Source organism: Lichenostomus cassidix, chromosome 9 (assembly GCF_008360975.1).
Source record: "Lichenostomus cassidix isolate B80296 chromosome 9, HeHo_3.0, whole genome shotgun sequence".
Taxonomy (NCBI): domain Eukaryota; kingdom Metazoa; phylum Chordata; class Aves; order Passeriformes; family Meliphagidae; genus Lichenostomus; species Lichenostomus cassidix.
In genome coordinates, this window is record NC_139490.1 from 9,734,503 (window position 1) to 10,257,105 (window position 522,603).

Consider the following 522,603-nt stretch of genomic DNA (forward strand, 5'->3'; position numbering starts at 1 on the left):
TTACTGTCCTCTTAAGTTTGTTCTAAGAGGGCTACAGCAGGTGAGGAAGGAAATAACTGCTGACCTGCAGCTGGGCAGCTTCTGGGAAGTCCCATCCAAACCCAGCATTTCACACTTAGCTTTTCAAGGTGTCATCTCATTAAATTTTACAAGCTCAGTGGGAGCAGGCGGGGTCAGCGTGAGAGGAGTGAGATGATGCCAGGAGTGGGAGCCCTGGTTTGGCAGACTGTGCTCTTGCCCATGCCCACCATGCCATGCCGTGCCATGCCATGTTGTGCTGGGTGATCCACACTCTGGACTGGGGCTGTGATTTTTTCAGTAGCTGCAGGTCTCGTGGTGTTGGTTTTCAGTAGCATTGAGGTGGCAGCCACAGCGGCCAGGCCAGGCTACCAGTGGCTTGGAGACAGAAGGCCACCGAACAGGTTTGAAGGGATGAGGAAACATTTAGGTCATTTTTATCCAGAGCTCATCTGCTATCTCTAAATCTTGCCAAGTGGGCACGACACCAGGAACAGGAGGCGAAGTGCAAGAAAAAAACAATGCCAGGCTTTTTTCTTTCTTTTTTTCTTCCCCCACCTCCTTCTCCCCTTCTATTGGTTTCAGTGAGATTACACCAAATATAACACATCTCAATGCACATGGCACCATGGAGATGCAGGCAGTTTTAGGGGGATGGAGCCAAACTGGCAACCCAATTAGTTTGGTGGAAATTAAACTCCACTGTTTAGAGATCAACTTGTCTGCGTGAATCGAAAGTTCATTGCCATCCATTCCCCTCACCAGCTCTGCCCAGCTGCACTGATGAATAAGAGAACAGGGATGCAGGAAAGGTCTGGTCTAGTCTTCACAGAGTAAAGCAAAGGCTGCACACAGGGTCTGAAGGCAAAGGGATCCGATTAAACTCCTAGATTCTCCAGAACACACTGTTTTTTGAGGACAGTGCGGCTCTTTATTTTTACCCCTTGTCGTTTCTTCTGCTGGCTCTGGAGCAATGTGGGCTGTACACACAGTGTAGGATGTGAGCACATACTGTACATCTGAGGTGAGATGAAACACAAATATGCCTTTTCATAATAGCATTTACACCTGGAAGAGAAGACCGGTTTATTACCTTGGTAAACAAAAGTTAGAATTCAAGCAAAGTACAAACTTTGCCCCGGGCTATTCTGACAGCGCACCTTGTGTTTGTGAAGTGAACTCGGTTGCTAATGTGCAGCGTGAAGCAACGGGGCCATTTCCAACCCTCCCCCACCCCCTCATCTAAGGCCCAAAGTTTAAAAGTTCGTTATTTTTGGGGGGAGAAGGTACCTTTAGGTGCTGAGATGCACCCTGGCCACTCCAGCCGAGATGGCCACTGCTGGTGGGGAGGGCTGTGCACGGCATATCTCTGCCATGCATCGGCTTTTCTCTCTTTCCGGAGAGGGTGAGGATTACAAGGTGTGTAGATTTAGCAATACGTGTTGTGCTGAAATGAGACTTGTGCTGCAGGGACATGCTAATGGGAGAGAAATACCTAGAGTGCTTCTCTTCACATGGCAGCAATGCCAAGTCCCAGCCTGGGAGGACCTGAGGACCATGAACCTGGCTATACCTGGCAGTGTGGGTCTCAGACCTCCAACACTCCAGTGTTGCAAGACCTGGAGAAGGCTCTGAACCACTTGGAAAGAGTATTATACTGGGGACACATGGGTCTAAACTCAAAAGCCTTCATGGAGCCAGATTTCACTCTGCAGCAATGAGATTTGCTTCTGTATTGCACAAAAGAGCAAGCTCTGCCCTGTGCCCCAGTTTGCTCTGTTGCAGTCCACACAATCTGCCAGCTGGGCAGGGAGGAAGGGTATCCAGATAGATCCGAGATGAGCTGGAGCAGCAGGATGTGTCTGGCACTATGCTCCCAACCCATCAATCCTCAGCCATTTTTCTCCATGCCAGAAGATGGTTACTGGGCCAGGCATCAGGCTGGCTCTGGGCTGCCCTTCTCTGTATACTCATTAGGCAGAGCCATGTGCTAAGGGCAGAAAACTACCAGATTTGCCTGAAAAAAAGGATGAGCTTGCTGGGCTCATCTTGCTGGGCTGCAATTGCCCCCAAATTTCTAGCTCAAATATTTGAGTAAGCAAAATCCCAAACTTTTTTTTTTTGCAAGTTTGAGATGTCCATATGATTTCACTCTGTTTTCATTGGTGCCTTTATGTAACTCTGGTAAGAAAAGGTAAGTGATTGCAGCCAAACAGTTTCAGAGAGGCTGTTGGTTTCAGGATCTGCATCTCACAGGAAAGACTGGATTTCTGGTGAGATTGTTCTCTTGAAAAGTTTTGAAGAATTTCCACTTCTGGGTGTTATTTCCACAAATTTGAATCGCTCTCTCTATGCCTTGTGGAGCTGGTGTGCCCAGGGCTGCAGTGAGGATGGAGGCATGCCAAAAGAGCAGAGCTGTGCCTGCTGCCTGGCAGATGATGGTGTCCCCCCCAGTGGCATCTGCTGACCCAGCTCTGGAGGTCATTAGCAAGATGAGACATATCTCACCAGGCCATGTATTTTATTGCAGGTCACTGCCTGCTCTTTCTGATGACTTAAACACTTTCATCCCTCCGTACAGCAGCCGTACCACCAAGGGGAGCTGAGCTTTGAAAAAATCTTGCCCTTTCCTAGACCACAGTGTTTTTTCTGGTTGTTTTATTTAGCTCTGTTGACCCCAGAAACCTCCTGGGTTACTTTAACAAAAAAAAGCCATGTCTGTTGACTGATGGAGCTGAGCTAGGAAATACACTGGGTGTTTGTTCTTAGAGACCCACATCTCTGGATGCAAGTACTGATTCCTTGTAACTTGTGAGCCCAGCTACCAGAGCCTGGCCTGCACATTGCAACTTACCTCTGCTATCTTTGGGCTGCTGGGAGGGGACCTTCCTCTTTTATGCTTTCAAGGGAAGAAAACCAGGACCCTGGATGATAAAAAATTACTTCTACAATCACATTTTTTTTCTGAGTCATTGGTTTCTCTTTGTTTGCATGAAGTGGAACATCACCCTTCTGAAAGCAGTCACCACCACAAAAGGGCAGACCCATAAGAAAACCTTAGAAAACAACACAGAATTCACTTAATATATGAAAGAGGTTCTCAGTGAAGGCCAGGAGAGATGTATTAGGAATTGCCCTCTGCCTACATGAGGGATCTCTGGATGAAGTGCCTTAAGTCAAGGAAGTGGTGAAGGAGATGATGGAAAAGAAATGCTCACTCACTTCTCTGATAACAACTTCTGTTGACCTGCACACTTTACTGGATTACAAGATAAAGTCATGAGGGCTCAATTGAATATGAATACAGCAACCACATTAATACAAGTGTGATTTCAAGTTGTTGAATGATGGCTTTGGCTATGTTTATTGCAAAGTCTTAAAAACTCTTGGAAGCCGAATACTTACAGAAATTAAATGCATTTTTGCACAGGATTTTTTTACCACATCAAACATAGTAGGTAAGTATACATTGTACAACTGTGGGACTCAGTTCTGATCAGAGATACAAGATTCCCTGGTGCTGCTGCTGCAGCAATATGACATAACTTTGCCTGGCTGTTCTAGTCTCTTTGCTTGAGTGATTAAAAACAAGACGAGGCAAAGCAATGAATATAGCCCAGGGAAAAATTCTTCCTGGCTCATGAGAGATTGCAAATGGATCTGATAGATCACTTCCATCTCTAACTTCTTTAGATTCTGTCATGGTTCTCTCAGGCATTTTGCAAAATACATGTGACTGTACACATGGATTTGCGATGGGTCCAGAGATAAATAGAGCTGGATCTAAACCAGTTCGAGAATGGCTCTGTGAACTGTGGGTTCTGGTCAGTGTTATGTGCAGAGGCCTTGCCACGTCTTCAATTTTCACGTTTTTAAGCTAGACCAGAACAAGTCTTGTCAGTTCTAAACATCTATTACGCCTCTTTGGATGTGATTCCTACCACGGCTTGGAATTTACAACTGACTCCCAGGGGTCTTAGTGTTTCTGTTTGACCTAAAGTTTGTTTCTGTAGCATCCCTCCAGAAAATCTCCAACTGGAGACAACACAGTGACTGGAAGACAATCTTATCTTTGCTCCCTGTGAGACATCACTGGAGTGGCACAGCTACACCTGTGCTCCAGGCAAGCTGGGTTGTACTGGCATTTACAGCACTTGCACCAGCACTTCACTGCCACTCCAGCCACCTACATGTGGCAATGAGACCAGCTCCATTCACTTGTATAAACACTCCACACCTGTGCAACACTGCTAAACAGTTGCCTTGTGCATGGAACAAGCATGTCCTGGATAATGTGCAAAGCAGTTCTGTCCAGCATTCCCTAAAATGAATCTCTTCTGACATTGCTCTCCCCTAATACTGGTCAATAATGAAAAGCTATCCGGGAAGCTCAGAGATGGAATAGTGATCTCCCTTATTATGAGCAAAGATGTGCCTGGAACAGCTGTCTGTGCACCAGGCTTCCTCTGCACAAGGCTTAGCTGCAGCCCCAAATTGCAGCTGAGCCATGTCAGAGGCATCTTCAGCTTACAAAGGGCTGGCTGTGGGTTGTCCACCTGCAGACAGAGCAATAACATGCTCCAATATGTCTGTCTCTCAACAAACAAGAGCTTGGCTAACATTATGGCCCCAAAAACACTGGAGCTCTAAAAGAGCTGCAGAGATCTTCCAGACCTGAGTGGAGCTTGGGTGTGAGGATTAGAGATGCAAACAGTCCAGAGAGCAAGAGCTTGAGATTGCTCAATAGTCAAGGCATGCACATCTCAGGAGTCTTTTGGGGACAGTGCTCAATAAGAGACAGGGATCTGGGTTCTGCCCCTGCAAACCCTCCAACACAGAGGTGTGAGCTTGTAAAGCTGGACTATGGACGAGAACTGAACTGGGGTTTATTTCCCCATATGCAGGTGCCAATTTCAGGTGTGTCTGCTGTGCTGTGCTCCTGTGAGTGACTGAGGCTCCCTGGGCAACCTGACATGCACTGGGGAAGAACAGGGCAGCTTGTGGCACTGAGAGGTAGGAGGAAAAGAGCTCAGTTCAAAGACTTGAAATGCTCAGTTCAAAGGCATTTTAACACTTCATAGCTACTTCCTCCTTACTGTACTGTCTGCCCCTTAACTTTAATACAATTGTCACATTATCTCTGTGGTAAACTTACTGTACAGAATGGAACTTTCTATTTGTTACTTACTAAATAAACAACCAGCTTTGTCCTAAAGCATAAGACATTCTTAGCAAATGCTTGCTTGCCTAAGACAATGTAAGATGCTGAATAGCTATTCAGTTTGAAATACACTGAGTATTTCTTAAATACTCATATCACAATAACAATAAACTGTGGGCTTTAATTTCTTCTCATATTGCAGGTCTTACAGTGTGTCACAGAAGGTAATTGTTAAAGTTTCACAACAAGATGGAGTTGGGCATTGCTTTGATAAAAACATTATTTGTTAGAAAAACACTGAAAGTGTCAGATTTTGAAAAAAATTGAAAAGTTTTGAAAAGTTCCCAAGGTTTCTTTGCTGGACCTGCTTCCTTACCAAGGCTGTCTTATCCCGATACACTACTTTCCCCTTCCCAAAGAGCCACATTAGAATTTTGAGGGACATCCAAGGGTCTGGCTGCCACAGTGCCAACACAGCAGGTCTGACTGTGACTGGTACTGTAGGACACATGGCAGCTCTGTCCCACTCCACACTGGTGTTTGGCCAAGTTCATCAGCCCCACAGAATGCTCCCCTTCATTTGTGGATCCATAGCAGGAGCAAGATCAGATGAGCTTCAGACAGACCAAAAGATGCTGCAAGGGGAAACAGGAGAGGCGTTCTCCCTGTTTGCTAAGGCTCAGCTGCAACTCTGGGCTGATCCAGTGAAGGGAGGTTAATTTAGAGAGGAGGGAGCAGCTGGCTGAGTGGTGCCCTGCCAGTGACTGCCTGAGAGTGGAAACAAATCTGTATCTGGACGTATCTAAGGAAAAGTCAGTCAATGCCTTTTCCAAAGGGCTCAGGTATGGTCCCACCAAGCCAGCTGTGATGCTCTGATCTGGCGACCTGGGCCTCTCGTGGGCCAGCTTTGCATGCAGGAGCACTGCTCATCCAACGTTATTTACGGTGAGCGGCTGAGCGCCCAACCATCTGGAGCCCAGCCCCACTAATCATGTCCTCTGCCAAAACAAATTGAACCTAATTGGTTGGAAAAGGAGGGGGAGAAGCAATGACAACAAAATCAACAACAACAACAACAAATACCCCAACTCACCCCAACCCGATGCTAAAAACAAATCATTAAGTATTATCTAAAGTCAGATTGCACCAACTGTCTGACTGAGGCTGGTCCAAGTCTGGCCTTATCAGCATTCAGCACCACTGCCCCAGGATGGACGAGGAAACATAGAACATCACTAAAGGGTAAGCCAGGGACAGAGGCCCCATGTTCTTGTTTCTTCTCCAAGGCCCTTTATGCTCTTTTGGAAAACAGAAAGAGCTATATCTAACTGAGAAACAGATCTGTTCATTATCTTTGATTAAACTGGCTGGAAGATGTCTCTCTTTCTCTCATTTCTGCTCTTTGCAGGCAGTGCAGGAGCTCACACTTCTTGGCATTGGGATTGGCACAAAGCTCAAGGCTTTGGGCTTTGCAGCAGCTCTCTGTAAAAAAGTCACCCTGCAGCCCTCCTTCTGTCCCATCCCTTCTTCCATGGAGGGGCTCAGGGCCATCCCTTAGAGTCCACCTTGGCACGAGGGGCTTCCTCACCTTGGGGTTATGCCAAGGGAGAAGAGTGCATCTTTAGGAACTCTCTGCCTTGTGGTCTTCTCCTCCCTCAGGGGTCTCCTGCTGCTTCCTGCTCTGGAAGGAACCAGAGTCACCTTGGCACCACGGACCTGATCTTCCTGCGGCGCTAGGCGCGGTGACACGGTGACACGGTGCACATCTGCCACTTGTTTGTTCTCTCGCCCTCTCCCCGGGGGAGGCCCGAGTGCAATGGACTGTTCTGTTTTGTTTTGTTTTCCCTGTGTGTGTATACATATTTTTATATATGCGTATGTGGAAACACGGATACAGCTACAGGCCTGGGTTTCCCAGCTTTCGCCTTCCCTCCCACTCACAGATTAATACCTCTAGGCACACTGCTCTCTCCCCAGAAATAAGTGAGGCTGTTTGGCTGCACAGACTCCCACCCCCGGCATATCCTGGACCAGATCTGTGTTTTAAAGAATGCAGGCATGGAAAAAAACATCAATATATATCAACCTACCTGCTGGGGAACTTGCTCTGGGGTAGCACACTGGAACCCTTTTCCTTCCTAGACAGGTTCTGGTTTCTAAAATGCTGTCGATTCCCCTCAAAAATCTTATCACCAGAGGATTTTTTCTTTGCCATAAAGGAGATAGTGCCACTGAGACATGGAAGAGGCATTGCTGTCTGGGACCCTGCTCCTGGATATGGAGTGTTTCCTGGAGCAGAGGTTTTTATTTCCTATTCCAAGGCCATGGCTCAGATGCGATGATAAAGTTGGGTATGGAGGAGTGCATATCACCCACTGGAAAAGCTCCCTGCTCTCACATGCACAGAGCTCTCCATGACCTATCATTTTCTCCTCAACAGAGGATTTTATGCTTTTGACTAGATGGGTACAGAAAGGCAAGTCCCAGCTGAAAGCCATCAGATATTCTTTTGCAGACTGATTTTCCTTAATCTTTCTTCTGTGTTTCAGAGTTGATGGAAATCCTTTGGATTCACCTAGAAAGAACATCTCTGATGTTTCAAACAGCAGTAATTGGAAGACAGAAATGCCTTGGATGCTGTGATCTTTATTTTATCTGCTTACAAGCCAGCACTGCCTTCCAGGCAGGTGGTGCATGGATAAATACAGACCATTTCACTGGAGAGGCAATTCCCCAGACATTGTTGACAAGGTGAGAGATGTTTCACCTATACTTCCAAAAGCTCTTGGCCTCTTTTTCTCTTTTCAGTGAGGCTTATCCATTGCCCATGTGGAAATGCTTTCTTCTCTGTTCTCTGTGAGCCTCCTCCACAGAGCTCAGTTCCAGTTCTTGCTTTTCTAATTCTTGTGCCATTTTCTTTGCCCCTATTCCAGCTATAAAGGACTTCCCAGTCCCCTGCTCATCCAACATTTTATAATCCCCTCCAAAAATTTCTCAAGCTTCCTCCTCAAAATAGTGCCATACCCCAGAGGCCCCTCTCCTTGCAGGCAGCTGTTGTCAAACTCCTTGCCAGCTAGAAACCTCCTAATTTTTCTTCCAAATATTCTCATACAGCAACTGATTCCTCATTTGTTTTCATGCCAACAGGATCTTTTAGCTTGAATAGGTCTTCTGCCACCCCAGCCTCTGGCGTATTTACAGACAACAAAGCTATGCCCTCTCCTCCTTAGTTTTGCTAGACTAAACAAGCCAAACTCTCTTGAATTTGGGTGAGAAATGCATTCCAGAGACCTGCTGAACCTGGGACACTGACGGAAGCAGCTGCTGGGGGGCTTTTTGGAGCCCTGAAATGCTTTTACCGTAAGTTGCTGGAAGCAGAATGCTTGTCTGACTGCCAGAACAGTTTATCTTCCTCTATCTTCCTCTATCCTCCTCCTTTGAAAATTCCTCCATTGTGTCCTGCTGGACAGTTCCCTCACTCCCAATGTACTCATCTTACTCCAGCCCTGGGCTCGGTCTTGGACCTCCCACCAGCTGGGACTGGGACTGGGACTTCTCACCCACTGGGAAGTTCTGCATCTGCCTGTCTGCCTGACTTCCTGTACTGGATTTTTGGATGGCAAAGCTGTTCCTGTGGGTAAAAGTGTATTTGCTGTCTGGTACAGTATCATGTACCATCTCTCTGCAGAGACGCTGCAGAGCTTCCTTCCCTTCCCTTCCCTTCCCTTCCCTTCCCTTCCCTTCCCTTCCCTTCCCTTCCCTTCCCTTCCCACAGCAAAGCCTCACACAGCCCCTGTATTTCATCCTCACTGCTCTCCAAAGTTGGATAGCTTCGTACCCAGTGGTGCTGATCATTCCCTTGCACCCATGGATTTATTCAACAAACATCCAGAAAATGCATGTTGTCTGCGGCACGTTTATGCCTCTTTTAGTGCTTTGGTTATTTTAACCAGTGAAAGGATTGCCATTAGATTTTGAATTGAAAAACACCTCACCTGGGGGACCCCTGGCCTCCCTGTGAAGACAAGGTTTCGGGCAGCTGCAGCTGCTGCGCTGGGGCGCAGATCCTGCCCAGATGATGGCTGTCAGCAGCACAGAGGAGCAGCTGTGGTCAGCTTTCTCTTTTTGCAATTTCACCTTTCTCGGTATGACTTTTGGCCAGGCTGCATCCCAGCCCTGCAGGGCTCCAGCCGCAGCCTGCGGGCAGCAGCACACAGGGCAGCACATTCATATCATGAAACCATACAGAGTGGTGCAATAGGACAGCCTTCCTGAGGGCTCTGCCTCTGTGTTTGTGTGTCTCTGCACACACTTGTGCTGGGGTTTCAAAATGTGATTTAAGAGCAGAACAAGTGAGGAGGGTTCAGTGGGGAGTAAGGAATGGGAAGGTAAGGGTTTAAATACAACATGTTTCAAGTCTAGGGCCACCTTGCTTCATTTTAAGAAAGCCTTGGGAACAGTGTATTCCAGCTCAAGCTTAATTTATATTTGCCAAAGAGTTGTACTTAATTTCATACACCACATTGTTCCTGCAGAGCACCAAAAGCACTTTACAGAAAGACAGCAAGCTATTGAATCAAGTTTGAAGCCTGCAGCTGTATCCTTGAGACACTTTTTTTTGAGACAACCTTGGCCTAGACTATTTTAAAGCAGCGTGAAACTCAGATTGGTAATTTCTTCTCCCTAGCACAAAAGAGCTCTCTACAATAAAAATTGAGATTTGCTCAAGAGAGACAGAGCTCTACATGGCAGTGGGATCCTTCAGCCCATGATCCCTACCCTGAAATCAAGAACTGGGCACTGAACCAAAGTCTGTACCAAGAAAATCCCTGCTCTTTCTCGCCCACAGCCCAGGAGTAACAAAAACAAAGCCTTACGTGGCAGATTTTTTGTTGCCCAAGTGAAAAGCACAGCAACAACATGATGAGCAGGCCTCTGGGAGAGCCCAGGAGATAATTAAACACCCCTCAAAATTGCACATACAGGGCACTGACATCCCTGGTAGTCACTCAGCAGCTGGGACGAGGTTCCCTGGCCATCCCTTGTGGTGCACAGGCAGCTTTTACCAGTTTATGGAGAAGCTTTTTCTGCTCATGAGAACTTCATATCTGGAAGCCAAAGTCCTTTGCTGCTCCAGGATGCTGCAATGTGAGCTTAATGTGTTTCTGACACCTGCACTGTGCATAACATGGCAGTTTCAGTTCACAGTGGCTTGGGCAATCACTTTCCATTGCCTTACCTTTATGCCTGCTTGAGTTTTGCTTTTGGTTTAGGGCTCAGACTTACCCAAATCTTTGAGGTGAAATGAGCTTAATAGAAAGTAGCGTGAAAGAAGACACTACCCGCATTTCCTCCAGCCTGGGTCTGTGAGAAATGTGCATGAAACTTTGAAATTGGAGGCTGTTTCATGTTTTAAATAATATTGTAAACAAAAAATATTAATCAAAATATTTGCTCTTCTCCAACCCATGACACAGGAACTGATTTGAATGCATTCCTCCAGTTCTTTAAATCTTCTTGGCTTCTTCACTCTGAAGCTCTCATTGGATCCTCTGCATGGGCAGTGTGATTGCTGTGACTTTTCCTCACATATTGGAGCTGTTTCCAACTTCTCTTTCAGTTTTCACTGCACCAGCAAATCATCTCTCCCTGTTAGAACCAGATATCACCCTGATAGCCTGAGGGTTGAAGTCTGAATTGAACTCATAATTTAGTTGCTTTGTAATTTCCATTTCTCCAATATCTGAATTGAGTGGTCCAGGAAACCTTAGATTTTCTTGCAGGCTTCCTACCTCTCATCTACTTACTGCAAAAATTCTGGAAATTTAGCTTTATAACTTTATATCCTTGTCTTTCACATTTTCTCCCCATCCTCCCAGCTGTCTCTGACCTGCTACCTCTTGGATAAGCCTTCATGGGGTCCAGCTGCTCTTCTAGGCAGGATCTTGTGTGATCCAAAAATGTCACATACCTGGCTTTTAACAACACTGCCTCTTGACACATTCTGTTTTCTAGAAGCAGGTTCATGGCCTGTGATTTTTGGATATATCACAGCAATGGGCCCACAGAGTGATATAGTGGATGGACAGCCTGCTGTGATGACTCTACACTTTTAATTGGACTTTAGTAACTTTCAAGATAATTAAAATCCCTTCTGTGCAACCTTTCCGTGTTCTGGGTCAGAGAGATTAAAACACAAGCCCACACACACCAGAGGCAGACTTCTTGTTCTAATATGTTCTGAGCACAGTGAGACAGTTGTTCTGTACTGACTCAGAAGGAAAAGCACACTCCATTGAATCAGCAACATCACTTCCTTCCGCTGCAGTTGAACCATTCACACACTCACTCCGCTCTCCGTGAGAGAACCAGCAAGAGCAGTCCTGAGGAGGAAAGGCTGAGGATGCAGAGGAAATGTAGCAAAAAAGACATAGGTAAAATACACTGGAGGGGGAAAGCAGCCTTAATCCTCTGCAGCTGATGTCTGTGATTATGTGCTCTTTATTAAACAATGTAGCTTGGCTGGAATGGGTGTCACTGAGCTTAACATCCTCGCAATAGCTGATGAAATGCATCATGTCACACTGCCAGGGCATGAATGGTCACTGAGGGGGCTGCTGTGGAGAAGGGTCTCTGACCCAACAAAAGGGAGCAGCTGCTCTTCCTAGGCTGTGCCATCTGATGACTCTGTGACAAGACACAGCTGCCTCAGGATGTTTGTCATAGCCCGTCACAACAACACTGTGGTGAATGACTGATTTCTCTTTCCTGCTCCAAAACCCCTGGGTGGCAAGACCCATTTACCAGCTCACCTTTTTCTGGCAGGATAATTAAAAGGTTTCCTTTTTTTCAAGACACATAATATTGTCACATTTGGCTCTGCTTGCTGAGGGAGGCCTGGAGCAGTAAGAATTCCACATGCCAAGGCAGAGAGCAGAGCTGAACTCCCCACCACAGAATGCTGATGCTGACTGTTGTGTTTTGGTGGCCAAGGGTCCAATTCCATTGCCTTCCACTCCTTGCAACTGGGAACAGCACATGGCCTCAGCTGTGATGGGGATCTGTAGCTTCAGATGTGCTTGGCCAAGGTTGGCACAGGGAACTGAAAATGTGTTTAAAAGATGTGGCACTTAGGAGTGTGGTTTAGCAGTGGACTTGGCAGTGCTGGGCTCATGGTTGGATTCAATGATCTTAGAGGCTTTTGCCAGCCTAATTGGTTCTATGATTCTAGGCCTCCATGTCCTTGGTGCAGTCATTCACCACTAAATTCCATGCAACTCAGTGAAAAATGGCACAAGGAAACACCAGACACAACTACAAAGCTTCACAAACCCTTGTTGGGATGTGACGCCATTTCAGGGACTTTTATGGAAGAGGAAGAGTTTATAAAACTGAATTCAGGAATGATCTGGGCAAATGACACCTGGTTGTCTTCACTCAGCCTCAAACTGAGGCACAGGCATGTGTGCAGTGTCCATTATCAGCATCACTGGCCAGGAACAAGGTCAAAGGAGCTATTTACAAAAACAGGGAAAGAAACCACCTATCCGATTCCCAGGCAAATAGCAGTGATTGGGATTTACGTGGCACAGCTGGATTTGAAGCAGAGCATGCCAGCCCTGCTCACTAAACAGTCATGCTGGTTTGAGACCATGGGGAAAAAATTGCAAACACAGCTCTTAGGAGGAAGGCCTCCTTTCAACCTAGAGACATGGTAACAGGACTGTATTTTTAATTTTCCCAATTCTTTATTATTTTGGAGCCATTCTGATTTATTTTTTACTGTTTGATTGGTTTTGGTTTTTTTTTTCACTAAACCTCACAGAACCATGTGAACCAGGCAGCTCAACAGCTGGGTGAAACTTTTGCCCGAGGCTCTCAACATATAAGATATGTTTGTGTGTGTGCATATACATGTCTTCGTATGCACAGATGAGTCATTCTCACTCTTGCTTGTGTTATTTCCGGGAGGGCGAAGTGGGGTGGTTCAATCCAAGGTAGGGGAATGCAGCACACAGACCTCCTGACACAGGGGATAGCATGTACAGAGGGTTTTGTGGCTCAGCAGAGGTGGCTGGAAGGGGAACCTGCTGTCACTTTCCCAGTGGAAGTGTGGGCAAAGCAACCCTGTACCCTCAGTGCCTCAGCTGGTCAGGAAGTGCCAGGCAAGTCTCATCTCCATTCCCTCACTTTCTGTATGTCACTGCGGGCAGAGGCAAGACACAGAGAGGAAACCACAAGTGGTCCAGGCTGCTGAGTCTCAGCAAACAGCAGAATGGGCTCTAGGTGCAGCCTGTTTGCTTTCCAAAGAACCCAGAGCATTGCTGTCTGTCCCTCTCCTGGGGAAACATCACCTCCTGCATGTTTGGCAGGACACATCACCTTCCCCTGCCCTGTCTACCCTGCTCCTTCCACCTCCTTCTTGAATTGAGACTGACCTTTTTTGCCTCTTTGTTGTCCCTTCTTATTAAAAGTATGTGATGGCTGGCAGATTTAGGGCTGGCAAAAAGGTGCAGGTCCAATAAAAACTGACCCAGATTGTCACCCGTGATTTGTACCAAACTCAAATGGGACTGTTCCTGAGGCTCTCAGTTGTTTAATTCCGTGTAAGATGAATTATTTTTAATCATCTCACTCCTTCTGGATCCTGGCTGGGGACAGTACTGTCTGTATTATCATATATTAAAATGGAACTGAGGTTGAAAATACACAGCAAAGCAAGCTGTTCCCAGGCTAATTTATGGCTCATCCCATAGCAGAGACCAGTAAAAATCCTCCAAGAAGGTGTATCCTGCAGAGGTGAGCCTGAGTCTGGAGGACCGGCGTGCATATAAGATTTGGATAAACTTTTTAGGACAAGATCCATTGGAGCAAGCACTGTGGGAATCAGAGGAGGGAAATCAGGCTGGGGTCTGGCCCAGACATCCTATGGCTGGGTGGGAAGCAGTGCTGCTGGCAGTGCTGTGCCCCACTTCCCAGCACCCACACTGCACCCCTGGCTTTGTCACACGGCCCCTTTATGTGCTGTGGGTGCCCCTAGTTTCTGCCTGTGCACACATTTGGTGTCCCCATGCAGCACGTCACCCGTGGAGGCTGCCCTAGGTCCCCTGGATTGCCCTGGAGCATCACCAACATTACAACACAAATCGTGCTCAGGAACGTTCTCTCAGTCCCTGTACTGTAGTTTGGGACATCTGTGACATCTTCTGCAAGAAGGTGACACACAGGTCCTCTTGTCCCCTCACACAGTGCTCGTGGCTCCAGTGGTTCTGGGTTTTGCAAAAGCCGTTTGCAGCTTTGTTTTCGTGGGTGTTGCTGAGCATATTCAGAAGTATCACAAGCACAGACATTTCAAACCAGCTCTCAGGCATCAGGAAGAAAATTAAATGAGTAAACAGCTCCACTGGACTCCAAATTATATTAAGCGCAACCCTCCCTCCTCCCTCTCCAGGAAGGTGAGATTTTCTTTGGTGGCAGGCAGTGGTTGTTTCTGCCTGAAGGGATGAGGGAGTAGGCTGAAGCTTTCTCTGGGCAGCAGTATAAGAACCATCAGTAAGAATGAGTAGCACAGAAGTAATTTTTTGGAGTTGCAGCAGGTGCCTCAGCCAGAGGACAAACTCCCCCAGTTGCATCCCTTGCTGCAGTACTGGGAAGCACAGGTAACCTTTATAGTGACTGCTGGGATAGCCCAGGGTTGCTCCAGAGTCAGGCAGGGACTGCAGGTGGGATATCTACAACCCTATGACTGAGAGACTAAAGTCAGTCAGGGACATCCATCCTACATCCTCTCCCAGAGCAGGGCTATCTCTGGATCATGGCCTGGGTGCACTGGGAGCTGCAGCCTGGTGTAACTGGCTGAGGCAGCACTTGTGGGGAGGCACCCAAAATTGTGGCACCAGCTTTGCTGCCAGCTTTAGGGGCTTGCTGCAGAAGGTGCTGTTTCCCCTGAGCTGTAGAAGCTTGGCAGATCATAGTGGGAGGTGCAGGAGCTTCGGCACAGGGTGATTTGGATTTTTTTCCACTGTCATAGAGAAGACTTTCATCAGGGTGAATATGGACATTATTGGCTTTGCAGTTTTCCGTGTAATTCTGGAAAGTCCAGTTTACTTTCCCTTAACTAGTGGAGCCTTTTCCAGGCACACAGACAGGACAATAGAATTATTTTCAATGAGCTATTGCCAAACAGCATCAGAACGTGTCTTCAAAAGATTCACAGAGGAAGTGGAGGACCTTGGCATGGTGGCCTGATGGAGATCAGAGATGTCCTGCTAATGTGGTAAACTGTGACTGTGATTTTTTCCTAGCCTTTGTGAGTGTTAAGGGGAGGTCAATGCACAGGGATGTGATAAGGACATTTGTGGTAGATGTTCTGCACAGCCAGAAAGCTAGGGCTGATGCAACTACACAAAAGCAGGTAGTTGTGGATATATAGTGCTCCTTCTCCAAGCCTAGGGCCATGGTAAGAAATGCAGATGTCTGTGCATAAGGCATTTATTAAAATGACCTCACCCATATGTATACATTTTAATCAAGTCAGTGAATGCCTGGTGTGTTTATTTTTAATACAGCACTTGTTTTGATGTTACAATTGTGATGATGTGGATCTAATGGCAGTGACTCTTCATCTTAGGCCTCAAATCCAGAGCTGAAAGTGAAAAGACACTTTGCATTACTTTAAAATACAAAAGGGAATGTCCCTGGGCAAATTAGTCCTTCATTTCCATGCTAGACTGTAGTCAGCTGTCTGCTGCCTGGAGTCCACAGTGCACAAGCTGCTCTGGAGGTCACCTGAGGTGCCTCCTGCCGTCGTTGACCGATAGGTGACAGAAAGGCAAACAGACCTTTGGAGAAAGGTTCACATATACCCTGAAATTCAGTATCACCTCCAGGGCAAAACACAGTTGTTGCCAGCCTTGGATTTTGTTTGAGGTTCTATGAATTTCCTCTTTCTTGCCTTGAATATCTCCCCAAAAGTCCCCAAGAGCCAGGTATATACCCTAAACTCAGGTCTGGTAGGGCTTTCCACCAGACAGCATGGTGCTGGTGTTATCTCTTGCAGTTCCCACCAGCTTTTCATAGAGGAGAGGTGTAAAGAAAAACGTGTAAACTGAAAAAAGATCAGCAGAGATGCTGTCAGCCAGTCGATGTGATGGAGCCTCAGGAAGACCAGGGATTTCTAACTTCAGCTCTATCCCTAAACTGCATTATTGTTGTTGGGTCTGCAGAGATCTCGCAGTTTTGTAATGCATGATGTGTGGCTGTGATAGACAGGCAAGCCAGCAAGCTGAGGGCAAGCTGCCAGCCTTCCCTTCACTTTGAATGCCCTTGGCTGTCCCGAGACTCGTTCCAAAACATTTAAATTGCTTAAGTGTGCAGCGATGTGTTTTAATTAATGCAGAAGAAGGGGACAGTAAAATACAGGTCCCTTCAGTACTAATTTGGCCTTGTGTTTGAGGCACAGGTGCTAGAAAGCCAGGAGTGCCTGGATGTGCCTCTGCCTCACTGCAGCACGAGCAGTGCCGCAGTGTCCCCAGCCTCGGTGGGGCTGACTGTGCTGGGCTGCCTTTGCCAGCTGCCTGGGACACAGGGTGCCACGGGAAAGGTGAGTGCAGCACACAGGTATTCATGACATCTTCTTGCTACTCTGTCTAGGAAACGAGCTCCACAAAATAAACAGCAGGTTTATTATTAAACAGCAGGACCTGGAGACTGAAGCCTTCCCATGACACACTTTGTGAAAAGTTTCAGGAAGTGGCAGAGTTTCCTCAAAGTCCTCTCTCCAATGTGGGGCAAGCAATAGCATTGTATGAAGAGATTGCTGCTCCCCTTGCACAGGTAGGGAACATAATTGCCACCCAGCTTCCACAGGAAATGTGGCATCAAACAAGGGCTTCATATACACTGTTGGGAGGCTCACACTGTGATTTACCACAAGACCATCTTTCATCGAAAAAACCCCCAAACAATCTGTGCATAGTTCTGGAGAAGGGATATTTCTGAGTCCATTATTTTCCCTGTGAGCACAATGGGGAAACAGAAAGTGGAGAACTTTCTGGATTGTGATTAATGTCACAGGGATCAGATGATACTTCAGTTTTCAATGGCATCTGGATCCCTCAGGATTCCATGCAGGCTGATTGAAGTTCCCCAACTCCAGCATCTACATCCTAACCACGATTCTTTAACAGAGGGCATAGATCTTGATCTGACCATGTAAATGAAATGTTCATTTCAATGCCAGTAATGCTTCCTTCTAAGATATTGTAAACCCTGGCTCAGTCTGTGAACTGATCAGAAGATCTGGCATTGATCTGGCCAGCCAATGACCCTCCTGCATTTGGAAATAAAAGGTCAAATTCTCAGACAGGCTGCAATGGATTAGGACATTTTTATGAGAGATTTCCCTTTAGAAAGCCACCCTAAATGGATCTTCTAAACTGCTCAGATACCTAGAATTTGAATGGCAGGAATGGCTTTGATTTTGTAGAACTTTTATTGGGGAAATTTAACCAGCACCTGCAATTAGTCAGCATGAGTCTTACCAGAATGGTCAGTTCCTTAATTTAATGAGCATTAGAACAGTGATTCATTTCAAAGTGGAACTTGGTTATATTGCTGCAGAAAGAAGAAATGACAGAGAGGAACAAAGAGAATGAGGAAACAGTTGTTTTAGGCTGAAAACAGACCAATATGTTCCTGGAAGTACACTTTCAGCGCCCATGCAGGCCTGGCTCAAGCTGAGGGAGAAATCCCTGTATACAGTTGGCTCAACGTCTCTTAACAAGGCTGGCCTGACCTCATCTCCTTAGGCCAAAGCTCTGCAAGGCTGCAGGTACTGCCTAACACCCCACGCCAGGCTAATCTGCACTGTAGAGCCAGGCAGGGAGCATTTTCTATGCATTTCCTTGTTCCATGAAAGCACTAACAGGTTAAATACTTGCATAGAAATGTAATAACAATGCTTAATGCATTCCTGCCCAGGTTCTGGCTTTTCTTCTGACATAATTTATCCTTCTTCAAGACTACAGACCTTTTGCTCATGCTGCCCTTCAATCTAACTGAAAGCAGCAGGAGATAAAAAGTGTTGCACCTCTCGCAAGATGAAATCCATTCTTGACCAAATAAACACCTTCCAGAGTAACAAAAGCAATGGAGCAACTAAGCCTGTAAATAGGAGATCAAGCAGAGAAATGAGAAAACATTAATTTGCCTGGGAAAAAGTCCTGGCAAAGCTCATAGTGGTGAAACCAAATGGAAATGTTGCAAACTTTCACCTAGAATAAACAATCCGAATCAGCTGGAAGCGCTTTCCATCACACTGGTTCCCAGGAATGGGGTTGCCTCATTTTCTTGACACAGGGCTGCCAAAATCTGTAGCGACAGACTAGAATCCTGCTGATTAGCCAAGCTCTTGGCACATTTGTATGGCCAGAGATTTTCATTTATTATTTTTCTGGTAAGAATCGCTTGTAGATTAAAAACGGGAGGCAGGCAACACAAATACATATTTATTTGGGTGGAGGAGACTTTGGCTTTAGGGTAGAATAAAGCGTGGTGTTACGTGGCAGCTTTCTGTCACAGGGCCTCAGACATGAAATGCCATTATTAACCTCCCAGCACCGTCTGCGGCAGGTGAGACATGCTCCATTTCTCAGATGGTCAGAAGCTGGCCAGAGATATGAGGCACTGAATGCTCTTAGATCCCCTTGAGTCAAGCCTGACTTGCATATTCCCAGTTCTGAGGACCCCACTCCATGGTTTTACATTTGCTGTTGACAGCTGCCTGCAGCACCTGCAATTAGTAAGTGCTCCGATAGAGAAGTTAGTGCCACATTAAAACCAGAACTCAGGAGCTCTGGCTTTCTTCCTTTGCTCTTTATTGGGTTATGTTTGGAAGCAGGGATACTGTCCCTTGGTGTTTACACTTCAGAATTATCCTACTGTGAAAAAAAACAAACCTGTTTTTTTCTTTTCTTCACAAAGGTCTTTTATTCCATGTCTGTTTTTCAAGCACTGCAGAGCCCATCTGTTTCAATGACCATCCAGTCTCCCTTGCTCACAGACCAGGTGCTGAAGCACCTCTTTCACCCACCTCATCTTTACCAGTTCTCCCACAGTGTCTACTTCTTCTTTTCACTCTTCACTGCCTGAGCCAGCATCCCCCTGTTTTTCAAGGCAGCCTTTGTACACACTTCCTTTTTCTCTGAAACTCTAGCAACACAAGAAGTATGGGCTCAGAAAAAATTAAATAGCAATGGCGAGGTTTCCCTTTTTCTCAGCTCTTTCTTCAGCGTGGCTTCCTTTGGGAATTCTGCTCACAATTCCTTGCCATTTGCAACAGCATCCAGGGAACCAAGCTGCAACGTAATACCTCTGGGGCTAAATTTGAAAGGGAAGCCAGATGCAGACAGGCATACTGGAGAGGAGGGGAAGGAAACAGGGAAAGTTCAAGCATAAGTGGACATCCAGCAAGATCTTGCAAAGCCAACTGGCAGCCCTGTCTTCCAAGAGGCTGTCTGAAAGCAGAGATTTGTCTGAATCAGAACTCTCCATCCAAACAGACGTGAACTTTGAGAAGGGTCAGGTCCAGACTGTCTCCAGCTGGGCTCCAAGCCCTGATAAGAGAGTTCCTCCCTGGGGCTCAAGAGCAGCTGAGTCCTCAGGCAGCCCCTGGAGTGACCTCTCCTTTCCAGGGTCTCAGGATTTTTTACCCAGTTACTCGGTCACGATCAACCCACTTTGGGATTGTTTGTTTCACTGTCCAGTGACATTTTTATTTCTTCAGGGAGCTCTGCAAAGCATTTTTTGGGAGGGGAGGAGATTCAGTGTGACTCAATGGTGTTTGAGAAACAGGGGAGACAAATGAGGAGATCCTAGAGGTACTTCCTTTCTAAATAGCTCAGAGATTAGTAATGCTTTGCCATACCTGTAAATAGTTCACTCACACATGAATGCCAAGGAGTGCTCAGAAAGCTGCACCTTGCTGCTCCTCATTTTCAAGGTGCGTTTGTGATGTTTTAGCAACCACCTACCAAGCTGAGAGAAAATAGAAAGATCCCTGACCTTTCACTGCTCTGATTTCCTAATAATTTGGACACCTTTAATCCTTGCCTCAGTCTGAAGGGCACAGTTGTGTAACACAGGCACAGTCCAGGAAGAGCCAGGCGCAAGAGAAATGCTGGACCTCGATGTGCAAAAAAAAGCAGGAGGGGTACAAAAGGAAATAATTTCTGGTGGATCACAACAGCATTAAGCATATTTCTGTGGTGTTTGGAGAATCAGTCAGTGTGTGGAAGGCTTTTGCTTGTCACCAAAATGTCCATACAGAGTGGTCAGACAAGTTGGGCAGTGAACACATGTACATTAATATTTGCTGTCACTGAGGTTGCAAAATAGAACAGACAGATCATTTCAGGACTTGGCCTCCTTATCTCCACCTACCACAGCCTATAAAGTTGCATAAGAAAACAGGACTGAATAAGAAGAATTTTGAGATGGTAACCTGAAGAGGAATGGAGCAGATGCAGCAACACCAAATGTCAAAGCTCCCCCAGAATAAGATTTTTATGGTAATGGCAAAGCAATTCTGAGCTTGTCTCAATCCCCAACTTCAGGTCCTTCCCATCATAGGCCAAAAGAAGTTAAAATTAAGAAGGTTTCTTTTGTGGTTTGTCAGATACTCTGTGATTATGGACACTCAAATTGCTTTCTACTGAAAGACTCGAGGATGTGCACCTACTGGAAAACTTCCTTGTTTAACACATATAATTCCAGTATGCAAAAAACTTAATGACTGAGAAAAAGAGGAAGATGTTCCCATTGTGGTTTAGTGGTGACAAAAGGGTTAATCATCTCCCAACACTCCCGACAGGACACACTAAATGCAATTGAGTTCTAGCCTTCCCCTAGGCTCTGAGAGCAGCACAGAAGGGAAAACGCCAGGCAGAAACAGGGTCCCCACAAACACCCAGCATGCAGCAGAAGAGACACAGTGGCTCCAAAGTGCTTTTGATCTGTTGTAAACCCTGGCTTTGTTTAAGAAGAGTGAAGACTTTTTTGTTTGGGAGCCATGAGCATCTGTTTAGTGACTTCTCAGGGCATGGGAGAAGCAGCTCACTGGTGTCTTGCCAGGTAAGCAGCAAACAGCATTAGGTCATTGCAAACAGTTCTCCTTGGGCTCCATCTGTCAGATAAGGACCGTGTCACTGGCAGGATGTTTGTGCCGATGAACTCTCCTTCTGCTAAGAACAGCCAAATGTGAAGCTCGTTAAGGAGAGAGCCTGAGATGCCCTCCCTAGACCAGCAGCAGCTGATTTGCTGCTATGGGTTAGTTAATCTCTCATTAGCTCAGGACAAAATGAGCTGTGTGAAGAAGAAATGTCTCTGTCATGACATGTCAAACCTGTGGAGCCAACTGAATCCCAAGTGCAGAAGCTGTTAGGGGCCACGGGGGTGGTTCTGGCTCTGAATTAGCCACAGCTGATTATGTGTGAGTGACTCGTGCAGTCGGGGCGTGACCAGCAGCCTTCTCGGGGCTCAGCCTGCAGGAGACAAGGTTGTGTTCCAGCCTCACCTTCCCCAGCTTTGGTTAGTGGCCATTCAAATACGGTGCTGTCAAGGAAGAAGAACAGCACCTAATAGTGGTGTAGATTGAGATGAGATTAAAAGAAAACCTGTGGTTCAGAGGAATGACGCCATGGAAAACATCAAGGAAAATGAGATGGAATGTGCAGTCATTAGCAAATTGCTTTATTTATGGCTATTGGACACTGCTGTTGTGCCAAATCTTGAATTTATTTGGTGCCGTGGATTTCTTAATTAAAATCGTATTATTGAATTGTTATTTGGTGCAGTTTGCAATGATCATCCCCTTAGTTATTTTTACTTTTGCTCTGTGTATGATCCTGTAAAAACAGGCCAGTCTGTGGGGAGAGAGCACGTTTCCAGTCGTGCTTTTTAAAAGGCATGGCTGATTTTCTCTGAGTTGATTCACTTCTCTCCTCCATTTTGCTTTTCTGCTTCACCTCTCGGGCTGCACTGCAGTGGCTCCAAACCCTTTCTCTCCCAGTTATTAATGTTAAGCTGACAAGCTTTAAGTAAGGATTTTCAGGTGTCTTTACAAAGCTTGTGTTGGCTGCTAGGTGCTCCCAGGAGGCTGCAGATCCTGGAATCTTCCACCCTGGCAATGTGCCCAGCCCATCACAACTGCGACCTTATGGAGATCTCAGTACTGGGATTTTGCAGCTGTTCAGAGGTCTCCAGACACCACAGCAAATGATTTCTGTTCTCTGAGTCAGCCAGTTCCTGCTTCAGATGACACAGATCCCAAGCCTTTCAGGTTTTCCCACTGCTCCTTAGGAGAACCACCTTCAGAGTTGGTCTCCCTGAGATGGAGATGGAGCAACAAGTGGAGGTTGGTGACTGTGTCATTTGCCTTTAGTTTGCTATATGCCATGGCAGATGGTCTTCAAGGAAGACATATGGAGATGGCAGGATGGGGGAGAACTGAGATCTCCAGAGCTGATGATTGGATCAACAACCAATTCTGCACACAGGCTGTACTATAGAGAAATCACATCAGCTCTCTTCCCTCACGGTAATTAAATCCATTATGTGATGCTGTGTGGATCCAAACCATATTCAAGTAGTTTTGTGTTTTACAGGCTGCTGGATCACAGTGATAGCTGTGCAAAGCTGACAGTGGCTGCAGAAGGACAGAAGCAGCTCACCTCTGAGCCCTGCTCTCTCAAACCCTGCTCTCCTCTGATGAACACTTGTGTGCTGCAGCACCCCACAGCAACTCTAGAGCTCAGACTCTGGCTTGTCCCATCATATCAAGCCATTGAGATTAAAAAGTCTTCTGTCTCTTCTGACCAGACACAGTCATAGTAAGAACATGGGTCCTCTACAGAGCAGGGTAAACATGGCTTTTCAGTGACATGCCCATCATCAGTCCCTACAGGAAGATTTTTCAGCTTAGAAACTCACTAGTACATCATGTACCCTACATTCTGTGCTGCTGTTTTGCATAACGCTTCCCAGCCTGTTTGAACCTATCTCCAGGCTCTCTCAGGTCTCTTTCAGGTCGCTTTTGTCCCAGGGACAAATCTGTCTTGAGAACTGCAGTATCAGCCTCATGTGTTGCTCAGTTTTAGGCAAACAACCGGAGGCTGGTTACACTCAGATTCATTAGTAGGTTTCACGTCTTGTATGAAGCAAGATAAAAAAAAAAGTTTTTGGTTTCTTTTTCTTTTTTTTTCCCCTTTTTATTTTTTTTCTCCAGTGATTTGGGGTGTAACCTGGCTGCCAAAGCAAGCTGAAACAGGCAACACTTGGGACATTCAGGGCAGGGGGAATGCCACTAAACCACCTCAGCAGGCGTGCAACTGTCCTGCCACCTGACATCCTGCACCCATCAGTTTGCAGCCCTGTCTTTTTCTCCAGGACCTCATGAGATGAGAATATTGCTTGTGATGGCCTCTCCTGCACAGGTCTGTGACCCCGAGGGAGCAGCAGAGACACTGGGTGCACACTCCTGCCTTCACGTGTGACATGTCACAGCCTCTGATGTCCAGGGTGGAGGATGCTGAAAGACCTATCCTTCTTATTTTGGGTCTTCCCTTTGCCTTCTCCAAGTAAAGCACACGTACCAGGAGCTGCTCCCCGTGGTAGTGGAATCTAAATAATCCCTCTAATCAGAATGCTGGCTCCCCTCCCAACACACACACACACACCTGGAGGGTTGGGTGCAGAGGTTTCGGGGGAAGATACGATGCTGCTCTGTCAATCAGAAGCACTGTGAACAGCATTCACGCTGCTTTTATGGGGCTGTTGTGTATTTCTTGTCCCTTCCCGTGGTCCTTCCCAGGTCCTTTCAGCGGAGGGAAGGCACCTGGCTCTCGAGGCTGCCATCCACAGACCAGCCCGAGCACATGCACACACCTGCCTCCAGCTGGACCAACAAGAGACAAGTCATCTATTGCCAAAGAAGGTTTCTTCAGGATCAGAGGAACTAAAACTTTCTTAAGATATGCAGGAGTCCTTCCAGATTGCAAAATGAAAATCACTGCCCGGAATCACTGCATTCAAAGTAGGGAAATATCCCTTTAAAGAAACCCATTGGCAATATAACTAAGGGCCCTTAGGCCAAGCTGATATTCAACATAACTCCACCGAGTCAAGAGAAATACACCAGGGATTAGGTTTGGCCTGATAGCAAAAACCACAGGCAAGTGAGACTGATTCCCAGAATCAAGTTGACCTGAAAAATGTAGTTAGGTTTTGCCCTTAAAGGAATAATTTTCTTAATAATAACAGATAAAATGAAATGCCTGTCAAAATTATTACAAGCATATGGGGATGAGATGATCAACATTGCATGAATTATTTCCTTCAGCAGCTGTATTTCTGGTTCATTCTTTCACTTCTCTTTAATTCCTGAGCTTTTGACCTTCGCACGGGTCTTCTAGATTTACTACCTTCCCTATTCATTCTTGGCTTGTTAAACCCACAGATTGTGTGGTTTTAGTGTTAATCCTAGGTTTGCCAATGACTTTCTGTGAGAATTTCATGACTTGACTTTTTTTCCCCAGTATCCTCCAACTCCATCTCTAATGGCACATCAATATATGAACTAATTGCCAGGCAATGTTAAGGGTAAAATACCTTGTTTTATCTTTCTGGATTGGGCCTTTGGTCTTCAACTTAATGTCTTGCAAGCATTACCAAGCAGGGATGGCAGTTAGCATACGGAAAAAACTTTCTCAGAAGCAGTGCCTGCATATGAGACTTGCTTCCTGAGAGAGGAGAGTGAATGACCACAGAATAAATCTCTTTCAAAATTCTGTCCATAGCTCATTTGTCGTGTTTAACTTATTCTCAGCAAGTCCCTAACAAACACTTGCAAACAAAGAGTGGAAAACCCAACTGTAGTTATTAAAAAAACCCCACAAATCAAAACCAAAACAGGAGCAACTTGCCAGTGTGCTGAAAAGATCAGTACCAAAAAACATCTGCAAAATAATCAGTTTATTTCACTTACAGCACTGAAAAGCCAATAAATGAGAAATGATTGAGGGGTTTTGGGGATGTTTATCAGTTTGAAAGAAGTTACCAAGAACTCCCAGGGTTTTTTACTTGCTTTCTCACCCTCTTGTACCTTCCAAGAGTCAACAGGCCTTTTAAATTATATTTTTCTTCCTCAGCTTTGTAGTTCTTAATCCCAAAATTCATGGCTGCAAGGGAGGGCTGGAGACTCCCTCCTGAGCTCCACCACTTCAGGATCCCTGACTATCACTCCCTCACCTCTGTGTTTAACTCATGTTTGGCAAAGCACAACTTGATCTCAATCAGACCTCCTAGTAGAGCAGCCAGGTTGGATTTGATGGCATCAAGAAATCTGGATCCAATCCTGCCCCTGGAGTTCATCCCAAAGTTTAAATGTCTTCACTGATACAATGCATGCTACTTTCTTACTTGAACTTACTGGGCTGTAGTGCTCTTGTTGGGAGCCTTACCTTCAGTTAAAGACTCTTTTCCTACCTCCATTTTGTCCTGAAGGTGCTTACACAGTATGACAGCACCTCTCATTTTCTGGATGAATTTAGCATGTTAAATTCTTCAAGACTCTTAACTTTTCTTCTTAAAGTTAAAGGGCAAACTATTTTTCTTTCCAAAACCCTCCATGGAACCAAAACTAGCCCATACTTCAGTCTGCATCTGCTCTCTTCACCTATACCATTCTGCAATGTCACACTCAGGTTGGGCTGCATGTCCACCTTGCCCCCAGCATCCTTTCCTGACTTCCTCTGCTTCCCAAGGTAGGTGTTCTCCCTCCATGCAGGCAGCTGCATCCCTGTCTCCTTGGCACAGGGCTCTGGCTGCCTGAGCACACATGCTCTGTCTGTCAGTGACCCACATCAGCCACCTCCCCACCCACCTGGTGTCATCTGCAGGTTTTGACAGCAGTCACTGTGCATCACCTTTATGTGCTGGTTATAAGCATTGAAAATTATTGGATGTCCTGTCACTCCCCAAGGGTCTCTTCTGGGAATGTGACTTCTCAGGAACTGCTCATTTGGAAGAACTTTGATCTCACTGCTCTCTAAGCCATGTAGAGCTTGTGCTATTCATATCATGCTATTAATATTTGTAAGAGAATCTGCTAAGTCAACCACCTCGCCAAAATCTATCCCATCCAAAGTCACTTTTCTCAACAAAAGTTTTAACCTCTCCAAAGAACATAATAGGATTTGTCTGCAAGGCCTGGTTCTCATTAAAAAAAGGCTGAATAAATCACAGCTTTTAACTCCACTCAGTTCAGCTCCCAAACAGCTTTTCCATCATGTTTTCCACAACTGGTTTCATCCTATTGTGTGGTGTAATTTTGCTTTAAAACTTGTGCCCTTGTGATTTTGAAGATGCTGAGCCATGCTGGGAGATGTACAGGGTGGGGCGCCCAGTGCCTTTAGGAGATAAGAGTCTCAGGATAGAGTCTCTGCTCTCCAATCATTTGTCCTAAGTGGGCCAGGTATTGGTCTGAAACTGGTGGAAGTTCTCTAGTGTGATGCAGCTACAGTTTACATTCAGAAGTGGGGGAGTCAGTGCTTGCAATAGCATGGGAATTTTTCTTTTTCCTTTTTTTCAATCACTTTTACCCCTCATTAAGTGCTTTCAGACCCAGCCTCAGGCCTGATTTATTTTTGAAAGGCCATTTTTAGCCACTGTGTCTTAAAGACAAAAAAAAAGTCTGCAGAGATTATTTTTAAATAAGAAACCATGCACAGGCACACTCTGTCACAATTTCATCACTCCTTGATATCCCACAAGATCCTCCCCACCATGATATGGGGCTATTGCTCCACTCCTCTCACCTATAACAGCATCAGTGTGGCAGCTCTTCTGCTTTCTAGGCTGGAAAGATTATTGCTCTATTACACAGAACAATAATCTCACAATATTACCAGAGTCAGGAGCAGCCCACTCCACATTAACACACCTGAACCTCCAAGTTATTGCACAGTTTGGTAAAGCAACTTTTTGTGTTAAGCAATGGGTGTAACAGAGGCTGGAGAAATATGTCTTAAGCAGGTATTTCTCAGTGTTCAAAGCCAGGCTTTTTCTCTGGCTCTGATTTGATTCTTGCTGCTCTTAATTTCCCTTTCCAGCTGTCCACATAATGCAAGACTTTGAACTAGCAGCCTTTCCTCTTGAATATGTGAGCATTTACTGAGCAGTGTTTAGTTAAAGGACCAGACAGAGAGATGGAGACCAAAGAGGGTGGGATATGGAAGGTTTGTGGTTACAGCAAAAGGCTCTGAATCAGGAAATTGTCAGAATCAACTTCAAGAGATGGGTCCAAACCACAAAACTCAGTTCTGCATCTGCTCCTGTACCAAGCTCCAACTGCCCTGGAGTTCAGTCTGTTTTGGTCTGTGCCTGTCATGTGGAGATCACCTCTGCTTTCCTTGGGTTTACAAAAAGCAAAGCATTATTAATGACATTACTGAGTATGCCAGATTGATGAGACTCCAGAGCAGGATTAACTCCCTGAATAGCTCCCCAGCAGTGAAGGAGTTTGGACCCCACGGACATCACCTGGCTTGCAGGTGTTGTGAGAACTCTCTCAGCTCATCCTGAGATGAACTGTGCACACATAGCCATAGCTTTTCCCTGAGCTGAAAGGCAGTGGCCACAAAGCTGATGGCATCCCTCTTCTCTGAGCTATCCGTCTGCATCAAGCCAGAACTGTCTGTGAGGAGCAATAACAAATTCCCTCCCTGCTGAACAGCACCACAAAAGATGTTCAGTATCTGATTCCCAGATGGCAATGTTAAAAACAGAAGGCAACATGTCTGGGAAAGTACCCGAGGCATACCTGAACAATAGAAATAATAGAGATGTAAGAAGAAGATAGGTCCTTTCTTTTTTCCTGATATATGCATGCCTATGATCACTTAAAAAAACAAACAAACACTTTTTTTTTTTTCAATAGGAAACAGTCTGCCTGAATAGAAACAGTGCTAGAGTGAAGTAGCTGAAATAGGTGAATGGTTGGTAGCACCTGTCTGCTCCTGGTGTCTGTGTTTTGTGTCATGTAGGCACGCAAATCCTTGGAATCCTTTAAGATTTATTTGGGTACCAGCAAACTGAATGCATATCTACTTTTCCCACAGCGTGGAGGATTATTCAGTCTTAAGGACCAGCATCCCCTATAGTCCTCTCAGGAACATGAGGCTTGGCACAGGTTTCTAAGCACAATTTTTATTTAGGCCCTCCTAGGACAAGTTCTAAAAGGTTAATGTGAGGAAGATGTGGCTGCCTTGTCTCACACATTCCAGGAGCTAAACACCCTGAAGAAACCAAAGGCAGTGAATGCTTTGTGAGATACTCACCCAGCCATCAGTGAGATGGAGATACCACCCCACGAGCAGCAGGCAGCTTCATGCAGACACACGGCTTCTGTCTCACCGCTCCCGCCCCGCCTGCATTTGTTCCTCCTTTGCCTGATGGCACATCTCCCCCACACAATGGCATGTACAATCTAATCTCTACTGAAAGCTCTGCAGGGCAGGAACTCACACATTCAGATCCAAATAGGCTGCTCATGCCTTTTTAATTTCACTAGTTCAGAATAACAACGGCAAGGAAATAAAGTAACAGCCAAAGAATCAAATCAGTACAGTGAAACGTCTCTTTCCTTTTACAAGTTGCATCCACACCACTCCAATGGTAGCAGGAAGTCTTCTAGTTACAACTGGCAAATCTTCAGTTAAACAGCTCAAAAGGCTTTTGGCCTCCATAATGGACATCACCTGGTGATGTCCACCACGAGGATGTCCACTCTTCCTAAACCCATGTGGACTAGATAACCTGTGTGAAGCATCCCAGGGCTCAGAAGTGGCTGGAGAGCCCCTCTGCACTAGCTGAGGGTCTGGGAAGAGCCAGCCTGGGGTTGGTGCACTCCCACGCGCATCTGCACCCCGCTCTGGCACCCTGCTGATCTCGGCAGCCATCAATCCTGCTGCCATCTGGATGACAGCTCTTGCACAAGCCCAGTGCCATTACTTAAGGCTGTGGCTGTTTACAACTTCCCGCCCAGCGCACACCCGCCATGTGTTAATCAGGATGGTTCATAGGCAGTCCTGGAGTAAACAAATGCAACTTCACCAGAAAACACAGGAGCCACACCTCTTTACTCCAGGTGTGCATTTTGGCCCACTATCTGTTTCTCCACAGCGATTAGTGACTGGTATTTAAGACAATTTCTTAACAGGAGTTGGGATCGGTGGTTTATCTCCTCATTAAGTTGGTAATATCATTAATTAAGGCTATGTCAACGGACATGATGCCACAGCAGATGGGTGTTATCAGTGGCAACAGCCTTCCAGGGTTTGGGTTTACAGAGTGCCTACCGTGATACACCATTAGCATCCTGCCCAAGGTGGGGACCTGCCCTTTCCCCACGCTGCCTTTGAGAGCCTTGCCCCACAACAAATGCATCTTGAGACAGGCTCCAGAAATCCCCTCAAAAGTCCCTGCTCTCTCACTGATCCCTGTTCCCCAGCTGTCAAACCATCTCAGAGCAGGGAGCGAGCAGTAAATATGGAGTTCTGGCAGGATAAGGCAGGGGCACTGGATTTGAATCCACTGTCCTAATCACCCCAATAGCAGCAGTCCCTGTGGTGTGTGTTGAATCCCACCTAATGCAGCTGCTCATTCAGCTGGATGCATTTTTAACTGAGAGATGTGGTGGAAGATGAGGTGGACCCTGTGCCATGCTAGCAGCAGGCTGGGATACTTAGAGCAAACAGGCTGTTAGGGCCAGAAAGAATTCAGTGATCACAATGTTACCTCTGGATTTAAACCACACACATCATGAGATCTACGAACCAATTAATTTTGGTACGTAGAAAGTGCATTTTGCCTGTCCCACTCACATGATGCACCTCAACGTAGTAGAAAACCGTGAAGACCTTTTAAAAACTTTCTTCTTTCTCCCCTTTTACTCCAGAAGACATATAGTCAAGTCAAACACACCCTTGGGTCAAGTCCTGCCCTGGTTCTGTGCAGAAGTCCCAGTATATCCCAAAGACTCAGCACACTTCAAATATACGTCAAAAGTGGCATGTGCTGGCCAGAAGATATTTTACAAAGCAGTCCTCCAAATGAATGCAGTTTTAGTTGTTTTCCTCGGTTGTTTGAGGTCACTGTTCCCCCGCCCTTGTTAATAAAGATGTGATTAATGACTTTTGGCAAAGCTGCTGCCTGAAAGAGCCAATGCTTTAGGAAAAGCAAAACCAGTTTTCAGGTATTTTCTGTAAGGTTTGTCTCGGAAACACACAAATACATTTCAAAGCATTTACAAAACACACTGACGCCTCCTTCGCCTCGTCCCCACCCCCCTGCAGACACATCACCATTCATAACCTGCCTGTTTCTATTCCATCTACCTGGAAGAAAGCTCTCACTGTGCCTTCAGCTGGAAAGGTTCCCCCTCGGCTCAGCCAGGGCATGGGCACTAGCCAGAGCAGTTATCACAGGGCTTCATGGAGTGCCCATGGTGCAGGCTTTAGGATTGCTCCCCCCAGACTGAGCAATACCCAAAAGCCCTGAGTGAAACCCCCAAGTCCCTCTTTAAATAAATTGCAGTGGTAGGGGAAAAGAAATAAAATTTTAAAAAGAATTGGAGTTGTTTCCTCTGAAAGTGGTGGTGGACTCGTGGTTTGAAGCTTGTTTCTGCAAGCCCGGAGGCTAGAAATCCTGGTGGTTAAAAGCAAGATGGCAAAAACTGGGACTTTCACAGCTGGGCCCAGGGCACTGTAGCAGCGTTTTGGGGAAAGCACCAAAATTCAGGGTGTTTATGAGAAAGGCAGTACCAAACATGGCAACCTAAGCTGCGTTGCCTCTGTCAAGGACTCATTTCTCCTAGGCAGGCCCTGTTTCTCACAAGGGTTTGATGTGGCTTAGCTTTCTCAGTCAGGTGTTTTAAATCTTCATATTGATGGGGCTTAATCTGCAACACGGGGGCCTGTGCTGCTTTTGAGGGGGCATAGGATGTCTGAGAGAGGGTAACTCCTGCCTGGGATGGGGATATGGATAAGGGTAAGGACACTGATGCAGATGCAATTGGCCAGCAATGATGCATGAAGGCCAATGCATGGAGTATCAAATCTGTGCTGTGAACTAGCACCGCAAGAATTAGGACCTAACCTGAGGTGTTAACGTCTTGTGCCAAGAGTCCTGTGCCACAATGGTAAAGACCCCATCAGCTCCTTAATCCTCCACGTTGACCCTTATCCTGCTGGACCTAAGCTCTGAGGATGCAGCTGATCTGCTCCAGGCAAGCATGGCTTGGGCCAGGGCTTGCTCTCAGCCTCCATGGCACCTGGACAGAGAGCTGGGGGTGGCTCTGAGGTGCCTCACTCACTCACTGCCAAGCTTCAAGGGACTTTGCAAAGAGACAGTTGTGCAGCCTTGCATGGGATGCCATGAAATGTGCTGCACCTGCAGCGCTTGGCAGAACTGGTGTTTTTCCAGCTGCAGGAAGCTGTGCTGGGGAGATCCAGTTTGGATGAGACACTGATTTTGTAATCCAGTGGAAAGAAAGGACTGAGGGCTGCAAAAGGAGTTTGTCTCCCAAGCTGAAGCAAATCCTTTAAATTAGGAGGACAGTCAGGCTAAAGGCTTATAAAGAAATTCCTATTGCTGCGACTCTCCTGCAGGCACGGAGGTGGTTTAAAGCAGTGCTAAACTTAACAAGCAGGAGATGTGTCTGAGAGTGCTGGCCACTGGGTTTCTGAACTGGCCCAGTCCAGGCAGATGGTGAACCGTCAGCACTAACAATAAGATCCCAATCCATACACTGAAGATTCCCCAAAATTGCTGTGGGTGGCTCTAATTATAACCTGTATCCTACCGCCTCCCCTTTCTGCGAGTAGGAAGGAGCTGAGCTTTCTTGTTACTCTAGCTGCCTGCCTGTTACCAGGTCGAGATTGCTGGTGGGATAAGGGCCTTCCATTTGTTTGTAGCACTGATGTCCTACTTGGCAACACGTGCCTCATTCCTTCAACCCTACAAAGGGAAGAGCCCCAAGCAAAGCAGGTTTGCAGCTGGCTTAGCAACACGGCTGCTCTGCATTCCTGTAAATTTCCAGGTTCAAGTACAATTTTTTTCTCTGTGTTGCCAAGCCAAGTGGACATCTAGCTCCCCTCATACCACTGCTGAACCTTTGGGAAGGCTGATGGGATCTGAGAGGAGTGTCTCTGGAAGCAGGAACCAGCCTGCAGGGAGGCAAGTGGTTCAGCCACGCACATGAAGGTGACCAAGAACTGCACCATTTGCCCACCTCCAGACTTCCAAAGCAAAAGGAAAGCTTGCCCTTGAGGTTTGAGGTGAAGAGGTAAGTACAGGTATAGGTCCAAGTCCCCAGGGCTAGTCTGATTTATTTGGCAGTCCAGGCAGTCAATACTTTTAATCTTGGATGTGATGACTTTTCTTTTCAGCATGTGGCTCATTCTTGGATTCCCATTACTTTATTCCATGTGGAGTTGGTGTTTCTTCATTGTTTTCCCCTGTGCGTGATTGACATGAGCAGGAAGGAAATCTGGAAACTATAGAAACTGTTCTCTGCTGAGGGAAGGTGCCTCATATTCTTCTGAGTCTGACCCCATTGTTTGCTGCTGCACCCACAGGCACGTTCTCTGCCTCGCTCTGGATGGACTAGGGCATCCTCACCCCCATTCAGGCAATGGTCATCAAGCAAGCATAAGGAGCTGACCCCATTCCCAATGGAACCTGTGGGAGTTTCACCCATGATTTGATAGTGGGAGGAATCAGGCCCCTACTTATAGCGTATAAATAGAGGGATTTGATTTGAGGCAGATGGATATCAAGTTGTTCTGAATTTTTCCCCTGATTTCATTAGTGAGGTGATTTGTGTTACAAGGAAAACTTGTTCTGAAGCTGTCATTATTTACCTGAAATGCATCTGTGCTTTGAAGTAGGCTCTGGAAACACAAGCAGAATGAAATTGCCCATAAAGCAGAGGTGGAGTGCCTTTTTCCAAGATTTGAGACTGTTGGGTTCCCTCTACACTGGAATGTAAAATTAATGCCCTTAATTTAAACACTCACTAGGCTTTTTTTTCCTTTTTTTGTATTCGTGACTTGAGAATGAATTCAGTCGTAAAACGAAATGCAACTGACACATTTGGCATGCAAAACAACCATTGTTTTTGCCAGGGGGTTTCACGTGCACGTGTGTATGTTTTTTTCTGTAAAACAGCTCATGAACCTCAGTGGAAGACTCACATGGTGGAAACATTGGCTTGGGCTGCCCCTAAGAAATTAGCAACCACTTGTGGTCTTCAGTCCCTTTGTAGATCATCCATGTCCTGCTCAGAAGGATTAACTCAACTGTATCCAGTTCCAAAGATTTAACACCACACAAAATCACTGCAGTCCCAAACCATTAAATTAAATAATTTAATAACTGGATATTTCAGCTGGTAACTGATGTGAGCTCAGACACAGCGTGCAGCTTTGTGCGTGCACCTTGTTTTGCTGCACTGCTTTCTACCCAAATGAATGGTGTGATAAAAGTAGCAGCAGCAGCTTGGTGCAGAGAGCCTAAAAAAAGGTGTTTGTTTCCATCACAGTGCTTAGCTCATTGTTCCTGCTACTCGTCCTGTTGACTGCCTGCTCAGGAAGGTCATATTCCCACCAGCCAGGAGCTCCTGCCTGCTCCCCAGTGCTCTGTCACCAGGTTCCTAAATTCACACTTTTTATCTTCAGTGTCCCCTTCTCCCTCTTTGTTGAAAGAGCTGGTTTTTTCACTTCTCTCACAGGAATATGGTGAGTACTTAAAAAACCTCTGGAAACTGCTTACAATTCCTCAGATGGCAACAGTGAAACTCATGCTGGTGTAACTGGCAGGAGATATATTGATATGTTGACTTGAAAGCTCTCATGAATCTGGTTTTCCTCCTACATCTTCTGGCCATGGGAGGGTTAACCAAAATTCCCTTGTATGCTGTACTTGAAAGAAAATGCCAGCAAGCTCTGGTATGATAATATTTATATCTGAATCATTTCAGACAGTCTTGGGATGAATGAGATCTCACCAAGACGGAGGTTTGCTTTCCACTTCACTGTTTTTTTCCTGGTGTTGCTCTTTTTCCCAGATAAGGGACTTACAGTGGCAAACCCCTCTGGGCCCTGGGTGCTGCCAGCATTCCACGTAGGCTCCTTGCCTCCCTCTCCCACCTCCTGTGGCTGGGGAACATGAGCTGGTATTGAAGAGCAAGAGTTATGAGTCCCCATGCTCAACTTCTGTGCTGTGTGGCTTCCTGAGGGCAACCATTGAATTACACAGCCCACTTTTGGTTGGATTTTTTGTTGTTGTTTTCTTCCTTTTTAATTTGTCCACCAGATCTGGAAGTGAAACCATTGATTCATTTCACTGACGATCTCATTCTCAACTCAAGTCAGCAACAGCTACCTCAGCTAGCAGCAGGATTCTACCCACTGCATCAGCTGTCCCAGCTCCTATGGGAATCAAGATTCATGTGCTGTGATGTGAGAGAGAGTTTTTTATTCAGAAAACAATGTGAAGAGCTTCCCTAGGCACCCACTACACATCTTTATATCCTTCTTGGATACACATTAATTAACCCTGCTGTCATCTGCTGAGGTGGAGCAGAGGAGGGATGACAGTGGGATACATGAGGAAGGTCCACCTGAATGGATTTCCCATCCTGAGCCACAGCACCTGATCAGTGAATTACTCCCATAGTCTCCAACTGTGTCAACTTGAGATCTGCTTCCCAGATCAAGTCCATGTTGCTAGCCATTGCCATAACCCCATATCACATTGGCTGTGTTGAGAGGACTGAACAGGAATGGGGATCACAGTATGATGGCCATGGGAAGGAGCTCTGCTGTGTGTTGTTCTTGCTGTGCTGTGTCAAATAGCAACAGTGCTGCCCTGAGCTCCAGAAACCCAAATTCTCAGTATCTGTTCTCATATCTTTCAGAGCTGAACCAAAGTCCACCAAGATCAATGGAGTTTTCACACTGGTGACCATGAAGTTTGCATTCAGCTTCCTCAGATGAAAATGCAAGGGACAGGCAGGAAATTATCCACTAGGAAATCTGTTTCAATCATCCTCTTTTATGACAGATTCTTTGGAAATGATTATGTTCTGTGTAAAGAAATATGGCCTTCTGAATTTATTCAGGCTAATTCTGAGTGAACCCAAAGCTCTTTTATACTGTTCAGGCTGTACAAAGAGTCTTAATGCACACAGAAATTAATTTGCAACCCATTTAAATCACCTTTGTTCTGTCAGAACCTTAGAAAGCAGAAAAGCCTCCATTTTCATACTTGTGTGTTGGTCAAGAGTGTGTTTTTCTTTAACTAGTGCAGTTAGAGTGATGGAGTGGGCATTAGAGTGGTAGGCATACTGTAATTTCCAAGGGTGGATGTGGTGCTGGCTTTGTTCAAGTCTAATTTGTCCCCACTTCTTATAAAGGAATAAGCCCCACACATATAAACACCTCTATAGAATTACAATTCCAAGCACAGCAGGGAAGTTTCCTGCTTTCCCACATACAGGCACAGGATTACAATAAATCCTGAGGTCCAAGTCAGCAAGGATCTCCTTGGTCCATAATCTGGGATGAGTTCAAAAGAAAGCAGTGGGATAGGTGATTGATCTTTTGACAAAAATCTCATTTGTGATGGCCTTGACAAACTTCTCTTACCTTCTGTATGCTGGATTTTTGTGTTATTTGCCACACACCTTGAAAGGTTTCCAACTGACATCAGGGGGTTTGAGCCTACCTTAATCTGTCTCAGAGGGTCTTTGTACAAAGAGTTTTCTCATCCTCACCACCAAGTCAAGCCCTGGAAGGGCCAAGAAACTCCTTACACAAAAGTGAGTAGCTGACTGTAGATTGATCTCAGCCACTCTAAAAACTCACTTGCTCATACACCTGCAAAATTCTTGAAAAGGGCATCTCTGATGGATCTTGCTTTTCTTTTCACGAGGCTCTCCCCTCTGATACTTATTTCAGTTTTGGACTGAATTTTTTCTCTCCCCGATTTAAAATGAAAATTTCTTGGCATAAGGAATCTTGACACTTTTGTCTCTAAATCTAGGTGGGATCTGTATAAATCACAGTATCAGAGAAAGCCATGGTTTTGCTTATCTTTTCCTTGCAGGGGAGAGTTGAAGGGAAGCTGTTGAAGTTGTCTTTGGCTACCCTATGCTGGAGATCCCCTAGGTTTGAGTAAAAAGCCAGGGTTTGTGTCTGTCTATGCAGAAGGACAACCCAAAGTTCATCTACAAGTTCTCCACACCATCTATAAGCAGCTGCATGCTCAGCACTGGGCTCAGGCATCTTCCAGCAAGGACAGTAAAAACCAGGTGTATCAGCCAGGACTAAGCAAGTCTGTGTGCAAAGCAAAGGGAGATCACAGTTTATTTTGTTCAAACAGGAGGAGGGCTCTGTTTCACCCTCCCACAGCCCTCACTGTTTCATCCACTACCTGGCCGTTTTGGGACAACCCCTCCCAGGCCATCTGAATCTCAGGAGGGGCAGTTAAAATGTTACTTTTTGGTTTTTTTCCTCACTGCAGCATCTCCAGGCTTAGGAGAGCAGTGAGCCCATTGCTGCCAAAAGGCCTCCGTGTTACTGGCACAAGGACTGATCACCAAAATCAACCTCCCTGTGTACTTTTAGGCTGAGCATGCATTTATGGCTGGCTTCAGCAAGGAGACGTCTGGCACATGGTTAAAGTTGAGTGCCTACCCTGGTTCCCAATCAAGATAGAGATATTCACCATGTGAACCATGCTGCTACTCAGTCAAAACAACTCAAAATAAAAGCACCATTGACTAACAGTGAGAGGAATTTATTTGGTATAGTTTACTTGGCAAATAATCCTGCACTTCAGATACATTTCAGGAAATCATGACCCATTCTTGGATGACTTATCATATCCACGTGCAGCAAAATTCCTCTAATAAATCAGTTGTGGTGAGTGAATTAATTGTTGTTGTTGTTATTATGATTATTACTATTATTATTGTTATTATTATTATTACTGCCTGGTCTGGCTACCTTAAATGTTCTGAGACAAGATGAAAGTACTGAAACTTCTAAGGCCTCCCTGCTGAGTCGCTATTGTAGGAGTGAAAAAGAGCAGAATGGATCATTTTTTAGTAAAACCCATGGTTTATGTAAAGCATCTGATTCAAAACCTATTTTCTGTGTAGCCTTTTCTTGTGGACTGAAATAGTAGGCTGCATTCAAACTAGACTTTGAGCTCAGTGAAAAGGAAATGCTGATGAAAATCACGACTCAAACACCCTTGCATCATATAATTCTGTTTGTTTTATTGGTGAGATACAACCTAGGCCCCATTCCATGGCTGCAGAAGGAAACTCAGAGTAGGGCAGGAGGCCAGGCTCAGGCTTAGGCAGCAGCTGGACAGCAGTCAAGCCCAAGGGGTGGAATTTGGACCAGACCACAGTCCATGGGGACTTCATCAGCTTCCGCAGGCCCTGATTTCACCTTAATGACCACTGCAAGGGCAGCTCTGCAGAAAGGAATGTTTTTGTTCTTAAAACAGGCATCTCTTGTAGAGTTCAAGTTCTCCCAAGGACAGCCCCACTTCCATCTTGGCATTCAGCCCAAATGACAGAGAGGGAACACAGAGCAGGTACTGGGCAAAATCCATGCCCCACTTTTCTGTATGTGGATGGGGTTCCCCTCTCTTCAAACACCTAGGCAGAATTCATGACGTCTTTTCTGGCTGCCCCAAGGGTTTGTCTATCATTTGCGTGACTTTTAGGTCTTGATATGTCTGCAGCAATTGCAGCTTCTGAAAAACATTTCAAACATTCCTGCCTGGGAGGCTTTTGTCTAACAGGTCATCATCATTTGGGAGAAATGAAGCTACGAGGCAAACTCTACGTGCAGTGAGTGTGCACACGTGCTTGTGCCCACAGAGATCTCTGCAGGAATCACTGTCCCCCTCTCATCTCTATGATCTCTAAGTAGCTTCCCATTTTCAATAAATGAAAAAAAATGTCTATGGGTATCAGGGAAATGGTGACATAAACTCCTCCTAAAATGCCTTGCAGCAGAAAAGCAGCAGCGGTTCTTTGTTGTGAGTGTTGGGCAAACCCCATGACTTGATTCCTCACGTGAGCAGTGCCAGGGTGCTGGAGGTGCTCATTTCAAGGGAAGGCTGTCTCTGTGCTATGCTGTGGAGCAGTGGTGGTGAGGAGCTGCCTCTTAGGAGAGAGCAGTCTGGCACTGAGCAGTCCCAGCAAAAGGAGACCTCTCTAAGGAAGCTGGAGTCAGCACTTGAGAAGCTGCACAATGGTTGTAAAAGGTGCTCAGCCTACAATGCCTGATGAAATATGGATCAGTGCAATTGTTTCTTAGGCTGCTGAAGTATATCAAAAAGGAACAGAGAGACTTGAAGTGTTGTATTACCACTGCACCCTTCAGTGGCTACAGCTAACATCTTACTTTTATTTCCATGCTGACAGCACCAGGCAAATTGATTTATTTTCTGTGCTGTATTAAATATCAGAGGAGATATGCATATCCTGGAATCTGAGGCATGGGTTACAGCAGATGAGCTAAATGCATGTTAACCAAAGCCTCCTCTTGATTCACTCTGACGTACCTGAGTGTTTGCTAAGTGAAGCTCTTCAGAGCATCTGTGAGCAGATCCACCTAGGGTCTTTGCATGTGGCAGCTGCAATTTGCTGCGTGGCTCAGATAAACCACAATTGCACTGATCATTTCCTACTCCCCTTTCTTGAACTCTTTTGTCATGCACGTAACAAATATTGCTCCCAATCAAGAAATGTCTGTGATTAGCAGATTTAGATGGAAGATTTGTTTCGTTATTATTTGCCTTCTGGCTCTGCAGCTCCGTGGAGGACATGTTTTCAAACTTTCTCTTCAACCACAAGATTTAGAACTTACTTTTCTCTTCCCCCCTTTTATTTTTTTTAAAGAAAGCTGAGATTCTTGTGTAATCACCTGCCTTCAGCATCTGGGACTTAAAATACAGGACCAAATATGGCTTGAAGTGGAAACAATGAATGATCAGCTTTTCTCACATGAGTAGTCCCTTTGAAGGCTAAGTGTCTGTGCTCATGAGAAAAGTTACATGTATATATGAGAGCTTGCAGAACCAGAACATGAAAAAGGTATAAAACTTAACTTACCCTAGAAATACAAACCTCGTATAAAGTTTTTATTATGTAGTTGAGGGGAAATACCCTTTTTCCTAAACTAAACATACTTCTAATCTTTTTTTCCTTTCCTTTGTAAAAGTACCTGCTTTGATACAGAAGTCTTGTAAGCCTTACTGTTAAGCCTTTCATTACATGTTTCAGTAAATATTAAGTAAGCTTAAGGCAATAACAAAAGTTTATGACTTTTTAAGAGAGCTTGCTCCTTTCCCTCCCACATTATGTTGGTTTTCTTTTTCAAAAAAGTCACAAAACCTACATCTTGATCTGCTCCAGTCTGAAGGCTTCTATTTATAGTTTTTGGTTATGAATGTTTTTTCCTATGAAAAGGTCAGACCTCGCACATATACAATGGTGGAAAGCCCTGCTTATTAAAAAGCAGGCAGATGGATTTGTTAAAAAGAAGTAATTTCATAATGCAGCTGCTGTGAAAGGAGGCTGCTTTAGCAGAAACATCCTCAGCTTTATGAGAAAAACAGGTAAAGGCATTCTGTTTTGTGGTGAAGTAATTTTTCCTTTCCAAGCCTCCATCCTCACACATATGGCATGTTTTTCACCTCTATTTACACACTTTGTCCTACACCCACATGTACACACACACACCCACCCACCCACACACACACACATACTCTCACATTCCCTTAACCCATTTTTTCCCACCCCTGCTGCTCTGGAAAGGCTGGAGGAGGTAATGGTGCACCATCTCAGTGTATCCTGCATGGATTAGTTTGGGAGGTGGGTCCTGACCCTGGGGCTGGGGTCTCCAGGACAGGACCACACCTGGCTGAGGCAGTTTTTGCTCAGGGTGACCTGTGAAGGGTCAGTGTTGGCTGACAGATGTCCTTTCCCAGCACCCAGAGGAGCTGCACTGTTCAGCACAGGGCACTGCTTCAGAGCATGGGATTGCCCAGGGTTTCAGGGTAACAGCAACCTGCAACTTCCTGCATGGTGACAGCCAACAGAGACCTCTCTCATTTGATAATGGAAAAAAGGGAGAGGTCTTGGCTGCTTTGTTCTAGCCCTGAGTGAGGAGCTTTGATTAGCTGAATGAAAACCACTTCATCCCAAAAGCTTTTCTCTCCCTCCTTCCTCCCTGAAGCATCATAAGCACTCCACACACCTGCAGCACCCTGGGGTGACGGAAAGAGCACATGTAGCCTCACATTTCCTTAAAATCTGTGTTACTAAGGAAGATCTCTCTTGTGCTTTATGAAATCATATACAAAACCCCCAACTCCTTTAAATAAAACTTTGAAAATAGCCACGTCTTTCTAATTCCTGGCTACTTTGTACAAAAATGCCCCCCAAGCCATTATCTTCTGCTTTGAAGGAGCAGCCTGTTTGGGAGGGCATCAGGTCACTGCTGAGTGCATGAGGTGTCCTCCAGCCTCCAAAGGCACATCCCCATCAGGGTTTAATTTCCAAGGGAGCATTGCTGTATGTTCACTCTGAAGGGCTTCATCTGCATCAGCTCCTGCTCAGCAGCATCCCCAAACAAGTTGTTCCCAAGGGCTTAAATTCAGAGATCCACCTGTGCAGGAAATAATTTCCCCTGTTAGTGATTCCACCACTGCTGCTATCCATCATTTCACTCCTGTGAGGAAAAATGAGGATGGATTCACTGAAAACTCTCTCTCTTCCCAGAGTGGGCTTGGTCCAGCACCTCTGGGCTTATTAATCAGCTTCTGCTGCTGCCATGAAATAATGCTCTGGGTGCCTCCTCCACAGTGCCTTCCCACAGGGTGCCAGCCCTGCTCCCATCTCACTGGCTCCATGTGAAGTGACAGCAGTGCGAGGGTGGCCAGGGCTTTCCCCACAGGCACAGCCTGTTCCAGGGAGGCAATAGCTCTGATCAGCCCCAGACAGCACCACTGGCTCCCTCTGGATGGTGACAGGGGTGGGCAGCTCCATCCACCCTTCACATCTACTCCTGGATCTGTCTTCGCAAATTACTCCACAGGCAAGGTTCAGATGGTCCCCACGTGTTTGCAAGCAGAGCTCAGCATCTCTGCTGGAATGGCATCTCACCTGAGCTTTCAGAGGCACAGCCCAACAATGCCAGTCAAGTTATTGATGGAGAGATATGATAGCTTCCACTTACCTGCAGCCCAATATGAAGATCAGCAGATTCCCACCTGCAGTTTGTCACCTGATTTCACAAACAGGTTGAAATCATGAATATTCTGTAGATACAAAACTCAGAGGATTTAGATATTAGGTGGTGCGTGGATATTTTTCCCCAGGTTAATCTCACCCATTTTGAAATTTGATCCAGCCTCTAATGGGATCCCATAGTAGTCATCAGTACAGCTGGAAGGATGGCACTGGACATGGGCAGAAAATGCATAAGGAAAATGGATCTAGCCCAAGAGTCAGTGAGTCTGGAGTTTGGAAATATGGAATGAAACACTGGCCTTCATGACAGACCATGCAGGTATAGTATTCATGTCTTTATCTGCAGTGAAATCAATAAAAAGTTTAGTAAGGCAAAAGTGGAAAAACAAGAAAAAACAGTCTTTCCAGGTGACCTGCTGTGCTGTTCTCTTGATTGTTTCAGATATGAGCTTCTGACAGCCATTCAACCCTGGCTTTAGCTCACCTCACGTGTCCTGTCCCACTCCCAAGCTCCTGCAGAAGCATTAATTACTATTGCCTTTGCAAAGGAGAGCATCTAATTGCACCACAGGGCCTGGTACATGTGCATGAGGATACATCAAATTACAAACCACTGTTCCTCTAAGCTGCAATGTCTGCATGTGCACTGGGTGCGAGTTACTCTGGCAAGAAAAGGCATGTTACAGATTTGTGAAGTACTGTGCTCATTAGTCAACATGGCCATTAAAACAAATATTACTGTTGTAGGGGCAGATGTTAAAATGCTCATATCTTTCATGGTAACCAGACTAATCCAAGGGGAAATCAGTTTGTGATCAATCTGTTGATGGTTAAGAGTGAAATTGTCAAGATTTCCCTCTCTGCAGCACCACATTGGAGGGAGTTGTGCAGCCCAGCTCTGCTGGAAGCAGCATCCCAAACTTTCCCTTGCTCTGAGCATCCCTAGGACCTGATTTCCCTCAGCATCATCTGCATTTCCCTGACTTAGTATCCTCAGAGCTCTCTGAGGATAGAGAGCTCTCCTAGGTCTGTTGGAGAAAGGATGATGCTCCAGCTGGGAGAGGCCAGGAGGTGTGCAGTGCTGTACACCTGCCTGCCCACCTGTGAGTCTGCAAACCAGGGGAAAGTGAAATAGCTCTGCCCACACTGCTGTCACTGCAGGGGGCTGGGGAATGGGGAGGGCTTAGTAATACCGAGAGCAGAGAATATCTGCCTTAGTCAGATATTTTTAATGATCTCTCCCCAAACAGGGCAGGAAGTGAAACTGAGGTCCCAGTCAAAGCCCTCACCCGCGCTCTCCCCGGCAGGTCCTGCCGTGCCGGTGCGTGGCAGAGGTGACACGTTGTGCTTTCAGTCAGCAGGGATGGGATGCTGGCCCTGGGCCCCCACACTGACACCCACCACCCTCCCCAGCCCCCTGCAACCCCATCTGCCCCCATGCCACCCGTGCTGCCCTCAGTGGGGATGCCCAGGCAGGGCTGGGCTATGGGAAGGGGGACCAAGACTAGATTTCTGACCTGCTGTCATATAATCTAGGATGATCTCTTCCTGACCTTGTTTCCAGCCCAAATGGGACCCGTAGGGCCTGGTGAAGCCTGCAGTGACCATATATCCCAGTCCCCAAGGGATTGTGTAGACAAGCTGCTCCATGGCAATTGCTTCTTTGGAATCTGTGGCAGCAGTGATTTTATTGCTGCCACACTGAAGCCTGTCCCCCTGGTGTTCTCCTGCTGACTGAACAGCATGTGGTCAGCAGATTGGAGGGGCACCATCTGACTCCCGTGCAACAGCAGCCTTTGTGAAGCAGAATGCAGGTGCTGTGTGATGTTGCACAGCAAGAACACCAAGCAGCTCAAAGCAGACACTGAAAGGGAAGGAGGGTGAAAAGCAGGAAATATTGCTGCCTGCTGAGGCTCCCAGGTGGGAGAGGAGTCCTAGTGCTTGAGCTTTTACCAGCAGAGCTGCTTATCAGTAGTCTTATTAGGAAAAACCTCTGGAACAAAGCACAGACTTCATCCAGCCCTGTCCTGTGATTCATCTTCAGTTGCTGAGGGTGGGGGTCCCAAAAGTGATATAGAGGTGATGACTTGGTCACATTGGGGGCTATGGAGGAGGTGTTCCTGCAAGAAACCTGCAAGTAGTGGTATCCCACTGTGGCAAGGCCCAGCTTGCAAGATCTAGAGGAGGCAAAGAGAAAGATTTGAAGATGCTTCTGCTTTGAGTTGCTGTGAGTGAAGACTATGGGACAAATCCTGACATCAGATTCCCAGGGAGATCCTTGAAAAGTGAAATCACTTGAATGTAAGTGGGCTGAGGAGGACAGAGGACATTACATTGCAAGCTGTTTTCCAGATGCTTCTCAATATCTGTTCCCATGGCAGTTACAGGAAGGGAATATCCTAACTTCTCATCCCTGTGCTGGACCCTAAGGCAGGTGTTCCCAGCTTCCCAGGTGAGACCCTCTGGGGTGCCACTGCCTTCCTGCCCTCAGGAAGACACAGCAAATGGTTCAGTGCTGCTGTGCCTGGGTGGCTTTGGGTGGCCAGAGCACATTTCTGCTATGCACAAAGCGGCCAGGCAGAAGGGATGGCTGGCAAGCAAACTGGGACCTTGGGTCCATTCCCTCTAACAAGGACAGCTCAAGGGAAGTGACCGAACAGTGGCACGGTCCTCCCCTCCTGTTAGCCTCGTCTGCAGGGCTCGGGCAAAGGTCTTTTTATTACTGTTCTCTGCTCCAATTAAAACATCCTACAGATTGTGCTTGGCAGGCTCTCAACGGCATCCAGAACTAAAGCCTGTTAACAGGATACAATCAGCGAGGTTCAGGGCTTGAAGTAAGCCAGAGGGGTAGGGAGCGTTTGCCAACTGCAGAGTGCCAAGTCCTATGGTCTGCCCATTTTAATTCTGGCTGTTAATTGCTTTCTAGAAGCACCCACAGGTCCCAAGTGACAATCACAAGGCAGCAGCCAAAAATGCACATGCCCAGAGCAACAGGAAGCCGAGCTTCGGAGAGCTGCGTGTCCCCCCTGTACCCGGGGTGTTCCCATGGACCAAAGAAGGGTGGCAGGGGCAGAGTGGTGGCCTGTGCCAGTGGATTTTTGTCAAACCACCACGGTGGCCTTGAGGACACAGTGCCCTCCTGCCAGTTGAGCATTGCTCAGTGTTATCTCAGGCCCGCTGGGCATTTTGCACACTCTGACGGGATTGCTCGGGCTGGCTGGGAATTCAGCCCTTGCAGGAGCTGTTGGAGACACGTCAGCTATTTTCTGATGATCACCACATCCCTCACGTCTGCACAGAGCTCTGCAGAAGGATTTCCATCAGCAGCAAAGCAATCGAGTAGCATTTCTCTGGGGTGCAAAGGAGGAATTAGAAACAAACAGAAGACAGTAGTCACCTCATACACTGAGAAACAGCATCTGAAGTGGTGGAAAGAGATCTGTGTCCTGGAGTCCCTGCGTGACAATTGTAGCCTAATAATACCCAGAAAAGAGGTATCTTAGAACCTCTGTGGGAGGGGAGAGGAAGAGGGGTCACAGCATATTCCCACATTCATTGGCTTCTGGGGAAGCATCTAGCATAGGGTCTGAGGACCCCTTTGTCAGGTCTGGGGCAGGACCATGACCCCTTTTCTAAATGCATCATTGGCAGGGGAGATGGAGGTGAGAGGTTACACTGAGCTGTAACACATTAGCACTGCCATGGGAGAATGAGAGGTGAGGCCAGCACAGGGTGCTCTGCTAAGCTCTTTTCACCTGATAGACCAGCACAGCCTTGCAGCAATGCAAGGGATGGACAGCAAAAGAATCAAGCAGATTTGAAACATGAAATGACCAGTCTGATTTCTTCACACAAGCTGGAAGAGATTCAAGGTGAGAACCAACCCCTGATGAAAATAACCAGTGATTCACACCAGTTTGGAGGCTGTAGGATCCAGCAATTTTCTTTTTAGCTCAGCTGTAATGACAAGTGAGTTTGATTTTTACAACTCATTCACTTTCAATGACCTATGGCTGTCATCAATGGCTGAACTCAGGACACAAATTTTCGATAGAAAAGGTTTATGTTGACAAGTGGGTCTTCATAATTGCTTCCTCTTGTTTGTTTTAGTTTTCTCTTCATTTCCAAACATATACATTTTCCTTATTGTTTCTGACACCTGTCAGCAAAAAGCACAGCCTTGTGTATCTCCTGCCATTCCTAACCAATGTGCAGGGAAACGGCTCTGCATGCTGTGTGGGAACTGTGCCAGCAATTCCAAAGATCAAGGAGGGAAACAGATAATGCAAATAAATCATAATGCAAATAAATCACAGGCACAATGGAAGACTCTCCCTATAGAGACTGGTGGCCTTAACCTCATCTAGACCAACAATAATCAAAGGTTAGTGCAGGTGTCACTTGAAAGGTAATTTTCTATTGATTTGCAAGTAGGTCCCTGACCTACTGACCTTCATGGTGCAGAAAATAGGAGTTCCCCTGGAGCAACATATGTGCAGGCAAATGTGTTATTTACTTTGGTAGTCCCTCTAGTATTTATAGGCCCAGGCAGGACCAATAGAGGTAACCTAAGGAATGTGGTAGCCCTTGTAAAGATTTCTGTCTCACGCTTAAATATTTGGGCAGCAAAATAGCAACCTTGATCATAATTTGACAGAAGAAAACCACAAGGGCGCTGCCTGATTTCTACATCCTTTTACAGGCAATAAAAACCACCCATAAATAATTTTCATGCAATGCCTCAGGAGCTCCTTGCAAGGGTCAGCTCAAGACTTGCTGGACATGATTCATATTGTGCAGAGGTGTAAATTCATGCAGAGCTGTTCCTGGGGTGCACTGTGGGAGGGACTGGATGATCTGGATTCAGGAACATGCAGCAGAATGGTGGTGGTGGTGGGGGCCAAGGTTTGGGCTGGCCTGGTGAAGCACCCCCAGAGGCTCAGCTCTGAGCACCAGACCCTGGCTAGACAGGTTCTTGAGTCTGGAGCCAGGAAGCAAGAGCAAATCTGTGGTTTGGCCACAGGTTAGGAACGATGTAGTTGGAAATTTTCCTTCTGTTTCTTCAGTAGGAAATTGGGTATTTTTTAATGAAAAACTGAAAACCTCAACAGGCTTAGCGCAGAGACATGGCTGCAGCACTCCCTGAGGATTTTAATTACCTCTTGCTCTCCCTCTGCTTGCACTGCTGTTGATGGTCCATGATTCACAGCTGATGGGAGAGGAGATAGTGTGTGCAGGGATCTTGCCTCCCTCCTGGGAAGCACGGAAGGGCGTAGGGTTTCCAACCCGGAGTCAGCAGCAGGTTTCTCAATGCAGAGAGATTTACACTTACAAATAAAAAGTGAATGGTTTTAGTGGCTGGAAGAATAAGGAGAGAAGTGCTGGGAATATACACAATTTCTGACCACATGCAGCAGAAATGCCAGGGTCATCTGCACATCCTGACTGACCTCCCTTTTCTGTCAGCAAATAAGCATGACAGGATCCACCACACTACTCAGAGCTACGTTCAGTAGCCCTCCTGCTCCCATCCCTGGTGCTCCAGTACTGCCCTGGCTACTCCTCGTGCTTGTCCAGTCTGTCTCCTACCCATACAAAGTAAAGAGTCTGTATCTAGGAACTAGATCTGGGGTTGTACAAGGCAAATGGCAAAGAATATGGGGCTTCTTCTCCTCAGGATTTCATAGAACTGGGAGGTGCCAAAGCTTGCAGAGCTGTTGCTGTCATTCCCCAGCTCCTCTGGGTACTGCTGAGACAAAGCCCAGGGGTGGGGATGGTACAGAACCTCCATGGCCTGATGGGAAATGTCTGGATCAGGGCTCAATGGGTCTGCCAGCTCCAGGAGAATCCAAATCTCATCCTCCCAATAAAAGACTCTCAGATGTTTCCCTTGAGCTCTGCTTCCCACACCCCATCCCAGCCCAGTTCTCATTCCTGGTTCCTCTCCTTTTCCTTCCCACTCCCAGAGCCTTGATCTCACTGCCAAGCTGGGTCTCCTCCATCAGGCTGCTGTGTGTCTTTCTCTGCCCCACACGGCCTTCTGCCAGTGATGCATCCACACTGCCTCAAAATTTGGGGCACAGAACCTGGCAGTTGCACCCTGACCCACCCAAGCTGGGAGTCTATCACAGCCTGGGGACCCAGCCCAGCTGTGACTCAAGCTGCTCACTGCCTGCCATGGCATTATATACCCTGTGCTCCTGGCTGGCTTCCCAGGAGACCCAATTTCACACAAGGATTTCAGTGATGATCTTGACACATCCTGGTGATGGTTACAGCATCAATCCAGCCAGGCATTTCCCTACCCACTGGAAAAGCCAAATGCAGGAGTCTGGTGCTCCTGAGTCCCTCTGGCAATGCACCCCTTCTGTCCCACCACCACACAAAAACCACTGCTCCATGGAGAAGTATTTCTTTGATCTTTCTCTTGGTACAAACCAGGGTGCTGCTGAGGCACCTTCATGCTGGTTTGCATGGCAATGGAGTCATCCCAAAGATGCCAACCCATGTCTATGATGCTGGAAGAAGTTAGTGGTCCCAAGGCCCATTTGGCTCTCCAGGGAAGCAAGAGGGACAAATCTTCAGTGGCTGTGTGACCCAGCAAATTGTTTTTGATAGGTTTACTCCCATTGCCTCCCAGACAGGTATGTGGGTTATGGAGCAGCCCACCTACAGCCACTGCTGACTGCTGGCACAAGAGCTCTAAACAGCCTAAGAGCCACAGGCAGCCCACAAACCATAAACTGCCCAGCCCTGCAGGTGTTATCCCATCTGCAAGCCTGAAAAGCTACAGCAGTAGATTTGGGGAGCCAGGGGACCTGCAACAAAGCTGTTGTGGAAATGCTCTGCTCCCTGGTACCTTCCCTGCTCATGTTCCTCCTGGTACAGGAAGGAAACTTTCTCTCCTTGTTCAACAGCTGCTAGGACTTGCTTGTTTTTCTGATCTGTAGATTGTGAGAGAAACCACTCAGTTCTTGCTCATTTCAGTGTCCCCTGAGGCAGCAGAGATGGCTGAGGGATGGAGAAAAGGAAGGCAAACCCCCTGCATGGGGCTGAGTTAGCATCCACCAAGGACCACAGCCAGGCTGCACTGTCTCCATCCCTGTGCAGGATTCCCCTACCTTCTGCCAAGAAATACAGGAGTGATATTAATTTGATTTTACAGTGGAAGAAACCAGTCACAGGGAGGTTTAATCATACTCTGATTAAAGCTCTTTTCCAGAGCTGCCCAGCCCTTTTGTAGGACCCCAGGGAACCCCAGGTGTGAGCTGTGTTGGACACTGCTGAGCTTTTCTCCCTGAGATGTGCAGCAGCTGATCCATATGCTGCTGCTGTTCCTTGGTTGAAAATGGTATTTGCTCACTGAAAGAAATCTCTGGGTAAAGCTATTTTTGTATTAGGAGAGAGGACAAAAAACCCTACAAAACAAGCAAGTTTAAACAAAGCTGTCACCACAGGTGACTCTTCTTTGACTCTGTTGCCCAAAATTGCTCAGTGCCACTGCAAGGAGTGGCATAGTTAAATACAAAGGGCAAAAATACATTGCCAAGGCAGTGACTGTTTCCATCAGCATTCTTGCAGATTTGCTACAGCTGGACTCTGCTCACTCTGTGGGGGAAGTCATTGTCTGATGCTCTCAAAAGGTAATCTCCACCCATATTCTCAGGGATGATCTTCACAGCCTTTCTTATCTAACACTGTCACCTTTTCACTGATGCAGTGGGCACTTGTGTCAGCTCCTCTGCAAAGGGCAAATGAGGTTTCAAGTGCAAAACCAAGGCATCTTTTAATAGGCCAAGACAGCAGCAAATGGGTAAAGTAGAAAATTCACAACATAGCCCTCCCCAAGGAAACCCTTTAGAAAAGAATTAGCATGCAGCCTTTGACCCCTTTTACACGCACAAACCCAGGTTGCAAAGCAGAGGGATGCTGCTGGGTAGTGTTAGAGGTTGATGGCTGCTCCTCCCTGCACAAACTCTCCCAGATGCTGCCGAGGAATGGAGTGGCAGTTGGTTATTATTTTTAGCCCCCTGTTCACGTGGTCTGGGGATCAGATGCACATTCCCAGATGCTCATTCTACAAATGCCGAGATCCCTGCAGCCCTCACCGCGTGGATGCACAGGGCTGGCACAGCTCATCCCAGTGCTGGGGAAACAGCTTACAGGCTTCCTACAGGGTCTGGGGTGCAGCTCCCCCAGCCCACAGACCCCCAAGTACACGTGCATGGACACACCACCTGCTTGGCTCAGGAAGCCTCCAGTGAAAAAGGCTTTCTAGGAAACTTGAATAAATGAGCGGGAGGAAGTCAAACTGACTAAATCCATCAGGCTGATGAGCAGCCTTAGTCCCCTGAGGACACAGCTTTGCTGGGAAGGTGAAGGGCTGTGTTTCCATGGGAGAAAACAGAGGTAGGGAGAGCAGGAGGCAGGGAGAGCGGGAGGCAGGGGCTGCCCATGGGTGGAGCAGGATATTAGGAAGGGGATGCAGGATGGCAGGAGCTGGACCAGGCAGTGAGGGTGAACCAAGCAAATGCCAGGCAATTCTGGGGTGGGCACCACTTCTCTCCCTCAGAGGAAAATACAGTCCAGGAGGGTGCAGAGAAGGAAAAGAGAAAAACAAGCTCCTGAAGAAGTGAACCAAGTGAAAAGCACTGAATGCATTCTTAGCTTTGTCCTGATCTCTGCAAGAGCTGGAGGGGATGTGTGGGGAGCAAACTGGGCACATGCAGAGTATCCACAGGAAGTACATGGTCAGTCTAACCCTGGGGAAACATGTGTGAGCTCCCTTACCCATGCACACACAGCTCTGAATGGCCTGCCTGGCATCCAAAATGTCAAATGAGACACTGAAACCCTCACACTCCACCCAGGCAACATTTCTGGGCAGGGAAAAGTGATGCCCAGGGTAACCCTGGTCCAGGGAAGTCCTGCTGGGAGGTGATGTGGAATTTGAGTGGAATGACATCAAGCCTGCCTAATTATGGGAAGTAAAACAAGATCCAGTGGCTGCAATCTGAACCCAGACAAATGCAGATTAGGTATAAAATGTGTTTCTATCAGGAGGCTTAATTAAACACTGGCACAGCTTTGGAGAGCTGTGATGGATTCTCCATTACTGGCAAGGGTCCCATTTGAATTTGGAGCTATCTCTGAGTGCTCTGCTCTTGTTCAAGCACAGATATTGATCTAGTGGTAGAATTGTCAGGGAAAAAGCCTGAGGCCTGGGCTCCCCAGGCAATCAGCAGCAGTGGAGCATTCTTGATGGTGTCAGTTTTGGCACCAGTGGAGACTTGGGCTGGCACCAAAACCAAGAAGACACAAAGCCTTACAGATAAGAGTCAGGATACCAAAACACCTCTGGTCTTCAGTGGTGGATATCAAGTGACCTTGAAAACTAACAAGGTGCAAGGACCACAGAGACATGAGGAAATCAGGTCCCTGCTCCATGGAGAGGCCATTCCTCTGAAATCACTACCCATTTGCTCAGGGTGACATTGCAGAGAGCAAGTCATGTCTTGGCTGCCCAAGGCCAAAGGTGGGCATGGCTTTGCCTGCTCTGCAGGCTGGGAGCATCCTCCAAACCATGCCACCCTCCTTTTCCCTTACTCTGGGCAATTGCACAGCTGTTGGGCTGGGAGAGGCTCAGGGTGGGGTCCTCTGCTCAGGACTTTGCCAGCTACAGGGGTTGCCTCAGGCTTGAGAGCCTGAAGAAAACTGCTTACCTTGCTTATGGAAAACTGTATTTTCTTGCAAGGCTACTGTCCCTTAGACCAGTTTCTGACTGGTAGATAGCTATGGAGTGAGTCAGTTTTCTCTGTGCCCCAGTTTCCAAGCTGGCTGAGAGGCTGAGTCTGTTCACCTTGATTCATAGTGCTGCTGAGGGATGGGGAGAGCCCTCTGGAACCTCAAGCCCACTGCTTTCCAGGGACAAAGCCTCACTGCTCTTGGTATCACACTTGTCACCAGCACAGTCATCTTGTGAGGGTTGTTGTGATACCTGGGGAGACCTTGAGCCCACGGACACTCAGCAGCTGTGAGCACAGTGTGGCTCTGCAAGTTGTGCTCATCCCTCAAGCTCTGCTTCTCCTGGGGTGTCCAGGGCATCCCAGCTTCCAGTGCTGCCTTTGGGACAGCATCGTGTCTACTCCAGCAGCTCTGCATAGCCAGCCTTGAAGGGAAAAGGGAAGAAGGGGGAAAAAAGACTTTTGATTAGTTTGGCTTGAGGTTCACAGCAATCCAGGACATCTCTGGGGAGCAGGCAAACCTTTCCCAGATGCAGTGGGATTGCTACATGGATAAGTGATGCCTGTAATAATCCTCATCAGGGCATGGCATTCTTCCCATAACAAAAATTGGACATACTCAGACTAGTAAGCAAAAGAAATGTTTGCTGCTTTCATTAATAACCTGAAGAGACCTGTGCCTTCTGTTCTTTAGCTGTATACCGCCAGCCCCATATGGAGAAGATTTGCTAATGATCCTTCAATTTTCCACAATACTCTATTGAAACATACAGAATAATTTCTATTCCCATTTCTGTTCTGCTGAAGATCAGTAATTTGTGAATTACTGCAGCAGTCCTGAAGCCTTCTGCAGGTCAGGAGCACTCTCCTCTGTTGAAAAGTACAAAATGGGGATCAGGCCTTTCTGCCTACCTAATCTCCTGTGCAGCAAACAAGAACTACAAATATTGTGAAATAATCTCAGGCAGAGATCTGGTTGCCATTCCAGCCTTTAGAAAGCATTTTCCTGTGTCCACTGCTGCCCTTTAAACTCCAAGCAACCAAGGCAGGACCTGCTTTTACAGCTGACCATTGAATTGGTTTCCTCTTTGTTTGCTATTGTGTCTGGGATCCTTCTCTCTGTAAAACCTGTGTACCCACAGACAAACACCCAAACACACACTCATACAGAGATCTCCTGCCCATGGCAGATCCCATCTCTGTTCCAGGGAGAAGTGTGGTCAGTGAGTGTTGAGATGCCCTGGGGCTGGGGCAGCTGGACTCCATCCCAGACCTGCAGGTTGCATCTCTGCAAAGAGCTGCGCCTCAGTTTCTCTGACTGGAACAGAGGAGGGGTGATTCGGATCTCCTTCACAAGGTGCTTTCAGATCTAGAGACAAGAAGATCTGTGTTGTGTCAGTGGTATCAGAGCCTCCCGATCCCATCATTATTTTGCATCACTTTGATGCCCTTGAAATCAAAATATCACACTGTGATTTCATTAGTTTTCAGAGAGGATATCAGCAATCTTTGTCAAGTGTGTGCATGCGTCAGGTGAGGGGCTGAGGGTGGTGGAAGTTACCTGAGATGAGTATTAATGACTAACAGCTCCAAGCTCCAGCACTAGAAGTGAGAACATCTAAATCTAGATTGAGACATTTAATTAAACCTTTATTAAACTTCCTTCAACACATGGGCATAATTCTCTCTTGCTTTTTGAAACCATGAATTAAAACAAAAAAATGTTGCCCATTCATTTAGGATCATGTTATTTCCCCTTTACTGCAACATGAGCTGGTATTCAAGGAGTAAGAGCTGTCAAGTGTCCAGCTCCCCCATTTCATCACCCAGGGAAGCAAAATGAAAGTCCAGAAACTGGTGTTTCATTGTGTCAAAATCCTGGTGCAGTCAGTGTCTTTGCAGGACCACAGAGGTCGACTGGCCATTTTTGGATGGCTGTTTCAAGGACACCAGGCAGCCTTGCATTAGGATCAGAACTGCCCTCAACTCTGATTAAGAATGTCTGGACCCACAGGATGGAGGTTGCTGCTGACAGCCAAAGTGGACCCCAGCCTAGCCAGGCCCCATGTTCCTCAGCATTTTGTCCCACAGCTTTTGTAACCCATATATAAACCTTCATTTGGCACAACCCAGGCAGGTGGTCCTCTGGTGTTCCTGTTGCCATGGCCCTGGCTAACACACAGAAATAATAATATTAAAAATCCCTAGCATCATTAAGCAGCTATAATCATTAATCCCTAGTACTTAGCCCTACCTTTTATGCTTTCAAGAAACACAATGACATTCCCTGACTGTGTTCATTCACCCTTCTTCTCCTTGGAGAAAACTCTATATCACATGCTCTGTTATAGAGGGAATGAAGAATAACACGTCCGTGGGCATCCATGCATTTCAGTGCACCAGATGGGAATATGGTATTATGTTTTAAACAGTTTGCTGTCCTTGAGTGGCAGTCACAGTGTTCCCTGATTCACAGGGAGCTGGAAAGTTGCCAGAACAGCCCTAAGCCTGCAACTAGGTCTTGCAAGTTTGGGCAGATTAGCCCAAAGGATTCCTCTGAAGATCTAACCATGCTTGGAGTGATTTCTCGGTTGTTTCTTTTTTAGTTTGCAAGGAGTGAAAGGCATGTTTTCCTGGACCTATGGTGGGACAGTGCCCCAGCTGTGATGTCTGGGCTGTGCTTGGAGCTTCAGGAGAGTGAACCTCCTCAGACATAGGCAGCAGACCTGATCACACTGCTGGGCAAAAGCAGAGCTGAGATGGGCCCACAGGACATGCTCCCTGCTTCTGTGCTCACAGCAGTCTGAAACACGTCAGGACACAGCACAATAAGAGTAACACACACTGTAGAGTGCTCAGCTCTGAGCAGAGGAGCAACCTACAGCAAAACAATGCTGACTTCGGAGCCTTATCTTTGTTTAAAGGTCAAAGCATACTTAATGCCTCAGCAGGTTAAGACTGTAACACTCTCATGAAGGCAAATTGAGAGCAGTTATCCTTTCCAGTAAAGCAAACCCTGAAGAACTGGCTTCTCCTTTCCCTTCTTCCCAGTCTCTTTGCTGATGTAAACTGAACATGCTCTGAATCTGTGCTGTGGCAAGTGGAGCAGGACCTAAGTTCTTTTCTTTGCACCAGAGGAATAGTTGGACAAGTGGACCTGAGCCAAACAGGAATAGCACCTGCTTCCCAACAGAGCCCCTGCACCACCCTTGGCTCAGAGATATCAGCAGCATCTCACGTGCTCTGATACCCTGAGGAAGGCACAAAGTGCTGCTCATCTCCCAGGAGACCAAAGCCTCCAGAGACCTGTAGGTCAGAATCTGGGGAGCCAGGCAGGATGTGGAGGTGGCCACAAAACAGCCAACACTTGCCCGCCACCCACAGCGCATCCTCAGGCTGCCCCATGGTGTCCACCATAGACACCCCCTGCCCCCTGCCAAGAGATATTTTGAGGACCTGTTTTGATCTCCTTTGCATGTCAGTTATGCTATTTCTGAGCAATTTTATTTTTACTGTTTTCCGGTCGTGAGCTTGTTGTCTTACACTCTCGCCTTGATCTTTTCCACTTCCTCTCGCTGTCATGCCTCTTTCTTTCCCCGCCACGCTGACGGGTTGGGTGTTTTTGTCACAGCTGGTGGATGAGCTGTGTCTATCCCACATGTGCAACCCCCAGTGGAGACTCCCCAGGGCGGTGGGAGTGCAGAGTCAGCCCCGGGGGTGGCTGTGTGGGTGCGTCACCCTCCTGCCTATCTCGGTGCCTTACCTGTTTCCAGCCACTGTCATGTGCAGAAAGAAGTGTTGACTCATTAATTATCACGGTGTAGGTTATGGTTAGGCAGATGAGCAAAACATCTTCCAAGTGGTGCAGCACCGCAGAAAGGAAGGGTTTGCCCTTTAATCACCCGGTTCCAGAAATGGTAAAACAAGCAGGGCACTGCTGGAAGGGGACATTGGGTGACCACATCAGCTCCCTGTTAAGGAAACCCAGCTCCCACCAGTGAAACTTAACTTCTGTTTAGTTTTGACTACTCAAAATGGACATTCTTGATCCAAAAATGGGGAGCAGGGGAAGCTAAGGGGAACAATGGTGCTTGGCAGCTGAGAAGGAGAGAGAGAAGGGTGTCTCTTGAACTTTTTTTCAGCAAAGCCTCCCTCTCTGCACCATATACCTTTTGTAGTTGTCCAAAATATGATTTTCCTCCACAAATCCTCAACCAGACTTTTTAAAAAATCCTAATTTTTAAATTAAAAAGACCCTGAATCTAAGCAGGTATCAATGCCATATCTGTTGCAATCTTAGCCTACATTCAACACTTGTGGAAGAAATGCACAACCATGAATCATGACGGTTCTGCTTTAGCAGGGTTTTATTGAAGCAATTCATGTGGTGAGATACAGGTCAGAATCTGACACGCTGACACAATCAGCACTCACATTTCCACAGAGAAGGAGCAGAAACCCAAGTGCTGTGACTCCAGGACACTTGCTGAAGACCAGCAAGAAAGCTGTGACCCAGGTAAGTACTACAGACCTGTGGCAGAGCCAGCCTGGATGAGTGCTAATGAAAGCCCATGGATTCAGTGCAGCAGGGAGAGTTGCAATAACAATGAATCATTTGTCGTTAGCATTGTACCATCAGGTGGTTAGTGAGGGTTTTCTCTCCAGATAGACTCTTGTGTTCCCGTGGAGCAGCTGGGATCAGCCATTTGGGGAGGCAAATGAGTGGCATGCATGCCTTAAGTGTCTGAGCCAGGCTGTTCAGCCTTAGGCTCCACTGAATAGCCAGCAGCTCCCTGCAGAAAGACAGCACCAACACCCTTGCTCACTGTTCCTCACACTCCTGCTAGCTCAGTGCCCCTTCTTCTCTCTCCTTCCTCTGTCTTCCTGTCAGTCTTGCACTTACTGGATCTGATCTCACACCTGTCTAACCCACTGTAGGACCACCAAAACGAGTGGTGTCATCAAACCTCACCATGGTATGCGCTGGGCTGCTTCCAAACCTGTTTCTAGCCAAAACACAGGGCAGATGGTTAGTTAATAGTCAGGTGGCAAGTCCCTGGTCACTTCAGTTAGGGTTAGCAGTCCAAAGAGTCAGTTGAGAATCATCAGATAATCTTTCTGAAAGCTTTGTTTCTCATTTATAACTTCAGGGGAAAACAAGGACACCTGCATCAGGGAAAAGCCATGATAAAAGCACTTAAAAAAACCTATGATGCTCAGATGCAATGATAATGGTAGTCAGAGAAGTGCTGAAGTTAGCAGGAGGGAAGGAAGGTCTGGATTTACTCAGGTATAGTTTGGACCATCTTACCAGCTGACCTCTCCTCTCCTCTCCTCTCCTCTCCTCTCCTCTCCTCTCCTCTCCTCTCCTCTCCTCTCCTCTCCTTGACTGGTCTTTAAGAAGTACCAGCTTTCTGGGGACCTATCCTATACCTGTTTCCTGGGATAGCCTTCTTCCCTACTATCTGTGCTCTTTACTCTCACTCCCCTTCCTCAGCCTGAGGTAGCTCTGCAGAGCTCATCAGGCTTGAAGCCATATGCCAGGAAGAGCCCATAACAAGTTTTTGTGTTTTAAAAAAAGATGAGGATATCTGCTGCAAAACAAATCTTGCTCATCTTTCCCGGAGAACCTGCTCCCCAGGGCTGGGTTTGACTGTCAGTTTGCAAGTGTGATAAAACAGACAGGAAATTCAGGGTCTGGCTTCAGTGTGCAGGCACTGCCCTTCAGAGATACCCACGCCTGCTCCTGCACTGCTGACACACAGCCTGTGAGCAGGACAGTGCCACTCATCACCTGAGTTAATTGTGCTGCAGGGGAAACCAGGTCTGTCACCTCCAGCAGGGATGGAGCTGTCACGGATGCCCTGCTGTGGGTGCCTGAGAGAGCAAGGCAGCTCTGGACAAAGCACAGTTGGTGCAGACATGCCCATCAGTGGCAAGGCAAGGTAGTCCCCTTCCTCTCCTCTCACCTGGCTCTGTCACCTTTGCTTCACATCTCTCTCCAGGTTCTCACACCCAGCCTGTGTCCAAAGTTTAGCGATTCATGCCTGGCACAGCCTTCTGCTTGCCCTGATGCTCGTTATTGTATCAGACAGAAACACCTCCTATCCCTGGCTCCTTGCTGTGCTGGGTCTGCTCCTCAGGGAGCACTGGCCCAGGAAGAAAATCCCAGACCAGGTTCATGCTAAGCCAAGGTTCATCCTTGCCAAGCCCATGCTCTGTCCTGCCCTGTCTTCCTGCTGTTGTGATTTCTACCGAACACTGCTCTGAACCCTCTTCCCACTCCTCAACCACCTTGTTCTGCTTGATTTTTTTCTAACTTCCCCCTGCCCCAAGCTGAGTAGCTTTACTCCTCTCACCATGAATTCACCTCCCAGCCCTGCTCAGCCCTGTGCTTGCTGTTTTTCCAGCAGCTACCCTACACTGTCCAGTGCCTCTTTGCTTGAGCAGAGCCAAGCATGAGCCCCCAGTACAACACTCATCCATGGGCAGCAGCACATGCAGGGGAGCAGTGGGGATGCAGGGACAAATTCCAGAGGGGATGAGCAGAGGAGCTCATCCTGCTCCCTCCACTCAGCACAGCTTGATCAGCCTCTTGCTTTTTCCAAGTGCTATATTCCCACATGGAGTGAGAGAGGTTTCAGGAAATTTCTGCACCTCTCAAAATCACTTCTGATTTTTCTAGTAAAAGCGTCTGCCAGCCTCCTGCCGCCAAGTTGGGGTTTTTTTAAATACATATACGATTCAAGCTGCGTTGGCTCTATTCCTGAAGTCTGGCAGGTGCTCAGTGACATATGTTCTGTGATAAATGTTTATTACATAAGTTCATTCAAGCTAACATGGATTTTGAGATATAGTCAGCTCTCATTATACAGCTTGCCTTCAAAGCTCAGTGTCCACATTATGTCTTTTCTTGTAGGGATGTCTCCCAGGGTTTGTTTGCTCCTTCCATGATTTAGCCAGCTCTTGATTGGTTCATCAAGGTAGTTAACGAAGCACTCAGACCAACTCAGGGGAGGGGAGGAAAAGGAGCAATTATAACTTCAGCTTGTTCCAGCTCATTATTTTAATCACTGTGTATCATATTTGGTGAAAACATCTCTCTACAAACATTAAAACTTTGAAGCTGTCATCGCTCAGAAACAAAGGGTCTGGTTTCGCTGATCCCCAAGCACTGTTCCTGCCTTAGAGGTGGATTGCACCAGGTTGTTATCACTGTGTCTCACTGGAGGAATTCCTCCTGATTCCTGCTGCTTCATGGCTATGAATACAACTCACAGTGTCCAAGATTTCCAAGTGTGTTCATCTTCATCCTGGCTGTTCTAAAAACTTCTTATTATTGTTTATCTCGTTATAATAAGTTCCAGTCACTTTATGGGCTGCTCTTTGGAAGGATAAAATTGTAAGCACTCTACCATAAAATCCTGATCATCCTGTGCAAGTTCAGGGGAACACTGATATCAAATTTCTCCTCTTAATGTGCTTCAGATGGTAAAGATCAGGATAAACTCATCTTTGATTTGGATAAGGAGTTTGGAAATGGCAGAAGCCAGAGCTGCCTTGGGGCTGCCTCCCACATCCCCATATCTGAACCTCTCTCTGGACTTCACAAAGCCTCAAACTCATATTGCTCACCAGGTTTTGGCAAGGTTCACAGGAGAGATGCATACATGTGCCCAGGAGCAGTGTGGTGTGCCACTCAGGGGAAAAGCCTTAGCCTTGGCTGGGTGGGAGACAGATATCCATGTTGGCTCTTAGGGATCAGGCTGATCCTGCATGTTATCACTCTTGATGTGCAAATGCTTGTGCAAACTGGATGATTCACATACATTTTGCAAATGTCTTGCGACTCTGCACTCTCTGGTGAGTCCAGCCTTGCTGAGGCAGGGCTGGGGTTTGGAGGGTACAGCAGCAACAAAGGTGACTTTTTCTCAGAGGATCCCCTTAGCCCCATCATTTGGGACACCAAAATATCAGGATTGTCTATAGGCAGGTAAATTCCTGGCACAGGAGGAGCCCTCTCCAGTGAGGCTGTCAGGGCTCAGTGAAGGGGAAAGCAGGCTGTGCATTTTACACTTGGTCAGTTAGGGCCAGCAATAACAATAAACATTTTCTAGTCAACACATGTGTCTTATCTGGCAAATTCTGAAGCAAACGCAGGGCAGATGGGCTGTTGCTACGTGCCTGAACCTCTCTTGGTCTGCAATCCATGCATTTCCATCCTATCCTACATTTGCTGCTCAAGCTCTCTTAGTCAGAAACAAGCCCAACTCTGGAGACACGGGCAATCTGCAGATGGGAGATTTGCAGTTAAGGGACAGCACCAGGCTATGACATGTGGTTATAGCTAAAATGTGTGCTGGGCTATTATGGTTGAAGGGGCAGGGTGTTTTTAATACAGCTGCATAAGATAATATGCCAAGCCTTCACTGAATGCACCAGTTTTAGCAAGACGTGTGCACGTTATTCAAAGAATCTAAGGTTAAACTTGCTGAGCTGTAAATCTCAGTGACCGGCATGTACTGCAATTCCAGGGTGTCCTGAAGCATGCCTGGGAAAAGGAGATGTGGGAAGGACATCATCCTTAGAGTCCTTGGGATCAAAGATGAAGACTGGCAAAAATCAGCTGTCTTTGCTCACACTTTGCCTTGGGCTTATTGTTATCAACCTCAGGTCTTGAAGGTTTGGAAAGGATAAAATCTGGTGGACAGAAGAGAGAGGATGCAAATAGGAAGAAAGGAGCATTAAGAGGAAAGCAATGTCACTGAAGACCCTAGACTGATCTTTGGTTTCTCCTGTGTCTTTGGCAGGAATTGGGCGTCCTTCTGGCTAAATAATGTGTAGTGGAGAACACACAAGAAACATCTCCTGCATGAAGGGGAGGAACCCAACTAGAACAGCAATTAATGTGTTTTTTAAATTGGTATAGGTCAAAACTCCCCCTTCATGTCTCTTGGAATAAGGACAGCTGAAGTGGACAGCCATCTCAAATGGACATGGGCAAAGCAAGGGATCAAGTGTTGTGCACAGAATCATCCCTTTTAGATAATTCCCTCAGAAAAGGCTGTGGAAAACAGAAAAATTTATCTGAGTTAAATCCCAGCTGTGAGAAACTGGCAGGTCTTGAGGGGCTCCTTGGCACACTCAGTCCCAGAAGTCCCGTGGGGTCAGGGTTTCTCTGCTGGGACAGGGTCATGCTGGGAGCAGGGATGGGAGCAGGAGTCAGTCGTGAGGTGGGACAGGAGCCTCTTTGGAGACCAGGCAGTTTTGCATAATCTGCAATTGAATAAGAACACTGAAAATAATAAACCAGCACTGCAGAAACTTGTCTCTCCAATGAACTTCTCCTGCCAGGCTCCTTCTTTGCTGTAACTGGTGTCCAGACCCTAAAGAGGTCAGGAAGCACCTGCATAGGTATTTGCATGCACGACAAGGTTTTTGGTGGCTTGTGCTGGCAGCTTTCAGAGCCAGAGGTCCTGGCTGGGGCACACCTGCAAGGCAAACCTTAACAACCAGGTGCCCGTCTCAGCCACTGCAGATGAAGCATCTTGTCTCTGGCTGGGCAGATGACTCAGACCCAGAGCAAATTAGAGTTAGCTTGGGTGGAAGTGTGATGTGAGTGTCTAGCCACCACTTGTGGGGAGGGTCAGTCACACCGTCACAGCTCCATTAAGAATGATGCGGCCATTCTCCACCCGCACAGAATTTGGCCCAGACCTTTTTAGTCAGAGCCTTCTGGTAATTTGATTTCCCTTTGCATTAAAGGCATTAACATTGTAAGTGCCCTAGATGCTGATGTGACACATGGGCCAGTGGACATGATGGTCTTGCATGTGCTGACATTCAGCCGCTCTGAGCAATGTCCCAAACACCAACCTGCTTTTGAAGCATCTTTGCCCCAAAAAGAGCTGAAATTAGAGCCAAGATCACTCTTCAGAGAATCAATTTGCCTGACAACCCTGATCCTCAGGGGATATGACATTAGCATGGTGGCTATCATCAGTCAGTCTGCTGCTGAGGGCTCCCTGATCTGCAGGCATTTGAGTACTCCCCACTCTGGAATAGGCCACTTAAAACATTTTAAAACTCTCAGAGTCTGGGAAATCCAGTCTAAATTTTTCAGGAGGCACAGTGAGGAACAAGACTGAGAAAGGTATCACTGGAGATGGATGTGTCTTCAGGGCTTGCAGCATCACTCACTACAGAGTGCTTCAGGGCTTTGTGAGTTTAGGTTAAGCTGACAAGCCCCATGCACTGTAAATGAAAAGTGTGATGCTGATTTGATGTTTATTTGATTTTCCAGAGGGTTTGGGATTCAGGACTTCATGTTGAATGGACAGCCATATCCTCTTTCAGGCATGAAGCAACTCCTTCTGTTGTCTCTCCTATAAAAAGTCTGGCAAATACCTGCTTTTGCTGCACAGCCTTGGGATTAATCTTTCCAAAGGCAACTCTTCACCATGGGGCCTTCTTTTTTGGGATGCTAAAGCATAGCTTGCAGGAGCAGCCTCTCCTTTGGAGGTCTCCAATTCCTGCACCCTTCAAAGATCCTCCAGAGAGATGCCTCAGACACAGAGCTTCTTAGAAGTCCTGGTCATTCCTGAAAGCCCTGGTATTGCTTATAGTGTGACTTCGCTCTGTCCCAGACCTTTGCTCTGCTCGTTCAGCCCATCCTCCAGTCCATCATTAGTGCAGCTGTTTGGTGAATTCTCTCACACACCTTTGCTCTGCTGACTTTCCTATTCAGGATATGGATGCAGGAATCAGCCAAGACACTGGTTGTGGTGGATTAGGCATTAATTCATTTGCATTTCCTCACCACTGCCTGTTACTACTATTGCAGCAAAAGACAGAGTGCACACACCGACTGTGGCTGCTGTTCCTGATGGGAAAACCAGAAGGGAGCACTCCTTCCGTCATAACATTCACTGGGAATGCTGACTGCAAGTCCCTGCATGCTGTCAGCCTGTTTCATGTGCCTCTCCTTCACCACAGCCATGTGCAGGCTGTACTAACCACCCCAGGTCCCTCAAAAACGTTTTGGGGTTTGACCAAAGGAAAAACACCTTCCTTGGAAAGGAGCTGACATGCAGGGAAGTGATTTTGTCAGAGTTGCTTGCTGAAGCACATGGAGACAACTGCTCAGGGTCAGGCATGGATAACAAGCCTTCAGATGACAAATGGCAGTCCTTGGCTGTACAGTAAGGGGTGTATGTTCCCAGCATGCTCCCCCTGAATTATTGCAATGGCAGCACTCACTTCCCTTCTCTGGGAAAGAAACAAGAGCAAAGCAAGCAAGAACTAGCAGCAGATGGTCCCTCCTGTGCCCAGATCGTTCCAGCCAAAACAAATCTACATCCCCAGCTGAAGGGAAGGGTACAGGAATAGAACAGGAGTGTGACTCAGATCCAGTGACTCAGACAGCAAGGCGAGGGGAGAGAGGGAGGGGGAGAGGCTGAACCTGGCGCAAGAGCCTCTTACGGATGACAGTGATTATTGCTATTATTCCTGCGAGTGCTTGCGGGCACTGACAACTCTCACTCCTGTTCTCTTTTTTAGGGCTGTTTTTCTTTTTTTTTTTTTTTTTACTTGTGTCTGTTTCTTTCTCTGTCTTCCCTTCTGTGGGAAAGCTGTGAGCACCCTCTGCATATTTATCTGTTTTTGAGCTGGTAAATAACCGGCCAAACACTTGTGTGCCAGATATCAGATAGGCTCAGCTGTTTGCATGCCAGCGGAAAATGCCACATACCCATCTTCCCTCTGTCGGGGCAGCAGCCTGCCAGATTCCAGGCATGGTCCCCAGCTCTCCTCCCCCCTCTCATCCCCAGTCCACTGGCCTGTGGCACTTTTGCCATGTGCCTTCCCACAGCAGTGGTTGTGTCGAATGAGGATGGTGTTTGCCCAACCTTAGCAAGTCAGATTTTGAATAATGAGCTCAAGTGCTGAACTGCTGGTATTATTCTGTCAGAGATGCCATGCAGGTCAGATCAGCTACTGTCACTTACTCATGGCTAAGATGTCTTTGTGGCGCTTGGTTTTACCATGGAGGGATGGATTCACATCTTGATACCCCTCAGATTATGTGAAAGGATTTGCAAAGCTCCTGAAAAGCACTATCACTAGAAAAACTAGGCCATTGGGTGAGATCATGCATTAAGCACTAGGGGCTGGCTGAACAATCTGTCCCAGAAACCAGCCTTGGATTAGTGCTGTGCTGTGCTCTGGCCCTTGGCACAAGCACAGGTGGGACGAAGGGCCCAGATCCTGCCTGACCGCGTTGGAGGAAAATTACCCTGTGGAGCAGAACATCCTGCCTTGCCAGGTGCCCTGGTCCTGAGCACGAGGGGGCTGAGCAGTAAGCAGAATGTGCTATGGAAACCCAGACTCTGCTGTGTACCAGCAGCAGTCCTGTTTCTCCATCTGCATCCCTGGTCATCCCCTTGGTGCCTTCCCCACCCACCCAGGCAGAACTCAGAGACTTCTGATTTGTCTTAGACCCCAAACTGCTCCACACTAACCCCACCAAATGAGGTCTATCCCATGGCAATATGCTTCCTAAGGACTGGCATTGTGTATTGATGACCCCTGAGCAAAGTCCACAGTGAAGATGTAAAGTTTGCAGCTTGTGCAGTGCAGTTGTGTCCACTGGGATGTCTGGAAAAGCCAGAATGACTGGGAAAAAATAGTCTCACTGATTTCCAGCTAAACCAGGTGCTCTAAACTGAGCATACTGTGACTGTAGTGGGTATTCCAGACACATTCTGGATTCATGGGTGACAAGCACCAGAATACATCTCTTTTAGGACACAGAGGTGCTTGCATACACCATCCTCTCCCCTGAAATGAGTCCCATGACTAGTACAGTGCCCCTGGACGCAGCAGAGCTGGTTGGGGACTTACAGCTTACTCATCACGAATGCAGACAGTGGCACCCCAGTCCTAAACTGAGGGGTCCTCAGGGACAGACAGAAGCATCTGCCAGCCCACGTGCTGCTCACCAGCCAGCAAGGGCTTCAAGAGAGCTTGTGGTCACTGGCCCAACCAACACCTCTGAATTGAGGGAACACAACCCAAAACTTGTGGACCCCAGCCTGCTGGGTTTGGAGGGTTTTCTCCTTGGGCTAGCAGAGATGGAAGGCAGAGACTGTCAGACCTTGGGTACTTTGCTGAGGGGCGTCAGGGAGATGGGATTTGAGAAGAAGAGACAGTTTGAATTTATATTAAAAAATATATAGATGTTGTTATATAAACCATATAGCTATTTTTAACTTTGGTACTCACTCTGGGTTTCATTTAACTGAACAGGATACAGGAGGTAAAACATTCTTCGGGGCTACCTGATGTGGAGGCTCAGTGGGCTGTCACACATGAACAGCTTCCCCCTTCTTTGCATGTGTTGGTGAGGCCTTGACACGTTATAGACCATGCCAATGCTATATTTTCACACATATAAAGTACTGTTTTTTAAAAAAAAGTGATTCAGCAGTAATGCAGTCTGCATGCACGTGTGAGTAACTCAAGGGGAACGTTAATGTAAAGCCCCTTCTCCCCAGTCACTGCTCCAGCACTGCTATGAGCATGAAAATACAGTATGTTTTCTTTTCTTTTTGTTCTTGACCACCTTGTATAGTCCTGTAGAGGATGAACTACCTAAATGATGAAGGATGAGGGAGAGATCAAAAAGTCTAGGGTCAGGCCATCAATCTACAGTGTCCATGTTGGGAGAGAAGTGAAGCTTTCTTTCCCAGCCCCAGCCGATGCCTCGGAGGCACAACCTTTACAAGCAGATACACTAAAGCATGATCTGATGCTGTATCTGCCACACTGTTGTTATACCCAGAGGCTGTTTCTGGGGGAAAGTTTGCATGACCTAGATACAATTTTTTGGTTCTTGCAGGTAAAATAGTGTCTGAAGTCAGGACAATCAGGTGGGAATCAGGGGTTTATCTACAATCAAGCTCTGGCACAGAGTTCCTGTGTAAGTTCACTAAGCAAGAGGGATGCTAACTATGGTGACATAGGGTGCTGTTCAGATGAACAAGGCTTCTCTGTGTGAGAGTGGATTGGTATCAGGATTGAGAGAGTTTGGGGGGTGGAATCATCAGACTGTGTAATCTGACCCACAGAGTGAATAACAATTGCTTTTGCCCATCTACCTCCTACTTGTGCTCACCTAAAGCATCTCATCCAGAAAGCTGTCTAGTCATGATCTGAAGATTTCAAGAGAAGGAGAAGCTGCCCCTCCCCTTGGTCATTTGTTCCAGTGGTTAATCATCTCTTTGCTAAACACGTGCACCTTGCAGCTAATTTGAATTTGTCTGGTTTCAGCTTCTCACCAGTGGTGGTTGGTGTTTATGCTATTCTCTACTACATTAAAAATCCATGTCCCACTCTCTGTTTTCCTCCAGTGGAATTACTTATATGCTGATCTTAACTCACCCTTCAATATTCCACTCCTTCCCCCTTTGGGTGCATGAAACAGATCGAACAATTTCAGTATCTTGCTCTAAGGTATTTTCTCTACTCCTTAATTCATTTCTGTGGCTCTTTCCTGCCCTCACTTTAACCACCTTTTGAATATTAAAATGTGAGCCTCAGGCCTGGTTGTGTTATCTTATCCACTTTAGTCTCAGTGCTTTATGTGGAGGAAAATTAACCTCCCTGATCCTACTTACTACTTTCCCTGTGTGCTTAATCCCAGGCAGCCCTTGCCCCCATTTGCCAGGAGAGGTGCCTGCGCTGCAGCACTCATCCATAATGACCTCCAGACCTCTTTCAGGAGCTCTGCCACACATGCAGCCAGTCCTGCTTATAATGAACAACCTCCCCTCTTCCTCCCTCCTGGACTGCAGGAATGCATTGCAAGTGAGCCCTGCTTACCCAGCAGGCATCAAGCCTTGGCATAGCTGCCTTCTCAACCACCTTGCCACCAAAGATGGGTATCAATGCCCTTTGTCAGTGGCCCTTTTATGTTGTCTTCCAGAGTGATGATAAAAAACATAGGGTAAAGCAGGGCTGAGTCCCAAACCTGCTTGGAATTTGTTGTTCGGTGATGAGTCCTCACTGACAACAACATTTTGAGATCTGTCAGTTATCCAGCTCTCAATCTGTCTCACATATCCTCTGGTTCATACTATTCTGTGCTATTTTTTAAGCAGGATGTCATGGTTTTAGCTCAATCCCCTTGTAGAAAATCTAAGTATAGCATATCTGCGTAGTTACTTTTATCAGGCAACTTTGTAATCTCCTCAAAGAACTAAATCAGGTTTGTTAAGTGCTATTTTCTCTACAACAACATTGAATCACATTCACAGAAGAGGGGAATGCTAAGAGGCTATTAAGTTTGTTATTCTTAAATTTATTATTATTCTTATTATTTTATATATTCATCTGCTGTCCTCACCTAATTAGGAAGCCTGATCTTATATTGTTGGTCTTGGATGTAGGACCTACCAGCAGAGGCCCTGAGCAGGATCCCAAAGTGCCCTGGCTTAGCTGACCCTCGGGGGTTGGCAGTGGCTTGGTGAGTGCTGTGCACAGCAGTGGGTTTGCACTGGAGAGCACAGCCCAAAGAAACTGCTTCTTGTGAGGTACAGGCAAGAATGTGGCTGCTGTTGCAGGGGTACATCTCTGCTGGCCATCTCGTGGGTTTGGGGATGTACCACGAAACAGTGCTTGCCTGAAACACGAGCTCCAGAGGAGTGGGAAAGCTCCTTCCACTCTCCTCCTGGTGGTGTGCCAGTACCTGATAAGGGGGATACCATGTCTTCATTGAGGTAAAGATCTGGAGAAGACAAAAAAAGGGATGTTTTCTGGTGTTGGATGCTGTCTTTCCTGCAGAACTGCCTGAGCATGGCTGTGCTCAAGCCCCTTGAGTAAACTCAGCTTTAATGTGCTATAAAGCAAACTGAAACCTTTGGGCCTAAAGTCTCACTGATGGAATGAACAACCCACGGGTTTCTAACACTACCCTAACCCAACCTGCTTGCTGAATTTTCCCTTGTGAGTGTAGTGAAAGTTTGTCTCTCCTTCCCAGCTACAAGGGTGCACTGCAAAGAGGCACTGGAAGATTGTGCAGCACCTGCAAGGACCCAGTCCCCTTCTGTGTGGGATGTGTTAGCAGCTGAAGAGCTGAGCTCCTGCTTTTCTTTATGTGCTCTCCTGACTCAGCCGATCTCTGTTACAAGCACAGCTGCACTCAAGAGAAGAATATTTTATAAAGAGAGTTCAAACTGGCTCTTCTGCTGTGGTAAGTTTTCAGCTACCACCTCTGAAGCACATCCTTCCTTCCTGATGGCCACATCAAATGGTTTTGCAAAGACACTGTGGAAAGGAGACCCAGATGTGCAGCACTTGATGGCCTCCTCTTGGGCAGAAATGCTGTGTCCTCATCACTTCCTGTCTTTGTGTGATTACCAACAATAAAGCAGGTCTGAGGGATGAGCAGATTTAATCAATTAGAAGAGAAACACCCCAGCCCATGCCTTCTGAGCACCCCAGTATGTCACTGGCCGTGGGGTCATGGGGACTGGGAGGCCAGGTTTTGTTTAACTTGAGCTCTAAGTCTTTCCTTGGAAGATAGGATCTCTCACGATTTATGTCACAGTAACCAAGATATAAAAAATATGCCATGTTTCTACTGCAATTTTCTTTCTCAGATGTGCCAGCTGCTCTTTTTTCACACTTTTGCTGCACATTTACGAGAGTGAGAAGGAATGCACACACACATGCACATACACACAGCTGCAGCCGTGAGACCAGCCTGGCCTAAGCCCACACAGTGCTGTTAAGCCCAGAGATGTATTTAGTTAGGCCAGAAGAAAGAAAAAAAAATTGAAAGAAAAAAGGGTTGGTGTAACTATGTCTGGATTCCCAAACACCTGCACCAGGGTTTCCTGATATTTCTGCAGACATTTGCATCAGAGATACAGCTGCCACAGTGCTCACACGAGACCTTAACCTTCATTTGATCGTGACTCTATTCTCCTTTCATTTTTTCTTACTTAAAACAGAGCTGAAATCTCATGTGCACCCAGAGCTGCAATGGTTGGAGTCCATGCTCATGAAAAATATCCAAGTCTATTACACCAGTTTAACATCATTTAGTCAAAGGGCTGCAGGAGGCTGTATGTGCTCTGTCAGCTTAGTTTAATTTGAATACATGAAGAACAAGCTTAAACCACTCTATCTGTAATGGATTTTAAATAAGACTGAAAATTTGTGTGCAAAGAAAGCCTAATTTGATGGTGTTGTAACTTCAGGAAGGGCAGACCTTTCTTGCTGCTTTAAGGGAAGAGACAAGTTTTAATTTGTGGTATTTTTATTCCCTCTGCACTATTTCTTTCTAGGTGAGTACATTAGTTTATCAGATGCTGAGGACTTATATAATATAACCAGGGCCAAATTCCCACTTGATGAATACATTTAAATGGGCTTTTCTCTGAGGTGTTTAGAGTCTTCTAATTCTACTGACTTTTCTGGGACATGACAATACTCACCACTGTGGTCCCTTACTGAAAGCTGCCCAGGTATATCACAGCTGCCTCAGACAAAGAGTGCCAGGAGTGAGAAATGTAAGTCAGGCAGCTCATTCATTCATCTTTCTCAGCTTAGAAAAAAGAGAATGGAGACTACACTTGGTGTTTCTACACAGTTTCGCTCTCTGGTTCTCATGAGGTAGCAAAAAGCTGAAGATTTTTTAGAGGAAGCCAAGCAAACAATTTCTAGGAGATTTCTTAAAAAAAAAAAAAACAAAGAAAAAAACCAGAACAAAACAAAACAGCAACAGCTGAAATGTTTCTTTTTATCTTAGAGATTCTGTAAAACCCCTTGCTTAACTAAACCTAGATTTGGGACCTACACCAACCTGAGAGCTTCCTTTAATTAAAACCTCATCCGCAGTTCAACTTAGAAAGAAACACAATGACAACAAACCCAAAGTTCAGAAAAAAAAAAGAGATTACATCTGTTCTTTAGGCAAGACTCCTTTGTCCTGAATTCTAGAGAGCTGGTTATTTAAGGAGAGAATTATGTGAACAACTAAGATTAAACAGAAGCAGCAACACACCCTGATGCAAGCTCGAGGGTGTTGAAATTGCTCTGCTCTTCTCCCCAAAGACATTTCAGATCCCATTTCTTGAACACTGTTTATGTCGAAAGTGCTCACATTCTGATTTCCTCTACAGCCAGTTCACTGCTCTCCGCAGTCTCTAAAAGCATCATCAAGCGTTTCCTCATTAGATAATATCATCACACACCCCAATGATTAGGCTCAATGAGTCACCTTCCTTTTTGGAGCCCTGTATTCAATCCAAAATTGTGTATCCTCTCTCTCTCTCTCTCTGAGAGCTCCCTCCACACAGAGATGTCTCGGGAGACCAGCCCAGCTGTAGCAACAAGTTCATTAGCCAACCTATTGTGGTGGATTCTGAAAGCCCTCTGTGAGATGCCAGAGACAATCAGAGCAGTGCCAGGGTTAGGGGTGCTGTGTGCTGAGAGCAGCACAGACACTTCAGGAAGGGGAGCCCTTGCCTCAAAGAACTCTGACATCTGGAAAGCAAGAAGCCAGCTAAGTGGTTAGTGAAAGGCTTTGGGTATCAAGAGGATGATAAACAATCAGTGTCACTGTGGGCACTAGGGATGAGTAGAGAGAAGGGACTAAATACACCAAGTCTATGGGGAAGGAAAAGAAAGAAAAAGAAAATGCTGAATTGAGACAATGAAACTTTTGTAGGCAACAAAGCAGAGACTAGTAGAAGAGGAAAAGGGATGGGTCCCTCCTGTTTGATTACAAAGGCCTTTTCCTGTCATCTTGCTTGCAGAACAGGTTTTATTATTTGTCTCTTTTTTTTTATTTCAGGCAGCATTAGCAGCAATTATAAAAATAATGGCATCTCTATTGCCATATGCACTATTTACATTCCTGTAAAGCCTACAATCTGTAGGCAGGGGCCAGGAAGAGAGCCCTTCTCCAGGGTCTGTGGCTAGCAGAGAGGAGAGGCTGGGCAGGGCACTGACCCATGGCCACCTGCACAAGCAGCCAGCTTGGCTGGGACAGCAGCCAGGAGGGGAAAGCCTGTCACTCTCACTAAAGTTTTCATCAAAAGGCTTTCCTGCCCCTCCCCTCCAGCAGTAGTGAGTGGTGGACTCTGCAGGACTTTTGCTGGTTTCATATATTTTTATTTTATAAACATGGCAAAAACCAGATACTTCCCCTGCGACATGGCAGTTTGCATCCCCTTGCTCACAAGTGTTTCTAGGGCTCCCCTCTCTGCAGCTTCTGAACTCCTTGTGTTTTTAATTGGGTCTACACTCAGATTCACCCCTCCTGTGCAGGGTAGCTGTGTGCAGGCACACAGGGCTGAAATGGAGGCAATCAAGTCCAAAACATAAATCTAGAACTGGCCGCCTCAGGTGCCATTTAACTCCTCCAACTTCCTGAAACTAGGTGTAGAAATACCTTAATTCCCAGAAGGACACTTTCTAGAAGATGTTTTCTGATCACTGGTAAGACTTGCACCAAACAAGTTGCTCCCCTTTTAGGGAGGATGCTTGCATGTTCCCTCTCACTCACTCAACCCACTGATAGGATGTGCCACCATGCAGAAACACATCCCCACTGCCAAGCCACAGGGCATGACTCCCTGGCTTTCCTAGTGAGATGGTGACTCATTTCAGCCTCCTGGATAAGGAACTCATGAGAATCTCCTCCAGTATCAAATGAGGTGTATTTCTTCTATGCACAGAATCATAGAATGGTATAATCATTTAGACTGGAAAAACCACCAGGTTCATCAACGTAACTCAACCAAGCCCACCACTAAACCATGTCCCTAAGCATCACATCTACACATCTCTTAAATACCTCCAGGGCCTATGCTGAATGAAGTGTCTCCTCCCCTTTGTGTGTCTGGCCCCTGGAAACACTGTACCACCACAGGGGTTTTTATAGCAGAGGGTGGAGATGTGGAACCAGCAGCCCCGTGTGACAAGTACCTGCACACAAACCAACCCTCCTCTCCAGCAGATTGGGTGCTGCTGCACAAAGGGGTTGGAAATGTCCCCATTTTGGGAGTGTGGGTGCTGGTCAGAAGTCTCCATACCCACTGTACAAGCCATGCAAAGTGAGCTTTGAACAAAGGGTTGCTATAACCACTGGCTGCTCATTGAGGACAGCAGCTTGCTTGGAACTTGCTTGTACCCCTCCTCTCTTTTTCTATCCCTGGGGAATCAAGTCCCTCTTAAGCTGCCTCCCTCATGCTGCTGAGGCCTTGTGGTCCACCTGACTCATTGGATCGAGGGTGTTTCTCCCTAAGAAGGAAAGCTCTCTTTCACTCCCCTCCTTTCTCAAGCATTGCTTACGTTTCATTGTTCTCATAATCCAAAAGGACCTCTCAAACACCGTCCCAGTAAGAACTGCCCAACAGAGGAGGTTTTGCCCCCTGAAAACCAGGGAGAGGCACAGCTGCTCTGTTTTCTGTCTGTTCTGCCTTGATAATTTTTTGCTCCCAGTCATCCGCCTCCTCCTAGGTCTTTTCTCCAGAGGAGGTACTCTTGTCTCCCTGTCATTGTTTCATAGACACACGCTTAGAGATTTCCCAATGGTAGTATGTGGCAACAATGAATCCCCAGCGCACGGAAATGCACATGAAATTGTATTAGTCACACACAATTAGGCAACGCACAGTCACCATGCAATCAGGGGAAGCCTAGATGCAGATTATTGAGGTGCAGAGGTTTTTGATGAACCATATTGTCACCCAAAAATACTAATCTGTGAAAAATAAAGCGTTTTCCCTGAAAGGGTTGTGCTGGGCAAATTTTTCAATTTGAATTGTATTTTAAAGGCTGGAAATTGCCCTTTTATCATTTCCGAAATGAAAAATTCATTTCATTCAAAATTACTTTTGATTTCACAATTTAAGCTAATGAGGTTTTCTTTTAACGTGGCTGAATACAAAACACTTCAAAGTTATCAAAATGAACCAGTGTTGATTGCCCCCACAGAGCTCTTTTTCACACTTTCTTTGTAAAAATGCTTATCATCACCTACATTTGCATTTAGGGAAAAGCGTTTAAACACTGAAAACATTTGCAGGACAGGGCAATCATGAGTTGCTCAGCTCTAACGCAACAGCAATTTCACCACCTCCTTGTTACATGATTGTGATATGCAGTCTTGTCTTCTTGACATCTTCCAGAGGATTCTTGCTTTCCGTAGGAGACATTCCTGGCTATGCAGTATTTACAAGCTGCAAATCCACACCAGACCTTTCAGGACACTTGCTAGACCATGCAGAGATGGAGGAAATGGATGTGGTTTGATTTGCCCGAGCTGGGTGTGGTCTCAGTGGGACTCAAATGGTACTGACAAGTGAAGGGAGACCTTTGCGTGCTTTTCAGTCTCCAAGGGAGATTTCCAGCATTGTTTCCAGGCTGCAATCGGAGAATTACCCCTCATTATAATTCCATTATAATAACTGGCGGCATGTTCAGTAGCTCAGCATGTTTCCAGAGGTGGAATGTTCCCGTAGGTGCTGCTGGCCAAGATGTTTCTGAGACACGGGACCTCCCCATGCTCCCAATTTTGGAGCACCCTGAAATTCCTGTGTGGCATCTTGCTGACTTCCATGGAGCCCTCTCTTTGTAAAATAGAGCCAAGGTTAATTCAAACAACTAGTTATTACCCTGACCAGTGTTTCCTCTGCATTTTCTTGGATTTTCCCCTCCATCCGCATCCCCCTGTCCTTTGGACCATACCTAAAGTGTCACCCAACATGTTCAGCTGCCAAAGCAAGGCCACACTTGCCGGGGAGCCTCACAGATACTGCTTGCTTTTTTGAGCTTCAGCCAATGAAGAGTATGTGGGTTTAGCAGCCTCAGGGTTTTTCTGATGGGGTGTGTTGGAAGTTCTGTAGAGCAAACCATAATGTCTGTGCTTTTGAGTTACCACAGGACAAGGAGCTCTTGGGGGGTGCCTGACCTTTGTGTGGGTGACCTGTGCAAGGCACCAACACACACAGTAAATTGCTCAGCTTGGGAACAGATGACAAAGAATTTGGATCCCAGTCTTTTCCCTTCCTGAACCATCAGTTTTTCTCCTTTGCTGTACAGAACAATTTATAACCTACCAAGAGACACTGTGATGCTGGCCAGAATTCTTTTCAAAAAATCTTGCATAACATGGATAAAAACAAAACTACATGTGATACAACTGCAGGTAATCCCAAATGGAGTAAAGAACTGAAAGACTGGGATTTCCCTAAGACAAGCCACATATGTCCAGGCTTCACAGGAGTGAGGTGACAGCTAGAAAAGAAGGCTGTGATGCCTCAACAGCCATTGAGAACATGGTAATTTGTTTTGAATTAACTTGCATTCAGTATTTTACAGTAGGAACAAGACAGGACATAAGACAGGAAATGCAGAGTAAAAGCCCACTAACCACAAGCTTTTCGCAGCAAGAACAAATATAAAAGACCAAACCCAAACGAATAGCATTAAACCCCACAATATTTATTTTAAAATATTATATTTATATTCTCTTTTGAAACACTCTTGTTTCAAACTCAAGAGGCAGGGCTGCTCACATGCCCAGCTGGCAGCATCTCTCCTCTGCTGAAGCAAGAGTTGTATCAGTCATCTGATTCCCATCTTACATAACACAGAGCTCTGCCTGGCCGTGCTGCAGCTGGACAGGGGGAAAATAACCTGAGCTTTGCTGAAACACATTGTCACAGTGCTGCATCAGTGTTGGTTCACCTCTGTGTTTCCAAAAGTTAATTTCAGTAAAGATACAGAGGGTGTTCAACCATATCAAGAGTTCTCTCCTCCAGCTGTAAAAACTGACAGGAGTTAGATTGCTCTGAATTCACTTGTTCTTGAACTTGTTCTTCCATGGGGGCCATCTCTTTCAGAAAATCTACGTTTGTGTGCCCTTGGTAGCCTGAAAAGTAAAGTTTATATGTGTATATATGTATATAAACACACACAAGTACATATGTTTCTGTATGTGCTTATACACACACACAGATACCTGTCATGTGAACACATTTTGGAAAGCCCAGCCATTCTGCCTTGGCTCAGGGAGAAAAGGTCTCCAAGCAGAAGCCAGCTGTCACTTGCACAAAGAATGTCTCCCCAAGGCAGTCTGACCAACTCTCATGCTCCAAGATCCCTGGTCCTCAAAGGATGAAGAGCAGAGTCAAGGCCTGTCCCTGGAATACCCGAAAAGCACAAAAAAGGTTTGTTGTTTTGGCTGCTTCCCAGGATTTGATACCCTTGCTCAGAGAGTCTCCCACATCACTGCCATGCCCACAGCTTGTACCCAAAGTTTCCCCAAGCATTTTGGTTAACAAAGCTGGCCTGACCAAGAGGAAATTAAGCTCTTCCTTTTTTCTCCTTTTTTCTTTTATGCAATCATGCATCTGCCTCTCTTGTCCTGTCACCACAGAGGAGATGTGGTTGCTGGATCCTGCAGCTGCCTCCCTCTGCCCCCTGAAGCACCCATAGAGGACAGTGCTTAGTGTAGAATAACAGCAGGAATTTGAGTCCAGCCACAGTGTGGTCTCACAGCCTTCAGATGCAGGTTCCTCAGTGGTCCTTAAGAGCCCTCAGTGTAGGTATAGATTTGTGAACCTGCCCTGTTCCCATGTTGGTAAGAGTCCTTGATTGTCTTAGTGTAGCAGGAGTGCATAAGTATTTTCTAGTGATACGAAATTTGCTTGTTAAAAAAAAATAACAGCTTGCTATTGTGTAGGCTCTGCATGGGAGCATCCTACTTCACTCTAGAGTTGGTTATCATTTAAATAGGAAAGCATTTATCAGGAGTAAAGAGAAACAACCTTTCCTTACTCCCATTAGCTTCAAGAGCTCAACAAAATCTTTCTCACAAAAGAAGAGCAAGACTTGGGGCTTTCTCCTAATGCTGCCTTTGATGTGCCATCTCCTTTTCTGTCCCATACACACATTCACAGCAGCACCTGTACTTGCTGGTGTATGCTCAATGAACTAATTTGTCATGATATGTGAAATTCAAGCCACCATAACTTCCTTTCTGCCCCACCTCTCAGATATGTGTCCATACCGCAGGAACTGAGCACTTCCCAGGGCTCTCAGCCCTGCACAGGCAGATGCTGCTCATCTTACAGAGCTCTTCTACTCCTCTCCTCTTTCAAGTGGAAGAGACTTTACTCAGGAAAGGTTTGCACAAGGAGGGGTTTACATCTCAAGGTTTTTTCACTCTCCATGAGCTTTTGCTTGTCCCTAAATACAACAAGGAAGCTCTGCAAATTGCTATTCTGTGGATAAACCCATTCTCCTGAAAAACTTGCTTCTCCATTGACCTTTTCGATCCATTGAGCTTTTATGTGACTTGGTTGCTTTCTTTAGCTAAATATTTATATAGTAAATATCCAATGTATGAATGATTGTCACGGCTGCAAGCTCTGTGAGACAGAGACTGGTTCCCTGTTTTGCACCTTGCATAGCTGTAGCAAACACAATGCACAGCTACAGCAACAACATTCCCATGGCTTTGGAAGGCACACACCGTGACTGGCTTTTTCAGGCACAATGGAGCTGTTTTCATCAGTCACTCTGAAAAAGAAGTTTCCAAATTCACCTTTTCTGCAATGTCTGAGGAGAATGGAGTGGGTGTTGAATTCTATCACGACAATATTAGAAAGAAGATGAGTCAAATATGCCACAAGGGTGTCCATCAAAGAGCAGAGATAAAAGTACTGAATTCCAGCAGCAAATTGTGCCTGGCAGACATGATGAAATAATGCTGCTTGAAGGGAGTGAGGGGAAGTGTCACAGCACCCCAGGTGTCAGAAGTGCCTCTGTGAGCTCCAGAAGAGTGAAGTTGTCTCCGCTGCAGCGCTGCAGACTTTCTGTCTGACGCTGAGTGAGTCACTGACATGCGGCTCACTGCAGGAGTGCAAGTGCCTGACTGCTGTGGAAATCAGTGCAGGTCAGGTGCTGAAAAAAATTTAAGGATCTGAGTGTCTTCTCTCCTGTGACGTACAGATAATACTTCCTCTATTCCTTTGTTGGTAAGGTCTTTGAGGAATTAAGTGATTTATGCTCAAGGCTGCGGCTTCAAGTCCTGAGCTTTGGCGACACTCTTCACTGTTACTTTGGTACAGCAGTAACTGGGGAAGTCCAAAATTTGGTCTGCTGAGAGGGAGCAGCTGGACATTGCAGCCCCAGCACGAACTCTCTTGCTTGAGCAGAGTGGGTAAAAGCCCACCTGGGTCCAGATGATGCCCAGAGAAGCATGACCTGGCTCACTCACACAGCCCTATCTGTGCTTTAGCAGCAAGGCAAGGGAGTTTTTGCCTTGCTCTCATCTCAAGGATGTTCCACATCATGCAAGCAGGACTGCCACACTCCTGGTGGGGCAATGCTTGGGTTCCCCTGTTGCAGAATGAGGGCCAGAACCACAATGCCTGGGAAATCCTCTCCGTGTGGCCCAGGGCTTGCCAGCCAACCCCGGAGGAAGCTGCCTGTGCTGTAAATGAATTTTTTAACCAAGAAACAAAGTTTCCTTTCCTGTAACCCCAGACTTATGAGTCAGCACTTCACACATCAATTATTTACAACAAAAAGCAAGAAAAGCAATTTTAAGATATTGTAGGATGGAGGGAAAGTGGAGACATAGCCCACACCAATCCTCAGTTAAATGTATTCCCTTTCATTATTTTGCAGGTCCCCAAGAAATTTTCTTTATCTTTACATAGTCTTCTGTGTGTAGCAACTCCAGGCCTCCATTTACATTTAGCCTCAAGGTCAATGCAAAGCAAACATGTTTTACAGTTAGGGAAACTAGGCACAGAGAGCTGAAATAACTTGGCTATGTCTTTAATTCCTTGTACCAGCTATGTCAGGATCCAAAAGCAGCATGTGCACACTCCACCCTAGGAGACACAGGAATTCATGCAAGGACACCATCCCTGTTTGTGCAAGGTACCTGAAGGCTTTCATTTATGCTCCCTTTGGTAATGATTGCACACCTCTAGACTGTAAATGAAAATTGCTTTGAGTCACAAGGAAAATCCTTGCAACCAGCATGTCTGACCATGCTGCTGAGCATGGAGCCACGGAGGCTAACGGGGCCTTCCTTAAGTGACAAAGGGATCATTTGCTGCCTAATGTCTTTTCCAGCTTCCAAGAGCTGTTTGGCTGCTGTGATGATGTTGTGAGGTGGTGACAAAGGATGCAGGAAGTTCTTATGAGGAGGACGCTGTGACGAGGAAGCAAACAAGATGAGCTGTTAAGGAAAGACAAAAAGCACTGAAATCCCTCAGAATATGTGGGGACTTTTCTGGTGAGTAATACCAACATTTTAGGAACAGAAAAATGAGTCATTCCTACTCCACAAAAACTCCTCTCATCCTGCCATGATTTAAGAACCAGTGTAGTCCCATGGAGTGTCTCACCAAGGGATAGAGTAAATGACACATCTAGGGAAGAGAAGACAAGGTTCCAACATTTGCCCCAGACCCCTGTGTCCTGAGACACCTCTCAAGGAAGGGTTTTCTGATGGGAAGAGTCATTAGGGCCCTAAGGCAAAATATGAAACACCTGTGGGCTCTCTCCAGTGGGAAGAGCAGCTCCCCTGCCTCTCACCACCCAGCTGGCAGCAATCTGCACCAAAAACTACATAAGGGATCATGTTACAAACACCTTTCTCTCTCTTCTTTCAACCTTCAGTTGCATAGGCAGTGCTGGGTGCTGAGGATGTGGAAACTGCCTCCCCATCATGTTTGGAGTGATGCAGCTGCTTAAAGTGAGTTGGGTGGGTGAAGGTCTTTGTTATGATGAGCTGGTCATGGGCTCTTGCACAGGCCACCTCACAGGAGGGCTGTGAGCAGTATCTGTAAACAGGGTTCATACAAACATCGTTATCCTTGGCAGCTGCAGCAAAAAAGCTGCAGCTTAAATGAGCGTCTGGTTCCTCAGTCTTTCCTGTGCTATGATCTCATGTTACAATGTGAGCAAACTTCCTATCTGTAAAGAAAGGAAGTAGAGAAGCCTCTGGGGAGCTGAGGTGGATTTTCCCTTCTTCCCATCAGGTGCTACATTTAGCACAGGGCTGTGGTATAACCAGGAGCCTGGGTCAGGGTTAACTAGGGGCTCCTTGCAGCCCTGCTGGTGAGATTTGACCCTCCATGCCTCTTGCTGAGTTGCTGTTGTGCCAGCAGCATTTAGTGTGGCCTCTCTGGGGTCCTTCCTGCTTTGGGACCCTGTGCTGCCCCAACACGGCTGGGCTTTCGAAGAGGAAGGCATGGGAAGAGGTCAGCATGTCCAAACCAAGCCCCCAAGAGGCAGGGGACTGCTGCTGGCATGGAGGGGCTGCATCAGGCAAACCATTCTGGAAAGCAGCTTTGTGCCTTTATTTTTTTTCCTGGTCCAAGATCTGGGGCTTTTACTGTGCTCAGGGAGGAGGGGAGGGTCTGTGTATTCCCATACAGCAGTCGTCCTGGGGCACCCATGCCTTCCCAGCTGAGCATAGCTGAGAACGGGTGAGTTTCATACCATCCTGGAGCCAGTTCCAGCCATCTACAGCAGGAACAGCAGGAACTTGTCTGGATACCTTTGGGATCCAGGTGTTTATTTTGATAGCGTGGCTGTGTTTGGATTTGAGCTTGTGATTTTTCTTTTTTTAGAAGCAGAGTGGATTAGTCCTGGCTTGTGCAATTGTCATACCACGTTCTGGCTTTGTGTTGTGCAGGGCTCGGCAGTGGTGTCAGGAGACGTGCCCCTTAACTACTCTTATTATTTATCCTCATTGTACAAGCTGCACCAAATAAGTACCAGGCATTTCCAGAAATTGCTATTGATTGGGCAACTGCGTTTACAAAGCTAATCAATAAGTTCCCCCCCACCACATATTTATTTGTGACACAACTGCTCTCTTTGTGTGCCTCGTGTGCTTTCCAGAGCTTGTAATTTGTCCAGTGTAAATAGCTGATTTCATTCTTTTTCCTGGGGAAAAAATAGCCCTGCTATTATAATGCCATGCCTCTTCTGGTGAGGGAGGTGTATGTGTCTTCCTGCCTTTAGGGTGGGTAATCTCACCCTTCACAGGAAGAAGATGAAGGGATGGGAAAGAGCCTTGTTGTTTCCTGAACACCAGAGTTACTGAAGTCTCCTGTGGATTTTTGTCCTTTGGCCTTTTCATCCTACTTCTGTTTCTATCATAACAAGCCCAGCTCTTTTCACACTGCTCTTCCTGTGGCTCCGTGACACGGAAGATAACGTAATGCTGTAGCTTGGACAGAGCTGTGAGAGCTCTGGTTGGCCAGCCAGGACACATGTGCTGCTTGGCCAGGCAGCTGCTCCCCAAGGGTTGTTATCATGTGCCCTCCCACAGTGGAAACCCCTCTGGATCTCTTCTGTGGGTTCTGCTAAATCCTGCAGGCACTTCTTGTTGCCTAGATTTCTACCATTCTTTCAAATGTGATCCAATTGAGTCAAAATGTTTAAAAGTTCTTTGAGGAGGATGGATGGTGGATCATCTGAGTCAGTCCAAAAATAATCCTTTGTGTGAATGGCTGAATTGACAGAATATTTAGAGCTCTATTTAGGTTTCAAATTAAGAAGAGTTTGGACATCTTCCTCTTCTGGCCTCAAATTACTTTATTTGTGCTGCCCTGTAGGCCTGGTTTGCCTACAGTGAGAGAATGAAAAAGCACTTAAAGCTCTTCTAAAGGACTTCCCCACAAACTGGAAACACCAGAATTTTGCAAGAGCTTTTTCTGTAGTGTGGGACTATGACTAAAGAGACATTGGCTTTTCTTGCTCCACTATGTATGACTATGCCCTGTATGAACTTGGATATGGGAATGTCCCAAGCTCTCTTCTCTGTTAAGGTGAAACAGACCTACATTTGATTTCCGAAACCCAATGGATCCCACGTTTCTCTCTGAAATTTCCCAGTTTGATCTGTACAATCATCACATGTGGCCCTGTTTTGCACAGTTCATATTACTGTCACACATAGATCAGCTACTTGATCCAGGATGAGATTTAAATCAACAGGCTTACAAGTGGACAATATTTCTCCAAGATTTTGAGAGAATTTCTTCTACTACTGCTCTGGCCACAATACTAAGCAAGGCCAAAACCAAAGTAGCATAGAAAGTGGTGCGTAAGAATATTAATTATTGTCAAAATAGTAACACTGGTATCTTTATTGTGTTCTTTCAGAAATTGTAAAACCTGTTGATCAACCAACCTAAACAGGACAGCCCAAATAATCCTTGTTACAACAGTTTCTTGAAAATCAATGGCCAGGCAATACTGTGCTCTGTATAAAACACTCAGGGAGTTTTCAAAAGTTATAGGTGCTGACTGACCAGCTAGAGCACAAATAGCCTGGAACAAGCCACAGTAAATGCTTCTTCCCCAGATGATGGTTCCAGGACATGGGGAGGAGCTGAGTGTATTGGGAAGGGTTAGAGATTTGAGGATGCTGCAGGTCCAGGGCTGGGTAAGGTGAAGGTCGTGGTGACTGTAGAGGGAATCACGGAACAAAGGGAAATGTAGGGGACACTAGAGTAGATGTGCTGCTGGAGGAAAAGGACATGGGGTGAAAATTCTTAGATCATGGAAAGAAGAAACTTGAGGCCTGAAGTAGTTTGGAAGATAGATATAGGTGCATGATGAAATACTTTCTTATTCTAAAAAACTTCTATTGCCCATTTTCACAAGGTTTTTAAACAATAAAAATGGCTGTCTTTGGCACTAGGTACAGCATCATATTATATCCTGAAAAAGTCAAATTGACCTGTGTATAATTAATGTTTCTTTTTAGTATACTTGAAGGCTTGCAGCCAGTGGAGCTAAGCTCTTAAAATGTGAACCTTTGTCTTTTACTTGGTTGAGATTACATTCATTTAAGGCTCTAGACACAATTAAAATTAACTCCTATTCCTTCCTTGTGCTCCTCTGTACACTCAGTTGCTTGTCCACACCCTCATCTTCTTGGATCACTGACTCAGATGTTTAAATGGAAAAATACTCAGCACCAGTTTACTGCAATGAGCAGAAGCAAAGAGGGTCTCTGCAAATATCTTGGTTCTTTGTATGCAGCTGGGTTCCCCTTTGTTTACTTGACTTCCCAAGTTATTTTCAAGCCTCTAAGGTCATTGCTAGTTAATAGTTGGCTAGAAATCAATAGACAGAGAGATGGTTAAAGATAAGTTTTAATAATGGGTGCAATCAAATTCTAGCAACTTTTATCTCTCTGCTGCTGCCAGTGGTGGGTGGTTTTTGTGCATTGACTCCATTTATCTTCCAGCTGTACAAACTCCAGGCAGGATTTTTATCTTTGTAAAATAAGAAGTAAAAGCCCACCCTGCTGTTTAGTGCCTTGCTGCTGGAGAGCTGAGCCCAAATGTGCTTCAATGCTTTCCATCAGTTTCAACAGGATTTTTATCCCATGTTCAGCATCATCCTGAGGAAACAAAGCCCCAAGACAGGGAGTTAGAGCATCATCATCTTTTGACTGCTCTCTGAATGGATGGGGGCATCTCAAAGCCTCAAGGAGCATTTCTAGCGATTTCAGTTGTTAAGTGGCTTCTGCACCTTTGAGTGTTTTGTTGAAGTTGGATTTTAAAATCTTCCTCTTGGAAGAGACAACACTGTGATTTGATTTATGCCTTTAAACATAGGGTTTGCTTAATTTGGAGTGTGCACAGGGCACTGCAGAAGTCTAATAGTTATCTCTTGCCAGCTGGACATCACCACACGCAGAGCAGATCTCACAAACACCTCTGGTGTTGAGTGATCACTGTAACAAGTGTGCTCAAAACATGCTGGAGACAGTGGCTGCTCTGGGCTTGGCATCAGGTGCTGAATGATCCTGCTTGTCCAGAGGTTCATCGGCTGCCCACAGCTCACCTGCTGCTCCCGTGCCTGGCACCAGGCTCTCTTCCTGAGGGTTTTGCAGAATTTTATTGGGTTGTGATGCAATGGCATCCCATCCATCCTGCTGTGGCAGATTCACCCACGGAGGCATGGCCGGCACTTCCGTGCATGCTCAAGCAAGTGAAAACCTTACACACTCCACCTAAAGCCCTGCCAGAGGTTTTCACAAACATGACAGGCCATTGGGATGGTCTGGGCTTGGAGAGCGTGCCAGGGATTTGAGTGACTTGTGCTCAGCTCCCTGTTCTGCCCCAGACTTCATCTTCTGCCTCAGGCAAATTACGTCAGTGCTGTGATTCAGTTCTCTAGGAGTACAATGGGGGAACAGCAACAGTGCCCCAACTTGTGGGATTATTGTGAGGGTAAACACCTCTAAGACTGCAGGATACTGTGATCAGGACAGACCTATCAGCAATTGTATAAAAAGTGACTTGAGCCAAATATCTGACAAATGCTTCAGGGAATAGTTTGAGTTGAGGAAAGGTTTTGGGGGTGCTATATCTGCCCCAAGGTGTGGGAAGGGACTAGGTAACCATCTGAGTGCTCAGGACCTTCTCCCATGAAAACATTGGCAAATCCTGAAGGCGTTGCCAAATTGGCATGTCACCTGAAAATTTGCACAAATACCAGGCACCTGAGGTTTCCCTGTAGTAAAAGCTCTGTCCAGGCCATGAATAAGGGAAATTAATTCAGTCTGTGAATTCAGGGCTATGGATTCATTCTGTGAGAGACAAAGAGCTGCAGGGCATAATTAACTAGCCAAAACTACCTGTTAAGAAATTACCTGGAGTCTGCAAATGTTTGCAGCTTCTCCAGAGTACAGAGACACTTAAATTAGTACAAGGGCTGCTAGGAGCTTGGAAAAGTTACCAGAGGCTGCACTGCCCTGTCAAAGCTTGCAATCTCCTTACACCTCCAGAAGAGCTTTTCCTCCTTCCTAGCACCTCTACCCTCCCTCTTTTTGCAAGAGTTGGTCTGCTTGAGAAAGACCTCCTTGGCCAATGGCACCACTTTTCTACCCACTATGGGAAAAAGCTGGTTTGGCAATTTCAACCAGCCAAATGGACAACTTTTTGGGCAATAGAACACCCAGGCATGGTTTTTAATGATTTGCTGGTGGAAAAGATGTGGACTGTTCTTTACAAGTCCTCCTGGAGATGCATGTTCTGAATTATTCTTGTAGTAACTTCAGAATAGCTTCATAAGCTATTAGAAAAATGCAGAGTGGCACAACAAAGAATGGTAGAAGGTCTTTGGTGGTGGGGGTGTTGAACACCCAGACAGCATATGGACTCCATTTTCATTATGAGACATAAATGAAAACTGTTCATATGTAGAGTATCTTACATGTATATGTAAATAGAGTATGCAGTTTCAAAATTAATAGGTGAAAGCTGAGTTACCAGTTTGTTCATACTAGTGTGCAGTAACAGGACACCTCAATGGATTCAAGGTAGTCCTGTTTTTATGGGTATCCCAGGATACAACCTTTCTGCAGTGGCATTGTCTAGCACACCAACTCATCCCATTTTCTAGGAACTATTTCCTCATTGGCCTATCTCTTGTAAATAATTTCCAGTGCACTTTAGGTGCTAAAATCTCTGCATTAATGCTCTTGTTAATACATTAGAAGAGACAAATGTCTTACCCCAGTTTTACCAGCCTTTCTTCACTGTGGATTTTGGCTATAGAACAGTAAAACCAAAATACAGCTGAGAATCTATTCCTGCTCTCAGTGGGCAAATCATATCGTATCTCTCAATCAACCTGCTAAATATAATTTAATTCCTCCTGATCCATCTTCTGAGGCTAGAGGCCATTTGTTTGTCCATGAGGATCAGCAGGTGAGAGCAGAGTTTCTGATAAAGAAACTCTTTATGGTGCTTCTGATAAAGGACAGCCTGTAAGGCTGTACATGTGCTGTGCCCCTGCCTCTGGTGCTGTGTGAGTGATGTGTGGCCAGTCACACCTGGCACAGAGCCACACCTGAAACCCAAACCTTTGCTGGGCTGATAAGCCAAGCCATGTAATGAGAAAGGAACGCTCTGCCTTGCTTTTGAGCACACTCAAGGACACACACAATGTCAGCTTGTCCAAAGGCAGGAAGGATTTGTTTGAAAAGAGATGCAGGGAAGAAAAGAAAGTAAAACCCATATTTTTTTAATACTGAGTAAACAGTGTGAGGGTTGGGATGTTTGTGGATTAGGACTTAAAATCTGTAAGCATTAGGTTTTCATTTGTTTTGAATAAGGCCAAGGTCACGAGCGACCTGAAGCTGTGGTTGTGTTGCTTTGCATGAAGATCTGGTTAGAGTTTGTGAATGAACAGTAAATTTGGCTCAAAACTGCTTCTGAAAGGCCCAGCCTATTTGCTCCTTAGCTTCAAATATGGTTTGAGTTTTGGTCAAGGCAAGAATAGGGATGTTGACATCAAGTATTTTCCCATGGCTTGCAGACAGCATTTTGACTTCTGTTTCCAAAGGATATTTTTGATGTGCAGAATTTTGGTTTGAAAGTGTGGAAAGAGAGAAGGCAAACTGAAGTAACTCCAAACCCAGAATGTTGCTTGTCAAATTAAATATTTTGGACAGGCCCTGAAGTAGGTTTCCCAATTACCTTTGTTTTTCTGAAATCGTGTGTTTTTCACTTGATTGTCAAGGGTGAAGAAAGGAAAGTCTTCCTTGTAGTCCCACCTTAAATCAGAGTATCAGGCAGGAGATCACATAAAGGTTCTGGGCTCATTACTTTGGGTGCAGCACAGGCAAGTAGCAAAAACAACCTTCCCCTCCCTGACGAACGCCTGAACAGGAATTAGACAGGATGCAACAAGTGGACAAAACGCAAATGGGAGTGTTGGAGGAGGATGAAATGAGGAGGAAGCTGTGCCTTGCCATGGGTGAGCCTGCTGCCAGATGGGTGTGAGGGGTAGACTTGTGGCAGAGAGGTGTTTTAAGGAACTATGTGAAAGATGCCAATCTGCCTGTTGATGTGAATTTTGAAGCCCACATGGTAAAAAATAATCTCTGCTGTTTTTGGCATTAGTGACTGGTAGTTTCATCAACAAGACCTGAATGTGAATGCTGTCATGGGAGTTTCTGCTTTCTTCACTGTCTCAGATAGTGCTATAAGTCATGCTCAAAGCTTGTTGACATTGTCTGGGCCCACTGCCAGGGCCCATGAAGGAGCTGTCTGGGGGGCAGGGGGCTTTCTCTTGTGGGCAGTCAACCCAAAGGCTTTTCATCTTTGGAAAATGTCAGCTAACAGATCGAAGATGCTCGAAAATGCCGACTGCTCCTGGTTCCTGTTGTCTGCAAACTGAAGCACTGGGTGCTCAGGTCATGACTTGAATAGACATCAGAGTAGGATTCTCAGCAGCAGCCAAATGCCTGAGCACTGTGCACCCCAGTGGCTCTCAGGCACTCACAAAGATGTTCTGGTTGATCCTTCAGCAAGAGCTGAACTGGAGACTTAGGTCTGAAATCCTGCCTGGACTCTGATTCTCAAAGCTGTTCCAGGAAGCTATGTGCAAACTTTTAACTTGGTTCAGCTGCCTTTGACACCTCTGGAAATTTGTAGCCAAGGGAGGGAACAGGGATGAAATGGGAGGCAGTGCAAGGTAGCACTGCAGCTACCAAATAATAGTTCAACACTTTTTTTTCTTCCAGGGTAACCAAGAGCTGATCAATAGGATCAATTAAAACTGTCATGTTCAAGCAGTTGACTGATACCTGTCCTCCTGATTCTGTGATTCTGTTGCCATTCAGGTCAAGACCTTCTTGGTGGGTTTCTCCAAAAGAGATGAGAAGAATAGCTACTAAAGCTAAAGGAGAATGTTATTGGCTAACCACAGAGTACTGGGCTGATAATTAGGAGAAAGTTTCTAACAGTCAGAGTTTGAAATTTCTTCCCAGTAGGAGCAACCAGTGTCAGAGTGTCCTGGGCAAGGATGTGGCTTAACAAACTTCAAAAAATTGTCACAATTGTAAGAAAGTGGTTGCAATAGCAATAGCTTAAATGTAGTAATCCATGAGTCTTTCCAGCCTCCTGTTCCAGTTGTGATTATTAGCTTTTGTTTCAAAGCAAACTCGACTAAAAGTCAACTCCTTGGTATCATCTTTAGTCTATTCCCATCCCTAACCAAGCTATTAACTTGCAGTATTGGTTATTAAAGGCACCTGTGACACCCTATAAACCTCCAGAGCCAACTGACTGCCTACTTCTCCTTCCTGATCTGGTTTGAGGTCAAGATCTGGATATGCTTCAGCACTCCAGTCCAATTAAAAAATTCAATTTGTGTTTAAAATTTGTTTGGGGGTCTTTAATTCCCTGCAGTAGATTCCTCCCCTCCTTGCAAAGTTGTAGGGAAAAGCATGCTCAGTGTTATTAAATGACTCACCAAAGTAGCCCTGTGGCTTAGAGGGCTTATGTGAGGCTTAGTGTACTCAATGGAGCACGGTGGGATACCCAGCACTGTCTGCCAGGTCAGGAGTTGAATAGGAGCTATCTCAGTGATATTATCCAGGATGCCTGGGGACAGAGGAAATTAAAAGTCACTAACGCTTACTGCCCTGAGCCAAGACTCAATTGCAGAAGCACCTGCAGGGTTGGCCTGCACACCTACTGCTTTTTTTTTTTCCTTTTTTTTTTTTCCCCTTGGTTGACTCTTAAATGTGTTTTTATTTCCAAGCCAGTGGATGGCATAAGGCTGGCTCTGGATGGGTGAAATAGTCAGGGATGAAGCAGAACAGCATTCACTGATGTGCAAAAGACCTTGGACACTGTTGGGAATGAGGGAGGAGAGTGATGGGAAATGAACAGCTCTTTCCCTTTTGACTTTTGATCTCTAAGCCTACAAAAAATAGATGTGGGTGATGGGCTTTGCAGCCTGACCAGGAAGGGTGGGGGAAATGGTGGAGAAGCAGGCTATGGCCATTCCAAAATTTTCATTACAAGGTTTTTTTCAAGGAAAATCTGGGACTCCAACTGACCATAATTTTCTGTTTACTGGGAGAAATATCTGGTCTTTAATTCCTCCCCCTCCCCATTTATTTTTTTTGCTGGAAGTTTAGCTCATAGAAATAGTTTTGGATCAAATGAAGCATCCCTCTATTCTCTTTTGGTTTTTGCATTTTTTAGAAGATAATAAGTTTTATTTAAAAGAGATTGGAGTAGAAATGTGAAATATCAAGGTGAGCTGAAAGTTCTGGAAAAAAAAATATTCTTCAGTTTGACTCAAAATAAAACCTTCAGATTATTCTGAACTGCCGGTGAACCGAAAAATCAGTCATTTGCACTAATGATAAGTAACTGGCAGGTTGTTTTGCCTGTCAAATTCTGTGTCTTGTGGAGTGAGCACATTGTTGTCTGCTGACATGATCTACTGAGCTGTTTAAAAAAAAAAATCAAATAGAGCTCCTCTCTGCTGGCAATAAGGCTCACTGACAGGTGCAAGGGGCTGACATTCTCGTGTCTGGACTATGGGGTTGACAGACCCCAATCCCAGTTGTGTTCTCAGAAATCACTATGGCCTAATAAACACCCCAAATTTTCCTCTCCTAGTGATGTTCAGGGACTGTCACAACAATAACTGCTGATTATCTGGATGGCAGTGGCATCTGCATGCAGCCACCCGTGCCAGGGCCAGGACACAATACCACAGTGTGTCCCAATGGGGAACTCAGAGGATAAGGTGCTGGGGGAGGAGAGAGTAACTGTGCTTTTCTCAGCCCTGTGCTAAGGGTTGGGGTCACCCACCACCACAAACAAGGGCTAACAACAGAAATTAGCTGGACCCTTGAATGAAGTAGAGAAAAATGAGAGGGAAAGAAAAAAAAAAAAACCCCAAAAACCTGGGTGTCTCCTAGTTCCTCCTACTTGGAGATGGATCTGTGTGTTGGGAAGAAAACTACCTTCTCCCACAAATATGTGCTACATACCCCATATATCTTGACACTTGTACCTTGGTGCTTGTACTTATTTACCCTTGGGTGCTTTTCTGATAACAATGCCAAAACAGAGGGGACCAGGCTGCCTCGCAGACTTGATGGACAGGAAGGAACAGGGGAAATGTTATAACTGTCATTTCACGGTACCTTTACCAGGTGACCTGAGACTTGCCAAGTGAGGCAGTGTCTGAGCTGGAAGGAACTTCTGGGAAACTGCATGAGGGTCTGGGTTTCACCTGAGGTGCATCTGGTGGTTGTGGTTAAGGCAGAAATCTGGTAGTTTGGTAGCTAAATCAAATCAGAGTTGAGGGTTCTGTGGGAAATGAGCTGCCAGTGTGGGCTAAGACTTCTCATCTTCATATGGTTCCTCCTGTCTGCTGTGTTTGTCCCCAGGGGCTTTCTGGCCCTGCAGAAGCAGAGACAGCTCAGCTCCAGGACTGGCTGCCAGTGAGGTTCTTGGCAGCCTTGCCATGCTGTGGGATCCAGCCTGAGGCTCCCATCTGTGGGATGGGAGCTGTGGGACTGAAAGGTTTCAGTAGTATGGTGCATTTAAGTGCTTTATGGCTTAGGTTGTATCTGGTGATTTGGTGTTTTAGTTCTCTTAGGCCCTGCATGATTGCTACCCTAAGGAAAGGGTATCAGTCTAGTGAGCAGGGCATGCACAGCAGCCAGGTCTAGATCTACCACCAGCTTGCTGGGGTTTCTGGAGATCTCTTGTGTGGTAAAGAGCACAACTCAGTAACTACAAGGCTTATTTCTCAGAAAAAAAATCAGGCCCCGGTACAAGTAAGTATCACCCTAGGAGCTAAACAGGCTGCTGTAAACCGGAGTAACACATGGTGCTGTACCCTGATCCCCCATTCGAAGAAAAGCATTGCTTTCATTTTCCTTCCTTTACTTAGCTTTATTCTCTAAAACATGAGGTGGCAGGTCCATCAGATGCCTCGAAGAGGCTCAGTCACAGCCAGTGGGGTAGGAGAAGGGAGGGCAGGGCTGGAGCAAGTTCTCATGGTTCATTTGCTCAGAAGCTGTCTTGCACGCAGCCTTGTTTGTTTTTTGGTTTTTTCCTAACTAAAAAAAAAATCCAAACCACTCTCGAGTCCTTGGTGCCTGTTTTTCCAGACCAGCTATGAACCAAATCATGGTGCAAACAACAGTACCAATAAATGTCTGCTTTCCCTGTGCACCCTCCTGGGTGCCTCAACACTTTGTTCCAAGGAAAGTGGCACGAAGGCTGCAGCAGTGTTCCTGCTTTCTGCAAACCCCATCTGAAGGGTGAGGAGCTGGGTTCAACAGGCAGCACCAGCTGCCAGGTCCTGCCTTCGCTCGCTGGTTGCATTTCCTTATCTGGTGATGGCTCCTGATGCCAAGTCCTGACTGCCCTCACGTACGCTTGCAGATTTCTGTTCTTCTGCCATGAACGTGACCCATGTCACGTGCTCCTGCTTGGTCCTGACCCTTGTTGTGGTGAGAAAGGACAACAAGAACTAGTTCTTCATCTTCAGATGTGTTCGGTATTCACACCCTGGGTGCTATGTCACGCATGATAATTCCCGTGCCCTCCTCACTCTTACTCTTTTTGCCTTCCTCCTGTTACACTTGGTCCTATTGAATTTTCAAGCTGGAGGAATAATTTCTGGTTTCTAAGTTGCACAGGTCATCACAGAACAAAAGCTATATCTCTTTGCCTCTTTTCTCTTAGTCACCTACCAGGTTCTCATCTCCAAATAACTTTCTAGCCCTTAAGGTTCTAACTACTTGTCTCTTCTGCTTCCTACCCCTGCCAAGCACAGGCTGCCCACAGTCCCTTTCTGACTCAGCTCTGCTGAGGGTGAACCAGTAGCCGCCTTCCTTGTCCACTTCTGCCAAAGGTGGAACTTTCCAGATGGATTAGAGTTATAGCTGAAGGGTTACAGCAAAAAGTGTCTGCTGTGCTCTGGTAGTCTCTGGAAAAAGCAGCTGGCTCAAATTAGTTTCATTTGTGGAAGGGCCATTTCTCTACAGTATTTCTATCTAAAAATCAATACAGAATAAATTCAATGTTTATTGGAGGGGTGTATATTAGACTGCAGTTGTCACTATCCCAACTTGAGGTCAAAAACTGCCAAAGGTTTTGGTACGTTTCCTTAGTTACATTGGACAGGATAAAAACACATGGAGAATGAGTGTTCCAGGACAGGCATCTGCTGCCTCCTCACCAGTTTCACCTCTGGGTGTTGTGTGCATGCAGGTGCTTCATTAACAGACAGTTTGTACCATCTTAAGAAGCAGCAGGCATTGACCATGCAGGTCTTGGGTGGCGAATTGCAGGAGAGAAAGGAATAAACTATTTGTAGCAGCCAATTTACTCATGACACTCAGGATGATGTGCTGGGTCAGTAAAACTCATAGCATCTGGACTGTGTCCCGTCTCTTAAAATAACAGGCTCTGCCCTGGGAAACAGATTATAGGATGTAATTCAGCACCCCCAGGAAGAGGACAAGGCAGGATTACTGGATCTTTTTCACTTATCGTAAAGTGTGACCTATTTCTCCAGAAAGAAGGTGAGTAGGTCAGGTTGGAAGGGATGATAGGTCTTTCCGTAAACCTTACCCAACCTGGAAGAAATTGCCTACACAGCAACAGAAAGGAGTTAAACCCTAGCAAAGGGATGCAAAAAATCTCCACTGGACAAAAAAAAAAAAAAGTCATGCTCTTTAATTTTTAGCTTTTCTTTATGGAAGTCGCAGGACTTTGTTTACACTGAATGCAAAGCCAAACCAAGATCAACATGTCCTTGATTTTGCTTTGCATGTTAAGTACTGCATATTTACCCCTTGCCACCTAATTTGTGAATTTGCCAGGAATCCAAACATCCATTTAAACTAGCCTGGAAGATAGCAAAACATGAGTACAGCTAGATCATTATCTGAGGCATGGTTATGATGTACTGAGGGTGGCTTTTCAAAGTCTGATGAACTATAAAAATGCATCTAGACATAGGAGGATAAAACAAAAACTAAAAAATAACAACGCCAACACCTCCTCTTCCCCTCAGAAAAACCCCAAAACCCACGGACAAGATCTGTTTGCTCCAAAAGCTGATTGTTGGTAGAAATTAAACTGGAACATTTCAGATTAAAAATATTTTTCCTGTGGAAGGTATCCAAAAGTAGAGGCTTGTGGGTTATCCAAGACTGAATGTTGCAACCTCCTTTGAGACAGGCTCATGGGTGAATCCTGAAACTCTCTGGCCTATTCCCCAAGGAAAAGGAGGCTGCAAAGGAGCCCAATTCAACCTTGGGCTAAAAACCTGGAAGGAAATAGAGTCCTTCTGGAGACCAGGGGAAGAGAGACCCCCTAATCTTCAATGTTCATGGAAGTCAAGGGTTTTTGAAGGGCAGAGGAGGAGTGAGTGGTCAGCATGGGATGGCAGCAATGTGTGAACTGTTGCATGCAGATTTCAGGATTATTTATTTTTGTAGGTGTAGTTGGTCTGATTTGCCCTGAGTTGTCTGTCTTGATAAGGTAGCATAGCCAAGTAGGGAGGAGGAGAGTCTGTCTTGCTTAAATTGTTCTTTATATTTGGGTGGTTTTCCCCTAGAAACAATTTGGCAAGGAACAGCAGGCTATGAAGTTAAACCAAGTACTTATGAGAAATGCTGCTAATAATGTTTTTTATACAACTTCTGGTTTTAATGATCTAGGAGGATTTCTGACTTTCAGTACCTGCATCTTACTGTTTCTCAAAGCATAATGTTCAACAGGGGATAAAAAAGGTAGTCTTACCACAATTCTGGGGCTGTCAACGTTCTATTCCGTTTTTTCCAGGTATCAGACAATGCAGCTATTGGTCCATTAGAATATTGAACTGGGAAAAACTTAGCTGCTTCATGATCTGTGCAAGTGTTGGGATGTCTCATGACATTGATGGATTAGTTTCCCTATTTGTAGGACAGAAATTGTTATGATTCTCTTCTGTCCTCCAAACACATTTGAAAGCTGGACAGTGATGCCCATATGATGTTTTAGTGAGCAATTAATAAAAAAAAAAAAAGGATAAATAAAATAAGCATGAAACAAAGGACATTTTTGCTTTCTAACTGTTTTTGTAACCTGTCTTATGAAGGAAGGGGAAATCCTTCCTGAGCTCAGGTTGCAAATTGAGCTCAGCTGCATTATTAGACATCAGAAATTGCAGCCTGGCAGGAGCAAGAGGAAGCTGGCCTTCCTACGCATCACTGTCAGGGAGCTATTGCCTTCACTCCAGTGCGGTGGTAATGAATTATCTCTGGAACTGTTGGGCTTTTTATTTCTGCATGTAGGCTCTCAGGAAAGGAAAGTGCACAGGATTTTCAGGGTTGCTAAGAAAGCAGCAAGTGACATCAATCTGAATCTTATATTGTTGTTGATGCACAATGGAAGTTAATGAGGTTAGCTGGAAGTGTTAATTGTTCTACACTGCTTGCTGTCTACGCTTGCTCTGGAAAATTCATGCATAGCAGCAGCTGAAAACTCAGCAGAAAGTGCTTTAACAGAGGAAACGGGCAACATTTGGCCCAGTAAAATCATAATGCAGGTGGCTGAGAAATCACTCACTCAATTATATGCATGAGGGGGACTCCATTTAAGAGCAACATTTGGAGCTTTATGGGCAACATAAAAGGAGAGAGAATGAGGTTTTTATATTGCTGCGCTCAGTTGTAGAAGAAGCAGGAGGTTGTTTCCCACCCCTTTGCATATGCTTGGACTGTGCAGGGAAAATGGAAATGTCTGCTCAGAGATTTGGATGACACCTGGGGAGGATGGGCTGGAGCTTTTCCCGAGACCCCCTGCACACACCCTGCTACATCCCCTATTACAGAGAGATTTCACATGTTCATGACTGGGCAACGTCAAAACAAAAGCCATACTCTAAAAATAAAACCTTTGGCTCCTTTACTAACAGTGAACTCTCAAAGCAAAAGAAGTTTTCAAAAAATATGAGCATAATTAATTGCTGCTTTTCTTGTCCCTTGGCAGTTGTTGCAGCAAGTGAAGTAAGATTATCTCCCAGCACGCACAGCTCCTGCCATTTTTATCATCCTTCTGTCTCCTGGAGGGACCCTGCCCCTGGAATATTGCAGCTAAATCTCTTCATTAAAGTGTCTTTTCTAATGTTGGCTGAAAGAAAAAGCACAGGTAAGAGTGTAACATTTCCCATGACAAAGTATTTGTATTTTCCTCTGCTTTAAATTCTTCTAGTGCCTTAATCCCTCATTTTTGGGAGGCTGGGGCTGACAGGGCTGTAACTCTGACAGCACAGTGGCTATGTCCATCCTTTCCTCTAACCATGCCAGTACCTGAATTCTCCCCATCCCTCCTTCCTACTATGGATTAGAAGAACCAAAACATTTTATTTTCTGCTGGTATGGATAGTCCTTTTAATCTGTTTAGAGAAGATCTGTCCACTAGCACAGTGCTCTCTTTGCATTTCTAACAGAGAAGTGCCTAATTTATTTTTCTATTAAACAAAGTACAAAACTACCACAAATACCTAATTTTTTTCATGCTGTAAAGCTTGACATCTGGGCCTGTAACAGCTCATCAGTGGATTTGTGAGATGAAGCAAATGACATTTCTATATAGAGCACTGGCTGCTGTAGAAATCAGATGGTGAAATGGAACTGCAAAGAATTTGGTATTGAGTGATGATCATCATCCAGGGATCTCGGAATACAGCAGTCCCCACTTTGCTGACACAGTTGATGGGTGGCTTACTCCAGCCTGCACAGCAAAATTAGCTTCCCAGCTGAGTACCTCTGCAGACCTGTACACAGAGCCCTCTGGAGCAGGACTCACATCTCTGTGCTTTATAAAGCTCTGTCTTGGAACAAGCCTTTGACCCAGGTGTGGACAGAAGTGCAGCTGGGAGTAGCTGTACATGAAACACTCATTCCATCCCTGCCAGGCATGCAACCCACTTGGATGTTTTCTTGCTCCATTGCTTTGGCAGAAGAGAACTTGTGCCTTGCTTCCCTACACATATGCAGTTTGAGCTATATTGTGTATAAACATTGTTTCTGTGTGTTAAAACACAGCATGAGATCAAGGCAGCACTGCTCTCTCCTGACCTCGGCAGCCCCACTCCAGAAAACAGTCTGGAAAGCAGTTCCCAGCAGAGCCGCTGGGAGTACAAAGTCAAACCGAAATCCAGTGACCTGAAGCAGCTTTAAGATGAACCTGGTAAATTCCTAGGATATGTCTGCTTCCAGCAGCAAGAGACTGGACTCAGCAGCCCGAGTCTCCCCTGTGTCCCCTGCTTGTCCCCCCAGAGGGCTGCTGAGCGGGTCTCTGCCCTGGTGGCTCCTGGGGCTGAGTCCAGGCTGAGCTTTCCCCTTGCCGCTGGTGCTGAACGCCAGCCTCAGCTCTGCTTCCCAGGATAGCTCCTTGGCTGGAGCACGGGGAATCGGCCCTGGTGAGGGAAGGGAGTGCTGCCCCTGACTGCGATGCCTTTCGCTGCAGAGAGGCAGGAGGAAGCAGGGCAGCACGGCTCATCTTCTTGTAAGCAAACTCAGAGCAGAGGCATGCTGCTGGGAGGATTTTGTGTTCCTCAGGATTGCTTTGTTCCTCCCCAAGTGCCCAGAGGTGCTGTGATGATCCTGCTGTTGCCTCTCCCGTGGGATTCACTCTGGCAATGCCAAGCTCTTCACAGTGTGCACACAAGGGTTGGTGGAGTTCAGGGATGCTCCTTACATCGGCATTTTCCAGTGTGTGGCTGTGTGGATGGGAGGGAGGAATGGGGCACACAGTAAAGCACACCTCTTCCCAGCACCAGCAACCATTGTGTTGAGACACACAGATACCCTGATTATCAGCAATTACAGCACATCTGTGGTTCTGGTGTTCCTAAATAAATCCTGCAACTCTCCCTCCTCCTTTTAACCTCTGGAATTAGCTGGGCACTGCCAGGCAAATTCTGCCTGTGATGATGTGGTGCTTAAACCTTGTGCAAAGGTAATTAACGTGCTTCAGTGAAGGCTGGAAATCTAGTTCTGTGCTCCAGCTTGTACATTCAATAGCAAAGACATTCAGACCCAGCTGCACCATCTCAAGCCACATCTGATCAGATCTGAGTCAGCAGCAAGGACTTGCTGATTCCCAGAAATTCCATACCTTGTGAAGAGATGGTAGTGATGGATGCTTGTCAGCCAGTCAGTCAGCACTGTGTTCCAGCCCTGGCAGGACATGAGGGTGCTAAACTGGTGGCATAAGAGGAGTCCAGGATATTCATGGCCATCAGAAGCTCTGTGGCACTCTGCTAGAGAAGGAGCATTTGTATGTCTCTTGCTCCCTTCCATCCTGGGGAGTTATGCTGGCTTTTTGCACTTTCAGCTGAGCCTTCAGTTGGAAAGAATTGAAAAACTATAAAAGTCATATTGTTATTGAAATTTCAGTTTTGCTATGATATAGGAAAGATTTCTTACAACATTAATCTACTGATACTTTTTAATGAAACCTTTCAATTCCATTGCAATGATCTTGCATACAAATGTATGTGAAAATACATGAGCACATATATGTATATGTGACCTATTGGTAATTAAACAATACAGCTGGTTTGAATTTTATTTTCTGGAAGATATCGCAGTGTGATCCCTTTCTGACTGGAGCCCATGCCATGCTGTAACACTTCAAATTCCCCTGTGGAACTGAATACATGTCTTTACCTAGCATGCAGCTTACCTGCCTGTTAAAGGCCTGGATGGGGCTGAAGCAGGTTTATGGCTTTAAAAATTTCTTTGGAAGCTGTTAGGAGCTATGTGGGCATTAATGGAAGCCACCCCAATAGATGTGAAGATGTTTGCTTGCTGTGGGACCCTGCTGTGTTCTGTTGAACTGAAAGGGCTTTCCTGTCTATCCTTGGTGGAAACACAAAGTGCAAACTGCTTCACCTCAAGCACAGGCACTTGGAAGAAGGAAAACTCTCTTCCTGCTCTTGTTGTGGGCTTTCAAGTGGCCATTGCTATTTCATTAGAGAATTTGCAGGTGAAGACATGCCCAGGGTTTGGTGCTGGAGGCTCTTTGCAGTTCTGAAAGCAAATCAGTGATAAACCCAGGACAAACTGGGTTTGCTTTCTGGAAACATTCACAAGGAGACTGCCTTGAAGTGGCTCTGAACTAAGTAAGACCTTGAGAAGCATAGGAAGAGGCATGTCAGCTTGAGTCTGTCTAGTGCCTTGCAGAGTGATCTGTCAGTGGAAATCTATCTTTATAGAGCTGCCATGAGGTACCCCCTGCAATCCAGCTCTCAGGCACTCTGTGCCTCACAATGCCTCATCACTTCCCCAAAAACAAGAGAGATAAGGATATAAAGAATGCCAGAAATGGCTTTATCAACTGGCACCTCTGTGTCAGATTTTCATTAAAGCAGTGGAGAGTGGGGCCAGCAGTCTGGAGGTTTGCTTGCTAAAGAGATTTCTAAACAGAAAAAAAAATCGTAGCAAACGCATTACCTTTTGTCTCTGCTATACAATAGCACCAAGTGGAGAGTATTAGTCACTTCTGGAAGTGGGAAAGGAATTTTACAACATAGAATCACATCTTGTTTCTCTCTTCCTTTTTCCAAGATTTTGTCCATCTGTTCCCTTTTTCAAAAACAAACAAACTATTAATACATTGCTTTGATGGAGCCTTCTGTTCAAGGCTCTTAAAGGGCTGCACAGATATTCATGATTTTATTTGCCAAGAAAGACTCGAAGAGATAAATATTAAATTCCTTGCTTCCCACAGGGCAGATGCCAGAGAGGTTGTGTGTGTGCATGTGTGTAGTGCTGACATCATGACTGGCACCCTGACTTCAGACTCTGGAGAACTTGCTCACTCCCTGGCTTTATCTCAGCATTCCCATAGGATTGTACACTAGCTGCCTATTCCATCTGCATGTCAGTTCCCCTATTTGTAAAACACAGGCATTTCTTTTCTTCTGCTCTTCCTTGCCATCTGCACACTGTGACCTGACTTTAGCTGATGCACAGGCACACAGTGATCTGCTCCCCATGGAACAGCCCTTGGCTGGGAGGTTATTTCTGCAATGTGGCATTACCAGAGATTTTAACAAAATACTTGATGCTGGACTGGCTGGGTTGGGTACCAGTATCAGGGTAGTCCTGGCAACAGCACTAACTTCCAGCTACCCTAATGCCTGCCTGGATTCCTAGGTAAGTTTTCTGCCTGCACCGAAGTCTTTACTGTTGCTGTTGGTCCTAAGGGTAGCTCAGAGGGGCCTGACAGAGCTGCTGTTGCTCCTTCATCTGCATCACCACCTCTCTAAACCTGATGTGAGACAGTGCAGCCTGTGGACCAGGGCCTCTGATCCCAAACCTTGCTGCTTTTTATTTAATGAATGCACTAGTGGCCCCTGTACAGCACCAGAGAAAATGTACGTGTGTTGGGGACTGCAGCTTGAGGATCTCCCCTGGAAATTACTTCCTGAAAAATCTCCTTGTTGCCTGCAACATCAGAGCTAGGGACTGCCAGCCTGGGACTGTAGCCCAGTCATGATGTTCTCTTAGTCATTTTTTTGATCCTTTTTGTTGGTGGAAGAGACAAAAGGATAAATTGCATAAGGTGCCCCAGATGGAAAGCTTTTGTTACCAGGGAAAAAGCAAAGGCATCCAAGAAAGGAAGGAACCAAATGTATCCAGCACTGAAATGTATTCAGGAACATCCCAATTGCTGCTTATCAGAAGTCAGGACCTCAGAGTCCCAAAACAATGGCATCTTAAATCCTTTAATGAGAGAGCAGCCAATGTGAAGTTTTGGTGTTCATAATGAAAGATACTCTGTCTTCTCACTCTGTTTTGAAATAGAGCTCATGATGGATTTCAAAATACACTCTGCAAGTCTGAGTTGGCTTGTGAGCCATTTATCACAAACACAGACTCACAAAGTTGACCTGACCCAAGAGAAAATGGTTTTCAGCAACACTGGCCAGTTCATAGGTTCTTCTGCATTGCAAAATAGTAACAGCTGGGCATAGGTGGCAGCTTCTGCCCAGGAGGTTGTGTTCAGGAGTGTGGTGGGCGTCCAGGATGTGGTCAGTGTAGCAGACAGTGCTTGGGTCAAGGAGTATAAATGAAGAGGCATTGTACATTGAGGGAAGACTGCTTGGATGCGCTGAGCAGCCATGGAGAATAGCTGGATCCTTTACAGGAGGGCAAATATCAAAGTGTCTCCAAGCAGGGACAATAAAAGCAGTGGTGAAAGTTCTTAGTGTGTGTTTAAAGCAGGAGATGCTCACAGACAAAACCTACTGGATATTAAGACACTTTAACTCTTTCTTTCTTTGCTCCATCAAGAGCCAGTCTTGGGGTAAAGTGCCTTTTTCTCACAAGATAACTGAGGGCAGCCAAGGCTTCTTTCCTCCAGCAGAAATCCTAGCCTGCAGGACTGGGGTTCCTACATCCACATTCAGAAGGTGGGGATCTACCCTGAACTTTTTTTTTTTTGCTCATGATAAGTGTCACATGTGTAGGCAGAGAGGACTGAAAGAGGGAATATGGGTCTAGTGCCATTCCAGAGCAAACAGAGAGGCACTGCTGGGTAGCAGAGTGGAGGGACTGCTGGGCAGAGTGTCCATCTCTCTGGAGGGGTGGGAGGAAATGAGACATCAGAGGTCAGCTGTGTTCCTACTCTGATCTCTCACCACCTGCCACCATGGAACCATGAAAGCCACTGCACTTATAAGTAGAGAAAGTCTCTCTTTTATGAGATCTAATGGCTAGTTGGTGGCAAGTGGCAAGGTATCTCTTGTTTTATGGCAAAACAAGATATTTCAGGACAGGTGGAGAACAGTGAGAGTTCAGCACAGTTTGTACTGGAGAAATTAAACTAGACACTGTTGTGCAATTTCTTGTCATGACTTGGCATGACCTCCATTATACCCATGAGATCACCTCCAGTGAGTATCAATAGTCTCTTCCCCAATGTCTTAATGTATTTTTAATACCTTGTAACTGCCAGAAAAAGAATATTGTTTCTGGAAACTTTCACTGCAACATTTAGTAATGCATTTATCCTATTGTCTGTGAATTCAGGATCCTAAATTACCCTGAGCCCAACACCTGCAAATAAAAAAAAGGAGGTTAGGAATATATATTCACAATAGTTTAAAAATAACATAGAAAGCCTTCATTATCTGTTCTTGTTGAGTATAAAGTCTGATACAAATGATGAAAGGCAATTCCTAGCCCCTTGATTGGGATATTTTGAATTACTGTAGCTTCCTGATGAGCTAGTCAGTTAAATCTTCTCATAGCTTTAGCTCCAGCTTTTTATATTGTTTACCAAATACCACACCTTTTCACAGCACACAGATATTCAGTAGCATGTGAATTGTATGCTCTCCACCATATGTAAGTTCTTGTAGTTTTTTTTCTAGATCTTTGCTTAGCTACTAGTTTAGGATGTAGTGTTGCCCACCTTGAATCAAAATTAAGTGGGATTTATGAGGCTGTATAAGGGCCCAAAATGTTCCAAGCAGTAAATGTGGATTGGTGAGAAGAGCGCACATAAAATGAGTGATAATAAGCACTGTGCCATAAATATAACTAATCTTACAGCTATTACCTCTACTTCAGTTGACTATGACAATAACACTTAACTCTCTTGATCAGGGGACCTCAGGTCACTCTGTAAGGAATTCTTGTTCACATTATACTGGCAGTGAAAATTCATATCTGGGAGATATAGTGAACATCTGAGACTTGAACAAACCATTATACATCACAGAATCATAGAATAATTTGGGTTGGAAGGGACCTTTTGAAGTCACCTAGTTCAAGCCCCCTGCCAGGGGCAGGGACATTTTCCATTATACCAGGTTGCTCAAAACTCTTGAGTGCTTCCAGGGATTGGACACTCACAAATTCTCTGGGCAACTTGCTTCAGTGTTATATCACTCTCATGATAAAAAACCTGCCTTATATCTAATCTAAACCTGCCCTCAGTCAGTTTAAAGCCACCACCCCTTGCCCTATTGCTGCATGCCCATATAAAAAGTCCCTCTGCAGCTCTTTTGTAGGTTCCCTTATGATATGGAGGAGTGCAAACCTCATTTCCCTGTACTTCCAGTGTGATGTCCTATTCACTGGACCATGGTACATGACTGGGTGGGATTACAGACACACCTGTAAGCACAGACACCTTCAAAGTAGCACAGAAACATCCCAGGCACCTCAGCCAGCGCCAGAACTGCCTAGCAGGATGGCACGTGAAAGCATTAAGGAGATAAAAGAGGTCCTTTTTGATGGCTTTCCTGGTAAGGGAATTATCTGGAAGCCAAATTTTTTGATTTTCCATGAGCTAAAATCTCACAAGGTTTGGTGTTCTGGTCTTGCTAAGACAAGGGACAGAAGCACAATGTTAGGAGTGGAGCCTTGACCTGGGATTCACTTTCTGCTTGGGCCTCCCATGTCTCTCTTTGGTCTTTCTCTGTCCTGTCTCTCTGGGAAAGGACTGCTCCCTGATGTCTCCATGCCACTGCTGTGTTACCTGCACCTTGTGACCAGCTCAGCTAAGCAGATGCTGAAGGGATGAAAAATTCCCTGCACCAAGCCCTGGAGTGGTTGGCAAGAACAGGTTGATAGCCTGATTCAGCGGCGACAGCACTCCACCCTCCTTCTGTAAATGCCTTCTATCTCCTGCTGCCAGTCATTACAGAAATACAGACTTAGCTTTTCTAAGGAGGATCTAAATGTCCTGGTTGCTGCTTGGTTAGGGGCATATTTCTCCAATTAATTATTAAGTGGAGCTCTGGCTGGAGGAAGGGGCTGCAGAGGCATCAGAGTGAAAAGGGGAGAGTGTGTTAACCTTTCTGGAGCTCTCCTGCAATCAGCAGCAGGTTTGCCTTGTGGGTCCTGGCCAGTTCTTGTTCTACAGCACATTGGCAGGGCTGGCCAGCAGAGAATGGCCTCACGGGGACTCTGCCAACTTCCATGGCTCGTGGGCCATCTTTTCTCCCTCCTTGGCAGCAGAAAAATGCTGCAAGGAAACTGCTACCTACAACTCGTGTCTTCATTCTGCCCTTATTCTCCTGAGCTGGATGGAAGGTCCTGGCTGAGCAGCTGTCAGCAGCAGGGGAAGCAGACTTGGAAGAGCAGTTGTAGGGACAGGGAGAAGATTCATCACCTGAGGAGAAGGAGCAGGGGGAATGGTATCATGGTCTACTGGATATGGTGTTAGACTGAAGTCCAGAGACCTGGGCTTTCATCACCCTGGATTACAAGGGAAAAGGAGACTGCAGTGATCTCCTCACCTCATGCACTGGCCCTCATTCCTGGGGAGCACCATGAGAAAGCTGCAGTGCTCCAGAAAACTGCTGTATCAAGTCATGCTGTGGTTTCTATCCTGCCATCCGTCACCTCACAGCTGAAGTGTGCAGCTCAGGGGTCATCTTTGTGTTAGGCTTTGAAGGAGCACAGGACAGCTTCTTTCCCTGCTTAGACTATATGATCATGTCAGCTTCTGCTCCCATTTTCCCCTGTGTTTTGTTTCTACCTAACCTCCTTTCTGAGGAAGTGCAGAGTTTTGGGTCCCAGATGCTTTCTCCAGTCTGGACTGTAGGACTTTGGCCCTGAGCACAGCCATCCCACTGACCTGGCCTACCCTGTCCAGTGGGATTACTTGAAATATGTCTCTCTGGAAAAATCAATTCATGTTGCTGAAGCACATTTGCACACCCTCCTCTTGTCCTTGGCCAGCTATTGGCAGACAGTTCAAAAACAGGGTCTTGAGGGCAAACACTCCCAGCAGCTCACTGGAGTGCTTGAGTGAGGAACAGGAGATTGTCCTAAATCAGTCTCTGCCTCTCTGTTCCTCCCATCTAACCTGCATGACTCATATTTTAACTTTAGTCTGGTTTTTTTTGTGTGGTTATCATTAAAAGCTCCAAAGTTTCTTATGATCCCTGGTTTTGGAGCTGCAGCCCTCTTTGGCAGAGAAGGCTGCCCTGGGACCCTCAGGTTGCAGTGTATCTCTACATCCAATTTCTGCACTGTGCCACAGGTTTTGGGGACAAGCTCCTTGCATTTGTGTACCCTGGTTGCTTCCATCTGTGCAATGTGGTTGGTGACAACCCCTGCTTCCACCAGCTCCTGTGAAGAAACAGTTTCCTGGGGACTTTGGAAGATGAAAATCAGCTTGGGGTAGGAAAATGTCCAAGCTGACTTTTACCATTAAGCTGTCAGCAGGATGTGCTGAGGTGTTTAAATATTGATGCAAACACAGAAGAAATAGTTGTCTTCTTCCAGAACAGGCAAGGGATTTACAGTGTAAAACATCCCAGAGATCTTTGCCAGCACTGTGTAGGTCACAGCTGTCCCTCCCTGGTACAGCACATGAGAACTGTGGTGATGGAAAATCCTCGTCTCCTGCCTGCACAGAGCTAGAGAGCTGAAATCCAAGTAAGGCAATTCTTGGAGTGGCACAGAGGTGGATTCATGGGTGAAAAGGCTTTCCTGCACCTCAAGAGAAATCCCCAGTCCAGGGATGAAAATACAATAGAAATGTTGGGGGATGGAAAATGAACCTCTCCTTTGGGTCTGGACATGAATGGCTCTCCAGGGAGAGGAGACAGAAAGCTGCTGAGACAGAACTTTGCTGTCCAGGAGATGGAGTTTTGCTATTCAAACCTCCCCACCAAAATCAAATATTTGTAAATGGAGGAAAACATTATTCCTGGGGATGTTTGCAGTGGGCTTTCTGCTGAGGTTTCTGCCAGCAGCTTGTAAATCTGAGCCAGAATCACATGTATGGATATTTTGGGGTTTTTGTACATCCAAATATTCAGTCTTCCCCACCTGTGCTTAGGAGAGGTGCAGAAGAAGCCTTGACTTGTCCCTTGGCATGTTTTTCAGAGTTATATCCTGGCACGATTGAGCTTCTTGCTCCTGCTGTTTCCCATAAAATATTTGGGAAGGGGGAACATAGTGGCACTGAAGGGGCTTGAATAAGGTGTGAAGGATGGGTATGAGTAGAGCCAGGAAGAATAAAACTTTTAATTTTTTTGTGGGTACTTTGAACAGAATATCAGCTTCTTTGAGAAGGTGGAATCAGCTGCAAGATCTAACTCCCAGGCAAACCTCTACTCTTAGGGCCAATGATTCCTTTTGTTGCATATGAGAATGAGCAATAACAGCCTGGCTTCACTTGGGGTCAGCATCACGTCCTCCTCAGGAACCTCTCCTGTGAGCATCCCCCACTCAGGCAGCTCAGGGGCTTTTCCTAAGCTCAGCTCCTGGCTGCTGTCAGAGCACCCCTGTGCTGCTTTCTGGCTCCAGCTGCTGTACCACATCTGCACAGACAGGGCTCACCACTGGCTCATCCGTATTTTCCCAATGCCAGTTTTTCTAATTATAGGCCTGTGGCTATCAGCCAATAGACTCCATCTTTGAGACTCGTTATTGGACTTTGGATGTCAGGCTGAATTTTTCCTAACTGTCCATAATAACAGTAATAGCTTGACTTCCACCATGAGACAATTAACCTTCTTAAAGTTTAGTGCCTCGGGCTGTACCTCAGAAAGATTCCCTCTACAAAGCAGACAATTACCTTTACTTAATAACCTTTCTCTTTCTAATCTGATATTAGTGCCAAAGTAAATGTAAAGGGCAGTGCTCTATGTCCCCTCTTAAGTACTTTAAATGCCTGTCCATGAAAGCTAATGAGCTGCCATTTTGCTTAATCTAGATTTGCTGTGGATCTAACAGTACTCTGAAGCATCTTCCTTTTTTAAAAAGCTTAATAAAAGGATATAGCTCTGTTTTAGTTTGTACTGAAACTTCATAAGTGAAAAAAGGAAAACCAATGAAGCAGGAAGAAAAATAAGAATGTCCAAATAATAAAACAAGACAAAGCATATTCAACATTGGTCAGCTGCTGGCTTAAGGCTGATTTCAGTGGAAGTGATGTCAGTATCTGTAAAGCAAGAATTTGTTGCTGGAGCTTCACAGGGTTAGTGGCAGCCCCTCCTATATGGGATGGAGAGAAAAGGTTTGGGAGTTTTTCTGTGCATCTCTCTGTCCCACCAGCCAGGAGCACTGACCTCTCTACTTACAGCTGCAGCAGACCTACAGCAGAAGCACAACTGCTCTGTAGATGTAATTACTTCATGGATTGCTGCTCACCGTAATTAATATGTATAATATTAGTAACTGTTGAGACACAAAATGCTCTCTCAGCAAAGAAGTTACTGCTCTGCTGACCCTGTATTTTGCACTTTCAGTGCCGGTTCTCTACTAATATTGAAAATTGCTCAAAGATTTCTGAGATAAAGACAAAGCTGTAGGCATTTCTCTATCATGTGAGCAAACACCATTTTTCCAAGAGTGCTAGATAAAAACAGCAACAAAAACCAGGTGTAAAATCCAGGAAAAGCAGGGCTATAGCTGCTGTTAGCAAAAATGCCTAATTCCTCAGCAGCTCTTAAACCTATGTCTTTGGATGCAGAGTCTTTCCCCACACTGCAGAACATCACCTTCATTTGCTTTATCATTCTGCCCTTGCTAAGTCCATTCCCTGCTGCTGAGCCAACATTTACTCTCTTCTCGTAAGAGTGCTCTGGTTTCATCATCTCAATATAATGAGCTTTGTATTATTTTTTTATTATAATAAAAGCAGCCTCAGGTCTTAATCAAGATATTGGACTAATTGCTATGGAAACCTAATTAGGCAGACCATGCCTCAAACTCTGTAAATATTTATACATGCACTTAAATGTCGCCATGCAAATCAACCCACCCTGGCCATGGGAATGGGGCTTAGCACAAGCTGAAGTGTTGATAGAGGTGGGAGCCTGATTTGAGACAAAGTTTAGCTGTGCTGCAACACGCAGAGAGGAGCGCGTAGCGGAAATCAGATTGGGATCGTGCGAGTGCAATGGGGCTAGGATCAGATAGGGGCTGGGTTATGGGGCTGGGTTAATAGCTGTACAGAACTGCTGCATTTTTTAAATTATCTTATAGAGTAATAATTAAAAATATGTGAGTCACTGTACCAGACACAAACATGCACAGAGAAATACATGGGTGTATGAAGTCTGCCCGGCCAGAATAAACTAACAGGTGCCCTGTGCTGTCTCCCAGAACAGTGTTTTAAACATTATTTGTAAAGTGCTCTTGAACTCAATTTTGGAAATGGTTTGCATGCATGAATCTGTTCATATTTACATGTTTATTGCAGCAGAGAGAAAATACAGTGTTAGCTTCGGTACAAACACTTTAGACCACTAAGGTATTAACTTTAGAGGCTGAATATGTGGAACTAATCAAAACCTTTTCATAAACAGATTAATGAGGAGGCAAAAATGCACAAGTACAAGCTGCTAGGCTTTGAACAGTCACATCTTCTACAGCATCTTTCTTTATTTATTTAAGTTAACAAGTATTTTAATTGGTTTCGTTACATGTCGGCTTTGGGAACGATGAGGTGGGGTGAATTTGCTGAACAGGAAGAGCTGCTGTCAGATAGAAATATAGAATGTAGATGGAGATCTCTGCATGAAACCCCAGGTCCTGATGCTTTATTTATGCTTTTTCTCTCTGTCCTCCACGTTTGCTGCACCCTTCTCTCTGAGCCCTGCTCCCTCATGTGGAGCCCTCCAATTCTGTGTGCAATATTTGGTCTCCAAGGTGTAGACAGAGTTAGAGAACAAGGGCATTTAATTTAGCTTAACCAGTATGACAGCATCCAACCAAGAATAGTAGAGTCTGTGCCACAAAAGCTGAAGATCCCTTTCCCAAGGCTTTCTGCTCAAGCACGTTGTCCATTTAACATCATTTATTTCTAGTAAATAACCTCATGCACAGAAAGCAATGAAACACTCCAAGAAAAAAAAAGAAAAAAACCCCAAAGCAAAATTAAAAGAAACTACTGTGACCTGTTTATAAACCCCGTGCTTGAAGCAAGTGGGACAGGAGATGGGGCAGCTCAGAACAAACGTTTCCTGTGCTGGCTGAGTCACCGCAAGGTTCAGCAGCTCAGTCCTACTGGGGACGTCTCACAGACCTCACTCCCCATTCAGGACTGTAAATTTCCTTCCTGAGTTTGTTAGCAGCAAACAATGTGTGTAAAAAAAAACTCTCAAACACCCAAGCCCACTATAACTGCTGGTATTATGCAAAAGAACTAATGCATAAGCAATCTGCTGCCCTTGGAGGAGCGTGCAACGTGACACCAGCCACAGCAGAGAGCAGGGCAGCACCTCTTCCAAACCTGGAGATAAAGAAGGCTTCTCTGTGGGGCTGGCTGAAAATTTTCCATTCAACACTTTTCTTTTAACCTGGCTCTTGAGTAACCTTATTTTTTTTCCTCCAAAGTTATGTCATTTCTGTACAAAACATCATCTTCTTACTAAACCAACCAAACAAGAATCTCCTCTCTCTTTGCTAATCTGAATAATTTTGACCCTGGGAAAATGTCATGGGATATGCCTCAGCAAATTTTTAGTTCATACACACCAAGTCCTCATCAGACTCCAAGGACAGGTTTCCAACCTGCTGTCCTGACTGCAGGAAGGGCTCCCAAGAAAAGGGGATTAATGGGTAGGCGTGGCAGTGCTGTATGGGAAACCAAATCTGAACAGGACAGCAGGCTCTGGAGGAGAATGGGGCCCTGGAACTCCAACTTCACAGACAGCAAGCCTTAATTTCCATTTCCTATCTTTCAGTTTTTCACTGAGATGCCAAATTTCTTTCTTAGAGGAATATTACATTCCAATCACTGCTGAAGTTAAGCCTTAACCTAAGAAAGTTCCAACTTTTCTTTCTAGCTGAGATGCCTCTTTCAAACTTTGCCCAAAGCTTCAAGAAGAAAGAATAAAAGCCATGGGATTCAGAGAAACTTGATATTTCTCATGTTTAAAGGGGAGTTAGTAATTTTAAAGTGAGCTTCTCTTTATATGTCAGAAAAGAGAGTAGCAGAAGTGACAACAAAACACACAGCTATTTTTTGATTGCCAGTTCACTGTGAAGAGTTCTTTTCACCCTCTCCCCCTTCTCCCTTTAGGAAGAAGTGTTAAATTAGCAATGAAAACAGCACATTAGCTGACAGGTACTGCAAATAATCTGATCATGAGACAGCATTAAAAAAACCTATTCAGCATGTTGTGGATATCGGGGTTATTCTCTTCAGCAATTACATCTCAGGGAAGCTCTCCTTAGATATTTAATGGGTTAGAGCTAAAGAATTTTTAAAGCACATTTCAGATCTGCAGGTAGTGAAAAGGATCAAGTATTTCATACTCACTGCTAAGTTTTACAATTGATTATGGCACATCCTATGTTAAGCTCCTTCAGAAGGAAGCTGACAGTGCCTAACATGAAATTCCGCCAAGGAGAGTCTGTGTAGGCATAAAAGGAGAAGAGGCGGAACACAGCGCCGGGCATCACAAATAAAAAACCTTATTCAGCCAGGGCCCAAAAGTGACTTTTTTAATGCTTATTTTTAACTAACTGTGAACTTCTGCAATAAGCACAGAGTGCTACTTGGCTCCTTAAATAGCTGCAATGATGAGCTGGCGCTCGCTTCTGTTACTATGTGAATTTATGGAGCTGTTGTCACACGCTTTGTTGGAGGAAATATATGGTGGTTCTGTCATAGGGACTGGACACCTATAATTCTCATTTTCTTTGCCTGCTCATAAATCCCTGCTGCTCAGCCACACCATTATTACACTTGGGTTGCTGCTATAATCCCCTCTCCGGAGCAGGGCTCTCGCAGTGCCTTGCAGGGGAAGAGCTGAGTCACCAGTATCGCTCCAGTGGAGATGAAATGCTGCACAGGGCTGGTGAGGTGACTGCCTGCCTGGCAAAGGAGATTCAGGCACGTAGATCTGCCCCAGGGGCATGCTGACAGATAGATCCTGGGCTGAAAGGCACTGGGTGCCTTGAAAAGGCCACTTCTTTGTGTAGGTTTTACTATCTTGGATAAGGTTTCATGGGTTTTGGTGCCTGATGGGCAGCAAAGCAAAGATACAAGCTTTGCTTCTTGATTTTTTTTCTCTAAGATCCTGCCTAAGAAAGGGCATTTGCTACTTTGTGTTGATTGGAGAAGCACTTGTCTTACTGGCTCACAAGTCTTATGAGGAGCAGCTGGTGGAGCTGGGGTTGTTTGGTCTGAATTAAAGGAAGTTTGGGGGAGATCTTATTGCTCCCTAGAGCTACTGGATATTGTAGACAGCTGGGAGTCAATCTTTTCTCCCAGTTAACAAATGATAGGTCAAGAGGCAATGGCTTGAAGTTGCACCAGGGGAGGTTTAGATTGCAGAGCAAGAAAAATTTCTTCACTGAAAGGGTTGTCAAACATTGAAACAGGCTGCCCAGGGATGTGGTGGAATCACTGTCCCTCAAAGTGATCACAAAATGTATTGATGTGGTGCTTAGGGACATGATTTATTGGTGAACCTGGTAGTGTCAGGTTAATGGTTGGACTCAATGATCTTAAAGGTCCTCTCCAACCTTTAATATTCTATTCTATTCTATTCTATTCTATTCTATTCTGTTCTGTTCTGTTCTGTTCTGTTCTATTCTATTCTATTCTATTCTATTCTATTCTATCCTATCCTATCCTATCCTATCCTATCCTATCTTATCCTATCCTATCCTATTCATTCCATTCCTCCCATCTCTGTGCTTTTTGCTCAAGCCAGTGCAGACACTACAGAGGACTTGGTTGTACTTCATTTGTGTGCACAAAGCCCTGCCTTGCCCCACAGGCCTCGAGCTGCCGGCGCTGGAGCAGTGTGAGATCCTTTGTTGCTCAGACACTTTCAGTCTCGCTGGGCTCAGGATGGGTTTGATCTCTGGGCTGCTCTCTCAGACCCTGTGCCTTTGCTGCAGCGCTCCTTTGTGTCTAACGCCAGCGCTGCTCTGTGCACGGCCGCCGTCACTGCCTCTGGCTCTGCTTTTTGAGTCACTCCCGTCTCTCTGCTCCTCCGGCCTCTGAACCCTTTCATCTTGCCCCGCTACGCACTGCAGCCGCCTTCTTTCATCTTCTCCTCTCTGCCTGTGGGAATGTCCTTTCGGGAGCCTCATCCCAGTGGCTCTTTGAGGAGCCCCTGTGCAGTGGGGCACGCTGCTGTCACATCCCGTGGGGCAGTGCCACCTTGCCGAGCCCTACACTGACCCACACTGTGCCGGCAGCGACCACCGCTCTCTTGCCTGACCGCCGGGAAATTCCTGCTCTCCCCTGTGCCTCTGTTTCTCTTGCTGGCTTTCATCTGTCTCTTTTGCTCAGGCCAGAGGCTGCTGTGTGTGACAAGCCTGACGGTGCCATGACAGCCTGGTCTCAGCTGGGAATGCTGCCGAAACAAGGATAACAACCGCAGCGCTGGGAGCCCTGTCCCCTCTGCAAGCCCTGCTCTGCACAAACCCCATCTGGCCTGCCTCTCATGTCCACTGCTTAGAGACAAGTGAGCCCCCACAGAGAGATGGTTTGGGTTGTGTGGCCCCTCCTGTACCTTTGTGGGAACAGTAAAGACTAAAATGTGGCTGTGTTTTATTCCCAGTGTCAGGATGTCTCAGTCCCATGTTGGGGGCAAGGGGGTAGGCTGTGGCTGCATCCATCCATGACCTGGCCAGCAGCCCAGGAGCCACCAGGAGCAGCAGCTGGGAGTTAGGACAGCACTGGGATGCTGCTAGGTGAGCTGCTATTGCTCCAGGTTCTCTCCAGGTTCCCAGGGAGCTACCAGGCATCTGTGATTCATCCCAACAGCTTGCAGGAGGCCAGACTCAAGGAGAGTAGGAAGGGAAAGCCCTGAGGACAGGGGACCACCACAATCATTGTCTCATGAAGCTTGCAGCCCTCAGGAATGATGCTATATTTTCTTGAGTGGCTCCCGCAGGGACTTTCTCCATGACACATTCACTACCACAAGGTCTCCTAGGACCAAACCCCGGCAGCAGCCACGCACTGAGTGTCCCCTCACCCTCTGGCTGGCTCAGGGGTGTCCTCCATCTGTACTGTAAGAAAGCATGGAGAGAGTGGATGGAGACAGAGAGTCTCTGTCATCTTCCGCCAGCACCTTGTGTCAGCCCATTGCGCTGGAAAGAGGTCTATTGATCAAGAGCCATTGCCAGTGATTTCCCGGAGAAGCAAGCAGTGATTGAAGAAAGATTTGTGCCTCTGAGACCTACATTTCCCCCTGGAGCAGTGCACTTACCTCCTGTTCCACCACCAGAACAAGAGGGAAGGGCATAAGTCAGCCCAAGGCTGTCGTTGCCTTATAAAAGGCGATGTTGGAGATGGTCAGTGATGGGCACTGAATGGAGGAGCTTAATCCCCACTCATCCCATTTTGACAATAAAATTATATGTTTTGGTAATAAAAGCTTCCACCTGGAGAGTGTGATGAAAAGCACAGGGAAGTGTTGGTTCTAGGCAAGAATTTGTTCTACTATTCTGCTCCTCAGGAGCTTTCATAAGTAGGTTTCTTTGGTACCACAACAGAAAGAACACCCCTTTCATAATGAATTGCCTTCAACTACCATGAGCCAAGCTTAGGGGTTTTTTTGTTTTTGTTTTTTTAAATGTGGGAGCATTGAAAATTAAATCTCTGCTGGATTTTTTTAAGCAATTATTTTAAGCACTGTGAATAAACAGGGAGTGTCTTACAAACACCTGTTATTTTTCCCATCGTGAGTTTGGCTGCTGCTGAACAGTCAGAAATGCTGCTCTTTATAGGATAAAGTGTGTTTATCTGGCAGAGAAGAATAGGGTTTGTTTTCACCACAGAATAATGCACTAGCTGCTGTATAAAGTGCAGCACCAACTTCTATTGAATAGGAGGCATTTGTTCCCTGGCTGCCTCCTGGTTGCTGACAGATTGGTGAGACTCAGTTGCTCCCATCCCAAAAGAGGCACCTCAGACCTGGGCAGAAGGAACTGGGGGCCATGTCACTGCTAGCTTCTCAAAGCTTTTGGGTTTGCTGTGAATATGAAGATGAGCAGCAGCATAAGAATTCATGCAGATCTAGCTCTCAGCCTTCTTCTGAAGAAATCAGGGTGTGCCAAGTCTGGACTTCCAAACTTCAGTAGGAGTAAAGTCCATCTCAAAATCAGTATTCCCAAAACACACTGCAAAAGGAGAATCTGGAAACAGTTCTGGGAGATTCTCATGATTACCTGCTTCCTCTTTACCCCTTTTCCCCATCTCCCTGTCTGGATGCTGCAGGCTGACAGTACCATGGAGACAGGTTAGAGGTTGCTGCTCATACAGCAGCATCCAGAGCATGAGCAGAACAGTGCAGGGACCTGAGGCAGAGGGATTACAGCAGCAGTTGGTTGGCTGAGCTGACCTGATTGAGCTGACACTTCCTTCTTTTCCAGCCTTAACCTCTGCTGAAGGTTGTCACCTCCTCTCGCCTGTCCTCCCTCCGGGTGGGGGAAGCTACAGAGCAGCTGAGCAGGAGCCTCGTGAGCAGGACATGGCCTGAAGGAAGGGAAAGAAGAGGTCAGAGGTGGCTGGGACTCCATAGATGAGACAAAGCACAAGGGCTGACAGCAATGGATTTGCAGCATGCACTTGGTATTGCAGGTCAGGCTTGAGGTGACCTGACCAGTGACCATTCCACAGAGATAGCTGAGATCCTTTGTCCTTCTTCCCTCAGGTAGCAACCAGCCACCAGCATTGTTTTTCAAGTACGTGTCTAAAGACAGAGAGGCTCTCTAACAAGCTAAGACAAGCATCACATTAGCCCCTAGCAGGGATGATTTTAGCAGGGACACTTGCAAAGCTCTATTGTAGCCAGCCAGCAAGTGCTCTGCCTCCTGGGTTTTGTTAGTTGTTAGTATATGAGTAGTTCTTTTACATTTTCTTGCTTATCAAGAGTTTCCCATAAATCAAGGCTCTTTCTGAGGCTCAGTTAAAAAACAGAAAGAAAGCACAAGAGAGATGTGAGGGGGCACTGGGATTAACTTGCTCCTGCTGGTTCTTGTGCTTTTGAGCAGTTCAGATACCCATTAAGCCTGTTTTGTCCCTTCTCATACAGGTCTGTTATTGATTCTGCACTGGATCTGTGCTCTGCCAGCTGCAGTGTCCTGGGCAGGACATGGTGAAGGGACAGAGGGGAAAGATGATGCCATGTGTAAGGCAGAACAGAGGTTTACACTCCAGATGTGCTGTTCTTGCAAAGCACTGCAAACCAAGCAAAGCTGCCTTGGCTCTGAAGAGCCAAGAGGGAAGCAAAGAAATCTCACCAGTTTTTCTCCTGCTGTTGCTCTTTAAAAGTCTCTAGCTGAGAGCATGTAGGCAGGCAGCCTGCATTGCTCACTCTGAGCCTCTGCATGATGAATGGGGACACTTGGGAGCTTTGGCCAAATGTTGGCTAGTGTCAGAAAAGATGTTTTCAGTGGTTAAAGTGTAAGACAGGTAGCAGAGACCAGGCTTCCATCCTGGGCGTTGTTACCAGTAAACTGTGTGTGAACAAATCCCTCAGGCCAAAATTTTCATTGCCCTGCCCTTCTGAAAATCAGGCCACGAGTTGCGTAAATATGGGTGTAGGTACCTAGCAGTAGGCAGCCAGTTTGGAACATTCTGGCTTTAATCCCTGAGCCTGAGTTACCTCATTTATAAGATGGGGATAATTCTTTGCTACCTCGAGGGATGCTCTGAAGCACAGCTCTATTGATGCTGGTGAAGCATGTCCCAGCTCGCTGGATAGCTATTATTCTATACTTGACAGAAATTGGATATGGCAGAGCTGAACCAGTGCTCTTGCTGTAGTTTTCTCTAAGGCTGCCAGTGGACAGCCTTAAGAGTCACGGTTCCTCCCCCCAGCAATGAGACAGAGAAGACCAGGTACAGTCTTGGCATTGCCACAGTTTAATGTGCTTTTTTTTATAAAAAAGCCAAGTACCCCAATAATTCTGCCATTGCCTGTAACTGCTCCAGGGTACTCGTATTGGACAGAGGACATGCATCTTTCCCCCTGGGGAGGGAGATGAGTTGCCAGGACACTGGGGTGGGCAGTTTTGTGAGCTCCTTCTTTTAGGAACAAATTATGTTTGTATCTCCTCAAGTTTATGTGGTTTGTTTTCATGTACCATGAGCTCAGCATTTCTGCTGCAGAGCCAGACATGAGTACAAGACAATTAAAAGAGCAAATTGATTCAGAATAGCTCTGGATTTTGACACTCTTCTTCTGTGATAAAAGGATCTCTTCCTCTACTTCACATAAGCTGTTGATAGCAGGAAGCTTTCCCACCAATTTTCCAATATGGAAAAATATTTAATTCAGACCATGACTTCCACATCATTTTCATAATCAGCAGCAAGACACTCTTTCCAATAGAACGATGCTTCTTCTTTCTTCTTCCCAAATACTCCTAGGAGAAACATGGATGAGACTTTATCACTTTATGCCAAGAAACATATATTTTTATTTCAAAAACTCTAATACCACAGGATTCTTATTTGTAATTAAGAATACAAATATATTATATTACACTCTATATTACACTTAGAGTCACTTCCAAATTTAAATCATAAGATACAGAGAATAAGATTTTTTTTAATTGAAAAATGCCTGCTTGGTTTTAATCTCCTGTCCTGTTGGAAACAGGATTTCATAGAGGAACTCTTGGGAGAAGCATGTTATCCTAGGATTGTCTCTCTGGACTCACCCCTGGGGGTGAGGTGATTTAACTTTGGGTGCCTATCTTCAGTGACAGCTGTTGTGTATCTTCTGGTTTCAGCCCTCGACATAATGACAAATGAACCTCCTTGCCCACCTTTGCACCCAACTGGTTTCATATCAGGCAGTTTCACTGCCCACACATAGGTTAGATAAAAGAGGAGTCTTCGACTCTTTTGCAATCCTCTTACCTCCTCAGAAACCTTCCGCAATCTGCATTGTCTTGAACAAAGGGTGAGCTAAAAGATGAGTGGGATACTTCATTATAACCTCTGGCTGTGCAATGAGTCACACCTGTGATTTTGAAATGCAAAATAATAAATTAAGAGGACAGTAGTGAGATTGAGCTGACAACCTGATAATAAAAATACCGGGCAACTTGTCAACTTCAGCTGAGTAACCAAAGAACGACACTTTCTGCCAAGCACAGGCAAATGAAAGGCTCTCTTTGCTGCACTGTTGTCATGATGTGGCCAACAGCAATGTCTAGTGGTTCAATAAAATGTAAATACTGACTATATTTTCTGGAGCCAGTTTCTCTTTTTGTCCTCGTGGAGAAGGAAGGTTGGCATCCAAGGAGTCTGATGTAAAGACTGAGAGCTGGGACTCTGCCTCGTATTTATGCCACAGAAAAATCTCTATGACTCCATTTACCTAAGTGTAGATGACTTTATAAATGGGATTTAAAAAAGTATAATTACTATTAGCCTGATTCTCAGAGGGAAGGCACTCATAAATAGTCTCTATTTATTTATCATCATATAAAGTTATAATCCCTACAGCTGTCAAACTAACTGTCAAACTCTTAATTTACTTTATTTGCTTGGTGGTACATGGGTGTGTGGTATGGGGCAGGCCAGCTACCTGGGCCAGCTCAGTGTCCACAACACTGCAAAGCCACACTGCCATCAGTGTGGGACACAGCTTCATGAGCCAGCTTTGCAGGAAAAGGAACAGCAAAATGCCATCCTCCCACCGTCATCTGGGTTCAGCAGCAATTTTACACCCTTTACATGGTGATGCCTTTTTCATAAACCCAAAAAACTAAAACAAAAAAAAAAAATCAAGCAAACAAAATTTGGGTAGGAATCAATATTCTTCCCTGTGGAAAGAACAAGAAAAGGAAAAGACTTGTCACCACCAAGTCTTCTTTGGGTGACTACAGGAATAGGTATTTGCCACCAGGAAAGGCTCTGTTGTTCTGGGCAAAGAGCTCTCTGTCTTTGTCTGTGAGGGGGAGGAATGCTCTCAGTGTTTTTTCGGAGAAAGGTGGGGCTGCAGCTGTGTTACTGAGGTGTTCACGTGGAGGTTTGGCATGACCCAAAATTGTCATCAGGACAAAAACATCCCCAAACGAAACAGAAAACTTCTCAATGGAGTAAAGTCCCTACTGAAGGCCCTACAGAAAGCAAAACTCAGTAACAAGATGGCAAAGCCCCTACCAGAACCAAAAGATTTCGGCACTTAAGAGTAAAAGGTAATTTTTTTTTTAAATTTCCTGTCATTCCAATAAATGTGGTGTTAGGGAATGGACATTCTGGTATGAGGCAGAAACACCGTGTTGCCTGTAAGTGGGCAAAGTACAGGATACTCTTTTGTGCTCTAAGCAGGATTTCTTGGCTTTTGAGCATTGCTCAAATAAAACAAAACACTGGAGCTTTTGCCCACCATTACAACTGCATATTTAGTTTCATGATGAGGCATCTAGGTTGAGCCTGTGTATACTCTAATGTCAGAGAAAACAACATTTCCAGCCAACGGAACAGTAGTGATTGAGCTGCCAAGGATGTACCCATTTGTGCCAGCTGTGAGCTGCAGGATAGCTCATGGAGCAGAGAGCTGATTCCTTTGCATGGTCAGACACCTCTGACCCAATCAGCACTATTCCACTGGTCATTTTCTGTCTTCAGTTTCAGAGCTTGTAGAATGATTTGTCCAATCCACTTGCCAGGGATTGGACACTGAAATGACAGAGACAGATCTAGACTGAGTCTAGTTGGTAAGTGGAGCACACCATTTTTAGCAGGAAGTATATATTTTAAAATATTGCAGCGAGATAATCGATGTGTTACAGTAGGTCAGCACTTTCCCAAGTATGTTCAGGAATTTAATCCAGTGGGATGTAGAAAAGCCAATCAGCCACATGCCTGTAGCAAACAACCTTTCTGAAGGTGTCATGGCCACAGTTGCAATCTTTTATCTCCAACTCCCCCAACTGAATGGCCACACACTTATTTACATTCTGAGACTTGAATTCATTCTCTCACCTATGCAGTGAGACATGTCTCTTTCTCCACCCCTGCTGCTTGCCAGGGAATGCACAGATAAAGCAAGGTGCTCCCTCCTGCCACCAAGGACAATGTGCTCTTATTATTCACTAGCTGCTGGCGAGCTCTGGAGGCTGGACATGCTTCTCGTTTCAGCAGCCTGGAGTGAACATGGAAAGCACCTGGCTACAAGGGCTGTAAACAAACAGAGACTTGACTGGGAGTTGCCACATAGCACGGGAGTTTAAATGAGATACAAAGCCGGGCACCTCCTATTACTAAGGAAAATTCAAGCTGCCATTTGTCCCTGCGCGGTTCTGTTTTCCAGTGCCAACACACCCCGACAAGAGACAGTTTGGCATGGAGGATTCACTGGGCCTGATGCAATGTTCCCAGCCTGGGATCAGATTAGTCCTAACCCAGGATCTTATGCAAATCCAGGGCTGAAGGAAGCTTGAGAATGAAATAAGAGAAAATCCCCCTGATCAAGGTTGCTGATAAAAGCAGCCGCCTCCAGCCGGTGAGCAGCACCGCCCACAGTCCAGCTCCTGGCGTGCCAGGCTGGGTAGGGGCTCGGGTGGCTAATGACAGTCCGGCACAGTGTGCCCATCAGGCTGGAGGAGAACAGGATGTTGTCCCATCCCACGCACAGAACAGCTCTATCTGAGCGAGCAGGAGGCCATGCCAAAAACGCAGACAGAGGCAGACGTGTATTTCACTGTCTGTGGGGAGTCCTGGGGCAGCTGTGCTGATCTCTCAGCTGTAATGGTTGTGTGAAGGGGCTGAGTGTGGGCACCAGGCACTCTCCGTTTTCCTGGGCTTGCTAGATATCCTCTGTGCAGTGCATTATGTATCTACTTTCTAGTGCAGACAAGATTTGGGAGTTAAGAGGGTCTCCAGTGTGCCTGTGTTTTCTACTTGCTTATAGACTTACTCACAGAGTGTTTGTTGTGGTATCCCTTTAGTTAGAAGGGATCTACTCTAGTTATCCGAAATATTAGGAGTGGAATCAGGTCCCACAATTTGTTTCACACCAACAAATGCCATTCAAATGGCAGCAACTTCTCTCCCCTGCTCTCAATGCACAGAGTACACACTGCAATGAAGTAGAAAGCAGAGCAATTGCAGAAAGAACTTCTAGCAGCCACTATGATCCCTGATAATTACTCTTCTTAACCTCCCCTGGTGTCTTACAGATGCTGGATGGCTGCTCAGCAAGGCCAACTGCGTGTCCTACCTGCGCAAGACTCCTGCTATCAACGTGACTAAGACCAACTTGCAGGTTCTGTCACCTACCATTCCCAAGAAACTTTCTCCCGGAGGCAGTCAAGGCACAGGGCTGCCACGGCAGGTATTTTGCCCAATTAAGCAAGTGAGCAGCGCTATGTGGCTGGTTGACATTTAGAGCGGAGCAGAGGAAGACAGACTGGAGGGGGAAGATGTTGCAACCTTGTTTGTGTTGGCAGTGGATGGGGTTGCGAAAAAGCCCTAAGAGAAAGTAACAAACAAAGGGTGTGTCTTGAAAGGAGGTTGAGTTCAGAAACCTTTGCACAACGTGCAAGCAACACGTGCAAGAGCCAGGTGATTCAGGGCTGCCTTTCCTACGCTCTTGTGACCTAAATCCCCCAACAAAAGGGACCAGTATGTGCAAATACAACAAGAGCCTCCTGGCCTCTGGACCTGGTTTTCCAGGAAGAAAACCTGGCCCTATTGTATAGAATGACACACTGAGGTGCAGCACAGGATGTTTTCAGGGTTGTGTTTAGAGACTCAAAGGACTGTTTAAGATCAGACTTCGGGGTAGTGGCCCAATATTTTTTTCCTGTGGCTGAGTTTCTTCTAATGTAAAGCTACTCTTTACATTGCCTCTTCTAAGTCAAACATTGTATGAATATTTCAGATTCTTTCCATTTGATTGTTTTGTTCTGTCTTTTTTCTAAAATAGAAAACAGCTTTTGTTTGCTTGGGAGAGAGGAGGGTTAGTACTCCGTGTGTGTGATGCTTTCACAGAATCACAGAATAGTTTGGGTTACGAGGGACCTTAAAGATCCACTAGTTCCAAACCCTGCTCCATGTGCAGGGCCAGGCTACACAGGGCCCCATCCAACCTGGCCTCGGACACTTTCAGGGACACTTTAAGAATTTTCTCTCAGTCCAGGCCTCTAGAAGAGCACAGCAGACAGAATCAGCCTGCGTCTATTGGTTACAGGGAAAACATACTTTGCAGCTTCTTTTGGAGCTCCAGGAATGAACTGCAAGGGTTTCTTGCTCCTTCATTTCAACACACAGTAGGAATTACTGTTCCTTCTTCTGTGGGAGCACTACCATAGCACACTGCTGTGTTACTTAACAGTAAATTTTTCTGAGCCCATGTTAGTTCCTGGGAGGAGTGCTTATAAGATGACCATGAGTTTTTCAATCCCTTTGGGGACCTATTTAGAAGTCCCTCATTGCTTTCACCATTATGGACAGCCATTCACCCCATCTTGCATGGCGAGAGGAGATCACACAGTGGTGCTGACTCAGTGCTACAGAGAGGGGTTGTGTCATGAGGCATTGATGAGGCGAGATGATGCAGTGATGTCACAAGGGTGGAATCTGCATATCCTGTGGGAATAAACAAATGCCAAGTCAAGCTCCTCCATCAACTATTGCATTCTTAGATTTTTTTCACCATCTTGTTTGTGATTCAGCCTTTGAGGCACCTGGTATTTGTCTGTTTTTTTCACACCACTGAATCATGTTCTCATTTGCACATTATCCCTTGCCTGAATTTCCCCAGTCAGTGTCTAGACAGATATCACTGCTTTGTGGGGAATACAGGTGGAAAAGTGTATTTTTATTCCTGAGGATCTCAGAAGCTTTTCTGAGAGGCAGAAAGTTTGCTCTCTTCTTTGAACAACACAAAGACTATCAAAAATCAGACCACGGCATGGGCAGAGATAGGAACATAATGTGTAGGAAATACAATATTCAGGTACGGCGGCCAACACTCTGCTCTTCTGTGTCTTAGTCTCTATAAATCAGCCAGATGTCTTGCAGGCAGAACAGCACAAATAAGGTCTCCAGAAAGCACTCAAATCCAGTGAAAAAAGAAACTTTATGAATCAGCATGGTGTGTGTTGAGGTCAGCGAGGAGGAAGGTAGAAGGACATTAACATGAGAATAGTCATTTATTAAAACGCTGCAGCCCTGAGAAAGAAGAGCAGGAATTGTTGATTTCAGAGATCATGTGCAACAACTGCCAGACAGGGGACTTCCCTTCTTCTCTACTGGAGTATGACCTCCATTCATACTTCAGCTGCTCTGGTTTATATCTATATGTTGTAGCTCTAAAACCCTCAGAGCCGAGTTAGTCTGCAATATTTTTTACGTAAAGCATTTATTTTAACAGCTTCCCTACATGGACTGTGTGCAGTTCTTTGGGGACAAGGCCATTTTTCAAAGTTAGTGCTGCAGAGACAATAAAAAAGAGCTAAAAGAGATTAGAGTTTTGACTCTTACTATATATCAGGGAAATCTTACTGGAAACCTCAGACAGATGCACAGTAAAAAGGCTAAGCATGCTGCTCCTGTGATATATTTGCCTGAAATTGCTAGAAGACTCATATAACTTTTCCCTGTTTGCACTTCAGAAACATATTGCTTCACTTCTTGATCCAAAGTTTGAGCAGTTCATGCTTGAAAAACTGCAAACCAAGGGGCATTGGCTGATAATCATGTAACTGTGCTGCTTTTTTGTCCTTTTTTTTCTCTTAGTGTATGTTGACAGCACATAAATCATTGTAGCTTTCCAGATAGTTATATTGGTAGAGCTCTGCTCCCAGGATTTAAAGGCAAAGTCTTGCAGTGTGAGGACTGAACATCAACTGAGCCATGGCCACTATCACTGTCAGCTTAGCTGACAATAAAAGGAGGTTAATCCAAACTGCATCGACTGCAGGCCTGTGTGCACCAAAGTCAAACTGGCTTTGTTTATTACGGGCTAAGAGGGAGCACATGGAGAGTTACCACAGCTCAGCTAATATATGGTAAGTTGCTAAGCTTGTAAGCCTAGAGTCCCTATTTTCTTATTCACATCTGACACAGGAAATGGAAGACAATAATTAATGAGTGGAAGAGGAGATATGGCTTTACAATAGAGAGAGATGGTGAGATAACCTTATTACACATTTCACTGGATCTTTTACCAAACAGATGATAGACTCGTTATAAAGGGTGCACAGAACAAAGGGAACATTGACATTTAAAGAGATTCTGCTCCGGAAAGCAGCCACAGAATTGGCATGATGGGTTTCCGTGACTTTCATGTTTGGCTTTTGGGTGAAGGAATAGCTTTGTGTCTATTAGACCTGCAAACTGTTGCAATGTGGGAGTTACATTGATCTTGAGTCTGATGAGATTTTGGTCTTTCGTTCTGTTCCTTCCTCCATCTCTTTTTTTTTCTTTCTTTCTTCTTTCTTTTTTTTTAAATTTTCTTTTGCGTGAAAAGCTAGCACCAGCTTTTGCTCCACTGTTTTCTTTGTTTGTTTTTTCTCACTTGTTCACAGGGCAGGGCTGATTTTCCCACTGTGTTGTTGCAGCTTCAAAGCTGCCTTCACACGAGCTTATACCACCCTAGTTTAACCAGTGTGAACTTTTGCATTTGGTGATCTACATCAGCTGTAGAATGTCTTATCCTTGCTTATTAACAAAAGTCTTCTAACAAACCAGAGCTGAAAAAAACAGCTCTATTGATCCTAAAATAAGAGGGTCTGCACAGCCTTATGCTTTGATTTAGTTAAAATTTCTTAAAGCTGTACTCTTTTAAATCAGCGCCATAGAATATGCACTCAATATGTTGGAAATATCATGCCGGGGTTACACAATCTATTGAGTTACATCCTCAGTGATATACTGTAAAAGCCTTTTCTTTCAGTGAACCTGGAAAATAAAAATTAAAATGCTTGTAAGCTTGAAGTCTGTGAATGCACTGGTGAAATTGAAGCAGTGGCAATACTAGAATAATACATGGGGTGAGACAAAGCCACACCTGGCTCTGTGTTACCTCTCTCTGGAAAAGCACTCTCAGCAGATCCTGTGGCTCCCTGAGTGACTTTGGGAACAGTGGGTGCTGCCCAGTTGCATTTGGGACCACTTGGAACATGACGTATTTGAAGTTAGCTTAAGTCTAATAAAAACCTGTAGGTAACACCCAAACAAAAGGCTGCACTGAGGCCATTTTGCACTTTCTGAAGTGTTTCTCAGAATTTGGGTTCACAGGAAATTGCAGCTTTCCGGTTTGATTCAGAAAAACATGAAATGTCAGATTTTTCTGTGGAACAGAGATTTCGGCACTCACTCAGCTCAGCCAGCAGGTGAGGAGAAGCTTAACAGTAGCACATGTGGTTGTGTCCACCACAGTAATCCCTTGAGCAAAGAGCACACTGGAAAACTCTGAAAGGGAAGTCAGAATGACCCTAACAGAAAACCCTTCCTAAAGGAAACCACATCTGTTCAAGCTGGCATGGAGGACTGTTCTCAGGAGGAGCGAGATGCAAAGTTCAAGGGAACTGCCTGCGAAGACGCGCGGTGACGGTGCTGGGTTATATAATGTGCCTCGGTGTGAGGAAGCTCTTTGTTCTATTTACAAATCCCTGTGTTATGACACGGAAACTTCGGTGGCTGCCTTCCAAACACAACAATGAAGAAAGAAAGAAGGAAAGGTGGGTTTTTCTTTGCCGTGCAGCTCCCATAAATCCCCTCCTGTTCTGAAATTCGGTTTTTAAAATTATTTTTCTTCCCCCCATGTGTAATCCCACTGCAGGTTTAACAAGGATAATTACAAAGCAGTTAAACATGGGAGCAGTGAGGAAGAGTGCGCCAAGGAACGCTGAGCCTATTTGCTTGAAAACTCCACAGGTGCTGGTTACAACTTTGAAACACCAAGGTTACTGTGTCTGAAGAGTATTGTTTCATCCACAAAGAGGTCAAACACTGGAGAACATTCTTGGATATTATGTGAGATTTAAGTGAGACTTGTTCCTCAAGGACTACCTTATAAACCAGCTTATCTGATACAAAAGATCCCTAACTCCGAGAAAATTCTGGGTGAGAATGGAGCACCAAGGAAGAGGATAGAGCAGAGGTCACAAAATCATGAATAATGCAAAGTAAAGGCATAGAGAATGAATAATCACTATTTGCTATAGCACGAGAACACTGCTATAGCACGAGAACATTTTAATTAAAAAACAATCACAATCATTTTTCTCTGCAGAAACAGGCTCTTATTAAATAGACATCTCTAAGCCAATCTCTGGGACTCTGTCTCTACCACTTACTTTTCTCTACTCCTTTGTAAATATTTAGACTGATAGGTGTAGAGCTGTGATGATCACTGAGTATAACCCTTGGTACCTGTCACTAAATCAATTCTATATATTTACTGGTGAAAAGTTTGACTGTAGACTAGATGCTGTTCTTGCTATTCAATGAAAAATTTATTTTGTGAAATTTTCATCATTAGCTAATAACAAATTCCCTATAATTTCCTGGGTATTTGCAGGGAAAAGGCATTTATTTGGTAAAAGCATATTATAAAGAACTACAAGGTAGGGATAGTCCTTCTGAGTCTTGTTCAAACTCCATTTCAGACATCAGAAGTCTTTTATCTCAGCTCTCTATCTAGGAAAATATTTACCCATTATAATGACCTAATCACAGGAAGAGGCCAGGGCCCAATTTTCTCGTTTGCCTGCCTGTCTCATCATGGGGTGAGGCTTGATGCAGGGTGTGTATCACCAGCCCAGATCCCTGTGCAGAGCCTGCAGCTGGTGCTCAACACCAATAGTGTCAACAGGTGTACTGCTCTGGGTGCTCTCAGATGCTACCTGGATAGTCAGCTTCTCCTTCAGTGCCTTCCTACCATGTGTGCAGAATGGCCACATCATCCAGGAATCTCTGGAGCAGCATTGATGTGGCTAAAGCAAGGCTGAGAAAGTTGTTGTTCCTACCTGAATGTAATGAATGATTGAAAGATCTTAACTGAAAGGCACTGGAACCATTCTTCTAAGGACAAAGGCAGACCAGGAAACAGCCCAGATAAAGTCATGGACATTCAAAGTGTTGAGCTGCCGTGTTTCCACAAGTGAAGATGGAAGCTGATCTCTCTGTAATAAGATAGGGTGGGAAAGGTTATATAATTAGGTTGCTTGTTGCCTTAAACCCTCCTTCTCTGTAATGCTAAATAAAACAAGTGCTTCACGGATATAGGTCATTATCCTTGATCAGCTGCCCAAAGGGAGGAAACACAGGGTGGTAAACAGCTGACACATGGGTGTAGCCAGCTTTTGATTTTATAGTGGGTAAAAGTGCCATTTTTCAGTCTATGCTCAGGAGGGGTGAACACGTGAGATGGGCCTCCAGAAGTTCTGCTAATGCTGGAACCTTGTGGCTGAAATGTAGGCAGGACAGTGCAAATACCAACTGAATTTTTTTCCTCTCTTTTCCCTGCAGTAGGCATGGACTAAGAAACACAGGTGACACCAAAATGTCAGATTTCCTGAAGCTTTGAAGCCATTTGACTCTTTCTAAAAGCTTGGTGCAGATCAGGTATTTGTAAGCGTATTGCTTCAGGCTCACAACCTCAGCCAGCCCTTGCTGGGAACATTACCACATTCCTGGAGCTGTGGTGGCTGTGGTGTGTCTATAGCATAAACCAGACACTTGTAGTGTTCTGAGAGATGGGACAGAATACACACAGGTAGCTCTGACACCTTAAGGACTTGCCAAGGCACCAGTGAGATCCTAAGGTTTCTCCACTGCAGCCACAAACTCAGTGTTCTCAGGTTATTACTCCGAAGGGAAGATGGTGCTTCCAGCGCACGTTTACTCTCAACTTGTCCAATAGATTAGAGACAAGCAATTTGGAAGAGATCTATGAGCAATCTGGTTTAGCTCTCTGCAGACATTCCTCTCCAGCCACAAGCAGCTCATGAGCAGTTTGAGCCCAGCTCTAGTGCCAGGGATCTGTCACCTCACTGGCAGCAGTGCTGGGCTCTCTCCTTGGTGATCCAAATTTTTCATGGTGTGAGGGAATGCGCATTCGGGGATGGCTGAGCCAAGGGTTACTGAGATGCCCTGCATTGCCTCTGTGTCCCCGAGTGGGATGGGACAAATGGAGTGGCCTGTGGGCAGAGATGCTCTTGGTCAAGGTCAAACACATGGGTTGCAATGGGTCTATAAAAATTCTCAAGTCAGTCTATGCAATGGGTCTATAAAAATTCTCAAGTCAGTCTGTACTTATGTGCAATAAGGTACATGGGGTTCTTAGGTTAACTAATGGAGGTAGGAAGTCCATCACTTTCATAGCCAGGTGTGATCTTCCAGAGGCTAGGAAGAGCTGTTGTCTCCTTTTATAGATGGTGCACTGAGGCACAAAGCTCCAGACTACTGGGGAGAAACATGTTGGACAAATGTTTCTCATTAAGAAATGTTTATTTGTCAGACATGAATCCTTTCATGTTGTGTATGTAGGAGTGCATCCATTTTAGCAAGATACTCTAGGAAATGTTTTCTTGGAGTCAGCATGGAATTTCTGACCAAAATGGTCCTTCGTTGTGGCATAGTTATTCCTGGGCTGGCTGGGAGTCTGTAGGTCAGGTCTTGGAGCTGAGGCTGGCAAGATGGGGAATTAAAACAGGCAAAACTGATTCTCAGTCACTTCTGGCACTGTGGTTTGTTTTTCATTGCATGCTTTTTGTCCTTTATTACAAGGGAGAAAGTCCTCCAAAATGTTGAGAAGTCCTGTTTTTGTCACAGTAGAGATGGGAAAGATTCCAGACTCTCCAAGATATTGGCAAATGGTGGAAGCTTTTCCTGCTCAGTTCAAGCTCCAACTTTTCCCAAGTCCCACATCTGTTCTGTTGCAGAGCTGCATACTTAACCCTGGTTTTCTGCATAGAAAATAATGTAAAGAAAACTATTTACTTTTGAAAACTGTTACTGCCTAACCACCTAGTGGAGAATGGGCAAAGCTGGCAATCAGGAACTGGAGACCCAGCAGCCATGTCCTCTCCTTTTGACTTCATTGCCCTGTGTTTACAAGCTGGTCTGTCAGATTGGTCACACCTCTCAATTCTCAAGACAGTTGTTTTCCAAAGTAAATAGTTTTCTTTACATAATTTTCTTTGTATATAACCAAAGTATAAACCAAATTAATGTCTTGCTTCTTCAAGGCTTTAAATTATTTAGGACCTCTGTAGGAGACAGATAGGTGCTTTGAAGCACTCCATGGAGGACACCTCCTGAGCTAGCAAATCCAGAGCTTTGCTGTTGCACAGGGCACTGTCTGATGGCACTATGGGATTTGGGCTATCTAGTCCTCTGGGAATATCCACCTCAAGTTACTTGTCTTTGGCATTACCAACTGCACAGCTTTTGATTTCTTAAACTCTTCTCATCAATCTCGTTCTTTGCTCAAGTCTGCCCAAAGGCTCAGAAAGGGAAATGGAAATGTCCAGGGGTCAAGCACAGAAATCAAGTTTTGTTCAGATGAAAACTACCAAGAGAGAGTGTGCTACCTCTGAGCAGGGAGGGTCACTGGCTTATTTTGCAGTCTTGCCAAAAAACTCAGCTTGGATCTGTTGTTCATCACAGCTCAGACTGATTTTCATACAAAATAGCTCTTCATATTTAAATTTTGGTTTACTCTTTCTTTCTTTCTCTTTCTTTCTTTCTTTCTTTCTTTCTTTCTTTCTTTCTTTCTTTCTTTCTTTCTTTTTTTTTTTTTTGCATTGTGAAATATTTATCCTGTGTTTCACTGGGGGAATCTAATTTTCTCATCTTCTCCCTTCCTAATATTTAAGATCTCTCTAGGTGTCTTTGCACTACACCCATGTTGCCTGATTGAAGGAGTTCCAGGCAAAATCCACAGTTGGCATTTTTAGCTTGCAGAAATAATATTTTTGTGGTTGTATACATTTCTGTGTGCTGTAACTCTATTTACTTTAGCAGAAGAGCCCGTAAGATTGACGAGTGAAACAACATATTTAAAATACATATCTTGCAAATGTGTTAATGACTGTATAGGCTATAGGTCTCTGTGGAAATAAGAGGAGGCATTCTTTTAATAAACAATGAAGTGGATCCAGTTTTTCTTCCTACTTATTTCCAGCACATTCACTAAAATGCTACCGATCCAATAATATTTGTCTCTTTCTTGGCTTCTTACATACATAGCTTTCTTCCATGACAACAAATCCAAGATTTTCTGGAGCCAAAGCAGGAATGATGATGTGTTTTTGTTGTTGTTGTTCTAACCAGCTGTCTCTGCTCATCTTGCTGTTACTAGGAGAAGACATCTGCTTAGTACATTCAATATTTTCACTTTGATTCTCAACGGGGAGGTCAGAGCCTATGCAAAAATGTCCCCCAAAATATTTGTAACCACAAGCATGTCTTTTAAGACTGGGGTACTTTGTTTATTCATTGTAGGCTCCATAAAGTATTTAAGTGATTCCCTTCCTGTAAACCACTCATGATTTGAGCGCTAAAATCTGGACATGAGACATTTACCATTGGTGAGATACTGAGCAAGATACCAGATGGTGTAAAATACAAAGTCTAGGGGCTTCTGCTTTAATTATATCACTTCATTCTGATGAGATACTAGAAGTTTGCTCTTTTCCCCCCCACTAAGCTGAGACCTGGAAAGTGAGGATTGTTAACGAAATTACCCGGAGAGTGAGGATTGTTAACGAAATTATCCAACTTCTTTACCAATTCTTTGTGTTAATTTTATCAAAATTCATTAGAAAAAAAGGACCAGTGCTAGTAATGGCTGGATGTGCCAAAATGCTTCAGGCAGTTCTTTCTTCTAGGCACTAGCAAGTCTCCTTCCTCATTAACCAGAGATCCAGTCTAACAAAACACTTCAATCCTTAAATCCACCCTGTTCAATGGAACGCTTAAACCTAAGCTAAAATCTCTCTGGGCTCAAATTGGATTTAAGCGTGTCCTTAAAATGAAGTATGCTACTCTAGCACATTGCTCAACTATACTTCTCAGCACTGGAATTTAGCAGTTTTATAAAATTTCATCATTCCTGAGGCACAGGAAGCTATGGCCTAGACAGTGGATGGAGCAGAGCAGGGAGCAGAGCCTGAAAGGTGTGCAGGGAAGTCTATACTTTCCTGACCTACCCCAAACTTGCCGTGGCCAACATTGAGATGATATGGAATTAGACAGCACAGATGGCCTGGTAAAACTGAGCATCTTGTGAACCACTTGCAACCCCAAGATGTGCACAGAGATGGAAGGTTTGATGATGGTTGCTATCTCTGATACACTCACAGAAAATTGGGGAGTTTGTTGGAAACTGTATTCCTCATCAGTGAAGATTCCCTCAGGGTTTTGGCCCAGTCTCAATTGTTGTCAGTGATCTGTGATTCACTAGAGCCTGCTCAATACTGTGTCTTGAATTCCTGTCTGTGCAAACATACCTGCAAACTGGGGAATGACAAACTTGGCCCACTGCTGTTCCTAGATTCCTTCCACCAGGCAGCACACGTGTATCTCAATCAGAAACAAGCACCCTGTTGGGAAAGTAACTCAGACTTGCAGGATGAGTCTTTTCTCTCCTGTCTGCCTAGTATCCATGCTGGTGTTTCCTCATTCCTTCCCCAGTGCCACAGGAATGCTATTGCTGTGAGCCTAGATTTTGCATGTGCTTCCAAGAATACCCTTTGGAGACTGAAGGGTCAAGTGTGACACTGCATGTCTTGGTGGAAACTGGCGTCCTCCTGGCGAGGCGGTTGAAAAGTGCTGCGGTTTGGGGCAGAGGAGTCTCCAGTTGATCTAACACTAATTGCATCTGATCTTTGTCTGTAAATTAGGTGGCAGCTCTCCCAAAAACACATGCTTAGTGTGTTTTCCAGCCTCTTTGGCTTTTACCCACAGAAGAATTAGTTCACCAGGTGGGAAACTTTCCTGTTGTTCTGGAATTGTTGCTAGTGAGGGAATATGTCAGATCCCCACAACTTCATCTGATTAGGAGCTGAATTGCAGCAAAAGTGACTTGGGTTAGAGATAAAGCAAACATATCCAACTGTGAAGCGCTGGAATGGAACTTCTAGATATTCTTATGAGCAGGGCTGGTGAACCCCTGTCAGGTACGGTTTAGCCAGTACTGCTCCTGCTTTATGGCCTGAGACATGGAATTCCTGAGGCTTCCCAAGGGCTCTTCCTGTCCTGAGGTGTTTTTCTTGTGATTTTTGCATCTGAAATCTCACCGAAAAGGAGAGATCCAAACTCTGAAAAGCAAGGTTTCACTTGCTGACTTCTGGAAACTTTGCACAGAATGGGGTCTGATAGGAGGTCATAGTGAATAATTTTCTGCTCTAAACTTTGTGCTGTGGGTTTATAAGGGCTGTTCCAGACATGAGAAGGTGAGCCGACTGGTCTAAAGCCACACAACACAGGGAAAGTAGGAGCAGAAGCCAAGTTTCCAATCTCCTAGTCATGCACCTTAAACACGAAAAAACTTAATTTCCTTGAACTGATACTGGCCCAGGCTGACTCCAGTATTCCTGCCTCCTGACTGGCTTATGCAATGTCAAGCATTTCAGTCTTTCGCTGTTTAATTCATTTTGCTGCTATGGTGCAGGGTGCGGTAGATATTACCAAAGGAATGATTGTATGTTTGCCAGTATTTTTGATTCTTTCCAGGCAAAGAGCAGATTTTCACAGCCAGGCTCAACACGTTGAATTTTCTACTTTCATTTCCAAAGAGTATGATATTGGTCATGATAGGAAACTGAAAAAAACCCAGAGAATTCATGCTGTGTTTGACAAGGCAGTGACCATTCTGGGCAGCACGTAACAAGGGTAATGGGCTGCAAATCAAACTTCTGCTGCTGTGCTGTAGAAGATTAGTCACAGTTCATCTACCAGCAAAATGGAGGTAGTAGTAGTTACTATCTCAAACTCTGGAGGCTCAAAGCTTTAAACTTTTGGGATTTCATTCAAAGGAGGCTGCTATGGATGGGCACAGTATTCTATCTTCTGTTAACAGCACTGGAAAATTTCATAAGCTTGATGGATAAAGAAGCAATAATTGTTGGATATGGGACACGGAAAATATTTGACCACTGGTTTTCTCTGAAATACCAAATGGAGAGCACTTGTCTCTCATCTCAGGCCAAAGGGGTTTTTGTAGTGTTCATATACTTCCCCTAGATACCAGCTGAGACATCACAATGGCTGTTGCAGTTCTGCAAGAAAACTTGAACGGAGAAGAAAAAAAACAAAACAGGCAACAATTCCTGTGTATATCTGCCATGGAGAGCTCCACCATGCTGAGGTTGACAGACACAGTGAGGTTGGCCGACATGAGTGCCAGGAAACCTCTGGTGATAACCACCTGCTCCTGGTGGAATAAAATCCCACTGTGAATTGTCCTTGGAGTGCAATGCAGAAGCATGACCTTGTAGCCCAGTGGTCAGAGAACTCAGCTGGAAGGAGACAGGTAAACTAGGTTCTGCAGGGAGGTAACTGAAGTTTACAGGGAACTAAGTTTACAGGGCCTCGGGCAAAGGCTTTGGCTGCTCAGCTTGAACTGGTGCTCTGGTCTCATCCACCTGGAAATCAGCTGTGCCTGTGTCTTTCACAAGAGGCCACGTTCACAGAGCACTGCTGGCTCTCCAGGTAACACCTATGGCACAGGGCCCTGGTGACTCACACATTGTTCAGCTTTCGTTTAGGATCTCAGCAGGGTTTAGACACAGGGTAGGCAGCTAGGACAAGGCTGGGGAATTTCTAGTCATAGTCTTCAGGCTTAGAAAACATTTGTGGCTGTGACTGCTCATGCAGATTTAGCATGTTTTTCTAAGGAGAGAATCTAGCCCTGGCAGGCCTCTCTGTTCCTGGGGGGAATTTAGCACCCCTGGAACACAGGGCCATTGCAGGACAGCAAACCAACCCCAGATGGGGGAGGTTTGCACTGAGGACTAAATCTGGGATATGTCCTACTTTCCCTTCTGAGGGGTCGGCCAGGCTGGGGGGAAATCTCTTGGTGTCTTTGACTGGGAAATACACTGGCTTTGGCAACCAGGGAAGGTGGAGAGAGGCTGAATCACAATTCCCTGCAACAGCTTCTTAAGTCTTTTAGGCACTTACTGTCCTTTGTTTTTTGTGTCCAAACGAGCAATCTTGCCCTCCTGGGGCTGTCAAGCACTGACTGTGGACATTAAAGCTGGTAATGGGATCAGATTGTAAACATATTCTGAAAGCACACACCAGAGTCCTTTATTTTAAAAATGAAATACATTTGAAGTGCCTAAAAAGTCACCCCAGAAATCTCTTTCCAAATGAGTAAGGCTTGGCAACGCTACCCTCCACAGCCTGAACACTAAGTAACCCTTGTCTCCCCGTTCTCTTCAGGGCAGATGCAGATACCGAACAGCTACTTAAAGGGCAACATTCCATTATAAAAACAATCACACTCAACATCCCAATTTATTTTAATCGCAGTCCTTAGAAATGGCCACAAAACAATCCAACAGAAAGCAATCAGAAAATAGTTTCCCTTCCCCCCTCCTTAGTATTCTCGACAAGTTATATTTTGAATCTCTGAGCAGGCAGCTCCTTTGGAACTCCCAGCAGGTTTTACCTCCCATCACCTTGCTCTTCGTCCCAGCTGGGGAAGAACACATTAGAAGTTGGTTGGAGACGCACCCAAAGGAGCCCTGGAGAAAACTTCCCTGTGAAAAGTTGTATCCTGGAAGGCACAGGGTGCATTTCTGGGCCTAAGGCTCCCCTGGCTCAGGGATGCAGAGCAGGAAGGTGATGCTCACAGGGTCAGGCTGCCTCCAGCGCCGTTCCCCTCCGCCCAGGTACCGGGAGCCGCCGCCGCCCGCCCCCCCCCAGGCGCGGCGCAGCGCAGCGCAGCCCCCTCCCGCCGTGCGGCCGCCCCGGCCCCGGCCCCGGCCCCAGCCCTTACATGGACAAATCTGCCTGCAGGGAAAGGCAGGAATTTGGGCCCTTGACGTCAGCCGCGGGCAGAGCGCGGCAGCCCGGCAGAGCGGGAGGCAGCGGCCGCCGCTTTCGCTTTTTGTTCCGGGGCCGTCCCGCCGCGCTCGGGGCCGCCGGCCGCCCCTCCCTGCGCCCCAGGGGAGGTAAGGGCCGGGGAGGGCGCGGACGGAGGGATGCGGGAGGCGGGAGCGCCGCGGCCGGGGGCATGCGGAGGGGCAGACGGACCGGAGAGAGGGAGGGAGGGAGGGATGTGCGGGGCGGAGCGCAGGAGGGGCTGCCCGGGGAAGCGGCGGGCGCGGTGTGGGGGTACCCGAGCCGGGAGCGCGGGAGGGGCCGCCCGGGGCACGCTGCGGGGCAGCGGCGCGGGGCGCGGAAGGGGCCGCCGGGCGGAAGGAAGGGGCCGGCGGCGGGGCCGGGGGCGGGCGGTGCGGGGCGGGCCCGCGGGGAGGTCCCGGTGCCGCCTCCTCCCGCCCCCCGCCGCCTCCTCCCGCCGCCGCCGCCGCGCTCGCCTCCGCTGCCTCCTCCCCCGAGGTATTGTTGCAGATAATAACTTGCCCCCTTCCTCCCCCCACCCCCGTCCGCCCGCCGAGGCAGCTGTGCCACAGCTGGAGCCCCCGGCCGGGGCGGGGAGCGCTGCCGGCCGCCCGGGGGGGCCGCCCTGGCTCCTCCCTCCGCCCGGGGCGCCGCGGCCGCCGTGAGGGGCCGGCCCGGTGCGGTGCGGCTCGGCCGCGGGGCGGGGGCAGCGCCGGGCCCGGGGCAGCGGGAGCTTCCCCGGTGCTCGGCGGCCCCGCCGCTCGGCTCCCGCCCGGTGCCGGTGTCGGGGCGGGCTGGCCCCCCGAGCGGGCGGGTCGGTGCCGCAGGTGCACCTGGCCCGGGCGGGGGCTGCCGCAGCTCCGCCCCGCCGCCCGCCGACCCCCGGCCGCGGCTCGTAGTAAATAACAAGTTGAGTAAAGCTCTGGCAGCTTTTTATATGCTGGGGGAGGCCCTGCCTTCCCCACCAGGTAAGGACGGAAAAGTTTCCCACACCCTGACGTAACCCAGGACTTTTTTTTTTTTAGTATAATATTTTTTTGCCCTCCCTTTGTCTTGCCCTTCTCTTTTGAGCAGGCAAACCTTACTCCTGCTGTTGCTCAGGAGCACTCCCCGCACCCCGGGGCTGTGCTGGGAAGCCGGCAGCGCTGCCGAGGAGGCGTTGATGAAGCAACTCTGCCTAATTGCTTTGCCGCCTGTACCTCGAGGTACAGCTTGGCCCTGCCGGTGAAACAGACGAGAGTTGGATTCTCCTGCTTTGTCCTGATTATATTTTGTTTGTTTCTGTTTTTCTACACGTGTAGGAGTTGACTTTTTAGCCCAGTTATGGGGTCCTTGGGTTAGTTTCATGTCTGTTTCTTTCCGTTTTGCTAGGCAGGTGGTACACAAAAGTTTAAGGAGCTTGCAGGAGCCATCAAACCTGCTTATGTGTCTCCCTGCACATCTGCAACACCTTGATCCCTCAGCACGAAAGGGTTTTGACCCATGCAAAAAAGGAAGGTCTCACATAGAAGCCACAAGTGTTTTGGACATACTTCAGGATTTTTTTGCTTCCCTGGACTTATTTACCTGTGGAGTTTGTGCTTATACATTCCGGGAATGATTTCTGGGACAAGATCTGAGAGAGTGGGGAGTGCCTGGGAGCTGGTGCTGGTTGATACAGCAGGTGCTGGCTCACCAAGTAATTGGAGAAATGGAATATTAGGAAAGTATGGGAACATGCAGAGCTGGAGAGGAGGACACAGCGTTTCATCTCTATGTTAATAATGTGGCTGTGTTCTTGCTGAAAAATGTTGGCTGCTGTCCTTTATATAGCTCAGCCTGCTGTGCAGCAGCACAGTTTAGGGATGTGAGGGACTTTCTAATTATTCCCACCCTTGCTGAAGCAGGACTGGCTCACACAAGGCTTAATAGTACTCTGGGATTTCCCTTGGGAAATATTTGTGTCTGTGGATAAAGGTTTACTGTTGAAAACTTCTGCCTGTTGTCTTGGTCTGTTGCCCGCTGCCCACCCCATGACCTTACAGCATATTGCTCCTAAATTTATTAGCTCCGTTATTCCCCTATTTCAGTTGTTTAGCCTTTGTTGTAGGGTTTTTCCCTGTGGGATGGGCTCTCAGCAGCTGATGGTGTGGGTGGTGACCATAGAGCCACCTGTCAGCAGGCCCTACCCCTCCTGTCAAATCCTGCCTTTAACTTTGTTATGATGCAGGTGTTGCTAATGTGCCCTTCAGGCCTGTTGCCCATTGTTCCATAGATGGTTTTCCTTTAATTGTTTTATTCAGGTTTTCTTTTTCCAGCTGAGCTAGCTTGTGTAGTCTGTTGGGGAAAAACTGCCAGATCAGGGGCACCTGGGTCCAGGATAGCGGCAGCTGTAAGTTGCCATCAGCAATGGTCCTGTAGAGAGATGTCTTGTAGTGGGTAGGAGACCTGCTTCCCAAAAGTCACTCCCACCATGTGTGTTGTGTGGCCATGGGCACACTGGCCATGTGTGTCCTGTGTTGCCAGCACTCCTGGCTGGTGGAATGCAGCCCTTGTATGCTACTTGGGTAAACTCCTGGGTGGAAGTGGAGGACATGTCCAGGAAAATGAAGCTAATACTGTTTCTCCCAACATTAAAAAAGCAAAACATTAAAGCTTCTGTAGGTACAGCCCCAAGCTGCTCTGAATTGCTATTATGCAGTCTCCATGATGCCCTGGGTCAGTGAGAATAACTGCTTTTCTCACTATACAGCAGTCTCTGTCTTGCCAGCCCTGATTGCCTGGTATGGTTGGTACTGGCTGGGCAGAGATGCTCATACTGAGCTGGGAGAGAAACTCCAATTCGTGTTGCTCAGAGGTGAGATTTTTACCTTTGGAAAATGCTTGGAGATCAGCCTGGATATCAGGGTGGGATGCTGGTGACCATGCCCATCTCAGTGTGGGTTCCAGCTCTATGAATCCTTTCTCTTGTTCCTGTTTAGTGGAGAGTCACCCAGCTTTAAGGGATAAAAGTATTGAATGATGCCTCTGATGTGCTGTTGTGAAACCAGGACAAACTGGCAACAGACTAGCAGGTCAGAAATGATTTTCAGGTGCCATATCCTGGGAATCGTGGTTAGTTTACCTGTCTTGTCTCATGGAAGTTTTCAGACCACATTGGATTTCCAAGTTGCATGGTACTGAGAAATGCCTTCAGCTGTGCTGTGTTAGTGAGATAATAGGAACAATGAGGAACTGGTGAAGTGTAATTCAAGCTTTCAAGTAGTGTAATGGCAGATTCGGGTGTGTATCCCTTGCTAAAGTACTTGTTTCTCTAGGGTGTTCAGGGATGAAGCTCCAGAGCTGGACTGGTGAGTTTTGCAAGACACCTTAGAGTGTTGGCTGCAGTCTCAGTGGAGTTGGAGTGCTTTTACATATATTATCATCAGTATGTATTTTTAATTATAACTCCTAGTATACAAATTACGGTGTGGGGGTTCATGCTCAGAGTAGAGACACCACTTAATTTTGAAGCATAGTGTTACCTTGTTTGTTAAAATCACTCATTGTGTCCACTTGTCTGTCTACAAAACTTAAGTAATACCCTTGTGACCAGTCAAACTTTGTGTATGCAGTTTTGGAGAGGGATAGTAAGAATGGTTGGGAGCTGGAAAACCTGAGGGAGCTTTACCAGCAGTATTGGATCACACCTCTTAAAAGGACACATGTTAGAAAGGTGTCAGAGACACAATGAGTGCTGTGGAAAAGGTATGTCTGTTCCTTTGTACAAATGAAAACCAAGGTGAAAGTGGCTGATTCAGAACGAGGAAAGTTAAGTGCTTTTCGGTGTAGCTAATGTTGGCATTTGTCATGCAGAGTGTTGCTGAGAACAAGAGTTTAGCCAAGTCTGAAAAGAAGATGGGATGGTTGTATGAGCATCAGGTACATTCAGAGTTGTACCAGCCCGTGGTGGTGCCCGTTGTATCATAAGCATCGAATTGGAAGGAAGAAACAGTTTCATGTAGGTTTCCATGAAGCATCTCTGCCTGACTAGCTAGAGAAAAGCAGTAGCTTGGGTGGATGACAAATTGTTCCAAGAACAGAGTTTCCGTGTGTCTGTGGAAACAAATACCCTCAGGGCTTGCAGTGGTTTCTCTATTTCTCTGCCCATCATGGTTGTGTGAACAATACATCCTCAGTGGCATTTTGTTGCTTGTTAAGCTTCTGAAAGCCTGACCCGTACAGCTCTGCCTTTCTCCTGCTGAGCTCTTCTGTCCCTGAGATGGCTCTTAGAAACACTTGCAGTGTCTGCTCTGGCTGGCCCCAGTGCTGGGTTACACCTTTAACTGGTTGTCCAGTTCTGATGTGGTCTGTGGCAGCCCTGGCAAGGTGGAGCTAAGTCCCTGTGAATGCATGAAGAGGTTTTAAAGATGGCATCAGGATGATGAAGAGATATACACTGGCCAAGAGTAGGTCTCTTCCATCTCATGATGCCATGATTCTTTAGGTATGTCTGTGCGTTTCAGGTACATTATTTTTGTTTTTGATGGGGAGAAACCTTCAGGGAAGTAAGATGAATACCAAGTCCATGTGAACCATCAGAAGTCCAGGATTCAGCATCTGAGTTTGCTGAGTGCACATGTGAATTAGACAGTGATGCTCCTGTCTGCAAGACCAGATCCCCCACAGGCTTTTTTACCCCAGTACCTTCCTCATCTCCTTTTGCTGTTGCTCTTGTAGCAGCATAATTCTGTTAAAAGCCACAGAGCTTACTGCAGCTGCAGCCAGAACAGAGGAGGCAGGAGCAAAGGAGATGGAAACCATAACTTATCAAAGGATGCGGGTTATCTGATGCACAGATTCACAAGGAGCAATGCCTTTAAAGATGTTCATCAATGTTATACCTAGGAAAATACTTGAAATAACTTTACAAACAAGAGTTCCAGGGCAGGGATTGAAGATCTTGTGGTTGGCATCCCCGTGTGTGCATTGGGATGCTGGAGGAGAGCATTAGTAAAGTTTGAAGAGCTCAGTGTTTTCCTCTTTTTGATTTAGGGAGCTCTTTGTTTTGCAAAATAGAAACGAACAGAGAAAAGAAAACAACAAATCAAACTGAAAACCACAGACCAGAAAAAAACCCCACAAAACATTAAAGCTTTTGAGAGTTTGTGCCTGCCTGAGAAGCAGAGTTTAGCAGGGTTGGTTTTTTTTCATTCATCCTGCTTCTGGGCATGGCAGGCCAGGCTGGGCTGGTGATGTTTTCCAGTCCAAACATGAAAAAAACTAAAACCCGCTTCCCACACTTAATCATTGCAATTAAGGTTATCCGTAGAGACAACTCAGTGGAGATTCTGTTTTGATCTCCAAGAGCTGGTTTCGATCAGGTTCTGAGCAACTGCAAGAGCTGGCACGAAAATGATAATTTTTAAGTCACTGTCAGCAAGTCTCTGTCATTTTAGACTGTAAGTATCTGTTGTTGGGATCTGTGGGTGACAGTGACACACACGTGTGAGTCAGAAGAACTCCCAAACTATCACAATATGCTCAGGGAAGGAAAACAAACATCGGTGGAGCTGTGGGCTGCTGATAACCTTTTCTTAGACAAAGTTATAAGCTTTTGAGTGTTGCAGACTGTTAGGGTGTTTTCTGTCACCCTTGATGCCATAAGGGAACCTCAGAAGACAGTGATTCCTCAGCAAATCCATAAATTACGTAGTTTGGTTTGAGGTAGGGAGGGATGCATGAGGGTCTCTGGCTTATGCCAGTTTTGTTGCTGGGTAATAGCCATCCGGCCTCTTTGGGGTTTGCAGATCTGGCTGGGAGGGATCCTGTGTTGTATCTAATTGAGTTTATGCACATGAGCATCCTCTGAGTAGGTGCTACTCAGCTCTTGGCTGCCTTCCTCCCCTGCTCCTGCTGCTCAATGATGCTTCAAAGCAGGAAAACTTCCGCCAAATCTTGGATGATTGTGCCGCCAGTGGAATAGTTAGTTGAGATTTAATATGGCCATTATCTTTAGGTAATAAAGTATCAACTAACTTGCCATAACTGTTGTGTTTAATGTCTATTAAAAGCCCCACATACTTCATTCACTGGGTGAAATTTAATAGAAGTTCATCTAAGCATTTACTGCTTATTTAATTTAAAAACAAGTTGATCTCCATGACTGGAGTAACAGGCACTAAGGATTTAATTAACATTTAGTAAACTGCCCTGTTAGCTCTGAATTGCACAGTCAGGTCTTGTTTATGCATCAATTTGTAACTACCCTCTCCCTTTTTTTTTTTTTTTTTTGGCCACTTGATCTCACTGTGGGGAGCTGCAGTCATCTTCTGTTCTCCCCCTGCTCCTGATCTTGCCTCACATGGAGAGCCTCTGCCAGGGCTGTGGGGCTAGGGGCTGGAATGCTATGCAGGAACCAGAACCCAGCTGCTGTTTTGTGAGACCAGCCCAGACAGCTGGGCAAAGGCAGGTGGGATAGAGGAGGCTGAAATGACAGGTTGTCCCACAGGCCTTGAAAAAGGGTCTGTGGAGCCCCATGGAGTGGGTAGGGTTATACTGTGTGGTGGGGAGAAGTGGTCCAGCTTCAAACCTTACCTTAAATTTGGCTCTGTAATGTTTAAGTATCTCATGTAGGGTTTTTTCAGCAGTGTGGCTGCTGTGTGGAATTCAGGTTGGTGAGGTTTGCTTTTTGGAAAGAGAATATTGGGGTGTTGTTACAGGTGGCTTGTGGGTGGTCCTGCTGCAGTGGCTGTGTTTGTTGTACCACAGCTGGGGTGGTTTCTGTGTCAGCAGTGTGCATTTTCAACATGCTGTGTGCATGTACCCTAAGGAGCTCCCTGTTTCAGCAGTTTATTACCTCACCTTAACAGATTTGAATTACTCCACTTAGTGAGGCATGAATGAAAGCAAGGAGTCTCCCAGACAGTGCAGGCAGCAGCGGCTGGGTTGGGAGAGTGATTGAATTAGCAGCTGATAAGTGGTTGTAGCTCCAGCTGCTGCATCATCACTTCCTCACTAGCCTGGGTGTCAGTGATGTTCCTGTTCAAGCTCTGTGCTGAAGGACATCGGCTGGCTTGGATTCAACACACCTCGTTGTTTGAGATAGAGACTTGATTTGCTTATCATGTTTTTGGGCAAATCTTGAGAGGTACCTCCAGGTATTAGTGCGGCCAAGACAAGTCTCTAGTCTAGATCTCCCAAGAAGAATGGATAGTGATTGTGGCAACCATGTGGCAGACCTCAGGTTAATTACATGCTGTGAACTTTGTTAAAAGAATAGTGTTAAAGTTGCAAAGTCCAAGTGCTCCAAAGCTATGAAAGGCTGGAATGAAAGTCGTTGATGAAACCTTAATTTCAGCCTTCCCTGCAAGCAGGTATTTTGATATAGCCACTTGATCACCAGAGCACATACACTTTGTGTCTGGAGTGGAAGGTGATACTTAATGAGCAGCTATTCAGTTGCTTTTCTCTTTGTGCAGTGTGTGGCCCCAAGCCTTATTTACCATGTACTGTTCAAACTTGAGACAGAATGCAGACTTATTAATGTTCTTTTGTGCTTTTCTGGAGTGCTCTTTGCTCTTTCATTGAAGCACTGTGGAAGTTGGAGGAACTATTTTTGTAGTGCCTTCTCAATGTGAAGGAAAATTATTCTTGTCATTTTACTGATGGGACACTGAGGTTTGGAGAGGCATAAGATTAGTTGTCTCACATCACCCTTGACTCTGAAATCATGGAGAAAAAAGCAGTTAGACCAAGGTTGTTCTCTTAAGTGTGCAGTCATAACTGATAATAAAGCAAAGAAATGGTTGGTAAGAATTGTTTGTAATTACAGACTGAAGTTTACATGCTTTCTGCTCAACTCTGGAGATTACTCTGAGCTGTTCCTTGCACTTACGCTTATCTTCCCCCATATTTCCTTCTGTACCTGCCTCTTATGCATTATCATCATTATCCTGAGTGGGGGGCAAAGCCTGTACTTATCTTGCATGGGTATTATAATGGCTAGCTTAGTGTGGAAGCTGGTATTTGCCTCTGACATTTGAAGGCTAGAGTAACTTAGTACTGTTGAAACTGAAATGTGGTGGTGGGGAGGTCAAGAAATGAGCCACAAAGATGGTTAAGGTCCAGGTGGTATTTATGTATAAAAACATATTTCAAGGAGTGGAAGTAATGGGGACTTCACATCATCTGCTCGACGCTTCCTCAGTGACTTTTTTTCCCATGTACATTTGACTGACATTTTTCAGGGTAGTTTAAGCTTCTTTTAAAGCTTATTCATCACTTCTGATCCTGCAGGCTATTTTTTGGGAGAGTGAAAATTATGCCTTCCTTAGCACTGTTTCACTGCGGTGCTTTTTCAGAGATTCCATCTCTTTTTTGAGTTCCTTGGGATGTACAGAGCCGAGCTTGGAAAACACGGCATTGCATCTTTGCCATTTAAGGAGGTCTTGGTGAACCTTCTGCATAGTAAGTTTGAAATTCAAGTGTATGAGTAATCCAGCTGAACTCTGCAGTTACTTGTGTGTTTGAAGATAAATGAGTGTTTTAGGACTGTCCCATACCCAAATCCTAACGTGCTCCCAAGGCAGATGGATGGGGAACAAAGGAAGGCCAGAAGGGCTAGAGTTACCTGGGCCGCTTTCCTACTGTAGCATGCAGAGTGATCATAGCCTTGCTGCAGGGAAGAGTCAGCTTCATACAGAGCAGGAGATAACATTGTGAGTGGTGCACATATTTTCAAGCTTTTAACAGTGGCATTAAGTAAAGAACTGTGGGACAGAAGCGTATTTTGGATGTTAGGAATAATGCCTTGAATCTCTGCACTGCTGCAGGAATGAGTGTGGGGTTCATGGCATGTAAAGTCTCTTCGAATATCTTCCTCTGCATGCAAGGTTTAGGAGTGTGGCCAGGGCAGCAGGTGAACTCAAAACAATATAAATGAGCATGTCTTTCCAAGGCACTCCACCCACCCAGGTCCTCGAAGTGTCTGGGTGAAAGGATGGCAGCTTGCGGAGTGGCTGTGTGCCTCCTTCCGTGGCTTGGCACAGTGTATTTTGCTCTGATGCGTGGGAGAACTGTGAACTTGGGGTATGTGGAGGCTGGGGAAGTTAGTTGAGAAATTTTTAAGGACTACATCGTAGCATGGGAGAAATAGCTGCAAGAGCAGAGCTGTTGTGTATGACACACAAGGATCCCTGCAGGGTGTGTTCATTTGTAAGTCATTCTGGATGAAGTTAGTTACTCCCATGCCCTCATTGCACACGCAGCTGACAGGCAACGTGTTGTGGGCTCTGTTCCTACAGCTGGGTATCCAATGTCTCTGAGGATGCAGGGCAGATGGCTTGATATCACCTCACCTTTGCACTGCTGGGTGTGTTGCTTTTCTGTGCTTTACCCTGGGACTGGATAGAGGGGCTTGCTCCAGTGTGTTACAATGACCATTTGTGCTGGTAGTCCTCACCCTGTCTAGGGTCAGGTCACTCTCTGGGCTGTAATATGCATATCCATGCCACCCTGCTTTCCATGGATGTCATGGCCCAAGCCTCTAATCTGTGTTCATTTGCATGCCTGAGGTGGTGTGTTAGGTCTCGGATTATGCTGTCATGTGTCAGAAGTCTGAGCGAAAGTGATCTGCTCCAGCTTAATTGGCTTCAGGGCAGCCATCTGCCTGTGGTGGCTGTTCCCCATCCCTTGAAGTGCAGTAAGGCACAAGCAACCTGTTTTTGCAACAACTCTTGATAAATTTCTTATGTCTCAGGTGATTTGATTCATGCCTGATTATGGGTGTGCCCACTTTCATGGGTGGAGCTGGATGTGCAAAGGTAGCTGTGTTATCAGAAAGTCTCTGGCTCATCTCATTTAGTTTCAATTTCCTTGGAAGAGGCACGTGCTATAATGGGAATATTTTTTGTGTGTTAGTTGTGCAAATTCTACCTGATGTAGAATGAAAATGATTCCAGGTGCTTTTGATCTCCAGAAAGACAACACCTATCCATCTGATGAAATACATGACCAGTTCTGGGTATGGTATTGGTATACTCCTGGCTTCCTTTCATCCATTGTTTTTGCTTCCATATCCCATAGCCAACATTTTCCTGTGTTGTCCATATCTCTAAATTTGACCAGTAGCATCTTGGACTGGGTCTGTCACTTGTTTTGCCACCTGAAGGAGAGTTGTGAGTCTGGCAAACTGTGTGTGTCAAAGATCTGTGAACCCAAGCAGAGACCACAAGCTGCTCCCATGAAGTGATGTCTGGGTCTGAGGAGATCCTGCCCTGGGAGATGAAGATAAAATAAAGAATGGTGAGAGAAGAGCTGAATGATTGACTTGGGAACATAGGGACTGATGATGAGTGAAGATCAAAAGGACGTAAAAAGTGTTTGTTAGCAGAATGTGACTAAGATAAAGACCTGATAAGTATTGAAATGTGTGGAGGAGAGGGAAGCAGTAGCTTCTGACAGAGCAAAGCTGAGCATGTAGGACTTGGAATGTGGTGCAGAGCAATTCTAGGTCATGGGAACATACGGCTCCTGTGGCCCTGCCACCACAAGCCATTGCCACTTATATCCCTTTAACGAATGTGCACCGTTCAATCTGAAACCCACTTGGACTCTTCCCGTCCTTCCTGGGGAGTTCATCTCCCTCACGGCTGTTCATCACTGTGGTTTCTGAGCTGTGCATACTCGCTGTCTCATTCCTCAGCCCTTACTCACAGGAGGCCTCTGTGAGGGAGGGACACCCAAAAGAAACATGAAACTTAATGCTAAGTCCCTTGCCACGAGGAATTTGGGTGGCTGATAAGCTGCAACTGGGTATTCGAGAGCCTGCTGAAGGTCTGTGGGCTGTGAGTGTGATCTGCAGCACTCCAGAGAGTGGGATGGAGCTTGAGCGAAGGTGGTTTTCCCTGCAAAGGGCAGCCCCTGTCTGGGGGCTCCTGGTAGAGCTGCACTGGCCCAGCTTGTTAGCAAAAGTCGGTTTTGCATTTGGATGGGGTGAAGTGGAGGAGGGGAGCAATATGACTCACTGGAGTTATCAGCGACCAGAAGTAGGCTGTGAGCTACAGGGGACACCTTGTGCCTCCATCCTAAAACAGTGAAATCTGTCAGGGGAGATACAGTCCAACACAGCCATATGTGCAAATACAACATGTGGGTTTGGGTCTTGGTCCAGCACTCACATCCATAAATAGGCCAGCCCCTTCTTTACACTAGCATTTGTGTGCACTTCACAAACATGAACCAGCTAATCCCAACAGATGTTTGGCAGCCTCCAGAGCCCATAAGGAAGTTAAATATCATTGCACTTTGCTAGAGAGATGCCCAGGATTCCAGTAACACCTGCTAGAAGATCCCATTGGAGCTGTGTGTGTTGGTGGCTGTGTGGGCTCAGCTCAGCGGGGCACCTGCTGCCATTGCCTCAGGCTGCTCTGCCACAGTGTATGAGGGCTGGGCTGGGCTTCCATTGACATCACAGACACAGCTTCCTTTAGCTTTTGAGGGAGAATGGGATTTAACAGTATGTTTACACACACACACTGTATTAAAATCTAGTTGAAAGGAGGGAGTTGTGGATTTTGCTTGCTGCCTGCCTTTGTTCACAAACTGATGTGCCCGCCTCCTTGGTGGTCATGTGTGAAGTCATGATGCTTCTGGTTGGCCTGTGTCCTTTACTTGCCTCCCTCTCTTCCCCAAATATCAACATTTACTTGCAAGCTTTAACACGTCCAAGGACAGGCAAATGTTGCTGAAGTGGTGATTTATTCTGGAGCTGTCTCTGGACTCTCCAGTTTGTGATTCAAGAAGCTTTCAGGAAGGACTGTGAATCTTACTTGTTTCTCCTGGCCTCTCTTTTGTGCCCTGGCTGGGTGGCTGTCCTGATTTTTCAGGCAGGGTTGTAATTATAAGGCTGCTAAGTGAAGTGCTTGGGGCAGCAGTAGGATAGTTCTGGATTACTAATAAATCAAGGACTTTCCTTAGGTGTTTGCTCACTCAGTTCTTTCTCAGTCTCCATGAAATATGAATGATGGCTCTGAATACCCGCGTGTGATTAAAACTTCCTGGAGTTTCCTCAGGGCACAGACCCACTAGTATTTGCCATTCAGCATCTCAAGGACAAGTCTTGGGTATCTTCTGCGATGACAGGGGCTGTGCGCTGTTCCTCCTGTCCCTCCTAATTCTGAACCTGCTGTGGTTGCTTTGCTGCACCAAGTGTGTGCATCAGACTTACCCAGTGCTGCCAGCGGCTGCTGCCCAGCCTTTTTGTCTGCATTAGTTTAATTGAGTGAGGAGCCTGAAGGAGAAGCTATTCATTCCCCTGGTAACTGTGCTTGACAATCAGAAGTTATTCTAGGGGTGAAGGATGGGTACAGATTTGTTTTCCTTGGTTGGGAATCCATAACCCTTAACAGTTTCTCACTCATAGGAACCAAGTGGACTTGGTTTGCTGCTAATTAAAAGCCAAAAGGGTATGTAGTCTTTTCCAAAATAATTACCATCTTTGGTGAACAGAACAAAACTACGCTGACTTCACATTTGTTTCCAAACCCCTTTGCTTGTGCCATGATACCTGGCTCTGGCCATGACACATAGGAGGGCCCCATCAGGGCCAGCAGCTCCATCCTGGTGCACAGGGAGTTTGTGCTTGAATCCTTTCTCTGCTCTTGGACCAAAGGATAAATATAGGAAAAGCACAGGGTTGTGAAAAATGTTATGAACCTAATAATTATATTTGGGATTGAGGATGTGTTTTCTTGGTGGTAAGCCATTAAAGGCAATAGAAATGAGTGTGTGCACCCTGTGTGCCAGAGCATATTTTTATCTTGGCTTTTTATGGGCTAAAAACCAGCAAGAAGAACAAAAGGTTTTGAATGTGTGTGCATGCTCACTACCAGGAACCCCAGTTCCTAGATAGTTTGGTTTCTATCAGTAATTGGTTTCAGATACACATTAACTTTGATTCACGTGTTGGGTTGGGCCTGCTGTTACAGTGGAAGGTGTTCCCTTTCCTTTCTGTTTGCCCAGCCTCTGCTTCTGTCATGTTTTTGCCTCTGCAGGGACTGGACCTACAACTGGGGGGGGACAGAGGGCCTTCTCCCTTTTTGGGTGGTCCTGAGCGTCCGTGCAAGTGTTTGTGCTCCTTCAGTGCACGTTGGAGGGGTTGTCTGATGGCACTGCTGGGTTGAGGGCTGAAAGATGCCCTGTCTGAAGTGGCTGGGCTCCCTGGAAGCAGGGCCTGGAGCTCTGTGACTGCTGTTTGCTCGGTGTGTGCAAAGGCAGAAGCACCTCTCCACACTTGTATTTCTCCCCACCATTCCCTCATGGTGGGGTTTGGGCCTCTGAGCACTAGCAGGGGTGGGAGGAATGGCAGTACCATCCTCTGAAAGAAATGGCACAGGAATGGGCAGGAATCTCATGACTGGGTTCATTGGCTGGGGCAGGCTCACCTCCATTTATAATATTCTGTAAATTGATGTTTGACCTGCTGTGGAGGCTGGTGATAGCAACTGTGCCCACCCATCTGCAGTGCCCCTTTTTGCTTTCCCACCCTGGGTACAAAAGTGAATTCTGTTCACTTCATACAGGGAGCATTTCCAAAGTTGTTCTGGGGTGTGCAGGGAGCAGCAAAGGGGCTTTATTTTCTTAATCTGCCTGTTTGATGAGGCAGTATCTGGCTGTGCCCTTAGCAACGGGTTTTTTAATGCAGATCAAGTCTCCTGTTTTAATTGACTAAGAAAAAAGAACTTGAAGAGGGTATGAACCCACGACCTTGAGATAAATAGTTTCTTATTGAGTTCCTGAGCCCCTAAGCCGCCCCCTCTTGTGAGAGTAGCGTGGTTTAATCAAAGGTCAGAGGTTTCGTTGCCTCTGAGTGCCACAGAAAAAGAGGGTGACATGAGCGAGTTCTCCCCGGTCCTCCGTGACTGCAGTCATTTTTGGCCTGTCAAGTTCCCTTTGAGCTCGCTGTGCTTGTCCTCTCTTCCTGGGTGATGGCTCTCTTGACCTTCTGTGGTCTCTGTGAATGCTGATAAAGACCTGGTGACCAAGTCAGCTGTGTTTCTGGGGATTGTAACTAGATACACAGTGGCTATGGGCAAATAGCTTCTGCGAGGCTGCTGTGAGCCTGTGTGCAACATGCAGATTCACAGCCCTGATAGGACATAGCCTTTGCTTGCCAGCTCTTCCCACACTGCTCCCACGCGTGTCTCCTGTTTCTAGGCTGAAGGCCAAGTGTGGTATCTCACACACTGCTGTGTGGTCAGTCTTGGCATGTGCTGACTTGTGCTTGGCCACTGATGCCTAAGATGTTGCAGTTGCTCATGAAGGTGCCCCCTCATTTTATTCTGTATTTCCTTCTTGGGTGCTGACCAGACATATGGCTGTACCTCTTGTGAGAGGAGCAGTTATTAGTCTGTCTTTCTCTCTCCTCTTCTGCCTTCTGTTTTCCTGACTGCAGTCACTAAAGCTTCTTGAGCCTGGATGGTGGCTGTCATGGAGCTGGTCTTGCTTGCCCATGGTATACCAACTTCCTTAATGCTTTGCCAATTCAGTCTTTGAAAATACTGTCTGGCAAGTCCTGGAGAGATCTTTGCCTCCGAAAGTTTCCATGGTTCCCTTCTGTTTTTCCCCATCACCAAGTAAAAAATAAAAACACTTGGCTCAGTAACAAATGCTGGCTTCAAATGCTGGCGACAAAATTCCTGCTGACAAGCTTAGTATGGTAGGGTAGGAGTAGGTGAGGACAGGTGTGATGGTGGTGTTATGCTGTTAGGTGCTCCTGTGAATCACACAGCGAGACAGAAGGAGGTTGAAGAGACCTTTGCTGGTCTCGAGTGGTTTGTACCTTCGGTGTGATGTTGCGATCACACGCTGTAGCAAATGTTTCAAACAAGTAGATCTGTACTCTTCTGGAATACAGTGCTCAGGTGTAGCTGGTTGGAGGATATCATGTGGAAAACTCTTGGAAAATCAGTAGCCAAGAAAACTTTGTGCTGAGAAATCATTAGGTACATGGGAAGAAGCATGATCTTTCCCTGTGAGCGCCAGTGAGATCCAGTAAGGATGCTGGGAGATGTGTAATGGCTAACTTTGCCATTCTGCAAACCACAAGCCTCTTTCTTTTCACTGAGAAACAGGAATGCAGACAAAGTGAACCAAATCATAGTGGTTCAGAGGTGCAATTTTATTGTCATTGTTGGTGCTGTAGGCAAATAATAAAGGAAATGCAGTGAAAATCCAGTGTATTTACTCCTCCAGGTCAGGGTACAATGGCATGGAGGGGCTAAAGCCTTTTTATCATCTATTTTTAAGGAGAGAAAAGACGTGACAATACTTGCCCTTACTGTGTGGAGAAGTGATGTGATAAATCACAGTCCCCTTTTACAGGCAATTAGTTAAACCCCTTTGGTGGGACAATATTCCACAGAATTCCCATGGAATCTGTGTGTGCTGGTTCTCTTGCACAAGGTGGTCAAGGGATGTCCGAGTTCTACCACTTCTTTTCATTTGGTGTAAGGGTCAAATTCAACCCTGGAGTCTGGCTTCCAGCTTAAGTCAGGGTAATTTAGGAACTCAAACAACCTTTTAATGTATTTTCTGCATGTCTCAGTCCCCGTCTATGATGCAAGTAATGGTACTTTGTTCAGAAGGTGGATGCATACACAGGCATCTGTGGCCCTCTTAGTTTTCAGATGTAATAAGAGCAGTTATTAGGGCTTATCAGAATTGCTCCAGAAACTTTTATCTATATTTGGAATAAATTGGTCCTTTCTCAAAATGGAGCTTTCTGAGGGAAACATCAGCTTGCAACTCACTTCTTGTAACAAGGAAAAACAGAAAAACAAGTATTTTTCCTATTTTTCTATTTGTGACGGTAAAAACATTTGTTGGAAACAGAAATTTTTTTATGAGGTGCAGTCAGTGGTGAGGCTGCTCCACACTTTGGCTAGTTGCCACATGTCCACATTTGCCTGGATGTCTCTGCTCCATCCAAGCCTTTTCGTTTTTTTTTTTTTTTTTCTTGAAGGAGTATGCTTCTTTGACCTCTCCCAGCAGCTGTTTGGAAACGGGAGCAGCAACACTGAGAAAATTTTAGGTTTCTTTTTCATATATACGTATATATGTTCATCCCACCTTGAGGTATTTGTTCTAAGTCTGAAACTGGGACAGGTTGGTATTAAGATACAAAGGTGAAAGAAGATGGCTAATGCTTGAAGGGGGCAAACATTCTAAACCAAAAGAGATTTACTGGTCCTGGTTGACTGTGATTTTTTTTAAACATCTCCCTGAATGATAATGCGTTCAAAAATACCAAACCTGACCACATGGGCACAGGAGTGTGGAATCCAGTTGTCTGCCAGCTATTTTTTGCTATTTTCAAATGATATGGCCAAAAATGTAATCTGGATAAAATATAAGCAAAGAAAATTCCTTGAGCAGGAAGACTGTCTGGTCATGTAGGCTCTAAGTTTTAAAAGTTTCTTTTACAAATGGTTTTAAGGACAGCAATAAGAGGGCCTGCCATGCTGCCAAGGGTTTTGTTGTGGTGGCACCTGAGCAAGCCTGGGGGAAGGTGTTCTCCACCTTCAAATTTTGGTGATTTAAAACCAAAATGGTTAAAGGAACATTGTCCTTTATTATAAAACCTAATAGTAAACCCCTTAGACTTGGCATAGCAAACATGTGCCACCTCTGCCCCAGGAGATTTTGTCTTGAAGGTGGGCTGCAGAAGACGCTGGGCTTGGATTCTGTCTTGGGGTGCAGCACTTCTCTGCTGCCCTGGGCACTGTCACTCTGCTTTTCTTGACCAAGCACCTTACAACACAATAGGTGTGCTAGGGCACTGTTTTGCCAGTGCTGCTTGGGAAGGATGGCTATTCCTTGGGGAGTGGGGGAATGGCATTTTTTACATTTTGGATTGAAAAATGTTATCCATTGTTTGAAACCCAGGATCTGCAGTGCTCGGATACTGCATGATTGATTATCCTTCTTTGATCGACAAGCTGGGATGCATTGGAGTGAGAAAGTGAAACTGCCCCCTTCTCTCTCAAGGGTGTCCCTGATGAGGTTTAGTGAAATGCAGACAGCAAATGGTGGGGGGAAAAGAAAAAATGAAAATAAGAGTCATTGAGGCTGTTTTGAAAGTCTTCCACTTCCAGTAAACTGAGGGAGTGTGAGCAGCGTGAGGTCAGTAGTCTGTGCTTGAAAATATGGGATCCAATCCTGGTGTCAGTTACAGACATGTAAATCAAAGGCAGCGCTGCTGGCAGTGACGGGAGCTGCTGAAAGGTTGCTCCAGCATGGGACCCGCAGGCTTTCTGGCACAGGCATGCTTATTCCTCTTGTTCCTTAGACACCCTTTTTCCCTAGCTGTCCTTGGGCATTTAAAATAACAGGAGTGCAGCATGGCTGGTCCTGCTTTTGGGTTGTTTCCTGACCATTGTGGCCCAATGGCTCCTGGCTGCTGAGATGCTGTAGATAGAGCTGTCTCACAGCTTCCTCTGCTGCTGTTTAGATCTGTTCTGCTCCGAATGATCTTTACATTTCCTGTAATACAGCAATCTCCAGGAGAACTGGATGCCATCCCTTCTGTGCTGCTGTGTTGAATCTTCTCTTTCCCCCACTGCTCTCCTAATGCATTTTCCCCTTCTTGTTTTAGTCACATTTAATGAACGCCTGTACAAACCTGAAAATCAAGTGTGACAGCAAGGGCAAAAATGTGTCTCCTGGTCCCAAAGCCTGCTGCAGGACCTTGAGACTCCCTTGGGGCAGTGCTTTAGCACCAGGCTCTGCACCCTGCAGCACATCAGGGCTGCCAGGGAGTTTGCTCTGTTATGGGAGCTCATTTTCCCCATCCAAGCTGATGGTCTGTGCTGCAGTCGGCATCAGCTTTCCTCCAGGACAAGGGCTGGACCAGGAGCATGGAAGTGATAAGTCCCATTATAGCTAATTTTGACACATGTGGTTGCAGTGGGGTTGGAAGCAGCTCTGTCCTGGTGCTATCTAGAAGGGGTTTGTGTTTCCTTGCAGACTGAAACCATTCACAGAGTTACTGCTTTTCACCAGCACAGGATCTGGCCTCCCAAAAGGCAGCAGCTGGGCTGTTTGTGTTGGTGACTCCCTGAGCAGGTGCTGTGCTGGCAGCAGAATGGAGGAAACACATCCCCAGCTTTTGTTGTCTTGGGTGATCCTTTTATTGGATAACTTCAGCAGTATACTGTGGAATCAAGCAGTTTAATTTTAATATATGAAACCTGAGAAGCACAGGTGCAAACACAGAAAACTGTTAGGACCAGGTTCTGTGTATGTCAGTATGCCGGGGCAGGAAGATGAGTCCCTTTCTACCTGTGGCTGTTTTCAGGTGTAAAGCTACCAATCATATAAGCTGAATTTTAAGTCAGAGTTGGAGTCTGAATTGAGGTTTGCATGAAAGGGCTCTGACTTTTCTGATGTGTGAGAACATAGAGGTCTCAGACAGCTCCCTCAGTGCTGGCAGAGGCCAGAGTGCTGGAGGGTCAGGGCTCTGGCAGTGGAAGAGATAACATGAGATTTCTGAGTTTGGGAACTTTGGCCGGCAAATAACAAATATATTGGCACAGAATTGGAAAGACACAGAAAGACATATGTCAGAACAGGGCAGGCTTTTAAGTGGTTTTCATTTAAAATGAAAAGGTCAGATTGAATGAGGTTGGCATCTGGGGAACTGTTCGTGCACCTGCCAATCATAGAGGGGGGACCCATGTCAGTTCATGCTGATGGGTGACTGGCTGAGACCTTGTCTGTGTTTAAAAATTGGTGACTGGAACAGTTAAAATGACAATTTTCCTTGTGGCTGTCAGGTTGAGCCATCTGCTTCACGAAGGAATGGAACAAAGGATCCCAGCATGAGGCTGCTTTATCCCACTTCAACTGGTGTTTGCACTTCGGCTTCACCAAGTACAGCTATGCTGATTTAAAAAATAATATAATAATAATAAATAGACTCTGAATATTGGTAACACTTTCAAATGTAAAGGAGATTAAAAGTGAATGCAGCTTTCGAGTAGTCAGAAAAACAGATGCCATTCTAACCAGGCTGTTGTGGGAGAAGTGTAATTAGCACTTGCTGAAGTTATTTTCACAGGTAAGATTTTTCATTTAAAGGAACTGTGGAGTCTGGTTACTTCCATTTCTACGTGGCCATTGTGAAGTTATGTTAGGGATGCCTATTCATCTGAAAGTGCTGACTGCTGCTCTTTGAAACTTGGAATTCTTGCAGAGGTTTTTCCACTGTCCGTTCCTGAAAAATCTGAACAATCTAAGAAAACTCAAGCCATAACATAGGATTGATGCTTAAATTCAGGTGTTGCAAACAACTGGTTTTAGATTTAAATCTGCAACAGGAAAAGTTACTTTCTGTACTTGTATGTTAAATGTATATTTATTTCTTTCTTGAGAAATATTGATTCTTACTGTCAGTAATACAGCTTCAATATTGTCAGCTAGTGAGTGAACGAACTGGTTCTGTTCCTTTTGTCTTTAATAGAGTAGTTTGACAGACTGGCTCTGGTGAATATTGCTGTGACCAGTCAGGCTATCCCTGCCCTGCTCACCTGTGGATGTATGGCCAGGAGGGAGTGCCTGCCTGGGCATCAGTGGGTTGCTGCCCCTCTGGGACTTCACTGAGCCCCACTTCCTTCTGAGAGGGTAGTTTCACAGCAAATTTTCACCTGTGAAGAGGAGGGTATGTGGTGTCCTGCTCACCTTGCTGCAGGAACCCCAGCCAGAGGTGACATGGACAGCTGGTTTGGGAATGAAAACCTGGAAGATGCAGTTCAACTGGCCGAGTCCTAACACTGATCTTGTAAATATTTTGTGAGTTAAACCTGGTGAGAGACAATCCTTAGCTGAGATTTTTCAACCACAGGTTGGGTCCCAAGAAGTGTTGTCTTACCCGGAGCTTCTGGAGGTGCTGTTGTGAGCTGAATTGAAATAGCATTGGAGCCAGAGGGGAATGTTGTTGTCTTCTGCCTTTGCAGATAAGACTGAAGGGCATTTTGCCAGGAGCCTGTGGGAAGGACCTAAATTGTATGTAACTCTACATCATTTTAAAATGAAAAGTAAACATGCACAACCATAATATTTGCTTGTACTTGTCTCCTCGTTGATGGATGGAGAGAAATTGCTCTTTGGCTGAGTTCATCAGCAATAAACCTCTGCAGTTACTCATCTTCATCCCAAGTCTTCAGTGAGGGGGAGAGACCATTGGAATTTCCAGTTGATTTTGTCGTCATAACACCTGAAGGGAGCTCTGATGATCCTGGGGACTTTCAGATCTTCATATTCCTGTGGGGAAACAGGGCTCAGTGCCAGCACAGGGCCCATGGGACTGAGCTGGGTCAGAATGAAGGTTGGTGTGCCCTTGTGGTATTGACACAATGGACATGTGGCACTGCTTGGAAGAGGCAAGAGCCCTGCCGCTCTCCTGGCTGTTGTAGCATCAGATGTTGCATGGGGAACAAGAGGTTTAGGAAGGGCAGGAAGCCACCTCACTGTAACAGGGGTGAGGGACTTGGACCGTGAGCCACCAACACACTTGTACAGTTTGCTGCATTTTTGTTGTAGATTTGCCGGCTCACATGCACCATGATGAACATCACAGGTACAACAAACCCAAATCTGAACTGAGCTTTTCCATAGTTACAGCAGCGAAGAGCAAAAACTTTCTCTGCTGAGCTGTGATGACAAGACAAGCCTGTTTTTGTCATGGGCAGAGATGGGGCTTTAGAGTGACCACGATGTGGCTGGGATGGGATGCTGGCCATGGGCTGATGGGGACAGGAAGGAGTGTGTGATTCAGATGCTGCTGGTATCTTAGGGTGCACCCTGACATGTGTCCTGGCATATCCCATGCCACATGCAAAATGGTGGCCACACGGCCTGGTTGTCCCCCTTGCTCCACCTTCATCTTCTGCTGAAGGGAAAAAACAACACTGAGCAGGTCTCATAAAGAAAAGGTGGTGCCTGCTTCTCGGCTTCAGGAAAGGGTGAGATAGTCTGCAATGGGAATTGGACAGAGCTTCTCAGAGAAAAGGCTGTGCTGAGGGTGGTGGTATAGCTCTGCTTGCAGTAATGGTAGCCCCACGAGCCTGAAAATGCCTTAAATGATGCCTTCTAGCTCCCTCATTGTGCTCAATGCCAGAAATGAGTGATGGTTCACCCTGTTCTTCTATTTTGTGCCTGATCTGGTATCTCCTTATCCCTCCCCCTTCTCAGTGGCATTAAGAACAGTAAAGGAATAGTGACTTGATGAGGTGGGAGTTGTTGGCCAAACTGTGGGAGCTGACACTGCTGGTCACTGCTAGTCACTGGCCAAGTTCAGGCTGCTGGGGCTTGCGTTTGGGGGTGCCGAAAGGAGTCCAGGAGTATGGATGCTTCTGCTTAAGAAAGCTGGGGAGGAAAGTGCTGCATTTCCCAGAAGCTGTGTGGGTTAAACTGCAGGTTTTGGAGACAAGCCGTCAGGAGGCCCATACAGTGTGCATCACTCAAGTCTTTCTCTTTTCAGGGCTGGGAAAGAAACCCAAAGTCGTGAGTCTGGCGGAGCCCTGCGTGTTTCCAAACTCCCTGCTCTGAGTTCATCCCACCAGTAAGGCTGTGCAGCGTGAGAATTGGTATGTAAACACAATTCACAGGCACAAGGGGCATGACGGTGGTACCTTGTTTGTGGTTCTCGAAGTTTGGATGGGGAGTAGGATCACTGGAAAATATGAGACAAACTGATGTTTCTCTAGCGGTGCTTACACACAGAGACTTGGGCGGGGAAGGGCTGAGCACTGAGAAGCTGTGAGTGTCCAGAAGTCCTCCCAGGCTGTGGTGCTGAGGCTTTATCCACGCTCTGTGGAGCAATGTGTTGTGTCATAGCACGCACGGAGAGGCGAAGTGGGGGAAATGACAAATGCACACACCAGAAATGCATACACACACACATGCTGTACAAGTGTGGGCACATGGAAACAAAGATGGCAATGCATATATAGTATATACTATACAGTGGCATATGAGAGCTTGGGGGTGTATATACCAAATGTCTGTATATACTATATATGGCAATAAAAGAATGCATATGCATTCATGTTCTCTTTTTTCTTTCTGTCTCTTCTGTCTTTCTGTGGAGCTGTTGCAAAACTACCAGATTCAACCTCCTGGGGAGCCTTTCTGGCCAAGGTTTTACAAGCTAGCACCTGCTTTGCCTGCCTGACTTCTTTCTGTATTTATTCCTCTGCATCCAGTTTTTGCCTTTGCCTGTGGAACTGTCACAAACATTTGTGCTGGCTTTTGACTGCACAGGACTTCAGCTTGCAAGTCCTAAATCTGCTTTTGTGCATGGTGGAGGAGCAGGCATTTGTGTGCATAGCTGTGCATGTGCATGAGCATCCCTGGTCCTTGCTGTCTGTGTTATGTAGTTTATTTCCCTGTGATGCTGCAGCAGTCCCTCTGTTCTCTGCCCCTTCAAGATGCTTTTATGAATCAAATATTCTCAGTCATCCTGCTTATGTAATTTATAATTTTTTATTTAAATTAGCCGTGCCTGACCCAGTGGCTGCTTTATAACGATCTGTACTGCTGTTCAGAAGGCTTGAGTTGGATTTTATTTCCAGGCTGCCAAGATTTCACTTCCCAAGTTTAGTACTGTGGCAAGGAGGGGGATTTGTGTTGCTGTGTAGCAGGGAGCTCCTGGTTAGGCTGTGTTTGGACGTGGATGTGTCCATCCTTCTGGTTTCTCTCCTCTGTGTTGTTTGGAGTGGAAGGTATTCTGAAGCAGAATTACTGAACACCAGGTTGTGCTTAGGTGCCTCTGTTTAAAGTGAGCACTGTAGCAAGGGAGAGGGTACAAAGCCATTTCAGCTGTGAAAAAGAGGGGACATTCTAGTGCTGTCTTGGGGAAAGTGAAGCTGGGGGAGTAGCCACATTGTGGGTCTCCCATCAGAAAGTGCAGCTCGGAAGAGACGTGTGCTCATTCCTGGTCTGATGGGTATAACTCACACTCACTGAAAAGCAGCACTGGGCTGCCTGCCAGGAGCTGGGAAATGGCTTGTCCTCATGTGCTCAGGCCCCTGAGCTCCCACCCCATCTAACAGCTCTATTTGTTGCTGAAATGGGAGTCCCTCTAAGGTCACAAAAGCATTAGTCCCTGCTTTCAACCCCAAGAGCCATAAAACATAGCTTGCCTGACCCCTGTTCAAAGGAAAAGGCAGTGTGAGCAGCCTGCACTCCCCTGGGTTTCGTGTCCCTGTCCCCCCTGTGTGTGCCACTGCAGCCTGCATTCCTCTCCCATTCCGTAAGCCCTTTGCCTCTTGCGCTGACACAGCTAATATTTCTCTGCTGGCAGGGCAGGCAAGGTAGTGGCATTTAACTGTTAGGGAGAACTTCAATCTGTTCATCTCTGGTGGGACACCAGAGCTGTAAGGGCTGGTGTGTGCTTGTGATGGGGTTTCTGTTCTTCCAGGTGTTCCCCTTCCATGCTTTTGTACCTTTCCTTGACTTAGACAATTCTCTACTTCAATCCACTGTTTGTCCTTGCAAAAAGCAATACCTAGGGAATTGTTTTCTGCAAAGGGGTGAAAAACTTGAGTCAGAGTTGGTAAAACCTGCACCAGCCTGATACTTCTTACATTGGTTTTTGAGCATCTTCTTCCACAGTGAATACAGTGCTCGGAGTATCTTCCCTTTCTGACCATGAAGAAAGCACCAGGTGACCCTGCTGCTGGCTGGGGCACACAGCTCCTGTGGGAGGTTTTAGTGGGTTTTTGGAAAAATAATTCCTCTGCTACCTATGGAGAGCTAGTCCCCGCCTGCAATGCATTGAGGTTGTCCTGGTGTACCACTTGATGCCACTTGGACTGTTGGCTCTTTAAAGCTGCCTTAATGACCCTCAGTGTAATGAACATGTGCTGGTGCTGCCTGGCAAAATTTGTTTTTTTACAGTGGCAGCGATGGATCACTGAGTTAAATGTAGGTGTGTTCTAAAAGGCAGAGAACTTCGTTACCTTTTAAAGCAATGGTTTACATGTCTTCTGTAACCTGGGGTACTGGGTGCTAAACTCTTGCTGTCTCAGTCCCTGACCACTGCTCAGCTCCTGGAGGTAATTGCTGAGCCTCTGTCACTGCAGGATTTCAGCTCCTCCCGAAGCCTTTGCTTCAGTACCAGAGAAAGCCAGATGTACTATAATGTCGCTTTTTTACAGTTTGTTTTGGCCATACATGGGCAGAGTCAGCTCTGGAATTCCTTCCCTATAAATTCAATAGCATCTTGTGGGTGGTGCTGGGGAATCACTCTGGTCTGGTTGGATTGCCTTGCCTCAGCAGCCTGTTTGCCTTGAAAATGTCGTCCTTTGCACATTCCTGAGAGGCTGCCTGCTCCTGGAGCGATGGCTGCAGCTACCAGGAGGCTGCTGTCCCATTCTGGCAGGCAGAGTCAGCTCCAGAGTCAGCGACACGCTGCAGGTTGGCCTTTGCAGCCAACGACTGATGTTTGTGGGAGCATTGGCAGGGGATGTTGCTTTTGTGTTTTTTTGTGGTTTTTTTTTTCTCCCCATAATGCAAGTTCAAATACATATTCTTTTTATAAAGCACCAGCTTGAAGAGCCAGGCCAGGGGAGATTTCCCTGTGCCAGGTGAGCAGCCAGTGTGGGATGTGGTGTGACTGATGATTGAGCCTTGCCTTTTCTGGGCCAAGCTGGTGTTGCTATAACCACAGTCTGGATTTGCCTATTTACCTTCAGAGAACACTCCAAATAGTAGCTCTAGGAGATTTTCTTCTGGTGAGTTGAGGGATTAGAGAGAGGTTTGTTGCAGAGGTTGAGGCGCAGCAACTCCTGATGTTGCTCCCATTGCATCTTCCCGCGCATCCCTAGTAGGGGACAGAGATGCAGTGTCACCCATCATGTCAGGAGCCTCCAAAGCACAGTTGAAGATGGTTATGTGTGGCCCTATGTCCAGGCTGTGGGTAGGTCAGCAAAGGCAATGTGCTCAGCTCATGCTTCAGAGGGGCAAGTCATCCCTGTGCCAAAGCCAGGGAGAGAAGGGTGATTTTTTTTTTTTTTTGACATCCTTTGGAGTTTTGATCTCCATATTTGGAAATGTTTACCCATTGCTCTGATCTATTGCAAGGGAGGGGAGGTGACTCAGGGTCTGGTGGAAGCAGGATTTGAATTCCTGTAGTAAGGTTTTTTTTATCCCCCCCCTTTCTTGTTTTGGAAGCTTGTTGTGGTCAGTTTTCAGTTCTCTCTTGCTCCTGGACCTTGTTCCAAATTTGATGTGCTCGAGAGGGAAGCATGTTAGCAAAGGAGCTTGCCTGAATGCTGGTAAGTGCATCATTGCTGTTTTAGCAAGCAACTTGGGATTTTTTTTGTTGTTTTGTTTAGTCAGATGGATTGCATCAAAGTGTGTGCATTGCTTCTGGAGGCAGGCATGTGGATCAACAGCAAGGGACCCAATGAAACCTTTTGTAGCAGGGAAAGTTGGCTTAGTGAATTAGTCTCAAAGGTGAAATGTTTCTTCAGGAGAAGGTATAAAGATAATTTAAGCCAGCTCCCATTCAGTCACGCTTTTCCTTTTAGTTTCACTGGTTAGTGCAGCAAGGCAGCAGAGCACTGTAGAGTTAAAGGAGGACATATTCATGTGGTCAGCAAGGAAAACAATGGCTTATGTATTATTTCTGTGTCTTAAGCAAGAGTGTGTGTTAAAAGGCTGCATAACACAGGGACATATTTTTCTCGAATGTTAATATTTAACTCTGTTCTGTTAGTTGAAGTTTAGCTACTGTAACTGGATAAAATTTCACTGTCTGTTTTTTTCCTGTTGTTCTGTATTTTTCCTTAGTGTTAAGTTTTTAAGCTGTCTGATATTGTAGCTGGCTGCTGCTTCTTTTTTTTTATTTTCTTTCCTCCCCCCCTTCCTCCTCCTTCCTTTCTTCTTCCTGAAAGGAAGCTGCAGTTCATCCAGACAGTCAGGGGCGTGGGGGGAACCTGGAAGATGCTCTGCTTCCTGTTTTATTCATAGCAGCTAAAACCATACTGGGGAATCTGGAGCAGAGATCCACCATCCTGCATTCCTCTTGTCATTTGGAGCATGTAACATGTACAGAGTGCTTTTAACACTGCTCTGGGGGTCATGGAGCAGCCAGTCCTGCCCCTCAAATGGAAAACACTGTGCTTCATCCTTTTACTTTGGAAAGGGCATTGGTGAAAACCCTGTTATAGTTCCCACTGCTGGTCAATAATCCCTGTATCTTCTCAGCTAACTGGTATTTTTAGGCTTTCTCAGACTTGTTGCTTCATACTCTTTCTCTTAAATTTAAGACCTTTGTTAGAAAGTTAAACCTGTTATTTTTCTTTTGCCCTTTTAAATAGGGATTAATACTCGTTGTGAGGTTAGGTTTTTCCAGAGATGTGGATTTACAGCAGGTCCTTGTGGTAAAAAACTAACTGGATTGTTCTCAACAGGGAAAGATAGTTGCCTTAGTTTGCATGAGGATGGGTGTGTGATAAAAAACACTCGGCCACAAAAAGTGGTGAAGGACTGCTGGAGCCTTTTCCTGTGGCTGGGACATGTTGGGGGTTTGTAGACTTTAGCTGCATTTTAATCCTTGTTGTTTCAAAGGGCTGATTGGATTACTTCAGCTTGTGGGGTCAGGGCCTGGCTGGGCTGAGCTTGGTGCAAAGGAAAGAACTGCTGCTCTAAAGAGTGCCCAGCCTGAACGGGCAGGGGAGGTGATGGCTTAGGAAACAGGGCACTGGGGACATCTGTGGAGCTGTCACAGCACCTGAAGCCTCAGCCCAGCAACTCTCCAAGCAGCCACTCCTCCTCTGTCGTGCATGGTGGTGCTGAGCTGTGGAATTCTGGCAGTGGGATGGTGGTCTGTGTTGCTCCCTGTGTGCTGTGCTTTGTCTCTGCATGTGCACACGTGGTCCCGTGCAATGGCTGTGCTCCTGGTGGCACGTGGATGTGGCACATCCAGGCTTTGCCAGCTGCTTGTGGCTGAGCTTGGTGTTTTGGGAGCAGCACGGTGGGACTGGAAGTGATGATGTTCTGTTCCCCTCACAGTTTCCTCCCTTTGCTGCTGCCAGGACGTGCTGTTTGTTGGAAGACAAGGATGAGCAGTGCCCAGGTGCCGTAAGGCAGTGCTCCGGGCAGGGCTAGTCTGGCACGTCTGGGGAAGCACTTTGTGACTCTCAGTGTTCATGTGCTGATCCTTCTCTGTGCAACATCTCACCACTGCGAGGACGTGACTTGAGAGCTGGATGGACTGTGAAGGATGAGCTCCCCATGTGCTGCCTGTGCCCCCCTTTCCTGGGGGGTGCTGGGGGGAGCTGTGGAGGACAAGGTTGTGCTCACAGCTGGGACTGCAGGCTGCCAGGGTTCTCCATCTGGTCTTTCTCCAGGACCTGAGCACATTCAGTGACCACTGATGCTATCCAGGATCCACTAAGGATTTTCTCCTGCTCCAGGAACAGAGCCATTAAGGGCTGACCTGTAAACTAATACAACTGTCTAAAGAATTTTTTTTTTTCCTCCTCTAGCCTGGCACCCGGTAAACACTCCAGCCTGAGTAGCCTTCCATGGCACTGGCCCTCAAGGGTGCTCAGAGAACTTCATGCCTGCCTTAAGCTTCTCGCTTATGATGAGTTAAACACAAAGGAGTTGCTTTAGCTCCCATGTAAGGAGTTTTGTTTCACAGCCCATCCTTCATCCTGGCTGTTGCCCTGATCAATCCAGGGCTGGCACTGCATAGCTGGCAAAGGGGTTACACCAGCACAGTGATATGAGTGCCCTGAGGGAGTTCAGTGTGCTGTAAGGGTGAGGTGTATGTGTCCCATGCCAGGTAAGAGAAGCTGCCCCAGAAAGCAACAGGACTGGCACATGTGGGCATGGAAGGGATGAAGCTTACAAACCACTGCACATCTTATACTTTGTGTTTTTTTAGCCAAAGGTTTCAGAGCCCTTAAACACTAAACTGTGCATAAAGGCTGAGGAAAGTGGTGTTATTCTGGTGTGCAGGCATAGAAATTAGGGCACCGTGTGGCAGATTTGGGAAAAGTGCAAATCTGAGTATTTCATGTGGTGGTTTGTGCTCAGCTCCTGCAGACAGGTGGGTGCTTTGCAGCCTTGGGCAGAGTGATGCTGTTAAACCCATCTTTCTTACTCTAATAAAGTCATTCTTTTCAGAGCACGGAATATTTCTGCATCAGTTGCTTAAAGGTAAACCAAGAGGCATTGATTATTTCATGAAGTTGATCTATGTTGCTAGCATGTGACGTGATCCCAACACATATTACTTCAGAAATTTCCAGATGGCACCTCACCTAATTGTGTGGCTGCTCTTTCCTAGGATCTGAGTGGAGAGCAGACTTTTAGGAAATGTCTGTTGTTATTAGCTTTATCATACACATTCTCCTGTACCAGCTGGTCACACAGCAGGAGGTCTCTCTCAGAGCCTTATTCTTCAGTCAGCTTTGGGGAGGGGACTTTACTGCTGTGAGTTAGGTTTTTATTTGCATTTGGGATGAGATCTCCAAATGAGAACAACTTGTTTGCCTCCAGTGAGCTTGTTGGTTCAAGGACTAATGTGCCCTGAAGGAAGAAACAAGTTGCTCTTGTTGTTTTACTGATGTCCTGGAATAGTTAACTGTGCTTACTGCTTGTCATGGTGGGGGAGGACTATGTTTTAAAGAAATATCAGGTTTCAGAAGCCTGGCTGCCTGTGGTGGAGAGGAAAGGAATCCTTGTGCTGGGCTGTCTCACACCCCTACTGCAGAAATATCAGAAAGGAGAAGTTCTGGTGAAGCTGCCTGGTTTTGGCAGCCACTTCCCTCCTACATCCTTGTTCTTCAGGTAAATCCCTCTTCATCTCCATTTGCTGTTCCCCTTTCTTCCCCTGAGAAGTCATTATCATCCCTTGAAATTAAGAAAAGGACAGGAGGAGGGAATAAATGGATGTTAAGAAGTAGAAAACAATCAATTAAATAGTACATAGCATGTAATTTTGCTTGGAAACTTACCATGAAATTGAAGAACACTTTAACAACTAGTAATTTAAATTGCATTTGAACACTGCTAATGAATTGTTTGCATAGGAATTTTGGTCATTTCACAGCAGGTTGTTGTCTTTAGTACCCCTTCATTCAGCAAAAAAAAAAAAGTTTAAAAATTTCTTGATGAGGAAGATGGTGTAGACAACTGGTCCAACTATTGCTAATGAAAGGTGGTACCATGGAAATTTTGCAAGGCCCCGTTAGATTCAGAGCCATTTACATCCTTAGCATCAGCTTTTCCAGTGTTAAATTAATGGGAATTTGGTGCTTTTCATCTAAAAAAGCTTGTTATTGCTAAAAGGTAGGAAAATAACAAATCACTGTTGCACTCTCAAACATGATGGAGTTGAGGGGGCTGAAGAAGCTCCTCCAGACTCCTGGGGTTGGGGTTTGCAGCTGTGGGACTGAGCCAGGAATGAATTCCTGTCTCAGTCCTTATCACCTCAAACAAATCATAGCAATGCTCTGGGAGCTGATCCTGGCTTGCTCCATGTTAAGAGGAGCAACAGAGAGGTGCTGATTGGCTGTGCCTCTGGGGTATTAGTACTTAAGTTATTAGTCTTGTTTTTCCAGTGTTTAATGCTCTCCTCCACCACTGTTTTACTTGTAAAATGCCAACTATTTTCAGCAAAAGGCAATATCAGCCTAATCATGTGCTGTTTTGCTGCTGATTGTGCTGGGAACAGGCTCTATAGGAAGGCAAACGCAAGTTACTTGTCTCCTGTTACTGAATGAACATCCCATTTTCAGAGCAGGGTTTTTGCAAATCCGTGGGTATGCATAGCATATGGAAGGGGGTTCCAGTATCAAAACAAATCTGGCCTCCTGTTTCTGAATGTGTAGGTTGTTTCTTAGAAGATGGAACCTTTAAAATCTGTCCCTGCAAACATGGCTGTTAAATCCTGCTATTTCTAGAGGTGTGAGGCAGCTGTCTGCACTGAGATAAGCTATAAAAAGGCAATATTTTCCAAACCCGGCTTTTTTAGCTATACCTGCCAGACAGCTTGGCCAGCAGGAGTTCACCAGGAGTGTCACCACTGCTGCCCTTTTATACACAGGGTGTTGAGCGATGTTAAAACTTCTGGGCAAGTCTCCAGGGTCAGCATTAAGCACCAGTTCCTCCATCTCCGTTGGGTGAAATGGTGTTATGCAGAAGGGTGCATTCAGTGTGAAGGAAGGGGTGCTTGTTGGCTTGGTGTTCTTACATGCTCTCCCGTTGTTTTCTAGGTGATTGTTTGACTTTTGCTCTTAATTTCATTGTGTATTCCTTGTTGCTGATTTGGTGACCATGTCTAATCAACAGGGGAGCTTGAATGCCCCCACTGTTATTTGCCTGGAGGCATTCCTGTTTGCTGTGTAGTCTTGAGTGTAGCGAGTGAGTTCAGATGAAACCAATAACAAAAATTGTAATTTTTCCCGAGGGTCTGGATGAGGTTTCTCACGGCACAGTGGTGTTATCACTTATGCTTCCTGACACGTGTGCTTCCCACAGTGCTTTGTTAGTTATCAGCTAATTCTCCACCAAGAAGCGCGAATGTCAGAAAGCTGCGTCAGATAACCTTGTAGAGGCTGTTAGGACTGTAGGGATGGAGAAGGATGTGGCTTTTGAGCATGTTCCCGGTGAATTATATCTGAAAACTGGGAGGGCACTGGGAATGGGTGTTTTGAAATGACTGGAGTGATATCCTCGTGTAGGTGAGGAGCTGGTGTGTGTGGGGAGATGGGGTGAAATTCATGTGCTTGAGGAGTGTGGGGAGCCAGAGAGCAGAAACTCCAGACAACTTAGGTTCTCTTGATACTAAAAGCTGGTTCTTTATCTCAACTCAGTGAACTCAGTCTAGCACTTTTGCCCTCTTTTTTTTTTTTTTTTAATTGAATGAGCATTTTATCACCTTGATTCCTAAGAAGTGCTCCACCTGTTACGCAAATCCTCCATCCTGCATGGGTGTGGTTGCCAAACAACCAGTCCAGTTCCATGCATTGGCTCTGACAGAGGGTTTTGCTTTCCCTGTTTTGATGTTTTTATTCATTGAAGCCTAGGCTGGCTCTTAGTCACCTCTTGATGCCCTGCGTGTTGTGGTTAATCTTTTCTTTGTAATTTCTTTTTCCTTACACCAGCTTTCCATCTCAACAGCCTACTCACCTCTTTTCCTTCCAAAGGCAGGCACACACTCAGATGATGGAATTGGATGTAGATTTGATTGTTGCTCTCTGAGCAAACAGACATGTGTGTCTTCTTGTCCAAAAACCCACTGAAAACTGAATAGAAGTGAGACATGTGGGATTTGAAATAATCCCAGTGAGTTATGTCTGGCCATGGTCTTTCCCTGTGGTGCTCCCACAAGCTCCTCTACATCTCAGGGTTTGAGCTGAGAGCGAACAGTGCTGATAAAGGCCCTTTGTTTCCCCACCTCCCCATCTCAACTTTTTTTGAAAAATGCTGATAAAGCGATAACCTTGTAACAGAGATAAGGAAGAAAAAGTCTTACAGGTTTGCCTTCCCTCCACTTAGTTTGCAGTGGAGGGAAGGCAAACACCAAGGGTGCCCACACTGAGCTACCCTGAAATGCTGAGATGGCTTATTTATCATTTATTTGCCTAGTAAATGTATCCTGTGCTTTACAAGTGGGGAGGATGACAATCCTTGCCCTAAAGATTCTGCAAAGCAAGGCAGACAAATGTGCACTTGAGGTCTGGGGAAGGGTTAGCACAGTTAATTGCTGAAGATAAAAATCCAGATGAAGCAGATTCCTGGAAGAGAAGGGCTTTTGCAGTAGGAGTTGTGGGTGATGAGAAGGATGTTTCAAGTGCTGGAGGAGTGGATAGAGAGAGGAAGGTAAATGGGTATGGAGGGAGGTGAGAAGACCTGAAAGGAAAGAATGTTGAAGGGGAGGGTAGAAAGTGAGAAAAGGAGTAGGAGGAAAAAAAGAGCAGCAAGCCTGCTGTGGGAGGGGATGGTGTAGATGAGAGTCAAGATGACCTTAATGTCTCTTCGTTGTGTGTTAAAAGCTATGCTATAACTCAGCTACTGCAATTAGTCATCTCTCAGGGTACGAAGGACCAGTTTCTTCTCTGAATGGAGTGTACTGGTCCTGGCTGGAGTCCAGTGCTGGCAGATCTCTTGGTCAGGCTTGAATGCCCTATGTGGCTGGTGGGGTGCTGGGTGGTTACATCCTGTGTTCCACTGCCAAACGTTAATAGGCCAGTGCATAAGCAGCTTGTCATCTTCTGCCTTATAGCCTCGAAATTAGTTAGTCCTCTGGAGACTCAGACAGCAAATCAGAGATTGGTGCATGTGTGTGCATATATAGAGAGGTACCTCCAGCTTGCTTATCTTGTTCTGGGGTTGGTGTCTGATCCCCATCTATTCCTTGTGCCTCCTTTTACTGCTGATCCTTTTCAGATCTTCCTTCTGATTCCTTATTTCTTCTACAAAGTAGTCCCCCATCCTTCTAGTCCTAATTGCCCATGAGTTAGACACAATTCTTTTGTAACCAGTATAAGGTGTGGGAACATATAAGACATCTCTGGAGCTCAGTCCATCTTCTGTCATGGCATGCTGTTCCAGCAGGAGAGAAACCTGTGTTCAGAGCATCTGAAATTGCCCATTATCTCTGCTCATTTCTTGCAGTCCATAATTTGGGGGTGGGGAAGTGAGGGGAAGAGGAGGCGACTCACTCTAAACATGACTCATCCCACAGTCGATCGATACAAAATGTTCCATTACATTTTCATGGCCAAAATTTACTCCCCTCTTCCACCCCTCCTTCTATGAGGTGCTGCAGAGGCTGCTTTGCTGGACTTAGGGGTCGTGGCATGGCCAGCCCATCCGAAGGGTATCTGAGTTTTGGTTCAGGCTTTCTGGGTGGGCTGAGGTTGAGCACGGTAGAGGTGACCTGATTTCAGAAGGGAAAGAGATTCCTGGCTGCTTTCAGGTGATTTCATATTGCTTGAGGCATGGAGCAGACCTGTTTGACAAGAGGAGTCACTTCCAGCCTTCCCCCTGGGGAGGGAGGCCAACAGATGTGCAATATAAAGGGACATAATTTAAAGTATTGTGGGATATCTGCCAGCTGCCCCTTTGGGCCAGTGCCACTGATTGCTTCCTTGGGCTGGAGAGACATTTCACTGGTGTGTCCTTTTTGAAGTTTCCTGCTGTGTGCAGTGATGGGGTGGAGATGGAGCTGCTGAGTGTTCTCTTGCCTCCAGATGTGTTTAGGGCAGTGATTTTCCTGTTTACTGACCAGGAAGGGTCAAAGCTTGCCCAAAGCTGCACAGATTTTGCCAGATGTATATAAACATTTGTATGTATGCACATGTAGGTACATATATGCTGAGGCAAAGAATTGATCCAAATTTCCTGATTCCACTTGTCCTGTCCTTCTTCCTGGCACCTTCCGGAGCAGCTTTATGAGCAGCCCTACTGTAGCAGTTGGCCATGATGGTATTGGTGCACAGGAGGCTCTCTGCCACTCTCGTTTGGCATGGGATGGCAAAGTATCAGTGGGCTGACCTCAGCGGCCTCTTCAAAAGGCTACAAAGTATTTGCAGTTATTTCAAATCTTCCACCCGCCGCAATCAAGGCCTTGATCTGCGGGTAAACTTGCAACAGTGCTTTAATAAACTGCTAACAAGTAGGGTTTTGTTGGGGGCGTTTCAGCCTGGGAGGCAGCAGGCTGAGTTCATGAGCGTGCACTCCTGATAGTGTTATTTGTCAGTACAAATGGCACCAACGGCATCTTCGCTTCATCCTGTGCTGGGAAGAGGTCCTGCCAGGAGCTGAGCTGTGTGGGGCTCTGCACTGTGGTGTGCTGTGATGGCAGGGACAGGTCCCAGGACATTCAGCAGGTCCCTGCTGAGATGTGTAGGTAGCTGCTGCTCTGCTTCAGAGCTGCTGTCACAGCAGCAGAACGTTACAGGATCCAGGGCGCACACAAATGTGTTTACAGAGCAAATAAAGGTGGGAGAGAAAAAAGGAAAAGCCTCAAAGTGGGTTTGGGTGTTTTTTAAGTGGTAAAGCTGAGAAATTCCAGAGCATATGCAGTTAATATCTGTTTAAACAGAAACTTCTTTAATAGCTGAAATATCAGCTCCTACCAAAGAGCTTTCCTGGTGGGTCTTTTTCATCTCCAGCCGCCTGCCCTGCCAGGGTGTGCTGGGGGATGTCTCCAAAGGTGCTGGGCTCTGTGTTTTCAGTTGGGCTCGTTAGGTGTTTGCAAAGGGCGATGCCTCCCTTCTTTCCTGGCTTGCTTCCACTTCTCTGACTGTGTGGAGGTAAAAGTGGTAAATTCTTATGAAAACTCACCCATTTGGGTAACGAGGGTCCCATGCCTGATGTAATTTGTTCTTGTGAGATGTTATTTACTCAGATCCTGGAGGAATACGATGCAGAGTGGGCTAAAGGACTTCTCTCTAGTTGGAGCTGTGTGTGCTTTGTCTGCAAGAAGGCTGCTCTCTGAGCAGCAATTCTGGTGAAAGCTTGTGAAGTACTCAGAGTAAAACCGCTGGGGAATGGGGTACGTGGTGGAGGCAGGAGAGGGTGGTAGCAAAGCCTTTGTAGGCTTGACCTGCCTATTAAAACTTCACAGGGTCTTACTGGCTGTATGGATGTCAAAGCAGCAGCCTGCTGTGGACATGATGCTGTTTGTGTGTATTTCATTTGATTTAAAAAAAAAAAGGTCACGAGGATGTTTTGAACAGTCTTTCTGAGCACCACTGTCGCCCTTCTCATTAGTTACAGCAGTGACCTGGGGCTTTCTTCTTGTGCTGGAACTTGCAAAGGTATGCTTTTTCCCTTTTTCTTTTTATCTTTTCCTTTTAAAAACACCATTGAAGTGCCTCTCTCGTGCTTCAGCAGCAGTTGCTTCAGCCTGTGCTGTTGTCCACGTGCTCGTTGGAGGCTCCTTTGTTACTTTGACAGGTAGCTAGCTGTGAGGAGGGGTCTGCAGGACCTGTTTCAGTGGGGCTGCACCACCCCTGAGCTCAGTGACACACGGGGCCAGATCCAAAGCACGTGTGGATGGCAAAGTGTAGCTCCTCACAGCCTGTTTTGTCAAGGCTGTTTTTCTCTGAGTATAAAGAACGTTGAACTCCTTGCAGTTTATAAGGCTTTGAAAGCTTGACATGGACATGATGTTCCTCCCAGAGCTGCTAGATCTCTTGGTGCAGCTCATTTGTTGCTTCTGAGCGCTGGAAGTAATGTGGAGCAAACTCTGAAATGTTTGAACAAGCCATGCTCGCCCTGTAATATCTCTTTGTCCCTAGAAAAAGAGGTGGAGATGTTTATCCCTCTCCCACTTTCCTTCCTCCCCCCAACCTTGACACTGCTGTCCCACTGTTGTGGATCACTTGTGTCATACACCAGTGTGTTATTTGTCCCTCGAGAACACAGCAGTCACTGCTGATTTGTCTCAAATCATTGTCCTTGCAGTCTTCAATAATACCCACATTAAGCAGGTGGAGCTGATACAATCACTTCCAACGCAGCTGACAGCAGCTGGGTCAGAGTCTTTCTCACTGTTTCCTGCCAGCAGAGAAAATAAAGCACACGTGAAGGCAAAATACACGAGTTTTCCCCTTTGTCTCCCCTCCCCGGCGCCCAAGTCATGGTTTCCGCAACAATGAAGAAGTCTTAGCCAATCTGTTTCACAGTAGAAGCTGAATTTCTTAGAGTCAACATTTCCATGTCTGACAAAGTTTAAAAAATTTAAAAAAGGCAGAAAGGGCAGAGAGGCTGCATGCGGTCTGGCAGGCAGCCAGGCAAGGAGTGCTCTCTGGGGTTATTATTAGGCAGATAACTGTATCAAGAGCTTAAACATCACCCTGGGTCTGACAGCTACGGTGCTCTCTGTGAAGTGCTGATGCACATTTTGTACTCATGAGAGAATGTATTGTACTACCTGAAGCCACTTTTTAAAAACATTTTTATTTTTCCATTTCCCCTGCAGTAACTAGGGTGCCAGTAGAGTTCCTGGGAAGTGATTATAGGTGCTCCATGGGGAGCTATTGCTAGTTTGGAGCTTGCAAATTCTTTTCTCACTAGCACCTCTGTTTTCCTGCCTCTAATAGGAACCATACCTAGAGTTTGTACCTGTCAGAGGTGTCCCTGAGTGAGCTGGACTGCCTTGAAGATTTTCTAACTCCTTCTCAGGACCTGTCACAGCACAGAGGAAGTTTTGGGGCCCATGGGTTCTGTTTTGGAAGGTGTGTGTACAGAGGGATGCTCAAATGTGTGGGGAGACCCTGTCACCTGCACTGCCGTGTAAAAGAGGGGACACTCTTTTTCTTATTATGAGATTTGAGATGCAGCACTTAACATACTTGAGGAGCAGAAGCGGATGGAGAACTGCACAGGGTGGGATGACATGGGTGGAGCTGCTGGCTGGGAAGTTTCTTCTCCAGTACTCAAGACCAGCAGAAGAATGTCTGTTTGTAATGCTGCTAGATACCATGTATCTGTCTGTGTTCCCATCTATAGACGGTATGTGCAAGGCTATATATAAATGCTGTGATGGCTGGTATTTTGGCTGATACACTCACAGTTTTGTGCCACATTGAGGGATTTAAAAATATCTCCCTGTTCCAGGAACATCTATACCATGGCAGATGTCATCTGGCATGGGAAGTGGCTTCTGTAAAGGGAGTGCAGCATTATTACTATGAGCCTCAGTAGTCTATTAGAATATTTATTGCTTCGCTGCCACCACAAGACATGTGAGGTGTGTTATTTCTGCCTGTCAAGAGTTTTTTCACACATGCAGGCAGGCAGCATCTGTCACTGCTCACTGCGAGTCACTAGCTTTCATTCTCAATGAACTTTCTTTCCAGCTGGAAGGAAGGCAAAATAAAGGCATAAGAACTACACAGAGCTGATGAGAAAGGAGTTCATCAACATTTATTTACCTTGGAGTTGTGCCTCTGAGGACTGTCTTGAATTTGGGTCCTTCTTGGCCAAGACACCATCACCTCATGCTTGCTGTTGTTTGATTTCAAGGCGAGTCTGTCGACCTGTTGTGTCAGGCCCTGCGGAAACCTGGTATGAGTCAGAGGTGTCTCTTGCACGAGATGAAGAGTAGCATAGGAAGCAAGTGAGAAATTACTTGCTCAGGACTTTCTTTTGGGAGTAGCTCCCAGGTTCCCCAGGCGTCAGTTCATCAGCCGAGGACCTGGCAGAGCTGCCTCATCCCCAGGACCTGTCAGAGTGTGAGCAAGTCCTATTTTTGCATGTCCTTGCAGAACTGTGGTGTTACCATGGTGGTTGTGAAGTGCTGTGTGTTGTGTTGTGCCAGACACTTTGTGATGGAAGTGCTCAAAGGGTGAATGCTGGCATCACCAGCAAGTTCTGCTTGTACATGCAGGAGTAATTCTTCCTTGCTCATGCTTAGGTAGACTTGGGTAGAGTAATTCAAACTGGAAGGGCTGGAGAACACACTGAGGTTCATCCCTCCATCGTAGAGAGTTTCTGGACCTGTAGAGAAGATAAGGCAGTAAAAACCAAAAAGGAAACAGATGTGAGAAGTCACACCTGAGCCTTGACCTGAGTCTCCTGTTTTGCGTTGCCCTGTGAGGTATCAGTGCTCTGTTCAAATCCTCCTCTGGAAGCTGGCATGAGATGCTTGTCTGTAACCAGAAGCAGGGGAGCCGAAACTTTCCCTTCTGTGCTGGTTGAGGATGGAGGCTTTGGAATGTGAAGATTCCCTATGTTCACTAGTGAGGGGAAAAATTGATCAGTGGAACAGCAAAGGTGTGGAAAGTGGGATTAGATGCTTCACATGAAGATTGGCCAGGTAGGAGGAGTTCCTGTAGGGCTTCTTATTTGTCTGAGCCCATAAGGTTTTCCATGTTCCCTGCCTAGTTTGCCTGTTGTTTAGTAGGGTGTTGTCAACACTGGCCAGACGTCCCTGTCTGCCAGCTCCTCGTGGAGTTGCGGTGTTATTTGGAGAAGGTTTACTGCAGAGGCTGGAGGTAGCCTGGAGCTCCTTGGAACTGGCCTAGTGAGTCACTGTGGTCACAACACTGGTGCCTTGGCAGGTGTTGAACAGCCAGAGGGTTTCTACTTCATGGTCAAGGGCAGTCCAGGAGAGGAGTATTGTGGTTTTACACCTGCTGGAGACACAAGGGGCTGTTGGGTCTGGACCAAGGTAGAACCTCACATTTTCCTATCACTTTAATGATTGACAGAGCAATGTCAGAAGCAGAGGACTGTTGGTAGAGTTTTTCTATAGATCTCCTGTTTCTTGCATCCATCCCACAATTCTGGCCCAGACCCACTGCCTCATACTGCACCATTGCACACAAGCGATAATTCAAATGAGAATAAGTCTGGTACCTCCTCATAACCTGGAGACGGACTTTCAGTGTTTTTCTGACAGAAGAGGAATGGGAGGAACATGTCTTGGGGCTGTCTCCTCCCTGCTGTAGTGGGGGCTGGGGCTCTCAGCATTGACACTGGGTTGGTTCAGACCATGTCCATCCAGTCCAGGGTCCACCTCTGCGACTGACACTGCTTACCACGCTTCCCACTCTGGTATTGCAAAAAGCCCGAGCGTGCCTGGCTGACAGATGAAACACAAAGTGCACAGAAAGCCTCGGTGGTGTGGGCGTGCGTTGGGAGAGCAGAGAGGAGGGGGGTGGAAAAATATCTCCGGTGTCGCCTCAGTGGGTGCCAGGAAGTGGCCCAGCAGTGGAGTGAAAGACGAGGAGGGTCCGGGCGCGGAGGGTCGGCAGCCCTGGCGGGGCGGCACATTCTGTACATTCTGCAGCCCCCAGCACTCGGGGCAGCCTCGGGCCGTGCTGCCAGGCATCCAGCCCACGGTATTTCGGTATCCTCACACCCGCTGAGGCTCTCTTTCTGCCCTTTTATTCCCCTCCCCCTGCCCCACTCCGTGTCTAACTGAGGTGCACTTGTTTATCCATCGGGCTCTACAGCCTATAAACAGGATGTCTCTCTGTTTCCTTTCAGCCCAGTAACACTAAACCACTCTGGGTGCAGATAACGCTTTAGGAACCCTCCTCCTGGCTGAATGAGCCTTGTGTTGGTCACGGCCAGCTCCAGATGAGACAGCACATGCCTGTATATATATATTTATGCATATGCATCTAATAGGGATGTGGTATGAACTGGCCACGGTGAACAAATTCACATTGCTGTAAAGGAAGTAAGTGCATGTTTTAGGCAGGGTGGCTGAAACAAGACACCAATTTAAACCGGATCCTAAATATACAGTTTGTAAAAACAAGCTATTGTATAAAAACCTAAGCCTGTGAAACCTTTTTGGGGAAAAAATTCTCCAGTTTATTTTGTTTAAATGTCTCTTCCCCAAGATTTTCTCACTATTCCGGAGTCCTGCATACTGAGATCCTGACAGTGAAATGGAGCATGTGGAAAGGCGTTGCATTAACTGTTACTTGTAAAGCTGAGTGAAATTTTGGATAGGGGAAACAAAATCAGAAAAGAAAAAAACTAATGCACAATTTAAAATTTCTCATTCAGAAAGGCAGTGCTCAAGCTGTGTAAAAGCAGTGAGGATAAAGGTCATTCTTCTGAAGCACTTTTTGATCTGGAACTTTGCAATCACAAAAAATAATAACAAGCAAAATGGAGTTTTGAGATACTCAGTGTTTTAGCTTTAACATTCAAGATGTTCAGTGATTTCTATTGATTGTGGTTTTCTTGTAAGCTCTGCCATAAATCAAGTCCTTTACAGCCCCTGCTGCCTTAAATCTGTAATTTTCTTTTATATCTTGTCTTTCATTTGAAATAAGTATAAGGTTCTGGGCCTTGTGGTTGTGTAGGAATGTTTTGGAAAAAGGACTTTCTTTTCCCAAACAGGAGGTAAACTTTAAACTCACTAATTTTTATTGTATTGGTTTTTAAGCTTGTCTTACCAGTTCTGGGGCTGGACTAGTGACTTTTGCACACTTGACGATGCAAAGCAGGTCTCTAGAAAATAAGTAAAGGATGTCTTTTTTTTTCCTTGGATCAACATGCCCTTACTTCAAGGGAGTTGTCAGTAAGAGTAAGACTAAAATGCTTTTGTAAAAGTTTTAAGTTTCTACCCACCACTTTAACCAGGTTGTCAGATCAACATGTCTCGTTTACAGAGATGTACTCTGGATCTGTTACTGAGACGTGGTTCAGAATAGCTATTGAGGAACAAGTTGTTCTGCCACAGCTCTTCTGTGAGCGCTTTGTGTGCGTGCAGCTTCATTCCAAAATGAACATGCCTTTTTTGACTAAGTTCAGGCTATTTTGGAAGGTGGAGTAAGCTATAACATGGAGGGGGGGGAAAAAATTCTGTTCTTCCAGAAATAAAGTGATTTGCATTGGGCATATTTTCTGTGAGCCTTTTGCGTTCTGAAGTCGCTGCCTACCTGGGCGTGTGGATCCCAAGCTGTGTGGCTGGCCCTGAAAGTTTTGCAGTTCACGTTATGGTGGCAGAGAGTCCTTAGGAGATCAGCTGTTTTCTATAAAAAGCTGGATGATGGTGATTTTAATAGAGGGTCAGCATGCTTGGCGCGTGGTCCTTTTGTGTGAGCAGGCTGGGTGAGTGACGGGGCGTATTTGCACGGGTTGCATAAGGGTTTGACACCAATGGATTGGGTGACGAAGCTGATGGCACCTGCCATACAGATGCCGTTTAAATAAAGATGTCCCCCTGATCGCAAAAGCATTTACCCATCACAAGGCCTGGCAGTGCTGGGTAATATTTAAGCTGTTTTGCTTAGCTCATGGAAAATGGGAGTAGATTTCAGTGTTGCCTTTCTGGGTGGGCAGTATGACATTGCCAGCGGTCACGGGCCTCTTGGGCAGTGAGAAACTGTTGTGGAGCTCATGGCCAGGGGAGCAGGCGGCACTAGAGGGGTAGCTGATGCTCCTCTGCAGAACCTGGGCTTGTGTTAAGGGCCTGTCCCTGCAGGCTGCTGGGACAGTGGGAAATGCTGAGATTGGGTTTTGCTTTGCCATGGTGCTGTGTAACCCCTCCTGCCTCCCGTTTAGCATGGCCAACTGCCATTCTTCTTTGGTAAAGTGTTTGCATCCACTCCATCTCATGTCTCGCAGGAGAAAGCAGAGCCAAATGGTGTGAAATCTGTGACTGGGCAATTGCCCACTCATGTGTTGGCATTCAGATCAGAGGGAACGTTGGATCCATGGCAGCGTTTAACTTCACTCTGCCACCTCTTCCCACCTGGGTGCTGCAGCAGGGCTTGTCTCTGGTCTCACACAGTGTGAAACCTCTAGTGTGCTTTCCCCCCTTTTTCTTTCTCCTTTTAGGAATGGGGCAGAGCAGGTCTGAAGGGGAAGGGTAAAGTCCTGTCACCACTGCACTTGATAGTGAGAGCTCAGAGCCCCATCCAACCTAGCCTTGGATACCTCCAAGGGTGATGGAAGCCTGTCAGAGCACTTCTAACCATCACTATTGGAGCAGAGGTTGTTACTGTGCACAGTTCAAAATCATTGCTTGGGTGAAAAATAGGAAGTGTTTGTGCATGGGGAAAAAAATTTAGAAAGAACCCCTGCCTCCCATAAACCCACAGGCCTTTCCAGGATCTGAACCTTCAAGCTTTCTAGTACCTTTTTGGTGTAAGAAAAATAGAACAACAAAAAGCTCCCTCCCCTCCAAAACACTGAAATATTGACTAAAAATTATCATGCACAAATGTTGTTACTTGGTGGTGGGAGATAAATGGCATTCTCCCTGAGAATAAATCTATGGGAGACTTCCAGGTGCTGCCTGGATTTCAGATGCTCTCTGCTGCTCCACAGCACTGTGTGGGTTTGCTGAGAAGAGGTAAGTTTCTTGAGGATTTTTTTAATCCTGGTGGGTGCTGTGTAATCTGTATTTTAATGTGATTCTCGTGGTCAGTTGTGCCAGTTATCTGTGCTTTCTGTATTTTGGGAACTTAACAGTGTTCAGCATTCCTTGGGGTTTTTATCCTCCTTCTCCTCTCAGTTGGATAACTGGGTCATTTTGTCTGGTTGATAACCCCTGCCTTCAAGCTCTTTACACTTTCCTGCAGACATAAGGTATCTCCTCCTCTTCCCTCCCCAGTTTCCTCGTTGCCTGCACCCTGCAGACATGCTCCTGAGATGCTGGGTGTGGGTTACAAGTTCCTGAGAAAATCTGTGGGTAAATAATTAACATGTTGTAACACTGAGTCCCCCTCTCCTCTCCCCTCCCTGGGGCGAGCTGGTGACAGTGACTGTTACCCTTGTGAGCTTGTCATGCCTGTCCCAAACAGCAGATACCCTTGATCGGGTTCTCTCTTATTTTTTTTTTTTTTTCTGTTCTGTTTTCTTGTGGCTCCTCTTTGTGAGAGTAAATAATGCTCAAACTGCAAAGGAAAGGTGGAATGGCAGATGAGGAGCTGACCTCTAAGTCTCTGTTGATCTGGTTATATCCCTGCTCAGCAAGAAAACAGCTTCTTGTGTGAAAGAAGGTAAAGTGAGTTCTGACTCAAACTGGTGCAAGGATAAAGCCACTCTGGTGCATTTGGTTTGAACTTCAGAGCAAACTTGCATTGGGAAGCAGCAGCTCCCAGACCTCCATGGTCGGTTGTGGCTGGTGTGTGCTCACCTTTCCTACCTGCTTTCTCCTGGTCTGAGCAGGGTGAGTGCTAAAAAGAGCAACAGCACTCCAAAAAGTCCTCCATAACCAGTCTGGGCTGGAACAGAATGTTACTCTGGGTGAAAAGCTCTTCTTCAGGCAGAATGCAGACCTAAAAGTCATTCTGGCTACTGTAAAGCACGAGTTTTATGAGTTGTACCTGAGGATGGGAAGGAAGGGACAACAAGTGGGGTTTAAAAGCTTGGTGGGAGTAATGTGCTTTAAAGAAGTGGCTCAGAGAGGAAGTTTTGACGTGTGTGTCACCAAGCAGTTCAGTGCAAGTTCTTAGCATGAAGTGGTGACAAAAACCTGCTCCTGGGTGTTGTACCACAGTTTCTCAGCCTCAGTTGGGCTCTTACTCTGGCAATGATGGCTGCAGAAACACCTGCTGTTGGTAAGACTGAGAGGAAGAAAATGGGAAATACCCAATATGTCTGCAAAGAAAAAGAACCCAAAGAGTCCTTTGATCTTAAGCTTTTGTGGGTTTCTCTTTATTTGGCTTGTTCATGCTCCTTGGAGGATTTCTGGAGGAGCTCCAGAATTCAGCCTTGATGAAAGCCACCTTCAGACTTCCAGGCAACATCCCCAGTGGGGCTGAGTGTATGTGGGGAGAGCTCTGGCCGTGGGGCAGGCATTGCTGTTTCTCAGACTGCTTGGACCAGTTCCTAAAGTGAAGTACCGAAAGCAAGGCCAGCCAGATTAAGTGTTTCCCCTACCCGGTGGTATTTGTTGTGATGTAAAGCTGGAATGGTTCCTAGAAAGCATTAAAACACAAATAATATTAACCAGGACTGAGAGAGAACAGCCAGTCACTCGGAAATGAGAAATATGTTACGGTGAGAATGGGTCAGTAGGAATGAGGCCGTCTGGTTTTTACTGCTAAATCTGCTACTAAATCCCTCGAGAGCCTCACTGAAGGCTGGTCCGGCAGGAAAGGGCGTGAGCAGGGTGCTTGCCTGCACCAGCTGGGACTGGGAGGCTTCAATTGCAGGTGTTGCTGCTGAACCGGAGCATACCGGGCAAGGCTGCCCCTGCCTGAAGATTGTGATATCCTGGGCTGGGCAGTCGATCCCTCTGACTCAGCATATTTGCCTCTCGGCTGGGACTGATCCAGCCCACCCACCCCAGTAAGGCTTAAAAAGAGCATTTCCTTGTAAGGCATTTGGGGATCCTGGGAGGTTTCATGCTAATCACATGCAAAGTGCTGTCATTCAAATACTCAATTGTTTATTGAGTTATTTACCTGAATGATAACATCTCTTCCCCTTCCCTCCAATAAAACGTGCTTGATAACTCACATGAGTGCTTGTGAGGCCAAAAGGACAGCCAGCCCTTTTAATCTGTGCTGTCATGAAATAAATAACCCACTGAGCTAATTCCCTCGAGCTTGTCCTAATCTCACCTCACCCTCATCTTTGTTCACATGCGCAAATGCACTGTCAGCAGTATGTAATGTGCTTCCCTTGCAGCTTAAACAATAAATCCTATAAGACCAAAGCTTTAGAGATGGAAATTGCATCCTGTTGGTGGTCTTGGGCATGTGATTCAGGTGACTGAAGGTCAGCTTGAAAGGACAGCACTGACTTCAAAGAAATGTATTCCCTTCTATCGAAATTTCACACTATAATTTGGGGACAAACATTTTGAGTTTTGCTTCATGCTAATAGATGTGTGCAGTCATGTTTGTGTTTCAAAGTATTTAATTTCTACCATGGTTTCTTCAAGACTTTCTCACAGCAACCATGGGAGAAAGAAACTACTGAAAACCACTGGGGTTTTTAAAATATTTTTTTGACATACTGAAAAGGTTGGCAAGGAACTCAGCATAAGTGTGGATACTGAAACTACCTGTGTTTTTCTCAAGTCTTACCCTTTGTTGATACTCAAATAAACTTGATGGTAGAAAGAGTTTGTTGCTTTGAAGTGAGAAGTTGCAGCATCCTGCAACTCCTCTCCTCCTGTCTCTTTGTCACTTCTGTTTTTATTTGATCTGTTGTCACCTTTGGAGGACGATGATGTGTTATCCTGCAGGGGCTGAGGGAGGGGGGCAGGCAGGCTCCTGGTATGTTTCTGTAATAGAAATCCATATTTAAATGTCAGGTGGTAAACTTTTCTATTTTCGCTTTTGGATGGTGTTCAGTTTTATGTATTGGGATGAGGCACTTCCCTGGAGCAGGCTTGCAGCAGTGGCTCTCCTCCCTGCAGTCACTATGTGGTCTCTCTTTCTGTAATTTGTCTGATCAGCAGATACTTTGACATCCATATGTTTTGAGAGGGGAAGGCAGGCATTTAGCCTTCAGTTGGAACAAGGCTCAGCCTTACAGTACATCTCGTATTCAGTGCAGGAGTCCCACAGAGACCCTCCAGTTCAAACCTGCTCCCCTTTGTGGAGCGCCGTGAGCCCCTGGGCTTCTGGAGATGCAGAACCCCCTTGCACAGGGTGCTGGAGGTCCCAAAGTGGGGGGACAAGCCCTGAAGTTTTGTTGCAGTAGGGAGCGATGTTGCTTTGTGCCCTCGCAGCCGCCTGGGTAAGCAGCACCTTTGGTCTTGGCTTTTTGCACAAAGCAGGAGGATTAGGCATCTCTGCTGTTTCTGGAGCATGTTCCACCACTCTGGGGAGAAGTAGTTTAAAAGGCTATTGTGGGTTTGAATCAGACACCAGTCTTGGACACAGAAGTTGTGGATTTGCTGTCCTGATCCTCTCCTGATTCCTGGCAAAGGGTTTGGTCTTAAAACCTTACTATTTTGAATCTGCAGAGTTTTCTCATCATAACGTTTTCACTGGGTGGCATCTATAAGAAAGAGAAGGATTTCAAGAGGTAAAATGCAGTCATCTTGTACTGCTGAACTGAGTTGGGTTTTGTTCAGCTGGGGCTTCCCCAAATGGAGGGTTGGGTTGAGCCATTGAACTGGTGGAATCCAAAATCTGGATGCACCATTTGATGTCTTAATGTGAATTGCTCCTCCTCCTGTGCCGTTTTCAGCACTGAAGAGCTTGATCCCTTGTTTGGGTTGGATAGTCATTGAAACAGAGCACTGATTAATGTAAGGGAGGGTCCAGGGCTTGGAAAGGATTGTGTGCATCCCACTTCTGGGTGAGGAACCCAGGGGATGGGTGGATGTGAGAGCAGCTGGTCTGTAATGTGGGTCATTGAGGAGCAGGGAATGGTGAGGCCATCTAACCTAGAGGAGTTTGGACTCTGCCCCAGGCTACTGAAGTAATCATCAGTGTCAACATCTGGCACATCAGTATTTCCATTAGAAACTCAGTTCTTTGTGGGATTTTAATATCTTGGCTATTTCAGATCATGCTGAGAAACAGCATGCCCCCATGCAGGCACTCAGGATGCTTTAGTCATTTGCAAAGCCAACGTATATAATAATAATTTATTGCGCTGCCTTGAGAATAGGCAAGATGGGAAAACCAAGCCCCTACATAGCAGGAGTTCTTTTCTATCAGCCAAGCTGTGGAAATGATGTGCTTGCAATTAGTTCTTATAGCAAGAGAGAAGCTGGTGAGGGGAGGGGTCAGGCAAAGAGGCTTTTCTTGGCTGAGGTTCTGTTTTGAAATCCAGGAGCTCCTTGATGATAGGGCAGGTTCAGGATAGTTTAGCAGCTGCCCATGCCCACTAAAGTAGGGGGATGGAAGGCTCGGGGGGAAAATCACTGTCTTCCTTGTGGGTAACATGGAGAGGCATTGAAACCTGGTGTCCTGTTTGATGCTGTGAGACTTCTTGGTTGTGGGTCTGTATGTGTGTCTTTGTATATGTGGACAAAACTTTGTGGTGTTTTGAGGCATAACCCCACCAGGAAAAGTGGTGCCTCAGAAGAGACTAGTGAAAGGTCATCCTGGACCCTTCTGTGTGTGCACAGCCCAGGGCTGGTGCAAATGTGATCTAGAGCAGATGGAACTGGATGTAGGGGGATTTTCTCCTCTTGGAAACATCTGTAGCTCTGGTGTGCTGGAGTGTTCCCCATGAGCCTTAGCATCACTTACCACGTCTGAAAATGAGAGCTGAGCCTTTGCTAAGTCCCTGTCTGAGATAAAGCACTTCCAGACTTCAGGGTGGTTACTTAGAGCTCTGGGTGAAACACTTTGGTCCATAATTAGGCACAAAATTCGGGTGGTCTGGTTTGCAACCAGAGCTTTCCTGGGGGCATGAGCTGCACGTGTGTGTGTGTGTAGGTAGCAACCCTACAAAACAGGATCTGGTTTAAGGGAGTATTTCTGTACAGGAAAGCACGTAAATATATGCTTAAGTCCTACGGAAGTCAAAGCAACTTAAGCGCATATTACAGTTAATCAGGAGCTTAAGTGATTTTCTGAGTTGGCCTAGATCTGGAATGACACATAAGGCTCTCTTAAGTTGGGATTCACAGCCCTGTTCTGTAGTTCCTTCCCAGGGAAAGTGCTGATTTATTTATTTTTAATTCTTGCCTTAAAGAATGGCCTGTTTTGGCCTTATTGCTTTGCAAGATATTGGAAAGGATGATGTGAAAAGGTGAAGCGCTCTGAGCAACACAGTCCTTTTGAAATGACTAAGAGAATTTGTACCATTCATTTCAAAAGGACTCTGTGCATCAAGAATAATACTGTAACAGGGATGTTTCACTGAAGGATACTCTTGGAGTCGAAATACCATCTGGTGTGATCAGAATGACAGCCTGCTTGAAATTGGTGCTGTGTGATGTGCTATTATAGATTGCTTTCCTTTAATACAAATTTTTTTCCTTTCTGAAGTCTCTCTGCTCTGAGTGGGATACTTGCAGGATGGGTTTGAATTAAATGCAGTGTTGTGTAGTAAGAACAATAAGTAGGTGCACTGTATAAAATTTAAGTGGAAAGCTACTGACTAGTAATGTGGTTTGTGCTGCATCTTTTCCCTGTATGAACACTGTTCCCCAAGCACTTACGGGTTTCCCTGTGTGATAGGTTTATTTAAGGTAAACTCCTGTTTAGGTGAATGGGACACTGTGCTTCTCAATTGATTTTTGGTACAACTTTTTTAGTTATAACAATAGACAGAGCTAATGTATAGATTCTTTGTAAGAAGACTAATGCTACAGGAAGTTGTTACTGGAAGTTACAGGATCATTTGATGAATGCTTGAGTGTTGCTAATGAAAAGGGGTGGGAGAGGAAATTACCTTTAATAAGAAGTTTAAGTGACATTTTTCTTATAGAATGCCACTGCACCTGATTTTCAGAGAAGCTAGAAACCGAAGGTGTTCATGAGGCAGGTGTGGTGCAGCTGGGTGCCTGAAGATTTGCCTTGGCTACCCCTGTGTGTGCCCCAGTACTTACACCATCCTTGCTCTTGAGCGGGTCAGTGCATCCTGGGACACATCAGTCCTGGCCAGCAGAGTCCCTTGCTGTGTGAGGACAGCCCGGCAGATGCAGCTCTCCTGGTGTTCCAGCCCATGTTTGCAAAGCACGATCTGTTCTTGTGTTTGGTGTCCCTGTTCGGCCTGGCCAGGAATGAACCCTTGTCTTGACCTGCAGCATCCTCTGGTAGGAAGGCTGCCAAGCGACTTCCAGCTGAACACACAGTTTGTTAGGAAAGGGAACAAGTTAGTTTTTGGCTTGCCTTTTGGACCTCTGGCCTCCAGGCTAGGCAGATCTTCTTTCTAGTCCTTGCTGTAGTTAATCCAACCTTGCCAAGACCAGCAGTGACATTTAGTGCTTTTCTGATCAAGTCCTCTCTCCAGTGTTGGCTTGAGCAAAACCTTCCAACTTTAGATCACCCTAAAGAGGAGGTTTGCTCCTGTGAATGTGCTTGAATGGCCGCTTTTTACTGAGGAAAGTTCTCAGCTAATGTTTAAAATCCACACTAAGTCCCATTAATACAAATGGCACTTTAGAAACAGGAGGACAGGATTTCAGGGCTTTCAGCTCTGTGTATGATGTGGTGCTGAAGGCTTGTTTGTGCCATGCTGTTGTCTCCTAGCTGGTCTGCTCAAGTTTCTTTGCAGCAAGTGACCATTATGTCTTTGTTGCAAAAGTGGACTTGTCAGTCTAGAAGGGTTGTAGACTACCTCTTGGGAATCAAGGAAATTGGCAGAAACTGGAAAATGCCAGCTTTGAACTACTGAGAGCTGTTGTTCAGGAATGTCTGGTTTCTCTGAGAAGCAGCAGCTTACAGGTCCTGTGACACCTCATGGCTTACACGTGCTAAAATGGGAACAAAATCCAAACTGGTGTCACCCTGGAAGTGTGATTGGTTCCTCATTTAAAGGGTAAAGGCTTGGGTTCTTGGGAGCATGTGCCTGTGATAGGCTGGAAAAAGGGATAAAATAGAGATCTTTCCTTGACTTTAGTACTTTGTCTCTCTGACAACTCACTGTAGGTGCCCTGATTTCCTTCTCTGGAAATGCAGTTATAGTTTATTGTTATGACATTTGTAATGAACTTGTTCTTGCACTGTATAGGTACAAAGTGTAAGTCATTTGTGTACTTGATATATTGGCATATTTAACCCGATAAACTCCAATAACTCTAATGGAAATTCCAGAGCTATTACAGTTCATGAGAGCTACGGGTTCCAATGTTGTTTCCACACTGAGCTGCAGTGGGTTATTTGATTGATACATTGAAGGTCTGTAAACTGCTCAGGGTGTTACCAGCACCTCAGCTATTAATGGGGAAATAGGGGTATATGTCAGAGGTGGTGAGGGAGAACTGGGTTTGAACCAGTTACATTTTAGGAAAAGAATGTGCATGTGGCTGCAGAGGCTGCTTGGAGGAGGTTCATCCTCATAGCTGGCTGTGTTGTGTTGCCATGTGTGCTCCCAGCCTGCTGAAAAGGCAAGGCAAAGCCCTTTAACTGAAACAACTGAGAAGTCACATCACCCGAATTTGTTTAAGCCATGGTGAGTTTTGGTTGCAGTCACCTTGGCATTTAGCAAGTGTTCTGGTGTCTGAGAAAGTGTATTGAGGGGCTTGTTACTTTTAATTAAAATGTTTTTTAAATACTGGAGACTTCAGGGTAGAAAGGAGATTTTGGTTTTCTTAAGGCACCAAACCTGCCCTGGACATGGTACAGACAGTACTGTGGCTACTGGGGACTTGCCACCTTAATTGGGATATTTTTGCAGACACAGCTTCAAGTGCAGTTCTTTTGAAGTCCTTTGTACTCTTCAGTGATGGGAATTGCAAAGGGTTGGCACAGCCTGGCTTGAGTTTCTGAGCTTATGAAAACAAACAGTGTAAAATGCTTTTGGCTGGATTTGGAGGGCAGATGTCTGGGCACTTCCATTGTCATATAATGATGGATCTTCTTTATTTGGGTTGGACATCACTGTACTTCATTGCAGCAGCAAGAATTTTTCTGAGTCCACTGTTCTGTCTCCAACAATGGCAAAGACTTTTTCTGTCAACTAACAGCTTCCTTGACAGGGCTATGACTTTAATCCCTTATGGAAAATGATTCTGCGTTCATCAGGAATGGTGCTCAGATCTGTTGGGTGTTCCCAGCATTGCTTTTGCTGCTGGGTTGCAGCAGCCATGAGGACCAGATTTGTCCAGTGCATCCCCATGGGAAACACTGGAGGAATCTGAGTCTGTTGTCTTGGGGAAGATGACCATCGTTGTGTCAGGAGGTTGGCTCTGGAGCATCACAGCTCTGTGGTAGCTGCAGGAATTTGCTCCAAGCATGTCTCTGGGAATGTTTTATGGTTCTTGGGTTAATATCCACATAGTGCAAAGGCGGTGGCTTTGGTGAATGGGCCAAGTTTGGATTGATTTTTGAGGGCCAAACCTTCTGCAGTGGAGAAAGAGCTGTAGGTGTGGCTGTGTTTGTGAGAAAACTGATGCCTTCCTGCTGTGCTGTGGCTGTGCTCACTTTTTGTTGGTCAAAGGCAAAAGCAACAGTGAAGTGAAAGGAGTAAAAGAAATCCCAAACTCCAAAGTTTCTGGTCAGCTGGGCTACAGACCTGTGAGGGCACAGAGCAGAAACACTGTTGAGAAAAAGCAAGTGTGAACTTGGTGTGTAATATTTTTGGCCCTGAAGGGACTTCTGGTCCTCAACAGCTTTGCAGTGAATGTAGGTGATTGCCCTAAAGGTGATGTCTCCAGAGAATGCTTTTATCAGGAAGGTGGTGAAAAAGGAGAAGGGAGATAGTTTTACTCTTTCTCATGAAGATATTGCTTTCAATTCTTATAAAGAAGAATGAGTCGGTTCAATCTCAGTATTTTTGGCCAAGCCCTCAAAGGCAATGACTGCTGTATTGAGACGCAACAAACTGAGGCTTCCCACTGTCAGCTTATCCTGGCTGGTGCCAGGGCAGGTGCCAGGGAATGCAGGGTGAATGCCTTCAGGAACCCTTAAGCAACCAGCTCACCTCCAAGGGACACAGGCATGCTGCTTTTCACCTCTTCTGAGCTGCTCGGTGAGACTGCTGCCTCTTGAGAAGTTCGAGGCTGTTCGAAGTTAGTAATTTGTTGCAAGACTATTTTCCTGCCTTTTTTGTTCTTAATGCTGTCATTTAGACAGCAGGAGGGAGGAAGGTTTCTAAGCTGTCTGCTTGGAGCAGGGTGATTGCAGAGCACCTGTTCCTGGGCAGGAGGTGACATCCCTGTGGGGAGGCTGATGGTGGCTGGTGCTGAGCCACAGGGCACTGGATGGTTTCCCCCAGGTGGGGGACAGATACACTTGTCAGGGCACATGTGTGGGGCTGTGTAGGGAAGGAAGCATTCACTCATGCTCCTCACAGGACACAACTGTTTTTTGCTAATCATTCCAGCCCACAGGAATTTTTTTTCTACTGATTTTTGTTGGTGGTGGTTCTTTCGTTCAGTCATTATTTTTTTTTTTCTTTTCCCTCCTTTAATTGTTGAAGCTGTTTTTAATCCCTGACCATAATAAAGCCACACTGTTAACACAAGCAGCGGGGTAGCTGAAATTGCAGCTGTACTACAAGCTCTGCTTTTAATTTCAGGCTGTTATTAATGAGGCTAGAAACTTTCCCTTCCCCCAGCTGAGTTTCAATTGTGTGTCTTCACCCAAGCCACTTCATTCTGTGCTTCAGAGCATCCCTGACTCCATCTGGATGTAACAGGTGAAGTCTGAAGACTGTTTTCAGAAGTCATGAAGAGGTTTCTGGCCACTGTCCTTCTCTTTTCCTCATGTGGGCAGCTCTGTGGAGGTGGAGGGTTGGGAGGAGGTATCTGCAGGGGCTGGGACAGGACCTCCAAAGAGAGGTTGGCAATGGGGAACTGCAGCCCAGAGGTGCTAGTGCTGGGAAGGAGATGGAAATTCACGTGCTTGACAGAGGTGGGAGTGCAAGACAGGGTGGTCAGTTTGGTTTGGGCTGCTTGTGAGCTTCTGCCCATGTGCTTTGTTCCTGGGGCCCAGCATGAGGGGCTCTGATGGTTGTTATTGCCATCCTGTGGGGCAGCACCCATCAGTCTTCATAAAGGAAAGGAAATATGGTGCATGTTTTTTCCTCTCCTATTTGCTCCTACAGTGCCCTGGGTGCCCACAGGAATAGTCTGTAGTTTACAGAAGAAGCAGTAATGGCAAAAAGGTTTTATGTTTTTGGAAGGTAATATTGTAATTGCATTGAGTATTTGGAAATCCCAGTTTGCTGCTGAAATTGCTGCAATAGACTGGAACTTAGAGATTTTCAGGACTCTAGGAAAAAATCCCAGCCATTTGCATCTGTAAAGTGCAATACCACACTCCTGTTTATAACCTGTGTGTGTTAGAGAGGATGTGTTTCTCTGTGGCCAAAGGCACGTAATCCTCCCACCACAAGTGTGTGCACTGAAGGCCAGGTTGCCTTTTATTTCCTGTGCAAGTATTACTTTAGTGCTACAAACCTGTGAAACAACCCTTTAGGTCTGTAGCTGCAATAGTGTCTAGTTTTTAAGTTAACACCCCCCTTCCCTGCAATGTAATAAAGGTAATTACTGCTTGTGCACCGTACATGTGTTTGCAGCTCTGCAGGAGCACTTGCTGGGCTGGTCTCGTTCAGCTGGCTCCTGTTTTGATCCTGCATCTCAGGACTGCGATGTCTGAGCCTGACACTCCATGGCGTATGCACTAGCCTTTTTCCTAGATGGATTTATTGGATTTCCAGTAAAGACAAACAAAGTCTGAGGGCTAGCAGTGCTGAGCAGGCAGTGCTGCACTCGCTGTCCCAGCCTGCTGTGCTCAGCTCCTTATACGGCCAAAAAAAGGAAGAGGAAAAGAGGGCGCAGCGTGAATACCAGACATACAATGCATTCTTCCCAGCTGCAAACTCGGAATTTGCTTTTCCCTGGAAAGTGGGCCCTCTGTACATCCATTAATTCAGGCTCTGTACTGTTTAGCAGGAAGAGGGAAGCCAGCACTGAGCTGGCTCTGAGCAGCACTCAATTGTCTTGTGTAAAGGAATTTCTTTTCTGTGAGGTTTTTTCTTGCTTTGGTGGGAGACAAAGGTGGGACAGCGAGTGGGAGAGGAGGCCAGGTTGTCCTGAAGCTCACTCTGATTTGGCAAGCTGCAAGCAGGCAGACTTCAATTACATCTATTTTCTTCATCTAAAAATCAATCCGATTCATCATTAGCCTCTGCCTTCAAATGATATTTTCCCTGAATAGCATCTTCCGGTTAGTGGGAGCTGGAGGGTAGATAAGGCAATCGATCCTGTTACTTCATTCATAATCTAGCTTCAGCCTTTGTTGTTTGAGTCACAATGGGCGTGAATGGCTGTGCTCAGGCTGCTCTGACCTGGGCTGGGGCTGTAAGTACAAAGCACAGGTCTTCTATCTGTTGGACATAAGCCCTGGTATCTCCAAGAGGATATCTTTCCAAAGCACTGGTTTGTTCTCTTGGGTGCAGCACCCTCTTGAGAGTTTGAATGAGGAAGGTCAGGCTAGTCCATCCCTTCTCCTGGTCTGTCTGTGGTTCATGGTGTGCAAAGGCATCTTCTGCAAGGATATGGGAGCTGAACTGCCATGGCAATTGTTGTAGTCTCCTAGATTGTTTGGAAACGACATTGTGGACTGGAAGCCACGGCAGGGTGAATCCTGGTGCTACCTATGCTCTGGCAGCTTGCCTCCCTGCCAGCACCTGGGGCCATGTTAGCAGGGACACCTCCAGCCAGCCCTGTTTGTGCCTCTTTCCCAAGGGAGAGCTTTTCCAAGACCACAGATGTGACTTGTGCTTCTGTGGATGCTCTGAGATTCATGGGGGCCAAACAGGTGGGAGAATTAGGCAATTGTCACTCAGCCAAACGGCATTTAGAAAAAGCAGCTTGACAGCCTTGACTCATGTTTTACTGCCTAGGGATCAGAGTGCCTGGAAAGCAGTTCCCTATTGTCTCTTCACAGGCCTTGTGGAGGTGATGATGCCACTTAATTTCACAAGCTCCTTTCATCTACCTCCTGCACCATGCTTTCCCATCTCGAGGATGGGCTGTGACAGCACTTGACTAAGGCAATCTGTGTAGCTTTGTGAGAATCCCATCTGTTTCTCTCCTTGACAGCTGGGTTGTTCCATGTTACTTGCCTTCTTGCTTTCCTGTAAAACCCAGCACGTTATTAGGACCCAAAATAGTAGCTCCTCTGGGCCATGTTGTAATAGGAGGGTGTTTCATGATGACAAGTTCCAGCATTGCATGAGGGCAAAGCTCTTTTATACATGTGAGGAAATAGCAACAATCTGCTTGCAGGTCATGCATGGCTCAGCTCTTTGAACTTCTACATTGTCAAGTGTTTGCTGTCTCTGTTCTTAAAGACTGTACTTTGCAACAAGCACTGTAAATTATCCAGCAAGCATAATAAAGGAGTTTGATGGTAGAAGAAAGAGAAATTAATGGTAAATCTATGCTAATGGAAACATCTGTTGTGTATTCTTGTTACTCTTTTCCTATCCATCCCAACATGCATCTGGAGGTTGTTTAAAGCCAGGTGAAACAGAGACTTAATTTTTTCCTCTGAGTGGACCTTAGGCTCTTGTGAATAGGTTTGGGTTAGAACTGTCAGGTGGTTTTTTTGGACACCATATCATATAAGTGCACTCTTGAGCATTTTGCTGTAAATGTGGCTTAGTGGTGCTCACTGTGCATTAACCAGAGCTCCACAAACAGTTGGGTAGTGGGCTTGGTGAGTGTTGGATTTGGGGTACCTGAATGTTTTGACTGTGTTATTTATGATGGTATTGGTGTGGATGATGGCTGCCAGCTGAGAACAGGAGACTGTCAGGCCGATAGGACTCCATTCCTGTGTCCCCAGTTGGGTGTATTGCCTGCAGAAGGCTCTTGGATGCTGCAGATACCTGAGCTGTGTGCATGGTCTAGGACCACCACCAGTTTTGTGGGTGCTGAAAAAAATCACAGCCTCTCTGTCTTGCTTCTATTTCTGCTAGGCTTAAATGGGTGTAAATTTCCACTGGTTGCTTTTCTAATGCAATGAAACACTGGAACTGGTGGAGAAGGAGGAAGAGATGGGTGACTGTTAAATACTTCTTTAAAGTTTGGGATGATTTTGTTTCCTGCATGTTATCTTCTTGTTGGGAACAGAAATGTAATTCAATAAACACAGAGGAGGCACCATGTTTGCACCCTCCCAAGTGTAGGGGAATGCTTTGTTTCTTTTCCTTTTATATATATATATTTTTTTTTTGTGGTAGTGCCTTAAGGTGTCTTACCAGAAGTACAGGCTTCCATTATTAGAGAATCCTGTAAAACAGCTGTAATAATTGCACAATGTTCTTTATTCCTGTCAGGTTTATTCATAGACTTTTTTTTAAGACACACAGGGGACTGTCTCTGCACACATCATTGATTTTGCTAATAAAATCTTATATTTTGATGGTACATTTCATTGGAAAATCATTAACTGCTCCATAAGACTTACAGTATCGTGGGACAGGAATGTTTCCTGTTGCCTTGATGGAGAGATTGATCTAGATGGATTTCTTTGATTTCTTAACAGCTACTGGGAAAGGGCACAGAATCAGATGCCTCATCTCTGCTCCAGTCTCTCTCACTAGGGCTTTTCTTCTCGCAGGGAGTGGAGGAGGTACTTAAAACCTATTTGAAATTATTCCAGTGCAAAGCATGGGGAGAGAACACCTGTTGGGCCATGGCCACCATGTTGTCCCTCCATGTGAGATTCCTACTGGCAGCTGTGACCATTGGTCAGCTGATCGGGGTGGAGGGTGTTGTTTCTATTCAGGCTATTCAAGGACTGTGGGCAGCTTAAACTGCCTCTGTCCAGTATCAGCCAGGACATGCTTGAAAGCTTCAGGCTGAGCTTTTGCTGTCCCTTCTAGCTGAGTTCTGCAGGAGCCTGGATCAGCAGCACATGGTTTTAGAACACGCTGCAAACCCAGAGCACACGGAAGGGCCCAGAGCAAGGTGAATCTGGGCACTGCTCTGGTTTATTTGGCTATTAAATAGCTCTTCCCCTGTAAGGCAGCGGTCAGTGTTGGAGTGGCAGTCAGAAAGCCACCACTGAGTCAAACTCCAGTCCTGTATTTAGTGGCAATTAGCAGACTTGAGCATGTCCTTCATGCAGCCAAAAAATCTGGGAGATGACACAGGTCTGTGTTTTATTGTATTCATTAATTTAGTAAGCGTGTGTGTTGTATTTGAGGGAATGTTTAACATTCAGGTTTGTAGAGCTGAATCCGATTCCATTTTACAGGAGACAGCCCAGTTGTCCATAGCAACCTGAAATTGATTTTTTTCCCCCCCTGCCTGCTGAAAGCTGTTCCCTCTTGAATCATCCCTTTAATTTAATATAGTGAACAGGATGTCCCTGCATGCAGAAACTTTTTTTCAACAAGTAACCTAGGCAAAAAAAAAAAAAATCTTATTTGAACAACAGCCCTGCCTCTGTCTTTATTGCCACTTGGCATTAGTACTTACTATGCAGTTTTCTCGTGCTTTGTTTCAGGCACTGGAGGCCATTATCAATATTGGTTAATCACCACTGCTGCCACAGGGGGATGTCCCCCTGCACACCCTGGCCACCACAGCCACCTCCTCTTGGCAGGAGGTCCATCTTTGACATGAAACCCTTCAGGCTGCTCTGCTCTCCCTGGCCTCTGTTTTGTGATGAAAAATCTGTGTTTTTGTAGTGTGCATAACATCAGCCCTGTGCTTCCTCTGATGTGTAGTGGTGCCCACATGTGGCACTGGTGATTTTGTGATTCTGGCTCTCATCTGCCTCTTTTGTGGGTCTTTCCAGTGGAAGCAGTGGAATTGCTTCAGAGGAGACTGGTCGGAAGGTGTTTGGGAGGAATGAAAAGAACTGCCATGCTGTTTTGCTCCTATTTGTGAAAGAAATCTATGTCTTTGTGATCACTGTGGTGCCTGAGGACTTGTGGAGAGTGATTACCTTGTCAGAGGAGTGCCAGGGATGAGGAATTTAGGACGTTTGTGCTTTTGCTACCTGGAAGAGCACTTGACTACCTTTTGGAAGAATGACAGCTTGTGTGTGGTCAGCACAGACTGCAACCTTTATCCTGGATTTTGCACAGCATTGCAAGACAGCAGAGATTTTTTTTTTCCCTGTGTTCCTAGTTCTTGCCCTGCTTGTTGCGAAGCTGCTGGAGGAGGAGGTGTTGCTGGGCTGGGGCAAGGTGTGCCATGGTAGCAGTTGTCCCACCAGACTTGTCCCTGTTGACTGTTCCATGCAAAGAGAAGCAAGCTGCTGCTTGCATCTACGCTTGGGCCATTAGCACAAATTGCACCAATCTGTGCTGTGAAATGTCTGCCTTTTCCTGGCTTGTTTTATGAAAAGTTAAAGGAAAAAAAAGTACACGAAATCGATATGGCAGAGGCTTCAGTTGCGTGTTCACCTGCTGTCACTGCGAGATGAAGCCATGTCACTTGACACGCCTCGTGTACGGCACTTGTTGAGAAGATAGTTATTTCATCTCTCTGGTATTTTTTTTTTCACGTCAGTCAAAAAATGGTTTGTTTCATGTGCATCATCTGAACGTTGCACTGAATAAGCTACCCAAAAAAGGTTAATCTCCAATTCTGTACTGCTTTTACTGTCGCATCCAACTGCTTCAAACACAGCGATGAGTGTATCTCTAATGATGACTTCCAGATGCAGAGGTAGCAGAGGCATCTACTTCTTTCAGGTGCCAGAACTGAGACTTACAAGGCCTGTTTTTTCAGAACACTTCATGTTTTGTAGTGCTGTACATGGTTACAGTACAAGTCTTGATTAAAGGTTGAACAGAGGATCTCAATCCCTGCCTGCTAGTTCTTGTCTCTTCTGGACATGGTCCTTCTGTATCTTTATTCAGCCAGAAAAGGCACCGCAATAAATGTGGGAAAATTTGATATATGTGACTTTGCTCTTATCATGCAGAAGGTTTATGGCAGAGGCATAAACAGGATTTAATCTTTCCAAGTGATGCTCAGCTGTCAGACCACAAAGCTTCCTTTCTGGTCTCCCTACCATTGCCGGCCTTGCATGCTCTTGATCTTCTGAAAACTGAATGAGGGGGAGGAAGCCACTGTCCCACATGGCTGCAACCTCCTTTTTGCCACGACTTGGCTTTCATATACCACTAGCATGTAGAGTGGACATTGCTCCAGGTGTCAGTGAATTTCTTTGTGTCCTTGCTGTCATTCCACCCTTCAGCAGCAGTACTGCCTGCCTGAGAGCTGGCTATGATCTGGCTGGGTTATGCAGAAGTTCCTCGACTGTTGTCTGTAACTTCTGTCAGCGGGATATTTGTAAATTTAAACGCTTCCTCCCAGAAGTATCAAAGGAACTAAGGACACTTTTCAGCATGGACATGAAAGGCTTTCGCGCACTGGTGCAGCCAGGATTGCCATGGAGAACAAAGGCTTTTGCTAATCGCTTCTAATGCCTTTCAAGTTTATGCCTCATTTTTTCCCCTTTTTCAGATGGCCTCCCAGAGTACTGAGACTTCACTGACTGACTCACCAAATAATTAACAGGAGGAGGACTCAATCTCTGAAACTTTTGAACACCTCTTTTAATTTTCTTAAATAAGCCAGTACTCTGGCCAGGATCCAATTTGTGTAATTACATTTGACCTAACTTAATCCCTTGGCAGTTTCAATTGCATGTGGTAGTCGTCTTGGCTCCCTGTCCTGGGCTGCCATTCAATGCTACTCCATGGTTTTCAACAGTGTTGTAATTCAGCTGTAGAAATAGGTGTATTTTCTTGGTGGAAGCATTCCTCATATCTCTATCCCTTGCTAAACATCCTTATCTCACTCGTATTTTGGGAGGTAACGTGTCTGATGCTGCCGATGATCTTGCTGAAGTCCTTGGAGCTACTTTCACCCTTTAAGATGGGCATGCCCTTTGAGTCTTTTATCAGTTGTCCAACATACATTTTGAGATTACTCTGAGTTTTTCACCTTCAAGCATTTATTGCTCAGTCTCCTCAGCTACAGTGTGCTGCTTTAGGGACATTATTGGTGCAGGTATTCTTCTTTAGCCTTGGAAACAGCACTTCTGTTATCAAATCAGTGCTAAGCAGGAGTGTGTCACCTTCCTGTGCTGACAGCAGTTGGGCTGGCTGGCTGTAAGTGTTGGCATTGCTAAAAGTGCAAGTGATGAAGGAAAGCAAAAGCGCAAGACAGCTGGGCAGGATTACAAATGATGAAAAAAACCATCCGAAGGAGAAACTTGGAGATGGACAAAGTGCAGTAGCCAAAGGGACAGTCAAGTGGATGATCCATGCAAAAGAGACGACACGGAGTTCTTGCATTGGCACATCCTTAGATGTGCAACAAGCATCTTGTTTTCACAGCAGGTGACAAATTGAGTGTTTCTTGGCTTCAGCCATCGGAAAAGGCGTATTTGTTGCAAAGCCACTTGATCCTTTGGGCCCAGGAGCTGCTCCTGCTGAGGAGAGACAGGAATTTAGATGAGATGGGGTGCAAAAGGTGATCTGCTGCTGAAAGGTGCTGTTGTTGCAAATTGTCTGCTACCATCTAACGTTTTCTGACAGCCTCCAGAAGTAGGATGGCAAATGTATTATTGTGGATCTCCCTTGTTGCTTGTTATCTTTCATGAAATTTGGGATGTTTTTGTCATTCAGAACTCTCCCCAGTGTTTCCGAACACTGCTTATGTAAATCCTTACTTTACCTTTCTACATTGTTACCAGACACGTGGGTTCATGAGAGATTTTGTTTTGCTGGGTAGAACATCCTGAAGATCAGGGACGTAAGGGGTATGTTGTGAATACAAAAGCCATTAATCAGACCTGACTTTTATCTTCTGGATCTATCCCATAATTACACACATTCAAATCTCAGAGTAGACTGGAGGTCTTTCCTCTGTTGGTTTCAGTGACACTGTAAAGAAAGCCACCAGTGGTAATACTAAGGTTTGTCCTCTGTAACAGAGCATAAAGGTTGAGAATCAGAGCTATCTGATTTTGATGTGTGCTGGGTATTGTTTATACCGCGGCAGAAATTTCTGCAAAGTCCATGAACACTTTGTTTCCTAGAACACAAATTTATCAAACCCTCGTAGTGGTTGTCAGAGAAAATGTGGCCAACTTTGAGTGGTGGCACATGATATATCTACAGTCAGTGATGTTGCTTTTGAAGAACTGTTTGCATGTTAAATAATGGGGTGGAAAAATTGCACTTCAGAGTGGCTGGTTTTTCCTTTACTCCTGGACTGGACTCTGCCTGTCATCCTGAAGACAAATATTTTATTTTTCTTGTTTCAGAGTACTTTGTGTGTGCCTGAATGCATCAGCCTTTGGAGGTGAGCGTCCTTCCTTGAAACAGCCTCGTGGTATCCAAGTGCCTGCTCTCTCAGGGTAAGGAAAGAGATACACATGCAGAGATGAGAACGTGTTTTGAGCAGAAGCAGAATGGGCAAAGAGAAGACAAGCAGCACTGCCTCAACTTGTAAATTTTGGAAACAGTGAACTTGCCATGGAGAGAGGGAATAAACTAAATCCATCCACTATGAATAAGACAAATTATAGACTTAAGTTGCAGCAAGAAAAATTTAACTGAATTGTCAGTGAATGATCTCCTTCGTTTAGGATAGCTGAGTGCTGGAGTGGATCCCCCCAGGAGGCTAGGCAGTTTCAGTCATGGAAAGGTTTGAGAACAAGTTGGAAAAGCAGTAGCAGACCTGCTTTTAGATGAAGTGATCCTTCTGTGTGGTGGAAAAATAGACTAGGTGCCTTTTGGAAAGTCCTTCTAATTCACTAATGATTAGAAATGGGAATGTGAGAAATTCTTATCTTAACAATCTTATTCAAAGCTGGTAAGGTGAAAGGCAAAGCTGAGAGTATCTGTGCAGAATGAGCTGCATGGTTGGTTTAGAATTGATGCAGCAGCAATTAACGCTGGTGCTCAGTGTCTTTGTTACCTGAATGGTGATGTTCTTCTGGAAGGAGGTATAAACTCAGGGAAGAGGTTTAATCCTCTGTTGTTGGCGTGCAGTGTAAACTCATGGTAAAAATAGGAAGTTTCATCAGTCCTAGCTCCTTTGTAGTAAATTTCTGGGAGCTTGGGTCTCTTCCATGGTCCACATAAGGGATTTACTCTTACTCTTACTCTCAGGGGTGTAATATCATCTGTTGTGACATGAGAACACAATGCTACAAATATAGGTATACCAAGCAAAACACAAATATCATATGGAACACAGAGAGAGGAACCAAATGATTACTTTTTCTCTCTGTTTCCAGGGCTGATGAAGTGGAAGAGAGTTTCATTTTTCTTCTTTTGCTCTTCTGTTCTTGTTCTCCATTGTGTTTCTTTGTCTTGTCTTGACAGCAAACACAGCAGGCTTTTCCTGAGTTTAAAAATGCTGGCTCACCAGCTGGATCTTGAAATTATGTGCTGAAGATGGGTGCTCCTTTAGTTCCCTTGCTTCTTCCTCTTTCCTCCCTTCCCTGGGAGCTGCTGATGACAAACTGAGCCTGGGCTCAGGTAGCCTCTGAGCCGTCATATGACAAGAGGGGGATTCAGGTGCTTTGTCTTCCTTGGTCTACTTAAGAAGATCAGTGAGATACCTGTCTTATCTTGTAGGACATCTAGAATTCAATGGGAAGTTCTTCAACCTCTTGTTGGACTTTGGTTTCTCTAATATTTGCATTTCATCCATAATGTCAGCAAACACTGGTGTCTCCCCTGGAGTTATACCAGTGTCTTATTGTTCCTTATCGTCTTCTGCTTAGCAGAGATAAGCTGTTGAGTCCCAGGGGTATGGGGACATGGGAAAAAACTTGCAAATAGCTCTAAGAAATGCAGATGGTGTCAAGAGGAAAATAAGGGATGCCTTTCTGGAGTCACCTTTGTACACAGGGGTTTTTTTTTTTCTGTTTTCTTTTTTCCTCCTGTAGAGCTTTTCAATTCCTGCAACTATCTGCTCAAATCTTGAAAGCAAAATGCGTTTGTGGAAAGATACAATTTACTGTGTTCCCCCCTGATCTTTTGATCTCAATCAATCAAATAAATCCAAGACCTTGCAGTTCACCTTGTTGCAAGGACAGTTAATAAGTTGAGGGGTTGTGCCAATGGCTGTGATGGTTTTCCAGTCTTGCGCTTTTTTAATTGTTGTTATTTTTTTTTATGGTTCTGACCTTTTGGACTGGTCAGGGTAAGATTATTTGCAAAGAATAGTCCATAAATATGCCTGTCAGGACCAGAGTTAACATTTGAGCATTGCTGCTTAGCAGAAGAAAGCAATATGCCAAAGTTCAATTTAGATTTCCCTGCAGGGTTGAAAATAACGACAAAACTCACTTTACAGGGCAGGGATGAGTCGTGCTACCTCTGTGGGAGTGGCTGCCATGAGGTCCTGCAGCAGTTTGTGGCTGTGTGCCTGGTTAAGTTGTTCCTGAAATTTGGTGTCTGGCATCTCATGCTGCGGCTTTCTTGGGGTGGAGGAGCCCTAGATGCATCTCCTGGTTCTTTGAGATGCCAAGCTCAGTCAATTGGTAGTTTCTCTTGATTTAGCAACTGATTTTTTTTTCCTAGTGCTGTGCTCCTTGCAATGCAAATGAGGGTTTGTGAAGCTGCTCTAAGCTCTGTCCTGCAAAGCCACCCTGTTCCCATCCTTGCACTCTATCCTTGCCCTCAGTGCAAGCCAGTGTGGGTTGCAAGCATGACTTGAGAGCCCATGAATGTCCTGTAATGTTTTGAGTTGTGTCCTTTGTGTTACCTGCTGTGATTTCTGAGCCCTTTGGGAATCCCACATTTCAGTGGGAAGCCAATTGGGTTTTCTCTGCTCTGGCTATTCATGGAAATAGTTCCTGGATGTCTCCCCCTGATGTTTGCCATCAAAGAAGCTCAAGGCATTCAGTGGTAAGAGCCTTGCTTTACTGTCAGGAAACATAATGGTGGTTGTTGATGTTTCTGCTGTCCTGTCAGCAGAATTGACTCCTGTGGGTGAGAGCAGCATGAGGAGTGAGGCTGGAAGCCAGCGGCTGCTATTCAGCCATTTACCTGCAGCACTTGAAAGCTACACAGTCTGTTGTGTACAAATGGTGTCTTTAGAGCCTGGTCATGGATGTAAACATAATTTGTATGAAGCATGTGGCACTTCTGAGTTGATTTTTTTCTTCCTCTGTAGATGAGAAAGTCAAGGTGCTGAAGACCACTTGCATTTTATTTATGGGGAGTTCCTGGCAGTGGAGCCTGGAGGCTGGATCTGAAACCCATGGGTTTGGCCAAAAAATCCCCAAAAAACTTTGCATATGGTGAAAAAAAAAATGCCATCATCTGAGAAAGCAGACTGGGACTCGGTGGTGAGCTTAGGTGCAAAAAGCAACACAACTTGTGGAAAGTGACAGAGAACCTCTGTGCCACACCCCTTTGATCCAGCTCAGCAGTGCCGTAACTTGCAGTGAAACAGATGGGTCTGGCTCTCTGTCAGCATGGGCTGAAAGTTTAAGATTAAACAAATTAATTTGTCTTGAGGCCCATCTTAAAATCCAGAAGTCATTTTTCCAGCTGGATTTACCTGCCTTGCACATAAAAGGAGAGGATGGGGAAAATAGGTAAGAGGGTGGCAGAGCAGTGCCTTTGTTGTGTGGTGCCACACTCTCACAAGCCTGGTGGCCATGCCATGAACTGGGGAGAGCTGTCTCCATCCCCATGGACAGCTCCCATCCTTCAGGTGGCAGAGGGAAAAGCCCTCCAATATGCAGGAGTTTTGCATGTCCCAGTAGGCAACACTCTTTTTTCTTATTCCAAAAGGGACTGGCAATTAGCAGCAGGGGTAATAGCCACCTGGAATTAAATTCTATGGAGGCATGAGAAATAATAGGGTATATTTGGAAATATCTATTGCATATATATATTCTTCTTAAGAAACATGTTGGAGGTGCCATATCCATAAATACTAATGAGGCTGTTTGATTCCAATTTTCAGGTAAGATTAACATTTTATTGAGTATTATATCTGTCACATTCAATGCTTTAGTGTACCATCCTCTCAGGCTTATTAGCATAATTGCAGTGCTTAAGCAACAATAAAAAATTCAACAGTAAAATAGCGGTTAGCACAGGCAATTTGTTATCAAAAGCTTTTACTTAAGGACAGCTTTTGAGCATATTTATTATCCAGTTAGGGCTATACATTATTTTTATTTAGAAAAACAAGAGGGAAGCAATGTAGAATTTTTTTTTTCTCTTTTAATATCTAAATCAGAAGGCCTAAAAGTTGGTCACTGCCTTTTTCTCTTTCTTAAAATCATCCAGCAAATTCACTTGGAGTGGGGAGGAAAGATAACTAAACAAACTCAGTCTGGAGCAGGACTGTGACATTAATAACTCAGCATAACAGTTCTGTTAAATTCTGATGCTGACTGGAGCGCCCTTTGAAAATTCCCTCATTGCATCTCGGGCTCTGAAGATACTGCCCTTTGTCCTTGGCTGATGGCACTGTCACTGGGGCAGTGCAAGGGAGTCCTCTCACTATGAGGACTCTTAGGGGAACAGTCCTTTTCCTGAAAAGCTTCAGTGTAGGTGTGAATGCACGTGTGTTTGTGTGCCAGCACTTGCTCATGCACATATAAAATCCTTGTTGCCAGCATGGCAGGATTTCATGTGAGTATTTTAATTTTCAGCACATTTTCTCTGTGCATTTAAAATACAAAGTTGTACCTCATAAATGAGGAAGTAAATGAGTTTCAAACAACACAAGAAGCCCTTAGGCTAAGAGGTCCATCAAGAAAAGCACATGGAATTGGCAAGAGGAACACTGTTGTTGTGATTCCTTGTGATTCCTTTGCTGGTAGAGGCTTTTTACAGACCCTTTCTCTGCCTCTGTTTGCTCTTCCAACATCCTTCAGCCTTTGCTTGAGTTGTTCTTGTTCCCCAGACCTATGCTCACATTCAGCATCCTCCCCATCACTGCAACTTGGTGCCTTGCTCCTCTTGTGTGTTTTCCTCATTTTTACTTGTTCTGGGAGACCTCCTTTGCCTTGTGCTCTGTTTTCAGAGGTTGCTCTCCCATCTTCTTGAGCGATGACTTAACTGTAGCCCTGTTGCTCTGTCATTTTGGTGGTGCCCAAAGCCCAGGGTGAAGAGCTGCCACAGCCCTGATGATGCCTTGATTGTACTCACAGTCTGAATAAGCAAGAAGAGTAAACCTGTCTAGGTTTTTTGCTCCCATTTTGGCTGCTGTGTAAGCCCACTGTGAGCAGAAGTGAAGGCAGTGCTGCTGCCCCAGGGAAGAAGCTTGTGTTCATAGTGAAACAGGATGTGCAAGCAGGTTGTAGGAATTGGGAAGGGAGCACATGGAAACAGGTGAAACTAAATTTGGCACATATTAGAGAAGTGATGTGCTTGTGGAGTCCTCTTAACAAACACCCTCTTCTGCGAATGTGTGAAATTTGAAAGGAGCTGGTTGTTTCAGATCCCTTTTTTTTTTTTTAAAGGGGTAAAAAACCAATGTTATTCAGAGATAAATGGTATGTTTCAGATTCTGGGGTAGTTGTGAGCCTTGTGTTGGTACACAGCTCACTCTCATGAAACTGCCCAGAGCTGCATGGTGTTTAGACTTTCTGTCAACAGAGAACTTGATGATGTTCCCGAGACTGTGAATACACAGAAACTGACTGTGGAGAGCTAAACTCCTGGGAACTTTGCTTTCGGTGGAAATTTGACTGTGATTTGAATCGTAGTTGAAATGCATACCCTCTGCCTCCACGATCACCTCTAGGAATGGGGACTCGTAGCTGCTGTCTCAGGAACAAGGAGGTTCCTGCACAGTCCTGCAGCTCTCCATCGTTGCTCCTCCTGGCTCTGCTCCATCTGGCTTTAGTAGCCTGCAAGGCACCAGAGCATCTCCTGCTTGCATCTGGCTTTGTAGCTGGGCAGTGCTGAGTGTCTTGTGCTACAGCCAGGGAAGCACCCTTCCAGCTCCTGTGCACAGCCACAGGGTTCCACATCCATGGAAGGAGCTGGGGGACCAGGGAAGGTGTTTTCATAGTGTTGGCATAGTCGAGGGCATTTCCGTGTGGTTCCTACCTGAGATCTATCATCATCCAACGTCTTAGGTAGGAAGGACCTCACAAGTCTCTCATGCAGCTCCTAGCTGAAAGCAGGGTTATCTTTAAGGTGGGATGAGGTTGCTCAGAGCTTGTCAAGACAGTGGTGGCCTGCTGTGGCCCTGGCGGGATGATGAAGGTATATGCCTTGGTAACAAAAAGACACTTTATGGGGGGCTCTGCAGGCTGTACCCTGGTGTCAGGGTAGTGGAGTGATGACTGTTTTGTGAGAGGGTCTGTGTGAAGGTTTGAGAGACAGAGTATGAGCATTGACACAGTGACTTCTACACTGAGTTCCCTTTGTGGAGTGGGGATCACCACGCCCAGCTCTGCTGGAACCTGGCTACCACCATAGCCACTAGGGACACTGCACACTTCTCCCTCACTGTGGATGGGGAGGGATGCTGGGAGGAGAGAGTCTGTGGCTGGAGACCAGCCCACACGTCCACCCTGAGGAGGAAAGTCCCTACATGCTTCTTGCAGGGAAAAAAAATGGCTGAAAGAATTTAGCAATGATAAATGTAATAAAAAATACTTACACTGGAATTTGTAAAGCCTGGAACATCTGTTCTCCACAGTGCTTTGATCACGTTGTGAGGCTTTTAAAATGATACTTCCATGAATTAAGTGAGATCCTTATGGCTGTAGGATTCCTTTCAGTGCCCTTTTTTTTTCATGGAGCAAAAAGGCAAATTTCACAGGGAACATTACATGACTTGAAACACATATTTTAATGGTTAGTATCAACGAAACAATGTTTTATTAGGTGCTAGAAAAATGTTCCAGTTCCATACCCCAGGAAGCAAAGCACTCCCATTTACTTTTTTAGCTTATGGGAGCTGTACTTTGAAAAAAAAAATCAAGAATTCATTGCTTGTATGTTACTGTATTCAAAACTAAACCAAACATGGTGAAATGAGCTTAAACATTTTGAAGCTGTTGTCAGAAAAGTTCCTTTTTGGGTTTTGTTTCCCGGCAGAGGTGCAGATGAGGCAGGATCTGTGTGTTTTCTGAGGGGCATGCAGCAAAGAATGGTGAGACACTGATTTACTTTCCTCAGTGCACTGTATTGGTTTGAGTAGCTTTTACTCATTTGGTTTTCTCTGAGGACTTGTGCTTTCCCCTTTCCTGGGTGTTTCAGCAGGCTCCTGCCTTGTGCCCTTCTAGCTGCTGCATATCTGGGACTGAAATGTTGTGATGCCAAATGTCTTTGGTGTTCTAAGGAGTGCAGAGAACCCTCATGGCAGTTCTTTCCAGTATCAGCCTGGCAGGAGGATTTCTGCTCCTCTGCTTTCCTGGTACATGTAGGGAAAAGAATATCTCCTGGGCTGTTTGCAGAAATACGTAGGAAAAAAAAAAAAAAAGAGAAAGCAAAATAGGACATGAGGGGCAGCAGGAAGGAGGGAGAAACTGAAGAGATGTGGAACAAGGGGGGATCTCCCTCTGTGCTATGTTTGTGTGTTCATACTGGAGAAATCCTTTCCTGCTGCTGCAGCCAGTAAGTCTGGCAGCTCCCAGTGGGATGCTGGGACAAGGCTTCTTGCTCCCATCTCCCCTTCACTCCCTGGGATGGATGAATAGACCTGTGTGTGACCCCAGGGCTCTACCCAGCTATCAGAAACCTGGGACACTTAATTGTTTCTTCATTTAAAGACTGTCCAAGCTATGAAAGGAGCAAAAGTAATGGTCATAAATAGCTGAGAGGGAATATGGATGGGCTTTCTAGTAAGGTTCTGGATGTCAGGGGTTAATTAACAAAAACTAAATTGTTTAATTCCTCCAGCACCCAACAGGTGAACAGGCGGCTTATTGCTGTGGCATATCCATTTATAGCAGTTTTCCTTTGCTAACACCTGTGACTCAGTTCTGTTACATACTTATGCTGTCTGTTAATTATTTACCAGTGATTTACAAGTACAGAGTGCAAATAAAATGCTTTTATGCAGGAGACTGCATTGTACACCCAGGATTCCTGGGAATTAGGGCACTGTACTACCGTGTACAGTGTCATCAACATCCCTGGACTACTGATAGAGGACTCTTTGTACATGTCTGTGCAAGAGGCAGCCCCTTGCCCTCCAGAGCTGGCAAAAGAGAGGGGCTGTGGTGTTAGTGAAGAGCTTACTACACACAGGGCTGTGGTACATGAGGGGATCTGTGTCCTTTGCTTCCTTGCAGATCGATTTTTGCCATTTTAAATTACTTTCTTCCTCCTCGACAAAGGCTCATTCTTCTTCATAAGTAATGGCAGCAGAAAACTGTTTTTAAAGAAACCCCACAGCATGATGGGCTTTTTTAAAAAAAGAATAAAATAGTATAAAAGTCAAGTAGCAGATAGAGTTCTGACTCAGCTCGTAACTTATGATCCTATGCTATTTCTGTAACATTTTTAGCTTATGATCAAATTTTTCTAATATTAGGACATTGCCATAGAAAGTGTGTCAGTCCCAGGCTGCCTGAACCTGTCACTGTACAGAATATATACACTTCTGAGCAAGTGTGCAGGAACAGGCCAGTAAGTTGTCTGTCGTGGTTTTAAATTGCTGAAAGTTCTTTCTTTTTTTTTTTTCTTTTTTTTTCTCTGTTTGTTTTTGTTGATTTGCTTAGCAAACATAGCTGTGCAGAACAACATAGCTGCTTTTTATTTCTCACGCAGTCAGGCACTGAGCTCCCATCCCCAGCTGTGCCTCTTGCAACTGGAGTTGCTTTGCTGGAATATTTTTTCAGCCAGTGCAAACTGCTGTAACTCAATTCAAGCCGTATCAACTGCATGGATTTTATGGAAGTTGAGGATCTGGTCATACAGCTCGTGGTTTTAGTGAGGAAAGAGTTTGGGTTGTCCCGTTCTAGGCAGGCAAGAAAGTACATGCAAAGTTTCTCTGACCTCAGGGAAAGCGTGTGTGAACAAATAAGCATCTGTGTTGCAGAGAACGCCATTACCGAGGAAATCCCAAAGTTTATGAGTTGGGTTTTGTATAGGTTTAGATCTGCTGTGGTTTCAGACACTTAAGGACACTTAAAATAATGGAACTCCAGACAGTCCAGCCCACACATGCATCACACATAGCAGCAAAGCCATCCTTGTTTTTAGCACTACTGATCAGCTCACTAATGCAACATCTGCTCAGGGATTTTGCATTTAATTTTTGTCTGTATAATAAAAAGGAATGCAGGGCTAATGATCTGTGTCCTGTTTCCCTTCAAAGTGCTTTATTTCCTCTTTGTGGCTGCTTTTCATGGTTCTTTGCAGCAGCCCTAAAATGCCAACTGACCTGAAGAAATTGACAATGGATGCCTAAAAAAAAAACAAAAGAAAAGCTAGGAAGGATGTTGCTTTCTAGCTTTTCATGTGAACACCTTGTAATCAGACTCCCTTTGATTAAGTAACCAGCAAAGCCTATTCATATGTAGTCCAATTAAAATTTAATGAAGCAAGAGGATGTATTCGTCTATGCTGACTAATGCAGGAGAAATAGATTCCTGTAACTGTGCTCTGCAAGCCCTTTTGTTTGCCATCAGGGCTGGATTTACTAGAAAGCTCCTCAGCAGCTGTGGACCTGCCCTGGCATGAGCAACGCTCTCAAGCCTGGGCTCTTGTGCTTACAGTGAGAGGTGATGATGTCCTGAATGTGGAATAGCACAGCTCTTTTGCAGGGCACAGCCTTATCAATGAAGCCCAGCTTGGCTGATTTGGAGAGGTGAAGCACGGCTTCTGCCCTAATGTGCTCCATTGGAGAAGATCAGGAAATTGCTGGATGTGTGTGCTGTATCTGTCCTGGTATCAGTTGGAGCAACACATAGCAAGAACAGAAGCCCTGTGGGCCCTGATTTTTAAATAGGAAACTGGCGCTCAAGCTGAGCCTGTATGACAGCTAAGCTGGTGTCAGAAAACAGCCAGGCTTTTAGTGCCTCTGCCTTTGCCATGGGTTTATTGGGCAGTTGTTTTGGTGCCCGTGCTCCCAAAGGGTTATAGCCCTGCTTTGCAGAGTGTTTTGCTTCTAAAACATCACAGGGAATGCACAAACATCTCTGTGGACAATGAAATGACCTGCCAGGATGGGTGCTTGCTTTGACACTGTCTGCATCTTTTCCCAAGTGTTTCTGCCTCTGGGGCAGCTGCAGAGCTCCTGCATCATCTTGCACCCAGGACGAGAGTTGAAGAAATGGTATTAAAATATCTCACCTCCTTATTGCACAGTGCCCTGTGACTTCAGCTTTGTGCAGGGACTGATGTGTCACCTCTGGAGTGAAACGTGGCAGTGGGGTGATGCTGCACAGCTATGTTAAATGCCATTTTTGGACAAGCAGTGAAAGATCCTGCTGTATCCACTCACAGCAATGGGCTGGGCGACAGAACGGAAATACCATGCTGGAATTTGCCTTTGCTGCTGACCCTTGCATGACATGCAAGAGCTCCTCATCACCAGACCTTTGTTTTGCCTTACCCACAATACAAAGCAGTGTTTCATTGGCAAGCCTGGCTGTTTTCCTTCTGTCTTGACTCAGTGGCAGAACTGCAGTAAGCTTTCCAGAGATAGACTGAGTTTTCCAGTTATCATCTGCTTCAATCCCAGTTCTGTCCTGCCAAGGCTCTCACTTGTGCTGTTGCAGCGAAGTGCTGAAGAAGGCTTCAAAGGGACATGCAGCTCTGGAGCTGAGATCTTGGCCTTCATTTTTGGCCTGGAAAGCTGCTCTTGGAACAGTAAGCATGAGATTTCTCTTGAAACCTTCTTTGTGTGCCTTTCTGAAGAAATAGCTGGAAGGAGAAGACCTGTCAGTTGAGCTCTAAAAGAGAAATCTATTGGCTCTGAATACACTGGGGACATTATTTAAGGTCAGTTGATCTGTGAGAAGGCACAACTTATCTAATGCAGCCTAAGGTTAGTTATGCAACAGACAGGCTGTTCTTTGTTGTGAAGAACAACTTCAGTGTGTGCCTGTGAAAATCAAAGGTCTTGCTGAAGGCATGTTGTGTTCTGGCTGGAAGCTATTGGGTGTCCTCCTCTAGTGATTTTCCTCCTGTAGATTAGCATCACGGAAAGGTTTCCAGTGGGAAAAGCACTCAGCCGTTGCAGGGTGGAGCTGCCCACAGATGTGTGCTCTGATGGCTGCTGGTGCAGGACCACATGCATGTGGTATTGTCTCAGACCAGCTCTTACTTCTGTCTGTTCTTCACTGTGCATCTCTGTGTCATAAATCAGGTCACTGGATTGTCTAGATACCTACGTGGAGCAGTATTTTAAGGAAAACATGGGTGTTTTCTGACTTCTAAAGAGAGAGATGTAATAATTTGTTAATTATATTGATTTGAAATACAACATTTGCAGTGTGCTGGCTGCATGGCACTGACATCTCCTTTCTTGGAGAACCTTTCTTTCCCTATCATCTCTTATTAAACATGCTGCTCAGCCAAAGTGCCATTATGTCTCCAGAGAGACTCAGCAAATAGAAGAAAGGGGTTTGTTTTTTTTTTCTTTATAGGTAAAATTGGTCTCCTGTGCCTTGTGGGGTAGGTAAGAGCAAGCAGTTCTGGGTAGGCATTTTTGAGTCTCTCTGTACAGTGAAAAATGCTTTATTGCTTGTGCAGAGGTAAGCATAATATTTAGCAAGATTGCCTGATATGCTCGTGGATTGTCTTCTTTCTGTGCTTTTCATTTGTATGGTATGTACAGCAAAGTTTAGTGTTTGCAAAATGAGGGTATTTGAGCCAGCTTTGCACAAATACTGATCCTGTGTGGTTTGTTAGCTGTGCATTCCTGGGCAGAGCTGTGGGGTGGTCAAAATAATCAAATACCTTGGGCTTTTTTTTTTCCAGGACTTTATGTAAGAGATGGAAAAATTAAGCCTTAAAAGGAAATAACCAAGGTGTATAGTCATAAAATGTTTTTTTCTCTAAGTTTATATATAGACACCTTGATGAAACCCAAATTGTCTGTGACAGAAAGGTGATGACTGTGATGTGGTGTGACAATGGGGGAGCAAACTGGGGTGGCTGCAGCAATCCCTGGTTTGGGTGCCTCAGAGATGCAGATGCTCTGAGCTCAAGGGGAGTGTTCCCATCTCCCTCGATGCAGATTGGGACCAAAAGGGTTCTTCTTGCTCTGGAAGCTTTTCTGTTCCTGTGTGCTCTCTTTGATGTATGTTCAGGTGTTGCAGTTAATAAGAAATTTCCTCTGTTTTACAAAGATCAGACTCTGCCTTCCCCTTTCTCAGCATCCAAAATGATTAGCAGTTCCTGTGAATCCAGGCCTATGGATTTTATGAAGACCCCTGACAGCCAGGGGTGATTGTGTTCTCCCCGAGTGTTTCCTAAGTAGGAGGAAATCAATGCATCAAGGGGGACCATGCCTGACATCTATTAATTACACTGTCCCCTTACATCTAGCACACTGGAAGAGGGTCTGAAAGTCAGCCCCATATGCCCTGCTAAATGACACAGAAACAAATTGATACAAATGAATTGAACTGGTTCCTAAAGACAAAAAAAAAGAACATTTGTTTGGTGGTTGGAATTGGAAGGAGCACTTGCAAACTGAAGTAAAAAGTACAGTAGTGTGAGATCCTTGTTTGCAGCAGTCCCCCTGAATGGTCCCACCAGCCCCACAGTGCCCCATGCTAAATGCTGGGGATAAAACACTTCTGCTGCTAATGCTGCATCAAATGAAGGCATTGTGGAACATGCCTGGGGCAATGGACTGAGGGATAATTACTGTGTCCTTCCCTTGGATGAGCTGATTTTGAGGCTTTACCATCCTGACTTTTGCAGCACACATTCAGCTGAATATGACATCAGTGTTAAGAGCTGTGGCACTTGTGGTTGTGGCCTTGGGATTCCTTATATTTACTTTCTAGGGAACTAAAATTCAAAGCAGCTTTTATGGCTGTCATGACAATACTGTCAGTTTCAAAAGAGGTGGCTAAATGTGCATTGACCTTTAACTAATAGGCCATATCCTATTTTCTGTGTGTTTCCAATTAGGAGAAGTATGCTACGAATTTTTAAAAGAAACTGTTAAAAGAGAAAAGTTACTTAACTGTAAGACTTCCTCTTTTTTTCCCAAATAAAAACAGTGAATTTTTGTCTTAGTGTAGAAGGTTTCATACGACTACTATTATAAGCTGGAAATCAAGATTTAATAATAGCATGTACCATCTGCCACCAGTGGTGGAAGAACAAGACTGAACCCTTGACTACTGTAAGCACTTTTAATTTGCAGCTTGGAGTGAGGTCTCAGGGCTTCACATCCTTCTGTGGAGGAAAGGATGGGATTCTTGGTTGCCTCTGCTGATCCTCTTCCCAAGTCTGTTGGGATTTTTGCACTGTAAATCACAGGTGCAACATCTTGTTTTTGCTTGGTGTGATGAGTTGTGCCTTCAGAGTAAAATAAAGGAGGGTGTTGACTGTGCCAGGCTTGACCAGCTCTGTCTGAAGCCAGGCAGTTGATACCAATAAAAGCTGGAGCAGCTCCTTGAGAAGACCAAGATGATTTTTTTTCACGTGTTTGATGGTGGTGGGAGGTGATAGGCACATCTGGCTGAGATGATGGAGGGTCTCTTCCTGTGCTGGTTCTTAGAAGCCATATCTCTCCTTTTTATTTTCCTGGATGGACATTCCAGAATAACTTTTTCTCTTTGTTCCTAAGACTTGGGCTCATTTTTATGAGCTGTGGTGGATCTCTTGCTACCTTAGAAAAAGCAGAGCATATTTTTTCCCTTTTTAAAATGTACTTTGCTAAATAGGTATTTTTGTCAAATTGCAGTTTCCTCCAAAACATATTTCTTTATATAGAAAATGGGATTCCACCTCTCCTAGACCTTTGCTAACAGCTGTTCTGCTAGCTAAATGTCACTGAATTAAAAAGAAACAAAAATAAGAATATGATGGCTTCAGATAGATTTTAGTTGACTATTTCAGTCCCAGGTAGAAGTAATCCTCCTCTCTCCTGAATGCTGAGATATTCTGGAGATTACTACCCTGCTATTTTACCCTGCAGAGCACTGTGATAGTGCAGCATTTCTGGAAGGCTGGGATACATGTACATGGCTTTTGGCAGCCCAGAGAAGTGCTGGGGCAGCCCTTCTGGACACTCAAGAACTCTGTGTGCTGCTGGTTTTGGCAGCTCAGCCTTCAGAGCTGACCTATAACAAAGTTGATGCAACGGGATAGTTTCTGGTTGGGGTGCGTAGGAAAAGGGGACCTGTGCCAGCCTTTTGAAGATTGCTTTGATTTGTTGCTGGGCACAGCGAGGACTCCTGGGGTATTATCTGAGGATTAAGTGCAACATTAAACATTGGAGCTCACTTGTCAAAGAAAGGGCAGGTTATCAAAATATGATTTATAACCAACAGTTTACTACTAGCTACAGTAATTAATATGGAACATGATGGGGCCCATCATTAATATGCTTTGTTGTCTCAGCTTGCATTACTGCTGCTGGCAAGCAGCTTGCATTACTGCTGCTGGCAAGGCCAGCTTCTGAGGCTAATGAGGGACAAGGAAGAAAGAAATCTGTGCTGCTGTTAGCTGATGGCAATATTTCTCCAGGTCACACGCTGTACCGTGCATTGCATCTGATCACAAATCTCAGCCAGACATACCTGTCCAATAAAAGCTGCTTTCCCAAATCCTTGCTTAGAAAGACAAGAATTACTGTTTGTGCCAAGGTCACTCAGAGCCAATGATAAGCTCTGTTAGCATTGGGATGGGGGAGAGGGTGCACAAGCTGGTCTGGAGGATGAGGAGAAAACTTGTCAGTGGTCCAAATCCTACTCAGGTTATCGATGAGGGAAGGAAGTTAATGTCCAGTGGTGGTGATTAGTGAACTTATCTGAGGGAGGAGAAAAACGGAAGAGGCTTTTCCAACATTTTCTCATGGCCAAGCGCCCAGATGAGGGCAATGACTGCTGCTGTGCTGCTGATGGGAATCTGTTGGCGAGAAGCTTGTGGTTGGTTTGAGATGGGTCCCACTTCCTGATAGCCCATCTTGAGCTGCCTGAGAGCCATGTGACTTCAGCAGAAGTTTTATGATCACGCTAGTTTCCAGAGAAATGTTTGGAGCTGTTCCCAGCATTGGGTTTAGCTGCAGCAGCAGCTTGAGCACCTTTCTGGTGTTTTGGTGAAGGGTAGGGCAGCTGATGGCTCTCCTAACACGTGTCAAGAGTTCATGCTAAAATAAACAAACTGTTCCCATGGTCTGTTTGCTATATCAAGTCTGAGTTTACCTGTTTTCCAAAGACAGATCCCAAAATGTCATCCAAATTTGAGAAATACCTGAGGCTGGAGGGTTGCAGGATGCAGTCAGGTCTCCTGCATGGAGATAGCAGTGGTAAAACCTAGTGCCTTTGAATTTGGCATGCTTGAGTTCTGTGGTCACTGTGATCTATTGTGACCTTGATTTAGAAGAATATTTTTGGCTTAGCACCCACCCTTACTTTAAACATTTTGGTTGAACAGCACTTTCTGACCTGCAGCTGCCCATGGTGGCAACACCTGACTGGGGCACTTTTACAGTAGAGCGTGGTGTACCTTAGTTTTATTAAGCAACTATTTATTGCCCAAATAGTTGAGAAGGATGTTTTAAAGTGTTTTAACAGTAATCTTATGTCACTCCAGATTTAGCTTCTGGCGTTTCCCAAGAGCATTAGGGCTGTCTGCAGGGAAACTAAAAGGTTTCAGCAGTTCTGCTTCAGCTAGAACCAAGTAAGCAGTAGTCTCATGGACCTCCCTGTACGTCTCTTATGAACATGTCCTTTTTGGTATGTTTGATGTTAAAATCAGATACATTCATTTCATGTTAAGATGAGATGATAAATGGCATATGTGCCAATTTCATTTCTGTGGCCTTGGTTATAATGGCTTTTGCTATGTGCTTTTAGTCATCCCTGTTGTTGGCTGTAAAGGGTTGAAGGGATGTGTCTTATGGAGGATTATATACTCCTGTCATGTTCTTTTGTTTAGATCTCAGCACTTGACCTTCTTACTTATCCCATAAAGGAGCCTCTTGAACATTGACTAATCCCACCGGGATTTATGCAGCCTGGCTGAAAGCCAAGTCCTCCCTGGGCTGGGTGCGAGATGCATCAAGGAGTTCAAACATTTGTGTCCTGTCTTGCCTGAATTAATCTAAATTGAGACAGCTGGGTGACTGGGTAGTGCAGTGTTATGCCATCATCATTAAATTAATGGCAGATAGGGCATGATGATTTTATGACCATTAAAAATATTTGTATGCAAACAATGAGGCTGGTCCAGAGAGATGCAGAATGGGATGTCACTGAGAAGTGGAGAGTCCTTAGACTGTGCACTTAGTAGGTTCAAACTACAGAGCTGACCAGATGACTTGCCATGGGGTTGAAAACTTGCTTCTTCAGAAATACTTAGTATTCCAGTTGGTTTTAGATTTTTGTTGTTGAATTGATGTTTGTGTTGTAGCAGCAGGAGAATTTTCTCTTTGAGACCTTCAGTATGTTTGACAAAGATGCATTTCTCTGAGAGTCACAGGGACAGCACAGTCAAGGATTGTGGAGTAGAGCACATAGCCAGAAACAACGATCTGGAAATTAACATTTCTGACTAAAATATCGGTGCTCTTGTCTGTTGTGGAGAGGACCAAAATGCTTTAAATGGCTTAGTTTGGTTTGATGCTAGAGTCAGTAGATTACCCATCCCCAGTAACTGCAGTGTCCTTCCCATTTGGAGGGTTCTTCAGAAATTTTTGCTAGAATTAGATTTGTGCTTTGCAGAGGTGGGGGGAAGTTATAAACATTTTGAAAATAGTAGTAATCTAATTGCAACAAATAGCACCACAGTGATGTATACACAGTGGTTCAAGTATTGCTTAATAATCTTTACCACTGCATGTGGTGCCTTGGGCTTGTCAGCATGAGTTTCCACTAAATTCTAGTTGCTTTTCCAAACATAAAAATAATCCTTTTCCCCAAAGGAGAGCTTGCATTTGCTGCCTCGTGTCCATATACACAGACACGTGCATAGATAAGACTTGGTAGCAATAGTGCTGTCCTGGGTGGTTTCGTGCTGCATTAGTGCAGAGTGTGTTGTCGGCAAGTTTTCCAGTATTTGTTTAAGGTTTGCACGGGTAATAAAATCTTGTTGGGAAAATTGATCTAATTTTGAGATTGAGAGGTGTGAGAATAAAAGATGTTTTACTGTAAATTGTAGGTAGATAACAACAGAAACTTGAATATTAGAAGAAACTGGGTATCGCACAAACCACACACTTTCACATCACTAAAACAAGAGCTGTGCTCACACAGAAACACGAACCTCTTTGCAAACCGCAGAAAGTAAAAGGGAGCACTCCTGTTTCATTATTGATCTAATTGCTCTTTTCTTGATATGAGAAACGATATGAAATGCTCTTGAATATTCCAGTATGCACAGAAACAGACCATTACTTTTGGAAACTTTTAAAGGCGCAGCACATACTGATAAATAGCAAGGTCATTTATTTCTGAGAGTCACAGCTGCCTAGCTAATGCCACCTAATTGTTCTTCTGGAACTGAATATATTATAGCTTTGATGAGAACTTTCCACTCAGGAGTGATATTAAATGGAGAGAGCCCAGCCCATATTCTCACATGATTAAATCAGTTTTGGAAGATCAGATGGCGCAATCCTTTTAAGTAAGTCCTGTTTTAAGAAAAACGTCCTCTTTTTGGAGTACCTCAGTGTTGGAGTGCTTCAAAGCTCCCTTCTAATCCAAATTGCTCCGCAGTTCTTTGTGGTCGTTGCCTTTATCTATTATCTCTGTCCTTTGGTTTACAATCCCATTTAAGACCAAGTTTCCTGAGTAACCTGAAAGTTTGGGCCTGCAGGACTTGTGCAAAATGTGTGTGGTTAAAACCCCGCCGTGTTTGCGTGTGAGAACAAACATGCATAGGAATGAGGTTCCTGGATTGATCCAGCAAAGTCTGGACGTGTTTCAAAGCTGTGAGAGTCTGACAGGCCGTGCTTTTCTGAGGGGAGCTGTGAAGGTGAGTGTCAGTCTGTGCTCACCTCCGTGTTTTACAACACTCCTCCATTTATGATCTCCACCAGCTCTGCTACTCCGCCTGCTCCTGCCAGCAGTCTCACCTCCTACTCTCCTGCCAGGCTGAGCAGATTCTGGAGTCTGCTGGCTGGAGGCAGTGCCAGCTCCCTGACAGAGCCCTTCTCGAGGCTGTGGCAGAGCTGAGACAAGGGGATCCTTGGTTCTCCTTGGGTTTTGGAAGTGGCTTGCTCCAGTGCCACTGGACACCTTTTGATTCCCTTGTTTCAGCAACTTCTCTCTCACTTGGTTTCTACAACTTAAAGAGCACTTATATCACCAAATTTGGGACTCTCTTAGAATGGTTTGGGTTCGAAGGAACATGAAAGATGCTCTTCCAACCCTTTCCTGGGAAGGGATACTTTCCACTAGACCGGATTGTTCAAAGCCCCATCCAACCTGGACTCTCAACTAAAATAGCATAGTGGCTTTTTTTTGTAGTGAGTAAGTTCATCTGAAATGCCCAATGGTGAGAAAGAAGCAAGATACAACATTTGATAAAAGGTTTTTGAAGCAGCTTAGTTCATTTTGAGAACTACTTTTCACTTCCTAAAATCTTCAGCACTTCAAAATGGTCTTGAGATTTGCACAAAAGATCACTTCCAGCAGTAGCTAATAATGAAAGGTGGAGAGGAAGAGTGACTTCTCTTAATAGCTTGTTCTTAAGACGTCTCAATGACTCGTTTGATCAATCAGTGATGAATTTTTACCTAAATCTCCTGGCAATTCACTTTACCTGTATGGAATGTTAAGCTCATTGTAATTTTCCTTCCTTGTTTATTGATTTGTTGGTTTTTTTCCCCTCCCCCACAAAACAAAAATTAATTAGGTCTGTTTAAACCGAGATGAGAACAAGTCTCCAACTGACAAGAACATGATTGCATGGTTGGAGAGATGTCACTGGCACAGAGAAAAATGGTGTGGTAGTAGTTGTCCAAATTGGTGTTCAAATCCATGTTCATTTTGAGGGCATTTTCCCTTGAATTGTCATGCAGTCCCAAGGTACTGAAGATAAACTCACACAAACCTATCCAGAAGTCAGGCTCTCAGAAATGTGAGGAACTTTCTGGCTTTGGGTCTCTGTTCCTGAGCCAGTCAGAGAGGAAGCTGGCTTTTGGTTTAGGCAGATCAGGCAAAAATCAGATTTGTTTGCGTTTGTGCACCAAGTTTTGTTTTGTTTCGTTTCTGGAATAGCAGCTGTATATATAATGTAATGTGGGAAAAGATTAAGTAAACTTCTTTCAGAAAAGCTTTCACAGACGTTTGGCAAAAAAATAAGAAAAAGATTTTTTTTTTCATTGTTTCCTCAGAGCTCAGCAAACCATTCTTTTGAGTCAAGGTGAATTGTTGATATGTTTGCAGGACTAAATAGCTGCTTCTAAGATGCAGATAAATAGTCTGCAAGCTTCCAGATGCTGCCAGGAGGAGAAGTAAACATTTAGCTCTGGAAATGTGCAGATCACTTGCCCAGGTCCTCTGCCCTTGAAGGACTTCTGTTCTTGTTTGTTGATGTTTCAGTAGCACAAGAAGGGCTTCAGTTTGGAGCAGTTCTCTGTTGGCCAACTCTGTAACAGCAGGGCATGATGATCTCCTGTGAGGTGAACCACAGTCACAGCAGGTGGATGGGAAGAGCCAAGGGGCAAAGGAGAGAGGGTGAAAATGCTGTTTCTGTCAGTGTTTCAATGAAGCTGAAGCTCAAGACTGACATTCATTAGCAGTGGTGAATGGTAGTGCTGTGCTTGCTTCCAGCCTGTTCCTACGAGTGGTTGAATATTTCTGTTTCTGCTGGAGGGGAACTGGGGAGAGGAGAAGCGTTTTACCCTAAATTCCATCTGGAGAGCACAGCTGAACCAGGGGGAGGAAATCCTGATCCTTCTACCTTGTGGTATGATAAAAAATTAATTTGTAATCCCCAGGCAGGTTCAGAAATTTTAATCCTTTACCTAGATGCTGTTTTCTTGCTTTTGAGTCAGAAGCTGGAGAATACCAGCATACATGAGTTGGATTTCCATCTTTTTACAGCCAGTCACTTTAAAATTTAAGTACAACATCTTGTGCATGTGGTGTTCAGGAGCTTGGCCCACGTAGTGGCACTTTGAATTGTAAGAATCAAAATTAAACCCAACTTCCACTTTCCAGAATGGTGCAGTTCCCACTGAAGCATCACGCTGTCCTCAACTCTCTCACAGTTCTGCTTGATGATGTTTTTCCCTCCATCATGAACTAAAGCATGGTGCTGACTACCCATCCAGAGATGGTCATGTTTCAGTGGCAGATGAAATTATTCCTGGCTCTATGAGTTTGTAAAGCACTTTGGGATCTTCTGGAATGGAAAGTGGTGTTGTTTGCTTGTCTGAGGCAGTATTTTCACCATGTTTTATTTCAATTGCCCCTGTTACATGTGTTGGTTTTCATTACATCTTCAGATAAGGCTCATATGAAATGGGCTTATGTTTTGTTTTCTCACCAGAGGAGTGATTCATATTCAAATTGAAATGTTATATTGCTCTAAGCCAACCTTCTCCCCATGTGCTAATGGGAGGAGAGGGAGAAACAGGCATGGACCAAGCAGGATTATTTTTCTCCTACTGCACTTAGAAACTTTCCAAATGGCTTTTTAGGAAGGCACGTGGACTTAACTGGCTGGCATGGGAGAATCCTGGTCTTGTATGTTTTAAGAATATGAGATGAGCTTGAATCTCATCAGTTGTCTGTTTATGCTGCAGACCCATATGCCACAAGCATTGTTCTCCAAAAAACCAAAAAGATAATTTATGATTCCATTTTAGTTGAAGGAGGGTTTGGGTTATTTTTCTGTGTGATCCTATATTTTCTCTTTATTCAAAATACTAGTTTTAAGAAAGTTGCTTGCACTGCTTCTGTGCCCTGACTCCACAGGCACCTTCTGCTGCACAGCCAAGGCCATCAGCTTATGGTCTCTGCTCATGCCTGAGGATTTCTCCAAAGGAGCTGGTTGCCATCCACAGGAGAGGAAAACTGCACAGTGTAGCACAGGTTTCTGTTCTGGTTAGAAATGGATGCTGGTTAGCCCAGTCCAAACTTCCTCAAGAAGCTTTACCACAGGTATTCTAAAATGGAGAGAAGAGATGCTGGGATTCCATCTGGGGTCTTGTGTATTCAGAGTTGTGGTGCTCTGTCACCTGCAGCTCCAAGGGAATGTCATTGTTGATTTTGTGGAGCCTGGTGCCTGTTCCATAAGCACCCAGACTGAGATAATAGTGTATTTAATGGAAATCAGTAAAATACAGGTGAATATTCTCACCTTAGTTAAAGTGACCTAACTGAGCATACTCAAGAGCGTATTTACCATGTTTTAAACTTAAAACACAACTCATTCTATTTCTTTCCTTGGTCCTTCCAAGCTGGGCTTGGGCAGGTGAAATGATTTTTCCCCACTTGCCCTTTTCATTTTCAGAGTTTGTGAAACCACTTGAACGTTCCTAAGGTGCCCTCAGGTTTTGAGATAAATGAGGAGACATTGATACTTTTAAAGTAGCACCGGAGGAGCTGCTGAGCCTTGGAGGATCTGCTGCCTTTAGTGGAATATTGGTGACCAAGTCCTCTGTGTTTCTGTGACAGTTCAATTACACCACAGGCTGAGGGCATTACAAGGATCGAAAATGTTCTACATTTTTGTTGGCATAATATAAGAATTTACACGAAAGTTTTTCCAAGGAGGAAGAAAGAGAAGAGACTGTGACAGGTCTTCATAGCTGATGGGAGGCTCATTCACCACAGGAGAGCTGGTGAGACAAATGTGAGACCTTGGTTACACGTCACCTAAATACTTACTGACTTAAGAGCATTTGGGCTGGAATCACTTGCAATTAGCATGGGCTTGGCAGAAACTGGCACTGCTGCTGTTTGTGCAGAAACTGCTTGCACAGTCCAGTTATGCCATGGGGAAAACTGCTGTTAGCAATTAGCACAAGGGTAGTCTTGAGGTGCTGTCTGTGCAGTGGCTGCTCTTAAAACAGTTGATGTCCTTGATGGTGCAGTAGCAACTCTACAACCAACAGCACAGCTGTGTGACACCCATGCCCAGTCTGTCACCCAACCATTGTGGTCTTTAACCTCTTTGTCATCATAGCCACACAGTTTTTAGGCAGCTGTTGGTGTCTGAGATCTTTTAACTGCATTGCTTGTGAGAACCTAGGCATGCCCATGGTCCAGAGAGATGTGACCATTGCTCTGTTCTTCACAGTGTGGTTGGATGAGGCAGTTTCCTCAGTTGACTGTGGTCATGATGAGGATGAATGCAACCTGTTGTAGGCCCAAATGACCCAGCTGGGATCAATTGCCCAATTGACACAATAAATTATATCTAAGTCCGTTAAATTAAGTGAATAATGAGGACCACAGGGCGCCTGCTCATCCCCATAACCTGTGTTGCTGGAGGTTGGGCAAAGCTCTCCTGCCTGCTTAATGGAGCCTGGGAGCTTGTGAGTGGGTGGCGTGGGAACTGGGGACAACTGAGGATTCATACAGGGATGCAGAGTTGCTCCTTGGGGCAGAAAAAGAAATGTATGATTCTTGGCCCTAGAATGAAGAAAGCAAAACACTGTGGACTTGTTGCAACTCGTGCAGTCTGCGAATGTTTTCTTCTTGTCAGATGCTGCCGTCACATAAGTTATTTTATTGCCAAAGGGCAGGGAATGAACTAGTGAAGCAGGAGAGAGGGCTGCATGTTGTAAAAATCAGTGCACCAAATATGCAATTCTTTACTTTCTGCTTTTGCAGTGTTTATTTACCTGTAGGATTTGGGGGGCCGAAGGGATGGTGGTGTAGGAGGTACATCTGTCTCATCCAGGAGAAAGTGCGTGTTCAGATGAGAAAGCATTATGCATACAATGCCTGAAATTAGCCCTTAAAATAGCACACTCCACATCTCAGTAATGTATTGAATATATCTGGATAAGAAACAGTCTGATTGAAGTATTGAGCTTATTGTAGTGTGTCTGCTGTGACTCATCAGGAAATTGAAAGTCTTGAGACAAAACTCCCCCCCCTTCACTCTTTTTGGAAGAGACGGGAATTAGTCTTAGATGGGAGGTAATTAATTGTTCTGTGATTGCCGTAAATAGGTACTGAACAACAAGCTCATACTGAAATATTTATATCCTAAGCCCTGTCTTGTGAGCCCAGCTATCCAGAGTCTCCATCAGACAGAGACAGTGAAAAAGAAAGTTCTTTGGAATGAGCAGCACTTCCACCTACATGCGTTTAAGTGAGACTGGTTGGAGGTGAGCTGGTAGGCTGCATGCTGTAATAAGCCATTTACTAGGATAATGGCTGTAGGCTACAAATGCTGTTTCTACTTAGTCTGTCTATTCAATGCAAACATTAAAAAAGAAAAAAAGCTCTCTTCCTCAGTAAAGTCTGTAATACTCTTAATCCCCAGTGTACTCCATGAATATTAACTCAGCCAATGTCGTAACACCCCATGGAGGCAGATGATGAACATGCAGCCTTTTTCATCCACTGGAGAAACTGAGGCAGTGAGAAGGACTTTAGGCTTCTGGTTTTAGACTGGAGCAAAATCCTGGGCAACAGCCTGGCTTGATGGTGAGTAGGCACCTGCTGGCTGGTCCTTCATGGGAGTGTGGGAATTACGACTTTCGGGGTCTAATCCCATAAATTCAGGATTTCATTTGGAGAGATTTGCCGCCTGCTGTTGCTGGCAGTGCTGCCCTGCTTGTGAAGTCACAGAGAGTGCATTGGCACAGCTGGCAGAGGTGGATTGTGAGGGGATGAATATGTGCAGGAATATCTCTAATTTACTGAGTAGCTATAGCCATTATGTATCTGTCTGACTGCAGGATATTGCTGGGAATCCAGATGTTGAGAAGAGAAGGAAGAGAATCAAGATGATCAAATACCTGTTTAAAAAAACAGCGCCCAAGGAAAAGGAGCTTGATGGCTTTGTGTTTGTCTGCAGTGAAGTCATGGCAACAGAGAACTAATTTAGGAAAATTAACTGTTTCTCTATCTTACAAAAAAAATCAAATGAAAATGATGCAAGGGAACATCCTTTTATCTAAACCAAATGAGTCCATTTGTGCCAAAGCAAAGGAGTCATGCTGGGGAGTTTGCTCCAGAGAGCACATACTTTATTGGTACAGAATGTAACAGTTGTCCCAAAGCCATAACTGTAAAAGCGTGGTGCCTTAGGCGAGCACTTTCAGTAATAGGAAAACCAAACTTAGGTTCCTGCACCTGCATGGTGTTGAAATAGAAGCATGATTTTAAGCTTTTGGTTGTTTGGAATTTCAGCTCAGTTAAGATCTGGATGCAGCTTTCAGAAGGACTATAATCTCTGTGAAGTTCCTTGTGAGTAATGCTTAGATTTGAAATTATCTAGGGACAAAGTGCTGATGCTGCATGGGCTGGGGTGTACCCAAACACTTGTAAAAAACCAGTTGCCTCTAGGTCCCTTTGACTTTCATTAGACCTTTCATTAGGCTCCTTTATGCCCAAGACTCCTTTTTATCTCCTACCTTAAGTAGCATTTGAAAAAATTCTCACACAAGGCCTGGAAATGACCCTTCTGTGCTACTTCTGTTTTGACGTTCACAGCCCGTCTCCACGCACAGACCACTCTGTGAAGCAGCACAAGAAGTGAACCACACAGTGACTGTATTGGTAGCCACAAAAGTTCATTTTACATCACTGAGAATCTCATATTTGGAATTCAGAAATTGTTCATCTTGGTAATGAGCAGGGGCAAGCTCCAGGGAAAATATCACGAACTCAAATGTGTTGCTTGAGGCGCCTGGAAAGCGGTGTTTCTCTTAAGCACTGTTTTCCAACCAGATTTTACTTTGTGGCTCTCTTGGAGATGGTTTTAGGCAACACCTTATGGTTTCCCTGAAAGTGTCTGACAGCAGAGATACAGAGCTTTTATCTGTGTGAAGGAGTGCAACAGTTTGGGGAAGATTTTTAAGGATGATTCAACTTTGCAATGGCTTCTGTCAAAAATGTTGGGGAAGCTTCAGACTAATTGGAAACCTACCCTTCCATTGAAATCACCGAATCACAGAATATTTTGAGTTGGAAGGGGCCTACAAGGCTCATTGAGTCCTACTCTTAAGTCAGTGCTCACCAGGTGAATATTTTCCATTGGTTCTCATACCTGAATGACACTGGTGCCTTTCTCCTGCAGCTTAAACTTTGGTTAATGAAAGAAAAGTGGGAATTGAGTTTGGGTGGATAAGTTCTTGTTAGTGAAGGAAACCCACAGTCATTGCATATCCACGTAGATACTGCAGATGTTTTGGAGGTGATCCACGTAAAAAGTCAATCGTTGAGTATTTTTGGAGTTGTTTTTTTTTTTTTTTTGGAAAGCACGTCTTTCAGGTGGGACCTCTTGTGAATAGTGGGGCTCTTCATACTCTTCACACTGCTGAATCATGCTTATCAGATGGATTGCAGAGGCTGGCCAGGGGTCAGTGATGCTTCCCTACTCAGCCTGGTGTATTTGCAGTAGTGGCCTGTTTGTCTCCACTTGTTCCTCATCCCCAAGCCTGGACAGGGCCCTTGGTATAGCTGTTAATGGTGTGAGAGCAGAAGGTCCAGACTGCATGAACCTCCTGGCACAGCCATACCTGTGGGCTTTGCCATCAGGAGAGAGGAGAGCCAGGGGGTGAGGGTGGGAGTGCAAAGCCCAGGTGGTTGCACATTAGATGTTGTCAGAGCCTTTCAACAACTAACAAGTCACATCTCAGGCTTTTCTCGATGGGGGATGAGATCCCCAAACCAGAATGTTCACGAGAGAGGCAGCCCCAGCCCTGCAGGTTGTCCCAACATGCTTGGGGCAAATAAGCACAGCGGAAAAGCCTGAGGGACTGCTGCCAAACGACTGGGAAGATGCAGCCCACAGTGTCTGTTGTGTCTGAGATCTCTGTAAAGTCTCTCGCATCTTTCCTCAAGTTTAGTTTTCCAGTGGAGGCTGTTGCAGTAATGAGAATGTCTCCCATCTGCTCCTCACATGGCTTGGCACATTTAGCCAGAATATATATATTTTTATTATGGGGTTAGCCAGTGGTAACCATGACAATTAGACTTATCACGCAGCATTTTTTTTCCCTCCTTGAGTCAGTTTGAAATGCTGACAATTAAATGGATACAGTACACTTTAGAGATCCATCAGTCTCTTTGTTGTCTTGACAACCAGAGTATATTTAGAAATGTAACAAGTACATGGAGTTCAATTGCACTTTTGCTAAAACATAGTTTTGTAGCTTGAGAATTTAATCTGTTGTTTGTAGATCCAGGTGCTTATTTGAGCTCTGTCTGACTTTCTCTTTGGTCTCTCTGGGAAGCTCATACGCCGGCTGGTGGAAAGAAGGTCCTTATCAAGCAGGGAGCAAACCTGCCTACTGTGTATGGCAGGGGCTTGGGTGAGAGGCTGGCAGTCACTCTCTGCTCGGATACTGGATGTGCTGAGCTGGGTGCTCCTGTGTAATTGTGGTTTGGCTATTGATCTGCAGTGCGAGAGGAACGTTGTGTGGTTGTTGTCCCAGATGTTGGTCCCTGCAGATGCAGCTCAGCAAGCAGGGCTGAGCCATGAGGAGCATATCCCAACACCCTCTCCCAGATGAGTTGCTCTCACAGTTCAGTGCCACTTTGGTACGGGAGGACAGTGCCATGGAGCAGGACACTGACAGACTGTGATGGCTCTCCACCTGAGCTACCTAAGCTTCAGTTGCCAGTGGAAGCAGCTCTCTGCCATGGAAACAATAGCAGGGACTGTTTCTCCATATCACTTCTTCTGTTTTGTCTTTGATTTGATGGGGGTGTGTTTCTTTGATTTGATTTTAACAAAATACTACTACTAATTTTTTTCTTGGTTCTTTCCAGCTTGACTGACAAAATTGAGCTCATCCTCTCCCCACTGAGCTAGAATAGCAGTGTGTGGGCTAGCTGTCTGGAGTTATGGATTTTTAAGGCTTCATCCAGGGCTGGATGAGGAGGGAATTACGATGGAGTGCACTCTGTGGAGCTCTAAATATCCTTGTCTCCCAGCACCCCTGTGCACACACTGATAGTGGGTGTGTGTGGAGTGTCTGTGTTACTCTTTGCCATTTCCCTTTTGAGCCAGGAGAGAGCTGAGGTCAGCACAGGCACCTGTGTAGGTATGACAGCCATACCTGCAAATGTGGTGATGTGCCTGCCCAGAAGAGCAGCTGGGATGTGTGGCTCCCATCTGCCACCCCCCAAAAGTCCAAAGGCTGTATCAGTTGTCAGTAGTGCTGCTCTGCTCCTGGGGAGCATGGCCAGCACAGGCTTGTCGTGGGGATGGTTTATACAAGGAGGGGAGGAAGGCTCCAGGGAGAGGAGCCCACCCTGAGATCAGCTGTTAAGGACAGTGATGGCCAGCAAAATGTATCTGTATTTCCTTGGGTGCACCATATCTTGTCTATGCCCTATACCCAAAATACTAATAAGGCTCAAAAGGAGGAGAGAATTGCATAATTTTGCTTCCTTCTTCCCTGTGTTTCTTTTTCATTCATTACCAGTCAAATAATGTGGTTGATTTCTCAGTATGTATGCACAGCTCAGTTTAGTTTTTGTATTTCATTTCTTCTCTCTATTTTACCAATTTAGAGAAAGAAATCCCAAACCATATGAAAATCCCAAACCAATGAAAATCCCAAACCGTAGTTATATTTCCACTCCAGCTTTGTTTGTAGACTCTTAACGTGCCTTGTTCCAGTGTTTACTAGCTGCTGGGCTTCATTCTTAAAATATAACCACCAAAACCCAACAATCCTAATGACTATTCAAGAGTGCTTTAACAAGTTATCCCAATCCATCTGACAAGGATAATGCTCTTCTATTAGGAGATACTTAGCTGGAGGTTGGATGAGCTGTAATGTTTATGGGTCTGCAGATCTGTAACCAGACAAACTCAGAACAACTCCTTGGATTTCAGTGGAGCTGTATTTGTTTATTACAACTGAGGCTTAGGCAGTGCTTTAAATGCAAATTGCATCCTCTGTGAAGTTAAGTAGGGTTTTGATTTAATTTCTGCAAGCAGCAATGTCAGCAGAGAAGCGAAGAGCTGGGACCCACATAGCCTGAAGTCTGTAACTTTGTGTTGCTTCCTTTCCCTTACTGTCAAGATCAGATTGGGGCTACTAATTAAAATGCAGCTTCTCTTAAGCATCTCCTAAAGGCAGGCAGGAGAGAGTGGAAGTGCAGCCTATGCAGATCATATATCTCTCTCTCTGCACTAGGAGAAAATGCCAGTGCTTGAGTTGTTCTCTCTGACTTGTGGCTGGGCTGTTGACCTGGAGCTTGTGCTCTCAGCTCCAAAAATGCAAAGGCACTATGCTGAGTTATCTGGCTGGGATGCAGAGAGAGCTGGGATCTCCTTTCCCCCAACTTGTCTGTGTCCATGCAGCAGTCAGGAGACACGGACCACTGCTCATCACCCCCACTGTGTGTGGCAGAAGTGATTCACCATGCATTCATTTCTGGTCACATAAGGGGCATCAGTTTAAAGCAGGCTTGAGGCATAGGTTAATGTTGGCTATTTGAAGTCTGAAGTCTGAAAGCAACATCAAACAGGGAGCAGAAAATGTATCATGCACAGAAAAATCTCTGGGATTTGTTTCTCCCTTTAAAAAATAATAGTAATAAATTCCAAACTGTTTGCATATGCTGTCTCCTCTGTGGTCAGGACACCTGTCTGCCTCTTTGCTGATACTTGATACAGGCTTACAGTGCTTGCAAAAATGTTAACGTGAATTTTTTGTCATGGCAAATATGAAAAGAATATCCAGTGTCTGTGTGGGCAGGTCCTCAGCACATTTTTCTCTGCTTTTTGTACTTTGGTGTGGATTTGAACCAACTGCTGAAATTCTGCTCCCCTTCCTTCACCACAGACCAGGAGGGCAAAGCTGCTGCCCTGCCAGACCTGGCTCTCCTGAGCAAAACAGCTGGTGGTGGGGATAATGAGTTTTAGCCTGGCTTCCTTAAAAAAATAATGTATGCAACTGACTGGATTTGTCTCTGCTTCTTGTCTTTTAATCCTTGGCTGATCTTAGGAAAATAGGAGGAGCTGGGGGTCACCTGGTGCAACCAGGAGCATGGTGGGCTGGGAGACCTGGAGCAGGCTGAGGTGGACCTTTCACTAGTCAGCACTAGCATTTTTTAAACTTGCTCATTTCTTCTCCAGGACTGAGATTAAAGGAAATAGAAAACATCAGGGCAAGCTCAGATATCAATAAGCTGGAAGTATGAAAGACTGCTGGTTGAAAGAAGCTTGTGGTCACTTAAAAAAACTGTGTTTGCTCTTTAATTGGGTGTCTTTGGAGGCACCCAGAAGGGAAAGCAGGGCTGGAGGTGGAGGCAGGGTTTGGGCTGTCCCACCCTGACTCTTTTTCCACAATAGCTGTGTGTTTAATGCATCCCATCTCTGCTTTGGTGCTCCTTGATGCTCACATGGCAAAGCCAATGCTGTGGGAGTGACTCAGCCTTGGCCTGAGTGGTGGCGGAGGCTTGGGAAGAAGAAGCCCTTTAAGCATGAGAGGCAGAAGGGCGTCTGGTCAGGTTTTGAAAGAGACTTTGTTACCTGCAGCCCTTACGTCAGTGCCTTTCACCAGCTCTACAGTGATTTAAAACAAGTAGCTTCTCTTCCAAATAAACCTCAGCTACTCCAACACTTGCTCAGATGTAATCTATGCTGCCAATGTGTGAAAAACTCCTATATGGGTCAAAACAGGGACAGACTGATACATGAGTTGTTTCAGAGGGGAGGAAAAAAAGCTATGGTTTGCTCTGTACAGGAGGGCAGCTGGCCTTACGTGCCCTTTTGGGGCTGTTTTCTTGGCAAGGTGTTACAGCCCGGTTGATTTACTTTCTGCTTTTACGATGAGCAAAATGTTGATTCTGACCTTTCTGTTTGCACCCGCAGAGGTCCCTTGGAAGAGCCTGTCTGTACGTCTGACTGGGTGCCTGACGGGGCTGCCTTGCTTCCAGGTAAGGAATGGATCAACTCCCACGGCTTTTGCCAGCTGCTGAGTTCAGCAGAGAGTGGAAAGACCTCGGTACCACGTTTGGTGGTTCAGCAACTGATGGGCATTTCTCCAAAGCCTGGGATGGTGGGAGACCAGCCTGCTCAGAAGGCTTGAGGTGGTTTTATTGTTTCTGGGTCCAAGTTTGGAAGCAGCAAACATGCAGGCTCTCCTGCAAATGGGAGTGTTGCATGGAACAATTGCTTGGTCCCATGGGTCATGTTGCTTTGACCTCTGTTTTGAACAAAGCTTCCTGCTTGTGGGCCTAAACTTGTTCCCTATACACGACACAGTTCTCTATAGGCTGTAGATGCTCCCACCTGGTGATGGAGAGCTGGCTATATTATTAGCTGAATCTAACTTTTTCAGTGGACAAATAGAAATTAATGTGAGGGGCAAATTAATTCGTTCTTCAGAATTGCCAGTTCTGTCAAATTCAGTGGAGATATTTAGGTGTGACTTAAGGATCACCTTGATAAACCACCCCAAAGTATTGTAGGAATCCCGTGCTGGATTATGTGTAGGACATAAACCATGCTTTGTGCCTATTCCATGAGATGATGGTTTGGTTTCAGGAAGGGTAGGATTGCAGAACAGGAGCAATGTCAGGCCAGTTGGTCTGTCCTCAAGCCTCTCTCAGTTGTGCCATCCCAGGAGACAGAAGGGTCCTGGAGGTGCTACAAAATTGTGGCAGCTGGGGAAGAAGGAAATGTGTGCAGCCCTGCTGAGAAGAGGATATTGAGTGAACCACTGCCCTGGTGGTTTTGGCCAGTGGAGCTTCTTTATTTGCCATGATGTTAACGTGACTTTAGGACCATCAGATGTCTGTGTGGCGGGCCAAAATCAGGAACAGTGAATCCTCGCTCTGTTTTGTCACTGAATTTGACTGCACTTTCATTCTGCACTTTTGATACACAATGTACATCCCTCCTTTCTTCCTTTACCCTCTTCTTGGTTCTAATTTTTGTGGGTTTTTTTTTTTTTGGTGTGTGTGTGTGTGTGTAAATTACGTCTAGCTGGAGATGAGATTTCAGTTTCCTGTTTACTGCAAACAGTTGGGGCCATTAATAAATGTTGACAGACAAAGACAGACCATGGATTAATAAGTAGGGGACAGGAGATTAATAGCAAGAGCATAGAATCTGGTTCAAGGCCTGATCTTCCCAGTTGCTGGGCTATGGAAGATTAATGGCAGCTCTTCTGTTAGTCTCACTCTTTCTGTGGTAGCTTTCCTGGCTAAGTTTAATAAACCATCCCAGTGGGTAGCTGTAAATATGAAATCTAGGAAGAAACCCATTGTTATATTAACTAAATATGTTCTTGTGTTAACTAAATGAGGCAGTATTAGTTTTGCTTTCTAGTCAGCGCTTGAACAACAACGTCAATGCATTTGTGAGTGGTGAAGTCAGATTTTCATGTGCTTACAACTCCTCTCCAGACAAAAGCATATCATAAAATGTATCTTGCTAAGCAAGCTGTGTCTGACAAATTGGTTTTTTACTCTATGTCCTGTGCAAGAGATTGATTTCTCTTCTCTTGACTGGGTTTTCAGCTTCATTTCTGTGAAAAATTGGGCGCTTGACCTGTTGCATCTGGTCTCTCATTAGGTCTGGTGTGAGATTAGATCATTGCAAGAAAACACTAGCTTTGCAAAGAGCATTCCTGGTTAAATTTGTGGGAGAGCTGCAGAACGTGGGATTGTGTCACAGCAAGTTTTATTGTGATAGAAGGGTGCATGCTGTTCTGGGTATCCTATATAGAAACTCAGCCTCAAACTCTTCCTTCAAGGCTGGAAGTGTTGAGTCAAGCACTCCTGTAGTCCTCTGACCTCTGCCCTCAGGTGTTTTCCATAGTCTTTGCAAGGATGACCCCCAGCCCTCAGTGCATAAGGTTATAGTGATATATAGGTATTTGTATGGCTGTGTTGGGAGGGAAGCAGCTGCATCCCTGTAAGAATGAGCGTGATGCAGCTGGGACCAACATCAGAACTTCGTGCAGCAATAGCTGAATTTATTTTCCAGGGAAGAAAGGCTATGCACTGCTTTGGTGGCCCTGTAACAAAGCTTTTCCCCTCTTGTCTGCTCTTGCATGCAATGCCCTTGGCTTTTCAGAAGTTAATTGATTTGTCTATATTATGATTCTCTCTTTAATTTTATTTGTGTAAAGAAGAACACACGCTAATCTTTCTCCAGAGAAATGTTTTGCATTGCTCCTCTTTGAACATCGGCCCTGGGTCTGCTGTTTCTTAATGAGTCTTTAACTAAACAGCCAGAGTTCCCACATGCTCCAGCCTTGACACACACATACTTGTACACCCACGTGCTTGCTCCCAGTTGAACCGAGCCTGCCTGCTCCCCTCGCCAGCCCGCTGCTTTGGGATTTGTGTCAGCAAGGCAGCACCTCCCTGGGAAGCCCTGTGTCTGAGAGGGGGCTTTATACCTGCAGAGAGATAGGCTTGGCCTCAGATGAGCCGTCCTGTGAATTGGAAGGGCTGTAGCCTCTTTACCACCCTGTCCTCCCACCCCCTGGCTTGTTTAAAGTGCGTTTAAAGTGCGTAAAGGAGCGTGGATTCCTGTGGGCTGCGCTGCCCGCGGTGAGGACCCGAGCGAGCGTGGAGCACTGTGCCGAGCACCCGATGCTGAATTACTGTCTGGAATGCCACTGGCTGCCAGATCCTTGATAGCTTGTTTTTAATGAAGATTCTTCCTGTAATTCCTAGAATATCTTGCAGTGCAAAAAAAAAAAGAGTGGTGTGTGTATTTTGCTGTGGGCTGAATTTTTTCCTGCTCTTCACAGTTCCCTCCGTGAACAGAGAGGAGGAGGAGGAGGGGGAAGCAGCTGACTGCTTTTTTTTTGGTGGTTGTTGTTGTTGTTTTTGTTTTTCTACTTGACTTCTGCGAAATATGTGGCGATCAATCGCTCGCGACTAACAAAATGTTTTTGTTTCTCTTTGCAAAAGCATATGGGAACTGCAGGAAAAGCATATGGGCGTTTTTAGGAAAACATATTGGTGAATGGACAAATTATAGTGGTGCCAATATGTTTTGGATGTCTGGCTAGACCACTACTACTACCACACTTGCTGGCATGCAGACACATCCGCAAGATTTCCAGCATGTGAATGGTGTGTAGCTGCTCCTGGGGAAAGGCAGGCTGTGCTGGATCAACCCCCTGTTGAAACAGTGCTGTGATCCATCGTCGGGCTGCGTGACAGCCTCATCATGTCCTGGGGAAGGCCCGAGGCTCGTGTTTATGGCAGCATATCCATTCTGTCAGTGGGCTGAGCCCAGAGCTCCACTTGCAGCTGGCTGCAAGCAATGATAATGGTAACCATTTTTCTCTCTGAAGCCCTGGACTGCAGTCCTCATAACACCTGAGCTTCTTGCAAACAGACAAGCAGCTTCTGGTTTTCCTCTGCTGCTTTAGCAAGATCTTCATGAGTTAGCTTGAACTATTATTTTTAATTTCTCCATCAGGTGGTTTGCTTTTGAGGAAATTCAGAACATTTGCATTATTGTTTCTGTCCTAGTGCTCTTTGCTCTGATACTGGTGATCCAGGGAAAGGGATCCATGAGCAGGGAGGACCTTTGCAGGGAGCAATAAGGGGATTAGGTGCTCTTGGATAGTGGGTCCTGGTAGCTCACAGCATCCCTACAGTGTGAGCTGTTCTGCTGTGGACCCCTGTCCAAGAGGTGCTGGGTAGCTCTGATGTGGCAGCTCTTCCTGCCCACCCCAGCAGCAAGGGAGTGCTGCCTCTGCTGTGCTGGGCTGAAGAAGGGGGCAAAAGATGCGCCTAAAGATTGAGGGGATAAACAAGATGCTCATTTGGGCAGTCATTTGGATGTTGCGTTGTTTATCTCAGTTATGAACCAGCACTCAGATATTCTGAGTGGTAATTCAGCACCTTTTAGTGCTCTCCCTGTTATGCCAGCTTCAGGATGATTTGCTGGTGAGTAATTTTACATTATTTAATGTAGCCACTTGCCTTATAGCTCTTTTGTTCTGTGAGACAATTCCCTATTTTATTATGCAAACAGTACATTAAGATCCTTGTGAGCCTAAGTTCCCAACAGTGCTTGAGATGACGGCAGAGAAGTAGGTTATTTCAGAAATCATGATTCTCTCCTCAAGGAGCTTTCTTGGAGTTCTGCTTTAACTGCTTTTGATATTACACATGCTTAAAAAAAAAAGCTAAAAAAATCCAGTACTTCCTAAATGTTATAGAGCTCAAAAAATACACTCTATGCCTTGTCACAATATTTAATACAGAGTGCTATTTACAGTAATGAATCAAAATGTCAGTTTTTAAAATATGAACTGTCAGAGTGTTCCTACTTCGCAGAAAACTTTGATATGACAGTTTGTTAATCATATGACTATTACATCAAATGTGTCTAAGAGTACTTTTGCTCAACAAAGTCTTTTTTTACTCTTTTCTCCTCCCTTTTCCCTGTTAATTCTGGCAGGATTGTTTGACTGAATGCATGCTGATTAAAGGTCAGAAGAATCCAGAGTTGAATGCTTTTGTTTAGGGACAGAAAAGGTGTATCACTGCCTGTGTTCTTGCTGGCCATGGTTATCTAGTCTCAGTTCAGCCTGGTTTGGACCATCTCTCCCTTGTGTGCCCAGGCTTGACCCAAGCCTGCTGTGAGCAGGGCTCAGGCAACAGTGCTGGTGGAGCAGTGCTGGTGCCTCTGGGGTAACTGCATTTGGGGCAGCTGGGCTAAAACTCTGTTGTGTAATAAAAAGCTGGCTCTTACAGTAGCATTTCTAATCCCCATAGCTTTAGCATGAAGGCACAAATAAAAGAAAGATTTTGAGGCTGTCTGTGCCTCCTCGATGAGCTGAACGGCTGGTTGTGCAGGGCACGGCTGGTTGTTCAGGGCAGGGCTGGTGTTGCTTCTCGAGGAGGAGGAGGAGGGAGGGAATGAGGGTGCCAAGGTCCTCTCCCCAGTGCCTTTGATTACTCTGGCCCCAGGTGAAGGAGTGGGTTTGGGCCCTGAACTTCGTTCCATTAATTTAGACCACGGTGCTTCCCCTTTTTTTTATTCTTTTGTTTGCTTATCTGCAAAATGGGAGTAATTAATTGATATTAGTTAACTCACATGTCTCCTTAAAGCCGATTAGTCAAACAACTGCACTTCTGGTGAAGACAAGGGAGAGCTTATGTAGATAATCGTGCTTTTGAAAACAGCCTCTGGAAGAAGCAGAGGGTTCAGCATGCTAATGTGGGGACTGGAGGCCAGAGAGGAGTCCCAGGTGTAGCAGAGTCGTGTACCTCTGCCCAGAATGTCTTTGTGCCACATTGCCTGAGGCTTCAGATGGATTCTTATTGCTTGTTAAAACTCTCACTTACCATTGCGTAGGTCTTACAAGTGCAATATTTCTGAGTTGGAGTTGGCCCAGCACAGCTATGGGAATAGGAGGAGTCTAAAAAGGCAAAAGCTGTGTGTCAGCAGTCCAGAAAAGAGGAGCGTGGGCAGTGCAAGACAGTAAATCTTGGAATCATAAAATCATAGAAAGGTTTGGGTTGGAAGGAGCTTTGAAGACCCTTTAGTTTGAACTCCCCTGCCATGGGCAGGGACACCTTCCACCAGACCAGGTTGCTCCAAGCCCTGTCCGACCTGGTTTTGAACACTTCCAGGAATGGTGCATCTACAGCTCCTCTGGGCAACTCATTCCAGTGTCTTATCATAAAAAAATTATTTCTAAGGCCAGATTGTGGGTGTTACTGGGGGCCTGATTAACTTGGAATTTCAGCTGGGCATGTCTATTAAATAACAACCTCAACACTTTCACTAATGTTACTGAAGATATGATAAGAACTTGTTTTCAGGGGTGTGGTCACATATTTAAGTGCAATTTTGGGCAGCACATCAGCCATCTCTGGTGTGTGGAAGGCCCAGGTAAGGGCACTGCACACATCTGAGGTCTGGTACACTGAGGCCCACTGGGTCTCATCACTGGAAAAAGATTTGGGAAGGTGAGGGCAGTGCTGCAGCATTTGTAACATTAAAATCCTGCTGATAGAGGAGGTGAGGAAAAAACAGAGGGGAAGAAAGCAGGGGAAGGAGGTGGCTGGTGAGTGAGGCGATGACAGCAGGAGGGCTTTGCTGGTGGTGCTGCCTGGTGTGGACCACCAGGAAGCCTGAGAGAAGCTGTGGGGTGAAGCTCTTACACAAACACAGGGGTGCAGAGGGGCTGCCAGCAGCGAGGGCCACTGGCAGGGCATGTGTGAAGGCGTCACTTTTCAAACCATGTCTTCGTCACCTCCATCAGACCAGTACTGCTGCGTTTCCTCATCCCACAGAGGAGCATTGGTTATTACTCAATTTTCATTTTAGACAAACCACATTGTTAGTGCGATGATTTTCCTTTTATTATCGTTAGTGCAATGGATGGAAAAGGAGCTCTAACAGATGTATGATTAGCAGGGCATGAAATTAAAAATGTTTGTGTACAAGGAAAAGGTTGTTTACTACCAAATTCCTCATTTGAAAATGAAGTGATACTAAGATTGTCCGTGCAATTCTGCAGCAGGCCCTCACTCCCTGTCCATCCCTTCCCAGCAGTGTTGGCTGAAAAATAACAATATTTTTAATACTACTTCTATTAAAAAAATAATAACATAAATGAAAAGTTGGTACCTGCCTCTGGAGGTAGATTATTTAAAGAGGTTGTTCTCCTGCTCTGGCACTGATAGAGTCAATTAAAGAAAATATTTTGACTGACGTTTAAGCCCCACTGATTAGGCCAAATTGAATATTTTATATCAAAATTCATTTGGGTGGAAAATAAGGTTCTGATTGAATAATTCTGAGTGTGGGCGTGTACCTGGGTGAATAGTACTTGTTGCCAAAATGTGGAAAAATTCATATTTGGAGTTGCTGCTGCAGCAGCATCTGCAGAGAAGTGCAGATTAGTGTGTGGTACTCAGTTCTTTTCCCCTCCTTGTGGGTCAATCTTGTAGTGGTTTTGCATGGGAATGCTTTCAGGCTCTGGTAGAAAGCTGTCAGTACTTAGATTTTTGTCTTAAAAGTGTGGGGGTTTATTGCCATAGAAAATATCTGCTTTTTTTTAATTTATTTTGCCCCACAATAATGAAACTTTTAGTTTGAGAAAATGATCTTTTTTCTTGGTAGCTTTACCTGTGATGCAATTCTCAAGTACAGCTGCTCTTCCTTGATTTATTTTTAAATGTTATAGAGTCATAGAATATGCTGAGCTGGGAGGGTGGATCAGGATCCTTGGGTCCAAGTCCTGGCCCTGCACAGGACACCCCGAGAATCACACCATGTGCCTGAGAGTATCTGGCAGTGAATTTTAAAAGAGCAAGGTTAAGAAGTGTGCATCAGAAACACTTTATTTGTGAGAAAAGCTTGGTCCTACATAGGACTGAACATTTCCCAGGTACTCTGAATTTCTCATCTATCTCATTCCATTCCTTTTGTCCTCTAAAACCTTTGTGGCCAAGTTCAAGGCTGATGCTGGTTGAAGCCTGTTGGGCTGCTCATGTGTAAATTTCACCAGGGTGAGTGTTTGCAGGACCCAGACCTGAGGCATCACCGTGATGGATTCTGCCCGCTGAGCCTGGATGGCACTGAGCAGAAAATAGGAAGAGGGCTAAGAGATTGTTCCTGCACTCTGGGAACAATTGAGACAGAAAATTGCTTCCAGGATTTCTTCACTTTTCCACAGAGAATAATCAGCCTGTGTAATTCCCTGCCACAGGAAATACTGCCTGAATCTGTTACTCAAAAACAGCAAGCAAAGTTCGGGTAGCAGCCTGAATACCAAAGATGCTGCAGAACAGGGACTGTCCCTTACTCAGGATGTTTTTGGTGTAGTGTCGTTTTTTTTTTCTGTATATGTCATGGGATGTCACAATTGTGCAACTGACAGATAATTGAATAATGGCTTATTTAGCCAGTGTATTCTGGTGCATAGTTAGACTTTGGTGCCCTAAACAAGAAGACAAGTTTGTATGCTGAGGTTGTAAATGGAGTTTTGTTTAGCCTGGTGCTCAGGGTCTACACCTGAGACTGTGGGGGAGCTTAGAGCAATTCCAGTGAAGTGACGGGTGTCCAGTGATTTCAGTCCTGCTCTTGGCTCATTTTAATCTTTGCTTCATTAATGTAAGCAAATCACTACTTCTGCACCTTTATTTGTTAATCTGGAGGATGGGGCAGCGTTTGGGTTACTTGCTGGGATTTGTGTTATGTTTCTAAAAAGGCCTTTCAACCATGTGTTTTATTCCAACTTTTAGGGGAAATTATTTGAATTTTTTGAGTGGTAGTAGTTATAGCCAAATCACTGCTTGAGCATTATACCTGCTGGGCTCCGAAATTTGATTCCTAAATTTCCCTTAGCGGGTCATACTGGGCCAAAGGATCTTGAACCACTAGAATAGAAAGGAGTAAAACAGAATGGAGTTGGTGTTTGGTTATGGGCTCTGGATGTCATTGTTCCTGACTGTTCATCTGGCTAATGTTTGCTTTTGTGTAGTATTTGTCTGTGTCTGTGCTTCTGTGCACATGGGGAAAAGGAGGACAAATATCACTGGGTTGGATTAGCATTAAAAAATAGTTAACTGATCAAAGCCATAAAGCTTGTCCAAGTGAATTCTTCAGAGAAATAGTTTTGAATTTCCCAAGTAGCCGCAGGCCATAAAAGCGAAGCACTATCGTTCAGAGATACAAAAAATCCCCTTCTGTTGGAGTGTTGGACCTATTTGTTCCCTTTTAGGAGGGAATTCAAAATGTTTTCTTAATTTTCTTCTGAACAGCTCACTGCTATCCATCATGAGCTTTTGCCAGCTCTGTTCCCCCCTCACTTTTAACCCTCCACTGAAATCTGTATATCTGTACTTGAATTTTGGATGCCTTTTGGCCCTGTGCACTTTGTGGTGGGACAGCTCTTATAGAGCATGCCTTGTCTCTGAGCTCAAAATGTTGTAAAGGAGGGGCTAAATGTTGTCCCCAGTGCCCTGGTGGAGGTGACAGAGAAGGTGGGACGCATATGGAGAGTGATGCCTGGAAAGGCTTTTCACACGTCCTGAAGGGATGGCAGGGGAGTCCTGTTGCTCTGTCTTGTTATTGGTGCTGCCCTGGCAGGAGCATCAGTCCCACCAGGTCTGCAGAGCAGGTGGGACAAAGCAGGAGGGGATTTAATTTCTCTCACATGGAGGAAAGAAACTGCATTGTCTGACTGCTCAAAGTTATTGAAGGCTCATACTGAAGGTTAAGCAACCAGCCTCTGGGAATTGGGCACATAAATTTGCTTTATGCTTAGGAAAGTCTCTTTCACAGTGCTTTGCTTTGTTGCTTCTCTTTAAGATGTACAAAAGAATGAGGTGCTGGTGTATGGTCCATACACAGGGTATTTGGATGGTACGGTCATTAATAGGAATGAAAATTATACTGTGGTGGCTCAGAGCTTGCCAAGAAAAAAGAAAGGAGAAACTCTCAGAAGACACGAAGTGCTTTGTAGCTGGAAGTGCCTGTTGCCCTGCAAGGACTCAGCTGTCCTTTTTAGTCCCAGTCTTCTATTATTGAAAATATTTTGCTGCCTAATACCTACTAGCTTTTTAATACTGCTTAACTGTGAGCACAATCCACCCCCCCAGCTCCCCCAACCCCCCCCCAAAAAAGCACACGTTTTTCTGCTCTTGTAAATGTTCAGCTTTAGGGCCCCCAGGGAGGGTGTTAATAGCCATGTCCTGGCTGCCTTTCAGGCAGAGAATTCCACTTTTACTTTCAATCTGAAACTTGGAGTTTCATTCTCCAGATAACCAAATTTTAATACAACCACATTTAAAATGCATATATTTATATATATAGTATAAATTAATTTTTTAAATTCTGAGTCCTAAGTATATTCTGGTGGAAACTGAGGTTATCTTTGTAACAGGTGGGCAGTGCATGGAGGACAAAGCTGTGTCTGAGGGACAGGACTGCAGCTTTTGGGAAGGGATTAGATGTTTGCACAAGTGTGAGCATGGCATTCATGTGTGCCATGTATACACATCGTTGGTTTCTGTGGTAGAGCAGAAATGATTTACCCACAAAGCAGAGCCATTTCCTAGGGTGAAGCCATCAGTGTTCAGCTCCTGAAGCAGCAGCAAGGTGCATCCATATACAGGACAGTGTGAAGTAAATGGGAAGCTCATCCTTCTCCTCTAAGACTGTACTTTGGCCTCTTGTGTAGGCCACATCCTCAGATGGGAGGAGTGCTCAGCTATTGATAATATGAGGAGAAATTGAATCTGAAGCCCAGGGCCCTTCTGCACAGGGAAACCATTGCGAAACAAAGCCAGGGTGTGAATTTAAAGTGCAAGAGCTGTTCCGAGCGTACTTCTCATGTGGACAGTCTTATTCTGCTCTGAGAGGGCCTTTGTGCAGTTCTGCTTCATCCACTGCCAAAGGCACTCTCAGTGCTGAAAGAAGAATGCCCACACAGGGAGCGGATAGCTTTTCCAGGCTATTTCATCATGCTGAAGAGTCCCAGGAGATGCCATGTTTTCATGCCCCCATGAATGTCGCAGGAACTTCGCCTTCATTCAGCTCACTCTCCACTCAAGCTTTCATAGGAGAGCTTTGTGGAGGGTGTATGGCACAGTTGTCTCTTCTGGACCCTGCCAGGTGCAGTGTGCATCACTCATTTGCCTGAAGTTTTGGGGCTGTTCTCGGGGATCCCTGAGGCCTTGGTCTTGTCTGGGTGTTCCTGGTGTTGCCGTTTAACATTCTTCATCAGGGCCATCGCCTCTTGCAGTGTGTCCAGGCTGCTGAAAAAAACTCCTGTGAGAATGTGTCTATGCTCATGTGTTGTTCCTTTTCCTGTGAAACTGCCAAGCAAACCTGTGCACTGGGTATGATCGTTATCTGAATACTGTTGAACAGGGAAAAAAAAAGCCCATCTGTTCTACAAAGAGGCAGTGTAAAGAGCAGGCTCTGTGACTAAATAAATTCACATCTGTTCAGCAGAACCATCAAATGGCGAGCAGAGGGGCCTAATGTGAATCACATGTTGAAACCACAAGTATGAGTGAGATGAGCTGCAAAAGAGAGAGCCTGGAAGTGTTGATCCATGTGAGCAACTGTTGGTTTCTCTCTTTATTCTTTCCCTCTACCAGTTTCCTGAGCTAATGATGCAGAATCAAAAAAATCAGGGATGTGCACATGCCTATGCATACTTATGTGTGGAAGTTTGTATTCATTGCATGATTAATTAACTTTCTTACATTATTTTGAGCCATTAGATCATAACATCAATGAGAAGGGATCGGGGTGGTGGGGGAGCCGCAGAGGAGGGAGAATGGGACTGACATGAAGAGAGCAGGTGAAGCTGTTCCCTAGTGGAGGTGCTTCACAAAAAATGGCCCTGGGGTAGCTTGTTTTAAAAAGGGATTTGACTTGGAAGTGATTCCTCAGGATGATGTCTTCAGCAGTGTCATCTCAAGGAACCTGATGGAGCAATCCAGAAGCTTCAAAAGGTGGGTTATGCCTTCATGTGCCCAAGCTAATTTCAAAATAGGTATCTGCGTACCACTTCTAACAGATGGCATCTTTCCATGGATCAATGAAATTTGTTGCTTAGGTTTTCCCCTTAGTGTTTTGAGCCCTGCAGAAACAAAGGGCAGCTCAAGTTTCTGTATTGGTTGCATTTGCAGTTTATTTTTCTACTGTGCCAAGAACATATCAATACAATTTCAAAACAGATTTCTTTTGTGACTGGAGGCAGCAATTTTTAACTTAAAAACAAGAAAGCTTTGGGGAAGTACACACAACTCAGGTGCCTCAGTGAAGGTTATTTGACTGGTCTCTATAGCCCCTTAGAGTGTCCATGCAGAGGAGCAAGCATCTTCTGTCCCACAGGATCTCATGAAAAGAAACACACAATGATTTGAGTCTCAAATGTGGTTTTTTGATGCTGCCTTGCCTTTTGTCCTAGATACTTTGCAGCAAACGAGGCCAAACTTGCGGAAACAAAGAGTGGTGGAAGATAGGCTGTTAGACCTGATTTGCACGGATCGTGCTCTCCTGCAGCTCAGGCTGCTCTCTGTAGCTGACAGAGCTGTGTACAGCTCACCTGGGATGTGAGCTCTGCAGGAGCCGCTGGAGGTAATGAAGCACTTAAGGGCTGATGTGTTGAAGGTCCCCAAGGAATGATTAAGGTGTTGGCAGCTGTGTTACTTTGAAAGAGAAATATGTGCATTACACAGCAGAGGCATGCTGAAATGCCTTTCAGACGCTTGCTTGGTTGTGTGTGGGAACATGCTTTGCCTCAGACCTGTGAGATAGTGGTAGCAACTATTGAAGGGTGTTTGATAAATGGAGCTGTGTGTGCTCTTACCAGCTGCAGCACCCAGCCGCCTGCCCTAGCACAGCTCAAAAACAAGTGAAATGCAGCAGCATATAGATATCTCTGGATATATTAAAAGTTTGGTTCTCCCTTCCCTCCAAAAGTACACTCTGCTCATGATTCATTTTTTCTCTTCCATCACCCCTTGCCAGTCTTTTCTGTGAAGGTGCCGTGAAGGTAAGAGAGCACTGAAATATTTTCCTGGAGACTGTCAGATTTGAACTCCTTCTCATCTAGGGAACTGATGTAGCCAGTCTAGTATGAAAACACTTTTGTCCCTACTGAACTTCCTACTGATTTTTGGAAAGGGGAACAAATGATTAATTTGTGTGGTCGAAAACAGAAGGCAGCAGTGCGATAGTGGTGGAGCAACTGGAGTCAGCTTTTTAATAGGTTGAGCTTGTTTAGCAAACTTGCAAGGGCAGTTTGGATGCCTGGCTGGGTTAACTTCATTGCTGGCACTGTGGTTTGCACCAGCTGGGGAATTATCTCCGAGAGCTTTGCGTATCACAGTTCTTGAATGGACGGATACTGAGTTAAAAGGGAAGAGCAGCAGTTTCTTGGGCTGATGCTTGGTGCTTTTATGAGTTTCAAAGTGGAATTGAAAATCAAATCTCAAGCACTTGTCTTCTGTCACAAGTTTCTATTCAGAGCAGAACTAATGGCCTATGGATACTAAACCAGAGCTTTATCTTCGTGCACTCCAGAGTGTCATGATCAGCTTTGCCTTTGCTTTTAATATTTTTCTTCACCCATTTCCCTGTGCTTCCAGAACCCCCCTTCTTTGATCAGGTGTTGTCTTAATGAGCTATATGCCACTTTTATTGAAAATAACATAAGGGTAGCTAACACCACCTTGTGACCTACCCTCCTATCCATGTGGCTATGGCCATTGTGGAGCTCCTTCAGATTAGGCACTGTCTCAAAATATGCCTTTTATTTTTTTTTATTTCTTGACAAAAGGATGTGGAGCAGGCAGTGAACACCCAGTGAAATATGAGTCCAGTGTGTGCTGTGATTGTCAATAAAGCAAACTGGATATGGGGCTGCTTCAGGAGGAGCCTGGACTGTAGACTGAGATGAATTCTTGCTCACCTTTCCTCCATACTGGTGAGGCTGTTATCCAGTCTTGAGTCCCCCAGTTGAAATGGGATGTTGAAGAGGGGGAGAGAGTCCAGAATAGGGTCAGTCAGGGGCTGAGAGCACATGGCCCACAAGGTGAGGCTGAGAGAGCTTTGGCTTCTGTCCCTGATGGAAAGGAGGCGAAGGAGTGATCCAATGCAGCCTGTGACTACTGCCAGGGACCTTCTGAACATGACAGAGCCAAATGCTTCTGTCCAGATGGCAAAATAAAGTGCCGTGAACATGCATAATGGATTGGGAGATTCCGCTGGAGAGCTGGAAAAGCATTTTCATTGGGAAAGCAGCTTAACACTAGTACAAATCACCAGGTAGCAAGGGATTCTTCGTTTTGGAGGTTTTCCAGGACAAAGCCACAGCAAGCCTTACCTTACTATCACCTTACCTAGCATTGGTGATAGTTCAGTCTCCTGCTGAAAGCAGGACTTGATAGCCTGCAGAGATCTTCTGTCTTTCCTGACAGTATTGCAGGCTTTGAGCTTCTTTAAGAAGGAAGCAATTAAATCTTTATATTTGCTTTGTGTTGCAGAAGGGAGACAAGAAGACATTGGGGTGCTCATGTCTTGATGATGTCAAGTCATCTGTTGTCATGAAACTCAGAGAAATGTAGCCTTTTTCCTCATTATTTAAACAAAGGGGTTTGTGTACTTCTTTCTTGCAGTTTTCATACACTCAAATATCTTGCTTCTGTTAGCAATCTCTCTGCAGCATCAATTTCCAGTCACCTGGCAGCAATAACTCTTCTGTGTTTTAAGATACAGGATTTTTCATAGGAAAAAGGCTATTTCCCCATATTATTTGCAATGGGCTGAGCTACCAAAACCAAGATACAGGTTGCTGCAATGCTCAGGAAAGATAACTCATCCAGGGATTTGTCGTACTTGAAGCTGGGACTTCCAGGATGGCTTGGGATTTGAGGGAGGAAAAGTTAAGTGAATCAGGGAGGAATTAGGGATTAAAGATTTTGATCCTGGACACAGTTCCTGCCCATTAATTGATTTAATTGCTTAATTTTTAGGCAGTACAGTGTCGAAGTTCCATGAGGTGTCAAAAGAAGGTTATGGTGGTGCTGGACCCACGTGCACTTCCTTCCTGAGTGGGGCCCATGCTGTGGGCATCCATGTTCTGGGCTGCAGCTCCTTTTCCATTCACAGAAATCCTCTTGATGGCTTGGGGTTCACACTGCCAGTAGCAGATTTTATCCTGGGAGGGCAGCATCTGACTCTTCCTGCAACCACAGCTATTTTAGGAGAGGAGTGAAGTGCAGGGAACCCCATCATTAACAGAAAACCCACCTACACCCACGGCAGCCTTCCTCAAGCTCAGCACTGCCTCCTTATTCACTCCGTCAGCTTCCCACTGAGCTCAGATCCCTGCTGTTTCTCCCTGGGCTGAGCCACACACACAGAGCTCTGCAAAGCTAATACAATTATCTGTGTGTCAATATGCTGCCACGGTCCCATTTGGCCCCACTGGAGTCTTGTTGATATCTCCCAGCTGAGCTGAATGTTAGTTCTGCACAGCTCCTCCTTGTTCACAGCCAGCATCAGCATCCAAAGTACCTGAGTTTGTTCCAGCAGCCTTAACCTTGCCATTCCTTGTTGTGCTGTTTTATTTTGTCTTACATGAGACTCTTGATAAGCCTGATTTCAGTACATCTCCATCCACTGGGGAGTCCAGTCCCTTAATACTTTTATTTGATGGATAAGCTCTGTGTTGCTTGGCAGTCCCTTGCTTAAGTAGGAAGCCAAGTACTGAGCTGTGCTATAGGCAAGACATTGAATATGGGCACAGAAGGAATAAAGGCAGCTTTTTTTGGCAGAGAGGTCTTGAAAATAAGTTGTATGCAGGAGAATAGTATTTGTGTAAGACAGCTCATGGTCTGAGACTCCCAGAATAACCTTTCTGCATCATTCCTGTTTTTACTGTCTCTATTAATATATTTCCTCTCTTATATTATATATGAACTTCAGAAACATGCATCTCAAACTTTTCTTTGTGGTGCAGCAGTATTCTCACAAACTTGTAGGTCAAGTTATCAGGGAAAGAGGCTATGACAATTGGAAGAAATTTGGCTGGCTCAGAGCTGCCTCCTGGCTCAGGTCCTTAGGTTCAGCCATAAACTGTGTTTCAATAAGCCAGCAGGTCTACCTCCTCCATTGCATTTGCTTTAGGGTTTGTTGTGACCACAAGTAGCTGAGGCCTTGGATTGATGTTTTATCCAATATGATTATGTTTGGAGTAGCAGAGGATTGTCTCATACCACAGAAGTCAAGAATCAGCTTGTTCTCTGGTGAAATTGTAATGCAGTCATTAGAGTTGTATTAGATTAGATAGATCTATCTATCTCCAGGGAGCCAGTACCATCTCTTTGTTTCAGTTCACATGGACCAGTCAAGTTCAATTTATTGGGATTTTAAAGCCTAGTTTGTCATCTGACACCAGGATGTGACATGGCTGTAAAAGGAAGATCTCATTCATCAGCTTTTATGCATGTGTTTTGCAGCAGCTGCCAAATTCAAATAGCCAGCATCTAATCCCAAAACTCCTAATGCAATTATATCGGGAAAGAAAAGAAGTTTTATGTTTAGTTTGCCCTTGTACCTTTTCCACTACTGAAGCTGATACAAGAGAAATGGGCTAAGAGGGAAACCTAAGGGTGTGTTCTTGGTTGATATAAAAATTGTCCCAGCAGCAGGGTTTTGGAGTAAGAATGATTGTGACAGTGGGTTGGTATCTGATTAACTATTTTTGTGACTTACTTAACCTTTGTCAAGCATCTTTGTACCAGAGAGACTGTTCTTTACCGTCACGTCTTTACAATCTCCACTACTCCACTACTCCACAATCTCCACTTGCTGTCTTCCTTCTGAGTCTCAGTCATACTGTAGAAGTTGTAGTGACTTAAATGTGTATAACAAAAGTCACATCACAAACTGGTATGGATATGCTGAAAAATAAATGAACTGTGGATGCAGCTAGGAAAAAAATAATTTTCTAGGTATTGGTTATTTACTTAAAAGAATGGACACAAGCTCTGTTTGTTTGCCAACCATTGCAACTAGAAAATAAGGAATATCATGTTGCATTGCCAGTAGGTGATATTGCTGGCGTATCTTAAGTGGGATACAGTATGTTCCTGCTGTTGAGTCCCTCAAAGGCAGGGAGGCTCTGCAGAAAGCCCTTGATAAATTAGAGGGCTGGGCAATCAGTGACAGGACCTGAGGGAATAGTTGGGTATTAGAAAAATATTCTTCCCCCAAGGGGTGGGCTGGGTCCCCAGAGCAGTGGTCACAGCACCAAGTCTGGCAGAGTTCAAGAAGAGTTTGGACAACACTCTCAGGCACTTGGTGTAACTCTTGGGACTGTACTGTGCCGGGCCAGGACTTGGACTCAATGATCCTTGTGGTTCCCTTCCAACTCAGCAGAGCTGTGATTCTGGGAAACCCTTTGGAACTGGTGGTCTGGGGTTTTTGAGTCACAGAATAATTGATTTTGATCCCGCAAGGGATCTCTGGAGGTCAGCTGGGCCAACCCCTTACTCAAACCAGGGTGCACTTTGAATTTAAGTCCGGTCTTCTGGAGGATCCCATGGAAGTTTGATTGAAGCTGTTAAAGCCAGAATGAAATATTACCAGATTATATTCTTTGAGGAATAATTCATCAGTGTTCTAACTAGGTTTCTTTCTCCTTTAATTCCTCTGATTACATTAGTGACGTCCCACAGCAGGAAACAGGTGAATGCTCTCAGTCCTGTTTAACTGAAGAAGTGACTTTGATTTCATTTACTTATTTATTTATTTTACTTTGAGGGAATTGGGATGAAGATACAAAACCATGCCTTATCCAGGCCATTGAAAGAAACTCTGCATCTAAGGGGATGTGAGAGTGTTGTACAGAGGCAGAGTTAAACTTGCATGTCTGTGAAGTAAAGCATTGGGAAATGTCCATAAACCATGTAAAATGGGTGCAAGCAAAGAACCCTGATCTTGGGGAGAGATTTGTTCCAGGGATTCTGAGTTCATGAGCACCAACTACATGCCTGTAGTCAGGGAGGCAGTCCCTGGAGGATGACAGTGTTTTCTCTTCCTCTTCATCACCTCTTGAACTCTCTTGGTGGCCCAGTTGACTCTTCTTAGAGCTTCACTGCTCACTGGTGGTAGAGGTCACATCAGCACCATGCACAGGATTCCCAGTGCTCAGAGTTGTTCCTGAAGGTTTAAAGTTCTGGTTGTTGGTGTAACAATGTTTTGGAGTCAATTTGCTGCTAGGGGCATTTGAAGGAGGAGCTTTTTTGGATTGGTTAATATTACAGGACTTAAATTCGGAGAGATGTTGTGCAGATCAGCAATGATTAAGGGAGTTCCAAAGGACTCCTAATTCCCCAAATCACATAATTTGCCATATGATGTAAAATTGATGAGAATAAGTAGTACCATATGGGAAAGGCATCCCTGGAGAGCTTGTGCTGAGTTTCTAAGTACCTATGGCACTTCCTATGTTTGGTTAAAGACCTCTAATGAGACCAGAATTTTGACATTATACCCTCTTTTGAAGGCCACAAGGAGAGCTTCTACTCTAGGGAAGTAGAAGCTAGGGATCATCTGCTATAAATGGAGAAATAAATTCATTCAGCCTTCAGAGGGGAACAGTGCCAAGAAAAACAAGAAGCTTTTTCAGTTTGTAAAGAACAAATCTCTCTGGTCAGCCTCAGTTACTGCATTTAACTAATTAGGGGACTGGAGGTGATGAGGACAAAGCAAAGAACTGTGTTTTAGCAGGGCATTTGAGGCTTGTGATTTGGGGAATTTCAGGCAGAAAAATGAAGACAAATCGGCTTAGAGGAGAAACATCCAGACATGTAGGTTACACTTCTACTTCCCTAGAAAGGGACAATGAGTGACATGATTTTTACATTGTGAAGGATGTTGCCTTGGTTTGGTTCTAGACCTGATCTTTAAAATTCAGTTGGAAAGTGATGTAAAGTCATAAATTTTCTCTTTGAGTTCTTTTACATGGATGGAAGAGAAGAGAGAGTGGGGAGGATGCAGTTTGCTTTCCTGCACTTAGAGACAAACATGGGCTGTCAAGGGAAGGTGATATCTGTATTGTATATCAGAGAAAAGCCCCAACACAGCTTTCAGTTGCATTTACTGTCAACAAACAATTCCCTAATTCCCTCTATCTGGTCAGCCTCTTGGCCTTAGGAGTGACAGTTCACTGTGCATGGGTGATACTAAGAACATCATAGACCTATATCAAGCCAGTGAATTTAGGAAGGCGTGGGATGGAAGGCAGAGCAGACTGTCTGGAAGCACAGACGGTTGTTGCTCATTTTTTGTTAAATACTGTTGCTACCCGCTACGAAGCATTAGCTTAATTAACTCAGGGACAAAATCTTCTGTCTTGCCGAAGTCCATCAACATCCAAGGAGTATTGGTCCATGTTACAAATATGAAAATGAAATGAAGATTTATTTGGGTACAGTCTAATCACAAAAAAGCCAGCCTGTCTCAGAGATGAATGTACTAACAATTTTAAAAGTAGACAAATTGGTACTCTACCCTTCCATTGCTTATCAGATGTGAGGGTAAATTGACTCGAAACCATCATTGTTATACCTTTGCTTCTCAAAGGTGAATGACATCCTGTAATTAAAAGCAAAAACAAGCTCTTATGCCCACATATTTGGAAAAAGAAAAAGGCAATGAAAAAACCTTGTCAGGTTGTTATTACTGCGTGGTATTATCTGCTATTGATATTCCTGGTCTGACATTTTTAGATAATGTGGTCTCAGCTTGGGATTCGTGGATTCCAGTTCCTCTGCTGTGGTGTATTCTTTCATGGTTAGAATTTTCTGAACTTAACAGGATTAAGATTGTCCTAATGATAGAACCAGAGAACACTGTTTGCCTTATTTATGCAGCGTGATTTCACTCTTTGCTCTTAATGCTATTTATCATGGTTAGTCTGGTCTTATCCTTTGCCTCCAAAAGTAGGTGATGACTAATGCTTCCAAGGAAGGAAGGATAACAGAACCTCAGGCATCCACAGCTGATTTCAGTCAGGTTTTTGTTTTTGATATTATTCATCATTTTACCTCTTCTATTTTAAGTTACTTATTCTTGAAAAAATGGTCTTATGCCATCAGCCGCCATTTCATGAAAGGTAGCTGGAAAATTGAAGAGAGTTCAGAGTAAACATACATGAAAGAATCAAGAGAAGTCTGCCCTTTACAGGCAGTTTAATTGATACTTAATTTAAATGCTTTGGTTTGATTTAAGCAATGATCTGGCTGCATTTTGAAAGGATCTGCATAAGGAGGAGAGGCAGGTCCATAATGCAGATGACAGAAGCATAGCAAAATGCAGTGGTTGGAAGTGGAGCTAGCTAAATTTTAAGCCAGACATGAAGGAGAAGCTGTAATTATGGTGCTTAATTGCTTGTCCAAACAATTTACCTAATGCTGTGTTGGGTTCTCCAACACTTGCATTGTTTCAGTTTAGGCTATGTGTGCTTTATAATAAATACTCTTTAGCTCAGCAGAAGCTTTGTGGAGCAGTAGTTTGGGGCAGTTCAGGGTTAGTCGAGATGGTCAAGAGCTTTCAAAGCAGTGACATAAAGAAGATTTAAGGGATTTTTTTCAGGGATGAGGCAGTGAATTTGGGAAGGGGGTATTGCCAGAGTGGTCAGTGAGTAAGGAGTCACAGGAGAAGCTCGTAGCAGTGAGATCAGGAACGGAGCTGTGAGTTACTGCTGACCAAGGATGGCTGTGGGAGAGTGGCAGGCAGACATGAGATGGCTTCAGCCAAGACAGGAGGTGTGGCACTGACAGGGAAGCAAGCAGTGGCTGTCCCTCTGGGAGGATTCCCAGGGACCCAGGCGCTCTGCTGACAAGGTTTTTCCAACCTTGATGGAATCTAAATCAACCTCCTCCAATCTAGGGTTAGATTCAGGTGTTCAGGTTTGCCAGGAAGGGGCTCATTCAATGCAAACAGTGCCTGAAGAATTTTTTGCTTGGAGCAGAAATGTGGGGGCAGCTGTAGATTTAATCTATAGGTTAATTTTTCAGTGAAAAACAACTTTTAAGGAAGAAAATGGCTCAGAAGTGAAACATGTATTTGCTGGCTAGCCAGGAAAGCACTGCTGTTACCTTTTGGGGCTTCTTGTACAAGTGCAGGCACCGCAGTGATATGTGTAAGAATAAGTTTAGAATAAGGTGATTAGTTACAGACCCGTGTTTCCCTGTGCTATTTTGATTACTTGTCCACATCACAAAATGTTCTGCTCCAAAGAAGCTTCTGATGGAAAACCAGGCAGTATTGCAGGGAGTGGAGAGGGAGCACTAATGGCCTTATTTGAATTAGCCAGGATGCTCCACCATAGAGAAGCCTGCTGAGAGATGGGGGGCTGTGCCTGTCTGCAGGCCACTGTCTCTTACATTTTTCCTCACTTTTGGCCTTTTACCAGCTTACAAAATAGGGGGGGAAATAATAGCAAACCCAGAAGTTTAGCTTCAGCTTTTAAAAAAGAAATTAGTTCATTTTCTTTTTCCATGATCTTGCAGAGTAGTTAGGCTAAATTTAATTGAGGCTGGGGAGTTGGGGCTGAAACAGACGAAGAAAAAGGAACTTGCTGAAAACACTGTCAGGACACAGATAGCAAAAATGAGTGGCAGTAAATGCATAACAGAAAATGAGAGGGGGAGAAAGAGGAAGAGAAAAGGCTAACAGGGAAACAATTAAAAAATACCACCATGGCCAAAACAAAGGCGTTAGAGGTTAGCTGAGAGGGAGCTGTGTACCAGCTTACAGTCAGCAGTGTGGTCTCCCTGCTCCCAAGCTGTCCATAGGAGCTGTCTGCTTTTTAAGCTCATGCATTGAAATTCTCTCATTGTCTTCAGCCATCCTCAGTGCTGTGCAACCTGGCTACTGAAGCAGATATTCTTGGTTTGTACATCACACAGCCCATCCCTGTCATCAGCCTAGCAGACCATGAGAGTTCAGTGGGACCAGGGCATGCTGCCTGGGAGGTGGTTAAGGAACATTCCAGAGCAGGAATGGTGATAATCTAGTCAGTACTGGGAATTCTTTTTTCTTTTGCTTTGAATCAGTATGGAGATAATGTTCAGGGTCTAAGGGTGCTTCATTGCAGCAGGATGCTCTTTCACATGAGATGTGAAGCCAGAGGCTGAAAACCTGTCAGAATTAAACTCCAGTATGCTTTTAGCAATGGATAAGGTAAAGTCATCTTTGGATGTAATAACTCTGCAGAGTGCAGACTTGTCCTGTTTAGCTCTTAAGGCTGACTACCCTCACTGCTTTCTGCTCTTAAAATCTAGATAGTTACCTGAGTTTTATTGCTGCTTTCACAGTTTTGAAGGGTGTGGGAGGAGGAGGCAGCAGTGTAGGTGAATCTCACTGCTGGATTCACAGTAATTTTCTAGGTGCACTGGGGCTGGTGTTGCTAATGGGAAGTACCAGGCAGTGGGACTGGGTTCGTGTGTCCTCAGCCCCCACCCTCTGTGACTGGTTTCCTCTCCAGCCCTGTGGGGAGGACCTGCCTTTCACTTCTTGCTTTCAGAATGATGCTCTGCACTGTCACTGTAGGGTTGGACAGCAGGCCTGTGAGGGAGGAAAGTCATGTCCTTGCAGCTCAGCCCTGGGTACATCTCCAAGCTGCTCCTTCCATGTTCCTGTCTACCTCATTTCTAGCCAGCTCCATCATCTTCCTTTTACTGGTATTGGATTCTAGTACAGGAGGCTCACTTTCTAGTGGTAGAATTGTGAAACCACTGTCTGTATGTCAAGCAGTCAGACTGCATGGCCAGGAAGAGACAAAAGTGTTGGGACTGATACTTGGCACTTGCCAGTTCCTCTCTCATGCAAACAGTGATGGAGGTGGAAAGCAACCAAAAAATGTCTTATCTCGTAGTGTTGGGTCAGACATTGGGGCTAAAGTAGAAATTACTCCTCAATTTTCCTACTACTCTATTTTCCTCAAGTAGAGAACCTGTTTCCTGTAGTAAATTTACTGGTTGGAGTAAGACACATGTATATCCATCAGTTTTACCAGTCACTGCTCTTAACTGAAGTTACTGTCCCTGCACTGCCATGTGGAGACCTTGATCCTGTCTCTTGCACTGATTCTTTTCCATGATCAAAACAACTCTTTCCTGATCAAGTCACAGGTACCTGCTGGTTTAGTTAGCCTTAAGGGATTCTGACACCAAAGCAGTGCACAGGCAGAAATGACAGGGTGCTCAAGAGCTCCAAAATTAGCATTAACTTTTGTCTGTGTGGGGTCTTCAATTTCTCCATCACAGCTCAAATCCAAGTCCATAGGACCATCTGATGGTACAGTAGGACTATCATTGCTACCCAGCAAGTGTGGTTTGTCTGTGGTGAAAAGCACTTGTTCCTTGCAATGAACAGGATTTTTATGGGCAACACTTTCAGCAGCATCTGAGCCCAGTTCTCAAAAGTGATGTAGGCTTTTAAGAGGCCAAAGCCAAGATTTTTCATAAATAAGTAATGATTTAGGCTGCCTCTGTTTTTTGTTACACAACTCAAAATGTCTAAAAGGAGCCTGGTTGTCAGCGGTTGTGGGATTCTGGCATTTTTTCAAAGTTGACATGCTTTTAAAATGTCTTAAGCTGGGCATTCAGAAATGGAGGCATCAAGAATGATTAGCTGCTTTTGAAATCTGTTTTCTTAAAAGTCTGAATGAAAATCACTGGGGCATGGGGTCCTAAATGACATGTGAAAAAGTGCTAAAAGTGTATTTTGGAAGTGTGTCTGCCTATCTGTGACTAGACTCATCCCCAGAGCACCTGCACTGTTGAACATTAATGTACTCAAAAAGGCCTAACATGGAAAGGCAAATCTATCACTACTGTGCTGAATGCAGGGTAGGATTGATGGGCTGCTTCAGGGCATCAGCCTGGTTCTGCTCTAGTTTGAAGAGGAAAATAGCAGTGATTTTTGCAGGTACCAACAATAACCTGATCAGTAATTCTGGCCTGCTGGGGAGAGAAATACAAGTTTGTATCTAAAGTCCTGTACATTGGGAACTACATATTTAAAGTTAAGCATGCACCAGTTAAGCATGGTAAAGGGTTTTGTAGGTTTGATTTCATAAACTAGCAAAATAGTAGGATTTCAACTATTACTTCCTCAGCCTAAATTCCTAATGTGCATGTGACTCTCTTTGTGTCTCCTCTCAGACCTGAGCCATGTCCCACCCATCCTGGCTGCCACCCAAGAGCACCAACGAGCCTGTTGGCCACGTTACTGCAAGGATGGAAACCACACACACCTTTGGCACTCCCAGCATCTCCGTGTCCACCCAGCAGACCCCAAAGAAGTTTGCACCTGTGGTTGCCCCCAAACCAAAGTACAACCCATACAAGCAACCAGGAGGTGATGGTGAGTATTTATTTTTTAGAAAGGAACCACAACTGCCTAGTTCAGAGGAACTGACTGTTAACACAGGCTGTTTTTGATTTGCTCTTTGTTGGTGAATTTGTGGGAGCCTTCCTTTTTCAGATCATTCAACTCAAGAAGAATGTGAAGGTATCTCTTACCCTAGCTACTCTCTTGAAAGGTGCAGGGCTGGGAGAGGACACGAGGACAGATCTTTCTTGGTTTTAATTGTAAGCAGTTGTCCTATACCTGAGACTGGTACTTTTCCAGGAGTTTTGCTTGTTTGGTCCCTGCTGGCACATGATGATTCAAGGAGCTTGGGTTCAAACAACCCTTTTCAGTATTGGTTCTTTCACCCCAGCAGAGTGGGAATGCTTTACAAAGATGGAATTGATCTGTGGGAATATGAGTATAATTGGGGGTGGTAGGGCATGAGTTTGGCAATGAATCTAAAAGTGTTTTCTCTCCAGTCTGCTTGCTGGATTGTTTTACTTTTGTTCTTTTCCTTCTTCTGTGGAACACTCTTGAATATGAAATAATGTGGAGAATATTTGCCTTACTATTGCAATGGCCTCTGGAGCTGTTATGTCAGCAAAACAAATGCCTGCCAGTCACTGTGTGTCAGCCTTCCTCTACCTCCTGCTGTAAAAATCCTCCTCTCTTCACATAGTGTGGGATTTGGGTTCCTGGCTTGTGGACACATGGAGAGAGGGAGTTCCCAGTAGCAGGAGTGCATGGCTGGGGGCACCTCTGGAACTTGCAGCTGGAAACCTGCAGGTTGGAACATCTGGAATACTCCTGGCTGACAACAGAGAGTTTGTGATGGAACTGCAGCAGAAACAAGGTGAAGGCCAAGGATTTTGGGAGAGAGTGGTAGCTCTCTTGGCAGAGCATGATGTTTCCATTCCTGGTGCTTTACTACCAGTAGAAATGGGGGGAAGTTCTTTCCCCCCTCCTCTCCAACCTCTCTCCAAAGAAAAGCTCAGTTGTATTCAAGAAAATTGCCAAACCAGCTTTTTGTATTTGGTTTTGGATGCTCTACATTGTTCCTTCACCACTTTTTCCTCTTTTATGTTGAGTACAATAAGATAAATATCACCTGTATATGTTTTCCTCTTTGAGCTTTATCTTTTGAAAGTGCATGCATTTTCGGAAAGAGTACAGAGTAGTGGAAGGGAGAAAGAAAAACAAAGCAGCATATTAAATCTTGTACTTGAGCGATTTTCTGAAGTTAAGGACATTTTGTAGAAAAGTTGGAAAAGCCTGATGAGTGTTTTCATTTTTTTCCTTCGCCACTCTAACTTCGGAGAATTCAGAACGAAAAAAGAAAATGTGTTGGAGGGGGAAAAGCGAAGTCATATGCACCTGTTCTGCTGCCTTCAGTAACAAAACTTAGTGAGAAATAGTAAGAGAAAGACATTTGGAATTTAAAAAGTAAAAAATAATCCATTTCTGAAATGCAAAGAAAATGTCACCTTCAAGTCAAGTGGAAATTCTTATTTTTCTAGTTCTCTTGCAATTAGAAATAATAATGGAAAATGACCCTTTATTTCTTAGGAAAACTGTTCTTGATCAATCAGTATTCTTTGTGTGGAAAAGGTCAGTATGTCTTAATTGTCAGTGCTTTAGTTATTGTCGGTCTGATTATATGTGACTCAGGAACATTATCACCTTCTAAAAAAATCCTGTGTTTCTTAGCATTTGGGGAGGGAGGTTTTCCCAAAGAGCAGAGCAGGGACTGCAGGCTCACAAGGGGACACAAGACCCTCAAACCTTTCTCATGCACTGGTCCTGCAAGCAGTCAGGCATCGCCAGCTCTGCTGGAAACTGGGAAACAGTCGGGAGCTCCCAAGCTCCCAGCAGACTTTGTCAGTGCCAGGCCCTTGCCTTGTCTGCTGCTGGGCTTTTAGAGATCCCATCATTATCTGACAGGCCTGGAAGAGCTAAGGGCTGGCCCACACCTGGTCAGGGACAGGCTTAGTGATGTGGCAATGTGCCTGCAGCTTAAGCTAATCCACTTGCAGAAGGTGACATGCTGCTGGTCGCTGTCAGCAGCCTGTGCAAAGCCATTGCCCATCCATATATAACCCTGAGAACATGAGGCTTCTGGGATCTGGCAGGCGAGGGCTGGGGGGGTAGTGAGAAATATTTAGCCCAATGTGCTTCATTCACTTTCTGTGGCTCCCTTCTCTCCTCACGGCTTCCTAATTTTTTTTTCAATGACCTCCCTGGTTTTTGCAGCTATAATTCAGCCTGGGAGATGGCTCCAGGCCCCACTGGTTCCCTGCTTACAGGGACACTGTCATTTTGCCTAAATTTGTCCTCTGTTTGGACACAGGTCTTTCCCACATGGTTAGCTGTGAGTCTGTAGGTAGGGGAGCTGCAGCATCCCCTTGCACCCCAGTGTGTTTTCATCCCTCCTACCTGGCCAAAGCTGCTTACCTGGAGGCACATGGGCTTCCCATGCATCCTTCTGCTGGAGATGAGTGTGAGAGAAGCAGCACTGCTCTGGGGAAGGGCTGTCCTCGGGCTGTTATGGGGCAGGGAGTGGCCATGCTCATCACAGCCTTGCTGGTCCCAGCATTGTCGCTGCAGTTGGCTCCCTGCAGCCTTTGTAGTATCTGGAATCTCTTTGGGAGACTGGCAAATTCTGTTCCGCTTGTTGCTTTTAACATTTGGGAATGGGCATCCTCTGGCCTTGTGTTTGTTATTATTTTGTAGGTGTGTTGCTTGCATATAGAGAGTCTGTCCAGCAGACAGCATTTGTGGTTTTATTTCTTGATCATATTGAAAGCACTGGGAAAAGACACTGGAATGACAGGCTGAGGAGCAGGTGCTGTGTGTATCCCCCTCTCCCTCCACCTCCCACCAAAGCATTTCCTTGGTCTCACCTTGACTTCGATTTTATTTTTTATTTCCTGATGCCTGCAGGAAACTCAGCCAGAAGGTGCTAATTAAAAGCTACTTAGTGGAACTTTAACAGGAGTTAAAAATGGTTACATGACTGAAAAAAAAGTGAAATGGCAACAGCCAACAGTTTATAAACCAGAAGCATTTTACTGTGACTTGAAGCACTCAAGGCATGTGTTTAGACCAGTGAAGTAGCAATTTTCCTGGTGCTGCCAGCCCCATTCCTTGCTGTTTGCCATGCTGAGTTGCTGCAGCTTGTTTCAGACCAGATTTATCAACTCATCAAAGCAGAGAGTGTGTCTTGCTCTTGCAGGGATCCGTTTGGGAGCCCCTGGGTACGACTGCAGTAGTGGTAGAAGTAATGATCATAATCATAATCATCATCAGTATGACCCCAGCTCTGCTTAGTATTCTGCACAGGTCTCTGCCATGCAACCAGCCCAAGAGGCAAGCACAGACTGTTTTTATAGGTCCTACAAACACATGCTGTGGTCTGGGCTGGGTTTCTGGAGGATTTAGTGCTGCCACCCTCCCACTGTGATGGTTTGCAGGGGATTAACCTTGCCTGATCCTGGGAGGTGTGAGCACCACAGTTCCTGGGAAGTGCTGGTACTCATCATCTTACAGAGCTCTCTATTTACCCCACAGAGAGAGGAGAGCTGTTCAAGCTTGGGGAAGCTGTTTATCTACAAGATGAACAATTGTGCATTGGGAGGAAATGTAGCTGCTGAGGAATTAGGCTGGAAATCCAAATTAGATGTCCAGACATCTGAGCAGTAGCTCTAAGAGTTTAACTGGGGTCAGGGGTGGTCCTTGGATGGAGCTAGATGTGTTTGAAGTTTGAGAGCACCTTCTCTTCTTGCTGGGAGTGGATGAGTTCTGAGATGGATGAGGCATAACCAGACGTGGTTTCTGACAGTCTACTTCTTACATATTTGGCTTCTTTCTCCACACTCACGTGTTTGGTGTTGCCTGCCCCCTCCCTCTGTTCCTCGGTAGACCCTGTCCAGCATTGTGCACAATGGGTTTTGTTCTACACAAAAAATTTCTTAAACAAATGTTTGCCTTTTTTCTGAGGAGTTAGTATTAATTTTGGTGCCTTTAAATGCATTGGATGCCTCATCATTTAAAGTTCTCAGGTCAGGTTGGACAAGGCTTTGATGAACCTGATCTAGTGAAAGATATGCCAGTTGATGGTAGGGGGTTTGGATTGGATTATTTTTCAAAGTCTTTTCAATCCAAACCTTTCTGTGGTTGCCCTTCCTCCTTTCCCTGCCATTTACTTCTCTCCTGCTCTCCAGCTTTTAGATTTAAATTGGTATTTCAGCATCTTCAACAGAGCTGGAGCCTTAGGGAAATGCTGCCACACAGCTGTTTCCATCTATGCTGGGCTCAGGAAGATGGAAAGGATTTATAGCTTGCAGATGAAGCAAATTCTATCTTTGCCTTAGTTCCAGCAAATGGGGCCTCAGTCTTCAGGGCAAACTAAGGAGGCATCTGGTTTGGGGTAAGGTTGGTGATAGCTGACCTGTCAGCTTTGTGCCTGCTACCGTGGGGCTGGTGCTGCTGGGGTGGCACTGGGGATTGTCAGACCAGAACAGGGGGCTTCAGAAATGTGTAAAAATCCGTTGTGAGTCATATTCTTGCAATGCCTTTTATTCATAGGAACAGAACCATGTGTTTTTCTCTAGCTGCTTGAGACAGACTAGGATGCTGCAGTGCCAGCTCTGGTCAGAAAGGGATGTTCAGACAACATCCCTCACAGGGCAGTCACTCCATTTGTGGGGCTGCCCAGTGCTTGGAGGTGCTCCTCTGTCACTCTCTGGGGCTCTCAGGACATGCTTTACAAAATTAGCCACTTTAGTTTGTGCTGTTGGGTACTTCTAAATTCAGTATTTATTAGCACTGATGTCTTTCCTTGTAACTGCCATCCTTGGTGAATGTAATATCTGCACAAACAGTTAATATGAATTTAATAATGGAAACTAAATGAAGGCATGAGACTCAAAGTAAGCTACTCCCTTCTCCTTCCTTTCCTTCGTTACCTTTCAGATATGGTGAGCAACAGGTCTCGTGTGAAGGTCTTTGAGGTTTTAATTACTGTTTTAAAAAACCATCTCCTTCCATTTACTGTGGCTGGAGGAGTGGGCAATTGACTCATGAGCCAAGGCAAGTGAGCAGAACCAGCTCCAGGGCAAGGCTATGTCATAGACACCAATGTGTGTTCTTTAACACAGCTGATCCAGGTTTCCCAGGGCTTGACTCTCTGTGCCCTCCTCTTCTTCATGTATGTGGAGGCTTTTGAGCACTGGCAAGGTTCATTCTGCTATGTCTGTAGGGGACTGGGAGCCTGTTTGTTGTTTTGCTGTTGTTTTGTTTTTTTTAACAGGCCTATATACCTAGTGGGTTTTGTTTACAGAAGCTGCTATCAGTAGCTCTGTCTTAATTTTTGAAGCTTGGGTATAGATTTATTGGACTAGACACCCTGTATTGTAGCTGTGCTGTTCCCTGCTCTGCAATCTTTGACAGTTCATAGAAGCCAACAAGGTCCAGAGTCTATTCATTACTTGCATTGAGAGCCCTGAAATAATAAATTCAGGCTGACCTGAAAGATTCTGTGGTTTTTTTGTTGGTTTTTTTTTTTCCTGGTAGTCTGTGCTGGTTCTGTTCCATAGCAGGAGTTCTCACTAGTGGAAGGGCTGTGTTGGGTGAGAGGGAGAGGGGTGTTGTACCTGCTCCTTGGAGTATCTCAGGAGCTTCTGCAGTGCTGTGCTGGTTGTTGGAGGGAGGCTGGGATGCAGGCACAGTGAGCTGTCTCAGCCATGCTCCCGTGGTGGTTTTGTGTGTGCATAGCTCAACACTAACATGAGATAATGCAATTATCCAGCTCCTGCTGGCTGTCTTGCACATGTCAGGAGTTATGCCTGTGGACCATTGCTGCTGCATATATGAGGCATGGGAACACGATAGTCTGAATTGAGTCCTGGGAGTACCACAGTATTTCCAATGGGATCTGCTGGTCCCTCTCTTGCTCCTCATCTCTGCCATCAGCTGGAAAAAAATCATTGATGCTTCTTGGGGGAGGCAGTGTCTCAGTGGTGGGACAAAAACATTGGCTGAGAAATGCTCTAATACTTTTCTGGTCCCATCAATTGCAATGGATGCTGTGGGTCCCATCCCTCACAGGATTGAGCTCGTGGAGTTGAAAAATATGATGTGAATAAAGAGGTGACCTTACTGTTGCAAATCATCCTGACTGTGCCTGAGCACAGCCCCCAAGTTAGGGCTTGTTTCTTAGAAACAGCTTTTTTAAAGTGCGTATTACACACTTCTAAAGTCTTTCTTAATCCTTCCCTCATTTTTCCATGTGTTTCTTGGACTGAATGAGATGCAGCAGATGAAGCAATACTTTATTCATTAGAGTCAGAACTGCATCATCCACAGGCTCTTAAAAAATCCAGCCGATGAAAATGATCTTGAAGCTCCAGGCCTCTTTGTGGTGGGCTTGCTACCTTCACACAAGAGCCTTTAAAGCACAAACAAAGCCCCTGAACACACAGAAAGAGTGGGAAGGTGGGGTCCCTGGTTGAGGAGTAGCTGTGAACCAGTTCAGGGCAGCCCTTTGGAAGTGTCCATTGATTTCTCTCTAAGGACATCCTCTCTCTCTCGTTGGTTAAGAACCAAGTGAAACCAGTTGGGAACAAGTGGTGGTTCTCATTTGTATAAAACTGGATTTAAACTGCCCCAAGCAAGCTGGGCCATGTTGAAGAGGCGTGAGACCAAGCTGGTGCCTTTGTGCCTGGGCAGTGTCGCTCCACTCAATAACTTCTGAGTGAGGGGAAAAGGGATTTTTGCCCAGTTGTCTACAGCACAGTGACCAGTCATTCCCACCAGTGTGACTAAACTCTCTTTGTGTGGGGCCATCTGTCTTGATAGTAGTCATCCCAAAAGTTGTTGTACTGGATAACAGTGTCTGCATCTGCTTTTTTTTTTTTTTTATTTTTGCCAGAGACAAATCCATAGAGCTGTGTCTTGGCTTTGCTCTCAAGGTGAGCATTTTCTTTTTTGAAATACCACCTCAGAAAAAGGCCCTGGGAAAAATGCACTGTAAAACAAGTGTATAAAAACTGTTATTGAACCAGTATACTTATCTGTGGTTCACAAAATGTCAAGTCAAGCCACCAGGTTTTATTAAGTATTCTGACTGTGTTTTGTTAGAATTACAAATATTAAATTTTCACAGGCTCTGGAACACATTGCCTCTTATTTGGGAAGTACTTGAAGTAGTGCCTAGCCTTGGGTTTCATTCTGGTGAGTGAGCTTGTATTTTCTCAGTTATTTGGTATCATAAAGCAAACATGGCACTTCTCAGCAGGTAGATTCTTAATTTTTTTCTGCCTTGACTATTTTTTCTCATTTTCTTTTTCTCCTGTCTGTCTGTTCTTCCAAGATACTATATTTAATTTTTCCACTTCATTATTTCAAACATCGAATAGTGATTCATCTTAGCAGTGGCCTGTTCTGTGAACCACAATGGTTTGGGTAGAATAAAAGAAAAAGGGCAAAAAAGGGAAGGGAAAAAGAGAAAGAAAAGACATTTCTGACACACTGAAATGGAAATGAACCATCGTTTTATAACTTGAATTGCAAACATCTGTCACTGACCATATCAAACCTGCTGTTAAAAAGATAATGTTTGTCCTGTATGTAGTTTTACAGGGCTGTGATGCCCAGTCAAAGCAAGAGAGCAATGCTCATGCAGAAATAGCTTGAATTCAAGCAGGCAGCACTTGTCCCTTTTATTTTAATCCGAAATGTTAACATCCTCCAGATGCTAGTCTGTTAAATAATAACAATTGTTATACGACAGTTAACAGTAGAGTAATATTTTTTTAATTTTTTGCCCTTTTTTCCACACAATGCTGCTCTTCTACACACTGAAAACTAACTATTATAGTGAAGGATTATATGGATGTTTTTTCTTTTCTCTGCCTAAAGCTTTTTTATTTTGCCAGGCTGAGTCCTGCTAAATCAGAGCAACCAGTAAATGTCTATTGGATTATATTACAGGTTGGTGTAATAAAAGGTTGGAAGAATGAATGAGCAACTCTTGAAGCCACAGAAGCTGTACTTGTGGCCAAAGAGCAGGCATTTCTGGCAGTGAATCCTACACAATTATGATTTGGACTAAATATACAAGGCCTGAAATGTTTGTTGCTAAGCAAAGCATGTTTAGGTGGACTTGGCACAGGAGTTGAGGGTCCATGAGCAGGACTCAGTCCTGAGGCTCTGCTTGGCCCAGGGAAGACAATTTTGCAGGAGATGAGCAGGGATCTGCTCTAGTTCCTAATAAGCAGTGAGTTAGTTTCCCACTATCTGAAAATTCCCCTTCTGTCTTCTTCTTTAACCAGCACACACCCTGCAAAGTCACAGCCGTGGCAGAAAGTGCAGGCGTGCTCCAGGGGCTCAGTTGGGAATTTACCCAAACTATTTGAGGATCTGAAGTGCAAAAGGCTCACATGTCTCTTCCAACTCTTAATTCCTGTGATGACAATGACTAAGCAAGGGTTTTGGTTTCATCTAACATGACCCAAATCATAAAGCCAAGCTTGGTGTTAATGGCTGGTGGGTAGAAATTGCACTGTCATGACAGCTGGCATTTGTTGCACCAAGCATTGAATTTATGGGAAATGACATGGAGATGAGGAAGGGACCTGTGCTCTGTGTCATTCATCTCTGTTGCAAAGCCCACTTGAGAAGATTTAGCAACTGGCTTTTATAGATATTCGGCACTACCTGTGGTGTGAGGTCATTCATCTCTGGGTCATTCATCTCTGTTACAAAGCCCACTTGAGAAGATTTAGCAACTGGCTTTTATAGATATTCTGCACTACCTATGGTGTGAAGGTCTGCCCAGGTGTCCTGCCATAGGAGTTTCCCTGAGTGAGCTGGTGGGAGGAGAGGAGGACCTCAAGAGTAGGAAAATAGTACCAAAACAGTGTGGGTAAACACAGTCTTTCAAAGGCAGGTTTAATAGAAGAAGGTATAGAAGTTTGAAATTTATGTTATAAAAAGTGAATGGGATGAGGGTTGGATTCTTATGAAGTGGATAATGATGGTCTCTGAGGTTGGTGGTCCCATCCTTAGAAGACCAGTTCTTTGGTAATAACATCAACAAAGTCAACTTTTCTTAACTTTTTGCCCTGTGTACCCCTCAGTGCAAGCTCCCAGTCTGTGCTCCAAGTTTCCTATCTCCTCCACTGGCTCCATCCCCTATTCATTTTGCAGAGGGCACAGTGCCAGGCTGTGGCTGCTTCTGCGTGAACTGGGAGCCAGTAGGGCATCCTGGTAGCTTCCTTGGGACCACTGGACTCCTACAGTTGGATCTATTTCCATCTGCTTTCCTTATCCAGAGCGATCTATCTCAGGTCTTTGCTGGACCAGGTCACCTCTTAGCCCCTGAAGTGTCACGATCAGCTTTACAATGTGCTGTCAGACCCTTCAGCGGAATGTTCTGACCCAAACTATGCTCTGTATTTCCAAAGTTTTTTTTCAAGGGAGTGAAAAGGAATAATCATAGTTCCTAGGCCACTTCTCGGGAAGGGTAAGAAAAGGAAGGTTGCTCAGTGAGGATCCATTAACACCGTTCTGGCTGTCAGACAGTGAAGCACAGGAGGTAAAAGTCCATTCTTCTCCCTTCCCAGTCCTGTGATTTAAAATGTTTGAACGTGCACTTCAGAAGCCAGGGAAGTAAAAGCCCCCAGTTGTGCCTGGAGACTCTCCAAAGGCCATGGCGAGCGAAGGGGCTGTGGAGTGTTAATACAGTCCATCATTTTGTAACGAGCCCGATGTTCTTGTATGAGCCGTGTCAGGCTGTTGTCTGCACGCTGTCTTTGCTGATCACTGTAATCGGGTCATAAGAGAGGGAGAAGTAATAGCGCGTCTCTTAGCAACCAGCCCCAGGAGAAAGAGAAAATTACTCAAACAGACTATCCAGCCAGGGAAGTAGAAAGATGAAATTTTCTGAAAGTCTGTTGGAAAGTGCTCAGGGACATAATTCTTTTATGTGTGAGATCCTTACAGGCTGGATCCAATGGTATCAGACGCTTTTTTTTTCCTTGTTGTCTTTCTGGTAAACTTTTATTTTTAATTGGCCTCAGAAAAAAAAAAAAGGAGAAAACCCTGTGAAACAGAGACATTTTAAAAACATAAGGGAAAGATTTTTGTATTTTTGACAATGCCAAGGAGAAGGGAGGGAGGGAGGTCAATGTGTCTCAGGCAGGAGACGAGGGGGGTCTCTTATCTCTGCACGAGTGCTTTGAATGCTTCCCATGTCAGTGCGAGCCAAAGCACGTTGCTGTATCTGCCAACGCTGCAGTGGCATGTGCAAAACAAACTTGTTGGGTCTCCGTTGCATTGCACAGGGTGTCGTGTCTCATGAGTGTCACAGACCCTGTGCTGTGATGATTGACAGCTTGACAGAGAGCTGGACCCAACCTGCCCTCCCTGTGGCCGTGCCAGGAGAGCCTGGCTGAGAGGCCAGGCAGAGCAGGTACTGGTTGAGTTCCAGCAGCCTTTTTCTCATTATCCTGGTCTTTTTGTCCTCATATAAGCTACTGGTTTGTATAAGACATGTAGGGAAACATCTTTGATACCCTCTCAAAAACCATTTGGCCAGTGTTGGCCCCAGGTCTTAGAGGGGAGGGCAGTGGTAGGAACAGTCTGGAAGTCACAGTAATAAATTAAAGCATTTGCAGTTTGTTTATGGGATGGGGACAAGTTTATGTGCTTGTATCTTATGCTCTAAAAAATTTCTTTTTCATTCCAAAAGTTGCACTTCGGTGGTCAGCTAGTCTACATCCTCCCCAATGGGGGATGCTGGCTGCTTAGGGAAGGGGACCAAGCCTGACATGGTCTGCCCACCCTTGCTAAGCAAGAATGTAAATCTGTGTGTGTTTAATGGAAAGAAAGCGAAATACTCTAAAATGGTTCAGATTCTCCAGATTTGTGGTTGCATCCCTAAAACTATTTCAGGGACAAAATGTTTCTGAAAGCCTGGCTTAATCCCTGACTTTGAGGAGACATAAAGGCACTGTTGGATTTCTGAAGGTGAACAGGCACTGATCCAGCTACTGGTCTATGCCCTTCCTCTGCTTTTGTGTGCTCTGGGATACCAGGGCACGTCTGGATTGTGCAGAGGGACCAGCTCACCTCTGCAGGCAATAATTTCACTCTCAGTAACAGGTCTCCTTGCAGATTCATGTGGTTTACTGAAGGCTACAGCCATTCCCCCAAATTGGGATTCTGGACAGTTGGATTAAAGGTTCAGGCTGATCTAGACTGCCGTGGTTGAACTGTTGTTGGTACCTGGGTCCATTCAAGTTTTGCTAAAGTTTTTGGAGACAAGACTAATTCAATGTCTTACCTTGGAATTAATCTGTAAAACAGAGGAGAAAAACCCCAACCTTGCAGCTATACAGAATGAATTTCTTAGGAGCAACATCTACTACTCAGATGTCAGAGGAAAGTGAGATAAGGAACACTATTAATTGTGACTTCTTCCAAGAAAATCATAGAGGCTGCTGCTTTGCTATCTTGTCATAAAGAAGAAATACTTTCTTCCTTAAAAGTTTAGTAATTGAAGACTTTCCTTGCTATTTTTGTGAGTACCAGTAAGTGATGTTTCCTGGAAATTTTCCCCCAACTCTATAAATATCACCCCAGGGCTTACAACAGTGACTCAGTTTGGGAAGTCAACGCCATGCACTTCCTCAGCACAGCCTGGCAGCCCCCCAGCCAGAGCACACAACTTCTGCAAAACTGCTAATTGGTTGTTAATCTGCAGTACAATTGGACCTTTTTTTGAAAACTGAATTCCTGTTGCTCATTCTGACCTTCCTGTCATATTAGAGATGGTGGCACAGGGGGCAGAAGAGGTTGAAGCACAGTTTGAGTTTGGAAAGTTGTAATTGGTATTTCGAGGTGCCACCTTTCCTCTTGATAACAAGCTCATCGAATGACCCCAGCTGACAGAGAGATGAGATGTTCCTAATTGCCATATCTCACTGTCCTAGGACCAAGATTATCTCACAGACCTTGCTTTTGTAATTGGGTCCTTTCTTCCTTCCCATTACACTTTTGACATCACTTTTGTACCAGCTGGACACAAATAGAGCCATTTGTAATTCTTTGTGTGGTGCCCAAGGAGAAATAGAACCTGGCGGACTGAATTAATTCTGCAGGCATAGAGGGAAAATTACACTGGGAGCTCAGGTCTGACACAGCTGTCTTACGTAAAAATCAATTTATAAAGACAAGAGGCAACACATGAGGGAAGTGTGAGTTGGGTAAAATCACAGCTGGTCTACCTCTCCTCTGGTATCAGCATGGATAGGATACCATGCAGTCCTACCAGATAATGCATGAAGCATTGCATTATCTTCCTCATCTTCTGCTTAGTCCATTCAATACCTTAGATTTGAATTTAATTCATAATTGATCTTTTCTTGTTAACCCATCCCTGCCAACAGTGATCCTGCAGTGTCTGACACTGTAACCCTTTCCTACAGCCGAAAAATCAGTTGGGTTTTGTAACAAGAGAATACTTGACCGACTTCTCTTGGTGCATCAGGCACTCAGCCTGTGTGTATAAAAATGGGACACAGGCCCTCAAGAGGGAGAGATGACCTTGTGGGAGCAGGAGGAGGTTGGGCTGGTGGATCTCCAGCTGCCAGATCTCTAGGTTTTGTTCAATTGTTTACATCCCTCATTAGTGTCAAGAGACTTTCAGATTTAGCTGCAGGAACGATTGGTTTGGCTGAACCTGGAAACTCATTATATTTAAAACATTCCTCCATGCCAGTAAATCACTCTTATTGGATAGACAGAAAATACTTCAAATTTAGCAGCTAATCCAAGACAAGGGATATGATGCATGACCACAGCTGAGCTATTTCCCTGCAATCAGAGCTGGACTTTTCAAACAAGAAATCTCTGAATCATCATGATTCCATTCTGAGTATATGGTGTTTTCCTGAGGTATCATGGAGACAAGTTAATGGAGGGTCCATTTGCCTTTTTATGCCTTCTCATGTGGGAAGACCATTAGAATATTCCCGTTTCTGGTGCACATTTAGCACTGCCTCTTTGCATCCAAAAGTGCTCTGGCTAATGATCCCTTTTGCCTCAGTGAGAATGTGTTTTGTAACTGCAGTAGGCAAACAAATAAAAGAGAAATAAAGTATCAGGGTGACTATTTTGGGAGATGAGCTTTCACTTGGTATGTTGATTTTCCAAAGAGATATGGCACATCCAGTACCTCGTGTAAGTTGACCATCCAGCATGGCATGGGACTGTGGATCGGGAATATTCCATTTTAAGACTCAGTTGGGCAAGACATGGGCACATGTTTGATGAATGTCGCCAACTATTTAAAGTGCTGTGAATTCGACCTGTGAAACTGGAGGCGGAGGTGGCACAAGTTGGAGAATCTGGACCTAAATGTCAGAGCCTAAAGGTCACTTTTCATCAGAGCAAAGTGCAGTTGTCACCACAAATGTGGGGCTGCAGGAAAGGAATAGTGAGGCTCCCCATCTATTTGATCTACTGCTACCTGACCAAATACACTTAGTTTACAATAAGTCCAGAGGTTTTTTTTTTTCTGACAAACCTGTCTAGCAAATGTGGTTCTGATCTTAGGACTCAAACTCCCCCTCTTTTTTTTTTTCCTTTTTTTCCCTTGTGATCCAAGAGCTGTGTAGAACTTTCTGGGCATTTGGACAGTGACTGAGATGAAACTGAAATCAGAGCTTTCTCTTGTAACAGTTCTGGCACCGTCATGCCCAGAGTAATGAAAGCTCTTTATGAGAGAAGCTTGAAAACTCATGAGGCATCAGAAGGAGCAGGAAGATGCATCTTATTTCTCTAAGCATTTAATTGCAAAATCTTTTCACTACTTATTAAAATGATTAGTCAAGACTATTGGAAGGCAGTGAATGTCTATTTGTGGGAACTAGGGACGGTTTGATCGTGTCAGATTTCTTATCTCCTTGTTTTTCCTTCTCTATTGCAAACGGTAAATGATTAAAATGAGGGTGTGTTTTGAAAAGAAGATTTCTAAAGAGAGCATGGAGGATTCTGTCCTTGTTTGTTAATTATTTTGTATGGAATAATCACCATTTGCAAGTGGCCAAGAAACAACAATGCATTTGTTTGCTGCTCCCAATGCTTTAGCATGCTGTTTGAGAATGGAATCTTGGTTTTGTCTGGTTGTCCCTCGTTCAGTGGTACTGCAGGGCACATTTCCCTCTGACACTTGCACAGCCCAGTTGCTGCTCAGTTAGCAATGGCTCCTCTGAGGGGATTTGTATAGAAGAAAACCTGAAGCCAGATACTTCTTGTCAGGGGTGGCCCACTAGAGCTGAGAAAAGGCAAACCCTCCAAGATTAATAAACACTTTTAACTTCATCCAGTAGCTCCAGTTTTTATTGGGAATAATCTGCACTGGGACACAAACATGTTTACTGAGAAAATGTCAATTTTATATCACCGTATCTGTGTACTTTTTTAATATTTGTTGGAAAACAAGAGAATGGAGTTTTCTGTCTTTGATTAAATATTTTCCTGTTAAGGTTTGGAAGCTGTGTCCCAGAAGGCTTATTCACATACTGTACTTCAGCTGTGGGCTGATCTTCCTGGGCAGGGGGTTTATTTCATGGTTGGCTGCCGTGTGGAGATCAGGGACTGCTGGAATCTCAGTGGGAGCTCTGTGTTTGTAGCTCTCATATGAGTTAGCAAGTGGAGTAAAGCTGGAAGCACTGCATTATCTTCAGGTCACCCTAATGACTCCAGTGAATGTCACTGATCACAATTTTATCACTTCCTAGTCACCCTGTGTGTGTAAGAAACGTTAAGAAGGCATCTTAAGCCCAAAGGAAGTCCTTACTGAACTGCTCAGACCTCAGGACCAGCAGCATGGTGCTTGCAATGCAGATGGGCTTGTGAATTTGTGTGGGGTGCTGCACATGGTCTTCCCTGGGGGCTTGGGATGTTGTTGTGAACACAGAGGAGAAACCTGATCCATTTCTCATCATCTTGACATGTTCCTCATCGACACTGGTACCTGGTGAATGAGGTGTTGCCTCTCAGACTCCATTGACATGTTGTCTCCTGCCTGTCATCTCATAAATCTCCCTGTGAAGCTCTAAGTAAACACCCCTGGGTGGAATCAGCAGGTCATTTTTGTGGCATTTCTTGTCAACTAAACAATAATTCATTAAAAATTTAATGACTCTTTTGCTCTGGAGGGGGAAAAGAAGAGAGCTGGCGCCTGCCTTTAAAGTTTCTGTCTTGTATTGTTTGGTGATTTTTGTTTTGTTTTGGAGATCTTTTTATATTTTATTTTGAAGGAAATCAAGTTGATAAACTAAAAGAAAGCCATCTTATTACAAAAAGCTTGAGTGCTTCTGAGAACATTTAAAACAAGGATGACTAGAAATGACCTTTCCATCCTGAAGCGAACTTTGAGTGTATTCTCCCTTTGGCATTTCTAATGATAGACTTTCCATCTGGTCTTTGCTTAAAAGCTAAGATGCAGCTTGGGTTTTTTCACATAAAAACTGTACATACTCTAAAATTAATCCTCTTGATCATTTCACTTCAGGGAGAGGAGTGCAGAAACAGTGGGAATATTTGCTTATTTTTAGCAACTCTAGTTCTCCTGAGAGCAGATTCCTTTTGTCCCAAATAAAGTGGATTCTGATTTGAGGGAACCCTGGATTTCCCTCTGCTTAAATTTGGGGAGATTGTACCCTCTAGAGGAGATTTTTAATGGAAATTGAAGAGATGTCAGTGGCCCTGGTGGGATCTGCATCAGTGGGGAGGGATTTGTGGTTACTTTATCTACCCTGGGCAATAAAGTAATTTCTAACACTGAGAATTCCCTGCTCCTTGTTTTTTGTAGTGTTTCCCCAAAGCTGAATGTACAACAGGGAAATCCTAGCAAATGAATGCTTCAGGGAAGAATTGGGGATCTCCTGAGAGCTACCACTGCAACCATTTAGCCTCGTTTCAGCAGAATCTTTGGGGAAAGTACGTAAACTGATCCTTTTGCTTAGCAAAGCATTCCAGCAAATGCCTAATTTGATACATGCTTTGTGAAGGCCCATGGGACATAACATTTAAGAATGCACTTGAACTTAGGAGTGTAACTGAGCCCCTGCTGCATGCAAGCACGTGTGTGCAGGAGGGGAATGTTTCTCTGGATCACATGTAGGAACATCAGACAGCAGATTTTAAAATTTTTAAAAATTTCTTCTTCCCTGTAACACTGGTTGTCACTGAATGTGTTTCCTCTCTCTCTGTTTTTGTTTCCTTTTGTTTTGTTTTTTGTTAGTGTGTTTTTGTTGGGTTTTTTTTTTTTTGGTTGGCTGGTTGTTTTATTTTCTTCTTCATCCTTCTATTCAATGAAATGCTACAAAAAACCATGTAGGTGGGAGATTACTTGTGAGCCATTCATTCCTGAAACGTTTTTCTGGTGAGAACAGCCAAAAGTAAGTCTGTTGGCAAAGTCACGTTTCTATCCGCACTGCATATGTGGCATGCATAGAAAACAGGTTTTCTGAGCATCAAGAAGGCTGCAGAACAGCAGATGTTCTTTGGGGCTCTTGGCAGGTAGATGCTCTGCTGAGGGTATTGGCATTTTTACTGCAGGTTCTTCTGGTGACCAACTTTATTAAAACAATGGGAGGGAGAAAGGATGTTGCAGATAATGGAAGAGAACAATTCTGGCACACGTAGCTTCCTCTTCATAAAGCTGTTTTTCCCTTGAGGCAATATATCTTGCGTCTTATGGGAAGGAAATCTTACAATATAAAAGGAAGTCTGAACTGCTTACCAGTGAATTTAGAAGCGTAGAAGTTGGATTCCTTTCACAGAGAGATAATATGGGCCTGTTCCAGTATATTAGGGAAGCTTTTTTCAGATGCTTCTCCAAAAATAGGAGGGCTATGGGAATCACTTCTTTAAAATAATATTTGTGGGTGGCTTATGCTAATATTCCCGGAACCTTAGGGGCTGTGTGTTCAGCATAAGGAAGGTGTTCAGGGAACGAAGGCAGCAGCATTTCAGTATCTTTAGCCTGAGCTGTGGGGCAGGACAGAGCACAGGAGTGTTTTTTGTGTTCCTGGGGATGCCTCTGACGTGGGCTGGAGTGGTCCAAGGGCTGTCCTCGCTTCGCTCTCCTGCACCAGCTCCTGAGGGGCTGTTCTGCCTCCAAGAATAGCTGGCACATGGCAGTGCTCTAATTAGGCTTGTTTTCCTGCCGCATCTCCTGCGCTGGGAATGACGTGCCTGCTGCCAGCTCTGCTGCCCAGAGGATGCCCCTCTCTCGGGTTTGCTCCGCGGCTGTGCGGAGTTACAGCTGCCCGTGGTGCATCACGGCAAAAAGCTGGGTCCATCCAGAAGTTTGCAACCTTTTAGCCTCGCCCCAGTGCTCTTTCTCTCTTCCCATTCTCTGCAGTTAAGATAAAGTCATGGAGAGAGAGACAGAGAGAGGGGAAGAAAGTGGAGATGATTTTCCGTGAGTAGCACAAAGAGTGAAGTGCAGATAACTTCAGTAGGCATATCCAAGTGAGGGTATTTTATTCAGACCTTAGCAAACTGAAAGCAGTAAACAAAATTACTGGGGGAAAAGGGCCTAGAATCTTTCCAAAGAATTTCTGCAGAGTACATAATTGAAGGGGATTTTTTTGATAAAGGCTAAATTGTGTATGGGCATGAAAAATTCATCAGGGAATTTAAACCATTTCCAAACCACATAAAACATTAAACATTTCAAGCTCAAGAGTAGCTTGAATATGGCGTGCATCATCCCAAGCTTTAAGCAGTCATCTGATTTTTCTCTTGCAAATGTTAAATATATAGTAAACGAGAGCCAAAGTAGGTTTTATTTGCTTTCTCATGATGACTGTGGAGCCTTGAAAGGTTTTGCTGGCTGACCTGACACACACCTTTGTTTACCTCTCTTGGCTAGATGATTTTAGCTGCAACGTTTTGAAGAATGAAGGGAGCAGATATCAGTGCTGCAGTCACAGTGTCCCATTCTGTGCTTGTGATGAGCTCCAGCCTTGGTCTTTTGTATGAGTATCTCTCAAATTAGCCTTTTAAATCCAATGGAATTAAAGATTTTAATCAATCAAGATGCTAATCACCATGACATGATGTGATATGTATCGCCTGATAAGGATATGGAGTAAATATCTTAGTCTTGTGAAAGCAGAGAATCCTATTCTTTAAAAGATTATCATCATCCACATTTAGGCTTTGCCCAGATGTTTTACTTGATTTTAAAGCTAGGTTATGCCTGCACTTTTAAATCTAAAATTTGTCCTTTGTGTAGAAATATAAATAGTGGCCAATTTCAGAACATTCTCTGATGCATTCTCAATTGCTTCTTGTTTTCTTGACAGCCCAGGTGCCCAAAAATACCATGTTTTCTCTTTAAATAAAATTGTTACTCACTTGAATGTCTTTCATCAGGGAAATCTGACTGTCATTGTTTAAATCCTCTAGGAATGAGCTTTGCTTTTGCATAAAGCAGTCACCTTGGATGACTGCATGCAGCAAGTCATGCATTACAAAATTGCAGTGTGAGTTTTCAAAACCTGCTTATGTTGGGTTTTGTATAAACACTGAAAGAGGGTGTTTCACCTCTTGTCTAGGAGAACTCTCGTGCCATGATTCAAGTTTGTCTCTATGCCGAAGATGTCCATAGAATCATATCACAGAATCATCAAATGGTTGGGGTTGGAAGGGACCTTAGTGGTCATTTCGTTCTACCTCCTCTGCCATGGGCAGAGACACCTTCTACTTGACCAGGTTGCTCAAAGCCCCCTCCAACCTAACCTGGAACATTTCCAGGGACAGGGAATCTGCAATCTCTCTGGGCAAACCTGTGCTAGGGCCTCACAACCCTCACAGTAAAGAATTCCACATATTGAATGTAAAAAGATACCCTCTTTCAGTTTAAAGCCATTGCCCCCTGTCCTACCTCTACATGCCCTTGTGGAAAGTCCCTCCCTGGACTTTCTTTAGGTAGTGCAAGTTGTTCTGATGTCTCCCTGGAGCCTTCCCTTCTCCAGGCTGAACAACTAAGCCTGTTTTCATAGGAAGGGTGCTCCCAGCCCTCTGACCATCCTCAAAGTAAACTCTGCACACTTAAATATCTCTGTATGCACCCTTGCCAGGGCAGAGAATGTGCTTGCCCCTTGTTATGCTGTAAAAAACACCACCTTGGCAAGCAGCACTGCAACCTTCCCATTGCTTTGCTTGGGACTGGAAAAAGGCAGAAGAGCAATTGTAGTGCCCAGCTCCAGGGTACCACTTAGGTCGTGGGGGAGATGCTTCTGTCTTTGCTGTGATTCATGAAGAAGGTAGAGACACTGGCTAGAAAATTCTAAGAGCTGATAAGCAGCTCTGAATGACGTGGGCATCATGATTCATCATAAAGCATCAGCACACCAGGCATTTCTGTGCATTAAAATAATTTCCAAGCAGTGGACCTGCCTGGTGTCTCTCTGGCTGTTTGCTGGTAATGTCAACCTGGAAGTCATTCTTGAGACATCATCTGCTTTCTGATGGAGGGAAAGGCCTACTCTTTGCACCTCACTTATGAAGGAATTCTTGTTAGGTGGTGAGATGGACCTCTTCCACCATGGTGCTAAGCACTCTCTCCTTGCCCTTCACTGCTCCAGGCACATACTTGTGGAAGCACAAGATGTGTATGTGACATTGGTTAACCATTGTCCATCACCACAGGCAGCAGCAGCCCTCCAAGTGTGACAGAGGCTTTTGTCATCAGAGAAGATTTATCTTCTTCTCTTCCTCCCTGAGCACACACTCAAACAATATATCCATTTTAATTGTTTTCTGAGAGGTTATTAATATTGGAGTGGGGATTTAGAATGGAGATCAATCATTAATCTGAAGAGGATAGATTTGCACTCTCCTGCAGCAAAGCTGGAAATGAAGTTAGAACAAAAGAAAATCAAGAGAGGTTCCCCACCTAGCCTAATTTATTTTTTTCTTTAACTAAAATTGTCCAAATAGCAGTTCTGCAGGAAAACCAAACCTCGGAATGAAGATTTCCAAAGTCCAGCCTAGAAACTGTAGCAATATGTTACTACAGTTTGTTACCATTTTTTTCCACATTTTATTTTAAGAATAAAATCTCTGGCTTTTCAAACAAAACCACAATCTTAGCAGAGGATTTTAATTTTCTTCCGCATTATTCCTTTTAACAATATCCACAAATATTTCAGTAATTTGTTTTCTGTTGGTTAAATAGAAAAGTTTTAATTTAGTCTGGAAGCCATCTCACCCAGGTTACTCTACACCAAATAGTTGACCCTGCTTTTGGTGTGGTGTGTTTTATGGCAAGGGCAGCCTCTCAGTTGCTCTGGGCTGGAGGCAAACCCTAATACTTTTTCTCTAGAAGGGAGAAAAATATGCCGAGCACAGTTACAGTAAAACTGCTGGTTTGATAGACTGCTTTCTCAGAATGGTCAGAAAGTTAAAATATGTGCTTGGGTAACTACAATGTCATGGTCATTCCTGCCTGGAGTGCAATATGAGACCCACATTTACCCCAAAACCAGCACATGGACCATTGCCACAGTTCATCCCTGCTTCTCTTCTGGGGATGGACACTCTGCCTGGGTCACTTCAGGGAGTTAATTCCATTATCGTCAGTGTCCTGAACAGGAGTATTTGGGAAGTCCTTTTTGTGTCTCTGTTATTCACCTCTTCCTTGCCCATTTTAAGGTGCTCCTGATGGGAAATGCTCTCTCTCCTCTTGTTTTCCCCACCACAGTGCTCTGTGCTCTGACCAGCCAAGAAAATGGGGTGGTTCTTGGTAGAGGATTTTGTGGAAAATGGAAAAATACACATAGTTACTTGCTGAAAATGTCAGTTTAGCATGTTCTTTTCTAACCAGTTACTTACTTGAATTATGCAAAAGTGCAATTTTTAAAGCATTGCTTCAAAATGTGGCAATAACTGCACTTGTAAGTGTGAATAGTAACTTTGGTGTGTTGGAAAAGGGTCCTTGGTACAGAAAGGTTGTGAATCAATGTTTTAGGGTACAATTCATCTCCAAGAAGGAAAAGCCTGCATCCTTTGTTTTTCTAATCTACCTTCTCTGCTATCAAGAAGTACAGTAAAGAGGATGTAGAGCACCTCTAGTAGCACCTTCTACCCAGGGAAAGATACAACTCTCCTTTTTTTTCTTTTGACTTTAATAGGTGTTTGTTCCATGTTCTAGCCAGATCACATGAAACATTTCTAGTAGGTACCTGCAAAAGGAACCAAACCACCACCACTCCATATAAATATATGTGTGGAGGTAGAATCATAGAATTGTTTAGGTTGGAAAAGATCTTCAAGATCATCAAGTCCAGCTGTTAACCTAATGCTGCCAAGTCCACCACTAAAATTTGAATATGGAACATTGGCTATTTATTTTGAATAAAACATGATAGAGATGAATTCTATGTATCTAACATTTAATTTTATCTTAAATTATCTTCAAGGAATACGGATTTAATTTACAATTCAGCTGTTACAGTGGTGAGTTAGAAGGCAATTAATTTTATAGCAGAAAGAAAATTTCTATGCTTTTCTGCTCCTCAGTAGCTCTGACTAACTGCAGTGGAAGGAAGAAAGCCAGTGCTGTTTGTATTGGTGTAAACAGTGAACTGAGATACATCTGATGAAGACACATTTTGCTTTCATCTTCCAAGTTTGGATGTTTGTAAGTGTTACATAGGGAGGGGTGCAAGGAGGATGGGAGGAACTAAGTGACCCAGTTTGAAATCCAGTCCATGGGGATTTGTTTGATCAGCTCATCTGAGCACTGCACTTGCATTTCCCATTTGGTGTTTTTGCTCCAGTCTCAAACCAGGAGCAGAAGACTCAGTGAAGAGAACACCTGGCAGGAAGGTTAATCCTCCTCCTCCAGGGATGGTCTGCTTGTGGCAGTGGTTTCTGTTGTCCTTCTCCTTTGCATGCTGGGCAAGGAGAATGGGTCCAGCACTTCCAGATGTTCTGCAGCACAGGCCACTGCTGACTCTGAGGCTCAAGCCAAGGCTGCAGCACATGGGGTTCCTCTGCTCAGATTACAACTCACTCCCAAAATGGGAAAACAATACAAAACCAGGCATAGGCAAAGATAAATCCAACATTGCTTAAAACTGTTGGCTGCAGCTTCCAAAACCTGAAGAAGTCCCTTGGCAGTGAAGAGCTCTGAGAGATTTTTTTTTGGTGATCTGTGCAGTGTTTTGTATTTCATCACTAGGCACAGTGAGGGTTTGGTTGAAGATAAGATAGGTTGTGTCTGAAGGACATGGTCCTCATCTTCCTTGTCTGCTGCCTCAGGGGAGAAGGCTGGCCAAATAAACAGACTCAATTTCACTGTGCTTTGCAACAGCAACCAGGGAAAATGAGGTCCTAATCCAGTGGTGTAGCTCATTCTTTTCAACTCCTTCACAACAGCCCTCTTTAGTAAATTAATGTATATGTCAACTCTTGTCAGAAGCTCTTAGCAATGAACAAATGAGTTCACCACCATAATCTAATAAACAAATAGATAACCTGTTCCAGTTTTGTTGTGAGTGAGGCGGTGTTTCCCTCGTTGAGTTGTTTCATGGATCCTTCATTCTGCAGAGGAGAAGGGTTGTATGTGGGAATGCAGCCCGTTTCCTCTCCAGGACAGGGTTTGCTCCTCTGACTTAAATGCCCTGATTTTCACTTGTTGGTGTGGAAATCTCTCTTAGCAGGCTGTTTTCCGTCATTAAAAAAAAAAAAAAAAATTCAGAACTACTTTTGTTGCCGTTACTGGATCTTCAGCTGCAGCTGAAGGTGAGATCTCATTGTACTAATTACAGCACAAGTAAGATGAACTTTATGCTCACTTCTACAAATAAACACTGCAGAGAAGGTAAAGGAAGGCTTTTCATGCCTCTGAACAGCGTCACAGTAGGGTTAAGTGACATCCCCAATGTCCTAAAAGAAATCTATGATAAGGATCAGTGTTTTGAGCTTTTTCATTAATCTTACAGTTCTTCTTCCACCTTCTATTTTAGCGCAGATTTTTACTGAAGTTTGAAGGTGCCATGGACTGTTTCTTGCATTGGCTCAACTTTGGTGCTAAGTTTTTGTAAAAGGCTGATGTATTTTCTATGGAGCTGAGCTGTGATGCTGGCAGGTTTCTCAGCACACATCAGCGTTACACAGGTAACTGCTGTGTGTGATGTGTTCAGAGTGGGAGCAGAGCTGCTTTCCTTGCATCAAATTTAGAAAATGAGTTGTTGAGGCGAACGAAATAAGTCACTACTACGGCAGAGGGGTTGGTGTGAGGTTTAGATGGAGTGCTCTGCCCTGCTGTCGTATGGAAAAATAAGCTAAGGATCAAAATGCTGCCTTCTATCAATGGCTTTGTGTGTTGTAAGCCCGATGTGTGGGAAGCTCGGCTGATATGCATGTGGGAGGAGCTCAGCACCAGGTTATACCTGCCTGCTTCTCCCTGCCACTACTGAGGCTGCAGGAGCATAGGGTGGGATGGCACTTGGTGTCTACAGCCACCAGCTGAATGAAAACACACTCTCATCAAAAAAACCCATTGTTTTCACAATGAGGGGCATCCGCTGTGGTGAAGCAGCTGAGATTTTGCATAATTTGGGGAACTGAACCCTTATTTCCTACCCTTGTGCTAATTACTGCCTCTGGGGTGTTTTGAGAGGGAGGTCAGCAAGCTGTGATGTGAACGCCTGGGGTGGAGGGGATTTCCCACATTGACCAGAGCTGGAGTGAAAGCTCTGTGAGCAGGACACTAAAGGCAGCTTCTGTTTGTACTAAATTAAGTTGCTCATTAAAAGCTGCATCACTTGCAGTGAGCTTGGTGTGCTGTGCCAGCGCTGCTCCTTGTAACAGCCACAAACTTGTGGGCACAAACTTGCAAGGGGTCCAGCTCCAGTCCCGCTGAGTGGCTATGCCTGAATGGTGGTAAAGCCCAGTTACCTCTAGAGAAGGAGCAAAAAATGGCTTTTGAGCTGCTGCCTCAGCTCAGACCCATATGTCAAAGGAGCCAGTGCTGGATCTCCCTGCTGGCTCTCCCACGTGGCTCCTCTGTCCCCACCAGAGTCTCATCTGCTTCTCCTGAAAGCTTTAGTACCTTATTCTGGCTCTAGTAGCACTGGAAGAAGTCCAGAGTGATTCCAGCAGAGCTATTTTGGATTTGCATTTGCAGGAGGAATTGTACCTAGAGGTTTTAAGTTAATCGCATGGTCATTTTTCCTCTGTATATTTAACCACTGAGGTTAATTAACATTTGAAAGTTTCACAGGCTGCTTCTTCCATTATCTCAGCCAGTTGTGGTGAAAGGCAGTGTGGCAGGAGGGTGGTAGTCTGACTGGAGTTGTGCAGATAGGAAAATTGCTGGGAATAGTTTCCAATGAATCCCAGGGGTTTAAATGGTTGGATGGCAGGGTGAAGGTGGAGCTGAGAATGCATAAGCTGCCATGGTACACGTTTCCTATTGACTTTCCATGTAGTAAACAAAATTACCAGATGATTGTTGGCATGTGGTGGTTTTTTTTTTTTTAATTTGAAGAGAGTATTTTAAGCAGGACTGCGATTCATAGTCCTGAACTGTAGGGGACTAATGTTCCTGTTCTCCAGCTGGGAGAAACTAATTCAACATCTTGTGTTGTAAACACTCACTCATTTTAACTGATTACACCTCCAATGTTCCTCAAATCACTAAAATTACTAATTGCTATTCCTTACACATCAGAGAGTGAATCCTGAATAATTAACCCCAAATAAAATTAGATGAATTGTCCCTTTTAATTAGAATCCCTGCTGCTGTTTGTTCTGAGCTTCCTTTTCGTACTGTTAAGAGACTTTTAGAATGATTAAAACTGTTTAAGACTTAAACAGCCAGTGACCTTTTAATACAATATAAATCCATAAAAGCAATATTTCAGCTAGCAGGTGGTGAAGTAAATTTTCAGTGCAACTACCTGACAGACTCAGTATTCCCTTTTTAAATGCTGAGGATGAAATTAGCCAGTGTGGTTTTTTTTTCCTTCTTCATGCTTATTAATACAGTAGCTGATTAGCACAAGTAGTTCAAATGGTAGGATTAGTGATTGGTAAGAGTGGTAAATTAAACAGTGCTTTGGGTTGTTGAAGCTGCTTGATTTTAGGAATCACAGGCCAATGTGGTATATTTAGGTGGATTGTGGAGCTGATGTGTCATCATACAACAGTTTCCCCTGCACTGACGTGGTGTCAGTGACTCCTCACAATATGGTTGTGGTCAAAACATGATTTTAATTGTGTGCTTTCCTTGTCTAGTGATATGTGTTAAGTACAGATGCTACAGGAAAGCATTCACTTTGGGAAACTTAATAAGATGTATGTTCACACGTAGGAGGCACCAGGTCACATCTAGCTGAAATTTTCTATAAAAATCCAGTGGTGTCACTTTGCAGTAGGAAGTTTCCCAGACCACTTAGTAATACTGTGGTATTCTGCAGGCTTTTGCAATGGTCACTGTGGAATACAGGTTCATGGTAGCCTCAATCAACAGGATTTTAGCCTCGTGCTCAGTGAGTTAGAGTTTAGGTGTAAATTTTAATTGTTCTAATGTAGAAAGCTTTGGCTTTCTGCAGTAGAAGGTAAATACTTGACTGAGCAATGCCTGTATCTGCTCAGTACTTTGTCAAATGGAGTCTGTCTGGATCAGAAGGGAAACACATCACTGGGGGTTTGCTCCATCACTGTCCTTAGTCTCTGAGTCAGGGCTGAACTGTGCTTCTCAGGTGATTCAAACTGATTCTGAACGAGCTTCAGAATCAGAAATTATCAAGATAACAATCAGAAGAGGTTATTTTTGCTTGGAAGGAGAAAATTGAAATCAGCATCTGACATATAGTCCTCAGATGTCAGCCAGAGATCTGGGAAGACCTGTATAAGCCCAGTTTTTTTGGTAAGTAGGTTTCATTTACTTATTGTTCCAGTGAAAAATATGGTGTTTTGATTTTTTGTGTTTCACTGTCTTTTTCCCCCAAAGAGTCTCTTTATGTGAGACCTTCTTTGAGTCTTGAAGTTTCAAAGCTGCAAATCTTCATGTCTAAACAACTGTGTCTGTCAAGGGGGGAGGCAATTACTGTGCTGCAATTCATTTGTTGATTGGCAGATATATCTCCTGAAAACTTAAGACTTGAGACATTATCCTGATCCTGCAAAAACTGAAGTGCACTTAAAATTTTAAAGGTTAGACTGTGAGAATGGTGTTTGGTGCATGAGACAGGATGTTTTTCTCAGCTTGTGCTTGTACCCAGAAGGCATCAGGCAGCCAGTGGCAAAAATTTTATGAGTTTCTCTTCAGCCTGACAGGTTTGTGCTGACGTAGATGTCTGTTAGGGCTTTGAACAATTTTATATTTGTATACGTAAAAGTGTAATAGTGAAATGTTTAAAGCTTCTTGGAAAGAGGTTGAATCTTGGGGCAGAGAGGGGTAAAACCTTGCAAATACATCTGTGATGGCACAGATGCAATTGAAGCCAGAAGCCACACTGGGAGGCATCACTTCTGCTTACAGCTCTGCTACTGCTTCCCAACATGGCCATGATGGACTCACTTAATTTCTGCCTAATCACCTGTATTTACAATATGCAAGCACTGTATTGCTTGGGCTGGGCCATTCCTGGGCTGGCAGTCCTGTCTCTGGTGGCTGCAGCAGGTGATGCTCTGGCGCAGGAGCCGCATGGGTGCCGAGGGAAGAGCTCAGAGCTGTGGTTTCACGGCACCTTGTGCCACTGTATCTGAGATAACAAAGCTGGGCATGTGTCTCACTGCACAGCCCCTTTGTAGGTTGACTCACGGCCTTCACAGCTGTACAAAGGGGGAATGAGTAGCTGGTGCAGCAAGGAGTGTTTATTTTCTCTTTTTAAATGTGCGGTAACTGGTAGAGATTTGTCATTGTGATAGCTATGTCATGCTGTGAGGAGGGGCAGGATGTGATTCCCTACCTCCAAACATGCCTGGCCCAGGCTGCCTCCATGGGGAGACTTGCCACTGGAAGGCAAGTCTCTTCATCTGCCTTGAAGTACAAATTGCTTTCTGGAGGTGCCTTGATATCTCTCTGTTGATGGGACTTAGTGCAGTCACTGATAACTTGAAGTACATCCAAGTGTTCAAGTTGATGTCAGGTGAAAGTCAACCAAAATGCTGGTCTTGGTGCTGAACATTAATACTAATGAGCCTTTTGCCCATCTTATCCCTCATTCACAGAGGGACAATCCGGTTAAATCAGTCAGGAGAGGGTGAGCGTTAAAGGTGGGATGTGACCCCAGAGCCCCATTCTGCTGTGGCTGCCTGTGCATCCGTGCAGAGCAGGGACATTCCCTTGCCCATGGGGCTCCCACATTGCTCTGTGACACTGAAAGTGGTCAGCAGTGGGTGGCAGTGATATGCTCTGCCTGGACATGGACTTTCCTGCCTCCTCCCACGGCTTGCCCAGCTCTAAGTAAGTGAAATCTGACTTGCAAAGCTCCAGGGCTGAGAGAGGTCCCAAAGGTGTGTTATAGGGACACTGTGGCTAAAGGGAGTGTAAGCTTTCAGCCTTTCGGGTTCTTTTCCTCTTTTACTCCCTCAAACATAGACCTGTTTCTTCCCCACATCATCTAGAATCATACGCTGCTGAGGACACAGATTTTAGTCTTTGCATGCTTCCCTTGCTGCTGGAGGGAGACTTCCAGCAATGCCAATAATAATAATAATAATGCAGTGACAGCTTTCCCTTCTGCATCTGAGGGAATACTGTCCTGCGAGTGCAGTGGGAGCAGCATCAGGTCCTGTGGCTGTGTGTGGGAAAGAGGAAAGCGCAGTGGCAGAATAAATAACTAAAGCTGTGAAGGAGAAAAGTCCATCTGTTTGCAGAGGACCAGGAAAAGGCCAAACATCTGCAAGGTCCCCCCAGTTCATCAGGCATCTGCTCTCTGCCTCCCAGTCTAAAAACCTTCTCACTTGTGAGGAGAGTGGAGCCAGCAGCTTATCTAACACAGGATGGAGTCAGCAGAGCTGGGCTGGGATGTGGTAGAGCCAGCTGTCTCCTACTGCAAAGAAGTGTTTTCTTCCAAACTCTCGGAGAGAATTCTCTTTTTCTGTCCTTTGCTCCTTTTCTGAAAAACCTTGCCAATGTTTTCTTTTCTTTAAGGAGGAATGGGTCTTCCAAAGGGGCAGAAATGGTATTTGATTTATGTTTGTTCTAATGGTCATTGTTAGATGCAAACTTCTGTTTATGCAGCAAACCCACCCCTTTCCCTGTCTCATCCCCTCCAGCACATTCTCTACCTTGATTTTCCTTAGGTATTTTCAAGGGTTGTAATAAAGCAAGAGTGTCTGACTAATGTGCTGTGCAGGGAGATCAGTCTTTGGCATCAGAGCCAGGACTAACTGGAGAAATATTATCTGAAGCATAATCTTGAGAAGTATGTGTCCACTGGAGTTGAATTTGTTTGCAAAATCGTGTTGGCTGGTTGGAGGGTCATTTTCAGAGCAAAGGAGAAAAGTTTATGAAGCACTCAAACATCCCAGCATTTTTTTAAACCCTTAGATATTAATTTCAAAATCTTTCTACTTTTCTTTTTTTTGTATTGTATTTCACATGATTTGAAATAAAAGATTGAATTAATTATAGGGCAAGGAGGAGGATACTGCAGATAATATTGGACATAATTTTTTAAAAAATCAATCCTGAACTCTATAATAGCATAAGCCAGTGGGTTTCATGGGATTTTATGTATTGGAGCAACATGATTGTCTTAAATTAGTTTTCAGTGTGTTGTTTTCGAACTGTCTTTGAGCATCTGTATTTAGGATGATACTTTCTTAGGGATTCAGAGGGGGTTTTTTGAGTCCCATCCATACTCACTTTGGGGAAAATGGGAAGAAATTACTTTCCTGGGAAATTACATCTCTGAAAGTCCTGGGGGAAGTTTGTGTCTTTCAGAGAGTGATTTGAAATAGAAGAGAAAAACTTTCCAGGGCTGCAGACCCATCTGCTTCCCATGGTGGAGAGCATGAAGGCGCTGTGTTGGCAGTGCTGCCCAGCTGGTGCCTGTGCCTGGTCTGGGTTGAGCCTGGGCTTTTAAACCTGGGCACAGGTTGCCCAGAGGGCTGCAGGTCACAGGAGTTTGGCTCAGTACCTTCCTGAGTGGTTTGGAGCTTGCTCCTTGGCATTTAGGGATGGTGCTGAGGGCCTCTAGCCTGAACACAGTGTGATGCTCCATGGAGATCTGGAGGTCAAGTAGGGAGCTCATATTTTCTTCCAAAAGCAACAGTTCCTATATATGTGAAATATCACACTTTTATTAATCTGAAACCTTCCATCCCAGATGCTGCACACATGAGAGCCAACAGCAAACAGCTCTACTTGCTGCATCAATCTTCATAAGAAATAAAAACATACCAAAGTGGTCCAAATTGCAGGCAGCTGCCTTCCCTGGAGACAAATCCAGTGCTAATGGCAGATGCTCTTTTTCCCCCATTAGGAGGTGCTTTCAGAGCCTGGTGTCCTGCTGACTGCAGCCTGTGCTGCTCTGTCCTTGTTTTCTTTCTCCTTCGTGGTCCCACATCCCATGAAATTCTCAACTCTCTGCTCCCATCTCCCATCTCTGTGTCAACTTGAATGGCTGCACAGCCAGTATATGCTGCTTTTTCTTCCCTTCAGCACTTTTGGAAGATTAACATGAGCAAATTGAATTCTACAAATTTTGTACATCAGCCCCCTTGTAAAAATCCTGAGCTAAGAGAGGTGGATTGTTGTGTGCTTGCATCACCTTTTGCTGTGGGGTCTGAGCACCCCTAAGCCATCTACCAGTGTTCCTGAGCTGTGTAGCCATCTCCTGAAGCAGCAAGGGGTGAAGCTGAGCATTTAATGGTTAAATAACGTGTTATGTCCTGTGCCACAAAACCTATTGGCAGAGCTGCAAGTATTGCAGGGTTCATCCTGATCATCCCTGTCAAGATGTGGGGAAATGCTGGTGAGTCTAAACTCTCCCATTCTCTCTCCTAGGGGACTTTCTTCCTCCCCCACCCCCTCCTGTGGATGACCTCGGGAACATCACATCATCACAAGGTGCCTTTCCCCCACCACCCCCTCTGGATGACGTTACTTACAATGTGCAGGTAAGAAGATAAGAATTTTGTCATTCGTGCAGAACTGGTCCAGAAATTGTGGAAATTAATGAATGATAATAAAATGAGGTGGCAAAGTTCTGGTTAAAAATCATGTGTCAGGAATAACCAAGTCAGCTTTAGCAAGCTGTGTTTCCCAAGCAGGGAATATTTCCATTCAAAACTTGCTGGGCTATTAAAGGATTTTTCCCATCCGGCTTGAATTAGAAGACTAATTGCCTTGTGTCCTTGTGATGGCGGATGGGAGTGAAACCTTCCCAGAATGAATTGTTTTCTGGAATGGCCATCTCCTTCCATGGACTGTGTAGAGACTTTAGGCCAGTAATCTGATCCTAAAAGTGCTTTGTTTAGATGCCTAAAATTAAGTGAAGCAAATAAGCCCTGGCCTAGGCTCCAGTGATGTAATTGAGACCCTTTTCACCCTCTCTTTGCTGGCTTGGATCTCCTAGATTGGCCGTCTGGATTAAGATGCAACCTCTAAGGTGCATCAGGTGAGGATGGCATGTCCAAAGTGGTTATGGACAGACATTGAACACCTTTCAAAGATATGAACACTTTCATGCAGGTATTACAAGTTGGCCTGGAGTGCCAGGTTTGTGTTTGCTCAGGCACATTGTGGAGAGGTGCATTCAGACTCCAGGGACAAGGCGGCCAAGGTGGTCAAGGAGTGGGGAGCTGATCTTCCCAGTGGAGATCAGAAGAGTTTGTCTTGTCAGCTGAGCAGAAGGAAGACTGAGGATGGGTCTGGTTGCAAACTTGAAGTATGCTTGGGGAATAAGCCCATATTTCAGCTCTGTGTGAGTGTTGGTGCAGGAACAGGAGAGGCTGAGCTTGCCATAAGTACCTTCATGGTGGTGTTTAGAAATTTTCTAAGCACTGAGGCTGTAAAGGTCTGGAAGAGCCTTCTGTGGGAGTAGTGAGAACAAAGAGAGCATGGTCTAGGTTTGAGGCTGGTGAGAGTTGTGTAACTATGTATCCACAGATATAGGGCTGCCTTTGATGGCCCTGGAAGATTGAGGCAGTCTGTATCCCTTGGTGAGTTTGAACATCTGTTGGGTAGGCCAGCAGGCAGACATTAAACAGGATTCAAAAGACCTGACTTAGTTCTTGACCCTCTCACCAACTCGAGAGTCAATTTGTCTACTTTGTGCCTTGGTGAAAACAGAACATTCCCCTCCCTCATGGGCTTACTGGCATCTGGTGAGATGTTCAGATGCTGCGGCAAAGCCTCAGCCTGTTCCTGCAGTGGGCTCAGTATTGGAAGCAGTCTTTGAGCAGGAAGGGGTTAATGGGGATTGTGTTCTCCCTTGCCAGGAAAGGCTGCAGCCATCAGGGACATTGGCCAAGTGGAGAGCATGGCTTTTCCCAGCCGTGGGGGAATGAAGTAATTCCCCAGCAAGTGTTGTTTTGTCTTTTATCTCTCTGAGAAGAGTGGCCCCCGTGGGAGCAGGGGAGCTTCCAGAGCGCTCTGGGAAGGTGTGGAGCAGCAGGCTTCTGGCAAAGACAGGGCACTGCCTGCATGGTGCCTGCACAGGAGCCTGGGCAGCAGGAAGGGGTTGTGGTGCATCCCAGGATTCCTCAGGGTCAGGCTTCCCCCTTCCCAGGGCACCCAGGGAGACGACCCTGTGTGTTTAGTGAAAGGAGCTCACTCCTGCCATGGCTCCAAAAATGTCCCTGAGCCACTCGAGGCTGTCATGGGGATGTTCGCCATGGTAGAACCACTCAGCAGGACAACTCTTCCCTCTGAGCTCATGGAATTGTTATTTGTCACACCCTTTCTCTCTGGCTTTGGGAAACTGGGGCAGGAGCTGTGTTCAGTGCTGGGTTTTAGCAAGAGTTTGGTTACAGCAGGATTCCTCTGTATAGTGTCCTGCTCAGAGGAAGGTGAGCCTACCAGCTGTACCTGAGCAGTCCTGTCACCACCACAAATGAACTCTTTTGCAGCAAACACAGCTCCCTGCCTTTAATCTGTGCTCCCTTGTCACCTATTCCCCTTCTTTTTCCCTTCCATTTTCTGTAGGTGAACAGGAGCAGACAAAAGTCAGGGCTCAAGTCAGGAGTCAGCAAGGTTTTGTGTTGCAAGATCAGCTCCTTATCTTTCAGGAGCAGCAAAAGCCATGCTGAAACCTCAAGAGGGGAGGAAAAGGGCAGGTGGTGATGGAGAAAGCTTCTCAATGCCTTTGTGCGTCAAACACAGTAATTTTCACAACTCTGGACAGATATTTTTGTGCTAAAGGAGCAGAACAAATGGTGACTGTGTTCCTTCTGCTGTGAGGACATGGTTGCCTGAAATCAGGGATCTCATGAACATGTGTTGTATTGGGCTCCAGGAGGCTGATTTTGCTCACCAATGCTAGATCATTTAATTTCCATGCCTCAGTTTCCCCATTGCTAAATGTAAGTGCTAGAGCAGCAGACCCAGTTCCTGAGCATTGATCAGACCTGAGGCTGCTGTCTGGGGTGGTTTGGCCCCTGGGGACCTGGTGAGAACCCTCCAGATCTACTCCAGAGTTTAAAATTCATCTGTTCCATCAAATCAGCCATTTTAACATCAGAAATTTCTCTGTGGATGGCACAGTGCTGATGACAGCTTATGAAATATCTGTGCTGTGGAGCTCCAGGTAAAGCTTTTTATACTAGGTGTTAAGTTGATGAGGACAGCAGGATAAATGTTTAGTTTATTATGATTTTGTTTGTTACTGTTACCAGAGGGCTGAAAGCTGCACAGCTTATTACAGTGTAAGTTGTAGCTTAAGAGCTGCAGTTAAAATAATAATACCGTTTTCATAGACCTGTTTATCTCTGGATCTGTATTTGGACAGTGGAACTGGCCACTTAGGATCAGATCCAAAAAGGTACTTTAGTATCTGACTTATGCTCTGATGGAAATCAGAGGAGGGCTGGGTCATGAAATACCTTTGTGATAGATCTGGCATTTTCTTGTAATTTCTGTTTTCCCATCTAGATCCCTCATATTCAGATTCACAGCAGGGCTGTGGGGAGGAAAGGGGAAGGAAATTTAAACCCTTCTCTTATTAACTGGAATGCTTTTTTTTTAGAAAAAAAAAAAGAAAGAAAAGGAAATATTTCTTTTTAAAAGAGTGTGTTTGGGCTGGGGGAGAGTTGTGTTGGGAAGTTCCCCTTCGGCTGCAGCCGGGGAAGGCGAGGACTTGTTCCCAGAATGGTGGTGAGGGTGCGGCGATGGCGTGTTTGACAAATAAGGACATGAGCAAAGAGCCTTTTGCCACGTTGGCCTGGGCTCAGTTTAAAAGAGAAAGAAAAAAAAATTCTGGACGGGAAGAAAAATGAAATCACTGTTTGTCAAAGGGAAATAGATAGATCTGGGAAGGAGGGAGGGAGGCAGATTTTTATTATGTTTTTGCCTTCTAGTTTCAAAACAGGCATTCTGCCCAGGCCAGGGAAAGCAAAAGGGAAAAACTCCCATGAGCTGCCTCTCAAGTACCCTGTTTGCTCACAGAGAGGGACCCTCACTTATGGATCTGGCAATTCCTTCCTGCCTTCCTTGCCAGGCAGGGCTGCTCAGGAATGAGAACTGTGCACAGTGGTGTGAAAAGCCAGTCCCTGCCCCATTCCCCATCCTTGTGAAGACTGTCTCAGGAGTCATGGTGCTGCTGGCTCTGAAGTGACCAGTTCTCTTTAAAGGGGAGGGTCAGAGTCCAGCATTTCGTGTTGGGGCAGGACCTGGGTGGCTCAGAGCAGATGTGACCCTCAGCTGCTGACTTGCCAAGGGCCACCTTGGGAAAACATCCATTTACAAATCTCTGCTGATGACCTGCATGTGCTGCATCTGCAAATGGGTCTGATTCTCATTTGGGGTCTGAGATGCCACCACAGCATGGGAAGGAAAGGATTGTGTTGAGCTGGGAGAGCACTGCTTTCCCAGCAACACCCAGAATTATCAGTGTGTTTTTTATTGACAGGTCACAAAACACTTTACAAAAGAAATACCACTCTCTTCCTGATAAGGAAGCTGGAGCAGGGAAAATGCTTTGCCTAGGTCACCAGGCTGACCAGTATCAGGCTAAAAATAAGACTGAGATCTCCTGCATCCCAGAGCAATTCTGCCTGCTACATCCCAGTGCCTCATTACTGTAATAACTGCCAATTAATGACTAAACACCACCAGTGCCTGAACGTAGGAAGAATTTGGGACATATCAAAGTGGATGTGAAGAAGTGATTTTAGGTTGGGGGTTAAAGTGAGAAAACAATCAGACTTTGAACAGTTGCATGAAGTGTAATATAAAGTAGTTTAATATACCAGTTCTTGTTACAGCCATCCGTGCTTGGAGGGGCTGCAGGTACATGCGCAGGGAATTATTCCCACATTCAGACCTACTGAACTCACTGGTCGTATCGTGCTGTTGTGATGTGCAGAAAATCAGCCAAAGGGCTCGAATTGCCAAGGAATTTTGGAAAGAGAAAAGCTGAAGTGCATTCTGGAAGTGTGTGAGCCTTCCTCTGCGAGGCTGCTCCACAGAGACCTGTCTCACTTCTCCTTAGTGCTCGCGCCTAGGAGAAGGTGGGAATGTGTTCATAGATGCAAGACGCAAGAGCCTCATCCCTGTTAGGGAAGAGGCTGCCAGGTGTTTCACTGTCTGACTCTGCTCTGTGGGTTCTGACTCACCAGCTGAAGGAACAGCCGGGACGGAGAAATTGTTTTTATTTTTATTTTTTTAATTTATTTCTTAATATTAGGTGCACGTCTTGGCAAATAACTGGGGAGGAAAGAGCATGAATTTTGCCAGTGGGGGTTGCTGCCTTAAATAGCTCATCTCTTCTTCTTTGGAGGCTGGGCTCTGCCTGTTGGTGCTGGGCTTGCTTTAAATCACCTGCCTTTTAATGTTTGGAGAAGTTAAAAAAGGCCTAAGAGAGCAGAACATGTGTTCAGCCTCCCTCTAGTGCTAGATTTTGTTAATCATTGGGATTATTAGCCTGCCTGTAGGTGCTGGCTGGCAAGGAACGTTGGTACCACAGGGCAGCTCTTGCTGCCGGCGGGGCTGCCTGGTTCCAGGATGGATCAGTAGCTCCCAGAAACTCTGTAAATAAAGCCATAATCTGTGTGCATTGCTTGCCATTCGAGATCCAGCTTTTGCAGATTTCTGTGACTTCTAACCTGATTTATTAAAATACATGTGATAAGCATCTGCCTTTTATCTAAATTGAAGCTGTGTCCAACAGTATAAATAAATTACCTGGTAATGTTAACCCTCTTGCTCAAACCTTGGTTTTGCAGGAATGCTTTTCATCTGTTTCCTTCCTGCCTTCCTCATGTGTCTGAGAAACAGGAATGTGCTGTGCTCTAAATTAGACTAAAATAAAATGTATGTTCTCTGTGTGTTTAAATGCTCACTGGCTACCAGTCAATATGTGTTTGCTCTATAATAGGAGTTTCTAGGCTCTTAGCTGAGAAAAATCGGTAATATAACATCTGTATATGTTGATGAATATTGGGATGCATGAGAGATAAAATGCATGCATTTCATATATGTGTGTGTATATATACATGTTTCCACCCTATAGATACATGTACGAGACATGGATCATGAATGGGGATATAGAGCAGACCTTCACATCATTGGGAACAAGCATGCACATTTTATCCCTGCTGCTTTTTCATCCCTTTTTGTGGGTAGCATGACCAGTAGTTCCAGGATCACAAGAGAAAAGGAACACTGAGCACTTCTTTCAGGCAGCTCTTGATGCATCCCATCTTATACGCATGTTTATTTTACAATGCCAAACCACATTCTATTTTAAATCTTTAATGAACCTCTGTTCCCATCCATGTAACTTTCCAATCCTTACTCTCTTCAGAATAGACAAAGATGCTTATTATAAACCACAAATTTTACTGAAAGGGTAAACTGGAAAAGTTTTAATTGTGCAGTGTAAGGCTGCCATTCATCTCCCTGCCTGGCTATTAATATCTTGGCAATGTTAAAATTCAGCACAGCCTTTAATAGCTGAATCTTTCAGCAAGGACTACAAAGTAAGCAAGGACCCAAATGGTTAACTGTGCTCATTATTTTCATCACACTTATTACTGTGTTATTTAATGTATTTGTTACGTTATTGTTTAATACAGTGACCCAGCACACAGGATGTGCCAGGACCTGCACACTTGTGACTGAGGCTGGGAGATGCTTTCAGAGATGCAACAGGGCAGCTTTTTATAATCTGCCATACAGCAAGTGATGCGGTGAGGGAAAAGAAGAAAGCAAAAGCCTGGTACAGATCATGTGTGAATAAGGGTATGGGACCTCCTAAAAAGTTGTGATAGGAAACAGAAAAGTCAGAAATGTTGCTGCTTACGATAGTCAGAGCTGGTCAAAGTAAATCCAGGTTAAGACACAGCACATGTGCCAGCTTGGGTCCAAAGAGAAGGCTGTGCTACCCCTGTGCTGTGACCAAGGTTACAAACCCTGGTGGGCATCTCCTTGGACCTGTGGACACATCTCTGTGGGACACTGTCATGCTGCAAATGCTGGAGTCAGCCACCGCTGGCACCTGCAGAGAGGTTAATCTGTAACCTGGATTATACCCGTGGATAATAGAGACAAAATTGTGGAAAGTAATAGTGGAGGCATGGAGAGCATGCAGAAAAAGCAGGTGATTTTATTCTGTCAGAGCTTGGCCAGTGACAGACAAAAAGCAAGGAAATACATCATTGTATCCAAGGTAGAATTATTTAAGCAGAGGGAAAATAGAAAGATAATGAAGATGTGGGAATTCTCCTATCAAAGCAGATGAGAGCTGTGTGATGGGACAGAGTGAGATAACATGACCAATGCAGAAGAAGTTTCCATTTTTCTCATTTCTGAGTGCTATTCAAGTCTTCTATTAGATTACCAGGTCCTTGGAAAAGTCTCTTTCAAGATGGGTTGCTCCTGTCTCAGATCATGGGTAGCCTGTGTTGCATTAGGGAACTATAATGCAGCAGCAAGACTAAAACAAACAGACTGTCAGTAACAAGAAGCAATGCTAAAAATTGCAGCAGACAAATTATTATGCCTTTTATATGAAGCTGGCTGGGATTGAAAGATGTGGTTTAGAAAGTCAGTCTTTCCATGCATCTTAGGCATGGTGGTCGTCTGGAACGTGACAGAGCAGAGTCAGATTCCCACCTTGGGTTTGGTGCTTTGAGAACTATGATGCTGTGCAGTGTAGAAAAGAGCTTTGGCCAAACAAGATAAAAATAAATAGAACTCTACTGATTGAAGAATCCAGTTGTGGCCTAAATTCAGTTTTAGAGTCCTGGAGTTTCTCAAAGAGTAGGGCAAACTTTGTCCTATTTTTGATGAAAATTTTATCTGGCAGCAATGAGATGTGGATATGGAGAAGTTGTGAGAGCATCTAATTTCCAAGAATGGAAGTGGCTGAAATACAGGTTCCTGTCTCTGTTTTTCAGTTTCCATCACTGGTGAAAAACAGCTTCAGCTGCCATGAAGGGTGGTTTTGTTGTTAGAAAATGTTGCCTTTGTGAGGAGTGTGTGGCACAGTGACTGAGCAAGCTGAAAGGTGGTAGAAATACCAAAGAGAAATGTTGCAGCCAGAGCTGAAGGAATTTGTTCCAGACATGATTTTAAGTGTCTGCTACCATTAAACTCCCATCTTCGAAGGACCATTCTCCACAATTGTATTTTTCAGTTTGATTTTCTGATTAAAGTGCAGGATGTTGATTAGCTTTAACACACAAAGAACAGGTAAGGAAGAGCATCTGGAAAACATCATGTGATGTTTTTAGTATTGGTTTTAATGGTGGGAGAAGAAAAATATAAATGTTTGGAAAAGCTGTAGCAACTCCCAAGTGTTGCTGAAGCCAGTAAATGGCACTTTTAATGGTGCTTTACAAACTCCTTTCATTCAACAGTCCTGAGGTAAAGCTCCTACCCTCTCCATCTCCTCATCTCCACATCTCTCTTTTGCCATGGAAACAGTCTCATGTCTTATCACGGTAAAGGTCTGGCCTTCCTGTTTGGCTCCTGAGTCACTCTCCCCTTCCTCCCCCTGTCTCTGGCTCTGCAAATTGCTCCAGTTCAGCCCTGCAATCCCCCTCTCTGTGTTCCTAAAGGATGACCCTGCCGAGGTCTGCAGGTACCCAGGTGTCCCACGGGTGGTGGTAGGGCTGCCCTAAGGAGCAGAGTGGGGTCAGTTTGAGCTCAGGTGAGACTCTTAAAGACACTTAGGTAAGGAACACTTTCAGTGCAGAAGCTGGGCTTCTGTGGCTGTGTTGGCCTCAAGCAGAGATACAGTTAAAAGGTGTTTTCGTGAGGTCTGGTGTGTACTGGGGGCACCACCTTTTCTGATGCATGAGTTCTGATTAATAGACAGCATTTCACATTCATTTATCTGGAAGTGGACAGTATCAAATTAAACTTTGGAGGTCTCCCAGGAGGGATCTGCTCACTGTGGATTCCATCTTAGGGCAGTTCAGCTTTCTGTGTAATTCGGGTCCCTTTTCTTTGGCTGAGGTTCTCACTTTGGAGGTGTGTAGAACATAAGGTGTCCGAATAAGGAGGTTGTTGTTAAAAAAGAAAGAAAACCCTGTGGTCAGCCAGCCAAATCCAATAGCAGACACACATCTGGCAGCCTTGAAGGGAATGTAGAAGTGGGCCTAATGGTTTGGAAAATGAGATTGCAAATTTCTTGAAGGCAAGAACCTTCTTCAGTGAATCAGACTGTAGGATTTGCCCAGCTGAAGTGTGCCTGCCCCATGAACTACAGCCAGTGAGTACCCCAAAAATGTGTAGACTGAGACAGAGTCCAGATTTTCCTCTTCTCAGCTTTGAGATATATATTAGATTTTTAGCATGATTCATTTCCGCAAAAGCTGAACCCAAGCCATTGACTTTCATGTAGTTTTATACATCCATTTTGCTGACATTTTGCCAGGTTCACTGGGAATCCTTGCAAGCATTTTGGCACTCACTCCTTCCTATTAGAGCAAAACAAGCAAACAAACTCAGAAGTATATGTTTAATTTCTGGACCTAGTGCTTACTCAGGCTGTGAAAATTTACCAGCCAATTTTAATTTTACTTTTTTTCTCATTGGTGATTTCCTGATAGCTTCAGAGCCCATGCTCAGGAATGCTTTCTCAAATTCAGAGAAGCTTGGCTGTGTGCTTAAACTTCATTAAAGTTGATAGAACTTAAGCACACGTGTAAAATTAAGCATATGCTTATGTTTTATACAGTCTTTTTGCAGGTGACACAAGCAGCTGCATATGGGTTTCCAATATGTGATTAAATTCCAAAAGGAGTTTTTAAAAACAGTTTTAGTCAACCTTAATTTTCTGAAATTGGTAGCTTTAACAAAACCTATCTCTTTTGATTTAAATTGCCTGAGACGTGTGCCTTTTAAAAAGCTCTTTATTTAACTGTCACAATATGCAGTCTTGTGTGGGATAGAGTTTGTTCATGTAAATTTAATTTCCAGTTAAAGTGGTGCAAACACAAAGTGATGTCAATAGATCTTTATGGACTGGCAGAGCTGTTTCTTTCTCACCTCTGTCGAGGTGGGGGCCAGGCAGAGCCATTAAATTGTCAGCTGTGCCCTTCTGCCTATCACGGATCATAAAGCTTTGCCTGGTCACCCAGGGAGACCAAAGGCATCCAGCCTTGATCCACAGACATCAAGCGGTGGAGAAATCTTGGAAGTTTGTTTTAGCATTTAATTGCCTGCAGTATTACACATAAATGAGTAGCTCTGTTATTTCTAAATGGAATTTCCCTGACTCTGGCTTCCCGACTGCTGTGTGTTTTTCTGTTTTGCTAGATTGGACAGCCTTGTGGTATCTGGCATTTTCATTCTGTGAAGTTGTTTAGATATTGCTATCGAGCTACTCAATCTCCTTTGTAGGTGAAACCAAGTGAGCAAGCTATGTGTCTTTCTTTCAGCTGTTTCTGCTTTTTCATTGCGTCTCAAGTTCTTAAAGTACTGCCTCCCATACTGGACACAATATGTCAGTGCCAGACTCACCACAAGCGTTGAAAGAAGTAAAATCACCTCCAGCTCTTGAGCTTTCCTTTTGCCTGGCAGGAGATGGTGTTTGGTGTGGTTTTCCCCTCTGGGATATAAATCCAGAGTTGGGGGGCTGGGTGTGACAGACTGCCTTGTGCACAGGTGTGTGTAATTCATGGCTTGTCAGACACATCCGTGCTGTTGGAGGCATCCTCCTCTTACCTCTGTTCTTATGCCAGAAAAGGAGAGATGAAGATCATGACTTGGCCAGGATGTGAAGATGAAGGGAGTCTCTGCTCTTTGACATCACCACTGGATCTTTTAAAAATTTACCATTCCTGTCATATGAGTCAGTGGGAAGGTCTTCCGTTATTGCAATGGACACTTAATGAGCTATTTGGTTTCTACATTGATTAAACTCTGCAACTGTATTGGGGTAATTGGCTGCTCTTTGGTTATGGTTCCCCTTGGAGGCAGATGATGAAATATCCGCTATGTTCTCCTATTTCTCCGTTTTTCTGTAAGCTGCAATACTCTGTGGGGAACATCAGCTCTGCTTGATGGCTAATTAAACATTAATTTGTGATGATATTGGAGCAGATTTTAAGTTGGTGGGAGAGTGGGCAAAGAAAGGGGAAATTTTTAACAGTCACCATAATTGTCAATAATGAGTCCTAATGTAATTGCATTAATTTACAAAAAGGGATATATTCCCTGCTGCTGTACACTTGGTTAAAGTCAGTGAAAGTCATGCTGGGTCAAAAAGATTTCATGGCCAGCTGTTCTTGCCCTGTGGACAGACAAGTAGTGCTGTCCTGCCCAAAGTGTAAAGAAGAAAATTTATATGTCCCACTTATTGTATATTCTGCTGATGAACAGGAATGTTTCACTAATTCAATTTAATTCCCAAGGACAAGTAATTGTAACTCCACCCGGAGAATATTAAATTGCCTTAATGGAAAAATAAACTGGTTTTATTCTCCCCCTTCTCTCCCCACCTTCTGCATTCAGTTTTCAAATAACTTTATGTGCCTCCTCGGTTTATTAATACACTTCTCATCTTGCTGCTGATTTTGCATCTGGTAGCACTTAACACAGACAAGACTCCCAAAGCTTTTGATCAGACATGTTAAGTAAACTCTCAGGACTGCTGGGTCTGCTGCTCTGGCAGATGTTGGCTCATGGGACTCCTCCTCTCTCTTCATCCCCTGATTGTTCCTTATCAAATCCATCCTGTTGCTTCCATGTGCTGAGGATCATGGTGCCTTTTCCCACGTACTCTCTGGCCCACAGTGTGAAGATCCTCTGGTCAGCTGAAAGGCATTTGTAGTTTTGCTGGTTTTTGGTGTAGAGGCCCAGAGAACCACTGCACTTTGAAAAACCTCATTTAGCCAACCTTAACATTTCTGGGATTTCCTTCCATGAGCAGAACACAACAGTCAGAAACCCAGAAAAGCTGTGTGCAGGTTTAACTGCCCGAGGTGGAGGTGTCAGCCTGTGATGCAGCAGGGAGCTGGGTACCACTGTGCTGACGCAGAGCAGATGAGGCTGAGGGGACTGGACAGCACAGGACCTCTGTGCTGGCATCTCCAGCTTCAGGACACCTACAAGCACACTCCTGGGCTGCAAGGAGGCTCTTGTTGAGTGCTCTTTGCTGTATCTTCTTTATTCCTGTTGCATGATTGCCTTCTGTTGTCCTCAGGGGTGGCAGAGGGACAGGGAGTGTTGCAGATCTTCTCATGGCGTATTGTCCATGTCCCATGAAATCAACCAGTCATCCACTGCTGGCGTTTGATCCAGGCTTTCAGCAGAGTGTGCCCCAGGCTGTGGAGCCTGTTGGTAAACTTCTATCATGCACTACCATCCTTTTTTTATTTCTGGTCATTTGTCTAATATCCATGGCCAAATCCTCTAGAGAAGTCTGGACAAACCACAGGGGTTTGTAGCAAAGTCTTCCCTTCAGTGTTATGGGCCGGAGCTGCTGGCAAGGAAATGTAGTCCTGGATTACTCTACTGCTCATACACACTGGTGGCATCCTGTCCCCCCTGAGGTGCTGGTGTTGGGACTGGGGCCCTGATTAGGATGAGCAGAAGGCAACAGCTTATCAAACAGTGATGGAAGATGACCACTGGCTCCACTGGCCCACAAGCCAGTTGCTTGCCATGGCAGTGGCTCAGAACCAGCCTTCTGGTCATGTGACATCAAGGCCATCCTGCAATGAAATTGGTGCTGGAGCTTGGATGGCTTGGACAGGGGTTTGTTGTCTTCTGGCATGTTTTGTCATGTCTCAAATGGCAAATACAGAGAAAACATCCTTTAAGGAGCTGGCTTGGCCCAGTGGATTAATATCTTCATCTGGTGGCCTGGAGGAGCTTGGTCGTACCTCCGAGTTGCAGCACCTTGCTCCCACCCCTCTACCTGCATTCCCTTCCCAGGGCTGGCATCCAGCTGACAATAAGCTCCGTGGGACGAGGATGTTTCCTAGGTATTGTATGTGAGCAGTGCCTGTCACACGGATCTCTAGGGAAATATAAATCTTTATTATCATACAAATTCATAACCGCCACAAAGACTTCGCTTTCTTTCATCTGTGTGTCTCAGGAGGCTGAGTGCAATTGGCTGTGATTTCTGTTGTCTCTGCTACAAGGAAGGAAGAAATGGGTTTCCAGGTATCAGTCCAAACTCTGGCACCTAGGGCTATGGTCAGTTATTTACCTGCAGAGACTGGAATGTACCCACCAGCAGAGGTGACTCCTGGCAGGCGTCAGCAGGTGGATAGAAAACACAAGTGGAGACTTGATATGAATGTCTGTAGAGCCAAATCAATCACTAGTGACCAGAGAAAAATGTAAAAGGGAAACACAGAACATTTTATATTTATTATGTGTCTTGGAATTTTCTTCCATGTGTTTCTCCTGATGCTTTTGAAATCCATGTAAACTCATAGCAACCACAGTGTCTTGCAGCAGAAGTAGCTCTGCAGCTTAGCAGCGTGTTGTGTGACAAAACACCTACCCCCTTTCCTTTGTTTTGAGACTGATGCCTTCTAGTTTCATGCTTTCTTCTGTTATCTGCTTCCTCTGCTTTTTTCTTTCTAAAAATGTTTTTTATTATTTGTCCTTTTCATACGCTTCCTACATCACAGTGAGTTTTTAAATCAGTTGTTAAGGTTTTGCAAGGTGTCTCCTAGCAATGCTTAACAAATAACTTTCCTTCATCTGCTTGTTTGTTTGCCCCAGCTGAAAGCCTGTGCAGTTCTTTACCACACCTTCTTGCTTCAGAAATGAGTTCAATCTGAGTACTCAGTGCTATTTGTGTTTTCCATGAGTGGAGAAATTGAATGTGGGATTGTGGCTACCCCAGAATAATTGCTGCAGGTGTAGCTGAGCACAGCTCCCTTTACCCCACTGTGCCTCCTGCAGTTTGCTGTGGCACAGCTGCTGCTATGAACTTTGCCAAGGGAAGATATTTGGCACATTCATTGGCCCTTTTTGGGACCATATAGGCTGGTGTTTAGTAGATGATCACCCCCACCCCATTTAAGCCCTGTCCCAGGTAGCTCCAACCTGCCTCCTTACAGTGAAATCCTCAAATGTGGCCAGAGGTAAAGAGGTATTTGCTCAGTTAAATGACAGTGGCGTCTGAGAGACACCAAATGGTGCCTTTGAACTGCCCTCTTTAAACTTTTGAAGTGTTTTCCTTTGGTCCTGCTAATATCCAGCAACACAAACCAGGTAAAACTATTCTGTGCCTGAAAAAAAGTAAGAGCAAGGGGAAAAAATAAATCAAAACCTAACTTCCCTTTGGCTTTTATCCTTGATGTCATCAAAAGACTAAAAAGGATATTTCAGGCCTGGCTTCAGCCTGATGGAACAGCAGGGAAGTTCTTTTCTATTAGATCCTTGATACAATCACATCTGGTGAAATCACTGTGGTCACATCTGCTGAAATCTTCCATCATTTCAGATTTGTTTCAAAAGACTCAATCTTTCTGTTTTTAAAGGGCACAGCTTCTTTTCCAGCCCTCCTTGGTGCCTGGAACGGAGATTAGGCATCAATCAAGCATTTCAGACCCCCCTTGCCCTGAATGCTGCAGTCAGCTCTTGTCTCCATGTGCGTGCATGGGGGGGCAGCCTCTCGGGACTGTTTAAATTTACATCAGGGATTTGAAATAAAATGTTTACACTTGTCTGTAGGCTTAGGGGAGACTAGACACAGCAGCTCTTAAGGGTGCTTCATGCTCCTGATAGATGCCCTTCAGTATGCATCTTTCTTGCCACTGCGATGTCTTTTGGGGCTTTAGATGGCTTTTGTGACCTTGGAAAGAGGAATGAATAAGAGACGAGGTAGCAGGGGTGTGTGTCTGAAAAGGACCTTGCCTCTGGCAGTGATATTGTTAGAGAAAGTGCAAAGAAAGAGGAAAAAAACTGAAAAACTAAACACAACTCCCAGCCTGAAGTATGTTAAGACTGAATCACTTCCTTTCTTCTTCCTGGTTAACATTTCTCAGTCTCTTCTTGTAAGTACAGTGGATATCATCGAAATCAAGCACTTTTCTGTCCCGAACCTGTCCCCAGCTAAAATAGGAAATAAGAACCACATCCTTCTTGCTCTATCTCCATCTCTATCTAAGCCCTGTACCCAAGGCCTGAAGCATAAGGAGAGGTTCACTCCTGTTTTATTTGTTCTTCCCACCACATCAGTGCTTATCCCAGGATTATGATAGCCTGCAGAGTGTGACAAGCTGCTGCCATGGGTGCAGCCTGATGGAAGCAGGCAGTGGGTACTGAATTTATCAGCTCTGCCACCTCATCTGTGGCTCATTGGCTTTTACTGGAGGAAAAGACAATGAAGTCTTTCAGGGCAGAAGTCCTTATGTACTATCTACTTGGCTCACAACTTCTGATTTGCCTAAATTCCACTTGCTCCTCTTGTTACCTTAGTCCTTCCTTTGCCCCAGAAGGCTTTCCTGCTTTTCCCTGTTCCTGGATGTGTAAGTGCAAAAAGTATTGATGTCTTACAACTCAAAGAGAGCTCCCGATCACCTCAGGCTCCCAGGAAAACCAATGTACCAGGAGCAGAAGGCACTGCAGGCCCCCAGCTTTGTTTGAGTCATTAACTGTGACCTTTCCTGATATCCATGGTGTTCATCTCCAGTCTTTCAGTTGTGAGTTAGGAGGTTATCAGTGGCCTGTGATAGCACAGCATGTGGAGTGAGGTGATCCTACAGGAAAGGTTGTGTGTTTAGCTGCAGCTCTGCTGCCTTCATCATGTCTGCAAAGATAAACCAGCTCTCTATTTCCCACTAATGACAGCTCACGTTCCTGGGACACAGTTCAGAGGATGAGCTGGCCACAGCACTCACGAAACATGCAAATGTGCTGAGCTCAACTTCTGTTAGACAAGACTTTGGAGGTGGATGGAGAGATGGCAGATATTGACGCTGGACAATTGCACTGCCGTGAGCAGAGTCTGATGCTCCCAAAGTATTCAGCAGTTTGGCCATTGCCTTGTGTTGGTAGAAAATATCCACTGGGGCTCTGGAGTTACTTGTAACCCGCTGCCCATGTCAGTAGCTCACTGCTGCAAAACCACCCTCTGTGTTTCCCTGACACAGCAGCATCACCTGGCATTAGCAGTTTGGCTCAGAGGCCAACCTTGCAGCCTACATTGCATCTCTCATCCCAGGGGCTAATGCCTGGCCTGAGATACCACCCTGCAGGGCAGCAGGGAGAGAGGGGAGAGGGGAGAGAGGAGAAAGCAGAATAAAAGAGAGATGTCTGGGCCTGGGTAGGGAGAGGAATTTGGAGCAGGAGCTAGCAAGGACATCTGGGAACCAGATTCTTCTGAGCCCACTGCAAGGAGCTGGCTTGGTTAAACGAGAGACGTTTTTGTTTCTCTGCTGAAAGCTGCAAAATGTGATAAGAGTAGGTGATCTAGGGTTGTAGGAAGAGGTGACATTTAGGGAAATCATTGTCCTTTTCATGTCTTTTAGCTCAGTGAGTAGTCTTACCACCCTTTTAGCACAGTGAGGCAAAATTTGAGACCCTGCATTGACCTCTGCACTGCATGTTCTGTAATGAATGTTCCTTGGGGTGGTGCGGGGGGACCTGTGGCACTGATTGCTTTTGGATGGTAGGATTAGAAAAAATAAAGCAAATTTTCATCGGAGCATAGCGGGTTGATGAGGCTCGGGAGTGGATTACCATCTGAGCTGCACACCAGAAATTCAGGGGTGGACAAATAAGCCAAGCAGTGAAGCTCTCTGCTGTTTTTCTCTATTTTGACTCACAGCAGAGACTGAGCCAGGGGATAGGAGTGTAGGCGTTGCAGAAGTTCACGTGAGTGGATAGTCTCTGGCATGAGTAATTTGTTGGACTGGGTTGGCTTACGTTTGCTTTTTGTCGAACTCACGTTGGCTGAGCCAAAGATAGCATCCTTTTTCTTTTTAAACCCATTTTTCCATATTCTGCTGGCTGGAAGAGGGGGCGCACAAGCGACATGTCTGCAACAATGCCATAAATCCAGACAGAAATAGAATTAGCAGTTCCCTCTGGTTCCGGTGTTTGTATCTGCGGGGCTGTGAGCTTAACCAGCCTGGGCTCCTCGGAGCAGAGCTGTGTCTGTGTGAACCTGTTGTGCCTTGGGACCTGGCGCAAGGGTTTTGTTCCAGAACAATATCATAAAACTTTTATAGCAGTGTCATGACAAAGAGCATGGGAAGAGGAATAACTTAACCCCTCTCTTGCTAAAGTTGGTGTTGCAAATGCTCCAGTTAGCCTACACAGCAAATCCTTCGGCTAAATATGGAACACCGCGGGGAGAGAGAAAGTTCAAGATTTGTGGGGATGGGGAAGAGAGAGCAAGCAGAAACCTGTCTTTGTGACGATTACCATTTCTTAAATTCTTTAAGTCCATTCCTGTCCCAATAGGCCCTGGCACACATTGGTAGTATCATTTGTTGGCACTGTTGTACTGCATTATGCTCCAGCATTTGTAGAGTTGGGCTCTTAATCTATGTTGATTATGTTTTAATTGAATAAATAAATCAGAGCCCAGAATCAATAGAGATGCTTCTATGCTATTTTATTTTATTTTTCTAGGTTTCCTAAGGACATTTAACTTTTACAACCTTATAACTTGTTCTGCAGCATTTGCTAGTCAGCTATTGCATAATTGTTCTGGGGAACGAGAACCTGGGAATAATATGGCCCAGAAATGCTAAGAAGCAGAAATGAAATTGGCTGATCTTCTCATCTGCCACCATCCCTTCTCTCCAGGGTCAGGGTACCAAGCAGGTCCTGTGTGGACTCCAGTGTTATTCCTGGGTCTGCCATTGGCTTGATTTATCACCTCACATGTTGGGGCCTTGGATGCCTTTTGCATCTCCCCTCTCTTTTCCAGGCTGACTTTTGGCTGCTTAGCTTCAAAATTCTCTGGAGTGGTGCAATCACAGTTTTTCTGTCTGGGAAGCCTGTGGCAGTTACCTGCCAACAACTGAAAGATGGAGAAAAACCAAACAAGAGCCATGATATGGAAAAGAAGTTGTACTGCTGCAGGTTTAAAAACTCCAGGTGCCTACAGTTAGCCAGGAGTAATGGTCTGGGCTAATTCCTGTGAAAAGTGTTTCTTTTTTTTGAACAGTAGTTTGGATGGGAAGGCTTTGGCTCTATAATAAAAGCAGGCAAGAAGAGTTGAGTTTGTAAGTATTTTCTAACCTGACTCTCAGCCTTTTAAATGGTGTGTTCTTGCATAAACCACACTGGAGCTCCCATTTTCTTGTTAGTCAAGCCAAATTTACTGTAATCCAATAAGATTTAATAATCATTAGGAACTAATGAATGCCTCAGCATGTATAAGTTTGGCAGATCAGAGGCTGCCTACTTTGCATAGTGTCTCTTTCACCAACTTGCCATTTATGTGTCGTATTGATGACTGGGGAGTTCTTTAAAACAGGTAACGATCGAATGTTCCTGAAATGAAATTTAAATAAAAACTATCTAGAACAGCCAGTGAGCCAAAGGAAAAGGCAAATTTTTGGCTTGGAAAATTGAAGTAACTTGCTGAGAGTGAAAGCAAACAGAGCTGGATTGTCTGCAGGAAGGTGCTGGTATGGTCTGAACAGGCTTTGCAGTTGAAATTAGGTGAGTTGTTAGGTAATTCTTTAGTATTTTTATTACTGAAGTCATCAAGCTCTGAATGAGCTCTTCTGCACCAAGCTCTGTGATTGCACATACGTGGACAGACTGTTCTGTCTGGGGGATTTACAGATAAGTAAGGCATGGAAGAACAGAAGAAAAATAGCTCAGGTTAAGAGAAGATTTTCAGTGTAATATTTCACCTGACTCAAAACTTTGGTGTCTGTACATGCCCTGATGGTGGGCTGACTCAGTGGGGCTAGCCCCTGGCACATACTTTGCACATGGCAGGGATCCTCAGCTGGTTTTCTTAAATTCCCCATTCCTGGTGGAGCTGCCTAGTTCCCAAAGTACTGAAAACATTGAAGAGGAAGATGTTTTCTGGCCTTTAGCAGCCTGGGTACAAATGGGGCTGGGCTGTTTTGAAAGCAGAAAGAAAGCAAAATGCATTGAATTAGAAAAGGTCCTGGCTGCATGTTGGAATTTGCTCTGGGCTTGGCTTTTCCTGCATAAAAGCCTTTTCACAAGGACCTTACTCATGTTATTTTGTGACTGCTTGTTGCAAATCACACCTTTCACCTTCAATCTGCTGGAAATGGATTGAACTTTTTCACTCCTTCTTGAAGGATCTCATTTTTCAGATGGAATCTTTGAAGAAGTGTTGAATCAGACAGGTACACCGAACAAGAATTGATTTAAAATAAGAATAGGTGCACGTGGCCAGTCACTGGTTACTGTGGCTTGTACCTCTGCTCTGTTTGTGCTTTGCCTGGGATGGGGACATGGCAGAAGAGATGCTGTCAGGATCCAGATATTCCAAGCCTGTCCCAAGCTCTGTCTTCCCAGACAGGTATCCTTCTAAAGTACATCTTCTCCATCTTATGGTGCAGGGATTGTCCTGCCTCTTCACCTTGGTGGTGGATTGCCGAATCGCTAATCCTCCAAGTCAGTTTCACACAATGGGACCCTTGTGGCAAATACATGAAGAAAAGCCCCAAAGCAGCATAAATTCCTGTGTTAGTTCTGGAGGGAGCTATAGCATTTCAGCGTGTTTGTCCCTGCAACCCGAGAGTTATTGCTGGGCATGGGTGCAGCTCCATGAGGACAGTAAGAAACCATGTGCCAGGCCAATAACCAATCCAGGTTTGAATAACTGGAACTTTTCTTTCTTCTTTAAGGTGAATCCTGGTGGCAAGACACTTGAGGAGAGGCGGTCCAGTTTAGATGCAGAGATCGACTCTCTGACCAGCATCCTGGCCGACCTGGAGAGCAGCTCTCCCTACAAACCTCGGACTCAACAGGTTAGTGGCACATTGCATAAACACAGAGTGGGAAGGGGGCCAGCATCGACTTCTGGAGTCAATTTGCTAAGTGCTTGGTATTTGTTGAGAGCAGGCCTGCCAGTTCCTCCTGATAGCATCCAGATGTGGCTGTCAATGGGGAGAAGGGTGCAGCTGCTCTGAGGGGGCACCGGCTCAAAAGCAGCCGCACCTCTGAGCAAAGGGCCTCCGATCCCGATGGTCAGATTGCCACGGAGATTGGTAGAAAAATACTTGCAAGATTTTTCTATTTGCCTCAACTTTCAACCAACAATGGCTTGCGGATTAAAACCTGCTCAGTTCACAAGTACTTTTGTGCTTTTATTTTCTTGTTGTTTTTCTGTTCTGTTAACTTTTGTCTGTCGCGCTGCCAGAAGGATCCAGATATGCACATCTCACGAAGTGGCTTGGATCAGAGCTCAGCTGTCAGGGTGGCTGTAGCCCAGCGAAGCAGACTGGAATTCGCACTTCTCTGCTGTGTCTAGACAAGGACTGCAGGGGTGACAGCGACTTGGCTAATTTTTGTCACTCATCTAGGTAGTGCTTGAGTAGAGCTATTTAAGTTCTGGTAAGATGTCATCTATTTATCAGAGGAAGTGGTGACACCCCGGTGGCACTTTAAAAAGGGCAGTTCTTGGGATCTCATAAAATCATCCTAGACATGTTTGTGCCTTGTCTTTCCTTCCTAACCTCGTGACTGGTCTCATTTGTTACATGTGTATGGAGCTGTAGGATGTATGCAGCTATACATATGCTGTATTTATCATAGTAAAACTGCGAAAGTCAAAAGTATCAAAGGGCTAGGTGAGTGATGGGTGCACACCCACTATCCATACAAGCCTCCTCTTTGCTTTGTGTCTTTTTTGGTTGTTTTCATTGCTGAATTTCTTTTAAGTAATTGAGAAGCAATAGTTTTGGAGCAGAACTAAAATAGCGATTAGAGTTTGTTTAGGTTTGCTCTTGTTTTGGTCTGTGAATGGAGCAAAAGCAGAGTGAAATCAGGTTTATGCACTTTCGAAAGTGTCCCCCTGCCCACAGAGGTGCTGGGTTTCTGTCCTTTTAGCAGGGACCTCCCTATAAACTCATCTTCCATCTTAGTAGCATGTGCACAGTTATCGCAGAAACTTACAGACTTGTCCTTGAAAAACAGTCTCATTTGGATTAGTCAGTCAAAAAGAGCAACAACGTGAACCAGCTACAATTCAGCCCTTTTCCCAGTGGGTTTCATTGTTGTGATAAATGAGATGAGTTCTTCTCAGGCGCTGTGGTGAATAACCCATGTTCAGTTTGTTTGCCTGGCCCAAACACACACCAGTGCACACTGTTACTGGGGAATGCTTTATAGAGCCAAATCACTGCAAGAGTTAAGTGAAAGAGATTTGTGCTCCCCATTTTTCTCGGCAATACCACACTCCAGCATCTTTGTAGGGACATGTAACTTCTGTACCCATTTCACAGAGCCTCTGCAGTTTGCTGATAGTGTTGCCAACTTTTTCCTGGGTCTTCTTTCTTTTATATGAGGTTCTGTGAATAGGTTGTTTCTTCACTTTTATTTTATACCTTTGCCATTAAAATAAAAAAATCCCAGCATTCAAATGCAAAGTTCTGCGGGTGTATTTGAGTTTCTGGAGGATTTGAAGTCATAGCCCAAGTCTGGGACTTGATTTGACTTCTGAAGTTCATCACTGTCCGAGATGACGTGCTCATTCCCATTCATGGACATGCTCGTTCCCATGGCATTCTGCCCACAGCTCAGCTGAGGGCTCTGCAGACCTGTCCCCTGCACCCTGGAGCATCTGGATAGTAAAGCTCCCAGGTTCACTGCACACTGTGTGCGATCTGGTGGGCAGCAGAAGCTGAACTCCATCTCTGGGATCAAATCCCAGCATGAATTGTTCAGTCTGTGTCTTTTCAGCATCTCTTGGTTAACGTAACGATGTCCTGTGAAAAGTACTGCTACAGCAACTTCTGACTAGAGCTGTTAAAGAAGGCAAATGCCAGAGTTGGATGTATCATCTGCTGTAATTAAAGAGTACTCAAACAAGTCCTTGAAAGGTGGAACTAGAATGTAAAGCTTTGATATTTTCCTTTGTTTGATCTGTACTAAGTATTAAAACTGGTGAGTCATTTGATGGTCTTATAGTAGGATAATAGATTAGGCTGCAAATTGTAAGGTACTTACTCAGAACATCAGCACATTTATTGGATTACACCTTAGCTGACCTTCCCAAATTTATCAGGGTAATGGCTGCAGATAGGAAAAAAGAGCTACGACTTGTTTTCAGAGGAGATATTTTCAGTTGTGCATATGCGGTTAAAGCATTATAATAATTTTATAGGAATACCTTGCCCTTGGGGATACTTCTATTCTTGAATAAGAGAAAGTTTATTGTTAGGTTTCTTTTTTATATTATCTTCAAGACAGTTTTAAAGCAACCTAAGATAAATCGTAACATAGTCTTCTCTCACTGGAGTAGGAGTGAAAGCAGGGTAATGACAAGCAGTTTATTTAACATACCCTGCCCATTGTCATAAATTCACACAAAGGGAAGCTCTTTTGATTCTTGGTACGAGTTCAAGATTGCAAAGACACACAGTGCACCAGGAGGTGAGCCTGACACAAAGGGGTGTAATATTTCTTAGAAAGGATGGGCCAACATCAACCCCGGATAATGTCTAGCTCTTGGTGTTGAGGACATGGACGAGTATGAATCTCTGCACCATCCATTGCTTACCTGGTTGTCACTCTGGTAACATTTTCTGTGTGCTGGGCAGGTGACAAGGACACTGCCATGAGCTAAAACTGACCACCATTAATAGAAGGCAGGGAGAGAGTCTGGACACTGTGATCAGCAGTGCCCTCCTGGTACCTTGTGGTCCTGCCTACTTCAAGGCAGCTGAGTGGGAAAGCAAAGGTGACCTGGGCTGAGTCCATGTCTTGCAAGAAAAAGTCTCTCTGATTCACAGAAGCAGTCAGAAGTGATTAAAATGCAGGGTTTTTTTCTTTAAAAATTGCACGTATCTAAAAGTACAGAAAATTACAAGACTAAATCATAATGTTTAGCCTCAACACAGCAGCATCTAAGGATGTTTTCTGTCATGTGAGGTGGTGTAGGAGAGACTGTATTTAAAGAATTCAGCTAGAGCTGAATTTTAGAAAGATCTGTGTGACCTTCAACAGCCTGACCAGTTCCAGCCCTCTGGTACAGTAAATTGGAATGGACAAGACGATCAACATGATCTCAAAATTGCCATGACTGCAGTGGCATGTGAGGTTTAGCTTGCCTTGGGTATTGTTGGAAGAACTGCAGATGCATTATGAAAAAAATCTAATTAATATTTTCCTCTTGTTTGGTGAAGTTTGGAAGTACTAGTGTGATGAGTAAAGTACAGAGCTCCTCTTGTGTAGCTGCAATGTGCTTCTGTGTACATATCACACCTTCTAAATTACAGTAGCTCATTGGAAAGTTCAGAGGCAGAGAACCTACTGTGTCTTTCATTAGTAAAAGGAGGCATTAGTAAAAGACAAGATATTAGGTGCATAATTTTCATGGATAGGAGCTGGGGTTAGTAATAAATTGTGTGAACCCCCTAAGTAGAGGCCTAGTGAATGCTGTGGTCATTTGGCTCCTCTATTAAAAGGTATTTTCCCCAGTTTTTACCTGTTCTGCTTAAATCCTTGCATCAGAGATCAGTGCAGCAAGGCCTTAACCCAAAAAACCCCCAAACTAAACATGCCAAATTCAGCCCATAAAATAAATGTTTGCATTTTTTAAAAAACAAGAAAACTTTGTGACTCTGGAGAAAGGGCTTCCAGCAGAGACTGTGAAAATGAAATACTGGAAATAGCAGCACACGTAAGCTCAGGATTTTTTGTCCCTGCTGTGAATTATGTATTGAATGCTGATTGCTTTGTCTGGAATTGGACACCTACCTTCCGAAACTCTTGAGTTTTATCCTGAATTTCCAACAGAATGTCTGTTTGGCAAAATAGCACTTTGTGGGAGGTGTACCAGGTAATAAGATGTACCTGGTCTGATGGTATTTAAGCCTTTTCTAAAAGCAAATACTCTGTGGCCAATATTTATGAAGTATTTAAATAGCAAAAAAAAAAATCTTGCTTGACCATGCACCACGGTCAAGATGAAATCTACTTGTGTACAACTCTCAGATGCAGCTTGATCCAGAGGGAGCTGGGCTGGCACTCTGGAGACCTGTTTCATTCCCAGCAACCACTACTGTGCTAAATGACCTTGAATGCAGTGTTTCCCCTTTCCTTCCTCTCAAAATCTCTTCTGTCCTTGTAGCTTGGCAACCTCTTCAATGTGATTTGCCTCTTACTCCCCATGTGTGTGGCATGTAGCAATGTGGAACCTTGGTCTGGGTTGAAGGCCTTTAGGTGATGTGGTTGTACAAACAGGTGGGGAAAATGAAGTCAGAGTTAGGCAAGATATTTAAGGATTCATTTCTGTGTCCTTTCCTCTGTGTCATTGCCCCCAGTACTAGACATCTTTCACTATCCAACACTGGAAGCCAAAGTGAGTAATGTTTTGAAGGAAAATAAGCTCATTCTCAATGTGAGCTACAGAACAATGAAAATGTAAAGGAAATTAAATTAAAAAATCAGTGATACATTTTCATTAAGTTTCCAGCCTACTGGGGAATAATGCCTTTTAATGACTGGAATTTAAAAGGGATTTAAATGTTTGACAGCACTGGTTGTTATTCCATCACTTCTTTTGACAACCATTTGGGGATAATACAAGCAGTGAAAAGGCAATGGATGTATTTTCTTTCAGAGTGGTGGGACAGGATTGAACAGTTTCAGCTGTACAATGGCAAACCACAAAACAAGGCTAAATGTTGAGTGTTGAAGACTCTTCCATGTGAATTTCTAATTTTAGTGCCCCACTTATAGCTGTGTCAGGAATGAATGGCTTAGAGTTTGGGTGTTTTATCTTGGTTTATGCAGAGCTGTGTCTCCAACGAGGATTAAAGCTTCCTACTCAGCAAGAGGAAGCACATTCACCCAGCTTTGAGAAAGGGACTTATGACTGCTCTTGGTTTGGGCTGTGAGGCTCTGTGTAGAACAGATCACTGCATCTGAGCTCAAAACAGTCTGCAAATTTGCGAGTCCAGGCTCATAGTTGGTTTCATGGTTCCTGGTACTTGCCTGAGCCTGGCTGCTCAGGTTGGCTCATACCAAAAGGATTTTGAAGGTGCCATCCACAGGATATTTTAGAGAACCCCAGTTGTTGTGAGGAAGGTATTTATTTATTTTAAGAAAGAAAATTTGGGGGTACAAGCAGATTCAGATTTATTTGATGGGTTCAGAATGAATTCCTTCTTCCTGTAGCATTTACGTGACGGAAAGTTTTATCGTTCCTCAGTTCCGGGACTCAGGGGGATATGGCTTTTTCAGATGTTCAGTTTGGGCTGAAATGGATGGCTTAGCTTCTGTCATCTTCACATATGATATTTGTGGTAAATAAGTTTTTTGGCCTCTTTCTGCTGGTCTGAGCACATCTAATTACTGGGCAACTGTACAGCTTTGCCAAAGAGTCTTCAGTATCCAGAAGCACAGCAGCGTGGCCAGGCAGTGCTTTCCCAGTTGCATGGAGCTCTTCGTATTTGTTCTCGTGAGGTCTGTGCATTTTGGGTTTTGTAGGCTTTTGGATCTCTTTGCTGTAGGATGGAGGGGCTCATTGGAAACAAGCCTGTCTGCTGAAACTTGAGAAGCATCCCCTGTCCATCCTAAAAGGCTGATGACCTTTTAGTAGGACCATCCAGCTACTCCAGAGCTTTTCTGCTACATAGTGCATTTCCTGAAGGCTGTGAGTGCTGCCATTTTGCTGGCTTGGATGGCTCATGTGGACACAGAGGGATGACAGTGTCTCACAGAGCTGTGCCCAAGCTGGCATTGCGCTGGTGAGCTCTGACACTTGTAGCAGCATCAGAGAGCTTGTGCAGGCTCACTGCAAGGTGCTGGCTATGGCTGTTCTCAGTGAGCTGTGGCATTTTTGCCATAGTCATGGATATCAGGAGTTGCATGAGCTGTTATAAAGATGGGGTCACCTCTGAGAGCTGTGCTCCTGTTTCTGGCTGCAGCATGCTGGCTTTGTGCTGTCTGGAAAATCTGGGTGGATTACTGAAAGTAGGAAAGGAAGCTTCCCATCTGGAGCAATTTCAGTATGTTCCTCCCAGCACTCAGAAAGCAAAGCCTCTACATCCAGAAACCCTTCCTCCTGTGGTTCCCCTCTCCAAAGGCAGAGTGACATTCCTACCCCACGTGGGTGACATTTGAGGTGGTCCCAGGGTTGGAGCTTTCTAGGAGGACCACTGTGGGTGCTCTGGCTGTGAGCAGCACGTCTGTCCTGCCATCCCCGACACGTCTGCAGGCAGGAGTGTGCACGGGACGGGGATGTTCAGCCATGTGAGTTGGGAGGCATAGCCAAGAGATGATTTCATGTATGTTTGGATTTGGTCTTTCTCTATAAGAAGGGGAAACCTTCCTGCACTCATCAGCTCCAGCCGGTGCGTGCGGCAAACTGACACTGCTCTGATTAGCAGATGCCTGAATCGGTTGCATCTGCTGGTATGTATTAAACCTTAATCCTTTTGATAAGAGCATGTCCGTGAAGATTTTAAAAGAAAGTTTTCTGAGATCCCAGATTATCAGCTTGTCACAGATGAACGGGATAAGAGTGACCTTTGCAGGGTATTATTTCTTCCTCTTGTACTATCATCAGAGTGAAAATAAATCAGCACTACTCCTGCTGTTTCTTTTTCTCATATATAATCAAGTTCACAGAAATATCAGTAAGGTTTTCTTTTCCCTTTTTCTCTTTCTCTTTTTCTGCATCCATTTTGACTTTCTGCCTACGTGTTTGGCTACAGCTTTAGATGACAACTGGTGTTGGATATATTGGACTTTAAAATCTGTGCAGGCATCTCAAATTTGTATATGGATAAAGATAAACATTTACTTTGGGAACAGTGATAAAAAGCAAATAGTACCTCATAATTCAGTCTTTTTCTCATTCTGCATTTGTGATTGTTTTGCTGTGAGTGGTTGAGAGCAGGGCTCTTATTCTCTAAAGATTTTCAAGGCCTTCTACCTATTATGTTTTGTTTTCTATCTTCTTCCCCACAATGGGACTGAGCTGCTGTATGCCATCATCTCAGGAAACCTGTCATCATTTCCCCATCCTTGCGTTTTGGCGCTCGCTGTGGTTTGGCACTCTCCTCAAAGGGCCGCGGCGCACTTCACGAGCTGTCCGTGTTTCCAGGCAGCCAAGAGCAGCTGCCTCTGGGGCAGGAACCTTTGTTTTGTTGGGACGCAGCCTCTGCTCGTGTTCTTGCATGGGTCGATGCATCTGAGTGCCTCAGCGGCATCAGATTCACCACCATGAAGCAGCCCTGTGAAATGGGGAAGTATGCTGGCTGTCTCATGGGCAGGGGAGGAACCAAGGCATTGGGAGATCAGATGACTTTCTTTGTGCCTGAGTCACCAGAGGAGCTGAGGCCACACCATGGGCACCCTGTCATGGATTTATCTTTATCTCATATCCCATGGGAATGGATGGGCAGAACACCCCCTGTCAGGAAGATTTAAAGAGGTCTTGGGTATGGGGAAATGCATCCATCTCTGTCTTAGGGTGTGTGAACCAAGCAGGGAAAATAAAAACCCTTATGTTTCTTCTGTGGGAAGGTGTTCCTTGATGCTCAGCTACAGTTTTGTGATTTCCTGTCAACAGTTTTCTTGATGCAATGCCTTGACAGCAAACCCACAAGGATTCAAAGCCTCAAGCCCCAAAAGTTGTGGTCCTCTGGATGTGTATCATCACCCCCTGATCTCCCAGCACTCCAGAAGTGGGAGTCTGTTTTTTCCACCTCCATGTGGCTGAAAGTTGAATTTAGTTGTTTGGCACAAGGCATTGATTTCCCACGTGTGGCAATCACTGTCCTGCCCAGTGTCTGCCAAGGAAATAACTGGAGCATTTTGAAATGAAAGCAGAGCTGATTAATTCTTTCTAACCAGCATCCACTGCTGTCCAGCAGTTGGCTGCTCCCCACATATGGTTTGATTTCTGTGACCACTTCTAAGCGGGTCTGTGGGAGGGGTATCTGTGTGAAGAGCTCCGTGCCTGGGGAGAGGGACCCAGATCCCTGTCTTGGGGAGCTGCAGGGAGGTGCTGGCTGTTCTTGCTTGGCCCATGGGGTGGCCCTTCTGCACACATGCACAGCAAGCTCCAAGCCTGCCGCATGTCTTGCAGGCAACTTGAACTTTTGCTCTTCCAGACTGTGCTGTAGCCAGGATCTCTGACTTGGAACTTGGATTGTTTGGCTGACACACACAGACAAATGCCAAGGCTAATACTATGGGGAGAAGGGAAGCTGGGGGGGCAGTCAGGAGAGGTAACAGATGAGAACAGGAAGGGTCAGAGTCTGCTCAAGACGCAAGACACAAGTCCATAGGAAATCAGGCTTCCTTTGCTCTGCTCTCGATGGTTTCTGTTCCTTTTGTGTTGTGTTTTTCTCCTCTGCACACAGGAGGAACCAGCTGCGTTTCCCTCCCTGCTAGGGAAAGGAAATAGTTCAGAGCCAAGGGAACAGCACAGCAACTTGCAGAAACACCTGCATGACAATACATCACTTGGGACTTTGCTCCCACTGTGGCCTGTGCTGGGCGTACTCCCCAGGCCGTTTCCACCGGAGTGGGAGTGATGACTGTGTGATTTGTGCATCACGCTCCCAGCAAGGAGGGCATTGCCTTGGTGTGCCTTTGAATTGCCTCAAATCTATCCCAGGGACCATTGCAGGGCTGGCATAGATCCTGTTGACAGGAGTTCCTGTGGAATTGTTCTCTCTAGAAGAGGAGGGCAGCTGCCTTCTGCAGTGGTAGTTTCTAAATACGATTTGAAAGGTGAAGGCTTAAGAACATTGGGAAGCCCTGACATTCAAATATGGCCTTTGTGAGTTTGTCCTTGTTACTTACTGCTGCCTGTTTGCACGAGTGCTTGCAGCTTTCCATGTGTTTATCCTTGTTGAGCCTGAGCCGGGAGAACTTTGGTTCTTTTGTTCTGCAAATGCAGAACTGAGGTACAGAGAGACCTCGCAGCTCATTGTAAAAGAGGTCATTGGACAGACATCAGTGACATTCTGAGAGAATGTTGTCTCTTGCTGGTCCATCCTGTTCTGCGTGGTCTGTTTTTCTGAGGGCCTGCCCTGCCAGGGAGGGAGGACCTCTCCCTAGAGCCCTTGCTGGCCATTCCAAAGGGAGATCGGGTCTATTTGCAGCTTCCTTTCTGGTAGGGCTGCCTGTAAGGACCTAGAGCTCCACAGAAAAGTGAGACCTGGTGCTGCAGTTTCTACATCAGACTCTGCTACCAGTTTGTAAATAAATGTGATCCATTTGTAGCCTGAATATATCTCAGGATTATTCCAAGATGTTCCTAGTTCATTAAAGTAAGAGGCAGAGGCATCTGTGAACGGTTTGAGAAGCAGTGTCTGTATTTTCTCTTATTGATTGCCTTTTGCCTTCCTGTCTGGAACCTTTTGAGAGATGACTGTGATACTGAAATGCATTGTCTCTTTCTGTATATTAAAGCTGCCTAGGCTGAAAAAAACCCCAACCCACATCTAGCCTGTATCTGAAAGCCATGAATTGATAGATCCTTGCTATAGCTCTTCAAGTAACTGTAAATTACTCCAGGCTGTTACAGTTTCATTGTAAGGAAGTTCCTTCCTTGACTCAGACTTCTTTGCATCACAGTAAAATGCAATTAGGTGACGTACTTATTGTGGCTTGGAAACTCTTACAATTCTCTCAGCCTTATGTTGTCAACTTTTGCTCAATAGCAGGCTTGTGGACTGTGTCACTGTGCCTGTGTTAGCATATATTATCACCATATGGTGTTTCAGTAGTGAATAGGAAACTTCTATGAGTATGCAAAAGAGGATGAAATGGAAAAGAAATATTACAGTAAGATAAAACTAACACGCTGCTTCACTGCTGAAAGTGAGCACTCTAGCTAACTGCTGTTTCTATGGGAAATCAATAATGTGTTGGTCCAATGGGTATTACTGTCTTCCCCCACAGATTTAAAAACTAAAACTAAACAAAAAAGGACCTGGCCAGAAAAATGAGACTTTCAAGCAGTTATAAATACTTCTGCCAATGTTTGCAGTCTGATACTGAGTCCTTCCTGCCCAAACAAAATATTTTGAGACTTACAATGAATTCTTCACTTTGAACGGAGTAGTTTCATGTGCATAAGTACAGCAAGAGCAAGGGCAGGTTGTGCAGTTTGCATGGCATTATGTGTAAAGAAAAGTGGGATTGTTGCAATCATCTCACCTGATTGCCAGCATAACCCAGGTCAGAGACTTTGCCATCTTGCCATAAGTAGCACTCTTGTTATGTTACCCACTTTGGAGTGATTTGTAAGATGTTGATGAGAACCCATTCCTGTCCCAGGCAGCTCAGAACCATGAAGAATTGCCGTCTTGTGTACCAGCAATCATTCCTGTCATCCTGGGGTCTCAGGCAATTTTGATGCCTTCTTCCAAAACCATTAACATGTGATCCAAGGAGAATTCAAGAAAGATGGGAGGCACAGTTCTGTTTCCATCTAGCAGAAGGCCAGGATGCACATGCAGCTTCAAGCTGTGATTATCCAGAGGTGAAGAGAAGATTTTGGGGTTGATTACTGTGCTGGTTTGCAGAAAGATCAACTGTGCATTACATGGAATATCTGTGCAGTTAAGACCCTTTTACAGTCCTAAAAAGTGGTACAAAAACAGTTGTAAAACTGGATTTTTTTGACTGCTGTGTAGTTCAGCAGGGAGATAGTACAGATATTGTTTTGAATTATATTTAATCTTTTTCTGGAAAGATTTTGACTGGAATCTGCATCAGCAGTTCATGTCCAAAGTGCAAGGCAAGGGATCTGGCTGTGGAAAAGGGTTACCATGAAGATCATGGTGTTTTATGAGGCCCCAGTGACAGAGAGCTGCTACCGTGCTTGAGAGAGCACTCTCTGCTTCCTGAGAAAAGCTGTGGAGATACCACACAGAGGATGCAATTGTTACGTGCCTCTTTTGGGTAAATGTAGATCACTGTTAGGTTTTGGAGGTATCTGGAAGAGTCAGAGCCAGCACCCCAAAGCAGGACTGTTGAATACTGGAAATCATCAGACTTTCTGGCAAGACTTGCCTTTGACAAGACTTGGCTTTGACATTGTTGAGTAATGTGGTCATTTCTAACTAATGGCAATAAAACTTTAGGGAACACCTGCTGTTTGGATATTGAACATATGTGTGCATGCTCATGTAAAATCACAAACGCAGGCAGGTCTAGAAAATACAATTTATATTTGGCATCTTTCCTACAAATTGTATTTCAGAACACCTTAAAGTCTTCCTTTAAATAAAATCATTTCAGAATTGAGCTCATTAATGAAGAGAAGGAGATGAGGTAAGGCACAAAGACAAAGGAGGGAAAAGGTGGCTTTTGTTTTGTTTTGTGGGCTTTTTAAAGGCAAAGCATCCATTTGATGAATTCAATCATTTTCTGAATGTACTCAGTGATTTCTCAGGAGGACATATGGTCAATCTCAGAAGACTGTCTGCATGATCGGAGCTGCATGGAGCCAAAATCAAAATGATGGTTTGATAGTTTAAAAAGTATAAATGGAGGGAACATCTGAGGATCTCTGGCTGTTTTCCTTATGAGGCAGTGCTGGATTATCCCCTATAATCAGTGCTTTCGCCAGCCCAGTTTCAAATAAATTAAATGTAAATATCTCATTGCTTTCTTTGGGTGATTATTCCAGACTGAAATGTATACAGCTGCTAAGAGCTATTTGACTTCAGCATTTCCTTTCTTAATTTAATCTCCTTGTTCTGAGTGACACTTCATATATGTGTCTGTGCATATGTCCTTGTACCATATGGATGCATTCCACGTCTACACATACGGAGTGTGAGGAGGTTGAAATTCCCCAGTACAGACAGAGCTGTAATAAAAGGACTGACAGACTGGGTCTGTAATATGCCTGACCTGACAATTAAGCAAACTTATTACCATGTCAGCCTGCCAGATGGATCATCTACTCATGATGTAACGTGTGTTGCTTCTTGAATGCATTGGAGTGCAGTTTCCTATTTTATGTTTGTTGAGCTGAGAAAGGGAGAGGGAAGAGACAGTTTTATTGAACTAAACCCACTCGTTTCAAGTGTGTTTAATGATAGCAATATGTGACAGATAAAATAAAATCCTAGGCCCTGGTCCATGTTTATTTTAATTTCAAGCAATGGGGAGAGATGGAAGAGATAAAATTATAGGCTAAAAATGTCTCTTGATGTAAAATAGCAGCTTTAGTCCTGAAGGGGCTTTCCTTGCTGCACCCTGCAGGGTTCTCAGATACATTGTCAGAGCTTTGCTGGGTAGGAATTTGGGGCTTTGGCTATGAGAAAAAGTCAGGCTGGACTGTTTTGCATCAGCTGTATAATTGTTTCCTTTTAGTTTACTAAAGGTAGTAAGGCTACACTGACAGAGTGGGGAGGAAAGAAGTGCTCAGTCTGAAGCATCTATCACTAACCTGACTTTCTTTTAACCAAGTCCCACCCTGAACCTGAGGAGGTAAGCTGTTCTCAGACCTGTGTTGTAGATGTGTCCCTGAGACTGCCCGACCTGTACCTGCTGTTGTGTAACCTTGGCTGAGCCACCTTCTGCCTCTGGGCAGCTCTTTGGTTAAATAGGGAAAACCCCCATTTCTCTGCCCACCTGCTCAGTGTGCAGTGTTTGGGTGAACATCCAGTACCTGGTGCAGTGAGGATGCATAGGTGATGTACTGTTTGTGACCTTTAGTGTTTGCACCTGGACTGCTGGGATTTTATTCTCTCCACTCTTCTGTGACAGCAGCATGGGTGGGTTGGGATAAAGTGTCTCTCCAAGTCTTATGCTAAGCACAGCCTTGCAAGTCTGTGCAGCTGTTTCACCCTTCTGTGTGACCTGTTGGAGTCAACAGCACCAAGATGCTGGTCTCCATTTTTAAGCTTTTCTCTGCCTGAACAGCTTAAGAACTCCCTATGCATCCAAACTAGGTCCCCCAATCTGCTTGTACCCCTGTGAGGAGCTGTAAGCTAACGACCCAAGGAAACATGAGGGTGATCCTCTTGCTCTGCAAAGATGCCCGAACTGGCTTTGGAAGTGGAATATTGTGCCCAACAGCTGGGAATTTTTCCTGCACACAAGTGCAATATGGTAAAAGAGAGACAGTAAAGAGTACTGCTTACAACTGCCACCTCCTTTGGAGATGCATCATGTGGGGATGTACCAGTGCATCCAGCAGTGGCTCCATCACATGCTGTTGACTCCATTAATTGGACTTCTTATATGCACAAGATACTGCAATTTCCCTGTTGGAAGACTGTCTTCTGGGGAATTTTTAGGATCTTATTTACCTGTCAAGTTTTCTTGAGTGTCCCAAATGCTGGCTGTTGTGAAGATTCAACTTCATCTCTGGCTTGGCTCATTTGAGGAAAGTGTTTTGGTACCCTGGCCTCAGATAAAAGCTCTTGTTGTAGGATTTGTTGTCTGCCATTAAGCTTGGAGGGAAGTTGAATCTGGAGTGTATTCGCTCAAATACATTTTTCCCCGACTTATATCATTATAGTGTTGGTCATCTGTGTGCTTTTTTAAAGACAGAAGTAGCACACATCTGGTTTCTAGAAAAAGAAGCTGCCTGCATGAGAAATTTCAATTTAAACCTTTGCTTTTTCAGTATCTTTCCCTTGTATGTCAGGGTATATAGGCCTGAAATTAAGAACCTGACCTTGCCCACCCCGTGTCAGATGAATGGTCACTCCAGTTCAGTGCTCTTCCCTGTAAATGCCAAAGAAAGAGAACAAGAGTGGTGCAAATTCATAGCCGTACTGCCCCAGAGTATTTCCCTTTATCTAAGAATTTGCTGTACACAGAGAACTGGCTTGATTAAAACTATGTCTTCCTTAATATTCAGCCAGGGATTTTTCCTCTATCCAATGGCTTTATGAGCTCATGTAAATCTCTGGAATTTAAAGCATCCCATGGCAAAGAAGTTCAATGGAGGTGGGGCAGACCCACCTTATTCTTGACATTTTCCCTGGCCTCCCACAAGGGTGGTTTCCTGTTGCTTCTTTCTAGCACTGGAAGCGACAGAACAATCATTCCTCCTGTTGGTACCACTTGGAGTCTTAGCTGTCTCTTTTCAAGGCTCCAGGCTCCTGGGATACTTAGTTATTTCAGGGGAATGTGAAAAATTTAGGTGCAGTATCCATTTGTTTCTGATCAGGTATTGCTATCTAACTGCCAACTGGTGAGCTTGTATGCCAAAAAAAGGGGAAGCGGCTATTGGACCTGTGTTATTATATTTTTTTATTTGCTATTGACTTACTCTGAAACAATGGATTCACTGTGGATTTTGCTTATTACCTGTGATTTGCCTGTGGAACTTCCAGAGTAAATTCCATAGTGCCCTGCTTTTTTCTGGTTTGTTTTGGTGATTTTATTTGTTTGGGGTTCCCCCCCCCCCAGTCATTGCAGGATTAAACAATCTGACTAGATTTTGGCCTCTTTGCCAAACTTCTCATGTGATAGTTTCCAAAGACAGTATCCGTAAGCACTTTGATGCTTGCAAATACAGAGTGATAGGAGAGATACAAGATGACTGATTTGGGAGAGGTCTGATGCAGCCACAGTACTTTGGAACAAGATGGGATCTGCTGTTCTCCATTTCCTCACGGATCTCTGACATGTCCCTTTATTTTCAGTAAGATTTTTAATTTTTCTAGCATTAAGTTTTCCATCTGTAAAACAGAGGTGGTAATAATAACATATCCCACCTGGCCTTCTGACTTCAGAAAGGATTTTTAAATCTCCAGCTGAAAATTCTTCTGCAAGCACAAAAATATAACAGTTTTGCCAGCTTGTGAAAAAAATTGTTTCTTGCAGTGAAAAATCAGTGTATCAAATACTTTTATTTTCTGTAAGGGAATTCAGCATCAGACTCTTCCAAATGTGTTAGGTAATGTTTTGCATTATAGATTGTGTGCTGTTAATTTAATTTCAAGTTCTATGCAGAGAAGAAATTGTTGAGTGTACTTTAGTGATTTATACTATGATTTGATCAGTGTGTTAGTAGTCTGGCAGATCTTAACTTCCAGAAACATCTAAGAGTTCAATACATTAGAGATGAATAAGCTGTGTGCATGAACATGTGTGCTTTTACTGCTTAAACTAAATTAAAACTTGAGCCCTTTTGGGCTGAATTAGCCAGCACTTCTCCAGCTCTTACTCTGTCTTTCAAAACTCCTCTGTGCAACCAGTATGATTCTAATGTGCTCTGCATTATTTTTCTGCTTTAACATGAAGACCTGGAGAGACAGTAAAAGCTCTGTATAGAACGTATTGTAAAGTGAGGGAGGGAGCCCAACAAAGCTAATTATACAGACACTCCCACTCTATTACCCTTTAGAGAAATTGAGCCTAACATTCTGCTCTGAAGCTTGTTAAACTATTCTTTTTGGGTGCAAGGAGCTTATTGAGGGAATGAAATAGCTACACTGTGTAATCAGAATGGGAATTGGAGCAGATCATTATATTTACTCATTTGATTAGCCATAAAATAGCTACTGAAGTCCCCATTTTAAATCTGCTTAGCAATTGTGCAGCAGGGCAAACTGGGTCTTTTAATTAGAAAAGAAAAGAGATTGTAGTATTTTTTTATAAGTAATAAATATATAAAAACACACACATTGTGATCCTGTTTATGTAAATAACCTCTTCCCTGTGGGTGTTCTTGCCTCCTAATTGTTCAGGGTCTGTCTGCTTCCAGTTGCAAAGGAAAAGGGAATGACACACATACACTGGAAAGCACAATGTCTGGGACTTAAAATCCAGCCAGAGATTTAGATTAGCCAGTAGGGTAAATCTGCTATAGGAGGGATAGGTAACCCCAAAAAAAGATGTCATGCAAAAGCAGTCAATGATTACTGGAGGCACTTTAGGTCAGATTGTGCAAAGGTCTCTCAGGAGAGGTTTAGGCAGGGTCAGTCCTGCCTTAAGGGAGAGGACTGGACTGAACAGTCTCCTGAGGTCCCCTCCAACCTGGAATATTTACTCAGGAGAGGTGAGGCCATCCTGCATCAGCAGGGGTTGCTTTGAGCAGGTCCCATTCCCGAGGGAGCTGGAGTCTGAGGGGCTCAGGCAGGAGCAGTGCACAGTTCCCCCCAGATGTCTGAGACCAGCAAGTCCAGAGCTGCCTTGCAGGCACTGTCTGCCTGTGTACACAGCCAGGGATGCCCTGCTTTCTCTCTAAGAAAATTCCCTGCCCAGCCACTGTCCGTAAAGGCTTGGAAAGGAGCCATTACTGAAGGTTTCATTTTCTGGCTTCCTTGCTATCTGAGGAGCTTGCAAATGAGAGCAGATGTTCCAAAGGCAATGAACTCCGTAGCCACTGGTTTCTCTGTTTCGGATGGTCACTGTCTTAATATTTCTTGAGAGTAAAATATGCCTTTAGGAAGTCAAATGTTGTGAAAATATTTCTGCTTTTTATTTATTTAATTTGAGTTTAAGACAACCTGAAACAGTGAAATAAGCTTGGTTACAGAGAGCAGACTTGTTTTTAAAATGCATTAGACTATGTGTGGAGGGCTGACCATTGGTAAGCACATGCTGTACTTCTGTGGGTCACCGAAAAGTCATGTTATTAATGACAATAAAAAAATCATTCTTTTGATGTTGCCTGTGGGTGATGAGACCTTTGGGCAGTAGGAAGTGGCACAGTAGAGCTTTACCATTACAGTTGTAAAGGATGAAATCACTATTTGGCCTAGTGACTCGTTTTCTTGGTGGCTATATTATCCAGTATTTCCTTTTTCATAAGTGATTTAACTGGTCCATGGGTTAGAACCCACTTGCAAACGCCCAGAAATCTTGCTGTGTTGAGAAGTGATCTCCAGAGAGGCTCAGAGTAATCCTTCCCGTATGTGCTCTGGGGACCTAAAAGGACACACCTCAGGGGAAGAAATGCCAGCACTGGCTGTTCTGCATTTGCCAAGAAAGATATTGGTGCCTGGGGATTGTTACTCTGGCATTGTTCCACAGCGCTAAATTTTATAAGGAGGACATTGGGCGGGCCAAATAAAAAAAAAAAAAAAAAGTGCCATTATTAGGCCCAACATACCATTAGTTGTAACTCCCTGGCCAAGAGAACAAGCACCTAACTATAAAGAGGTTAGAAGTGTATTGTAAATTTTAGTGAACGCCTAATTCTCTTTTTAATGTGGCTGGGGCACCTGCAGTGAGCTGGGGCTGTTTTGCATTGCCCTGCATTGCTGCAAGCACCTCAAGGCCCACCTGGCTGTCCAGGAGTAGCAGGGGTAAAGAGAGATTGCATGGTTCAGTTTTCACGTGATTGTGGCAGAAAGGCTATTTAAAGGGCTTTTTCTGAAGTTGTGCACACCTGTAGCTGCCACTGAAATTAATGGAACGTTTGACATTGATGCCAATTCTGCTCCTTTTCTTTCCAGTCACCAGCCTGCTCATATCCTTTCTGTGCCACAGGGGTGGAGAGAGCCCTAGTCTAGTCTCACCAGCACAGTGTATGTAGAATAACTGGCCAAATGTTCCTGGGGGAACATTTTTTATGTTACATCTCTCTTTGGATATGTGCCTTTCCCAACTGAGCAGCTTTGCACTCAGGGAAGCAGGGTTTGTGTTCAGAGCATGTCTGCGAATTGCGATTGTTGACTGGATCAAGCTGTCACCGTGTCACTTAAATGTTGCAATCTCTCAAGCTGTCATGATGACTTTTAAGTTGAAACACAGGTGATGGCTTCCTTCTCACATCAACAGCCATGCCATTTCCAGAGCTGTGCATTCTGGCACTCTGCCGCCTACCTTCTGCTTTGAGGATTTTTATCCCCCCAGCCTCTTTCCTGGGGTTATTTGCATCTCACCTGCCTGGCTGCTGTGAGGGCACAGTTAGATCAGGACACACAGCTCCATGCTTCCAGTAAGCCAGGTGTTTCCAGCCAAGAACATAACTTTCCATTGTAATTTGGTGTTATTTGCATAGGATTCTCTCCCTTCCAGGGAAAAGTGTACTTCTGTAATCTGATCTAAAAGGGCTCCTAAAGGAATTATTTAGCTATTTTTCTAGAAGTATGTAATAAATTTCCCGGGAGGAATGGTGCTTTTCTGTGTGGTGGAGGAGTGAGAGAGTATTTAGTGAGATTTCCCAAGAGATGAGCTTGAGTATGTCTTTTCTGTAGATATATCTGCTATTATTGCTCATTGCAGGGACATGCTACAATTCACAGAAGCAACTTTGACTTTGCTGGGGTTCTGCCACTTCAGAAAGGGCTTTCTCTTCCAAAAGAGCTGATCTCACTAATGCTTGAGTCCAAACACCTTTGCTCAGTGAGTAAGTGCTGGGTTGGATTGCTGAGATGGTCTCACATAGGTGGAATGAGCTGCCCTCATTCAATCCCCCCCAACACACAGAGAGCATTTAATCTGTGAAGCGAAGGCAAAGGCACAGCTATTTCTGTATATGTCCAGTTGTAAATGTTGGGAAGCCTCTCTGGACTTTTTCCAAAGGCTGTGTGAGCTGTGTTTTGGCATTTACAAAGCAATGAGTCTGGTGCATTTGTTCATGTTACAGCCAATGGAGAATTCATTGCACTTCTGGTGAATCCATCAAAAGTTGTTGGTCTCATGCTAATCCCTTAAGATCCTGCCTGGGCTGGAGCAATACCCACCGGGAGCCTAAAGGATCTGAGGCTATGGTGTGCACTCCTGATCTGGTTGTAATGTTTGGTGCTTTCAGGTGAAGCATTGGTTGGTGAGGAGACAGTGACTTGCAGTAAGGGCAGTTGAAATGCCTGAGCTGCTGTGGCAGCTGAGCACTTAGTTGCTGGTGGTTTTGCTTATAGTTGCTGAAATTTTGAGTAGGAGGAAAAGAAAATCAAATCTTGAATGCTATGGGAAATTTGGTCTTTGGCATCTGAGTAGGAAAATGTTTGGCATTCAGCATCCACAGGGAACTTGGTGCTCAATCAGGCAAAGAGCTAGAGGAGCTGAAGACTATGACCTTCTGTCCATTTTAAGGCATGGTCACTGCCTTTTAGCCCGTTGAGGCTAGCATTTTCCAAGGAATGTCCTTTCCCAGGCTAAGCTGGTTTTGCAGAGCTGGGTGAATGCAGGAAACCCCAGAGCCCCATTTCAACCCTCCTGCAAAGGACCTGGTCATCTCCACTTCTGGGCTGGCAACATTGCAGTTGGATTTCTCCCTGGCCTTTGGAATGCCCAGTCTGAGGTCACCTCCAGTTTTGGCAGAGCAGGAGATGGTGTGGAAATGCTCCCCCTGGCAGGGATAGGCAGTGACTAGATTCACCATTGCAGTCAGCTCTCGGTCCAAGCACTCCATTGATATAATTAATGCTGCATAGAGGGGAGCAGCCACTTCTCTGAAGCCCTTTGCAGGATCTTTGGAATCTGCCCGTGCGGTGTTTCTGTCTGTGTGTCCCTCTGCCATTCAGGCTTGGAGGAATGACTAAGTAGTGCTGACGACATCAGTTGTTGGCCTGTATTAATTATTTCCGCGGGTTCTATTTACTTGCGTGTTCCCTATGGGAATGTTGTGCATACAGATCACAGCAGCACTTAATTTTATTGCAGTGAGCGGCTGAGGCTGGGGAAGGGGAGGGGGAAGAGGAGAGAAAGGGTCGTGTATGCGTCAGCCCTGTCAGGCTTTTCCTTCTGTTTCATTTGTGCTGAGGTTTTTATTATCATTAAGCCGATTGTATCTGTGGCACAAAGGGCTGAGTTACCTCGGTAACCACACTAGCTGGGATGGTAATCCATTTATAGCATCACTGCTCAGGTCTGATTAAATTAGCATGCTGATGACGTAAATGCTTGGCTGGGTGATGCTGATGAGGCTGCTCCTAATAGGAACTCTCGCCCTTACATTTATTCTCATTTATTTCATGAGACCCCTGCAGGAAATGTACAGAAATAAGGCTACAGATGATTGACTCTTGTTTTCAGAACAACTTGTGCTGCTAGCAACAGACAGCGCTTGATCTGAATGCAGACGGCAGCCTGCACATTTCGCCTTGTTTCTTCCCGCTGCAGAATTCCCCACACAGCCCTGCTGAGGCAGAGCCCTGCTCTTGAGCCCTGCTTGCCATCTGCCACAGCAGCAGCAGGAGCAGCTCCTCTGGCTGATGGGTTATTTCCAGACACCGCTACAAAAGAAATAAAAAAGGTAATAATAAAAGAAAAGGAACACCCTGCTTCTTTACTCCCTCTTGTGAGATTCCTGCAAACACAGACATCCTTTTACTCACTCCAAACAAGCCAGTTATTTATGTCTGAATTTTCAGTGCCGAACAATACCGTTCAGTGCTCACATGTGGATCAAATGCTTTCAGCATCTTCTGTCCAGCCCCTTCAGGGAAAACACTGACAACTGCATGATCACATCGCTGTGTCTGTTGTTTGATGAAGTGGTGAGAACAAGAGGACTGAGAGTTGCTGAAACTCCTGGTTTCCCTTCCCAGCCCTGCCTCTGATTTACTGGATAAGGAGTCTTTGGGGCAAGCGGCTTCCTAGCAGGCTATTTGGGACTCCCAGGACTTCAGTTTTTCATCTGTAAGAAGAGAATTGAAAAGGATGCTTTTATTTTTTTTTTTTTCCTTTTTGCAAGAAGCATGGGAGTGATTAAGTGTGTTTAAGTTCCAAAAGTATTTGGAGATCCTCAGGTGGAAACTCTCAGGTTCTGAACAATTTGCCGTTTTAATTGTCAGATTTGATTTATCCATACAGCATAGAAGGATTTAAAAGGAATTTTTGAACAAAAGCAGTTTTGGGACGGAGGACTAAAAATGCAATAAATTTTAAGTAGCAATAAATAGTTTGGCATTTGCCCTGGAGTATGAGCAGATGTGGTTGCACAGAAACCACTGGAGCTACACCTGCTTTCAGTCGGATTTGGACTTGGAAATCTGTTATTTGTGAAATAACGAGCATGGTTTTGAGACACAAATGCAAATAGGTCAGTACTGTCATTTTCTGGGCCTGCAAGAGCTTACCTAGAGCTTTTTTCACAGGGTTTTTCCTCGTGAACACTGGGATAAAGGGCTGGTCTTTGGGTACATTGGAGCCCTCTGCCTATGCCTTTCCCAGCTCTGGTTGCTCTCTTTGAGAAGCATCCAGTGCTTGAAGGACCCTGCCCAAAATTTGAAGCTCTATAGAGATGTGAGGCACTTAATTTGTCAGTGGCAGTGCTGCACCCGCCTGGCAGCCAACTGAGCCAGAGCATCCCGATTTGCTCCGTGCTCCCTATGCAGTGCTAGGGAGCAGCTGAGCTGGGAATGCTCCTGCTCATTCCCTGGACTGTGTGGGACACGTGTGCTCCAGCCACAGCCTCGCCAGCACCACGCTGAGAGCTCAGCTCTGCTCCCCAGCCCCCTGCCAGGGCAGGTGCACTCTATTAGTGAAGGTATTTCCAAGAGTTTGATTCTACCTCTGGCTCAGTTCAAAGCATCCTGCTCTCAAGAAGCCCTGCACCCATGGCCTGGGATGCCTTACCCTGGGGCTTTCCTTTAAATTTAAACTTCTGTGGCTAATTCCATTAATTTAACTATTTTCAGTGTAAAAAATGTAAAAGTCAACAGAAGCAGCAGCATGTTAAGGAGGAACTGTGGGTACTCCTTAGCTGTCCTCTGCTTCCCCCAGAAGTGACAGGCATGAGCAGCATTTTCCTGATTTATTTCCTGGATAACTTCCACCTCCTGGTGGAATGAGCTGCTCTGAGGGACACAGACTCATGGGCACCCACCCAGCACATGAGATAATGGAAGCTCTCAGAGGAAATGTCCAGCACTCAGCAAGAGGGACTCCAGACTGTACTGAGGCTTGGGAAGTCATCCCTTTCTTCCTTAGGTCCACAGGATCTCTGCTCAATAAGTAAATAATCAGCCCTCTTTTAATTACCACCCTTTGGTTAATTAACCCATGTGCTGGGGCTAATGAGCGCATGGAGAGGAGATCCTGTTTCTGTTCCAGCAGCATTCACAAGCTGACTGGCAGTATTTTGGCATCAAGATCATTACTGTTTGTTTCAGGGACATCACAAGAGCCTAGATGAGATCTGAGCCCCTCTTTTTCTGCTTTTTCTTTTCCCAAAGTTTTATCCAAAATAAGAGTATTTTGGTCTGAAGGGTCTGCCCCTGATTTGGTTTGCTGAAGGAGAAGTTACTCTGGCTCTAAAGAGCTCCAGTCAGACAAGGACCGCAGGGCAGGAGGGGAAGTCCCACTGAAATTCCCCTCCCTTCCCCATGGGTTTCTGTGATTTTTGGCATGAGTGCATTGCCTTAAGAGTGCCTGGAAATTTTCATTATAGGTGAGCAAAATTTCAACTCATTTGTCTACCAAATTAGAGCAAGGCAGGAGATGAACAGTAATAAAATTCCTGTTTGTTGAAACAGACCCATTCTTGCTCATTTGGAGAAAAAGAAAAGCCTCTCATGTTTGCATGTGTTTGGACTCTGATGTTGTTGCTTGAGCCTGGTCCCTCTCTTTTCTGAAGTCCTTTGGATATTTGTATCTTATTTGTCTTATTCCAGTGGGAGAGGAATCTATTGACAGAATTTGGTTTAACACTATAAGGAATTTTTTTTAGGGGTGTAGCAAGAATTGGATTTTTTTAACTATTTTTATTCTTCCAAAGGAAGGTTTGCTGCTTATTATCTCAGAAGCTTTTATCTGGTGCTGAGTCATGGAAGTGAGAGAACGTGTAGGCGTCTTAGCATAAGAGAGAGTAATTCTGTCATTTACATTTACAGACAGTTATGCTTTCCAGAAAACTTTTTTTCTGTGGGTTACAAAAGTGATTAATCTGCTGTTGAAGCTGTCAGAGGAGGTTTTCTGTTTAAGAATTTTTTGAAAGAGAGAAAAATCTGTTTCTACTTATAGGAAATAATAAGGTAGGAATTGAAATGAAAAAAAAAAAAAGGCATACTGACAGAACAGACAAGAAAATGTTCCCTTTCCTAATTATATTTTTCCTTTTTCTTTTTATATATCTATCCATCTATCAGCCTATATATCTATTTGTCTGTCTCATGGAATAGTCATGTGGACTTTGATACAAAGCTAAATATAGTAGAATTATGGCCAAGTTCAGTATTATCAATTCCAGCTGTTCAAAATATCATGGGATCAGTTTAAAATCATTTTTGTTTTCTCTTTAAAGAAAACTTATTTCAGTTTCTTTTTAGTTTTCTATCAGGCTGTTCAGTTTTTATGTTTTAAGCTTCTTCCGCACTCTTGAAAACTGCATTTTTTTAAATGAAGTCCAGAGCCCTCAATTAAATATTTCTGTACAGTAGTAGTAGGATAAGCTATTTCTTTTCTTTTCCTTCATCCCTTTTTCTAGTTTTTTTTCCTTTGCCATAATTTTTAATTGCTATTAGGTTTTTCTTTTATTATTAAGAAAAGGAATTAATTACAGCTGAGACAAATCTTTTCCTCCTTAGGACATACTCTCAGTGGTGAGAACTGTAGTGCTGTTGGAAGGCTAAAGAGAGTTTACCAGTCTCAACCAAATTTGTGTAGACCATTGACATCAATGGCATGATTAGCTGTGATTGTTGTACCCATTCCTGAGGACAAACTGGACATGAACTATTTAGCATGGAAGCTCAGGGATTTTGTCCCTAACAAAGTAGGCAGTGATGTTTTCAAGTGATCTTCTGGCAGAGTAGGGGTGGGAGCATAACAACTTGCTCTACTTTCAGCACAGTTTATCCCATTATGAAGAGTGTGATATGGCCAGCAAAAAGTCTGTTTTGGGGGTGTCAGTGGAGCTGGCACTGTGTGGTGGAGGGAAGGCAGTAAAGCAGGGTGCTGTGCTGGAAGGTGTAGCTGTCAAAAGTAGCTTTGGACAGAGAGAAGGAGCACTCATTGTCGTGTCTGACGACAGCCTGTGGGGCAGAAGGATGTCACTCCATGTCCCACCTTGCTGAAACCCTCAGCCCAACCCCAAAGGGACTTTTGACAAGGGCATGTAGTGACAGGACAAGGGGAATGGCTTTAAACTGAAAGAGGGCAGGTTTAGATTGGATATAATGAAGAAATTCTTCCCTGAGTGTGGTGAGGCACTGGCACAGGTTGCCCAGAGAAGCTGTGGCTGCCTCATCCCTGAAGTGTTCAAGCCCAGGCTGAATGGGGCTTTGATCAAGCTGGTGTAGTGGAAGGTGCCCTGCCCATGGCAGGGGCTTGGAACTGGATGGATGTTAAGGTCCTGTGCAACCCAAACCCTTCTGTGACCATATGATCGAGACCACATCTGCTCACTTTCTTTGCTTAGAGATGTTTTCAGCATCTCCCCTATCCCTGCCCTGGTTAAAGTCTCTGCTCTCCTCATCCCCCATTTCTCACACTGCCCTTTCTCCTTCCCCAGCCATAGTAGCTTCAACCATGATCCTTTAACCTTCAGCAGCAAATTATTTGTGCCATGTAAGAAGAATATTGATTTTTACATCACATGGCCCATAAGGCATCAGAAATCACATTTTTTCTCGTAAGTGTGGTTTATCTCTAGCTTTTAGGAAAAAATTAGCTTTGGGCCCTGTGAGATTTCCTGTTCAGGGTGAATGGGTTCTGCATTTAGATCTTTTCACTGGAAAGCCACGCACTGCAGCTGGACTTCTAAATTAAAGGGGGAAGGGAATTAACCTGGCTTAACCTAAGTTTTGACAATTCCATTGAGAGGCCAGTGACTCATTTAGAGAATTCATCGAGTCCACAAGGGTTAGAACGATACTTCTGAAAGCTTATAGAATGTCATTGCTTTGTGTTTCAACAATTGGGTCCTGCAGTGAATTTTTGTGGGTTGTTATGGAAAAAAGATTTATTGGTGACTTGTGATGCCAGGATGTTTCCTCTGTGCATAATTTTTTTCTCTGAAAATACAAATGCATCATAAACCGCAAAAGAAAAAAATAAAACAGGATGCATTACCAACTAGAAATTAAATACGATTTAATCCCATGGTAAATTCAGTCCTAGACCTGAATTTTCCCCACTCCCCTCAAGTTCAGGTATGGAACTTAGTTTGACCTGCAACAAACAAGAATGAAAGCCACAAAACTCCATTTTGGATTCAAAATTCCTTGCAGTTTTTGGGCATCCACTGCTGAGTTTTGGAGAGCGTTGAGCCCTTGTTAGAAACATTGTTGAAGCCAAGCTCTCAGAATTAAAATTAATACTCCCCAGTCCCAAAGTTTTTTAGCATTTAATACTCCTGCCCCAGGGCTAGAAAGTCACTGTTTCAAATTGTGAAGTTAAATATGTCAAAATCATTTAAACTACAAGTCTCAGTAGCCATCAGTATGCATTTATACATCCACCACAAGGAAAGAAGTGAGGAGAGAGGGAGGATACCTCTGTTTTGTTTTGAATTAGCACGTGTGGGTCCAGCTCCTAACACAAAAGGGTTTGTGGCTGAGTGCACAGGTCAGGGTGCACAGCTGGAAGTGCTGCTGCTTGGACAGGCTAAGCTGAGTCCTTGGGGTGCTGAGGTTTCGTCCAATGCAGGCTGTATTTAACCTCAATTAGAATTTTCATTTGCTTTCATTCAGGCTGCAGCAGGATGAATTGCCAAGATCTCCAGCGTGTTGAGTTTTGAGCAAAGCTGGATGATTAGTACCTGGAGGAGGTCAGATTGGTAGGATTCATTACTGTTTGCATAGAAACCTCCACTGTGTTCCCAGTGGGGAGACAAACCCTGTGAATTCAGAGGCAGTAGAAGGCCAAATCCAGATCTACAGCATCCAGTGTGTTTGGAGTAAATCTGCTGGAATCAATAGACATGCTTGAGCTGGCACTACTGTCACCGAGATCAGAATCTGGCTTGATATAAAGCACTTAATAAATGTAATTCAGACACTGAGGGATATGAAAGAATATTTTAGTAGTAAACTGTGACTGTGATGACCCAGTCAACATGGAGCGAATGTTTTGGGATGTTATTTTGGTGGAAGAGCAGTGTAAGTGGGAAAAATTACAAATCATAACTTAATTGGGCTCATTAGGTCATTAGTGATGAAGTTTAGGAGCTTTTTTTTTTCTTCCTAAAATTCACTGAGCTGAAAGGATTGTGGCAAAGGATAAAGCCTGGTGTTAAACTAAGATGTAGGACTTAGCTGTATCAAAAAAGTTTGACGTTTTTGGACTAAGTACATAACCTAGTCAGCAATATCAGCCATTGAAAACATAGCTCTTGCATTCCAGTTAAGAATGAAGAGAAGGTTTTGTTTGTTTTTTGATTTATTTTTTTTTCGTGGGTTTTTTATATTAAAACTTACAATGGCTATTTGTGGTCTTGTTTCCTCAAGGCATATTTAGGAAAACTGGATTAATTTATAATGCCATTTGCAACAGAACGAAGCCTGGTGAGGCAATGGATCTGACATTCCTTTACATAGGCTTTGTAGAGTGATACTGTTATGATTCTAAATTTTTAACAGTGTGTCATTTGAGTAAACACTTTATTTACCATACATTTAATATAATTATATGTTCTCTATGAAAAGAGGAAAATAGTGCAGAAACAGTGATTATTTTGAGATAATACTTGAATTTAAAAATAATCTTAACTTTCTATATTGTTTCATACCCAAGTATTTCTGTGGTACAGATGGCTTTTTTGCTTGTGCTATAAATTAATGCTCTCTCTTTCACTTTTCTGACTGGTTATAGTACTGCCCTAGTGTTTTGACTAGAAGTGCTGCAGGGGGTTTCTATGTATCTTGGTGTATGTATTTATGTACCTGGAGACTAATTTTAAAAGCTACAGCAGGTGAAAGAAAGCCTTTCCCATCAGATTTCTCAACATCGTGCTTGGAGTCTGTGATACTGTGGAAAGATTAAGGTATTTTGGGCAGTGGTGATAACCCAGACAGACGGATAAATGAAGGAACGTTCCACTCCACTTCCCAGAAGGAGCCGTCTGGGAAAACGGTTAAATTTGACCTGTTGTTGGAGCTCATCAGCCTTTTGGAAAGGTGTACATTGAACCTAATAGGAAAATAACCTCTCTCTCACAGCTGTCTGTCTTTTATGGCTTTTTGTTTGGGTTTTTTTTTTTTTTCTTTTTGGTTAGGCTCTTATTTTTTTGGTGGGGCTGTGTAGTTTTTTTCTGCTGCTAACCACTCAACTTATTAACTTGAGCCATTTTGTAGCCCACTAAAAATACTGGCAGATGACAGTGGGTTCTGGACCTCAAGTGAACCATAAGAAAGCAGATGTTGTATGAACACAGAATTGTTCACTGATGCTTCTGCTCTTCTGTACTGCTATTTGCACAGGCTTTAAAATGTGGGGAAAAGAAGAATAAAAACACATGGTTTTCACAGGAAATAGAGACAATACTAACATTCGAAAATGTTTATGCCCTCTGGTAGGATAATGTTTTAAAGCTGGTTTAATAGGGTTTTGGAATTCGAGAAGATAAATAGGTTATAAATGCAATGCAGCAAATAAATGGAATCGTAAACAAATAACAAGTAACACAAAGTAAACCAAGTAGTGTCTGGGTGCATATGTAGTTCCTATTATTTTATGTGTGCATATGCACACTCTTTTTGTGTTCCCTAGAATTAATAAAGGAAAAAGGCTTGTATACTCTATAAACACGCTCAAACTCCTTTGCAGTGTAGTAGGAAATGAGAAATTTTTACAGAGATTTTGGACTGTTCTTTATATCTGTTGTTCAACACACAATAGAAAATGATAACTTTTCCATATAAATTGTAGAAGACTTCTCCAGAAGACTTCATGTATGCATAATTTTGTCCTGTCACTCACGGGTGCAGACCTCTTCCCTCACTCATGCATCTTCCATTATACCTTCTTAATCCACTTTTTATAATCATGGTGCAGATCTGTGGATAGTAGCATAACCTGTATAACCCTCAAACCTGCCCATATTTGTCATGCGCAGGAGCTTCTTTTCCATTACAAATAGCAAGCTATAAAAGGAAGGAAAAAAACGTTTAAAAGTCTGTGGATGCAGTAATTATGATACTTTAGGTTTCACTAGCTTAGTAATAGCAAAAGTCATAAAAATACTTTGCTTACCCAAAGTTCTTATTTATAGGGGGGGTGGGGGCTTCCCCGTTGTCAGGCATGGCAATATTTGCCTAAATTAAGCAAGGGAATTTGTCCAGCCCGTTAGTAGGGCCCAGTTTGGTGAATGGAAATGCTTTGGACATTCCTACATTGCTAACCCTTAGAGGGGGTGCTCCTTAAGGAGCTGAGTTTCAGTGCTCCATGTATGTGGTGACTTATCTTCACGTGGTGCCATGCTGTTCTTTTTGTGGTCTTTGTTTCGGGGGTTGTCCTTGGTAGTTCTGCCTTTTGGTGTGGCCAAAGGTCTGTGGTGCACAGCTCTTTATGTAATTTACTGCTGAGTCCCTGTGCCACTGATTAAGCCTGTGCAGGGGGCTGCCATTGCATGGTCCTCAGGTGCAGGTGGGTGTAAATAATATAATTTTAGTGATGAGAGTGGGAAATTACAGAAATATCCCAAGATGAATTCAGAAAATGTTTAACTTCTCTTGACTGGCATCTTCTGTAACTTTTTGACAGTTATGTCTCATACTGATATTTGATGTTCTTGTAGATAAAGTTGCTACTGCATTTGAAGTGGTCAAGTGGAATTGCTTCAACAGAAGAGTTTTAATCATAACTAACCCTTTTAATGAATTAAGCTGAAATTATGGCCCTTGACTGTCCACCAGCATTAAAAGTATTTAGGTCAATTGTTTGCACATCTTTTAAAACTGGTCTCTCACTCTCTGTGAGTCCTTCTCATAAATACCAGATGACCAGTCATCAGAAAAGGAAAAGCAAATAAAAAAGCTCAGAGTAGTCATTGTAGCGATAGTATTAGGTAAACAAAAAAGTAAATATGAAACTGAGAAGGAAATTCTTCCCTGGCATTACACTGTTGTGTTTTGGAGACCAAACTTTTCAGATGTGTTCAGACTCTTTGGAATTAATGGAGTGTTGCAAAGTGGAAACCCAGATTGCCTAAAACACTTGACACCCGCACTGAAAGCTGAACCAAGGTGTGTGTCTGTAACTGCACGCATCAGTTGTGGAATGCTGTTTTCCATAATAAAGTATTCGAGGTCAACTCTTAGCACCTTTTCTTCTGTGCACTATCTCCAGTGGTTTCAAGCTGGGCCATCACAAGGAGTACAAAAGAGGTTATGGACAGAAACATTAACAACTGTGTTGACTCCTTTTCCACCCGTGGCAGCAGCTGAAAAATACATCAAAGCTCAGAAGCAGTTGTGTTCTTGTAACACTTTATGGCATTTGCAAGGTATTCTCTTCATTTGAGAACCAGAGATGAATGCTTTATTAGATTTCTCCTCTTCTCTTTTTGGTATAATGCCTTGGAGCAATCTGTTTGAGTACCTTGATAGCTTCTGGTGATCAAGCCAACAAATTGAATCCCACATCTGCGAAGTCTGAGTGTGGCTGCTGATCCACGCACAGCCCATACATCCGTGACACTGGCTTGTCAGCTGTAAACTAGAAATGAGAGAATGATGAAAGTGTAAAGAAGAACTTCATCTGATTATAAACGTATTTTGGCTGAGAGGTTTAAGGTTTGGACCAGACTTCAAAACTTTGGACTGGATTCTAAGGACATTTTGACACTTAAAAGAAATCTGTGCTAGCAACTGAGCTGTGTGCACGGCATAGCAGCAATGTAGAGTTGTAAAGATGTGTCCTCAGTGTGCTTGGACTGTCTGAACGTTATAAAGAAGGCCAGAGAATGCTGTATATTGAAAATGCATCAGGTATTCTAAATGGGAGCAGTCCATCTGCCCAAGATCTCTGGACATGAAGCAGCCCAGCTGGAGCTCTACCAGAACTCCAGGCATCTGCAAATCCCAAATGAGAAGCCAGATTTCTTATTTTCACCCAGATGTTATTTCAGACAGAAAAAGGCTCAGAAAGGTTCAGGGGAACCTGGCCATCCGTTATTGCTAGCAAGACAGCTTGTTCAAACACAGAATTTGAAGTCAGCAGGAGATGGAGGTGTCTGCACATCGGGAAAGCCCCTAAAATGCCTGTCACATTTTCAGGTACCTAAAGGCCCAGGTTTCAAAGCAGAGTATTTAATTTTTCTCTGGGGTGATCCTTTCCAGACTGAAGGGAAGCTGAGATTTGCTCCCTCAGGCAGGAGAGAGGCTCAGCCCAGGTGCTGCTTCTGGAAAAGCAGCAGCTCCAGTTCCAGTGGGAGCCACTGTTCAGCACAGAGGTGAAAGAGGAGGTGGGGGCATCCCATTCATGTCACCCCCCTTCATATACTAGAAATAAACTTGCAGCACAACCTCTTGGTCATGCCTTGGCCACAGGGTGCAGCAGGATCCCTGGCACTGAGAAATCCCTTTGGTGTGCTGCCGTAGCTGAGCTTGAGTGGCAGGGCACTTAATGCAGTGAAAAGGGATCTGTGCTTCTTACAGTCACATCAAAATTACCTGCTTATTGTGGTATTTGTCTCCACTAACTTGTGCTGTCTAAATATTCAGTGACATGTCTTGCCTGTTTTTATGCTTCTTTTACCATCAGTGGAGTGAAGTAGATTCCCCCAGTGGATGATTCATCTCCCCTGTTTTAGGCTTCAATATTAGAATGGGATAAATGGCCCTGTAGAGATAACATTACAGAGAGAGATCTTTAAGCATCTCCAGCTAGCTGAGGTGAATACCCATCATTGGTGTTAGGAGAAGTCAAGTTAATTTTCCACCATTTGCTGCCCTTCCCACCCAGGCCTCCAACTGCCACCACTATTAAGTGCTACTTTAAAGGATTTCAGGTGGCCTGAGCTGGCCATGTGTTTCAGCCCAGCTTGTGTCAGTAGACCATGTAGGAGAGGGACTGAGTTAGGAGGAGAGATGCTGCACTGGCCCGTTGAACTGGCAGCCCCCTGAGAACGCTGCATCCTGGGTTCAGCCCACCGGTAGTTGCCAGGTTTCTGCCTTTCGAGGAAGAAGGGTTGTTTCATTCCTATCCTGGAGTAATTAGTGACTGAAATGCCAAAAAAAGGCAGCCCCAGCTAGAGCCATAGTTCTCAACCTCTGCTCTGCAAACCCTGGGGGTCCCTGGATCATTCCTGAGGTAACTAAGAAGAATTCAATGAAAGGTAACTGAAAAACCCATGTTTATTGTCAATAGATTAGCTTTCTCCATAAAGGAGCTTGTCTCTTCTGAAAAACATTTGGGGGCTGCCGAGCATAAAGGTTGAAAACCACTGAGCTGAAGTAATGTATCTTTATATGTGATAATTTGACAGCTAAAGGGCTAAAGCTATTCAACTGTACCTTTATGAAAAATGCCTGGAGAATTGAATAGAATGTGATAAACTTTGTGTTGGCATTTTTGATTCAGTGTCTGAAACTTGAGTAACTGAAGGGATTCTATAAAAATTACTCTACAAATGTGTGAAATAAAAGGAGAATGGAGTCCTTTTCATATGGATTCCAGCTGATCGTATAGCATTGTGCTTCTGCTGTAGACTATGATTATTCTGTACTCTTTTTAAGATTTAATGCTGACAAATGGTAAAGAATTATAGGTTAATTTATGCAGAACAACAGGTTTTGTCCCTAGTACCTATGCAATGACTTTTTAGTTGTAGATGTACATTGTATTTAATTTTTGTGTGAATAATTTCTACAGAATGAAGAATCAGTGATATTCAGGATTTTGAGTTTCCCCACCAGGGTAGCTTTGAATCCAGATACCAGCTCTGACAGTCAGATCCCTTGGACAACATGGGTTTAACTCAATGCCATAGACTTCTCCTGTGATGGTTGGTACAAGAAACTCCTGCAAATACTTATAAACTTTTTCTGCATTTAAGAAGGTAGGGCAGGATTTGGCAAGCAAAATTATTCCCCTCATGGTTATACATGGTAAATTTTTTAGGAGAAGTGTTTTGGGGGCTTTTTCCTCCCACATTGATTGAGTTTTACTTGATTTTGTCAGTATTAGTTCACCTTTATTTGAACCGCTGGATAATTCATTTGTAGAAGACGCAGTACATTTAGGTACTTCCATCTGTGTTTAAACTAGGCTCTTGTGCTTTCCCATTGAAAAAAAAAAAAAGATTTTGTATTATAATGCTTGTGGTAGATGAGGTTCTGAATTTAACTCCTTCCTACTCTAGTTTCTCTTAACAACTCTGTGTTATCAACACCTGGGGTTTCTAGTTTACTCTCTTTGCAAATATGAATTTGCAAGAAGGGGTTGATGGTAAGTAGCATGGTTCTAATTTGCACTTGCGAAGTGTGTCAGACAGTTTCATCAGGGCATGGCGAGCAGAGGAAAGCCTGTCTTCCTCTGAAAACAGCCCTCAGAGGATGTCAGAGAGCGTGTTTGGCTGCGATAATCACTTGCAAATGTAGTATGGTTTTGAAATGAGCTGTCCAGGAGCTGCTGGAGAAAGGGATGCCTTTATTCCTATGAATTCACTCTTTGTCTTTCTCCTTTTTCTTTCTCCTATTTCTACTTGTTTTCATGGTTCTGGACTGTCACTTTGATGTGCTTTTGGATGAGTCTACCTTGTTATGTTGGTAGAAGTTCTATGGATTCACTTGGATGAAACATTTGTGACAGTCATCTGTTTTGCTAGACTGTACCCAGTGGTATAGATAGCCCTTTCCAGCCTTCTGTTCATTACTCCATCTACCTGGCATCTTTATAGCCTCATCCATCCCTCCTGTCCTCCTAGTGCCTTCCAGACAGCTGTTGAAATCTCTCTTCCTTGTGGTATGGGTGCCCTTTTCTCATCCTTCCACACATTCCCATCCTCAGAGCAGGAATCTTGTCTGTAGTTGCTGTTCATTTATAAAGTTTTTTCTTAATCCATTAGTAATCTTAAGGTTTAAGCCTGGGGTGATATTTGAGTGCATGGCTGGGCAGTGGCCACCCTTCTCTCTCTCAGGCAAAAGGGCAGAGGATTTATGGTGATACCTCACCTGTGCCCTTGCTCAAGAGCTACAATCAATTTGTGTCCCCATAATTCATCAGTGCTCCAGTAGTGTTAAATTTCCTGTAGCCTATCCCATTTCCCTACCACACCACATCAGCCAGCCTTACACCTCCCCCCCTAAACCCCAGCTTTCATCACACACTTGCCCAGTGCCCTCAGAGGAATTCAGAATGAGTCACGCAGGGCGCCTCTGGGGACTCCTACTGATGCAAACTTCCTCCTCCTCAAGGCAGCCTGTGGTTTGATGCCACAATGCAGCCGGTACTTGTTAGCTTGGGCCTTCGCTGTGGAGTTGATAGCAGAGCTTGGCCTCTGGCCCATGCTCCCCCAAATTGCCACCTTCCTTCGCTGGATTCTGGTGCAGGAGGGGACACTCCCAGCTCATCCTCTTTGTAATGTCAAACACGGGAGCTGCTCAGTGCCAGTCCATAGACTGTGAGGGTTTGGGGTTTATTTGGAGGAAGGGTTTATCTTTCTTAAGGTGTATTCCAGTCCAGGCAGGAGACTGGCATCAGCACATTAAGTGTTATGTGGATGTTTATATGTAAGGTTAACGTCCCCCAGAGATAGGATCTTGAGGTAGGATCAGAAGAGGCTTAGTAGCATCTGCCGTGACCTGCTTCCAGAGTCTGCATTCAGAAATACAGATTGTGACGAACAGGTCCCACTTACTTTGTTTTGGTTTGATCTTTCCCCTTCCCCCAGACAGGCAATTGTCTTTTTAACATTATCTACCTTCTACCTCTTCACATAGAAAAGAAAAATGCTTTTCTGGTGGTAATTACACAGTGCCGCATTGTGGACCTTTCATCCCATTACAGTAAATGGACAAACTACTGTAATTTACCAGAATGAAATAGGTGAGGAAATGGGAAAGTTTCTGGCACTCCCAGGCATAAATGCCAGCCTGACATGGGAGAACAATTCTGACAGAAAACAAGTTTTTTTGCTAGCAATGAGTGCTGCTGCAGTTGTGCTCTGATGCAGGGATGGAGGAATGCCTGCTTCTCTTCAGGTGTTTAAGTAGAAGAATTGGGCAGTATAAATGGAGGGCCACAGACCCTTAACCTGTCTCTGCCCTTGCAGTTCAACTGAGACACGCTTCAGCTCTTCCTTGCTCTGTTTCAAAATCTCTTCAGTCTGTCTGTGTGCTGCCTTGTCATGGATCTGTTAGCAAGCTCAGGGGGTGAACACATTGAGATTTTTTCCTCCAGCAGAAGTTTGCTGCCTTATTATTCCCCACCTCTGAATACACACCTTTTACACCTCTCAGAACAGATTGATGCTCTTATTTGCCTGAGGTTTTTTTTGCTGATTTGTAGTGTTTCCTCGTGGGAGGTTTGCCCTGAAGGTGTGATTGCAGGAGTAAGGTCTTTACCAGTGCATCAGCAAAAAAGTATTTCCACATCACCACCAGGGAAGAGCTACCAGTTGGGTGGTAGAGCTTCCTTATCCCTTGGGTAGACTTGCTTGTGAGCTGTGCACTAGAAGCTGAGTGGTTTGTGCTTATCTTCTTTTCCTTTGTATGAGGTGGTTACCAAGCATTGGGAGGCACAACCACCCTGTACAGAGGATGAGTTTGGAACCCTTGGAGGCTCAGGATGGTTGAAGTTCCCCCCAGCCCCCTCTGGGTGATTTGGCAGCAATTAATTGCCGCCACCTGCTGACCAGGCACAGCATTTCTCTGGCCCGGGTACAGCTCTTGCATGCTCCAAAGAGTCCCCACCATGCTCTCCTCAGAAAGAGGACGCTGGGGCAGTAGGTGGTGGTCACAGTGCCCGCATTAAACAGGAACGCCTGGGGACAAATACAATATTGGTCATTTAAAGGTGACACATGCCTTAGAGTGAACATAACCATGGGTGAGGGCTGAGCTGGTCTGACTTTAAACTGCTGTGAGCTTGTAGGTTATCAAGCAGATCATAGATGAGATCAAGCCTGGTACAGGAAGTTTGGATGACATTTAACATATAACTATGGTGTTAAGTGCAGTCAAACTGCATATCTTCACTCTAATGCATCCATCTGTAGAAGGCATAAAATTCAGGTACTCTTTTAGAATAAAGAAAAATCGGGAAGCAAGAAATTTTACCTAGTCCTAAACTCCAGAAATTCAAGTTTGCTCTTCTTTGATTTAGTGAAAAGACTTAAAAGAGTGTTTGTCAGTATTCTTCAGAAACTGTTTCACATTGTTAGCACCTTACCAAAGATGTATTTTCACACAGGTGTTTTTGAACGTTTAAATGTGAGGTGAGCCAGACGAACAAGTACATTAGACTGAAGGATGCACGATGCCTATTAGACGGTGTCACTGCACCAAAGCTTCGTTCCGTGGCCAAATTGCAGGAAGCAGCAGCACTTGCTGTGATCTTCCCTGGCTGCCCCAGCATTGCTGTGCCTGGGGCACTGGTGCAGGGTTACATGGCTGCCATGGTGGGAGCTGACTTCTGAAGCTCTTGGAAATTCTGACCTGCTTTCTGCCCTTTAATGAAGCACGTGTAGCATTTAACTTTTTTAGGGTCACTCCAGGTTTCCAACCAGCAGAGCCAGGGTAGGGACAGCTCAGTGATTTGCTTTGATCTGAGTTCATTCTTGGGACCTGCTTTTAGACCATCCCAGTCTGCTGCCTCTTGCACAGTCAAAGGAGCTCCTGCATTGGGGCAGAGCCCTACAAGTGCTCTAGGGACTTAAGGAATTTCATGTCTCCATAGAGACTGTAATCTCATTTTCTCTCTTTTTCAAAACGTGCTCATTTTCACAGGTATGCATGGGGTTTCCCCTAATTATCCTCTAGTGAGTCTCCCTTTTTTTTTTTTGCATGTATCATTTTTTAATTTGTTTGTTTGTTTGGAGGCGGAGGAGAAACCTCCAAGGAGAGATGAAATGCCATGCACGGCAGTTCTGCTCAGCTCCTGCAGTGCCGTCCCTGTTCTGTCAGAGCAGGGGAAGGTTGCTATTACGATTTTATAACGCATAGCCTTAGGTTATTCTTGCTTTCCTAAGCAGTTTGAGTTGCTGCACAGATGTTACTGTAAAGCCCCATTTCCACCCTCGTTGCTTGACCCGGTGCCCGAGTGGCCCCTCTTGCTGACCTTGCATCTCTCTCCTTGCTCCCCAGGCCTCCGGGACCTCGAGCAGCTCCGCTGCCGCCACCCCATCCGTGTCCACCCCTGTCACCGGCCACAAGCGGATGATCATCCCCAACCAGCCGCCCCTCACCGCCACCAAGAAATCCACCGCCAAGGGCCCAGGGCAGCCGGCGCCCATCCCGGTCACTCCGGTCGGCACCCTGAAGCCGCAGCCGGTGCCGGCCTCCTACGCCACGGCCTCCACGCCGAGCCGCCCGGCCTTCAATGTGCAGGTGAGGACGGCGCAGCCCAGCCCGCACTACCAGCCGCCCGGCCCACAGCCCGGGCACTATGGCAGCCTGGGCCCCGGCCAGCCCTACGGCGCCGCGCCGTCCCGCCAGCCCGCTGCCCCTCAGTACGGAGCGCCACAGCCCCATGGGCCCGACTACGGCTATGCCCCTCCGCCCGGCCGGCCTGCCGAGCCCGCTTATGGCTATGCCCCTCCTCAGAGCCGCTACCAGGAGCCCTACTATGGGGGGTATGGTGGCAGGAACGGCTCCGAAGCGCCCTATGTGCCACAGAGCTCCTGGAAGGCCGAGCCGGCGTATCCTGCGAGTAACGCCATGGGCCAGGCTCCCCCTGGGCTCTACCAGCCACCGAGCACAAAGAAGACCTACATCACCGACCCGGTGCTGGCCCCACAGGCACCTGCACTGCAGCAGAAGGTAGGAGATGTGGGTGGTCACTGGCATTCCTGGGAGAGCCACCTGGCCTGGGACACTCCCTGAAAGGTGGTGGGGGGCAAGCAGTGCTATCAGGGGCGTGGGGTAGGTCTCCCTGAATACGGCTTCTTAAAAGCTGGAAATAGGGAACTCTCAGCTGCTTTAAAAAGAGCCTCTGTGAGGGCTTAGAGAAACTGTCAGCCTCAAAGGGTGAGATGGTGTTGCTTGTCGAGACAGTGTCAGCCCTCAGGAGGGAGGGAGGCTTTGTCCCTGTGACATGCTGTTGCCCAAGGAGCTCCCTGGCCATGCCACCATATGGCATTGCTGCACCGGGGCCTTTTCTTCTGGGCACTCTCAAGAAGAAGTGAGAGGTTAAATGTGAGCAGCTTCATGTGTTTGTGGACATCGTTGGTTCAATAAATAATCCTCCCTGTCCTCAGGCAGATGGGAGGTACTTGAGAGGCTGGTTTTGACTGTGGTTCAGAGTGATTGCGGAGGTTGTCCTCTGGTGTGTCACTGTTCAAAGATCGCTTATCACTGAAACCACATGGAAATGAGTACCCAGAGAGCTCAGCTCTGGTTTTCCTCTCCGGTGTTCGTGCACCGGGTGGCCCCCATCCACTTCAGCCTGTGCCCGGACCTCACAAAATGAAGTCAATTTGAAATAGAAAGTTAAAGTGGGTCTGCCTGGTTTCTCTGCCCAAGCTGATCCTGGCTGGCTTTTGTCACCTCTGCTGGGGCCATCTCTAATGTGGCTCTGGGAGGACAGAGGTTGTTTTAGCTTTGTGGGTCCCTCACCTGTATGATGAGCTGAGGCTCCACAGAGGATGAGGCAGGGAGGCAATGATGCTATCATTGCCCAGGCCCACCCTGGCACATCTGAGCACATGCTTGCTCTTGAGTTTGTGGTTGCTCACAGGGAAAGGGGAAAAAGCTTCTGATATATAATAGAAAGCCTGTCCCTTCATAATTTCCTTCTCTAATAGCACACAGACTGTCTTCCCTGAATTCCAGGTTTCCTGACAGTGGGAACTTCGGAAGGCAAAGATGTTTCTCAAGGCAGTTTAGAGAGGGCAAGAAATTACAGAGGTCCTTGAAATACTATCTACTAGCAGCTAAGAAACTGCTTTTATTCTTTTCTTCCACTTCCTTAACAAGAAGCTTTAAAGCAGGGAGAGAAGCAATAAACTCTCAGCTCTGCAGGTACTTGGTATAGATCTGAGACTGGAAAGTAGTGAAAGACACAAAATTTGCACATGGCCTTAACTGATCTAAATTGTTGTGATTCCAGTGGAGTCACTGAGGAAATGCTGAGGTACAGCAGATCCATATTTAGATTTTTATAGATACAAGTAGGCTTATATATATAAAAAATTTAAAAACTGTAGTTCAGCCAGCATCTCTATGGAAACGCAAATCATCTCGAACCACAAACAGCACAAGCCTGTTAGTCTCATTTGCATTACAAAGCTGGAGGGGCAATTTAATTTAGCCCGAGTTTGGGGTTTCATGTATGCCTGTATATATTTATATATACATGTTGGTGTGTGTGCACGTGGCATTTGCAAATACACATCCAGAAATACTTCACAAATATCTCTATAAAAAATAATTTCAGTTTTTCTGCAGAACAGACTATCATCTGCTTGATGATAAATCCCTCCAGAAAGTTTCTCTCTCTTCCAACCTGCTAAATACCTGTTTTCTACCTATTTCACTTTTGAGCTTACAGATTTTCTGTAACATATTAGTGGCAGGCTTTGCCTTTAAAGCAGTGTTGTCCAGCCTTACCACGTACTGTTCCTTTGCAGAATAACTCATTCATAAAACCAAATTTGGGAATAATTTTATTTAAAAGGAAAAAAAAAAAACTCTGTGTTAGAGCCAGATATCTGTTAGGGAGAATTGTCATTATAATTTGACTTGGCTATCATGTGAATTTTAACATCTTTTCCTACACACACACATGCTTCTGCATTTGCTTGTGTTTTGCCTTTTCAAGGTTGGTTTGAGACCTTTCAGTTACGGAAACAGAAAGGGTAAGAAGCATTAATACATATCACATAAAATGTAAGATGACCTTTGTGAATTCTTCTTATTGCAAGGGAATGATTTTAAAATATCAAACAATTTCTAAATGTATTCCAAAAAGTGCATTTTTAATCTTGAACACAGTTTGTGTGCAAATTATGTTGTAGCAAATCCATCTCAGATTAAAAGTTCATGGTCCTTAATTCTAACATATACCATGATCCATCACTGTGAGAAGTAAAATTTTTCATTAAATTTGTTTCATGTTTTTAAAGGGTAAAAAAAAAAAGGTTTATATTTGGTATTCTGGCTAGGAAGAGGTTCATGACACTGTGGCTCTGTGTTTTTTTGCTGTGTACTAATCATGTTGAAGTCTCTGCTGATCCAAAATAAATCTGGATCGGTATGGGAACAGCAAATAATCTCTACTGGTTCTTAAAGCCTGCTGAAAACAATGAGTTTTACTCACACACAATTCCACATTACATTCTGTCTTTGGGCCACTTACGGAGTGAGAGTCATGCATGTGAAACCTCTGAGCATTTTAGTCTTTTGCAGTACCCTGTCTAGCATTAGCACCCAAGTCCTAGTTAGGAAATGATCTGGTGAAGTGCATGTCCTCATTTAAACCTTCGTGTGCTTCAACAGCAAAAAACCTCAGGGGCTTTCTCCTCTGGATGATGGGTGGGGGGGATTTCTGTGGGTGCAGCAGCAGAGCTCTCATTAGACCATCACAGGAACATGTGACACAATTGGCTCCTCTCGAGCTTGTGCTGTGCCTGCTCAGACCAAGTCAAAATCTGCAGCCTCTCTCTTGACTTCTCCCAAAAGGCAGAGAGCACAAGGCCAGGGTGGCACATTAGGTACGCTCATTTCTGGCACCAAGATGTCCACAGTAGACAAATGGCAAAGCCAGTTTCTGACATGGAGTATTCCTGGAACTTTGCCCTGTGGCCAAAGCAGGGTTGATAAACTCCCACCACTGACCAGCTCAGCTATCACCAAATGTTTCTGTGCTGGACTGGTTAAGACACCGAAAACTCTTGTTATCTCCAAATAGGTCTAGGACCTTTCGCTGGTTTTGGCCATGTTGCAGCATTTTTGAGACACTGCCTCATCTTCCAAGTGGATTCATGGACCTTTCAGGGACCTCATGTATCTCCTGGTGTATTTGGCTCTGGCAGGTCTGTTCTTCCTAAATCTCAGATCGCAGCTATTCTTCTAACCCTTCTCGTAGGCTGGGGGAACCACGATTCCTTCATAAAGGACCTGCATGTTTTCAACATCCAGACTGGGTACCACTGAAGCCATTTGAGAGTTCTGTGGCTCTGGTCCAAAATGGTGGAAATCTTCACAAAAGCATTGATCCCTTGAGAGCGATTTATCAATTTGGTGAGGACAGAAGTGTGTAGCTCTGATTTAGTACAGCATCCAAATCCAACATTCCTTTGCTGCAGATGTGCTGGGGAGAGGGGGCAATGTCTCTTTAGTAGCCGTGTCTGTTCTAGACAGCACAAGTGCACAAGTTCCTTAACCTGGTCAGCCCACACCAGCCACAGGTCCCAGTATCCCCATTCACACCAGTGAGGAATCAGTGCATATGGAGCATGGCCTCCTCTTTGGTTGGAGCTAGACAGCTCTTCAGTTTTGCCTACCTTTCCAGGTGAGCACCATGAAAAGTGTGGAGACAACTGTAAATCAGGAGGATTTAATGAGGCACCTTGTGGCGTGGTTTAGGTGGTGGTGGCCTCTCATGACTAGCTCAACCACTCAACCACCACATGGTTTCCGCACTGCTGGAGGTGGTTTCTTTCCTGCACCCAACCCTGACATGGTCTCATGCAGCTTAAAGTGCCCAAAAGGGACTGTGATGGCTTGCTGTTTTCTCATTTTACACAGCTTTTGTCAGTTTTTCCACTGATTTAATACCTGTGATGGAGACATTGGCTTGGACGTTTCATCTTTGCCTCAGAAACATATGCTCACCAGTGTCCTTTGCTATGACTGATGCACTTGTCTTGTACTGGTTTAATCATTTTTACAGTGTGCCATCACTCACATAAAGGAGATACCTCCGGCATTTGTGTTTGAACTGAGACTAATTTTCTTGCTGTTTGCTGTTAATTTAGCGACTAGAAATTTTTCCTTCTCTACAGATGAATAAAAGCAGTCTGCCAGATTCCCTCCTGCTGTCACAGGGATATATTCCTTCCTAGCGTTGCTTTTGACTTGTGGAAAAAGGCAGGCAGCTTGCTTTACCCTGCTTCCCTCCCCCAAAGTGTCTTCTCACCCAAAATTTTATGTCTTCACCCAAGTGTCGTCTTCATGAAAGTCACGTATCGAAAATTTCCAATGGATGGAATTTGGAGACAGTATAAAATGTTGATTGAAGTTGGTTTTCTGTCAGTGTGGGACAGTGGTTTCCCATAGTTTTAATATGCTAAAACAAAGCAAAACAAAGTAAAATTTAAAAGGCTTATTTAAAATATTCTATTTTGGCATTTAATGAATTTAAAAAGACTCAAAGTTAACATAAAATGAAATAGAAGGTGAAATTCTGAAATTCAGAGTTGAATCGGCAAGTTCAGTGTGACATTTCAGAATTTCCAGATGAATATGCAGTTCCTTTCTACCCTGAGAATAGCAACAAATGTCAAAATGTTGACATTCTTCACAAAACAGTAATTCAGAGTTCTAACCAGCACTAGCTGTATATCAGCTGCTGATTCTGTCATTGCTTCTGGGTGGATTAAATTAAATGCTGTTGCTTCTGTTAAAATGAGGAGGAGGGGAAGAAGGCAGTGGCGTCTAACAATAAGATGAGAAGCTCAGAGTTAGGACTGGTAGTACTCTGTGGCATTGAAAATGTTTTCCTCTTCAAGTTATTATAAATCTCTGCATGAAAATCTTTGTGGGTTTTTGCAGGTGAATTGGTGCTGGCAAGAGATGCAAAGAGGTGTTTTCAGAATGGTGTCCTTATCCTGACTGCAGGAATCTGACACAGTCTGGTTTATACCCTAAACTTTTGAAAGAACACAATTCTTGGCTTGAAACGTGTTTAAAATTTTTATTTGAGGACTATACTCTTTGTTCTTTGTATTATATTTTTATTATTTAAGAACTCCGTATACTAGCAGGAACCAGCAGATGACAGAGCAATTAATCAGTTTTTTCTCTTAGGAATCATATATTTGAATTGTTTTCCTGAAATAGTGAAACAAAGAGTTGCCAAACAATTACCTTGAAGTTAAAGATAACAGGGAGCCTGCAGTTACAGGAGTAAGTCAGGTCAGCATATACTGAAAAACCAACTTAAATTTACAGCTTCAGGATGCAGCTTTTGCAGCTTTAGCCTTTAGTCAGCCACAATGGGTTAGAAATATAAGAGGAATAATTGAGAAAGAGGCTTTTGGCATAATACCTGGATGTTCTTTCTTGCTCCTTCTTAAAATAAGCTGAGGACAATGCCTGCACACATGATAAGGCATGGGGCAACCTTGAAGTTAATCAAGGGCTCTGTTTCTGTGCTGGTTAACTCTTGATAACCAAGTGTCTACCTTGAGAGATACTGCCAGACTATATTACAGTCTAACATAAGAATTTTGGGTCTGAGGTCATAAGGTGCAGTGAGTGTATACCAGACAGGGAGGCTGGCTGGTTTCCAGGCTGTGGGGCTTCCCTGAGCCCTGGGGCTGCCAGAGCTCAGGTGTCTAAGGGGCAGTCTGGTCTGTAGCATGATGAGACAAGGATGGCTGGCCTTGCTACTGGTTTACAGCTTTCAGTACAGAAAGCAGCACCCATAAAAGTGAGTGCCACTTAATTAATTCACAGGCAGACTCTGGCTGTTGTGTGATGGTGCTGCTGATTGCTGGAGGAGCTGCTTCCTTCCATTTTAAAATACACTCCAGTAGAACCACCTTGTAATTCTTTCAAAGCCAAAGCACCAGAGTGTGTGAGGAAGCTGCTCTTCTGTCAGATAACCTCTGTGTCATTGTCAAGTTTATTGCAATGAAGCCAGAACATGAATGGGTAGAGAAAATTGTCCAATGTTAGGCACCAATTGATTAGGAGAGCTGGGCCGAACAAGGAGACATGGAGCATCTTGGTGTCCTTGGGTGGCTCTTGTGTTTGAGGTGAGAAGGTCTCTGGCTGCCCTGTTGGTGTGAAACTCTTTGGGCTTATGACCTGATGGTAATGCCACTCTTCAGACAAGTCAGTCTGCTCAGAACACAGTGACAACAGAAATGGTGCTTTGGGTGATGTGTTATCTTGGCCATGTCATCTGGAGTGGATCTTCCTATGTTTGGGTGGTTTTCCCAAGGTTCTGTGAATCGCATTTGTGGTCTTAATCCAGTTTTTAATGACACATGTACAGATAAAATAGTAATGGTTTGTTACCGAAGCCCCGCTTTGGGGGGGGGGCTGTGCACAGTTTAAATGATGATTCATTTTTCCATGGATAGGTATGGTTGTGCACAGATAGGCTCTTGAGCCTAGTACTTGAATGAGCAGGCAAGTTAGAAAACTATTATGGAGCACAGTGAGCAGTGCCAGCCACGTAGGATCCCACCAAAAATAGATATTCAGTTGTAAAGATTACAAAGTAGTCTATAATGACTGCTGATACAATATTTGTTTCATCCAAGAGTAATGGTATGAAGCAGTTGCTAATATATGGTTACATTTACTGATCATAAATGTTCTGGTATTAAACTAACCTTGGCCTCCATATAATGGGCTTCCTGTTAAGATTTACCTCTGAATAACTATAAAGAAACCTAATATAGTAAATTTAATAGCAGCCTTTGGGGGAAAAAAGTTTAAAAAAAAAAAGGAGGCTTCCTATCACAGGCTGAAAGAACTCCTGCAAGGCAAACAGAATCTGCAATTATACTGACAGTTTTGTTCTTAAATGAAAATAATAGTGAATTATAAAGCTGTAAAATTGTTTTCACAACAATATTTTGTTTTTATAGCTCATACTATTTCACTTAGTAGCTGCCTGGCTCCAGAGCAAGTTACATAACATGATATTATGAGTATGATGCCTCAACTTTTTGTCTAGGGAATTAATTTAAGGGCTCTAAACTTTCCAGTCACATTTTCTTCTTCATTCCAGACGCAGTGTATTCTCTCTGCTGGAAAAAATATCAGATGAACTACATCTTGCTTGTAGCAGAGTAATATTCATATGCCTCTTTATCCACACTAATAGGGCAGTGACTTAGTTTCACATGGCTCCTCAAAATAGTCCAGATTGAAATGGGCCATCTAAAGTCAGCTGCACAAAACAAATTAGAAGAGTGGAGCTGCTGTGTGTTCGCTGATCAATGTAGCATTAGCAAGGATTTTCCACGTTGTGGTTTAGCACCAGCACAGGCAGATGAATTATTTTTACTGTCAGTATCACTCATCCTCCCAATTAAATATTTTTCTAAACAAACAAACAAACAAAATTTTCTCAAATGAATCAGCTGTAACTTAACGTGACTTACTAGGATTAGTTTAGTCATCAGTAAAATGGAACCACACCTGAGCTATAATACAGCAGATTAGCTATCATAATTTTCATCCTATTATTGCCTAGTTAGACTCTCCTTCACCAACACCTGAAGGATATTTTTTTTCAGAGGTTTCCTCCAGCTTTGTGAGAGCTGGTTGTTCATTAAATGAATCACCTTATTTTCTGTTGTTGCTGCAATTGAGCTTAAAGTGAAAACTCATGCCTTTTCTGCAGAGAAAAATGGCCTAAGTGGACAAGGAAGCTCCTGCTGTGTGTATGCTACTGGTGGATTCCTTCTAGGCTGTCACCAGGAAGCCTGGTGGGTTTTATTTTGCAGTCCAAGTCGGCCCACAGAAGAAATCTCCCTGAGGAAGTGCCCTGCAACATTTGTATTCTTGTGAAGCTCTGTTTCATGTGTATCTTGTATACTTAAAGTTCCGGGTGACAATTGTATTTTCCTGATCTGATGATCAGCATCAGAAAGCTACCCTACATCTCCTTCTCCTTGGGTTAGAAGGCTGCATTTCTGTTCTTTGCTGCATCAAAATGCTTTTCCCTCCTATTACGCAACACTTACTTGTGACCTCTCTTTCCACAGGCTGCATCCCAAAAACATGCTTTAGACACACATCAGTTCTTGCACGACCTCATTTGAATACTGCAGTTAAAACTTTCTCCTGAGCCCATTTTCTCAACTGCATTTCCTGTCATCTAGATTTTTCACAACTTCTACGTGTTTCTACATCATTTTCCCTGAGGGTTCTTGTCCTCCAAGGCTTAGGCTTAAAATTGGGCCTTTTGCTGCTGTAGAATTTCCAGATCACTGAGCAAGTGGTGGATGAGTCTTTCTAGTAGATTTTTCAGTACAGAGAAACAATGCAGTTGTACTGCAGGCAAACATGGCCTTGTAGGTACCAGAGGGTGGTGGAAATGCACGTGCTTGTGTTTGTTTCTTTGTGAGGTTGTTTACCAATAAATATGTCCAAATACAGATTTGAAATCTGAATTCAGCTTCCCACCCACCTTTCTGTACCATTTCACCATCAGGTCATCTTCTAATGAATAAATACAGAACAGCAATTAAAACCATATGTGTAATTAAAAGAAATTCAGCATAAATTTAAACAGCATGAAGATAAGAAAGGTAGAAGGATAAAAACAACTGGAAGCTCAATTCTGTGTGACCTGCTTTTGAATAAACAACATTATATTCCACAGTCAGTTATCCAAAAAGTACAATGTGTTCTGTTGCCAAAAAAAGGTTGTCAGATAGAAGTGGTTAGTCAAAAGGACACATGCACTGGAGTGAACATTAGTCTATTGTACTCAGTATAATATTATACAAACAGAGCTGGCTTGTTACTGGCTTTTTTTCTTTTTTTTTAATTTTTGACCACAGATGTGATTATGCAGCTTTTTAATATTATTTCATGAACATCTAATTGCAGGCTTCAGCAAGAGGTGCAGACATTGCTAGGGAAATCAAATAAGGTATGCTCTGTGCAGCCCAATAATAAGGCTTCCAATACAAAAGTGGAAAAACAAGTCATTAGTTACAACCATCGAACGGAAGAGGTCTAATGGGAGCCACAGGATAAACATTCCATTTTATTATGTCTTCGTTATATGTTTGCAAGAATCCGTGGTTATAAATTAAAATTGCTTTTTGCAGCAGTGGCTGTAAAAAGTTCAAAATCTGTGAATGTACCTATTATTTTTATTTATATCACAGCAGGCTGCTAGCAAAATTAACTTTTTTTCCCCCCTCCTGTTTGTTAGTTAACAGATGGAAAATGCATACAAATGCATATCAGCAGGCAGCACTCAAAAATGTGCCCCCCCCTTTTTTTTTAAAATCAAGATGGCCTCAATTTAAAGTGAGAGACAAAAGAGGGAAGGAAACCCAAACATCTCAAATAAAATTAACTTCTTCGCCATCACACAAGTTGGTAGGGTCTGGTGTTTGTTTAGAAATTTAAATTAATGCTAGTGAAAGCATCCAGACTGTACTTTGACAGATGAGATGGGGCTTTGCTTGAGACCATGTCGCTGACAAAGCAGGAGACTTTCCAGGGCTCTTCTCCAATTGAACTGGCAGTCTTGGAGACCCTGATTACCAGCAAAAAAAGCAGTATTAGAACATGATTTTCCCATGCTGTCTTCTGCCTGCTGAGCTGCTGTGTGAGGGAGTGTGTTCAACTTCTGACACTGCCCCAGACTCTCTCCTGAATCTTCCAGCAAAACAATTAATTTGTTTGCTCCTTAATTCAGCTTTTGGAAGTCACTGCCCCAAGGTAACAGCCAGAGCAAGAGATTTGTTGAATGGAAGTTTGTGGTAGTTGGAAACATCTGTTTTTCCTTTTGGGAAGGGTACCAAGACAGGCAGTCATAAACCTTCATCACCCTCATCAACCCTTCTGCTTCCATTTAGGAGTTAAATATTAACTGAAGCACCTTAGGCAGCTTCTCCTCTTGAGGACGGGCTACCCTGGAATGGAGATCTGCAGCTTTCAGCATGCAAATCCCAAACATCAGCATATTACTTCTGAGCTGTACTTCCCCTGATCTAGGAAAACCAGTTGTTTAAATTCATTATGTGGGGGCCTGCATGTCCAAGGGAGAAAAAAAATTCTATGCAAATTTAAAAAGGCAAAAAGCCACTGCCCTAGAGACTTCCTTACTCTTTCACATTAGCATTCCCCATGGGCCATTGAGGAAGCTAGCCAAGGTGGTCTCACTTGGGCTGGGAATTCCTGCTGTAGGCAGGGCTGAGGTTCATAGGCATCCTTCTCCAAGGACTGGTCAGAAAGAGCCTCCAGGTAGGGACCACAGCACATCTCTAGGATGGATCAGATTAAAAAATGATACATGTTTCTTAGTCTCCATGGTGCTGCTGTTGCTGTTCCCTGGTTATCACCATTATAATTCTGCCAGTGTTGCTTAATAATTGTTCTAAATACTAGATAATGCCAAGAATTCAATACCATGGAACCTAACTGTTTTTTCTATCATTGGGAAATTAAAAAAGCCCCATGTTTAGTGATGAGGAAGCTGTTCTAAAGTAAAACCCTGATTTTTTCAAGACAAACCGAGTTCCTGCAAGCTTTACCTCCCACTGTGCTGCCAGTTGCTGAGAAATTATTGTATTTCCCAATTTAGATGTTGGACAGTGACTCAATATGCCCTGGAAATACTATCATTCTAGCAATTTTCTCATGTGGTAGCTCAGCTTAATGTTGGAGAAATGGGTGGTTATGAGTCCAGACACTATAACGTTGGACTTGGGTTCTAAAAATAAATGTCTGGATAACTTTTAGTCGTCAACAATTTTCTACTGCCACACATGTTAGAAAATGGAATAAATGGCCTCATGCAATTCCAGGCACACTCTGTGGTCAACAGAAGTATCTGCAGAAGGTTAAATATGGTGGTAATACAGATAAATGTGGTGGCCATTCTCGCTGTACGGTGTGTGCACCCTGATGTTTAGAACCTTGGGAGCAGAAGAGTTAACTGTTCAGTAAGAAGAATAAGTGAGCAAGTGTGGGTCTAGATAGATACTAGATATTAGCATGCCTGATTTCTCAAATGTCTCTTTTCCAGCTTTAGACTTGGTGGTTTAAGCTTTTTCCTTCTTAGTTTCCTCTCCAAAACACGTATGTTTACCTCCTGTATCACAGTGGGGGTTTTGAAACTTGATTGTCTGCAAATTAGTTTTAAAGTCTATAAATGCAAAGTAGTATTCCTATTTTCTGTGTGAAAGGCAATGAAAATCATGTGCAGAGCCTCTCACAGCAGGCACAGTGGTTATTTGAAATGAAGGATATTTCTGCACCTTTGTATGGAAATGAAAGAAAGAGCTCTCTTAAATCTATGGCTATTAAAAACAGTTAACTTTTAGCATTTATGTAGTGTTTTATATTGTCAGAGCTCTCTTATGAATCTCAACTAAATTCTTCACAAAGCCTCTGAAAAGCTTATGGCAATATCCTGCTATTACGGTCATTTCCCCAAACTCACAGAGGGGGAAAGCAACTCAGCCAGGCTTATATGGGTAGTGGCCCCGTGGCTTTCTCCTCCCTTGGCGACAGGCAGAAAGCAAGGACCTGTGCCAGGCAGATAAAAAGGTTCTCTCAGAGGTGGAGATGAGCTAATTAATCAAGTCATACAGTTTTATGAATAGGTCAACAGTGGGAGAGTAAGGTATATACATTCCTTGAGGAGCAGTGCAGAGCTGTGACCTTGCCTGGATCTAAGGGCTTTGGTAGGATTTAGGATGAATGTGGCCCACTCTTGCATGTGCTGAGTGTGGGCTTAGTGCATAAATATATGCAGTGCCTCACTGTGGCTTAAGTCCCTGTTTTATTTTGTTGCCAAGCATGGGGAAAGGCCAGAGAGATCAGGTATGACAACTGACATCCTGGGCTTTCCTGTTACTGAAGCATCTGTATGTTTTATGTGGGAAATGAGGAAGAGGATAAATGTTGCCTAGTGTTCAGGATTGTTCAACCAGTTTCCTTTGGTCTTCAGTCTGGAATGGTTCATCAGACATTTGGTGGCCACGTTATGCCCCATTTGGTTTTAGAAGGCTTTAAAACAAACTCATTTATGGAAGGAGCTGTGTTGCAGCTGGAGTCAGGCTATCTCTGTACAGTAATTCCAGCTGTTGCTGGAATGAGATGAGAAACCAGGAATGGAAACAAGCAGACATCCAAAAACCCACAGCAGATATGACACCACATATATGAAGCTCATATACAGAATTTGTATAGAATAATATTTTATTGAGTTTGATCTATCCTATGAAGGCTCTTGAGTAGTAATGTATAGGTTATCATTTTGTGGTATGTATATTGGACCAGAGTGATGTCACTATAGCTGTATTTACTTTGGAGCAACTCTGTTGATTTAGTAACATCTGGGAGAATAGATCAGAGGCTAACATAGTATTTGTCATCTGAAGTTCTCAAGCAACAACTAGGAGACTGAGTAAATCATAGAGTAGCCTCTTCTATTCTTTTGCTTCCTGCCAGCCTAAAACAATTACACATTGAACCTGTTTCTGGTACTGCAGTGACTTTATGGTAAGCTCTAGGGGAATCAACACTTTATCCCTGCTGGTTACTAGTCTTAACATTTTTCAATACTTTCTTTTGTGAGACATTGTTTCTAAGCAAACAGAGATTTACTTCCCATATGAGAAGATATCCATGTGTGAGTTCTCGTAAAGAAGAAGGAAAAGGAGTGCTGTAACAGAACAGCTCAAGTAAATGACACCCTGCAGTGGAAACCCATCAATTTCTGGGGAGGTTTGCTGTAGCAGTCAGAGTGGGCTGTGAGTGATTGGGGCTGTTTCTGAACAGACACCACCAGTGATGTGAGACTCATCAGAAAGGACTGTTGGCAGTACAGGTAGAGAGCAAAGATAGGCACCAGGAGGGGTTGGTTGTGAACATGCATCCTCACAGATACGAAGCGGAAATAATGTTGAAAACTTGGGCCATTTTTACAGATACACGTTTCCTCCTAAGCTCTCTTCCCAAGCCCCCTACTCCTGATTTTTCCCAGAAGGATTTCTCTGAATCTTACATCCTATTTTTCTTGGAGAGAGGGCTTTTCCTGCTTCTCTTACATTCTGCACAAGACGCAGCTGTTCACTCCTCCTCAGTGATGAAAATAGACAAGGTTCAGTATACAGGGTCCAGAGCATTGTGATGACAATGAGCAAGGCAGCTACATGGAGCTTTTGCTGATGAGAGTTCATTACTCATGGTTTCATATCAGCTCATATTTACCTCAGCTGTTCTGCAGATGCCTTTCTTCCCCAACACTGATTTTTTGCTTGAATTGCAGGAGACTGCAATTCCTCAGCAAAGGTGTGTGCTTTTCCTCAGACCTGTGTGAGTGCCACTGGGTACATTTAGATTGGCAGGAGCTCAAGAGAGTTGAGTGCTGGGAGAATCATGAGGACTCATAAATCGTGGGATAAAAGAATGAATAAAAAACCTACCTGACAAAAAAAAGCAACTTGGCAATTGCTGATGTACCTTTAGTCGGAGGTTTGCTGTGGGGTATTAACACCCAGATGCATGAACATGTGTGTAGACAAATGTCAGCTGGGTAGTAACAATTCTAGAGCTCTACCTGTGTCCTCAGTGTTGGCTCATCATCCATGATTTCTTCTCTTTTGTGCCTCTTATCCATGAAGTTTAAAGTAGTAACATCGAGGACCAACTTTTACTGCGTTCAGCTGAACATGTGCAATGAGTTGTTTTCAACCAAAACATGATATTTGAGTGGCCCAATGTCAGCCTGCAGCACACTTGATCAAAGAATTTGCCATCTTGGTTTGACAGCTTGGACCCAGTATTACCTTCCTGTCCCCTGGGGGTTACTGTAGATGAGCTGTTCCACGCTGGTTTTCCCCATCAACCTGCTTCCCCCAGGCATGAGCAATTCAGGTGGCTCATTCTCCTTTCATAGGAGCTCTGGTGGGATCACTAAATCTACCCCCAAGAGAAGAAGCCTGGACATTACTGTGTGCAAGCAGTGAGGGACCATAAGAATGCCTCTGAATCATGCAGATGCAAAAACCAAATCTTGTTTGGTTTGGTTAATTAACATGCCCAAGTCCAAAGAGAAAGTGGTGTTGAAGTGGGGGAAATGTACCCAGAGGCTTTGACACGCAGTGGTCTGTGCTTCCTCTGAAAAGGGGAAGTTGTAGTGGCACCTGTAAGGTTTTAGGGGGTTTCTGTGAGGCCATCCAAACCGCCAAATCCAAATTTCAGTGAGTCTCTCTGTTTTCCTTTGTTTTTGCTTCACTGGGCTGTCAGAGCAGGTCTGAGGGAAAGGGCCATGTCTGGGTGTCCTCCTGGGAGCTCCTGGGCACCACTGGTTAGCCTAGGCCAGGAGCTGAAATCCCGATGTCTTTCAAGTGATGCTTCAGAATGACATTGCTGCTCTGGCTGGGATGCACAGGCACGGGGCAGTGAGCAGAGCAAACGGGGGTGGGTTTGAGTGTGTGTGTGTTTGCTCAGCAGAGCGCAGTTGCCTTGTCTGCTTGTTTCAGAGCACAAGGGAAAGGGGACAGCCAGCGGTCACCAGCCGCCTTTAGTAGAACATTATCTCAATTAATCCTTTGGTTGTGTTGTTTATGAAGGGACAGCACTGCCCACACAGCATGTAAGTTTATCCCCTACCTTGTCTCAGTCAAAAGGCTAGGGCAGCCTGACAATGCAGCAAGCCCAAAATTCCTTCTGTGGATGACACTGAAAGAGCAAACCTCAAGAAAAGCTTTCAGTGTAGCTCAAGGCATAGCCAGTCCTGCTTGTTTGATCTCTCCCTGCTTTCCCTGTCTTGCCACCGGAGCACACCTTAGTGCTTGCTGGTTCATGAATACACATATTCCCTCTCACCCGACATCTCTCTTGCATCATCTAACAAACAAGGAGTCTGTACAGCTGTCTGGCTTCTGGTGAAAGCACTGAGCACCTTGCAGAGCTGACCTTCAGTGTTTCCCTGCCTTGCTGTTCTTGTTTTAACATGAACAGGTTTTAACCTAAAGGTGACTGGTCAAGGCCAGGGCCAAGTTTACATCGTGTTTGATGGTCTGTTGGTCCAGCAGTATTTGTCTTGGTTATTTTTTTGTAGTAGTAATGAGTTCCAGAAGTTCATTGCTATATCTTTTCCTGTGTCCTCAGCACCCTGATCAGTAATATCTTCCTATTTTTTTTACTTTTTCCCCAAACCAAGAGATTGTCAGACACACCAGTTTCTGCAATCTTGTATTCTAGAAGGCCATTGCGTATATCCATTGCTCTCTTTATCTGGGTCATTTGCAAATCTGCTGGTGCCTTGTATATAGATCAGCCTCTTGAGAGACCTGCTGTTTTTCCCACTAGCTGTTTTGGTCCCAAGTTGTTGCTTTGGAGAGTTTTCTGTTGTCATTCAGTGTCTAGGTAGCTGCTGGCTTTCTTAAGCACCTTTGTTGGCTTGTGCTCGCACACTGGCACTTGTTCAGCTGGGGCCGTTGATCTGTGTATATTTGACATATCGTTTGCTCTTGTCACGCCATGTGTCCTCCAATTACACTGTCCTGGATGGGTGCCAGCAGAAAAAGGACAAGACATACAGCGCAATATGAGATGGCAGAGAGGTTTTACTGGTGTGTGAGGAAAGATTTTTTCCTGCCCTTTTAGCAAATGTTTGATATTCACAGGAATGTCCAAAGTGCTCTCCTTGTTCTCAGGAGCTGGCACCCAGCTCCAAGCAGTTGCAAACAGCCCTCTCGGCCTTGCACAAGGCTCTGTGATGTGAACACGTGGCTGTTTTCACACAGGTCCTCCCTCCATAGCAGTGGTGTCCTTGATGCCAAATCACCTTTGAGCCACAGAGCACTCATTAATCCCACCAAAAGCTCTGTGACCAACTGAGACAAATTCACCTTTGAAAATTCAACTAATGCAATGTGATGACTCAGAAACATCAAGGGATTTTTTTATTTGTTTGTTTTGAACCACAAATGGTTGTGCCTGAGGTTTACCTAGGGTCAAGCTACAAACTATAGAGCCAAATTTTGAATGTGCTGATGTTTGGAGCTTAGCCCATTATAGGGAAGCCAGTCCTTAACTAGGATACATAATCAGATTTGAATTTCACCTCAGAGCCAATAACTGATCTCTAACTGCTACAGTTCTGCATTTTCTGTCAAGTACGTATTTATAGTCAATGTGACACTAACACATGACTGGTAAATAAGCATGTCCCAAAAGTAAGCACCGTAAAATAGGAAACCTGTGGACAGTATTTACATCATCAAAGTTTCCTTAACTAGTTTCAACTATTAGCATTTGTCTAATGTTATTGTCATCTCTTTTGTTTGTTTGTTTTTTGTCTTTCTCAATTGATTTTGTACAGATTTTTTTAATGTGAACTACACACCATGTTTTACCGTTATTATGTCAAGGAGGAATGTTCATCTGATTTGGAGGGAAATCCTGTTCAGTCATGAACACAAAACAGGATTTGTGTAGTAGGTGCAAATTAGGTTTGTTTTCGTCCTTTGTTTTAGTACAAATATAGCATTTATGTAGGGAGAGTTGAATCTCATTTCTAGTGCAAAACCAGTCCTTGGTCCTCCTAAACTGAGTGAAAGTAGCTGACAGTCCCAGGGAAAAGTAAAGAATTTTTTGGGGCATGTTCCATCTCAGGCTGGGAAATGTAACTTTTGCTTTTTTGTATCTTCACATGTGATCTTGCCAAAATTTCTAGCATGCTCACAGTGTTCCGACTTCATTGCTACTTTGCTTTTTTTGACTTGTGATCATCTCAGCTTCATTACTAACAACTAACCCCTTTCATCACTCTCTCTCTCTCTCTGTTTATTTAGAGATTGACCTTTTGAGTGTTTGCACTAACAGTTTCTCTTTGTGAATTGTTCAACAGCCAAAAATAAGTTCCAAGAAAGGGAATGTTATTTTTCTCTTGCATACTTGCAGCATTCACAAGTTGTGCCTGCGCACTTGCTTTTCAAAAGAAGCACAGCCTGTTTTGGGATGCCCAGAGGTTAGGAGAGAGTGCCCTGTAATGAAAACTAACAATTGTGATTTGGCCTGGAGGGTGGCATTGGGATGTATTGGCACCAGTGATCACAAGGGGGTCAAGCACTTTGTTTTGAATCCCATTTGAAAAGTCTCCTCTCGGGGTGCATTGCTGTGTACAGTTTCTCCAAAGCTGCACACATGAACAGCATTTGCTACCATTTGCAGGGCTGGCTATGAGACAGACCCTGCAGAACCTGCAGCATTTAGAACAACAAAGGAAACGTTCTCTCTTTATTTTCTTGCAGCACCTAAGACGCAAATAAAAGGCAGAGAAATGTTGCATATGCAAGAACTTGCACATTTGCAGTTTCCTGTAATCCTTGGCTTCAGACAAAAGTAAAGTGTCCATATGTTAACAGGACAGCGAGGTCCTAGTCTGGCAGTTATTCTAGAGGTGATTATGTTGTCCTCTGAACCATTGATAAAATTTCCTTTATGAAGAAGAGAAAGCAGAAAGTTTCAGCAGGAAAAAGCAGAAATTCTGACCAAAGTAGAGGAGCAAGCACTGAAAAAGCACAGAAGCCCTGTTTGCTACAAAGTAAAGCAAAGCCGAGGAATGCAAGACCCAGAGAAAACAGGACACTAAGGATTGATGTCTGCCACAAACAAAAGCAGCTTAGGAATGGTTATTGCTTAGGACAGCACTTAGGAACCCCAGTGCTCAGAATTAGGCTAGAGTGACTCTGAGGGCTTTTGACAGAGCTCTAGGATGCATCTCCTCTGCTAAGTGTGAGAGAAACAAGAAACCACAGGGAAATGACTGCAAACCCCCTTGTCAAAAGCTTTGAGAAATCTTCCTGACTTCTACTTTTCCAAACTTGACACTGTTATTCCTAAATCTGTTACACTACAAAACCCAGCACATGTGCAAGCTGCTGAATTGCTGTTTAATGAAGCATGGTTTCCTATTGCCTGTGAGACAGTTTTTATAGACATGAGGTTTGCACTTCGGTTTGGCCACTAGAGCCGAGCCCTGAGCTCAAGAGACTGCAGTGGTCTCAAGTGAGGGACAGTCAGTTCTGTTATTTCTGCACCTCATTTAGCAACCCTGTTGTATTATCTAAGATTGACCAGATGAAAGCCAAGGTCAGATTCCACTTCTTCAGCCCCAAGAAGAGCTATGAGAAGTTGGTCTTTGCGGTATGTGGTGTCACCATTCAGCTGCACTGTCACCTGCACTTTTTTAACCACATGGTGCAGGAAACAGTAATGTATTGAAAAGAGAAAATATTCTACTCCCATCACAGTCATTTCAGGCCCAAAGCTGGGTCTGGTCATGTCCTCTGGTGCATAAGAACTTTCACTGGCTGTGGGCTCTGGCATCTGCCTTGCACTCAGGTTTCTCAACATTCAGTCTATTGGTTGAGAGCCACATTTTGTTTAAATCTTATGGGATTGCAGCTGGCCAGGTTGGTCATGGTGAAATATGTGAGTGCTGTGCCTTGCAGGGCCCTGTGATTCATTTGCAAGAGAGATTAACCTCCTAGGTGTGACTTGCCTAATCGCTGAGCTTTGACATGGCCAGGCTGTTCTTCAGCCAGTAACTCATGCTGGTGCTGGTACCAATTTCCCAGTATCCCTGGGTTAGCCTGTAAGATTGTTGCCTTCCCCTTAATTTATTTACTCCAAAACTGTCCAAATGTCATGGATTAAGCCAAAACTGACACACCAAAGCATACTGTCTTTGATCTTGATTACAGTAGGCTTGGCTTTGCTCACTGAATTTATACTTTTCCTTCCTGCTTATCTGGCTTGCACACCAGGATCCATTATTCGTTCACTTCGTGAAGTCTGCAGCTTCATTTGCTTCTTTGCTGTGGTCTTCACCCTTCTCCTTTTTACCTCTGCCTCTGTTCAGATGTCTGGGTGGACTGTCGTGACTCAGACCATTGCAAACACAAGTTAGCAGCTGATCTTTCTCATTAGAAACAACAGTGCAGTGAGAATATGATACTGTAGCTGTAACACATTGCAATCCCTCTTCTTTTTCTTTTCTTTGAGCCCAATTTTTTCTCTCTGGTACCCAGCATTAGAAATATACATCTGTATTTGGCTGCTAAAGAAGCAGCCAGCAGTATGATTTTCCATAGCACAATGTGTTTGACTTCAGTAGGGGCTGAGGGGATGCAGCAGTTCAGAAAGGGTGACCTCTCTTTTAGTGTTTACAGATGCAATTCAAAGCTTGACTTCAGGCACGTGAATTTGAAAATGTTTGACCTAAAGTCCTTTTCCCCTTTTGGTTTACTGCCAGTTCTTATCTGGTTGTTACTGTAGCAGGTCACCACATTATCCCTTAGTAGCAGCTATCAGTAAGTGTCAATTCCCGTGAAATGAATTCAGCAACTTGACAATATTTTTTTTTTATGATGTCTATTTAAAGATGACAAAAATAATAAATCTTGTAGGCTTGTCACTGAGAGTTTTTATTGAGTTTGTTGATGAAACAACTTCACAGCTCAGCTGAAGAGGAACTGCAGGGTTTGAAGAAGCAAAAGGGTTTTGATAGTGTGCAGTAGTCCAAGAAATTGAAGATTGAAACCAGCTTGCTGGCATTCTGTACCTATTGCTTCTTCCTAGTCAGATCATGAGCTTCTCTTCACACCCCTGAGAGAGACAGAGCATTTTCCAGTCCCTCTGGAAAAGAGGCCAGTCGCCACATGAAGCAGGGGATGTTTTTAACCACGGGAGTTAGAGAAGGGGAATTAAGACCTGGAGGGCGGCAGCCGGGGCGAGCGTGACCTCCCTGAGTGCAGCAGTGTTTCCTTCTCTCCTTCACATCCTGCAGTGGAAATTTCCATTGCAAAACTGTTGTTTTACAATTACGAATTTTATTTGCTGAGGAAAGTTTGAATCTTGTGGACATTTTGATAACAGCCCATAAAATCTCCTCCATAAATCTGTTTGGTGAACTCCCTGGTTGCCATTTGCATTCTCATCCTCTGTGCAGGCCAGTGGCTCTCATTGACACTTACTTTATTTTGCAGTCAACGAACTGACTGGCAGAGTTTATGGAGTAATTGCAACATTATGCAACAAGTGGGAAGGTTTATGGTTTTCTGTAGAAGGAAGATATAATTGTAGCAACTAATATAACTACTTTAGCAACCACCCTGACACCAGGTTGGTCCATAAAATTCCAAAACTGGATTGAAAATAGTGTCTAAGAAGTGTGTCTCAGGAATAAACTTCTATTTTATAGGGAGGAATGGATTTCAGCTGGTTTTAACTGTTGAAGTTATTTTAAGTATCATTCCTTATTCTTGAAAAGCAGGGATTTGCTCATCCTCCAAGCTTCAGCAGACTGCTGTTTCTTAAAACTATGGCACAGTGGTCCTGCAGTTGTATGTTTATCAGTCAAAGTTAATGTATTAAGTGTAGTATTAATATCTTCTGTTATAACAATAGCTATCTGGTGTATCTTGTTCCACTGTTCATTCAGTGGAACAGTCACTCTTGCATTACCCACCAAAAAAGCCCCATTTTGCAGAGATAAAATCAGACTGTGAGGTAAATCCAATACTAGCTTATGCTGGTCTCTGAAGAGAAATTACAGTTTCAAAACTTGGCCTTGGCTAAACTCCCACTGACTCTGGCTGAGCCAAAACTTCACCTATGATATAGTAAGCACCATTTTTTTCCCCTTAAGTGAAATTGAGTCCCAGCAAGGTAGGTCCTTTAAGTGTCCTTGTATTTTTCAATCTTTCTGCAGATGGTACTGGACCAGTGCTCCCATAAAACATGCATGCACTTTGTCAAAAAAACAGCAGCACTGAATTGTCTTTGTCCAGAGTGCACAGCTTTCCTTTCCTCTTTGCTGTGCTGTCTCAGGATCACACCTCCAGTGGCTGAATGGTCTTGTCCTCTGAGATGAGTTTAGAAAAGAAGGCCCAGGGTGAAATTTCCTGCACCCATATTACTTTTAATGTTTACACAACATACAAATCAGACCTTTTTGACATGCCCTGAACCTTTGTCAGGTGCCATTACGTTGTTTTGTAACAGCACTGGACTTTCAGGAATTGCAGCAAATAAATGAATGAAATTAAAAGCCCTGTGGTGAACTTCAACCAGGGCAGTGGATCCACTGGAGGCTGTCTGCCTGCTGCAGAACACCACTTCATCTTCTCTGATGAATCACCAAGTTGTGTGCAGCATTAATAAACAAGTGCCAGAGAGAAAAAAGGGTGTTATCTAGATGTAATGAACTCCTGAACTGACTGGAGAAGGTGACATGCTGACAAGAAGTCATCCACTACGAAGCAAGACAGGCCCCCTCACCTCTGGAGCCCAGTGATAAGTATCACAAAGCCACTGTTATCTGAACCATTATCTCTGGAGCCAGCCCTGCGTGGTTGCCCCATTAACATTTCATGTGCAAAGAGATGAAGCTGTGAATGCTTAAAAGTCTCGCAGTGACTGAACTGCAAAGCTTTTATATTTTCTTTATTTGAAGACTTAGCACACTGGCATGTGCATGCACATAATCTTCAGCCTGGAGATTTCAAGCTGTTAGGTAAATGAAATGTTTCAATGACAACTTTTTTGGGTTTTGTCACTAGATACTGTTAGCCTTTAGTAAATTAGGAATAAATACTTGCAAAGAGAGTTTCATTTTTCTTTAGCACTATTTTCTGGTGGCAGCTGGACATATAATGCAGCCACGAAGTGAAACTTCTTTATAAAGAAGTGCAAGTACAAGCTCTTCTGAGGCTTGCAGGCAAACCCCTGCAGCTTCATAGCAGTAGTCAGCAATATTTCAAACAGTGAGAAGATAATGGTCACTTTGAAATGTAAGAAATGGATTTGGATGGTGAATTTCAAAACCAAGAACTCATCCAGCAATTGTGGCCACATCTGATTGCAGCAGTCATGCTGAAGGGGGGCCTGAGTCATAGTCACAGTTGAAGCCTTTGTGTATCACTCTGGTTATAAAAAATGGGTTTAAAAAAGTGGGGGTTAACTGCATCTGCCCACTGCAGGAATTGCTAAAAGAAGGTATAGGGCAAGTGTGAATGAGGCATCTTGTGGACAGGAGAATGATGCTTTCAGTTTATGAGCACTTACACAACTTTCCCCTCTTGCAAGTAGGTGAATGTGGTTGTCTCTGGCATTCTTCTGCCCACCTTGGAAAGTGTAGGCTGCTCAGATTGTGTTCAGTAGTTTTTTAAAAGCCCGGTTCCTTTGACATGTCAGGCAGTGAGATGTGTCAGTGTCTTCAGAAGACATTGGGTTAGGTTTTTGAATGTGATTTAAGGTGCGGTGAACTGCTAATTAACTTATTTTTTAGTCTGTCCTGCCCTCTTGTGAACCCAGATGTTCTGCTTAAACCCAAAGGGGAAAGTGCACCTGCCCAATGTGTCTGTGTAGGTGCAAGATTTGCAAAAAAAGTAATGCAAGCTGCAAAGAAAGGGAGAAGCCTGAGAAGTCAGATGAATCTTTGGTCTTTCTCATGCATCCCTTCAGCATGGACAAGTCTCTAAAAGCATGTCTTTTCTAAAATGCCCCATTTCCCTTTCCCCCTCTGTAATGCTGCTGCTTCTCTCCACCCAGCATAAGTTGAGCTGTGGAGTTCAGCTGCCTAATTAATTACAGGGACAAAACCTGCTAAAGCAAGAGAGATCAGAGGATGCAGTCACAGGAGCCCCGTGGCTCACATGTTGCTGCTGCTGCCACAGCTCTTTCAGCATTGGACAGAGCTCTGCGGGGCTTCCATGGCACAGCAAACACCCCAGCTGCCCTCGGCAGCAGCAGGGCTTCCAGATGGGTTTCCAGGGGTATGCAGCCTTGGGGCATGCCAGCAGGGCTTCCAGGGGTGTGCAGCCTTGGCCTGTCCTTTCTGAACTCCAAAGGTTTTGCCACAGTTACTAGCAGCATCAGCAGAAAGCCATAAGAAGCTCAGTACCTTCCTTAGGTAGCAACTTTCATGGAATTTGGTTTTGACTGCGTGGGTATTGTGTGTGCTTCTTTGATGGTATTTCAGATAACCTAGTGGAAACTTAAATATTCACTTATAAACCAGTACAAAAATAATACTGCCCATCTGTTTAACTAGTCTTGGTCTGTCTTGTAACAGTTCACTGACCATCTGTTACTGTGGCATACAGATAGACACTGTGAATCCACTTCACTGTGTGGATTTCAGACTTCAGTTTATTTTTGGTTGCTGGTACATATGGACCATGTTCTGTTACTCTCCATGTGTTTGTTCACAAGGACTTCTTAGCACAAATTTCTCTGGGAGAGGTGTTTCAGAATGGGGGAAGAAGGGGAGGAAAAGCAATTAATTTTCTACTTCAATAATCATAAATAGTTTCTAATTTGGATGCCATCTCACTGTCTTTTTCCCCAGCAACCTGTGTGGATGGATGAAGCAGCCAGGGGAGAGCGGCAATCCAGATTTGAGCTATCTGATTAATGAAGTCACTGTCAGGCATGCACAGTAAAACTCAGACAAAATGAATAATTTCAGAGTTCTCTTACTGGTGTTTCTGCCCTCTCCCCTCTTTCACATGGTTAAAGGCTGGGCAGGGTGTCCAGGCCCTGCCACAGTGCTCCATAGTCTCCATATCCAGCAGGCATCTGATAAATTAGAATTGTACTTAGCTGTCTGGATGCATTTGCAGGACCTGCTCGTGAGACATGCTCTTGGTAGCATGTGCTTTTTTTTGCAGTGATGCTCCTGCTTTTAGCAGTGATGCCTTTAGTAGCCCAAGTCCAAGTAGTCTGCACCAGGCAAAGATCGGGGAGAAGTGTCTCCTTTCCAGGGGCAGCCAATGTTATGAAAAAGAGCTGATGTTAGGTTGAGCTCGTTCATGCTGCAGATCATCATTTGTTGCCTCATCTGTGGTGTGTATCTGTTTTATTGACCCTTACTGAGTTCAGTCTTGGTGAAAAGCATTGGAAAAAAAACTTCTCTTATGATCATAATGTTGTTCTCTGTGGACAGCTTCCCACAGGAGCTTCATGGTTCAGCAGAGCTGGATAGGGTGCTGGCTATTCTTCCTGCTTCTTTTTCACTCAACAGAGTGAAAATTCATGTCTGTAGTACTCCTGCCTTTGGGTGGCGTGAGGTGGAAGTGAAACTTCCTCAGTCTAACCAGGTATGAGCCAGGCAGCTGCTAGGCAATTAAGCTAAATGTTGACACAGTCTCCATTCGTTTGACAGAGGAGTTTTAGAATGGCTATGCAGGTGACGCAGGAACATTCCAGGAGTTGGTCTGTACTTGTTCCTATTGCTCATGAAATCCTTTGTGCTTTCTTTTTAAGTTAGCCTATTTAGACAAGCAGCAGCATTCATTCAGGCATCACCTAGCACTCCAAAAGAATCAAGTTCAGCTCTAGATCAGCTATAAGCCATCACAACTCCACTTGTCAGGAAATCCTTCTAGCACACACAAGTGCTGTGGGGAAAAATACAGCCACAATAAAGATTGCACTGGGAGGCACAACATGAACATGGAGATGGAGCAGTGTCATCCCAGCAAACTACAGTTTCCAGACTGGGGAAGCATTTCAAAATCCCACCAGGACCCACAGTATCACTGACTGGTAAGCAAAGAAGTGGGTTCCTACACAGTGAGGAGAAGCAACCAAATCCCTCTCATTGGGAGCCAATAGCGCTTCTGTGTGTGTAACTACAGAAGAACGTGTAGGCAAAACAGGATTATGGTTCTGCATTAGTTATCAGCTAATTAGCCCGTTGTTTTTAGACAAGGCCCACTTTATAAAAGTCAGGTGAAAGGATTTCTTGCAACTATTACTTACCAAAGCTTTGTTAACACCTCACCACCTTTAATCTCTCCCCATTCTTATTTGTATTTAGTAATCTATCTGAATTAAAAGCAGTGTGACCCATTCTCTGCTGAGGCCAGACTGCCAGCTTATAGAAATTACTGAAACGAGGCGCCAAAGTAATGTAAGGACAAATGTCTCCCTGTACAGATTGGCATGAACACTGGAGGCAGCATCTGAGCGTAATATTGACTAATTATTTAACCATGAGTGGCAGCTTTGAACATTGTGTTCTTTTTGCTTCGCTTCCCGCATTTACTGTGAATCCTAATTATGAAGGGAACAAGTATTTCTTCTCAGGTCGCTGAAAACACAGCAGCCAGCTTTGGGAAAGTGCATGGGATGCAAAGTGGAGGCAGCCGTGAACTGAGCATCAGCTAGTTCTCTTACTAGAGCTAGTACTACGTGCTAGCACTAGTACTCACTGAGCAGAGAGAGCAGGTGTTGGCAGGAATCTGGTCTGGAAATTCAAAAGCTGCTGATAAGAGAAAAAAATAGATCATGGACTAAAAATGCATAATTTGAAATGAGCCATTTAGATTATTAGCAACATGATTTTTTCCCCCCCCTCCCTTTCCAGAAGGCTTGACTTTTTAATGATTCTTTCTGTGATGTTAACAAGAAGTGTCCCCAGTTGGATGCTTTTCAGTAGGGGTCATGTGTATCAAGAGATCTGACCCTTAAAAGAGGAATGTAAGCTTCTGGCATTCACTTTGTGCAAAGTATCTCTGCCACAGATGGAAAGTTATCTGTATTTAAAGGAATAGCCATGTACAGCAAACAGCTGGATTCCCTGAATGAGACAACTGACAGTTCCTTGAGAAGGCAGATGGTTATCTAATTCTTTCCCTTGCTACTGTTTTTTGGTCTCCTAACCCATGAGGTGAAAAAACAGACTTCAGCTCCCAAAGAAATGAGACAATAAACAAGGCAGTAAGGTGGGAATTACTGTTCAGTGCTGCACTGAAATATGTGACACCCCTAGCAATTAGACAAATACTTAATAAGAAAATTTATCCTATTTATTCTGAAGCCCCTAGAGAAAAGGACTGTCTCTTCAAGTGTGTTTGTGCAGTCAAGTCAGACTCATGACATGGACCTAAGTGGAGATTTTGTCCCACAGTCCCCCTGGAATAATCTCTCTAAGTGCTGAGTTAGGCTTGATGTCTCAGCTTTTAATTCAAAACCATGCCATTGACATGGCCTCATGCCTTGCCTCTGTCCCTTGGTGAAAGCCTGTCTTCACTGTAGGATTTCTTGGGTTCAGAGAACATGTTTTTTTGCTCAGCCCAGTGATCAGCTGTGACTCTTGAGTCTGTGTGTCCTCTCTGGCCGTGTGCGCATTGCTGGGCTCTCCAAGGACACCCGTCTGCCGCAGCTCGTTGTGCAGCTGCCAGCTCAGCCTCTCTATGGCTTGTTGGGTTTCTCTTCCATAAGCAAAAAGTCACCTGGAAGTCTTTGCTTGGCCCTCAGGCTCATTCAGATTTGTGGGAGGCAGCTGGAAGACAGCAAGTGCCTCAGTGGTGGAACAAAGCGTGCTGGATTGCTGTCCGTGCTCCAGCTCCCCTCAGTAAGCCTGCCTGCACACACCTATGCTTTTGTGGCAGACTGGCACAGAAACTGTGGCTGGCTAAGGACACCACTGGCTAAAAGATCACATTGCTGCTGCCTTGAGGTGCATTCTTGGAGGCTGGAGTCATGTGCAGTGTAAATACATCCTCTTAGTCTTTCATCTGGGGTCAGATGATGCCAGGTTATTATATTAAATACTCTTTTGCAGTATGTATTCTATGGATGACTTTGTGAATGATACTTTTTTCCACAATAAATTAGTTGGAAATCCCCTACCTCTAGACCAGGGTGTTTATACCAGTCACAACCCCTTGTTTCCATTAAGCTTGGGTGAGTTAGCTATGGTTGCTACTTGCTGATTTTCCTCTGTGAGAAACCTAGTGGCTGTCTTTCATGGAAGTGCCCAATGGATTATTTTAACTACAGAGGTTATTGAGATATGCCAAGACGAAGATGTCAAGGTTGGCCTTGAGCATTTGTCTCTGTATTACCAGAAAATTTATTTCTGATGTAAAAAGATTGCCAAAAGCCCATTAGATAACTTGATGTCCTCTGTTCATTCCTATTTCCAAAGTCTGCTGCAGGGCTGTGATTCCAAAATGCACTTTTAATAAACTTGCAATTGCATTGTTTGTTTTAATTTAAGGTATAATTTCTGCAAACACAGAGTTGTACCACATTTTTTTTGCACTTGATACTGAGTTGGTTGTGAATATTAATAAAGGGCCATTAGCAGGGCAAGTGCAGAGCAGTGCAAAATGTGACTGAGCACATGTGCTGTGCTGCAGTCTGCAGTGTTCTGTGTTGTACAATTTTTTAATGAGATTTGAAAAATTACGAGTGAAAACATACTCTTCCTTTATTAGCCATTGTTATTAGAACCATATGGCTTGAAGTGAAGAATAGAGTACGCCTGACTTGTACCAACCTAGCATGTATCTGCAGGTGAGTATAATTTTTGAAATGTAGATTAAAAGGGAAATGAAGGTGGGCTAATAGTGTTCACAAAATTTCTCTGGGAGATGCTGGCTCTATTTCTCATGTGTAAGGTCTTGCTCCAGGGTCTCTGGAGGATGACACAGTGGTGCAAGGCAGCTTCTCCATGGGAATGCTGATATACTGGCATGCATTTGCATTGAGCTTTTTGTAGTCCCTCATAAAATGAGATTCATCCTTGTTTGTGGAGAGGTTGACACGCGATACATAACACAAGTCCATGGATGGTATTTGCATATTGGTGTGCTGCTGCTGTGCTGCTGAGTGAAGTTCAAGATGAGACCTTGACCATCCTTGCCTGGCTTGTCATGAGATAAGAGATCATGCTGTCACACTGTGTAAGAGGCTCTGTTCTTAGGAAGAAACATAAATCCTCCTATCTCAAAGTGGTCTAATTACAAATTACCTGGAGTGAAGAAGAAATTAGTCTTTTATCATAATATTTAGTATTTTATTGTTTTATGCTTCTTGAATTTTTTTACCCCTTCATAATCAGGTGATGCTTCCTCTTGAAGATAGGACCCTGCAGTGGATGGAAACTGCAGGTCTGGTCTGCCCTGGGGGTCATGTGAGTTTGCCCTTGTCCAAAGACTGTTACGAGCACAAGCACTGTGGAAACCCAAGATTTGTAGTGTGCTGTTACTAGGAAAATGGAATGCTTCTTCCTCTGTCTCTAGAATTAACATGTCTTATAGGTAAAACGCGTACTTTATTTTATTCCTTCTTGGGATAAAGGGGTTTATTAAGCAGTCTCTCAAAATCACTGCCAAATCTCTCTTGTTATTTCTTAGTTATACAAGCTTGTTAGGTGTCTCCTCTCTGCTGCTTTTAGGGTTTAATTAAGTCCCCGTTGGTACTGAAGGATATTTGTCCAGGCCTGCAGCCTTGGTGTGTAAGTACAGATCTGGGGAACCGACCATTGCTCTGCTGTCACACTCTCTCCTCGTGCAGACAGGGATTCCAGCAATAGGCAGCATCCTGGTGTGAATGAGGTCCCATTTCCTATTGGCATATCTCACCCAGCTGCCATCACAGGAGAGCCTCATCGATCCAGCAGCAGCCACCACCAGCCTAGCATCAACGAGTAGCTAAAAATAATGCAGGGTGGAAAAAAACACCTAAGATCTAAATATAAGTCTCTAATGCCTCAGTAGGGAGCATTGCAGTTCCTAATCATTCAGTCAAATTGTTTAAAGATTGATTAATACTGGAAAGCCTTTGTTTGTACCTTGATCATTGGTCTCTCCTTATCCCAGCTTTTTTAAGAAGGCAGAAGTTTCTTTCCTCTTACCGCCCAGTTCTCTGTTACCCTTCCTTTGCTTGTGTGCCCTTTTTCATAAGCCTGCTGGCCACTGCAGCAGTGGAATCACCATGCAGTGCCCAGCCACATTTGCAGAGCTCTGCTGGCTCCTGCAGCCACCTCCCAAAAAGCAGCACATTAGGGGAAGTGGAGGGGTCCAGGGGAACCAGTGTGACACTCAGGGCACAAGTCTTGCCTTCTGCAAGCTGACACGGCTCCCACAAACTCAGCTTGTTGAGTTGTGCCACCTGGGCTTGCCACCCACCCTTAACCGTAGCACAGGTGGAGTGAAATAACACACAGACATGGAGGAAATTGTGAGAATGGATTTTTTTTCCCAACCCGTCAGCTGGCTGCCTTTGAAAATCAAAGGCTAGAGCGATTTCTTTCCTCAGGAACACATGCCAAGCAATCGTGCTCCATTGTTACTGGCAGATTTGTTTTTGCACACTTCAGACAGGAAGAGCGGCACTCAGGGCGAAGACGCTGGCACAGAGCAAGCGAGGTGGGAAGAGGGGAAAGAGCCAGCGAGCGGCAGGGAAATCTGCAGCGGCTTTGCCACGTTCCCTAGCAACCCGCGCCCCCAGAGTCGGTTCCAGTGGCTCCTCTTCATCAGCACAGCTGCATGGGATGTGCAAGCCTCACCGTGGTCTGACTGCTGCTATTTTGGGTGGAAAACACGAAGCGTGTGATTGCAGCGCTGTCATGGGCATAAGGGCTTTGGATTGCTCTCTTGCACAGATGGGAGCAATTCACAAAGAGCGTTGGGAAAGTGACTTTCTGTTCTTGCTTGAATGTTGTCTGGTACCAGCTAGTAAATACTGTCTTGTGGCATAAAGGCTTTGCAATGAGTAGATTAGATAGCTCCCCTACCATTTGTTTTTCCCATAAGGTGGTATTGCAGGGAGAGCTTGCGTCGATGTTTCTCGAGTAACTTCTTTCCTTCAATCCACTGCGGACACACGTGGGTCTTTGCACAACAGACACGTGGAGCATTTTGCAGTCTGGGGCACCTCTGATGATTTTCTGAATGCTTTTTGCCTGCCATTTCCATGCTCCTGGCCAGACTCACTGCATCCTGTCTAGCTTCTGGGAGGTTTTAATAGAGATTCAGCACTGAGTGCCAGATGGGCATTCCTGAGAACCAGGACAAAAGAAGCTGGCTGTTTGTCTAACAGAAATATTTACTGCCCATACAGTGGGTGCTCTGAATATGCTGCCCCTTGCACCTGGATTCAGACCTGGAGATACAGCATCTTGGAGATGGTAAAAACAGGACAGGGCCTGCTTAGGACCCAGCTTCTTTGTCTTAACATTTCTGAACAAACTTTCCTTGATTTAGTGCTTGGAACAAAACCATCAAGTAACTTAACACTGCATATGAGCTTCCTTTCCTGTAAGCAGCTTCAGCCCTGAAGATGATCCATAGGGCTTTCAGCTGGCTTTGCTCAACTCTGTTGCAGAATATGTCACAACTGCTATCACAATCACAGAAGCATAAACAATAAAGCTCGAACAGACTTGAAGATCTGTCTGCTGCTCAGAGACAGGATCAACTCTGCCTAAGCTATTCTTCACAAATATTTGTTTGTTCATACTCTGAAAAGCCTCAGAGATGGAAATCACAGACTCTCCCCAGGCAATCCCTTCCAGCACTTTGCTGGCCTCACTTTCTCATCCTCTGCGTTGCAAACCCTCTAAAGTGTGTGAGTTATTTTCAGATGAGGGTCCTACACAGGAAGGGGGCCTGAGCCCCTTATTTAATAATGTAAAACTAATGCAGAGGGGCCAAAAGAGAGCATAGACAGAAGACTACATTTGTATTAAGGGAAAGAAGAGGAAGGAGTCTGTAAAGTGTTTGATGTTCACAACTGCTTTTCTAGGGATGGTGTTGAAATTTGCATGGCTCTTAGGAGCAAATGTCAGTGAGGAGGGAGGTGGAAGAGGCATGCTTGTTCTGAAGGTCCTCTTCAAGAGGGAGCCAGATCCTCAAAAGGAGCCAGGAGAGAGGAGGCCCTGGAAAACATTAGCTTGATCTGGGAGTTGGTAACAGGAACCCATGAAAGCCAGACTGACACGTGCCCCACAGAAGGGGACAGAGACTTTTAACTTTATTTCTCAAGTAAGCCCTAGAGTATCACCTGCAAGGAAGCTGGTTTCAGTCACCCATATCCTCAGTGAGTGGGGTCTTTGTCTGCGGTGTTCACTCTTGGTCTGGCAGCTTGGAAGCCAGTTTTCTCCCTGTGTCATATGCTCCTGTGAAAGACAAATGCAACTGAGGGCTCAGGGGGCTGCAGTTAGTCTGGCCCAGGCTTGGATAGCCGTGTTGACTCAAATAGTGCCTCTCAACCAGCCAACGTACACCTGAGTGCATTGCTTACTTAGGCATGTTGAGCTAGATTCTCCTCTGCTGTGTAAATCAGCGAGTTCCCTGGAGCGACTGATTTTCACCATCTGAATGTCTAGCCCATCCTTTTCAAGTAAATTCTGCAGCAGAATTATATATATACATTTGTTTTTCCCCTTCAGCCTTTGCTCAGTCAACCTGCGAGCTGCTTAATCATTAAAATACAGAAGGAGGCTGCTGCTGTTGTGGCGGAACAGGACATGAAAATGGTTCATGGACAAAGTGATCTTTCCAATACATCAAAATGGTCCAGGCACAGTGGTATGTCCAGCCACAGCCCTCAGCCTCCTCAGCTCTAATTGCACATGCCACCACTTCTGCCAGTTCACTCCATTCTCCACTAAGTACTGCTCGACCAATTAGTGAGATAAGCCTGTCTCCAGCCCAGGATGGATGTGGACAGCCTTTTTAACTGCATCTCTGTACATGGAGGAATGTTTTGACAACTAAACATGGATCTTGTTGAGCTGTCAGTTCAGCTAACTCTCCCAAGTGTCTCATTTATTGAGCCATCAGGCTCTTCCTGACCTCCTCATAGTCAGTCCCAGCCTCACACAAAAGAGACACAGAAATACAGCTTGAGCGTGGCCTTCTGAGCAGGGTGAGTTCCTTCAAGCATTTGATGCCTTGAACAGTGTAGATCATTAGGTCTGTATGTCAGCACAGTGACTGTGCCCTCAGGATGGCAGCAGCCTTAGAGGCTGCAGCTGGGGAAGTAAGATTCCCTTCCTTAGTGCACAGCCTGGTTTGGCTGCCAAGATCCTGGGGCTGTTTGAAAAGCTGATGGAAAAGCAGTAGAAAAGCTCTGAATCTAAGGAATACCATATTCCCTTCTGGCTCCAGTGCCAAGCAGGGAAATCCTTCTCCTTGCCCTTTTTTTCCATAGGTACATCTGCAGCACACAGCACAATCCCCACAGTACAAGCACCTATGTATTTACCATCTTAGAGCATTATGGCCACAAAAGTAGTTTTCCATTTGGCTGGAAAGCATGTCTGTGACAAGTGTGGGATCACACACTACATGTGGCAGGGGAAGTAGAAAGGAGGATCATGTGACATTGAAACCCACATACCCGTTCCATGTGGGAATCAAAAGAGAGGCTGAGAGTGTAGTGCTCTGCCCTGGGTGCCTACCATTACTGATGTCCCATCCAGAAAACACACACATACACGCACACATACACACACACCCCTGTCTGGAAGCATCTGACCAGTCCCACAAACTGGAACTGGAACTGGAACTACTGGTTTTGGTTAGCATTGGATAGTTCCTGTACAAGGGAAATTATTCAGTAAAATCAGCTGACTCCAATGCCTCTCCTTTGGTCTTGCTTTCCTGTTTGCTTCCTGCTCTGAGGGTGCTATTAGTCCATCCTTCCTTTTCATACAGCTCCTTTGCACATTAGTTTTCCCTAAGCCGCTCTCCCTGTGGAGGGTGCATATTTCCATGTGCCCTCTCTCCATGGGCTCTTGCCAGTTCTGGAAGCTCCTAGCCAGGCTGCACTTTTGTCTCCTTCCTCTCTGCCTTATCCCATCCTCTCCTTTGATGCTGGGCTCTGGCTCAAATCACTGCATGCTGCCTTCTAAGTGGTTTTCCCCTCTTCCTACCAGAACTTCTCTCTTGCTTTTGTAGTTCTGCCTTTTTTGCTATATTTGTGTTGCTAAATGCTAATTTGCTCTTTCCCCTGTCTCCCTCCCCATGTTGCCAGAGCCCTCATTCCACATCTGGCCTTCACCTCTCTGCTCCTGTGGCCCTTCCTTTCAAGGGCAATCTCCTGCCCTCTGCACACGCAGGATTCAACTCGCTCCTGTTCCAGCAGGTTGCAAGGAGAAGGTTGAGACCCTTTGAATATTGAACAGTCATGGTGAAACTTCTTGCAGCATTTTTTCATAGCCCATAACCCCTGCTTCTTCACCTCCCTGCCACAATTTGTGTGAGGATTTCAGCCTGTGATTCTCTCTGAGGAAAAATCATTCCTCTTCTTTTGCTGCCCTTTTCTCAGCTCCCACCTCCCTCATGACTGTGGGAAATTCCTGAGCAGGGACAGTGTTTCAAGGGAGACTTGGAGCTTTTATTTGAGTAATACTTAACTGCCCTGGACTCTATTACAGGAGAATTATGACTTTGTTGAGAAATTTCTACTGCTGTGAGCCAAATGAGAGATCATTTTTGTAAGTACATTGGGTGAAATAAATTATAATCTAGATGATGGGCATTTGCCCTGGCCTTTTTCCTCCAAGTGCAGTATAGAATTTGGCACTGCTTTGTTCTGAAAATATTATTTCTGATTATACTGAGGTAATTGATAGTGAAACATGTACAAGTCTCTTCTAAAGCAGCAGTGCTTAGGCTATCAAGATGACATTCACTCGAGGCTGCAGCTCTTCACTCTATCCTCCTTTTTTTCTTGTGTGTTACTCCTTCTGCTCCAGACAGCACTGTTTAATTTCACCACCTCTTTCCTTTTTGCCACTATGTTACCCTTGAAGCACACCTTGGCTAAAAGATGAGCACAATTAAGATGGCCAGGGCAGAATCCAGGTATCTGGACTGTCTTAAATTTCTGCCCTCTTTTCCCTGTCTCAGTCACCTGAGAGACAAAAAGTCAAAAGAAGAATCATACTCAGTGTTTACACTCTCTGATGTGTTTGGAGCTCCCCATCTTCTTTCCAAAGGAATTTGTGCTCATTTTGTTAAAAGGGGTTGGCACCCTCCAGTAACCTCTTCAAGAGGCATGGCCTATGCAAAGTTGTAAGAAAAGCAGGAAAACTCTTACGAGTGAAAGCAGCTACACATGAGGAAAAGAGAACAGGTGATTCTGGGATCAGAACATGAGTAAAATGGAGAAATATTCCAGTTGTGAAATAGGGAAGAAGCTTCTGAATATGGTAGGAATGTAATTTGCTTTTGCCACACTATCATTTTCTGATCACTTTTATTTTTACAAAACCACTGAGGAGCATGTTGGGAGACTAGTGTTTTGAAGATATTATAATCTTAAAAGACCAAATGTAGGCACATGTGAGTGAAAGGAGGCACAATTTTGGCTAGTAAAGGTAATTAATAATAGTCATGATTTCTACTCATTCAGCATCTTTCATTCAAGGATCTCAAAGCATTTTGTAATGAAGAGTTCATTGAGATCTCAAACTCTCTTGAGACAGCCAAGCATTATGAACACCATTTATAACAGCAGGGTGCAGGATCAGACTGGTTAAGAATATTGCTGAGGATAAAGCTCAGGAATCCTGCCTTCCAATGCTATGGATGTTGAACCAAGCACCAGCTCCAGTCTGAGAAGCTTTTTTTAATACTGTCATTTATATATGTAATCTTTCAATGTTAAGCAAAATATGTAGTCTTCATTTAAGTCATTGGTGTCCTGGGAAGTGTAATGGCCCATGTCACAGTTGAGTAAAAGTGAGACTACAGATAGTGGGTTAAACACATTTGGTTAACCATTTGTTTGCTATTACAGTTTTCACATGAAAAAACCTTATATTAAAACTTGTCGTGGTGATGGAAAGTGATATGATTTTAGGTTTCTTTGTGTATTAAAACAGAAACACAATTTGCATACTTTAAGTATCTTTTCTAGCCTATTCAGGCATCTGGCAAGAAAGCTATATTTAAACTGTTAATACAGTATGAATGCAAGTTTCACATGCAAAATTAGTACCATTAAAATGGTGAGATTTATTTTTCTTTTGAAACAAGTGATGCCCCAGCACTTCTGGTTTTGTTACCTGATAAGGCCCTGCAGCTGGGGCTGCCTGTTTTTTCACTGGGTGCTGAAGCTGAACTGCAGGGCAGGTGGTGCTGGTGGCAGAGGCGCTGGGTCCAGCCCTGGCTCTGGGGTGAATGGTGGTGAGGGAGTGCTGGGGAGCTCTCCTGGTGCTGCAGTCACTGTGCTGGACACGTGAGTGAGTCTGTCACACCATGTCACCACTCATTGTCTGTGGAAATGGCTGAGCTCTGCCTTTCTGAAGTGATTCATGAATAAAAAACTTAAAAAGGGGCAAAGCTCAATTATGTCCTTGGATTTTAAAGATGCTTCTGGAAGGGTTGGCTTTGGAATGAAGGTGCTTCTTTCACTTGTTTCATAGTGGCAGTGAATCATCTGGGCGAGTTGTGTACTGTGTCAGCAAACACATCTCTTTTCATCAGTGTGAATATTAGAGCTTTCCCATTTTCGTTAGATTTGCCTCTGTGCTTGTCCTTTAGATGGCAATATGGCTTGGGTGGTGGCGAGACTATGAGCCCCATCTTGGAGTGACAGTAACTGCAACTGGAGTCCACAGCTTGATGTCTTTCAGAATTGCTACCTTGGACTGACACAAGGGAGCCCTGTGCAGGTCTGTGAGGCTCATCAAATGCCCTGACAAGGAGCCCTGGATGGCACTGTGCACCCCAGGATCTATAGCCAAAACGTCAAGAAGTGAATTCAAACTCTTGTACAGCACTTTGCTGTGCAGCTCAGGACTCAAAGTTTTGAGACTGTTATCTCCTATGGAAGCCTATGGCTCCTACTCTGAAATGCAGATTTTGACCTGTTGATAGCAGTAAATATAATGCTTAATTAATTAATGCTTTGAAGACCATCCTGGAAGCCCACAGTATCATGAGAGAAAGAGGAGGGGAGTTGCTAAGCAGCCTGTAGGGTCTTTACTGCTGGTGATGATCCATGGGAGTAAAAGAGTGCTTGACTCTGAGCCCAGAGAGATGTGGCAAGGCAAGCAGCTTAGAGCAGAATAAAGCCTTTGATCTTGAAATAGACGAGTAAGCATAGGACCTTCTGATGTAATTCCATGGAGCAGACTAAGCTCTTCCAGCCAAAAACATAGGGCTAAAATGATGCTGCCTTTTTGTTTGCATATGAGTATAATGGTGGTGCCTCATTCTCCATCTCAGTAGTACCATCCAGCTGTTCTTGAGTTCCTGGCTTTTTTTTTTTTTACGTGCCTAAAATGTCTGTTACCAAAATAAGTGGGGTCAATGGAAAAACACAAAACAAAACAGCGTGCTCCCTTTTTTATATGAGATAAGCCTTGACAAGTAAAGCATATTTGTGTAATGATAGGGCCAAGAGGCCCCAGGCAAGATCAGGCACTGCTGCATTTGTTTCTGTGTATACATTTAAGCACCAATGGGACATTAAAATGTAGTATTTTATATGTGAAATATAGCTTAAATCTCCTGTTTCCTGAGATAACATGTAAAAAATTTATTACTTGGAGAACCAGCCACTGTTTTGTTTTTTCTAATGAGAAATGGTCAATGTCACTCCATAAAAATCTAGCACATCTGCTGTTAACCCTGAATAGATAAACAGTCAACAATGTCCAGCAGAAACAAGGACTCTCCAGAATAGAAGTGGAAGGTGTCATTTAACACAGTCATGCTCAGTGCAGAAGCAAGAAGCAGATGGTGGTGTTTACAGAGTATCCAGTTTTTATAATACCTAGCAAAAATAACCAGCCCTTCCAGATTCAAAACATCAGTGCGAATGTGAAGAATAGCAAGAAAAGCTACTTAGTCTGTTTGCATATAATAGCATAAAACAATCCAAGGACAAAACAGTCATGTTCGTTTGTTACCATGCTTGATGATTAATAAAATGCTTCATCTCTCTGTAGTCACTTACATCGCAGAAGCTTGAACAGCTCTGCAGGCACTGATTAATTAAGACAGAAATACTGTTAAACCCATTTTACAGAGTAATTAGGGTGCATGTATGGTGATCCTGTTGAATTCAGCATCAGTACACAAAGACCAAGATTTTGAGTTCGTGACTGTAAGCTAAAACCTCTGCTCTGGTGAGTCAAAATAGATATCTGTATGAGCAGCCTGATTTTCAGAAGTCCAGGAAACTTCTCAACTCTATACTGATTTTGCATTCTGGCTCTGTTGTCCTTTAAAACTATTAACAAGATATCTTCCCTTCTTACCTGTCTGCATCCCAGTTTCACAGTGTAAGAAAAAAGAGACAATTGTGCAAAATTGCAGGCTGTGAAGTTAAAACAGAGGAAAATACTTTTATTGTTATTATTACTCAAATTCTGTGTAGCTTAATACCACAAGAGATCACTGAAACGAAGAGCTTAGCAGGATTAGGACAGGCAATGTGCATGGATAGCTAAGTGAGGATACAGTTGCAATAATGAAGTTTAAAGATAAAGAAAAATATCCTCTAGAGCTTTGAAGCAGTTACAAAACTGTCCTATTTCAAAGCCAGGCAGTGTTAAACAAATGAGGGCTCTGCTGCCAGAACTGCACGTTTTGGATTGCTGGTTTGCTGTGGGAGGGGATGGCAGGGCAGAGAGGGAACCGGTGTCTTGTCTTACCCTGGTGTGTCCCAGAAGAGCCCTCTCTCCTGGCAGCCCAAGACTTGTGGTTTTGGGCTGCTGCTGTGGGCTGGAGGGCACTGTCTGTCACTGGCTATCTCCTCATGCAGGGCAGCTTCTTCAAAGGATCCTGAGGAGTTATCCTCTGACCAGGAATAAACCCAGGAACGTGCGTGTTGCAGGTATTCCAGGCAGAATCATCTTTTTAGGAATCTGTATGTGCTCTGGCAGCTGTAACCTTTCACTGGGAAAATAAATCAAGAATTCAAATATTTTTTCCTAGCGTATCTCCTCTCTAAGAGTTGGCCTTAATTGTAAACTGGATTACAGCTGTAAGCAATCTTGATACTTCCTTGGGAGCACAACTCATGAGAAATGTGGCACCATGCTGGATATTGTGCTCTGAAAGTTTGTGATTGTTTTGGACAGTCAATAACTTAAAAAAAAAAAAAAAACCAAAAAAAACCCCAAACAAAACTATGGTCTTTGTCAAACCATTAAATAAAAAATTGAGCTGCAGTACTATTTAACTAATGATTAGTTTTGGTGAGTGAAGTGAAAGGACTAACTTTATGCAGATGAACCAGGAGGAAAAAAATGAAGACAAAGTAACTATCAGTGAAAGATGTCTCTGGCTGCCTTTCAACTCCAAATTGGGCTAATTCTACCTTCTGAAAAGAAGATAATTTCCATGTTTCTCTGGGAACACGTAATTGAAATTATTTTCTCTCAGAGAGAAGAAGCTTCTTCTACAGTATTTGCAATTGGACAAAAAAATGACCACACAGTGTATTCTGAATGATGGTGCATTCATCACAGCATCATCTTCAGATGTCCTTGCAGATTTTGCACTGCAGTTCTTACCCATGTGGGTAAATATTTATGTGTGGATGGGGAAGGTTCTTGTTGGCGAATGCACCACACTGACTGCAGAGCTCCCTTTTCTGGGCAGCCCTTACGTCTGAGACAGGTCTGGAGTAGAAAACATGTGCCAGGGAAGCACTGAAACAAGTATCAGCTTCGTGTACCAAAATAATTATGCAGTGATTCCACACGACTGCTTCTTTTGACCTGGCTTTTCAGGAACTGAACTTTAATAAGGAAGATGAGCCAGATGTTGTTGCAGTGTTTTGATAGTGGCACAAGCAATTAGCTCACTTCCTTTGTAGCATGAAGATATTTTCCACTACAGGGCTTAACCCTAGGAGTGCTGGTGTTTTCCTTAACATCCCAACTAAATATGCAGGACAGTGTTTATTCAGGAATGCTTTTGCATTCCTTTCTCTTTGTGAGGTTGTTTCTGCAGTCTTCTCTTCCCTAAAGTCGCTCGATGGTTGATGACAGTAGCAAAGAAGGGACTCAGGTACCTGTGCTTCCAAAGCATAGTCCCTCCTGCCAGCTTTTTGCTGAGCTCTTTGATATTTTCTTGGGTCAGTTCATCATCCCTGATGCTTCTGTGATTAGCCAGACAGAGTGGTGCTCAGGGTCTGCAAGTCAGTGCAGACCCCATCATTGAGCTGTGTCTAGCTAAGGAAGTGGATATTTGTGTGCATTGGGGCATCATGGAGAAAAGAGAATGCATGAAGTTAACTGTGGTAGATCAGACAGCAAATTGAATTTCTAGACAGCCTTGATCATTGCACAGATCAGGAGAAAATAAAGGAAGTTTAATGTAAGCAGCAACACCACAACTCTGTTTTGTAAGGAAAGCCAGAGTTATATTTTTACCCTGACCTAACAAAGGAGGAGGAAGGAAACTGTTTTGCTGAAACAAGCATTTTATATTGGACTAAGGATACACTTTCTCTGTATGTTTATGTGTTTGCATGCCCAGCAAACTCAACAGCACGTTCATATGCCTGAAATGTATTTTCCTGGAGGCACGTAGTCAGCATGTGCCATGGGAGGAGGAAAAAGATGTGCCTAGCACTACTTAAATGCTGGTCAAAAAGGCATAACATTTTAGTCAAAATAAGTTAAAATGTCTCATAACATTGTGGTTGGTATTTGTTATTTCTGCTGACATTGGGTATTGGATAAGAAATCTGCCTGGTTTGGAAAAGTGCAATGTAGATAAAATACGAGAGCAGCCTATTTATTGAGTGTATGAGGCAGTGTGGCCTCCAAAACCAGAAAGAGTCAGACAAAACTGAAAATCTGCAGATTTTGGTCTTTCATTTTAAAGGGCCTAATCCAAGCCCTTATGAATTAGACATGACAGGGGGTCCCAGATGGGGAGGTGTGGGAAGCCAGCATGGAAAAGAGGGAGAGGCTTCACTTGCCTCCTGCCGAAGCCTGGCTGATGGTGCCTGCAGGTGCAGTGGCCTTGGGTTGCAGTGTTCAGTGCAGGTCTGAAATGCCAGGTACAGCCCTAGCAGGCTGTGTGTGAGGCTGGAAAGCGTGGGGCTCCCTGCAGCCCAGATGCAGGATTTGTCTTTGCCTTAGAGCCCATGTGTGATGGTGGGCAAATTGCTTCAGTTTCGTGTATCTCACTGCCCTTTTCTGTGAACAGGCTGTGCCTTCTGTTTTGGTCCACTTATATTACAGGGCCCAAGGGAAAAGGCAGTGTTTCAGATGATGTGTGGACAGAGCCCAGCAGGAGAGGCTGGAGGTGACTAACAGGGAAAATACAGGGATGGGGGCCATCAGCAGCTTCAGACTGTGCTGTCTTCTCCATGCAAAGTCTAGGAAAGGAGTCTCTGTTGAAGGGATGGCAATGGTCATTCTTTTCTGCATGGAAACTGAAATAGGTACAATACCTGGAATAATACCTCGAGAAGCTCAGTTGCCAGATTGATTTCTCAAGCTAATAAATCCTTGGCTGCCCTTGCTGTGTTAAAATACATGTTCAGGCAAGATTCGTGATGGGCTCTTAGGAACAAGAGAGCAAAGGGAAAAAAACAGGTTGTTCCAAGATTAGATGTTTTACATTTGGCATATTTAATTGACTTGATAATAAACTTATTTTCTCTGTTTTTTAGGATTATTTTATGTATTAATTTTAGTGAAGTAGTTGTAGACTAGCCCTTCTGAAAACAGCCACAAAGCGCTGGCCAAGGCAGTCTGGGTGTTCTGGGTCAAATACCTGGCTTTGCAACTTCCAGTCTTTTGAATGGCCTTATCCACACCAAAATTATGTGTCCCACAGAGATGACACTTACATGACTTAGAAGTCAAATGCAAGTGCACCATACTGCCTGCCTCCCCATATTAAAAAGTACATTATGGTAACCCTAACACATCAGCATGGTTATATTTGTACAAAAAAGTTTACTGCTCTGTGTGTGAACATTCAGGATTTCCAGATGTTCAACAGTTTCCTCAGAACAACTGCTAGGCAACTAGAATTCCTGGAGAAATGCACAAAATCCTTAAATGTTGTTCAGAACAAATTCATAAGCAGAAAAAAAAAAAAAAACCAAAAAAAGAAAACATGTCTGGGAAAACCTGAATGTATGTTAGGTCAAACCTATATTCTCAGTCAGGGAGGCTGAATGTATGGCAAACAGACCTTGCACAGCCCTTCAGGGAAATTCATCCAGCCTGGAGCTTTTTCCAGGTACACTTTTTCGCCAGGGGATTGTGCCACCTCTCCCTTGTAAACTGCTGCTATTCTGCTACAGAGTAATTTTCAGGCAGGCAGTGGTGCAGCTGCTGCATCGAGTGTGTGCTCAGCAAATCCAGCTTTTCCAGGGAGCACAGGCACCTGCTGACGCCAACAAGTGAGGGGGCTGGTGGTACAGCTTAGCATGGACCATAGAAAAATGAGTATGACAGGGTCAGAAGCATGAAGGTGTTTGGTTTTGGGGAGGGAATGATTGAAGTATTATTTCTAAGTGCTGTTCTGAGACCTTCTCTACATTGATTGATGTCTCATTTGAAATCTTCTTGCCTGAAAGAAAAAAGCATGAAAGCATATAGTTAATTCTCTTGAAGTGCAGTGCTTTAAAACTGCTGTTCTCTGTTGAACATCAGTGGCTCAATAAAGATTCATTATGTCAGATGTAGTCTCTGTAAGTGGCCACTGCATTGTTTCTCCTGTGATTTTACATTTTCTTGCCATTTAAGTAGTTATGGAGCATGGAAAAATGCTTCCTTGTTTCATATCAAAGGTCCAGTCCTTGATGTAGGCAGCAATTAATCAATGAAATCACTTGCTTTACTGATATGATATATTTCATAAATAAGTTAGTTTTCATATGCAAGTCTTTCAAGAAAACAGTGCACACAAGGAGAGCTGCTGTCAGCATTTTTTAATCCTGAAATGACCGAGTTTCTTACTATGGACACCAAACTTAGCTGCTTCTAAGAAACTTCCAGGCATAAGACTATTTTTGTGCTTCTCAAAATATGCCATCCTTCTGGTGTTTTCCAGTGAGAAGACTCTCTAAGACAGGCTGCAAATACTATATGCAGCTGTTAGCTTATGAAGGCCAGGAGATCTCAGTTTCTACACACATATTAAAACCTTTGTATCTCTAGTACTAAAAATCTGGGGACCAGCTCCTATCTCAGTAATGTTAACAGCAGGCTTTGTGTCAAAACAAACACGAAGAGAACATAACTAACATTTTGGGATTATCTGTCTTTGTCCATATACGCTACCACTGTAGGCTTGTCTTTTATGTTGTGCTGTTAAGTGATGGAAGCTTTTATCAAGTCCAAACTTAAATGCTTTCAAAGCCTTTTTCATTTTTGGAAAACGTTTGTATCAAGTTATTCTTGGAATAATTTTCTCCTTTATTTATTATTATGTGCTACCCAGTAGACACCTAATTATGAGGCACAGGTTACTTCCCATTCTAGGAGGATATATGGCACTTCACTGGATGTTCTTCAGGATCCATTTTCATTACATTAAGTGAGGTGTTTACTTGCATGAATCCCTTTGGTCTTAAAAAACAGAAAAATAAGACAAAGAATGAAGTTCAACACTGAACAGCCAATATACCCTCTTACTGTGTGTGAATGCTTTTATATGACATCACAGGTGGTTCTTTTTTTTTTTTTTTTTTTAGAGTGGATATCCAAGCTCTGGACCTGCATCAAGCACTCCTGGCTTCAGGCCTGAGGATGAGCTGGAACATCTGACCAAGAAAATGCTGTATGACATGGAGAATCCTCCCTCTGATGACTACTTTGGTGAGCCATGTCACAAGTGTCCCTGGCCCTCTTCTTGATTTACCGGGTTCAGTAATGGGAGGCCTGACAGCTGCACTGGTAACATAGTGACACTCGTGTTGATGGATGTGCTTTCCATGCTTGGGCTGGAAGTGTAATCATCCATAGGAATTCCTCTGTAATTTCAGCATAAATCTCATGCTCACTCACTGTATGTTTATAGTCTTTCTGGATATAACGTTGAATTTTTCAGTGTCTGGTTCATTTTCACACCATCTGTCCCCAGCTTCCAGGCTACCAGTCTGAATTCAGGTGCAGTCGCTGTCGTGCCTGCCTGCCCCATCCCTTCTCATTGCAGCTGCAAAAAAATCTGGCAGTGTAAATGTGTTCTGCTTCCAAGGCATGGATTTTCGTTTTATGTGTGCTGGCAAAGATGAAAAGGAAATCCATTTTGAGTCAATCAGGTTGGTTATACATGGGGACCCAGAACTGGGTCCAACAAGTACAAGTAAGACAAATCTGGACTGATTGGTTCCTAACCGTGTCATCTTCCTTACCTGGAAAAAGATAAGCATCTAATTTCCTTCTTAAGTGGTATAGAGTATAATTATCTTAGGCATCTTTAGGTGTAGAATTGTATCTTGCCTTTACATGAAACATAGATGATAAGGCCTCTGAACTCTGAATTGAAGTCAAGAGCCTTGGGTACAATTGATGCATCTGCCTGTGTGCTTAGTTTCGTACAGGCTTGGGTAATAATGTTATTATGAAATGAACTGCTATAGTTAGAATTAAAGACTGGGGCAGGCCATTAATTTTGTGTTCTTTATCTTCCTTTATTTCATCATTTCTTAAAAACTTCATTTAGATTGCCCCCAGGTCTATTTGCTGTAGAGTTTGGTTGGACCAAAACATTTCTGGCTTAAAGAATCATTCGTGGTCTGGTTTAATTGAAAAGTGGATGGGACCACGCTTTCACTAACAAACAAGGATCTTACAGTGGCAAGGATCTGATAATATGAGAACCTTAAGGTGTTCTCATCAAACAAACATTGCCCTTGTAGATGGGGTTAGTATCAGTCCCAATTCTGTATCAGTATCTTCTACCTTCTGTGGGCTGCACCCTAATAACCAAAATATCTTCTCTGTAAACACTGAAAGTCATCAGAGTTGGTGACTATCACAGATCTGAGGTGTGAGCAGGAATGGCTAACTGAATAGAAAATAGCCAGGGAGCATTTTCTGTGTTGCTGCATTTTACTTCATCTCTGCCCGTAGTCGTTTGGGTTCACTTCCTGATGTTTTAAACACAAAGCAACAACCAAGTAAACATAACATGTATTTAGCCATTAGCTCGGCAGGCAAGAGGGAGTAACTTTCTTTCTGTTCTCTTCAGGCAAATGGCTGAAGCCCTGAAGCATGAGATCTGATTACAGCAATTTTCTTAATGCAGAATTGTGTGGCTGGAGTTGGTCGATGGACCAAAGCCCATCCAGTTTTCCTTTTAGCCCAAGAAGGTAGGCAGATGAACAAAGAATTTGGAGATTCACAGGCTCCAAGGTCAGAAAGGACCTTGCCATTATACTGCCTAATGTCCTACTCTCAGTCTCTCCCAGAAACATGATTGAATCATGACTTTAAAAAAAATAACGATCTAATCTTATCTTAAAAACTTTGAGCAATGGTGAGTCAACCACCTACCCTGATAAGCTGTTCTAGTGATTAATTTTCCTCACAGCTCGGAAATTGCTTCCTGAAGTGAAGCTTTAGTTTTGTTTACCACTTGTATTTATGAAGCTGAAAAGCTAGGATTTTGCAGACTAATATTGTATGACTAAGATGGCTCTGCTCTATTTGAGAGGGTGGTACAGCAAAGTTTCTTCATCCAAAAGGGATGCATAGCTGAAAGGGCTGGAACATAAAGTCTCTCAGTGTTAGGTCATCAGTTTAGCTATCAGATGGAAGGTCAGAGCAATACCGTGCCAATAGCTCTTAAATCAGCAGGAGACAAGAAAATGGAAAGGAGGCTTCAGAGCACTCAGAAGTTTGGCCAGTGTTATTTATATAAACAGTAGCCTGATCAAAGACAGAATGATCATGCATGACACATGGTAGAAAACTCAAACAGCAACCTTAGTCCTTCCCTGGACAGGTGATGTGTAATTACAAACTGCACCTGATTGATCTTCTAATTGCGCTGAGTATGTGCTACTGAAGTTCATCTCTGAAACAGTGTCCAGCCTTGGCATTCCTGATGTGCCAAAGAGCCATGTGTTGGGCTGAACATCTTCTCAGTTTTCTAAGCATGCTGTGTCCCATACAGCATTTTGGGGGCATTAGCTATCCAACAAAATACAGAATGCTGGAGCACAACTGCTTTTTATAGTCAGTTATAGTCAAAGAGGTAGGCTGCCCTCATCTTCCTAGGTTTGTTCCAGCCCAGGCTCCTCCCTGGGGGAAGATGGTCTCTGGAGTCACAGTGGATGAAGCTTTCTGATACGGCAGTGCAGGCTGGGAGTTTCGTACTAATTCTGGCTATGTCAGAACTAAATACCCATCTCTACTTGAGCTGTCAGCCAGTGCCTTTCAGTAACTTTGTGCTCATGTGGAAAGAACAAATTAAGTGTGGGAGGAAAAAAAAGAGTCTTTCAATTTTGGTTAACTGTCTCGACCAGTATCTCTGCCCTTGTTCTTTAGTTGTTTAGCATGGTAGTGTGGACTGTACAGGATTCATATGGCACATTGGTCAAATAATCCGAAAAAGGACAAATGGGCAGAGACATTGACTCTGATTTGCGTTAAATATCTTATGCCTGAGGTCTAAATGCCATGGTAATTGTAGCATACCAGATAGCTGTCAGCTAATCACTTTTATTAGTTTGAATTTAGAAAACTGGATTTCAGCATATTAAAAGTTGGTTAAGAGCAGATAGGTTTTGAATTGAGGAATCTAATTAACCTTGCTAGAAAGCTGCAAGGCGTTATATTAAGTCATGAAAATAATTTGTTGGAATAATTACATTTGAACTGTCAGGCTGGAGAAAGGTCATTTTACTTGGTCCTCCAGCACTCTGGGATCTTCTCTGTAACCACGTTTCTTCTGTGAGTTCACTCACCATATCTCTGGTTTTCAGTCATGCCATCTTGGTTCTGAAGTCAGCAGAATCTGCCCAGCAGTGGGCAGAGTGAAGGCTCTTTGGGAAGGAAGAGGAATAGGAGTCACTGAAGTTGTGCCTCTGCCCTGGAAATGCTGTTTGGTGCTGCTGGCAGACCCAGTGAGCTGAGCTCAGGAGCAAGACAGCCAGCACTTCCATCCAGTCTGTGCTCACAGGACCGCTCTACAGCTTCCCTGGGTGGAGGCCACTCAAGGTTGTTTGAGTTGGGGGAGCTGTTCTCAGCAGTGGTTGCTCATACAAATACACAGCTGGTGGCAGGGCATGGGTCACACTGCCCTCCTGGAGAGCCTGGGAGTGTGCTGGGAGCCAGGAGCAGCAGGCTGGAGACACTTGGGAGCAGCAAGATCACAGCTGGCAGCTGTGTGTTGCCAGGACTGATCACAGCAGCATGAGCCAGTCACTGGGAAATCCTCTAGCTGCCATTGGCAAGGCAGTGCTTAAGCATAGAAATATCACCAAGCATAATAATTAAAAAAAAAAGTCCTGTGAATTTTTAGGAGTTAAATGTGCACATTGGGTATTCTGCCTTACTTAACTTTGTTAAGACCACACTACTATAATAACTCTAAGCACCCCTATCCTTGGTGTCTGTCCCGTCTACCGTCCTGTAGGTTCTGGAGTGACTTGTGGAGTAACTACTCCTGGGAAGTCCTTGGCAGATCAGCAAATTGAAGTCTTTTAAGTCTAAGCTGCTCTTCCTTCTTTACTGATGATTCAGTTGCTGATCTGTGGTAGTTGGCTGTCTTTAATCAAATCCCTTTTTATTAGAAAGGATTCCCAAATGTCTTAGCTCTGTGCAGTAGGGATAGTTTCTCTCTATCACAGCCCTCCCTGTTGATAAATGTGCTATTGTAGACAGGCATGTCTGATTTGTTTGGAAAAAATAATACTTAGTGGAGTGGAAATTGGGTAAGGTTGAGGGAGGGGAAATGGATACTTACAGGAGATTAAAATGAAACTATCAAAATTGTTTGTTGGCTGCCATGGGAAATTACAGCCCTTGATTTTGCATTTTAAAAAGCCCAACCAAACACACACACACAAAGATCACAACTGTTCCGGACCACTGTTTCAAGTCTTATAGAAAGAAATGACTTCTGGCAGCTTATCAGTCTCTATCACCATGCAGACAGTGCTGATTAAGACTGGAAAAGTGCCATCGGGGCCCCTCATCTCCTGTTGCCTTCTGGGCTATGTCCCAGCTGAGTCACTCCCCACAGCAGTTTCCCTGACTGGTGGGAAGAAACTCTCACTGGTATTTTACCATAAATGCTCAGAGCTACCAAAGGAACCACCAGTTTTATGTACTGGATAACGTAGCAGTCTCCTTTTGTAGTTCCAGCACGCTGTAGGGATGCACATGGGGAGAAGAGAGATGCTAAAGTCATCCTGTGGGAGATACTGAGTTTGTGCAGTAAAGGAACCTTGCCTTATCTCTGAGCTGATAATTCAGGATATATATATTTTTTATGTATTTTCTGTTTACCCTGGCTTTGACAATGGGAAAGCTGGTGCATAATTGGGTTGAAGAGCAAGAAACAGGAGGCTTGACTTCCTTTTCTACTTCTCACATGAAGACCTCTTGATCTGTGGCAGATAATTTTACCTTTTCAAACTTATTTTTTTCCTTTTTCACTGACTTTGCAGGAGATGATTTGCAGCAGCAGTCATATGTATGTCCCCCATGGAGAAGCCTTCATCTCCAATGGTTCTTTGAGATGCTGTGTCACAGTTAAGATTAAAGAATGATAAGTGACACCAGTATTGAATCCGCCAAGGCTCTGCCAACCTTTCCCATCACTGGCTTTGCATCTCCATTAGGCTTCCATTCATAAGCTAAAAATCCTTCACTAGGACCAGAGACCTAGTGTCCAAACGGTATTGAATGTGTTCCCTAATTTTACTTCTTGAGAGGCAGGACATGGGTTAGCAGATAGCAGTCCAAGTAGGGTATGGGAGAGAGTATGGTAGTCACAGGAGGTTCAGCTGAGGGGACACATTGGATTGTCCAGGTATGACTTCCTTTGGTTCATGGTGTCTTTGTTTCCTTTGACATGGCTCTGTGCACTGAAGAGTTATAGGGTCTCTAAACTGAACACAGCCTGTGTTGCATTTCAGTCTTGGTCAAGCATATCTGCAGCCTCTAAGAAGCATGAGTAGCCACTTGGTTTTGTCTGAATTACCACCAGAAAAAGAAACTGAAAGTTGTCATGTCTTGCCTGTACTCTTAGATCTGTTCTGAAAAGGTTATCATTAAAAGAAGTGTGTTATTATTACAAGACCATAATTACATTGCAATTTTGCCGTGTAGTGTGATGTGTCTTTTGTCTAAAGGCAGGCGTTCTGCTGCAAGATGGTGTCTGTCCTCATTTGAACAACATCTGGGTCAGAAAATAGTAGGTTAGACTTTCAACAACTGATGAGCCGACAGTCATTTTCCGTTATGTAACCACTCACAAAAGCAGGAAGAACAGACATATAATGGGGACCCTTTTCTCCATTGTAGTTTGAGTCATTATTTTTTATGTTCAAGCCATATTCCAGCATTTGCACACAGGCTACAAAGCTTGGGAGCCTCTGCTCAGGGAGGTCACAGTGCAGCACCATCAACATCCAGCGGCCCTGTTGTGGCCTGCCGCAAGGGGAGTCACCCTCCCTCTGCTCCCCAGGGGCTTTAATTATCTTGGTAAATGGCTTTCAGAGCCTGTTTCTTCAGTCTCACTTCTGTCAATACTTGCCACCCTCGTCTGACTTCTTTTCAGAGTGTCCTGTGCCTGCCAGTGTCCTTGCACAGCAAGTGCAGGAAGAGTAAATTTATAAGGATAATATCAATGCAGCCTACAGGGTGAATTTTGGCCTACAGTTCCAAAGTGAGAAGCGAAAAAGAGGAGGCCAGTGAGTAGCTGAGGAGTAATATATACCATACCTACATCCATTTATCTCTGGCCATGAGAAAGACAAGAGGCTGTGAACTGGTCTAAGTAGCTTCTCAAGCATTGGAAAGACTGGAAATGGATGCAAAAGTTTGATTATTCCTGATGTGATCTAATCCATGTCTTATGCTGCAATAATTATGGGATACATTTTATGAAGCTAAGCACCTAGATCTTTTTATGCCAGGGATCTTAGTCTTACAAAGGCTTGAGTGCACATTGTTTAATGAAGATCCAGCAGATGTAGCAGTCAGGAATGAGAGAAGGTTGTGCTCCTGTAAGCCCTGAGCACCTGGTGCTCACATGTGCCAGGAGTCAGGAGACTAACCTTCCCTTTTGCCTCTTATCCCCACAAGAGTGGTCAAGACTTTGCATCATGAGTGTTTCTGAAGCATGGTCTCTTCAGAGACCAGCACTGCTTCACAGATGGGATCTAAATCTTGCATCAAAACCACAATTACCCTTTGTTACTGTAGGTCATAAAATCCCAGCTGGAACAGGTAGCAAGCAGCATGACTTCCTCTGTGTTTTTAATTCCCTGGTTTAGCTTGAATTGCTGGCAGTCAACATAGACATATTCTTACTTTTAAACAGAACTGATTTTTGATGCAGAAGTTATTTAATGGAGAATAAGTTCAGAATACCCAAGTAGCACTTTATCAAAGGGATTTCCATGATCACCTGTATGCTGTGAAAGAGAAGTGGATTTCAGGCCATGAATGGAATTAGGTTTATCCCGAAAGTCAGTAAATAAAAGCTGATAATTTCCTGCTGTCTTCTAAGAGGAGTGAAATGTGATAATGAAATTCAGGGATGTGTCTTTCTAAAGTACAGCTGTATTCTACATTATTCTTCAGCATGTTTAAAAATTACCATAGCCATGGAAAGAAAAAAAAAATCCATGATAGTGGCAGATATTTCTTTTGTTGTGAGAGGGCCTTTAGTATGCTAAGAGCTGTATTGATAGATAGGAAAGCTCATCCTCTTTCAGAAAAACCTTTAAACAATGGCTATTAGCCAACCCCCCAAATTTAATAGTCCTACATGAAAACAAACCAAATCTTTCTACCTTAATTTGACAAACAATTCAAAGACAATCGAGTTTGTCCATGATGAACTTACAAAGTAAAGTAAACTCCCTGTGGACTGAAATGGCTCAAGAATTGATAGTGAGCCGTCAAGTCTTCAGCTGCAGGTCATTAAGAAACAAAGATGGGACCTACCTGCTGGCTGTTTCCTGCTCCACATGAAATGAGCTGGCTGGTCTCTGGGGATTCTCTCTCATCATCTGACTAACACCCACAAATTGTGGTACCTGGAGGACACCTGGTTGGGAATGATCTTGATGAGGCCAGGAGCTGCATGTCCTAGCTGTTAGTCTAGGACATGTGGGATGGAGAAGGTTGGTTCTCCTGTTTTATAGAGATGAGTGCAGCCAGGAGTTTCCATCCATTCCATTCATAAGCACTAAATTCTCACATACAGGTATTTGGAGAGGGGCTATATGTATGTGTGTCTATGAATGAGAATGTTTTTCTGGACTGTAATATTACAGAAATAATTTTCACTTCAGGTAGAGCTTTGGAGTGTTTTAAGCCTCAAGACATTCTTTTGTCAAGACTTGTGGCTAAGTTCCCGAGCAAGGCACAGGCATTCACTTTTGGAGTTGGAGTTAGAAACCCTTCCAGCCATGCAGTGCTGGATAAATCTTTGTCCCAGGAACATGAAAGCAGTTAAATTTCTCTGGTTTGAGTTGGTTGTCTATGTGACCTGGTAAAAATGAACCCTTTCTTTGCTTTTAAAACCTGAAAACAGCTCGCCTGTTTTTTTTGAAGCTGGATGCCCTGAATTTGCAGTTTGCTCCTGTGTTCCGTTAGGGCTCCTTGTGCTGCAGTAGCATGCAAGGCTGTGGTCACCCTGTACCATGTGCGAATTAAACATGGAGTAGGAACAGTGTGCATCCCTCAGAGCTCCAAAGCTGAGGATATGTCAGGGACCAGGATATGTCAGGGACCAGGAAATTATTGTCCCTAATTTACAAACGAGGGGCTGACTGGCAGAGTTAAGATGACTCACCCAGAGTCATGCTGAGATCCAGTAGTGAAGTGGGAATTAAGCCTAGAATTCCTTCAAGTCCCATGCCTTACCCAAAGCTGTGTCCACACTCTTTATTTTATGTGAAAATCAACCCAAATGGACTTGTGAGCTTTGTCTGATAAGAAATTACAACCGGTCTGAAGGCTCTTCCCAGCATGCAGAGCAGAAGCCCTGTTTTCCAGGTTAGTAACATGGCTATGAAAATAAGAAAGGGGGAGGGAAGTGCTCCGGGATCACACTTGATCATTTTAACTGCTGTTAATATAATGTGCCCACTAATGTTATCACACTTCAGCATTTAGATAGTTCAAGGCTATTAGGAAAATTGATAATTCACCATAGTAATCTGTTACTTTCCACTCTAGCAATCACTGTTCCACGGAAGTGGGGCACAGTGTGGCATTTGCTATTTCTTCTTCTGGTGGCATTTGTCTCATGCTGTCTTTTTTGATAGGGTGGTTTGTCTTTTGCTAGTAGCTTTTGGGGGTATTTTAGTGTCATTAACTCAAAATGAGTTATTTTCAGTGGGGGAAAAGGACAGATTTTATCTGAGAGTGAAATGTGGTAAAAAGAAGAATTAAACAGGACTGTCTCATTTGCTGAGTGTTCTCCAGCCTCTTCTCTTCTGATGGAAATGCATCAAAACTGTTTGCTTTTTTTTCTTTTTTTATAAGGAATTGCTTTGACTCAGATTCTGTGAGATGAATCATAACCCACTTTCTCATCTGAGATGTGAAAAAAAAAAAGTTCCAGCTCTGCTGTCAATGTCAGCATAATCAATACAGAGTGATTCTCAGTGGTGCAAAGAGGTAGGGGAAGATTAAAAGAATGAAAAGAATCAAAAGTAGCCAAACTTTCCTGCTGGTTTTAGTAAGCTGCACTTTTTCACGTCTCCAAATGTACCTTGCTGTTCATCATGTCATGAACACATGTTTTCATGTCTCTCTCTACAAGCCAAGGTTACAACTGGTGCTCAAAAGTCAGGAGACTGTCATCTCAAACTGGCAGGCAGATCACGAGAAGCCAGCCCTGGCAGACATTTAGGATGCTACAAGCAGCCAAGAGTAAACCTGTTTTGATTTGTGAAACCTGCAGTTCAGATGTCCCCTGCCTGGACTGTGCCAGCACAGATTGTGTCAGCTGAGGAGGAGAGAGTGGCAAAGCACCGTGTCTGTCCCACGGCCCTGACTGAGCCAGCCCCATTGAGAGAAATGGAAAATGTCAATAGCAAAAGGATCACTGTGGGTGCAAAGCAGAGATGGGAGACTACATCTGATACTTTGTCACCAGCTTTCATTTAGGAACTTGCTCATTTGCCTTTTTTTTTGCTTTCTATTTTTCTTGTGTGTCTGCCAAGACATGCACAGAGATGTAGAAATAATTGCTTCTGGAAGTGTGAGCTAAGAGCCAAGCCTCTGAAAAACTGTCCACAGGGAGTCAAAAGGGGACAGCACAGGTAGTGACACAAGTTCTGACAACTGGCAGAATGTATCTCCCCATTGATCACAATGGTTCAGTAAAACAACGTGGCAATAGCAGACATCTTGGTAGAGTGTTTAGAGGTGTGGGTGCAACCATCTTCCACAGCCTAAGACACTGTTCACTGCTAAAGACAGACAGCTGGATGTGGGATGTGAACTATTTTGTCTAGTAGATCCTTCCAAATCACTGTCCCAGACATGCTGAACTGTCTATTGAAAGCTGTGAATCAGGCTGTGTTCAGTTAGCAGCAGTGTTGAACTTTAATATACAATTTCCTCAGCAAATTCTGGTTCCAGACAATATCTTGAGAGGTTAATAACTTACTATCTGCTCAGTACATGTTCTGATTCTGTCTGTGCTGTCAGTGGCAGGCTGGGCAGATGATGTGCTGCATTCTTTGTGAGTGCATGTTGAAAGAAGGGATACTTTTTGTGGGGGTTTTAGGTGCTTTTGTTGTCATTTAAAATTACACTTGAAAAAACCCCAGCTTTTAAAATGTCTCTATTTCCTCATTATGTGCTTGCCATTAAAGGCAAGTGAATTCAGCATCTGACTTTCAAAAAAACTGCAGAAAGCCATTCTACAGCCTTTTACCTTGAATTTTCACTTGTCTTGATGAATGGCTGGAACATTACAATATTGACTTTCCACTCTTCTTAGTGCATAGTTTGTGATCACATGAGCTAAGGAATTGTGTCTGGCTGAGCTGGAGGAAGACATTTAGAAAGGACTGTAATGTGGGTCCTTTATGCTATGCAGAAGACTGTCATATGAAGCCAGCTCTTCTGGACAGGAAAGTCCTAGTGAGCGTCACTGCAAACCTGGAGCTAATTCTGGTCATATGTTCTTGCTGTCATCTCCACAAGCTGGGCAGCTGCCTCCCATTTCTGTCCCATGGCTGAAATTAGTGAGAATCCTAAAATGCATATATAAATCTGTGCGTGTACGTACATATGCAGTGCAGGATACTACCTGGAGTCTGATTCTAATGGCATTCCTTTCCCATTCTCCATCTCATCATCTCACATCAAGTGATCCAGCTTTTGATGCCTACATGAGCCACGTGAAGTGTGACTCTCTCCAACACTGGCAAATCTGATGTGTGTGTTTAGAGGAGGAAGGAAGGTGTGGTGGGAGGGCAGGACTGGGGAAGGTATGGCTACAATAACAGTGGATGTTTGAGTGGGACATTTTGAAAATATCCCATTGTTTATTTGTATATGCCTAAAACCACTGTCTTCTTGTAAAGATAAAATGTCAAAGGCTTCAGTGTGCTGTGCTTGTGCAGTTCCATTAAGCCACTACTGATGCTAAAACCACCATAACCTCTTATTCTATGTATACTCAATTTCCATTCAGGGCAACAAAACTGGGAGGGGAGCAAAAAATGGAGGATGCTAATGGTCAGATTTATTTCTGCTGTTTCTTCACAGATTTCAAAAGGTGAAGGAAGTGGAGCATGTGCACTGCAGATGTGCACAGCTGGTGCATTGCCATCTCCATGGTATCCCTCTGTCAGAAGGGTGGCTGAGGAGAGCCAGAAGGTCTGTGTCAGTTACATGGCCAGCTCCTAGTGAAAGCTTCTCATTTAAACTCTTTTGGTCTCTTTCTGCCCTGCTGTCTCTAAACTGAGTGAGGAATGGAAACTGCTCTGTTCACTCACCCAGGAAGGAGTCACATACTTTCCTGAGGGCTTAGGCAAAAAAAATGCACTGATAATGCAAGTTTTAGGAGCCTCGGCAGGACGGTCAGAGACAGGCTTTGCAAAAGAGGTCACCTGCAAACACAGGGCAGAGGGACATTGATGCTCTGGGGTTGGAGATCTGTGCCCTGAGCTACCTCTGGTCATGCCTGGTCATGAGTAAAGGACTTCTTGTTTATAAGGCCCATTGATCTAAGTGTGGCTTGGTCTTTTAAACAAAACCAATACTTCATAGAAAGCCAATTATTCTTGGGATCTCAGTGGATTTTTTGTTATTTCTTTGCTCTGATTACAGCAGGACATTAGGTGAGGAGCCACAAATAAGCTGTTTCAGACTTAATAAGCTGCCAGACTCCGCTTCCTTCTGTTAGGTAAAATTGCAAGGTGTTCACACACCAGTATTGCTACCTATTGCCCTTTACAGCACAACTTTTATGGAAGAAAAGGTGGCTGACCCATGGCCTTGTCCTTTGTAAATGACAACAGGACATTTATGTACTATGGTACTATGAATAACATCTGTTAGGCAGCAAGTAGGAATAGTGTGCATCCAGCAAATGTCTGATTATAAGAGCTATTCTGGCCTAGGGAAATTGCAGAACAATTTGTCCAGAAGAACAAGTCTTCAGTCTGTGATTTCCAAAATGTCAGTCTCTCTTTTTTGTTATGGAGAGGTTCCTTTCACTTTCTCATGAAGAAATACTGTAATTCAGGCATTTTTGCAGGTGTTCTAATGTTTGGACATGGATGTGAAGCTTATCTCGAACACTTCTGGAATCATCTGGTCTAGAGCATGGTTGAAAATTCCCGTGAGCTACACAATGCATTTTTGTAGGTTCTAATCTGTGCAGAGGCTGCAAAAGGGATGCTTAGAACAATGGAAAACAATGAAAGCAATTTCCGAAATGTTTGAAGCCTCAAACAGCCACATTGAGTCTTGTGTTGCTGCAGATGTGTTTTGAAGGCTCTTGTAAGTTGTAGCCTTTCACTGGGACAAAAGTCTCCCACACTTTTTCCTATGCTGGCGTGTGAATAATAGCTTCCTTGACCTACCTGTCACATCTGACTTTGTCAACATAATAAAGCTGCATCATTTTATGTGCAAATGGAAACCAACTGACTCAAACCAGTGTTGCCTTTCTGGATTTGGTCATATAAATTCAAAAGAAGTTGACTAAGTTTACATCAGCTAAAATCAGGCTTGTTATAAACTGTTATTGTTATCCCCACACATACCTCAGATCTAAATGTGGAGGTCTAGTGGATTTCAAATGATTCCGTTATCACATGTAAACAAGTTCATCAGTTTTCCCTACTGTCACACCAGAGTGCTTAATGAGGATGATATGCACTTACCATTTTCACAGTGAACTCCCATGAATGTAGAAAACCAGTAAAAAGAATCCTGAAAGTTCAGAGCGCAACAAATTGCTAGCTTTGCTCATACAGAGGTTGCCATCACTGGTTCATCATCCCTGGCATGTTCAGAACATTTTCCAACACCAAGTTTTTGGCAAACGTTTGCAATCCCTCCTGATGATGGCCTTTTCTAATGCCTGCTCAAGGACATCTGACCGGCAGAACTCATCATGAGCTCTAGATGTTGAATCAGTCCTTTCCAGTTGCTTCAGCCCTGGCACAAAAAGGCAAAGCTTCTGGGCTTTCAGTTTCCATTGACACTAGATTTTCAGGTCATGAATTGTGTGAATAATTCAGGAGACAGGGATTGGTGTCCTTAGCATGGAAGCCAGTTCAGGAAAAACCTTCCATTTTAAAAGTGTGATGAGTAGTACTTTGAGCACACCTTTGTAGATGCTGATCAACATCAGATCCTCATAGAGGACTTAAGGTGAAATGCCAGGACAGTCTTTAATCATGATAAATATGGATCAGGCTCCACAATTCTTGTGTCTCCTACTGTTAGTCAACAGGCCCTGGAGTTGAAACCACCACCTCAAACAGATAAGACTCAGTGCCACTAAGGAGCTTGGCTTATGGTGCGAGTTTTTTTAAACTTATTATTTTTTAAGCCTTGCTTATTTTGAATCAAAAGCTGTAGGATGTGTGAGAGTGACAAATGCAATCGTGCAGATGGATTTTCCACGTACTTTCTTTAAATAAAATAATAATTGTTATAAATACATACCTCATATTTTGCACTAATACACTTGTAATGGAGGCCAAGCAAGAAAACTTTAATATCCTTATTTAATTGTAGTTACTGCTTAATTGCATTTGTCTAATAAATATGGTGTCACCAACATCAAATGACATTTTAAAAGGACTTTTGCTCTCAATACCAATGTCACATTTTAAGGTTATGACATGTGTGGTCATTCTGAATAGGAACAAATATTGAATGTCCCCTGCAGAATCAGAGTGCTTCTTCATCCCAGGTTGTAAAGTTCCTGTTACTTGTCCAAGAGAGTAAACAAATATTGGACCTTGTACCTGGTTGGAAAGGTCTCAGATTGGGGGGTGAAGAAGGAAAGCTCTGTCCAGTAGGTTGCTTTAATGAGAAAAAAAACCAGCATTAGTTGATTCCAGCTACTGGGAGATGTGGAATGATGGCATTCATTGCAAGGAACAGTGGATGCTCGTCATACAGGTGAGGTGGTTTCCAGTGCCTGAGGGGTGTGATTTATGGCAAGGCTGCTGTCAACACACAGACAGTGCATGTTTCAAAACAGCAAGGAAGCTTTGGGCTGGTGCCGGATTGTGAAAGGCAGGGTTTTCAAAAGACCTTAAATAAATGAGGTGCTGGTTGAAATTTGATGTGACATCTCCTTTTAATGCAGCCAGGCACCTTTGAAAACCTCAGGCCTTAATGTTGTTGGGCCTGTGAGAGCTGCCATTTGTTCAGGACACTACTCTTTGTCAGATCCAGCCTTTCTTCACTTTTTTTTCACTTTTGGCAGTGGGGAGATATGTTTCCTCCCTGTTTTTTTGGGTTTTCTCAGATGTTTTTCCCCAGGCAAGCAGGCAGGAGGCATTCCAGATTGGTTGGCCAGAGCCAATGGCACAGGAAGCATCTCTGACTCGAAACTTTGCCATTGCTCAGGCAATTTCATGTTCTCCACTGAGCAGAGCCTTTGGTAAAAAGCACTTTATGCCACCACCTTCCCAGATGCCACAAGGCAGAGACAAGCTGCCACATACCAGCTGGAGCACAGTCAGGCTATGGAAGAGTGAATTGAGTCATTCACACCCAGCCATGGATGTGATTTTTGGCTGGGCCTGAGACTGCTTAACACACTGATGGTGCCTGTCCTGGACTTATGAAATGGGTTGCCTGGGCAGGGGGGACAGAAGTGGGTTGAAGTGTCCTTGTGCAACATGGACACCGTTGGAGATGAAAGTCGTTGGGAAAGGGGGCATTGTTGGCTCTTTTATTGTCCCACACCTAACACTGCAGAGCTGTGCCCCATTGCTTGGGCTCTTTGAGCCTGCTTGCGTGCTGGAAGTGGCAAACCCAACCGTAGTCCTTTGGGAATGTGGTAAAAGAATGCATTTTTTGACCTAGACGTAAAGGCTTCTGTCTGTATCAGTGTGAGTTTTAGCTGTTCCCTTCTGACTGCACTCTCAGTTCAGCTCTGTGAGCAAGCTGAGAGATCAGGAGAATTTGATCTAAGTGTTTAAGGTGTGCTTGCACTGAGCAGCAGTGTGAACCTGTGGACAGTCCGTTGCTGGTCGTCCCCAGCTGGAGGAGTGGGTGGGAGAAGCTGCATGATCCACTGCACAATGAGCATCGAGGCTCTGAGGAGAGCAGCTCGTCTGGCCTGCAGCTCTGCTCTGTGTTTCAGCCATCACTCACAGATGGGGTCAGGTGCAGCAGCCCCTGAAATTACCCTCCACTGCTCTAGCAGCAAGGCTGGTCTCCTGAGGCAGGGAGGGGGAGGCTGGGACAGCATACTCAGAGAGACACCTGCCAGGCACCCAGACGGGCTGGGCAGAGCTGCCCAACGTAGCTGCTGCCTGGGGCTGCTGCCACTGGCACCCCCAGTAATGGCAAGGTATTCTTTGTGGCTTTCCGAAAGAGGATCCTGAAATTTGGTGCAGCATTACAGAACATGCCCAGGAAATGCCCTCCTGCCCATGGCCCCTGATGAGGGTGGGAGAAGGAATGATTTCTGCCTGGTATCCTGCTTTCCTTTCCCTCGAGGAGATTCATACAAGTGTGGTTGCTCACCTTCTGCGCCGTCATATATTTGGTGTTTTCATTGTCCAGGGTTTATCGTGCAACATGGCTTTGCAAGTGTAAGTGCAAAGAGAGCGGTTGTTGCTGTTGGGATCACCAAAACTGCCGAAATTTGTCTGATCTACAGCTCAGCCAGCAACTGTTCCCCTTGCTAAGGTCCTTCCTAGGAGGGGTAAACCCCTGCAGAATCAGCTTTAGGATAAATTGCCCAGAGAGAGGTTTCCTGCCAGCCTCACGAGGACTTGGCTGATAGCCTCACCTTCATCAGGGCTTTAGTAGAGAGCTGCTGAGGTTGTTCTCTGGATACCTTGTATTGGTAACATCTCACTAAAAAATAAGATTTCAACATTAGTGATATGTTCCAAGGAGAAGAGTCTTTTTTGGTTTGGAAACTCTCATTTTCCTATGAAAGTAAAATAAAATAAGAGGTTTCTCAGCTTTTGAAAGCATGGGAAAGGCCCACTTTCTTACAACCTTTACAGATTTTGCCCCACTTTTATTTTGAAGAAAAAAAAAGAGGTTTCTATGTCTCTTGCTTTTTTAAATTACTATATGCACTCAGTTTGTTCTGAAAGAAAGGAGTGACAGCACAGGAAGATGGGGGACTTCTGTGACAGTATGGATTTTTAATTTATATTTTTTTTATCAAATGAAATGATTGCATTCCTTAGTTAAGTATTTGTTATCTGGGGGTGTTTTTGTGCAAACCGGTGCTTTGAAAGCCTTGCCCCCGAACACAAACATGCTTTTAATTAAATATAATAATTATGACATATTACTTCTTTCAATCCAACTCTACACTTGCAACTTAAAGCTACTTTTTTTCCCCCTGGTTCAGCCCAGGCTGGGAGCAGTAGGGAAGGGAAGCAGGTAGTGCCCAGCACACAGCAAGGGACATGGCAGCGTGTTTGCCATGCTGGAGAGCCCGGCAGAGACAGGGGCTGGAGGAGGAATTGCTGTGACTGCCAGGGACAACCCCCGTGCCTGGCAAAGCTGCGCTCACAGCTCGTTCCTCTGCTTCCCGAGCCCTGTGCCTCTCCAGTGGATGTACAACTGTAGTCTCTGTCATCTGGCAGCTTTCATCGGCATTAAAGGAAACATTTCTAAAGGAAATAGAGTACATTTTACTCTCTCTCTCTTGCATTTCCTTGATCGATTAGCAAAGAGAGGAATGTTTCCTCTCTCCCACTCTTTTTTTCACCCGCTCTTTTTTTTTGTCTCCAGATGTCGGCGGGGTTCTATTTCAACCCGTTCGCACATGGTAAAACACGTGCCAAAAAGTTGACACAATGTAACAACAACAACAGCGAGGGGGAAAAAAAAAAAGGCAAAGCATGCTGCAAAAAAAGGTGTCTGGGACCTTAAATATTGTAGAGCATCACTGACCCCCACTGGGCTGGCACTCTCACTGCACATCTCCAGCCTGGGGACTGGGAGCTCATCGATGTGTGGGGCTCAGGGACACATGTGCCTGCCGGGGGAGCATCTTCATCGGTCCTGTGCAGCTGCTGTAGGCACACCCGAGCCTGTCTGTTCTCTCCATGTCCATCAGGAACAGAGTAAAAAAGGCGTTGGCTTGGCTTGCTACAAGGGGCATTGTGGTTGGATGGCAGAAAGGCTTGCTAGTGGTAGGGTTAGCTACTCGCTGAGATTTTTTGCCCAAGTGATTGGTGAAATCTCTGTTGCTGGAGAATTATAGGAGCAGGTTGAATAAATATCTGTCAAAAATGCTGTAGAGAGAGTTGATGCTGCCTTCAAGGCAGTAAGATAGTTTCCATGTCTTCTCAAGATCCTGTTCAACTTGAATTTTCATAGTTTTGTGGGAAAATCAAGGGTGATCCTCTCCATTTTGTAGCAGTGATGCATTGCAGTTGCAATAATTTAGGATGGTACTTCTCATTGTAATCTGCTTTATACCAGAAACAAGCTAAATTGTTTCTTGTGTCCCAGGATGTTGAGGAGAGGGGGATGTAGACGGGTAAAGGATCACCACCATGCAGATGTTGAAGGAAGTATACATCTTTCTTTCTCTGTTACTAAACAGAAGGCAGAGGCACAAAACTCAGTGTGCTCAGTTGCTAAGTGCCTCAGCCAGGCTGCCAGAGAGTGATGCCGTGGTCCACACGAGGAGCACATTCCTCCTCCTGGGAGAGAATTTCAGCAACACTGGTGCTGGGAGCTCCCTCTGAAACTGAGTTTTTATGCCACAAACCTTTCTCACCATCAAGCCTCTTCAGAGATGGCCTTGTGGTTAAAGAAACCAGACTGTGATTGAGAAGATATGGTTTCAGTTCCTGGCTCCATCATAAACTTCTTGTGTGACCCTTGGAGAGTTATTTAACTTGTGTGGGTCTCAAGTTCCCCACCTGCATGTTGGATGTCCTAACAGTACTCTGCCTTCCCTGAAGTATGAGGGCCAGAGATCAGCTGGGACAGTAATCTTGTGATAAGCAACATGAAGAAGTGTTTGAAAAGGTAAAGTGTTGGCTAAATGAGCCTGCACAGTTGCAGTGCATTTGCTCTGTGGTGTGGAATGGGACCTCCGGGGCATACTGAGAATGTGTCAGGTTTTTACAGCCAAGCAAAGTGAGAATATGAAGTTGTATTGTGGTCAGAGGAAAGGGATGCAAACAACACAAGAGTGCAGCTACTGCACAGTGCTGTACAGTACAAATGACAAGTAGGTCACTGCAGGGACCTGTACATCTGGAGTACAAGTGCAACACAATTAAAGCAGAATAACCAGGACACAGTAATTAAATCACGGTCTTGGATTTAATTTATGAAGTGTTTCAGGCACACATTGCAGCATGAAGCTGTGTTTACTGTGAAAGATTGTGTTTTCTGACGTCTGCTGAAGAAGGGGGAATTAAGATTGATCTGTCTCGTGTCCAAAGGCTGTGTAAGACAACTGATGCATACAGCCTGCTACTGTCAAATGGTGATACTTCAAGCTTGGATCCTGGCACAATAAACCATTGCCAAGGGCTTCCCACTCAGTGAAAAGTCTTGAGTTCAAATGCAAAAAAAAAGACTAGGTAAGGAAGGCAAGGGTAAGATGAGCTAAATAATACAGTTTTCTACAAAATGTACAAAATGCCTTTGGGTTTCCCTTTGTACTGTTATTGCAGTACCCTGAGCGCCAAAATGTCAGAATCATTCTGGGACGAATAGGATCAACACATCTGTGTCTAGCATGATCAGTTAGACACATACCTTCCATGCACTGTAGAAAGGGAATAAGCCCTCCATTGTGGAGCAGAGATCCCTGTTTTATTCCCTTTGGGTGAATCAAAGTACCCAGAACCTGTTGGGTACTTCTCAGTTGCAGAAGCTCTAACACTGGGACTTAACTTAATTAGGGTGTACTAAGTTAAGGTCTGCTGTTACACTGTTATCCTAATAATCAATTTTTGCTCCTGTATCCCTTTAAAATGGAGTAATTTTGCCAGTCTGACACAGGTGTCCTGAGGAATTCCAACATGCTTGGGAAATGCTTCAAAACCCTTGGATGAAAGTCACCGGGAAAGAGGAGGAAGGGAGAGGAAAGACTTGTTATATTGTTGACTTATGGTCAACGTTGTCCTCGAAATGCTGTTTTGTCATCAATATTTCTTCATTAGGAATAATGATTTTTCCACATTTACTGCCAGCTGATTCAAAGCCATCCAAAAGCAGAATGTGTCATGAATCTCTAAAATGCATTCGCTGGCGAACTCTAAACAGAGATGATTAGAAAAATAATGCAGCGGAAATACTGGGTGTCTTGAGGCTGCCAGGGGAACTTTTAGTGAGATATTTTGTTCGATGTATTTATGTATTTTAATAATGTTCTTGGTACAGTTTTGTAAAGGCAGCGTGCTGTATTTTTTTTTAGTTCTTTCTTGCACTGTGTATCAGGGCTGCAGTGAGAACCGGGGAATACACTTAGCTGATCAAGGGAAATTGTGTAATTGATAGGCACTGAGGATATGACCTTGTGGTGTATTCCCACAGTACAGTTAGGTGAGAAACAATTTTTTTACATCATGCAGAGTTTTTTGAGATATCAACATTTTTCCCCACATTTCAGCAAATGCAGGACCTCCTTACTTTGATGCTTTTATCAGAAAATTATCCACTATCTCTTCTCTACATAGAATGCATGCTTTGAATTCATGAATTTAAGCCTTTTGTGGAGAGGTTTGCACATTTTCTCTCTGCTTTCTCTGCTCTTGGCATCTGTAGTTACTGCCTGAATTGTCTGTGAAGCACTCACTGTACATCACATCGATGCTGCCAATGGCTTAGTGTGTAAGTAGGTATGACAAAAAAATAATGCTGTAGCCTAGAAAAAGCTACTGGAGTCCCTGGATATGCAAACAGGAGCATCTCAAGCCAGCTGAGTGGAATTACATTACCTTTGTCTTTGGCTCCAGTGTGGTTGCTATTGGAATATTATGCCATAAGCATTAGTGTGACGTGTACCTATTCCATCACTCATCTTCAGTGGTGGATGTTTGTCCCATTGGCTCACATTCCCAGTCTGACATTTAAAAGTGATGCATGTCCCAGATAAGGTTGGACACCCTGTGCCTAATTCCTCATCTCCAGATCGTACCCAGTTTCTGGCCAAATCTTAGCAATCTTGCTGAGTAACAACTCAGATTATGGCCTTTCCTATTCATCTTCACAGTTAAAACCTGCATCCAAGCTCCAGTGACCTTGAATCTCAGCAACATCCTTTAAAAAAAATGCAATTTCTCTCTATTCATGCTCAACTAGCTGCAGAAATAACTCTCTGGCTTGTAACGTAGGCCAGATCATTCCTGTCTCTTAGTTGTAGAATCATGGAATATCTTGCATTGGAAGGGGACCACAAGGATCATTGAATCCAACTCCTAAACATCTTTCTTCTGGTTTCATTTCTGCCTCATATCAAACAGAAGTTTCACGTCTTTACCTGCGTGACCTGTAATGACCTATTCCCACCCTTTTTCCTCTAGTATTCTCTAGCGACAAACCAACTCATCCTTCCCATCTGAAGGTGTCTATGTTCAGTCTTCAAGCACTTACATTCTCTTTTGTGTTGTCTCTGTCCTTTCCTCAGAAGCATTCCATTAAACTTCCTTTAAACTCCCTCCGGGTCCTCTTTCAAATTCTTCTGTAACCTTTTCCTTTGCTCTGCTGTCTACAGACTCCTTGTCAATAGTAAAACATTTAGAGTGCTGAGGCCTCAGCTTCCCTTTCTGACTGGTTTGTCTGATTGTTTCCTTCTATTTCCTATCGATATCCAGTTGCTCTTGCATGTATTAGGTTGTAAACTCCTGCAGTTGGATCCTTCTTTGAAGTCTGTGTTTTTCCAATACCCAGCAGAATGGATCTGTTCCATAATCTGAGCAGCCAGGATCCATGGTGGTATAGGCAAAACCCATGTAATAGTAGTAAGGAGATAACAAGGAGTTAGAGCATGGCATCATGTGCAATATGAGCTCCTCTTCTCCCTTCCCCCTCTTCCTTCGGATTCACTATATTTCAAATTTTTTACACAACAGAAGACAGTAAGTGGGAAGGTTTCAGAATAGAGTATAGTAGCTGATGTATCCTTTCAGCTGCTGAAGTGTTTCTGTGTGAACCACTCACTAATGATTGCATTTTGAGCAGGGAAGCCTCTGTGGGCACTTCTGTATGTCCCCCAAGGTAAGATCAACATGTGGCAGCTGGGCTGGGCTGAAGGAAGGTCATGGCACAGCCAAGGTTATGAACCTCTTTCGTGCAAAAACAGAGGACTCCGGTCTCCCAGGCTTGCTGCCAACATATCGCCTTCTAGTTTTGCTGAACTGATCTTGAAAAAGGATCTAAAAAGGGCTGAAGGGGCAAAAGAAGAATGTTGAAATGACATAGTTTCATCTTCTTGCAGTTTAGTGCTAATTTTGTCCTTTGTCTTTAAGCTGCCTTTTAAATGCTGTTTGTCTCTGTGGGAAGCAAATGGGTCACGTTGTTCTATGTTTCTACTGTAATACGCTGCCTGCTATTTTTCTCTTAGATTATTTGTGTAATCTTTTTTGTGCAATCTGTTTGTTCTTGAGTCTTGCAAACTTTGCCTTTGCTACTTCTTTCCCAATAAGCAAAGCAACTTGTTCTGTGTTCACTCATGGGTATTCTGCACACAACGGGCTGGGTTATTTGAGCCAGTGTGAAAATATTAAAATGGGGAACATGTGTGGGCACTTAATTGTGGTGAGCCCAACCACAAATACCTTCGCCGTTGGTAACTGGCACACAGGAAAAGCAGACCTTTGTTTTGTTTTTATCGGGCATAATGATAGATACATTGTTTTTAGTGGGGTTTTTCTGGTTTTCTAAGGAAATGAGGCTTGTGCAATCCTGCTGCCTGTGTGCATGTGCTTGTCAGTTCCTCCCTCACCAACACTTGAAACTAATAGCCATGCTCAACTACATTTGAGCAAGTTGCAGGACCTGGGAGAAGAGACAAGCTTTTGCAAAAGTCTTGTGAGTTCCCAGGTGGCACCAAGGTCTGCAGAAGGTGCAGTCTCCACTGGTCACATTGCTGCACACCACATCGATTGTGTATTTGCCCACATGCCTTTAGGTGGATCCAGCCACCCAACTGTAAGCTCCCAGATTTGAATATTTTGGCTTATTTGCTTTTACCTTTTGGGTGAGTGAGTCAGTTGGGAGAGAGTTGCTAGGCACAGAGCTTGTGTTTTGATTCTCACTGGAGTGGCCATGTCTCATGAAAAACATGGTTTGCTCAAGGCCACAGTGTTATAATTTGCATACAAACTTATAAAAAAGGAAGCTTTCTTTAATCTTTCCTGTGTGAGAGTTTATAGGAGTATTTCTGTCTGTGTACTTAATAGCAGAAACTGGACTTTTCATAAATGTAGACAGGTTAAGTCTGTCGCTGCCTCAATGGGAATATTCTGTGGAAAAACCCAGAAAGAGGAAGGAAATCCTCAGGAAACCAACTTAAAGGGAAGAAGTTGGTCAACACTTCTGTTGTGCTACTCTTTGCTTTGCATCTGACCACCAGCAGTGTAGTTGGGGAATACCTCAGAGGTGTGGAGGAATGTAGCCTCAGGGTACCTTTGGGAGGCAGAGAAGATGTCTTTATGCCCTTTGCTGGAAGAGAGGACCGAGTGACTTGTCAGAGATTACAAGAGTATGTATTTGAGTTAGGAAACAGACCCAGGTCTCCTGGCACAAGTACAGCCAGAAGTAGGGTCTCCATGTAGACAGCTTCTTCAGCAAATGGAGACATGCCTTGGTCAAAGAGGAAGATAAATGCTGAAATACACAAGAGCTGGCTAAATTATGAATGTGAGAAGAGGAGGGGAAGAAAAGATTCCCACATGTTCTGCTCAGATGTTAACAAAGAAAGCTGAGACGTGTTTGCATAGACACTACATTATTCCATGTCCAAATGCCTCATAAAAATAATACCGGATGATCACAGAATGGCACACTAGGGAAAATAAATTCTTCAGCGGAATATTCCCTCTGGAAAAACACTGTGTAAAGTAATACACTAATGGCTTTCAATTTCATGTTTTATATATAGAGATATTAACTGCTCCCCAGTCGTCTCTTCGTATTACAGCCCAGCTACACGAGATGTTTGGAGAAGGCCCTGGAGCAGCTCCGTGCTGTCCACACGCAGAGCTGAGCAGGGTTCTGCTATGGTACACAGGAGGTGTCTTCTGACTCCTTCCCAACGCAGTGCTGCTCCTGTGGTTCTCTCCAGTGGGTTTGGGTTTTTTCCTTCCTAGCCCTCATGTTTTTTTCCATTCTTCCCCCATGCTCTGTAGCCTCATCACCATGCTGGGAAACCTGAGTTCCTTTTCTGCTCATAAAAAAGGAGTCCTCACTAGAAGTGTTAGAGGAGAGTGATTAAAGCACAACAGTGACAATCAAAGCACTAGAAACAAATGCTAAGGAAATTTAAGTTTAAATACAGCATTATTAATTCCATTTGGGGAGTTTCCAGTCTTGTCTGGATTCATCTGGTGACTTCTCCCTCCACATTGCTCAGGCTGGGAGCTGTTTGAGTTGGGAACTGTCTGTCCTGTATAAAGCCAACTACGGTTATGCCATTGTAGCAAATCGTGATGATCTGGGTTCTTTTCCAAGCTTTCCTAATATATCTCAAATGTGTGTATATATATCATCCTGCCACATCCTGAGGGATCCAAAAGTAGCTTACATGCTTTGTTCCCTGAATGTAGCTTGTTGGAGTCTGGGACAGGCTGGAAAGAAGTCATGAGTGTGGGGACATTGACAGTGCACCGAGCAAGGAAGGACAGCAGCCCAGCTCTTGCAATGACAAGACATGTCCAAGTCCTTGTAAGAGGTTATGCAGTATTTGCATGAAAAGGCCAATAAACACAGACCGTGGTATGAGAGAACGTTGTATAATTTCTGGATTATTCATTATCAGGTACATATTATTTGTATATGCATTTATGAATAATTCTGTATTGAACTCAGTCTGCCTTCCTACTTGTACCTCAGCTCTTGCTTCCTATCTCCAGTGACCACACTACTCCACCCATGAAGCCTTGCAGAAGTGCAGGGCCCCAAGGCTGGGGTTACCACAGTTATTCTTAAATTGGAGAGTACCATTTTGTGTGGGCTAATGCCCCAGATCATAGTTGCTCTCTTACTTTTGGTGGGGTTCTCCTGTGTAGGGTAGCTGAGGTTGTCCTTAATACCTTCCATTTTCAACACTGATTGTTGTGTAAGGACATCAGACCTTCAGGGGCTATCTCCATTTTCTAGAACTCAAATGGCAGAGAAAAATGGCAAAGGTGTGCCTTCCACCCACCTCTTCCATCATCTCTGCATCACAATCTTCCCTAGGGAAAGGTTTTTCCCATGATCTAAGAAAATCTTGTCTTCACTTTAAATCTGTCTGCCACATAACATCTTTAGCAGCAATCTGAACAAGACAGCAAGCCTTTTGTATAAAAGTGTGTCTGCAGACTTTTTGTTATGCATTTGTGTGTGACATTAAGGACCTTTTTCAGAAACAGACAGAGCTCTTACAGCTTGTCTGTACTTAGAGTCTTTACCAGCAGCTTCTGATACATCTTTCTTGAAGGATGGTAAGAATAAAGTATCCACACATCAGTTTCTTTAGGAATAGTTTCTGTGCTTTAAATAGACACAATATCTTAATCTGTATTAATCTTCAAACAGAAAAAAAAAGTAATTGGCTCCATTGAGAGAATTGGTTTAAGCTGTACAAGTAAAAACTTCTCTTTAAATGGTAACAATTGTGCTGCCACTAGGCAGCTTTATGAGGCCTCCTACCACAAAATCCTTTCATGTGGAAGCAAGGCTTAAGGCACAGGTTTATCCCATCTAACTGAGGAGTTGAGGATGACTATATAGCTGGCTTAGATGGTAGCTGAGTAGTTTGTATCTGGAGCTCAGGATCCTTGCAATGATTGCTGGCTTGCAGCACCAGAACTGACATGAGCGCTGTCTTGGGAGCCAGTTTCAATCCTTTCCAGATCTTTTCATATGGGCCAGCACCAGAGTGCCTTCCAGTGGCACTGGATCTTAACCAGCAGTGGCACAAATGGTTTTTCTGTGGACTGAGCTGCTGGGTCCCCTTCACCTGCTGTGCAGCCACAGGCAAGCAGAATGACCTTCTCTGCAGCTGAGACACGGGGCTTGCTTTGACTCCTGTCCTTTCCCTCTGACAACAGGACGCTGTGCCCGCTGCGGGGAGAATGTTGTTGGAGAAGGCACTGGTTGCACAGCCATGGACCAAGTCTTCCACGTGGAGTGTTTCACCTGCATAATGTGCAACAACAAGCTGAGGGGACAGCCTTTCTATGCCGTGGAGAAGAAAGCCTACTGTGAACCCTGCTACATTGTGAGTACCTGTTCCTCTTTGCGCCCTGATTTTAATGCAGAGACATTGGAAATATTTATTTGTTTCATTGCTGTGGAGTTGCCTTACAGTTAAAATCTGACAACCCTGTTGCAGTACCATGAGCACCAGGTTTTTTCATGGTCTTCAGAAGAACTCTGGTTTTTTTAGCTTACTGGGTGAATTTCATTTCCTGGTCTGACCTGCCTCAGAAATGAAGTGGACACAGCAGAAGAAAGAGCTGGGTTTTGTGATTGTTTTATCTCTGTAAGGAGCAGACTGTGCAGTCATTTTTTAGCAGTAGTGTGGCTCTCAGCTTTCTGTGTTAGGAAACCTGAAACCCAAATGGTTACGGACTATGGTGCCCACTAAGATTAAGGAGGTGGGATGCAAGAAAGTGCTGAAACTTCTAAAATCAAGACTTTTGCCTTGCTTGATGGAAGACTTTCTACTAAACTAAGGATTTTTGGATTAGATATCTTTTGAAGCTTACATTACTCTAAAATTTCATTTTGTGCCTCCTAGAAGGTCTTAAAAGCAAACAACAGTTGCACTGAAGAGCTGCACATTTTAAGAGGCTCCCATAAGAGGTAGCAGGAACCAGTTGCACAGGTGCAAATTAAAGAAACGTGCCTCATGCCTTACCTCGGTCTGACCTTAGCATCTAGTACAAGTATTATCCTTGTAACTTAGAGTAAGAAAAGCACTGGAACATTATTAAAGCATTTACAGATCTTTCTCTAAACCTCCAGTTTTGAGTTCTTACAAGCACTGGATCTGAGACCCTTCCAAAATTGGATTTACACTTCTGAAAATAAAAATTTATGTTTTTCTTGACATATCTGGCATTCCAGTGATAATTCGAGCAATAATATTATAATATTTCTGAAAATGCCACCAGTATCTCATTGTTCTTTCTATTTCTACAGAGCCTTCACAATGAGATTGTTAACTGAAATATTGAAAATAAAAAGGGAGGATTCTCTCTTATTTACAGTGGCAGTGATAGATGGGTCTTGTTAATTCGCTTTTAAAAGCTAAATGGTCTTTTGGTGGAATATGTGCCTTTTAAATAATTTCTATTTTTGTTTGCACTAAAATGATTGCACCATAAAAAATTTAAGTTTCATTTTGTGGCAAGTTTAACCACGTGCAAAACCCTGAAGACTTAGGAAGGTGCATTCATAATATAATTGGAGCAACTTTATGTAACTGGAATTAAACATTTCATTGACTTCAGGCTGGAATTGACTTCATCTGCTTGCAGATTGATACTTTCTTTTCTTCTCTTTTAAATCAAGCACGCATTCTACACCACTCATCTGCTTTAGTTTGGGAAAACATCTGCATTAGCCACTGTAGTAATGGTTTAAGATTATTTAATCCCATTACTTATACACTTCATTAGCCTGAGTGAATTGTTGGCAAGGGTTCAGTAAACTTCCTACATTGGGAGATAAAAGGATAAAAAAGGAAAGGGAGAAGGATTCTGTTCCTCATTTTCTTTCAAATTTATCTTCTATCTATTTAAGGGATAAAGGAACGATAATTGCCTGGTTGCATCTGCGTTTGTACGTTCTGTGATACGGCTTTGCAGCTCTGAGTACAGAGGAAAGAGTAAACGTTTAATAGCTTCCTTTTATATAACCAGAAGGGGCCTTTAAATGTTTATCCATGCAGTCCACAAAAACATGGTTATGGAGTTAACCCAAAACACGTCTGGATCCATCTGCTGCTGCACATGCAGGGGGAAGGATGGCAGTGCTGATGGGGCTGCATATGTGTAGCTGGACAGCTGGTACTGTGAGTGGAAAATGGGAAGCAGGAATCTGGCAGTCTGATGCAGTAAAGAAAAAAAAACCAAAAACCCAAGCTCCCATTAATCTCTTAAATGTGGAAGAAACAAGTGTTGGGAGCCTATGTCTCAGTGCCTTTCAGAAAGATTAGGACTCTAAGCTTGTTGGAAGCCAGATCTACAAGGGATCTAGGCTTCTGCCATGCCACTGGCTTTAGGCCTGAGGAATTTGTGTCCTAGAGCATATGTCTCATTGATTTTTCAATGGAATGAGGCCTGCATGGGCTTCAGTAGGATAATGAATGCCTAAGTACACTGAGGCTTTGAGCTAGGCTTGCAAGTTTTTCTTGCAGATGAATGAGACCCTTAAATTGATGAGGCACAGTCTGACTGCTTTTGTCTGTAGATGCCTTTAGATGTGTGATGCAGTTATACTGAACTCTGAGAGTTAATGACCTGCTTAAAATCTAGCCTGTCGAGCCATAAAGATTCTGCTGAACTGTGACCTCTGATTATTTTTGGTTTGGGTTGGTTTGTGGTTTTTGTTTCTTTTTGTTTGGTTGGTTGCTTTTTGTTTGGTTGGTTTTGGGGTTTTTTTTGGTGTTTGGTTTTGTTGGGGGGTGGTTGTTTCCCAAAGTCGTCCCTATATCAGAAAACAGCTTGGATACTAGTAACCCTAGATCTGTAGAAAGTCAAGGGGACTGAATTCCTCTGGATCTGAATTCCCATGGAAGGTGAAGCAGGGGTGACTGGGCCAAGACTGCACAGCTAATTCATGGCAGTAGCCAGCTGAGAAAACAGGGCTCTCAGCTGGTGTGAGTAATTCAGTGAAACTTGTTTACTCGTCTACCTAATTCACACTGATTTCCAGCACACATCCCTATTTCCCCAAGTTCAAAACTCTTGACCTCTTATGCAAGCCATAGAGGCTTCATTTATATAAAGAAAATAAGCCAATACTTGCCTAGTTGTGATATATAAATGCTTGAAGTCTTTGATTATTTTTTAATAATGCAGTGGTGTGACTTGTGGCATTATGCACTCAAAAACTATGCACAAAAACAAAAATAAATGTCTTTCAACAATTAGAATTGGCTAATCTTCTCAGCTTGTTGTGTGACTCTTCTTAGTTGTGGTGTAGTGAAGCCATAATTAAGATTACTGTGAAGAGCTGTATTTAATTACTGGTTAGTCAGTACCAAGCCTAAATAGCCTGCAGAAGGGGTTTTCTTTGTTGTTTTTGTTTCTGGTTTTATTTATCAGTGATCCAATTAAGATGAAATTCCCCAAAAGTCTGAATTAACAGCTAAGGAAATCAATCACCTGTTTGAAAATAAATATTTTTCTTAATGGGAAATTGAGTACCAGAGTTAATTTCTTTCACACAAAAGTCCTTCCACCAAAAAGCCCATCGCTATCATTTCCTGTTACATTTTCTGAGTGCAACGACTTCTGTTGCCAATGTGTTTGCTGGTTTTGCTCTGCGTCCAAGGATTCTTTCATTATTGATGTTATTTCTAAAAGAGTACCAGTCTTCTCCATTAAGACACTTTTGCTGAACTAAAAGCAACTGTAAAAACTAAAGTGTTAATAGGAGACAGATGTTTCCCAGTCATTATGACAGTCAAGTTAACATCTGAAATACCATGATAGGGTTTCCAGCGTAACCAGTGCACTGCTGTGCACGTGATGAACACTGTGTCTGCAGTATGTTATCAGTATACTTTTCCCCTCCCTTACAGGGCAAATTACTGACAAAAGAACATTTGGTTCGCTTCCTCTAAGTAGTTGAAGAGATTTTAACACTGAACTCAGAACAGGGAAAAGGCTAAGAGTAATATCAGTGGAACTGTTGTTATAAAAGACTGAAGAGGAAGATGTTTGAGCAGTGCCAGCTGTCTGCTGTCCAAATACTGTGTTATCGTCAGGACTGAACACAAGGTTAACCAGACACCAGTCTGGCAAGAGTGATGCTGCCGTTTTGTGAATGGAGTGTTCTTTGATGTCCAGATAACTTTCTCCAGGACGTGGAAATTTTCCTCCATTCTTTATCCCCTCTGCTGGCAGTGTCGTGGTTGGCAGCTGGAGATGTGCCCTCTGAGGTGAGGGCTGGGAGGGGCTGAGCTCCTGCAGTTAATGCAGGAAGCAGCAAGATATTGCAGATGCTCCTGGCCTCTGAGGGTTTCTTCTGTTGTGTCCAAGTCAATGTGACCCACCTGAGGGGAGAACCATGGTGGGACTGGGAAAGGTACAAGAAAGCAGAAATAGCCAAGGTCAAATGAAAGACTTCAGAGAAGTGGTGGGCTAGAAATGAAGAATGATTGAAGGAGAAGAAAGAAACTCTCATGCCTGTCAAGCTTGAGCAGGGGAAGGTGGTGGGTATGCTCTGCAGAACCCTGTAGATCCCAGAGATTGAGGTTTACTGTTTCTGCTGAGTGCTCTGAGATATTGAGGACATGATCTTAAAGCCACCCCCAAAGATCACTTACAAGGATTTTTTGCAGCTGAAGTTGATCTTTCCATAGTACTAAAGCTGTGGAAGTGCTTGAAGGAGGAAGAGTCATGCATGGAAGTCAGGCCCTGATTATTGCTGTTCTCCGGTTTTGAACTTGGGATCGTGCAGTTTTGAATGTGGGATCATAGTTCTCCACATTTTTTTCCCCCCCCAGCTACTTCTTTTGTGAGCAGAAAAAAGGAGGTTGTTTTCTCCTACAAGCTTCTAACTTCCTGGCCTATCAATTTCTGTAGTTCAGGAGAAGATAGTTCAGAACAGAACACCAGAGAAATGCTGATGTTCTAAGAAATGGTACAACTGGAGTTAATGGTGCCATGGAGCATCCTGGGAAAGCTTAAATTTGCTAACCATTCTAAAATGTCAGTGTTAACTCAATTTGTGCTTGTTGAAATCTCTGGTGAGACTGCTACTGGCTTCGGTGTCACTGGTATTGTAAACCTCACCCTGTGTGCACGTGAGTGTGGTTGGTTGAAAGCTGTGCAAGAGCAGCTTCCTGCAGCACATATGGTTTAAAGTGTAAGGTTGTTCCCTGCAGTAAAACTACATCTATTTTTAAAAATAATTCTGCAATTTGTAAGCAGGGATTACAGCACTAATTTAGCAACTATGTAACAATTTAAATTGGACCAGAAAAGAGAAACTATAATTTAAAGATATTTTTTTTATGATACAAGTTTTCTTCTTTTTAAAGTAAAAAGCCCTTTATTCTTGTTTTTGTCAAGCAACGTATTGAATTTGAGGGTAATTTATGGAAAGTGCTGCCAGCATGGTATTGCGAGTGCTCCACAATTTGAATTTAAACTGCTCAATGGGATCATTAAGACTATTATGCCTGCTTTCCAAAGAGTTTGAATTCAAAATGACAACTGGAACAAAAATATAAAATAAACTAAAGAGAAGTCACGCACTCTTTGCGTGGTGGAATTTTTCTGCCCTCGAAATATTTCATTGAGATCAATGCTGCACTTCAATCCTCTCCTAGAAAAAAGCTGGTGTTGCTAGTTTTAGTTCGGTGCTCCTGTGTGAGTCATCGACAGCAGGGAGCTGAACCTGTGACCTGTGGATCGAAAAGCATTAAGGCTCAGCTCCCGTAGCACAGAGATGCAGCTGGGCTGTGCCAGGCAGCAGCAGGCTCTGCCCTGGGTATTTCTTACCCTCAGCAGAAGTGGTCCATGGGCACAGCAGCCCCAAAACGAGTTCTGGCTCGCTTACAGGTGTGTTTTATTCTTACTGATTGTTAGCATTAATAATTTTGGTAGCGTGCATCCAGTTGGTAATTCTTTGGGAAAAGCATCATGGCAAGGGAAGTCTGTTATTTCTAGTAAACTGATCATTTGTAAAAGTGAAAAATTAGTAAACCCCTTAATAGCATAACAGCCCTTTCTATTGATACCACCCAGCAACAGCTGATAAAAAAAACAGAGATGGGAGGAGGAGGAATGGTGACCATAAGCTCAACTCTACTACTTTGAGTGGTGAATGTTCTTCTGCAATCAGGGCATAGATAGAGGAGGATAGGATGCTATTGCATAAGCTGCACCTGGAGCTTCCAGGAGTCCAAGTCCAGGAGGTACAAAAACGTGTGCGAGAATATGTCGATGAAGCAGCTTCTGTCAGAACTGGGACAGCTGAACTTAGCTGACCCTCTGGAAGATTGCATCTGTTTTTTCAGTGGCCTACCAGCTGTTACAGGGGATGGGTCAGGCCTCTTATTTTGTCACGAGGCAGGGGAAAAGGTTTCTTTGCAGGGGTGGGTGAGTGGGGGAGTCAGCAGAGGTCAAAAACCTCCTTTCTATACTGGAATTATAAAGAAGGAGGAGAAAGTGTACCATGAGATGATGAGGTAATGCTTTACAGGAACTCCTCTGTGGAGACCCAGAGCTCATATTAAAGAGGACAGGGCCAATTCATCTTGCTGTCCAACAAGGACAGGACAAGAAGCCTGCAAACCAAGCCTGTAAGAAGGAAAATTCATAGTGTTCTTGGAAGACATGAGAGTGAGCCCTGCCAAGAATTGCACTGGGCTCACCTTGGTGATAGATTCTGAGACCAATATACCTTGGTGTAATTGACTTTCCAGAAAGCTGACTAGAGTGTTGCTTTAGAGGAATACCAGCTATGGATTGTGGAGGTAAAGCAACTTGATGCTACCAATGAGAGCAGTGTCATGAGTGGGATATTTTTGGAAAAGTACCACAGTGCTGGACAGAATTTTAATAGATACATCTGTGTTGGAAGATTAGGCATGAAGTGCTGATTAACTGTTCACTGATGTCTTGGTGGTACAGAGTTTTGTTAGGTATGGATCACTTTTCATTCCTTTTCATGGCCCTTATTTAAAAATGTGTCCATATTAGGTGAAGACTCCTCCTTCACACCTGGGCTTACTTGAGACTTCTGTGATGGTTTGCTAGAATCCAGATCTTTCCTCCTGTGTGTGTTGGCAGCCATAACAACTTGAATTGTAGTCATGTCTCTGCCTTGTGCTTTCATAATTAGAGGCATTTTTCATATTTTGATTATATGAACTAAGCATTGATTTTACATGTATAACCTAGAAAAACTATACCATGGGAAATAGAGAGTTCATAGTGACTGAAAAGATGATACTGTGAAGGGCCAGCTGCTGCCATTCAGTCAATTTCTCACCTCACAGGGAGAATTCCACTGACCAACTGTATATTCTTTGGAAGAAAATAGCCTCCCTTTCTGCAGGGCTAATGGGATTTTATGGCTCCTGGCTATAGATCCACTTATGGATCATACTACAGTAGAGGGGATGGTGAAGTCATTTAGCAATGGCTTTTAGCTGTGTGTTGAGCTTTCCCTATAGGACATAGCCCAGAGCTTGCTGCCTTTGCAAGTTAGCAGATATTGCTCATAAGGAAAGAATAACATCTTCCTCATTTGCAGTCAAGTGTAGATGGGTATTGGCAAGTCTCATCCAGTGTTTACAGCATTCATCTCTTTTCTTTCAACTGTACTTCACCACCTCCTCAGTGAACTACTTGCTGCTTTCACCCTTTGCTGCCTGAGCATCATCTGGAGATCCCACTGTAATAAACTCTCATTGATGTGTCAGTGAATGAAACTCTCTGCCTCCAAAAATCTTCCTGGGAAACAGCAAATCTGTGGAAAAGGCAACAGCATTGCCTCCATATTGCAGGTGGAGATCTGACCCTAAGAAGATTAAATGCAATTTGTTTAGAGCATGGATCTCCATTGCTGGAAGCCTTCAAGGACAAGTGGGGCAAACATATCTTAAGAATAGTTAAGATCTAAGCATGGGCACACCTAAGGATGTTTTTTAGCCTTGCTTGTTCCTGTTCTGAGCATGAATGACCTGTCCAGGACCACAAACACATCCTGAACTGTACAGCTCATGTTTTCCATGTCCCAATTTTTTACCTAGTTGCAGTTCAGCCTGCAAAGGTCTTGAGGTGAAGGAGCTACCTTTCTTTTCTTCCCCCCTTCCAATCCCTGCTGTCAAGAGACTAGACATGAATATGAGCAAGCGTCTGAAAGCTGAATGAGGGCTCTTGGAAAACCCAGGAAGGTGGGAGGTACCATGACCATGTTCCTTTCCATGCAGTCCTACTGCTTGCTTGTAACCCTGCATAGTTATTTGTCAATTCAAACTGCTGGAGACAATTATTCTGGAAAGGCTGTGATTTGTTTGAAATTGGGCCTGTAATTTAGGTGTGTGTTTCCATCAGATCTCTGTATTATGGAGCTCTGTCCTTTCTAATGCAGTGACGTCAAAGCACTGCAGTGTCCAGATATTAAAAAATCGGAACTCACTGAAGTAAACAAACCATTAAATATTGGTTGTTTTTCCAGTGCTCCTGCACAGAACTGCTGGCAAAGCATAGGCCTTTCAGCCAGGCTGCAATACCTGTGGGTAACAGAGCCGAATCTGTCCTGGAATGGGAGTGTTTGGATTTAACAGGTATGGTTTCCCCTGAGCAGCCTTGCAGAGAACAACATCTTGTCTTGCTCACTCTCAGTGTCAGATGCCCTCTTCCTTCAGTCCAGACAGTGATTTGCAAGCCTGCGTGCTAGGGAGGCCAGCAGGCTCTTGCAGCATGCCACTTGAGCCGTCTCCTTGGTGAAGCCACACTCCAAGGAATTTGCTCTGGCAAAAGCTCAGTCTGTGAGTCGATCCTCCCTCTAGTGTCTGCCTCTGCTCTTCACTCCAGGACATGATTTGCCTGCGTGCGATGTTTGTTTGCAGTGGGGAAAACTGTTTGACTTGCCATCACACACACAAAACCCCCAGTGGGCTTGGGAGATTTCTGGTTAGGAAAAAACCAAAATCATGCCAGCCTAAGAAAAGTGCAACAAATGGGAATGGTGACAGGAGAAAAAGTTTATTGATTCTAAGAGTATGGAGCGTGTTTGGTACTCACGTAGGGACAAAGCAAATTGTAAGACTGTTGTTTCATCTCATCTGTGTTGATTACAAAGCTGTGGGCCAAGTACAATATTGACAGAAGAGATAAATCATCCACTGGGGTATTTTTGGGCAGAAGGAAAACCAGATTATAGCTCAGCTCTGATGCTGTGGCATTTGCTGGGGACAAGAGATTATTGTGCACTGGTAGGTAAGAGCCTTCACAGGAGCAGAGAGGTTGATGTGGTCAGTGAGACCTGAGGTCCGTGGTGTGCACCCATCTCTGCCAGGACTCTGTGTGGTTTAGGCAGGGATGGCACCACGCACATCAGTGAGCATGGAGCTGCTGGGACATCTGGATTGTTTAAAATGAGTGATGAGATCTGCACAGCGTTGTCCCTGCTTTTCCTTGGCTGCTGTTTCCTGACAAACATTTGACATAGAAGCACCATGTAGGTTTTTCCACACCAACCTGATGCTGTAACACTTGGAGCAGACTTACCATGCAGCTCTCTGAGGCAGTGCAATAAGTGCAGGGAGTTAGAAACTGGTAACAGTTTTTATGCTACATGCCCGTGTTTCCAAAGGCTTTTGTTCTCGTTCAAAATGGAGATTTATGGAGGGGAAAGAAATACACCAAGAATCTTTGTGACCTCTTTGGTCTGAGGTTATAAAGCACAGATTTGGTAGTCTTCAGTCACTGTAGGAATGTGCTCATGCAGATGTCGGCCATTGAAAAAAGTCTTTGTGTTTTTTTTTTTTTATTTTAATTTTCTTGCTGAAGTCAATCTACTAATGTGTTTCATGCTGCAGCTCATTGTATTTGCATCCTTGCTGTTTGACTCTTTAACGCTGAGTGGCTTTCCAGATTCTCATGTCACTTAATATTCTTTACATAGGTGTTTTTTCAAACTGCTTCAGAGATTTAAAACGTAATGGTTATTGTGGCCAAAACCTAAAAGTCACTACTGACCAAACCCAGATATTTTCCCTTGTTTGTGAAGGGAAATATAGCAAGAGGGGGGGAAAAATAACAGTGTTGAAATGTAAATTAATTCTCAGATGTTATCAGGGATTGAGATTTTAAGTATGAATATTCCATTAGCTTTGACAAAGTAGTTTTTTGTTTAAGGTCATGTTTGAACCAATACAGTATCTTGGCATTCCACCAATAAAGGTATCTGTGTAAATGCAATCTGTGTTCAAACCAGACAACACTTTAAAAATGTATTTAATATTTCCTACTGCAAGCCATCTGTGACTGGTCATATTTTAGGAAGCAAAGGAACATCATAGCAACATTCTCCAATCTCTTTGAGTAACTTCTAGACTTTTTTTAATTAAATGTGCTGCCAAATATTTATGTTCTGTTGTGAAAAGAAAAATATTTGTTTGACATCCTAGTCTCCCTGGCAATTTGCAGTCGGTTGCTCCTCTTTGGAGCTGTGCTTTTCTCGTGGATGCTGCAGGGCCAAGCAAGGGTGTGGGCATCCCTGAAGGTGCCTTTTGGGCTCCTCAGCAGGAGATGGGGGCAGCTGCAACACTATGGGGCTCTGTGGGGACTGAGAGGGTTTGAGCCCTGGGTCCTGACTGGGAGGGTGTGCCAGGGGCAGGCTGGGGCCAGGCTGTGCCCAGTGCTGACACTGGCGGGTCAGAGGGTGGTGGAACAGGCACAGGTGGGCAGCACAGCATTCCTGCCAACATGCAAAAGGCTCAAGAGTTCCCGGAAAAGCCAAACCACTTCACAGGATGTCTTCCAGTGCATCTGCCACAGGCACTGCAGCCATCACCAAGGCAACCAAGTTGCCAGAATTTAGCAGCAGCAAAACAGAAGGAAAAATTAGTGATGGCCAAAATAATGGCTACTAAATGCCCTGATGGAGCTGAGTTCTGCTTGAAGTCACATCTATGTCCTGCATTTAGTAATAATTTTCAGAAAAGTCTTTTTTGTTCTGTTCCACAGATTTATGGCTGGCTTAAACTCGATCATTCTAAAGTAGTGAAATGCCTTCATTGAAGGGCTCAGAAATCGGTGTTATCCTCTTACTACTAAAAATACTAAGTACAAATAAACACGTAAAATGTCTGAAACTGTCCTGAAATGGTGAATTCTGTTTTGGAAAGGCTGAAATGTTCTGAAGAGTCCCTGGTGGCATAGCACCAATTTTTGCTCAGTACTCATCTGAAATGGTCCATATAATTTGCCTGTACTTACCACCTTGAGACTATTGCAACCAGCAGAAACCCAGGTGAATCATCAGCCCATAACCTGTCCACATGTGTCTGTCACCTATAGGATCAATGCCATACATAGAACGTGCATATTCTTATATTCTGGAAAGAGGCCCTTGCAACACGGAGCAGGGAGAGAAAGCAGTCCTGATTTGCTCTATTACCTCTGACAGTTTTACTTTCACTATGGCATGGCAATAAGATTAAAGTTTTATAGCAATATCACCTCCATCCAGACAAAAAAAAATTAAACCTCTCCTCTCTGGTACTTAGATTTCAAACTCTTTTATAGAGCCTCTGCATCTGTTAATAAAATCCTTAATTCATTTTGAACATTTTATTGTCACTTTGGATAAAAGTTTAATCAGATAGAATTATTGCCCTTCTAATATTCCCTTAACCTTTGCATTTTAGACTTAGACCATATCATTTAAATTTTAAAATCACTCTTTTATAGACTTGAATGCCCCCATCTCTTTTTTAGAGGGTACTTTTGCACAGGAATGCCGTAGTCTGTCTTGAGGTCATGTGAAAACTTAAAAGGCTCTAATGCGAGCACTGCTCACTTTCCACTGAAATGTCTTGCATGCCCTATTAATTACTTTAATGGTGACATGCTGGTTTAAGGGAGTTCTTTATTAATGCCACTAAATCTTTTTTTTTTATTGTTGTTTAAACACTTTTTCTTTCCTTTATGTAGATGTATTTAATCCTTTCTGTCTTTAAAATAAATGAGTGCATAACTCCACACGAGGTGTTTGACATTTCCATCTTGCCTTCTCAGGAGGGCGTAGGGAGGACTTTGCTCCCTGTCTGTATTGTCCACATCCCAGCAGAGACATGCACATCTGTCCTGTCTGTCACGTGTTAGATTGTTGTGGTGGAAGTAATTTTTGAAATCTGATCTCTCTCTTTCCAGAAATAATATACAGTGAACTTGCTTTTACTCTTCCAGGATGTTGAGATTTTAAAGGTCAGTTTGGATTTTTTGTTGAAAGTGCAGCACTCCCAGTTCAAGAGAGGATTTGCTTATGTTTGAGCCTTTTCCTAGTAAGGAGGACACATTGATTTTCTCCCCTCAGTCTGAACTAAGAGATGGTATTCTAGTAGTCCATTTTAACTTTAAGAATGTATAGCATTCACTATACCAGATTATTTATAGAGCAGCCCTTTTGCTGAACTAGCTGGCTGGTAAAGCATTGACATCCATGCCTGCAACTGGATTTTAGTCTATCGGATTTCTTTTTTTTTTTTTTTTTAAGGTGAAATCTTCTCCAAAATGTCTATTCTTAATTCATATTAGTTGCAGATTTCTTGGTCTGGGGAGGGGAAGCAAGGTGTGAGAGAGAAAATAGCATCAGAAACTGGAGAAACATTTTCAAAAGCACATAAATGACTGAGAAATTGGCTGCTTTTGGTTTGCTAAGCCACTCTCCACAATGAGACTTAAACTCTTACCACTAAGCCATCTTATTCTTTAGTCACTTTAGAAAGTGTTATGTCTCTAATAACCATTGATGATTTCACCATGGGACTCTCTGACATTTGAGATACTTAAATAAACTTCACCAGTTTTAAAGAAAATCAGAACGAATTGTTGAAAAACTTGGGAAGAGGTTTCACCAACAGTGACTAGTTTTTTTCTTTAGTGAGGGAGCAGTGGTTTGGGTCTTGGGGTTGTTGTTTTATAAGCTTGTGTTACACTGTGGGGTTTCTCATGACCTCCTTTCTCCCAGATGACTTCTAGCTCCTAAAAACATCTGTGCCCGGCTGGGTAGTAGAGTTTCTGTGCAGCTCTCCATGGCTAACGTATACCTATACACACACAGAGACTTGCACAGGAAGACTCTGGAAGCCTGAATTCAATCTGAAATGATTTGGCATTTGCCTGGGAAAGGTATTCCTTCCTTTCCTGGGCTTTCCTTCAAGTTTGTCCAAATCAGTCTGCAATTATCAGTAGCACACTTTGCTGTTGAGTGGGCAGAGCCTTTTGCTCACAACTGCTATTTTAATTTTGGGAGCAGGCAGTACACTTATGCACTTTTACGGTACTAAAGGGTACCTTTTGCATTTTCAAACTTTGCTAAATGGCACCCTTTGCATTTTAGAATAAGTAGCTAATTAAATGCCAAGGCTGAGTGCTGTTTGGGCCATGGGTTAGAGTCACTCTAGCTTAGCTAAGGGACTGGATCCCATAAGACAAATTGGTCTAAGTTACGGGCCTGCTCCAACTGATCCCAATTTGAATGTTTTCTTTGCAATTAATAGGAGCTGAATCAGATTTGTTGTGCCCAAGAAAATGTGGCTAATGAAAGACGCGAGACATAGAATCAAAAAAATTTTCAATTTCTGTTTTTTCTAAGTAGAAGTAAGGAAGATTCAAGTGAATTTTAGTGGAAATTCCCTAAAATTAACTGAAAAGCTCAAAACATACTTTTCCCCCCTCTAAGCTTGTTTCTTTCCCTTTTCCCTTTTCCCTTGTGGATACCTTGTTTATTTTTTAAATAAATAATCATATTTTAAAGCAGTGTAAATAAATTGCAAAGTGTGCTCCAATGGGGTGGATAAATATATTCCATCTGCTGGGGAGTGATTATTAAATAATTCACCAGTGGCAAACCCAGGAGTGGTTATCCATTTTCCTCTCATTCATGGGTAATTTTTTCTACATCCCGTAGGAGCTCATTATGTTTTCTTTGTACATAATGTTTAATAATTTTAAAATTTGGCACTAACCCCTCCATCTACAGATTCTTCAATTTTTCCTAAGTATTTTTGCATGTGTACACATGTATGTATTGGCAGAGAAAGATATTTGTTTTCTTTCTTCCTTCTTTTTTCTTTTTTCCATGTTGAGAGAAGCTGAGCATTTATGTATGAAGCGAGGTGGAGAGTTGGGAGGCAGATTTCCTTGTGTGCAAGGGAGTTTGCTCCTGCACAGATGGTGGATGGGTCACTTCGCTGCTCTCACTCTTGAGTGGCAATCAATGAGGCTTCAGGGCTATGGCATCAGTGTGAGCCTCATAGTTCAGCATTTATAAACAAAGCAACAGAAAGCAAGGTGAAGGAGTGGCATATATATTTGAAGAGCCCTGGCTTCTTTTTCTCAGTGTTAGGAAGAATTTGGTTACCTTCTGAAGGACCAAGAGTGAGCCCAATGAGCCTGGTCTGTGGATATGCAGCAATTACCTGATTAAAAACTGAAGCTATATCCCATCAGTGGAAAAATTGCAACAGATATATGGATTGGTGGGCTTTGAATCTGACCTTAAGGGAAGAGTTCAGCTCCTCTGGGTAGCTGACAGACCCAAAGGCCTCTGTGGGCTTTGATCAGGCAGGGTGGGCAGCTGGGAGGAGGACTGGGTGGGGTTGGCATACAGTCGGGAGCTGGCACCTCCAATCCTGGATCCCATTCCAGAAAAGGTCATGTTCCCATAACCATGTGTGCACCACAGGCAGGAGGTGAGGGATCACCATCCTGTCCTGCAGCCACCCAGTGCCAGGGCCCAAGGCTCTGTGGTCAGAGCTGGGCTCTCCCGCAGGCTGGAGGCAGATATTTGCAGTTAGAGGACAATCACTACCTTGGTGCTAAAATGTGTAATTAGGCACAGGAAATTCTTTCCTCGGCTGATGAAGACAGGAAGGTAAAGTGTCTCGTAATGCTTCCACTGTTTTTCCTAGGGAGTTGAGTGAATCTGGCTGCCCTTACAGAGAGGAATAGCAATTCTATTCCCCAGCACGTACTGATCTCTGCTGTTCTTTTGCACATGTCTAGAGGTCCATGCTGTTGGCCAGAGAGGAACAAAACCCTGTCACTGTGAGGTAGGGAGCTGTTTTATTTCTCTCTCCCTCTTTTTCACATTCCCTGTAGGCATATGCAGACTCTGGGTTTCAGAGGCAGCTGGGCTCTGTACTAAGCAGAAGCAAACAGCTTTTCCCTGGGACAAAGACCAGATCCAAACAATTTGGTTTTGACTGTAATTTCCATATGATTCTTGACCTGGAAACTCCTCCTTTTGTTACTCTGCTAATCCCTTTTAACTACCTGGGGAGCAGGTTTGGAGGAGAGAGGGGAAGTATTCCGGATGTGAATTAGCAGAACCTTGAATCTTCTGCTTCTTTGTGAAGAAAGACTCTTCTTTCCTTTGTCCTTCCCAAGCTGATATTCTGTGGTTTTCCATCACATATCTCCACCATAGTCAAAGCCAGAATAACACTTCCCATGACTGGTTTCTGTGCATAACATAAGTTTTGTTGTGCTCAGTATAGGATTGGAGTGCTGCAACTGCTGAGGCTGGTTCTGACTTTGGCCTCCCTTCCCCATCTCATTTCCTGCTCCAAATGATTGGTAATTTTCACTCCTAGAAGTGAGGCTCTAAAATGGAAGAGCACAGTTACTATTCAGGTGAAAGCATTATGCTGAGTAATTAGGTTGAATATGAAATTCTAGAGCAAATGAGCAGTGCATTCAGCATTGTGTGCACTATGGACATGTGAAAGAAGTTACACCTTGCAGAGCAAGGGCTGGAGGATAAGCTGGGGTGTGCTGGCCAATATGCCAGCTGCAGGAAAAGTTGTGTGAACAGGTTTTGCGGAGCTGCACTAATTTAAACCTCAAGACACTGGTGTGAAGGAACAAAGAAACCAGCTGAGGACTGGAATGGTGTTTGATGGGTCTGACAGGAGCTGGGGAGTACAAAATTACTGCCATGCTGGCTCCTCCGTGCCCAAGGCTCATCCTTACATTAGCATTTCTCCAGCTGTACAGCACAGGAGACACCTGTGTTCTTGCAAACCCAGACTGCTGGCACTTCCATCAGGGATGCTGTTTAATTCTGTGTTGATTAACCAGAGCTGAGCATTGCCACTTGAATGGAGCAAGCTCAATTCTCTAGAAACCTGAGCTTAGGACATAGATAGACATTTTCATGATGTCCTTTTTTCTTCTTATGTGCACATGCTGCCTCTCCCTGTGGACCTTGCTGTCTTCAGCTCTCTAGGTCCTTTCGGTGTAAATTTCCTGTCCATGATGGTGATCCAGTTGCTCTTTTGCCCTCTGTCAAGCCCGTTCAGAGTGAGAGAAGAAGTGGTTGGCTGAAATGGGCAGGGTAAGTCCAAGGACAGAGCTGGGAAGATGCCTGGGGTTTCCCCACGCCCTGTCTGAGGTGTTCATATATAACCTAAGCACCTCTTCATGCTGCTGTTTCTGAAATGGCCCTGCTGGCAGCCCCTCTGCCTAACTGCCCAGAACTCTCCCCATGCTGACACAGAGCTGGGCACTGATGTGCTCTGTAGCCTCTATTGCAATGTGCCATTTGGAAAACTGTAGTTGCCAAATGTTTCTGTTTTTACATGAAGCTATTCCACCGAGGTTATCTGATTTTTCTCTGGTGCTGAGAAAAGCAGTTGAATCAGACAAGAGACCTTGTGGGTGGAATACATTATGTCCAAAAATCAATCATAAGGTAAGGTAGGAATAGAATTGAGTTTATTTACAGTCTGTTGACTTTTATAGTTAGCACCATTTATTAGAGAAGATGAAGAAGAAGAAGAAGATTAAGCAGAGGGCAGGAAAATGTTTCTTTGTGATATTTTTGTGCCTGGCAATGAAAAGAGATGTGTGTACAAGCTGACAATTTATCTTCTGCCCTGAAGAGAAATGACTTGTTCTCAAATGGGCATGAAATGAAATACTGCAGAACACGATAGGAACTTTTCTGAGTAAATGGGTCAATTTCCTGTCATTCTCTCGATAATTGTATGTAGAGCACACTACGCTCCAAACACTGGCAAATGTGATTTTTTTTTTTTTCTCCTTCTGTTATTTTACTCCTCTTGTAAATGGGTGGAAAACATATTCCAGTGCTGGCACTATTATAATCAGCTTTTGCCAGTGGCTAATGGCAGTCCATTTTCGGTGAATGCTTATTACCTCCAAGCAGTCCAAGACACTACATAATAACCCAGCACTGTGTAGACTGGTACTGCTAGGAATGAGATGCAGTTATAGGGACTGCATTGCAAATGCCCCATCACAGCAGGAAATTTGCTTGTCCCTTTATCTTCTCTTGCCTAATTGCAAAATAAGCCCTGGTGTTCTAGCTGGAGAAGGAGCCTAGTTTGCCTTCCAAAACTTCCTGGTATGGTCAGAGACTTTCTGCCTCACTGTCCCTTAGCAGGCTGATGTATTTTCCTCCATTTACAGCAGACCTTGCTGTTACTGAGGGGACACAGATTCAAGTCAGACTCACTGAGGATTGAGCCGGTAATATTAGTTTGGCTGTGGTTAATTAAAAGAGTGCTGTAACAGGTGGCAAGTGGGTGACAATTAGGATCTCTGTGGCAGATTGGGTAAATCTCACTGGTATGGGTTAATGCAGTGACAGAGCTTCATGAGTGCCTTTGAACGTCAGTCTTAGGAAAAGGGAGAGGATGTTATAGGGTTGGCCCCAATGTGCTGGACTCTGGCTGTGGACATATCTGGATAAATCCCAAATACTTGATTTCAATAAATTTTCTCCCTCTTAACTCCAAGCTAAGCAAGATGTAGACTTGTCCAGCCTATCTAATCATGCATAGTATTATGCTCCTAGCTGGAGGTTATACGAAGGATAAAGACACAATCCCAGCCTGATGAGGACTGCAGATACCTGAGCTGTGATACATCACAGCCCTGTGAGAGCTAAAGCCCATCCCTGCCTCTCCAGTCACTTAGGGACAAAGTTGCCCAAAAGATGGATTTCAGCTGAAGATTATTGGGAACTTCTGTTTTCACCCCAGTTATCCCCCAAAATGAAAACCTTTAATCAAATGTTTTGAAGGCTAGAATCTAAAATTTTTGAAAGGAAACTCCAAGAACAGACTCTTTTTTTTTTTTCTTTCCCTCCCCACTAGTGAAAAGCTGATTCTCAAAAGTGTAGCAGGATCAGGCATTTCCCATGTAAATTTTTCATTTAGGAGGGTAAGTCAGGGGTCTTTCTGAAGCTTTAAACAACATTGTTTTTTCTTACTGGCTGTAACTAGAGCTCTTCTGTGAATATACCCCAGGGTCAGTGTAACCTTCTTTCTATATATGCAGGACAGGTCTCAGTCCAATACAGATTGGATTGGGTCACAACTTAAAAAAGGCTATTGAAAGTTTTTTAAACCTCTAATTTTCTTTTTTCTTTTTTTTTTTTTTTTGTAGTTGTTGCTTGGTTGTTGGGAGTTTTTTTGGGGTTTTTTGTTTTTCCACTTGGATAGGGAAATGGCAGCTTTTCGCAGGTGTCTGTAAGAACAGACAGATCTATTTGTCTTTTATGTATACTGTTGATGCAAATGGACTGGAAATAAGCATACACAGAACAGGTCTTCATCTTCTGCATCTGCTGTCAGGAGAGGAATTCATGTAGCAAACCCAGTCCATGATTCAGCAGTTGCTAAAGTATGCACAACTGCTGGATGGAGCTGGCCCCACTTGGCTCGTGTGTAAGGCTCCAGACTCCTCACAAGTCATGAGGAACGGGAAGTAAATGATCTCTGACCTCCGTCAGCAGGGAGCATGGAGAAATGTGTGCTGTTTATTCCACCTGTCTTTGGAAATGTGCAGCCCTGGAGGACTGATTCAGAAGACAGTTATGCTCAGTAATTCTGGAATAGCTCAGCTGCCTGGGATAGGGTCGGCCCACTGTAAAAGCCATCAGGGGAATTGGGTCAGAATTCGGCTGTGCTGCTGCTTCGACCAGAGAATGAGTTCTAATGACTCTTATTTGGAGCAAAATAGGAAAGATCAAGGGCAGAATTAGTCATTTTCCCCATGTTACATAACAATATTTTAGCAAACATTCTTCTCCCTGAACATTTAAATGCATTGCTTGAATAATCACTGAAGACAATGTGGTAATAATATGTTCCTGATGTGTTGGAAGCAAAGCATTTACTCTGGTTTTACTTTTGCAAAATATATTAAACTATTTTTTGCTGATGTTTACACACAGGGATTGTGGGGGGTTGTTTTGGTTTTTACTGCTATTTCTTTAAGGGAGCACAAGGGGATTCCTATTAAATGGGTCTGATGCATGTGGTGGAATTCATCCCAGATAACTTCATCTAGCCATGTGCTTGGGCTGACATGCATGTGCCTTGGGACTGATGGTGGAGACTTGTTGGTATCTCCTAGGGAAGGATATTTTAACCAGCCCTACCAACACCTCTTGGAATCACCCCAGTGCTGGTGTCACCTTTGCTCGGTGTATTTAAGGCAAGCAGTATCTGAGTACCTAGAAAGTAGGTTTTCTTCCACCTATAGCTCCCACATGGCCTGGTTGTTTAGTCATGCTCTAATTCACTCTTACTCAGGACTGACTCCACTACAAAAGTCAGTTCTGACCATTTTCTTTGATACAGCCAGGAAGAAAAAGTGGAGTTGCAATATGCCTGCGTTGTTTTAACTGGTCAGAAAATGGGTGCTGGAGATGAGTGGATCCGGGCTCTGAAACTGCCCCAACTGGAGGGCAAAACCACTCCAAAACTGCCCTTTCTGAGATGTAGGGGAGATGTGACAGAAGAGACTGCTCAGGAAGAGGTCTTGTTGCAACTCCAGCTGAAGCCAGCATGCAGAAAATATCCTGGGATGTGCCAGAGGGGTCAGGGGAGGCATGGAAGTGTTCACTGGGATGATGTGTGTCAGGACTGCACTTGTCTTCCCACCAGTCTCCCAGCCTGCTCCACCTTCCCACTTGGAAAAACACAGGGCTAATACAGATGACTGCAAAAAGGGGGTGAAAAAGGGTCTTAATCCATGGGAGGTGTGCAGTGGGCCCCACGATGGGCATGGCAATGCTGGAGGGGTGAGCTGGATGGGCTGCAATACTACCTGTGAGCAAAAGGTGGGTTAGGAAGGTGTGGTGTGATTTCTTTGGCTGGCTGGGTTCTTATTGTCAGAAATGGATTTTACTGGGCTTGAAACTTGGATTAAAAAACATGTCTTTATTAGCTCCAGACAGAGATGCGTCCTGGAATCTTGGAAACTGTTTCACTGCTGTCTTTGGGAGGAAATTTTGGCTTTCTAAGTTACAACATGACTGATATGTTCTATTTGGTTTTTTGAGAATTTTTTTATACTCCCATGACTCAAAGCCATTTGAATTTTTCCTTCAAACCATGTGTTTGTAAGCTCCAGCTAGCATAGCATTGCATTGGATATTCTGGCATTGGGCAGTGGAGGATAGAGGGGTGTTTTTCCATTGCTACTACAGCAGTCTTCAGCTCAGTGTTGCAAAGCACATCTTCTAGCACAATCCACCACACTCAGTTAGTCTGACACTTCCCAGGAGGAGCAGGCACAAGGGTTTTGATCCACCAAGACCAGCTTTGCTGAATAGATGCACCACAAAGAGAGGCACAAGCCTTGCCTCATACTGTGGCAGCTCTTTCTGGCCTAAAATGTGCCACCTCTTCCTCTGCCTAGATTTTGCCGCTTTTATGTGCTTAAATAGGGTCTGTCCTTTAATGACTTAGTTGTGGAGGGGGGCTCTTCACCCACCCTTGGGTCCTTTGTACTGTTCACTGATCACAGCTGTAGGATATTCACCCAGTCTTCTATCCCTGCCCTGCAGGGGGTTGATGTAGGCATCTCTTATTTGCACAGGTAAATATTTGCTGGGCCAGAGCAAGGTAGGCAGAGGAATTGACGCCATTACTGTAAGGTCAAACTGTTTGCTGGAGAGAGAGAGAGAGAGGGAAAGAGAGGGAGAGGATATCAGCCCTCCAGGCATGTTCTAAGAGCACACTGCAGATCCAAATCTGCAAACAAGATGTACAAGGAGTTGTCCCGTTTGTCTCCAGCCAGCATTGAACAATCACCACATAAATGATTGTGTGAGTGCCTGGTGATGATAAATGGAGGCACCTCAGGGACTGTATTGAAAACCTACATGTTTTCCCTTCCTGCCATCTGCACCAGTTCCCCAAGGGCTCTGAGAGCTGAGTCTGCAAGCTCATTTGCCCCCTTACGTGCTGTTTGGCCAGTTTAGAAGGCCTGGCAAGGTTCCCCAGGACATCCTCCCCACGTAAGGAACATCACCACCACTGCCAGGGTGCCATCATGGGAACACAAACACATCTCCCGATGCCTGGAAGTCCACCTTGCTTTCTGGGAGCTGGCTTGCTTGAAGGGCTAAAAGGGGTAAAAACTTATTTTTGTATTACTGCTGTCAGCTGACCCAGCTCTGATGCACTTGTGTAAGCAGGCAGCATTTTCACATCTATGCTGTTTGCTTTAACATGTCAAACAGCTGATGTTTTTGCAAGGTTTCCCTAGCTCCTTCCTCCCTCCTTTTTTCTACTGTCTCTATAAAATAATACTGCTATAATCCAGTTTGACTCAGCAGGATCCCTTTCACGCTGGCTAATCCCCATATATAGGCATCAGTTCAGGGAGGTGCACCAGAACGCTGCAATATTTTCCCTAACATTTTGTTTAACCAGGATGACATTATTCAGACAAATTAATTCCTCCAAGACGTAAACTTGTTCTGACTGAGTGCTGCAGCAGCCTCCCTGAGAGCAACAAACCATGATCTGACATCTTAACAGCTCTCCACACAGTCAGGGGGAGTCTTACATAAAAGATCTTCAGCTGTGCATATCTGCAAGGTGCAGCTGCCCCATTCTGCAATAGATTTCTTTTTCAGCAGGTTTTGGTGAAAAAAATCTTCTTTTAGGAAGTGAATGGGATCTAAAGCATAAATAATTCCAGAAAATATCCTGGCATATAAAAACATAGGGTAGAGATTACCCTCTGAAATCCTTGCTAAAGATTTTAAAAATGGGGTTCTACTTTGGTCACTCTCCTTCCTTTCTGGACTGGGTTCATCTTGCATGTCTGAGCTAACATGTTGTTCCTAGATGGAATTTACAAAGCTCAGGGGCATGTGTAGGTGATGTCAGCTGTGTGTGCCAAATGGCAGCATCTGTAGGAAATGAAGAGGAAAATGTAAAGAGTCCTTCACGGGTCTGCCAAAAGAAGGAATTCTTGGTCTGTTTCATAGAGAGGAGGTTCTAGTGTGGAAAATGGCTTTGTGGTGCTGCTTTTACCCCATAGAGGGTATGGATGGGCAGGTGAGCTACCCTGTGCTCCTCTGTGACACCAGCTGTTTGAAGTGGCATGGCCAGGCTGCTAGAGCTGCGTTCAACACTGAGGTTTTCTGTCCACATTCTCCTGAGATGTTTTCCTGGCATTTGAGTTACCTCTTACACTGTGTAATGTCTGGGCTCTGGGAGCCAGCTGGGAAATGCCTTTTTCCTCCTCTTGCCTAGAGTATCATTATGTCCTTCCAGGTGCCTGGCAGTCCTTCCCCTTGGTGCTTCCTTAACTCCTAGATCCATAATCCAGCAGGTCTGCTAGCTGGCCTCAAACATGCCAAAACACTTGACGGTACACTAAAGCAAGGAGGAGGGAAACAGGAAATCTGATTAGCTTAAAGTAGCAGGGGCTGAGCTATTTGAACACTGTTCTGGGTCCATATCTCACAGCCCTGGCTTCTCTTCTGAATTCTTCATTGCCTTATGTCTATTTTTTGCTCTGCTTGAGTTGCTTCACTGTGCCTAAGTTATACATTCCTGAGAAATTGGTTTATGTTGATCGTTTGTTCATTGAGACTTGCTTGGAGTGACTTCAGAGGGCTTAGCTGACTAGATGACCTTGGTCTTGGGGTGCTGGGAGCTTCCCCTAGCTGGAATTCTCTTCTGCACCTTACCAACTCCTAGGCTAGCAAGAACAGCTAAGGGAAAACATGTTCTCTTCTCTGCAGCAGTGTATTATTGACAGAGGGCATCGTTAGAGGCTCCTGGTACTCCAAACACCTTAATGTAATATCATCAACATTAATTCAAACTGTGTTAAGATTACAGCAAATAACTGTAACATCCAATAGACACTGAATAATTGAAAAGGTTTATGAAGTTAAAGCTTACAGAAATGGATTTACAGATGCATAAAACTATCTCAAATTAGTTTCAGAGGTTCCCCTCACTCTGTATCAGCTGTTGCTGATGCATTCCCACTTTCTTCCCAAGGGAACTTTCACATCTTTTTCTCCTGGTTCTATTTGTGAAAGATCTCGCATTAGGACTACACTTTCTTTTACACTGCAGTTTTGTCTTTTGGGGAATAGTAAGCTTTCAAGCTCTGTCCATACTTTTAAAGCCTTAGCATCTACTCTGCATGGTGATTCTGAGCCCTTTACTTGCTGCAGATGTAGGCTTGACCAGTAGCTTTGAAAATGTGTTAGACTTTCATATAATCTACACAGTAACAGCTAGAGTGAGCTTGTTGCTTTCCAGGGGCTTGGTGGATTAATTAACAATTTATACTGTAGTAAGGTAAACTAGTTTTCACTCCTGTTGAAGCAGTTCTTAAGTCTTTCTGGAAAACATTTTATGCACTGAAGTTTTTATTTCTTACAGACATGTGGAGTAACTGCCACACATTATACAAACCATGAAATGTCATTAAATCACACAGCTCATTAATGGCTTCTGCATAATACTCCCTGCTATGGTAACCTGGGATAAACCATCTGTCCCCCAACCACATTTTTGGGACCAATGCAACTGTCCCTACAGGAGAAACCTTGTGAACGAGCATGGCTGAAACAGATTCCTAGTGTGGTACTGCAGAGCTGTTATGTCTGACAGTACTTGATGCTTATCTGTAGTCTGTTATTAATAACAAAGAAAAAAAATCCACTGATTAAATTTAGAGGATTAGTATGATGTCAGAGCAGCACAATGGAGTGCCATGGACTGATGAACATCCTGGACTCATTTGAGCAGAAGTGGTTTAACACACCCAGCTGTGAGGCCATCTATTTGTTCAGGAACAAAACCATCATCTTCTGGCACACCAGCTTTATCTCCAGGTGGAGGTTCATCCAGCAAAGTGCCTTCCTTAGGAAGGATCTGAGCTTTCTGTGTAGCCAGCTAAGGGAGCATTAGCAAGTGGAAAGTCTGTGTCTCTTGATGTGTTCAGGCCATGCCTGGGCACTGTGATGGGGGTCTTGACTTAGTCAAACCTGTAAAGCACTAAAAATCCTAAGTGGATCAGCTGCCAGGGATTCTGCACAGAAACAATGCTGGTATAGCACCAAGGACCTCACAAACTGTGGATTTGGAGTAGGAGTGGTGTCTTGTTTGGTTTCCTTTTTGTCACGTTCCCAAATGAGAGCAGGGAGCCGAAGCGTGGTGGGAAGCATGCACACAGTGTACTGACAAGATCCTTGTGTTCTGTACATGGCACTAGCTAACACATTCCTCCTGCTAGACCATTGCCACAGCAGGTCCAGATGTCACTAACTCCAGCTGATACCACTGAAGAACAATGATTTATGGCCTCTGGAGATTTGTCTGCCTTTGCTCAAGAAGCACAAGAAAATGACTTGGAGGTTGTGCTTGGGGTGGTCAGCTATCTAGGTCAGAAGAGGTAAAAGATGCTGTTTTCAAAAACTGGCCTTCTTTCAAGCCATCCTGTGGTTTGTCTTCTCTGTCAGAGACTATGCAGCCCATGCTTTGTTTTTTTTTCCAGTATGCTGAACATACCCCAACTCAAGCTGCTGGTTTGAAGTGTCTTTAAGGAAAGGTGGTTTGAATTAACCACCCTAAAATATAGAACACCTTATCCCTGAGGACGCTTTGCAGTGTGTGACTGTAAGCATTTGGTAGTTAAAAGGACGGTTGTACCCAAACTGAATTAATTCTCCCATTCGGCCCTCAAAAGATCAGCTCTAGTCACAGGAATGCCAGGCAAACAGTGGAGTTCAAAGCAGGAGAGGCAGGAGAACTAAATGGGAAAGACAAGCCTTTGGTATCCAGGCTGTATTTTCTTACCATCAGATCTCAAAGTGCTTTCCAAAGCCTGGTAAGAACAAGGATATGTGGGTTTAGATGAACCCTGGAGTGAGTGCCTCATTTTCAGTCACACATTCCAGGTCTCGGCTCAAATATTTTTTGTGTTGGGTTTCTTTCAGAAAAGTGCAGAAAGACCCTGGAGCCAGAAATACTGTATAAAACACGCAGGATAATTACCAACCTCCTGGAAACATGTGAAACTTTAATAAAACTTAAACTCCAGTTCCTTCCCACAGGTGGAGTCCAGCAGTACTGTAGGCAATATGCACAATTAAACTATTTTTATGCCTCTTCATCTAAAAATGTGAGTGTTAAAACATATGTAGGTAAAGCAAATGGAAAGCTTAGACTTGCCTGCCTGCCATGCTCATTTGAACTCACTGCATTAGCCTGGATTGCTGCTGGGCAGTGTGTACTCCTTTTGCAAAGGGAAATGTCTTCACCTACAAACCTGGCTTCTTAAAAAGCCCTGTGACTTTGCAGCTCCAGAAGATATTGACTTTCCCTGCCAACCACAAAGGGGAATAAATGACTGGGAGGGCTCAAGTAATTATACAAAGTGCCTGGATCAACTTTTCCATGGGGATCCTGTAGCTACTGGTCTGATGGCTTAATAATGTGCTTCTGAAATGGCTGCTTTCCACTGCTGTATCTCTCTGGGGCCAGATTTCCAGCAAGACTCCTTAGCTGCCCTTGCAGAACTGGCAGGACAATACTTGCTGGACTCATGCTGCATGTGAAGGAGCCAACAGTAACTTTTCCATAGGAAAACTTGCAGGTAGGGCAGAGCTGGACTATGCTAGCGCAGGAGCAAACTTTGAGAAAGAGGATGATTCAGAGAGCCCTAGATAACTTCCTTATTCCCCACTCTTCACTGCCACTACCTTTCCCTTTGTCCTTGTCCCTCATCTCTTTGGAAGCTGCTGTGGCAGTGCATGTGGTGTGTGACCACTTTGCACCACCAGAGTAGCAAAAAAATGTGATCCTTCCATTAGACACCATCAGTACTTGTCCTTATGGCCTGCATTAGTTGGATCACTCAGGTACATGAGCCACATGTTGATACCAGGCTGTCTTGTCCATTTTCCCCTGGATGTGGTCCATAGTTAGAGCCTGATGAAGAGTGGCTCTTCCTTCTGTTGTTCCTCGTAAGTCCATTAAATCAGAAACTTGGTATTCAAAGATGTGGGCCAGTTTTACTTTGCATGAGCTGCTTGGCAAAACACGAGGGTCAGATTATTTTGGGTGTTCATATGTTCTTGCTTGGAAATGGCAACTTCTGGTCCTCAGAAAGGAAAGTTGGAAGTTGTATTAGGATGGAAATGGGCAATTCAGCAGTTACATTGAGAAACACCCATTGGTGCAGGTGATCTCAGACCTTTTAAAGTACTGTGAGAAGCACTGGAGCATGGTCTTTTCCACTGTTATGAAAAGAAAATCCCCATAATGGAATGGAACAGTTACACATCAGAATGATCCTGCAATAATGTTGTTTTTTCCTCTATATTCCGTAACCACTGTGATTTCAGCCTGAGAGTCCATACACTGAGAGGATGCTATCGACTGGAGAATGGACAGGTTATATAACATCTATTATACATTCAGTGTGTTTATATAAATGCATATTTCTTATGTAACTGTGTCACTAGGAAAACAGTGAGGTTGGACAAGTGGGTTTCTCCTGCCATTGCTGCTCTGCTTCGCTTGTTGATTCTTAAGCGCTGTCACAAGACACTGCAGGTTGTGCTGCTGATGTGTGTGCCCAAGTGAATCTCTTCTTTTCTGCAGCTCCATTCACTTTGGGTTTTGCTGGTTTTTTTCTCAGCTCTTGTTTCATTTTTTAAATGTAATATTTGGCTGAAAGCCTTTGGTGTTGCTTTCACAAACTCAGGAGTAATCTGGTTAGTAAATACTAGGGACTGACAGTTGACTAGCACAGTGTTCAGTTGCTGTGCTTTTCAACTTGAAATAACATCCAGGGCAGCCTCCTCAAGTGATGTAAAAGACCTGGTAAAGAAATGCCAACTGTCAGCTTGATTTTTGGTCTGCTCTGCTCTGACATAAACCTTTCTGACAGCTCAGACCAGTGTCCTTCATATTCCAAATTAACCCAAAATTTCTCATGGTGATGAAAGGGAAAGAAATTACTTTAGAGTGCATGTTTCCTGCTCTGAAAATCCTTGACTAACCCTGCAGACACCAGAGAATTACCACCTACTCAGACATGCCCGTCTGCTCTTGATGCAACTCTGAGCTTATTTGCATTCCAATGGTTTTGCCATCCAAGATCTCTGTATCCAAGTCTCCTTGTTGTCTGTACAAAATAGGAAAAACTTTTTTTTTTTCCCCAGGGAACCTTAATTTTTCTAGATTGAGAGCAAAGGAACAGTGACAAGAGGCTGGATCAACTCGGCAGATGACTGTGTTGTAAGGATTCTTCTGCCCAACAGTCCCACAGCAGTATCTTGAACAGCAGAGTAGCCCAAAGCTTCTGGTTTACTTTTCACCCATTATTCCAGGAAGGATCTGATTTATAGTGTGGGTATATCTTTGTAAGGTTAGAAGGAATAATGTGCCATCCCTTGTACAGCAAGCTGAGTTCCAGCAGAAGTACCCTCAGAGGTGGGCAAGAGGTGCAGAGGGACTGATGTAAATCATCTTCTCTATCTCTGTCTTTGTGGAGGAGATTATCACAGTGGAGGAAGGAAGGTGATGGATGAGTTTCCAGGGCAGAACATCAGTCTCCAGCTTTCGCTTTTCTCACATCTCACTTGACCTCTTTGGGAAGTTCTCTTTTCTGTGCCGTGCCTTGTCTGGGTTCTTCTCACATAGCTGTCTCAATTTTCTGGTTTTGTATCCCTTCCTTCTTTGTCACTCTTATCTCAGCAGGTGGCTCAAACTTGCTTTCCCAGACCAGGAACCGAATCAAACATCCAGGTCATCTGAATGAAAAGAATAGGGATGTCATTGCATCTAAAAATAATCCCAGTACCTGGTAGGTGACATATTTGACCCTGGACTTAGTCAGCAGCCTGGATTTATTTCCAATTAGAGTCTGACTCTAGATAGAAGAATGGGTGTCACTCCAGAGAATAATGCAATTCAAACCCCTGAAGAAATCCTGGCCCCCCAAAAAATGGAATTTCTAGTCTTGTGTAGAGGGGAAAGAGTATAGTACAGTTCTTGCCTTACATTGACTCACTAAATTTTGTTTTCTGTTATTCTTGACTGTGGCCGGTGCTGGTTGTCTGTGGGTTTCCAGTGTTCTTTCAGAGTCTTTAAAAATAGACATTTCACTCAGGAGGCTTTCTTCAAGAAATAAGAAACTCCCTCTTTCTTTTGCTTTGGAAAGACCTCAGAGCACCCACAAAGTTTTCAGCCCTCATATTTTAGGCACAGATAAGTCTCCCACTGCCCCAAAGGCTCCAGGATGTTCTCCTCACATCAGGGACATAAATGCATTTGGCAACTCTTTAGGAAACATATCACGGATTTGGGCAAATCATGTTCTCACTGTCAGTTTAGGTAGCAGCAGCATCCAAGTGCTGTGAGAGTTTTGGGGGAGTTTTTTTCCAAGCTTTATACTGGATTACGTTATCTATTAAAAGCAGCTATTTTTATGCTGAACTGCTGCAATGACCTGTATTTCACAACTTGCACGTATACACTGAAAAAAACATTATCTTGCACTCAAAAGGTGTTTCAGTGAAAGCTCCATGAAATTCTGTGCAAAATCTCATTACCTTCTTGCTTGGGTTTTCATTTTGCTTGAGTTTGGGGTGGTGTTTATTTCTTGGTAGCTCCAGGTGCCAACTTTGGTGTTTGTAGTAGAGATGTGACTTCTGTCAGAGTGTCACAGACCTCCTAATAGCTGTCTAAACCCACTCCATAGATAATATGAAGAACAAAGAAGGAAAATACTGAAATTATTCTCTGAGTCACTGGTGAACCAAGGACAGAAGCGAAGCACCCTTAGTTTCCAGTGCTCTGCCCCTGCCACTAGAAAAAAATTAATTTCTCTTGTGACTTGTATGAGATATTCAGGAGAAGCTTTGCATTCTCTTTGTTTAAGCAATTACGGTAGAAGGGGGAGCTGTTAAACTGATATCCAGCTGAAATATTTAATTTATTTAGTAGCTATTAGAAGCGACTTAGAGATGCCCTTATCTGTGACTTGAAATAATCAGAGGAAAATAGATTGTATGCCTTTCCATGTGGCTTAGAGAGGTGAGGGGCTTTTATTCTCAAGGAGTAAAGGGAAAGGATTCTGTCTTTTTTTTTTTTTCCTTACAAACTCTGAAAGAACCCAGACTCTCAAGCAGTAGTCCTGTCTTTCCCCTTTTTTAAGTTTCTCCAGGAAACCTCTCTTGGAGAGCACAGGAAGAAGAAAAAGCCAGCTGTAAACAGGTTGTAGTTAAAAGGCTGGTAGTGTTCAATCTGTAACCAAAGCAAGTTCAGCTTTGCTGGATGCTAATGTATTGACGAGAGTTTCCAACTTAAATTTGTTTTCCATTTTAACCTACAAAGTTCCATTTTCTTGATGGTTTTTTTGTCACAAATTCTAACATTGCTCGAACAGTCCTTCAGGAAATGCATGGCTGGCGAGAACTCATTTCGAATGAATAAAGAGGAGAGTGAGGGGAACTATAAATAACCACTGAGATGTCAGAGTCTCAGTCATTTTTTCCTCCACAAGTCAGCTTTAGCAGTTAAGGTCAAGATAACATTTCCATGTCAATGGTCAGTTACATCAAAATTCTAAAACAGGGAAACTGAATGGAATTTTGGATTTTTTTTCTTGTATTGTGCCCGGATTTGACCAATTTATAGTCTCCTTGGTCCGCCAGCTCTGAGTCCCAGTGTTATTTTGGTTAAGCTCCTTGCCAGAGTGGCAAGCTTGGATTGGAACATTGGGTTTATTAAAGGCTATGAAATTAAATTCCCAACCAAAAGAAAAGGAAAAAAGCCCACTTCTTGCCCATAGTCACTTCTTTGTTTCCTTTGATGTGGTTCAGTTTGACTTGAATTTTAGCCTAACAATTTGCTACACAGTTTGTTTTGTTTTCACAAAGTTCTAATCAGCTTAAACTGCAAGCAGTTTGAAATGCTTTTCTAACAGCTTCCTTGGTGTTGCTAATTAAGCTTGAAATCTCTGTGTTGTCCACAATTGTATCTAAACAAGGAGGAGAGTGTATCTGTTCGCTGTTTGCTACATCTCCCAGCTGCATGTAATTCTGCTGCCTGCGCAGAAAGTAATCACAACAGGACAGAACCTTTATTTAGGCAAAACTCCCAGGGTGGCATGCAAGGTCAGGCACATCATGTTTTGAGGAATTTGGTGGCGAGAACACGTAAGGCAAGCAGAGCTACATCAATAGCACAAAGGCTGGAAGTGCTTGGGAATAATGAACAGCTTTGCTTTATACCCCAGAGCACTTTGTTCCGCAGAGCCCTGAGTTATGTATGGTCTGTAGGTGCTCTCACCTGATGTGTGGGTGTTAATAATAGATAAAAGCACAGGCTATCAAAACCTGCTGTGTATTCCCCCTCTCCCTCAGGAGCAAAGCTAATACAATATCATAGTTTTTAAAGCTATCAAGGTTCACTTCACTGGAAAAAGAGTCCTAACAAATCCTCAAACACATCTTTCTGCATTGGGCAAAGCCATGGGATGGTTTCCCCCTAGGTAGGGACTGCAGTGGTGTGAAGCAACACTAATCTGTTGAGGCATGGCTGCTGTTGTGCGACACAGCCCAGGGATTTCCGTGGTAGCTCTGTGCCAGTTCGCTTCAGCTGCAGAAGCCTTGAACAAACTGTTTACCTCTGACATTCTGGGAAGGATTTTGAGGGATTTCCTTCAAATCAGAAATCTTTGAAAATCAGCATTTTGCGCCAGGCGTTGTATTATGCAACATCTTGGAATGAAGGTCTGGTTGTGCACTTAGGATCTCCTTGGATTGAAGGAATCAGAGATGGAAGCTGTCTTATCAGATCATCCCTCCCTGCCAAGGCAGGCTCGTCTCCTGTGCTTTGCTGGTGCTGCTGTGCTTTACAAATGTTTTTCTCTCCAGTGCTCCAAAAGCCTGCCCCAGCATCCTGGTTGGATGTTTTCTGGGCCAGTTGCAGTCCTGGTGTGGAGTGACCGATTTCACGTGGTTATACTGGTTCATACCTGGGCTGTGGTGTGGTGGCAGTGCTAACAGCAAGTGTGAGCTCTGCTCACCAACATGCACAATGTGCTGCTTTAATTCTCTGGGGAGTGTGCAGCTCCCCTTTCCTGGTTGCAGTAGACGAGATGTGAGGAGGTTTGGAAATGCAGCTTCCATAGAAAATTGCTGAAAGAACTGGTGCTGATTACTAAGATATTTAACAATGTCTTTTTACATAACTAAGGATGCTTTCAGTTGTTTGGCTTACTGTAGTATTCCATGTAACTATAATTACTGTTGCTGAAAAAATTTCATATGCATAGACTTTTTTATTCTCCATACTATTTTAAAGTCAATTGTAAGTTAGAAGCATTTCCTAGTATTAAATTACTTTACTCTTGCAAATGGCTGTAGACACATTGGAATATTCTGAATAACAGCTCATGTGCTGTTCTCTGGTACTGCACCATCCAAAGTTGACTTTTGAGAGGTGTGCAACTCACTACAGATAAAAAGAGTTTAATTTTTTCTGTTAATAATACCTTGTTTCCATTAAGTAACCATTTAGGCACACAGACTACTTCGCAAGTATTTATCAAACCTAATGATATCCAGTTTCTCCCTGGAATATGTATCTTCTACAACAATTTTATTTCCAGGCCAACTGAGGCACAGAGCATGGGAATCCTTTGCCTATGGCAGCTACTTGGTTTAAAAGCCAGAAGTCCAGGCATTTTATCTTCCAGCCTACCAGTTTAGAGGACAATTCCCTCATTTCTTACATTCATAGGCACTGCTGTTTTAAAAGGACAAAGATCTCTGTGTTGTCAGAGCAAGGAATGTACAGAAGATGAGTAGCTTTGAGTGCCAGGAAGTAGTTAAGTAATTTCCAACACAGGGCTTCTGGTGGATTTTTAGCTGGAAGGAGTCAATGTGACTGTGGTTGGACATTGAGCATAATGGAGAGCAGATTGTTTAACCCTGACATTCCTTCATCACTCTCAGCTTGGTGGTGCTGAAAAGGGATACAGACCTTATCTAAACTGGCACTGAGCATCAGAGAAGTCATCCAGTCCCTGCCTGTGCTGCTCCAAACATTAATTACATTCAGCATTAAAAATATAATTATTTCTGCAGGTAGTATGGCCAGCCTGTGTGCCTGCAGGACCCAGCAGCCTTCTCTAAGTTTCCTCTCCATCCTTTGGTGTGCTCAGACAATGGCAAAGCCATCCCTCAGCCTTCACTTGATAAGACAAATGGAGCTCCTTCCTTCTCTCACTGTAGAGCATATTTTGACATCTGCATATCATTTGAGAAGCACTTCTTAACCACTGTTCCAGTTTCATCAAGGCCTTTCTGTTATTGCACATTTGTGGACTCAATCGCATGCCATTGTTATCTTTGCTGCTAACATAAGCCATAAAATATATCTAGCCTTTCTATAACACAGGCAAAGGGAAAGGGACTCCTTCATCCTGTATGCTGAAAGGACTTTCTGCCAGATCCACCTCCAGCTGCTCTGAGTCCAAAACTACAAAGCTGAATTCAGTTTTCCTGACAAGAAAAGCAAATTCCAGCAGAGGAGAAGCATGCCAGCCGTGGTATTGCTACTGGGCTGGGAAAGCCACTAAAAACTGAGCGGAATGGAAGAATGATTTGAAAGCCACTGAATACAGTAACCTCCAGGACCTGAGTCTGCCCTGTGCAAGTGGTGCCTGTAAGCACAGCTCAGACCCATTACCAGCATGCTGGTAACATTGCAGGGTTCCCAATGTGTTTTATTCCAGTATCTTCCTTTCCATCTCCCAGCAAATCAAGCTATGCTATCTAAAGAAGCCTGACTGTTCAGCACTATGTCTGAATTACGGGGTTTTGCCAAGACATTTTGGGCTGTCAGGGGTCACATCTCTCGCCACAACACACTGATGCAGCTATGGCAGCATGGACTGAAGGTCAGAGCACTGGCCAAGGTGCTTCTGCAGTGTTCTCCCTTGCTGAAAGTACCCCTCAGAGCAGCAAAAAGAGGAGTGTCACCCTTTGCTAATGGTGTGTCCAGCTGGTCAGGTGAAGTGAGAAGGATTAACTCATGCCCAAGTTCTCTCCTCAGATATGCAGGAAGGAATTTCATGCTGGCTATTAGTGACTTAAATATTATGTTTGCCAAGATTTAACCCATCTGTGGAGATAGCAGCTGGGGAGCCTTGGGTGGAAATCAGGTCTTGGATTTTCCTTTTCTAGAAATAATGCCAAAAAATGTTTGAAAGTGTTGAAATTGCATCTCGACATTTAACCCGTCCACCGCTGTCTGCTTTATATTTAATTTATAATACAACTATATATTTTCAGACCCAAAATCTAAATGAAACCATTTGCAATTATTTTGAAGTGCAGTTTTTCAATTGACCTGATCTAATTTGAGGTTTATAAATTCACCAGACTTCTTGAGATTAAAGTGTTCTGTCTTCGCTTAAGTATGGAAACATTTTCAAGCCTCAAAAAATATCCCACAAAGGGGAAAATGTCTGCTGCTCTGCTCTCCTCGCTGTCTGAGGAAATGAAGGAGAGTCACAAGATTTAAAGCAAGTCACTTACCACACTTTACTAAGTTACAGTTCAACTATAGTATTTGACCATGTGCCTGTTCTTAGCACAACAGTCACATTTCATTCGTGCAGCTTAAAACCATCTCTGCTCAGTCACTTCAAAAAATGTGTTTCTTCTGCAGTGCTCACAGAAAGTGAGTTTGTGTCCCTTTGCATGAGTTGCCAATGTAATTTATTCCAGCAACTTCCCTCCCCTCTCCCAGCAGCATAAGCAATACCATACTCGTGTCCCCGAGCGTGAGCTCTCCTCGGTCTGCTGTTCAGAGTGCGGGAGACATTATTTATGTTCATTAGAGCTTGGGATGAATTGCCAATGCAGAAGAAGCAATGACTAATCTGTGTGGCTTTTCTTCTGCACTCATTGCTGGGTCATTGTGGGAGAGTCCTTGTGCTGGCATGGTATTGTGAGTTACTGCTGTCACCCGAAGTTTGGTTAGGAGAAGTTACAAACTGCGGCATTAGGGCAGCGGGATGAGCTGCAGCCCATAGGCTGTCACTGCACCTCTGCTCCCCAAAGGCCTCTTCCACCTTGCCATCTGGGATATGAAGTTTGCAGGAGAGGACTCAAACATTTGCCAGCTCCAGTTTTCAGTGGTTCTTGCAACCCAGAAGTCTTTCCCAGCAGTCGGAGTTTTCACTTTGTCTCCCGTGTTTAAACCTAACATCTGCAGAGCAACTCTCTTTGGCTTTCTGTGGTTTCTGAAGGGACAAGTCTTGCCTTAGGGAGGTCAAACAGCTTCCACCACCACTTGCTAGATGCTTCTTCCCACTTTGCCACTGATTGCACTATACATGTTTAAGTCTCTTAGTTTTAACATGCAAGATGATGCATGATGTCCTGGTCATTTCAGTTCTTTCTTTGTGCTTTAGTGTATCTTTGCTTGGGGTTATTTTTCTTGTTGGTAATTAGGGTGCATTATTCTCCCCATGTGAGATTTTTTTTCTTTGCCATGGATAAGCAGTTCTGCCCTCAAGAGACATGGGCCCAGACGCAGCCTTACACATTGTGCCAACCTTCCATTTAGAAATGGATGGTTCCTTCCATATGCTTTTCAAATCCCAAAAAAATTAGTTGGATTTGGAAACACAAGGGCACTCCCTGCCTCTTGGCCAAAAATATGGGAAAAGAATGGTAAACTTTACCCTCAGACCACACTAGATTTGTGGCCCATATTCTTATGACATGAATTTGACCACAGCTCCTAGGTCTGACGTCTCCTAGCTGTTTCTCATCTTTCTTCTTTGTGCCTTGCCTTAGCTCTCAATGTAGCTCATCAGATGCACTCAGCTCTACCTGTTGATTACAGAGAAGGTTTGTAACAACAGCTGGGGAGGAAAGAAGGAAAATAGAGCTGTTAGGCATTTTTCTTCATCTTGTTTGACTTTTTGAAGGTCTGGAAGCTGCAGGAGGTGCTAGGAGAGTTCACTTAACTGTGAAAGAGAACAAAATCAAGAAGCCAACCTTATAATCCCACAGGGATGCTGTTCCCATAATGTGCAGAAATACCTTTGTGCACGTTGTTAGCTGCTGGGGCAGCACTTAGGCATGTGGGATAACCTGATTAGAGAATCAAAGAAAACCCTGGTAGCTTCACAGGCCAAATCCCGCCTTACAGCAACCTGATGTCAAATGGGTGTGAATCAAGGAAGCTTTCCCTTTGGCATCATCTGGTAACACCTTGAAGAGAAGGGTATGAGCCAGACTTCGAGCAAGGAGAGAAGCTTAAGCAAATACACTCCCAGACAGGGAGTGAGCTGGAGTCTGAAACTAATGACTTTGTTTTTCCTTACTGGTGCAGACTTGGAAGGATGAAAAGAATAAATTTCTCAGGTCTGATTTTGAGGTTGTATAGAAGGCTTAATCAGGAGTTGGTTAATTTATAATACTTTTCTTACTTAGCTGTGAGAATGTCAAACTGTGACTGAGCTGAAATTTGGGAGCAGAAGATGTGTGTTTTCAGAAGACATGATCCAGAGGGGTGGTTGCTTGCTGTCCTGGTCATTGCAAAACTCCCACCAAAGTCAGTGTTAATATGAGATGTCAGACAAGATGGTTGTACTGATCCCCTGTGGTCTTAAACTCTGTGTTCCTGAAATGTATGAGTGACAGTTATATCAGATCCATAGTGAGAGCAGTTCCAGGCCATGCTGGTCAATACTAGACCCCTCTGCAGGGTGGATTGCTGCTGCAGGTGCTGCTCTGGTCACAGTCCTGCATGGGCTGCAGTAGCAGACCAAGGGAACTGCTGAACAGATCAGTCCCCAACATGGAAACAAGCCATGGAATTCCTGGTCATGTTGTGGGGCAGCAGTGTTTATCAGAATTCAAAAGTCAATCAGGAAAGTTCATGGGAGAAGCATCCACTTGAGGCAAAGTATGGGGAAGCCAAGCTCTGACTCAGGAAGTCCCTAAACCAGTAATCAGTGGAAGCTGGAAGCAAATCCCAAGGAATTGCTGTGTTTTGCTTACCCTGTTCTCATACTTTGGCCTCTGTTGTTGGCGACTCTTGGAAATGAAGCAAGTAGTGACTTGGTGAGGCAAATGCTCCATAACTGCGTGCGTTCAGAAAGTTTCATGGCAAATGCCTTTTGAATGGCACAATTTTCCATCGGTATCCGCAGGTATCCTGCCTTCCTTCCTTGGCAAAAAAACACGGACAACCGCATGGATGCGGACTGAGATGATGTGATCTGCTTATGCAAAGCTAAATGGTAAATCTGCCAGGTTATTTCTCCATGGAGAAAATTATTGACCTTGCTTTTTCTGGCATACCAGCCACCGTTATAATGATGATGATGGTGACAGCAACCAGACAGAAAGGCCAGCAGTCATTCTTTCCTGCCCATTATTACAAGGTATAAAGCAAAATCCAGCCTGAATTCAAGGCTAGTCTGGCTGTGCTCTCGTTACAAATGCATGAGGCAGTTCTCATACGGGTTGAAATTCAGGACTTTTCATATCAACCTTTCCAAAAACAATCCTTCTGATCTTGTGATAGGAACTCATGTATTTCTATGTTTGTACCTTACCAGTGACATGCAGCCCAGAGATAATGTCTGAGAGCAAATGTGTGAGTGTAGAACCTTCTGAGCTGCTGGGTGATTCATCTCCTTACAGTACATTTTGGCTGTACATGTAAGGACTGGATCTTGCCCCTGAGAATACCGGTTCAAAGAAGCAATAACAATGCAGTCAGTCAAAGCACTACTTTCCCTGGGAATTTTGTTGCATGAGGAAGCAGAACTTTAGCCTTCCTGTGTTCGTCAACATGATCTGTGTTGCAGCAGCTTTCTGTATTTCTGTCCCGTTAGATTTTTTTCCTTTTCTTCTTCCTCTTTATTTCTGTCTATCTAGATAATAATCAATGGTGCAATGATATATTTTTCTACCTCACCCAAGATGCAAATGCTGCTTGATAAAATCATTTGATAACTTCAGGTGTATCAAGCATGAATAGTAGGTGAAGTTTGCTTTTCTAAAGTCCAGTGAAATTACCCAAATCATTGCCATGGATTTATTGTTTGCATCTATGTTGTTTGCACCCTCCATTCATGGCATGTGTCTTTTAAAGTGCTTGTTTCGAAATGGTAAGTTGCCCATTTAGTGTCAGAAGGGCTGGTGTGGCTCACAGACAGCCGTCTGAAACAAAATTATCTTGGTGTTTCTATAATTAACTGCAAGGGTGAGTGAGGGTTGAAATGAGATGAATCATTCAATGGACCCCACTTGAAAAGTGGGAATTTTTTTGGCTACAGCACTTTAAGAGCAGGCTAGTATGTAAAACCTGTGCAGTAAGGATCACGGCCTTAGAGCTGGCATTTCACAGTTATTATCTTAAACATTGTGGGCCAGAGATAAATGGACCATTTAAGTCATCCTGAACTCCTGTCCTTGCAGATGCTTTCCTTGCAGCCACTGCTTTGTTCTTTCCCCAGACTTAGCAGTATTCTCTGTGGTGAGAGGGGAAGATCAAGATTTTCATACAAGGCAGATAAAGATACTTTTATGGGATCTGCATTGGCAAAGCAGTTAGGGGTTCTCTGTGTTTGCACTTCAGCTTTGCACTGCCCTCTGTGGAACTTGTCTCTAATGAACTCTGCTGCAAAAGCTCACTCAGACTGGGCAGTCCAGAGGCAAAAACCCAGAAGTGTTGGCTGCACAATTCCTTCACATGCTCCTGCTACAGAAGCTGCTGTGTCTCAGATAACCTACCTGATGAGCCATCTCTGATCATTTGTCAGAGCTGCTGAGAGAAGGCTCTGGTTTGTGTTCTCACACTGTACTAAAGGCTTGACCCAGGCCCTGTGCTGTTATCATACTCTTTGATAACTGTTGACTGTACTGCTCTTTATCTAGAAGAAATGGAAAGAAGGCACCTAAAGGTTCCAAGCAGATCAGCAGCAGCCTCCAGCCCAGCTGACCTTTGTAACTGTCCCGCTGAGATGGTGCTCACATCTGTTGTGTGTGTTTTCTTTGCAGAATACACTGGAGCAATGCAGTGTCTGTGCAAAGCCCATCATGGAGAGGATCCTCCGAGCCACTGGGAAGGCCTACCATCCCCACTGCTTCACCTGTGTGATGTGCCATCGCAGCCTGGATGGGATCCCCTTCACCGTGGATGCTGGTGGCAACATCCACTGCATCGAGGATTTCCATAAGTATGGCCTAAGCTGCTGTCAGTGATTTGCTTGTTGTCTTTTTCTTTTGCCCCTAAAAATTCTCCTTTTTCAGACTGAGTGTTCAGGAACATCTGAACCCTCTGCCACTTCCTCCCAAGGCTCTTAAATAGTAGGGAGAGCTTTGCTCCAAGCAGGCACACCATGGCATACAAGGTTAATTGGTTAGGGGACGATTCTGCTTGATCTCTGTTTTGCTTAGAGCTGAATTGAGGGATAACCTCTGTGTCCCTCTGTTTTAAGTGCTCTGCCTTCCCCTTGCCTTTCCCTGCATTTAGCATGTGCACATTTCTCCTCACTGCCTGTTCCTCCACTTTCACATCACCACCTCCCTGTTTCTTCCACTGAGCAATTAAGAGAGGTCCTGTCCTCCTGCACTCTGCAGGTGTTTGCTTACCTGCTCAAGTGATCTCAGGGGCCACAGGCTGCTCACAGCTCCTTTTGTTTCTAGCAGCTAATTAGCTTTTTTTAGCTGCTAAAAATACAGCTCTGGTAATAATTTATAGTGAAACTGCTATTTAAAGTAAGTTGAAAGGTATAGTTGCAAGTAATTTCTGTCACTGACACACTACCACCCCCATCATCACAACCAATCTGGGGAAGACAGGTAGATATAATCAGAGCACAAATGTTTGCCCTGTATGGAAAAGACAGATACATTACACCCCTCAATTAAAAGATGAAATCAATACTGACAAATGTGAGTTTACATCTCAACCATTTACCTCTTAATTTCTAAGGGGGTAGACTTAATTAGAGCCTCGTGACATCAGTGTGTGGGTCTGAAAGCTCAAAGAAGCTGGCTGACATGACAGAAAGGGAAGCAGCCACAATTAACTGGCATGTTCAAATCCAACAGGAGGATGTTCCCTGGAGCTCAGCTAGGCTGGGTTAATTGGCAGCTGCTGTGTTGCTTTGCCTTTCTGTGACACCAGTTGTATGTAAGGTAAAATGTGGTCCTGAGCACAGGCCCAGCAGGAGTTTTGTGCACCACTTGGGTACCTGAAGGGTTTCCCTCATATCCCCTTAACAATTTGGAGGCTGCCCTTTCCCAAAGCCCCACAGGCCAAGGTCTCACATGGTTTCAGGAGAAGGTTGGGAGCAAGAGCTGATGTCCCACATTGAAGGCTTTTGGCAGTGACTGCATATGGACCTCAGGGTTCTGAGAGTGGGAAGTGGGAGGCTGTCAATCCAAGGAAGGGCATAAAAATTGTTGAGTGAAGGATTGAGGGGAAGATGATGGGAATAGTATGAGACCCAATGTGACACTCAGAATGTCTTTGGCCAACCACACATTTTGCAGTACTTTGGCCAGCCCCATTTTAATTGATTAGGGATGACATGTCCTCCTGGTCTGGAGGTTGAGTGTTCTACATCTACATCCTCTTGATAACAAAACTGATGCTCACACTGTCACTCAGCTACCCCCTGAGCTCAGACCCCAGTGGCAGATGGACATTCCCTGAAATCTGCAGGAATGATCTCAGGATCCTGGGAGATAATATTTGCCTCATAATGAATTACCCACAGTAGCCTGCATGAAGAAATGTTGAAGTATTTTTTAAGTACCACATTTGAGCTAAATGGCACAAGGAAGGGTCTGCATGAAGCAGCACATAATTAATTGTGATCACAGCTCTGGTCATATCATGATCCATTTAAGTTATTTTTCAGAGCGCTCGTTATAGCCTCTGTTTAATTCATTTTTTCATTAGATCACAGCTACACAGGCATCTTTCATCTGCTGCCAGTGAAATTAATATTTTTCTTTATTCCTAGTACAGATAGATTTTATTTTTTTTTCTTTTCTAAGATAGTTAATTCTGAGGTGGTTCATGTGACAGGCTGGGTGGCAGAGTCAATCCTTACTAGGCATTTCAGGAAAGAAGGACCTTTGATCTCCTTCTGTTCTGACGTTTGCCATAAGCTTTGCCCTCTGTCACTCCACAGCCCCTGACCCTGGATCTCATTACATGGCAGCAGATTCTGTGGGTGTAAAATTCCTTTTCTGCGGGTGGAATTTGCAGCCAGGAAACTGGTACCAGTAGGTTTTGAACCAAAACAGCAGATAATGATTCACCACAGGCTAAATGTTCCCAAGCCTAGGAGCAGAGACAGCCACTTCTCATGGGACCTGGGGAGAGCAAAACTCGAGGTAATACAGAACATAGGTGAATTATCCAGAAGGGCATATGATGGGCAATACAAGGGGAAAAAGAAAAGCCTGTGCTTCTCTTGATCCCTGAGCTGACCCTGATTCAAGTCAGTCCCTTCATGCAGTGAGCTATTGTCACTGCACAATTGGAACTCAGGCTGTCTGGAAGAGAGAGCACTGGGGTCTCTGCACCCAGACCTGTTCCCTTTTAAGCCTGGACAACCCCCTGTTGGATAACTGAGTTGGTTTTAGCTAAAAAATGCAGCAAGTCAGAATTGTCCTGATGCTTCCTGTCTTAGAGTGAGCACAGCCAGAAATGTGCTTCTGTGTGCATAAATGGGTAATATAGCTTGGAAGTTTAAAGTGGATGGGATAAACCTCAACAAACTAGCGTTCATGAAAGACAATTCTTTCTACCATTGCTTTTCAGACTATTAAATTATTTGTTCCAATCACCAAATTTTAATAGTTTGATTTTTGTTTTCAAGAGATGCTCTTGAAGCATGTCTTGGTTATCTTTCTAACCTTGGGATTTTCTTAGAGGCTGAGGGTTGTGGCAATGCATAAGGTGCCACAATCGAGGGTCATTCAACAGGCACTTCAGTTGTTCATTAGGGCAGGCAAAATGCTTTGCTGCCCATCAGAAACTCTTTAAATCCTCCCCTAATAAATGTACTTTAATATTCTGCAAGCCTAAAATTGCCTTGTAAGACTAAAGTGCTCCTTGCTGGTTTTTTCCAAGAAGGCAGCTGTGCAGAGCTCTAACCTGTGTTGTTTGTGCACGTGTGTGTGTGTGTTGGTACAAATGCACATATTTCTGGCTGGATGGTCCAGCTAAAAAAACCTTTGCTCCAGGTTTGAGGATAACTGGGATTGTCTCTTCCTTCCCCAGGAAATTTGCCCCGAGGTGTTCTGTGTGTAAGGAGCCCATCATGCCAGCCCCGGGGCAAGAGGAGACTGTACGCATTGTTGCCTTGGATCGTGACTTCCATGTCCAGTGCTACCGGTGCGAGGTTGGTATTCCAGTCACAGCAGGGACAGAAAGCAAAGGTTGGCTTAGCTTCATCACCACCTCACATTACACACACCACAGGAAAACCCTATTGTAACACTGGCTCTACAGTCAAATTACTTCACTGACTTCAGCAAGCAAGGATTTTCTCCTCATTTGTATCAGCGTAAATGAGAGGAAAATCAGGTCCCTTGTTTATAACAGGTTCATTAGGAGAGCAAAAGAATGTGACTCAGGCAATTAGGGCTTAATACTTGAGAACTTCATAAATTATAGTCTGGACACAAACGTAGCTCATCCTCATGTTCTTAAAATGAAAGCTAATGCATGTTAGGATTTGAGCAAGATTGTACAGGAAACTCAGCATATGGCTCTGGGTTGAAGAAATTTAATGGACACATAAACATGATCATTCTTGTTTTGTGCAATGCTTTTTGTGCTGCTTTTCTTGTTCAATTTCATTATACACTTCATGTAATTTTGATGGTAAGAATCTGAAGACAGAGAATAAAAATCACCTTAAAGCAATTAGCATGTGGGAACAGCTGTGTTAGAGAACCTTCAAGAATTCTTCAGGGCTATTGTTACTTGTTGGATAATACATCAGCCAGATGGCAGGGTAAGAAAATGAGACCAAATATATTTCTTATTGCAGTTGTAGGTTTTAATAACCTAATCAGGAAGAAGGATGGACTAAGGTTTAAAGGTCTAGGCTGAAACTTGAGGCATTTGGTTCTGACCTTGGCTTTCAGGGTACATATCAGCCCATTATTTTTAAGATGCTGGGGCATTCCTAAATTAAATTTTGTAGAGCCTAATTCATCATACAGCAAGTCCCCATGCTGGCTGCTGAGGTACCCAGGATTTCACACACATGGGTCCATCAGCAGTACTGGGCCAGGAGATTTCTTGATCACACAGTGAGGGATAATTCCCTACTGTCCTAGATGCTATACTTAGCCATATAAACTTAGAGGCTGAGGTCTCTGGAGCAGGTTTGGGGGCCTTTTAGTGGGGTTTCCATGTGCCTGTCTGACATCCTCCTTTTAGTCACAAACTTTTTGGCCAATTGTAATACAAACACAGGTGACAGTTCTGGTAAAGGGAGACAGGCAGGGACTTTGCTTAGCTCCCACCCCTGGAATGGAAGCTGTAACTTTGTGGCATTAACTCTTCCCATGGAGATTACCTATAGTCAGATATCGGTACCAAACTTCTTCCCAGTGATGCTTCTTTTTTATCCTTTTTACTAAATTAATAAATATGTGCTTCAGTTTGATGTTTCTCCAGTGCTAAAGACCTTTGCTTCCTCAGAAATGTGAAGGGAATAATCTCCTTTTATTTTCAATTGGATTAAATTCAGCAGAGAGCTTGGGAACCCATCTTCTCTGCAGCATTGTCTCTTATCAGAAAATGGCTTAATCGTAAAAGACATCACGTACCTCAGCTTCATGCTTTGCACTGACTCAGGCTGGATCCTGTTACAAGGTGGAGAGTGAGGAGAGAGTTTCTTTGACTAATAGGTTCATTGCTTAATCTTGCTTTTTCTTATTTATTTTGCTCTTCTTGTTCACTTATTTCTTAGGACTGTGGTGGCCTCCTGTCTGAAGGGGACAATCAGGGCTGTTACCCTCTGGATGGGCACATCCTTTGCAAGACCTGCAACTCTGCTCGGATCCAGGCTCTGACTGCCAAGGCCAGCACTGATCTCTGAGTATCAACTGTGACCCTCCCCAGGATGCCCATTGGGGGATATTGCACAAGCTTTGCATGATTTCTTTCTAGCCTAGGGTCTGAATCTCTGTTACTGAAAAAATGTTTAAAAAAAAAAAGTTAAAAAAAAAAAGGAAAACTGGAAGGCCTTGGAACAAGAGGGCAGTTTGAGAGGCCATGTTCAGACTGCCCATGACAGGCACCTAATTTAGACACAACTGTTGAGGAGGGCAGTGAATCAGAGCAGCTGCTGTATCTGCAGCTGATGGATGTAAGAGTCACAGCACCTAAGTTATCTGCCTGTGGAAGGAGGTCTGAACATGGTCCTAACTATGCTTCTATGTTTGATTCCTGTTTCTTAAGAAGTACATGAAGATAAAGGGTGAAAGATGGCTGAGCTAGTTATTTCTTCCAAGTAATTTTGAGAATCTCACCAGCTCTCACTGAAGTCATGGGGAGCATCCCTTTGACTTTAATAGGATCTCTGTCACCAGCAGAAGTAGCTCCCACTGCTCTAGGTGTGAGAACAGACCCAGCATTAACACAAACAATGGAACTGCAACTGTACTGCACCTGAGTGTGGGTGTGACCTTGTATCATTGGGACACAGATTTGTTATTTCTTAGGCCCTTACTTGTCTCCATTCCCTTCCAGTTCAATGGAGTTTTTTCTTTTACTCATGAAAGCCTACTTAGCTATTGCATAAATTTATTCTGTAGCGATGCTTCCAATTCACAATGTATGAGCAATCACAGAAAATGTGAGCTTGCACACACTGTACACTACACACACACACACATACAAACACACTACACACACACACAATGTGCTTTTGATTTATCAGAGGTGTAAGCCAGTCATGTCCATTGAGAACATCTTTAAGGGATGTGGGGCTGGAAACACATTTCTGAAATCCCAGTGGTTAAAAAAAGATAAAAATGACTTAATAGAGCTGCAGTGCAAAGCGATGCTCAAAAAAATCTTACGCCACTCTCTCATACAGCCCATTCTAGTGGGACCACTGGCAGTGTTTGGGTAGATCTTTAAGCAATAAAGTTTCTTGCCATCTCCTGTTATTGCAATGGGAGGATTTTCCTTCAACAGTAACAGGGATTGAATCAGGCTTTGGGATGGTACACCCTTCTCTGATGTTAACACACATGATCTATAGTTTTAAGTTAAAAAAATCAGATCTTGTTTCAACAACAGCAAAAAAGATCATCCAAAATACATGTTCAGTTTTCATCCTAAGAAAGGTAAAGAAGGTATTAAACCCTTCACTGTGCCATTCCAGAAAGCAGGCAATTTTTAACCTCTGCCATTTTCATCCCAGCCACTTATAATTTGTCTCTGGTGAAATTCATGGCAGTAGAGTGCTGGACCAGCAGCAACATTTTCATCTTCAGTCCAGAATTAATATATATGCCAAGGTAAATAAAAACTGGGCACAGATAATCTTTTTTTTTCACATGATCATGGATTTGGGGCGGGGGGGGTTTGGTTGGTTTATTTTTTGGTGGTTTTGTTTTGTTGGTTTTTTTTGAAGTTTGGTTAATGAAAAACAAATCAAAAAATTAGAAATCCACAGCTTTCTGAGCAGCTGTAATAGTCTTGTTCATGAAACCCATAATAACTAAGGTGCAAATTACATAGAGAGGGAGTAATTTTCATATCACTGAATTGACATTAATATCTTATTTGCAGATGTAATCAAGGAAAATACCTTTCTTTGCACTTATATTAAGAAGCAGAACTGAAATAGTTACAGGCTGATTGACCATATAAGTGAGAAACTGCCACTCTTCAAGAACAAGTTATAAATTTTTTTCATGCATCCCACTGAAAATCAGAATGTGGTGCTTTATGAATCTTTGTATCAGGCTTCTGTTATAGAGCATAATTATATCCACTAATGCTGAAAAGTTAGATGAGCTGAACTGATAGGAAACAAAGGAAAATTTGTGATGTGGTACTGCAGCTCCTGCAAATGCATTTCCTTTCAGTTTAGCACTAACCTTTCTTGAAGAGCACTGTGAAATTCAGTAGCTTCAGCTGTATGTGGTAAATTCAAATACAGAAATACCAGTCTGAAACCTCCGTTCCTTACATAGTTTATATGTTGGCAAACTTCACCAGTGTCAGGGAAGTTTCCCAAAATTCACAGCTTGAAATGAATCCTTCTTTGTAGAAGGGTGGCATCATTGAGCAAAAGACTTCCTTCACGACCATAGGGGCTGTGCTGAAGCAGTTTGACTTTTTATACTGGATCTCTACCCTGGCCTGCAAGAATTTTACTGCCTCAGACATAAACAGATTTTTTGGCACCCTGGCTCCCACCAGGTTCCACCTGGGCTCCTGCTCCCTGAACTGTGGCATGTAAGGTCCTTCTGAGCTCGCTTCTTGACATGCAGCCTGCACCACCATCAGTCAAAAAAACCTTGCAAATACTGAGCAAATCGAGTTTGGAGTTACTCTACAAAAACAGGGGAGGTCAGTGTTGGGATTCAAGCACAAGTAATTATGTGATGCATTTGGGTGCAGAATGAGCCATTCAACAGGCAGAAAACATCTCTGGCCTTCCTTACTCTTGTGAGTGTTAAATCAAGTGGCTGATGAGACTCTCCTGAATAACACTGTGATAACAGAATAGGAACAAGCTGCTGTGCCTTCCAGCAGAATGTGACCCAGACTAAGGAGGACTCAAGTTCAGAGCCTTTGAGCTTTTTATGGCCCTGCCATAGGCTGCACTGGAGCAACTGGCTCCTTGTCTTCTGCCAAGACAAGGCATATGGCTCCTTGTCTTCTGCTCTCTGCATGAGAGAGCTTCTTTGCAATTTCCCAGAGACATTATGGGAATTAAACTAGTCACAGACTAGCCCAAACTACTGATTTCTGGCGCTCTATTTTCTCTTTCCAGAAAAGTTTGCTGGTATGTATGCCTGGGATTCCAGCCCATTTCAATGCATAGGGCCAGCCAGGAGATCTAGCTCTGAATCCTCTCTGTTTATGAGAGTGCTGTGGTGAGTTGGGCTGGCATGCAGGAAGGTGAGAGCCAAACTTTTGAAGCATTAAATACTCCATGGATGAAATATGATTGGCAAAGATTGAACAGTGTTGATGTTTGAGGTGCTGTGGCTGGTTTCTAAACCTGACACATCTGTGCAGAGGTACTGTGATGGGGTTTTTTCAGCCCCAAACATCAAAGCCATCTGTCTGTTGGAAGGAGTGAGTGTCCAAAACCCTCTTCTTTATTCGGCATGGTTTTGTTTTCCAAAATTGCTATACATATATTTGAAAGATATTGTATATACATCACGGAGGCTCTCATCACCCACATGTATATGGAAATCTCCCCTCTGATGCTTCAGGATATAATTAGGAAATGCTGGTGGGATTTATCTCAATTGCACTGCAATTAAGAACCACTGGGATATGGCTTCATCACAATATTTATCACATATTTATAATATATCATGTTTATCTGTTCCAAAGAAAGAGTCTTTTTGCCAAAGAGACTTTGCTTTTCTTAAGCTGGACTTCTTAGCCATGACAAAAATTCACATCATCTATGGCTGTGGTAATGTCCAAACTGTTCCTTTCAGAAAGAATTGGAAGATCACACAAACATTTCTGTTCAAGTCTGCAGTTTCTGCTTATGCTGCTTTGTCTTTGTCTAGCATTTGTTGGCAAGTAGGGCCCGATCCTTTGATTCATGTGGCCAGACAGGGCCCAGGATCAGGTTCTAATTTAGCAAAATATTTAAGTCCCTGGGGTTTGTTTAAGCACAGGCTTAAAGCCATTGCATGGTGTGACATAAGCCATTAACACCAGGCTGGTCCTTTACCACACAATCATACAGGTTTGATCTGGGTGGGATGTCTGTGCAGTCAAATTTCTGTCAAATTAGCAAGGACACATGAAATGGCTCCTGTGTCACCCTTGTACCAACTGCAGGAGAACACGGGGGCTGATCAAATGTAACATTTGGGTGACAGGAGGCTGAGTTGTTACAAGATGAGTGCTTTGTGTTGGGTGGCTTTGGCACCTTCCATATGTCACAAGTAGCCCTACAGGCCAGATTTGCTGTACCTTTGAGCAATGGCTTTAAAACTGTCTACTTAAACTTCCTCCAGGAGATTGGGTTGCCTTGGTTACAGCCCAGTCCTTAAGCATATCCCCAAGGCTAACACTAGAATTTTGTGACTGTGATGGTTTTATTGTCACTTATTTTATTCATTGAACATGGCTTTTAAAAACAGAAAGCCACACCAATTCTTTAGCCTATTAGATAACGCACCTTTAATTTTGCTTTTGGGTTTTTTTTTAATATTTTAATTCTTAGATTTTTATCATGGATGCAAAACACTTGGGTAATGGCTTAATCATAGAGGTGTGCGAGTACCAAAGTGTTTATCACTCTACATAATAGTGTTCATCCTGATAGCAGGAGCGAGGCTTTCACAAAACACAGGCCATAAGTTGACTTTCTGCCTATCAGCAAAATGTGCCTGAGAAGAATGAGAAAAAAGGTGTCTCAAAAGAAATGGTGGTTGTTAAAGAGAATATGCACCAAGTCTGTTTGAACTCTCTTTGGACCTGTTACAGCTGCTGCCTGGCCGTGGTTAGTTCAAGCCTGGCTTAGGTTTGATAAGCGCTGGTTCCTTTTGATTTTGAGAAAATCTGAAAGGCAAGGGATAACAGGACCCAAGAGAAGATTCTTGAGAGAAATCCTGTGTCAAGGATAAATGTTAGACACCTGGTGCTTGCGCTGAGTGGCTCAGGAAGGGTTTGAGCTGATAAGTGGTGTCTGTTGGTGTCTGGTTCATGAAGTTGGGTCACTGCTGTTTGTTCACCAGGCTGGGTGGACAACACCTCGTGCAGGTTCAGTACTGCAGGGTGGGGCTGGTGGGGAAAGGGTGCTGAACAGTCTCACTGAGGTGAAATTACCACGAGAAAACACTAGTGATGGAAACTGAGGGTTTGTTGTGGAAGGAGGGCAGGAGCTACTCAATAACCTAGAGGTTAGTAAAATACAGACTAAGAGAGCTGTCAGAACACTATTTCCAGTTAGAGCTGGTCACAATTTTTACACTAAATTATGTGATATCAGAAGGGCCAATTTTTTTTAAGGAGAAATTCTCTCTTTTTGCAATGTTACCCGCAACTTTTTTTTTTGATGTTATAATTATAATTGTTCTGAACTTTTTTCTAAATAAATTTCAGAATTGTTAAGAAATATTTTCATTTCTCGAAGACCCAGGTCTTCTTTCACAGTTTTTTGTAATTTTTGGGTTTCTTCTGCTGGTAAATTAAAGTTCCTGTGACAATTTTGATAACTTCTTTGGATAAAAATTCTACTTGAAACCAAGCATATGTTCTTGGGAAATGGTTCAATATTGAACCTGGTGACGTAAAAAATGCTTTGAAACTTTTCACTAGATATTTTTCCCTATTTTTAACTAGTTTTGCTAATTTTGAAGTCACTGTTTCCTTTGTTAGAACAATCCAAGTAATGTGACTCTTAAAATAACAGTGTTACTTCTGTTGAATTCATTTTTCTTATCTGTCTTAAAGCCACGGAGTGGCTGGCTATAGGGACTGCCAGTGTCTTTTTCTGTGGCAATTGCAATTTTCTTCTTTGTTTTTATCTTGGGGTCTTTTTCTCTTTGGTGTTTTCCCCTGAAATTACTGAAGAATATAAGCACATTATGGCAACTGCCATGAAGATCAAGAGATACTGTTTGAACTTCATCTCCTTTCTGGGCTTGGGAATGGCATTTTTCCTTAAACATTTCTAGAAATATTACCTGTCTTCCTCAGCATTTCAAGTTTGAATTTGCAACACTTGGTTGCCCAAGTGGCATTTGGGGCCTGAGAGAGAACAGCCTTTACACCTGTGAAATTATAACATTCATCCAGCATCTAAAAACCTAAGAGAAAAATCATAACCTCAGTAGGTTTCCTGGTGTACATTGAGGAAAAGCTCTCTCTTCAGCCTGGAAATTTTCTGCTGTGGTCTGAAAATACTAAATTCCACCCTTGCAGAGCAATCTGGCGTAGAGACACACAGGTCAGGTGTTTGTGGGGCTATAACTGAGTAGGAGCACAGGCTGCAATATTGACTATTGCTGCTTATACCCCTCTGACCTTTATTCCTGACTACATGTCCCTGGTCTCTTTGGCTTCATGTAACATGTGGAAGCACAGGGTTTATCACAGGAAACAAGAGCATCCAGTTCAGACTTCTTCTTTTTTCTTATTTTACTTTTGCTATTTGTCCAGTATTCTCATCTGCCTAGATGTTTTAGAAAATGAGGAAGGAAACAGAAGCCCCAGGTGGTGGCATTACCTTTACATTTCCAGGGGTTACAGTCCCTCCCCAGGAACATCACCCTTGGGGTGATCCTGCTTTCCTGCCTCTGCCTTCCCTTGTCCACAAGCCTCTCTCTTACCCACTTTTTCCATGTCCTCAACGTGCACTCATCTTTGCAGTGAAGATGGTTTCTTACGTACTTCACCGAGGTATTGTGAGTCTTAGCTAGTCGTTGGAAAAACTTGTTCAGATCTTTAATCAAGTAGTTTTGTGCATCCTTAGTATCAGTGGCCTGCCATATGGATATCAAAGAAAATTGTTATAATTATTGCTTTTAAAATTATTATGAAATGGTGCCTTACTTTTTCAGTCATATTTAACCATGTAATTTAGAACCACATGATTGCAGGGATTTACCATGAAGAAATATGTTTGAAGGATAGTTTGTTTTTTAAATATTTTTTTCTCAAAAAATTATTTTATTAGCTTTTCCTCTTTTATTTTTTTTTTGCCTCCAGTTTTATTCCTTTAATATGTTTGTGTAAAAGGGCAGCCAGAATTTGCATTCATGAGAGACAGAAGATTTTATTTGGTCTTGTATGTAGAGCTTTCATTTTCTTTTATGTTCCTTCAGGAAAATTCCTCTCTCCCCAATTACTCATACTGAGATGTCTTTAAATGCAGGCTGACCAGGAAGGGTTTTTTTGTTGTTGTTTAATTTAGTGTGTGGTTTGCTTTGTGGTTGCGGTTTTTCTTTTAATTAACCAGATATTGGGTGCTGGGGAGGCATCGCGCATTAATGCAGAACGTTAATGCTAATTTTCACAGAAAAGGCAAAATTAGAGTCTTTCCCTGTCTCCAGTGCAGTTTTGTTACTGCTCTGTGTACAACACTAATATTAAGCCAGACTGTAAAGGCTAAATACTCAGAGTGACCTACTTCCATTCACCAGCAAGAATCCTTTGTCAGCTGACTCCTGTTTGTTTGTTCATTTTTAAATGTCGGATTACAGAACGAGCATCTCCTAAAGATGAAAGAAAACAGTGTTTTCATGTGCAGGAAATTTGGGGTTGCAGTAACAGAACATTTTCTTTGTGAATTTGGATGTCATGGTGTTTTAAGCTCCTGCCTGGAGCCTAAATCAATTTGGCCTCTCATCCAGTTCATCTAACTGGTGCTCCTAAAAGGCTGCAGCCCTGCAAAAGCTCATGCAGCATTTTTGGCTGCCTTCCCTTGCTCCCATTTGGTACATATTTGCACAATTTAACTGAGCTTTTCTTTCTGCTGAAGGTCAGATGCAAGCGATACGAAACACTAAACTTTATAAACAAGCAAAGCCATTTCAACCACAGCATTTTGGACTAGAATGGATTTTTAGGTGGCGCACTGTCTGCTGGCCTTTGGAGAGGGGATCCTGAGACTACATTGGACTGGAACAGGATGCAAAGCCACAAGCCTTGTTTTTTTTAATAAACTACTTACTGTAATCCAGCTACAGAGTTTCAGCCTCACACTTCAGAAGAAGCTTCCAGTAGCTGTGCACGTACAGGCACTTTCTCTCTTGCAGAAAGTGAAACTTTCCCAACCAGAGTAAATTTAACCTATTGCATAAGATGCTGGAAGTTGGTTGTTTGTTTTTTTTTCTTTGGGATTCTCACTGTAACCTCTGTGTGCAGAGGATGAATAGCTTTTCTTTTTCCCCCTTTTTTTTTTTTTCTGACAAGATTAGATGTTGCATATTGATGAGCTAGCGTTTCAAAGGTCCGTGGGGCTTTGGAACATATTAAGAATCTCTGAAGTTTAATATTCACCATGTTTTAAATATTCAGAAGGAAAAATCTGCATAAAATGGCTTTTGATAAATACGTTCTAGGGATTCTTTCTTGCTATCTTACACAAGCGTTGTGGGGATTGTGGCTGTGCCAGTTTTGTTCCAGAGCGTCTTTTGTTTCAGGACCATTTTGGTCCCATTTGTATGCCCAATACCAGTCCTGAAGTCTGTTATGGTTTCTACTGGGACTGTACAGCAGGCAGGTGGATGTGACCAAGAAAAAGGCTCAGCTGAGCATTGGAACTCCTGAATATTTGCTTGAGGGCTTCTTCCTTATGACAGCTGGACACATCCAGCCCTTTTCTGTGCTGGCTTCTTGTGATGTGGTTGGGATCAGTCCAGTGGTCAGGCCTGGATGAGATCTTTCTGCAGAAGTGCTCCACACCAGTGGGGATTTGAGAATGGAAAGGGCAATATCCTGGGTGTAGAAGCAAAGCAAAGTGTCATTCAATGCCTCTCAGATCTCACAGGGCAATCTCCCCTTCCTTGGAAGGCTCTTTGGTGAGAATCTCAGCAGTAAAAGAAGTGCCTTTAGGAGAAATCCTCCCTTGGGGATGCTCCATTTCTCATGCTCTTGAAAATCTGATTTAAGCTTTAGATGAGGAGGATCAGTTCTGGGCTGCAAAGATGCAGCTATTTTGCTTTACTACCAGCACGTTGCCTTACTCTCCATGTCCCACAGTGCATCCCAAGGTGTTGCAGGACAGTGCTTTGGTCCTGCTCACACCCAGCCTTGACTTTGCCACACCAGTCCCTGTTGAATCAGTGCCTGGTATTTGTTCTCAGGACCGCTCTGGCTCAGGCCAAGGGCACTTCATGCCTCTATGCAAAAGGTGGTGCTTTCAGGTTTTACCTTACAAATAATGCAGCCCTTTCAAACTCACCTTTCTCCTCTCATGTATTCTTGACAGAAGTAGGATTTTAAATATTTCATAGCATTCTTCTTTCTTCTTCCTTTTTGCCAGATGCCTTGAAAACATTGTCAGATTACGATCTGGGGGGGATCAGGATCAGTTTCCTTTCCTTCTTGATTGCATGGTGTAGGTTTGCAATGAGGGTTTTGTCCTTTTTTTTTTTTTGTTAGTCTTCCAGAACAGATGCCTTCATTTTATGCAGAGAAAGATTGTCTATGATTAGAGCTAATCCAGGATGGCAGGATTGGACCCCCACAGTGAAAGCTAGAAAAGTGATTGCAAAAGTATTCTGTTTCTCCTTTATTAATTGCACAGGAAGTTTCCACCAAAGGCTCATGTAGCCCAACTGGCCTATGTAATAAGTAGCAGGGCCTGTAATTACAGTCTGTCTTCTGATCCTATCTGTGCTCTGACTTTCTAGGCACTGCAGTTCTATTTACATCTGGCTCTTTGTCACCTTTTTAATTTTTGATTGGTCACTGAGGGAAGGAGAGCACAAGCCGTGAGCCCTGCGAGGTGCAGCGACTAGAAACAAGGGAGTCCTCCTTCCTCTCAGGTATCTGCCTGATTTGGGACACAGAACAGAGTATGAGGAGCAGGAGGATTTTACCAGCCGTGCAGCAGAGGAAGTGGGCTGCCTGCCAACTGGGTATCTTTCAAGACCTCAGAGTTCTTTGTAGGACTCGAAATCTGAACCTTTTACAGGTCTTAACTAGTGTACTCTCCTGCGAGGGAGTTCATCAGCATTTCTTTGCTCAGAGCGGTTCCTACAGGATTTGACCTTTTTTCTCTGCAAGATTCAAGGTTTTATGGTTGCAAAGAGATCCTTCCCCATATGGCATGAGGAGGGAGATGGCTTTCGACATCACTCAGAGAAGCTGGATTACAAATCCTGCTATCAGTGTGTAAAGCAAGAGTAACGAGTGGGTGGGGGAAGGCAGTGATTTACACATGGTTCAGTACCAAGTTCAGCAGCTCTGAGCACCAGCAAGCACAGCCTCAAGCAGATAAGCTCTCAGGGGTGTCACTTCTGAGACCTGGAAGTAAATAATGGGCTCCTTGTGGGAGTGTTTGGTGCTGGTCACTTTGGCAGTAATCTCTTGTCTCTTTGGAAACATGCACTAAGCTTTGGGTAAAGCTACAGAATGGTGCCCCCCAGTCTTTTTCCTCAAGGCAGACTCCCAGTGCTATGTTTGATCAAGAGGAATGAAAGCCATTAGGCAAATACTGTACTCTGCAAAAAAACCCATTAACAATCTACTACAGATACTTTTAATGTCCATTAAACTGTTACACAGATTGTCCCTTTTCTATGGCTTGCACTGTTATTTCATTATTTTTAACCTGACTTCTGTTTAAAAAAAAATCCTCAATTATTTTTTTAATTTTTGTAACTCTGCTTCTAAGAAAGTTGATGCTTTAAAGGAAAAAAAAAAAAAAAACCTTAGTTTCAAACATGGGTTTTTCAGGCTTCTAAATTAATAATTTCTACACCTGACCCAGTTCCTGCAGCTGCCAAAAAAGAAAAGAGAAAGCTATTTAAATTTCTCATAGAACCATTTATCTCTTAAAATATGCCAAGGCAATTTGAGGTGGGGGTGGAGACTCAGCTATTTATCTCAGCAGCTTGATTTTTCTCTTTATGTTTCTAACTGTCAGGGGGAAAAAACCGGTAGGAAGCTATTCTTGGGCTATTATTGATGTATTGTGTTGCCATTATGCAGGATGTCTGCTTTGCTATATACGGAAGGACATTAATAATAGCCATCTCCCCTGCCCCCACCCTCGGTTCCTCTTTGGGAAGATATGGTTTAACTGGAGCATCTGCTGTGTTCAAATTGCTGCTCCTTCCTCCCCTTCCCCCAGTTCATTCCCAAACTAGTTTTAGGAACCAGGGCTAAGGGAACAAGGAGACGTTATTTTTACCATTTTTCTGCCTACTTCTGTGGTTGCTCCAGGTAAATAATTTCCATGCCCCATACCTGTCTACCCTTTTCCTTCCCATGTACTGCCCCTGCTTTCATTTTAAGTTCATCAGTGCAAAGAAAAAACCCTTTCTCGCTGTCTTATTCTCACAAAGGCTGGCTGGCAGAACGGGCTCAGCAACAGACCTCTGGTTTGTCATTACCCAGAATTTCATATCCACAAACATCAGTTTTATTATTTCCAATTAGTAGGAAAATGTATTCCAGTTCCCATCCCTCCTACCCCAGGTTTAAAACATTGTTATGAGACTTTAAAGGGTCCGTCTGCTTGTTTAAAGACTCGGATGCTCGTTTTATTTTTGGAAGCAGAGTGTACAGTGAACAGGAATAGTTTGATGTTTAAAAAATAGCCCCAGTTCAGCATTCCCCTGAAGTGCGGGAAGTCCTGTCTCCACAGGGCTGTGCCAGCAGCGTGACAGCCCAGAGAGCAAAGCCAGCTTGAATAGGAAGAAAAACTGGCCTGCCCCATTCCATCTGTGAGAAGAGAGAGGTGAAAATAATAAACGTGAAAAGAAAACAAAGGGCAGGATTGCTCTGATTTTTTATTTTAACGGCTGTTCCTATGTCTCCCGCTGATTTTGTTCCATAGTAGCTTTGCTTATTCAGCATTTTTGGTAATCAGGACCATGTGCTTTTTCATGGTATCATTATTTTTACTTTTCATTTGTTCAGTTGTAGTGTTGCCCTGGTCCCCATAGGGTATGGAGCCACTTTAGTTTGGGCTCTGAATGAAAACAGTTAAAAGCTCTGTCTAGGAGAGCTTACCTAAAATTTGGAACCAGAAAATGCAATCAGAATAGTTTCCAATTCTGGTATAGAGAGGTTTTCAAAATAGGAATTCTACATGGGGGGAATGCCTTCACTGGGAGAAGTGCTTAGATTTCAAACTGAAAGGGACATGGCCATTCAGTGTAGTTTCTTGGTGCTTTTATACTCTTCCTTGGTGGTGGCCAAGGAGAAAAATGACACCCTCTGTTCCCTAAACTAAGCCAGAGCCCAGCACCTCCTCTGCAAACATTTGCTCCAGCTCCAGCTTTCCACACTGCTGCAGCATGGCAGTGAGGAAGGCCTGCTAAGGGAGCAAGGTCAGCCTTGTCCTCTCCACAGCCAGCGCCACTCCCCATGGTGAGTCTGCGTCCAGCCTTGGGCTTGCTCCTGCCTTCCTAGTGTGAGTATTTTGCCAGAATCAGCTGTTTTCTCTTTGCCATTAGCTATGGGATTGTGTGCAATGATGAGGATTTGCAGGGAGGGAGGAGAAGATCCTGTTCCAATTAGGCTGCTTTTGTGCTAATGTTTCATTCAGGGCTGCATGAGATAAGAGCAGTTTGCACTGAAATGCACAGCCGGAGGTTGTAGTTTGCGTTTCAACTGTGTTGAGATGGTACCCATTGAAAATACGGAACTGGGGTGCTTTTTGCATCTGCCAGTGCTTTACTGACAGCTCTGTGTGGGCTGGAAACCCGTTTCAGTTTGGCAAATGGACATTTTGTGCCTTGTCCCCCAAGTCTGATCTAGTTCTTTGCTTTATCCACCTAAAAAGTAGTATTTCTAATGTGCCTTAGTAGCTGAGCTCCTGACAAGCATCTCAGCAGAACAGCCAGCAAGGTGACAAGTAGGCTTTTGACAACTGCCTTTACAAAAAGTGTATTCCACTTTCTTCACTGTGTGCCTTTTCAGAGACCTGCTGTGCTCCTCTATGGGCAGCAGAGAAACAGCCCTAGTGCTGAGCAGGAGTGGGATGTAGGAGGGTGATGGAGAAGAGAAGCAAGAGACTGATGTTGAGCATCTGTTCTCCAGTTGGGATAAGCAAAGTAATGGCTTATCCCATCAGTACAGCTTGTCTTAACACACCCTGTGGTCTGGAGGACAACTGTTCTCTAGCAGAGGTACTTCGGTATATCTACTCAAACATCTCTATCTGATCAGAACTCCACAGTCATTCATATCTGAAGAATTTATTCCCTTAATATTGTCTCTTATAAGATCTCCATCACTCATTTCTTATATATTGCTAGAAGAGAAAATCTGAAGGTGAACCAAAGTTTGATTGGTGCTACTGTATTAAAAAGGCTGATATGCTCTCATTTTCAGTCCTCAAAATCATGTTTTAGCAAACTTTGCCCTGCTGTGATCACACAGAAAATGCAAGGTGTATTGGAAATGCAGTAAAGGGAAAGATTTGATGCTCTGTACTGCACCACTGTGACCTCCTCTGCTGTCACTCTGGAGAGTGAGAACTGAGTATTGGTAGACGTATGGGCAGAACAAAGTAAGGCCTTGACTTCTCTCAAAGTCTTGCTAGAGAGGATCTGCCTTGGTGAGACATCAACTTCCTTAATTTAGGTCCTATAATTTCCCATGCCACAGCTTGTGTTTTGGACAGTCAGAGAGATTGGAGAGCAGCCTCCAGTGCCTTCCCTCCAGTGAGCCAAATGAGAGACCCTGAGTACTAATTTTGCAGTTTTACTAAAGACACTTTCCAGCATAGAACAGACAGCAGAGGTTTGTCATGTTTCAGAGCCCAATCTCTTACTCTGGCTTTACCTGTGGGCTGATAAAAGGGGTCTGAACCACACACAGGTCATTCCAGAAGGATTCCTCTTGGCTACGTGTCCCATGGATAACCTCCTAAAGGCTGGGAGAATGATTCAGCTCTTTCAGGCTGCAGGGAAGAAGTGCCCCCAGGAATGTAATTGTCCTATGTAGCTGCTATGCTTTGGCATATCCCTGCCAGCTGCAGACCTGTCTGCTCGAGGGTTCACCAGGGGTGATCTGTACTGGATGTGCAGTAATTCACAGTGCTTTGAGGTGGTGTTTCAGCTTTATGGGAACTGTTGGCTTAGCCTTGAGATGGAGAAGGTTTTGCATTGTTGCAGTTGGGAGGGAGTGTGACTGACCACACTGCTCCATGTCCAACGTCAGCAGACAGAGGCTCTCAGTGGTATGGGAAGCATCTTCCTTTTAAATGTGAATCACTAGCCTAGGGATCTGGGCAAGAGGGGGCAGAAGGAAGCATTCCTTGTATGAGGAATGCTTCTGCTGCACACTCTATGCCCTCAGATCCTAATGAAGTAACATTACTTGAGCTTTTAGGACTGGTCTCCTATCTTTCAGAGCTTGGGGGTACCAGAGTTTTACTCCTTGCTGAGCAAAAGCACTACCCAAGTCTGTGAGGGGCCTAATCCTGCTGCCATTGGAATTTTCCCGATTCCTGTGAATTGCTGAGTGCACCTCCTGTGAGCTGCTGAGTAGCCTCCCTTGTCACTGAACCCATCAGGCCACTTGTCTCCCTCACTGACTACTTCCATAGGGCTTTGAGGGCACTCAGGAAATGCAGTCAGCACCTTACAGGATCGATCTGCTAGGCAATAAATGAAGTTTTTTTCTCTGGTAACTTGTGTGCATGAATTTAAAATCATTTATTCCAATTTGTTCTGAGGACAGATGCAGCATATACACATTTTCTATATTTATAAATATATATAGATATATATATTTTGTTCTCAGCTAGTTACCTCTTCTAAACTGCAATTTTCAGAGCAACCGGCATATATTTTTTATTCAACACATAAAATTACTTTTTACAGTAAGAGAATGAAAGCTGTTTTAAGCATGTGTTTTCTGTATTTTTATTATGCATTATCCAATTATATTGAGATGTATTTTCCTCTTTGCTCTGCTCTTTCAGTTGTTATCCTTTTTATCAGTTACGCTTTTCAAATGTTTTGTAAGGGAAAATAAATATGCAAAATCGCCAGATGCCTTTTTTCTTTGCAGAAGAAGTATCACAAATGCTTTTTTATTACATTTTACCAATCCAATAAACTTCTTATAAATTTCATTTTTGTTTGCTAGCGTGTGAAATTATTTTTCAAGTCGAATGGTATTTACTTTCTCCCAACCTCCACCTGTAATTATGCTTCATAACCTCCACCTTTTTCTCTTTTAGGTTCAAAATTTCATTGTGTGGCTCCTCAGCATACTTAATTCAAGAGCCTGTTGGGTAAAGTAAGGATGCCAGAAATGTGTCCCAAGAGAGGCTCCCCCCATTGTACTGACCATCCCTTGATGAATTTGGCACTGTTCCTAAAAATGTATGCCTTTGTAGTGGAGAGCACTCCGTCCCTAAACCATGCAGAAATCTGCAGAGGTGGGGTGTATGGGAGGGTGTCCCCAAATGTTCTCAAATTTGAGTTGTAATGGGGTGACAGCACAGCCAGGCACCTTGCTCTGCAGCTGAATTGAGGAATGTAATTCAAACTGTTATGGGGAGAGTAGAAAGAAGTGTGGCTAGCACAGCCTGTCTCTTCATTGCGGTAAATAATCAGGATTGTTCCCATCTGCTTAAAAAGTATCACTGATCACCACACAGCCTGACCTCCACCCCTCCAGCCAGCAAACCTGGTACAGCACTGAAGACTCTCTCTGACAGAAATGCTTCGAGTGGTGGGGAATCATGTGTGTCCTGGTAAGCTTCTCCAAAAATACATGCTAAATATCTGCTCCCTGCTTATAGCTTCTGTTTTTCTACTCTTTCTATCCTTGGACATTTTTATAAAGGCCCTTTTCTCTCAGAAATCTCCTGCACAGAGCTGCACAGACCATCTTCAAGGTTCATTTCCATGAACTTTAGCAGCCTGGAAGGGAGCTTTGTTGTCCAAGCTGGCTCTCCAGTCAGTGGAGAAGGTGTCTCATAATTTCTTTAGGTGAGTATCTGAGACAGGTTTGTTTTGTGCCTTTAAAGGTTAAATTAGACTAATACTGTTCTCCCTATCAGCAGAAGTGGAAGATTTTTTGAGTGTTGTTGAAAGATCCCAAGGCACACAATTCAGCTAAACCTATTCTGCGTTTGTCAGTCCCAAGAAAATTTTATTTAGTGTGCCTTTGAAGACGTCTCCAGATGGAGATCCCTCAACCTCCCCTGGCAGTCCTCTCTACAGCAGTGTTGTCTTCACCCTTGGACAGTCTTTCCTACTGTCCAGAGTAAATATTCTTGGCTGCAAATTAAATCCCATCCTTCCTTTCTCTCCACCAGGGAACACGAAGGACTTCTTTAGTAGGTTATGGATTGTCAGGGGATGCTTTGTTAGCCATGGAAGGAGGCACAGGCAGCAGCCTCGCTCCCAGCTCCTCCTCCCCTTCCCCAGGGGACTTTAGGAAGGGCCTGTGTTCTCCCTCAGGAAAGGACAAACTGCAGCTTGTTCCTACAGGACACGAGAGTCTGACAGGCTTTGTCTTGGCAGTAAAGGGAGTGTGATGGTGTGGGCTTTCAAGTCTATTCAAACTGCTATATAGTTTTCCAAACTCGATATTATTACTTCCTTTATAGCACAAGGTACTTTTTCCTAAACTTGTTACGATGGAAAAGTTCCAGGGATACGTTGTCCACATGCAAATCCAAATGCATTAGCAGGCCAGGGGCCAGAGGCGAGGGCCAAGGGTGGGGGAGCTATTAATTCCGTAGTTTGGCACTGCTTTTCTTGCAATCAAAGGCTACCAGAATCCTTTGAAGACAATGAAAGCTTTGGGAGTGAAGTGTGCCTAAAACCCAGGTGCCAATGGGGGCCATCCTGGGGCTGAGGGAGGGATGGAGGCTGAGTGGACTATTTGGCTGTGGTGGTGATGTCCCTGGTCACATGAAGAAGCAATTGTACAGCTCTGTTCTCCTGGTGTGTCTCCACCACCTGTCTCCAGCTGTGGCTACTGGAGATTTAACCACCTGGCTTTGAACAAAGGTGGGTCTGGGATGTTTATGTTGAAGATGTCTAGGATAACTTGCTGTATGACTTCTGTGCAAAAATGGAGTTTTATTACTAAGTAAGGATGACTTTAACTTTCTTGTCAATTTTGAGAAGATTTCAGGGGCTTTGTAAGCTTCTTTGGCATTTTCAATGCTGGAAAGAAACCTGGAAGGATGACAAATCTGTCCCCAGTGCTGGTCTTAGCAGGCAGTATTGGTTTTCTGGGAAGGGTTTGGAATAATAGTTTGGAAGGGAAGAGCCCAATGCAAGAGAGCAGCACGGCTCCCACTGTGAGGGATGGACACTTCCAGAGGACCATTCCTCCAACATATCTCTGACAGCTTCTTCATGGCAGGATGAACTGCTTTCTGGAGAGGTTTCTCTTATGCCATTAAGATCAGACCAGACCTTTCAGACAACCAAACCTGGAGAAGATGAATGGACACAATGAGTGGGCCCTTTCACTGCTCCATTCCCCCCAAAATGGCAAGTGGCTACATCCCACAGCACCACCACAGCTGTGAAAACAAGTGGGGAAAAGGGGAAGGGAGTTTGGATGCGGCTGTCTGGAGAATTGCTGCTGCTGTCAGTGTCACCTGTCACAACCTGCCAGGGTTGTGCAAAACAAAGTGCCACTCCTGTGGTGCCACAAAGACCTCCTTTCCCCAGGGAGCTCTTCTGAGGAAGACTGGGAGCTCCCTGCCTCTTGTCTGCCCAACCAGGCAGTCCTGGTAATGGTGAGTCAACGGGGGTGAAGCCTGCACTTCTTTCGCTGCTCAGAGGTTTTTGGGGACAATGTTTTATTGATACAGAATCTACTTAAAACACACAAGGTCAGCCCTGGAGCAGAGCAGAGACGTAGAAACTGCTTGCCAAGTGCAAACCACCTCCAGTGTGGTGTCACCAGGAATTACACATGACACTGTTTTCCACAAGGTAAGGAAAAAATAAATAAGCCCAAAGCATTGCATAGCAGAATGGTCTGCTTTTTTATCTTACCATATTGTTGGTGTTGGACTGAATCTGCTGTCTTAAAGTATAAATATAAAGACGCTGCTAAATCATCACTATTTCAGCAACTAATTAAGGGGTAATGCTCGTGGTGCAGCCATATATGAGGCAATAAACGGCTTTGGCGGCTGATTAAACACTGGCACCGAGGCATTTAATTACAGAAAAAGCCAATTACTATGTGCATATTCCGACACCATGGACATTACTCCTGTTCTGTGACAGAGCATGGAAAGGCAATAAACCATGCTATAGAGACATACAGCACAGGACCCTCTAGCTTTGCCAAAACTGCCACTCTTCCTCTCCAGTGGCTCTGAAATGGGGGCTTGGTCTCCATATGGAAGGCTCAAAACAAAGTCCCACAGTAAAAATGCGTTGTAATTTACAGGAACTCATTTGAGATGTAGAGATAGAGCCAAGTATTGCATATCCTCCCTGCACTAAGGCACATTTGACCATTTGTAGAACATAATATTCCCACACTCAGGTAGCAGGTGCATCTAAAGCCTCACCTGAGCATGTTTACCATCGATGGGCAAGTCAGTGGCACTGAAGGAAGAGGTTATGTGTAGCCTTTTTTCCCTTCAGTTATTGCATCGCAGAAAGCATGATCAGTTGCAAAACACATGCCATTCTTCAGTTAATTGATTTAAAAGCTGGAGTCTGATTTTCACAGGCTTTCAGCTCTTGCACCATCCATTTGACTTAACCGGCTCAGCACCTCTTCAAATTTAGCCCTCATTCTCTTTAACCAGTATTGAATTCTTCCTTTTAAAGGAGTTTCCTAGAGAAATTCTCTCTTAGAAAATCCTTGGCACGAAACCTTAGCCAGCCTTGGCATGCAAACCTGCCTCACGCTGGCATTAACAAGCCTCTTATTTAAATGTTGATGAGCTCTTTGCTGCCAGTTAGCAACGGGAAATGCAGTCTGTGTGTTAAACGAGAGCTGGGAATGACTTCCAAATACCAAAATGTTTGTTAAACTCGCAGCCCACCTCTTCCCTCCTTGGGAGTGGGAAGCTTCCCAGCAAATTGGCCCCATTTTGCACAGAAACTGCCAGGCAGGATCAGACCACGCATGCCTCTGGTTCTGTGGCCCACATGGGATCACTGCCAGGAGCACGGCTTCCCAGGGCACCCCGTGTACCCCTGGTGTGGCCATCTGCCCCGGGGAACCCTTCCCTGACCCTATTAATTAGACATATTCTCACGCACTGGAGGCAGGCTCACCCTGCCATCGTGTTCATTTGGGGCTGTGGGGTTGCTTTTAACCTCTCTCAACACACGGGGTTCTGGTGGCTGTTCCCATACTGAGAGCTGATGAGTTGCACCCCCAAACCCTTCTGGACCCTCTTGGTTCTCTGCAGTGCTGTGTAGAAATGCATTCCACAGGCTGGTTGTGATATTATGTTTATGGATGTATCACTTTAGCGAGACAGACACCCCCTAAAATTCAGCCTGAGACTCCGAGAGCAGCTTCTGTTTTCTTGCCACCCCATGGGGACCAAGTGCCTTGTTGCCTCTGAGTGAGGAATATCATATAGGGTGGAGGCTCTTCTGTCCTTCTGGGACTCTTCATGGTGAGTCAAAGGATGAGATTCAAATACCAAATGCCAGGCAAGGGAGTCTCCCTGTATCCTTGTGTTACCTTTGCTGCCTTCAGAAATCAACATGTTCCACAGCCAGGGAACGTGTAAATTCTTTTGGCTACCACTCACTTTTGGATGAATCCCAACTGTGCATATATACAATGGTCGGTTTCCTCGGTGTTTGAATGAACCAGAAAGGCTTTGTCTGCTATAGATGGGTGCTTTCAATCCCATTTATGGTACATTATGTCAGCCTGAAATAGCATCTGTGAGGTCCTTCAGCTGAACCACCATCAGATTTACAGCCACCGCAGAGGAGTTAGCAGGCTGGCTCCAGAGGGCTATGAGCAGTAACCATACTCTCCTGAAGTATTTGCTTTCTCTGCAAAGCTGACCTGAGGAAGAATGTGTTGTTCATTTGAAGATCTCAGTTTTGTTCATTTATTCAGAGAACGTCTTCACTTCAGAATGTGAAGAGATGAGCTTCAGAGCTGTGAGCCAAAGACACGATTCTTGTTATCGCAGAGCTGGTGACAGCTGCACAGACAGGGAGCTTCCCATGGTACATCCACACATCTGCAAGGTAAAACATGGTGGATTGGAGTTTTTTGCTCATTATGGGCTGAGCAAACTACACACCATCTTCCTCTCAAACCTCTGCCCAGAATATGCCCAGGACCTCATCTGAAACTCAGCAAAGAGAACAGCAAGTGCATGCACTGACAAGTTCTCAGTGCTTTGTCTTTCTGCTGCTTTGAAGAGCACTTGAAGCACCTTGGCAAGGCTGCAACAGCAGGGCCAAAATAGGATGCAACACAAATTTTCCTCAGGAGCTTATTCCTTGGTCACTTCTAATCTGTTGCTTACCTGTGCTCTACTGCAGGCCAAACTCAGGGGAGTTATCCCAACTACTGCCCTCACTGGAAACATCTGGGGAATGGCTGCTTGTTGTCAGCTGTCCTGGGGAAGTTCAGGAAGCCAGCTGACACTGGGGAGGGTTTGTTTGATGCTCTGCAGACATGGCCAGTGACAGCACATGCCTCAGATGCTCCCTGTCTAGGCAGGCAGGACACATGAAGTGTGGGCAGTGCTGCCAACTCGAGCTGCCAGAGCTCTGTGTTTATGTGAAATTCTTGGCTTTTGTTTAAAATAATAATAATAATCATAATAAAAAAATCTGACCAGCCCTGTTGGAAATAGGATCCCTAAAGAGTCAGAAACCACAAGGCCACTCAAAAAGGCACATAATTCATATGCATATGCTTATAGCTCTTGATTTTTAAGCCAAAATCGTGGTGTTTGGAGGCCCAGCTCAAGACTTATGAATTCCTAGAGGCTGACAATACCAAGTGAGGAAAAGGCAAAATTAGCAAAATTATTAGGGTAAAAAAAAAAAAAAGAAAGAGTTGCCAAAGGTATGACAGCAGGTCAGTGGGAGAGCCAAGCCTCCTGCCTCCTCCTCACCCCACGGACCTGCCACACTGCCTGGCCCCAGAGGAAATTAAGAGTTCTTAAAACAATCCTGACTATTTTGGTCTTGTGTTTCCAACTTCCTTTTGATGCTCTTATTTTCAGCATCACATAGATCTTGCAGCATCCTGCTGCTCCCCATAGGATGTCATTCCATCTCTGGGGCTCATGGCCGTGGTACTGTGCTGATGACAGCTGTGAGAGTTTGCAATAGCTTAACATTTGCATGCCATGAATATGCAGTTCTGAGCATGGCCCAGTTCTCCATGCAGCCAGCCTGTGCATGTTTGCCAGGGACAGCAGCAGCCTCCCTGTGTCTAGATCCCAGGAGACACCAGTTCCTGGAGTCTTGGGTGGCATTTTTGTGTATGTTTAGCTGTTTATAATCACAAACACCTGGATAACCAGCTCAGTGTTCAATACCTTGGGAAATCTGGCTTTGCTTTTAATCACAGCAGAAATCAGGGTCTTCCTGGCTGAGCAGCAATCATCCCTACCTGAGCTTTTTCCAGGATCTGATTTCTGCCTGCAAGCAGAGCACGGAAACCTCCCGGCACACAGCACAGCACTGGCCAAGGGCACAGCCTGCCAGTGGCTCCTCTCCCTGTCACACTGACTTCTAATTTCTGTTTACACCAGCACAATGTCAAACATCACAGCAGCAGCTCTGGCAGAAGGTGAGTCTGTTAGAACAGAGGTGTCGCTTCCTCTGCTGAGGCCTCTCTAATAACGCCAAGATGCTTTTCTAACTAATTAATTACAGGGCTTTGGCTGAGTTGCTTTAATGATTCCCATCTTCCTGCTGCTGCTCTGCAATCAGCACTACTTGCAGTGCTGTTCAGAGCAGCATTGATGCCATCAGAGCAGACAGATGAGCGATATGGGGCAGGGGGGCTGGTTTTTTAAGCCAGATGTACTCTGAAGTGCTTGACTTTCTGCTCTCTGATGTACTTTGTTGGAGAAGAGGATAAAGATATGGTAGGCAGGTGTAGCAGGCCTTTAACCCTGAGCAAGTTTGCTGTCTCATGGGAAGAGCTTATGCAGAGTGTAAATAGTTCTCACCTTCTCATTAAAATGCCATAAAATCTCAGGATCCAGCTTTTGTGTGCATCCAATTCACTTGGTGGATCAGAAAAAATGAAGTTGTACCCTGGAAACTTTGCTCCTGGACCTTGAACATTGAGACTGGCTGTAGATGGAGCTGCCTGCTCAGAGCCAGTGCTCCAGCCCACCTGTTAGTTATGCTCTGGAAGCACAGCGTCAGTGCATGGCCTCCCGTGCTTGTACAGATCAAAAACTTGGGTCCAAATACTTTCAGAGCCAGGAGACAAAGGTTGTGGCACAACTTGGGCAGACTACACCAGCCCATGTTGTGTTGCAGCATGATTGATGATCCAGGGCTGATCCAGGTGTGCTGCCACTCACTGCCCATCCATTCATTGCCTCTTCACACTGCAGAAGCAGCTCCCTGCCCCAGGACTGCCCAGTGCCTTCCTGCAGTGCTGATGGCGATTCCTCACCTCCAAAAATATGGTAAGCAGAGCAGGAAATGAAAGGCAGCCAGAGAAGGCAGCTGGGAGAGCAGCAAGTCAGCACAAAGGCAGCAGCCTCAGGACTGAGCTCCTGGATGGCTGTGGGTCACTGCAGAGCAAGGTGTCAGGAGGAACTTGAAGGCACTTTGTGCCCTGCAAAGCCCATTCCAGGAGCATGCACAAAAAAAAATAAGATATCTTTACTGAGATATGTGGGATGGACTAGGTACCTGAAAGGAATTTTTGGGTTGTTTTTTCCATAGAATTCTTTTTTATTATTTTTCAGTACTTCTAAATGTCTGTATAGGTATTTCCATTTCAGTCCCTGTGTCATGAGCCAAACAGAGGTGATGAGATGAAGTTTTGTGAGCTCTATAATTAACAGATGGTCCCCTGAGAAGCAGAAGTGATCAAGCCTGCTTTCCTATGGATCTATGCCATATGTGAATTCTTTTCTAAGAAGGAGGGAATTCTTTCTCCACTCTTTTGCTTACAAAAGGCTTTATTGAGGTAATTCTCTTTGACAAAACACTCTCTGGAATCTAGTATCTTTAAGATTTTTTCCACTCCCTTCTTTCCCCTCCAGTCTGAGGGAGTGAAATTGGTGAGGGAGTCCTGGAATTATCATAGGGTGGGAAAGATGGATGGTAGGCAAAAACTGGCAAACAGATGAAAGCAGATGCCTTAATGTCTAATAAGAAACCTCTTGGAAGGGAGTGTGTGTATCTCTGAAAGAAGATAAATTAAGGTTACAGACCCATTCTCCATGATTTCTTCCTGGAGCTCCTAAAACATCAAATAAATGACACACTGGTCTCCAACACTCCAGCTGAACATGGTACAGCTCTTCCAAACACATTCCTGCAGCCAAATCTCCAAAGAGTCACCCCTTTGCTACAGCCTCTGTCCCAAGCAGAAGTTCAAACGCAAGGTGCTGTGACCTTCCTCTCAGTGTAATTGGAAAATATCAGCAGAGCCTTTGTACTGGCTTGAAGCTTTTGTGCTGAATTTGCATCTAATAAGAAGGGGCCTTTTAAGGAGCAAATAAATAAATAAATGGAGGAAACCTTCTCTTTGAGCTAATTTTAGGCACATCCATGCTGACAGCTGCTCTTCCCTGATATATCTCAGCCACATCCTGGAGCAGCCAGGGGGACTGAGCTCCCGTCATGCCACTGCAGCTGACGAAAGGCCTTTGTTTGTTTTGTTTCAAGGGACTGATGGTAGCTGGCTCTCCAGAGTGTCCCTTCATCCTGGCTTCCATCATGATGTTGGTGGGAGCAGAGAAAGGATCATAGCACTTGTGTGGGTGTCCAAGCCATGCACAAGGCAAGGAGGGTTGCAGTTGCTGGGCATGGGGTGTGAGGCTGAGCTCTGCACTTGGTGGCTTTAAACATGTTGCTGACTGGGGAAGAAATCCCGGAGCACCAAGATGTGAGTCCTGGAGATATCCCAAACATCCAGTGAACCAGCCTGGGGGTCACCCTGGGGGACAGAGGCACTGAGGGGCTGCAGGTGTGTGACAGCCAGGTCCAGGGAGGGGATTGAGGCAGGACTTGCTCCTGTCAGCCTCATGTTCAGCTGTCAGTGACTTGACAGATCAGTTCATACTTCTGGTGAGGTGGAGAGGGGTAGGAAAGGCTTCTTCCTCCTCTGGGTGTGAAGTAAGCCAAGATCTGCATTTTGCATTGCTTTCCCTGGGCTAACCCTTGCATCTCAGTCCATCTCCCAAGGCATATGGATGGATAAAACTGAGATGAGCATGGTGGGAAGAGCCCCAGCCCATGTCTGCTTGGAGACTAAAAGGCAACATGGCATAGATACTGCTCTTCCCTCTTCACCTGTAGCTTTTTTTTTTTTCCCCTGCTCAAATTAGAAACTCAGGACTTGTCTAGCTTGGATGATTGTTTCATTTCCTCGTCAAAAAGGTGATTACCCCTTTAGTTCTCATAATTACCTAATCAGCAAAAATCAAATCAATCAATGTTAATTTCAACCCTAATAAATATTCTCTGCTATTCTATACATTTATGTATATCTCAAAACTCATCCTAATTTCAAGGAAAACATGATTTCACAAGTCAGACCAACTTGCTCAGCATCAGGCTCAGCAGTGTGCCACACATCCTCTGAACACACAGGGAGGGGACAGCATGGCAGAGAGGAATATGTGAATAAACACATCTGGAAATTGGGATGGAAAAGGCTGATGCATAACAAGAGGTCAACTGGTCCATACCTTGCCAGAAGATAGGACCAGCTGGATCCAAGCTAGCCCCAGAGAGATATTTGTCTCTGTCCTGTTCCTGAAAGCATTCGAGGATACAGACCTCATGGCTGCCCTAGGCAATTATTTCAGTGGTTAGCTGTGTTTGCTAATTAAAACATTTAGAGATGGGGCCAAAGTTAAGTCCTCCTTGAAGCACTTTAGGCTTATTGTCTTCTGCCCTGCCCACACTGGACTAATGAACTGTGCTTGACTTGGGTTACTTCTTCCTGTTGCAGGTGGATCTGGGGGTGATGTTAAAAGGTGAGGAATTGAGCCCGGACAGGATGTAGGTATTGCACAAAAATTGCCTGATGGTTTCTGTGAGTTGATAAATTCAAGAGCCAATTGAGACAGAAATGAGGTCTACTGGTCTCCTAAACAACAAAAGGTCTCAGCTTTTGGGATGAGCTTCCCTACTCATGTCCCTACTTCTCTCCACAAGTCACATGGAGGGCCCAGCTGGTGCTTGCCTGGTTCACCCTGCCCCACAAATAGCACTGATATGTTTCTCTGTCTTTATGTATGTTGGGCTTGATGCTTGTTTACTGCCATGATTTCTAGTGCAGCACATATCTGTGAGGAAAGGGAAGGGTAGAAAAAAGTAATGTGAACTTAGCAGTCACCTACCTGCTATTATTGACCCTGATAAAGGCTCAAATGCTTCTTCTGGCATTGGTAATAGAAATTCTTGCACCGTAATTGTCCCAACCTAAGTCTTCTTAGCATTGTACCAGATGCTGAGATGCCTCTGGCAGGCTTTTTCCCCATTTGCACATCTGTGCCCTCCCTGTTGGCTGAGAATTGCTGCCTTGTAACAGCTCTGCTGGGCAGCCAAGTGTCAGATGTGTGGGGCAGGACCAGCACTGCACGCTGGGTTGGTGCAGCATCAAGCACAGAGTGTGTGGTTTGGGCTCATCTGCACATGGGGATCTGCTGTGGAAGGACATGAGCCACACTGAGAGGATCAGGATGACTTCGATGGAAAATTGAGGCTCAGTGTATGCCTGTACCCAGCTCCTCTTGGGGAGGAGGTGCTCCTTCCTTCCTGCAACCTGTGCCCTCCTCCCAGCTGTCCTGCATCACAGGACTGTGTCTGGACCTTCTCATCCTTCGGAGGAGGCTGACATGTGGCTTAGGAGTCGGGAGGGTTGGATGTTTGTGGTTAGCCAAGGCTCGTGCTTTAGAGGATGCTTTGGCCCCTGATGACTTTCTCTCTGTGGGGCTGGCCTCGAGGACAGATGCTCAGCAGTGAAGTGACGCAGTGCCAGATTTTTAGATGCTGGCATTAACTGTGGGTTTTGAGGAAGCTCTTCTCCATAAAGGCACACTTTTTTTTTTCAGGACTTTCTTGAGCAACTCGTGGTACAGGTAAACCCGACTCATCTCTTTCTTAGGCTGCACATGGTGAAAAATCCTCCTAAAGCCATGTCTGTCTGGCAAATGCAGTGAGCAATCGTGGCCTCCCAGCACCCAACCCCCGCATGGCAGATGGAGCTGAGCAAGAGGCAGTTTTGTGCTGGTTTGTGTCTTTCAAGGAAATAATTCCTGAACAGGAGGGAGGGCTCTGCTCCAGGGAGATAAGCAGTCCCGTTGAGCCAGACCTCTCGTGTTTCTTCTCTTCCCATTCCACGAGGCAGCATCCTGAGGGATGGCACCAGGGGGCTGTTGAGCCTGTGGGAGCAGGGTGGGAGCCCTGAGGTGCTGCCTGGATTCTTGGCTCCATCCAACCACCTCTGAAGGTGGGAGCAGACCCTCTGCCTGGTACACAACCTGACTGCACTGCAGTGCTGGGGAATCCCCTTTCTCTCAGCTCTGGGAGCAGACCCTGCCTGACCACTCCTGCCAGGCCATGGAGAGACTGCAGAGCTCAGAGCAGTGCTGGCACACCCAGAGCATGGCCCTGGCTGGGGGGTATCTCAGATGCTCTGACACCTTGTGTGTGACAGTCCTCTCCCCTGAGCTCTCCTGCTTTGCTCAGTGGGGTTCCACCTTCACTCACCTCTCCTGACCCTGCCCACACCCCTTGGTCAGAGGTGGCTCACAAGGCTGTTTCCCAGCACATCTCCTTGCAGGAGGGCAGCAGGCTCAGCCAGGAGTGTGCCAGCAGCAGGAGAGGTGACCCCGCACACCCTGTGCCCCAGAGAGGCCAGGCTGGACCAAGAGAGACAGCACGGGAGCAGGCAGATATGGCAGGAGCAGGGTGGGAGAGAGAAAGGGCTGGGATTAGATTGTCTGCATCTGGAGCAGCCAAGCTCAGCAAGCACAGTGGGTCTAAACAGCATCTTGTGCTCTGGGTGCAAAAAGATAAATAAACGATCTTGCAGGAACTTCATCCTCTTCATTCCCCCCACTCCCCATTTTCCTGTCTAAGCCCCTGCTCCTCTTGGGATAGTGGACTCTCATTCAGGAAAGCAGCCCCACTTCCCCAGCAGTATTTGTCCTGGGCACAAGGGCATCAGAAGCAGGAGCTTGACTGTCAGCAGATCCAGGAAGCACAGGCCTGCACAGTCCCTAGGGGGGAATTATTTGCTGATTGCATCTGTTTCCCAGAAGCATCACTCCAATTCATCCTGGGATTCACGTTTTTATCCAGCAAATAAGCACCTTGGGAGCTTCATTTCCATCTCAGTTGTTAAATTTAGAAGTGGTGTTTCCCCTTCTCCCACCCTCTCCTGCCCCCTCCCCAACAGCTCCCGTGTCTCCCCTCCAGCCCCCACCCTCACCTCCAGCTCTCCCTCTTTGTCGCATTACATAGTAATCTGAGATGCATTGGCCGAGCTCCAGGGAACAGAATGTACTTGGCAGGGAGACGGGTCTTGATGTCTGCAAAATGTCGGGAAATGCAGCCAAGAGCTGCTAACTGGGTCATTAACCTCTAGAAGAAGAGCAAGTTGTGGAGCTGTGCTCTGTCTCCCTTCATCTCGCCAATAAAAATGTCCCAGCAATGAGAGAGGGAAGAAGAGGTTTACAGCTTTAAGTCCTAAGCAGTCAACGCAACCACCCCTCCCTGACCCCCCTTCTCCCTTCCCTCTCCCCCAGCGCAGTATTAAAGCTTGTAAGTGGCCTTTTAAAAACCCAGCGGTCCCCAAACAGCTGTCCCTCGGTGCTTGTAAAGAGGCTACTGGAGCAAACCAGTCCCTTCCAGCGACGTGCTGCTCCTGCTGTTCATGGTCAGAGGGGCTCCAAGGAAGGGCTTTCCCCTGGCTTGCAGCCCCCTGTAACCCTTGTGCAAGTTGGGACCAGGTGCTGCCATTGCCCCATGGACCATTTCTGGCCACCCTGACAGCGTGAGCTGCCTTTCTGTGTTGGAATTGCAGGTTGCAGGCAGAGCCGGCTGGTTCTCCTCCATGGGAAGAGGTGCAGTGCTGGGAAACAGCAGCCAACAGCCCAAGGAGGGTCCTGAGGTCAAGTGACGCAGCCCGTGTCACTTTGTGAAATCTGAAATAGAGCAAACCTGCTTGTCAACAGGGCTCTGCAGGCTGCAAGAGGGTGGATCCCCCAGAAACAGGGGTCCTGGTCAGAGTCAGCCAAGGGGCAAGGGCATGGTGCTCCATCTCCAAAAATACCCATCTCCCCCAACCCCGGGTGGCTGTTCAGTGCACAAGGTCACAGGATGGAGGCTGTGCGGTGGATGGGATAAGGGCAGAGAGGTTCCACATTTCCAGACTCCTTCCTCAGAGATGCCTTATTTCCATCCCGGTCCTCGGAAGAGATCCATCTTTCGGAGAGACTTGGCTGGGCTGGCCAAGGATCCCTCTGCTCCCTCCTGTGCCTGGTGCCCCCATGCCCAGACCCAAACACACATTCCGCTCGCTCCTAATCCGCTCCACGTTCCAAAACGAGCCACGGGGGTTCTGGGGCTGGGAAATGCAGGTGCTGCTTTGTGAAGTGCGGTGGTTCCAGGTGAGCCCCGCCAGGCGCATCCCGGGAATAAGCGGCATCCCGGGAGTGAGCCCCATCCCGGGAGCGAGCCGGATCCGGGGGATCAGCCCCATCCCTGGATCGGCCCCATCCCGGGAATCAGCTCCATCCCGCTATCAGCCCCATCCCGGGATCAGCCCCATCCCGGGAAGGATCAGCCCCTTCCCAGGAAGGATCAGCCCCATCCCGGGATCAGCTCTATCCAGGGGTCAGCCCCATCCCGTTATCAGCCCCATCCCATTATCAGCCCCATCCCATTATCAGCCCCATCCCATTATCAGCCCCATCCCGTTATCAGCCCCATCCCATTATCAGCCCCATCCCGGGGATCAGCCCCATCCCGCTGTCAGCCCCATCCCGCTATCAGCCCCATCCCGCTATCAGCCCCATCCCGGGAAGGATCAGTCCCATACCTGGATCAGCCCCATCCCGGGAAGGATCAGCCCCATCCCGCTATCAGCCCCATCCCGGGAAGGATCAGCCCCATCCCATTATCAGCCCCATCCCGTTATCAGCCCCATCCCGTTATCAGCCCCATCCCGGGAAGGATCAGCCCCATCCCGCTATCAGCCCCATCCCGGGAAGGATCAGCCCCATCCCGGGAAGGATCAGCCCCATCCCGCTATCAGCCCCATCCCGGGAAGGATCAGCCCCATCCCGCTATCAGCCCCATCCTGGGAAGGATCAGTCCCATCCCGGGAAGGATCAGCCCCATCCCGGGAAGGATCAGCCCCATCCCATTATCAGCCCCATCCCTGGATCAGCCCCATCCCGGGAAGGAAGGCACCGATGCCGCAATGCCGCTCCACCAGCGCCCTCTTGCGGGCAGCCCGGGCAGCGCAGCCCGCGGGGACACGGGGCGCCGGGAGGGATCCCGAGGAATTCACCCCTAGGGAATCTCCCGCTCGTGCTGCAGTTTGGTGTGGTTTAGCTGGAAAGTAAGGTCAGAAAGGATCGGTTCCTTCTTTAGCAAATGTTCGGATTAACACCTTCTCCCCTGCCCGGCAAGGATAACTTTGTCACCTGCCAAAAAGTCATTAAATGAATGCAGCCTCCCTTTCTCCAACATGAAACATTCCCCTAGTCCCTCCTTGTCATGGGCAGTGGCAGTAAAGCCATGCTATAAATTAAGCCACTTTATTCCCTCCTCCACTTTCCATCCCCACTCTGTAATTGCCAAAGCACAAGCTACCCCAGTTCCTCCCAACTTCCCACATCCTTGGGTTTCTGGGAGCCTTGAAAACTGCAGAGCAAATGCTAAAAATCAAGAAGCTCCTGCTAGGCTCTGTCTCACTTGTACTTGCTTCAGGATGTCCAGCACGTCTTCTGGGATCTGCTGTAGGAACACAGGCCAGGCAAGGCCAAAGTTTCTAAGGTAGAGTGATCCCAGGTCTCAACTGATTGCTTGAGTAAAGCTGTTTAGAAGAAATATTATCTCTATGGGAGGAGCTGAGGGAAGACCCTTTTGAAATCCCTGACCCACATGAAGCAGCAGCTAGTGGCATCCAAGCCCCCATGCTTATGGCAGCACCACAGCCACAGTGTCCTCCTTTCAGCAGCACTTCGCTTGGAGGAAATGAAAGCATCGGAAAAGGAAACGGGGCTGAAAAGGCTCAGATCCCCAGCGAGCAGGCCTTTGTTTTCCCATTGTGCTCGCCCAGCTGAGCCTGTGTTGGAGCAGAGCCCTCCTGCAGCTGGGCCCAACAGCAGCAGCCAAAGAGAAACCCTGGCAACCATCTGTGCAAGAGGAGGAGGGATGTGCAGGGCTGGAGAGCTCATCTGCGCTGGGGAGGAGAGGTGAAGGGCTGCTGAACCCACAGCCCACATCTGCAGCCCCAGCAGGGCACAGCAGCTGCCTGCCCTGAGGAAATGGGACAGTCTTGCCCATTCTGAGCAGAAATCACCAAGAAGAAGCCCACAGGGATAGGTCAGAGGAAGAAAAGGTCTTGGAGAGCAGGACATGAGTTTTCAGTTGGCTCTGGAGGACAGCAGCACTGACCAAGGATCCTGAGGGCCAGGGCTGTGATCTGACCTCCCAGGCCAGAGCATGGCTGCATGCCATGGCTAACCAGTCCATCCAAAAACACCATAGGCTGTGCCTGTTTCTAGACATGCCAAGGGCTGCTGGGACCAAAAGTGGCTTTTAAGACCACAGCACGCTGATGATGCATGTGCTGAGTTCCACATGCAGAGCTGGTGATAAATCTGACAACACCTCTGGCAAAATAGTTTCTCTACTGGAAAGCCCAAAACAACTGGGCATGAGCAAGTATCCTGCAGAGAGCAGCTCTGTCAGTGACCTCACTGCCTTCTCTTTCGGAGAGCAAGAGGTTAAACTCAGCTCTGCTTCCCCCCTCTGCCCTGAGGGAATGGTCTGGGAATTAGCCATGGTCCCACCTGCAGCACAAGCTGAAGGGCTGTGAATTCCTTACAGCTGCAACTGCTGCTCTCTCTCTGAGGAGACTTAGTGTAGATGTTTGATCTAATGGTGATTTGCCCTAAAAGGACCCTGTGCCTCTTGATGGGAGGTCACTGCTCTGTAGGTGAGAAATCAGTGCTGATTCTGGGCAAGAGAGCAAGACCTGGCCCTTTCCCTCTCTCTGTGTCACTGACAAACATGTAGGAAGAAATGCTTTGGAGGTGCCAAGGATTCCTGATGGCTTTTCATGCCCTCCTTGGCCAGAACAGGTCTGCAGGACCACTGAAGCAGCTCTGCTCAAGCTGAAGACTGTGGTGTCCTCAGCAGCCAGCAGAGCCCTCTAGGTGTCCAAGCTGCTCTCAGCCAGAGGTGAAAGAAACTTTTCCTCACTTGGGTGAAGCTGGAGAATGATGCCTTGGGAACTGTGCCTTGAAACAGCCCTGTTCAGTCTTTCTTGGCCTAGCTGTGCAGAACATGACATGACTTACATAAAGCAGCTAGAGACAAAGATTTCACAAGGACTTCTTAGTTCCTGGGTTGAGGGTTGTCTCTGAAGGTACTGAATTTGTACCTGAATTTGTACTTTCAGAAGGCTGTGATGGACGGGCTCTGCCCACTAACCCTGCTACTTAACACTACCACAGCTGCTAAGGGCTTTGGGAGCAGGATGATGTTGCTGGTGTCATTGCACTGTCATGCAATGTCTGGCTGAGGAAGGGTCCCTGGGGCTCCTGCTCAACTTTTCCAGTAGCATAATATTTGGTGGCTTTTTAAGCCCTTCCTCCTGGATTTTTGCTGTTGCATGGATGTTTTTATTTATTTTTGGAGAAAGATCTTTTAGGCTGCAGAATTACTGTGGAAAAAGGCTTGATTCTTAAAGGCTCCCCAAAGTAAATAAATTAAAAGAACCAGCACTTGAAAATTTCTCTTGAAGCTAATGATAGGAGAGACTGATGACTCCAGGCCTCTGAACTCCTGGAGCCAAACAGCACTGCTTCTACTTCCTGAAATGTCTTTTCCTTAAAGAAGAGTGTTTTCTCCAGTTGATTAAGGATCTACAATGTTTTATTCATGCACAGCCAGGGATTATCAGCAGTGTTTTACATTTCAAACCAACTAGTGCCACTACTTCCCCAGCTCGAGGAAGCTGCATTTCCTGAGTGTGGCTTGAGGCTACTCCTGGAGAAGGTGTCACAGCTACTACTATTTGTTACCCTTATTTGTTAACCTCTGGGATGAACTGTTAATGCTTGTCTCTGGTGATGCCTTTGCTGGCTCAGTTCCCTTATTTATTTTTTTTTATGCACCCAAAACACTATGGCAAGTGATCATCCTTGTATGAGTCAGTGCTGATCCCGTTGTTGCAGTGAAGTGTCAGATTTTATCCAAATAAGGAGCTGCACTTCAGCACTGGGCAGAGCATTTCTTGGATATACATGAATCTGTAGACAGCCAAACCCAGTCATCCATGGCTAGCCAGGGGATCTTGCTGGTGTCTCTGCCTGTCCAGGGACCACTTGGAGCTTCAAGGCAGTCGCTTCCATTTCCAAACTGTTACCCCTCCTAGGAGTGAGAAATTCCCTTTTTCTTGGTAATCCTGGAGGGATTAAAACACACAATGATTTCTGATTATTAAAGAGAGCAAACAGTCCATTGTATTTGTAAATAATAAAGGCCTAACTGCTGAATCTTACTGAAGGCAAAAGTGGCTACAGCAGCAAATAGTTCAGCCATCAGAAGGAAATACATGGAGAAAACCCCATGTCCCCTGCTGTATGGTTACTGCACAGCAAAGAGGATCATATATTAAAATTGTGAGACTGCCTAAGCACTCTGTAATTAACTGCTGTCTGTTTAACCAGACAGCTAAAGCAAGTTAATTCAGTGTCAGTTAGGAGACTTATTAAGTGTCTGTGTTTTTTTAACAATTTCCTGGTCCATCATTAACTACCCCTAGATTATCTTGTCAAATTGATAATTAAATGCCTCAAAAATTCATTACAGACTCAATATATTAATAGGAATATAATTAAGTAATGTTTGCTTATGTGATCTGCAGTTTATTACCTGCATGCTGATTTATCTCCAAGGCATTTACTAAACCTTAGCTGTAGCCTATTCAGAATCAATACAGGCCCAGGAGTCAATAAACATCGTATTAGATCCCAACGAGCTATTTAATTGGGAGAATGCATTGAAGTTGTCTTCTGGATCTCCAGTGAGTTTGAAAAGGGGAGTGTGACCTTACCAACAACAGCTGAAGAACCTGAAGTTGATGATTTATGGCTGGGTCAGAATTCCCCCCCTGAAGCACAGGTTTTTGGTCTAATTTTGTTGACTGTTTGGTTTGGGTTCTGTAGTCTGTTAGAAACTGCCTAAATTGGTCTTACTGTGCTAGTCAGTTGGTGCAGTGATGAATCAGAGGCTCTATTTTGTCTAAAAAGCCAGAGTTAACTCCTCTTGTCCTGTGTAAGGAAGATATTCTAATGAATTCCCTAAATTTGTAACCCTTGGACTTTGCATGCCACATGCATTTTTCAGAGAACTTGCAAGCTGCTTTGTTAACAAGTTTGATAATTAAGACACTTTATTTTTTTTAATTATGATGGGAAAATAAATTCTTCTTTCACTCTGAATAACTGCAAAGATGGAAGAAAACAACATCTGAGATTTGCTGCACTGCTTTAACACACCAGCTTGTCATTAAGGTCCATTATCAGTGGTTACAGTCTGCTGGGATTAGCCAGCCTGCAGATAGGCTATTGATCAAGATAAATCTGTGGAGGAGCAATGGGTACTGTTCCTCTGCAGCTGTGTGTGCCAAGAGATGCTCTGGAGCTGGTGGCTGATGGGAGGAGGGCTGAGCCCACATCTGGACCTTGGGGTCAGCTGTGTCTCTCAGTGCTGTAGTTGTGTCCAGCTGCAGAGCCTCTGTTCCTCATGGGTTTGTAGGCTGGAGCTCCATGTATGGCTGTGCAGATTTCTGGGTAATTTAAAGATCAGGGAAATCTCGTTAAGATGGGGTTGAGTTTGTGTGTGTACATTTATATGAAATGGGTGTTTAAAAATAAATAGTAGGCTGGCTAAATTGCTCCAAATAACAATGTCATAAACCCCATGAGGTAGGCAGTTACATTCAAAAGAAATTTTAAAAGGTTAAAGTTAAAATAATATCATTGCAGCAGTACTCTCAGGGACTTGAACTTCCCTCTGCTGTTCAGTGATGCTAGGAATTAACTATGTTGTCATGAAGAAGATATTTCAGTGTTCTTTGGCCCAGATTAGATTAAATTATTTTTTTATATGGCAAGTCAATGTTTTTGTTGTACTATTTTTCCATTGTGGCATTATCACAATAATAATGCCACAATCCCCAATCACCCTGGGGTGATGGTGGTGGCTGTTGCTGCTCTGGTGTCCTACTTTAAGCCATGGTACATTTTCTGGAGTGAAGCAGAAGGGAAGAAGCTGATGAAGAATCCAAGGGTTCCTTTTTCCCAGTGCCAAACTGATGTTAATCACAAACAACCCACAAAGGAGTGTGTGAATTCAGATCCAAGATAGGCTTTGGCATGGAAGTGTTTTTTGGAGCATATCTGGGTTTTAATTTTCTTTCTCCAACTTCAGGCAAATATAGCTTTGGTTTTCACACTTAAATATATTTGGAATATTTTGTTTTCAAAAACTGGTATTCTACTGTTTGAATTAGAGGAAAAGCTGGCCAGATCCAAGCTGAGCATTCCTGGGGGACAGTTCCCAGCAAGCATGCTTGTGTGCGTGCAGCCTTTGGTGTCTGCCAGGCTCTTCCATAAAGTGATTATACCACTTCAAAAACAACAGGAAAAGAAAAAAAAATTTAAAAAACCCACCAGGCTGGATTCTGCTCTGAAACCTGTGCAATTCCAGGGAAGTTGGTTGGCTGTGAGAGTGGAGCTGAGGGCAAAACTTGAGCTGGTATCTTTAGGGCATTTTTCCATGAGTTCTGTATGTGCATTTTCCAGATGTGGAACCTTGTGAGTCCTGACTAGGAATGCAAAACTGTTATAAAATTTACACGTGTTGTCTACTTAGAGCCTTTGCATGAGGTATTTGATTGGGAAATATTTTTCTGTTTCATCCTTCTCTGAGCTTTACTGGAATTAAAGCTGAACCAAACTTTTCTGAAAACTCTGAAATGCTTCAGTAACTTCTGTTTGTTTTCTTCATGCCTCTGTACTTGGCTTCTGGCAAGGACTGAAAGCAGTACTGAGTCACTCAGTAAAGAAGTCTGTTTTGACAGCATCCTCCTGGCCTAAGCAGGAAGTTCTTAAAGTCTGAAGGCATTGAGAGTTCTGGATCTCACATGGTTAAAGCCCAAATGTACAAACCCCAAGGGCATCAGGAAGTGTTTCAGCTTCTGGAGCTGCTTAGACCATGCAAAGCTGGCAGCCCAGAGAACCTCACCAGTCACTGGAGTTAGCTGAAAAGGTGGCTCCAGCAGAAATCCTTAATCATACAGTAATTTTGAGAAAGAGTCAAATTCTTTGAAGTCTTTCTATTTTCTAATGAGACTATTTTAAAAAAAAAGTGTGGGGTGTGGGGAGAAAAAGCGCCATCTTACTCACCAGATCTGCAGGCTCTGTGTTTTCTGAGTCATAGCTGCTGGCTGCACTGACAATGGCAGGGTTTTTTAATTTGCTTTCCAACCTCGTTAATGCAATAAGAAGGGGCAGAGCAAACACTGGGACAGAGATAGGATTGTGTAAGCATCAACAAGACAATAAATTGGACCATTGGTTTTCCTTGTTGGGGTGAATACTCAGCAAGGAAGAGCTCAGCTGTAATCTGAGGCTCCAGTAGGAGTTTTGCAAGGTAGAAATTGGGAATGGGAAGGAAGGAGGTGAGAGAAGGCCAAGGCAAGTCACAGAGAAGGCCACCCCGTGTGAATCCAGACACCTTCTTTCATCCTCTGAGATGAAGAAGGAAAAAAATATGCAATATATGTGAAAGGGGAAGAGTTGGGTCTCTCTTGATATTTGCTACCAGATGCCTGCCATGAAAAAGCAAGTGCTTGTTAACACTTCCTACGTGGTGGGATGTGGCACACCACACTCCTCACCCTGCACACAGAGGAGGAAATCACTGATAGCTGATAGTTTGTTGGGGCTACCTCCTTCCAGTCATCTAAACTGTTATAAAATCTATGAAGGCGAAGAGAGGCAGCCCCCTTCCTCTTCAGTGGTGTGCTAAATACTGCTCTTCTCCACTGAGCTGCCTCTGCCTTCTCACCCTGGAGCAGTTGTATTTTAGTACCCAGTACAGCACTTTGTAACATGTGAATGGCCACTTGCCCTGCACTCCCATAGCCAGAATTCTCCACTGGAGTTTATTTTAAAGCAGTTCCTATCATTGTGTTCATAGATGACTTTGGGTACCATCTGGGAAAAATTGGTCTTTTTTAATTCATCTTTATTACCCTTGGGATATGTATTTAAGGCATGAGATGCTGAAAGATGTACTGAGGACTGTAAAAGCAGCTTGAAGTAAAGATGTAGGAGGAAAAGTACTCAAGCTGTTTTTCTGCTTTTGCAATTGAAAGGAAACTCATGATATAGCAAATTTTAAATGGCACAAGAAATTCTGCTGTCTCCTTCAACATGGCACTATTAGGCCAGCAACAGGGGGAGCAGCTGCTCAGCCATTGTATAATTGACATCACTGATAACGACCTTGGATTCATAATTAGGGTTTGCAAGGACCAGGGCAAAGCAAAAAAGAAAATCGACCCTTAAAAAGATCACAAACCTGTGTCAGTGAGCACACTGTAGTGCAATGAAGGTTGAAGAAATCCTGCCTGTCCCAGGGCCTTGGGGGGATGAGATGTGGGGTCTTGTGCTGGGAGAGCTTCCAGCTATCTCTTGATGATATTGAGCAGTTGACCAGAAGTGCTGACATTTTCTGAGAAGGCCAGAGAAATTTATATTAGAATACACTGCTCTAAAAGAACATATTTTTTCTTGGGAATGAATAAGTAGGTTCATGCCAGCAACACCAACCTACAGCAAGGCACACAGGGTCCACTGCCTTCAGATATAATCAGTGCTTTAAAACCCATGCTGGCACATGTTGCTTGTGGATATCTCCTTTATCATGTGCATTGGAGAGCTCAGACTTTGATTGCCACCTGAAACTGGATACTGTGGTTTTCTTTCCCCACTCAGTGGGTCATTTGGTTATGATCCTGTATCCTTTCATGAGGCTCTTCAGAGTTCCATGTAACCTTTATCCACTTCTCTTTCTAGCAAAAATGTATTTCAGGAAATTCCATAATTGCACATCTCTATATGGTGAGGTTTGGCAAAAAAACCCTGATGTGAGGTTGACTTCTTTTTCTTCCCTTTAACTTACAATGTTTAAGTTGGGTTCCTTCACAGACCCAGCAAACACATTCTGCTGGATCATGATGGTCAAAAGGGGGAAGAAAAACACTGCGTTTTCTGCTGCAAGCTGCTTTTACAGAAAATGCCATGATATTCCTGTGCATAGAGACTTGGCTGTTCAGGTCTATTTTGTTCTGTTGAGCTTGTCTGGAGCTGCAAAGAGCCACAGACCTGTAGATGGATGAGGCAATGCTTAGAGTCTCCAGCCCCCCCATGCTCTGGATTTCTCTTGGGTTGTGCTCTAGATTGTGGACCCTCTGGCTGTTCGGGGAGGGGACTCCAATTTCCTTTAATAAATAATGTTTGCCTGTGCTTGGGAAATGCCAATCATGTTTTGGCAGCTACTGAAACCTAATGCATAAGGAAAGTAAAGCTGCATGAGCACAATGTTCTTACAGAACAGTTTGTGTGGTGTTCCCAGAGGGGGTTATGCACTTTTTTTATTGTGGGATCAGAGGTCTGAACCTATTCCTTTCAGAGTTGCCTTAAAATTTCATTAAATAGCTGCTTTCATGAGGCTGGGTCTTAATCAGGCAGCCTCTGGTACCCCGTGGAAGATAGATCCTGTCAAGCTAAATCTGGGATTATTTGTGATGAAATTAAAAATAAGGTCAAAAAAGATACTTGTGGTTTGAGACTCATAAAAAATATTTGTCTTGGTACTCATAACACTTAAACTAGAATGATTCAAAATCAATGTGACAGAGTAAAAGGATTAAACTCTGGTTTGGAAGCACATCCCAAAATGTCACTGTAAACAGGAAATCAGAACTGAGGGGGAGTATTTCTTGTGGGGTCTCCAAGATGCTTTGCAGGCCCAAATAGCCAACTGTTGTGAGAGTGGCCAAGCAGAAAACAGGGAGTTGGTGGTCAGCCTGGCCCAAAGCCTGGCTGAGGACACACAGCCACCTGGGCCACGCTGAGAGCTGGGCAGGCAGGGGGCCGAGCTGTCCAGAGTCACGCAGTGTCCAGAGAGGACAGGTCTGGACACAGCCACTTCCTTCTGCTGCAGCCACTCACAGGTTGGTGCTGGGGCAGCCCAAGAGCATGTGCTCCTCCAGGGGAAGGAGGAGGAAGCAGTGAAATGTTTGAACTGCAGCTGTCTCCTGTGAGAAGCATGTTAATTAAATAGGAAACACTGCCAGGTGCCAGAGCTTCTCCCTGGCCTTCCAGTGTGTGCTAGAAGAGTCACTGGTTCAAGGATGTGCCTTACTGGTTTGGGGTGAAATTGCACTAGAGAATAAGTTGAAATGCAGAAGAGAAGTTGCTTCTGGCATGTAAGGAATGAGGCTGCTGTGGGCAGGATACCTTGGGGTCCCTGACCTCCTAGTCCATGGAGAAAGGACCCTTCTTTGCTGTATGCTTGCATTCAGGCAAAATGGGGTTCACTCCAACCTAACTCCAGTCATCTTCTCTGTAGCCTTTTACCTGTGCCTTTTGAGTTCAGGGAGGAGATTTCTGCTCCCACTGTTGCTTTCCCCTGCTGCTGAGTTTTCCTTTTACCCTCTCAGCACAGGGTGGGCTGGTAGAGCTGAGACTTGGGCAGAGGAGCAGAGGTTAAATGTGGCATTTGAGAAAACAAACAACCATGATAATGTCACACACAGGCTGTGGGGCTGAATGAATGCTATTCCTTGTAAAAGTGAAATTACAGTGGTATGCATTTCTAGACCTGGTTGAAGGTGTAGCTGGAAGGAAAGAGCTATAGGGCAGCAGGGCCTCCATCTCTGGATAAAATATAGCAGGGTTTCCATTACTCCCTGAGATACCCTTCCATCAAAATAATTAAACTTAGGCTCTGTAATCCTCCTTGCTCTATACCAATGCAGGGGACCAGTTTAGCATTGGGATGGGCAATGTCCCCAATTAAACTCTGCCTCAGCTCTGTCACACAGAGAAGTCACAGCATGGGGACAGCTTGGGGTTGGTCAGTTTGAGACTGGAGCAAGACCTAAGGGGGTTACTTTGGGGGGAAATAAGGGGAAGCCTGGCTCTGCTCACACATTTCTGGTAACACCATTGATTGGGTGGTCTTGGCTGTGGTGTCTTGTGCACATCCTCTGCCTCACCCCCTGGTGCTGGCAGGATGCACCAGATCTGGTGGAGGTTGCATGGGCAGCACCAGCCCTTGCCTGCAGACAGTGGGAATATTTTGATATTTCAGGAGTAAGGAGGTCAGGCTGGGTTTCTGGGCCCTGTGAGGATTTTTTTTTTTTTTTTTTTAATGGCTTAGTTCTGTTTAGTTTTGCTTTTAAAGGGTGAAGAGGGGGGGGAAAAAACAGCTTCCAGAAAAAAACAACAGCTCAAGCTCCAGGAGCCAGATCTTAGCATGAGAACCCAGCCATGGGGGAGGGCTGTGTCAGATCGCTGCATGCCCGAGGAGCAAGAATTCACTGCCTGCCGAAAAGCCACAGAGCTCAGACCCTATTTGAAAGAGTAACATCTTTGATATAAAAAAAACAACCAACCAACAACCCAAAACCACACAGCCAATAAAAAGCCTCAGACATACAGGATCCCATTCATGGTGGGAGGGATTTAGTGGAAGTATTTTCCTTCTTTAAGGTTTGGCACAGCCTTAAAGGAGTCTCTTTAAAAGCTTCCAGAGCCGATTATATTTTGGATTGTGTTTCAAATCACCCTTCCCCCCCAGGTTTGGTGGGTCCTCAGACAAGTTCCCAGAATAAATTAGACATAACGGTAGCAGGATTTATTATTATTTTTTTCTTGAGGAGGAGGAAGGAATAAATGACACCAAATTCTGCAATGGAAAAAAAAAAGAAAAAAGTGTGTATCGGAAACTGCTGCTGAGTGACTCATGCTGCCAGACAAACGGAACCTCACTCATCACTCCATCTTCATCCTCCTCTGGTGAGAGAAAAAGTCTTGGAAAAATATCAGCTCACCCCCCCGCCCTGCTGCTTCTCCCATGGCATCCGTACACAGGGAAACAGTCCAAGCCACAGTGATGGCTTCATGTGCTTCTTGGGGCAGGCGGGTTTTTGGTTTTTTTTTGTTTTAATAGCCAACTAGGAAAAGCCTCCGAGGTGACCTTGGAAAAATGTATGCACCAAAGGAAAAAGTTGTGGAAAGGGAGGGGGGGATGTGTTGGAGCCCGTGTGTGCTGTATGTTTGGAGACCTTTTTTTTCCCTTCAGAAAGCTTTTCCAAATTTCCACTGAAATAAATTCGCAAGTTATTATTATTTTTGTTATGAGTGGGAAGAGAGGTGAGGATGCGCCACGCGAAATGTGAAATATGCTGGGCACAATCCTGGCTTAAATAAATGCTGCGTCATAAAAGTATAAAGAGTAACACAAGAGGAAGGGTGGGATGCAAAAAAAAATTTTGTTCTGTTTCTCCTCTGTTTGGGAGAGTAATTAGCACTTTTATGAAGCATATAAACTGTATACAAATAAAATATGTTTTTATTAACACAAAAATGGGGGGAGTCTTTGGGTTTTTTTCCCCCTTCTCAAAACATCCTCACAAGTATTTGGCACTGCCTGACAGAAAGCCACTTAAAATGCAGCTTTTCAGACTGCCCATTCCAGCCAGCCCTGCTGTGGGCACGAAGGCTCTTAGCCAGTGGCAGCCTCTTCCCTGCAAGTGCCTTCTCAGGGCACTGGGGTTGAGTGGATACACACAATGGCTGAGCTCCACCTCACAAAGAATCTTGCCTAAGGAGATGCCACGTTTTTACAAGCTGCTGGTTCTTGTTTTTCCTCAACAGGTTACTTCTCCTTCCACCCTGAGACGCCTTGAGTTCGACTGTTCATGGTATGAAAATGGCCATGAAGAGGTGTGATACTCTGTTCTTGCCTGCTTTTTTTGGTTGTGATCAATCCCATGCCCTTTTTCAATGGTCCCAGTTGTCCGCCTTATCTTCCCATTAAAACTTTTCCCTTTTTCTGGTGCCATTCGCTGTCTCCAGCTCAGTCTTGCACATCACACCATCTGCAGAGCTGGAGGAGCTCCCAGGCCTCTGGGTAGGAGTGGTGGCTAGAGCAGAGGGTGGCCTGTGACAGCACTTTGGGGTGGCCAGAAGCCATCCAAGGATGCAGGAAAACAGCACTGGGCCATTCTGCCTAAGCAATGCCTCAGGGGTACACACAGATATGAGATGTGCTGGTGGAAGCAGCTGCAAGTCCCTGACCGGAGTAGACCCTGTGGAGCTGATCTTGTGCTCCTTCCCTCATCTCCTGTATCTTCCCCTGGGCTTCACAGCCCATGGCACGATACTCCAGAGCCAGCTGCTGTCCCTGTCCCCAAGCTGCTCTGGGCACGGATGGGAGAGTGGCCAGCCCTGCTCCCAGACCCAAATGCCCGTGGGCAGGGCAGGGCAGGGAGAAGGGCTGCATTTCCCAGCTGAGGCCTGGGAGCAATTTTGGCCAAGGAATGACTTTCATCTGGAGCACATTAGCCATGGGTGGTGCTGCTGGGGAGAAGCAGCTCTACTTAAGGCAGCCTCTGCCAGCTGCCTCTGGGCTATCAGCACTGGAGGGGCTGTGCCAAGCTGGGATCCTGGGTGCTCTCCTGTGGGCTGAGGTCCTCAGGAGAGCTGTTCCTGTGCTGGGAAAGCCTTCCTGACTGTAAGTGCAAGGTTTCACCCACCTTCCCTCCCCTACCTCTTTCCTTTGCTTCATTCCACAGGAAAGCAATCATAGTATCAAGTGTTTCTTAATAACTTTTTAGGTCGATGACTAATTTTTCAGCCATGCTGAATGATGGGTAATAGTAAGATATTAAGCCCTGCTGTGAAATAGGTGTCCAAGTGAGAAAAGCATTAGGAAGCTGTGCAGGAGAGAGAGGTTTTTAAAATATCCCAGTTTCAGGAAAGCCTCCTTCCAGAGGTTCTGTGCCCGGGAGGTTGAAACCAATCCATTGCCAGGTAGAAGAAAATGATCTTTGGTGGAGCTCATGTTTGTGGCCTTGCCTTGCTGGCTATGGGAGGGAGACCTAAGAGATTTTTTTCTCTTAAAACCCTCATCCTACCCTGGGGGAGGATATTAGGTTTCAATCTAGGCTTTTCAGATGGGCCTCAAACAAATGGGAGGGCTTGTGAAAAACGCGAGGAAGTAAGATGTGGGTTTGGATCCCAAAACTCCTGTTCCTAACAAGGAGCCATGTGAGTGCTGCTTTGGAGGCTTTCAGCTCTCAATTGCTGGATGCTCCCTGCAGTGCTCGCATTTGTGGTGCCTCGCAGGCTCCCAGGCACTTTGGGCTGGACAAATTCACTGCTTTGGGTTTATGGCCCCCATTTGGGGACTGTAAGCTCCAGGCAGGCCTGGGCTGTGCCTTCCCCACTCTCCAGCTGCAGCCTTCCGTGAGGATTTATCTGAGGGGAGTGGGGAAGTGAGCAAGAGCAGGATGAAATCACCTTTTTGTGTAAGTCAGCTGATGCGCTGTATAAAATGCAGCCCCAGGATTTGAACCTAGAATTTTCTTTAATAACAAGCCCTGGTCAATGAATGTAAAAGCCCCATGCAGAGCCTTTTACTGTGTTAGTCATAGCTTGAATCCTTTATGTTCCCTCTTCTAATGGCAAGTATTATCCACCATGCCTTGTTACAGTGCAGTCTTTGGAGGGTGTGGAAGTAATGATGGTGCCTGAATGCTGTTCCAGAGATCGCTGCTACAATTCACAGCAGATAATAGGAGCCACAGCCAGATGGATAATAGAACTGACTGAGATCCATTTATTGCTAAGAGACTGTCTGAATATTTGTACATAGCCTGAACCACTCCACCCTCCTTCATCACATTTCCCAGGGAAGTGGGGGGGGACCCCAAAAACACAAACATAGGGCAGAATGGGGAGGAAGGGAGACATTTGCAGGCTCTGATGCATTCATAACTTTTTTTTTTTATGGCCCTTGTCATAACTGAACCAGAATGGTGTAGGTTGCTAATGTATTTACAGCCTGCCTATGCAAGTGAAGGTGTGGGATGACAACAGGAAACAAGTGGTGGATTTGGGATGGGAGCCTGTCTGAAGTCTAAATTAATATCTGATCCTAAATCATATTCTTTTCCTTCATCCCAGAGGTACCAAGGCCTTCTCTTTACTGATCAAACAGTTTGTTAGCAGCACTTATTTCACTTGTGGTCCTTGGAGGTCATTGAGTTTGTTGAGTAGAGGTCTAGGTTAGACTTGAGCTCAGGAGGAAAAGCCAACTCTGTTGTGAGATGTTAACATGTTCAGGTGCCAGTCTGTTCTCACCCCTGGATCTGATCACATGCTATCAGTTGTTGATGGCAAGCATGTGGGGGAGATCAGGAGTTTGATCACCAGCCGGGACTCCTGGGCTCTGTTCTTGGCTGTGAACAGGTGTGTGAACACTGAGCACCTTGTGTTACCCTTCTCTGTCATCAGGACCAGGAGATTGTTTGGGGAGGGGCAAGCTCTGTGTGCTGGAGGTTCACAAATGCTGTCTGTGATGGACAAAGAGGGAGTAAACAAGAGTACCTCTCTGAAAGGGAGTGTGTGTGGACAGTGGAAAACCAAGCAGCTGGGTGCTCACTTATCCCTGGATACAGCAGGTGTACAATGCTGGGAAGTCCTGACCTCCCCTTTGCTGCCCTAATAAGGGTGTGAGATGCAAGACCAGAAATCAGAATTCTCCATTGTAGGCTTCTTCTCCCACCCATCCCTTCTTCCATATTTTCTTTAGAACCCAGAGGTCTGGGTTATTGCACAAATCTGTAGCATGGCTCTGTGAAATTCGCAGTATCTTGAGTAAATTAATGAAGGCATGTTGTTTTCCGGCTGGTTGGAAGAAATCTTTGTCTTGGAGAGCTTTTTCTCTTGTGAGACATCCCCTGGGAGGTGATGTGCAATAAGCCTTTTGCTAGCAGCAAATACTGGGCTTGAAGCATTTTCCTGAAGCTTTTGTGGAAGGTGGAGGGGTGGGATTTCTCTTCTACACTGAAATTAAATGTCAGCATTTTACAGCCCATCAGTTGGCCCTTCCAGCTGAAAGATCCCACCAATGCTCTGGGAAGACAGTGCTTGCTTTTTTTTTCTCCTTTTCATTATTTTAAGATGCTGTAGGAAGGGCCACTTTAGGGCAGATGCTAAGGGAACTGGACTCCTTAGATATTAAGAAATAAGTTAATCACAAAAGATACTGGTACATTCCAGGCTAAATTTGGATTTCCTAGGATGTTCTGTTACCTGAAGTGTGACGTTTAGGTAGTGGATATTCCCTGACTCCAAGATTAATTTATTGCATTTCTTCACGTACAGTTTGGCTTACCAAAAGTCCTTCAGAGTTCTCACAACTCCTAGGTTTAGGTCAAACAGGCATATATGCTAAGGGAAAAGGAATGTCTTGAACTGTGCTCAAAACCAATGACTATATAGTGTAAATATCATTTTGAGGAAAAGAATTTACGTCCCAGAGGAATGAGTTCTAGCAACTCCAGCGCTGGTGCTGTGTATGACAAAGTATTACTAAAATGTTTTTCAAAGGCTGCAATGTCTCTCTGGAGGATGAGCCCTTTCCTTGCCATCTTTCAGGATGATGGTGGCCAAAATTTTTTCATACTAGGAGCTGGTCAGTGGTCAGTCTTCACCACAGAGTCTGCATGAAATTACTGTGACTTGTGATCCCAAATCGCTGAGGCATTTTTGAAATGTTAGTTAGGCTCTGAAATCTAAGCTAGGAAGGAGCTTTAATGGAAGAAAAAAAAAACAACTCTATTTTTGTTAAAGTTTAGGAGATGGCAGAGGTGGAGGCTGCCTAATCTTCAAACAGATGGCTGCAGCTCAGACTTTGCTTTCCTAGTGGCCAGGAAGACCTGAGCTCTAACTGCAGCTGTGGCTGTAAATAAATTATGGACCACAGGCAAATTCTTGTGCTTGGTTCCTCCCTTCCAGAGTGGGTGAATTGGTTCTTAGAAACACAGCTGGTCCATCCTGCATAGTAGGGGCTGTCAGGATCTCTGTGACCTACCTGTTTCTGTGGTAATCCTTTTTTATCAGATTCTGAATTCCTCAAAGAAACAGATGAAACAAAAGGTGTGGATTAAATGAAGGGCATCTCACCATATGCTTTTTTCAGTTTGAGCCTGAAGTAGCATGAAAGAGCCACAAGTTTTGATGCAGACTAGGTTTCCTGACAAAATGAGTGATTCTTTTTTTTTTTTTTTTAACACTGATGGACATTCTTAAACCCTCCTTCAAGCAGGAGATCCTTTCTTGAACCATACCTTGCCCCTGCCCTGTATAGTCAGTGTATGCTGCTAGAAGAGCAAAATGAGAGTGCAGCAGCATCACCATCACAGATAGAAAAGTAGGACAAAATCCTGGTTGAAATCCAAGACCTGAGCATGAACTTGCTTGCCGAGAGGCTCCAAAATGCTGTCTAAAATATGGCTGCCTGGAGAATTGGATGTGACCACCCAGGAACTCCCTTGGGTTTTATGCCCAAGCTGCTGACTACAAAGCTTTTCACTTGCATTGTCTACCAAATGCATGTGTAGTTTCAAACAGAAGTATCTGAAAATCATCTCCATTAGTTTTGTTGGCTGGAAGTAGTGATCAGTGTTCCTTTTGTTCTAGATCTGACAAATGTCTCAAATATGAAGAACAAACAGAATGTTTGTTCTTCATGAGGCATGTGTGATGAATTCCAAACATTCTTGTGCTTTGCCTTCTGCCATCAATATAATGGCTATAAACTGGTACTTTGACTATGACAAATTCATTTGAATCTGTACTTTCATACATCTGCAATGATATATAAAGTGAATGCATGAAGAATCAAGGCCTGTTACCACTCCTCCACACTGGTGTTTCAGGTTTAATGGACAGCTGAGTAACTCTTAAGAGCAGACTGAAAACTGCCACTGTCCTTTGAGCTTTGCAAGGAAAACTGAGGATCCTGACTTCAGCCTCTGCTTCAAATCTGGGCCAGGGAGTTTGGTATTTCTCACAGAGGTCTTAGACTTAGTCTTACTGATTACTTTGTACAACTCTAAGTAATGAGAGGTGTTGCCTGTAACCATATAGATTAGAAGGAAATATCCCAGTCTTTTGCCTAAAAATACAATCTACTGCCTGGTTAGTTAGGTCAGGAAAAGATTTCATGAGCCTGGGCAGGAGGTCTGGAGCTTACTTTGTCTCTCTTCTGCTTTTAGGGAGGGACAGGTTTAACAGATCATTGCTCTGATCTGTTTGGCACTTCTGACATTCTGTGTCTCCCTGGGGAGTGACCTTGGTCCTCATCTAAAAAGCTATGGTGAGGGTCTCCTATTACAAGCATTGAGACTGATCAGCTGGTAGCTATAAAGAAAGCCCAGGTCCAGGAAAATCAGAAGGCTGCTTGCCAGGAAATATCCCTGGATAGGAAAGGAACTTTCCAGAGTGTAGTTTCAGATCCTCAATTTGTATTAATGGACCTGCTTCCCTGTTTTGTAGAACTGTGCACTTGAAAAGAAACTGAAATGTGAAAGAGAGAGAGAGAATTTAGTCATGGTAGCTTAAATTCTTTTATTTTGAACCATGTGAAATGTCAGGAGGACAGGAAGTTCTCCCAGGGGTAATACCATCCAAAACTCTAGCTGCCTCTGAATTAACAAAGTCCCCAAGTGGACTGATAGCACAGGATGCAGATGTTTTAGTTTTGGCAAGTAACGTGAAACTGCAGGCCAAGTTTATACTAAAATTTTCTATTTTTTTTCCATAGACATTGCTTTTTTTTAAAAAAAAAGAAAACCAAAACTCAGTGCTCACCCAGACTATAAGCCTTGTTTAGAAATGTGAATGGATGTATGTTCTCCTGCTGGCTTGGTAATTTGGTAGATGTTAGCACAATGTAAATACAGTACAATACACTTTGGCATGGTGTTTATAAGGACATATGGGAGCTATCATTTTTATACAACCTAGTACTGGGTTTAGTGCTTCTGAAGAGCTTCTGCTTTGACTGTGTGAGTTTGACTATAGTGGGAGTGAATTATGAAGAGGAGCAAAATGTGCCTTCTTGTAAGCATGGTAATGTTGAAAGATCTATTTAGATAGGTAAATGCAAATACAAAGCCAATACCAAAAAAAAAAAAAGAGCCAATCTGAGGTCAGATGGCAAAATCTTTGAAATGCAGGACTAAGTGTTTCTCTTCCTGTTTGAGAATATTTTCCTCTCATTCCCATACGGAGAACAGTCATTGATACTGCTGTCAGTGTAGACCTGCTCTGGCCCAGAAAAGAGGTGAGCTGCCAGCTACAGATCTTACAATGAGCCCATGTCTTCACTGCTCAGTGATTCCCTTGTGCAGCAGAAATGTTGAACATCTGTTGCCAGCCAGAAAAAAACCCCAAAACCCTAGGAATGTGAGTATGAAATGCACTGTCTGAATCAATGAAGCAAAGTTGCCACAATCCTATTTTACTGCATATGAGATGTTTAGACCAGCAGGGCCTTCCTGGCCTTTGCTAATATAACATGTTGCAGGGCATCTCTCTATATCCCATGGCAAGAGATGAGTGAATGTGCACAAGGCAAAATGCCAGCAAAGGCTTTCCAGTGCTGATGTGAGGGTGTTTGCCAGGGGAGAGTGGCTAGATGATACTGGGGATGTATCAAGACCCAAACTGCAGGGGAGGAAAAAAAAAAAAAGACAAAAGTTATTTACAAAATGGTCATTGCAATTGGACTTGGAGGAGTTTCCTTCCTGACTCCAAATCTGGCATTTGGTCTAACTTTGCATGGGTGAGGAAAAACAAACTGACAGAATATGTGGGAAGCTTCCCAGTGCTGGGGGGAATTCCCCACTCCCTCATCCCTCTTCCCAGCTCTGCTCTACCAAAGGTTGATCTCTGCTCCTATCCAAAGTGAAATGCTTTGGGTAACCAAGCTCATGGGTCAGAAGGAAAATACCATCTCTTGTGGCCCATATCGTAGTTGGAGCAAGTCAGAGAAAAGTCCATTATTGTGTCTTCTGCCTGTAAGGGACAAGAGCATCATTAGGAAGGGTGACAGCACAGGGTTTTCATTTGGCAAAAGGAAGGTTTCATGCAAAGCCAATTTACTTTCATTGCTATGGAGGCTTCATGGCACTCTACTTCTTGGGTGTGGGCTCAGTGTCCCCATTGAGACTTGTTTATTCCAGAGCTCAGTAGGTTTCTGGGAAGTGCTGTAATAGCTGGGAGGAGATCCCATGGAGAGGGTGGATTCTCTCGGACACATGCTGTTTAACAATGCCACTGTCTGCAGAGAAACAGAAAATAAACAATGCAGAATCCCTGCCGTAAACCATGCACAAACACCAGAATATGAATAGCCTCTTGGAAGGTGGCTAGTGCCAAGCAGCTTTGCTGCTATTGTTTATTGTGGTAGAGGAACTAGAACCAGCTTTTCAAAATAGGTCAATATTGCCCATTCATAACGGGTTAATGGTTTCTGCAGCTGAAACTGAAGTATAATGGTTCCTGATGAAATGGGGGAAACATCTGTAGAAAGCAAATTTGGAAGCAGTAAAAACTGCAATGAATTAATTTTGTTTTATTCAAATATCTTGGGCAAGGGAGAATGAAGGCCCTGTTTGAATATCTGTTGCAACTGCAAGCAATAAAGGCTGAGGGATTGTCTCTGAGGACTGATCATTGAAGCACCAGGCAAGAGAAGCAGGTGAAAGCAGTCAGATTGGTGGGAAAGTGTAGCTGGAGTGGCTCTGAGGGTTGTTTCCTTCCAGCTCAGAGTATTTTGGGGTTCTGTGTCACTGAGCAGTGTGAGTGGCTCTGCAGAGTAAATCAGATGGCAGTGGGAGCACAATGTCAGTGCTGTCGGCATTTCTGGGGGTGTTTTACTCTGGATTAGCTCTGCTCTCAGTCCTTAGATTTGGATGTGGGTGTCTAGAGTGTGTTTGGTGTGCTCTGGCATGTGTCTCTGTCTGGCTTCATCTGGAAGGAGTCCCCCTTGCACCCTCCAAAATCACCTTGTGATGTGAACCAAAGTGCAGGAAGTGGGGATAAGCTGGAGATCTGCTTCTAAAGCCCCTGCTTGTCTGAGCTCAGACGCTTGTGTCAGTATGCTCTGGGCATGCTGGCATGTGTCTGAGGAGGGAAGTAGCTCCTGGGGCATGTTGTTGAGCCAAGAGAGAGTGCAGGGTGCCTTGATGCTGCCAATTGCCTCTCGTGTTTATTCTTTGCATGTGGGTCAGCTGAGAGGGGATTGTTTTATTCTTCTGCCTGCAAGTTTTGGGCAACCTGGGGAATCCGTGGCTTTTGGAAAGCAGCTCCCTGAGCCTTTGACAAGGCCACTGAAACTTATGTGGGGCCTCTCGGGAAGGATTGCAGGTGTTTAGCAGTGAGCCTGTGCTTATGCAGTGCCTAGGTGGTAGTGACTCTCATTTATCCTCTACTCATCCCCCCCAACTATTTGCAAGGACACATCATGCTGAAAGCAGAGAAGCAGCTGCTGTGTCTTTCTGAGTGAACTGGAGACAAGGGCTTTCCCCAGAGGAGCCAGGTCACTCTAAAATAAGATAAACACCACCTATGCTAATTGCAGTGGAAAACTGAGAGCAGCTTGCATTGGGCTGCTGTGTGTTGTCCCTAAGTAAGGATTCTGCAGAGCAGCTGGGTTCCAGAAGGGCTCTGGAAAAAAAAGATGCTCAGAAGGGAACAGTTGCACTCAGGGGCAGTTTTCAGGTGTGGGGTTTTTTTTTGAAGATGTATTTTTAGGAGCTGCTGGGATCTGCATTTAGGTTGTGAGCCCTGGAGCCTGTTTTGTATTCACAAATGCATTCTGTAGTAAAGATCAGTTTGTCAGCACTATTTTTTTTTTTCCTCCCTCCTAACATATGACCCACTCTGGGTCATATGAAGGAGACATGGATGGTATGTGACAGGAGAGAGGCTGCAGTCTGCAGCTGGCTCTCCAGCAGGGCTTGGCACTTAGAACATTCCCTAGTACAGCATCTCCTGCTCCAGCCTTGTGGGCCAGTGCATCTGGACACAGCACAGGGTCAGTGCTCTATCTGGGACACACTGAGGTGGATGGGGTCTGTATTTTGGTGAAGTAGGACATGTTGCACATTCAGCAGCTACTGACATTCTCAGCAAGAATAAACCCTAAGGGGTTAATCAGAGGTGAGTGAAACAAGATCCTTTTCCCTGAACAGCAGCAGTGTGGCCTTATGCATCAATGGCTGGTGAGTACAATGGCAGCAACTTCCACCAGATGTCCAGTTGGGTCAGGTCTTGGTAAACATGGTAATAAGAAGCTCTCAAAGCTTAGTGCTACACATTAGAGCTCCCTAGCAGCAGGCACTGTAATGATTAAAGCTCTGAGAGTGAAGATATAAATGCCTGCAGCTGCTGGAGCCATTCCTTAGGTCAGAAATTCACTGCCTGGTACAAGGTTACACTTCTGCCAGTGATTCCCACTGAGCAATATCCCAAGGCACATGAATGCTGCCAGGGTTCATGCCATTCTTGCCAAACCATGTCTGCATTGGCCTCATTGCAAACCAGGTCCTGAAAGGAAAAGAGTAAAAACCATGAGGACCCTTTTGGGCTTGACCTACAAGCATGGCAATACATTCTGTTTGTCCTGCAAGCTCTCCAGCAATAAAGAAAGCAAACACTAGTCTGGAAATAGCTTGTCTTGACTCTTCAGTCTTGCTAGAGTGCAGACTAATACTGCTTGCCCTGCTGCAGTTGTGCTCTGAGCTTGTCTGCCAAAGACAACCATCCTTGTGTTTCAAGAAAGCCATGGTAAACCAGAGCAATGTACCCTCAAAATCAAGCTAGACAAGCTTTTGAAAGCTCAGGAATTAAGGAGATCTGGATGGATGAGAGAATCAAAAATTCTTGAAGGATTATTTGGCCTCATAGAACAGACTGAATTCTAGTTATTTTAGGAGTAGATATTTCCAGATTATTATTTTAGGTACCCCTTCCCTGAATTATTAGGCATGCCTGACAGTCTGCTGCATAGAATACCTTGAAGAATTAGGAAAATTTTATCTCTTCTCAAACACCAGGGAAGTGAGACATATGGAGACTAAAATCCACATCCTCAAAGGAATGTAGATTTGTAATTTGCACTGGAAAGTGGTGGAGATAGCAGGATTTCCTCAGGGTTATGGTTAAGCTGATTGACTTTTCTGGTATATAGGCATGTAATTGATTATCTTGGAGGCTCTGGGTCTAAGCGTTTTCCTTAGTTGATGTCTGTAGGGGAGGACAGAAATGAGCCTGTGTCTCCTGAGCTTCAGTCACTTCCCTGAATCACTGCTGCTGCCTGTGATGGTGTTTTACCCTTGCCTCTGAATCAGCTGGTTGGAGCTCTGTGGGAGCCAGGTGAGCTCTGATTTTTGGTAAAGTTTTACAGGCGTTGTCTTTCAGACTCAAAACACAAGACCCTTCTCTTATTCTTCCTATTATCGCCCTGTTTTCAGCTGTGCAGCCTGGAGAGCCTGGGCTGGCCTCACCTCTCCTTGCCTAACCTCTCACAAACAGCCACGAGTTTTTGAAAAGGGCCTTGGTTTGCTCTGCCAGCACTCCTTAATTTTGCCTTTCCTCCTCGCAAGCCACACTGAAGCAGCGCTTTGCTATTCTCCGGGAGGAAAATAAAAATAAAATAAAGTAGGTCATGGTGTCATGTAAGGCAGCCGAGTGCTAACATGGAGCCAGGCGAGGGGAGCGAAAAAAAAACCCCTGTGGGATCGGGGATGATGAAAGAGCAGCTGTGCGGGATAAGCAGGGATGAAGGAAGGGATGGGGAGCCGAGCGCGGCAGGTGGAGATGCTGGGGGGCTCCGCTGGACCAGGCGCCCTCTCCCGGCACAGGTGAGTCTCCTCCCCTCCCTCTGCAACAGCTTTCCTTGCTCGTCCAAGCAATGGTGGTGCTAATTGTGGTTTTTTTGTCATGGTTTTCTTTTTTTTTCAGTCCAAATAGCCCTTGCAGAAAACATGGAAAGTGACTGTTAGCAGACCAAAAAAAAAAAATCTTTGGTTGCAAATAATTTTATTCTAATTTTTTTAGCCCCCTTTATAGATTTGAGTCCCCTGGTTTATGTCAGTTGTGGTTTGTTTTTTTTCAGAATTAACTTTTGAAAGAAGGAGGGGGTTTTATGCCTGCTATCTCTCTTGATTCTCAGCCAGCATTGCTCACTGGGCCTGGAATAGATCTCTTTGGAAGATGGACTCAAGCCTGACCTTATCTCTGAGGCAGGATTCCACCCTGCTGTTTAAAGGGAGAAATTCAGGTCTGGAGATGTGGCTTATCCCTGTAAACATCCCTTAACTTGGGATAGTAATTACAATTTGGTGTGGATGGTGATCTCTCCTACTTCCCTAATTTAAAATTTCAACCTATTAAAAAAAGAAAAGGCAAACAAAAACAAGAGTGAGGATCAAACTCAAAAGACAAAAAGGTTTCAGAGCAGTGCCAGCTAAGAGAGCATGGGATGTTAATCTTCCTCCTGTAGGCCCAGGGATTGATTTTGATTTTCTCCAGCCTGTTTATGGCATCACTGTTGTCACTCAAAACAAATTCACTTTGGATTTGTCCTGGGCCAACATACCTTGCAGGGCTCCCAGTCTTCCAAAACACATGCAGTTAGGACAACTTGCTTCTTCCCCAGGTCTCAACTCCCAGCTTCAGGACTGGGGTGGGAGCACATGGGGAGGAAGTGATCCTGGATAAAAAGGTTCAAACTGTCAAAGCTTACAAGTGAGGGTTCTTTTAGAATCTGGGGTTGCTCCTGTAGCCCTGTTCAGAGAAACCAGGAGTTTTCTGTGTAGGGCTGACATTTAAATCCTGCTCATAGCTCCCATCCTCTGACTATAAATGCCTCTCCAGCAACTTGAGGCAAACCTTCTCTTGTCCTCAGTGTCTGGGGGATGTAGCTGTCTTGTTTAACAAGCTGAAATATTCCTGGGTTTTTCCCCTCTCTTTCCCTGTGTCAAACAGGGATGGTGGAACAGAGATGGGAAGTCTCCCAATGTTGTCAGCATTTGCTGTCTGAGCTGCACAGAAAGCAGTGCTAAAGTCCCGTGTCTGAATGATTCTTGAAGCCTTCATCTTTTCCGGTTCTTCAGCCAATTTACTTCTGCAAATGCTTGGAAATGCTGGTGAGTGGTGGAAGCAAGCAGTCTCCAGTCTAACCAAGGATTTCTCGCGCTGCTGGCTCTGTAGGAGAGATTTTAAGGTCAGTTTTAAAATAGTTCTGCCTAGAAAGAGCTGGTTTGGGAGGATGGCACCAGCTAATATGCACAGACCAGAGATCTGCAGCCAGTTGCTCCTGTAGACAGCCTGCATCTGGTGTCTGAGCTCAGCTGTGGAATGCAGAAAACTCTTCTGTCCAGAGTGAGAATCTCAGCGGTGCCAAGGGCCAATTACCCCTTCCCTGTCAAACCTAAGTGCCCTGTTTACTGTTTGAACTGGTTGACTGAAAATTCCAGCTTTAGTCTGTGCTTTTAAAAGATTTTGGTTCCAAGGATCTTTGAAAACTGTGCAGACATTACCAAGCCTTCTTGGTGCCCCTGGAAGGCTGCTTGGCGAGGAGGATTTCCCTTGCTACAGAGAAGGGGCCACAAGAAGTGAGGGGTTGTGGCTGCCCATCTCTGTCCCCGTGCTGGTGCTCCTGGCTCCTGCTGCCATGCTTTAGGCACATGGCAGCTCCGTGGCTCCCCTCACAAAGGCACTGCTTGTCCTGGAGCTACCAGCCTGTTTTACGAGCGGAAACTGAATCAGCCCATGGTGCTCACCAGTGTGGGCTACTGTTGCTTCTCCTACCCACTAGGTGTGAGCTTGGAAAACAGTTTGAAACAGAAGCATAAACTGGGCTTTGTTGAAATGTGTTAGCTCACCTGGAGTTTCCAGACCTTCTCTGTGTGTGTGTTTTTGGAAGCAGAATATCCCAACTTTACAGCTTGCAGTATTTGGAAACACAGCGCGATTATGTGGCTGTTCCAACCCCTGTGAGACTGGGAGACAAAAATAATGGTGTTTGGGGTAGTGAGTGGGGTGGAGGGAGCCTTTTGGAAGCAGCAGTAGATTAAATGGCATCAAAGCACTTGTGGTGGTTATTTGCTTGCCTAAAGGTCTTTAGGTCTTCTGTTAGGCTCTCCCCAGTTATTTCTAATGCAGTAAGTGCAATCAGAATACTGAAAGAGTTTCACCCGGACCAAGAATTGTGTTTTAATGTTCCTCCTTGTACATTCAATTATTAATCATGTTTAGAAGATTGGCTGGTGCCACCTTTTCTGTCTCATTTTCAGTTTGTCATGATCAGCAGGTATCCTGATAATCAGAGCTTCAGCATTTCAGAGGACTTGGTGCCAAATAGTGTCTCTTTACTAATTTCTTTCTTCCCTTACTCTTTAAATATTAGGAGCTGTAAGAATGCCTGCTGTCAACCTTTGGCTTAGATTCCAAATACTGACCCACATCCAAATTTTGCAATTTGTTTCATTTGTTACAATGGATGGAACTAATTCTCTGGATCCAAGAACAATTAGATGAATCTAGATCATAATTCTGGGCCCTGAACTAAAAAAATATGTTCATTTCCCTTTATCTTCTCCTTCCATTGACTAATAATAGTCCAGTAAAAAATCTATTATGAGCCTCCTCAAAGGCCAGAGAAGCCCATAAAGGGAGAGCATGACAACCTGGAAGGGAACAGCTTGTCTTCACATGCTTGTAGGACCAAAGAAATGGAAATACATACTTTGGGGGACTTCCAAATAATCATCTTTCTGTTTTGCCTTATGTCCCGGCCTCCATATTTTAACGCACATTGAACTGTTTGATTACCTATTTTGCCTTTCCCTGCCGTGAACTGCACAGCAATGGTTTTGTGCACTTTTCCACTAGACAGCAGCTGAACCATTGCTTTGTGCTGCAGAAGCGATGCAGGTCCTTTGCAATACCTTGCCACTGCTGGGAATGCTCTAGGCTGATACTTCCAGGCTGGTATGGAAAGATTAAAAAGCTGCTTACTCTCTGTGATGACTCTGGGTTTGGTGCTCTCCCTCCTGACAGATGGCTCTTCTGTCAACATCCCCAGCACAAACTAAACACCCATGGTGTTGTCTCTGGAGTATGGAAGACAGATTAATTCTGTTTCAGTAGCATCATTTTGTTTCAGGATCAAGCTCAATAGTAGCCCAGAGCTTTTAGGTTAGTTACTGTCCTGCTAAAATAAAAAGCTGCGTTCATGAGTGACCTTATGGTGAGACTGACTTTTGTTTTTTTGGGACTGATTCATAAAATAGGCCCAGAGGAAACAGGCCAGGAACACATGCTATTCATAATAATGCCTCCAGAGAATAGCTCATTTCTTTTTCTCTTCCAATGGTATTGTCAGGCTTGTGTACTTCAAAACAGATCTGGCACAGACAATACAGATAAGTTAATGAAAGTCTGCAGAGGGTTTGGGATTTTTAATTTTTTTCCCCCTTTAAAATATGGGTCATGATAATTCCTAATGAAATTAGGAAATTTCAAAATTAATGAAATTTTAAATCTGGATTCTTTTTAACATCCCTTACTTGTAGTTCTGAAGAACTTTGCCAGCTTGGTCCACGTCTTGAAGAACAGATCTCTTGAGTTGCTGTGTAGCTGCAGGAGAATGCACAAATCTTAGATTTCTGAAGAACCATGAGCTAGTTACTCATGCAGTGTCAGGAGAGTCATCTGTAATTCTTTTACTCCACAGAGTCCTGGGGAAACAGCTGGAGCATTGTGTACAATTTGCTGAGCACATTTCAGGGAAGATGTGGACAATGGGGAGATGCCAAAGTAGAACAGGGAGAACAATTGTAGATCTTAAAAGCATAACCTCAGAACAAGGAGGGGGGAAAAAGCTGACTTAACTGTAATTAAAATAAAGTACAAAAAGAGTTTTCAAAATATGTAAGAAAACTCATGCAGAGAGGGAGAAAGACACTGTTCTCTATAGCAATGGAGATAGGTTGAGAAATAATGCACTTAAATTGCAACAAGGAAGAATCAGGTTGGACGCTTAAGAAACCTTCCTGGTGGTAGAGATACTGATGCAGTAGTTTGTAATATTTGGAAATATCATGGGATTCCTGTCACTGGAGGTTTTTAAGGTGAGGTTACCCAAACATGTTAAAAATAACATGCCTCATCTCAGTTACCAGAAGTGACCAATATTTGCTTAGGATACTTTCTAATAACTGTCTAATGCATAATTCAAACTTTTTTGAATCGTGGGAAACTTAGCCACACTTATCTTTGCAAGCCTTAGGACTTAGAACAGAGAAAAAGCTTTGTTTTAAACTAAACTGCTTCCTCTATTGACTTTAGCAAATCTTGGACTGTGTTTGCAGATATCACAGAGAATAAACCAGGTAAAGACACCCAAAGAGCTGATGCCTGAGACCTCAGCTGAGATGGGTGCTTTGAAATCATGGAAGAGGAAGCAGAATTACTTACCCAAAATGTAATTCTCATGATGTTCAGCTCACATTAACCCCAGAGGGAAATGTCAGCTGGTTTTCCCAACAGTGATTCTTATTAGATCATGAAGTATTTTTCCCTCGGGGATATACTTACAAGTGAATTGGACAAAGTGCTGGAAAATGTAGGCTCCTGTATGGTTTGGAGACAAGAAGTTCCATTCAGCTGGGGCATCTGAACTAGGTTCAGTTTCCTATTTTGTCATTGTTTTATGGTGTCCTTGTATTGCTTTTATTTTGAGATCTACAGTTGGGAAGAGCAGGAAGTGCTGAGATACTGTGACTGGAGGGTCTGAAGTGGTCTAGGATATAATCCTACTCCTGCTTTCAAATATAATGTGTGCAGTTTAGCAGCAGTGATGCTAAAGTGAAATAGACTTGGGCACATGAATTCCTGTGCTTGGAAGTTAGTCAAAGTTTGCTACAAAACTGTGGACCAGCAATCAGTCTCAGGCCCTCTGAAAAATGCTAATTCCCTGCTGTTTTGCTTTTAGAAGGCAGCATGACATCTGTAACAGCTGTTTGGGGGTCATTTCCGCCCTCACCTGTAGAAGAGGCAGCTGGGAAATGAGAATTCATTCCTTGCATGTTGGTCTAATGCAGGTCTCAAACTCTCCTTTGCTCAGAAGGCAGTGATGCCTGTTCTTTTGCATTACTGATGGAGATACCTCTTCAGGAATTAACCAGAGCCCTGCTCTAAGTATTTTTTCCAAGTGTCATGCAGTCCGGGATGAACTGGCTTTGGATTTAATGCTTTCAGAGAACAGCTTAAATTTTTGTTTGTTTTGCTTTGTTCCTTATTATTCTGATGTAGAATGCTCCACCATGAAGCACACAGGATTGATTGTCACCATGACTAACTGAGCAATGCTACTCACCATGCTGTTAGTGGTCTTTTCCAGACAGCAGCTGAGGAGCAGGGCTGCAGGCTGGCTGTGACTTCTGAGTGTGCACCTAAACAGACTCAAACTCTGAAGATGTTTAAGCAAAGTTCTTGATACACATATTTAAAAAAAAGTTGTAATGCTCCAAATATTCCTGAATCAGTCATGTAGAATCAGAGGTCAGAATTTAGGCTGATGTTGGGATGCCTTTTTCATAGGGCTGGGAATAAAATGTAAATGGATCTGAAGGAACTCTAAAATGTGGGAAAATTATCTAACTTGATTTATTCTGGTGATCCCATTTGGGAAAGGTAAAGCCATGGAGCCCACCAGAGCACCTTTTCTGTTGTTCTCTGGGTTTGTAGATCTTGTACTCCTGGGTATTTAATTTCTTTGTCTGGTTTTGCCTATCTTGTTTTTATCCTAGCTTCTCCCATCTTCATTAGAGTCCTGTTCGTGTCTAATCAATCTGTACTGTCCTTCAACTTTTGGCTGTCTTTCTTACAAATCTGTGTAATGCAGAGATAGAAGCTGCTCCAGGAGGTTTTCTAGCTCAGCATGATGCCATACCAATATTAAAATCTGAATGTGTGACCTTGTTAGTTCAGTATATGCAAGGTAGGTATTTTTCATCTGTCCAATGCACTGCTTATTATTAACGAGATGTGCTGTATAAAATAGTATCATTAAATTTCTCCCAGCTGGAAGCCTTACTTTGATGTTAACTTATCCATTATAGGATTTGGGGAGAGCTTGAGCTGTGGCTTAGAATATAATTCTGGTAGCAAATGATTCTATGGCTTGGCACTAATGTTGTATGACACCCTATAGTCATTGTGTCAACAGCTCATGAGCAAAATCCTAAATTTGTGTAGCAAGTACAAGGATCCTGCTTCATGTCATGGTTTGTTTCTTGTGGGACTTGCTGGAAACCAAATGAGATCTGCTATTTCCAAAAACCATCAGGGAGAAATTAATGAATCAACATAGTAAATAACTCACTGCTTGTTTCCTGAAACAAAGAGCACCTGTAACATCCAAGGGGTAGCTGCCTGGCAGGAGGCTGGTGGCACTTTTAGGCATAATAGGAATGTTGGGACTGGGTAGAGAGCTAGGGACAAGTGGATACACAGAACCAAGTGTGTGGTTTGAGCTATGAGACCTTTTTGTCAGGTATTGGTGCCTCTTCAATGCCTCTTTCTGTTCCTTGATAATAAAGCCCATGTTTGTGTGGGATCTGACCTCAGGGGAGGTTAACGCTTCTCCTACTGAGGAAAGCCAAGTCACACTCCTTTCAATCCTGAATGTTTGCTGTTGCTTGCAAGGCTGTTTCTATTTGTGTTGTCCTTTGGGTGTGATGCCTGCAAGGTGGGAATTGCCTTAAGTTTGGTTTGTTTGGTGAGAGAAGGAAGGCCTGTTTGTCAGGTATGTTCTGTTCTGAACTTCAGCTTTTGCCAGCTTAGTCCCAACCCTCAGGCTAAAGACACAGGTGTGAAGTGAGGTGAGCTATAAAAAGAAAAAACACCCCAAAACACATGAGCTGGGCTTGTGAATGGGGCAGAGGAGGAGGTTTGCTGCCTATCCTGGGTTGTGTGGAAGGCAGTGAGGATCTGGACCTGTGTTTCAGCAGCCCAGGGTATCTGGAAGCCCTGCGTGTGCCTATTGACAGTGCTGCAACAAGTAGCTGGAGAGCAGGGCCTCTCATGCCGGAGCCTCTGGCTGTGCCTGGGGTGGGAGAGGCTGCTTTTCTCCTTGTCTTTAAGGATTTAGTCTGCCTAGAGCAGAACACATGACGTGGGAGCTGCCCCACACCAGCCCCTCCTCTCTGAGCAGGCTGAGAGACTGCAGCTTTCTTGTTAAATAGGCTTTAAGGTCACCCTTGAAATCAATCTCATGCTTGAACTGTAGCCTTTGCATGTGCAAGATATTGCTGCTCTGCAGTACCTCAAGGAGCATCCATGGACAGAGGTGTCTTTAATGTCGATATTGCACAGACTGGTGTAAAAGAAATGCTTTTCCTTCTTAGAGACTTCAGAGATAACAGGGATGAGTCTGTGTCAACTTTGGGTTTGAGTGGATTTCAGAGAAGGGTTATTTAAATGCCAGTTTCTCTCTGAAGAAGTGGAAGTTACTCTGAGCAGCTGATGATTCAGCTTCTCTGGCTGTGGGATGCAGATGAGAAATGTTGGCTTTCCAGATAATGAGTGAGATTTTCCCACTTGGGACACGCTTTGCAAAATGTAGGGCGTTAGAAATGGTGATATGAAGGTCAGTGAGCAAACTCATATTCAGCCTTTGACCCTTTGTAACATGACATAGCCATGTAGTAACCTTCAGTCTGAGGGCCCAGAAGAAGCTGGTGAGGTTTCTGCTCATGTCTTGTTGAAGAGCAAAAAGGATGAGTACAGAATTGCTTCTTCTACAAAAGTTTTTAATATACAATAATGTGAAGAGAAGCTGTGGGAGACAAGGAAATACAAATAAGGTGCTCACAAAACTTCTAGTGATGCCTTGGGAGTAGTATGACAAAGACTTAAAAATCTTTGAGTGGTGGGAACTGAATTACAGACTGTGAAAGTGGCTATCACTTTCTAGAGGGACATGGATTCCCTGCAGCAAGGTCTTTGCTTCACTCTTGTGTAATAATGACTTTCCTTTTGAAGACTTGCATTTAATGGCAATCTTCAACAAATGCTGCAGAAGAAACAGCTCTCTGAACAGAAATTTTGGATGAGATGCCAGAGGAATGAGCAGAGTTAATTCCAGTGAGTCCCTTCCCAACATTGTGGCATGTAGTTGGGCTCAGTGGTGAATTCTCACCACAAATCAAGAAATATTTTGCAAGATGCCCTACAGAGCTGTTCCCTGAGTGACCTTGCTGTGCTAGGTCACTGCTATGCATGGATGCCAAACCATGAGTGGGGTTTAGTGGATGGTAGAGGGAGGTAATGTGGGAAAGGGATGTTTGCCCTTTGGACCACTCTGGGTCATGGAACGCTGCTGTCAGGCAATTGCCAAGGTGACATGGGAAAGTATTTTATTGATCATTTCAGCAGATGAATTATTGCTGTGTCTTCCCAAAATGGTGTTTCATTTTTGCACTTTTTTCCTGAATAAAGCTGTCCTTGTTTCCTGCCAGGCTCTGCACCAACATGTGGAGGAACAGTGCCTGGCTAATGTTGCAGCTATCCCAGAAGAGCAGGCAGGTATACAGGGATGGGTATCAAGGAACTCTGTAAGAGAGAAATTGTGTGAATTCATACATTATGGATGCTGACATCTCCTGACAAAGGTCTTATAAACCCTAGCAGTCATCTTGAAGGCAAAGATTCATTCTGGTTGGTCTGCCAGCAGTACTGGCTGCCTCCAAAGTTATGCATGTTTTCCCTTGTAAATATTTTCAGTCGGCTGTTTTCCCAGGACCATTTTGCTTACCATCACCTCCATCCTTCCTGTCTGCAGAGTCGTTTTTTAGACCAAGAGAAGGGGAGAGGATGTTGTTTGTAGCAATCAGTGTTATAAACATGCCCTGTATGGTTATTTTGGAAGATTTACAGTTCTGCCATCACTCCATAGAGTGACTTAGCTCCCCAGAAGTGTTCCTGGTTTGTTCCCAGGAGCAGGACAGTCTTGTCTTTCACCCAGCTTCTCTGCTCAGTTGAGGAGAGAGGAAATAGAAGTTGGAGCAAGGATTCACTGTGATCATGACTCCTTGCTTCCTCACCCTAGGTCAACGTAGAGCTGCCTGGAGGTTGCTCTGCTTTAACACTCCTGGCAAAATTAAACTCCTGCCACTCTTCTTCCTTGCCCTGGCTTGCCCTCCCTGGTAGGGTAATGCCTGGAATCCCCTGCTACGTGTGCAGCTGTTGGGGTGACACAAGCACAGCTTTGTGTTTGACGTTCCATTTAGAAGCTGTTTTCTCATTGCTGATGATCAGAGCAACATCTGTCTCCTTGTTTACAAGGATGCAATTGTGAAATGATCAGAAAAGCTGGGTTTCTGAAGCTGCTACTTATTCTAAATACTGAAATGGATTCCTGCACCGGCAGGAACACTCTCATAATATATAGATAGACCTTCTAATCTGTTCTGCATTAGCAAATGATGGAGGCAGTCCAAGCAGCAATAACAAAAGCTTGTCTGATGGAAGGCTGTCAAGATCCTTTTAGCTACATCTTGGTGTTTTAAGTTGGGCTGAATGCTGTCCTGTTTAGCTCCTAGGCACAGAGGTTTGACCTGGGTGGGGGCTGCAGACTCCTGTGTGCACCATTACCAGCCCTGCCTGGGACAGCTGACAGGCATGCTGAGCTGGGCTGTTCCAGTGCTGCTTCCTTCAGTGTGGTGAAGGCCATAAAAGGTGCTATCATCATCACTAGTCCCAAATGTTGTCCCTAGTGCTGAGGAGAGAGCCACTAGCTTTGGACATTGAGCACAAACTCAGGCTTGCTGAAGGAAGTGACTGCAGTGCAGCTGTGAGTGAGAACTGCCTGACTCATGCTTGGTGTCCCTCTGGCTGAGGCTGCTTTCCTGTCACCTGCCTGTGTCTGGGCACAGCCCATGACCCCTGCACATCTTTCTCAAAGTGGTACCTACTGTTTCCCACTTCTCATAGGAATCCTTGTCCTGCTACTGATTGCCAGGTTTCTATCCTGTTTTTTTCACCTTCATGGTCTTTTCCTTCTACAGAGGGTTAATTCCTACAGTGGTGAGCTTCTTTGAGAAGAGGCTGGATGAAGGGGCAAAAGGGCAAAATTTTCATGCCTCTGGTCTCTTGATGTGCCTTGACAGAGTTCAATTGTGTGGCTTCTGTGGGATGTCTGGGCCCACATGGCTGTTTTTGTGGGCTAAGAGTTCTTTATGTGACTTTGTCTATTTTCAGCATTATTTTCTGCACCCTTACTATTGTTTTTGTTTCATCTGTGGCTTTCTGGTGTGTAAGAACAGTGCTCAGCTCCTCAAGAGCTCTACCCCACACCTAGCAGATGTGGTATTTGTGGCTGGTGATGTCCCCAGGACTGGAGCAGTCAGTGCATGGCTGTCCAGTCTTCACCTGAGCAAGCAGGTAAGCATGTCTGGGTAACCTCATGATAACTACAGAACAAATGCTCTGTAAACAAACAAAAAAAAGAACTGGAGTATTTTCCTGCAGGACAACTTGCCATTATAATGACTGTAATGAGGGGGGGTCAGCAAGCACAGATGGCTTGTCCAGATGCTTTACTGTCTTTCCAAGTAAATGTATATATGCTCAGGGTGTTGATTGCAAAAAACTCTGGGGTTTTGTCACTGGAGTAACTTATATGTCTGTGTCAGCTCTTCAGGAAGTATTGTGTCAGTGGGAGTGTGGAGTCTCCTGATCTCTTTTAACTCTTTGACCTTACTTAAATTCCCTGAGTTCTCAGCAAACAAAGATTAATTGAATGCCTTTAGACATTCAGTGGAAGCTCATGCTGCCGTGACCTTACTGATTGCCACTGACAAGAGCAGCAAGAATTGTAATTCTGAGCTTTTACAGACACAACTTCTCATCACCGTGTTGAAACAGATCTCGTCCCATGGGGGAGGAACATGTTGGTGTGCAGAAGGAGGTGCTATTGTTTTCAGCCCTTTTGGATGTTTGACTAGCAAATAGATACTTCGAAAAAACAGCAAATTAGCTGTCAGTTGTAAGTAGGTGAAGAAACATAGTTGATGGTGTCTTTAAATGTGTTTGTTTTCAGTGCAAAGGGTGCACTGTAGTTTGAAGTGTCTTCTCTGAGACCTGATTTGTTCAAGAGAAGGAGGTGTTGGCTAAAGAGAAGGTAGGGTGTTTGGATTAGATGTTAGGCTGGAGCTCAGGAGATTTTAACTGTGTTTTTGAGTAGGCTGTCAATGACACATGACCACAGGCAAGCCCTGAAGTATGTCTATGACCTTGTATTTATCTTATTTACTTGAATCTTAAGCTCTTTTGAACAGAGGCTGTCATTGCTGACTACTCGCAGAATGCAGTGCACTGACTCTGCTTTCTGGGCCAAACCTTTGGATGCTGCTGTTCTACAAAAAGTAGCTCAAGCTCTTCTGTTTCAACTGTGTCATTAGCCTGCAGAAATCCATAACCTCTGCTGGAGCTTCCTTTGCACCCAGCTGCATGTTTGGAAGGACTGTGCACCTTGACATTAGCAGAGCAGCTGAGAGGCTGCATCCCATTATTGTCTAAGTATTTGTGCACTTTCTTTTAATGTGCATTGCCAATGCTGGCTGCCCTTTGCCAGTGTCATAAGCAAAGCAGCCGTTGCTCATCTAGGTAATGTGTTGTGTCCTTACAAAGTCCTTGGCACAGGTTTCCCTGGCGCTGGGTTTTACCTCAGTGCCAGATTCCCTCTGTCAGCTCGATGGATTGCGGTGACACCCAGCAGCAATGCTCTCCACAGTGCTGATCCTCTCCTGAGGCTGAGCCCTCTGGGCTGTGTCCTTATAGGTCTTTATCTCTTGTCCCCAGAATCCTGTGACATCACCATCACTTACACTACAGTGCTTTACAATGTTCCTCCTGCCTTACCTTGTTCTGCCAATCTGTCTCTGTCTGCCTTGTCTGTCCAGGCTGTAAACCTTTGGAGAAAGGGCTCAGCTCTGTCACTCCTGCTACATTTAGTCACAGCTTGTCACTTGGTGGGGAGTAGCCCCTGAACTTTCACTCACAGAACAGCTTTGATTATGTCAGGCAGGTCTAATTATAGGGCAGCTAAGGTCTCCAGTGCAGTCTCTAAGCACAATAGTAATATACATAATAATTTGGGTAGCTGTGTGTGTTCTGAGACCTCATAATAACCAGAGCTGGAGCAGGTCATATTCTGCCTTTTCCCTGAGTGTATATTTTGATGGGTGCAATGGGCACATCTGCAGTGTGCTTGTCCTATTAAAATTGTTTCTATTATGAGATTACCCATTTGGAGAAGTGATTACAGATGCAATCCCATATAACACTAGTTTACACTCTCCTGATCCTACAGTAGGTATCCTGTTATGGGCCCAAGAGTGCTAGAAATTCTTTCCCCATGTTTTTGCTTTCCTCAGTAAAAAGCAACATAAATACCTGGTAATCTGATGTTTTACCCTGCGCAGTACAAACCCAGCGTTAGCCTACTGGCTACTGCATTTACCAGTACTGTTTCTGGAGTAACACAGAGTCTGGGAGAATCCAAACTTGCAGCAGCCCAGCACTTACCCTCTCTGTTCCCTGGGTAAGGCCATGACAGCTGCATTGTGCTCATGCTTACCAGACACTTTTTAAGACTTCTTGTTGACCTTGTGATCTGTATTTTAGCTGCTTCCATTCTAGATATGCCTGAAGCACACTCAAAGTGCTGGATGTCCAGGCACAGGTCCAGTCCCATTTCCTTCTGGCTGGAATTATTATCCAGAACGGTGTTTACTTGTGAGGGATGAAGCAGGACAGCCTCTCTGATTACTGCTGAGGGTTGACTTTAGGTGTGCAGGCTGTGATAACCCAAGCTGGAAGCTGGCCAAGGATGCTAAGGTGAACTGCTTTTGGGTGAAGTGGTGTAATATCTCTAATGACCAGAGGTACCAGGTTTATTTCCCTTAACCTGTTATCATCATGGGGATTTTATGCTGTTCTTAGGTTTGCAAGGAGAGGCAGAGGGAGAGCACCATTTTATTATGCAGAGGCTCCAGGGGAATAGAAAGGAAGCACTTTTCTCAAAACCTTGACATGTAGCACACCCTTATTCTATACAGAAGTTCCCTGCTGGCATTTTCCCTTCCATCAGTGTCTGTAGACCTTACCAAGGCTCGTTTCAGCCCTGTAACTGCATTTTCCCCACAGCTTCACTCCAGCTTTGCACTCGGCCGTGCTCTGCTCCTGCCTGGAGCCTTCAGCACCAGGAGAGCTCCAGCAGGACATTGCCTGGTGGTGCTGGGGAGAGACAGCCAATGCATCTGCCAGCTAGGGGATGGTTAGTAATTAGCCTGCACTGAACACATTTTAAATAATTCTGTTTAAATTGGGGTTATGCTCTCCCTAGCTCTGTGCTGACTCTCCAGCTCAGGCTGGAACATTAGGCTTTGGGAGCAGTGATGGTTTTCCTTGCCCTCCCCAGCTGTTCTTGGGGCAAACAGGGCCTGTGCCCAATCCAAGCCTGGGCAAGTTTCCTGCTACTTTGCTTGAAGAGTTTCTGAATTTAAATTGGGTATTGCCTTAGATTTGCACTTCACTGCACTGTGTGCAGCATGGATCTGCCCTTAGAAGGGGAGGATCTGCTTCCACCTAGAAGAATCCTTTAACAAAGTGATTTAACAAAAATGAGAATAGGACAGAATTTGCAGGACAGAGAAACCCTTATCCCAGAAGCTAAAGGCACAGAAAACATGAAGTGGTGAATAAGAGCAGGCAACAAAAACTTCAGATACTGTGCATAGGTAAAGCAAAATTATTTTTGGCTCTTGTCATGTATTTGGAGCAGAACTCCCTTTCTGTCTATGTGAAACAGAATGCCATGAGGTTTTAAGTTCTCCATGTGACCAGATGGGGTTTGCCGCAACAATAGGGTTTCTGCTTGGTTTTGGGAAGGGCAGCAGTTTTGCTGGCATTACAAAAGGCTATGTGTGATAAAATAAGGAACCTTCTTTCTCCAGTGCTTCTGATTTATGAAACTGCTGGAAATCAAAACTTCTTTGCCATTTGGTTAATTTTCTTATTCCTCCAAAGTGTACTGGATGTTCTTCACATATTAATTTGTGGATTACAGAATGTTCTAGGCAAAACATCAGTGGGACAGTAAAATGTTAATACAAGAGTTCAGCTGACATAAAAATAAAACCACAGTGTTCTTCTATCCTGCTTAATAATGACTCAAGTGAAATGGGGACAGTTGTGTGGTCTGGTGGCTAGTGAGGGGTGTGGTCCTCTGGATTCCTGGAGCTGCTTCCCAGCTCTTCTTTCCCATGCCGGGTGACCTTAAAGAAGTTTACCCCTTGGAAATTGGAGCCTGATGTCTGGCTAGGAAGGCTTATTAGGAAACTTAATTTTTGAGAGAGCATTTTGGGAACTTGAGATGACAGGTGCTAAATAAAGACACTTCTCTCTATTAAGTAGCTCTAAGAAAACACACTCAGATTCCAATTTTGTGACATTGGTACTTAGGGAACTCATCTTCTGGCTTTTTATGAATTGAGCACTCTTTATCTGGATGACAAACGTGGATACTCCTGACCATTTTGCTGGAATGATTGTTCCAATTGTCAGCACTTTGGTTTATTGGCATCAAAAGAACAATGGTTTAATTTCCATGTCAGCAAATTATTCTGGATTTAAACAGAATTTTGTGGCAGTGGTCACAAGACCAGCAAAAGGTGCCCCAGAGCCAGGAAGTTAAATTGATTGTAAATGGCAGTAAAGCAGACTGGCTGAGCTTTGCTTTCTGAGCTGAGTGTAAGGTATCAGTGAGGACAAGCAAAGCAAACAATAGGAAAAAGTGTGTTGCAGCAAATGAAGAATGGACATACAAGAGAAAAGGATTATCCTGCAGAATACTACTGTTAGGGCACTTAGGCTAATCCTGCAGAGATGTATCTCTTGGAAGGGGACAGCAAACATCTTCCTGCCTCAAAGACAAAGTATGATGTGAGGTTCTAAAATGCTGAGATGCTGAGACAGTAGAGATCATACAGGTAGAAAGAAAGAATAAGCTGTGGAGTGGATTCCTGGCTGAAGTATCTTCATGCAGGTCTCAGCCTTATTAATGTTTCTCAGTTCTGAATTTTTAAACAAAGAAAACTTTTTACTCATCAGCTAATTTTTCTCCCCTTCCAATCCCCACCACCAAGGGACCTCAGGTCTCAATGGCTGATCAGAGCTTCCCCAGTAATGTGACAGAGATGGTCTGACTGCTTCTAAACAGTAAAGGGTGAGCTAAAGTCTTTGGAAAGAAGGTCTGGCATGCTCAGTATTGTGCACCAGAATTTTGCCATTGAATTTTGCTGGAACTGGACCAAGCTGTTACTTTGAATGTCCCCACGATCAATTAATTTCAAGCTGTGTCCTCATCTATGGCCAGAACAAATCAAGATTTTCTGTTCCTCCCCCAAATGCAGAAATGACATCATATTGTTGGGTAAATGTTGCTTTCTTGTTCAGCCAGCAGTTTGTCCTGGCTTGAAGTTTGGTAGCAGTTCTCTGCACAGTGTGTACTGTACTGCACAGGACACCTGGAGAATATGCTTTGCATTTTCAAGTAGTTACTACATATTTACATAGCTGAGAAGTGAGGATTGCTGATCTGTGTGTGCGCCAAGAAGACAAAGGAAGGCTTGTGGCTAATTTAGATCTTGAGCCTTTATTGCATTGAAAACTACTTTTTTGTAGGCACTTGTTCCTAGCGTTGAGATTTAGGCACTGTTTACCTGCAAGGAACAATTTACTAACTACGGTTTGCTCTGAGCTCTTGCACAGCAGTCTGATCAGCCTGTATAAACCCCTTGGCTGTGGGAAGCTGGTGTGGATCAGAAAGCCAAAGTCCCACTGGAATACTGGGCTAAGGAGTGCTGTGATCCAGAGTGCCCATTAATGAAGTCCTTATGCCTAACATGGCTCTTCCAGAGGTGAGGGTTTATTTGCAGTCATTTCTCTTTAAAATCTGTGTCAGAAACAGATGTGTCATTCTACAGCCAGGCAATGACCAGGGCCCTGGTCACTTTTACCAGGACCAAACAATGAAGAGAGGGTTGTCATCCCCTTTCATATCTGACCAAGGTTTTACAAAGCCCACAGGAGCTCCCCTGTGTGAACACAGTCTAAATAGTTCACCAGTTTGATATGTACCAGAAATTCCCAGTAACTTGGGACTCTGTTACAGACAGATGTGTTACCGTTTTGCTGATGTGGAATTAATGATATAATAGAATTATTCAGAGAGCTGGTGATAGGGTTTTGACTTGAGAGTGTCTGACTCTCAAATCTATGCTTATCTATCCTCCCTAGACATTATTTAGAATAATTTCTCCTTCCAAACAAAAAATAATTTTGGGAGAGACACATTCTCGACTCGGCTATGAAACGTCATCTTTGTGGTGATGATGATTATGGGATGCAGCAAATGCATGCATAATTATTCTCACTGCTCACAGAGCAGCAGATAGGCCCATTTCCTGCCTCCTGAAATATATAACCAAACACTTTTCCTCATGCTGTCTGCTCTGTGCATTTTCATGAGCTTGTTCCCTAGGGCTCGTTGTGAAATTATTCTAATTTTTCGAAGTAGGGAGAAGAAAAATGAAATAGTTCTGTTGGAAATGGTATTGATTTGTCTATGAAGTCATTACAGCTGTTTCTCTCTTGAAGGCACAAGAAGAGGAATTCCTGATTTATTTATTTATTAATGTAGGGAGGTGGGAAGCAGTTTGACAGTAAGAATGCTGTGAATTTTGGAAGCAGTTCCTGAAGTGCTTTCCTGTTATGCATGTCAGAATACAGAGCAGGGATAATAAAGAGTATTTTCTGACTTTCAGAGGTATAGCTTGGTTTATGTCAATAGTTATAACTGGGTCTTAGTGTAGGGTAATTTATTAGATGCAAAGAGTTGCTTGACAGCCTGAACTTGTCAGCCTTGAGTCACATAAGGGAAGGCCCAGCAGAATATATAATGCAAATGTTCATGTAATATAATGAAAAATACCCTTCTGAACTGTCTTCCATTAAATATGAAAATTAAAATTACTTAACAAAACATGCTTTTTCTCTCTGTCTTTTAGCAACAAACAAAAGCTCCGATATGCAGTCTAAAATTGCTCATCAAGGGGAGAGACCAGGCTAGGATTTAGTAAATGGCTTTTTTTTTTTTTTTTTTTTAAATAAAGCAATTAGTTCTAAAGGGAGCATGTCATCTTCAGTACATTGCTAAGGTAGAACAGTCATTGTGCTTTCTGGCACTCCATCAAACTGCTCCTTGTGCATAGTTATTGGAGAAAGTGCATTTACACGTTCTGTCGACGTCCGATGCCGGGAAGAGGTTTCTTAAATAACAAGACACAGGCTATTATGTGCATTAGCTTTATTATTTTTTCAAAAGTGTCTTAGCCTTTGGGGACTGAAGGTACTTAATAATATGTTGCAATTACAGTGTGCCAATGTGTTGTCGTCATATCTCAGGTGCTTGACAATCAAACAAGTGCAGTTTAACCCTTAGATGTCTACTGAATTCCTAGCTGGCTGCTTTTATGTCTAGAGCTTGTGATGTGTCCACAGTGCAGCAAAGGCCAACATACATCTGTTATCTTGGAGGCTGCCAGAGGCTGTCCCAAGAGGAATGTCCTCCACCACCAGGTATGCTTTGCCCACTGAGGAGATGTGGACTCCATGCTTTTGGTTTGGATGGCCTGTGAATTTCTGTGCAGAGGTACAGGGTGCTCTGGAAATGGAGCATGAGCAGAAAGCTGGCCCCAGGAGAGCCTGTGTTTGTGAGGGTGTCATGATTTAACCCCACCTGGCAACACACAGCCAGTGTCAAACAGCCATTCACTCATTCCCCTGTCCCTGGTGGAGAGGAGAATAGAAGAAAAAAAAAAGTGAACCTCATGGGTTGAGATAAGAATAGTTTAATAACAGAGGTGGTACCTGGTAGCCTCCTCAGACTAGCAATAAGCTAAGAGTGAAGTTCCAAGCCCCAGAACTCACCAGGGGGAGTTGAAATAGTGGTGTGGATGAGACCTGAACTGAAATGTCTCAGTCCCTAAATCAGGACAATATGAAATTTGTTCTGCATTGTGGGTTTTCTGTTTGTTTTCTTCCTCCAGCATCCTTGATATTGAAAATGTTTCCAGAATGGATGTCAAGGAGTTGTTTTGTTGAAGCATGGCAGGTACATCATCCTTAAGCCATAGAAAAGATTCATCTTGAGTTGATCTCTGCCAGATACCTGGGTGTAACTTGTCATTATTTGCACTCTGTATTTTGTAACTCTTTGGGTGTGGCCAGAAGGAGGCAAAGAGAAAAACATCTGCTGTCTGTAGGTATCAAACAGTAAGAGCTCAAAGCAGACAGCCTTTGTTTGCTGGACAATATAAGAGCTTTTGTAGGTGGTGTGTCATGTTTGTTATTTTTCCAATTTTTGATTATTTTTTTTTTTTCCTTTGGAGTGTGAGTGCAACTCACAGGGAAAGTTCTGATATGCAAGAAAATTCACTGAAGTTTTACGGACTAGGTGCAGAGGCCAAGTAAAAGCTCTGAAGAACTAATTGAGTCTTGGCTCTTAGCATGGTGCATGGTCAGTAACTGAGCTACGAGGACATAAATTCTAGAGTGGTAGCTACACTCTTTGTGATTTTTTTTTTTTTTGTTTGGTTTTTTTTTGGTTTGGTTGGTTGATCTGGGTCTTTTGTTTATTTGTTTAATTCTGAAAAAGAGTTGTCTCCTGCTGAGGAAGCTTGGCTGGCACCCAGATTAGTCCTACTCTAATTTTCAGAGTGACTTTCTCCATGCAGTGTGAAATGAGGTGGTGTGATGGTGCATTAGACAAGCTGCAATACCTTATCCAGGGCAGAATTGCTCTCATTTGAGTCAAGCCTTGCATCTGCAGTTAAGCCAAGAGCTGAACTCAAGTCTGGGATGTTTCCTTTATGCAGGAGTATGTAATTCTCCTCTGTTGTGCAGGCCATTCAGCAGTTTCAGTCTTTACAGCATTGCATAACAGGCAGAGATGTCAGGATCACCAACAAGGTTAAGGCTTTTCCATCAGAAGCCAGCATTTGCAAGAGCTCCCAGGTTGCAGACTGTAACTGCTTCAGCTGATGTCTACTGTGCAAAAGGTCATTCTTCTCTCTCATTTTGGTCTTGGTTTTGTTTTTTTCTGTCTATGTGTTTTGGAAAGTTCCAGTTAAAGTTGTTCAGCTGTTTTGGAGAAGGAGACTGGAAATTTTTTGTTAATAACAAAAATAAGCTTAATTGTCCTCCTCAAGTTCCGTATTTTAGAGCAGGATCTTGGGCTTTAGAGGACAAAGGGTTCATGGGGTCCCTATGGTGTTAGGAAGATGCCTGGCATGATGTGTCTATGGGAGGCTGTGTGTTGGCAAATGATACATTTCTTCTTTCAAAAATAGAAGAAGAAAAAGCAGTTTCATTGTGTTCCTTGTCTGCCATCAAATCCTCCTGATATTTCCCCTGCTGGGATGTGAATATGGTTGAGGCTGAGCAGGTTTGTATTTGGTATTGTTTCTCCCAGATGAAGGGGCTTATTGCAGGGCCAGGCTCTGTGAAGTGGGATGTGCCAATCAGATGGACATGGCTAGGGCCTGGCAGGTATTCTCAACCACAATACTTGATTTCAGAGCTTTTTTCCAAAGTGTGGAAAACATGTCTCTTAACAGCTTGCTTCAAAAAAAAATAATGTGGGCTACACAGTTCTCTTTTTTTCTAGTAGATGCATTACCAAAAAAACCACTGTTTTATGATCCTGTTAGACACATCTTCCCTAAGTCTCAGGAAAGCCCTTCTGTAGGCTCCTGCTCTGACAGAAACAAGAGTTATGCTGCTGGTGTTGGTATGAACAGGGAGGTCTCAAGGGTCATTAGCTTTTCTCCCTGGTTTAGCTGCTCATACCAAACCTGTAAAACCTACTGAGACAATTGAAGGTCTTGAGGAAAGTCCTGTGCAGAAGCCTGAGGGAGACTGATAACATGTGTGAGACTGATGAATGGGGCAGGGAAGAGGAAGCATGTGCAGGAAATAATTTCAGTGCAGGAAATAATGATGGATCCCATTACTAGGAGAACCTCCACAATGGAGGTTAGGATTTGACAATTTAGCTTTATTTACTGATAATGCCTAAACTGAAGTAGATCTCCATACCACAGACAGCACTAATGGAGCCCTGGTCTTTGCTGCTCACAGTCATAAGAAAACAGTCAGGCTTGCACTCTCTTAGAGTTCATTGCAGCTTCACAACTTTGTTTGGAACAACAATTTCTTGGTGAGCTTCAGAAATCCACTTCATGGCTCTGGAATTCAGGATAGGGGCTGTTCCTGGAAATGCTGTCATTCCTCAGGGTGAAAAGTCTGTGGGGAGGGACTTTCCACCAGGGCATATAGTGATAGGACAAGAGGGGAATGACTGTAAAATGAAGGAGGGCAGATTTAGATTAGGTTTAGATTAGACATTAGGGAGAAATTCTTTGCTGTATGGGTGGTGAGGCACTGGCACAGGTTGCCTAGAAAGGCTGTGAACTTCCAGCCCCTAGAGGTGTTCAAGACCAGGCTGGATGGGGCTCTGAGTAGCCTGATAGGGTGGAAGGTTTCCTGCCCATGACAGAGGGGCTGGAATGAGGTGGTCATTAACCATACTTTAACCTAACCATTCTATGACTGTGTGACATTTCTGGGTGCCTCGTTAGAGCTCTGGTAGCTGTGATTAAGGCTGAGTAATGAGGTGTGACTCAGTGAAGGAGTTGGCTATGAGAGTTGGCCACTCAGCTCGGTATTGCTCACCCTCAGCATTTGGATCCCTGTAGGCCTTGGCTTGCTCAGCTCTCAACGTGGGGTGCTGCAGAGCCACAACATGACCATCCATGCTGGAGGGCAAAAAGGAGTCTGTGGCCACACAAAGTAATCCAGCAGTGGAAAGAAACACTTAACCACCCATTTATATAACAAAAGAAAGGAAAAATGAAAGCTAAGAACTGCATAAAAGGATGGGGATTTTCTACCTTCATGTTATGAAGCATGGTTGCCTGGAACCATGGAACAAGTTTCATGGGAGAAATCAGCTCCAGCTGGGAACTGGTCCCCACTTTCATGTCTACTTTACAGGTCTAAATGGATTTGTTATGCTTCATGGGACACCCAAGAAGCAGCCAGTTCCATGGCTTGCTCCCAGCCAGCTCAGCAGCTGCCTGCTTGAGTAGGATTGCTGCTCAAAAGCTCCTTGCTGATGCTTCAAACAGCTTGGGGCACTTGGCTCTCTTCTTCCAGCAATTCCTATTGGTCTGGGATGGAGAGCTTTATCCTGGTCTCTTGAGCATGCATAGGCAAGTGACTAATGCACTTTAGGTGCTTTGGGGCTAGGAAGAAGCCTTCTTGTGGAAGCTTGCTATTTGGTAGCCCTGTATGGATCATCCTAGCTCCTCATGAAAACCTCCTAGCTCCCTAGGCATGGAGCCCTCTGCCAACAGGTTTGTAGTGCCCATCCTGTGCTGTGAGCAGAGCTGGAGAGAGCTTCAATTTTTTTTTAGTGTCTGAAATCCTGAGCTCCTCTTGTATTCTTTTGTTGCTGTTTGGGGTTTATTAGACGACCTCCTGGGAAAACAGCTCTTCTCTTTCTCTCTCCTCATCTGGATGCTTGATTCCTGGGAGTGTGTTTAGAGGGAGAATCTGAAAAACACCTTTTGCCAGGCAGTGCCACTGCTGCCCAGAAATGTAAAGTCCATTCCACAGGGGACTGCTGAGCTATAGCACTTGATTGCTGGAACTGCATAAGGCAGCTGGCAGAGCATGGAAGCTGCTGCCACCTCACTGATAGAGAGCTCTAGGGAATCATGCAATTGCTTTCATGCCTGAGCAACCTGGAGCCCTGCATCTTCTGGCTGATGGTCATTCCTCTGTGAAACTATAGAACTATGGTACACAGCACTCTCCTATCTGCTCCTGTGGCTTCTGGCAACACACAGTGGGAGAGAGGAGGGAAGAAATCAACTCCCCATGCACCTCATGGGCAGTGCAATCCCTTATGTGATGCATGTGTGGGAGCAATTCCTTCCTGACCATGGCGAACATTTGGCTCATGTCCTAAAGAACAGGATTTAGATCACTTTTATCTTTGTTCTCATAGCTACAAGGATTGTTAATGTCTATAAAATGACCCAGCTGCAGTATTTGACTTGGTGACCTTCACTAACAGTGAATTTTATGGACTGGCTATGCAGTAGTGGTGGGGAAAGCTTTTCCTTATTCTCAAGGAATATGGGAATGCTTCATAGAGATGCTAGACTGGAAAAGAGTCCTTGAGAGACTGTCTGCTTCATTTACCAATACTGATTTAAGCAGCTGAAATGTGTGATGCTTCTGGTGAGAGAAAGAGGAGGGAGTAGAAGACCTCACCTGATTCCCATGAAGCAAAGCATTTATCCCATGGCACAAGGGCTGTCTTTGCACAGAGTGCTTGTGCAGCCATGGTTCCATTTCATACTTAAAAGTACTCAAGTTATCTGTGCCTTAGTGCTGGCCTAGGAGCTCTGGATTGTGAAACTCTCTGTGCCATCCCTACAAACATTGCCAGGCACCTTTATTTGTCCTGGCTCTGCACCCTGAGGCTCCTTGGCCTCCCTGCTATCTGCTCATCAGAAGGCCGTCACCTCATGATGAGGTGAGCTGGGTATTTTTGTAGCAAAGATCTTGGACAGAGGCTACCAAGTTGATTTGGTTGGTCACGCAAAACTAAGCAGAAGAGAGCTCTCCTCCTGTGCCCGTTCTGAGAGGATCCATGGGGCAGGTTTTTCTGTCAGTTCATTCATTTAGTCTCATTGTACCTTCAGTTGTGTGAAGTCTGCTGTAAGAGCTGAGGTACACTTTGCAGCCAGCCCAGGGAGACAGGGCACATTCCGACTGGAAACCCATCTCCTCTCGTGCTGCCCTGTTTTGAAAGAGTACATTCCTCTTCTCTGACTTCATTGATGTGCTGGCTGTCAAGAGTGACATTTGACAGTGCCAATGCTGCTGTTTGTATCAGCAGATAGTCACCAGCCTAGCAAGAGTTTGTAATTTGACTAACAGCTCATGACATTATTATTCTTATTCATTTATGGTAGAAGAAATGCAGCAGCAACTTTCTTTCATGCCATCAAATGTCTCCATTTGATGCCAAATGTCTGTGGCATCAGATCAGCCAAGGATCTTTTTGAAAAATTTAGCCATACTCCCCCACATCTTGCGAACTTTACAGTCCCCCATGGCATCTGTGTGCAGTGAACTGAGCTGTTGAGACTAAATGCAATTTGCAATCAGGCTTCTGTTAACGTGGCAATGTACCGGCTGCTCTCCTGCAGTATGGATTCTCATGCTGTCTAGCATATGGTAGCATTAAATCCAGTCTGGAGTGCCTCTCGTTACCACGCTGTTAGTCTTTGCAGAGTGGAGAACCCTGAAAAACAAGTGTGAGAGAAATGTATTTTGGGAACCAGCTCTCCTCTAGCAGAGCTTGTCGGGAGCTATCAAAAGGAGACCTTACCTCAAAAACTGGCCCTGACAGCCATCCAGGCAAGTACAGAAAACTGCCTTGAACACTGATGCAAAAGCCATGTACTTCTCAAGGCAGGTATCGCACAGGGAGAAGAGGACAAGGAGAATCAGACAAGAGCAAGTTCATTATTAACAAGTTAAAAAGCTAGAAGCAGTCTATTCTTCTGCTACCAGTATGGGAGAGATTTTGATTTAGAAAGATAGCCTTGGGTATGAAGCCAGCAGTTATGTAAAGACTTGATAAAAATGTAGGCAAAACAAGAAATATATCCATCCACAGAGGAAACAAGCAGGTGAGCCTTTTAACCATTAAGTGTTTCATTCCAGCTTTAGTTCATTGTGCAGCACAAAAAAGTAGCTGTGGAATTTCTTCAGTGCTAGCATATCTTCCATTGTCATGTAAGGCAGTTTAATTTTAATTTTGCTATTTGAGTGATATGAATAATTCAGAGTGTTTTCTCACTGTCGGCTCTGGATGTCCTCGGCTCTTCTTCCCTGAGGCGTTCAGAGCACTGGCCTTAGTGCAAAAGATACAAGCTGGATCTGAAGAGAATTGGGTTTGAGGCAAGTAATCTATTGCCATGGGCCAGCAGGGACATGGCATTTGAGTCATGAGCTCACAGTGCTGCTTATTCATCGCTCTCTTTGGTCAGTCACACCCTGAAGACCACAAGCATCTGTTCTACTTACATACGCCTGTGTTATTTGTTACTTGCAAAACCACCAATTTGTTTGGTGCCCTGAGCCTTTGATGTGTGAAGAATCTCAGAGCTGTGGGCTGTGGCCAGAAGTAAAAGTTATTGAGTGAGGGCATTTGATCTTAACACCTGTTTTTCTTAGACACTTCTCCAAAAATTTCTTAGGAGTGGAAGTTCTGTCAATGTAGGCCTGTACTTGGCTGTTGAGAAGAACTGGAGACAGAAGTAGTATCAGTAGCTCCAGGAGTATGATTATAAAAACCTCGAATCCTGAGATATAGGAGGAAAAAGTGGCAGTAGATCAAAGGCTATTTTTCCATCCTTGAAGGTTCGACCCTGTGTGTTTGACTCTATAAGTGTCTGCAGCATCCCAAAGTGCTTCCCAACAGTATTATGTTTAAATAAGACTAACGTGCCTGTTGGATATTGCTGCTTCTTTCTTTGTTACACTTTTCTCTACTTCTCGGTAGAGATAAGACATAGGGCACTGTGTGTTACCTGGCTTGGGCTTTGGGCTTCATTGGTTCTCACATCTGCAATATTGCCTTGTGAATACTTCAGTATTCACACAATGCTGTGACAATCTGAGATGTGGACAGCTATGGGCAAATTTCTGAGAAAAATAGAAACAGGATGTTGACTAATGAAGTTTTTTGGGTTTTTTTTTTTGTCAGAGAAGACTTTTAGACAGGAGAAAGGCCTGGACCAGAGAGCAGATGAGATAGATTTTGACCTTTCTCAGTTCCAGATGGTCAGACTATTTAATGTGTGCTCACATGGAGAAACTCTGTACTTTACATGGAGACAGAAAATAGGTGTGCTCATCCCAGCCTTGACCCAGCCTCATCTTTGTGTCATCCTTTCATTCAGTTAAAAATGTGAGGATTGACCTGGCAGGGTCTCATTTTTGAGCTTCAGGCTATTGCATTTTTTTTCTTTCTGTGGCTAGTGAAAATGAGAGTAATCTCCATCATGAGAGCTGAATAGACCAAGAGACATCTCATCTCCCCCGGGAGGTGACTAATCCAAACTTAATCCAGGAAGATAAAAATGCCTTTTAAGAAAGTATCTTAGTATCGGTTTAAAATCTGAAAAACATGATGGAATTAAAAAATAAACTTGTGTGTTTATATGCTTATATAAATATGGGTAGAAAAGGGAGTATTTCCAAGTAACTTCCTATTTCAGATTCTTAAACCTCTTTCTGAGAAAACCCGGATGTCAATTTTTTCCCGACTGTGAGTGGTTAGTCTGTCCTCAGTAGCAGGAGGACAAGCAGCTATTGCTTGTCATGTTTATCCTAAATGTGACAACAGACAACCCCTAACTGTGTAACTCTCTTCTCCTCCTCCACATGGCATACTCAGTTGTCTCAGTGATATCCAACTGGGCTCCATCCCAATTATTTGGTTTTTTGGTAATCATCCATATTTCCATGTTAAAAAAAAAAAAAGCATTAGAATAACTGTGGTTTTGCGAAATAAATAACTGAGCAGACGCTCTATGCATCTGGAGAGGGAAGGAGGGAGGATTGTTTTTTGGGTAGGCATTTTGTTAGGGTTTAACCTACATCCTCAGGTTCTATCACCAGGCAAGTACAGACCAGACCTGTGAGGTTCTGCACAAGGCTCTGTTGGCACTTATGCCACTGTCTACTGGGGAAGTACCTGCAGCACTCAGACCCCAAATGCTTGTGGATTCAGTCTGGCAGAGTTAATTTCAGATGATTTAGATCTGCCCAAATGCTATCCCTGTCTTGAAAAGCAGGAAGTCTGGTTTGTTTGTGTACTGTCCTTGTGGTGTCTGACAGAGACTTCCTCTGTCCTGTCCCTGCTGGTCACTTCTTGGTGATCTGACCACTTCTGATGACCAAAAGTGCTTGGGCTTTGTGTTCCTTTGACATGAGTGTCCCCAGGTTATGCAGGAGCACTGTTTGTGGCCTGTTTGTCTGCTTTCACCTTGCTAATATTTTTCTGCCTTTTCTCATTTGGTTTCTATCCTCACCCATTGCTGCAGCTTTGCCTGTCCTATTTCTAGTTATGATTTCTGGGGAAGCTTTATAGAAAGAAGAAAACTGCAGTTTCAGCAATAGAAATAGATAAAAATTCTCATAGTTTCTGCAAACTGTAGTGAACAGTCAAGAATTTGGTACAGAGGAAGCTGTGTGAAGGGCCAAGATGGACAGGTATTGCTTCTTGGGCATTTTGAGAATAATGGTGAAATAAAAAGGGTGAAGTTGAAGGCATATTTTTGGAGATCCATGGACCATAGATAACAATGTTGCCATGGTGTTGATTAAGGAAAAGGGCTATTAGTTTACCTGTAACGATCTAAAAAAAAAAAATATATATAGTATTTGTGATCTGAAGGCCATTGGAAATTGATAATCAGTTTTTTATATCCTTTATTCCCATACTCTGATGCTGTGCACAGTATTTCACAATAATTTCTTAGAAACATTCTTGAGGAGAAAAAGCTGTGATTATTTATGCTTGGTGGGATTTGCCTGTGTTATTCTGGGGACAAATGTCAAAGGTTTGGGGAACTTAGTAGCAAGTGAAGCCATCTGTTCTCTGGGACTTCAAAAGTAGAATTGTAATGCTGTAAAATGTTTATCTTTGACCTTCATCTCTTGGTCAGTTCAGTTTCCCCTGGCAAGACTTGGGATTAAGAAAAGGAATTACCCAGAGATATTTATTCGTTCATAGCACGTGAAATGATCTAATCACAGGCAATTTCTGAATGGCCAAAAATAAGAACTTCTTACTTCTGTGCAGCATGGTCTGTTTACAGAGTAATGAAGGGAAAGATGTCTCCATAGTAACCTGTGAAACAGGCAAGTCTACTTCTTCCACTTCAA

At 44.5% G+C, this 522,603-nt stretch overlaps 2 protein-coding genes and 3 long non-coding RNA genes across 11 annotated transcripts; 4 read left to right on the forward strand and 1 right to left on the reverse strand.

The window, feature by feature from the left end:
- The first annotated feature begins 55,732 nt into the window (after positions 1–55,732).
- LOC146433248 (uncharacterized) lies at positions 55,733–77,642 on the forward strand. Its single transcript, XR_014853930.1, has 3 exons — positions 55,733–55,835; positions 67,356–67,568; positions 77,486–77,642. It is a non-coding gene; the product is annotated as an uncharacterized LOC146433248 (long non-coding RNA).
- A 379-nt stretch (positions 77,643–78,021) lies between these two features.
- On the forward strand, positions 78,022–124,349 carry LOC146433249 (uncharacterized). Its single transcript, XR_014854024.1, has 5 exons — positions 78,022–78,110; positions 93,202–93,360; positions 117,312–117,466; positions 121,598–121,820; positions 121,922–124,349. It is a non-coding gene; the product is annotated as an uncharacterized LOC146433249 (long non-coding RNA).
- Positions 124,350–130,598: 6,249 nt separating this feature from the next.
- On the reverse strand, positions 130,599–141,802 carry LOC146433250 (uncharacterized). Its single transcript, XM_085068781.1, has 3 exons — positions 141,727–141,802; positions 131,096–132,089; positions 130,599–130,873 (listed from the first exon to the last, which is right to left on the reverse strand). Exons 1-3 carry the CDS (start codon positions 141,800–141,802, stop codon positions 130,762–130,764), a joined length of 1,182 nt encoding a protein of 393 aa, XP_084924907.1. The 3' UTR covers positions 130,599–130,761.
- Positions 131,543–445,831, forward strand: LPP (LIM domain containing preferred translocation partner in lipoma). 7 transcript variants are annotated; one of them, XM_085069376.1, is made up of 16 exons: positions 132,007–132,128; positions 132,235–132,365; positions 152,660–152,765; positions 153,269–153,318; positions 156,355–156,458; positions 191,463–191,555; positions 221,242–221,306; positions 245,067–245,268; positions 275,315–275,427; positions 294,739–294,861; positions 331,135–331,809; positions 374,374–374,497; positions 399,781–399,950; positions 438,002–438,180; positions 441,246–441,366; positions 442,951–445,831. In XM_085069376.1, the coding sequence occupies exons 8-16, from the start codon at positions 245,076–245,078 to the stop codon at positions 443,077–443,079; spliced, it is 1,827 nt and encodes a 608-aa protein (XP_084925502.1). In that variant the 5' UTR covers positions 132,007–132,128; positions 132,235–132,365; positions 152,660–152,765; positions 153,269–153,318; positions 156,355–156,458; positions 191,463–191,555; positions 221,242–221,306; positions 245,067–245,075; the 3' UTR covers positions 443,080–445,831. The 7 variants fall into 7 exon arrangements, with proteins under 7 accessions (XP_084925499.1, XP_084925501.1, XP_084925504.1 ...); XM_085069373.1 differs by lacking the exons at positions 132,007–132,128; positions 132,235–132,365 and adding an exon at positions 131,543–131,658; XM_085069375.1 differs by lacking the exons at positions 132,007–132,128; positions 132,235–132,365 and adding an exon at positions 131,543–131,658 and having other exon boundaries at positions 191,463–191,500.
- LOC146433252 (uncharacterized) lies at positions 214,457–215,240 on the forward strand. The gene is made up of 3 exons (XR_014853931.1): positions 214,457–214,564; positions 214,723–214,886; positions 215,141–215,240. It is a non-coding gene; the product is annotated as an uncharacterized LOC146433252 (long non-coding RNA).
- Positions 445,832–522,603: the final 76,772 nt, after the last annotated feature.

What these genes read in the sequence shown, in the direction of transcription:
- LPP (XM_085069373.1), top strand. Translation starts at nt 245,076, where the DNA reads ATGTCCCACCCATCCTGGCTGCCACCCAAGAGCACCAACGAGCCTGTT. An exon ending in ACAAACCTCGGACTCAACAG is followed by an intron (nt 294,862 to 331,134) that starts GTTAGTGGCACA and finishes CTTGCTCCCCAG; the next exon opens with GCCTCCGGGACCTCGAGCAG. An exon ending in TCCCTCTGATGACTACTTTG is followed by an intron (nt 374,498 to 399,780) that starts GTGAGCCATGTC and finishes CTCTGACAACAG; the next exon opens with GACGCTGTGCCCGCTGCGGG.
- LOC146433250 (XM_085068781.1), bottom strand. Translation starts at nt 141,802, where the DNA reads ATGCACAGCTCAGAAACCACAGTGATGAACAGCCGTGAGGGAGATGAA. An exon ending in GAAGGACGGGAAGAGTCCAA is followed by an intron (nt 132,090 to 141,726) that starts GTGGGTTTCAGA and finishes GCATATAAAAAG; the next exon opens with CTGCCAGAGCTTTACTCAAC. An exon ending in CTGCAGGCAGATTTGTCCAT is followed by an intron (nt 130,874 to 131,095) that starts GTAAGGGCTGGG and finishes TGTGCCTTCCAG; the next exon opens with GATACAACTTTTCACAGGGA.